The sequence below is a fragment of the Nipponia nippon genome, unplaced genomic scaffold (assembly GCF_047370975.1).
Source record: "Nipponia nippon isolate SJK-2023a ecotype South Korea unplaced genomic scaffold, ASM4737097v1 scaffold_4, whole genome shotgun sequence".
NCBI classification, from domain to species: Eukaryota; Metazoa; Chordata; class Aves; order Pelecaniformes; family Threskiornithidae; genus Nipponia; species Nipponia nippon.
In genome coordinates, this window is record NW_028262358.1 from 109247235 (window position 1) to 109823950 (window position 576716).

At 40.4% G+C, this 576716-nt stretch overlaps 9 protein-coding genes and 2 long non-coding RNA genes across 28 annotated transcripts in view; 6 read left to right on the top strand and 5 right to left on the bottom strand.

Moving 5' to 3' along the window:
• The window catches only part of ID2 (inhibitor of DNA binding 2), a 2055-nt gene extending 1220 nt beyond the window's left edge, over nt 1–835 (top strand). The window contains exon 3 of the mRNA XM_087775422.1: nt 195–835. The gene's annotated coding sequence lies outside the window, so the exon portion shown is untranslated. The remainder of the gene's footprint in view (nt 1–194) is intronic.
• Nucleotides 836–22142: 21307 nt separating this feature from the next.
• On the bottom strand, nt 22143–103269 carry KIDINS220 (kinase D interacting substrate 220). 4 transcript variants are annotated; one of them, XM_087775021.1, is made up of 30 exons: nt 103111–103269; nt 95582–95729; nt 89535–89633; nt 88004–88102; nt 86893–86991; nt 85786–85887; nt 85222–85320; nt 84122–84319; nt 81957–82055; nt 79358–79456; nt 78540–78638; nt 77409–77586; nt 76727–76891; nt 75127–75306; nt 74593–74758; nt 73493–73644; nt 70805–71094; nt 69257–69397; nt 68413–68656; nt 68156–68244; nt 66452–66596; nt 62276–62438; nt 45109–45287; nt 43098–43324; nt 38428–38538; nt 37494–37550; nt 30670–30816; nt 28759–28857; nt 27359–27607; nt 22143–24554 (listed from the first exon to the last, which is right to left on the bottom strand). In XM_087775021.1, the coding sequence occupies exons 2-30, from the start codon at nt 95687–95689 to the stop codon at nt 23283–23285; spliced, it is 5355 nt and encodes a 1784-aa protein (XP_087631147.1). In that variant the 5' UTR covers nt 95690–95729; nt 103111–103269; the 3' UTR covers nt 22143–23282. The 4 variants fall into 4 exon arrangements, with proteins under 4 accessions (XP_087631147.1, XP_087631149.1, XP_087631150.1 ...); XM_087775023.1 differs by lacking the exon at nt 37494–37550; XM_087775024.1 differs by lacking the exons at nt 37494–37550; nt 38428–38538.
• Nucleotides 103270–110244: 6975 nt separating this feature from the next.
• On the bottom strand, nt 110245–288930 carry MBOAT2 (membrane bound glycerophospholipid O-acyltransferase 2). Of its 6 annotated transcripts, none has more exons than XM_087774219.1 (14): nt 288909–288930; nt 242689–242766; nt 195748–195893; nt 191339–191416; nt 150697–150792; nt 146895–146950; nt 137798–137852; nt 136774–136957; nt 130296–130488; nt 126589–126692; nt 126178–126242; nt 119076–119208; nt 115955–116106; nt 110245–115366 (listed from the first exon to the last, which is right to left on the bottom strand). In XM_087774219.1, exons 4-14 carry the CDS (start codon nt 191368–191370, stop codon nt 115144–115146), a joined length of 1293 nt encoding a protein of 430 aa, XP_087630345.1. In that variant the 5' UTR covers nt 191371–191416; nt 195748–195893; nt 242689–242766; nt 288909–288930; the 3' UTR covers nt 110245–115143. The 6 variants fall into 6 exon arrangements, with proteins under 6 accessions (XP_087630345.1, XP_087630344.1, XP_087630346.1 ...); XM_087774218.1 differs by lacking the exons at nt 242689–242766; nt 288909–288930 and adding exons at nt 196390–196457; nt 213399–213448; XM_087774220.1 differs by lacking the exons at nt 242689–242766; nt 288909–288930 and adding an exon at nt 285046–285177.
• On the top strand, nt 213804–231566 carry LOC148053464 (uncharacterized). Its single transcript, XR_015708124.1, has 4 exons — nt 213804–213894; nt 227565–227728; nt 230645–230806; nt 231406–231566. It is a non-coding gene; the product is annotated as an uncharacterized LOC148053464 (long non-coding RNA).
• LOC148053465 (uncharacterized) lies at nt 231703–236723 on the top strand. Its single transcript, XR_015708125.1, has 3 exons — nt 231703–232488; nt 233704–234189; nt 234563–236723. It is a non-coding gene; the product is annotated as an uncharacterized LOC148053465 (long non-coding RNA).
• ASAP2 (ArfGAP with SH3 domain, ankyrin repeat and PH domain 2) lies at nt 284222–378181 on the top strand. Of its 3 annotated transcripts, none has more exons than XM_087774213.1 (28): nt 284222–284619; nt 308104–308176; nt 312727–312872; nt 322865–322939; nt 324525–324574; nt 335378–335507; nt 337942–338027; nt 339398–339473; nt 339974–340060; nt 345848–345951; nt 346067–346136; nt 351389–351476; nt 353367–353415; nt 353525–353691; nt 355068–355201; nt 355927–356021; nt 357703–357892; nt 358337–358422; nt 358632–358747; nt 359227–359294; nt 360184–360297; nt 363726–363981; nt 366454–366615; nt 367529–367697; nt 369403–369470; nt 371127–371233; nt 374446–374568; nt 375545–378181. In XM_087774213.1, exons 1-28 carry the CDS (start codon nt 284494–284496, stop codon nt 375617–375619), a joined length of 3090 nt encoding a protein of 1029 aa, XP_087630339.1. In that variant the 5' UTR covers nt 284222–284493; the 3' UTR covers nt 375620–378181. The 3 variants fall into 3 exon arrangements, with proteins under 3 accessions (XP_087630339.1, XP_087630340.1, XP_087630341.1); XM_087774214.1 differs by having other exon boundaries at nt 371130–371233; XM_087774215.1 differs by lacking the exon at nt 366454–366615.
• Nucleotides 378182–378467: 286 nt separating this feature from the next.
• Nucleotides 378468–387497, bottom strand: ITGB1BP1 (integrin subunit beta 1 binding protein 1). Its single transcript, XM_087777447.1, is given in 8 exon segments — nt 378468–378853; nt 379593–379742; nt 382480–382572; nt 383800–383936; nt 384664–384735; nt 384901–384974; nt 385610–385710; nt 387318–387497. Coding segments are annotated over 8 exon segments (879 nt in total). The 3' UTR covers nt 378468–378781.
• Nucleotides 387442–410340, top strand: CPSF3 (cleavage and polyadenylation specific factor 3). Of its 5 annotated transcripts, none has more exons than XM_087777443.1 (19): nt 387541–387566; nt 388422–388485; nt 388831–388886; nt 389162–389259; nt 390192–390320; nt 391290–391467; nt 393123–393212; nt 394842–394992; nt 397792–397967; nt 398350–398508; nt 399278–399424; nt 400449–400601; nt 401014–401122; nt 401877–401975; nt 403104–403198; nt 403767–403854; nt 407136–407205; nt 407812–407908; nt 410143–410340. In XM_087777443.1, the coding sequence occupies exons 4-19, from the start codon at nt 389195–389197 to the stop codon at nt 410242–410244; spliced, it is 1908 nt and encodes a 635-aa protein (XP_087633569.1). In that variant the 5' UTR covers nt 387541–387566; nt 388422–388485; nt 388831–388886; nt 389162–389194; the 3' UTR covers nt 410245–410340. The 5 variants fall into 5 exon arrangements, with proteins under 5 accessions (XP_087633566.1, XP_087633570.1, XP_087633569.1 ...); XM_087777442.1 differs by lacking the exon at nt 387541–387566 and adding an exon at nt 387598–387880; XM_087777440.1 differs by lacking the exon at nt 388831–388886 and having other exon boundaries at nt 387442–387566.
• A 1040-nt stretch (nt 410341–411380) lies between these two features.
• Nucleotides 411381–419375, top strand: IAH1 (isoamyl acetate hydrolyzing esterase 1 (putative)). Its single transcript, XM_087777446.1, has 6 exons — nt 411381–411704; nt 413520–413572; nt 414039–414187; nt 414987–415148; nt 418190–418308; nt 419033–419375. Exons 1-6 carry the CDS (start codon nt 411624–411626, stop codon nt 419198–419200), a joined length of 732 nt encoding a protein of 243 aa, XP_087633572.1. The 5' UTR covers nt 411381–411623; the 3' UTR covers nt 419201–419375.
• A 3219-nt stretch (nt 419376–422594) lies between these two features.
• ADAM17 (ADAM metallopeptidase domain 17) lies at nt 422595–457709 on the bottom strand. 4 transcript variants are annotated; one of them, XM_087777436.1, is made up of 19 exons: nt 457460–457709; nt 444970–445102; nt 443404–443537; nt 442381–442469; nt 440121–440289; nt 439212–439342; nt 437359–437448; nt 436142–436255; nt 435499–435643; nt 434881–434969; nt 432647–432799; nt 431602–431801; nt 430475–430578; nt 429650–429784; nt 428546–428676; nt 427482–427560; nt 426221–426309; nt 425485–425541; nt 422595–423580 (listed from the first exon to the last, which is right to left on the bottom strand). In XM_087777436.1, the coding sequence occupies exons 1-19, from the start codon at nt 457704–457706 to the stop codon at nt 423230–423232; spliced, it is 2640 nt and encodes an 879-aa protein (XP_087633562.1). In that variant the 5' UTR covers nt 457707–457709; the 3' UTR covers nt 422595–423229. The 4 variants fall into 4 exon arrangements, with proteins under 4 accessions (XP_087633562.1, XP_087633564.1, XP_087633565.1 ...); XM_087777437.1 differs by lacking the exons at nt 422595–423580; nt 425485–425541; nt 426221–426309 and adding an exon at nt 427044–427246; XM_087777438.1 differs by lacking the exons at nt 442381–442469; nt 444970–445102; nt 457460–457709 and having other exon boundaries at nt 443404–443529.
• A 24689-nt stretch (nt 457710–482398) lies between these two features.
• Nucleotides 482399–505794, bottom strand: YWHAQ (tyrosine 3-monooxygenase/tryptophan 5-monooxygenase activation protein theta). Its single transcript, XM_087775867.1, has 6 exons — nt 505638–505794; nt 504069–504453; nt 487580–487703; nt 485055–485218; nt 484565–484660; nt 482399–483473 (listed from the first exon to the last, which is right to left on the bottom strand). Exons 2-6 carry the CDS (start codon nt 504360–504362, stop codon nt 483414–483416), a joined length of 738 nt encoding a protein of 245 aa, XP_087631993.1. The 5' UTR covers nt 504363–504453; nt 505638–505794; the 3' UTR covers nt 482399–483413.
• Between the last annotated feature and the right edge of the window lie 70922 nt (nt 505795–576716).

A 576716-nucleotide genomic window follows, 5' to 3' on the forward strand; every position in this document is an offset into this window, starting at 1 on the left:
ATTCTAATGTTCAATTTGCGCTCTTGAGAGCGAGTGTGTGAGCGTGTATGTGTTGCATCTGGACGCCAGGGTTTGCCCAATCTCTGAGTGTTTGGTTAAATGTTCAAACTGTGGCTTCCTCTCTGGCGCCAGTCTGTCCGGATCTCTGCCCTGTTAGCATTCTCCTAAATATGCCTCTTTTCAATCTCTTGCAGGTGTTCCACTGATGAGATTTTTTTTTTTTTGCACAAGAAAATGTCTACAGGATTTTTTTTTGAGGTGCTGAATTTATTTTTCAGCTGTATCTGGAGGGGAAAATCCACATCTAACTAAAAGGACCTTTTAAAATTAATAAAGAAGAAGAAAAAATCAAGATTGATCTTTATCCCCACCCCATTCTTCAACTTGGACTGAACCTAGTTATTTATGAAGAGACTCTTAAATACCCTTTCCCTAGTTGGAAGGCTTCCTTTATATACTATTCCCAACGTGGGGAGCGAAACAAAAAATCTCACAAGGAGTTGCCCATTTTAAAGCAGACTTTGCCTTTTTTTTCCAAAGGTGGAGCGTGAGTACCAGAAGGATCCAGTGTTCAGTTTTTTAGGAGAGTCTGTGGTCAGAAATTACCTTTTTGACACAAACCTAGGACTGAATGCTGTGTATATATTTATATATAAATATATATATATGAGTGAAACCTTGTGAACTCTTTAATTAGAGTTTTCTTGTATAGTGGCAGAAATTTACATTTCTGCAAAAAGTGTAATGATGTACTTAATCATGCTAAACTTTTTATAAAAGTTTAGTTGTAAACTTAACCCTTTTTATACAAAATAAATCAAGTGTGTTTATTGAACTGATTGCTTGCTTTATTCTTTGGGGACCAACTGTTTGCTGGCTTTGATTTGTGTTGTGTTTTCCATTTTGTTTTTTTTTTTTTTTCTAAGTACTTAATACATTCTGTTATGAATTTACCAAGTAAAAATTCAAGTATGTAGAGAATATAAAGAATAAAATTACCTGGAGTGAATAATTCTTGTAACTTGGAAAATCTTATTTGAGTGTATATTCCAAACTTCTAAGTGATCTGCCTGTAACCAGTGTGAAGGGAACTAGCAAAGGAGTTTATTATAGAGGGGATGCTATTGACAAAGTGTTTGGAAATGTACAAAAGCAGTTAATCCTGAGATGTTCCCATGGAGTATTGCCTCTTTCCCCCCCCCCCCCCACCCCTCTGGATGATTCAGTTCTCACTAGTAATGGCCCTGATCTGTTAATTTGTGTTCAGACTAATCGCTCAGAATTAAGGGTTGTGGGTGGTTATTAGTCCCCCACCTATTAAATTTCTCTAAAAAGGCTTTGAATGTGCGAGCTGGTGATGCGTTAACATGCGATCTAGAATGATGAAGTGACTGTTGCCTTTCCACACTGGAATTTTCATGCTTCCATGCAATATTTCAATGAAATGGGGTTTCTAATCAGTTGCAGCAGCTTCTCCGTATGACTAAGATACTGAGAATTGAGCTAAATCGCTGTTGTGTTACTGATTAAACTTTGGCTGCTCCTGAAGGGACTCTTTCTCCATAAGAATTAAATTAAGTTTGAAATAGGAGTCTAAATTCCTGAAAGCCAGTAACAGTTTATTTCTTCTTTCTCTTCTGCCCTCAGAAGCTATGCGCCATCCCTCGTTCAAGGGATGCTTACTGTGCCCCCTGAGTCCGCTGTTTGTCAGATGTGTTTAGTTGTCATAAGACAGTGGATGCAGGAACTGCGCCTTATCAGATGACATGCTAATTTAAGCTCACTTATGAACTTGCCTGAAATGGGAAGTTTAAGTTTTGAGTCTTACGTAGGAAGAGAATCACTGGCGATAGGAACGAAGGGAGCTTCGCGGATGCTCGGGGTGAGTACGGCGCTCTGGCAGGTGCCCCGCTTGGGGCCCGAGGGAGCGCGTTCGGGGTCCCTGGGCTCTGGGGGCTCCCCGAGTGAAGGGCAGGAGCCTCACCTGGGGCCAGTAAGACCTTCACCAGCAAACAGGCGGGCGGGGGTGCTGCGGGGCAGCAGCGGCTGCCTTTCCTTGCCCTTGACGCCAAATCCACTCACGTAGGCTGGGAGAAAGCCAGCTCTGATCTCTTAATACAGCGGCCTGCCCTGCCCGAGCAGAAGCGCACCCTCAGAGGACCCACGCAACCAGAAGACGAGCGGGGGGAGCGGGGGGGGGGCACCCAGGGGACGGAGCCGTGCCCCCCAGCCCAGCCGAGCTGGAGGGAACCTCGCCACGCAGCACACGCCGGCTGTGCCTCCTGTGGCCAAACCCCGCTACTGTCTCAGCACCCAGAGCCCAGGGGTTGTTCCAACTTTCTGCAGTGAACGTTTAACCCCGGCAGCCCAGCAGTAAAATATTTCAGCGCTGCAGATCAGCACGCCTCCGTCCCTAAAATACTCCTTTTCGTGTATATTTTGCCTCACTCTGAACAGTAGCAGATTCGGGGTTCTAATCACGCTATTGCGATCTTAGTCCTCCCAAACAAGCCAAGGTAATCGCCACCCAATGTCTCCCTCAAAACTAATTTTTCACCCTATTGTCCATTTTAGGGTGAGACCACAGTGAGCATCACTATAAACCCACAGTCCAGTTTAAGAAATTAAAGAGCCGCAACAGTCAGATCATTGTAATTATTTTAAGATCAACCCCTTTAGAAACTAAGGCGTTTGCACTTTGATATTTTTAAGCTACAGGATGATTAACACGCTTGCAGAATGAAAACGATTTCCTTATCATGCGTAGCCAAAAGAGAAATTCACAATTTACAAGGCGTGGGGAGCTGAGCAGGAAAACAAACAAACATGTTTTTAAAAATGTAAATTAAGAAAGAAAAAAAATTTTTCCTCTTTCAGGATTAACTAATTCATCGTCTCGACAATGCGTTCCTACGATCAGAACTAGAGGCTTAAGCTAGGTGCTCTGCTTAGAGATCCACTCTCTGGTTTTGTTCTTTAAGGTTTTGTCGTTCAAAGATAAACAGCAAGGTCAAAGCTGAGTGCCCAAAGCCTTAACGTTAATTCTTGAAGTTTCCTTTAAGATGGGGGATTTCTTCACTCTATAGCATTGTCTCTCCAGAATACATCAGAAAAATTTGTGAAACGTTCACTGCTTTCCCTGGCTCGTTTTCTCAGTTGTTGCCAACAGTCCCCTTAACGGACTAGCTGAACGCAGCAGGTCCAGAGGACCCGTACTCAACTACGTGACAGCAAAATAGTTTTGGCAATAATCATACTGAAACACTGTAAAATCTTTTCAAGAAGGCCATGCATGAAAGCTGCAAATGCACCTATAGACACTTCCCCACGGGGAAAAAAAAGGGGGGGGAGCCAACAAGAGACTGAAGCGGAGTTTCCCCTCTAGAAGAGAGGTTTCCACACCTGGCTTTGCTCGTGTATTGCCCTTACCAACACATGGACCAGCCCAAGCCACCACCCTGCACCGAAACGTCTCATTTGGCTTTCCAGGGAACATCTTTGTATTATAAAGCACGTAACGCACTGCTGGTGGTATGTATTCGAGCAGCTCAGAAACCGGCCGTCTCACACAGGCGGGTGGTGGGAGTCCCTCCAGTCTCTCCCCAGGTAAGGGAAAGGCAGAGAGCGGCCGCCTGGGTTTTGTTTACTCTCCCCTGGGAAAACAGCATTGTCTCTATTGCACCAAAACCAGTCACAAGCCACCTCAAGCACCAGTGCCAACATTTTGACAAAAGCCATTACCGAGAAGGCCGACTGGAAGCTAAGCCAGCACGTACCTGTGCGCTGCCCGCGCTCCGGGCCGCTCGCCCCCAGGGGCCGGGGGTGGCGCGCGGAGGGCCGGGGGCGGCGCGCGGAGGGCCGGGGCGGCGCGCGGAGGGCCAGCGCGGTGCGTGGAGGGCCAGTGCCACCCTCTGGGCTGGGCACAGAAGGCAGGCGCCGCTCAGCCCGCCGCGCTCGGGGGCTGCAGGCAAGCAGAGGCGTGGGTTCGCACGGGTAAAACCGCCCGGTCCTTCACCTCTTAGGAACACAGAGCCCAGGTCTTCCATGGACTATTTAAAATCACATTCTGTGGCTGCTTCTGGGAAATGATGTTTTAGCCAATTCAGCTCTGCTAGCTGGGAATTTCACTCCTAAGAAGTAAAGTGGTTGGTAAAGATCTGAAGGAAAAGTTGCATTAAAATAATAAATGCTTCGCTTGCACTGGTACGGGAGAAGCATCATTTGATTAGCACTAGTTTGTATTCGACTCTGGAAAGTAAAACGCGTTCTCTAAACCTTGTTGTATGTGGTAAGGATTCTCCTGCACAACAGTTTGAGTCTGGATCAATTCACGTAATGCGGAAAAGATATAAAATAATTTACTAGTGAGAATTATCATATTTGTAAGTAAGCATCTCTTCCTGTTTACCACTGTCCTTGCTTACTTACACGCACTAAGCAATGATTTACACAGCTGTTACCAGAAGCCGTAAGGAAGAGGGATAACAACGCAACTGTTGCGTGACGAAAGATTGAGTAAACTACATAAACGCTGGCATTGAATTTTGTTCTGAAAAAGGTTTTCACAAATGTACTCTCTCAAACTACTGTTTTGCAAAAGGATCAGTATTTTGTGATTCTACAGATACATGAAAATGTTTGGTCTTTGAAATCCAGTTTCTTTTATCCATATTACCATCTTCCTCTCTAGAACAGCCATCTAAGTTATCCTAATCCTAAAGTGTAAGAGCCAAATGCAAACACTATTTCAATAAAACAAAGCTCATATGCAACAGTCACTGATGGTGTGAGCCACTTGCTAAAGTAAATCGAAGGAGGAAACAAAAGAGGAAACAAACAAATGCGATTACTTTTGGAGTCAATCACAGTAACTGAGAAGAATTCATATTTCAGTTAGTTGCTTGCCTTGACAAAACATAAAAAATGAGGGGACACGGGGCAAAGACTGCAAATAGGGCCAAACTGAGAAAAATGAAGCCCTTCATTTGCTGTCTATCCTCACAAGAATGTGATGAATGAATAGGTAATACAACATTATAGGAAGTTACAGGACCTATCTAGATTTGAAACAATTAAACTAACTGCAGCACTTGCCAAAAGAGTACATCATTATAATTTCCAGTAAGTATCCCCACAAATTACACCATGTCTGTGGCGAACAATTTTATGAATAGATCAGGTATTTCTACTTAAAACTAAGAGCTTGAGCCAGCTCTTAAGTTTTACTGCTGATGGCAGAACTTCAAAAGCTCACACAAAGCTCTTTTTTTTTTTTTTTTTTTTTTAAACAGAACTGGACTGTAAATCTGCTGAATTTCTCTTTCATTTGGAAGACAACAAATTATTTTGGTACCTACCGTCTTGCACTTGACCCGGCACAGGACCAGCAGCACTGCCTCCCTGAAGCCCACCTCGGGCAGCCCTCTCGCTGGCAGCTGCCGCAGCCGATGCCTAGGGAAGAGCATAAGGCCAGCATTGGGTGACAGCTCCTCCACGTACTCTCAGCATCTCGTGTTCTCTGAGAACAGCCTGCCTGATATTTTTGGCACGTAGATTCGCTTTGTTGTACTGTTCGTCAATACAGAATTTGAATATTCCACCTGAGTTATACCTGTCATCTTATTTTTTCTCATCCTGAGAAGAGGTGTAGTGCTCTGAAGGGGGAGAGAGAGGGCAGGAAGAAAAGGGGAGGACAGAGAGAATGTAAGACAAAGTCTCTCCCGCGTATTAGACTGGGCAAGACCAAAGCAGCATATCTTGCCTTAAAAAAGCAATGAGGTTGAAGTTTGACTTGTGTTTTCAGTCTCGTGCAAGTTCCACCCGGACTAGAGAGCCGAGCCTCCTGCCCAGACCAACCATCTCACTCAAGCAGAAAGTTTCTTACCCCCCACAGAACTGAGTTGGTTTAGCTACGTCCGATACCAGCACCCCAGGGAAATGCAATGTACTGGACAACCTCTGGAAGTGTCCTTCAGCCATATTTTCTGTAAACCCCATGCTCACCCACAAGCGCTACGTGATCTTTTAGAAATTTGTCCAGTACTTGGAGAAAGAATATGATTACAGTCTACTGGAAACCGATGTAGAGAGCAGAGAATACAGGAGAGCTTGTGCTCACAACAGACACTGGTGCTGAGGTTTCTGCCATGTTCAGACCAGTAGCTTCATATTCAGCTGTAACATATTAATGCACTCCAGAAAAGACATAAACTCGTACAGCATCAGAAAGGCGCAAAGACTTACCTCATTGGAAACAGGAGAAAACGCTACTCATGGACATCGTTATGCAGGAGGTTAAGATGACGGAAGATACCTGTCTTCCATTTGTGAAGGGTAGGAGAGATCTGCTCCCAGAGCGAAAGCATGCAAAAAAAGACCAAGAATATGGACATGTAAATAGTTTTTTAAGTTCAGATTCAGTGTCAACATGAGTTTATTAACATGAGTTAATAAAGCGATGGGAAGGCTATTTTAGAAAAACTGTTTAAGCTACATTTCACAACTTCTTGGAAAAGTATCTCACTTTTGCTTTTGTATTTCTGCTCATAAGTGTATGAAAAAACTGCCACTGCTAAGGGTTTGCTTTTTTAATTAAAAAGTTTGTGTAAAACACATTAAGTAAAACCTCCCATTAGTACTTTTCAAAAGATGTAACAGTTAGAAGGCTGAATAAATCACATGCCAAATCCATAAACTCAGTCTAGCTCTTGTTAAAAAGCTGCTTAACTGCACATAGATGTTTCCACCCAACAGATATGAAGTAAGGTGCTACAGACATGGACACATGCTGTTTACTAATCCTTACTGATTCCCATTTTTCTCAGATTCCCATTGTGGGAACTCTTACCGAAAAAGCTGCAAGTGTTGGTTGGACCTCATCCTGTAAGTATTAAAACTTCACAGTACCCATAAAATTAAATTTCTAAATTCTGCTGTAAATCTGCTTCTTCAGTCATTTAAAAATGTTAAGAGTTCCTTGGAGACTGAACTTTTTGACTGAATTTGTTTGATTCATGCACCCACCTAAGGATCTTTCTATCCTTCCAATCTAAGTCTAATTTAGGGAAAAAAGCCATGCTTAGAGGAAGAAAAGCTTAATTGTTTAGAAGTTTGGACCTTTGTAATAAATATATACATAAAAACCGTGTATGCTATGTACACACCACATCCAACATGCAATTATTAGTTTATTGACAGTGTGACGAAAATTCTCATAAACTGAAAATCTGGAACAGATTGTCACTAATATTGAATAGCATGTTATTTTTTGGCAGCTTTGAGCACTTACTGTTATTTTTATTACTATTTTAGGGGGCTCTGAGGTTGGCAATATTGTCCAAAAAGATAAAAAATACATGGATGAACAGGACTTGCCAGGGGAAAGGAAGCACTTATGGAGAGATACCCAAAGGCAGAAACATACACCTGGACTATGACAGACCTGGAGGAAAGCAGATTTGTGAGTTATGAGCCTGATAGAACTGAAATTTTTCAAATGGAAAAAAACAACAACAACAACTCAGAAGCCAGGCATGAGAACGAGAAAATGAAGCAGATACTTTAAGATTTATTTAAGTTCCACTGGAATATGTGAAGTGGCAACAACCTGTCACAAAACAATGGAAATGAGACTAAAAGTGGAAGAAGGAGACAAGAGGGATACACGGGACAAAAAGGAAGAGTGATATCATATTTCTCCCCTGCCCCCCGAAGAAAATCACCATGATTCTGCCAGGGGAAGAGAAGAAAAGCAGGTTTTATGCAAAGACTCACAGGTAATGAAAAAGTGGAAAATACAATGAATGAGACGGAGAACAACTGTCCAGGTAAGAATGAGGCAGAACAGAAGAAAGTATTTTTACAATGTAGAAAGTGAGGGCAGTCACAAATTCTACAAGAAAAAAATCAGAGATATTAGAACAAAGGTATGGAAAAGTTACTTGTCCTATGAACTAAGTAAGGGGACAGACAGATTTATCCTCCAGCCTCACTGAAGAGTTTTAACAAAGAGCTAAAAAACCCTATTGTTTAATTCCACAGTATTTACAAATATAAAATGCTAGTTCCAGCTGGCCTTGAACCTCAGTCAGAATGTAAATGATTTCTTTTTTTTTTTCATTTTGTAGATTATTCACACTGCATAACCTATGGAAGATAAACTGGGATTTTAGCCCTTGATTCTTATGCCTGCCATAATTGACCAAATTTAACACTTTTTTAAAGAAAAATAAGATAATTGTCTGTAAAAGTGTTTCTTAAAAACTTCCTTTTGCAGGTTCATTTGCTAGGAAAACTATGAATGAATAATCTTCAGTAACTCACTTCCTGCCAAGCACAGTGTAACAACAAAATATTATCATAGGAAGCGTGTAATTCACTTAAGACAGGGAGAGGAAAAACTAGGTCAACTTTGACAACTTATTTTTTTTAGATTCCATATTCAGGTTCATTGAATAGTGTTATTTCTGATGAAATCCTATGTATTTGTAACACCCGTGACCTCACCTATGATTTCAGGCGTTTACCAATAAATGTGTAAATAAATAAGTAATCAGGAGTTGTTTTTTTTTTAATATTGTTTACATAAGGAATAAAAAGTGTTGGGTTTTTTTTTTTCCTTCAGGTCTATATGGAGCAAAGGATAAAAAGGAATATTATATAAAAAATAATAGACATAATAAGCAGAGTTCAGTAAATGACAGAAAGGAGGACTGACACTAAAACCAAGAGTTCTGTGATCTAAATTTCTCTGTCAATCAGATTTGTCAATGAAAGTAATTCACTAAGAAACAGTAACAACAGGTTCTTTTGATACACAATTTTCAGGTTTACAAAGGAAAACCAACTCTATAAATGCTATTTTGGGGGGCATTAATTCATGCAGCAACCCAAAGGTTACAGAGGGAGTGGACGTGAAGATGCAGCATTTTTCCAAACCTGAAAAAGGACGCATCTGTAGTACAACTGGGAAGCATGACTGCAGTATGTGAAGATGAGCCTAAACAAGTTTTCATCCTGCTAGGTTGGGTACCAACACCAGAGAAGATTGTCCAGTACAGACTTCAATGTAGGAGACAGCCATGGAAAACATGCAAGGCTGTACTGACATGTAAATCTTCGCAACCTGACTGCTGGTTCGGTCACGCTCACCTGCCTGAGCTGACCTAACACCGTCAGACTGCAGTATAGACATAGCCAAAAGCAAACGCCGGAGGGCTTCAGTGGAGCTATACTCAGAACTATTATTTCACGTAATCAGTTACTGGGTATCTGTCCTTGTCTTTGAGACACTGTCACACTGAAATGTAGGACCTAAAGGTAAACGTAAGGTAACTGCGTGGCAATTTGATGTAAGTCATAACAAAAGGGTCTCAAAAAAAGAACACTTGCAAAGAGACCTTCAGATAGAGACGCCTCTTTAAGTAACTGAGTATTTCACCAAGCAGGCATTTATAGACATTCTTCAGTTTCCTAGAGAGAGAAAAAAATAAAAAGCTTTATAAATGTAATCAATTTCAAGTTTAAAAAGTACTAGTTTACTATCTCTTAGTCTCTGAACTATTGCTGAAATGCATTTTTAAGTTTTTTGATCAATTGATGGCTTCCACGTATTTCTTAAGCACTTAATTACAAGTCAGGAAAGAAAGTCCATTTCATTTGATGCCTATAAAGTTGGTGAATGATTTAAGGTGTCCATGAAAACACTTAAAAGCTACAAATACTTTTTACCTTTTCCTTCAAAGTTCTAGTGTTTAAGCAGCTCAAACAAGTGATTTATCAGCTGTTGAAGGTGAAGAAACAGGGCTTCACTGATGTGGGGGAAAATAACGATCTCATGGTTAAGACTTTGAAGTGGGAGTTATGAGGCATAGCTCTTAGCCCCAATTTCCCACAGACTTTGTATGTGGCCTCTGCAAGTCATTTCACTCCGTCATCTGTAAAAATGGGAAATTTAGTTCTCTCTCTCGGGAATTCTTATGAACCAGCATGTCCGAAATGGTACGATACTGGGCTACCTTTGTCATACTAAACAATGCAGCAACATTCTTGGGCATTAACATCCATCATTTTTCATGTGAAACTGTGCCTGCCACGCACTCCAATTGCACTCATGACTTGGGAGTTACATGGCCTAGAAGCCCTCCCAGAGTAGCCACTGCTTTTAGTATTATGTTTTAGAGTATCAGTAGCAATGGGAGAGATTCCATCGCGATAGGCCAAAGAATGGTCCTTATCCTGCTGGAAGTCTTAATGTAGATTCAAGTCCTAGTTTTGCTTATGTTACTAAGTAAAAAAGAGCCAGGGAGAAAGCATAAGCACTGGGCACCCACGCATCTCTGTGTAAGGAAAAAGCCGTTTCTTTGGGCCTGAATGTAGATCAGGTAACGTGATTTTATGTAGATTGCATTTTGCTTAAACAAGCACGTTAGATACACAGTCTCTCTCCTTTCTTACCATCCTGTAATAGTATACAGATGATTTAAATTTAGCAGACCCTTGAGGAATTGAACAACATAATGTAAACAGTGAAGAGACAATTAAAACAAGAGCCTGACTGATACTGCGACAAAGGAGAGACAGGGCACTGAAGTACAAAATTCCTCAAGAAGTTAAAAAGCAAACAGCAAACCATTTTACTTGGATTTTTCCAAGATGCATACTTTTAAATATCGATGTTAATAACATAACATGGAAGCAAAAACCCAACATGAAGATAGGCTGGGTGTAAGGTCACTGTGCAAAATACAGGAATGATACTTGTGAGTGGGCCTGAACAAAAAGCTATTAATCCAATATGCAAAATATACTGGTTTGCTCCTCTGTTTATGCTGGCAACCACTGTATCCCATACAACTGGAATGGTCTGGGGTTTCCCCTGTTATTGTTGCCACTGCCTCTTTGCGTCCAACCAGCTCTGTGGCCCCTGGCACTTATCTATTTCACAGTATAGATTTAAAGTGTGACCTTTTGCATTTGAACTTCTATTTCTGCCCTTCTGAGAGGGAATTTTGCAACTCTTGCTCCTTCACGGGTATTTACACGCAGGCTTACTCCATCAGTGAATCTCCGAGGAAGGCAAATGGTTTGGCACATGCTCTTTTTTCCCTTGGGAGTCCCATCAGTGGTGAAAGCAGTGACAGCTGCTGCTTGAAACAAATTTCTGTGCATTTTGCTATGTAAAACCAAAAAGTGCAAACCAGAGTGGCAGGAGGTCATCTTACGATTCTTCTCGTTCACTTTTATTACTCTCAAGCGCTCCCAGTGAATGAAATTCCAGAACTTCCCTAAGTAACACTGATGTTACTTTATTAAAAAGCTTTTATTTTCAGAATATTGTTTTTTCCCCACCACAAATTAGAAGCTGATTACTTTGTGCTCCACTGATGGAGCTTCTTACAATCCTTCTGTAACAATATTTTACCTATCAAGAAATTACGCCCATTCAGCCTTCCTTCTTCTAAACTCAACAAATCCAACTCTTTCAATATTACAAACCTGTAAGTCATGTTTTCTAAATGTTTTTGCCGTTCTCTTCCAGCTGCTTATTAAAGGTGTTCAGGTCTGGACACAGGACACCTTCAGCAGCAGGGCATACCTCTCCTGGACTGTATGATACTCCTATTAATACGCCCCTCAGAGATTTCATTTTCTTCTCTCTACCTTCAACAGTATCACTTATCTTATTAGCTTAGTAATGCTTTACTAGCCACACTACAACCCCATTGTCTTCTGCAGTATTTCAGTGGGTTATACTCCATTTTATATTTGTGTATTTGATTTCACTTTCTTAAGTGCAATACTTTATACTTGCCTTTACTGAATGACATCATGTTAATTTACAGTCCTTTATGTATCAAGTAATTCTGTCCTGTGGGATAAGGCAGGTTCAGACAATAGGCAAACTTTGAAATTCCACCAATAAGGTTGCTAATAAAAATACTGAATAAAACTGGACCAAACAGACCCCCATGTGACCCTACTTTGACATGAGAGAATTGATAATCACCCCAAGTCTACCTTTTCAAGCAGTCTGCTTTCACTTCACTGCATGATTTGCTTAAGCTTCCATGATAAAAGTCTTACTGAAATCAAACATATCACATCTGCTGTATCCATCTTCCACAGGCCAGTTACTCAGCCAAAGGAGGAAATTAGAGCAATTTGATAAGGGTCGTTCCTGAAAGCTCCATATTGACTTTCATACTTGAAGTTTAAACACCTGATGCATAATAAAAGCTCGATGAATAAAGTTCTTGCAGACACCAAAGTAAAGAAGACTTGTAATTCCCCAGGCCCTCCCTTTTTCCCTTAAATATGGTTCCAGGTAGTCCTCTCCTATCTTATAATAGCTGTATCTCCATGATACAGCTGTCCCTCCTTTTCTCCAAGAAAAATGATCGTGGTTTATACATTGTTTTGACTGGATCCTTAGCTTCAACAGGAAGCAGAGCTAGGCCATACTGACCCGAGCCAGTCATTGAAAGAAAAACAAATACACTTATATGACTATCTGGACAAAAAACTGTTGGTATGCTGGACAGGTCTAAGTGTTCGGAACCTCCTGTTTCTGATCTTGGAAGTCGTCTTTTTTTAGTAATTATTCATTTCTTAGTATTACACAGTTCCCCTGCCTAATTTAGCTTTGTAAGATAACTGGGGAGAAAAAAATATATATTTAAAGGTAACCCCCGGCACTGTCCTTAGACAAGCCAAACATTTATGTGGAGTTAACTTATCCTGAATTATTTTTGTTTCTGCCTGGTTTTCTTCAGAGAGCATTAAACAGAAAACCATACAATAGATAAATATGAATGCATTTTGATGATGTTTTCTTAAGAGTATTTTCAGAACCAAATAATTCTAAGATAACCGAATCAAATAAATTTCAGTGCTACATAGCATCAGTTTGGAAGATTTTAATGACTACCTTCAGTAACTTTTTTTCTGAAATCTTTTCTTCAGCAGTGATTTACTTTCTTAGAAGTGTTGTTCATTTACATATTTATATTGTAATTCCACACCTCCCCAGGGAGTTAAGAACTTTCAACCTTCGCACTATCCATGGCATGTGTTCACACCACATCCGCAGCTCATACTTGAGATACAGGTGCTGTGCCATCTCAGTCCTGGCTCCACTACAGAATTCCGGAGTTCCCAGAAAGACTTACCCTTCAGGGTAACCTGTGAATATTTTTTTTTCTCCATTTTTAAATGTGTATTTAAACATCTCCACACATTACTCTCAGTGACCTGGAAAAGGGTGTCCAAGTCCTCATACTAAGACTGGTAGATCAGTCTGACAAGCTTAGTGTTAGCTCCTAGATAGCTGTGTGATGGCATAACTCTTGCTGAATGTTGGCTCAAAGTCTGTTGGCTCTGCTCTAAGCAGAGAAGAGCTTGACAACTATCTACAGTGGAGACTGTCCTCAAGGGTTGCCAGGGTTCTGATGAAGCGTGCCGCTATGACTGAGCAGGTTCCACCATAGACGTGTCGTATATCATTATCCTGTTTAGCAGCCTTTTCAGATAGCTTTGCTCAGCTATTAACATGATCCTGACTTGATCCTGTGAAGACAAAAATACCACCTCTTAACATCCTGGTCATGAAAGAATGGCCTAGGTATGGGAGGCTACAGGAAAATTACATTCCTTAGTTAAAACAGAGTCGCTTGGGAAGAGAGGAAGCTACAGGACTTCACGGACACTTTATCTAAAAAAGTGGAAGTGGCAGAGAAAGCCCTAAGTGTGGATTTCACCTGCTCTCCTGAACAATGTTACAAACTGAAAAGAAACATAATCCTGAAAGACAGTGTTGTAAACTCCACTGAGTTTCTGTCCTGCAGTCCTAGTCCTGATCATTACCCAGTTTGCTTCCCTTGGACTTCCACACTGCAAACAATTTCATTAAACGTAGAGAACCTCTGAGAATATTAAATGAACACTGTGGTTGGTGCACCAAGATAACTTTGCCAAGTGAATGTGGAGCAAACTATGGGATGGCTGAGCTTCTTCAGCTCCAACAGAAAGTCCAAAGACTGGACCTTCAGCCAAGAGAGAGAAGAGACAGAAGGCCTCATAGATAACTCTCTCATAGAGCCCTTTCTGCTCTTAATAAGGATCTCTCCCATCGCACAGAAACATCAGTACTCTAACACTGACAGACATCCAGTGTTCGCATTGCAATAGGAGGGCTGAATGGACTAGGATAGGTAAAGAATTTTTCATCAGATCAGAGATCAGAAAGAGATGCTATGCTGAGATTTGTTACTGACAGCGCAAAAAACTCTGACAATGTGATGTGAGAAATCCCAGAAATGTGTGTACTGAATTTCTGATCATAGACCTGGGAACATACTGAACAGGGATGAAGGTTAAGGACACCTTAGGAAGAGAAAACTCTGCTTCTTGCATTAAAGACAAAAAATATGTATCAAAATAAATCAGGATATATATATATATATATATGCACACAAAATCAGGACAGAGAAATTAGGATCCTGTTTCCAATCATGACTCAAGCCACCCACCACATATTTATAACACTCAGGAGAGGAATGGGCAGATGAATATGGTACTTAACATATCAAAACCAAGGACTTCTGGACTGTGAGGAGTAGACCTTATACCATACTATACGTTGATACGCTCTGGTGTTGTCAGTTGGCACTTGAACATGCCATCTCTGAATGTGAAAGAAATGCCCAGCACGTGTTTCAGAGACAAGTTTTGAGACAGTGATGAGCAGAATTTCCTTCTCTTCAGTCTGAGCATATCTCCGAGAAGTGAACGTTATGGTCTTGTAATGAAAATACGTAGAAAGAGACATCTTCTTGCACAAAGTGGCTGAGTTTCACTATCATAGTCAGGGATTTCTCCACTTTTACAAGTATGCCATGGGATTACACAGTACACAGCTAGACCTCAAAATAGGTGCTGATAGATATTAAAAAAACAAAAACAAAACCAAAACGAAACAATCAAAAAACCCCAAGAAAGCCCTAAGGTTGTTTTTCCAGGTATTACAGAAAGACTAGAAAGGAGTTCATCATAGTAGGAGGATGAGTGTCCAACTACTTTATCCAACTTTTCACAGCCTGAAATGAATAGTGAGGAGAAAAAGCTCTGATAGGTTTCTTCCCTCCCCACCCTCCCTTGAACTCCAGGGGCCATTTAAATACAGGTGATTTTTTTTGTCTATTGGCCCTTAAAATAAAAAAAAAAATTGAAGAACCATAGAGTAGTTTATAGGACCTGAGCAAACTGGTGTTATAGTATGTTTTCAGAAGCCAGTCATTCAGGCAAAGGAGTCCTGGTCCATCTCAGATGAGCAATCATCACTGTCGGGTCTTTGCTAAAAGAGAACTAGTCCAAACAAAAGTAATCTGCATTTTTTTCTGCACGTCCAAATATTTTCAAGGACAAGAATAAAATAACAGTCCCTTTCATATACTGGAAAATAACAGAAGTGGGACTACTTTCCTGAATTTGAATTTTAAGCATAAATGCCTTCTCTTGCAAATCTAGGATGATTCACCATTGTACTTTCTGCTTGGTAGTAAAGTGTGCACTGTAAATAAAGAAAAATGAGTTCTATGGGTCCCAGTATTGCAAAGACCCTACCAGGTGCTTAAAGAAATTACTGTATAGAGAGCCCTGAAAGTTGAAGTGAAGACTATGGGACAAAAAAAAGATAATTATTGAACACTGTAGCCATGGACTACAAAATTAAAGACTCTGGTTCATATTAGCATATAAAAAGATCTGATGAAGCTGAGCTAGTCTGTCATCAGATGGAAGAGAGGCAGAAGGTAGCACAGATGGTGAAGACAGAGGAAATTATTCATGGTTCCTCACCACACCTTGAAAGGAGCTACTGAAAAGATGATGTTGAAAATTAAGACCAGAAGGCGTCCAGGAACAACAAAATCTCTAAACCCTCCTTTATATTCCAAAGGTGTAAATATGTCCTAAAGTTAAATAGGCTTATGGTTTGAGGATGTCTTTTAATCAAGATTTCTTTTTATCTTTCAGAGTAAAAATACCTGAACACCAAAGGTTGGCTCTTGAGTCTTTAAACAAATGTAGAACCTCATAAATCCTGGCATACTAGATCAACACTCATGAACGTAAGTCTTTAAAGTTTGTCTTTCTTCAGGTTACTTCAAACCAAGACCTAAAATGTCCTGTACATTATGTTATTTGCAGCACCATTCAGACCTGCAGCATCAAGCATAACTTAGAGGTCCATGAGGAAAATTAACCCTTCCTGAGTGCAGCATTAAAGTTCTTCTAGAATCTTAACAGACTACTTACAAAGCAGATGAGCTGACAACTGTGCTTATCTTATGAGCAAGTGTTGCCTGATTATTTATCAGGAATAGCTGTAAGGAAACCAAGAAGCAGATTTTTCCCCCACTTCATGAAGTTTAAAGGTTCTTTCCATTGGCAGATATAAACTAGTGCGCTTTTTTTCGATGTGTCCATTGCTGTCCATGACAAAAATATTAGATAAAATATATTTTAAAACAAGTTTTGTGGACTGTGGATATGTATATCCTGTGAATCTCCCAGGACATGAGGAAGAGGATGGAGAGAAGTGAGGAAAAACTTGATTGTAGAACCTAGACCCTACATATGCTGTAAAACCTTCCTAGGGTAAAAAAAACATCCAAGCAAAAAACACCACCACCACAGTAGAACGGGATTTTCTGCCATGGCTGAAGTGGGAAAAATCACAGTGTACAGCAGTTCTGAGGTTATGATGAAGAAGTTGAAGAGAAGGTAAGTTACACTGTCAGCAACCAAAGCCCCAACTACCAGTCAGGTGGTGAGGCAGAACTGAAACAGTTCCAGGTGTTCTACATGATGTACTCATACACTGAACGTGGTGAGTGGTGGCAAGACAGGACATAAGCAAGTTCAGTAAGGACAAGGGAAAGCAAATTTACTTAGTCCCAAATGACTGGCATGCCAAGGACATTCGAAGTTAGAATCTTAACTTTTTGCCAAAAAGGGAGAGGACCACAAACAGGCTGCAAGGTATACAGTCAAAGAGGAGACATCAAGAGGATGGAAAAAAAAATGCTGAGTGGTGACAGAAAGCTCACTTCATAGTAACCTTCAGTTTAGATTTCAGGACTTCTTATGGTTCAAATGAACATAAAATATAGGGGGCCTCTGATATCAATAAAAGCCCAATTGGACTGGCAGATGAAAGCTCGGGACTCATTTCTTGACTCTCCTAGAAAATATATAAAACTCTGTATTCTACCATTGATGAGGTGGTATTTTTCTGGTGTCCAAAATGAGGCTAGTAACATTTTTCTGCCTCTCAAAAGTACTATGACAAATTCAGAAAGATTTGAAGGTGCTGGGATATGTAAACACATTCAAGAATATGTATTGCCTTTAGCCAAGCACAAACCATCACATTATTTCAGATGAGAGAAATATTAAAAAATAAAAAAGTTAAATCTCTGCTGATTGCTTCCCTGTAGTTTAATTAGTGAGGAAAGGCAGTAAGGCATCACAGAATTTCCATTTTAGTTTTACTGTTCCCCACAGTCAATATTTTATGCCTGTGTTTTTATTTCTAGGTTCCAGGGACACATGCAAACCATTCAAACTTTATTCTTTTGTTTTCTATCACGAGAAATCCTGGACACAAGTAAAATCTTATAATTGACCACTATTATTCCTCTCCTCCCCTTCTCTTTCATAAACAATAAACACGTTGTACTCAAGTAACGATGTGCAGGCATTGTTTGGTTTACTTAAAAAGATAATTCTCCAATCCAAGTTACTTCTGTAAGAAGAAATGAAGATATGTGGTATCAGTACTCAGAAAGGAGACTTGAAACATGAAACACACTGTACTATGTAATGGCAACACAAAGAATTCACATAACAAAAAGTATGCTCTGTTGCTAGAATCCCATCTTTAAAAGAAATATACACTAACTCTTCAAATACAACCTTTTGTTACATAAAACCTCACACAACCTCTCACTTATTTTTTTTTTCCTCCAAAAGACCATGTTCTTCTAAAATATTCCAAGGGTCTTCTTTTCTTCCACTTCAGAAGAAGGTGACCCTAAGATATGATAAACTAAGAGAAGGAAATCAGCCAACAGCACTTGTTTTAGAAGTTTATCCAGTGTCACTACCATAACAAAACACACTTTGGGGAAAAAAAAAACGAACATCTTTGAATGCTTTTCAAGGCCCAAACATTTGGTATTGCAAGTATCAGTCTTATTAAGGATCTACAATCACTTATGACTGAGAAAACATTGCTAAAAACGCTGTAGCTCTGAGTCTATCTAGAAGACAGGGCATAAAGTTCTAAAGCAAAACTTAACTAAAATAGGAAGTATATCACAGGAGTCAGACCCACAAATGAAAATACAGATGTTAGACTAGAAGCTCAATAAAAGAAAACCTCCTCTATCATTAGTCTTATGTTTTACCACAGAAGAACTGAATCATTACAGTGCCAGAAGCTGTGCTAAGTTGCAATGAACACACGCCTCTACTAGAGAATTCCATGTGAAGACTTTAACAAAGCAATCATGAGCTACCTAAGCACAAGATCAATGAAATAAAACAAGAAACACACTACAGCCAGAAAAAAAATCAGCTTTTCATCAGCTTTAAATTGCATTTTGATTTCTATAACCTGCTTCCATTTGTTAACCAAAGGGCAGAACATACTTCATACTCGGCTTGCATGACAATGAAAAAAGTTGTCTGGATGTTAAATAGCTAAAATAATCTCTTTAACACTGTTTGATAGGACTCCATGTGCCAATTAGTCTTTAGAAAATTCTAGTTCAGTTGGAAACATGGTTTGATATTATTTATACTTCATATTATTAAAATTTTTGAGCACCCACTTCCCTATTTTTCCTCCTTTTTGTTGAAATTCAGAAACCTGTGAGAACATGTCGAACTCATGAAACTGTTCTGTATTCCCACGGAGAATGATTCTAAGTAAAAGTATCCCCACTCCGCCCTTACACTGATGAAACAGGCCTTAATAAAGAAAACTGAAATCTAGAAAATAAAATGCACAAGGCTAACGGAAAACAGTGGTTAGCACAGTCTTTCCCGTCTTTTCTGCTTAACTGGAATTTGAATTTTGCTCCAAGTTCTCCCCACTACAGCTATTATTTGGCACAGAAAAGACCAAAAACCTAACAGCAGGCTAATTAGCACATTGTATTTCTCTCACGTGTCTGAAAATTCACTACTAGATATTAACACTTTTATTTTACCACAACTGTGGCTTTCAGTTAAGAGACCTCAAATACCCAGGTATTATTTTCTTTGGCCATTTCTTAGTAATGTATTTAGAAATTTAAATAAACCTGTCACAGATGATAAAGCTATCTAGCATCAAGGCCACAGAGTGCAACATGCTGCACTATGGATAACAGATGCTATTGGGATCCTCTGCCTGTGTGTCTCGTGGCTGTACAAAGAACTTCCCATATTCTTACTGTGACGTTCAGAAAGCTTCCCACGAGAGTTGCAAACATAAAAAACAGGCTTCAAGGATTCCGTGGACAGAAGTGAACAGCTGAACCCCAGACCACAAGAGAAACCACCTATTTCCAGCATACTGTATAAACCCATGCTAAGTGTGTCCCAGGAAAGTTTCCCAAAGATTACATAAAGAAAAAATAAGAGAAGAAACAAAAAAATTAACAGTATTTGAAAAGAAAACTTAAGAAAGCTAAAGATTGAAAACTTACTAACACCACGTATATATTCTGCTGCATGGGCAAAGTCATACGGGGTGATCAGATATCCCAGACTGACCAGGACAGGCACAAAATGGAAACCTTTTTCCAGAATCTCCAAGAATTTTACTAGATCATTATTTTGCTGCAAGTTTTACAAGCGGGATGTAAGAATTTCCCTCTCCCCCTTCCTCATAAACTGCAACCCTGGAAAAAGCTGGCAAATAGCCATAAGAATTTCACATAAATCCTGGAATGTTACTTGCATCCAATTTTTCCTTCCAAAAATGATTTCTTTTCACCCTACCATGCAAACATATCCAGGCGTCAGAGCAAGAGGACAAGCCAAACTATGCTCTTCAGATTCAGTTAGGCAAAGAAGTCATGGTTTCAAGTTCCTGTAGTGTTCAGTCATCCAAAATTAGAGTGGACACATAAACTGTCATTACAAGAGTTCTGGAAAGCGGTACCAGAAATAAGTTTGCAGTTGTCTTATTGTTTTATACTCTTCATTCATTTCCATCCTCCATGGAACTCTTGGGTTCCATGATTCCCACAAGTCACAGAGCTAACATTTAATATTTCAACACTGGAAATTGTTTATGGTTTCTTAACTCCAAGAATTGTGCAACAAACTAAGCAAGCCAGTAACCATAGCAACCGTGGTAGAGAAAAAACCCCAAATTTCAGCTATGAAACTGCAGTGTATTTTTAATTCTTGCAAATGCTATTCTTTCATATTCTTCATGTGAAAAATTCATTAAAGATGTACAGTAACTAACGTATATATCTATTATGTACTAAAAGACACTTCTTACTACTGTGCTGTATTAAGTACTCCATTTCTCTCTTCTCTCTTTTCCTCTCTCCCTTTATCAGAGTACTATATTCTTCTGTTTGCTTATGAACACCTGTATAAAAAAAAATTAAAAAGATGCTTCAATGGAGAAGAAAAATGCACTCTGTCTAGTTATTTCTACGCAAGTAGATTCTAAGTGTCAGTTATATTTACTGTCCTATTAACACACAGCTTTTGTAACACACTGTCCTTGAATTGGCTATGAAGCACTCATATTTTGCTGATTCTAGGAACTTCACTAAGAAAGTATTAAATAGCAAACCCATAAACACATCTGGTTATATAAACTACAGCATGCATTACTATATAATGCAGTTAAAGGAAGCAGGACTGAACCACTGTTTGGAAATTGAAATTATTTTAGGTACCCACATCCCATGCTGGGCATGGATCTACATACCCAAAGAGAGCATTACATTAAGCCCTGTACAATCTTACACAAACACGTTGTTTGTAACTATTGTTTCTCAGTGATGGCAAGAAATTACACTGGTACTAATGAATACAAGATAGAAACACTGAAAAGTTTTGCGCTCAACTACCTATTTCATCCTAATTTTGTTATTTTATGAAGACTTGAGGGATAAAACTTTCAGGAAGAAAAAGATCTCAAAACTACATGAAAATTTAAAGTTAGTCCATTTGGATTATTTGAGGACTTTAACAGACAAAATGATTTGAAATAATTGGTATCTTTCATCAGTACTGTGAATATGTCTGAATGAAGAAGGCTATACTTCTTGTCCTCTTACAAAGCAATGCTTATAAGTTTCTTTCTGTAAAAAGCTTTTACATCCCAAAAATTTCAGAAAGCAGAGCGATGTACTTTTTTTTTTTTTTTTTTTTTAATAGGAAGAAGCTAAACCAGAAAACTGTTCCCAACAATTCGGCAAAATATCATGAAGCTACACAGGTTTTGGGGGCTTCTTATTTTGTTTTGGGAGGCTTTTTGGTTAAACTAATAATCTTTCTAATAAAGATATGTGCACACAAGTTTCCCATACTTCTGTAACATTCCGACGAGTAAATTTTAATTCAATCAAATAACACACCAATTTAACAGAATCCAAAAATGTACAGGTCATGTCTCCAGTCCTGTAAGTACTGATAATACTAAAGAGCCTAGATAAAGACAGTTTTTCTCTGTTGACTCTGACATAGAAAAGCATCCTCTTGATTTGGATAACAAAGGCCACGACCGCATGGTTCGGCTGGAGGCAGCTGGCTGGAGATGCACTAGGACAGGAACAGAGCTGCGCAGAACTACCAGCACGTTAACCGCCACAAACAGCAGGACTGCTGCGCTGGACTGGCGGGAGGTGGCCACACCTCCGCAGCTCACAGCACTGCCCTTAGAAATGTCTGCTTTGGCAATTCTGTTTATCAAATGTATTTTTATACTTGATCCTTATTTAGTATTGTATTAACAACAATATTGTTTTAATGCATTCTTTTTAATTAAATCCGGGAAGTACTTTAAGCAAAACAATATGGATGTAACATTTTTATCAAGTGAAGAAACAAAATACCGCAATAAATAAAGATTTGGACAGAAACCCAACATGCCAATTTATTTTTTATTCTCTTTGTACTACCAGAGTCTAGTTTGAACAATTTTTCTTCAAAAGCATGCGCATTTCACTGGACAGTACAAGTATTTGCTACAACAACATTCAGGTACTTTACTGAGATGACATACAAATCTTCAAACACTGCACTTCAAAAATAAAGAAGCTGGCATACAGCTCTGACAAGATTCCAAAAAGTATGCATTATTTTTAAAATGGCAAACACTGCTTATTTTTCTTTTCACAACCAAATGATAAACACTGTACCAAGGAAAGATCACGCACAGCAACAGATGCTCCTTAAGTTCAGACATCACATTCATACTTTATCCTTACAATATTTTAATGTAGCTCAGGTGCATCTATTTAGACCAGTGACTGTAAAATTATGTACCTATAATAAATAATGGATCCACTAAATCAACGATAAGGTATTACCTTATAAATAACTGCCAATTCCAATGACATATCAAGACAACGTTCCTTACAAACCTTATCACCACTCTACCCAAAGTTCACAAAGTCAACAGCAATTACTGAACAGACAGAGAGTAAAAGTGTACATATAGCCAAACAGGTATCTTAACACTCAAATTTCAACATATGTAATATATGTTGCACACATTAATCCACCAATTAACTCAAAGTTTGATAAGGGTGTCACAGGTTGTGATACTTAATCTTCTGGCATCTCTTACATCAAGTGGCAAAGATGCAGAGTCTTTACTTGCAAGTATGCAGACTTAACTGGAATGTTTAGAAGGGATAAGTAATACATATCCCAACAGAAAAGTAATATCACATCATAATTTTAATAATTAAACCATACTTACTTCTGTAACATCTGCCCCTGACCAAACCTTCGCACAGTGTCTTAACAAAGAACTGGTTTTCCATGTTTACAGTACTGCTTTTATATGTGGGGAAGGTCTGAAGTAATTTGGTTCTTTTAAAAATTACTTCTCGCCAAGAAAATGACTGAAAATAATCTAGACCTTCTATTAAAATACTGAAAGCGTAAACTACAGAGCTTAATGTAACCACACACTGACAAAGAATTCCAAGCAAGCAACAATTCACGGGCACACTCTGTTTTAACCTGGCTGCTTTTTACAGGATACTCTCTCTTTCTTCTCCAAAACCAGCCCCTTCTGAGGCTGTAACAGTGTGGAGCTCTGATGAATCTTTTGAAAGCCTGGTATAACTTGAACGCTGGCTCCGCTTGTGAGGAACGCTCTTCAGGTTCTCATTCTGAACCACAGTTGAATTGGAACCTGAGCCAGGGTGCAGGATAATTTGAGGTGAATCTCTGATACCTTGTATTTCTTCAAAATTTTGATTAGCTCGGTTGTTCGGAGCACTGTTGTTATTTAGGGTTACTGTACTAGGGGTTCTATTTAAGTTATAGACTTTCTGGCAAGCTGGCCAGTTCTCTTCTGGGCTACTTGCTATCAAGCTGCTTTCAGAAGGGCTTTTCTTGTCTTCTGAGCAAATAGACATGCGAACCACAGCTGGATCTTGAAGGCCACTAAGGCTGTGTGGAATTCCTCTCTTTCCACTGTGACTGTCATCTTCAAGCTCAATAAGATTTGCCTTTTCAAGCTGTGAATCATCTCCTCCTTCATTATGGAGGGAATGATTTGGAGAACTTTCGTTGGATCTTACACCAGAGTCAGATGAATCTTTTTTATCCAAAAGGGCATCTGTCAAATACTCCTTTGCTTTGATGAAGGTTCTAATAGGTTCAGATCCATGTTCTGGAGATTTGGGCTGCTTCTCTATTTTGCCATCTGTTTTCTTATCTTTACCTTCCTTAAGAAGTGGAGTATTATCTGATTCCTCAGTTCCTGACTCATCTTCATCACTTGGAAGTTTCTGATACCGGAGAGTAACTCCCTTAAGCTTTAAATCTGCAGCCTGGAAAATACTTGTTCTTTCTGAAGACTTCTTCCCTGGGAGAAGCTTGGAACCAGACTGATCAGATTTTTCATCTTCTTCAGTAATAGGATCCAAAGGAGATGCATCATTAGTAGAAACACCTGAAGTACTGTAATCAACAACATCATTCCTCTTCAGCAAGAAGGACTTTCTTCCATCATCTTGTTTCTGTTCACCATCTTTTCCTTTCTCCTGTTCTGCACTGGAATGCAAGGAACCCCCTGATGTACTCTGCCCCATATAGAAAGCACTTGAGCTATGAGGGGAGGACCTACCACTTACTGTAGTAGAACTCGCGCCTCCTTCTAGCTGTGACATTTGAGCAATATACTCTCTGTATGCATCTCTGTATTCTGCCTGTACCTTGTCAGTAAGCTTTGATATTTCAATACTAGAATCTTGAGAGTTAAGGCTTGAAAGACTTGGAGTTCTACGAGTTTGTGACTGGAAAAAAAAAAAGAAAGAAAAGAAAGAGATAACAGTTAAATGAGCTATTTATTTTTACTTTTACTGATATTTTTAAATTAAATAAAGCATCAAGTATGTGCTTAAATGATGTCTTTTTTGTTGCTGTGAATAGATTATGCAAGTGAAATTGTCAATGCTATAATTAAAATACGCTTACTATAATCATATATATGCAATCACACACACATTCACTAAACTTACAAAGTATTCTTATTGTTGGTCCCCATAACGGAAGATTTCCACAAAACAAGCATTTTATCCAGTGCATTTGAGGCTAACTCTGCTGAGTATATAATTATAACAATTGAATTTGTATGTCAAGATAGGCTTTTCTAACACATTTTTGTACATTTACAAAATTAGCATTTTACATCAGAAAGGCAGCAAGAGTTCATCTAAATGCTGAACATCTCTCAAAAACATTTTTAAAAGACCCTCATCCTACATACGTCCATATATCCCAGCAAAATTCCATTGCATATAGCTGATTTCAGAAAAATCAGTTCTCGGACAAACATATTCCTCTTTGCCCCCACCTCTGCTCTCTTTTAGTGTGCACACAGAGAACTCCATAGGCATAGGATGCTAGGCCATCTATTAAATGCTAGAACCAAGGTCTAGCACAGAGCTAAACAAAAGTAAAGGAGTGGATTGTGGCTGAACATACGGCTTCGTCATGCATAGAATAGGCTGCTCACTACCACCAAGTAAAAGATGTACGATGCCCAGTGCATTGGAGCTGAGGCATTGACTTAAGCAGTAAGTACTTAGAAAACCTACTCAACTTTGCAGCACACAAGAGATGAGATTTTGAAAGACTGTTGAGGTATTACGTCTTATTTGGGGCAACACTGAAAACGAACGACGTTTCAAAACCCTACCTTCTACTAGAAAACACTATTAAAAAAAACAAAAAGGGCTTGGGTAATTTTAAGAAGCTAAATGTAAGCAGGAAAAATTAACGTGTGGATTCAAACACTGTGAATGAATTTCAGATTTAGAACAGAGTTGCTTAGTCATATAAATATCCCCCCTTGGTCCACCTTTCATTTCTCACCCTCTGTTTTTCTTTTCTTTTCTCCTCCCCTTCCCTCCCCTCCCCTTTTTCCTGCTCTTATATGCATCCTTCTTATCTTTCTTGTTTCTGTTAATCATTTTTTCCTTTTTCTTGTTCTGCACTGGAACGCAATGCAAACCAACATGTTTGTTTCCTCCTCAGAAGATGCTCCTAATTCCCCCAGCAAGCAACATATACAAGATCTGCAGGTTACCATTCCGTTATTCCCTCTAGATTACTAAACAAGCATTACTGACAGCTTTTCGTAAGATCAATAATGTTGTATACACACTAGAATACTGGGGAACAGCTAAACATGATAAACTAAAGGAAAACGGTTTTTAAATTACTTCTATCTGCCATGACTCCTAAGCAATTTAATGCCCAAAGCAAAATGCAAGAATCTCAGAAATGTTCACACGTGATAATTTATGCATATTCACTCCTATTTATCCGTACTCACAGCAGCTATGGTTCCCCACCAAAAAGAGAAATATTTGATTTTGTTGTGCATTTCCAGTAGTACTCCTTTTTACAGAGAACCAGCAATATTCTTTTTGAATTAGTATTGACCTTAAAAATTCCAACAGACAAATTCTAATGTTTTCTTAAGGACAAACTACCTTTCTTATTCTTCTGATTCAACTTCAGATAACTATATGGGCATCAGAAGCACTATTTGTTTAAACTTGCATTTTAAAAAATGTTTTAAAAAATATTTTCTTGTACTTCTTTCTGTGCTTTTGACACAAAAACAACACAACAAATCTGAGTCATGCCACTTTGGCTTGGAAAAACATACATTGATACCCTGTTGCTGGAAACAGGCAGTAAGGGTAATGAGGATCCTATAAACACACACAAGTGCACACGCACACACACAGAGCTATCTGGGATAGAAATCTCTCTCTGGAATATATATCCCAAATCTCTTTTCAGTGACAATTCTGAATACTAAAAATATTGCCTATAGCTAGTAATTTGGGGTGTCTTCCTATTGCGATGCACCTTCAAGATTTTCTGATTTAGACTTCCAGAGATGGAAAAAAAAAGCTGCTAAATGTTTGTTTTGGGGTTTTGTTTTGTTTTTTAAATCTAATCACTATTTAGATACCAACTGATTTGTCTTATTTCTTAAAAAGGACAAGGGAAAAACACACACTTCCGGTGATTTCATAAGATACGGAAGAAAATTGACCGTAACCTATGGCAGAAACTGCAGTTAGAGAAGGATGTCAGCTCTGGAGTCTATGAAAAGATTACGCACTGTCAGAACAAGGCTCTGATGTCATGGAGCGCTGTCGTTGTCTGTTTAAAAAAAAAAACCTAATAAATGTAGCTGTAATCCTTTGAATAGCATAACATCTGGCTAGCACATAGCTAAAATATTTCATACACAAAGCCTGAATACCACGATAAACAGAAATCTTGCAGAATGCTGCTCTAAGCTAGATGAGAAAAGCATGATAATTTGATTTTTTTTCTCTTGAAGGGTGATTACTGGAACAGATGAATAGTTTTCAGATGGCAAAGACTAAAGACTTTGACTCCGAGAGTGTGGTTAGAGTTTACATCTCTGCAAAACTGGTCTTTGCCAAGACTGAGAACTGAAAGTATCTCAACAGTCCCAGTAGATTTATTTCTTGACCTGTCTGTATCCAAGAATGGAAAAAACCCTTTACCATACAGGTAAGCAAGCAGAATACATTTCTCTATTAAATACCTGCCAACTTAAGTTACTATGGCGTGGAGGAGCTTCATCAAGACCAATTGTGTTGAGTTCTTCAAAGCTGAAGTTAAGCGTGTAGGGAGCTTGACCAGAAAGACCTGTAAGCTCAGTGTGAGGCAACTCAGTGTTATGCCCAGGACGACGAATAAGTTCACTATGAGGAATCGCAGTGGCAACATGCTCAGTTGTTCCACGAGGATCTTCCTGAACAGCCTGATTTTCTGAATTTCTCATTTCAAGTATCTTAACACACAAAAAGAGACAGTATAGATGTAATTAAATAAATAGAAGTAGTTCTCAAAATTGTTAAAGAGAATTCTATTAAAAATAGGAACAAGGAATACACAACTGTAAGAGTGTACCAGCATATATATGTGGTTGTGATCATGGAAAAGTATGAAGAAAAATCTGTTCACAGATCTAGTGCATTCATTATCTTTACTGCAAATCACATTTTAAAAGTTAAGATTTTTTTTGTATTTACACATTATTCTTATTACTGCTCAGACCCTTAAAAGAACTCGTATGCCACAAAACACTTAAATTCTTGTAAAACCAGATAAGTGATAAATTAGAAATTTAGAAGAAAAACCAAACACTTCCATTTTATAGCTTAATCAACCTGAATCTAACAATAAATTTCATCTTGTAATTCTCAGTGTTTTCAAGACTGATTTAGCGGTTGAGAGACATACTGTTATTTTCAGAAAGAAAACTGGCAATATACTAAAAATACTTAAGAGAAAACACAGTTCTCTGTGATGCATAACCCCCACTGTAAAACTGTCATTTACTCTCAAACCAGGAGGAGGGAAATGGGCCAAATTAAATATCTATATACGTGCTTCAATAATAGCATGCAATGCAGCATTCTTGCATTATGTAAGTATGTGTCAATTGAATATTGTACATTTATCTCATTGGCTTGATTTTTAGCTTAAGTTTCTTTAAAAATCATGCTTGTGCAATTGCTTGCCATGCATCTCTAAAAGCCTGGCTGTCCACTTCCTCACACCAATATACTTTGAACTCCCTGACTAACTTTTAACAGAAGGACAGAGGTGAATTAAGTTCTAGCAATTTCATTAAAATAGGCAAATTTAAAAAGGGAAAAGGGAACCTATACAGGAAAAACAGATCTTACAAAAAGAGGAGGCAAAACTTCAGAGTTCACAATCCATTAAGATGCAAATCCATAGGCAACCAGTTCTTCATTAAAGTGCTCAAGACAAAAAGATGAAGTAACAAAATAATAAATGCGTGCATGTTTTAAGACGATACTTATCATCTTAAAGATGTTGATAACAAGAAAGCAACAGGGAAGAAAAAAAGATAAGGTTCATAATGAAAAAGACTAATTTATGATGACCTGAATACTGAAGAGGAAGTCTTACCATGCTCCTGAACAGGTGCCAGTCACCAAAATTCATATTCATTTCTTTTTTCAGTTCATCAATGTTGCACTGAGCCAAGACACGGCCATTTATATTTGCCTAAAACAATAAAACTAAATCATGTAATTACCGATACAAGACTTATGGCATGGCAGTAATGGACTAAAAAGGTAATTAAAATCAGATGTATTGATGGGGACTACTAGTGAAATTCCCCAACATCACTCTTAAGTCCAATCCTATATAATAAACGTGTTTTTATAAAAGAATATTTATTGATGATTGCTGATGGACAAGAAGAACCTATGTGTTATGAAAAAAAAAAATATTAAACTCATCAAAAATGTGTGTACGAAAGGCAATATGATTGTGTTCTAGAACAGACATAAGGAAACAACACATCAGTGGTAGAAAATTTAACAGGCAATAAACCACATTCATCTGCCTAGATTTCTCAGACTCGGAACACAAATGGACTGCAGACACCCAAGTATCTGAATATAATCAGCCAATGAAGTCTCAGGCATCACCTGACCCCTGGCTTGAGGCATCTAAGATCAAGTACCACCTCCATTAAGTTCCCTCCCTGCATAAATACAGGCTTACATTCCTCCCATCATCAAAATACCCAGGGATAGAAGACTAGACTTCTTCATAATTTTCATCATCATTGAGAGATCAACACAGAAGACGTGCCTAAACACCATCTACATTCCAGGAAGGTGATTCCTTATGTTAGGCACGTTTATATGGTGCTTAACTTCCAATGGCACCAAATTCAATTCAGAACCATTTTCATTATGTAAGAATGAGAGGTATTTCTCTTTATAGCATGTATCAGCGGATGGACAGAACGTAAAAGAGGAACCATGTCTTAGGAGAGTAGCTACAAACTGGAAGACCCAAGTTGAGAGCTCTCCTCAGTCTGAGGGATCTCAGTGGTTTTGTTCCCAAATCCCAGCAGATGGTCTTAATCAAACCAGGAAAAAGACCAGCCTGAGCCATTTTCATTCGTCCTTTTTACATTATATCACTTGTAGTAAGAAATGCAAGAATATAAATAAGAGGAATCTCATTAGAGATAACTGATGAGCACATTCTTTTAGCACTCGAGAGCCACTGAAGCAACTTGAATTTTTTTGCAGCTACGCTCAATGAGCTGCAATCTGACATCCTACTTCTTGCTTTAAGCAACATCGCTGAAGCTTCCTATGATAAACCTGTCTCTTAATCATGGAATCAACATCCTCCCTGTATTTTTTAAGATATGATAGGTACCGGGACAAAGCGAGCTCAGCAAAAACATTCACTAATGACAACCTTTATATTTTTCCCTTCTTTGTTTGTAAAAGGAGTACACAAAATAGTGAAAAAAAGTAATAAAGACAAAAATGATTCTGTGCTAATGTCTCGGAGAAAAGAGCAGTAACAGAAAAATGTACAGTGGCCTTTTTCTGAAGCAAATAGATATGGAATGTGATAAGAGAAATGGAACCATCTTCACCACTCATTTACAACAGAAGAGATGTGCCAATTTCTCAGGGGAAGGAAAAAAAAAAAAAAAAAAGAAAGGATGTTGCTACCTGGATATGGAACACATTTGCAACCCTATTTATCTACACATGGCAATTTTGAAAACATTTTTCTTGATTCTTTTCTCAAAATAACCACTCATCAGCATTTCTATTTCTGAGTCTGTTTTTCCTTTTTGAAGGAGAGCGTCTTCTCTGAAAAATACATGCTTGTACTAAAATGTCATCCAAACTAAGCACGCATAGAAGTTAGGATGTTGTTCTGACATTTGGTGTGTTTCAATAAACATTTTCAAGAAAACAGGCAACTAAGTGTTTCCTTTTCCTTGCCTATCTCCATGTTTAGGTACTAAATACATTAATGAAATTCAGCTGATACCTTTCTTATAGTTGCAGAGTACTGAGGTAGCATGCTCTGGTCCAGACCATCTATCTGCTTTAGCTTCTCACACACAGCTTCCACACTCATTGTGCTCAGAGACACATGTGCTACTCCTGTGGTCGATCCTGTGCCTGCTCCTGCTCCCTGTAAGAAGTGAGAAAATGTGCACATAAGATTTGTTCAAATACTCAGTACACCCAGAATTTCACAATATACACTAACACAAATCAAGCTGTGTTCAGCTACATTTTAAAATTAAGAGATGAGAATAAGAATGCCCAGGCATTTTTAATTACTATCAGAATATCTATATATTGGGAAACATTTATTATAGGTATTTATAAGAGGAAAAAAACACAGTATCTTGAGCCCTGCCTATGTGAGAAAATAACTCTCTTAAATAATGCTATTTAAGAAGAGCAACATAAAAATCAGAAATATTAAGTAAGAATTAATCAATTTCATGCACCTTTACTCAGAGTTTCCCCCTGATTTTAGCAGTTAGTTTGGTTTGGGTTTTGTTTTGGTTTGGGAGGGGGGTTGTTTGTTTATTTGTTTGCGTGTGTGTGGTTTTTTTTTTTCCCCAATAATGCAGACACAACTTAGATTGTCCTGTCTTAAAAACTCCTGGTTTAGTATCAGACAAAGATGACCTAAAACATAACTCCTCAAATACTTGGGTTCATTGGGTAATTTTAGCAATATCTGTCCATTTTCCAGAGGTTCCTTCAGCTCCATTTATGCAAGATCAGCCAAGGGGCTGTGTACCACAGTACAGAAACACAGAGCACCACTGCCACTGCCCTCCAAGACACTATGAGGATGCTTCGTATATCTTGAACTTTGGCAAGCTTTAGGTAGAAGTTATTCACAACTCAGATCTGTAACACAGAAGTTGTCCTGTTAATGTTGCCAGCTTCTGAGCATTTCAGACAGCGTGGAAAAATAAAACAAATGCATCTGCAGGTAGTCAGTACATTAAGACAATATGTTCTCAGAAAAACCCACATTCTCCCTGGATGGGGACCTGTGCATTAAGGAGGAGCAAAGTGCAAAGCTCTAAACAAGTTACACTAGTGATTCCAAATTCCTAAAAGCAAAATCAGAACCAGTTCTATCAGTTACGAAATACTTGTATGCCCTCCTCCTGGGAGGGAGGTTGCACCCTCCCCTTTTTCTGAACATGAAGTTTGGGTTTCAGCCCTGCAGACCATGCACCAAATGAAGCTCATTGTGGGAGGATGCAAAAGAGCTTCTAAAGCTTCAGAGATCACCATCACATGTGTAAACCCTGGGATGTAAAAGTGCATTTTGACTATCCAGAGTTCAGTTAATCAAGTTTGACTATATTCCTCAAATCACCAATGAAGACTGTTTTTATAGTTCTACTTTTTTTCCCATCTTTAATTACTTAAAAGTTATTTAATCTTTCAGAATTAATATAGAATAATAGATGCAAATATTGCTTATGAAACCCAAGAATTACCACAGAGAATGACATTAACCATATCTGAATTATCTAAAACAGGGTATTTAAGAAGAATTTACTGAACTATTAATTCCAAGGCAGCAATCCAAAAACCCTTTATCTACTACCATTTAACCTCAGCGTTACTCTAACGTAGTTATCGGGGATATCCTGATCTGGGGAGGTAGGCATGCTCCCCACCTATGCTACTCTGAGCTTCAAAGTTTAGATGCTATTACATCCAAGTCCCCCAAAGTTCTCTGCTGGATGTGCCTGAAATGGACTTAAACCTGCAAACTATCAACTTCGCTCAAGAACACTACAGGAGGTTGTGGGGAATCTAAGCCTAGCGCTTCGCACACTTGCCTGAAAACACAGCTGGGGCACTACTCTTTGTTCCTTTGACCATTTATATATTTTTTTTAAACGTGATGTCAACTGGACACTAAACAAACAAAAGATACATCCCATTTTCTGAGTAGGTAGTCTACCTAAATTATTGTATAAAAATTAAGCATTATTGCATTATAATTATTATTGTATAAAAATTAAGCATTAAGTAGTAAGACTACTACAGTCTCGGCACCTGACTTAGGGGCTTGGTATTCCTTCTGAGGACAAGACAGTTACTTTCCAGATTCGGCGATGTCTCCCTAATTAGGTGCCTACAATACCTAATTAGTTACCATATTAGGCATCTAAAGGGGAAATTTAGGTCTTAATCTAGTTTGATTTTTAGCACAGCTAAAATCTTGATCATGTTAAGGATATAAGTCAATCATCAAACTGATGAAGAGGACAGGATGAAGCTACATCCATAAACTATTTATCGTATACTTCTTTTATGTACATCTCTATTTTTCCTCTTTAAAAAAAAATCACTAAGTTTTTCTTCAGAATACCAGTTTTGTCTATTATTTCCCCATAAACACACTATTTACTATTGGTATGAGTTAGATAATACATCCATAAAGAAAAGGTATTAAGTTAATTCAAATCTTAATTACTTTTTGAAAGAAAGCTTATCAATTAAAATAAAATAAACTATTATAGCCAAAATTACGTTGTGGCATGAAAATGATCCCTAAGCAATGTGTGTAAGCACTTGCCTTTGTTCTCTGAATCTATTAAATACATTATCTATGATAGATCTACAAATAAATGAAGGAAAGTTTTAAACACTTCTAATTCAACAGTTCTCCTTCAGATCAAAATATTTTTTTAACAATCAAGAACAAGTCATTCTTTCTGCATGCATTAAGAGTCAGTTTAGAAACTCTTCTTTCTCTGTATAAAAAAAATACGGAAAAGCGCTAAAATATTTAGACTATTTTCGTTAAAGTGTGAACTGTTTGAAATAGATGCACATTAATCCAAATCATTCTTTATAAAAAGCACTCTCCGAAGAATAAGTAACGTAATAGCTTTAGGGATACTGTCATCATGTAAGTGAATTAAAACTGTACTTAAACTGACACATTTTTCAGCCTTAGTGGTTTTGTTAGAGATGCTTAGAGAACATTAGTCTGAAAAGTATTTGCCATGCAAAAGCTAAAAGCAGCTTGTCAAAACAAACCTCAAGGCTAGTAATGAGCATTAGTTTACAGACAGCCCAGCATGAAGCGCCAGTATGATAGCTTCTGAAATGACTCTGAAATAAGTGAATGATAATTCACAGAAAGTGGCTGTACCTGTCTGTTTTTGTTTAACCCAGACTTACACGGCTTTGAGAAAAGGACAAAACAGAATGAAAAGAAACAACAGCTTAAAGCAACATCAGAAAGGTTGAACATACAGATGACATGCTTTGAAGTAAACAGAGGAAATCAGTGTTAAGACAGAAACGGGATATTTTCATAATGTGATGAAACTTTTAAGATAGACCTTCAGAGTATACATTTAGTATATGCTATACAAATACTGTTTTCCTATGAGCAGACTACTCTGTTTTGTACTTGTAAAAAAGCAATGCTTGCTCCATTTTGTTAGCATAAAAGTTTTACCTTATGTTTCTAATGAAAAATCCTGATTTTAACCATTCTCCTGCCATTTCAAGATCACATTATACCACCAATGTATCTGAAATACCTTTAAAACCTTGTATCTAAGCTCACACACACACACACACACACCCCCCCAAAAAGCAAACCACCGCCACCCACAGAACTGAAAAGGTTTAAGAACAAATATTCAAAGCACAAAAATGCTACATAAAAGCACCTGGAAAATCCATACAAGAAAATTCCCATGCAACACACTGTCATTCATGCTCGAACTTTTTGAAAAGCACTTCCAGTTTCTTAATGAAATTACTGTATGTTTATCTACACTACATGCTCTGGGACATGTTAGTTCTCATTCAAAGCACACATACTACCTTTTAAGGTATTATATATTCAATGCAGTATGAAAGATGTATTTAAACAAAGTAATTATATTGCAACAAGCTGCATCCTAACAAGTCACAATTAACAACGTAAACTAAAGCACACGATTAAGTTTATGACAGATAACCACTGCTAATGCTAGTTTGATTTCTGACACAATAGGGGATACTATGAACAGATATTGGTAACACTACAATCCAACGATAAACCCTTCAGAAGAGCACTCTAGATGTTTTTGAATGAAGTCAGCAGAAATGCATGTTTGCCTCCATCACAGATGTGCAAAGGTTGACATCTTAAGTCAAGCCTATTTTCATTAGTGATTTAAGCTGATACCCTAAAATTTGCAATGCACCTTCACGTTGATACAACTACATAGACGGTATTGGTAAACTTACCAGTTTGACACCTATGTTTTGGTCCATTCAGTAAAGCACAGTAAACTACAGTCTGAGATAGACAAGTTTTATCATCAGCCACAGAATCCAAATATAGAAGGTCGCAGCAGTCAAATTATTGATACGGGATGACTGCTCTCAAAGTATTTCTGATTTCCACTAAGCTAACCTAGGCTTACACTGATTTTACAAGACTAATGATTAGGATCTGAAATTTCCAAACTCGGTCAACTCCAGCATCAGACTGACAACGACAGGGCGTTAACTACATCACGTAATATGCAATGAGTAGCAATGATGATCTGCGTAAAAAACCCTGATACTCCCGAAGAAACTGGTTTTTGCCCTGTAAGACTTGGAGCATTCAAAAGAATGATTATTCTCTATTTTACACAGATGTAAAATTACAACATTTCTGGCTCCTTGCCAGATTTGCATGAAAGAATTTTGATTCGACATGCTCCTCTTGTTTTCAATCATCAAACCAGTTACACACCTTGGTGTTCATTAACTACTTTGTACAGTATTTTAGTTTATTTCATTACTTTGCATGCACCAATCCATTTAATAAGTAAAAGCTGTATCATTTATATAGTGGCAACGACCCATCAATTAAGAGCTACCTAAATAGCTGGATGAAGTTATTGTACCCATCACCTCTGGATAACTGCAGTACCTAAAACAAGTATAATACTATTTCCTTTCAAAGAAATTTCAATAAAGTCTACAAAAGAAGTGTTTTTAGAATAGATGAAACCCTGATGAGGTATCCTGTCAGGCACACACTCTTCTTTACCGAGAGAGTGGTCAAACACTGGAACGGGCTTCCCAGAGAGGCAGTCGATGCCCCAAGCCTGGCAGTGTTTAAGAGGCATTTGGACAAGGCCCTTAACAACAGGCTTTAACTTTTGGTCAGCCCCGGACTGGTCAGGCAGTTGGACCAGATGATCGTTGTAGGTCCCTTCTAACTCAAACACTCCTATTCTATTCTATTCTATTCTATTCTATTCTATTCTATTCTATTCTATTCTATTCTATTCTATTCTATTCTATTCTATTCTATTCTATTCTATTCCCATACCCTGACTAACAACATTCTCGCAAACTACCCAAGAGATTTTAAAAAATTCTAAATTTTAGATTTACACTGTAGGTTAAATATTGCTAAGTCTTAGAAAAGTCTATGATCCAATGTGCTGTACTACACAGATTCACAGCAGTACAAATTAAACTCAAAAACAGATCTAATAAAATCCTCCATTATCATTATTTCAAACAACGTTTCCTTTTAATGTTCTAACTCCTGTATTTTCTTACCTACAGCCAACAGACTCCATAACTTACATGAGTCTCTTAAATTGTTGCTTGAAACTGCAGCATATGTGTGCACTCAGGGCAGCAAGCAGAAGAGCAACCAGGTCCAGGTCTGCTGCTGGAGCTCTTTCACTACTTTGCCCTGAGACTAAATACCACTTTTCCAGTCCTGCGTCCCTTCTCACACTCATGGATACACACATACTTCAGCCATCACTCTACTGCTTTCTCAGAAGTCCTTACTTTTTCTCCTTGCACTGACAAGCTGCAAAGGACTGGGAAGAGAATGGGATACTGAGATAAGGAATCAAACACAGGGAAGGCATCAGCATCTTAAAAAATGCACTACCAGAAAAACTTACTCCAAAGTCATCCCTTCACACAACGCAGTTAACGACCTGAAAGAGAGAACTTCAGGGTACATTTTCCATTGCGTCGCCCATACATGGGTGCTCAGTGAAGGTTATGTGCAGTTAAATACAGTTCTGGAATTTGTGTGTGGGTTTTTTCATTGCACAACAATGGAAAGACATTTTTGCAATGATTCACTAGAAGGAAAAATAACCGAGATCAAACTAGAACTGTTGCCAACAACTATTGGCAGCAAGTATTAAGAGAATTATGACAATCATATTAACCTCTTTGCTTTGGTAATAATTCATTATTTTCCATTGATTCCCCCACTTAGAGTTAAAACAGATACCCATAAAGACGACATCTTTGTGTGAATACTTAGAATAAAACAACAAGTCATGGAAAAGGTAGATGTTAGCGTTCTGTCACAAGAATAAGGTTATGACCAGCATTTTTTTTTTTTTCATTTCTATTAAAAGTTGCTTTATACTGTGTTAACTGCAATAGCTTTTTGTCACCAACTAAAGAAGTATGGATCAGGTGAGAGAGCTAACTGAAGCAGAAAAAACACAGTTACTTCATTCTAAAATCTAAGCACTGAATGACCAGCTGTCATTCTTCACTCTGTTTAGCTACCACAGCACTCTTTTACTGGAAGCTCACCATAGCTACTGAGAAAGGCAAGGGGAAAACTACAGGGGAAAAATATAATACATCTTATAAGTGAAATATTAGCTCTTAAATTCATTCACAAACTACATTAGTTTTCAACTACTCTATTTGCCCACCAAAGCCACTGATGCAGTGTTAGTGAACTGCAGTTATGATTAATGCAGACTCATTACTGCTGAGAAAGCAATGAGATGCTAAAATTTCCACACCACATGACTACTCATTTACCATAGAGGGGTCTGTGGGTGAAGGAAGCCCCTCATCAGCATCCTCCTTGATAACATCCTAACAACAACAAAATATTATGGTTTGGGTAAAATGATCAAGGGCTCAACAGAAAATATGAAGTAAACAGTGAATGAGAATGATCTCATAATAATACATAATTCAACAGAAACACATTTGTTTTTGCTTAAGTGATTAAAGATTTCACCACCTTTTAATAGCTTTGCTCATTGTATCAATACCCTAGAAATAAGCTGATTGACAAGTGAGGCTTTTACTTTTTTAGCCTTCCTTAGTTCTTAATTCTGTTTGAACTGCCATCTGTCATTAAAATAAATACTGTTAAATAGGAATTTTATTATTCTATAGGAAGCTAGAAAAGTCTGCTTGTTTTTCCTTTTCAATGGGTAAATAAAGTTGAGTTATATGTACTTACAAAACCAAGCTACAACTAATGCATACTTGAGATAAAATGTATTTTGTTTTACTTAAATATTTAAAACATTCCTTTTAACTTTTTACTTTGGCCTTCCAATTTCTAGTATTCTCTACAACATTAAAGGATGTCATTTTATCTTACAAAATTTTAATACAAATTTACAAGTATCACTCTTTTTCTTACAATGTTCCACTATAACGATTTCTTTACTGTAGTACAGCTGGCATTTTCATTAAAGTATTTTCCTGCCAATATTACAGGTCATATTCCTCTAATTTTGATACCTGGATGTTAAAATTGGTTTTCCTCTCCAAGTAATTTCTAAAGTTAAAACAAAATACATTTTATATTACGTGTTAATAAAACCTTTGCTTAAACTATTTGTAATATAGAGCTTGTAATTGTCTAATAGTGAATCATCATAAATAACCTTCATTTTCATTACTCACTATATTTATTGTCTAGGTTAGTATTTGAATTATCCTTCAAAATACTTACTAGGCCATTGTTCTGATCTCTGGACAAACTCGTTTTTAGTGGTGGACGTGAGATGAGATGAGAACTGCCAGGGTAATACCTTGGCATGTAAAGATATGGGGCAAAGAATGGCTATGGAAAAAAAAAAAAAACGTAACAAAAAAGGGACAAACAATTACACAAATAAAAATGTAATAATAAAATAAAACTTATTTCAACAAAACACATCCTCTAATTGAGTTTAATAAAGTGAAAAACAGCAATTACTAATAGCTTTCTTTACTTTTTGCATTGAACAGAATTCAATCAAAACCTCTGGAGTGAGTTCTTCAGAATCCCTCAGTGCCAATGGGTGCTCCGGCACGGTATTCTGGAGGAACAGAGTTGGAGTGGTTTTGGTAGCTACACTCTAACATCTGTTCCAAGTATGGGAAAAGGATCACTTAAGGATAATTCTGATAATTTCACTCTCTCAGACCTGTTAAACCAAAAATTAGATGCTCAGTAAAACTTACAATGTTTCATAATCTGAAGGCAACTGTACCAGAAGACAAAAAAATGTGATGCACAATAGCACCACTAGAACTTCTCATATTTGTGTTAACCAATCTGAAGACTTCCACAAATACTAGATTTTATAAATCTATAAATAGATTTTTATAGCAGACAATATTTGAGCTTTGTTTTGTTGGAAATGCATCAATGCATGTTGTTCAATACAAATACCATTTTAAAGGACAATGTTAATTGCCATAAAAAAAATATCAGAAACATTTTTTTACAATAGAAATACTTTTTTTCCCCCTCCACAAATATTAGTTAACTCTAATCACAATTTTTATAACCAGGTTCCTTTTTATCCCTTTTTACTAACAAATTTCAAGAAAATAAGCACTACCCAAGTTTCCAACAGTCTTATCAGTATATCAGTGTAAAGGGTCCAAATGAGAACTCAGGCTTTTAATAAAGTCACTTCTTTAAGATATAGAGATCTCAAAATTAAAAATATACTTCCAACAGAGGACTCCATATGCTCCAATCTTTTAAGTTTTAAAATCAACTGTAAAAACATGTTCCCTGAAATTCACATGCTACCCACTGGCACGCAACAAAACCTCTCCGTGTGTGTGTATGCACAAGCGTGCATTTAAGAGTTATGAACCTTACAACTGGCAATGCGGCTAGGAAATACAAAGTGCTTTTCCAATATTGTGAAACTTTGTTTTGACCTATCTGTGAATTTGGCTTAGGTTTTAAAATAAAGAGTTTCTTCTCCTTATCAATTCTCTTTTAAGGCAATGTAATGGAAACCAATAGAGCCTTTAGACTTTAGGAAAACAGAATTAGTGCTCATTGCTTTCAATTCATTACCCAGTTCTTAAAAAAAATATAAGAAATCTCAAAAAAAAGGCTGTACTGCAAATTTCTGATGTTTCTGTATATAGCATTTAAAAATTGTATTACCCAGCTATTTAGCAAAACAGAACATACTATTTGGTTTGTGTTTCTGCACATGACAAGATTCTGAGTAGTCTACTGCACCAAGTTCAGCATAGAGTAAATAATTATATGACTCATTGGCCAATATATGAGGGAGAAGTAAAATTTGAAGTATTCCACTTTGGATTTGTCTATAAGGACTAAAAACACTCTGCATTCAGAAGCAGCTGTAAATGAACTTAATTCCTCATACATCAATGACTTAGACGGCATATGCTACAGCTTTGAGTGATTTCTGGAAAATACAAATGGTTTCATATTCTTAGCTGCTAGAGGTAGCCTTTGCACACTCTTTCACACAATTACCACAAAAAAGTTCATATGCTCTTCCAACAGATGAAGTGACATGATACCCATTGTAACCATTAGTCTAAATGTGGAAGTTTCTTTTGTTTCAAATAGGCAGGAGAACCAATACCTAGCCTTTGCCTTACATTTATTGGTTAGTATAGGATGACTCAGAAAATTCACTGATTTAAAACTATTTCACTGTCATAAGGCACAGATTCTATGGTAGTTCCTGGAAATGAAACTCTCTTCAAAAAAAGTTCATATTATTTCTAGAATAATTAAATGCCTCAGTTTTCCACTAACAGCTTCAACCACGTGGAAAAGCCCCAAGCATGAAATGCTTAATGATCATACCACATTCAAATGCCTAGCTCTCACTGCAAAGACTATCCTCTGAAACACAGAGTGAGCACCTGTTTGTTGGTTGCGAGTCATCAAACTAGAAAGCAATGAAAAAAATTTGTCCAATAAGGCAATTATCCCACAATTCTTTCATAATTTCTAATTGTGCCTTGAGCCCACTTCAGCTACTCCACTGCTTCCCAACCGTGGGATTAATTCTCCACTATAGGCTTGAACGCTACAGACTCAATCTTCATTTGAAGTATGGTAATACAGGTATCGTGAAAACATGAGATCAATATAAATACATGTTGGGCATAAACTGCTGTAGAGCTGTTTGCAGATAGCCTATAAAGCATAAATGTGCTGTTTATTCTTTTTCCAAGATATCAAAGAATTTGCCCCTCTTTTGCAAAAAAAGTCTTCATATGCCATAATTTCTAGTTCCCACCCAGGAAATCCCCATTAGACTTGCCTACCGCTCTGACCTTCCCCATAAGAAACATGATCTCCACAATGAGCCATGATAGCAGCAATTTTGAGAAGCTGAACTTGAATCCAACTCATAGCCAGGCGATTAGACAGTGATAAAATGTACTCATCCAGCATAGTACTATACTGAAAGCCAATGTGCCAAGTTGAAGAGCTGCTAAATAGGACTACAATCTTTCCTTTACAGCTATACAGAGGGAAAATGGGGTTTTAAACCAAAAATGAATAGATTATGTCACTGAACGTTCAAGGTCCGTAACATAGGAGAATCTGAAGAACAAAGCAGAAACAGACATAATAAAAAAACATATTTCCTAAAAATAAACAAATCGAGTTTTTTCCCCAACAGCTCAAAGGCTTTTTTCTTAAGCACAAATGAATGCTTAAAGACAACATTTACTGGTCAGAATAAGGGATCTATCCCCAGAGCTTAGGGCATTTTTGCATAAAATTCAGGCATTTCCACAGAAGCATTTGAACCCACTGTGCTGTGTCATACAGGTATCCAAGACCTCGCTCAGAAACTGCCACTGGGGAGAGCCCATTCTTCAGTTGCTGTTCTTTTTTTAAGCACTATTCTTACAAAAACCCGAGAAGTGAAATATGATTGAAAATGCTGAAGGAAACAGCCTTTCAGTCTAAATTTTCTATTATAAGGTTCTTATCACTTATCTCAGTATGCGGTGTTCATGACAGTACCTTTATGACTCCAAAGTAACGAATACAGCTGTTTGTCAGTATCTGAAAGTATGAAACGCTAAAAACAATTATACCTTAGAAGGGCAGTATAAAATTTCAGAGACAAAGACCAAAACAGAAGTATTTTGTTCAGCAGGCAAAAAACTAAGCATGCCTGTAAGCCTGTGTATGCATTTAATACAAATGAACAAATAAATTGATTGTAAGAACAGCTTATGACTCACCAATAATTGCCTTTGTAATGCTTATTAGAGCAAAAAAAAAAGTTTCAACTGTATATCACCCCATATTTTAAACCTTGTCATGTACAGTAACACAGACACAAAAACAGGGCTTCCAATTAAACACCTACTTTAACAAAGCTGAGCTAGTATCAGCATGAAGATTCACGTGACAAGCATTTACCAGTGTTGGACTACTTCAAAGTGTATGTCATTTTAAGGTATTTTCAACAAAATAGTATATTGTCACTGTATTGAGGGTATATAAGAATAACTTAAGAAATTCTGTGCTACATGTATTCTTTTCTGCCTTGGTTAACAAACACTGATTTAGGAATAACTAAATTTTCTTTCCAGCTTATTAGCTTTAACATTTACCTATGGTCGAAGCTACTAAAAGTTGAGTCCATTTCCTGTATACAGAAGTAAGCTATGACTTTTATCAGCTTTCTACTTTTTTTTTTCCTGATAGTACTGCAGAAAAAAAAAAGTAAAAAATAAAGTTTAAAAATACTGAATACATCCCACAAAAATAGAAAGTTTAGACTCGCTCCAAATATACAGTAAAGTACTTCATTCAATTTTCAAGTGAGCCATGCCCAGGATTATGTTTTCTGAGGCCCACAAATAGCTCAAAAATGTATGTTTTACACCATTTATCTTAATTCCTTTAAACTAGTGCAACACCAGTTTAGGGAAAAGAACCCAGAATAACTTTAAAAAGAGACAAAAGGGAAGACAGACATACATTCTTGTGATGTAGCTCCCCACTTGAGTTTCTGTGTGTTTTAACCAAAGTCACCAAGAAAAAGCCGGGATCCCTTCCAATGTCTGTGAGCAAGTACGCGAACGACTGAGTACAGTTTACCCAACAAAAATAAAAAAGGCCTGCAATATCCTACAGTTGAGCAGTGTCTTAAAATGATTTGACCTTTTTTCCCCTTGTGTAATTTGTTTTTCTGATGCAATTTACCACGTTTCTCCCCCAGACTACAGTGACTGAACATTACTGTGAAATTTACCAACTTTTGGAGTTTTTGCCATTACTAAATAAAACTTGCATGGGTCTTTTAATATTTCATAGATGACATCTGCAATGTTACCAGATTAAATCAGAAGAATGTTAATTGGTTCTCGATTATTTACCCGATTGTAAAATGGATGCTGAGGTCCTGTCATACCACTATAATAACTGCTATGAGGTTGCGGTGATAAAACTCCGCTATTGAAAGGTCCGTTGAAAGAGGTTGTAGAAGAGCAAGCTGATGAAGGCTGACTGAACAGAGATGTTGCTCTAGCAGGTGCCTCATGCAAAGGCAATGTGGGATAAGGAAGTCCTCCAATATTCATTTGATCTCTTGCAGCACGAACATCTGAAAAATAAAAAGGTAAAAAAGAATGAGATTTTTCTTGAAATATTTGAAAAAGTTTTTATTTGCCAATTCATTACAGTACATTTTTGTGTATTTAACTCCAATCAGAACTCATCAAGCAGAACATCAAATGTCACTTTCAGCTGCAGTCGGTTAATTTCTCTTGAGGATCACATATACACAGGAGTCTTTAAAAGAGTTAGGACAATTTATTGCATAAATTTACGTAGCATATTAAATGCCTCTAAACATTCTCAGAAAGAACAAGTTACAAATCCCAACCCAAATGGGAAGCAATGCAGAAACACATCATGCCAAGTATGTCTCTGATGGTAAGTATGTCTGATGTGATAGTCAGACCTGTTCTGTTTCTGAAGAGATTAATGAGACAGAGCTTGTGAACAAAGCTAGGCCATCCCACTGCAGCTATCAAGTGCAGAGAAGGAAGTTGGAAAAAAGGTAAGAACAAAAAGGATTCCAGTTGAGGACTGAAGTGTCACAACAGAAAAGACAGGCAAAGAGAACTATAAATACCTGAATTCAGTTCCCACCTAGAATACTCACTATCATACCAAAGCCTCATAAGGATTTGTCCTGGTTTCAGCTGGGATAGAGTTAATTTTCTTCTTAGTAGCTGGTAGAGTACTGTGTTTTGGATTTAGGATGAGAATAATGTTGATAACACACTGATGTTTTGGTTCTTGCTGAGCAGAGTTTACACTAGTCAAGGACTTTTCAGCTTCTTGTGCTCTGCCAGGTGCCTAAGAAGCTGGGAGGGAGCATAGCTAGGACAGCTGACCCAGACTGGCCAAAGGGCTATCCCATACCATATGACATCACGCTCACTATATAAGCTGGGGGAAGAAGAAGGAAGGGGGGGACATTGGGCGTGATGGCGTTTGTCTTCCCAAGTAACCGTTACGAGTGATGGAGCCCTGCTTTCCTGAGGATGGCTGAACACCTGCCTCCTGATGGGAAGTAGTGAATGAATTCCTTGCTTTGCTTTGCTTGTGCACACGGCTTTTGCTTTACCTATTAAACTGTCTTTATCTCAACCCACGAGTTTTCTCACTTTTACTCTTCTGATTCTCTCCCCCATCCCACCGGGGGGGAGTGAGCGAGCGGCTGTGTGGTGCTCTGTTGCTGGCTGGGGTTAAACCACGACAGGATTCTATTTTAAATTTAAAGTTCTGATTTTCTTCAAAGCTTTAGCATCTCTTCGCAGGTGGAAATATTAGGATGTCCTAGCCCTACTCCAGAGCCACTAGCAATCCCTAAGACAGGGCAAGAAGTGCCATACCATGCGTCACATCAACCCACAGCAGCAGTGAGCAGTCACTCCGATGCTGAGCAGAGTGTTTTTGCAGTTATCTAGTAGAGTATCTATCAAATGGAGACGTTCCACTTTGTTTCACTGGCTTCCTTTCTACAGGATCTTACTTACACTATTCAAAATTGTTAATGAAGATCTAGAAGTCAACTTGCATCTCTACTACTAAAATATCATTGTGTGTATTGGCTTCCTCCATCTGCTAAAGCCATCTTCAAATCAAGAACAGTGGATTCCCCCCTTGAAAAGAGATGCTTTAGTCTAGTATGATCTGGCCTTTACAGCAAAGCTATTAATTGAAACTGAATGGCCTGTTACTGAAGTCAAATCGGACAATCTGAAGGTCTGATTTGACGAACAAATTAGGATTCTGTGTAACATGCAAAGTAGCTCTACCTAAAATGACAAGAAATAACATAATTGTCATTTTCCATTTATTTGAAAGCATACTCACCTGCAATGATTTCTCGTAGCTTGGGATCCAAGTTTACAGTACATGGCAAAAAGGTTCTTACATCACGTGCAACAAGAACAGGTGTTCGTGAAGATAAAAATACTTCAAAGTTCCGTATATCTCCATCAATTTCAAGTAGAGGTTCAACATCTTTAGTTGTAGGAATATTCTTTGAAATTCTGGGGGTGAGGGGATTAGATAAATCATAAATCATGTTTATTGCAGTATGACTTCCATTTGCACAGTGATATTCTGGGACGAAATACTAGTATGCTTGCGTCCATTCTCCCTATTGTCCAGAAAATGAAGATAAACCATAAAGAGCTGCACTGTCTGCAGAAAGAACAATTTAACATTTTCTAATATGCAAAAAATCTCAAACCGCTAAGTAATCTGATCTAATTGTATGCTTCAGACCAATCTCAAAGAAGCCATACAGAAGACTAAAATCAGATCAGGAATTTATAGATCAGTAACATCAAATTCAAAGTAAGGGGAAGTTAACATTTGTCAACATTAACCTCAAACATCCATTTGAATTCTGATATTCCAATCAGAAATTCCATGGTTAAAAATCTCATTTTTAAACTAACGTTTCTCGTAACAGGAACATTCAGGCACCTTAGACATTGACCAAAACCCAACTGTTTGTGATTTCATGGTAAAAATTGGAAAAACAACTGCCTGCTTTCAAGTAATTCACCTTCTCAGACAAGAAGCCACTAACAGAAGAGAACAACAAAACAATGAGACATGATCAGTATAAGGCACTGCTGATGCATTGTGACTATCACCAAGCAATGGTGCGTTTTTTTTGTAAGCACTAGTAAAAAGTTTTAGGAAGGAACAAGGAGAGGATTAAATGTCAGCCTTGTGGAAGTTTATGAAAAGCTCCCACCAAATGCAAGGAAGTTGGTGAAGAGTCTAGAGCACAAGTCTTATGAGGAACGGCTGAGGGAGCTGGGGTTGTTTAGCCTGGAGAAGAGGAGGCTGAGGGGAGACCTTATTGCTCTCTACAACTACCTGAAAGGAGGTTGTAGCAAGGTGGGGGTCGGTCTCTTCTCCCAAGTAACAAGCGATAGGACGAGAGGAAACGGCCTCAAGCTGCACCAGGGGAGGTTTAGGTTGGATATTAGGAAAAACTTCTTCACCAAAAGGGCAGTCAGGCACTGGCACAGGCTGCCCAGGGAAGTGGTCGAGTCCTCATCCCTGGAGGTATTTAAAAGACGGGTAGACGTGGTGCTTGAGGACATGGTTTAGCGGTGGACTTGGCAGTGATAGGTTAACAGCTGGACTCGATGATCTTAAGGGTCTTTTCCAACCTTAACGATTCTATGATTCTAAGGAAGTGATGGAGGCTGACACGATGGGTCAGATGGACCTATCTTATTTGACATCTCATCTCATAGTATCATGACTGGTATCTCATTTGATACCAAATGAGAAACGATAATCTAAATTAAAGATTATTAAAATGAAAAAACATTTCTCACACCCAGTATAATAAAAATGGAAACAGTGAAAGAATGCACTGAGAACAGTTCACATGGTTATAGTAATGACTACAAAGTGACTGTGACAGCACTCTATATAGATATCAGTGAAGTAACCACGCTGTATTTAAAATAAAAATAGAAAAGAAGTTAGGAGAAAAAATATATATAGAAAAATAAAAAACTTTATATAAAATGAATGATGCACCTCACTAGTTAATGGCTTTTCCCAAAGACATATGATCGCAGTTCCACGAAAAGGGATGACTTAGCATAGACATGTTGACTGCTCTGTGAGCTGCTGTAACTTGCTAAAAAGAAGTTAGCATAGCACAAAGAAAGCATAAGAGTTTTCTCTGATTACTGAACAATTAAAGCAGCTAAGGCCACTGCCAGTGCTGTTGTGGGGGAAAGGAGTGCACTGATGCATGGATGGAAAGGGAGGAAGCCCTCATGCACACTCAGTAGCCTATCAAAATGCAACCAAGAATCTTTTACATTAAATAAATTCACGCTCATGTCTCTATGAAGAGAAAAGAATGTAACACTTTTTAAAAAAATCTGGTTGTAATTGAATTGTATTTTTAATACAACTAATGAACTAAATCTATCATTAGCTGAACGATGTTACCTTATTTCACAATTTGTTAGCTCTTTAAAAGCAACGATTTTCTTTTACCTTTATTTTTAGATCCTCCATAAAAAGCAGAATTTTATGTGCCACGGGATTATTCCAGAGACAACAGTGGCATATTTACACAGAATATTTAGCACTTAATGTTAAGAGAAATAAAAGAATTGAGGATCAATGCTAGATGCTTGAAGGAAGTGCAACTCTTTTCATTAAAAATGTATTTTAACTGCATGTTAATCTTTCAGTCTGATCTTTTAGGACAGCCTTGCCCTATACTAAAAGTAGAATTAACAAGTTCCTATAAATTTTACCAGAAAACATCTGAATGGACCATGTACCTAACAGATGGAGGATCCTGCCGTACCATGCTGTCATAAGCAGTATCTACGAATAACTATTCACAGTGAGATGTTACTTCTACAGCATAGGAAAATGTAACAAATATAAAGCATAAAAGCAAGTGTAGCCTATTCTAACAAAGGTTCTGATCCTGTAAATCATTATTAGCAGTCGTCTGGATGGCAGTGGGATTATCGAATTTAGGGAAGTTCAATGCATGTAAGGCTTCACAGGCTCCAGCCTTAAGAGAATAAAAGGTGGTGCTTCTGTGAGAAGAGAAACCTGACAGCCAGAAGTAGGTTACAGTTTCAAAGAATGGAAATAGTTCATTCTCCAACAGTGTTTAAAGAAATCCAGTAGGAGCTAAAAGTGGTCCTCACCTCAAGGAGTGAATGGTCAAAAGAAAAATATAAAAACATTGGCAGTATCAAAGTAAGACTTGTATACTCAACAGAATCTGAGAAGCGTATATTTTACAGCAATATTTAGCTACTACTTAGGTTCTTCTATTTTGCCTTATATAAAACTATGACTAAACTGACTGTAAATGTATGTGCTTTTATTCAAACATCAGAAATGTGAAAAAAAACCCCACAAAACCACTAATGCACACTTTAGTTATATATATTTACTATGAGTATCCTAGACAAGAGTGCAACACTGGCAAAATGAAAATTAAGTCACTCTTAAAGTCAGGGACTGAAGAGTTAAAGAGTGGCCTACTTCAACACTTAAATCTACAAAATAAAAAGCCAAAAGAGAATGTGACATAGATTTAAATAAAACACACAGCTGATGAATCACATGAAACAAATTAGCTGAATTTTAATGCCAGCTCTACTTAAGTCTGAATGCGAACAGTGTTCTGAATACGATGAACAAAGCTACTGTTCAGAAGCCAATAGCCCACTGCTGGTGTGCAGATTGAAGTCTCTATTCTAACCTCCTGAGCTCAATGTCTTAAACTACGCCTTTGAAAGAAATATTTATGTAAATGATAATCTTTTGGCAAAGAGCCACAAAAATCGCATGTGCCTGTACTTCTCAGATAAAAAAATAAAAGGTTAGCATGTAAAGCACTTTAGGAGGTTTTTTTTCTAAAATATAGACACACAGATCTAAAAATAAAGCACTGTGAACACCCTATTCTCATTTCAGGGCTAAATTTTCCTGAGGCAGAATTATTCTTTAAATCAGAAACATCAAAAACTGTCAGTGTTACAGGGTGTCTGTTTCCACGAGAAACTACTTGAATTTAAAAGGAATGAGCCCAAAACAGAACATTACACTGACAGAAGAGAACCTTAAAAATTCATTCTACTATTCCGCACGTGTCCTTTCCATGCACAGCTAAAATTAAAAACTGCTTTCAGTGTGGACTAAGTTATACTCCAACAATGATGGATTATTTCTGGCTTTCTCATCAAACAAAAATAATTTATTACAATTACATATAGGTGCGCCATCTTATCTTCCATTAAAAAGACTATGAATTTGCTCCAAATTTTTTCTAGTTTATGTTCACCTTGCACTTCCACGACTGACTTGGAAAATAACCACCACGGTCAAACAGTGGGTCCAGCACTGAATGCTGCCAGCATAGCTCAGATGCTAGGCTGCTGGGCTATACATGACGCAACCTACCTATTCACCACCTACCGCAGGAGGTGGTCGTCACCACAGAACGTGGTCCTTCACCACCCAACCAGGTGGTGGTAAAACGGCAGCAGCATCAACTACCTTCATCCACACTGAGGGCCATGCTGCGCTCACATTCCCTGTGTGGTTGGTTATGTCAGGCCCTGGAGTACGCCAACAGGCTCTACCACCTCTTCCCCCCAGCCCCGGCCAGGGGTTTCGCTGCCTGTGCTCAAGGCCAGCTCTGATACACTGCAGCTGCGTAACCTGGGATTGGACTGTTGTGATAAGAGCTGCCAGAAGCCTCACTGGAGGCCTCTCTTGCACAATTCAAGAACTGCCTTCAAGCTCAGGCCTTTGCCCTTGGTCCTTGCCTGAGCTACATCCATGTACCTTACTGGTCTTGACCTTGACTCACTGACTTGACTTCCTGGCTTGACCAAAGAAGTGCCTCATGGCTACAGACCACTGGGCTGTTTGCCACCCCTGGCTACTGCCACTGAACCTGCTCTGATCCTCCTGTTTGGCTACTGTGGGACTGAAGCCCTTGCTCATGAGGACAAGGCCCTGCCTGTGTTGCTGTCCTCCTCAGCTCCCAGCTTGCCCTGCTCCTCCCGGACAGGTGGAAGGTTGACTTCTCCGCAAGCCCTCCCACCCTGAAGGGCCGTTCTCCCTGCTCTTTCCAAACCTCTCTCCCTGAGGACGAAAACAAAGAAATTATACAAGTTACTCTTTGCACACCTAAATCTTTTTTCTCATGTGGTTTAAAGGAGCAAGTAACTACGTGGACAAGAGTCATTTAACTTTTGCACTCCATAAAAAGCAACAGATCTAATTAATTGTTATTAAATAATAAAAAGAGCAACAGAAGGCATGAGCATGAAGGCGTGTCATGTTCTACCTATCATGTGCCTTTTAAATTTTTCTCTCAATACAGTTTAAGACAAAAATGTTGCTTAAAATAATGAAATAACTTCTCATTAAAAATGACATGAAATATTTTTTCTAAAGGTTTGATACTGAAAAACAGAAAACTAGAAAATCTGGGCCACTTTTGAATGCAATATGAAATTTTGATGCTTAACAGTTTGCTAATTAGACATCTGATCTCTAATACCTAATAATCAAATACTAATAATACAATGCTTTGCTCTGAAGTTACTTATCCTATTCTTCTCATGTCTGGTCAGTACAGTGACAGTGTATCTTTATGCCCAAGGGTGCATTTTTTTCTGGATTAAAAGCTCTCACACACAACACTCCAGAAAATTTGCAGTACTATCAACATATCAAGAATAGTGCTGCAAATATTGTTTCAAACTGAAATTTGCACCAGGTTATTTGCCCACTGAAAAACAGCATTTGCTCATATATACACTTGTGTAAAGGCAGGAATAAAAAGTCATCACACATTCAATACTAAAACATAAGGGAATCGATGTTTTATCTTAATGAAGACCAAAAAAAAAAAAGAAAGCTATAGTTTGATATATCTATCTAGACAAAAATTATAAACCCCTCAGTGCATATTAAGCAGTACAGAGACTTCACTGAACAGATGCAATAGCTATTTAAAAACTCCTATTACCATAGGTATTCAGGAAAGCTTGCTTTGCAAAACCGACTCTAACTATCCAATTCAAGTAACAGTAGATAAAGCACCTCTTCTGAGTGTTCCTGCTTTTGATCATTTCAGAAAGAAAAAACATTTTGACCATTAAAAGACTGATATTAAACTAATCTCCCACACCCAGTATCATGCACTGTCACTCAGCCATATTAAAAAGGTCTATTTTTAATACAACTTTCCAGAATACACCCTACACCATCATTCTTTAGAATTAAAAAAAAAGTGTTAATACAGTTACAAATGCCTGGATTCATTCACAGCTTTGAAGTGCTATTTGAATTACAGAAAGCAAAAGAATTTAAAAAAAAAAAATCAATATATTTATTACACAGATGGAAAAAGCAGCAAAACAGAGTAGCACAGAAGAACCCAAGACTGCTCAAAGCTGCTCTGTAAACAAGAAAGTAATTACATCTCACTAACTGACAAGTCCAACAAGATCACTCACACAAGTGAAATACAAGAATACTGTATTAATCTGGTTTGGGTATTTTCAATACTGAACGTCCGTTACAAAGCTGCTTTATGCAGGGATTCTTTTATTCAATATCTCCACCTGTAGGACTTCAGAAATTCAGCAAATATTTGCAGGTCCTCTAGCATTAGAAATGGCCATGGTTCAGCCCAGTGTTTAGCACAAGACTCTTTTCTGGGGCTACGTTATGGCATACAGTTAAATCTCAGGACCGGGCAAAAGGACACTCCTCCTCCAAAAGTCCATGGCAAACACTTCACTCACAGAAACATGAGTTCCACTTCTCAGAGTAAGTCAAAGACTAATCCATCGATCTGTTGCAAACGCTACCCAGAAATGCAAGGCAAAAGGTACAATCTACATTAACAGGTTAATAACCAAAATTCAAGTCAACCAGGACCAAAGTCCTATTACTTCCTTCATACAGCATTTGGATTACCTGATTTGTTCCTTATCTTGCCCTTCTGAAGCAGCTTCTTATGGCAGAGTTGATCTAACGAGGCAAATTTATTGTATGGGCATATGAGCAAGTTGTTGCAAGGAATACTAGAGCATCAGCTTCCAAAGAACCTGATATTCCATGCCACTGCTCAGTGGTAGGCTTTTACAGCACTATGAGACATGAGCCTTTTCTGAATATGAAGTAAGAATTTTATCTCCTCTTTTTTCCTGAGAGAGAGAGTACATCACATTTATTGTGGGGTAAGAGCCAGGATATGGGCCACTAGCAGTATGCAGCTAAGAGACGCATTTCCAGTTTATCATCTCACCTCACAATGTTTTCCCACGTTCTCAGGTTTTGAATAAATATTCTACTTTTGACAAAAATGTTCAGCAGGCACAAAAGCCACCAATCTCCAATTTTATTTCCCAACTTTATCAATTCCCCAAAAAGCACAGAAGTCTCATGAATTGACTTACATGGGTTAAAAATAAAAGTTTTCTTTCCTGAAATTGTTTACAGTGTTACTAAAACGAAGGTTTCTGTGTTCTACCCTAAACTAATATCAATCAGTATGTAGTATCAACAGGGGATCAGTGATACCCTAAACTAGTACCAATCAGTGGTGCTTGGAGGGATTTGAAATATGCACAGGAGCCTTTCTGAGAGATGTCGTTAATACACATTAACTATACTGTAAGCATTTAAAATTATCTGTAAAGTATTTTAGAAATATGATTTATTACTATATATTACAAAGGTAACTAAAAAAAGCTAAAAACACTCTTCTGTCTTGTTTTGATTAGCTTTTGCTCCAATCCTTTTTCTCTCCCTATTACCTTTTCATCTGAACTGAACAGCTGAACCATCTTTCTTACTTGTCATGTCCTCTGGTAGGTACTCTCTACTTCTATTTTATACCTTGCCTCATGTAGGTCTATTTAGTAGGCAGTTTGGGCAACAGCCACCTACTACTCAACTGGTCTGCTGCCTTTTAACATTGAGACCACATTATTAGCACAGCAAGAAGCATAATAACTTTATGTGCCCTGTGTTTTAAGTAGGAGGCAATAAAAGGAAACTGAGAAACAAAAAGCAGGTTAAATATTTAGAGGTAATGCCTCACTGTGAGGTCTACAAGAATATTAAATTGTCTACTTAAAGGAAGTGATTTATTTAAACCTGGCCTGGGCCAAAGATGATTGCAGAGAGCATTATAACCGGAGTGATGAACGTGGCACCTTCCATAGCTTTTTCATTTTTAATTTCTATAATCACTAAAAAGCTACACTTCTTAAATTAATACATCAATAGATTATATACAACTCACAAATCCCTCACAAGTTAATTTCACCCTTTTTATTAAAAAGTATTTAAACAGTGTCAAAACTGGAATTAACATAATAACCTTCCAGAAAAGTTACATTTCAAGTGATCTTGCTCAATTTTAACATTGCTAGAGATTTGCTGAAAACATGTAACATACTTTTTTAAAAGAATAATTTAACAGATACTTGTCTAAGGCACTGTAATGAAAAACTAGACAGATAATGCTTATCTTCAGTTTTTATTTTACTTCTTTTCTTCTTACTTATGTATATTAACAAAAAACCCTCAAATGATTTAGACAAAGGCTTTTAGCTCAACACATAATTGCAACAAAATTACAATAATTGTACCAATTAAAATAATCCTGAATGAACAGTTTGTCATCTTAATGTTCCAATGGTTTATAGAAGGATCTACTTAATTAGCTGAAATTGCTTTCCAATGTTAGTATCAAATGTCATTTGTTAAAAGTTGAACGATTTCGAAAATAATTTAACAAAGCAATTTTACAAAACACCAAGAACCAACATTTTCTTTTCAGCTGAATAAAGCAAGCAGATGTGTCATCAAATTGCTATAAAAATAAATGAGCCTTTATATAAGGAAAAATAAATTTTACTACTAGTGCTACAGAATACTATTTTCTGATTTTTTATGAAATCAATGCCTTCAATAAAATAATTTCATATCATTTATATCTTGGTGGTATTTTTAGTATGCTGTAAATACACTTTCTTAAATTGAAGTAGTAAACAATGAAGTAAAAACATTCAACTGTATGTGAAAGAGAAAAATATTTTAACCTGCCTAAGTGATTTCCTAATTTGATTCACATGGGCATATCACACAAAAGATCTGAACTTATCAGTAAAACACACACCAATGAGACCACGCTACAGAACTCCAAACCTACAGCAATCAACTGCTGTTCCACTTATAACTAGATTAGTTTTTACCAGTTCAATCTGAAGAAAAAAGGAAAAAAGAGAAACAGAGGATGAGTTGTCTAGTAACTGGAAATTAAGTATTTTTCTGGTTACCGTGACTAGAGGTAACTACCTCTCTGTTTGCTTCCAAAAAGGGGTACCATCAGTAAAGAGACTGGGAAAAAAGCAAGAAAAATCATACACCAGTGCTGAAACTGGGAAGACAACATCCAGAACTGAAGAAATAAAGGAACGCCAACACTTTCCATTATTGATAAATCAGACAGAGCAGATGTCTTCCACAGTTATTCCTTAGAATGGTCTAAGGGTTGCAAAAGCATTAAAAAAAAGTAATAAATAAGCTATGGCTGGCTTAGATCCTTTAGTCCCCCCCCCAAAAAAAGAATCCTGAATAAAAGAAGGCTATTATGTTATTCTTCTACATTTGGTGTGTTCTGCTTTGGCACATTGTTTTGCCATCCAATTTGACATCCACCACAGGTAGGCACGCATACATATGTGCACAGATACTTAATTGCAGAGGTTAAAATAAGCCCAAGTGATGGATGAATTATATGTTGCTAAGTTTTAAACAATGTTTACTTACAACTCTGAGGAAAGCACAACCATTTTCTCATGCTAGAAGATGTATATATTTTTTCAAAATCAAAGATTTAAGATTCTTGATTTCCATAGTTTCCTTCAGCTTCCCAAAAAGCATGTTTTCAAGGAGATTAAGTAAGGGTGGAGATCCTAATCTGAACAGATGGCTCACGAGAGTTTCTTCTCTCCTGAGCCAGGCTCTCATGTTCTAGTATTTTGAATGAATATATAAGAATAGTCACATCACAGAAATTCAGGGACCAGCAACTATTTGCTGATATCCTCACAAAGAATTGATAAGCCCTGTCTTAATACTCCAGTTTGAGTAAAGCCTGGGCAAAGAATGACAGGTAGGACTGTCCCTCACGACATCAAGCACGACAAGCAGAATAACATCAAAACCAGCCAGTAGGAAGCGCTCAAATAGAAGGTTGTGAGAATGCCCGAATTCAGTATCATTAAACAAATCGTAATTTCAGTTCTGGAGACAAGCACTCTCCTCTCCCCAGTGAATATCTTCAAGCACTGAGACAGTGCTACCAGGCCTCCCCGCCTGGCAGGGACCACACTGCAATTGTTCTGGTAGCCTGCAGTGCGTTCCCGGCCATTTTCGTTTCACAGGCCAACTGGAACTTTACTACAGTGCCCATGCCTGCCTGGAGAACTCATCATGCTCACCAGGACCAGAAGGTTCCTGCAACTTGTCATACAGCCTGCCCCAGCACTTGGTGTAACTAATTTAAACACATCTATCTTCAAATTAAAGTAGCCTTTGCTGCTGTGTTTTGTGCTAAACCTTATCTTTTCCTCCTGCTGCAAACATGCTCAAACCACATTTATTTGTCCAGGCTTTTTTAAGAGCTACTGACTCTCGAGGATCCTGAATGGGCTCTAGATGCAAGGTTAGCACCACAAGACTCAACTTAAGCCTCGCATTAGCAATTCTGGGCATTCACCCTAGCAGAACTGTAAATGTTGCAGTAACTTCAGTGGCAAAAATTCAGACATCCATAGCTCTTCAAGTGTTACAAGTTTAGTCAGTCATTTTCTGAATTGCATTCTTGAACTCAAGGGGCAACTACACGCCTGAAGTTTTACTTTCAACTGTGTAAACCTTAACACATGGAACAGACTTTACCAGCGAGGACGGTCCAGCTACTAACAGCTTCAAGAAGTGACAGGCTGGTAAACCGGCCATATCTACAAGAGACCTGGTTAGCTCATAGATGCAGAAACTCTCCCTAACACCTTCAGATTTCAGAAGGACAAAGGCCTACAGGCAAGAAGGTTACAAAATTACTTTAGTGACTTCTAGGAACATCTTCCAATAGACAAAGTACTGCAGACTGGTTTCTCCTGTGGTAAGAATGACATAAACAGGTAAAATGTGTTCAGCATTCTCTCATTTAGTGAGCAAACTTAATGAGGAAAGGGACTGAGAAGACATTCCCTCCCATACAACCAACTTTAATAGCATTATTTTTAATCAACAAGGTGGCAATATCAAATCACTGCCATCTACAGCCTTAAGCAATAGAAAATATCAAGAAACTAAGTAAGATGACTAAAACTCAGAGCCTCAAACTGAAATGAAAAACTAAGGCCTTGGGGGAAAAGAAATAAATGACTCAAATGTCTTAGACTGAGGAAGACTTGAGAATCCAAAAAAGAGAGGAGAAAGAATTCAAGCAAAATTCGGACTCCTCACTGCATGAGAAATCAGACAGTGATGATACTCACAGCAAAATCTGAGGTGAGACAAGGACTCTCCTCATCCTTTTTAATGTCTTTTCTACTTTGGTACAACCTTTTTGAAATATGATGACTAGACTCTCATGGTGTTTAGAATTTAGATACATCACAGATTTGTATAATACAAGACCTTCCTTCTTTCCATTGCTTTGATAATAACTCCTAAAGACACTGTTTCATTTTCTGACTGTTGCTGAGCATGAATATAGTTTTTCAGAGAAATCAGCAATGATTTGTGAATTTCTTTCCTCAATGCAGATTTATAGGCCATTACTATGTTAGCAGGATTATAGATGAGATTATTTTCCCCAGTATGTTATGATACCTATATCCACAATGACTTTGATCTGCAATTTACTCATAGCTACTTCCACAACCCTCTGTCGAACAGCTGTCCTCGTTATATTTTGCATCTTCTCCCTCTTCCAGACCATTTACAGGTATGTCAATGTGCAAGAGTGCAAGTATTACCTTTGGAAACTACCTGCAAGTTTCTCACAAAACTCTTATTTCTATCTTTCACTTCCTCCTTTTGTTTTCCTGGAGCAACCTTGCCTGTTATTACCTTAAATTACACTTAAATGTTCTTAGATCAAAATCTTGCTTAAAATTTCTTAAATTTTAAAATATTACATTGCCTTCTTCACATGTTCATTGACTCTGTTGAGAATTCAGTTCCTTGAAACATATCTTTTCTCTACAAAAGCCAGTGACTTTTCCCAGTGTATCATTTATTTAGATCTGGCATTGACATTCATTCTGGTGTCATGGATGTTTCCTTTAGTCTTCACAAGAGAGCACATTCCCATAGCTGGCTAATTTACAAGTCTGAGAATTATCAGTTGCAAACATTCACCAGAAACTTGCTTTAATCTGACAACTTAATTCTCTTACAACTTCATTTACAGAAAGCCCACATTTTATTCTACTTTAGGGCTTTAAAAATTTGCTTTCTGCAACTTCTGCAAGCCATTTTGGCATTACACAAAACTGACATTAGGAAGACTCTTTACAGCAACATGGAGAAGAATGCAGCACAACGTAAATGTAGAGGAATATTAACTGTAAGTCACAATTGTAAATAAAATGGTAAAAATAATTAAAGTAGACCAGGACAGAGAGGTGGGTAATGACAATATTGGGCTTGACCACAGAACAACCTAAACATGAAAGCGGAAGGAGAACACAATAGACAAGAAATCAGATTAGGAGCTTAACTTGCCAAGGAGAGAGACTACATGAAAATCCTGACGATGAGAGATGACTTGAAAAGGCAACACACAAACCCAAAGGAGTAAATACTGGTACTAATAAGTATACCAACTGGAAAGCTAAACCAAGCAAAGATGCAGACCAGCAAAGAGAGAGGCTGGAAGTGAGAGGATAAAAGTGAGATGATACAGCAAGTCAGTTTAAGGAAGTAAAAAGAGTAAAGACATTTTTCTCCAGAATCTGGACTGGAAGCCAACAATGCAGACTCAGCATTTTTTTACTTTCAAAATTTGTCACAATTACAAAGTATGGGCTTGTTCCCCTCTACAAAAGAATTACAACATAGCGTCTCTACCTGGTTCTAAGAGAAAAGCCTAAGTGACTCCAATCCATAAAGACTGTTCATAGAGATGTGCCTGTGCCACAAATTGAAGCCTAATTTTGGCTTGGTTTTTTAAGACCCCGGGAAAATGTTGCCAATAGGTTTTCCCATCTCTGCATAGTATGATAAAGACACACTACTCCCAACAGGACTGGTTTCATACTCATCAATATAGTCTTCCATATTCATCATAGTATCTATAGAAAAGCACTGGCAAATTTACTTTCCCCAACAATCCTTCACAATAAGAACATATTAGTTAGGGTTTTTTTTGTTTTTAATAACAAATTGAAGCACAGAGATACAGGTATTTAGTAACCAAACTGAGATGTCCAGTTTTTTTCAGAGTACTCCCCCTACTGGAAGCAGAGTTCCCACTAGCTTCAGATATAGCTCTCAACACTCAGCACCTACTAATACCAGCTTACAGAACCATAAGCTGTATACCACCTCCCAACAGAGGCACAAATGCTGTCCAAGTGAAAGGTATGATAGAGGTGACTAGTCCAGCATCACACAAACTCTGACAAATAGTTCTAGAGCAGCTTTCAGTTGTCTTAGTTTAGTTTTCCTATTGCATTCTTTTCAACTACAACAGGCAGCACTGAAATGGCCCTCCCCTTTACCACATAACCTGTCTATACAGTTTGCAAAATTAAGTTCTGGACATTACAGGACAGGAATCTTATGGGGGCAAAATAGCATATGATCATACCAATTATATATCATAATGCATACACAGAGGGGAATTAACTGCAGACTATTTTTATTCTTTCATTTCTTAATGCTTGACTTGATTCTTTTCATTTTACTACATGTTGTGAAAGTATTGCTCATTCTTTGAAATACTGAAAACCAAAACATCTAGTGAAAAAGACCACTACCGTTAAACATGAACACAGAATATGCGAAGACAAACAAGCGAGCAGAAGCTGCCAGGGCCACGCTGGGCAGAGTCATTCTGCTAGTGCCACCTGCCGGCACAGCGCACGTACACACGGGTACCACGTTTAACTTGCACCGAATCACGCTTCTACAGCATCACCTGTATGGATAGTAAAGGGCTGGTTATAATCTGCCTCCAAAGATACAGCAGTAAAACAACACAGGTTTTATTACCACTTGTCATACCCTCAGTGCACACACAAATTATCTACTGTAGCTCTTCAGTTGAAGGTACCTGTAACAGATCAATCCGTTGTGTTAACCCTCTGCCCCGCACAGTCAGCAGCTAAGAGGAAGGCAATGGAAAGTTCTCACTGCAACGGAATCCTGGGGATTCACAAGCTTTTTAACACATGATATTTTAGAAGCTGGAAAAGTAACTATAATATCAAAGCATTCTCCTTATATGGAGAACATGATCGAGTGTGGAACTCCTACACTTAACACAGAACCTACAAGACTCCTTTCATCCAAGGGAGATATCCAAGCAGACCCCTCTCCCCACACACTTAAAGAGTTCAGAAATGCAGCAAAACCAAAGAATAACTTGCACTGTCACAATAAAAAGTAGTTTGACACAAACTATTCAATACTAGGAAAATTATATTCTTGCTCCTGTTCTAAAGTACCAAAATATTTTTTAAAAAATCCTTACAGAATAAAAGGCAGGCAAGAAGTAACACAAACTCAGTACAGGAAAAGAAGCTATAAAAGTATCAAAATCTGGTACCTATTCATGAGACTCCAAACAGGAAAGCTGCTTTATAAACTAGAAAACCTTAGAAAACAGAAACTGAAGTTTTAAAAGAGGAACTAAAGTAAATACCCTACTTTGAACTGATACAGAAACAGATATTCAAGCCAAGTGACTTCAAACAGTTGTAGATAAAAAGAATAACAATGACACAGAAAGGATTATTTGGGATAAAACAGAATTTTTAGAGAATTAGATAATCCCAGAGAAGAGTTCACCGACCTTTTCATATTCAGCATACAGTAAAGATGATCACCCAAATCACCAGACAGATGAGATCTCAGCTTTGTCAGTACATCAGTAGAGTTATATATTTAGTTCCTTACACAGATTCAACAGAAGTGGCTGAGAGAGACATCAACTCTCTTCCTGAGCATGCGGCAATGTTGTTGTTATTATGAACCTTTTTTTAATGGCTAAGTAGTCAAAGAAACTCAGTCTTGTAGCTTTATCATCTGCATATCAAACAATCCTGTTGGTATTTTTTGCTAAAGAGAGAATCCTGAATGTTAGTCCTCTTTTCCTTTTCCTTGTTGTCCTGGTATTACAAGTAGAATACAAACAGCTTTACTTAAAAGATCATCACCCTCCCTTTTCCAATAGATGGTACAGGGTTCTTCACTGTTTCTTCACATTACAGATCTTAGTTTTATACACTATAAATTTATTTATACGCTTATAACTGTCCATTATGAATTGGCACTCTATTCAAGTGGCTATATTACTTCCAAACACAACCTGCATAGCAAGAGGCAAAACAGCATAGCAGGAGTCATGAATCTCTTGCACACCTGAACTAATAAACCCTGACACGCTCCAGCTGGCACTGAATAGCAACAAGTTTAAGTGTCTGTACTAACAACAAATAATCCAGAACCCAAATAAGTCATTCACATTCAATTGCGACTGTCCTTTCCTTCTCTTCACATTGGTTTACTGCAGATTCAATATTAGTTTATACTGGAATTACTAGTACCCATTTATGAGAACAATTCAGGTCTCTAATACATCCTTTGGTTTATCAGAAAACAAACGCTGTTATGTCTTGGAAGATAGCTTTGGACTTTGATCACTCCAAAGCAATTTATTACTGTCGACGCTAATAATCAAAAGACTGTAATGCGTTCGCTGGATAAATACTGAAAATATAAAATTATGAAACATGCCATACGGCAAATCTAAATAAAGATAAGTTAGAAATATCTACAGCAAGAACACTGGAAAGCATGACAGGAGAGGGAATCCCTTTTGATTCTGAGTTACTGTACTTACCTGATCACATAAACATTTGTGACACTAGCCGCCTGAACCCACAATGGAGAGGTGGGTTCCCATTACTTTATCTATGATTTCACAGGTATCTTACACTCAGAAACCCAGAAACTGGATCCATTCTCTAGAGAAAAGTGTTTTCTAATCACGCATTTGTTTACATCTGAAGTTTGATATTTCAGCAACAACCCCCCAACTTGAAACCGCTCCAGTCTGCTACCTGCCCTCTTTGTCTACCTTCAATCCTCAGCCTCATCATGCCCAGTCCACCCTTGTCCCTCTACCTTCTGGGTTATCTGTGTTCAGATCTTAACCCTGCTTCGACTTCCCTTTGCTAATACAACCCACTCCAGTCATCCTTCCCAATCAATCCTAATTCCATTCTCAACACTTTGACCATTTCCAGCCCATCCCAGACTCTCATCCAGTTCATCTTCTCCCATTCCTTAACTCTTAATGCAGGGCACCTTCCCAAAATTTTCTGTCCAAGTTCATTCTCCTCTCCATTCTTTCCCTGGATGCTGCAAAGTCTCTAGATTTTTCTGGCAACTTGTTCAATCAATCCCAGTCTTCCCTCTTCACCTCAGCTGTTCTTTTCATCTGCTCTCAGTTACTTCTCACACAAGTCAAACCCTTCTTTCCTCTCACTGACTTTCATTCTCAGATTCTGCTTTTTTCCTTTAGGCCCAACTCCCAGTCACATTCTTTCTCTTCCATTCCTCCCACCGTCATCAGGTCACTTGTCACAAATCCACAAGTCCTTTCTTACAAGCAGCCAGGTTCTGGACAGGCATGTTCACTGGCAACACAGGAACCATTTGCTCTCAGTTGCAATACCGAGACAGCTCTGTTGGACACCAACTTGTATCAGCAATGGAGAAGGTCATGCTTCACTTTTGTATTCCTTAACTGCAGCACAAGGCACTGCCACAGCCTCAAGCACACTTGCTAAGCACCAAACCTTCAGAGATCTTCACCAGTAAAGGCAATTTTTGCAGAGCTTAGTTGAGATTTCTGACTATGGAAAAAAACCAACTTCTAGCTTGGCCAAGCTAGAGATGAAAATTACATCAAGAGACAGAAGCACAGCTAGCTATCTGTGAAAGAATTCCAGTATAATTCTCTTTGTTGTTAATACAAAGCACAAATTCGTACATGGTGCATTAAACAGCAACAAAAGTAATTTCAAAGTTTCCAAAAGTTAACAGAAGAGAGTAAGATTGTGTGAATTTTAGATTACAGCTTGGTAGCTGTTTGAAAGCCATGTTATTCTAATAATCATTAATAACGATCACTATTTTAACGACTGAAAGTGCATACCATTACCAGAGTAACACCTACCTCTCATAGATGGTTTTTAAAGTCAGCTGATCTGGAACACCTTCAGTCTCTTCAAGATGCAATATGAGCCACGATGTTCTATATGGCCACTGCTCTGTGAGATTAATCCAACTGGCCAGTCTATCCCAACTGAATGTGATCTGGTTAGCTCTCAATAAACGACCTAATATAGCAGAGAAGGAGGGAAGAAACACAGGGGATTTTTTTCCCTTTTGAAAGATAGCTGTTACTTTGAGGAAAAAAAAAAGGGTATATAAGTCCTTTAACCTAATCTGTGAACTTTCTGTGGTATTATATTTTTAGTTCAGTAAGTTGAAAATCGCATCTAAAAATATCATCTGACAACCTAATAAAAATTCTTGCAAATACTGGTCAGAACATGAGACTCTCCAAAACTGTCAACTTCAGCTCCAGGTTAAACACTAATTACTATCATCCTGTTACAGGTGAATCTTAAGTTATTTTAACAAAAACTCAATAGAGAATTTCACACAGCATTAATTTCTCAGTCTAAACACAAAATTCATGCTAATACTGTGAAAGATCTTCTGTGCATTGGTATATGAAATACGGTCAAAACAGGTTAAGCATACAATTGCCATCTTCAACAGCCAATAAAGTAAAATTCAAAGCTATAAACAAAAGACTGTTTTACATTAATAAGGCAAGGTATGAATTACAAATAAAGTTAATTTTAAAAAACAGTAAAAGTTAATGCTACAGTTTATGCATATCAAGTTTTAGCAAAGTTTTCTAGAATTGCATTATTAATATTGGTGACGACATATAACTTACAGCCTGAAGGCTCTGCTCATGAAGCTGTTCATGAAATCATCATATATAACCACAGATTATAGTACACTAAAAGTGTTCTTGCAGGGGTTGGTTTGTTTGTTTTTACAGCTAACAGTTTGTGACTGTTATACTTTCACATCTGCATTACAATTTGCCAAAACCAGACATTTCATGCTACAAATTGTAATGACCGTGCTAAGAGACTGCACATTTATTTAAAAGATTAGCTCAGAATTTTAGGTCTGTTGTCACATATGAATGATCACTGAAAACGGGAAAAAGCAGAGGAAAATGGGGAAAATGACATATCAACATTCTTCTATTAATTATACTAGCATTAAGTTAATGGAACGGAAAATAAGCCATGGGTTCTTTTACTTAATTTAGAACAGCATTTACATTTAATTCTTCATAACCTGAGTGAAGATAAATTAGGACAATCCAAACTATGGAAGCACTGGGAATGGCACTGCAGAGATGGCTAACCACTGCTGTGTTACCCAGGACGGTTTGAAAGAGCTGAACCTCTGCTCAGAGACGTACAACTGTGTCCCTGTATCATACTTCCTTCTGAGATGATCATCTCAGCACTGTACCAGACCTGAACCAGTTCCACCTACTTGTGACATGCTGGAAATAAATTCTCCCAAATGCAATGTTAAGTTGGGCCGTGGATGTAGCATTGATACTGCTGTAGCAGGTTTCTGCAACCAAATGGATCAGCATGAATCAGTTCCGTTTTGGCCTGTATTATTACTCTACACATCTATTGGTAGAGCAAACACCCTAAGTGAGACCTGAGATGGCTGCAGCAGGTTTCTTAGCTGCAGCTATGTGCTGTGCAATAGAGACAAGCTGATTTCTGAACTGCACCCACTGTAGGCAATATGGCTACACAATCACCTGATGTAGAACTTAATGCTGAATCTGTTGAACCCATCCTTCATATGCCTGCAGGCAACTGCAATATTTCTGTATCTGCTAAAGTTTTATTCCTAAAATTCTCTCTCTCAAATGATTCAGCTCTCATTAGAAAATTAAGAGAATTTTCTACTTAAGCATTAAATGTTATCACGGAAAGACACGGGTCATATTTCTAGAACTGACAAAGGTCATTTAACGTAATCTTTTATTGCTAGTATTATTGGTAGAATCGTACTGTAGTCTTCCTAGCAATCAAATTTTATTAGGCTTACTGAAATCAGAAGTTTTAGGGATTCTATTTTCATTAACATAACCCAGAGCTTGTGATAATTTGATTAATGTTGAAATAGCTAAAAAACCAAGACCAGAACTCTCTTCCTTCAAAATGCAGTAATATTCACTTTGTTCTCCATTTGTACTGTGTAGTACTACTCATCATTTAGTGAGATCCTTTATCATAAAACCAGGAACTCAGATTAAAAGAGTTGAAGTGGCATAAAAACAAGTAATCCGTTTTATTCAGGGAAGAGTTCTACAGCGCAGGAGCTACAGAGAAGAGGATTAATGCCATCTTCCAAGATCCTCCTTAAAGTGTAACGTAGGAAGCTGTAACTAGGATCAATTTGCTCAAAGGTGCACTGCTTCTTCTTAAAGAAGAACTGATATCTAATGTGTCAACAGGAAAGCTACAATTGCATGCAAGATTAGATATGAAGAAAAGAAACAAAACAAAAGCAGAAGTATTTGTATAGCAAATGCAACGTTTTTTCCAACTAGCTATTTCAAATTTTAAAAGGACTAGTTGTCCTTTCCTAAACTCAGACATAGGTAAAAGAACAACTGTTTATTGTCTGTTCAATCATTATGCTACTCATTATTTTATGAGCCAATAACCTTGCTTACCAGTAGCAAGAAGTTCTCCTGAACTAACCTTCCTGTTTGCACCCTATCTTACCTAATGAACCTAACTTAATATACTAAATATGCATGCTAAATAGTACTAAAATATTTTTAAATATTAAAGACAATACATTTGACATATCTGTGAATCCCTTACATTTTCCAGTTAGTCCCAGAAACTGTTAATGTTATTTGTTTCACAGAATCACAGAATGGTTGAGGTTGAAGGGACCTCTGGAGATCATCTGGTCCTGCTCAAGCAGGGCCACGTAGAGCCAGCTGCCCAGGACTGTGTCCAGAGGGCTTCTGAATATCTCCCAAGGATGGAGACTCCACAACCTCCCTGGGCAACCTCTTGCAGTGCTTAATCACCTCAGTAAAAAAGTATTTCACTAGCACCTGGTAAATAATGGCAGTTTTCTATAAGGGTCCACACCCTAACCATAAACATTCAGAATACAAAGCCTGGAACAGAGAAAACTTTAAATTTGATCCTTTTGAAAAAGCTGGTATTGGCTTTCACACGAATGCAAAAATGAGTTAAGGATGCTGAAATTAAGCTCAAGCTTTTGCCAGGATATTTTTTTCTGGTTAAAGGTCAGGCCAATTCTGAGTAAAGGTCCAAGCTGCCCAGAAGCCTCACACTATACAATAACAAATGCTTATGTGAAAGCTTCAGAACCTGCGGAAAAACAATATTCTCTTTTGTTATTCCAGCCCCTGGTGATTTGTGGATCACTGCTTGCTTTCTATTAGCACCTGAGGAATTTTACTTTTCAGGTATTTAATTGTTTCTGAATCCATGTAAGCTTCCTGCATCCACATGATACTGTTGCAGAGTTACGCACTTAACTATAGACAGTGTAAAAAGTAACTCAATTTGTTTGTTCTGAACCAGTTAGCTGTAAGGCTATTCAATGCCTTTTAGTGTCTGTAATAGAAAAGACAATAAATAATCATTCCCTGTTCACTTACTACATGAAACATGACTTTATTAGACTTCAGTAAGTCCTTTTCCAGTTGTTTCCAGTTTTTAAACCTTAAAGATACTGATGTCTTAATTGTGTTTTGTTGAAAGAAAACAGGTCATAAAATGCTTTTATCAGGCCCAGACAACCATTTAGGGAAAAAGGACCCCAAATATCCATAGCAAAAATGTAAAGGATACACACCTGTGTTTGCCTCACAGTTTACCTTCTAAGATACTAGCGCTACAAGCTTTGTTCACATTAGAGTATTACAAAATTGGAAAATGTATTTTATTATCCCACTTTAAAATTAAAAAATACAAAACTCCCTGAAAACGTAGACTAGAATCATTTGCCTCCCAACAGAAGTCAATGAAAAAACAAACAAATATGATTTAATGTTTCTAATTCTACATAGAATAGTCTGTAAACTTTGTTTGCACCCTAGAAGAGTTTGCTTCAGAAGGATTTTCAAAATCAACACATGGACTGACTTGTTAAATTTAGTTTACACACTAAAAAGTCTGAGTGTAACTACCAGCAACCAAAACACAATACTGTTTACTGTACACGAACATGCCACACCTACCTGTCACTGAAACAATATTTAGCAATCTTCTCATGGTCTGAGGACTGATATCACTGAACCAATCCTCTGTAACCAACAGCTTGGTCAAATCAAAAGACATTTGGCGGGTAATGGTACGTTGCATCTGGCGTCTTCGGTAAGTATCCTGATAATGATACAAAAAAGCAAGGAATATTGATTAGTATAAAAAACTTGATTAGTACAAAAAACTATTGATTAGTATAAAAAACTGAAGTATTTGAAATACTTCAGTTCTATTTGATTATAAAGTTAGAACCTTTCTGAATATGTGTCTGTGAGGTTGACATGAAATACCATACAAATATTTACCAGAATTTAATTCTGATTTAGTTACGTAACAGTTGAACGTGGTTTCCATATAAGCCAATAAGAGTTACACATTTTACTTCCATGCCAATTCTGAGAGAGCAAAATAGTGACACGGAGATATTTTGTAAAAAGGTTACTAATTGCAGCATTGCCATCATCGTTTCCTACTGTCTGTACAAAAAGTTAATGACATCCATTTACTAATTACATTTTAAAATTAAAGCAAACATCAGGTTCCTCTGCTACAAAACTCCCGAAGTCTCTACCTACGCTAGCTCAAAAACCTCACAATCCTCAGACTCTGCATTGCTTTTCACTACTTCCTAGTTAGCTTTTATTCAACCACTTTCTGATTTTACGTAAAGATGGGAAAACAGAACAGAAAGCAGGAAAGAAAATGTGGTGAACATGTTGCAGTAAAAGTCCAGTACTATAATATTCTAAATTCCTTGATTTGCTCAATTACTGACCCTTGTTGCAACATCCTGTGATCAAGTGATACTGGGCTTCTACACAAAAATCCAAAATATACGTACACAGATAGATCATAGCTACTACCAGTATGCTGTATCAGCTCAGCATTCACAGAGAGCTGAATTTAAATATTTGTGGAAAAGAACGCTTTGGTGAGCAATGTTCTGGTTTTGGCTGGGAGAGAGTTAATTTTCTTCTTAGTAGCTGATATAGTGCTGTGTTTTGGATTTAGGATGAGAATAATGTTGATAACACACTGATGTTTTAGTATAAGCACCGCTCAGCAACAGCTAAGTCAAGGATTTTTCAGCGTCTTGCGCTCTACCGACTGAGAAGGTTGGAGGTGCACATGAAGCTGGAGGGGACACAGCCAGGACAGCTGACCCAAACTGGCCAAAGGGATATTCCATACCACATGATGTCATGCTTAGTATATAAACTGGGGGAAAGCTGGCCGGGGGGCGGCTTCTCAGGAACTGGCTGGGCATCGGTCAGCAAGTGGTGAGCAATTGCATTGCGCATCACCTGGTTTGTATATTCTTTTATCATTATTATTTTCCCTTCCTTTTCTGTCCAATTAAACTGTCTTTATCTCAACCCATGAATCTTACTTCTCCCCCCCCATCCCACTGGGGGAGGAGGGAACGAGCAAACAGCTGTGTGGTGTTTAGCTGCCTGCCAGGTTAAACCACAAGAGCAACTTTTTCCTCTTTGACAGAGCATCAGCCTACTGATTTAAGAATGTACTTTTCCTACATGGATCATTTATATTAATTTAATCAGAATGGTTTGATAAGTCTTCCAAGTCGACATCATTAAAAATGTGAAAGAAAAATTAAAATAATAGAAAAGAAAAAAGGTATTACCACTATCTCCATTTAGTCTAAAAAATTTTCTCACCCGCCTATTGAGAGCAGTTTTGCTACCAAGCTTGGTCATGTCTCCAAGACTGTTCTGAGAAACTCTCCTGTCAACCTCTTCATGCAATCCTATGGAAAGGAAAACAAAAGGCAGGCATTTTGTCCATTTGTATACATTTGACTGATGCATAAAGTAACACTAATGATCTGCCAATTATTTAAATAGTTTGTTCCAAAAAACAGATTTTTGGAACATTGGTTTTGTAACTTTCATATCACCTTCCTGCATAACCTTACCTGCATTATCTGTATAAGGAATATCCCCGTTGGTTGTCGAAGCTACCATCAGTTTTTTTGCATTACTAAGCCCGCGGCTATTCAGAAAAACGGGCAAATGGACTATGTTTCGCATGTAATCATGTCCATTTATGTTTGAATCACGTAGAACACTGTTGAGATTCTGGTTAATAGCCTTTATAATAATGTGTGGGTCACTTGCAAAAATAGCAATAAATGGGCCTTTTGAAAACAAGACTCGCACCTGTAAAAAAGCAGACGGTACACTTTGTTAATAATAATAATTAACAGTAACTGTGGATCATCTGAACATCTGACTCAACGTTTTATATTCATTCTGTTCAAGTTATAAACTTGAGAGGACAAGAGATGTACAGAGATGTCAGTTACTTCAGTATGAGATACCTAACGTTAGGAACTTATCCACAATTAGAAATAAGCATGCTTGACAAATCAGCAGTAGTAGTTAGAATGGAAGTCATCACCAAGAAGGTACCATGCAGTAATGCCCTAGCCCTGCCAAATACTTAGCATTTAAGTATTTTTCATCTAAGGTACTTAATTTACATCTGATTATTTCAAAACTTTTTGCAAGTATGAATATGTACAGTCCTACATCCTGGGATTAAATCCTGGGATTTAATTTTCAACTTTTAAAACCCATTGCTCTTAGTATTACAATTACACCAATGTACACAAACGTTAAAAGACTACAACACACAGACTCCGTATACATGCCTTCTTTCTACAGAAAATACACAATAACTGTATGCATCTGAGATCATCTATGGAAGAGATCATCCAGATGATCGAGAGATCATCTTTATAAACTGATCCAACTCACAGTATCAAGCATCTGTAAAACTTTGTCCTGCTCACAAGCATCCAATCCATCAATAATTACAACAAGCCTTGTCTGGTTCTGAGTGAAGCTGTCAATGGTTTTTGCCATTTTGGCCATCAGTTCCACTTCACATTTCAAAACCTACAAAAATGAAAAGCAAAGAAGGAAAAGACATTTCTATAATACTTAAAAACTCACAAAAATGCATATAATTCCTTTTGCAGATTGCTACTTGTCCTAAAAACACTTCAATAAGATTACAAAAATAAACAGTTCTAAATACCCAAAGTGCAAGTCCTAAAATGTCACTTCCAAAAGTTTAATTTCCTGTTTGCACAAAAATGTACAGCAGAACTGCATATTCCACTTTAACAAACTATCCTTATTTAAATGCCATTAGAATGTTATTTTAAAAGAAAGTAATATTTATGCACTGTAAATCAGTATTTCAAGAGTAAACAAAAGCATATTTGTAGCTTCAGATAATCCTCAAAAATTGCTTGGCATAAACTGTGAGCTAAAATTTTCTATCTGCCTTCCAGCCAAGCCAATTATGCTATTATTCTAATGCTCAGTCATTCCTCTTCAGGATATGCAATCTGAAGATTTTTTTTAAGTTTTTCAACATTAAGTTACACATTTAACAATTACCCTTAATACAGAAACAAAGGTGGAATTCACCTGCCCTGATTTCAGCAACTAACAGGTAGACATTAAAATCTGATCTATTCACCACTAGATTCATCTTGAATGTGCACATCAAGATGACGTAAGTCATACGAGTAACTCTCTGGAAATACCCACTTCTCTCCTTTGATTGTAAAAGGGTGAACCAAGCTCCTAAATGACTGAAGTTATGCCAGATAAATACCACTCAAAAAACAATTGTCAGGAAACACAGTAGCAAGACACAGGTATGGTCTTCTGTGCTACAAAAATATTTGCGCAGCCTATTGTTATACAACGTATTAGCTGTAATTTTCAGAGGTAACCATCATGATGCTAAAGTTTATTTTCAAATAGGAGCGCATAGGATATTCGATGACAGCCTGATGGGTACATTTTTTTATCAGTTTAGATACAACCCAGCAAAACAATAGTATTTTCTATCATTTTTCATTAAATATGTCAACTGTTTTGGAATGTCCTTTCAGTGCTATCATTCCTTTCTTAGCAAAGAGGTCTTGCAGACAGCCAAAGTTAGGCTTGTTTTTTCACGCTTACAATATTTTAAAAGTTATTCTTTCTAATCTTGTGGTCTAAAGTAAGCTTTTACTAAACACTGATCATTTAGAACAATTTTCTCCTAGTACCTTCCTCCCAGCAAAAATAAAACTAGAAACTGAAAACTTAATCCAAATTTAACATTCCTGGTTGAGCAGAGAGATTTCGTACACTAAGCATAATTACCACCGGAATGGAAGTGTTCCCCTCAGTAAAATTAAATTAAATTAATTAATTTAAATAAATGGCGCCCCATCTTAAGGCGGCTACAGGTTTGGGGTTTTGTTTCAATTCTTTTAATGGCCAATTCATATAAACGCTTACCTTCATGAACCCCTCGCTTTTCAACTTGTGAAGCTTGGAGGCAGCATTGTGAAGACGTTTTCTTTGAGAATTCAAAACTGAATCCATCACTTGCCACCAGGTGCGACAATTCAAGATAAAGGCCAAACCAACAACACACGTAACTGATATAAGAATAACATTCACTGTCATGTTGGCTCGTTCCACATTAAAAATCGCCAGCAGGGCAATTGCAGAAACAACGCAAGACAATATGAACAAGAAAATCACAAAGGATGGGAGACAGCAGGTTTTCTTCCATTTCTTTTTACCTAGGAAATAAGTATTTGCTGTTACAATGAATGTAAAATGTAATTACAGGCGAGTACAAAATCTATTAACTTGCATAGTTCTCATAAAACACTGACTTGCATAAAAAGTTACTGCAGTGTTACCATCCAGTCACAAACATGGAAAAAAATTGTATAAATTTGCCAAAATTCTTGGAAATTATGAAGCGGAGATATTCCTTTAATCTTCAGTTTATTTCCCTTGTTTCAAGAAATCCACACTGGATGGAAATGATTTTTATTAAATAGATTTCATATCAGTGGTATCATCCCTTTTGTGATACCTCTTAGTAAAGTGTATTTATGCAAGTAAATCCTAGGAAAACAGTACGGTAACTACTCAGTTTTAAACAGAAACATGATATTTACATAACCTAATAGTAATGGTGCCACTGGAGTACTAAACCAAAATTGCAAACTACAACCTGAGACTATCCTTTCTTGCACGCTAAAACATACACAAACAAGGGAGGACTGCAGTACATAAGGTTTGGACAGATCACAAGGGCCTCAGAAGAGAATATAGACCTCCTGACTTCAATTGGATCGATAAGGAAGAGACAAAGAAATATTGCAGTTGGAGGTTAGCACAGCTAAAGCAATGATCAAAGAAATAGCTTTTTCCCAAAGAAGCAGCCTCTGCTTTTAGGATCTGTACACATCTAGTGGCGTACACATCTAGAAGATTCACATCTTCTGTACACATTTGTTGATAACAAAGAACAGAACATAGCAATAATCTGATGCAAAAGGATGACAGCTAAGAATCAATATTTGAACTGGAACAAAAAAATCAAATTTTAAATATGCTACGTGGAAAGAATATCCAACACATGGCCCATGTATATTCTAGACTGGGGTATGAGTTGGAAAGGTCTTTCACGTTACTGACATATGAAACAGATAGGATTGTGATGCAGAACGAAGCAACAGAAATGCATAATGACAGGAGTGAGGGGCAAGAAGAGAAGAATAACAGCTCAGTTATAATCACATTCAGTTCTAGACATTTTGAAGTAGGGATGAAAGCTTCCTCTAGCTAGAAAGAGAGAACTGGATTCTGAGAGAGAGACTTCGGAATCATCAACAATGAAGCGGCAATTGAATAGGCTTGTCTGCAAGTTTACAGACGTTACAAAAATGAAAGAATTAAAGGAGATTAAAAAGAAACCCATATGGAATTTCTCTGAACATCTAGAGACAAGAAAACTATAACCCTAGATCTACAAAAATCTGGAGACAAGAAGATGTGCAAGATCATCAAATAGATTTAAAAAAAAAAAAAAATCAATTAGATAATTAGGAAGAGCACAGGAAGGCAACAGAGCCAAGGAATACAAAAGAAGTGTAAGACTACAAATGAAAGGGAAAAGATGATTACTGCAAATAATCACAAGAAGCCAGCACTACACTGCCATTCTCAAGTCAATTGCAGAAGAAATTGCAGCATCATGAAAGCTGTTTCATTGAGGTTAAGGAGAAGAACTGTGGAATGGCTAACATGGAAATAATTGTGAAAAACTCCACATATCACTTTCATAAAGAACATTCAGTGAATTTGAGAAAGAACAACGAAGAGTTAGTTGTGTTCAGCACATAACATGTTTTTTTCCACCCTCTGCAAGACAGGAGAGTCTAAACATTTCACTTTGCGAGGAGACAGCATCAGATTCGTCTATTTGTGGTCAAGGTCAAAATGAAATGAGAAGTAACTGACTGAAACTGAATTCAAAGTAGAAATAAGTCCTCTATGAATTGAAAGTTACCCTCAAGAACTCCCTTTCTTCACAATATCATACTCTGTTCTGCATATTTTTTTCAGAAATCTAGAGATGGGACAGAAGAAAAAAGTTTGTTCCATTTGGATCAAGTAGGAATATTTCATCCCATCTCACCAACACTGATCACAGCAATTTATGGCTTTGGACCAACATGTTCTATACATTTGCTGTTTCCAAGAATAAGTAGTGGTCACTCATAAAAGCTCTGAATTAAAATCTAATAAACTAAACAGAAACTTCTCTTAGCAATACACAAAAGTATACTTTTCCATTTATCCGACTCAGACATGAGAACTTAATTGCTACGGAAAAATACCATGCTGCATCTAAAAGGATGTAATATAAACATACATTTCCATTGACACTTCTGAAGACTATACTTCACAGAAGGTGTTCCTTTATGATACTAATAAAATCAAGATGAGCAAAGAAAACCGGGTATTTTTGTCTCCAAAACAGTACAAAGAGTTTCCCCTTCTGTATGAATTTCTGCATGGCTACAACAGTTTCTAAAAAGAGCTTATAATGTGAAAAACAGAACCCCTGATAACAGTGCGTTGAAATGGAATAATCGGAAATGTCATTCAGGTAATAAAAACCTTGTGTATCTTCTGTCTTGAAAACTCGAAATAGCCTTGTTGCTAAGAAACCAAATTCCCTTTCACATGCATCAGAGAGGGTAGCAATCATCTCAGCCAATGAAGTTTCTCCGCCTACACTGGACAGTCTATTGTAGTCTGTAAACAAAAATCTGAAAGAGAAAAAACATGTATTTTGTATACTTTAGAAAGCTTTAACTATTTTCTGGCAACCAAACCAAAAATCTTCCTGCATCTCTGCAGCTAAAAGTTTTTTCAAGCGGCACGAAAAGTAAAATACTTAAATACTTATTTTTTTAAAAAAATCTACATGGAATTTAAGTATTTATTTCTTTATTCCTTCCCCTGTTTTCAACCTCTTCTTTGCTCCACTTCCTATTCTAAAACTTGATATTTTAAAGAGATAAAAACAATCACATCACTAATGGCACCTCAGACGGCAGTAAAAATACAAAGGTATCTTTATGATGCCAAAACATAATATCGACAAGTATTTCTAAAATTGCATTCTGAGCTATTTTCAAATATTTATGGAGGATTAAAAAAAAAATACAGAAGAATAAGATCACATAAAAGCACCATAAGGCTAAAATACAAGTCTCTAAACAATAGGAATAAACAAAACTGTAAAATAGATGGCATAAATTTCCTTGCTTTCAGGTAAACTGGAAGCTTTGAGCAGTCTGATGTTCTACTTACAGGAAAGAAAAGGGAAAAAAGGGCAAAGGGAAAAAAGGGCAAGACCTTAACAGAAGTAATCAGTGAAACAAGCATTAAATGTAATACACAGTAAGCTACACCAGAAAACTAAATTCTTATTTTGTCTGTTACAAATTTTTAGTAGTATCATAGTCAAAAGCCCTAACACTAAAAAAGAGTAACTTTCACTGACTTTGGTACAGAATTTTTCTTGAAAACACTACTATCTTCTTTACACTGAAAAATTTAACTACATGATATTCTAGGGCTACTGTTTTTCAAACAGGAATCTCAACAGCTTTTCACAGGAAGATAAACAGGCACATTAATACGCATAGTTCGAAAAGTATCAGAGTGAACCTCAATTATTCATTCAAAAGCAAATAAATGAAATAACCAACCTGACAGGTAAGGCTTTAGTGGTTTGCTCTGGCAATTCTGGCGGGTTCACAAACATGAGTTTGAGAAGCAACTCTAAATATCCAATATGTCTTGCCAACCTTGCACTTAATACCCAGGCCCAGTTCCAGCTCTCACCTTCTCTTCGGCCACCAAAGTAAATTACAGCTAAAATATTAAAAATTTAAAATGATGTTATGGTTATGTTTTAGTCAACATTCACAACTGAAAGAACCATGAAGTTTGAACAGATAAGGCATGGAGTTGCCTAAAAGGAGTCAAATGAATTTTTAACAGTTATGGCTAAAAATGAGAATGGGAAGAGTGACATAATGAAGTTAATACACAAAATGCTTGTTTTCAAGAATGCACTCTCACAAATTACAGGCAAAACACAAGGAAAGGGCCCAAAGGGGTCCTATTTTCTACAAAAACTTTTCGTATTTTTTCTGAATCGCAAAGCATGTCCACAAAACAATACTGAATTCCAAAAATAGATGAAAACCTTCACAAAATTCATATAAAATAAGACTTACTAAAGAAAATGTAGAGAACTGATAATAAGCTGAGTGACACCGCTATTCCAAGCTTTGTATCCACTGTGAAAGCTAGCAATAAACCCAAACCTCCGCACAGCAGAAGTGTGAGGAATACAATAAGCCAGGAGAATTGAAACAGAGGTTCAATCTGCTGTCCTGCAAAAGTCTTCATTTCATCTAAAACAAAAAGACAAAGACCAGTTAACATGTTAAATCATTCTAGAACAGAAAGCAAAAACGGTATTATAATGATCATCTTTGAAAAGAAACACTTTTTCACTAGACTGTAGTAACTTTTCCCTATTACTGACCCAACAAAGACAATGATGCTTGAATTCTTCTTCAAACATTAGTGCAAAACCCTAAGTTTTCATGCATGCAACGAATGAAACCATTTAAATACATACTACTTGCACTGTTTGCTGCAGATTTTCTACTTTTAAAGGCACATTAAAAGCCATGCCATTTCCCATCCTCCTTCAAAAGTTTAAAACATATTTTATGACACCAATAAAAATAAATCCACCATATCTGTCAAAAAAACCCCAGCCTCCAAAACCTTCATCATTGAAAACTGGACCACGTTCCTCAAATAGTCAGACATAACAGTACAATGTAAAGGCTTCAGTATTTATTTCTGTTTGTTGATTCATATTTACTAAAACAGGAATTCCTGCATAAACTTATTTAGGGTCTATGGAATAAGAAATATTAAACACACAATCCAGAATAAAAAGATGAATGAGCAACAGGAAGAAAATACTGAAAAAGTCTTAAAAATGTAAGAGCTCATCAACAATAAACATCACGGTCAAAAATGCACACTGCTTTATGTTTATGACATGGAGCATGAGGTGAACAAAATGAAAGCAGAGACCCCATTTTGACTTATATAGACCTATAATATAGAAGCTTTTAAAAACATAGAAATCACAGAAAGGAAGGAACATCAAGACTGGTAAAAGTAGTCTGAATTATACTGAAACATCTCAGAAAAACATCCTTTGTTAGAAAAAGCTAAAACTGTAAATTAGATGCCCATTTCCACTGTGAAAAATATTGACTCTCTTCATATACTGCATTTGCCTTCCCCTGTCATTTCAGAAAGTTCAAAAATTTCAAAGCAAATAAGAGGAAAGGGGAAGAAAACTAGACGCAGAGAAAATACACTACAGCAAAAAAATATTACTAGCCTGGAATTTGCTTTTAAACATAAAAAAAAAAAAGATGACACATAGGAGGCACAATAAATAAATACTGTAGCGAAAGAGGTCTGAACCTGATTTGACACACAAACACCCCCAACAAGGCATATTCCAGTCATACTTTCAGCAGTACCTAAAGGGTAGATTCAGGAGCTGCAGGAAACCCACAGGACAATAGACACTGACACTTAAAGACTGTCTTGACATTGTATAAATAAACAAAGCAACCTATGGATGAACTGACCACACTAAAATTTAAATCCTTTCATTACAGAAACAAAGGCTGGATACAACATCACATGGACCAACGGCTGTTACAAAACTAGTAACTCCCATATGATGCTTTTCACAGATAGATTTGAACCTACAGAAAAGGCTGCATCAACTTTTACCTTCCAGTTTCTTGAGCAGGAAAGATTTTCCACTTCCCCATTGTGCATATAAGCCTACACAGATAGGTGGCTGCATGGTTGGTTCACTCAGAATATCAGCCAAAGCACTGCTGTACAGATCGTAACCCAGCATGTCACCATCAGATTCCGTGGGAGACAAGTGTCCTGTAATATGAATACTATGATACAGAGCTTTGCTTTAAGAAACCTCTTCAATATGACAATTTTCATACATAAAATCATGACATGGTCACCTATATTTGTATATATACTCCTCCCATATAAAAGCTGTTATTATTGGTACATTCTTGTTCAAAGGAATTTTAAATCATCCACATAAATGTTATATAATTATCAAAACCATTAGAGCTTACCACAAAAGACTCAAACAAAATCTCAAATCACAGCAATAATTCCTACACAAGCAAGATCTAAGTAAAAACAAAATGATCAACAGTCGCACAGTATCCAATGTCAAAAGTCAAAAATAAAAGCTACATTTGACCTTTGTCAGGCTTTTAGAATGATGAATTTTTTTTGCCAACTGATTTTTTTAAAGCTCTCCCATTAGTTGCAACATTAAAAAAAACTAAACAGTTACCACTTCTCAATACAGAATTGAATAAACTGGATTCTCAATATATAAGTGATTAAAAAAAAAAAAACCAAAACTTATACTTACTGGCTCCAAATATCTGTGTTAAAATACTCTTCTGGTGGCTACAGTCAATATTGTAAGGTGTTTCTCCTGTTTTGTTGGGTCTATAAAGCAATCTACCATCTTTTGGATTTCTTAAGAGTAATTCAGCGAGTTTACGGCTTCTTCCACGAATGGCAATATGAAGTGGAGTATCTCCTTTCTGCAATTAAGTGAAAAACTAGTAATATTTAACATGAATTCCCAAGATTATGAACAGACCACATGTTCCACATCGTTTCAGATGCGTTATTTACTTGAAATACATCTTAAGGTATTCTCAACAGCATTAACGCCTTATAGCAAGCATTTTTCCCCCTCAAAAAAGCATTACAGAAGTTTCAGAAAAGACATGTGAAAAGGCAGTTCTTATAATGCTAAATCTAAAGCAGCATCTTCTTTCTTAAACATTTATAGTAATATCTTAAGGTTCATGAAGATAGTCTCTATTCAGAAACAAGTGTCTACTAGCAAATTCAGAGACTTGTTTGGAACAAGAGGTACTGTTTGTTAGAATTATTTCAATGTCTGCTCAGACTTCTCCAAAAAGCCTTCCGGTAAGAGTTTCCTTATTACATCAAATCAACATTATTATTTATTTGCCCTAAATATAACACTAAGAGGTTAAAAAGCATCAAATAAATGTTCCTGTATTTAAAAGGTTTACAGTCAAAGTAGGTAATGCATAAGAGGACAGTAACAAACCGTTGTATTTGTCCTTAGCATTGCCTAGTTTAACATCTATTAATCAAAACCAAACATCAGTGACAAATAACAACCATTCTCTATGCTCTTTTTCAAGTGTATTAAGAATAAGATTCTTATATGTGAAATTTTTATTCCTGATGTGGAATTTTTTCTTTTCATATTACTAAAAGTACCCTAACACAAACAAAAAATCAATATATTAACGGTAGGAATTAATCTATATTTAAGTATTCTAATCTATTTAATTTTTAAATATGGGAGACTAAGCATTGAAGTATTATGGTCTATTTAACTAGTAAGCATATGGGAAGCTCTCTTTCTGTATTAGTCTTGACAGCTCACTACAAAATTCTGCTGCAAAACTAAAATGATTAAATATACTAAAGTAAACAAACAAATATTCTGTACCTTGTCTACAGCAGAGACCTTAGCTCCTTTATCCAGAAGAAGCTCTACTATTTCAATATTTCTCATCTTGGTTGCCTTTATAAGCGGTGTTTCTCCGTCCTAAAAGGGAAAAGTAGGCCTAATAAAAAGATCATCTCTGTATACTCAAAACCAAGCAAAAACTAGTGACAGTGTAACAAATTAACCCCCAAACTTTTAAGACAATTTTTTAATTAAGTATGTTACTGTGCAAGTAACAACACTTCAGCGCATGTTATTGAAAAAGTATCACAAGCCTTGTATTCCAGATTGATTAGAATCACAGAACAAAATACATTTCTGTTAATAACAGTGTCAAACAGAGAAAGACAAGATTCAGATACAATACAAGATATCTGAAAAAGAGACTGATGGAAGAAGTAATTCACTGCTGTACATACTACTTGTCTATTTTTTTCATTCCTGCACATGCAACAAACTGCGGTCTGAACTTCCACACTTTGTAATATCAGAAACCTCCTTCCTCAGTTTCCAGTAGCACCTGCTCTCTACTCCTTATTGCTGGTCATGTCAATGATGCTGAGGTAAAGTATCCACTCTTTTCCTGCTATCAAGTTTTAGTAGTAGGTGATGTTTATCAACAAAGGGGGCATCACCATTGCTGAAAATAAATTCGGTATTTCAGAAGAAATTTTTTTTTTTTTTTTTTTTTTAACAGCATGCAAGATACCAACACTTCACAAAAACTGAATTTGGTATTACGACCTTAACGTCACATAGGAGTTGACAAAAGAACATATGTTAAACAAAGCAATTAAATTAAAAACTCTAATTGTTACCTTTGTACACGTTTCAGTATCAGGGTTGCATTGCAAGATATCCCTCACCATTGTAGCATTTCCTTTCTCAACTGCCCAATATAAAGCAGTTTTATTATCCTGAAAAAAACGAGTATTAAATGTTAACAGTACTTTCATTCAGTTGGATTAATTTCAAAAACTGTATATAAAGTACAACCACTATATTGAAAACAGCACATAATACAGCAAATTTTAGCACAGCTCAGTGCAAAGGGAAACACCACCAAATCTAATTGGCACACAGTAGAACTTTGGAAGGGAATGAATATCTGGCTAGAGAACACAAATCTGTTCTAAAAAACCTGTGCAAAATATATTAAGAACATTAACAATCCAAGGAGGTTCAATCTGTCTGAATGTTCAGCTGTAACTCAAATATACAGGTTTCCTAATGAAATAAAACAACTTTTTCCACGGTGCTGTCTTTTTTACCCCTATTAGGTAAGTTATGTTTCTCTGCAGCTTTTCCTTCCTTTTCTAAAAAAACAAAACAAAAAAAAAGATTTCTCTCCTATTAGAACATGGAAGTGCTAACCACTTCCAGGCCTTTAAAAAAAAATATTTCCATTTTGTTCTCAATTTTACAGTATAGCCTAATAAAATTCTTGAATTGGTTGGCTGGCCTAAAAACAGGCCATGCAAGCTGGAAAGATGTAAAAGTAGATGGACATGAAAGCCAACACAAAGTACCAGAATGCAGATGAGCCATACATTGTATGACTGAACCAGGGGCAATGCTTGATAGTTAGAAATCTGCTTGCGTCATCTTTTTTTTTTTCCCCAGCGATGTGTGCTATCCCAGGAAGTCTCCATGCCTGCAATCTTTTTGTAGCAACGGTGCAGGTGTAGACTGCACCATGGCTCTTTCTGTTTGATGCACACTTGTGTAGCAACATTTAAGATAAGCCTCTGAACACACACCTGCTTCTAGGCAGGAATGTCAAAGTCCTCCTTGCAGCCTTCTCCCTTGCTTGCTTCTTTCATTTGCAGCTCTTCCTCTCCCACTCGTGGGCTTCACAGCAAACTGAGTTTAAAGCCTTTCTTGACAGTTTAACAAGCCTGGACACTAAGATTTCTTTCCTCTCTGGTCACCTGGGTTTCACGTCCTCCATCCTTCAGTCAGGTGGCTTCCCACAAGATACCAGCCAGAGGAAGCTGACTCCTCACTAGCAACGTCAGCTGCACAGCCAGGCACTGGTCTGCCAGACGCTCCCAGCTGGGCCCTTCCCCCTCACCAGAAGGGCTGAGGAGAACATCACCTGAGCCCCCCCACTGCCCCAACACTCGTTGCCAGAGCCCTAGAGTCACATTTTAATCTGCTCAAGGTCTCCCCTGACTAGTGTCCGTATGAATGAACGAGCAGCAAGCTGGAAGGCTGGACAAGACTCAGCAATCTTTCTGGAACACCACAGATTTGGGCAGGCAGCAAATCTCCCCAGAAGAAGATGGCTGGCAGACAAGCGCTGCAGTGCTGAACAGCAGGGGAGCTGCTGAACACTAGTGCTCATCACTAATTTTGATACTGCTGGTCCTAATCTGAAGATCTGAAGCACACAGCCAGAGTCTTCCACTGATGGTACTTGTGTCAACAAGGCCACAAATGGATTCTCTAGATTAAGCACTGCAAATGGCTATACAGACTCCCTCATACTGCCAGAAGCCACAAGCTTCCCTGCCCTGAGGAGGCTGGGTCCTCTTGCTGTTTCTGTATTGCCTTGGTCCAGATGTTGAAAAGCTCCAGATTTTCAGACCCATGTCACCAAGAAGCTGAGACATACAATTCCAAGTTTCCAATGGCAGGTTAGAGGAAGAGATCCAAATACTACTTTGTCTCCAAACTAAAAGCTTCTTGGCTTCTCAAAGAGACTCTGCATCAATAGCAGGCACTGAATCTTTGCAGCTCCCAGTGACTACTTAGTTTTGTGTTCAAACTTGGCAGACCGTATGTGCCTGCGAGTGGAGTGATTTGAACAGCTTCAAGCAAAAGAAAGCAAGTTGAATGTAATAATAAAAACAAGTACCATGCTGAGTTAAGGGAGCTTTCAGTAGAAGAATAAAAACAATACCTTAATCGAAGGACAAAAAAAGAAAGAAGGGTAGGTAGGAAACATGGAAATCACCCACAACACTGCTTAACGTGAGAAAGGAAGCAAGCACAGTGACAGAACTGCCCTGACAACAGCTGTAACCTAAGGTGCATTGCATTTTAATACAATGATATTAAATTTAAAATATTAAGTATTAAAATAATAATATTAAGGGATTTTAGAAGTACTTCATTATTTGAAATCGGTTCAGTAGTGCAGATGAAATAAGTTCAATTTACATCTTTTGCTGTTCAACCATTATGCAAATCAACTGAAAAAATGCTACATAACAAGTCATTACAATTACATATGTCTTATAAACTGCACAGCAACGTGATATATTTTTAAACTTTTATGGAAATCTGCATTTCCTACAGAGTAGACTGAGCAAGTTTTTAAAGCCATGTTTTTAGAAACACTGTATAATTATTTGGTTTTCAAATTGACATCCTATTTAAGAACTACTCTAACATTTACATTGTCGTACTTACCTGACCTCTGATATCTATATCGGCATATTTATGGAGCAGGGCCCTCACAATTTCAACATGACCTCCTCTAACAGCCCCAATCAGCACTGTATCTCCACTCTAGAAAGATTATGAAAGAATACTGAAGATTAATTAATACTATTTAGAAAAAAGAAATGCAGCACAGAATAAATTACAGCCTCAAAATATACATTATGCCTATTTACACTAAGAAATCTACACTCATTTTAAAGAATGATATAAAAAATAGTTCTACCTCTGCAAAAAATGGGTATACAGAAGAAAAAATTCTGGACTCCATTTTTTATATTTTTTTGCAGAGATGAAATATTATATATTTATGGAAAAACAGACACCCCCAAAATAGGTCCAGCTTAAACCACTATCCTAAAAAATAACAGCACTAATTAATAATGAATATGAAAAAAATCCAGCTGTTCTCTATGGTTCATAGGAAGACCAACCGCTCACAGTAATAACCTCTTTACAATCAGACAAGTAATTACTCACATAATAACCTCTTTACAATCAGACAAGAATGTTGGCTGTCTCCTTTAGATGTTTCACAGCTGACAAAAGATCTTCAAGAATTTTAAAGAATTTTATCCCTTTTTTTGTGCAGATTTGACTGCTATCCTGCTAACATACACTATGCTGTTATAAAGAAAAGAAGCAAAAGGCTGATTTTATCTCAAATTGATCAAAAGAAAAAATATTTTGCTGTGGTAAATGGAGTTCTATATGCATAAAACAAAGTCACAATTCTGCTTAAGGCTTCCGATTTTAACACACTTAAGGATATGTCAGAATTCCAGAAAATGAAATCCTGAAATTACTTGATATTTCTTTTATGATGAAACAGGAAAAATAAAAGCACAGCTAAATCACAGGTGTGGAATTCAGTTAGAAAGCTCAGCACTAGCAGATCCCCTCTCAATCACAGTCATTACATACCCGCCTGCAAACCATTTTCCTTATCAAAACCTACTCTAGCATCCGAAACTAAGACTACTCATTGTTTGATGTATTTTTGGAATACAGTCAGCTGTACTGAAAGACATAATTTATCCTTCCTAAAAGCACAAGAATGCAGACAGTTGTAGAATTTTGTGATAGAAGAGGTGGGAAGGAAGACTGCAACATACTTTCTTAAATATTTAAAGTTTTGCTTTGATATGTGCCTGAGATGAAATTTGTTGTCACGTGCAACACTGCAGCTCAGTACGTAACCATCTAAGAAATCAACTAAGCTGACACCTGAAATATAAGAAAATGCATCCAAAAATCCTTTTAAAATTATGAGGCAAATATTAGGAGGTTTTCCTCTCTTCTTTGCAACCCCAAATAATTCAATTTAGAGATTGGGAATTCAGCCTCAAAACTGTATTACTGCTTTGAACTAAAACACTGATCTCGACAGAGGCACCGAAGTTTAGGTATCTAACCACCTATAGCCCCAAGGGTGCAATGCTTGCCTTGCCTCTGACACTTCAGAAAAACCTAACTATCAAGAGAGGACTGCAGACAGTCCAAGGCACCCATATAAGCAACCAAATAAATCCCTGAGTGGCTAGCAAGCAGATTTACACTCTGGTCACTGCCCATACTGCATGCCTCTACTGAACAATGCAATCGCAGCTCAGGTACACACCGCACCTTTCAACAGTTACATTTACACATCCTAACCCAGAGCTGGAGTCTTCCTCTAATATATGCAAGTTCCCTAGTAAAAAGTTTTGTTGTAAAAGATAAAGGTAGATGCTGAACAAAATATATTCTTTGTTAGGATACCCGTTGTTTTACAGTTTTAACAGCACTACCACATGTATTAATACACAAAAAACCCACCCCAAACCTGCAAGTTAGTTTGGTATTAGTTTTATGTTACAGACACAACAAATATACAACCATAAATCATTTCCATGCCCTATGAAAACTCACAATTCAAGAATCTCAAAGGAAAAGAGTCTTTTCTGTAGTTTATCCTTTACCTTCACACAGCGACATTTGCCACTTAATACACAGCAATACATAAAAATACCCCTAGGTGGCAGAAAAATTAGAAAGCCAGAAAAATCACGTACCCACAAATTCACGTACACTGGTATTTAAATATATATTATTATTACATATATATGAAATCACAATTATGAAAATTTACTCACTCTATCAGGAATGTTCACATAAGTTCCAGCATCAAGAAGATCCTGCACAATTTCAGTATGTCCTTCCTTTGATGCGATCATCAAAGCTGTATTTCCATCTTTATCTGTTAAGTTTACATTTGGGTTCCTTTTCAGTATTTCTTTTACTGAGTCAGTATAGCCACCCTTCACTGCTACAATAAGTGCAGTCATAGAATTCTTTAAACAAAAACCACAAATTTTATTGTACAGTGGATACAGAAATCATCATTATATCAGCAGTTTAAATAACAAAAGAACACTCACTGACATTGCTTTCTTAACCATCCAAATGTTACTCAGTTTTATGTTTTAAAGTGCACTTGCTATGCTTTTTTTGAAAAAGAAATAAACTAAGTACTATAGTAGAGAACACCTCAAATGCAAACAGTAAAGCTCAGATCAGTTTATTCTAACTTCTGAATGTTACATGCACAGTAAAGTAATTTTCTTGTCATATGGGAACATAGTATCATGAGAGCACCCAGGTCTGCCGATACCACTCACAAAGAGGTTTTCTGAAGAACTTCAGAAATAATAATATGAATACCAAAAGTTGTCCTAATTTTCCATTTAACTTTTACTGGTTTTATTTTTTATTTTGACAAGCATTTTAAGTGTCTTATACAACAAAAAATTAATATCTGTTTTATTTAAAAACAATATGCAGCTGAAAACTTCTAAAAAATTTCCAACTGAATAGGCACAACAGCCATTATTATTTTCAAAGGATGCTTTGTGTGTGATTTACTTTTGAAATAGCACTAAGGAATAAGTTTGACAGTGTTATCCTTCAGAGAACAATAACCTGAATTAATTTATGTTCATTAAAATTTACACTTCACATAGCAGTGTGTCAACTGTCAATACGACTCCCTAGTTACATAATATTTTCGTTAAAAGGCACAAAGAAGTTTAAATAATCCTCACATGTAGTTTGCAAATAGCTGGAAAGTAATATACTCCAACATCAACATTTCCTCTTGTTACATGTACTTCTCAGTATTTGTATTATAAAATAAAACAGGACACACAGATGCATGTACCCACACCTTATCACTGGAAAACGAACAGTTACTTACAGCTCCTTCTTGATCAACATCCGCTCCCATCTGCAGCAAGTATTTAACACACTCCAAATGACCTTTCCTCGCTGCCCAAACCAGTGGGGTGGTTCCATACTGCAAAAACATTTACAACATTTTATCATATTGCTCTCTATTTAGTATCCCCTACAATCTAGTATTCATCCTATACTTTAACGTTTTAGTTTTTACAAAGATATAATTTGGTCTTGTGTATTAACACAAGCATTTAAAAAGCCATTTTAACTTTTTCTTTGTAGATGACAGCTGTACGAATTATTTTTCTATGCAACCTAGGATAGCAAGGTTTCCAATAGCTGAGAAAACAGAAATACGCTCCACCAAAATAAATGTTCACAACCACCTTCAGCATACTACGGAAAAACCTCTTGCAAGTATAACGACTTACTCTAGCACACTAATTCTAATCTCATGAGCAAAACATAACAGCATGTTTTTTCAATAAAAAATTCAAGAGATTTTTATTTTTTAATAAAACTTACTTTTACAAAAAATATATCAAGCATTAAAGAAATTAAGTATTATATAAATATAACTTACTTTGTCAGAGCAGTTCACCTTAGCTCCATATTGCAGTAAGAGATGTACTATATCTGAGTGGCCCCGTCCCGCTGCCCAAATAATTGGATAAACACTGTATTGCTTAGAATTTTAAAAAAAAAAAACACAGTTCCAATTATTTTTCTTGAACGATATTGATCACAATGCTCCAAGAGACGATAAACCCACAGAAGAAGGAATATACAGAAATAAATCTAACTATGTATCAACTGTTGCCTAGTACATTGCCTACATGGTATCTAGGAAGATGTCTGCTGTTTTGCATCAGTTTTGTTTTATAACTCCTTAAACAAGGTTTAAAAATTCACATCCTTATATTAATATAAACATTTGTAATGTAAGAGAGAACCAACAGACAGCTATGCAATATCCCTATGTAATCAGGACTGCAGATCAGTCATGTCATGCATGCAGAAGCTGCATTTGCAAACCAGATGAAATCGACAATCAGAAAGGGAAGTCACTGGTACTCTTCCTTGATTGTTCACCCTTGCCTCAAACCCCAGAAAGCTAACAGCATAAATTGTTCATTCAAGTTTCAACATGCCTATACTTTTATAGAAAACGCTTATAAAATGAAATAAATACCAAAATCTTAGTTTTTTTAATTCTCTCTCACATGTATGGTACATATTTATATAATCTAGCCCATTATTATGAAACAATTAAACTATTCTATTTTCTATTCCATTAACTATGAAACAATGTAACTATTATGAAACAATTAAAACAAGTTACTGTTTCTGAATTGCACATATTAGTTACTCCATTAACTTCTACGGACACAGAAAAATGATAAGTGTTATACAAGTAGCATTAGATACACTACTTATCTTTTCTATTATTTCCTCTCCTGCTAATTTGAATCTTATTAAGAGCTATACACCCATTTGCTTTAATTAAAAAAATTTAAAATTAATAAGAAAAGTGGCTGTCACACAGATTATTAAAGCAATCCCTTTATAAATATAGTGATTAAAGTTACATTGCAAAAAATGTAAAATGTTTAATCACGGTAATAAGATGAGTGTACAATTCAGGACTTTAAACATTTGGGAGGAGGGGGCATTTAAGACCAAACCTTACCATTCCTGTGATGTTTGGATTTGCTCCTTTCTCAAGCAGCAGTTTCGCTACTTCGGTACGGCCTTTATATGATGCCCACATCAGGGCAGTCCATCCTCCCTGGCAAGCACAATTCAAAGAAATGTGAAAATTGAAAAATGATCTCTAGAAGTCTACTTAGTTATTTTATTTCATTTTGTATTTGTCCTAAGACTGTTTTGCAAGTCCAAAACATAGTAAGGATTGACTACACAACCTTGTGCTCCTACTTACGTAAGATAAACAATAAGCACACATATGAAAGTACTGATTTCCTGCTGTATGCAAAACTTGAGAGAATATCGTGTTCTAAATGTTCCTGCATTTGCTGTAAACACTCAATTCAGAGTTCAAGAGCGTACAAATCTGAACACTGGAAAAATAAACCAAAAAGAAAGCTCTATCTTAAAACAAAAGTCTAGAATCCAAATCAATTAACACAGAGGGTTTACTTTTGATTTGTGTAACAGGCAGCTGGCCTTCATAAAGTAACTATGTAATGTTTTGCTTCTTCAGGAAAAAGAAGCAAATCATGTCCTCTTAAGGGAGTAATAAGAGCAATTAATTTCAAACTGCATTGGTGTGTTCATTTAAGTTGGTAAACTAGGAGACAAGGAGGTTTCCCTACCTAAGGCATTTGACAGGTCAGGTAACCAAAATTAATTTTAAAATAACAGCACAGCTCCGATAACTGTAAGCACAATTTTTATTTATTTCTTTATAATACACTTTTGGGGAGGTAAAAGATCCCTCTCAGACTGACGCAGGTCTAGAAATCAACCACCGGCCATGCGGATGTGCTTAACATTACACTTACGAAAAAGCTAGATTGGTAGGACATGGCAAGATGCCTCAGCAAATTAAGAGGAAAAAAACAGCCCTAGAAAACAAGTTGCCTTTGCTAACAGTAAAGCAACTATTTTACAGCTGTAAAAACAATATTTAAATATATATTTTCCTTTTTAACAGCACTGAGTACATAATTTAAGAAAAAAAATTCTTTGATTTGTTTTACAGAACTGAAAATCTCCAACTCCCCAAATTGTTATTCTTACTGAAAACTATTTTATTTTTGCACTAGGACAACACATACCAAATCCCGATGCTCCAAACTGACATTATAATTGAGTAGCTCTGCTACAATAGCTGCATGTCCTTCTTTAGCTGCTGAAATAAGAGCTGTCCAGTTATCCTAGAAAAAGGAAAAAACATTTTTAAGTTATATTCAATATTTCAATACAATTACCTTGTTTTTCAAGTGTTTAACCCACAATAGGAAATTCACAACCCCTTAAAAAAGCTGTCCTTTAAAAAAAAAAAAAGTAATAAACCATGTCATAGAGTACCTGCCAGTTACACACATGAAAATACAGACCACCAACTACTCCAAATCTCCCCTCTAATTTCCTCTCCTACCCAATATCCATCACGTTCCAATCCTCAGTTCAGTGCAGGTTAGCTTCTAATTAATTTGATGGAGGAAGCAACACCTACAAAGGATCACAGAATGAGGGCAAGACATTGAGAACTGTTAGGTGGGCAAGAGATGGCAACCAAGACCACGGAAAATGGTGGTGGTCTGTCTCCACATACAGTGGGTGACAGCACCCAGGGGGCTAATATGCAAGGGGATTTGGACCACAGCTTCTTAGATTTATGATCACTTCAGGAGATACGTTTCTTCTTGCATTACACTTATCTTCCATCCACTGTTCAAACCATGTCCAGGTGTGGACTACTGTTTTATGTGCTATAGATATATAAATATAGCAACAGTTTATATGGTAATTGTTCTTCCTATAAGTATAGGAACTATAACATTACAGCAAATGTAATAAAATGTCTCCAAAAATAGAGACTTTTTTTTTTTAAAAATGACAGGTTTCATACCAGACCTTTCCTGGATGTCTACACTGCTACAACTAAACTAAGTGCAGAACAAAAAAAACACAAGCAACATCATTTTCCTGTTTATCACTCTTCACTGGAATATACAGACCTTTCAAAACTTTTTAACACCACCTCTGTCCTATTCACCCTTTCCGGGCATCTTTCACCTAGAGTCAACCTCTTCCACAAAGGCAGAAAGACAATTCATAAATTTGAACCCCTTCTCTGCCGCTGTTTTGGCTTTCACCTGAAATAATCCTTTAACCTATATTCTCCCTCAGAATTTACTGAAAAACACCAAAACCAAGGGGGCAGGAGGTGGGGGAGAAACAACATACCACAACATCACTAAGATGCGCAAAATAACTTGGACCTCATCTTTGATGCTGTATTTCTCTATTCCTCCTATCTTTTTATGTCAACTACTGCCAATCCTATTATTATAGCTTCCTAGTACTAATTTCCCAGAAGAAACAGCAGCAGCATTCAGCAGAGACCCTCAGACATTTAAAACATCTTAAATATCCCTATACTTTATGAGGAATCAAATCAGAGGAATAAAGAGCCACGCAATTTTGGATAAAATTTCTCTTATATGTCATCATTTTCCACCTTCCCTTTTTTTTTTTTTCTCCTTTCCTCAACACTAACCTAAATTCCTTTTCTTTGCCTGCTGCTTGAAATTTCTTCTTGCTCTACTGTTAGGTACCATCACATAAAGCACTAATACTTACTGCATCTTCCAAGTTGCAATTAGCTCCCTTTTTGAGAAGCTCCTGGACAATCTCTAAATTGCCTTGCTCGGCAGCCAACATGAGTGGAGTCTGGCCATTCTGAAATCAAAATGATAGGAAAAATGATGCATTGGGAAATGGTGCAAATGATGCACATACATCAACAATAAAAGGCCAAAAACTACAGAGGAATGATAAGTTGTTTCCAGTTTTCAAATTGCCAGTGAGAAGCAGTGAGAAGGACTCGTTTTCAAACCACGCAGTAAACTTGCAATAAAAATGGAGAACATGATATTAAACCCTGTCCCATAAGAGATAAAAAAAAAACCAACCAAAGAAAAAAAAATTTCAGATATTAAAAATGGCTACCAAAAAAAGTTACACTGTTAAATATATTTTTTTCTGAATGATTTGCCCACTGAAGACATCTCTAATACAGCCTGTAACATCTTTACATCTTGAGGTAACTCAGTCACATTGTTTAGAAATGAACAAACAAACAAATCTAGCTTAGGAACCACAACGGCCATTAAAACATGCACACCGATTCAGAGTAACAGTAAGATTTCTTGCTGAAGTGTTGGAAAAAATAGTCAAGTTATATACCACACTTTCATCTGACAGTATACCAAATACAGATATCATTCCTGTCCTGTGCAACACAGGTTCTTAACAGATAGCCTCATCTCAGGGAAGATGAAAGATAGAAAAGCTGGTTTATTTGCCTTCAAGGATGTTTTAAAAGTCAGTTACAACCTGTCACCCTTCCACCAGCCTACTTCTGTGTCAGCAAACTTCTGAGATAAAACTGCTCCACATGATGAAAAGTAAAACTTACTAAATTTGACAGTAAATTTGTTAATTTCAACAAGCTTAATAAACAAAGACAATTTTTCCTGACCTGTCTTCTGTCTTTTCTCTGTACCATACAGAAAACTCAAATTATCTAGTCTCTAAATAACGCAAAAGCTACATGTTAGGAGTTACACACCAGCAATATCCCTGAAAAGAATAAAAATCAGCGCAGAATCAGAATACAGTAAGATCACTAATCTTCATTAGTGAAACAGTTAACAGTAAGATTAATAAAGACATTTGATAAGTTCTTTCTGCTCTTTACGTACAAAAAAAAAAAAAAATCACAGAAATGCACTGATTCTTTCAAAAAAGCTTCCTGGTCCATCAGCTATTCCCTAACTAGCCTTCACAGAATCTTCCCCATGACATTATGGAGAACCAACAGTATTCCCCGTGACAGGATATAATGTAATATCTAACAGTGCAATTTTTTACAGGGAGAAATTATGCTCTTGTATAAGTTTATGTTGTTACAACTATACATTGTATACACTCAAAATGATACCTTTGCTTTTAGATCCTAAAGTATATTTTGTATCAACCAGCAGTAGTATTTAGGTCTGGTCATAAAAAAAATCGTGTGCAAAAAAATCAAGAGGAAGGAAAATACTACTTTCTAGAAGAGAACAGCTCTCTTCGGAGGAGAGAACAGTTGTAACTTTTGCTCTTTGAGTTCTTTATGTGCAAGTTAATATTTTGGGAATACACAGGCCAAGTGATTTGGGAAATCACGCCTGACCAATCTGACTGCCTTCTGTGTGACATCATTGGCTCGGTGGACGAAGAGCTGAGACACCACTGTTTATCCCACCTCTAGCAAGGATTTAGACATTGTCTCCCACAACATCCACACCAACAAAGTAATGAAGTATGGACTAGATAAATGGACAGTGAGGGGGACTGAGACTGGCTGAACTGCCGGGCTCAGAGAGCTATGATCAGCAGCGCAACATCCAGCTGGAGGCCAGTCACTAGCGCAGTACCACAGGGGGCAATACTGGGGTCCTGTTTAACCCCTTCATTAAGGACCTGGGCAATGGGACAGGGTGCACCCTCAGCACCTTCCCAGCCGATACAAAGTTGGGAGGAGTGGCTGATGGACCAGATGCTTGTGCTGCCATCCAGAGGGACCTGGACAGGCTGGAGAAATGGGCAGACAAGAACCCCATTGTACCGAGCGCAGGCGTCCAGGTTTTGGTATTGGGGGAGCTGCACAGGGTCTCTGTGAAGAGAGGCTGGGACGGCCCTGTGCCGGACACATTCCAGCTGGCTGCAGTCAACCCACCTCAGGACACAGGACTAGATAATCTCCAGAAGTCCCTTCCAAGCAGTGCTTCAGCAAAACACACAAAAATCCCTATTTTAGCACAAACATTCTTCTTACCTCCTTCTCAGCAGTTACTATTGTTATCACTGTGATCATCTTCCACAGGCGGGTAACACAAACTGAACAAAAGTATCTCTGGGCAAGAGGAGGGTGTGGATGGGACAATGATCCCCTCCTGTAACAAGTGGCATACAGTTGTAGACTGGCTCTGGTATTCTTAGACAGATGTAAAACTTTTCTATAGGGGTACTGAAAACATCCTTCTTTTTACCAAGAGATTCTCAAACACAGGTTCAATGTTTTAGCAAATAATGAAGATTTCACCAACACAGAAACAAAAGATAATTACTACACCTGTGACATCCAGATTAATTCTCCAAAGTTGCTCAAGAGTCTAGACACTCCACAACTACTAAATGCTCATATTTCTCACAAGCACAGAGTACTGTGTATCTGTACATCACAGCTAAGTCTAAGTACTGGAATAACCAAATTATAAAGGGGCACACCTGTATCTTTTTAGGAAAATCATTTAGTGGTGTTACCTTACAGATTAACTCTCTCACACAGTCCACGAGAGAAGACAAGATTCAGAATTGAAGATGCAGAAGGTCCTTCAGTATTCAAGAGCAGAAGAGCAGAAAGAAAGGCACATCAAAGGAAACTGGAGGCTGTTAGGATCAAAGTGTATCACACAAGGCAAGCATCTATCATTAGCTGTTAAGTAATCAACATATCTGGTATGAGAGAGGAGAATGAGCACAGGGGAAAGGATGCGCAGGGAAAAGGCAGAGAGACTGAGACTTAACTGAAACTGCTGGTGTTAATCCAACAAAACCATCCATACACAAACTGACTGGAACATCCCAGTTTTTCTGGCAATGGATCACAGTCAAGATATAAAGGGTTGGTAACAATGTGGGTGATCCTACCATTGGACAAGTCACTGCAGCCTGGGAGGTCCTGGCACTAGCAAACCTTGGCTTGTCAGCAATCTTTTTAGACCTACTCCGCTGGCACTCCTGTTTTGGTATTTTAGTTTTACCCAAGAAGAAAAGACATCTTGGCAGGTCCAAAACTGGAAAGAGAATTGCACTCAATGCCACTGAATTCCAATGAAGAGCTAGCACTTAAACATAACTCCTATCATTGATATGTACAGACAGCCCCCTCGCCATGGGTTTAAAACTGATACAAACCACACGTCTCCAGAAATTACCTTCTCTAATGCAATATATCAGAAGACTGAAAAAATTAGCTATCAGGGAAATGATTTCTGCAAAAAAGGCAGTTACTGAAACCCAGGAGTGCCCTTAGTCCCATCAAGAAGAGAAGAAAAATTTAGAAAAGAAGGTGAAGGCAGTGACACTGTTGATAAAGTCAACACAGACTATTTGTCTGATTTTGGCCATGTTGTTGAAAGGAATTACCAGCAGAAGGAACAAACTATTGCTCTTCTCAGATACACAGCATGCCAGCTGGTAGGGTTCATGTGCATGCTCTGAAACTTAAATATTCTCCCATCTCAAATACCTCAGCATATGCACATACATAGCATGAAATGAACGTGCCAACAATGAAAGAAAACTGTCTTAATTGAAATCAGATCTAATAACTACAGTAAGGCTAAATTCTGTACATTGCTTTCACATTTGCATGATGCTTTTTGGTTCTGAGTAATTTATGCCATTCGACTTCTTTCCAAAAATATTCTTTCCATCTTATGCAGGTTTAAAAAAAAATAATGCAACAGAACATGCATTTTCCAGGACTTAATTAAAAAAAAAAAAAAGAAAAAAAATACATGAATTGGAAAGCCAGTGTTCCATACACTACATGGTGAGTAAATAAACTGCCTGGACTGTCAGATTCAAGACATAATGGTCAACTCTTCACAGTAACTGGTGCCGAGTTGGCAGGGTTTGATTTGGGGCTAACATTGTAGCATCTTCATCAACACCCAGAACCATGAAACAGAAAGCACTCTCAGCAAGTTTACGGACTGCCCCAAGCTACGGAGAGCAGTTGATATGCCAGAGGGCAGGGATGTCATTCAGATGAAATTCAACAGGCTGAAGAAATGGGCTGAGAACCCCCCTGCAGTTCAACAAAGGACAACGCAGAGACTGGAACAGACCAAGCTCATGCAACAGTACTGGCTAGGGACTGCCTGCCTGGGGAGCCACGCTGCAGAAATGGGCATCGGGTCCCAATGGATAACAAGGCCATGAGCCAGCAGTGAGCCCCTACAGCAACGAAGGCAAATTAAATACTGGGCTGAATTAACAAGGGCACAGCTAGCCCTCTACTCAACACTGGTGAGGCTGAACCCAGAACACAATGCCCCATTTGGGGCTCTCAATAGAGAAACTCCCAGTCGCAGAGAGATCGACAAACTGCAGAGCCCAGCAACGGCATCACTCCAATGGTTATGAGACTGGAGCATAAGACGTGCAAGCAGGAACTGAGAGCTGGATTTGTTCAGTCTGGAAAACAGAAGAGTAAGGGGGCATCAACACCAGTCTTGCACTACCTAGATGGAAGGGAAATCTTAGAAGACAAAGGCAGATTCTTCTGAGGCACACAAGACGATGACAAGAAGCAACAGTCACAAGATGCAGCAAAGGATATTCCAATAAAACATACGGAAAATGTTTTTAAACAAAGAGTGATTAAGCACTGGAGCATTGCTCAGGGAGGCTGCAGATTCTCCATCCTTTTGAGGACTTTCAAACTTTGCTTGTTAACCCCCTGAGCAACATAATGTAACAATGAAGTTAGTCCTGCAAGTGGGAGGAGACTGAATCCAATTACCTCCAGAGGTGACTTCCATCCTGAATTTTTCTATTAGTCTGATTTTCTGAATATGCTACATAAGTTGACATGGTTCCAGTTCTACAACACTTTTCAGGAAATCAGAACTAAAATAAAAATCAATGATACAAACTGTACATCCAGATGAAAGAAAAGTTCAGATGCTTACAAACCAGAAAATCTACTACAGAAGATGAAATAAATTAGTCAAATAATCTAAACTTATTTGTAAAATACACAGAAGACTTAATAGTGTGTCAAGATAACCTGAATTTTAAACATTGTGCAAAACAATGTAAACAGTCACTAGCAACAGACATTTGCATGAATCAAACCTCCCAAGAAACTCCTGGGAATCTTCAGTGCGGTATAATGAAACCACAGCACGTTCGCTTCAATTGATGGTGGTGATATGCTCGAATCAGACTAAATCAGGTAACAAAGCAGAAGCTAACAATGATCGCGCTATCCCAGGATTCCGAATAATCCGCGTTTAAACTCCCCGCTGTGTATCAAGACTTCCCGTGTAATCCTGGTAAAGTCGCTTAATCCTCATGGTTACATCTAGACTTACTTTCTGGATACATATCTTTTCATCCAGATGAGCACCTACTCAGAGTAAATTGCAATATGTGCTCCTATTTGGATTGTATAACAAAGTTGCTCTTGCCTGGAAACCAGGATGTGGGGGGAAGAGTTGTTATCATCCCAGGTTTCACCCCAAATGGGCAAGGCAAGAACACACATGCAGCCGGATCTATGAACTAAGAAACAATTCCTAGCCGCAGAAATACAGGTATAATCTCCATTCACAAAGTCGGGACGAAGCCGCATTTTCCAGCTCAGAACACTCAGAAAACAAATACAACGAAAAATGCTGAGGTGCTGACAGCAACTGAATACTGTGTGTTCAGTCTGCAAAGGCAAGCAATCACTTGAAAATAAAACAAAAATTTGTATATTAAACAACCAGTGCGATCTCACTAATTATTCATTCTGTAACTAATAAGCTGCAATATGAAACTGACCTTTCAAAAAATCATCTTACCTCATTTCTCTCATCTACATCCCTGCATTTCTCAAGAAGCGCTTTCAGAGCAGGAACATTTCCTTCTTCTACGTAGGTCAACAGACTCTGGCTCATCAGACTTGCCATCTTCGCACAGTATTTAAAATGCTTCTACAACAAAGCTTATCTGTATTTCAAGAAAACAAAAAAAAAAGGCAAAGCATAAGTAAAGGCTCTGAGAGTTAACTTTGACATTAGAAAGCATGAATTGTACGTGCCAATAAGTTACTGGTTGGGTACAAACACCTGCCATTCTCCTCAACAAAATGCTGTGGAGACATGTGCATTGAAATGCACTACATTTCAATGAAGAGTCAATTGCTTAATCTTTCTAGTTCTTAGAAAATTACAGAAATTATTCTAATTTTTAGATATTGTCTAAATATGTATTTTGAATAGAATGCATAGCAGTCTTTCATTTGCATAAGGTTTTCTGCATATATAACATTCTAGAAATACCTGTATATGTTACATACTTCATATATGCTAGTTATTTACAATATAACCCTCATCATTTATGTACATAAGCAGAACACTGAGACTATTCAGCATTATAAAATACAGTGATAATATCTAAATTACAGCCATACGGAACTCTAAGAAACACCATTTATTAAATCAGTTATCACCAACTTCAGCCAGACATGCCTGCATGTGATGGCACATTGTTAACTTGCTAGTCAAACGTAACATAGCAGCTGTTCACTAATTGTATGTTTTTGACCTCTAATATGTAAGACAGGAAAGGTTTTTCTTGGTTAAGGCAGACCATTAAGAACCATTTAAGACTTCCTAAAAAACTGTGGGCTAGTAAGTTCAGAGAACCAGTAGCCAAATTTATACACGTACAGCTCCAGAAGCTGAATTATTCATTGCACATAAATTAAGTGTCACTGGATGCAGAACAAGTCATGGAGCTAAACAGAAGACTTCATTCACCCCCCACCACCTTCCTCCTCACCAGCAGATGACACAATTGCTCTCTCGCTGGCTTTTTCTTGTGTGATAGCAGCATAACAGCAAAGGAAAAACTCCAGTTTAGTGTTAGCTAAAGCCTACTGGTTAGGCTGTTCTCTACCAGGCAGAAGCCAAAGACCCATGGCTTTCCCAGGCAAATGTTCTAACTTCTGTTCTCACATAAAAGCAGCCAGTGCACTTCACTGCACTCCCAACTGAAGTGGAAAGTTAACCAAAAAGAGACAAGAAGCAGCCAGCAGGAACTTCACCACACTTAGTGCGGAGAAGTTAGTTTAGATTTGGAGATTTAAATCAAACAATCTAGCTCAGCCTTAAATTGCTTACATAGACCGTAACAGTATCACATCATCCTTTCTTCTTTAGGAAGTATATGTAGACAAACACAATGTTGTCAGGATATGTTGGACACAACCTGAGCTTACCTATAGCACCACAGCCACCAGATGACCCACGTATAGAAATGCCTTGTTCATAAAAATGCCAGCAAAGAAGCCAACACGCCCAGTTCAGCGAAGATGACTGCAGCTCTGGGTACATGTAGAGCTTTAGGCACACACGAACGTTTAGTGACCAAGAAACGATAAGCTATGTACATTTTAGGTATGCAAGCAGAAGAAAATGAGAGGGAGAAGAGAGAGAAAGGAGGGACTGTGACTCCCACTGTTAAATTTGTGCTTAAAATCCAAGCTGCAGTTTAAAGGATAAATTCCAAAGAGGATTTAGGCATCTGAACTCTCCATACTCCAAACGTCCACATACCATGTAAAAATACACAAACCAAATCGTATCATTCAGACACTATTTAAAACCCAAATCTAAAATCAGTTCCAAAAAAAACTAGATTTGACATACAAAGCCCAGCAACAGTTTTACTAGGCACTGCACAAATAGCCAGTCTCTCCCACAAGAAAGTTATAAATAAACTAAGAACACAAAAGGTCTGTCACCTTTACCGTAAAGTACCATCATGCAAAGGGGGGTGAGCAGAACAACAGTGGTGTCATATAATTGTCTTTATTTTTTTCAGTAGGAGGAAGAGCTAATTGAGAGGTTGCAAACTTAAAAAAAAAAAAAAAATGACACTACACCAAAAATTAAAGGTTAAAAAGAAACAGTGATTGTAGTGACTCATTGCCCACACAACAGGCTCCTACTGCCATTTCAGATACAAAAATACCAGAAAAGTCAGCATCTTGCCTGGCATCCAGCTGCCAGTCCAGAACAGTCCGCCTCCCTTACGGCCTGCACCGCTATCTCACAGACCTACGCATATGTCGCAGATATTCTCGGGCACCCAAAATGACATTCAATATTCACATGCAGGCACCTGAATTCCTCCCATCATTTTTTACATATTTAGACAGAAATTCATGAAATGTGACTTGCCACTGGCTCCGCTGCTACCACAGACATTTTCTGATTTCCCTGTGCCCTGTCCCAGCTTCTCTCCTGTAGCTGTGCCTTAAATCCCCATGCTGCTTTCCATACCAAATAGTAAATTGAAAACTATATTAAAAATCATCAGCAAAACATGACTACAATGTCTCACCAAGTAAATTATACTTTGCCGTTGCTGTCAAAATCTCGCCAGTTAATTCTTAGCTAGTGTGAAAAGGGAAAAAGTATTCAGCATTGCTTCCTCCTCAAAGTAAGATTCTTCCCTTGATGTTCCCTACTGTCATATTTCAAAAAAGCAATGGCAGCCCTGCTGCACTGTAGATAAGTACCCTGCTTCAGAAATCATTACTTCAACTCCCAGTTATCAGGACAGCGCAGCTTCTGCCTGAATGTAGATCTGAATCCTTACAGGCAACTTAAACCTTTGACTAACAGCAAAATACCTCATGCTAAAGAACACATCTAGAGCTGCATTTACAAACTCCGTGCGAATATTACTTTTTTTAAAACGATAAAAGCTTTGTAGGGGTGAACCATCTCCAAGTATATTAATATTCTTTGTCACCTATGCTTCACTGTCACATAATATCCCCTTCTTAGAATTAATAACAGTCTATTTTATAAAAACAAGAACAAAAAAATCAAATATTATAATTATGAATTTTATATCTTTATGCTTTCATTTACCACTTTTCAGGCAAGCTTCTTAGAGCCTCCAAAAGATTAACATCACTGGAGGGTTTTGGGAAAGCACTGTTTAGGGAGTCAGTAACAGCAATTTCCATTTAAAATGCAACCTGAATTCACCAGGTTAATCTATGCATTAGCATTCTTCTCATCCTTAAATAAACCCAGCAAAATAAAGGGGGGGGAAGAAAAAAACTCAAACAGACAAAAAATGAAAACAAAACAGAAACACCACGATGCCAACAAATGTATGTAAAAAAAGGTTGCTGTTAATATTTTTGGAAGCTTTACTTTTGGTTTTTTTTCCCCCCCTAAGAACAATAACCATGCCTGAAATTAGGCTAAAGTTCATTCATGATATTTTCACTCATGAAAGCAAGTCAATATAAATTGAGCAGACCCACAGTCCACCTTTTTATTGAATAAGATTTATAGTATTATGTTATGAAAATTAAGTACCATACTCAAAGTCCATATGAGTGCTGGACACTAAGGTGTGATTTCTTCCAATGCTTGAGATTTCTTTTAAATTATCATAAATGCTTCGAACCAAGACTCTGAGGTACAGTCTCTAGCTAGGTAAGGAACTTTATTCTGGCCCCTCCAATGGAAAAAGCTCCTGAAATACATATTCATACACTTTTCAAAACAAACAACCCTAGAACAACAACAAAAAAATCTCAATAGTTTATCCTTCACCAAAATAAAGGATAAGAATCCCTGCCAAATTTCATAAACCTAGTGCAAAACCAGTACCATTCAAGAGCATCCAATACATACACAGTCCTTAATTGCTCAATTAACAGTATTTACTTTGTTCTTTGACACAGCAGAAGTATTTTCACACGCTATAACAAAACTTTCTATTAAAACCAGGAGCCCATTTGGAGATTGATCCCCTTTCCAATAAGGATTAATGCTGTTACGTTTTTCTCCCACCAAAGCGAGCTGATTCCCAGCCCATGAACCAGCTCTTCATTCACAATCCAAACTTCCAAGCTTGGAAATCTCACAATGCCCTCGGGCTGCAAATCCTGGTATTTTATAAGACTAACAACGCACGATGAACTACGAAAAGATATATTAAGAACACAAAAGCTCAGGTGAAGGTAATGTTTGCACAAGGATTAACCTGTTTTTGTAAGGCTCTCCCATCCTGAGCTGAAGCAGATGTTATCACTGTTTTGGAAAGACTGCAAAAATTTGCTGATTTACAAAAATTTAGTTTCTCTCAACTGCACCGATACTGACTGCAGAGGTCCTGATAACTCAAATCTGCAGATATTGAATGTACTCTCAGAATCCTGTATCAGTTTCTAACTACATAAAAAAATATATTATTACACACTAAAATTTCCAAATATCACTATCTTTTTCATAGCTCTCTCCCATATTTTTTTTTTATTGTGTGAGCTGTGATCATTGATTAATAAATATCAAAATTGGTCAACAAACACTAACATTATTGAGAAGACTTTCTCGTTTTGTTTCCAACAGGTAAAGATCATAGCGACTTACATAAAATTCATACTTTTCATCATACAATGAAAAAATTGTCCCCTTCTTTTTAACATGCTTCCTTCTATTTCCAGATACAAAAGCTACCTTCCCAGCATGCAAGACTGTGGCAGATCTTTCAGTTAACTGTAAGAGGAAATAATTACAGTGCTTCTGAAATCTGGACACGTACAAGCCAGATATAGAAACATGCAGTATTTCGCCCTCAAGAACTGGAAATGCCATGTTTCCAAATTAGAATGTGAAGAAGTGTGGAATACAGAAGAATTGTACATATAAAATTTATTATAAAAGACTAATGCAAGTTGGTTTCACATTCTCACGCATTTTTATACTTTATGATAGTATAAAGAATGAAAAACGTGTTGGGACATCACCTTTACTCATGCTGCAGAGAATCTTGCTAATACAAGCATTACCCATCCTTTATGACACCCTATTGTAATCACTTGCTAAACGGACATACTTCGTAAACATTAAGAGATCACAAGTCAGGCATCACATGAAGCAGTAAATATTTTTAACAATTCTTTCTATAGGAACTGAGTCAACCAGGATTCTGTTCAAAGAACAAATTTTCAAAACAGTTGAAATGAGTCTCTAAAATATTAATTTCTGGTATTCAGAGGTGGAAAGAAACAACAAATCTAAGTTTCTGTAAGTAGTCTACACCCACACCTCTTCTCCCGTGCCTCAAGTTCCAGCATGACTAATGAGCTTATGCTGATTTTCAGCTTTTCCTTATTTATCTGGGAACATTTATTCTACTTCTCTTAGCCACACTCCTGTTATCCAGATGAGAAACGTTTTAATAGATTAGCTTATTTTTTGTTACTTTATATCAAAGAACAAATGGTGTAATTAGAAAACATTAAAAGACACAAAAAGGATAACTAAAGATAGACGCATTCTTATTTTGAAACCCATAACCAACAGAACTAAAAAAAGTTTGCACAAAACGAGGTCCCTATGGTTGTAACCATTATTACAGTGCACAGTAAGAAACACAGGAAACTGGAGATACTCAAGTCATTCTTTTCCACCTTAGGCACTCAAGGCAACGGTCGCTTCCAAATATTGTAGTGATAGATTTATTTTTTTTTAAATAAAACAATTGAGACTGGGGATTACATCCAAAAGACTAGGAAGATGCAAATACATATTCAAACAAGAAGTCACCATTGTCATCTGATAGCAACTATCAGATATGTCTATGTTCTACCCTGGTTAAAAAAAACATTTAAAAGAAAGGGTTTGTGAAGTATCTGATAATGGGATTTAAGCCGTAGCAGAGAAACCAGTCCACCTTTAAGACAGAATTCAAATATGGTCAATGAACAATAAGGTATTACTAAGAACACCTGCATTTAAAGAGAAAATTCAATTCCTGTACAAAATACACAATGCTTAGTCCTACAAAACACTATTTCGGGTTTTCAATAGTTCAAGTAAAAGAAAGTAAACAGAAACAGGTACCAATATTAAGTTTTTCAAAAAAATTATACCAACCAATATAAATCAATTCTGCCAAAACCCATCTAAAACACACACAAGTGCAGCAAGAAAGTCTACATCATCACCTTACACAGTCTCGTAAAGCCAACGCATTCTCTGTATCATAAAATCAAGGGTTTGTTAGTCACAGACACAAGCTCTATGACAAAAATCTAACTTTTAGAGTATTTTCACCTCAGGAAAAAGTCAGTTACGTTCTGTTAAAAAGATTTTTAAACCAATACGGCCACATTTCATAAGCTGTGGTCGCAGAGGACTTCAATTAGATCTGAATTTCTTAATAACCAAGTTACTTTAAATAACCACCGTTGCAGAACAAAGAATAAGTAAATATCTAGCCAATAGACAAATACGTAGGGTTTCTTATGTGTTCTGATCTGATAAAAAAACCTCCTTTTTATCTTTCCATTTCTTTACTATTTGACAGGGAGGTATCAGGTAGTTAATCCCACGATTCAAACACTTTTCCAGCAAAAGACATATTACTGTATTATTCCCCTCATCAATCCTTTATCAAAAATTATAGATGGGAAATCACTTTTTCTAACCAATTTTTAAGCATATATGAGAAGCAGCAAAGCCCTACCCTTAGGAGATTTTGCTACTCTACTTCTTCAGCGGTGCCCAGAAGGTACCGCCTGAACATCAGGGAACAACGCGCCAGGGTGAGGGTGGCCGAGCTGTGGCACAGGTTGCCCGGGGAAGCTGTGGAATCTCCCTCCTTGGAGGCACGCAAAAGCCCCCGGGGCACGGCCCCGGCGACCGGCTCCGGGCGGCCCCGCCTGAGCGGGGGGGCTTGGGCCAGATGACCCGCGGAGGTCCCTCCCAGCCTCCACCACCCTGGGACTGAGGAAATCGGATGGATTGGTGAAATCGCCTTGGAAAAGATGAAACCACCTTGGAAATCAGACGCCAGACTTTGCTGACAGGCCGAGCTCGTCTCTATCTTTCCGAGTTAACAAAAGGAGAGAAAAACGGTACGAGAGGCTCCCCCACCCCGGCGGGCGGAGCTGACAGCGATACCGGGCCGTGCCTGCGGCGCCCACCGGCCCCGTTACCTCCGGTGAGGTGTCCCCGCCACCCACCAAGGAGGGCTCTGCCCGCCCGCCGCACACCCGGAGCCCCAGGGGCTGCCAGGGCGGAGCGGCCCAGGCGCCGCCGCTGCTCCCGGCCCCGCCGCCCTCCAGCCCGGCCCGGGAGGGGGCCAGGCCCACAGGCCCACCGCGACCCTCAATCCCCGTCCCCAGCGCGTCCCCTGCGGCCCCGCCGCTGCGAGGGGGCGCCGGGCGCGGCGGCGAGGAGGGGCCCCGCGGCCCCCTTTGTTTGGCAGCCGGCAGCGCCCGTGCCCTTTCCCTGTCCTTCCGCGCCCGGCCCGCGCTGTCCCCGCTCCCCACCCTCCTCTCGCCACTCACCCCACGGCCGGAGGGACTCGGCCCCTGCGGGCGGCTCCCCGCGCCCAGCCGGACACTGACAGGGAGGCAGCGGCCGGGAATGCTCCTCACTTCCCCGCGGCAGCGGCGGCCATCTTACCTCCTCTGCCCGCCTCCCCCCGCCACCGCGCGGGTCACGTGGGCTGGGGGGCGGCACCGCCCGCCGCCGGAGGGGGAGCGGCGCCCGCCGCCGCGCCCGAGGGACCGCCCGCGGGAGGGCGGCGCGCAGCCGCCCGGAGCCGCTGCTTCGGCAGCCCGCGGGGCTGGCGCGCTAATAAGCCGGTGCGAGCAGCTAATAACGGGACCCAAGAAACCCTGCCCGGGAGGCCTGACAGCAGTGAGTCACTGCGCTCCGCAGCATGTCCCCCCCCGGCGGTGGCGGCGGGAGGAGGCGCTGACTGACGGGGCTCAGGCGCGGGCGGGGCCGAGCCGAGGCGCAGCTCTGCGCCCCTCAGGGTGGGCGTCCGCAGGGAAGGCACCGCCGCGGGGAGCGCATGGAGCACGGCGCCCGCCGTAGCGTTCACCCCCGGGCTGCTGACAGAAAATGAGAGAAAAAATAAACAAACAAACAAACAAACAAACCAACCAACCAACCCCAAACCCCTCACCACACCACACACCTTGATGTTCACCAGCTTCTCCCAGACCTCCCCCGCGGCACAGGCCCGAGCAGCTTCGCGGGTGATTTGAAAATTCACCTGAGGGCCCCAGCCAGGCTGTCAGGCTGGGCGTGCGTGGCTGTGGGCTTCCTCGGCCATTTCCAAAGTGTTTACGACCAACACTGATGACAATTCTTCAGTCTGTACTTTCTGTGACGATAAAATGCATCCAGTGACTGTAAAAGGTCACTTCCATCTTCAGCACGATCCAAATCCATGATAACGGATGCTTCTTTATTTAATTCATTTTGACAACTGGATGAGAGATCATCCCTAATGACTACAGTAATAACGTCTTCCCGAGAGATCATGGAACCTTGCTTAAACCCGGGATGGCATCAAAGGATGGCAACCAGCAACAAAACAGCAAGAGAAAGGAGTATAGCCCTCACACTCCTGCTTATTTCTAAGCTTACTGATTCCCAAGGGTCCAAGCATTGATTTAAAACCTTCACAACACTGAGATCTTCCATCTCTGTAAAGAGCCATCACTGTTAGCTTCTTAAAGAAACATCTGACAGTGCTTCCTGTACATCCCAAGTAGTTAGAACCAGAACATGTGCCGCCAAGTGCTTTTGCTCACTTTTGAAAGCATTATTGCTCCTACTACCTTAAGATAATTCTTCACACACAGATAAAATAAACAACTTCCTTACATGCACAAAAATTGTTAATACAAGGCGAAAGGGCAAGCTGTGAAAATCAAAAGCTAAATCCAGTTAGATCTTGCACCAAAACACTGATTCAGCAGAAAGACTGGGAGAAATTAGGGGCATAAAGCACGTTCTTATTTACGCAATAGAAATGCAACGTGAATAGATGGAGGACGAATGAATCCCGGGCAGTTACTGATGAGCTGAAAAGTGCTCACTGTGCTACCTGAACGTATGCGTATGGGCCACTACTCAAGGATGAGTGGTCCCGATGTTTCCAGCATCCACATAATCTTATGTACATAAAAGAAACTGTAGTCTGATGAGACACTGCTTATGTTAGCCTCCTGAGACTTACAGATTTTAAAATGTTCTCAGAATATGACTTTTTCAGAGTTTATACCAAAACATATATTTAATCTCTCACTTCATGATCTCCTCATCACCCAAATCCTTTTCCCAGTATCACAGCTTTACACCCATCAGGCGTTGGCTGTGTTCTCACCCCATGGCTGCGAATTTGTCAGGCAGAGACAGTAGCTCCTTCCTTCCTGCATACAAGGGAGCTGTACACACACTGGGAACACGGAGGCAGGGAAGGCACACTTTTCTGTATGGGTCTTCACTTTCTTCCCCTTTTGCTACAGACTGATCCAACTCCTGACATCCTTGTGCCATCTGATCTGTTAGGGAAAGGCAAGACACTGTCTTGTGCTCTTCTGCTCATACCCTACTCTTACATCAGGAACAACATTTTCCCACCAGTGATGAATTCACATAGAGAACGAAACATGGTCCCACTGAAGGGTCAAAACTGGAATCTAGTAGAGTTGGGATTTCACACAGAGCATTCCACTTCTCATCAAATACTTTTTTTGTTGTTGTTGGTAAAGCATATAAATAATCTCAAGTTGTCCCCAAAAACATTTGTCATATCATTAATAGTTTAAGTGACACTTACCTCAGAGTAGAAATTTTCCAGTGTGTGTGAAGTATAGAAGTACTTGATTTTTGATGTACTTGATGATGCTTTTAAAAAAGGTAATAAATGCTAATGTTTGTAAGCAACTACAGTAGACCATATAATCCTACAAAATAAAAATTTCTCCCAAGCAACGTTCTTTTCTCTTTCCAGCATTTCCATTCTTTCCAGGATTTCGCAGAATGGTAGAGGTTGGAAGGGACCTCTGCAGGTCCCTTCTTTGCAGCAAGGGCACGTTGCTGGCTCACATTCAACTTGGTGATCACCAGGACCCCCACATCCTTCTCCGCCAAGCTGCTTTCCAGCTGGGTGGCCACCAGCACATACTGGTGTGTGGGGTTACCCCTCCCCAGCTGCAGGACTTTGCACTTCTCCTCGCTGAACTTCATGAGGTTCCTGCCAGCCCATTTCTCCAGCCCCTTGAGGTCCCTCTGAGTAGGCTCATGGCCCTCTGGCATATCAGCCACTCCACCCAGCTTAGTCTCATCAGCAGACTTGCTGAGGGTATGTTCTTCCCCATCATCCAGATCATTAACAAAGACATTAAAGAGGATCGGACCCAGTATCAACCCGAGGTACGCTGCTAGTTACTGGCCTCCAACTCGACTTTGTGCCACTGATCACCACCCTCTGGGCCCGGCCATTCAGCCCGTTTTCAGTCCACCCCGCTGTCTGCTCATCCAGCCCATACATCAACAGGTTCTGTATGAGGATCTTGGAGGTGGCAGTGTCAAAAGCCTTACTGAAGTCCAGGCAGGCAATACTCACTGCTCTCCCCTCGTCTACCAAGACAGTTGTTTCATCATAGAAGTTTATCAAGTTGGTCAAGTATGACTTCCCCTTGGAGAATCCACGCTGACTCTTCCCAACCACCTTCTTGTCCTTCAAGTGCCTGGAAATGTTTTCCAGGATTGGTTCATATTCAATACTCCAAAATCATGGATAAAATTTAGCAAGACTCACAAAAAAAAAAATTAAGTGCATTTTTCAAGTACTTCTTAACCTTTGTGTTTAGCCTCCCTCATAATAGAGGTATGATTTTTAATTTTTCAATTTTTGAACAACTGAAAAGTTTGTCACAGTAACCAAGCTTGTCTCAGGCACAAAATTGCCCCACTATTTCAGATTTCAACCTCTACCCAATATAAATATAAACTAACAATTATTGCTGTGCTTTAATTATTAATAAGCTGCTTATTCTGATTATAATTACTATAATACTTAAAACTGTTTTCTTTCCTTCCTCCAATTTCCTCAACTTAAATTGATCAAAATCATGACCATGTAAACATGCATATTTTTGCCATCCAAAAACATTACTGTGGGAAGAGGCTGTTATGGGGTAAAGAGTATATGGGCAGCCACGTTACTCATTGTGTAACAACCCAAATGGTAAAGTAGGCGATAGAGGGCAAACCAGGAGGATTTGACACAAAGACCAACACATTTCAAACAAAAGGAAAGCTGCCATGGAATTCTCCCCCATGACATAAGTTATTCTTTATCAATCAAGTAATTTAGGTATCCCATCAGGAAATCACTGGGAAAACATTGCTTTAAGCATGTGTAATACAGCGGTGTTTTGGTTTTTATCTTGTGCTTGATTTGTATTTAAATGTTTTTCTTATTACAGCAGAATAACTAGAATAAAAGTGGGGAGAATCCTTTTACTGTCATAGTGTATTTCGTTTGGAACGATGATGAGTAACCCACACAGAGAAGTAGCTCTTTTGCTACTACAGATGACCATCCTAGGAAGATCTGCAAGATGTACTGGCAGACCTTGCTGAGGGTACAGGTCTCCGACTCTAATCTAGTAAGTGGGTTGAAGGCATCTTCCCCCAAAACTACTTCTGTATTCTATACTGAAACATCCTGCACGTTATCAGGAAGTTACTCAGATGGAATTAAGTTAATTATAGGCACAGGAAAATATCTGCTGGCTCCAGGATGTTCTTAATCAGAACTCTTTCGGTTCAGTACCTTAAAAGAGCAGAGTTAAAAATTTCCATCATAAGAATAATAGGATTCACCAACAAGTCTTAGCATCCTGAAGCAGTAGCAGGAAGCTGTGTTTTATCTTAATCTGTTCAAATGAGTTTTTCCACTCAATGCAGTAACATATGTTTAGTTTGTGAAGATACTTTCCATACTCCTGACCGACTCCATTGTGAATGCATATTTGAGAAGGCAATTTCCATTGCAGTCTCTAACTTCTGGTTGACATGACAAAAATCACCAGAGCTTCTAAAATCACATCTATAATCCTCTGTGTTGAAATGGCAAGTATTTTTATCTCCCAAGACACAGCTTGCTAAAAGAGAATTCTAAACACACAAGGCTTAAAAATCTCATTACTACAGTAGGGCCTTTCTAGAGACCAACACACATTCAAGTATTCCTTCAGGGTGGGACCACTTGCAGAAACAGATCTTTGTAAAGATGTCTTCAAAGTCACATTTGCTTTACAAGGTTTGTACCGAAGCAGAATTAATACCAGATCAAGAGAAGAGAGAAAATGATTCCGTATGACACAGGAAGTGATGGCAACAGCCCTTGTTTAGTAGGGACGTATAATATCCCTTCTTTTTTAACAATCTAAACGCACATGGTAAAGAACCTGTGGGTCAAGGAGCCTCAGCCTGCTTTAACACGCTGTCACCAGCCAACAGAAACTATCGCTGTGGAGTCCTAGTAGCCAAGTTTCAAAAAGCATGAAAATGCACATGTATGGTACACATTTAGTCCTGCTCCTTTGGAATCAGCAATTAAAGCAGCAGCTCGTTCAAAACATTGATTTTGATTTGTTACGTCATGAAGTTTCCATTTCTCAAGCTAAAAATACCTGAGTTGTCACATTCAGAAGTAGCGCACATGAGGTAGCAATATGCTTTGAGATGGATGTTTAAAGTCGCATAAATACCTTTCCCAAGTAGCAGGAGGCTAGACTTGAAATTCTATTTACCGGCTCTACTGGAAAATAATTATATATGTATATTCGTATATAAGCTCTAGAAAACAAATGAAATAAAAGCAATTTTGAAGCAGAACACTCCAAATAACAGTATAAATGCATGCATTGTAGTGTTTAGTAATCTAAAACGAGAAACTGCATTAAAATAATTTTGTTCTTTAGCACTCATTAAAGACAGACACCAAAGAATTTAGAAAAACAAGTTCACCTTTTTTTTAAACTACAGTTTAATCAGATTTAAAGACACAAATTAGAAAAAAACATTTATAGGCAAGTTAAAAACACCTTTAAAACATAACAGCATGCTGCTTCTGCAGCGCTGCTGAGACAAATTAGAAATAAGTAATTATTAAAGTATCACAATCACAGTGTAACTAACAGTGGTATTTTAATTTTACCATACACCAACACTTAGCTTATGGATCTGTTGAAAAATAACACTTTTTAAAAAATATATATTTTGGAATAATAAAAATGAAATTCACCGACAATGCATTATAATCTGAACCAGGAAAGGCAAATTTAGGAATACTGTAGCTATCCACTTTGAGGGGTGTTTTTTCACCTTAACATATGGGTAGTTGGAGGCATAACTACTTCTGCATTGAGGTAAAACTAGTCCCTTGAACGTGTAACCAAGGCAGGAAAGAACAAAATTCTGTACTTTAAAGTCTTAAAATTGAGTGACTTATTACAACATTTTTGAATAATGCTATATTTACCCATCTTACACTATTTTTCATTCAATATATTTTGAATGTTCTCTTCTAACTGATCTAGGACACATCTCAGGTCTGGGATTTAAGAATAACTACCTAATTACTATTGTATCATTTTGACACCTTTGCCACAGTAAGACACATCAGAAGATTCTTCATAGAAATAGTCACCACCACGGGACAAAAGAAGGTACAAAGAAAAGATGTAGAGAGAACTGATAAACACATAGAAAGGCAAACTATGCGTAGGCAAGTACTCCTTAACTTATTGTGACAAAAAGATTGTTGCACCTTTAATATGTAGTGTTGCACTATTCTGATTACCAGTCTCTAGGCACCCTGATTCTCTATTTTTTGTTTCAGACTACGTCATCACAGTTTGGAAGCCTAATCTGACTAGAGCATGGACCACAGCTATCTGTCCATATGACACATTGTAGTGAAGCCGAAATGAAAATCCAGCTTGGGGTATTCCTCCCTCAGAGAACGAAAGGAAGGAAGAAGATTGTGCCGAGGTCTCTTTTGCCAAGAGGTTTGTTTGGAATAAGGTGCTGGACTGAGTCACTATGAATATAAAAATTTCCTCTGAAAGTGGCCCTAACTCAGATTTCACTTACATATCTGAAGTCGAATTTTGTATTCATAGCCTGCAGCAGAATATCCTGTGAGGGTTGGTTTTGCAACAGAGTGAAAGAAGCCCTTTACTTTCCACTTAAAGTGTAACCAACAGACTCTATTTTCACTTTAGGAAGCAGAAAGCTTAGTACTCTGAGAACGGAGCCCAACAGCCTTCAGCAGACATAGTGTACAACAGCAGGGCTCAACACTGCTCTCATGTAAATACCGATATGGCCTATTTTAAGTATATTTATGCACACTATATGTAACTACATTTTGTCAATTCATAAAGTTTACACAATGTTTATATGGATATGCACATGGATTCAGACAATCTAAAAACCTCTAAAGCCAAAACTAGGCCTAAGTCACTGGACACACAGCTAATGCGCAGAAGATGAAGTGGCAAAACTTGCTTTTGCACATTTGTATACCTGAAGTGAGCAAAATTATGTTTTAAATATTTAATGGGATGAAAATTGTCACAGTTGATGGTTAGATTTTTATTAAAAATAAAAAGCTCATCTCAAACCGAGTTTTTGAAGAAATTATTTTTTTCATTTAGTTTTGACCATAATAAGCAACTGTTGCAATATTTGCAGTTGTAACCTTGCAGGGTGACTTTGTGGATGCCTGGATTTCACGTTGTTTGCAAGATGTCTAGGTTAAGACAGCAAACACATCAAAAATCCAGGCAGATCTAGCATAGAGCAGCTGCAGCCTGGGTGGCAAGCAAGTAAACTCTCTGTCAAGCTCTGCACATAGGGTTAGCTCCCCCCAGGAGCTCTGTGGCAAACCTTCCCGGCCGCTGACGGGGCATGTTCTTACCAGAGACTTCTTCACAGCCAGCTTTTCCACCATGACTGTGAAGAGGATCAAGACCGACAGTGCCAGCTAGCTTAGATCCAGACAGATCTGGCAATATAATGAGAACAGGCTCAATTCACTGCAGTACCTACTTAGGTACTTGCTCAGCATAGCATTTAAATACTCATTGAACTTTAAATACTTACAGCCAACTGATTTTTTAACAGGAAATTTAAAAATACTCCCAAGTGCTCTTCAGAGCATTACTGGACCTAAATAAATACATAAAGGCTAATCATGTAATGAAGGACTGTGATGTATCAGCACAGAACCAATGTATATTTTGCATACATAGAGTCTGCATCATATTAAAATCTTTAAATTTATTTCCATCTGTTTTTCTAACACTGTTCACTTTTCAACATAAATGGCAATATTTCCAAATTTTCATTGAAAACAAAAAGTTCTCAAACCTGATTTCAGAATTCAATGAGAATCACAAAGTGAAAGATTTAAGGATAAGGGAAATGAAAGCCTAAATTACTGTAACTTGTGCTTTTAAATTTCTTCATCATTCAAGGCCAACTTATAAAGTTGAGCATGTGAAAGTTTACATGTAAGCAACAGTGACACATTTGCAGGCAAACACAAGGACACATTTGACCATGTATCTAAACAAATTGTCAACAATTTGTTTGCAAAGCTTCCGAGAGAAAAAATCCAGACTGTTGAAATTACTTTTGATACGAATTTGACAGGAGGTGAGGATCTCATAAAGGTCTCCTCTGCATCAGAGGAGATTTTACCACTAATCAAATCAATGCCATCAATAGAGGCACAACCGCCTAGTGTGCATCCTGTCATACAAGCATAGCATTTATATTCATATTACTTATTCCCACAGGGGAAACAGAACAAGTTATTGAAGTGTACAAGTCTTCTAATAAATAATAGCGATCTTTAAGGTCCCCTCCAACCCAAACCGTTCTATGATTCTACGAATATACTATACTGGTAAAACTCATACCACAAGTCAGCGTAGAGCAGGGAATATACAAAGTCTCTTTGTAAAGTCTTCTCACTAACGTATGATTTGTTATCAAGAGCATATTGAAATACATACCGATATTTTTACATGGTAATATATATTAAAGTGTCACCTATTACTGAAATCTTGTCTACATGTCAACTTAAGGAATGGCCATGGAAGAATAAGTTTCCTGAATAAGAAGGGCATATCTGTAACTGTAAAGCTAACAAAGCCTTCCCGATTACAACAGTAGTAGGAACCACTGAAAGTATTATTTAAATAGATATTTCTCTTTCATTAACACAGAATCATAAAGGTTAAAAAAAGGTTAAGCAAGCAAATAGCTACTATCAGGGTGACTACATTTACTAACTAACATTAACTCATTAAGTGCCTGAATGAATTGTTCACAATAGGCAAATATCTGCAAAGCACCATAGAATTATGAATGATATGTTGTAATTTACTTTTCATAGTGTGCTGATCTGCAATACAGAAAACACTTTTACCTTTTGGATATACATTAGTTAATAAGTGAAAGAATACTTAAAAACATGTTTCCTTCATGCCCAAAGCATTCTACGAAATTTACTTTCTACTATTTTTCTCAGCAAGAGCAATAGTAAATCACCGCCATCCTTTCAAATTCAGTATTATAAAATGGTGTGTGTAAAAGCTAGAAATTATCTAAAGCATTGGGGCTGGCTGCTCTTGACTTGGACTGAATGGATAAAAAGGATCCAGTGCAACAGCAAGGCAGAAAAACTAGTAAAGCAGAGGGAAAGCAACAATGAAACCCCAGTTTGACTAAAATCAGAGTGCTGCCATTAAAACAAAATACCTCTTTCCATAGTCCCCAGGATAATTCATTTGCATGAAGAGCAGATTTTGGTTCACAGTACTTTTATATTCAGCAATGACATTTAAAGGGCAAATTCTAGGACACTACACTTAAATTCCGTGCAGAACTAATTAATTGTCATAATCTTCTTGTGTTGCAGTTATTTCAGGGATTCAGATCATGAAGGAAAAAGTAATTGTATTGCACGCAGACACTAGACACGTCCAATTCTGAAACCCATATCTTGCCACCTGTGCCTGACTAAAGCATGTACGTATTTTCTTAGCTGTTTGAACTTCCCCATATACAAAAGTTCTGAACAAAACTGTACCACTGAATTCACTCACACTGAAGTACCAGCCTTTGCTATCCTAAACCCGCTTATTTTCTGGGAGTGCTTACAACTGTTTTCATATTTCATAATGAAGAATTAGTAAGCCTCCATTGCAAACGTGGGCACGCATGCCAAAGCAAAAAAACGAGTACCAGAACATTAATGGGAAGAATGGCACATCAGAAGTTGTACTGGCATCCAAAAGTGCTTAGTTTGGGTAGATATGTAGACTGCACCAAGAAGATAAATTTAAGTTCAACAGCAACAAATGCTGAAAGAATCAAGCTTAACTCTACTCACCCACCCAGAAATGTGCAATTCTATTTGTTATTTTATGTAAATGTCCCTTCAAGAACAGAAAGTGGAAAAATGTCTTTCCTGATTCTGTATCTAATAAGGATAATCAAACATAAAGAAACTAGCGCGCCCTTATTTATAAACAACAGAAAAAGTCATAATGCCATTTCAAAGAGGCCTATAACAACCACAGCCCCATGTAAGGGCAGGTCTACTTGGGTAACCTAAGTAAGGATTTAGAAATCAGATTATTTTCTTTTAAAGATAATACAGCTGTCACTGAAACGAGCATCCCTACTCATCGAAACAGACTCATCCAGTCTCATTTTGTATTTAGTTCCCCCTTTCTCACTGTGCAGGTTAATCAGCGCTAACCTACATACATGGAAAAGGTATGTTTATCCTCCTGGAGTTTCGGGCAAGGAGGCAAAGGCCAGACACAGAACTATCACAGCAAGGAAAAAACTGGTTCTTTAAGAGAGTAAGCCAGAAGCATTGTGACTATTTTTGCATGGGAGTATCCCCAAAGCTAAGGACTATCTGGTACTTCTGATACTAAAAATATTCACCCCACTAGTGCCAGGTATTTGATCAAAAATGTAAGGTTCAAAATATTATGACAAAATTTTTCTCATTCATTTGTAGGTTATTAATCAACAAGCTGCATTATTTTTCTCCAGTAGTGTTTTGTGTCAGTTTCAAAGCTAAAAAAACCCATGTGGATAAACAGTTTGTGTTTACTTAAAAAAATTGTAAGAAAATACAGAATGTAAGCAATTAAAATGTAGCCCTTTAACAGTAGTACTCTGGCAGGGACCACCATCACAACAAATGGTCTGGAATAGATATAATCACTGCATTATTCCCTTCACACACTTACATAATTCAGTCAGACGGATTTCTTTCTTTCACTACGTTACCCACAAATATGACGTGAATTTCACATCTAAAATTCTAATTTAAAGAAAAAGCTTTTCCTCAAATTCATATACTTCTTTGGATAAAGAAGATCAAGCATACAGAAATTGATTATGATAGTAATTTCATGTCTGACTACCTGTGCACTACAGCCCAAGGTAATTTTGCTGTTTTATACTGAAAGCATCATCAACTAACTACTGTATGCCTGAAAATTCAAAACAACTTTCAGTATCAAAAACTCATTTTTTGTAAAACAGTTCTGTTCTAGAACAAGTATTTCTGGTATTTAAGGGTAAAAACACACTTTCATTGAAATCCTGGTGCTTGCACATCATCTTCTGTGTCCTATGGCTGCCTTTCCTTCTCCAGCTGCAAAGCCCACTTGGCTGTGGGTTTTTTATTGATTTTAGGTACTTTAAAGTAAAAGAAACCTAGATTAGAGCTATCAAGCCCTGGAAAAGTGAATCTTCTGGTGTCTCATTTTTTTTAATCCATTCAGAAGGGCTATGTGTAATTATACTCTTTATCAAAGAAACCTAACTATAATTTGGCATCAGTAATGTTTACAGTTCTGTAATGTACTGTAATAGTTTGAGATACTTTAAGAAAACCCTCCAAATACTGAGATGCTTATTGCAATTCCCTTTTAAAGATTCAAAAGCCTTCTAATGACTTTGCATTTCCTATTTGTATCTTCTTTATAGCATATGGTATTATATATTTGAAATATGCTTTCCACATAAAATCAAACTTGAAAACACCCACTTAGAAACAATATTTCAGTAAATAGAGGGTTTAAGGCAAGTCATTCATTTGGAAAAATTAATTTCCATGTGTTAATCCTAGATTGACACAATTTCATTCCACCCCATCAGTGCCTTGGGATACACAACGTACATTCAGCAAAGGGCACACATATGACCCTATGGACATACGTTGCAAGTCCTGAGTGCCCATTGAAATAATGGTAATATCTTCATATAAGGCGTGACCCACAGGGACATGGTATGGGAGGGGTTAATTTGTTTTGTTTCCAGTCTTGCTATTGTATGTGATTTTCCTAGGTAATGCATTCTTTTCTTACTAAACATCTTTGCAAACAAATACAAACCCCTTTAAAAGGTGCTAAAAATGGGTTTCTGAAAACATACAAAATATATTCATCATAGTATTTCCTTAATCACTGTTTTAATGCTTGATATCTGCAGGTTATTTCTTGTTTCTGACTGAAACTATTATTTGTTGTGGAATAACTGTTCTTTTGCAAAAGATTTTCTTCTTCTAGTTTTTTGGACCACACGGGCTGGATGCTTTCATGCTTTTTACTTCCTTTTTGAGTTCTTTTCAATGGAAATACCAACAACACCAGGATGCTGGCAATATGAAGACAGAAATAGCAGGAGCTAAAAAACAAACAAAAATAATAGTTCAATAAAACTCTGACCACTCTTACAGGATGCTTAAGGAATAAACTGTCAAAACCTACTTGCATACAGTACTTTGCACATAAGACATTAAGTCAGGAAGACATTCATATTTCCTTTTTAGGAAAAGTAATAAGGGGGAAATCAGAAATGAAGTCTTCCCCCCAGTACTTAGTGCCGTAAGAGATGTGAAGGGAAGAGAAGTCTGCTTTCAACTATTTTTCACAAAAGTTACTTTGGGGAAGTCATTATCTAGTCTTGCTGTTTTATAACTGTTTTATAACCAGTCCAAATGCATGTAGTAATCTCAAAGGTACCCTCTGGTTTTGGTTGGTTTTTTTTTTCCTGCCCGAGGAAAAATAAGTCTATTGTGATAGGAAAAGGAGATCACTTTATGGTTTCTCATATACAACACAAACCATGTTTGAGCACTAGAACAGAAATACAGTTTGCTCAGCTAACAAATAAGTCTTATAATTATCACTAAAATAGCTTCAGAAGTCTTACGCCACAGAAAATACTTCTATTCCGAGTTAAAGAAAAAGAGAACAGGTAGAATGTGCTTACCTGTAAAAGGTGAAAGAGGGTTTTACAGAGAGCAGTACAAATGGCACGACTGTGTAACTTATTGCTACTTGAGTTGCCATCCATGTTATAATATCATAACATAGTTTAACAGCAGGAGATTCAACAAAATAGTGTCTGATATTGTTTCTTATCTGAAAAAGCAGATAATAGTAAGTTAGCTTAGGAATAACCTTTGAGAGCTATCTTGCTGCACAGAGTTTGTTGCACTTGCACAAAATTCATAGGATGAATTTAAATGCTACAGTTTGGTCAAGTATCTTTGAACTATTCAAAATACCCATCAACTTCAAATAGGAGTCAGTTCAAATTCCCTGCCTTTTAGGATAGTGCGCTTCATCCAGCACGGGAATTTAAGTATTTATGAATTTAAGCAGAATTTAAGGAAATGAACCCCCCCATAAATCCAATGCGACTTTTGACTACTTGTCTGAATGAGGCAGCCATTCTATTCCATCAAGCCATTCTGTAGATATAGAGCATTGGCGTAAACAAAAGCCAGAATGCTTCTGTTGAAAGCTTCTATATGGTAAGCCATTTTCACATACTTGCTAGTAAGATCTATTTTAGGACAAGTAGGGTATAAATCAGAATATACAAAATATCAGTTCCAATGACATATTTCAGGAGTCTTAACAACAACTAATATCAAGCGGGACTATTATCAAAGGACTCAATTTTCTATGCTGAGCCTTTTGTTCGTAAAATTCTGTTCAAACAATGGAATACCAAAGGTATTTAAAAAAAAATCCAAAACCCACACAGGTTTGGGTTCAGTTTTAAAGTCTTTAATTATAAAGACACCAGTAAATCTTCACCCCTCCTTCCTTTGACTGAACTCTCATCCTTGCTCACACTCTCATTTGCTGACAAGCCACAACGGGCTCAATTCAGCCTTTCACAGAATCATAAAATGCTTTGGGATGGAGGAGACCTTTAAAGGTCATCTAGTCCATCCCCCCTGCAATGGGCAGGGACATCTACAACCAGATCAGGTTGCTCAGAGCCCCGTCCAGCCTGGCCTTGAGTGTTTCCAAGGATGGGGCATCTACCACCTCTCTGGGCAACCTGTGCCCATGTTTCACCTCCCTCATTGTAAAAAACTTCTTCCTCATGTCTAGTCCGAATCTACCCTCTTTTAGTTTAAAACCATTACCCCTTGTCCTGTTGCTACTGGCCCTGCTAAATGTCTGTCCCCATCTTTCTTATAAGCCCCCTTTAGGTACGGAAAGGCCACAATAAGGTCTCCCCGCAGCCTTCTTTTCTCCAGGCTGAGCAACCCCAGCTCTTTCAGCCTGTCCTCACAGCAGAGGTGTTCCAGCCCTCTGATCATTCTTGCGGCCCTCCTCTGGACCCGCTCCACCAGGACAGCTGTGTAGCCTCGTACCACAGCTGCCACCTGAGGTAGTCCTCTCTGACAAGCTGCACGCCAAAGGACAGTTTAAATCCTGGTTCTAATGAACATACGGAAGGCTAGCTTGTGCTGATGTCATTCTTTACATTAAAAACCTTCTTTACCCTTCTTGTCTTTCTTACCTATATCGCCCTGTAGGTATCACATCCCCACTCCACCTTTGCTTAGTTAAGCTAAGTAAAACGAGTCATTCTAGCCACATACCCCTTGTCCCACCGTCTGCCATCTCCCTCCAGTTTTCTCCTGTGGTCACGTGCAATGACTTGTTCCCGAGTTCTGTAAAACTTGAAGTTTCACAGAATTTCTGGTAGAGAAATCTAGTATTTTAGGACTTGAAGGACAACTTTTAAGGTAAGTCTATAATTGCCCCTAGTAAACACCTGATTATGAAGCGTGTGATGATTAAAGGGAGGAAAACTAGTTGAATACATGCTTAGGCATGACAGGAGAAGAAAGCGTGGGTCAGCGCTGCCAAACTGCAGTCTTAATAAAGGCTAATAGAGTTAAATAATAAACATGCTAAAGTACCTCTAACATATCTTATCAGTTAACGTTAAGTAACTTCATACAGAAACCAATAATATTTTTATTTAATAGCCTATTAATTGATACAAATGCAATGTGAATACAACGCAGCTCACCAGCGAAGCCCAGGATGAAGTGCAGCGAGCACTCAGATTTACCGGACTCGCCTTACTGAGAGAACACAACAACTTTTACCTGTGAACTGTCCCTGAACCTTGGCTTTTGCACCAGCCCCTGGCTGATAAATGTCAAAAGTTCACTGTGATAGAGTCTGGAAAGGAGAAGGGAGCTATACCTATTGTAAAGAAAGGAGTCAATTCTGTCAAACAAGGACTACACCCACATCTTTGTGAAGAAAGAGGAGGAGCATCTGGTTTATTACTGTTAGTAATAACCTAAGTCTGAAGTACCACCTTCCCCTAGCTGTTACAGCAGAGAGCAGTCTGCTTCATTTCTCATTCTCCTGGTTCCTTCGACAGAAAAGCTGTCTGTTATTCTGCTCCAAGCTGACAGCTCATTTTTTTTGTTCCTCTTTCCCCTTGAGTAACTGAAAAACCTGCCTCGTTCTTACTCAGCTTTCTCAAGCAGGACTGGGAGATTTCTTGGCAGATTTGCTGGTTCCATACGGTTCTGAACAGCAGCTGTAAAAGCTTGTTAATGTGACTGCACCACAGGCTGGCCGATTCTGAGTAGTAATAGAGATGTTTATCTGCTGGTTGAGGTGGAGCATTCTTTAGTTACCATCTTTACAATAGTACTGGACAGAAATTAGGGAGGGGGACAAACTGGATAAATATATAGCACTGACCCCCCCAAATTTAAGCTACTGATAATCAGTGATAAAGATTTTTCAAAATGATCTTAGATAACATCATCTTGTTTAGCATGGCGTAACACATGATCAGTTAATACAGAGGAAGGGCTTCCGCAAAAGATACGCTACGAAGATGTTCCAGGCTGTGTACAGTCTTGCTTGTTTCTACTGACCAACCCCCCCTTATCAATAACCATTCCCACTGCTCTCATAACTAAAAAAAGTAAACAAAACTATCAGCCAGAGTGTTTGCGTGTCAACTGGAAATCACATCTTTGGACTACAGAACACAATCAATTTTCTTTTACAGAACTACTTATTATTTAAGAAGATACTTGGTCGGTACTTACAGCTCGTGCTGCTAGTGTCATTAGTATTCCTGTTAAAAACGTTAAATAATATCCTGGGTAAACCCCATGCCAAATGGCAGAGAGGATGAAGGTTTGGATCGTTGGGCTGAAGGTGGCTCGCTCATAGCACACTCTAGCAAGTCAAAGACAATTCAAGATAAATAACGAGACACAGATCACCAACAATCTTCCCAGTTATCATTTATACATTTATACTTTTAGCAGTTTCATCTCCGACACATAATTTGCAATGCAACTGCAGTTTACTATTATTTAACAATGTCACCACTATATTATGACTTACGGAAAATACTTACAGCTATTCACCGCTCTTGATTTAACCCCTCAGTGCTAACCTACGCTCAGTGCCATCACATATGGTACTTATTGATAGTGAAGTGATACAGAAGCGTCCAAAGATGGGTGTTGGTGTTAACAAGGGATCTTGTGCCATCCAAGAAAGTGTCTGAAAAGCTACACTGGAAGGCACAGGCTATCCCGCAAACTCTTGTGATGAGTCAGATATACATTTTTCATTAAATGAAAGGAGCTTATAGGAGAAGGGAAAAAGTAACAACTACCTTCAATTTTGAGTAACAGACTACAGTTGAAAATGTGTCTGTGTATGGCAATTAGGTGAGCATGATGATGAAATTATAATTAATGACTCTAGGGATGTGAGAATATCAAATAAGGAGAATGCTGAACTCTGCTATTTAAAAATTGAGACTCCGAATTATTAGGCAAGGTCCTACAGTAAGGAATTCTAGAAGGAAGAAGGGAAGTAGGAATCCAAGAAAAGCAGTTTCTAGGAGACAACATTAAATGACACAATGACAAACCATCATGATGTGGAAGAATGATAGGAAACATGGTAAGGTCCTGATATGGCTTCATCAAGAGTTCTTTAATGATCTGAAAACCAAAAAGCAATAGGAAATATGGAGACAGATGCACACTAACATGAAGCAAAAATAAACAACACAAGATGCACGAGCACAAATCTAAGGCTAACATACAAAAATGAGTTTTAACTAAAAAAGGCCATAGACACCAATATGTAAAAAGGTTTTATAAACACATAGCAAGTAACAGAGAGAGAGAAGAGAATGCACGTCTATTATTCAAAGAGGAAGACAAGCTAATGATACAGAGGGCAGAAACGTTCGCTACTAATGTAACTACTTTACTACAACTCCCCTATATAGAAAAGATTGCTGAGACCACATGATACAGTCAATGTTAACGAGCAGAAGGTAAAAAGGCAGGATCTGAATAGGGAAAGATCAAAAATGTATTTTGCTAATTCAGTTTATTCCAGTCAAACAGAGGTGGTAAGTTTTGTCTTAAGAGGTCTTCAGCGTGCGGTACCAGCAGAGCCCCCTCCCCTTGCCAAGGGGCTTCGCTAACAACGCCAGTTAAGATGAGAACATGGGCCGGAGTAGGGCGCGGGTGCACGCACGCACCGTACACAAAGCTGTCTGAGGACATGTGCCCACAACAGATCACCTTAAAAAGGAAAGCAACATTGGCCAGACTAAAGTGTAACCAAGGAATTTCAAAGAGACTTTTGAAACAAAGAAGGTGTCAGCCGAGAAAGTAGAAAAGCACTAGGAGAATTTTGTTACAAGTCAGGTAGACACCTTGGAGCCAAATACTAGTCATCAAACCTGGTTTGACACTGCCAGAAGTCACCCCGCCAGCATCACGCCCTCTGTCTCGGCCAAGACCGAGCACCCTCCCTGGTAGCCTGCATCCTGCAATGCAGAGGGAGCGATATCTCATCCCGATCGGCTGCATGCACGTGAACTCGTGGCATGCTTTTCTAATTGGCCTGTGAACCCGCAGGTTCACACAGAGCCGGAGCACCCACATCTCCCACCGGCAGTGCCTACAAGCAGGGGGCCCACGCTTCCAGGAGGAGGTGTGGGTTTGTAACCCCCGCGTCCTTGGGAGCAGAGGCGCGGTTTGCGTGTAACCGTGTGTGTGCACGTATGCTTGTTTAAACTCCTTGGGATTAGTTACAGAAAAGTGTTTAGAAATTTGTTTATTAAGCCACAACACTACGCACTTATAAAATGGTATCTATTCTAGTACTGATATTAATTCTGAATGTGTCTTTCACTGACTGGTGGTTAATTATGTCTTGTTAATAAATTGATAAACGGCTTCAATCTTTATTTGGTTTAAACTAACTAAGCAGATTTTCCCCTGCAAAGCATTCAGGAGCTAACGAAACTCCCTAAATTAGCTAATCAATTTTCACCTATATCAATGCAAGTCAGATAATCAGATAATCACAGAATACCAGGTTGGAAGGGACCTCGAGGATCATCTGGTCCAACCTTCCTAGCACAATCTAGACGAGATGGCCCAGCACCATGTCCAGCTGAGTCTTAAACGTGTTCAGCGTAGCGGAGTCGATCATTTCCCCGGGGAGATTATTCCAACGATTGACTGTTCTCATTGTGAAAAATTTACCTCTCGTGTCCAATCGGAATCTCCCTGGGAGTAACTTGTACCCGTTACCCCTTGTCGTCATTGTGTGACTCCTTGTAAAAAGGGAGTCTCCATCTTCTTTGTAGCTCCTCTTTAAATACTGGTACATGGTGATGAGATCACCTCTAAGCCTCCTTTTCTCAAGGCTGAACAAACCCAGCTCTCTCGGCCTATCCTCATACAGCAGGCTTCCCAGAGCCTTGATCATCTTGGTGGCTCTTCTCTGGACCCCCTCCAGCCTGTCCACATTTTTGTATAACGGAGACCAGAACTGTACACAGTATTCCACGTGTGGCCTGACAAGCACTGAGTAGAATGGTTTAATGACTTCTTTATCTCTGCTGGTGATGCCATTTTTGATGCAACCCAGCCTCCCGTTGGCCTTCTTGGCCGCAGCAGCACACTGTTCACTCATGTTGAGCTTCCTGTCCACCAGGACCCCCAGGTCCCATTCCATGGAGCTGCTCTCCAGCCAGGTGGATCCCAGTCTGAGCTGCACTCCTGGATTATGTTTTCCCAGGTGCAAGACCTTACACTTGTCCTTGTTAAACTTCATAAGGTTCTCGTTAGCCCACTCTTCCAGCCTATCCAGATCTTCTGCAGGGTGGCTCTCCCTTCCAGAGCGTCTACTTCCCCACTCAGTTTGGTGTCATCTGCGAACTTCATCAGGCTACACTTGATCCCGTTATCCAGATCACTTGCGAAGATACTGAATAGCGTTGGGCCCAATATTGATCCCTGGGGGACCCCACATGTGACGGGTTGCCAGTTTGAAAAAGAGCCATTTACTACCACCCTTTGGGTGCGGCCTGTCAGCCAATTCCTCACCCACCGCACAGACCACTTGTCCAGGCTATAACGCATCAGTTTCTCCAGAAGGAGGCCGTGGGGAACCGTATCGAAGGCCTTGGAGAAGTCCAAGTAGACAACGTCGACTGCTCGCCCCATGTCAACCGAGCGGGTCACTTTATCATAGAAGGCCACCAGATTTGTCAGGCACGATCTGCCTTTTGTGAAGCCGTGTTGGCTTTTCCCAGTCACGTGCTTCATTTGACTCGTGATGGCCCCCAGGAGGATCCGTTCCATGGCTTTCCCAGGGATTGAAGTAAGACTGATGGGCCTATAATTACCTGGATCCTCCCTTGAGCCCTTCTCGTAGACAGGGATAACATTTGCCTTCTTCCAGTCCTCTGGGACATCCCCCAATTACCACGACTTCTCAAAGATTAGAGAGAGTGGCCCCGCAATGACATCAGCCAACTCTCTCAACACCCTCGGGTGGATGGCATCAGGGCCCATTGATTTGTAGGGGTCAAGCTCCTGTAATAATTCACATACTAACTCCTTCTTCACTGATGGTGGGTCTATGTTTGGATCCTCCTGGATTTTCATTCCCAACGCCTGGGATCCAACAGTGTTGGTAAACACAGAGGTGAAGAAGGTGTTGAGAACCTCTGCCTTTTCAGCATTGTTGGTGACTGATTCACCTCTACTGTTCAACAGTGGGCCTATGTTTTCCTTCTGTTTCCGCTTGCAACTTACACACCTGAAGAACCCTTTCTTGTTATTTTTGACATCTGTGGCCAGTTCCAATTCAAGTTGAGCTTTTGCCTTTCTAACTGCATCTCTGCACACTCTGGCAATGCCCTTGTAGTTCTCAGTGGACAATCTCCCACTTCTCCATCTCTAGTACGCATCCCTTGGTTTTAAGCAGACCCAGGAGCTTGTGGTTGAACCAAGGGGGCCTCTTGCTCCGCTTACTTCCTTTTCTTTTATAGGGGATAAACTGGTTTTGTGCTTCCAAGAGAGCATTCTTGGTAAGATATATACTAGAAAAAAAAAAGTCATCAGGCTTCAATTTCAGAGGTAAAAGTAAGCTTAAAAAAAACTCTCCATAGATTTGTCAATAATAAATCATGTTGAAATGCTTCACTTGACTCTCCTAAGAGCAAACCAAGGAAATACGGTCATCACAACAGGCTGAGAAAAATCTATTCAAATACGGGTGGCTCGAGTTATCTACGATTTTCTCTAGAGGTGGGAAGATGCGTGAACTGTTCAGCAAGATACTCCCCTTCGTCTGGTTCTGTGCTTCCATCACCGGCTGGGGTGACAGACTGAGAAGTATATTTTTCTACGTTGCCTTCCCTTCCTTTTTTTTTTTTTTTTTGGGGGGGGAGACGGGGAATGAGAGAGATTGGCGTTGTTTTCTTAACAGATAAAGTAATAAAATCCAAAATGATCTTGACAGACTTGAATGATGCTCTGAAATCAACAAGATGAAGCGCAAAGTCTAGAACATCTAAGAAAAGTGGAAGATACAAAACAATACCCGTCCATTTAACGTTACTGAAGAAGTGTAGTTGAGCACGAATATGAATCAACAGTATGAAACACTGAGGATCAGCTGAGCATGAATCAACGCTAGACTGCTGCTGCAAAAAAAGACAGATGTAATACTGTGATGTATTAGCAAGAGTTATATAAAGAAAAGAAAAGTAATTAATCCACTCAAAGCATTCAACTCTGCCTGTAACAAGCCAGGGAAAGACCTCAGAGGTCTTAGCAGAACTACTGCATCCACAGTAAGACAACGGGAAGTTTGGAAAGAAGCCAGAAGAGAGCAACAAGAACCACAGAGGTTTTGCAAACATGACCAAAGACAAAAGGAATTAGATGGTTTTTTTGAAAAAAAAAAGTGAATAGGCTGAGGGGGAATATAACAGCTTCCCCAGTCAGGAAACATTATCATGATATATATTTTGTTATCATGATATATATTTTGTTGATATATGCTACTATGTAAACATCTATTTTAACTTGCATGCTTGTAACAATAATACCTTTGAACTGCTGTATTTTGTGATCTACATTAAATGTTTATTAAACTTCTTTATGATGATCTGTAGACAGTTAACTCTTTGTAAAGGGTTTGTTTTTACACACAATCAGGGTTTAAGTTCTGTTCCTCTTTCAAGAGTATCAGAAAAGAACAGAACGAATGCTGACCTCTGATATTTCTGTATTCCATGTGAGACAAATGCCTAAGAGTTTAGATACTTCCTTAAAGGGTAAACAGGTGAGGTATGAAAAGTGGATGTTTAAAGTAATACATGAGCTTGCCCTCTATTCAAACATCGCAACTTAACAAATTATTGGTAATATAATATATACTCTGGGCCAATATTTATGCCTCATATATAATCGTTAAAACAATCTCTTACTTGCAACAATTCTGTAAGAACACATTCACCCTTCTCCTTTTCACTGTGGCAGAATCCATGTATTTAGACTACCCTCAGATTCTTCTACAATTGCTCTTAAACACTTAAGAGCAATTAATTGTTCTTAAGTTTAATTTAATTGTTCTTAAAAATATTTATTAAAGGAGATGCTTTAATTTTTCTTCACATCTTCTTTTAATGTCACCCTGAACAACTGATTTGCATTTCTTTTTTCTTTCAATTCCTAACAGAAATGCTACTCATCTCCACTAAAAGTAGTTTTAGTTTAACATCGTTCAATTTAGGAGCTTTGAAAGTTTGTCGGAACACAACCTTCTCCTATTGAGTTTTAATACTGATAAACTTCTGTTCTCTAACTAAATTAAAACGCATTTTAAAATAGCTTATTTGCTTTATTAAATGATACATTTCAATACCTGCAAGCACGCAATTCTTCCTTACTGACTATCCTAGCAATAGATTCTATTGCCTATTGAACCAACTAGAATAATCACACAAATTTCAATTTCTGTTTTCAATTGGGTTAGAAAAATATTTAGGGAAGAAATTGAACACACTATGAAGAAACTTGATGGAAGCATCATCCTGTTGCCAGCCATCCTAGAATAAGGGATAAGAGAAGCCTAGAATAAGAGAGTAAGTCCTCTGAGTGATCCCAAGATGGGGGTCTCAGTTAAACTCACACCTATTCATAAAAGATCATCTGTACAGAGACTGGGAGAAGGGAAACGACATCCCTTTATTACTCAAGAACACTCTTTTGCTTTCTAGTTACGACAAAGTAGTTAGTAAAATGAGAGTGATTTAGTTCACTGGGCACTATAGCCGTTTCCCAGACAAGAAAAAAAGCGCATCAAGGGATACTCGTGTGGAATTTTTTTTTCCTAGCACATTGTAGGGTCTGATATTTGCAAGTACTCATTACAGAAGGAGCGCAGAAAGTTCTCTCACAGAACGTATGGAAGTTCCTGTATCACTGTGTGGCTAAAAAAAAAAAAAAAGGCAGCGTTTCCACAGGCTAGCAGCCACAGACGCGCATTCTGCCTACTGCTCTCAGCAACATGCAGTGCTTTGAATGCCAAGAGGGGAAAAAAGAGACACCTCCACAGATGAATACTTTTAGGTTCCCTATAACCAGTGAAGAAAAACAGTTTCTACCATTACCCGATAATTTACACTAAGAGAGACGTGCTAAATTCAGAGGCTTTAATTCAAGTATTACGAGAAGAATGTCCCGTGCAGTTGCTAAACAACCGTAGTGTTTTGTGGGGTATAGCTTTAAATGTTAAATTGTCATCAAGGACATATTTATCTAAGAAATTTCAGTGGAGAAAAGCTTTCCTTTAAGAAATAAATACCTTTTAAGCCAAAGAGCTGTTTGGATATTCCAGTTATCAAGAAACATCTTGAAACTTGTGGAAAACTGTAAAGTAAAAACAAACTAATTATTTCCATAATTGTAAAATGTTACAAAATATTTCAGAATTCTGACATATAAATTATGAAGAAAACCCCCTACTTTGTGATGAGTTGAATAAGGTATTTACTCAACTACTTATAACCACAAAGTATTTTGGAAGTCAACTGACAAGTAGAATATATTCAAAACACACTCTATTTTCCATCCTTTCCTAAGGGTGTGAACACATCATTTCTGACTTAGAACATATTCACTGTCTTGAGGAACAAAATGCGTAGGAAAAGTTATTGAAATTACAAGCAAATACCTACACGAGCATATATTTTATTTGAAAGAGCCATGAACAAACCTCTATTTGCTGGATTCTCAGATTTGATATTAGATCCCAACGTGTAACTCCATTTTTATCATAGCCTCTAAAACCAAACCCTGCTGCATTATTAATTGCATCTGCTGCAATGAAACAAAAAGAAACAAGTGAATTATAAACTGCCTGTATTAAAATTGTGCATCACGCAACGTGAGTTTTTTCAAAGTATTTATCACATTTTAAAGGCTACATATTTATTTTTTTTAAATACTGAGGATCACTGCAATAGACACTTGAACAAACAGAACATAAACCAAGCGACACACTGGCTTTCATTTAAAAAACTGGTACAAAAGCAAAAAAATGAAAGGTAGCACTATCGACTTCACAGTACAGATGTCCCCCCCTCTCTCATACCACCTACTTAGACTCGCTTGAGCAATCTGACAGAAAAACAAACTCAGTGAGATGCCTCAAGACTAGGAAACAGTGGCTGGTTGTAATGATTTGAGATAGCAGCTCAACACTCAGATGCATGTCTTTGGCCTTCATTATGCAGCGACAGTGATGTTTAAAGCATAAAGATATAATTGTACGATTCACTTCAAGCAGGTGCACATTTATAGCACACCACAGAGCAGTGCAAACCTAACGGAAGAAAACAGGAATTTACTAAGCAATGCAGAGTTGGTCAGATTTCCCCTAATGGCACAAGGCCACTGTTAACACCACTTCTGAGTGCAAAGTGTTTACAATGCATGGCGAAGGTCAAATAGTTCAAAGCAAACAATATTTTTCCCTAGGAGAAAAAGCTGCTACCGTCATCTGGCCTATGTAGGAAAATACAAGGGATCTCAGTCTGAATACCGCCCGTCACTTTCGGGCCTCACCTTTGCCTCAGCTTTGTTAGCTCAGACACTGACATTTCCTCAGCTGTACTTCTCAAATCAGGATGGCCACTTACAACAAAACGAGTTTTTTTCCAAATATTGCCTCTGTTGAGCCAGGTGCTTGGTTGCATGCACCCAGTCATGGTCCCACATCCATAAGGCACCCAACCACGTATCCACTTACATGGATAAATAAGTGACCGTGGGGAGAAGAACGCCAGCTCCTCTCCCAGTGCAGGGGAGGCCTGAGGAACTGGAAGCAAGGCAGGCAGAGGGCTCTGCAGAAGCAATACAGATCTAGTCCTCCCGTTACAGGACATGAGTCCTCTCTGTTAGCTCAGAATTCATCTAAAGCACTGTAATTAGATTGTCACCTTTTAAATTCATAGAATCATAAAGGTTGGAAAAGACCTTTAAGATCATCGAGTCCAACCGTCAACCTATCACTGCCAAGTCCACCACTAAACCATGTCCCTAAGCACCACATCTACCCTTCTTTTAAATACCTCCAGGGATGGAGGCTCAACCACTTCCCTGGGAAGCCTGTTCCAATGCCTGACTGCCCTTTCGGTGAAGAAGTTTTTCCTAATATCCAACCTAAACCTCCCCTGGCGCAGCTTGAGGCCGTTTCCTCTTGTCCTATCACTTGTTACTAGGGAGAAGAGACCGACCCCCACCTCGCTACAACCTCCTTTCAGGTAATTGTAGAGAGCAATAAGGTCTCCCCTCAGCCTCCTCTTCTCCAGACTAAACAACCCCAGTTCCCTCAGCCACTCCTCATAAGACTTGTTCTCTAGACCCTTCACCAACTTTGTTGCCCTCCTCTGGACACGCTCCAGCACCTCGATGTCCTTCTTGTAGTGAGGGGCCCAAAACTGAACACAGTACTCGAGGTGCGGCCTCACCAGTGCCGAGTACAGGGGCACTATCACCTCCCTGGTCCTGCTGGTCACACTATTCCTGATACAGGCCAGGATGCCATTGGCCCTCTTGGCCACCTGATTACAGCTAGCAAGGCAAGAGAAATTGCTCAGTTTGTATTACCATGTTAAAAAGTACCATGTTGTACTTTATACAATAGTGACATGTAAGAAATTTATATCTTTTGCATTTTCCTTTCTTGTTAACAACTTTTTCAAGGTATTAATCCAGTATTATTTGGAAAATAAAAGAAAGAATTGACTCAAACAGTTCTTTTCCTGAAGGTCAGTTTCTCCAGTTATCTACCAGTCTGGAAGAGGGCTTTGTGAAATTTAATATAGGGTAATTTATAATATTTTTATTTCCTCATCAATAACCATTTAAAAAAAAACATCTTTGAAAGCAACAAAATTGGCTGTTATACATCTGATATCACTGATGTCAACTTCAAACATTAGGCAATGATTTTATGCTCAATTAGAAACAGCTGAAGACATGGACTCCATAATCTCTTACTAGCTAAGGTAAGTACTCATTTTATTAACTAGCATTTTACTAAGTATTCATTTTAAGTAATTCATTTTATTAACAATTTTTTTTCCTTAAGTGCCATGTACAATGTAGCAATGTACAACTCAAAAGCATAACATCCAGTAAAACTGTTAAAAGCTCCCTCACATTCTACTCATACCATCAGAAGTTTAGATGAGGCAAAGTGGAAGGAAGAAGGTGAAAAAAAAGTTATTTAGCAAACTAAAAGTACAGAGTTGATACAGTTTACTTTCTTCAGTATTTTACCAAAGGAATGCTAGCTCTATACCGCTAGCAAGCGCATAAGGAGAAATCCATCCGAAGTATTACAGGGGGGAAAAAAAAACCAAACAAGTGAAGATTACTCATTTTTTCAGATGATTCCTACTCTTTACAGACGATGATACTGGTGCATAACAGCACAATATTCAAAATTATTTCATTCCACAACAAGCCCCAGAATTACTATATCCAGACAAGCTGAAAGCACTTCATTCATTGACCAGGAATGAAACCAGCAGCTGTAAATGAGTCATGCTGCTCTGCTACACTGAGGCTTTCTTTATTGCATTGTTTCCCACAGATTGTCTCTCAAAAGAATTACGAAAAAAAATATGTAAAACGGGAGAGGAGGAGGAAGCTGATGAAATCTGTTTTGTGAGCCACTTCCAAGATGTCAGCTTACATAAATAACACATTTTGCTGTTGTAGGTGTTGTTTTTTTTTCAAATAATGCAAAGGGAAAAGCAAAACGTTCTTTAAACTATATCATCTATTCAGTGCCTTAAATCAGCGACTATGGGTGCTATCCCATCAGTCAGTTAGAACTTTGAGTAAACAAAGACTAAAACTGAAGTGTCACCCACCAAATTCTGAAGATACTACTGAAAATCTGTTATTAACAACACTATGATATATCTGAATTTCAATATATTCATTTTTCCTTCATGCTTGAATAACATCAAGCAAATAACTGATAACTAACCACAGAAAGATGCTTAGAGTAACTTTTCAGGTATGCCAAAACCAAGGTATCAAAAAAAAAAAAAAAAATCAGGGATTGTACATCAGACTAGATTTACTACAATTTTTAAAACACCAAAAAGTAATTGCTCATTAAAACACTATCGCTCTCCAAAAAACCTTATGTTTCACTCAGATTTGTTCAGGAGACCACGATCTCATTTGCAACACTGTCACAAGACTGTGCGTTGGTAAGTTTTGTTTCTCAAAATGAGAGACACCATTCAATATACTCTGACAATACCTCATAATACTTAAATGTAATAATGTTTTCCTAAGGCCTCAAGAGGGCACTGTCAGTTTTTAATACATGCTTAGTGTGCAACATCTCACATGAAACTCAATACATACACTTTCTTTTATTTTAATATATGTACTTACCTAAAGTCCATGCAAAATAATACTTGGGTCTGGCAGCCATAAGGGACACGTATAGATAGAAAAACCTTACAGGCCATGATGCTGTAGCTCTGAAGTTATCATCAATGTTGTATTCCACAGGCAAAGTTTTTGTAATAGTCATGTGGAAGAGTAAGGACAGTCCACAGATTAAGAGTTTCTGTGCCACGGCTATCTGAAAAGTTTAAGATGGGAGACTTTGTAAGCATCATGTTTTGATAATCTTTAGAAACAAAGGCAAGTTGTAATCTTCCTTCCCTAAACAGATGTATATTTATGTCAATTTTTCAGTAATATCTATACTACCGACTTTAAAATAGTTGGTAACATTTTATAGAGGCTCAAGGAATATCGTTATCTTGATTAAGTTGTGAGCACCACTTCTGGCAAACACAGCAAATCCAATCTGACTACTGGCAGCCTCTAAAAACCCTTTCAATAACAGGAACATCTTTTGCATCTCCAGTTTTTTCTTACTTTATTGTCAAATTCCTGAAGCAAGTAAGTTGCTACGGCATCACAACACAAAGCATATAATCTAGGACAAGATGAGTACAATTATTGCAGAGATTCCAAAAAACAATGGCAAAGCTTCAGTTCATTTCAGTGATCTTTGGCATAATGCAGGTGTTCAATCGCTGCCCAACTCAATGTATCAATCATCTCTGTTAGATTATTACAACGTCTAAATTCTAAACCAACTAAAATACTGAAATAATTTATTAATTTACAGCCAAAATAGCTCAGTTCTATGTAGACGTGTTTCCCAACTAGAGTGGTCAAGCGATAAGGGCTCAAATAATATGCTCACAGACATGTAAAAATATGTTGTTCAGGAAGGACCCGGACTCAGATTTTCTCAAAATTCAGTTTTTCTATAGCCACCACAGTAAAGAGTATGCATTTTTAGGAGAATATTTCTAAGGTTCTATTATAAAACACAGAGCAATAATGCACGGCATTGACTGCTTTAAGTAGCTAGTCTGATCCACACACATCCCAAGGGCAGATACCACGTTCTGTGCAAGTTCCTGAAGTAACACACTAACCAAGCACCTACAAAAGACAAGTTTGAGAGCTAGTTCATTTAAATGTAATTTTCAAGTTTTGATTGTAAGTAATCTCGATATTTATATTTAAACATTACAATTCTACAAACACTAAACTTGGCAAGAAATCAATCAATCTAACTAGTTTTCTTTGAAGCATCAGAACAAAAAGATAACCAAAATCCTTTTTCTGTCCATCCTGCTTCCAGTATTCCTGCCGAAACTTTTAAAGACAACGTCCTGCTTCAATTAGAGTGCAGCTTCACATATCTACTTCCAAAACACAGAGTAATTCTGTTCCATGATACAGAACGGAGCATTAAGTGCCCAACTGAAAACACAGATTTCTGCAAGACACACAGTATCAAAGATTCACCCAGTCACACAGATGTAAGAGGTGGTACAACCTGATAAAAAGTTAGTCTTGGAAAAGCTGTAAAATGGCGAGAGTAACTTCAGATATTGCATATATTTCATGTGGCTTATCTCAGAAAATATTTCAGAGAGGGTCAGAAAACCCAGCTAATTAAACAAATCAGCTGGATAATTCAGGAGGCAACTACTTATTAACAGCTAAAGCTGGTGTTTAATTATTTGTTTCTACTTGCTTTCTAATAAACTTCATTTTAACATTTTACTCTATTACAAGCATTCAACGTAAAGGGCATTAACTTTCTAAAAGTGTTCCTTTGTTTTTCTAGCAACTATTAATCCATCTCTCTCTTTGCCAGAGCAGAGGGAAAGTTCAGTTGGTTTAACTCCTTCAGGAATTTAAATAGAAATGAATGTTCAGAAAATCAGTTATTTTTAACACTAATGAATCTTTAATTTTGGTACACAATATCTGACACATGCAAAAGTTAGGTATTTGTAAGTAAGACATCTCCCCAAAGTTCTGAAGAAAGTTGCAAGGACTTAACTTCAAAGTCTAAGCCATAATTTAAAGTCATGTTCAATTTAAGCATGAGAAAGCATTTATAGGCTTGTAACATTAGCAAGCAACTTAAAATATAAGAATAAACATATAAAATAGGTGTTTTCAATCTGAAGATCTCTACAAAGTCTCAAAATATGTTTTGGCAACTTATAAGTAATGTTATCTCTGTCTGAAGGCCTGCTTTTTGCCATTGCCACTATTTACCAGTTTTTCTGTTGGTGAATAGAAATCATTACTCTGCCTATTCAATCCAAAATACGCTTCGTACCTCTGTGACGGTTTTTAACCAAATCATGGAGGTGAAAGCCCTTCTTTTAAGGAAAAGCATCAGAGTTTCAACAAAATCTATCTTAAGAAAAAAAATGAATTCATTATTACTCATTATTTAGGGCTCTGCCATAAATTGTACTTTTAAAAAATAAACTCCGCAGTTTTCAATTTGTAGTTGTAGAAAAAAATATTGTAGGAGGAAGGTGGTTTAGGTTTTTTTGTTAAGTATCTAAATGATGTTTTTCTACAATTTTTTTAGCAGCAACATTTAGGTGTGGGGACAAGCATAACTACATCCAGAAACAGCATGACTTTTTTTTTTTTTCTTTTTAAATTATACTACTTCACTCAATAACTATAAATCCCAGAACCCCAATCAAACATGCTGATACCAGCTCCAGGGATCAGTATCAGGTACATTAGTGTCCTTAGCAAACAAGGATGGAGATAATCTCCCGCCTCTACAGAGACTGGGAGCTGCAGTTTCAAGATTGGTTTAAGCAGATTTTCTGAAGGACAAGCCAAACACAGGCTGCAACGCAAAGAAGCAGTCCTGCCCTGTCTCCTCACCTTGGCTGCAAGTTTTTGCTCTTTTCCTGCTAGTGAGTCAGATTAGAAAAGCAAATCAAGTGTAAATTTAGCCTTTGAGGGTTTTGCCTTCTTTTTTTTTTTAAATGATAAATTCATTTTAGACTGGATCAAATTATCTGATTCAGACCACGACGCAGTGCAATGCATGTTAGCACTGCTACAATAAGCAAAGGACCCAGAATGCACAGCCAGGAGCTACCGTATTCAGGAAGAGTTTATACTTGGGTTGACCTAAATAGATTATTAAACTACAGCCTGAGGCTTGTTTATAGCACTCCAGATTCAAATACATTTACACAGAAACAGAAGTCCTTACCTGACACCAAAATAATCTATAGTTCAATTACCTATAGAAATGCATTTGGTAAAATGTTAATTCACTTCCTATTGCTTAATTAACTAGGTTATTGATACAAGCTTCTCTGCCAAGGCATAAGTGGGTAATCACTAGATTATCACTAGGTAATCACTAGATTATCACTAGTAATTCACAGGAGGGTTGGTCAGTTTTTACAAGGATGAAGTACCTAATTTAAAGAAGTTTGAAGTGTAATTTCATTCACTCTTTGAAGTTTTCAACATATCAAGTTGAAAAATAACACCTGGTTATTGTGGAATAACTCAGAAACTGCACTTCCCCAAAATAACTGTTCTGTTAAGGAATTAAAAGAACTTAAGCTGCAAGATAACTGATCTCACATGAAGTAGGACATAAAATTTATTTTACAACAAAAAGGTAGAAAGGCTTAGCTCATTTAGCTTTGATGAACAAAACCTGAGAATACCTCTATAAAAATATCAAATATGGCCAACACTGGGAAGGTAAAAAGGTGCTTAAGCTAAAAGACAGTGCCAGGACAAAACCAAATGTGCATTCATTAGACGGGAATATAATTAGGTTGAAAGCTAGATTCCTAGTCAGAGAAAGGAGTTCAGGAACAGCTTTATAATTGAAGCAATAAAGGTACAACACTCACTGAGCTCAGGAATTTTAGAAATATATTGTCGTATAAATATGTATAATATATATAAATATATACCAAAAAGTAGAAAAGGATCTTTTAACCTTTTATTTGAATGAATCTGTTATTCCTCTCAGTTGATAAATGATCAATAAGGAGCTCAGTATAATATTGAACTGTGTTAAAGTGTATTATTTTGAGGAGGTTAGCACCTCAGGTAAAAATTACAGGTAATTAAGTAAGAACTTTATAACCTGTAGGAAGAGTCTGCATAATAAGCAAGAAAGCAGATATCTGCTGACAGGAATCTTGTATTTTAAGGGTAGCCATAATAAAAAGAAACTTACAAAGACAGATATTAATTTCTGAGAGTTGACACCACTTTGAGCACCAACAATTGATAGCTTGCAAAAAGGCACAATAGGAGGGATATAAGAAATAAGTTTTAATATGTTGACTTGATTAACTTAACATGCAATGAACACAGCAAAAATACTAAGCCAAGTTAACATCATGCAGTCAACACACAGTATAGAGGAGGAGGCTGGCATGAACTACTTTGGGTATGTAATTATATTTAACAAGAAATGAAACTTATTGTAACTCAGCTGAAGGATTTTTTTTTTCCATTTATACATTAACATTTGCTGATCCCCATTACACTTCATTTTTTGAGTTACCTAACAATTTATTCTTCTTGAAATAATAACATAAGAATCAAGGAACAGTATTAATATGAAGTTAATGGTATTTAAACATTCTTCTACAACAAGACAATGGATATTTTAATTGATGCAGCAAATGCAGTAAAATTATATCATCCATATTTCTCCAAAAGCACACAATACTCGCTGGTGTTATAAAACGCAGCCAGATTTCTCTAACACCAGTTGGGAGATGAAGTATCAACAACATAGACAGCTTCTCTTTATTTTTATGTCAAAGCTAATGCAGCATAAACCACCAAAAGTTTCAAGCATCTTACGAGCAATTCATTTTAAGGAAAACTGCTTACCTGAAAGAAGAATCCATCATAGGTTTACATTTATTCCTATTGACTTTGTTCAGACTGCTAGCAAGATGATGTGGTAAAAAGCTAGGAAGTCCTGCCAGGCCATCAGTAGATGCATGTCCAGAAGTACTGATACTGGCAGATTTGGTTAGTTCCATCTATTTGCAATAATTTTACTACACTACTTTTCTGCAGAAATAGGATTTTTAGGACATCAGATGTGATGCCTGTGCTGAGCCAAGATGATGTTTAAAAACAAAAGCAGTGTCTGCCACTTTGTCAATACAAGACATCAGTGCAGACTACAGACTATGAGGTGTTAATCCGTGCAAGGAAGGCTCTTGTGGCTTCTTCCCTTCCTGAGTACTTGCTCCACAGCATACTTCTACGAGCTTAGGTACTTTGTCAACATGTGGAGACTTTTAAAATGTTATCATCCTCCAGCCAGTAGTTTACATTCCTGTGGTGCAAGTTACTACAACCACACAAGACAGGTAGAATGGAATGTGCAGAGTCCTCATCCGCATTCAGAGGATGGAAGTAGCTGGAGATGGCACAGCCGATTGGGAAGCACTCCCTATTAGCCCAGCTGTGGGGATGGTAACCTCCAGATGGCAGGACATGACAAGCAGCTACGTGTGGGAATGCCTTCATCTGCTCCAGCAATAGTTGGTGGTCCACAAGATAAGCAGAAAACAAGTAATTGGCAATGGAATTAGCGAAAGCCATTTATCTGAAGTGTCCCAGTCGACTCCATGATAATTTTGCTTTTTATGTGTGGTAATAATTATCTTAGGCACACACAAATTTATAAGTCTGATACACTCCTATTTAAGAGAATATGAAAGAATTGAAAAGATAATATTCAGCACCCTGAGCGTTAAGCTAATTGGATTAAATTTAAAAAGTAACAAAGCTTTGGGAGCTTTTGATTTTAATTCAGGCCATACAATATCTCTTGTAAGGTATGATCAACAGGACTTTCTTCTCTATGTATTTGGTCTCTTTTCCAATAACGGAACAAAGAGGGAAAAAAAGAAATAATGTTATATGGATTACTAGCCATAGTGTTATGGCTAGTACATCTCTTACTACACCGTCAGATCAAAATCCACCTTTAATACCTCTCTACATGAATGAAAGCAAGAAAAATGAAAACTATTTCTATGAGCATTTTTCAACTTGTTACATATGAACGTTTCCTACTTGCTGCAAGAAGACATTAAAAAACAGTAGAATTGGAGAACTTTCATGAAACCTTGCTGGAACTTTTAAGTCTCATTAGCTTTCAAATGACAAACCGTGCACTTCGTCCTTACCAGGACTTTTTTTATGCACAGCATATACTTTGAAGGAATTATGCATGAACTGTTTTAATTTAAAGATGTCTTTTTACCATATAAGCTTGTAAGGAAGCTCCAATTTAATCTGCTTTTATTCACAAGATCCAGACTGGAAACCATGGAGAAAACCTGCCTTAAAAAAAATAAGTATTTAACTTTTTGAACAGGGAACTATACTGTTGATGAATGAACTCCAGATGCAGCTCAGAAGTTATGCCTGTAAATGAACAGTGCAAACCAAGCTTTTCATGCAATGATTACGTAAGCATCGGCACTGCAAGAGTCATACATCTTACATTTGGAGAAGGATCCGTTTGTTCATATTTTGTATCTTCCTTCCCATTTGCTTCAGACTGTTGCAGTTGGTATGATCTGCCTTCAATGAAAGTAATATAGTCTTTGTAAGAGCATAACGGGCCTGCCAGGATACCCATGAAATTACAGTTGTAACTTAAATACTCCAGTAGACTTGGCATGCGTCTGTAATTCAAAGACAAGCAACTCGTGAGATGGAATGTGTAGTTCTACAGAATTCCACAGTAGGAAAAGTTGTACTCCATGTTATTGCTTACTCTAACTGCAGTAAAAACCACATGTAGAAAAGCAGTTTGCGTGTCTTTTGTAATCACAGCTTAAAACATTCTACACATAGTATTTCTTTCCAATCCGTACTGAGCATTTTCAGACAGATCCCCTGAACTCTGGTGACTCCCTCCTTGCCCAGGAGAGGTGTTTGACTGAAGCTAAGCCTGGGGAAGGAGAAGGAAGGGTGTTTCCCTAAGTGTTTTTTCAACTGTTTGTCTTCTTTTTTTTCCCCTCAATAACTGAATCAGTAAACAAAGGTTTGTGTTAACTGGCAATAATTTCAATAATAATTTCAATTAAGGAAAATGCCTCAAGTGCCTGTTTTGCCCAGGACAGCATACTATTTCAAGTCTCCTGAATAAAGAAAGGAGAAAAGGTAAGTTAAGTACTTAAAACCAGAATTAAACAAGCATGTTCCTTCACCAGCTACTTTATACGTGTACTAAATGTTAACTAGTCTCCTGTCTGATACAGCATTAATTTGCATAGACTGCATAGAACTTAGAATGTTTTTCTTAAATAAGTTAAAACCTACTTCTAGTGATATTTTCCAGGAGAATAGATGTATGAATTAAGCTACAAATATAAAAAACACGGATCTGTTTTACAAGAGTTTGTAAACTCTCTATCTTGAGTGTGAACTGTAGCAATTCCACAGAGCATTAATAAAGCACACAAAACACCAGCTTCTGCCCACCCCCAAAACTAGACTCTCAGAGATGTATGAAAGCCTACCTTACAGCCAGACACCTCTGCGATGGAGTCAAATCTTCATTTTTCCGAAACATTCCTAGGGAAGAGGACAGAAAAAAGAAAATAAGGAAAAGCTAAACCCCCACAGATTAATTAGCAGTTTCTTTACTCAGTAGAGCAAGCCTCATGCTGCAATGTAATTTCTTAAGTTCTCAAGTAATTTCAGAGGTATTATGTCACATAACATTTTTGCTGGAGTTGGATTAAACAATTCTTACTGTTGGCAAAATTACAAACTCTTGTATCTTCAGTTATATCCAACAGTGCCTAAACCTGAAATCACATGGATTTCAGGAAAGCATTAAGAAGGCTAGTAATAAGTGTTGACAAATATAATTCCCCTACATTGGTTAACGTTTCAAAGTCTGCAGGTTTTAAAACCCTTTATTCCTAGTCCTGGGAACCGGACAAGCCCCAAACCCCTTTCAGCATTGCAGTAACCCTAGGACATTACACTAGTCATTGCACTTTTGAGGTATAGTATGAACACAGACCAAGAGAGATTTAAGCAATTCAAAACTTAAGGCAGACCTGAAGAGCACCTTCAGGCTGCAAGTGAAGATTGGAAACAAGGTCCAGTGAAGCAGGCACAATAGTAAAGGGTGCTAAAGTCTTCTTATAAGTCTTCACTAATGAGAAGCCCCAACTCCTGCTAGTAGAAGGGGGCAGGCCAAGTCTAAGTTCAGCAGCAAGACTGAACATGCCTTCTTGCCATACATGGCACTTTCTGAAATGCTGGTGGCCTACCACTGAAAAATAGGCTTCCAAATTTGTACTCCCATAAAAGAGAAAAGTAAAAAATATGACCTTCAACACTTTATTATAAAATACACTAATTCAGGGGCACAGAAGAAGCAGAACTCCTTCCTTCAGACAGCCCTGGTTTACCGCAGCCAGTACTGCTTGCCAAAATGACTGCTTCAGCTCCTTCTGCAGCCTCTCTACTGGTTCGGACATTAGCGCACGCATCCATTCCCTGCTATTCACATTTGCAAGTGTTCTTTGCCATCATAAGCACGAAAAAAAAAATATTTTTGTGAGCATAGCTTCCTAAAGGAAATTAAGTTTATGGAATCCCACTTGAATTACCTTCCTCCCTAACAGTGCCTGAATTCAACAGCCAATTTCTAACCAAGTTTCATGAAAGAGTAGAGGTAATACAGATATGAAATCCCAATGTGCTTTATGAAAACAGGTGAGTCTACAGAAGATCCTCCACTCACAGAAAGGTTGCCTTCAACTCCACCCCTTGATGCCAGTAAATCCACAGAGGGGAGGGGAGCCCTTATATTTGATCCAAGCATAAGGAAAGTTTTAACTGGAGCCAATTTTTTTCTAGATATCAAAATCAGCCAGGCTTAAGACAAAAAAAGATTGGGGGGCAAGGGGGAAGTCAAACCTTGCTTAATTCTATGACTCGTGGAAATACTTGTTATCTAAAGAGAAGATAACTCTGTTGTCTTCGTGACTCCAGGAACCATGACCTATACACACTTAGGACTTTAAAACTGCACTTTTAGTCTGCAACAAAGCTGAGAATACAGAGGGGTTAGCAACTTGCCATCTCCCCTCTTCCAATATGACTTGGAAAAATATACCTTCCTCGGTACTGATCCTTCAAGTGGAAAGTCACCCCCATTCATACCCACTCAAGACAACAAACTGAAGGACAAAGCATCACCCCTAACTTCATACAGGCGCTTTCTCTTCCCCATCGTTACGTTTTCACATCTTCTCCTTGGTGCTACAGCAAAGATTTCTACACTGATAACTGTATGGAATAAAAAAAATGTGGGAGAAGCATTTTGAAAGGTCCTTTAACCTTTAAGGCCACAAGATTACAGTTCTCAGGTAATGAATCTTTGAATTTAACACAAACTTAAACAGAAATTTAACACAAAGGCTCCTTTAGACAGATGTAGCTCACACGACATGACTAGTGTAGGGAAGTAGCCCGTACACAGCTTTCAGCCTCTCACAGCATATACAAAGCAAACTGACCGGAGCAGGAGTCTCCTTCCCTGTTATATTCCATAGGGGTATTTTACCCTTAAGTCAAAAAGAGGAAGCAATCACCAAGTGTGTCCAAATGAACCTGCATAAAGCCAGACTAACCACTAAATAAAGGTAATTAGTCAAATGAAAGATTTCATATCATTTATGTAGTATGAAACAGGAGGAAAGAAAAAAAAAACCTCAAACCTGAAATAGAAGAATCTAACCACTGAAATATGACCTACACTTTTGGAGGGGGGAGGAACAAAGAATTGACATATTTAAAATGGGTTCAAGTTATATATAAACATACAAGAGAAGCCACTTAAGGCCTAAATAAACTGGTGAGCAATACACTTGCTGTCTCAAACATACAAGTGAACCTCCATTAATTTTTAATTTCCCTATCTCACTAAGATTTCCCTCCAGCCAGCAGCTTCTTTGAGGTCAGTTCAGTGGCTTTCCCTGTATTTTTTTTTTTTTTTTAAGTGTCTTCTCAAGTGCCTTGAAGGCCCATTTATCATCTTTGCATAGCATGCAAGAACAAGGAAACCATTGATCTCTGCCGCTGTCATATACTCTTGAAGGCTTTCAGGAAGCTACTGTTAACATTTAATTCATAGAAAAAACATATGGAAAAGGTGCTCTTATATTGATGCTTATCTAATATGAGAGGAATTAATATATATACATTCAATATTTCCCTGTCAGCGTATTTGCCCATGGGAACAGAGGCCTCATAAATCATAGCTGTTCCCTACTTACTACACATTGGAGATGAAGGAACCCCACCTTCAGCAGCACACCGCTGCTAGGGAACTCATGAAGTTTAGTAACCTTTCTCTGGGGATTATGAGAATTGTTTTCTCCTGTCTAAAACAGGAGTCTACTGCAATAGCTGCAGCTTTTAGTTGCTACCAAATCACACAGTGGGGATTAGAGAAAACGGGTTTTATCGAACATCTGTTAGAGAGGTGAAATCATTTGGTCATTCAGCAACTATAACTCAGTTTTCTCATCTGTAAAGTAGGAAATATTCCTACGTTCCTTCCTTGGTAAAAGAATTCTGTAAATAATCAGCAAAAAAAATTATCCCTAGTGGTCTAGATCATGAGGAAGTTGCATCTTTTTATTCCTCCTCAGGAGACCACATCCTAATGGTAATAAAATCAACATCTTTAGGTACACACCAATATCCTGCCATATAGGATGTATTAAGGCATATTATGACTACTACCATGCTCTCACTGCGATAACGCAATGTTTACAATCATATCATAGCACCACCCCAGCTTTATGGTTAATCTGCTTGAATATATCCACCTTTGTATTTGCATGAAACCTGGCTAATCAGTAATCCATTAATAATAGTTAGATGTAAGATTATATTACATTACTAATACTTAAACATGGAGATCATATCGCAGGCTCTGCTGTAATTACAGTAAATTTTAATCTGAGGTTCTGAAAGGGATCCACCAGCTGAGCCCAAATGCATGCTGTTATTAAAGTATTTTAAGATCTGAATAAGACAGACAGACAAGAAGAGTTTTAGTTGTTACTAGCACATTGGCAGCAACAAAAGCAAACAGACACAGATACCAGCTGAGTAAAATTGCAAAGAAACCACAAAAAGCAAGAAAAATCATAAGTCTTGATATCCAGAGAGCCATGCAAGCAAACATAGGCCCAGAACAATATCTGAAGACTTAGAAGGGGAGAAATACAATATAATTCCTTTAAACGCTAATGACATGTACTGTAATCAAAGTGATTTGGTAATTGATACTGAAACAATAATGACCATGCTGTCACTAACACAAGACGGAGCACTTAAAAAAAAAATATAGATCGAGAGACAACTGGAGAGAGAGGATTAAAAGAAACTCCTGGACATAAGAAGAAAGCACCAAGTTACCAAAAAAACCAAACAAACCCAAAAAAAACCACCCACACACACCACCACACCATGGAAGTTTCACTGACACAATTAACAGACAAATTAGAAAACAACATTCTTGGTTAAACAGCTGCAACTTTTTTGCTCTAATACCAGCATTTATAAATTGGATCTGGGTCATGATGACCTATCAAAAATCCTTAAGAGCATTTAGTTCTGCATACCTAAGCGCACATTTCTCTGTCTCAGTTTTCTCTTGCTTATACTTTCACAAGAGCAACCATCCAAATACACTTTTAAAAAGAAATAATAATAATAATGGACCTATTTGAAATCAGAAAAGCACATTGATAGTTTGAGACCTTTATTTTCATAAAAACATTCTAAACTTACTGCTTCTCACTACAACAAAAAACCCCATTTTATCACAAAAGTAAGTTGGCCAAAACACAGCATGTTCCCTTTTACCTTTAGAAAGTTGTAGTGTCTTTCTGCTGAATATGGGAATTATTTGCCTTTGAGAAAAGTAAAAGGCAAAGAATCTAGTTAACTGAAAATAAAGAAGAAATGTTTGTATCAACTAAATCAAGAAACATTCTTCAATACTTCTGACACTATTGCATTGTTCAAGAACAGCTAACAAAACCATTGCTACTAACGTAATAGCAGGTATTGCAGTCTGGATGGGACTGCTCGTTAGCTGCAAACCAACAAGAAATTTACTTTCTAATTTAAAAAAAAAAAAAAAAATCAAGCCTTGTCTGAAGAACCTCTCAGGTGTATGGTGTAGTACCACACCTGATGAGGCAGGTAGCAACAGATAACTAAGACCACAGCAACTAATACAGCGTTTGCACATAAGTTTCTCCAACACCACCTTTGTTTCTTTTTCCTCATCTCCTTCCCATTTTCCATATGTTTCATCTATCCACTGAAATCTATCTCTTCTCAGGGGCCATACTGGACAGAGACTATACTTCCATTCTTTTGCAGGGGGCAATAGGCTCTAATAGCCTATTTGGAAATCCGACAACTTTGTAATAGTACAATAGCAATATGAGGAAAAACAGCATAAAATAATCCAGCCATTGTCCTAATAGCCTGCTGTTGGAGCAAAGTAAATGAGACCTAAAATACTGGTGTAACACTAGCCTTTAATTATATTTCGCCAATACATAATTCAAACTAAAAGCCAGAGGTAAAAAAAAAAATAAAATAATCCTTTGAGTTGCATATTCACTGCACTCTGTCTCGTTTTAGTTCTCACAGCAAATGCAGTGCCTTACCAGATTAGCATCAATGGCTACTCTATTGCTGTTAAAAATGGAGAGCGCCAGATACATAGGAGAAAATAATAATTAGGAAAAAAGCAAGCAGCATTCCAGGAAAAGCACATTTAAAAATCAGCAACTACAGAGCTGAAACCAAAGGCATAAGGGATGGGAGAAGGGTACACACAGGAACAAAGAGTTTATTTTTTTGTCATCAGAAAGCATGTGAGATAAGCCCCAGGAACCAAGAAGCAGCTGGCAGACGAGTGTTATGGTTCTGGTTTCTTACCTGTACCTAGCCACACATTTTTATGGACAAGTGCAACATAGTAATATGAAGAAATAATTTGGAAGAATTAGATTTCATGTTTAGTAGATGGGTATTACATTTAAAAAATGACTTTTTTTTTTTTCTTTACAGTTTTACGTATTATTTAGTTTAAATTAGAGAAAAAGAAACAAGAACAAGGTTGGAAGAAGCTGTGAGAATTTTTTTTTTCCTTTTAAATATCAAATATCAAGTCTAACGTTCCCTAGTTTTGCTGGCTGAATCTCTTGAAGACTTAAAAATAAATACACTGAGCTCCAGAACTTCAATGGGTTATGAATATAAACATTTGAAGAGACTCTTTGTTTAAGATTCATTAAGCACTAGAATTAAAAACAAGCTGCCAAAGGGCACAGATTAGTGAGGTTAGATTTGGGTATGCATCTTTCCTGTAAAGATCCCTGATCTCATACAGAATTGCAGTAACATGAGTGAGGCTCTGTGGGGATGAGTGGGTTATATGCAAAAAAGGAAGAATGCCGTACAAACTCCTTGCAAGATACAGAGTTAAGCAGTGACAGCATCTCTCTTCCTCTCCCCTGCTTAACTTTTAGTACGTTATAACTGTAATTGCAAAAGCTTCTCTACTTGCCACCATCTCTTAGCTAGAAATTTCTCGTGCAAGTACAATCCTCCATTTCGTAGCCCTTCTAAACCACACCTGTAGGCAAGCCCCCTGCTTCTAAAATAACTGCAATGCACTTTTCCTTCTCCCAAATACTCTTTTTAAAAATACAGTTTTAAATTTGCTGAAAAAAAGGTACTCCAGAATATAGGATCTGAAGTACAAAAAATTCCTTTTCTCCCTTAACTGTCATTAGCCTGAAGCATTGCATAAATAAATCTAAATCTTGCCGTAAAGAATGAATATGGACACAAGCAGTCTCCAAATCATGTGAAAACATTTCTGCCTTTAGAATATACGTGTGATGCCAAAGATAATCAGAAAGAAATACAAAGCAAATCTTAACATACTGACCACTTTGGCAGTGCTCATTTGAGTAACAAGAAACTGTAAGAAGGCAGGAACTATCAAGGGCTTAAGTTCAAGATGTTAATCAGAGTGCACAAAAGGCATACTGCACATTTACTCAGGTGTAAATTTGTGATCCATCCAACCTTCTGAAAAGTCAGTATCATACAGCAAGCTTAAATCAATCTTATGCAACTTGCATAGAATTTTCCTGCTTAAAAATGCCCCTACTAAGTGCACAGGGTTGTAACAGTTATAGGGGTAATTATTTATGGGATTCTATACTAGTGTTCAACTTGGAATCAAGCATATCCACTCAGCTAGACAGACTCTTTAAGATGCAGCGTGAGTGAGTGGCCTTCATGATTATATCCAGTTCTCTCCAGGACCTTCAAATGTAACACTGAAACCAGCTGAACACAACAAACAGGCTGCCAGGAAAAGATCAAGTCCAGAAGATTTGCCTTTACCACAAAACCAGCCTAACTACAACTAGGCTCTTGAAGCTTACCGAGATCTTCCAACACACCAACACCTTTCTTTCAGCTGTTTATTTTCATTACCTCTCCTTGGACATACTGGTAAAAAATGAGGGAGGAATATAAAGTAATTGTTGATTAACACAGCCAAGCTGATGTTACTAGAGGCTCAGAGTGCCATTAATCACTTCGTATAATGATTTTCAACATTATCTCTTCCCCTGTCAGTATATATCTTAAAGTATTTTCCAGTGGAAGCATGGACCTTTGTACAGTGAACAAAAGCCCATTGACAGTAGGCTTGTTGTCATTAATTTCTCATGATGGAGCCCTTTTAAGTTGTCTAAGGTTAAAAAAAAAATCATTGCTTTAATACAATCTGTTTCCCCCGTACATCTTTTCTTAGCATCTCCTGACACCAGACTAGCAGTTGCTCCTGAATTCACATTGGTCACATCAACTTTTGAAAGTCACGTTCACACTGTGCTTCCAGGAACGGTGATCACCCAACTCAAGCTAAGGACTCTGCTAAACTGCAAATGCAACCAGAGAGAAAGTTTTGCAATGTATTATCAGCTACTCCCCACCGGCTGACAAAGCATCTAGAGGATCTCTGATATGACAAGGAACAAAATTTCAAGATTTATACTCAGAATTCAATGATATCTACAAGAAATTCAGACAGAAAATAAGCTGGGCTTATGAGGAAAATACAAGTTATCTGAATTCATTTAAGTAGGGAAAAAAAAAAAATCTAGTTTAGTTTGTAATGAAAGCTAAGAATATAGGTGACTAAATGAAACATTTGTTTCAAGATTACGAGGAACACTCACATGCTTGTCCCATACCACAACTCCACTATTTGCGCATGATGTCAGTAAATCAAGAATAGTTCTTTCCCCTAGCAAAATAATAGTAAGAGGAAGCATTTATCTTTGATATTGGAATTATTACTTCCTTATAATAAGCTGTTTCCCCTAACTTGTGTAGTCCATACTCTGATTATAGCTTGCAAGACTAATACTTCCGAATATATTTTCTCTGGAAGTTAGACATCAACTTCTTTGACTGACTAGATATGCCCAGCATTATTTATTTATTTTCATTCATACAAGAATTCTTACAAAAAGGTGTTCTCCCGACTTTTCATATTCATGAATATTGTTGCCTACAGACTTCTCTAGGTAGTATACCTTAACAAGAATGGAGAAAAAAAAAAAAAAAAAAAGAAAAAAAAGAAAAAAAGAAACACCAACAGCACTAAAGCTAGGATGCATATGAGACAAAAACATATTAAACTCCATACATAATGTTACTAAAGAAATTTCAGAAAACCAGGTGGCTTGATCCAGGTGTCTGGGGCTACACTCCCAAATCTGCAACTGACAGCTGTAGCTCCAAGCAATTCAAGTTAATTGCCTAGGTTTATTGGATGATATTTTCAAACTTTAAAATTAAAATTACTCCTTTGAATTTAAAGGTAACTAAAAATCTAGATACCCTACCCACGAAAGCCAATGTTAGGATTCATTTTTGTCACAACTAGGGCCCACTTATCTGATGGATATATCTGACAGGAGAAAAGACAGAAACATAATTAGATAATCTCACTGTTCACGCTGATACGTTAGCATCAAGTGTAATTATGATAATAAACAAAATGAAACATATACAAAGGTTTTATAAAAATCAGTATACATGGCGCAAATTAGGGGGAGATTAGCAGTTAGCATTGTAAAACAAGAGGTGCTCAATAACTGAAGTTACATGTCCTTTTTCTACCAATCTGTCAGAAACAGCTATCTCTGAATTTGGAAATTATTTAGCTAACTCTCAGAATCAATATCCCAGCCCAAAAAATGTCAGTGGCCTTTGGTCACTGGCCCCAGAAGTGTCATTGGTCTTCTGATAAATAGTATCTTCTGCACAATGTAAGCATTCTCAGAGCTTTTGTAGTGTCTGAGCAACATATCTTCGTACTTCCATTATTAAGCATCAAAAGAATCAATTGAGTCACAAAAATATATTTTGGCCTAAAACACAAACTGGACTAAAGTAACTCATGACTCATGACTAACTTCCCTTAAATTTATTTTGTATGGAAAATTAAAACACAGTTGAAAGAAATCTTACCATCATGAATCTCAAATGCCAAACTAGTGATCTTCTGTGTAATTATCATCATTGGACTGTTACAAAAAAGGAAGAAAGAATAATTTAGAAAAAAGTTCAGGATTTTCTTTCACATGTAAATATCAGGGGAAGTTTATGCTAATAGCCCAGGTTAATTACTCTCAACTGGAAGAATTTCAATGCAAGGACTAAGTGATTAGTTTTTGGAGCTCAAACCATTACAGAGTTTTCAGTGCAATGAAAAGAATTTAATCCTCAGATATGGTATTTGATAACCCATGCCTTCTATTGCTGCATTAGGTTCCACAAACAGCCAAAGTGTTTCACATTTATTTTCTGCTGACATAGTTTAATTTTTTACAGTGGGAAGAGTAAAGAAAAAAGGGCAATAAGAGCAATTATATGCATTGTAAGTTACAGCAGCAGTAAGCAAAGGACAATAAAAATATACCGAAGTTGGCCAGTGCTATAAATTATTTAGATATGCAGACCACTTCCACTGTTTCCACTAACGCCTGGTGCTATGCTTCATTTTTCCATCTAGAATTATTATTTGCTTCAAGTAAACATATCTGGCAAAACAAAAACCCAGCATAATTATGCTGGCTCCAACAGAGTTTAGTTTGTTTTGAATTTGGTACACTTGAGCAGATCTTAAACTGTCCAAGAGATATTCTTCCCTGGCTAAGCGAGTCAGCTTTATACTGAGAAATTATACCATCTTTATAGCATCTAAAGAGTTTTTGACTGAGTTAAATCCCAGCTTTGCTAACCCCCTAACTGGGGGGAGGGAGGGGACGGGGAAGAGTGTGAAGTAGGCTACCAGAATTCAGAAATTTAACTTTGAAATCAGATCTCAAAAATATATCAGGGACTATATTTACCCAGTAGTATCTGAGCTGGAGACAAAAAAACAAACAAACAAAAACCCACCACAACAAAATAATCATACTGTAGGATGGGCACATAGTTTTGTTCAAGTCTTTTGATTGCATTTGGCCTTTTTATAACATATTTAAGTTGGCACAGAAAAACAAATCCAAGAGCCATCAAATCCTCCTTCATTGACAGGGCTGTGCCAGTATTTTGCCAGATGGCTCAGTCTGTCAAATTAATTTTTTTTAGGTTATGGTTCTTTCAAAGCACACAATATTTCCAGCCCTCAAAATATAATCAGGGAAAAAGTTTTCTCTACCGTATTATCAGTGCCCCAAAATCCTGACATCAAGACTAGAGTGACATGCAAGGGTCAGCAAGGAAGAAAGCTAAACAAGAACAGACAGTCTGGGGAGTCCCTCATCTCTCTCTCTAGAGTTTAAACTGTAGACCTGCCTGGTGCTGCCAGAAATCCCCACCTGATTCTGAACATAATGGGTTTTTCTTCTGTAAGTGGACATGTGACAGCATGGATTCTGCCTGGTGGAAGGATGGAGCCCAAGAGGAGCTCGGTCAGACCCTACATTAATTCTAGCTGATACATCTGCCATTGTTATCATAGCAGGCCCCGGTACTTTTTTCCTTCTCAAGTGGCTACCCCAATATCTTCAGAGATTTGGCTGAGGAGCAACAATCTAGAGACTAAATGAGGAAGAGTCCTTCCTGGAACAGCGAGGCTGTGAACCAAGATTTTAACGATCCCTTTTAGGTGCTGGCAGAAAGGCAAAGGAGGAGGTGGAAGGCTCACTGGCAGCTGGGATCTGTTAGCACTGAAGCCAGGACCGCACAGCTCTGCACAAGCAGTTGCACCTCCAGCATGAGGTCTCCTCAGCTTTATCCACTGTCAGTGCATTGATACCTCCTTCAAACTTTTTGCAGGTTCTCTGGGCTTGGACACCTCAGATGGGCATGGCATGCTAGGAGAAATATCTAGGTAAACAGACATTTTGGGGCTAACCACTATATGAATCCATGCCAACATCTTTGGAAGAACTTGCTGCTGCTGAGGTTCAACAGCTGGTTAGGTAACTTTTGTTATTTTCTTGAGCTTACTCTCTTCCCCTAGAACTAGAGAAAATTGGCACAAAATAGCTACCTTCGGTTCATTTTCTTGCTCCTCCTGTTTTGGAAGTAACCTCTGCCTCAGGCCTCAAGGGAGCAGATGCAGTATATGCCAAAGATTTAATGTGATATCCATGCATCAAGCTCCCAAACTGGCGCATGAAAGGATGGCTTAAATCAGGCAGCTCAAACATACAATCAGAGAGCTGAATCTAGGCTTCAGAACAGTTCTATCGAGAGCACAGGTCTCGTAAACCTTTAGAGATGTTTAGACCTAGCAGAAATCTCTGAGCTAACACCAAACGAACAGAGCCACAAAGACAGCTGCTATCTGAAAACAGTACAGTCACATCTGAGCAATGGTGTGTTCAAGCTCTATTAATAGTTTGAGAGCAGCAAACAAGTGCAATTATACTGTTTCCAGAGTCAGAGCTTTGATCGCTGCCAAGGTTGTACACTTTGGCCCTACAGTGAACTGGAAGGGACAGCATTTGGATTCTAGTTCCACTTGTAATGGTGAAATTTAATTCAACATCAGTAATCAGTAGTTTTAAAGTGCCTTTATGCATATGTCTATGTTGCAAGCTCTCATAGCCAGCAGAGTTCTACTCAACAGAGTCAGGGGCAACGGGCAAGTGACGCAGCTCACGCTAAGGCAGATACTTAGCAGTGGGTCAGCTGCAATGCCCTCCAAGCTCTACTGCCTACATCAATCAGATCTCCACTGACTACAACTGGAACTTGGGTATCTGGCTTGAAGGCAGACATTTTGATGTAGGTATAAATGTAGAAAGATGTTTCAGAAGGTAAGACCTGGCTAAAAATGACAGAAAAGATGAATTTAACCAGAAAAGCTTTTTGCTCCAGCCTACAAGTTAAGTTTCTGGGCTACACACCTGTTACCAACGAAGACTGAGAAGCAACAAGGCTAACAAGCACAACTCTACTACACAACACAGGTAATACTAAACTACAGAGACCACTGCCATTCATAGTATTCCTGAAAAGTATTTAATTCATTTTTAAGCAGACTAGCAAACACTCCCCATCTCTTTTTTTTCCAAAATATATACTCCCCTTTAAATCAGCAAAAGCACCATCACAGTAGCAAACGTAAGTTATAGGAAATGTTGTGCTTCACTGCTATGTGTCTGCAAGTACGAAGAAGAATCACCAATACGGTTTATTTTTACTTTGCCTATTTAATTCTGTTTTGCTCCTATATTTGACTTGAGCTGTATAGGTCTAAGTTCATCATATAAAATGAGAATACGTATAGACAAAACTTTCTGTTTCCAAGGGCTGTGTGACTACTTCACTATACAGGTGCCTCTCTCCTTGGCTTTCTCCTTCTGGAACATATAATATAAAACCAAAAAATAAAGAAGCTAAAAGCGAACTTCCATAAAACATTTGGATTTTCTTCACAAAGTGGTGTCAGACTCTGCTAGGCATGCAAGTACGTCAGCTGCGATTCAAGTTTCATCATGGGTGGTAGCAGAGATTTTAGGGGAAAGAGCAAAAGCAAAAAAATCCCACAGGCACCAAATCCTTTATGCCCTTCAGACAGGAACAGGAGGCAGCAGATAATGCATTCGTGGTTCTAACAAACACAACTGTTCCCAAAATTCTCAGTTTGCACGAGCATAGGTACATGCATATTTGTATGTGTGCCAATACACACACATATGCCCAGCTTTCTCCCAAAGTTTAAAAGGTCGACACACTTAACTTGGAAAAAACCCTAATAACAGATACGGTATCACTTAGGAGGAAAAGATGGAAAGATTATTTTTCTCCTTACCCAGAAAAATCAGCAGAATACTGTCCATAGTCAAAGATATAGACTCTAGTAATTTGGCACACAGTGAGGTATCCCAAAGCAAAAACAAAGCAATACCTGGAAGGAAAATAGAAAAAAAAAGCTTTTCAATTAAAAACCATAAACATTTCTCCATTGAATAAACTACCTTTTAAGTAGAGTTTAGTCTCCAGTTGTTTCTAGTGAATATTACATAACTGGAGTGTATAATTACACCTTCATTCTGACTGGGTTTTTTGGTAATATTTATTCTATGCAAGCACATAGACTTTTTTTTTTTAAAAGCGTGCAGCACTAACTTACAAATGCTATTGTCATTAGCCAAAATATTTATTCACATAAACAAAGCATAGGATTTTTTTATTTCAAGTGCCACTGTAAAAAAACTGGAAGTCCTAAAGAGAAAATGAATCTGTTCAGCTTTTTTTTTTCGTTCAAAGTTAATTTTTGTCTATATGAGCATAGAAATTTGGCAAATTACACATCAAACATCATTTCCATTGAATGTATTTCTATATATTCAAAATGCACCACCACAAATGCCACTGCTGTTGTTTTCAAAGGAACTGGAAAAGGCAATTAATTTTCAAATAGACACATTAAAACATATCTGAGTGAAAAAGGAACAGAACGTCTTCATGCCTCCTGTGAAAGCTGATCCTCAGCAAATATAAGAAAAACACAGATAAGAACCACCTTCTATAAGTATCATACATTTAATTTCACGTATCATTTTTTCAGGTCAGGGTTGGGATTTTTCTTTACGCCCCTCTTTAAGATGTACAACAGTATACTAATGAGAACTGATTTACCAATACACCTCACAAAATCTGCCAGATATTCTTTGCAGTCAAAAAGGATGGCGAATGCCTGCAGGAACTTCACTAATCCTTTAAGACTTTACATATGAACTTTACAGTCTTGAACTTTTCCACATAACTTGGGAAACATTCATGGTAATGAAATCAAGCACTTGCTTAATGTTCACAAGACTAATGTGCAACCCCTACAGCAGACCATATTATACATTCAAAATCCAGTTAGAATGAAAATATTCATACACCAAATGGAAAATCATGACTAAGACTGGATTTAGGTGAAATAGTGAGGGACACTACAGGAAAAGCTTGGAACATGCTTCTCCTTTCTCTTCCAAACAAATATTTCTTCAAAAAAGCATTAACACAATAAATTCTAAAGTCTTAGAAATTATTCTTCAATCTGAAAGTGATACCTATTTTTGCCACACAGAACACTTCCAGTTTAACCTTTAATAAGAATTGTGCTAGATATAAATACTTCAATATTTTAAAACATCCAACTTTCAAATTACAGATCACCTTATATATTAGTAGTTACATTAAACCACACTTGTTACTTTAAAAAAAAAAACAAAACACGTTTAGGGTGCCTGTTTTAGCAATAGTTTATTTTCTGTTTTCATGAATATTAGTAATCCAGAAACAATATTATTTTGGGTGGCGAAATGGTACAAAAGTTATTATAATAAAAAACCAACAAAATTACACAATAATTGGCTCATAATTATACCGAATTTTTTCAGCAAGAAAAACAATTTAACACAATTAAGTAGTATGTAGTGGACCGCAGCTATCAGGAGTATGATATAATGTAGAACCCTTTTTAAAAAGTTTGGAATTAAAAAATTTTCCTGAGAAATTTTAAGAAAAACACCCCCCCCCCCCCCAATCAGCCAGGTTTCACATGAATGAGGAGTAGAGGTGGGTTTAGTTTGGCCATACTGAGATGAGTCCCATTCCTCCAGTCACTAAAAATTCAGCATGATTTTCAGCTTTACCAGCATCTTGATTTACACACTAAACAATCCTAGATTAAAAGTAACTTGTTATTTGTAGAGATACCTACATACCCACCCACAGATACTATATAAAAGCCAAGAAAAATCAAAATATTGTAGTTTTATTTAAGAGAATTTCATTTTATCCCCAGTGGCAAGATCACGTAGTTACTAACAGTCTATTCACAGTATATTGCAATAGGTCTAGAATAAAAAGAATTACAGAAGTGAAGCTAACTACAGCTTTCGTAACTTAAAGTGCTATCCATAGCAGCAATACATACTTTGTTAGGACAAAAAGCACACTTAATATGTTAGTGGCTTAGGTACACACTCTCAGATGGAAGAAAACAGACACCAGTTTCTACTTCATACAATTTATGTTGTAAAACATTTACAGTATTTTTAAAGACATTATGAAGACTTCCTTTTGCAAGCAGAAAAGCTAGGCTGGCAAGTCCAACTGAAGAAAAACTAATAAATATCCTAAAAGAAGAAAAGCACTGAGAAGTCAGGAAACCTTAGGTTCTGTTCTATATAGTCATTATGATACAGTCCTGCAACCTTATGTGAACATACAACTGCAAATTCCTGTCTCATTGAAGAAACAGGTCATTGTTCTTGATATTTTTAAAGGCTTTGCATTCAAGTTCAAGACACATCCAGTGATTTTACTTATTGCATACCTTCCACACGCTGCACTCAACAAGTCTGGGATTTCCCCATGAGCACCTCCTCAGTTATTCTCCATGCATTCAAGTGTTTCATAAAAATTGCATTCCTCTTTAAGATGAATTTTAGTGATACCCAATGTTACCCCAGTTCTACATATATGAGGAAGCTGAGAAATAAAAAGATTACGTGGGTCTGAATACCAAACTGGGGAGATGCAAGGTCAATTCTTGGGCAAACTTACCTTTTTTAGAGTTGACAGAAAAGACGTCACCAGTACATTTCAGTCACACACACACGTGCTCTGTACTTCTACAAATCTAACCACGGGTGTTCCATGAAAGGTGAAAGATTATATTTGTAGCTAATACAAGTAGTTTAAACCACAGCGTAGTGTCCTGCACTTAGGAACACAGACTGAGGCAGCAATGCTACTCAATTATGGAACAGTGAAATGTGTAGGGCAGTTTGAAGGTTACTTCTTCACTTGCAGGTTCCTGTGGCTTGAATGCCTTCCAACTTCTACAAGTTAACTTTCTACAATGAAGTGACTGGCCTGGTAGATGAGGGGAGAGCAGTGGATATTGGCTACCTGGACTTCAGAAAAGCTTCTGACGCTTGACATCCTCATAGACAAGCTGATGAGCAGACAGTCAAGTGGACTGAAAACAGGCTGAACAGCCAGGCCCAGAAGGTGGTGATCAGTGGCACAAAGTTGAGTTGGAGGCCAGTAAACAGCTCTGTACCCCAGGGGTCAATACTGGGTCTGATCCTTTTTAACATCTTCATTAATGATCTGGATGATGGGGCAGAGTATAGCCTCATCAAGTTTGCTGATGACACCAAACTGGGCGGAGTGGCCGATACACAGAAGGTCTTTTTACCATCCAGAGGGACCTTGACAGGTTGGGGAAATGGATTGAGAGGAACCTCATGACAGTCAACAAGGAGAAGTGCAAAGTCCTGCACCTAGGAAAGAACAACCCCAGGCACCAGTACATGCTGGTAGCCACCCAGCTGGAAAGCTCCTTGGCAGAAAAGGACCTGGTGGTCCTGGTGGACACCATGTGGAACTTAAGCCAGCAACGCTCTTGTAGTAAAGAAGGCAAGGGGGAGGGACAGAGTATTCCTAGCATCTTTAGAAGAGAAAACCGCATTTGCTATGACAGGAACCAGCTGGCACCTTGCCTTGAGGAAAGCCAGAAACACCTATCAGAGCTAGCATCTGCTGAAAAGTCCAGTTAGAAAGAACAGCAACAAAATGAGCACATCCTTTCTTGCCTTCATGTTTATACAGCATTTTTCTGGTTTTGGTATCTGCTGTCCAAAATGTCAGCCACCTGGGTACTTCCAGATATCCTTCAAAATAGATGTTAGCCATCATGACCGACATGGTGGGATTTCTCACAACGTTTAGTTAGCATCCACACTGAAGTCATAGTGCAGAAATGGAAGAAAGAAAAAAAAAAAAAAACACCACACCAACCTAAACTTCTTATTGAGATTCCAGATTCCATTTTACAATCAAAAACAAGAGCCGTCTTTCCCACAGAGCAGTGAAACTTGCTGCTATGTTGCATTCTCCAAACACAACTGTGAATTTTAACTATCTTCCAACTATGTCAGCCACCAGCTCCAAGTTACACACAGCTTGGAAGACTTCAGATTTTTAACTGATGAGTAAAACACAGGAACTTGCAACCCACACAATGCTTTTCACCTTCCAAGCACATCTCTGCACATTAGCCATGCCACATCACATCCCTTGTTGATGAGAAATGTCATTTAACCAGGGAAAGTACAGGAACATGTTCTCCCTAAAGGAGATTTAAAAGGTTTATGACAGCTTGTATCATTCCTGTTGTTTCTCCTGCAGGTTTGTGGTGCAACTTGCTGATCACCTTAACTCTCATACAAATCCAGCTTTACTTGAGAAAAAAAAAAACCAAACAACACAGATCTGAAAATGCTTTGAAAACTTTCTAAAGTACTCTTACTGCATGTTTCCTACCCTCTTCAAAGACTTGTTCACCAAAAACACCCCTTAGATCAGAAAACTGAGTAAGATTCTGCAAAGCTCAACCACATGAAGTTTTACCCAACTACAACATTAATTACAGGCTGTACATGAATACAACGGTTTTACCCAAGGCTAAATTTTCTCCTCCAGCAGAAAAGCAATTGGTCTTAGAAGTCAATGTTACTCTATACCTGCTACTTGGTAAACAATGGTCTTGCGAGCAGAATGACAGAAGTCATTCACACGGGACATGAACAACTAGAAGCAAGTCACAATATTGTTATTATTAGAAATAACTTCAAGACAAACTGACCTGCAATGAAAATTGTACTATATATAATAAAAAGACAAAGACATTCATTTAGAATATGTTTGAGACTAATTCACACATATTTGTCAAAATGACCTTACTTGATCTATCAACAGATGCAACAAAGTCAGACATGTCTAGGAGACACTGCAGTAATGAAGTAGCAGAAAGCAGAACAGATTGTCTGTCTAACTTCTGGTTTAAAGTTAAAAAAAAAAAAAAAATTAAGCAAACAATATTGGATAACGTATTATACAGGAGGGCTTTTCGTGCCCATACTATGTTTTAGTAATTCCTTGCCATTTTGAACTTCCCAGAGCACTAAAAATAGTATTTAATATGTTCTATCCATAAAATTCTATCATTCCTTTAAAAATAAATATATCAAGTAATCAACAATTTTTTAGAAGTATATTCTATTATACATAAAATATAACTTATAGCATACTATACACATATATTACATTATATAGAAAATACTAAGTAAGCAGCCTCTCCAAGTAGTACTCTACAGAAGGTGCTCATCAAGAGAACTTCTGTTTAAGTCTACTTAAAAAAAAAAAAATGCAGAAGAATCTCTTATTAGCAAAGAAAATACATTGCCCTATATCATTATTTCTTGTCCAGTCATTTTTTGTCAAGTAACATTAATCAACATAAATGTTAGGGTTTTTTACTTGCACATATAGAAAGCCAAAAAGCTTCCTTATATCTGTATGTATACATATATATATACAAACACATACAGACATACAGGCTTCAGTTCTTTCACATTACATGAACCTTTTCGTTTCTGAACATCTTGATGGAATTCAATATACATTTTCTATTACACTTTCTACTGCTAAAATTGAGTAGCTACATTAAACAGACTTCTGAAGCACCATTTCTGCTAATGCAGAAAACCTCACTCTCATCCCTGTGCTACCCCTCTCTTATCATCCTCACAAGTTCAGCAGAGCACATTCACACCAGCACTGCTCATCTACTTCAGTGCAAAGTGGTCTGATTTTGTTGGAACAGCTGATTTCCCCCACCCCCGGCAAAGCCTTTTTATCCAGTGTTGCCTTATGAATTCCTTCCACGTGATACACCTACTATCCTGCCCACCACATCATCGATAACAGAGAAGGACAAAGGCCCCACACAACTGGCAGTACTAGGTCAGGCAAAGTCTCCTTCTAGCCCAGGACCCAGGACTGTGTTCCTCCCCAAAGCAGCAGCTAAAACACAGATGCCCAGGCAAGCAGACGAGTGGAACAAGCACAGAAACCACTTCCCAGCGCTCCCCCAGACTCAAACCATCAGCACCTTAAAGACCTGGATTCAAACAAGGCATCCATGCCTTTAATAACCCTCAGCATACTACTCTATCAGCTTTTTGCGCCAAAGCACACCCTCATCTTTACCACGCTTTGTTGCTCCAAACACACTTGAGAAAAATCTGTTAATTTCTACAGTTTCAGCATAACCATGTACAAATTTGATAGCACAGAATGAGCCGGCAGAACCTGCTTATATAAAGCTTCCATAGCTTTATATTCTGTGGTTTAACAGCAGAACCCCCAGCTTTTATCTGTGTCCCTCAGAAATTTTGGGTTGCTGGCTAAGAAAGAACATCCGTAGGGTTAATTCTAGAGCTTTGTATCTGCTGCTGGGCAAGCTGGGCTGCACCCAGGCTAACCATAACATACATTAGCTGATTGTATTTGCATAACCAGGGGTGGGAGTTGCATTTTTGTTTGATTTTACACTTTTGGGGGACTCAGCATCTTAGTTATAAAATATTTGGTCAAGTACCTACCATACCTATCTCTGTTTGCACAAAATGCAGCAAAAATAGAACTGCGACCTTGACAAAGGCATGCTTTGGGAGATGTCATAACAGCTTCTGTTATTTTAGGCTCTTCCCATGCAGTGGAAGGACAACAGCACAGTATGCTATTTTGCTGGAAGAAAGTTAAATAAAAAAAATGACGCAGGGCAATTTTTCACCAGCTAGTCAGCACATACTATGGATTTAGCCTTGAAATAAAGGCTTCATGTCCAGTCAAGATCCACTCCTTCCATTATGTTAGGAAATAAGACAATTTTTTTTTTTTTTTTAAAACATGTAATTATTTGGTTTCAAAAGGCAAACTTCACCACCGTGTAACATTATACTGCTTTGATTTTTAGAAAAGGTGACAGAATAGCCTGAGTTTTGCCATGCCCTGTGCTGAAAGCTGCTGCCAGGGTTTGTGTGTTTGTTTTTCCTGTATGTATGTGCCAACATAAAAAAAGCGTTCTTGTCTCTAGGGTCAGAACTGAATTCTTATAAAAATGCAGCTACATTAATTGTTTTAATTCTAATGAGCATAATTAGCTTTTATTGTTCACACAGAGAAATTCAACTCCATGCAGTCAGAACATACAATATTTGTTTGCAAGACTTCACAGGGAACAATATACGTCAAGCAAAAAGGTCCAAAGTGCCAAAGCTAAACATCTATCTAATTCTGTAATCATCAAGTACAAGCCAATAAAAATACTGATTAGAATTAGCTTAGTTTTGACTGTCTAACAGTTAGTCACAAAGTAAGCTAGCCTGCTGCTACCTGCTGTTGTTACACCAAGAAGAGATTCCTATTTATACAATTCCTGTTCAAACTATGGATGCACTATTGACACACATCATCAGTACTACTTAGAACATGGATCAGTTTTATGATGTAATCAGTAACAGACTCAGAGCTTGTGGCCTTAACCAAGTCCCAATCCTCTCTGTATTTCAAGAAACAACTCTCTAAAATGTGAGCAACATCAATCCTTTTGAGCCAGTTGGAAGCCTTCTGATCCATGCACTAGTCTGTCCCTTCGGATTACTTCAAGCAGAGATCCAAAATGCCCCCCCCAAAAAACCAAAAACCAAAAAACAAAACCAAAAAAACACCAACAAAACCACAACAACAACAACAAGACAAAACCAGACCACCTATGAGCCCATTTCCAGAGAAGGAAGCGTTCATACCATCAAGCTTTGGTAATAAGCAATCCGGCTATCCCATCCCATCCCTCTTCAACTCTCAGCTGAAGATTTTTGGGGTCTATTTACTTTAAAATGGCTATTTTAACAAGTGGACAGAGTTCTCCAACATTTAGATGCAACAACAGTCCTGCACAAGACACAGCACAATCCGATGCCACTTGCTTGGCCTGCCTGCCGCTACGGCACAGCGGCTTGCTGAGCTGGGCAGCACGTGCTGGCCACGCATCAGGCCCACACCTCCGGACCAGCTAGTGCCTATGTTGGGTTTTGCTCAGCCAGTAGAGAAAAAGCTATCCAGCCCCATCGGTCTCCTGCATACAACCAGACACACAAAACCACAGGACACAAGGCTTCGTTAGCTCAACAGTTCCCAGAACCATTTGCGATGGTTTTGCTAGTTTTGTTTACTACAGATTCGCTGTAGACATTACCACTTGCCTAATGAATTTTGATGCTTTGCTACATAATGGCAACATAATGGCTTGCTAAAGTAAATCCTGAGCTCAATTAAATGATCATTCCATTTATAGCTACAGGCCATATTCCAAACGCGACGTTAATACGTGACAAACACAACACAGATATTCTTGTCGAAATGCATAATAAAAACTCAGTATTTTCCACATGCTCCCTAAGTTTACATTCGTGCACTTTCTGACCTCTTGCCTCGCTCCCTCCCAATCTGGAACGTCTCAAGGACGAGGAGATCAGCTTCAGGCTCTCGTACAAGGGAGAAGCTAAAGGGGAGGCAGGTGGGAGGGCGCTTACATTTCTTCCCTGCGGTGGAAGAAACGTGTTGTGTGCTTCATTCTTCCTGTAAGTCTCCAAAGGAACACGGAACCAGGAAGGGTGGGAATAGAAAACTTGATTTTGTCCCTCATCAGACTCAAAGCTGAGAACTGAAGGTGACCCTGTCTGAAATCTTAATGTTAAACTGAGATGAGACATGAGGTCACCTAAGTTCTCTCACCTGAAAAACCATAGTGTGTCATATCAAGCCCTATTTCTGCAAGCACTTGAAAGTGTAACAGTAAACAATGTAGATAAGAGCGCTAGATTTGACCTTTACATTTCAAAAAGTTGACACTACTACATAGCACTTAAAAACACACACAAAGAAGCAAGCCTAGCAGCTTCACAACACAAAATGTGTAAAGGCAGAACTCCCTGATGCTGGAATCCACCTTACAAAGCCCAGGAAGGAAGGAGATTCTTGACACATCTTCTGACAAAGATAAGTACTCATAACTCAGAAATAAAATAGCTGCTAAGTTCCACAAACACTTCTATGCTGGCGCTGTGAATTTTCATTTGTTCACCTGTTTTTCTATGCATTTTTCTATGTAATATTCACCTAGCTATATGATGTTTCAGCATCACAGCATGCAAGTGATTTTATCCTTCCTCTTTTATACATAAGTAACCCTCTTTCGCACATCAGAACCATGCCCAGCATCTTTACTTTTGCAAACCAGCAGAAACCTATAGAGCACAGAGCCAGAAAACAGTCTCCTTTTAGGAGCTAGGCAGCAACACAGCTTCTGTAGAATATTTTTAAGGAAATAAAGATGTTATTACAGAACATTGACAATAACAGGACTATTGAAAGTACTATTTTGAAGTAGAGCCCAACTAGCTGTAATGGTTTAGCAACTGTAAATTAGAACTGCTAAATACAAAATATTTTGCAAGACTAAATAATTTTGTTTCAGTGAACCATACAGCTTCATACAAGAACTCACAGCCAGTAAAACAGAACAAGTTCTCTGCTGGCAAAACCGCTGTGAGGCCAATCATTAAACCTGTTACTGCCATAAACTCGGTACTTGGCAAGTATCATCTTGGATAAAGAGGGAGTGTTACTTTCATTCCCCCACTCACCACCCTGCTGTAGCTACACGCCCCCCTCGTACCCCATGCACATCCCCACGTGCCGCTGCTGTTGCTCCTTCCCGGCTGCAGAGCAGAACGGATCCCCAGCTGTCGCAGCCCCCCAAGCTCTGCTGCAACCCCACATCCTTGCCTGGAGGCACAACACCTGAGACAGAGAAACAGCGCGACTGTAACGCCGCCAGGAGAGAGGGGGGTTTTGCTCAGTCGTCAGGTGATGCCGGCTGGAATCTGCGTTCAGCTGGCCAGGAGACATTTTCTGCATGTGTTAAGGATGGCAGCAGCTGGGAAACATGCGGGATGTTATTTGCGGAGGTGGTGGTTGTACAGCCGGAATCAGTACACGGGGCAGCTAGCAGATTAATAAACAACCCGGATCCCTGCAAGGTGGAGTATGCAAAGTGAAAGGCCACAAGAATCAAATTTAGTTACAGGAACTGAATCTTTTAATGATTCCAATATCAAAGGAAACCCAGGAGTTTGTGTTAATCCCCTAACGCATCTGGAAGACAGCTGCATTTCCTTTTAAACCATTTCTCAAAACAAAATGCCCTCTTTTACAGAGGTACTTACCAGAGAGATGATGGTACTCTATTTCCCACCCTATTTCTTGCTTTGCCTTCAGGAAAGAATCAGAGAGTTCTTTGATTTCAACTGGCCACCGAGTCTACTGCAAGCCCTACAGCTGGTCTGACCTGCACCAAAGCTGCAGCCCTATTCCTTCCCGAGCTATTTACACCATCTTGCAATCAGACACCCATCTCAAGCAGCACAATATTTGGAATAAAAGTTTTTCTGAAAAACCTGATTTACTTAAAATATAGCTTAAATGAAATGCCTGCTTTACTCTGATCCTTTAACCTGGAAAGACCTATCCCTTCAGATGACTTGTTTCATTTCTGTCCAATTTTCTCTCCCACACCCCCCCACCCAAGCTAAGTTAAAGCACTGCAATCACACAACAATTTAATATCTTCTAGATCCTTTAATCAATGCATGGCAGTGTATATAACATTTACATGATGCATCAACTTCATCACTGTCACAGTATTTGTCATATGCTCCTGCAGAATCACATGTGGAGATTTAAGTCAGCTGTCTCCTGCTCTCAGCCTGGAGAAAACCTGTCGGTAGCTCTGTTTTCTTTGCTCCATGGTGAAGCCTGACACAGGTTACTCCTGAGTACTGGATGGCAACTTCTATTTTCATGCAGATTTCTTTTCTCCCACATGACAGAAACTATTGACTATTTCCAGGGGTGAATTTGAGATACTCCACAAAGAGTGATATGCAATAGAAACAGCGTGGCAAGAAACCAATCCTCAACAAAAGTGAGCTCTACGCATAATGGTTATTTGTGGCATACAGTAGTCCTACTGTACACTCACAAGGAAAATACTTCAGCTTGATGGCTGGGAAGAATCGGTACCTGTAGATTGTTGCATGCAAGTACACAAGGAACCCGGTATGAAAAAAGCCTTGCATTTATTTTTGGAACATTTTTCCTTCTTCCAGTTAACAATGGGAAATCAAAAAAAAGAAAATTAAGTACTCAATGACAGTCCAAGTCATGACACAATCACTCATGAAAGTGTCACATGTTAACCCCAGGGAAACAATAACTATTCAAAGCTACATTCATGATCTCTAAGCTAGGAAGTAACTGTATTTTCAGACTATATATTTATATATTACACAGTTACAATTATATGAACTATACCTTTTTTTAGTTTTGATTTACTTGAATACTGCCTTGATCCTATCTCCATACACATTTGAACTTTCAGCCTACACTAGCCGCTGAACTGTGTGCGCTCTGCTTTCCGATCTCCCTGCTCTTCAGTAAAGATGTACAAACCCCCTTGTGTTCATGATCTTCTAATGCCCTTCAAAATTTTCCCTCTAAATGCCTAGAGCAATCAAATTATCTCACAATTAATTAAAAATAATTATTAAAAAAAACCAGAATTGCTCAGTTTATTCCAACCAAAAGAATCGTATGACCTGTCCCTAACGATTGTATAAAGTCATCTAGCAGAAACTTTTGGGTAGATTTCATCACAAAATATGCCAGTGGAAGAGGCTATATTACTGTATAAATGCGGTTTTTGTGTCAATGCTAAGAAAAATAAGGAATGTGAGGTTGTTCATCAATTATCCTTTGAGATATTAATCAAAATCATTAATTATTCACCCATATGTACACCCATATTAGTGCCATTTGCCTATCACTCCTCAAAATGTTCCATTACCTTCCTGAATTATTCTCTCTTATATTTCCTAAAACTCACTGCAGACCTCAGCTTTCAACTCACTGAATTTATATAATTGAGAAAAGTCACTTAAAATTCTCTCAAAGAAATAAACAATAATCAATATTACTTCATCAATTTCATTCTCCCAGCATTTAAACACTTCTCATACTCACTGAGTATCTGGAAATTTCCTCATACTACTGGTTTATTCTGTTTTGTACAAGCGTGGATATGACTGAACACAATGAGCGATTCTTTACGCGAGCTAAGACCAGTTATTTTTCTCGTCACAAACAGGTTGTCCAAGCAAATGAACTTCTTGCTCCCAAATCTTTTGTAATACTGACTTATCAAGGAACAAAATCTTTTGCTGCTAGCAGGACTGCCTGGAGCCTGCAAGTTATGTACAAGGAAGGTACCTGCAATCATTTTGCCAGCTCAAAGCTTCCTTTGTGAAAATTTTCATTACTTAAATTCCTTTATCTACAGGTAACACAAAAGTCACAAGAGAATTCTAAAGAGACATTTATAGATTTTAAACCTGAACTACAAAAGAGACCGAGAAGAGAGCTTGTCTTGATTTGTATTTTTCATGATTGGTACTAGTCTGAATCAGGAAATACGCTCAAATTTCTTTTTAATCATAACTCTAGACATTATGCCGTGAAAAAGCTTTGTACACTATTAAAAGCCAAATATTATCACTTAGAAGTAAGTTTGTTAAACTTGGAGCAAAGGTCAAAAAGTAATTTACATGAAAGAGTTTATACCTATTTGCTCATAGCAAGAAATACACATTACCTACGTATGGAAGCAGATGACTATTATTACGGTGGCAAAGGTCCAACTGCGCGTTAGATAGTTCACCAGAACACCGCTCAGCAGCCAGCACAGACAGGCAGAACGGTCAAGGCAGAGACCTGAACTCCAGCAGCCTGGGAGACCCATCACAGACTCATTGTACGATTATAAATGGGTGACTTAAACCAAGATCCGCAAATGCAAGTGTTCCTAGTTATGCAGTTGCTCTTTAGGCATTCAAATTCCCATTGTATAAATCCACAGAACCTTGATATTTAGGAGCTAAATTTACAGAGCTATTTCAATCCCTCTGACTGCCCCATCTATAACACACGAATAGAAACACTTACCTAGTTCACAGGAGCATTCTATGAGCAAGTGCGTTAAAGATTACAATTCACTGAACTGCTTTATGGTCACTATTATAGAAACACCTAAACACTAACCTTAGCTACTCTCCAAAACAAGTTTTGTTAGAAAGCATTCAACATATGTATTAATTGTGTTCAAGTTAGTTAAAATCACTAATTTTCAGATAGAAGAGAATTTTTAATTTCATTCGAAGCATGTTAAGCTCCACACTGTAACCCTTCAAGCCTAAAAATAGCATGATTGCCAGTCAGCCAGAAATTTAGCATGCATCCAGAAGCTCCTACGCTGCACTTGCCAGGAATGTCAAGACTTTGAAAAATCACATATATTACAACAGTCAAGACAAACTAATCTGTAACACAAGCACACAGCGCGCACTCTCCGATTATTCATTACTGTGACACCTGGCAGTGTCACTGCAGTTAAGCTTCCTTCTGTGTTTTCATTATAAACCACATTTGAAGAAAAGTTTCAGCTAAATGTACATGACCTGTTCTACATGCCTTAAAAAACCAGTTTAACACGTTTGGAGTTTATGACACTTATTAGTGACTCAAGAATGTGAGGGGAAGTGGACTGTATCTTTTAAGCAAACAGAATTTCATACTGTTTTGGCCACCGAAATCCATAGGTATCTATATTCAGTGACAAGTGGCGGTCCTCAGGGGTCCGTGTTGGGACTGGCACTGTTTAACATCTTTGTTAGCAACATGGACAGTGCAATTGAGTGCACCCTCAGCAAGTTTGCTGACGACACCAAGCTGTGTGGTGCAGTCAACACACTGGAGGGTAGGGATACCACCCGGAGGGAGACTGACAGGCTGGAGAGGTGGGCCCATGCAAACTTCATGAAGTTCAACAAGGCCAAATGCAAGATCCTGCACCATCCTGCACATGGGTTGGGGCAATCCCAAAAGCACAAATACAGGCTGGGAAGAGAATGGATTGAGAGCAGCCCTGAGGAGAAGGATGTGGGGGTGTTGGTTGATGAGAAACTCAACATGACCCAGCAATGTGCACTTGCAGTCCAGAAAACCAAGCATATCCCGGGCTGCATGAAAAGAAGCATGGCCAGCAGGTCGAGGGAGGTGATTCTGCCCCTCTGCTCTGCTCTGGTGAGACCCCACCTGGAGTCCTGCATCCAGCTCTGGGGCCCCCGACATAAGAAGGACATGGACCTCTTGGAGCGAGTTCAGAGGAGGGCCACAAAGATGATCAGGGGGCTGGAGCGCCTCCCATATGATGCCAGGCTGAGAGAGCTGGGGTTGTTCAGTCTGGAGAAGAGAAGGCTCCAGGGAGACCTCACAGCAGCCTTCCAGTACCTGAAGGGGGGCCTACAAGAAAGCTGGAGAGGGACTTTTTACAAGGGCATGTAGTGATAGGACAAGGGATAATGGCTTTAAACTGAAAGAGGGTAGATTTAGGCTAGATATAAGGAAGAAATTCTTTACTATGAGGGTGGTGAGGCACTGGAACAGATTGCCCAGAGAAGCTGTGGATGCCCCATCCCTGGAAGTGTTCAAGGCCAGGCTGGATGGGGCTTTGAACAACCTGGTCTAGTGGGAGCTGTCCCTGCCCATGGCAGAGAGGTTGGAACTGGATGATCTTTAATGTTCCTTCCAACCCAACCCATTCTATGATTCTATATAGTCACAGACCAGAGTAATGAGAACTCGCCCATGAGGGGTTTGAATCAGCTATATTCTGTTCATCTGAAACAAAACACATTGTGTTTATATTCCTATTTTTTTGCCCTAGTTATTTGATTATCAGTTATGTTTTCAAAATGTGAATAAATCTCATTGGTTGATCTTAAGACCACCAGCTTTCCCTCCAGCCAGGGCTAAATTTAAATTATTATTCAATACCAAGTCCTAGCTTTGCAACCGTTTATAATGCTCTTGCTCTACTAGTAATCACTCTCCTCCCACCTTTACTTGTTGGAATAGTTGAGAAAGCATTCTGTAAAGACAGTACTAGTCTGAAAACACATTCTGTTTAGGCCTCTTCTAAAGAGAGAATTTAAATGGCATTAGTTTGAAAAAATGTCAAGATTTAATGCTTTTCAAACTTCTGCTAGGTGTTAGGGACAAATTCTGTTTGCTGTAACACCATTTCACATAAAAGCCTTACGCCAGCACACACATTCAAACTAGAAAGAGGCAAAAAATAGAAAAAAGTTGGTGGCAGTCTTGCGAGAAGAGCACAGAATTAAAAACAAGCAAACAGATTGTAAGATTCATGTTTTGCTTTGGTGAGTTCAGCTGAATGCCAGAACCTTGTCACACTTCGTCTCTGGAGATGCAAAGATAACAAGAAAAGTGAAAAAGAACGGGGGGGGGGGGGGGGGAATCAACAAAAGTCACCAGGAGAAAAAAGCATTCTAAAGCATTCTACTTCAAGCAGCATCAACTGTAAACAACACTTATAAGAGGGAGCTTCAGAAGTGTCACAATTCATAGTGAATTAATTAATTAATAGCTAAAGACAATAGTCTTAAACTTTTCAGTTGTTGGTTTCTTGAAGTATTTTCAGTCTATACGAAGGCTCTACCATGCAGATCAGATATTTCTACTATAACTGAAAGCAGCACATAGGTTGGCCTTCAGCTAGTAGTAAATTAAAATCAGTGACTTAGCCAAAAAATCAACAGTGTTCCCTTAAGGTATTTGTACCTTTGCCAGAGAAGGCACTTTGAGGAGATCATGAATATATTAGCATACCTCTAGCCTAAAGTCATTATTGCCACTAGATACAGATGTGCTACACCTCTGCAATGACCCAATTTATTTCTCAAATTATTTCAGCAGTGAAGCAATAACGCCTGTGAACATAATGACGTAGAAAAAAGTACGAACATATGTCTCTTAGGAAATCTATGACTGCAAGAATAAAGGGACAAAGATTTTTTTTAATCCAGAGGAGCAGTTGTTCATCACTGCCCAAATCGTACTGGACCGCTGCAAAAACCATGAGGCCAGATTTGCAAGGAAAAGAGGGAAACCTGAGACTATCAGAACTGCTGTTAAGAAGCCCACAGCTTTGCACTTTTGTTAGCCTGAGGGACGTTTTATGAAGTGGCAATAAAATACATTAACTGCAGTCAATTTTAATTCAATGTGGACAATGAAGCGTAGGGCAGGTTTTTGTTATCAAGGTCCATTTTGATCTTTTATAGATCTACTCCTAGCTGATTATCAGCTTGAAGGAGAACAGCATAGGATGGTGATGGTTATCCAGACCCAACAGGATAAGTCCTGAGTAACCTTGTTTGACCCCATCACTGACCCTGCCTTGAGCAGGAGAGGCTGGATCAGAGACCTCCTGAGGTCCCTTCCACCTGAAACCTCTCATTCTATTAATTTATTCCATTTATTTAACTGTTAATTTAACAGTTTATTTAACTGTTAATTTTCTAAGATCAAAATGTGGTAAAGAAAATGAGCAACTTTTTTCTACTCAAGTTTGCCATCAGATAATAATATAGCTGCATTCCAAGCAGAAAATAGTAGCGTCTAACAGCTTTTTGTTCCAAAACAAGTTAGTTTTCCTCAAATAATTGAAATCCTTCCTAGCACTTGTGAAGGAGGAGAGGTGCACAAGACGACTACCACAGGATGCAGGGTGAAGCAGACCTGTAACCTGAAGAAGTTACGCTGCAGCGATCAGTACTGGGGCACAACTGAGTTGTTGCCACATGGGATAAATGCAACAACAATTACACTTTTGCACATAGTTTCATCTGCATAGTATCTTCACGTCACCATATCGTAAGTTATAAAATATTGCTATGTTTATGGAATTGTACTAAAAGCACCAAGCTTTAAAATCCAAGTATTTTAATTTCTTTAATAGTAGAAGCACATACCTCCTATACAAACCTGTAAACTCCTAAAACATGAATTTAAATAGAAAATTCTGTTGCACTGTAAGCATCACAGTTAAATCTCAGATTTCTCCTACTGCTCTAGCTACAAAACTATTTACTCCCAAATACCCATTCTTAAGTTGCAGAAGCCTGTAACTATGAGAGCAAATGTATCATCTCAACTTTTAGAACAAGTGGCAGAGTTGTAGCAAAATCCACATTTTTATTAAAGATGCCAAACATTTGTAAAGATACTTTGAAAGAAGTAACCGGGGAAATGACAGGGGAGCATCTGAGAGGAAAGGAGTCAAAAAGATGGTTTAGTTTAACAACCATATGCTCCACCAGTCACTACGATTTGCTGTGGGAAACCATCATTAAAAAAATATCCTCATGTGCATGTCCCAAACCACTTAGTCAGGGAAGGACAGGAGTTATGCAAAGCACCTAGAGTTAGCCACAGTTTTAAAATTACATGTCTGGATCCCCCCTCATAGAAAGCTTTCCAGAAATATTATAAAGGCTTTTTTTTGGGGCAGGGGGAACACGACACACCGCAAAACCAAACCAATACACACACACAAGCATTACTAGAACAAGAACTAGAAGCTTAAATTTTAAGCAGAAAGATCTGAGAGCAAGTAGGGCAGGCAGAACAAAAAGCACATCCCTCCCTCTGTTCATTGTGTCCTTGGCAGCCAGGCCCGTACTTCCAGCCAATTCTACTATTTTCTGAATGGTGGCGGATTCTGCTCAATTACCCCCCTCGGAAGCTCTCCCTGGCCCCTTACCGAAGCCTCTAGATGAGCCATGGGCATCAGCACCTTCCTCTGTGACCCTCCTTTTGCCACACTGCAGCAATTTCTTGGTCCCTTAATCCCTAAGCAAGCTCTCAAAGGAAGAAGCAATTTCCCCCTCCATACAAGAGATCCACCTATCCTTGTCTTAAAAGGAAGAAATGAGTCGCGATGCATTTTGTTCACTGCAATTTATTTTGGTACTTCTTAGGCAATTTTTGTTTTACGTAACAGATCAAACCAATGGCTCACGTAACTCAATATCCTTGTCAGGAGCAGATCAATCAGAAGCAGTTGCAAGAACCAGATGGCACAGTAGCTCAGACCAGAAAATACCTGGTTAGAAGACAAATGTTACTTTCGTAGTGAAAGAATGGGAGGCCCATTAGGAGGCCTATTAAAAAGGCAAAAAATAGGCTGGCATAACAAGAAATAATGCCAGGAGTATAGCTCAAAAACATTCAGACTGGAATCAATAAAAATTATTATGGGAATCAACTTTTAACGGAAAATATTTTCTGACTCTCAGAATCTTCCACAAAAGCATCCAAACTTGATTGTGAAATACATTTAATTGAACAAGTTATTGGTTGTAATAACTGTGGTAAATACTATGTCTGTGCTGTATTAGAAGCCAAGTAAGATGAACTTAAAAATCTCCCTTTAGAAGTTTACCCTATCCTCATGAAGGCTTTATCTTAACTTCTTACAGCTGGAAACCGTTTTAGATTTTGATGCCTAGTATTTATAAGCCTCCCAGAATCCTTTCTCTCTAGTAAGGATAGTGAAGCCCTTCTTGGCATTTTCCTACGGTCTTGGCCCCAGGACCGTCCTAGAAAATTAAAATCTAGATTTCCACTATGAACTGAGATAGACAGTTCATTTGGACAGGACAGTCATAACTCCTGCTTCTTTTATTTTCTCAGCAGCAATAGGAACATCAAATCCAGCTTTCCATCCCAGATCCCTTCTCCATCTCCTCCCCACTGTCCTCATCAGAAATGCAATTTCTCCTATGCAGACAAACAGCTTTAGGCAGGTTCTGATCTTACATCCCTTCTAATTAACTTCCTTTTCAAGATAACCAACTCAAATGTCCTCAATTTCTCATCCTAGTTTTCCACACCTCGGGTTTTTTGTTGTTGTTGTTGTTTTTTGGTTTTTTGTTTTGTTTTGTGGGTTTCTTTGTTTGTTTGGGTTTTTTTAATAACTTTCTCCAAATCCTCAGTAATTGTGCAGTAGTCCATGTGAAATAAAGTCCTCGACACTGGGCTCTGTATGGCACACCACATCCCCTATCTGTGTAAGAACAGTATGTTTTCCCTATTGTTCTCCACTTCATGTAACTTGTTTTATGGAGCTTCTCTTGGAGGTCCTCCATGATATACAGATCCTACTCTTAATTTCAAGCCAACTATGTTGCATGCACAGTTGAACAGCCTCAACTCAAGTAAGTATTGTTTCCTTTTTCAGTGTTGAACCAAGTCTGTGATATTTTTTTTTGTCCATTTATTGTCTTCTATTAGTTCTGAAGTTCCTCAAAGTCTTCCTTTGTCTGAAGAAAACACTATTACCTGCAATCGTTTGTTGAATTAGGCAAAGTGTTCCCAGCAGGTTGAGGGATGAGATCCTTCTCCTCTACTCAGCACTGGTGAGGCCACACCTGGAGTACTGCATCTAGTTCTGGGCTCCTCAGCACAAGGGAGAGATGGACATACTGGAGTGAGTCCACCAAAGGGCCACAAGGATGATGAAGGGACTGGAGCATCTCTCCTATGAGAACAGGCTGAGAGAGCTGGGACTGTTCAGCCTGGAGAAGAGCAGGCCTGGGGGGATCTCATCAATGTATATAAATACCTGAAGGGAAGGTGCAAATAAGATGGAGCCAGGCCCTTTTGAGTAGTGCCCAGTGATAGGACCAGAGGCAATGGGCACAAACTGCAATACAGGAGGTTCTCTCTGAACATCATGAAACACTTTCTTACTTTGAGAGTGACCAAGCTCTGGGACAGGTTGCCCAGAGAGGTTGTAGGGTCTCCATCCTTGGAGATACTCAAAAGCCATCTGGACATGGACCTGGGCAACATGCTCCGGCTGGCCCTGCTTGAGCAGAGGCGTTGGACCAGATGACCTACAGAGGTCCCTTCCAACCTCAACCATTCTGTGATTTTTAGTGTCTTTTTCAGATCGTTAATACATCTAATTCCGAGTTGTGGGGTTGCTGAACTTCTACCTAGAAAAAGGCTATTTCTACTAGCTTCCTATTAGTAGATGACACTTAATAGACAACAGCCCTTTGCCTCTAACAAACACTTAATGCTTAAGAGCAACTCACAAGAAGCCGCTTTTGATCCATCTTTCCTTCTAACAGTTACAACACGTTCAATAACATGCAAGTCAAATAGCCTGTAAATCATAAAGGCATTATTGCCAGTTTCAGGAAACAAATTCAAAAGATAAGGTTCAGAGACAATGTGGTAAGATAAGAGTTGACAAATCAAAATGCAAGTAAAATCTAAAAGATATTAAGTTAAACACAGCTTAGTCAGTCATATTTAATAATTATCCACTGAGAAAGATTTAGCATGGGTAAGATTTCCTCAAAACTGGAAAAAAAAAAAAAAAAAAGGGCTGAGGTTCTTTAGAACCTTATCTTTAAAAGTAGAAAGGGGAACTCAGAAATTCATAAACCTCTAAACTTGGTATCAAATACTATAGAGGGGTTTGTTGGGCTTTGTTTGTTTGTTTTTATACCCAGTATGTATTTATAAACACCTAGAAGGCAAACAGTGCAACACAACTGAGTCAAAGGCTTGTCCAGAACAAGTACTATCAAAATAGCCTATTTCTAATGACTCAGATGACTGCAACTAACAGACACGGTCGGCCATATGAGCCATACCAGGCACACCCAAAGCTTAATGACTGCCACGATCAAACCTACCCTATTAGCACAGCCAGGGTGAGGTACAGGTATGCACACAGCCACTTACTCTGTCTTAATCCTAGTGTTTGAGTTGCTGCAGACTACCTGCCAATATCTAAATCGTACAAAAAAAAAGATAAAAAGGTATTGATGAAATACCACCAAATCATACAGATGTATCAGATACAGTTCTACTAATTCAAACATATGGGAGACATTTATTAAGCATTTTGGTAACAGTAAGTACACCAATTAAATCTGCAGGTGGACATTAAATTATAAAAACTGCAAACACTTAGTCGATCAGAAAACCAAGTTACTTTGGAGGGGAAAAAAAAAAAAATTAGAGTAAGGCTTAAAAGCATCAGATGGAGTTTAATTAAATTGTGTGCAAAGTACAATTTTGGCTGTAAATAATTAACCATACCAATCTGTAATGGAAACCAACTATTAGGTAGCATTAGAGCAGAAAAGGAGCTGTGGAAAGCCACGGCATTGCAAAACAGACAGAATAAGCTTTTTACTCTGCTTCGCGTTACAAATACCTCAACCTGTTTGGAAAAGCACATCTCCAAATGACACAGAACAACTGAAAAGTTCAAAAGCAGCTACACAAAAATGGAAAGAGGCTTTGAAAACACAATCTGAGGACAGATTTAAACACCCTTGGTCAGGCTTTACTAGACTGAAGGGAGACCATATAAATAGAAGACTGCTGCAAAAAGCAAGGAAATACACTTCCCTACACAGGTGAAGGGGCTCAAACTACAGAAGATTTAGGCTAAAAACTTAGGTTAATTTCTAGGAGAACCTAACTGCAAGCATAGTTAAGCACCTATACAGGTTCCCTAACAAGACTGGAAACTCTGTGGATTTTTTTTTTTTTTAATATTATTTTTAAAAGATGTCAAACTGCCTTTGATTAGAAGTGCAGATAAACTCTCAAAACCCTTCCAGCTTCCTTCAAGCTTTGTTTCCCAAATAAACATTTTTAGAAACGAGAGAAAAGGAATCTGCCTAAAAACTGATCCAGTGGGTAGATGAAAAGACATCTGTATGTAAAGTATTTATAATTTAGAGTCTGTTAAGAGCTCAGATGCAATAAAGAGGAAAACCAGCTGTGGGAGCCAGTCAGGATGCTGATGATCTGGCAAGACCAACACAAGAATAGGAACGAAAGAGACACACCCATGGGAGCCGTCTCTGTCATAACATTTTAGTACTACTCAGATTTCCAACGTTTCCAACACTGTCAAACCAAGGTTGCTGCAAAGGTTTCACATTTTGCATTATATAGTCACGCACCCTTTTTTGAACACATATTCCATACGCTAAACATTGTTTGATTAAGGAGTTCAGCTATGCTGTGAGGGCGGGCAGTCTACACCTCTCTTATCTCCTGATCAATGCAAACAAGTATTTTTCGAGTGAGAATGAGGCTTTAGCACCAGTAATTTCAGAAACATTTGTTTGGTTAGAGGGAGGTAATCCACAACCTTTTTTCTATCTTCTAATTTACAGATTGTTCAAATACTTTGTGCATCAAATTTCCTTGCAATAAGCCACAGAACACATCACTTAATGCAAAAATAAAATGCAAGCAATGTAGAAAATTGAACTGAGCTGAAGTTCTCACACATACTTTTTTACCTTCTACATGTCTCTCTCATGTACTCTATGTGCTTTTCTCCTGGAAAAGCCAGATGGAACATTTCTTATTAATACCTTTGGGAAAGCAGGGACTGCAAAAAAAAGGACAGATTCTCTGATGAAATTCAGAAATCCAAATTCTGTGCTTAAAATACTGGATTCCTTAATTTCCATAAAAAGGGGAAAAAATATTGAGCAAGATGCAAATCTATTAATAGCAGGGTGACATTCAAGTCAGCACCATCCTAAATGAGGATATTAAAGCTTGTGGCCAAAGCAACATTGACAGCAGTCCTCTGCGAGACAAGTTATTCCTAAAACTTTCATAAAAAACCCAAATATGCATATTTACAGACGTAAAGAAGTTGTGGATTAAAAACCTGAAAGTTACATTACATCAAAAGCTTTGCTCCTCCTCCCTGAGCTGTGATCTTGGACTCTGCAGCAGAGCTGCACCCACACATTGATTCTCAGAAAACATGCCCTGATCAGCACAATAAGAAAGAAGCACACAGAGAAGCAGGAAGAAAGATGAAGGCTTCTTCCTTCAAAAAGGCACTTGCAGGAGTGTTAATCTGTCCACATAAGTCTTATTGTTTTCTCCTTTTCAGCAACTGGGAGAAGACAGTGCAGGAAGAGGAGGAATATTGTTTCTGGTCTACTCTTGCCTATTCCTGTTCGTCTCTTCAGAGTCCATCTAGTCTGCCAAAGGCAATAAAAATCAAAACCAAAGTAATGCACTTAAATGCAGAGGCTTTATTTGCTTTTAAGAAAAAAAAAAAAAAAAAAAAAGACAAACCCACAAAAAAACCCCACAAACCAAAACCAAACCCAAAACAAAAAACCACAACCCTAAATTGAAAGTACTTGTCTTCAGCTCAGAAAAAGCCTTCCATTTCCAATTAACATTTTAATAGTGACAAATCATCAAGAATCAATCTCTTTCTAAAAGTCTAAGCTCATCTAAAAGGAAGGTTTATACTGGCTTCATTTAAATGGTGACCTCCACATTAGCAGTTAGTCAGTCAACTTTCTGCACCCTGTATTTTAGAGAGCTTTGTGTCCCAGTGGAATACCTGGGAATAGGACAGCCAGACATCTGAAATCATTTCTAGGTCATCAAGGAATTCCAGAAATACTTTCTTACTATCTAGAAATGTTTCCTATGGATTTGGAGCTCTACTTATGCAATCTTTGAAAATTACATTTCATTGTATTTATTAGTTCAAGTAGCAGGGAGATCTGAAGTTTCATGAATGATATAATATCTTTCATTACTACAGCCAAATAATCTCCAAAATAACCTATGACATTTAAAGGGTAAAGCTGCTAGTCTCCTTTTAGAAATTAAGTCACTCTCTCCCCAAGGTTTAGCTGGAAAGCATGATGCAAAGATTATTTAAAAAAAAAAAAAAAAAAACAAACCAAAACCAAAAACCAACAAAAACACGCAAACTGTATTTGTAGAAAAAAGTAACAGCTACAGAAGTCCATACATAAACTAACTAAGCCAGAGGACCAACTCTCAACTCTCTTGCCTTTCATGTTATACTTCCCTCTTCTTTGCTTTTGCTATACTGAAATATGTCAGACTATAAAATGACAACAAACACCCAAGGATTTGTGGGGCTTTATTTTGTTGTTGTTGTTTGGTTTGGGAGGTTTTTGGTTTGGTTTTGGGTTGCAGGTTTTTTTTGGTTGGGATTTTTTGGTTTAGTTTTGGGGGGTTGGGTTTTTTTTTTTTGTTTGCCTACGTTTTTTACAGCTAAGACACCCTAGCAAGAAATATTATCTTTAAAATGATCTTTTAAAAGAACGCTAAAGGAAATGAAATTCTGGTACATGCTCCGATAGCACCATGTATTTGGGAGATTAGTTAATCCCTTCGAAAAGGAGAACGAGAACATTAAAATAATTTGGAAGTAGTTGGCTCTCTAACTAATAACAACCTACACTTACTACCACAAAAGCCTGGAAAAGACACGCAACAACTTCTTTCCTGCCTGAAGCCAAAAGGCTCTTCCTCTGCCCAAACTTCAGTCAGAGACTGACCTGCAGAAAATGTTTATAACAGACATGGATATAGGAAAACATGAGAGCACTAAATACGTAACAGATAAATATCACCCGTTCAAATTCAAGAAAAAGAAACATGCCACTCATGAACTGGAGGGCATGGAAAGGCACAGTAGCTCAACAGGCAGAAAGGTCGAAGCACCACACAGCGTTCCACAGAAAGACAGGAGAGGCAGGCAGCAGGTGGGAGGAAAACAGCAAGGAGTTGCATAGGTTCACAGGAACGCGACCCTTAGCAGGTTCTCAGAATGGAAACGGAAGGCCAAGCTACTGAAGGGGAACACGTGTGTACGAGAGGGTGCCTACGTTCAACCTGCAGGACAAAGCAAGTGCACAAGAGATGGGTGAAGGTTTTGAAAGCATCACAGACCTAGGATGGTCAGTACTCCCTCCTCCACTCAGCATCCCATTTTCACAACATGGAAAGAAAATTATCTTGAAGAAAGTAAAATTTACGCCCAAGCTGATTGAACCAGTTGGCCAATTTCAAATGCACAAGCATAGCATTAGCTTCCTTTAACTAAGAAACAGAAAGAAAAAAAAGAAACCAACCACACGAAGCCCATCATGTACTTCCATTTTTAAGAAAGAAAGGGGACCAGAAAGGGATTGAACTGTGGAGGAACAATTAACCCCATTAATACTAAAATGAGGAGGACCTGATCTTTGGAAATCTCAAGTGTCTTATGGTATCGCTTTAGAATTAAAAAGTTAAAAAGCAAAATTGAACATGCCATAAAATAAACCAACACAGCCTCAGATACAGCAAATAGGTAAATAAATACTGCGGCTAGAAAGATTTGTACAAAAGCAAATTGGGATGGTTTTGAAGCTGGTAGACGTAAGTATCTTAACAGGTTTTCTTAAAGGAAAACACTCAGTTATGTTTTCCAAAAGAAAAATTCCTTCTACTTAGATAACAGCCCACTTCAGACAAGCCAGCAGTATGCTCTTACCACAAAGGTGGCTAATGGTATCCCAAGCTGCATTAGGCAAAGTGCTGCCAGGAGGTCAAGGCCAGTGACCCATCCCCTCTACTCAGCACTGGTGAGGCCACACCTGGAGTGCTGGGTCCAGTGCTGGGTTTTCCAGTACCAAGGAGACATGGACATACTGGAGAGTCCAACAAATGGCCACTAAAATACGGGACTGGAGCATCCTTCTTATGAGGAAAGGCTGAGAGAGTTGGGACAGTTCAGCCTGGAGAAGAGAAGGCCCAGGGGGATCACATCAATGTATGTAAATACCTGAAGGGAGGGTGCAAAGAGAACGGAGCCAGGCTCTTTGCAGTGCTGTCCAGACAGGACCAGAGGCAATGGGCACAAACTGAAACCAAGAAGGTGCTGTCCGAACATCAGGAAACGCTTTTTCCACTGTGAGGGTGACCAAGGACTGGGACAGGCTGCCCAGGGACACTGTGGAATCTCCATCCTTAGAGATACTCAAAAGCCGTCTGGACATGGTCCTGGACAACTGGCTCTAGGTGGCCCTGCTTGAGCAGGGGGGTGACCTCCGGAGGTTCCTTCTAACCTCAACTATTCTCTGATTCTGCAAAGACTTTTCAGTCTATTACAATTAATAAAACAGATTATTTCAGGTCAGCATCAGAAAACTAGGACTTGCTCCTGTATGAGTCAATCTTGGAACCCCAAGACCGTAATTTTACCGTTAGAAAATAAGATGCTGACAGAACAGAGAAAGTTACCAATTGCTGCAGGGGAGGGTTCACTGTTGAGCCTTTAACGGGAACTGCCTGGTTTATGTTGAGGCTACCATCTATTTCCTCCCTCTGCTTCCTCAGATCTCTCAGCATCTGAAGCATCCAGCAACCAGCATCCATCTGGCAGCAGTCCCATTCTGGAATTCTTCAGCCTCCCTCCAAGAGATGGGGTACTCCGAATTTCTCTGGCAAAACTAGTCAATATTTCCACTTGCAAAAGATTCCCTTTGACACAGAATCCTTAAGTGTCCACACTGATAGTCCAAGGATTGTCTGCTGAAGTTACCCAGTGACAAAGCCTGATTACTCAAAGACAAGAGACCAAGAGGTCAGGATAACAATACACACACAAAGTCCATAATTCAAGTATTAATTACTCTGTTCAGGTTGTTTGGTCTCCTCTTTCCCATCCCATCTTCACTTAACTGCTGAATGAACAACAAGTTGCAAGAGTCACCCGTTAATCACTACCTACTACAGTTCTTAAGCTTACCTGCACATCGGGACAGGAACACTGCAGGAATTCTCACTGTTAAGAGCAGCAAAGGAAAGTGACCTATACAGGTTGGCGAGGTATCTGCTCAGTGACTTGACCAAATGCCATTTCAAACATAGGTCATCACTGTTAACGTCCTGCGACATGGAAACTGAGGCAGTGTATCCAGAACAAACCAGACAGTCTGCCACAATGTTGCTGTGTCTTTGCAGATAGTGAAGGAGAAAAATAACAATTAAGACACAGAAACTATCTGCTGATTGCTCACATATTTTCACACTTACTATGAGAAAATAAGGCAAGAAAATCAAATATTTGATTATGCAACACTGGAGAAATACACTATGGATAATCAGATAATGGTTTCATTTCACAATGAACACAAGTACACAGCAGGTCATTACCGTTCTGATAAAAGATAAACAACTGGCTCCCAATGCTGACCTGAAGAGCAAGCTTCCAAGAAATATCTTGAATAACAGATGTTCCTACATCTAGTTAAGATCTATAGCAGAAGATTCAAAAGATTAAGAATTATTTTACTTCTTCACTGATTCTGCTCATAAACACAAAAAGGTGATGCTTGCGAGGAATGGATGTATTAGCCGACACTGGCATTACTTCTGCTGTTGCCCATTTTACCAATTTTAGAAAGCAACACTAGCCTCATAACCCAATGCATTATTATTAATTGCTAAAATACATAGGGTTTACTGCTTCCAGCAAAAGGATCTCTTCTACCATAAGAACTGGACAGGGACTGCATCTAGAATTCTCTTCTAGAATAGAACAGAATATTTCAGTTGGAAGGGACCTACAACGATCATCTGGTCCAACTGCCTGACCACTTCAGGACAGACCAAAAGTTAAAGCCTGTTGTTAAGGGCCTTGTCCAAATGCCTCTTAAACACTGACAGGCTTGGGGCATTGACCACCTCTCTGGGAAGCCTGTTCCAGTGTCTGACCACCCCTTCAAAGAAATGCGTCGTAACATCCGGTCTGAACCTCCCCTGGCGCAGCTTTGAACCATTCCCACGTGTCCTGTCACTGGATACCAGGGAGAAGAGATCAGCACCTCCCTCTCCTCAGAAGCTGTAGAGAGCCATGAGGTCACCCCTCAGCCTCCTTCTCTCCAAACTGGACAAACCCAGGGTCCTCAGCCGCTCCTCACAAGACATTCCTTCCAGCCCTTCAGAAGCTCCACTTTCTGTGTGTGCTTTAGATGATTCATGTTGTACTTTGTATCGCAGCCTTCATTCATGAGAGGATAGCGTTGAGGAGCAGAGATCATTTCATAGTCTTGAGGTACTAACACTTCTATGCTGCAAAGGGAAGACCTTTGTAGGGTCTTTGAAAAATGCACTGAGTAGTTATATGAATAGCAAAGCATAGCTGGCACAACAAACTAAACTCAATCTGTTTCTAGGTGCCTCAGGCCCCTTTATTTAGACCCTTCTACTCTTCATACAGATTGTGTCACATACGCTAATTACTCAAACATGAAGTGTGGAAAAATGCCAGAGAAACTAATCAGCTTCCAAAGCCATGTATCAAACCAACATCAGAATAAAGCTTCATTTCAGCTCACTTTTCAGAAGCCACCTATGAACCACTTTTGCTTTCACACCCTTTTGAAAGCCTTAGCTATTTCAGTTTGAAGATATCCTGCCTGGATACGGATGTTGTTACTGCAGACATTTACATAAAACACAGCAAAATCTGTTATTCTGCTCTCCAGCAGCGATGAACAATGAAGCCACTGGCTTCTGACTGCAGCTCTGATAGCAGCTCGGTGGCAAGGCCCTCCTGTTCTGGAAAAGCTCCCTCAGGCCCAGTAATATAACATACCACATCATGTTCACATAGACCGATTCTAATTTTGTTACCATATAAAATGTTAAGAAGTTACCGTTGGGACAATTCTTAAGAAATCGCAATCACGCTGCTTACATGATTTTCTGAAGCAAACCTTCCAGTGAAGCTACTGCAGTCAAGACAACTGAAAAGCAATGCCCTCAAGATCACAGTTTTACAGGAATGTCCTCTGCCTGCAGAAAAATGTGCCTATGGCATTTACCGGTCAGCTTTCCAGAGCACCAGGGTCATGTAGAGAAAGAAAACCAGAGGAACCTGGACTTGGAGACAAAAAATGAACACTGCTGATCAATGAGACCTATCTCCATCTTGGGGGGGGGGGGGGGGATGGCTGTACAGGATTTTCTTTTGATTTATTAAAATACATTTACCAAGTTTCATCTGGCATCTGTATACCTTACACAGGGAAATGGCAGAATCTTACTAGTTCTCACTATACATGTACCACCTCATTCATAATTCACAAGATGTCCTTAAAGCAGTCAATAGATTGTGAGGTGCTTTGAAGAAAAAAAAGCTTTCTACAGAAGCAATAATATCAATCACAAAAAAAATCAGCACTCGATATCAAAGCCAGAAGACAGTGATTAGACACATGGATGATGCCACAGCATACATTAAACACGGTATCACAAATGGATACCATGGTGGAGGGAAGGAGAAGAGGAACACCTGATGATAAGCCTGAGACTTACTAGGGAGTTTGCAGGAATGGGATTTAAAACATCACAGGCGCTCCTAGAAAGGGCAGAATACCAAAAAAAAGAAAGCCAGTTACATTACTTTTGTTTACAATTATGCATTACTTGTATGCATTGTGCACTTCCATGTGATATGATCTATTAATAAAACAGATTATTCACTCTTTAGGTAATCATACACTGAAATACCCAGAGCCTCCTTCTGCAAGCCTACTGACTTCACAGTTCCTGTTGTGCCTGTGATTAGCAATGACTGTGCAAACTGCTTAGCGCTTGGCTATACTAAGTATTTTTTATTTCATCCTCAGTTTTGAAGATTAACACCATGCTATGTTGTCCAAGGTACTTGCATCTTCTTACCAGATGCAGACACACAGCAAACCTGCTTCACTACCGTATAGCCAAAATTTCCCAGGAAACAGAACAGCAAAAGCTCCACTATCACTTAAGTCAGATTTAAGATGGGATTCAGTCATTTATAATATTTTTTTTATTTACCCATTTCTCTTTCAACATAATAAAATACAACTTTTAAACAGCAAAGTTTGACATTTACTGTCATAAAACAGTAAGCTTCCCAGCTAAAAACTATGCCAACTGATGTACAGGGACTTCTTGCACATAGCCCTCCTAAAAATTCCAGGCAATTCATCCATAGTGAAGAGAGTGTAAGTAAATCCCTGACATATCTTCTCACTGCATAGAAGAAAAGAATGGATTGCTTGTTTGAATACTGGAAACACATTTCTTTTCAAACGCAATTGAGAAGTGAATTGAAAGTAAAACCAAACTTGAAGTATCAAATACTCCCTCTGATATTTCTTTCTTACTCAGCCTGGCTTCCACCTGTTTCTACTGACTTAAAGACAGAAGAGTTATGTACTTTCTCTTGGCATAGTCTTTGTTTTGTGTGCTTTGCCCCCACCCCCCTGTTTTATTATTGATACTCTCTCTTATAAAAAAGGATAGGAACCCAGACTACTACTACTTGTTGCCTAACGTGGTCTCTTCCTACCAAAACAACTGTCTCGATTGCAGTTGTTATATTTCACTTCAATCTAAAGTGAGCCTAAGTTAACAATGCTATATCTGTGCAATTTCCTTGAAATCTGACAATCCTGTGCAATTATTGGGTGGGAGGAAATTAAAGAATAAAAAAAAGCTTTTGTAGCAAGTCCAGATCAGATCAAAAAACTAAGCTGCATGAAGTCACCTCAAATAAATTTTAAGCTATAATAGACATTGAAGCAAGACACCAAAAGGAAATGGCTAGCATGCTTATGACAACTGCAGCTATCCAGGATCATGTTCGTATTAAGGAAGACTTGGGTTTCACAAAGCAACCTGCTCTAGTTGATCCTGCTTTGAACAGGGCGGGTTGGACTCAGAAACAATTCCCTCCACGGTGATTCTGTGATCTCATCTTTGACTTCCAGTAAAGGCATTTGACCTGTAAAACCAACCAGCTTTAAAAGCTGTATGAAACTTATTAATATGTTTAATTGAGACACTGGATTTTAAAATTAAGTTTGTATTTTTTAAATATTAACACTTTCTATTTACATTCACCTTCCCTTAAAGGAAAGAAAACACAAACCGATTTTTTGTGTTTTGTTGTGCATCAGTAACAAAACAGGTCATCATCTTTTACTTCTTCAAACATCTTTTAGCTCCAACCCAGACACTTTGTACACCACCACTTGCAGTTCTGCAGGCAAAACGGACTTGCATAATTTACAGCCAACAGTTCCATTAAGGACAATGAAATTATTGTTTGCTGAGCTTGTCATAATTACTCAAGTGATATTTGTCTCAAATACAAGATATTTCACCAAAGAATAAAAAAAACTATGCAGAAGCATGCACTCAGAGATGAAAGTTGACTACAACATACAGAACCCTTGCACCTAATCTCTCTGTCACAAACACCACTGGTTCAATTCAGTCAACACCATGCAACCAGAATTTTTAATCAACTCTTATTAGCAGCAGTCTTTGCCAGAAGCTGAAGAAGAACACAGCTTTCACTGAACTCTTCTAGGTACAATTTATTCTGCTACTTCATTTTGTTGGAAGCCCGATTTATTTGACATCAATGGTTTGTTGAGGTAATAAACCATGCAGCAATGATACCATGACTCAGAGCTCATTTGCTAGCAGTCAAGTTGCTTGGCAGCATGACAGGCAGAGTAATGCGCGTTGAAGTATCTATATAGATGCTACAGCTCTCAGAGATTACCAAACAAATACAGAGCCCAGAAAACATGACTTCACTCTCACTATCAATTTTGTTTTGCTTGATTGATTGTGCTCAGCTTCACTTTGAGCACCGAGATTAAAAAAATTGAGATCTATGCAAGCCAAAAAGCAATAGCTACTCAGTCCAACAGATTTCTAAAACACCCAGCCATTTTACACTACTGCTTCTTGCCAAGAAAAGTTGTCCTCTATATGCTTATAGAAACCAAGTACACAGTGTAGAAAAAACTACCTATTAATTTAAAGTTTAGGGAAGTCAGCAAACCCTCTTTCAGGTAAACATCAATACTCAATAATGTATAGCTACTTCATAAAACAGAAGCCCAGAAATTTTTTCACCTGAGTTTTCTCAAGTGTGATAATAAAGGTTTTATATGCCAACAACATTGTTAAAATGCCTGTTCTCTGAGAACTCCATTCTTCGAATAACATCAGCAACCAAGTCAAAAAATAAAGTGATATACAGAATTAAAAAAAAAAAGGAGGGAATTTAAAAACAGACTAATTTAGATTCTTCTCCCTGGAAATACAAGGTATACAAACAGAATTTTTTCTAGTTGCATTAAGGCCCCTTTTGTACCAAAGCAACTGAAGTGGCTACCACACTTAAAAAATTACTTATTTTGCATTGTTGTTTATTATTTTTATCAGCCTCTCTACTTAAGTGTCAGCCTTCACAAAGCTGCAGACACTACACGATTCCTGTCCTTCCTTCTTTCTCCCTATGTATACATGGGGGGAGGACACACAAAGATTAAATAAATGTATTTAATCTTCATTTAAAAATAACGCAAAAGTGACAGGCACTAAAGATAAGAAAATTCCAGCTCTATTTTCACTCCATTTCTGTAATTACAAAAATACAATCAATAAAGGCCTTTCTATTTGAACGCTCCAATTTTAAGAAGGATAATAGATCAAGTTATTTTCCAACTTATACCTTTATTGTTTTAAGTGATGCATTGAGTTCTATGCAAACACCGCCAGGAGAGTTACAGGAAATTATCAAAGTGGATGAAATTGTAATAGCTATTTAAAATAAATACTTGCAAAAGAAATTCATAAGGATTACTCAGAAATTTCTTCACAGCTGTTAACTTCAACAAGTGCTCACTTTTCAAGTCATTGAAGACAGCCATCCATTTACATGGCTATTTTTGTAACGGCCAAATTTTCAGCATACAGAGGATCACTGCCTGGTGCTAGTCAGTGTTTCCATTCAGACTCTTTGGAATACAGAAGTCTCATCTCTAGGTAAGCATCAGAAAAATCAAACACATAACAAGTCATGAAGATAAGTCAGTCAATAAAGCACACTCGAGAAAAAAAAAAAAAAGCCTCTAGCACTATTAATCTCAATTTCCAAGCTCCACAAAAGTAAACAGGGATCTAACGGGGTTTGTTGTTGCTGTTTTGTTTTTCAGATTTGGTAGGTCAGTTTTAAACCCTAAGTGGTTTTGATGAGCAATTAGATGTAGAAGCGATGCAAAGAGCATGTGGGAGGCAGCTATTAAACTTCAAGAACTATAGGATATGCCCCATGCAAGTCCTATCCCCACACATTACCAAAGTAGCAGCAGCAGGATACAAGAATTTGAGTTGTGCAGGGCTCTCATCTGCACAGTTAAGACATTCTCAAGTAGATCATCTGATTTAACCATATAAAGAAGAAACTTGGCAGTTAAGGACAAAATGAACAGCCATGAGAAATTTTAATAAAAACATGAAGCCTATTTCAGATGACAAGCTTCGGTTATCTGTGATAGTTCTATTTTACCTCTGGTTTTACCTTTTGAATATATGTGTGCAAGATAAGCTACATTCTTGAAGAAAAAAATTAGCGTTCGCCTCTGCAAACAAAGAAAAGTCTTTGCCATTACACAAGCAAAACGTTAAAGATTTTATCTAACTAGGAAAGCCACCTAGCAGCCAGACCATATGCTTTGCTATTCAAAAAAAAAAAAAAAAAAAGTACTAACCAACTCAACAAGAGAGGTGAAGCATCCTTCTGCATAGAGCCATAATAGTATTTCTGATAGCAGAAAAGTTTCCATCTAAAGAAAAACAGCAATCTTGCTTTCAGTACCATTAACTCAACTTTTTATAACACTTTGTCTGCTAAAATAGAAGTTTTCTGCATTTTTATCTCCAATATAAATACTTTACTGTCTTGTAGTTACTTGATAAGAACCTGATAAGGTTCTTCACAATAGTTGGTTTCAGTTCCCCAAATCAGTGCTATGGCTTTTCACATGCGATTCAATATTCAGTATTTCCAAACCATTCCTTAGTCCTGGGTACTAGAACGGGACAAAATTCTGCAATCTCACCACTACTTTTGGAAATAAAAAAAAAAAAAGCAACTGGTGACCTTTTTTATATATTGAATATTTGCATTAGCTATTTTAGCTACAAGCAGCTGGAGAGCTGCCTGGCAGAAAAGGACCTGGGGGTGTTGGCTGACAGACGCCTGAACATGAGCCAGCAGTGTGCTCAGGTGGCCAAGAAGGCCAATGGCATCCTGGCTTCTATCAGGAATAGTGTGGCCAGCAGGACCAGGGAGGTGATAGTGCCCATGTACTCAGCACTGGTGAGGCCCCACCTCAAATCCTGTGTTCAGTGTTGGGCCCCTCACTACAAGAAGGACATCGAGGTGCTGGAGCGTGTCCAGAGAAGGGCAACGAAGCTGGTGAAGGGTCTGGAGCACAAGGCTTATGAGGAGCGGCTGAGGGAGCTGGGGTTGTTTAGTCTGGAGAAGAGGAGGCTGAGGGGAGACCTTATTGCTCTCTACAACTACCTGAAAGGAGGTTGTAGCGAGGTGGGGGTCGGTCTCTTCTCCCTAGTAACAAGTGATAGGACGAGACGAAGCGGCCTCAAGCTGTGCCAGGGGAAGTTTAGGTTGGATATTAGGAAAAACTTCACTGAAAGAGTAGTCAGGCACTGGAACAGGCTGCCCAGGGAAGCAGTTGAGTCTCCATCCCTGGAGGTATTTACAAGAAGGGTAGATGTGGTGCTTGAGGACATGGTTTAGTGGTGCACTTGGTAGTGTTAGGTTAACAGTTGGACTTGATGACCTTAAGGGTCTTTTCCAACCTTAACGATTCTATGGTTCTATGATTCATGCCGAGATAGATACATGTAATCACCATCTAACCTTTCTTAGAGGGAAATCAACAAGTGCAATCACTTTTCTTTGGGAAAGGACATACCACTTCAAAATGGAAAACTGATTCTTTTTAGTTGATAACTATTGAAATATGCTCCTAAATACAGCCATTCAGTCAATACAGTCTTGGTGCTTATTTCTCATAGGGGAGGATAATATTTCTATGCATACTGTAGAAATTATAGCGTTTAATATGTATTTGATTCTCATCTATACAAAAAACACTTTTTAATTGCTTTTTAACCAAATACAGACTTTGTAATTATAAAATTGTAGCAGGGTTTTTTTCTTTGCATTTAACATAGATCTGATAAGACAACAAAAATTGCTTGCAGTGACAGAACAGTACTTGGTTTTTCAGTCTTTGTGTTAAATCTCATCTTCCGCTGTCTTGCATTTATCCTTGGCTGAATGGTAAGAACATAAGTAATATTTTTCAGCTTTCAATTAACTTCAAATAAGTTTATCTTATTTGCACTAACTGTAGAAGCAGAAATGCAGAAAAATTGTGTTTGCATAGGCAGAATGGTTCACAGCTACTAATACTTCAAATTCTGAATCCAGGTATTCTCAGTGCTGTGCCCACTGTCCTTTGGCAGCTACCTATGTACCAGACATTTTTATTCAAGTTACAGAAACAAATTACAAATTTGTAACCAAGAAGTTATGCCAGATAGCTTACAGTTGTCTGGATGCCCTTGTGCCTTCAAAGAACTGTAATTATATTGGCAGGCTTCCAATCCTAGATTTGCTAAAACTTATTATTAGAAATTGATAGCATTTCTTAGTGAAATTCTTTACAATTGTTAGATATTGTTATTTCAGTCTGTTGATTTGATGATGACTAATTTTAGATGTTGCTTCAGATCCTCTTTCGCGGTTCAAAAAAAAAAATCTTTATCCACATCATGTATGTTCTTCATAGACTAAGACACATGTTATCAAATCAAAAGCAGACAGCAATTTAAAAATAAGAACAAAAAAAACCCAAACAAAACACCAAACCAACAAACTTACATTTATCTTGATGAAGAGCCTTTGGAAGAGACAAAAGTTCCAAAAACAAGCTAATTCCCATTTTCAAAAATCGTTTCAGCTTATGAATGCTCTCACTTCTGAAGATACAAAGATGGTTATGAAAACCTTGCCAGTAACTCACAGGATGAGAGTAGTTTGCTTGATCCATTTTGTATTTCACTGAAACCATAACTTTTAAAAAATATTTAACTTAATTTTCACAGCAATCTAAGTTATAGGCTAACTAGCAGTCAAACTTATCTATCAACAAGTCATGACATTCAGCATAATTTGTCAGTCAGGTGTTTAATAAAGTGCCTCAATTAACATGCTGAGTGAATTAGTTCACTCAGATGAACAAGACTTATTTGTCTCTCAATCTGAGATTTCTAAGATCAAACCATCAAGTCTCTTCCACCCCTCCTTTGCCCAATCTCCCACTGTTTGTCAAAGCCACACCAAGGAGTGAAGGAAGAGCAGAGCAAGGCATTGCTCTGTCCTGGCTCTGGCTAGGAGGGGGAAGGGAACTTAATGAGGACTAACATTGCCAAATCCCAAAGAAAGGGATGGCCAGGAAGCACCTCCACAGGGGCCAGACCAGTTACCACCAAAGTTTGTTCACTCAGATTCAAATATCCATGTTCAAACAGCTCACATACATGAGCACAGGTACAGTACAAAGAATTGTATGTGCAAAATAAAATAGAACCACAGAATGGCTGAGGTTGGGAGGGACCTCTGGAGGTCATCTGGTCCAACCCCTCTACTCAAGCAGGGCCACCCAGAGCCAGCTGCCCAGGTCTATGTCCAGACAGCATTTGAATATCTCCAAGGGTGGAGACCCCACAACCTCTCTGACAGTAACAAAGCGTTTCCTGACGTTCGGACAGCACCTTCTGTGTTTCAGTTTGTGCCCATTGCTTCTGGTCCTGTCACTGGGCACCAGTGACAGCCTGGCTACCTCCCTCCAGGTATTTATACACATTGATGAGATCCCCCTGAGCCTGCTCCTCTCCAGGCTGAACAGTCCCAGCTCTCTCAGCCTCTCCTCACAGGAGAGATGCTCCAGTCTCTTCATCATCTTTGTGGCCCTTCTGGCACACAGACACATCAGCTCATTACCTATTTACTGCTATTAGTTATTTCAGGTCTCGGGGTCCTTCATTAATTTACTTTTCATAACTTAAATATGCCAGAAAAGTTAAATGATTTTTTCCTTTTCTAAAGCCAGAAATACACTCCTTAAGTCTTAGTAGTTCAACTCTAGACTGCTAGAACAAGAAAGGTATCATCCTGCCACTTTAAGCATAACACAGAAGATATCAGACAAGAATAGCATGCCTGTTACTTGATTTTACATTAGCACACTTAAGACATTTAAGTGAACAGTTTAACAGGAATGCTTTTAAATAAACAGATTTTCTACATTGACACAGCTGGGACTTCTGCATTTTGTCAGTGAAGTCACTGAGAAAACTACTGACTTTAGTGAAGCAATTGAGAGCCCCATAATTAACTTTCCTTTCCCCATAGGCTGAGGGATGTTATTTACCAACCATAAAATGAACAATCAAGTCAAAAGAGAAAGAGTTACCTAGAAACCTTAAAAACCTTGGCATCAAGTCACCTGTGCAAGCACTGCTGACATAGCTCTTAGCTAATGGTAGCCAAATGCTTTAAGGAAAAACCTTGTGGCATTTGGGGTTTTGCCTTTTAAGACAAGGAGCAATTTAAGAACCATAGAAGAAAAAGAAGAATTTCTAAGAGAAAAAGAAAAATAAATATTAGCACCATATCAGTTACCAAATGCAAATTTATTGGAATTGAGAACTTGTTTAAACCCATTTTTCAGTTTCACAATTAACTAAGCCATGAAAGCACCAAATAAATATTACGATGGCTTAGTCACAAATTAAAAAAATAAGAGCTTTTGAACCATTCAGGAGTGGTGTTACCACTCCATCTTTCATTTGAAGTACCATCATTTAAATAAGATATAAGTATAAAAATAATTGATCAATTTTAGTTAAATCCAAGTCTCAGGTAACTCATTTTCTGCTAATTAACGTCAGTCTAAAAGCTGCTAAAATACTAAGTAATAGTAAGGTTTCCTTCCTTTTTAATATGGTCAGTTCTCTTTTTTTTCCTCCAGGTGTTTTACCTTTTGCTTTCTTTTTCTCCCCTCCCTTTTCTGTTGTTCAAGTAAGTCTTCCATCTTTAACATACCATGTATTGTCAAGACCAACCTAGAAGCAATAGCTGCACAAGGTTCAGTTACCTCTGGAAAATAACAAAGGTAGGAACCTTGTAGAGCAGAGACTTTTAGGATCCAATGGAAGTGCATTAAGAAAGCAACAGAGGTTTAGAAGAGTATCAGATGTGAAAGTCTGCTTTGGAAAATGTAGATGTTCATCAAAAAAGTGTCCTTGCTTCACATGGTAAGGAAAGCCGGTATACCCACTGCATAGCAGCTGAACTGATAAGCAATCTAAGAACTTCAGTTGTCTCTTATTTGTTTAATTTTTAGAGAGGCTGGAGAAACTAAGGAACTACATTAGGGGGTGGGGGAAACAGGAAGGAGGAGAGAATAATGGTTTTCCCAATACATACGTTCACGAAATCCGCAGGACAGCAGGCAGGGCAGGGAAAAGAAGAGGGAAACTTACTCCAGTGAATGAATTTAGGTAACAGACAAAAATATTTTGTACAATACACAAGTGCTCTTCCAATACAAACGTCAGTTGAATCCACCTTTACATCATGTATAGGTATTTGATGTTCTATAATGTCCAAGTTTAAGAAGCTTATGAACAATGCAGGTAACCTCTAACTAGCCAATGTACGCCACACAAAGTAAATCCCAAAACTTGGGCTATGCAGGTATGTATAACTACTCTGATCAGCTGTATATACACACCCACACCCGCACAGCCAGACATTGATGGGGCCCTTCTCCAGTCCTCAGGCCAGGTGGCACCAGCTGCACCCTTCTATTCAGCACTTAACCTTAAATCTCCCCTGGGCTCCATGAGACATATTTGTAGCCTGAAAACAAACATTTAGGTGGGGAGGGGAGTCATTCACACTGGTTTCTGTTCAGACTACCAAACAGAAGGCTGTAACTGGCATTTTCATAGCAGAAAATCAGAAAATTAAGAGTTATGCGGTGCATTCCTTCAGTAAAAGGTGAAGGCACGTAGGGACACCAAGAGGCATCGCCCTTTCTGGGATACTGTGGCAACGGAGGGAGCAAACCTTGTACAGCCTTGCCTGGATCACCTATTAGAAATGGCTCCTGGAGGTTCCATACATCACCCAAGCATTGTCGATGACTTGAAGAAACAAATTACTCCATTTGTTACATTTTTTTTTTCCCTCCACTGAAAGATCTTTCTAGTTTTATCCAGCAGTATGTTAATTCATACTATGATAGAGCAATATAAACTCGGTAGTCAAACCTAGGTTTTGCCCTCCCACTTGCACAGTAACTAGGAGTAACAGAGAGCGTACGCACACAGTTGCGTACAGCACAGCAAACATTTCAGCAGACCAGGCCGTGCAGCTGTTAAACCAGCTGGTATGCATTGGGGAGGATCGGGAACTAGCCAGTTCTCTTGCACCAATGCAGGAATGTTAAATACAGACATGCCTACCTGCCTCTCACGATTAGGGAAGCAAACCACTGCTAGATTTCCTTTTACGAGAAAGCTATGTAATTTGTTATGGTACAGACGAAAGTATTCCTGCCTGGTACCTCCCTTTGCAGCATTTAACTGCATTAATAATTAATTTTAAAATATTAAGCTACATAAGTTATAACCTACTTTGTTACATGTCTAAAGACAAATTGATATGAAAGAGTTGCTTTAAAACAACTTCTAATCAAATAAACCATTAGAATATAAACCAGCCATCAACCAAATGAAGTTCTCTCACACCTGCAGTAGTTTGGATGTATCAGGCTTTGTAGAAAATCCTGCAAACAAGAGCCTAATATGGCATATTTCAAAAGACAATAAAATTATATCCAATAGCAGACTATAAAGAAGCAGAGCGTTCTAGTAGGCAAGATCATGAACTAAGGCCACCCTGGCTTTGCACTTTCTGTGTAAAACAATTCCCCTTTTTGGTTCTTTTACCAGCATCTTTCCTGACAGCCTCACATACTTCAGGAACATATTCAAGCAAGGATTTGCTATTTTACTAAACATTTATGCAGGAATTAACACAGTGGGAACCTAATTTGGTTCTGATTTCTAGACTAGTGGAATAGTAAAACATATGCATACAGTAATAAAATAAATGTCTCTCCTGCTTTTAAGAATAATTGAAAAAGAGAAACAAGCGCCATTCTATATGGATTCAGATACTGCTAGTCTCATCATGCATTCAAGCAAACTTAAAATAATGCCCTACCTATGTAATTTCACAATAGTATTCTTTACCTAAGACAGCATTCACACTATGTTATTCTTACAAAACAAAAGAGGAAATTAAAAACAGTAACTAAAAAAATTTGTCACACAAATTCTGTTCCCTTCAGACATCTTCCTCCTACTAGCACTGGCTGTTATCAAATTACATTTGTATAGTTAACTCATTTGTGAGACACCTAGAATTATTTATGATTAAGTAATGACAAAAAAAAAATCAGAATGCTGAAAACACAAAAGAAGTCTCAGTGGAATATTACCAATTGTAACAAGCTTTAGATACTCCAAAAAGCTGGCAAAAATACCCAAATAAGCCATTTTCTCTCCTGGAAATAAAACCATGGTTAGCAGAATTCAAATACTGAAATATTATGATACAACCAGAAGTATGGCATATGTGCAGTTAAAAAAAAAAACCCTAAACAGTAGCATTCTTGTAAAAGAAAAAAAAATACTTTAGAATGGAAACTTACTTGTGCATATTTTCCACTCCTATTATGATCATGATATAGTAGGAAATTCCACTTTGTATAACAAAATGTAAGGCATACCTAGGAAGAAGAAAAAAAAAATAGTGAACTCTCATGGCATTTTCATTAACGACAATAAACTGCATGCATTTATTTATTTAACAGAAAATTAAAGAGATTTGTCAAATTTTAACTCTATCACTGCTTCCAAAAAAACCTTTTGTTCTATTTAGGTTTTCTGCCGCTGTCCCTTCTGTTGAGAGCTTCCCCCTTTAGCATAGCACAGACAGCAGTAATGAACAAAAGCTACAGACTTAGCTAGAATTCTCCAGCTCATAGACAAGAATACAGTAAATGCTGATAATCCTTAAAATACAAAGAATATGTCTCATAATATTTCCACTTGGCATTGTTTCATGTGTAAATAGCATGACTGTTCTGTGGTACAATTTCTATACTCATCTTTTTACCTGTTTGCAACAACAGGTATCTCAGAGAAGGGCAACAATATCTTAGTATCCACAATACCAGTAAATGGGAAGATTTCCCAGTCAACAGAAACAGTAACCCTGTTCAGCCAGTCTCTTTGCCCTGGGTCATCAGTAGCTGATAAAGGGATGGTGGTGATGATGGTCTCAAAAACACAAACAAAAAACCTACACACCAACAACCCCCAGATTTATTTCACAAAGGAGCTCTAATCTCTTCTCCTTATTAGTTTTCCACAGCTTACCACCATAGCTACCACACCACCATTGTTTTGGGTTTTTGGGCGTTTGTTTTGTTTTTTAAAGGAGTTATATTTCAGTAAGCTAGTAGAGCACTGGTGGCCAGCCATTGCGAGTGACTGGAGAAAAGCATCTGATCTTCAGTAAGTTGATTCTCTTTCACTCTGGTACTTTAAGTGCCTCAGTAGCATACTTACATGTGCTCAAGTAACACACTGATCTAGTTTGGGAATTTTTCCCATAAAAAGCAGCCTAAAAAGCAGCTACTGTTTTGTTATGCTGCTGATACTGTTTTCTTTCAGTTTATCATCACCAATTTCCTAATCTCACTCCTCATCTGTTCATAAGGAAATGTCTTCAAAGACTTTCAACAAGAAACCCTGTTCTATCCAGCTAAATTCTACAAAATCTACACACGAACTGAGGGAAAACAATTCACTTGGATATTAACGGACCTTGAAAATCATGACTTTTTAGAGGATCCAATCTGCACACACTCCCATGCTTCACTACTAGCTAGTCTCATCTAAGATATGACTACCTAAAATTCAAATGCACATTTAATATAAGCAATTGCCAATTAAAAAAAAAATTCACTTTCTTTTCATATCAGCCACATATTAGCAACACTGTGTAGTAAAAACAGGCATTAGTGAAATGACAAAAATTTAAGTTTAAGAGGTTTGCTTCTTAAACAGAGAAAGGGACATAATGAGATATCAAAGCCTGAAAAAAATTGGGTTGACATGGAGTATCATATCATGATTACAGTCTCTGAAAATATTTCTTTCAGAGTTGTTAACAGTAGCAACATGATTGATCTCCAATTCAAAAATTAAAAGGGAAGCATTTAAATACAACATGAAGTAGTACATTTTAGCTACATACAAAGGGTATTCTAGGTCTTTTACGCTATTTGCTATTATCCCAAGGGAATTATCCCTTCTCTTCCTGTCCCACATCACCATCACAAGCACTACAAAGGTGACTGAAAACTAACATACCTGAAATTGAAGAGGACAACATAATGACTAATAAATATCCTTAAAAGGGTGCAGATTCCAAACTATTTCCCACATTTAGGTTTGCATGAGATTTTCTGCAAATTTATATTTATTATAATCACTATATAAGAAAACAGGAACAGTTTCCCTCCTGTACACACACATTATGACACAACTGAAGAGTCGCTGAAGGTGTACCATGGGATTGTAACCTATATTTATACTTGATTCCTTGGGGAGGGGTGAGGGGAACCAAACAGAACAAAACCCTCAAAAAACATGCTTGTATAATACATAGTTAAGCAATAGGAAAAAAGAGTTGGCACAAGTGCAACAGAAGTATCGCCGGATTTTGCACCTGGGACACGGCAGCCCTGGATGTACATACAGACTGGGGAACGAGAGCCTGGAGAGCAGCCCCATGGAGAGGGATCTGGGGGTTCTGGTCGATGGCAAGTTGAACATGAGCCAACAGTGTGCTCTGGCAGCCAGGAGGGCCAACCGTGCCCTGGGGTGCATCAAGCTCTACTCTGCACTGGTGCAGCCCCAACTTGAGTACTGTGTGCAGTTTTGGGCACCGCAGTACAAAAAGGATACAAAGCTACTAGAGAGTGTCCAGAGGAGAGCCACAAAGATGGTGAAGGGTTTAGACGGGAAGCCGTATGAGGAGTGGCTGAAGTCCCTTGGTCTGTTCAGCCTGGAGAAGAAGAGACTGAGAGGAGACCTCATCGCGGTCTACAGCTTCCTCACAAGGGGAAGAGGAGGGGCAGGCGCTGATCTCTTCTCTCTGGCGACCAATGACAGAACCCGAGGGAACGGCAGGAAGATATGCCAGGGGAGGTTCAGGTTGGACATTAGGAAAAGGCTCTTCACCCAGAGGGTGGTGGAGCACTGGGACAGGCTCCCCAGGGAGGCAGTCACGGTGCCAAGCCTGACAACATTCAAGAAGCATTTGGACAACGCCCTCAGCCATATGGTGTGATTTTTGGGGTTGTCCTATGCAGGGACAGGAGTTGGACTCGATGATCCTTGTGGGTCCCTTCCAACTCAGGACATTCTATGATTTTATGATTTTTAAAGAATATGTACTTTTAACATCTTAAATTATGTTTCTTTTTGGCATTTTTAAAAAGCTTTTAGTTCCATGATTTTAAGAAAAAACCTTTTCGTAAAACAGAAATTAATTGCTAAAATAATTGCTTTAAGTATGATCCAAAGCAAACTAGAATAATCTGGAATTTCTACTATAGCGTAAGATTTCTCTCTTGAGTTCTTCTCCAGGGCATATTGCCAACGAGAGACTTCCACAAATCTTTATTTATGTCTCTTGGGGATGGAGGTTATTTCCTTCTAAAGTCTCCCATCCCCAAATTTCAGATATGAATATATTGTTAACACTTTCTAATTACAAGCTACAGTTAATGATTTCTGTTTCCAAAGCAATGGATACAAAATGTGCTTCCAAAGCTTACACAGCTCTCCCAAAAACCACACACAGGAGCACCTATCTCCCAGATCTTCCTCCTCGTTTGGTGCTAAGACTGGAAGTCTTTGGCATCAGATCATTCTCTCAAAGAGAAATGCATGGGAATTATGGAATTATACATACAAGTAAATTGCACATGTAAATCCAAAGAATAAAACTTACTGATTTTTCTTTTCATAAATTCAGAAGTAATACATATCAACTAATGTTGAGAAGCCTCTGCAACATGCCAATGTAGAAGCCAAACTCGTGGCGTGGAATTCCAAAATCTATTTATACACACTCTGTGTGCGTACAGACGCATGTGTGCACACACTGTGTGCATCTTCCCACCTGCACAGCAGCTTGATTAATTCCTCCTAGTTCAGTAATACTCTGCAAAAGTCTTCTATATACTTAAAGCTGAGCAAGCACTTTGTTTACCATGCGATGAAACAGAACTGGCACTTAATTAATCTTAAGCCAGCTTGGGAAGATGAGAGCCATTTAGTAAGCTAATTTTGAAGGAAAAAAATTTTCACCAAACTAAATGCATACCCTTTATTAGCCCTACTAACATTCTGGCTTGCTACACTGTGAAAAGATCAAGATGTGAAAACAGCAGTCAGAAAATTTGTGTTTAAAAAAAATAACCAAAAAACCCAACCAACCACAAACCACACCCTCCCTCTAAAACATAAAAGAAAAACAAGCACACACCAAAAACTCTCAAATCGAGGCCAGCTCCTTTCCAGGTGTTTTATACTATTAGGAGCATCATCAGTATTGCAGTTCAGGCCACTCACTCTTCCTACAGAAAGTCAGATTATATTCACTATTCAGAAAAAGACACAGCAAGTTCTCATGCAGTGAATATTTAAGAGAAATTATCTTAGTCATCACACCTGTGCTGTGCCTCAAGAGAATACTTCTCGAGCAAGTTTACAGGAAAACTGGTACAAGTTAAACAAACTGCACCTGCTCCATCCTCCCAAAACTTAACATACTGTCTGCCTGTGGTTTTCAGTTTGCAAATGGAAGATCTTTCAAAATTTGTGCACCGCATCAGAAAATTTAAGCCAATTTCTATACGTTTGCAGCAGCTAAAAACCATAGAATTAGGTGATAAGGTTCTTCATAACAAAACTTTGCTTCCCTGCAAAGAAGAAATGAAAATCTACAAATCCCTGAAAAGTGAATTTAAGTGCAACTTACCATCCAAAACAAAAAAGTGCAAGATAAAGGCCCAAGAGGGTTGCAACAACATGTCTTATAAATGGGCTAGTTTTGCTTGAATGAAGGTATGTTCGAAACCAAATAGCCGCAAGCAAGGCAAACAGTTGGCACACTACAAAGTTGACCTGCATGAAAAAGAAAAGAAAAAAACTTCTCACACACTTGTGTATTAAAAATTAACATGAATACCCACACATTGTTAGCAATTTGCAGAACCTTTGGCTCTGCCATGGCTCTTACCACGGCATGTCAGCCTCAAAGAGCTTCCTTCTCCTGAGAACCCCTTCCCTCCTAAAGCACAAAACAGTGCTCCCCTGAGTAGCTAAGAAGAAAATATACATAAAACCTGTAGAGGCAATCTGTGCGTGAACCAAGAAAAAAAAAATGTTTACATATATTCCTGTAAATTTTCTATACACCAAACCACTCTATGAACCGTGGAATCATTTATACTCCCCCAGTAATGTGAAGACCTGGGTTGTTTTGTAAGTGAGCATGACTTGGAAACACGTATCAGCTACACAAATCACTGGCAGATCACTTCAGTGGCCTGTGCAGAAGCAGGGCTCAACGAAGTGCACTTCAGTGGTATGCAATCAGATAAACAGCTTGGCTGCACACCGGATTTTCTTCTTGTACATTCAAATAGGATAGTTTCAGAAATTCCTCTTCCCTTCAGGCCGTTTATTCTAGAAGACAGAAAATCTCTTGTATATTAAATATTTTAAAACATTAGGGCACTGAAAGGAAAAGTAGAATTAAAAAAAAAAAAAAACCCAAGCCAGTGAGTAAAAAGAATCATTCTGACTGGCCTGAAACAAATTTAACAGTAAGGGCATGATAAAGAAATAATTTCCTCAAATACAGCAACCGCTACCAAAACTGGCTTAAGCTACAAAAAGCCGGATGAATTCCTTTATTTAGAACAGAACATTTCCCACTCCATGGTTGTTTTTTTTTCTTCCACAGAAAACTGCCTAACAATTGTCTATGTCTAACAGCAGCATCCCAAGTCATCACAAGCAACAGCTTGGGGACCACTCCTTCGGGTCACAATCACTTCAACACAAGAAGCTTGCACATACTGCGTGGCGGACTGGTCCTTCGCACAGCAGTGGTTTAGCCTGTTTGATGCCACTCAGCTGAAATATATACTTAATCTTAATACCACAGGGTACAATGACAACACTATTTTTACGTTCATGACAGAAGGCCTAATACTGATGTTTGCAGCAACACCGTGCACGCCTCTGGTACTATAATTCACCTAGCCCATTCCTTCATCATTTTTCAGCCAAGCTTCAGGCAATAACAGGTAAGGTTGTGAGAGTATGCACACATGGTTATATTTAAAGTAAAAGCTAAGTAACACCAACTCCTATGGAACTCTCATCTTTGTAACAACTGCACAGATTCCCCATTTGCAAGTCCAAGGACAACTCCCCTTTTTCTGAACCACTCTAAAACCTTCTGTAATACCAAGTTACACCAGCTTTAAGTGCTAGCAGGGAAAGAGGCTCAGAAGGCAGGGCTGCTCTTTTTCACAGGAGCAGTTCCCTACACTAAACCATCACGTAGCCTTTGCCATCCATTCTCTTACTCCCACATTTACATCATGCTTTTAACAGTATTTGGAAAATTCTAAATTAATGAGGAGATATTCTTTCAGGGCATAACTCGACCTGTTTTCTCTCCTTCATAAGCAATGATGCAAATGAAACAGAGCGAGGTTTATAACTCAGGATGAGTCTGTGGATTTAGTGGAAAAGTTTCATACAAAACAGCCAAGTTTAATGAACCACTGAAAGGGAAACAAACAGATAATGTTTTAAAACAGAGGGCAAGAAAGAAAAATTAAAGCTAAAATAATTAACTATGAATTCAGTATTGACATTTGTTTTGGATATTTATTACAGAAATTATGCTATGTATACCACAGAGCATGTTTCTGATCCAAGGCACTCGCACCCTAGACAGACCAGAAGGGGGAGGGAGACAGAGGAGAAAATTGGGACAAATATGCAGTGAAGCTGAGGTGAAGAGACAGGGGGAAGAAATGGGCATGAATACCTGTCCGTAAGTGATAGCACAGTGACAAGTTATCATTGCTGGTTGTACTGAATGTCCAGACACCACTGCTTTGGCTGCATTACAGATGATTTGCCAATTAGTGTCTCATGATGCCCTTCTTTTTCAGATTACCCCCCAGAGCAAGCTAGCAAGACCCAGGGAAGAAGAAAAGTCATCACCTGGCTCCTACTATTGCCATGGCAAAGGGCAGAAGTGCTTGGCATCTCTGACCTGTATCATCATTTCTGCAGAAGCAGAAAAAACAACAAATCTTGAATTTCACAAATCAGGGTGAGCCTGCAGGTTTAGGAAAGTAGAAAATCCTCATACAAAACATGCAAAGAGAATCTGAGAAAGGTGCCCTCTCTTCGCTGCCTACCTGCCGACTCCTTTCCTGGGCACTTGCTCTTGCTTTAGCTATTTACTCAAATGACCAAATACATATCTGAAAAACAGTATCCCATTAAACAAACAAACAAAACCCCAGAAATAAAAAAAAAAACCCACACCAAAACACCTCCCTCAATAAGAATATTTTGAGAACAGCAATAAAATGCAGGCTATCATACCTTTAGACCAACCCCACAAGCAAACCTTCCAGGGATGTCAGTTCATGACGTTGGTGTTTTGAACACACAACTGACTCAAGCAACACCATCTTGTTCCAAAAGCCTTCCTCCCAAGTGACTCCAAAACTACCAGGGGGTATTTTTAAACTGCTCTTCCCAAAAAGTGCACAAACATATGCATACTTGCATACATAAAAGACATCACCACAATGTTCACACACGACCCTGCATTCCTTCTTTACTCTTCCCAATCCAATCCTTACGCTTGCCTTGCAGCGCACCAAAACGCAGATTACAAAGCACCAATGGTTTTGCGGACTTGTATTACATCAAATCCTCCCAAAGCTTTAAATACATATTTGTAAAACCAAGCTATGCAGCAGTTAAGATTTGAAAGCCATGCAACTTCAGTTGAGCCCTTCTACATACCACTTCTGATAATATTCTTTCTGCTGCTTTATTCCATTTTTCGCAGCAGGATTTCTGCTTCATTCAGCAAATGGACAATTGCCCAGTTTTTGCCTTCATCTTATGACCCATTAAATGCTTACCATCTGCATCCTACACTGAATACAAAACCCTTACATTTCCCCAAAGACATGTTTCTGCAGTTCTGTCCATAACATGGGAAGACTACATAAAATAAATGTAAACTTTGCAATAACTTTGTGAGAGCGTTACTCTTATTCCTGTTCTAAAGGTGAGTGACTGGTACGCAATGATGAAAGCCCAAAGCGTAAAATAAATGCCCGCTAACTTCGGTTGCCCAATTTCAGACTCAATACCTAGTTTTTCAGTCAGTACTTTTAACAGAACAACCTCCCCGTCGTCCGCACTTCAGATGCTTTGGCATGCGTTCTACAATGGTGTCCGAAAACACAAATGTCTGATGTCTTTTAAGCTAAACCGAACTAGAAGATCTGCTCCAAAGGTAAGCAGATATTTAGCCCATGGACTGACCTAGGCAAAAGCAGTATTTCCCAAAATTATTATAGCATCAATGTTGGATCCGCAATGCCAACCACTTCATTCCACAGAAACACTCCTCCTGTACTGCACTACTTACTGCAGTAAACAAAGACAAAATTTAACATTCACCCCTTTCCTAATTACATCTCCCATCTTTACCCACATTGACCAGCGTGGAGCTGACATACAGCTCCACTGTATCCACACACTGAGATACATGAAGAACTGAAGATACACAAGTTGCCTTGAAATAGAGCACAAAAATTATCCAGCTTCCTAGAAGACAAACTGAACAGCCATTCAGATAGCAAGCAAGCAGGAACAAGGACAGAGCTGGACATCACCATCACGAAAGCTTCCACAGAAACCAGGCGCTTAACCAAGCAATTATTTTGTTGGCAAATGTTATATACAACAACTTCAATATCTGAGAGTGGTATACTTGCATACCTTTTGAAAACTTATGTCAAGCTCTTATAACATTGTGAGTGTCCTGATTTCAGCTGGGATAGAGTTAATTTTCTTCCTAGTAGCTGGTACAGTGCTGTGTTTTGGATTTAGGATGAGAATAATGTTGATAACACACTGATGTTTTAGTTGTTGCCGAGTTTATGCTAGTCAAGGACTTTTCAGCTTCCCATGCTCTGCCCGGTGCACAAGAAGCTGGGAGGGGGCACAGCCAGCACAGCTGACCCCGACTGGCCAAAGGGCTACTACGTACCATATGACGTCATGCTCAGTGTATGAACTGGGGGGAGCTGGCTGGGAGGCAGGACCACTGCTCAGGGACAGACTGGGCATCGGTCAGCAGGTGGTGAGCAATTGCATCATACATCACTTGCTTTGCATATTATTACTACTACTATTACTACTGCTACTATTTTACTTTATTTCAATTATTAAACTGTTCTTTTCTCAACCCACGAGTTGCTTTTACTCTTCTGATTCTCTCCCCCATCCCACTGGAGTGGGGAAGAGTGAGCGAGCAGCTGTGTGGTGCTCAGTTGCTGCCCCAGGTTAAACCACAACAGTGAGTGTGGGCAAAATACAACTTTTAAACACCTCATGACTTGGTCAGATGTGAGCAGAACACCCACAAAGAAAAAGACTACGCATTCCCAAAAACAGCATGATTCATTCTTCAAACCAAATTCTAACTTGTCTCCCAAAAGTCATAAAACCTGCTCCAATAAGCAGCTCCAGTTTTATGGAGGGAAAAACACCCTGATCCACTTACAGCTGAGACTTCCTAGGGGAAAAACGTTCTGATGTAGATGCACGGAATGACAAGTTTCACCCTGAATAGTTACAATCTAGCACATGTATATGAAAACAAACTCAATTTTTTACCTCCTCAGGTACAGGTCATACCAACAGCTCAGCTTATAATGACAGTAAGACCTCAAAGTCCCATACAGAGAGCAATGTGTAATGGAAAGTTATGTGCACATAAGAATAAAAAAAAAAAAAAAAAAAAAACTTACAATGATAATGCAAATTATCAGCACTGGTTATTCAGCAATGATTAACGTAGGTGTCTGTTAAATACCACTTAGACATACTAAGCTATTAAAAAACCTGCTGTATGTACTGTAGCAATTAAAACTTAAATCCACTATTTTGGTGCAAGACCAGTCGTACAGCCAGTGCAGTTTACAGGCACACTTCGTGCCAAATTAACAGTAAAACATGAGCATGAATTCACAGTTTCAATGTTTGGAGTACCTACATAAAATGCAAATCCATTATACCGTTAACTGCATTAAACTATCTACATAAAAATTTTCCCATTTGCATGACCTATGTAAAAGTCAATAGAAAGTTTATAATAAAACTTTTAAAAATACATTTATTTTAGTCTTTTAAAAGTTTAAATGTAATTTATACCACACATTTGTAAAACCAAAATAGTTTCTTGGGAAAAAAGTGTTTGAGAGATCAAGTCCTTACATAAAGCAAAAGAAAAGCAGAAAAAGGTCACTGACTGCTACAAGGATTTTTCATCATCAAGAAGAATTTCTGGCAAAACATTTGATTTGAACAGCTAGAAATCGCCAACCTTCCGACATAGGCAGCATCTTTAATAAACCATTAAAGAAACTTTTTAAGTCCATGTTAAAAAGAAATATAGAAGAAAAGACTATTTCTCCTATGAAACTAATTTTTAATATACTGCTGTGCAATTTTCATCCACTAATTCAAATTTTGGGCTAAGCTTCCCCTTCATATCAGCTATATTTTAATATCAAAAGCCAACTGTTGCAGCCAAGCCCTGCAGAATCCTGCTACTTCACAGCACAGAAGGCATTTGCCTCATTCAGAAAAGCAGCCAAAGCAGCAAGGAAATTTTACTGATATAGATAATTCCTAACTGGATGGCAAAAATTAATCACAGTGGCTCACACAGACTACAATCCACTTAGAAGTAGCAATACTACTGTATAAAGTTTTGCTTACTAGCTCTAGCAAGGCACTGAGAGGCACTCAGAAGCACACCAGGGACAATAAATCACCCTACAAGAGAAACAGTGGTCTGGCAGGTGGAGCAGCAAATTAAGATTCAGGAAAACACCATTTTACTCTCCCTTCTGCCAAAGACCCCCACAAACTCTTTGGAAGTTACCCTCTTTGTGCATCTTTATTTTCTTATTTTTAACATATCTTCTCTGATCAGAAGACAAAAAGTAGTATTAAAACCTGTTAATTGCAATGAATGCCTGTGACCTCAATAACATGCTTTTGATGAATGAAAGCCAATGTGGGTTTGTTTTGGTTTGTCTGGTTGGTTTTGTGTGGGGTTTTTTTTTGAGTTTGTTTGGTGTTTAGTTTTTTGTTTGTTTTTGGTTTTTTAAAGTTGTTCATTAAAAAATAAAAAGGCAGCACTTTAGTTTTTATTGCTGATGAAATAGGCTTTGGAAAAAGGTCACCAAAATATATGCAGAAGCACTGAAGCCTACCTGATGCGCAGAGCTGAAAACAACAGTTTTAAGATGCAAGATGCTTCATAGGTAACAGTCAAGAACCTGTGGAGACAATGATTCTGCAGGCAGAGATTTAGGGGGTTTTCCCCATTTTGCCACACCATGGTATGTTTCCTCCATGGAATTCAGTTTTTCTGAGCTGCAAGATGCCAGCATTACTTGTCCCCCTGTCTATAGCCATTTTTGGTCCACCACTCTACCACAGAAACAAAATTATCGCACATGCTTCCTTCTCTGTCTGACAAGGCCAGTGAACAAGGTGCGTTGAGCAGCATTCCTATTCTCCCATCTTATGGCCCTATTTTCAACAACTATAATTATTAGAAAAGACATTTTAAAAAATATTTTAGAATATGAACTGCAAAAACACTTTGAAAAGAGCTCTGCAAGAGCTAGGAGATCAAGACAGAATAATGTGTATTTTCTTTAAAAAGAAGGACTGATCTTAAAGCTGAGGCTTTGCTTTTTTTCTAAATCTATAGGGCTATTTTATTAGCAGTAACACTGTAAAAACACAAACCCCTCCAAGCATCATATTTGTTGGCACATATTTGTCAAAAATTGCCAAACCTTATCACAGTTAATGAAGCCTCAGTTGTGCCTTGTTTCTCAAACATCGGTATTTTCTTGTTCTTGCTGCCAGTTAGGTCAAAACCATTTCCCTTTTCCACCAAAACAGTCAGCTGAGGAATTAAAAACATCTACAGATGTTCACAAAAGGCTACATGTAACACAGGAGAGCTGAGGCTTCTCCACAGCAACCAGATAGCAGTACAGATGGATCTTCTTCTGTCCAATTTCTAACCTTCATCCAATATAAAAGAAAAGGAACAAACAGCTTGTACAATTATCCAATAATTGCCTACTGCCAAATGATTAAGAACTGAAGAGTGAGAATAACTATTATTTGAAACTAACAATCAATTTTCCAACTATTTCCTGAAAATAGCTGCACTGATATTAAAAAAAAAAAAAAAAAAAAAAAAAACACCAGAGAACAATTTCCACAGTAAAGCTGAAAAAAGCAATTCCATGACAAGAATCAAAATCAAAGTGTTTGGTAATTTTCTTCAATTTATTGGGATATGCCAGAAAGAAGAGTCCAGAGACACTGGCACAGGTATCTGATAAAGCTGATGAACACTTGAGAGAGTAATTCAGAGAACATTTCTTCTCTAACTGATAGGAAAAACCTGGTCTTCCTCTTTCAACTCAAAGATCATAAATCTTGTGGCAATGCTTTCAAATGCATTTTTGGTTCAAATAATAAGAAGCGTCTTCCATGATGAAAATGTAACTCATTAACACTCCTGTCCCGAAGTCTCAACCTCACTTCATGGGTGAAATACGAAGAAACGGAGGATAAGCAGCAGTGGTTATTTTGGGGTAAAATCAGTATGGGAAATGTTTATGTTAAGGCAGTGTATTCTTTGTAGCAAAGACTGTGTTACTGCATGTTTATACAGTACCCAATGTGGAGGGACACTCGTTTTCAGATGAGACTTCCAAGCAGAACCCCTCTAATAGCAGCCACTTCCTTGAAGTCCGTACTCTAACCATTTGTGTTAGTTAACTTTAACACCACTGGCAAAAGCTTTTTAATGTTGCATGAATATACTTCATCTTCACATGAATTTATTGGCAGCTGTAAGGACTTACTCATCAGATTCTGAATGCTTTCTTTCCAAGCTGATTTCGGTCCAAAACATCAAAGACAGTCATGGCATACGTTAGTAATAGTATTTCTATTTCCAGTATTAACTTCCAATTTCTAGCTTGTAATTCTTAAATATGCTGGAAAGAGTGAAGAACATCATGAAGAACATGACGTAGGCACTAGTAATCTGGTTTGTGCAATAAATGAGCATCAAATCCGATAAGCTTTTTCACACAGGGCTTACTAAGTCATTACTCAGAATTACTCTAAGAAAAACTGTATGACTAAAGATGTAAAATGAAACATCAATGTACACATTTTATAGTGAAAACAACCAAAACTAATTCATTAAGGATAGGAAGATGTCAGCTGAAGGGTGTTCTCTCTGATCAGCTCTTCAGGGTTAGGCATTACAGACACTGAGCTGTCGCATGTAACAGCCACATATCCACAGGAATAGCCAAAAATCTAGGAAGCAAGTTTGGTTCAAAGGTGAAACTGGACTAAGAATGCTGGCTTGGGGCTTTTGCTTGTGTGTTTTGTTTGGTTTTCTTCTCTTCTCAAAAACAATAAGGACCTAAACCACTTGCTTCTGTAGAGCAAAAACTGGTTTGGCCAGTTAAGGGTTGCAGAACTCAGACTACCAGGGAAAAAGGGTTTAGAACCTCAAAACACAACAGCCTGGCATTATGTTGGCAAAACAGAGTTCCAAACAAAGACCAACCCAGCTACCGAGTTTTCAGAAGTGTGGCTTTTTATCACAGGCACGCAATGCACACGCACATAGTGATTAACCTCAAAATCTCTACTCTTCTTCACATGACTATCAGCAGCATACAAGGTATTCAAATGTCTATTTGAACAAGGTTTTATTTTAATGCTCAGAGAACCACTACAGCGCCTGAAATTTTGTAAAAGCTTTACAAGTTACGCACTTTCCTAGCCATTTAAAAATAAAGCAAAATAACTAACATCTATTACAATCATAGAATCGTTTGGGTTGGAAAAGACCCTTAAGATCATCAAGTCCAATCGTTGACCTATCACTGCCAAGTCCACCACTAAACCATGTCCCTAAGCACCACATCTACCCTTCTTTTAAATACCTCCAGGGATGGAGGCTCAACCACCTCCCTGGGCAGCCTGTGCCGGTGCCTGACTGCCCTTTTGGTGAAGAAGTTTTTCCTAATATCCAACCTAAACCTCCCCTGGCGCAGCTTGAGGCCGTTTCCTCTTGTCCTATCACTTGTTACTTGGGAGAAGAGACCGACCCCCACCTCGCTACAACCTCCTTTCAGGTAGTTGTAGAGAGCGATGAGGTCTCCCCTCAGCCTCCTCTTCTCCAGACTAAACAACCCCAGCTCCCTCAGCCACTCCTCTAAGACTTGTGCTCTAGACCCTTCACCAACTTTGTTGCCCTTCTTTGGACATGCTCCAGCACTCCAATATCCATACCTTCTATGGGGGTATCCTTCTCAAATGCAACTAGAAACAGACACTTTCTCCATTAAGATCTACCTCAGTACTATTATATTCTGCTGATATGTGAGAAACTGAAATCCATCTCAAAATAAGCAACAAAGCATAGAAAGTAACACTCTTGTCCATATAGCCTGCAGAAATCCAGTAACAGCAGTAGTCAATTTAATCAGCAAGTAAAACGAAAGTTCCCCATCTTTAAAACAGCTTCTCAGTGTTCTCCACAGATAGGGGGGAAAAAAAAAAAAAAAAAAAAGAGAGAGAAAAAGAAAAGGAGTTCACCGTGCTCTCCCTTGAATGAGCTACTGTTAAACTCAGACAGTCTCTACTCCTCCATGTCTATTATCCTCCTGCACTTCCCAAATCAGGAATCATCTGCATGAAATCAGCCACCTACAAAGTCTCCACACACCACAACAGCCCTCTAAACGTTTGTGAGATACAGCAACCTGCAGAAGTAATGGACACTAGTTTGAGCTGTTACAGCTTTTCAAATTAATTCAGTTTTCTTTTATAATATTTTAGGAACACTTAGAATTATGCTTCCGTATTAAAATATTTTACCTAACTTCTATGCAATCCAATTACAGATAATAATTTGTTAACATATTCTAAGGCTAGACCTTCTACAGATCCGGTAGCCATCACTGGGCTTCTAAAATTCCTGCAGATTCACGGCGGCCTCAACTTCTTTCTAGCTTTTCCACTGTGGAGAATAAAAACCCATTCATTATACTCTGGGCTGTAAGTTCACTTTTTGAGCAACATGCTTAGTCTTCGCTGAATTATTTTATACACACACACACACACACATATATATATATATATATGAGTGAATGATTGACAGGAAGCAGTAGAATCAAGAGCATTGCTCAGCCAGAAGGCAGGCCAGAAAGATTAAGAATGATCTATACAGGTAGCATTACCAGTATAGAATATACCACTGTAGTCATACAACCAGCATGCTCACAAGCCGTGTTTTAGAATAACAGTACCTTCTTCAACTTAGGCCACTTTACCTAGCAGTGAAAGGAAACACCAAAATCCCAACTACAGCAAATTACACCATTACAGCCAAACCCAAATAGCTTCTACCCAGTTTTCACCTGGGGATGTGTAGTTTTTCTCACCTTCTGGGAGAAAACAAAACCCCAGAGTCTAGATCCCTCGTTCAAAGCCATGGAAAACAAGGAAAAAAAACCAACAACAACAAACTGGGCAACTGTAATCAGGAAAGGTGCACCTTAGTGAAAGTAACAAATGTGAAGAAGACGTGCCGTAATCAAGGCTGCAAATGATGTATCACAGTGCTTCATTACATCAAAAAAAGGAACAGGTAAGCAGGAGTTAAAGTCAACAAGTATCAAGACTAATGAATTATAACGATGACTCATTTATTTCAGTTTTATCAGTTTTCAGAACTCTTAAGTCAGCACTGTACCCAAGAAAGCCCACAGAGGGAAAAGAGCTACATAGCTGTGGTACAAGAGATTTATAACAGTCACGCTTCAAAGACAAACAGAAAGCAACACAGTGGTAACCATGTACTCAGTAAATAAGTGACTCTTGTCATCTTCCTTATGCCTTAATGTTTTTTTTTCTTTATTAGCCTGTTCTTTGGGCACTTCAGTATTTCTTTTCAACATCCCAGGACTGCAGCATTTTTGTAGCAATTTCTGAACTGCATTTTGAATTCAGAAACAGCTTGTATTGTGGTAAACGTAGGTCAGTAAGTGTTCACACTTACAGCACCCAAATGAATTGCCTAAGGAGGGGAAAAACAATTTGACAAAACAAAACAGGTGACTATAGGCTGTTTGGGTAAAGACTGTTTATTTTAGATGTTTACTGTAGAAACATTGGGCTGTAATTATATTTGAGTTTTTCCACCACTTCACAAAAACCTGGAGGAACACACCCAGTATGAAAGTGAGTGAGAGTATATCAGAATGAAAATTCACTGCTGCCTCCCTAAAAATTAAAGAATTAAAGTAGCTCTATATTTTATGTCCTCACAACAATATTCATGAACCTGAATGAAACAGAGGTATTTTTCTTGCACTAAATCTATCACTTAATAGATGGCTCATCTTTTCCAACACTAACCAGCGTCTGCTTTCTTTTCCAATTCTGTTCGTTACTGCTTCCACTCCACATGGATAGTCGCGTTCTCTTGCCAATTTTTTCTCTTATCCCAACAGTTTCATCCTTCTTTGCACATTTTTCATTTCAGAGTAATTTCAACCAACAATACCTGAAGAGTTAAGTCAACACCTGAACAGTAATACTAAAATCTGGGAAAGGTGTCAGTGCAAAGAGGCCAAGACCCTTCTGATGACACATTCCCTCCCTTCCACTAGTTCACAGGGAAGTTAAGAAACCAGTAAAAACGCCGTCCCTGGACTTTGCTAACAAATCCAAACAATTCAGAACATCTGATCACTGAGAACAGAACATACAGAATGGAGAACAGGACTTTTTTTCCAACTTCTTTTCACCCACTACAGTCTCCATCTCTTGTCATGGGAGATCATGCTTTGCTATCCACCCTTCGTTCTTCTGACCGCTGCTAGCAGCAGATAAGGAAAGTACAGGGCAAAGCAGGGGCACAATTTTCTTATCCTATCACTCCCTTATCTTCAATGTTTGGATTTCATACGCCCATGAATGCTACTTTTACTCGCTTTATTACTCATAAGTTTCCTGGGTCACATCAGAAAAATCAATAACGCGCTGCTCTGTATTTCACAGCTGCACACAAGGGTCTAAGAATAAATGGTGAAAGAGAATAAAACTTGGGACACTCTTCACTTTATTCTTTTTTATAGTTTCATAATGCCTAAGACAAATGTTAGGCCATCTAAATTACAGACAGCTATACAGGACAAACTTTTTGATTTCCACTGCATGTGTAGACAGAAAGGTTTTCAGCAGACTAGAACATTTCAGTCCTCAGGAGGCTACATGAGGTTGCCTTGGCAGAAAGCAAGCGAGGTTAAGGCATCACTAATGCCCAAAATTTTGTGAAATAACAGAGAGCTAACTAGGAGACACATCCGATGTTCCCTGCAGGCAAATCAGGTCCATACTGCTTCTCAGCAAAATAATTCCCTACACCACGTCCAAGCTTGGTCTTTTACCTAAATTCCAGCTATGGCTCATCTCCAAAGCATCAAAATAAAGTAAAAAAAAATTGCAGATACATTTTGCCAATCACGTGTGTAAGAAATAAACATTTCATACATATATATACACGAGAAAAAAAAAAAATCCTGCCCGCTCTCCTTGAAGGTGACAAGGTGAAACATAAAGGCTCAACATACGTCAGTGATAATTGCTTTTATGTGGAACTGAGTGCATTAAGGGCACGTTGAAAGGAACTCGGGTAGCCCTCTGCACAAGGAAGGGTATGCTGACAATTATGCAAAGATGTAGATGGAGCAGACTGGCCTGTGATCACTAAATTAAGGAAGTTCATATGGTTTATACAGTTCACGTTTAGGAGGACTTGGATTTTTATGCCTATTCTTATTAAAAAAGGTAGGTTTAGACTCTTTGAAGGTTGATGGCACTCGTGTAGGAAATGTATTCTACACAAATGAGCAAATTTATTCAAATAAAAGCTAAAATTAGACTGCGAAAAAAACCACAACAAGAACAGCGTGGAAATAGCAAGGATTTTTTTTTTTTTACTTTTGTTGAAAAAAATACTGCTTATCTTTACATCCTGAATTTTAAGTAAAGTACATAATCATAAGCATGACATTATACTCAATCCACACATCTTCACACAGCTATACTGCTGGGAGTTGGAGACATACTGTTTCTTTTCTTATCTAGAAGATAATCACTGAGGTTAGCTTAGTTAATTCAGTTGGTCAGACCACATTTCAGGATCTCAAGATCAACCTTTTCAACAACCCATGCAAAAAGCTGACGCTCACATATTGTCGTAGTCGATCTCCTATCTCCCCTGCTCAGCTATTCTGCTGCTATGGTTAACTGTGTCTATGGCAAATGAAGGGCAGTAATAACCCATATAATTTTTGCCCATTTTCAGATAAAAATTTTGCTCCCTCTGGTGGAAGCAGTGAAAGCAAAGATTATTCTATGAACTCACCCCGCAGAGACCTAAAGCCAAGAAGAAAGCTTTGCTCTCCTTAGAACCACTCTCATCTCACAGCAATGTTAAATATTTCCGATTTAATGACAGGTAAGCTGACGTATCATCAAGAGAAGTGATTTGTCAATAGACAATCAGCAAGATAGTGCCAGAACTAGAAACAGACCAACGTCCAACACGCTATTTGTCAGGCTTCACCTCCGAGAAAGAAGAAAGCGGCAGAGACACAAATATGACGTGAATACAGACAGGAAAAACAGAAAGCTAGGTGAGAGATGCAACTATAATAAAATCATTCAAGTTACAACCTCGATGCATTATGCAACTCATGATTTTCTAGCAGTCAAGTTGTTATGATAATCCTTCCCATACTTCTCTTTAGCTGTCAGGGTTGGGAAGGACATAACTACTTTTATTCCCTCTCTCCCCTAACAAGACAGAAGGAATACTGTGGTACATTAACAGTCATTCACTCATTCATTAACTTTAAGGACCCAAGGTGACACAGTTGTCAACAGGATGCTTCCTTTGCTGAGTAGCAAACTTAGGTTCTCCAAGAAGTGAAAAGATATAGTTCTTATAAGGCTTTTTACCTCCAAGGAGCGATTTTTTTTTTTCCCCTATAACAAAATACAAAAGAAGGGTGTGCAAGTTTGCTTTCCCAAATCTACAGAGATAATCGTAGGTTCCTGTTCACACCAAGCATCTTCCCTTGCACCAAATAACTGAAAATAACAATAGAAAAAATTGGAACAAGAAGCCTATCAAATATGCATTAGCTTTTCCAAGTAGCCATTTCAGTTAACTTGGTGCAAGACAAAATTAGAGTCAAAGGAAGGGTTAACATAGCAACAAGTTATCACATAATACCTTGTTGGGGGATATACACAGAAGCGGAAAACAAGTCCTTCTCCATTCCTATAGCTAACTAGTACTCTAGTACCAAGAAGAAAGGTCTAGGAACAGCAAGCTGTCAAAGCAACAAAGCTTTTCTCTTGTGACACAGTTGGGCACATAGAGGAGACTGTTCTTCTTACACGTGTGGCAAATGGCTCTGGTGGAGCTGTCATCCTCCATCTTTTACACTGCTCTCCAACTAGCACATAACCAACACCATTCTCAAACAAACCTGTGCCTCTAGTTCTACCAAGAATTAAAGTAAAAAAATAATCAGTTTCTCACCCCGAATTCACCCACAGATGTGGATCTGATTAATTAGTTCAATCTTAGAGATAGCAGCTTCACCTTTAACTGAAATTTCTCCTTCCACTCACTGCCAAATAGGCAAGGTTCTTCCGTCCCTTTGTTTGAACACCCAGACAGTAGAGTAACATTGACACACGCTACCTGGATTTGTCCTCCCACAGTTACATGCCTTTGCCTTCACTAAAACTTTGTAGCAGCATAATTAGACAGTAATGGCTTAAACATAAAATCACAATTGCAGCATTTTTGGATATAAATATTAGTACCTGCTTGGGGTCAAAACTGAAACACAGAAGTGGAGAAACAAAACCCATTCATCTCCATCCATTCTGAGTGCTGGTATTATTCTGGAGTGCCCACTTCAAGTTCCTGCTGTAGTGGTATGACTGTAGTCACAGTGCAGATTTGGATCAAATAGTAGAAACAACCTACTAATCAGAAAACCTTTTTTTTTTCCCCCCCCCAAAGAACTGCTACATTTTCATACAGAGTACGCATATAGTATCACCAAATGTCATGCACAATCTTCAGCACTTCCTTTTCTTCTCTGCCCTCATTCTCTCCTTTACTGCCTTTGATTTGATTACAGTGAACACATTTCACATTCTTTCTGTATTACAAACTTACTATCAAAATAGACTCTTAAGCTGAGAGGTTACAAAAATCCAACTTTGCCTTTTTTTTTTTTTAATCAGTTATAGATGCATTCTCCTCAGTGCATCATAATGTTGTAGCTCTTCGATTCATACTCCAGTCATAATCAGTGCTCCTCATACACAACTGGACCTATATTATGTACGGCCCACTGATATCTACAACCAAAGTATGTATGATTTCTAACTGCTTATAACAAATCTTTTAAGCGACATGTTTAGCCACCCTCCATTGTGATTACCCCCAAAAGCTTCAACAGAGCTCAAATAGTATTTTATAAAAACATCTTGGCTTTACAGTAGCATCTGTTGTAAAACATTCAACACAGGTAAGTCTGCCAGGCTTCGATAAAAAGTAACTTTATTGTCATCAAAATGCCATATCCACAACATTTAAAATAAATTTGGTAGAAGCTGCACTACATAATGAAGCAATTATATTTATGACTACTATTATGAATCGATAATTATACAACGCCAGCATCATGCCATAAGAAGATGGTCATCTCTTACTTGTTTTACAGTACCCTGTAGAAGCTACATGCTTTATGGAAATAAATACACGGCACCTGCCAAGAAGCGCTTACACTCTGCACGTAGGAGGCACCGAGCCATGCGGTGCCATTGCTCCTGGACACAGGTATCATTGCAAGTGGTGCGCAGTATCTATGCCATCACAGCAAGCTCAGTTGAAACTTGCCCGCTTTTGTCAGTTTTCTAGAAGATCCTTTTTCATGTGTATCCTTAACCTAAGGTTCCATTCAAACAAATGGCTGGGGGAGGGGGGGGGAGAAAAGAAAAAGCCTGTAGTTCAGTCACTTCCAAAACCCTTTCACCAGACATGCTCCTTCCTCTGTATTTTGTTTCCAGGTACTTTTCTCGCTTATTAGGTGTATTTTGTAAAACCAAACCATCAAAATCTCCCTTTACATAAGCACAGACTGTTTTCCTTGCTGTGTTTCATTCATTCATACATTAATGGAGATTATTTTTTTTAATAAGAATTCCTCACATGAAATTTCCTGGTGTGACAAAATTTATAGGAGGAGTTACTTAAGGTTACTTTACTTATGTATTCGTAAACACAAAAATATTCTGTAGATTTAGGAGGTCCCGACCACCTCCCCCATAAACAAACACTCCGCACAACTTCAGTCGTTAAACTCTGCAAACCTCAGTTTCCCAATCTTATTTTGTAACCTTCGGATGTTTTGTGCAGACGACAGGATTAACAACCTCCAGGAATTTTTACATCACTCGGACAAAAGATACCACAGAAGCGCTCTGCCTACGAAGTGCATACGAATTCCCAACAGCATTGTGTGCCGCACGCGTTATCATTTAACGCTGCATTTAAAAATCGCTGGCGGACGCATCTAGGCAGAGCGCGCTGCTTTGCATTTGCAACTGCGACCCAGCCTTCGCACCGCTGAGCCGACACCGGCGCCGTTCCCAGCTGCGCGGCCGCATCTGGCCGACGGGGGATGCCAACAAGTTGGCCAGCCCGGCGCCGCGCAGCCCGGCCGCGGTGGCAGCCCCCCGCGGCCTGAGCCCGGCCCGCCCCACGCCGCGCACCGGCGGGGCCGGGCGGGCCGTGCCCGGGATGCGGCCGCGCTGCTGGACCGGCGGGCGCACCTGTACGCGGAGCGCGGCCGCAGCTCCCCGCCCCGGCGCCCCCCCGCGGGCCGCGCCCCCCTCTCCCCTCAGCCGCCGGTGCCTGAGGGGGAACGGCCGCCGCCCCGCCGGGCGCTGCCCACCCGGCCCCCGGCCCCCCGCCCGGCGGAGGCGGGAGGATGGAGGGGCGGCGGGGGGATGGGGCGGGAGAGCGCGGAGCGGAGCGGGGGCGCCCGGCCGGCGCGGCGCCGCCCCTCCCCGGCGAGCCCCCGGCAGGCGGCGGCGGGGCAGGCGCCTCCCCGTCCTCACCTGGTCGACGGGCAGCCGCACGGCGTTGCTGAGGGGCTGCAGCAGCGTGGAGCCCGTGGTGCTGGTGGCCATGGCGAGGGCGCCTCCTCCCGCGCCGGGAGAGCGGGCGACGAGGCCGGCGGAACCGCTCCGCTCTCGGGCTCCCGCGGCGGCGGCGGCAACAACGGCGGCGGCGGCGGCGCGAAGAGCCCCAGCCCCGCACGGCGCCGTGACAACAAGGGGCCGGCACGGCCCCGCCGTTGACTGACGGCGCCAGCGGCCAACCCGCGCGCGGCGCCGCCGCGGAGTGACAGGCGGGCTCGCCCAATCCCCGCCCCCGACGGGGGGGCGGGACGAGGCGGCTCCCCTCCGGGGGGCGGGAGGGGGAAGATGGTTGCCGGGCGGGCGGGGGTCGGTGAGGTAAATCGCGGACCGGCCCAGGAGCGGGGCTGAAGGCGGCGGCCCCGCCGCGGCCGCTCCGCGCTGAGGGCGGGCAGGAGCTGCGCGCAGCGCCCAGGTACCGCGCAGGGCCCGGCGCGGCCTCGCCTTGCGCCAGGCGGCGCTGCGGGGCAGGGGCCCGGGGCCCGGCCGCGCCTCTCCGCGGTGTGCGGAGCTCTGACCTGGGCCGAGGTGTGCGCGGCCTCGCCGAGGGCGATGGCGGCACCTGAGGGGAAATGGCACCGCCCTGCGCGGGGTGGGGAAGCAGGGACAGCCCGCCCGGGGAGCTCCCCGAGGAAGCGGGGTGGGTGCCGGGCGGCGGTTGGCCCGGGTGGGAGCTGTGGAGGCGTCTGTCCCTGAGGGTAGCGCAAAACCCTGCGGGCGCAGGCGTATGTTGAGGGGATGAAGAAATCAGCCCCCGCTCTGCTCCTGACCGTCTCCCCTCGGCAGAAGGGACGCAGAGGCAGCTCAGCAGCTGCCTGCGCCATGGAGGATGAGCGATGGGTGCACGCAGGGCGTGAGGCTGGCCTGGCACCCTGAAGAAGTTGCAAAAGATGGGTCAAAAGCCTACAACCACCCATTGAGGAAGTCTATCATGGCTATCAGCCACATTTTTTAGTTATTAATGGCCCGTTTCTTACATACAGAAACCTGAAGTGGTACAAACGTGAGTACTTTTTCAGTAGGTCCAGCCTAGCAGTGCAGTTTCCTTGAAGAAAGCAAGAAGCGATGTGGTGACGCCAATGGTAGTAAATTGGTATGCAGCACACCTCTTCCACCTACCTGCCCAGTCAACGCTGTCCAATGTGAAACGGTGAAGTCTTGAGTGAAGGCTTCACGTTAGCGCGTGCAGCAGACTCCACCAGATGAGCTTGTGCAGTAGGCTACTTATTAAATCATTCTGGTTTAGTGCCCCACCTGCCTCTTTTACATTAGAGCTTTCTGTAGTTTTTCCTTATGAAATAACTGCAATCTTAATTGTTCTAAATGATGTGGTGAAGGAGGCTCCAAAGGAATATACTGATCTTATCTATAAAACTGCTCGAGAATCCTGGGTCTCTTGAGAGAAAACTGCAGGTTTATTAAATGTTTTTTATAATTATTGTATTTATACCTCTAAACCATGCTGCAATCGGTAATTTACCCTCAACACAAAAATTTCACCATTTTAAGTATGTATGTGAAAGATGACATGCCTTGTCCAATATCATGCTAACAGTCTGAACCATGTCTGGAGTAGTGGCTAGATATGGTGATTTACATAGCCATTTAAGTTCACGGTTAATACTAATTGGTAGTAGCAGGAAAATGGAGGTAAGTGTAATTATCTGAAAACATCCGTTGTTTCTCTTACTGAATTGCAGACCACACTCTGTACTTATGATTTAGCTTGTGGTAAGGTCTTTTGTCTGCATTTAAAGAGACTGGTTAATAGGTACACATAAGTGGGTTTAATTAGATTTCTTCACTGTGTGACAGGCAATTACAATTGTGGTAGCGTCTGCAGCTTCAGAAGCAATAGCATGATGTTTTTGTAGTAAAACAAAGAGAGCTGCTTTCAGAAAGGGGAAAAAATAAAACCTTTTCCCAATTAATTCTGAATCAGTACCTGAAATCTAAACCTGCAAATTATATATACATGTGAGTAACTTCATAGGAGTGCAGTGCCACTAGGCTCAGTACAGTCTGCATTACACTATACATATGTATATATGTATATAAAGACTAAGCTCATTTTATCTGATTTTCTTTTAGTAAGGAGACATATACCTACGCACAAATCTTTGGAAATCTTAACCTAAATATTCTCGAATGAAGCCACAAAAGAGCTGCTTTAGAAAAGGCTGATGATAGCTAATTCTGAATCATAGTCTAGTCACAAGAAATGATTCTGGTGCATCTATATAAATCCATGGAGGTGGTGTTACTGAGACTTCCATGAAGTATTTGCAGCAAATAATTGACCTACTGAATGAACTTCTTACTTTCAATTAACAAAATGCCTGAGAACAAGCTCATGATATCACAGCATAAATGTCAGTTGGTTTTAAAACACAGCCCTTAATTTTCTGGTAATTTTTACTCTTTTTTTTCAATGTATGTGTTCTTGCAATGCTTAGAAAATACAAAAATACACTTCCCTGCATGACTCCTAGGATCTTAGGAGTTCATACTTAAAAGATACATTTATCTATACTGTAAATCACAGTATCATTATAAATAGTTTGCATCTATGGCATTAAGTTACATAATTACATTTTTCACAAGTTTCTACTGGAGAAACGTGGTGTTTCAGGAAGATGTTCTTGTGCTCTTATTTAGGAAGGTGTGCGTTGGGGAAGACAACGTCAAAGAAATACATTGGGCACTGCAGTAAAACTAGGTCTTCTGCTTTTCCTTTTTTTTTTTTTTTGAAAGAAGATTTCATTACATATGTTGTCAGAGAGCTTCATGCCTGTGCGAGAATACTATGTTGTGTGTAGGAAGATGAAGCATTGGCTGGCGACAGGTACCATTCCGCGTCGCATCGGCACAGTAACAGTGCTATTAGTCCTGAAAGTTAAATGATGCTGTGAAAAAGATGACTGGCAAGTGATACAAAGAAGCTAATGTACCCAGAGTAGTGAACCTATAAAATTTCAGGTAAGTTGGACAGTTTTCGGTAGACATTACTTTCCTACTGTTTTAAATATTTGCATGTAAGTGAACAAGAAGCGGTACTTCCACATGGAAATTCTTTCCACCGAAGGCTGTCAGTCAAAATGCAGGAGGATGTGTTCGTTTAATCCCTGTAGAGTGGCTTGGCATAGCATGAACTTCTGATGTTCTGTGATTAAGTTTTTATGGTCCCATAAGTGCTCATAGTTCTTAGGTATAAAAATAGCCACAAAGGCATCTCTCAGCCCTACAGAGATTACTTAATCTGTCAGAATGATGTGACATTGATGTAACGAGCACTAGAGGTTTCCTGTAAACTTTGTTTAGCTGAATGGCAGTTTTAAGATATTCAGGTGTTTACAACACCAGTCTTCCCATATGAGAGTATACAATAAAGAACAAAAAGAGAAGAGCTATGGCAGAGGACAGGAAGGGACAACGGGACAGTTACTAGGTGCACCATTGTGTACAGGTTTTGTTCCTCTGTTTGCTTGATAAGGTTGTTCTGGGAACACATTCACAATCAGAAAATAGGAACAATTATTGAAACTCCTTTTAGCAAAACAGATGAAAAGGAAAACGGGTTTCAGTATTAACTATAGAGAGGCGATCACTTTTCCACAGTAAAGTCTTATTTTAGCCTTACCTCTCTGGCTTTGCTTAGCCTAAAATATTTGAGACTTCATTCCGAAGAGAAGAATATTTCTGCAAAAGCTGATGCCAGTGAAACTGAATTACTGTTCATAAAAAATCTACTATTGAAATTTTGGCATTGGCTTGTATCTTTGTCTCACCCTTCTTCCAAAGCAGTCTTTTGCCATCCCTTCAAATATTCAGCACAATAAGCCTCACATGCATCAGCTGTTTTCTGAAATAATACAATCTTTAATTAGCCAGTTTTGCTGTATTAATGATTTAGTGCCCAGTGTGATTCCTGTTAATATTAGTAGGAATTCATGATCATACTGTTGATTGCCAGCTCAAGTAACATTTGTTTGGCGCTCTACTTATTAGGAAAAATATAAATACCTTTCTACAGTCTAGCTACAGGATAGCTAAAATCTCCCTTTGGCTCTTTTAGCAGAACACTTGGGCTTTAGATTTTAGACTTGTTCTTTTGTTTCGGTCTGAGAGCGAGCAAGCTTCTCTGTTTTTAAGGCAGCAATCAGTTTCTACCCTAAAACTGATTTGGACCAACTTTATTTCCTCTAAGTGCTTAAGTCTTGTAAATTCTGTGATGGCGAAATGCATCGGTGTCTGTCGAAAACATAAACTCGTGTTCAGCTCACACCATTTTGTTTTTCAGTTATAACACTAAGTGTGTTAACAAGATCAGGGAGAGCTTGTAAAGAAGGATGAGTGAAAGCTCACTTTACTGTTCAGCTGTAAATATCAACTCTCGGGTACAGATCTGAGAAATTATAATGTCCTCACTAAAGGAACTTCCTGTTTTCATGACAAGGACAAACCAACTGACTTCAACGAGAAAAAGTTACTCTTATAAATGAGTGAGTTGCCCTTTCAAAGCAAATTCTACTCTAAAATTCCATATGGGGAAGCAGTACAAACTGACAGTGTACAGCATTTCAAAGTGTAATAACCGGTGCCACATGCAATTGGGGTATTGTTGTCATTCTGATGACTGAAAAGTTTGGGGAATAGAAGCCCTTTTTTCAGAACTGAAATAAAAGCAATGAACTTCAAATCTAAGTTATGAGTTTAAGAGCAGTGTTTTTGAGCTTAATTAGGTATTTATCAGACTATGAGAAATACACTGGATGGGAGAGGCTGGTGATAACCTTGCAAGGAACCTGCCACTCTAAAACAGTAGTAAAGAACTGACAAGTCTACCTATTTCATTGATTTAACTGTAAAAAAAGAAGCACATTCATATTAAAAAGCATATGAATAAATGTACAGTGAATACATCATTTAGTTTAATTTCCTGTCATACTGTAACAGCAGGGCATGGAAATAACTGCTTTTAACAAGTTTCTCAGGTTTCTGGGCTGTCTTTGCAGTGCGTCTCCTTGGCTGAAAGGGGAGACCTGACTTTTCTCGATATCTGATGTTACAGGTTCTCGAACTGATCTTTGCCGCTTAGAGAGCTCAGTTCCCAAGGTTCCTCCCACTTGCCCTAGGTGAGTGCAACAAGATAGGACTAAGACCCTTCTTTATTTGGATTAATTGTTTCTGAAATAATAATATGCCTTATTCATCCCAGAGTTGCTTAAGAGTTACTTTTAATGCCAAGATAAGCTTCCAGAGTAAAATGAGTTTATTCTAAGAGCAAAGGTTGAAGTGTAGGAGGGGGTGCAAAGTAAATAACAAAAATGCAATTTAAAATTAAGGTTACCAAGTAAGTTTTCATTTCAGTTGCTTCAGGTTCACAGTTAACTTAAGGGAGAGAAAGGGAGGACTTTGGAATTTTCTTTTTCTGTCCCCCAGGACTGGCTCACCCTAAATAGCTTTCTTAGTCCATATGGTCAATGCTGCTTAGTTCGGGATGGTTCTCCCTGTTCTTATGAATTATCATGTTCAATCCTGATCGTATTTCTATTCAGTAAGGAGTAGGAATTATTCCTTGAGGGGTTTCTGGGGTTAGTCCTTGTGCATTCATTTGAGCTTAGATTACCCTCCTATTTTTGGAACATCTTGTAAGTTTTTGTTACAAGACATCTTCAGTGTCCATGCATCTTACTAGCTTTTTTTTTTGTCTGCCATTCTTTTTAAATGCTTTATAAAAATTGCACATATCAACACTAGAAAGGATAGGGTTGGCCGTACGACACTTCATTCCCACCCCTCTCATGATTCCCACTGTCTCCTTGTCCACACACAGTTTTGAGGCTCCTGCTCTTAAAATTCCCCCCTCGCTACTTTGATTCCAACAGCGTCAGTCAGCACAGCTTGAGGTACCTCCTCTTTGCCAGCCAGTAAGCCATGCTGGACTCTTCAACAGCAAAACTGGTGGTGTGTGTCAGAGTGGGATAAGTGTCAGGTAATGAATGGGAAGTAGGTACTCGGGATGTTTGACCTGGCAGCTGCAGCCTGGAGCAGCCCAGTGCAATTGAAGTTGTCACTGAGTCAGAGCCTGAATGTTTCTGCAGTTGTTCCAGGACACACCTGCTTCCCCAATGCCTTTCTCTTGCTGTGTACAACAAGCAAGAAACTGTTGCCACCTGTGCTGGTGGGTAAGCTTCGCTTTTCAGAGCAGCAGGACAGGGGAAGCTTTGCTCTACTCAGAGATCTAGAGACCTGAGAGGACATGGACCTAGAGCCTCACACCGGTCAGCCACTGAGCATAAAAATACTTAATTGAGATTTAATTTTGTTAGTTGCATCTTAGCTAAGTGTCCCTCTGCAAGCATGTGAGCCTTGTCCAAACACAAATTTGTGAGATACAGTCATCATAATGTAGTCCTCCCCACAAGACACCCAAAGCTTTAATGAGTAATGTTCTGGGAACAGTAGCCAAAGATGCATGTTAATATTCAAGTTTCTGAGAGTTACTTCAAGTCACATACAAGCTCAGATATATGTTCCATTTATATAAGCGGTGTTATTTGCATAAGTAAAGCCATGCGTTTGTTCAACCATTCAGTCAAACATCAGCCTCTCTAAAATTGCAGTGTGCGAACCTGAAACGCTCTAGGACATAAATGTCTTTTTCAGAAAACCAATCTAGGAAACTGAAGAAGCATTTGAGTAAATTGAGTATACTAATATATATATATATATATAAATTCAAAGTTTTTCCTTGTCAGTTCAGTTAAATTATTCTCACATTAGATATATTTATCCTGCTGTATTTTATACAGTGCTTCATTCTTTTGACCCCCTAAACTGTGTGTAAGAGCAGAGTTTAGCTATTACATCCTCCATGATTTTTGAAATTGGTATTTATGATGATAGTAAATTCAACATGTGTCTAAACTGCACTTTAACTGGGGGGGACTAAACAGCCTGAATAATAGGCAGTATTCCGTCTCTTGCTTTGAGTTGGTAGCATCTTCATCACTTCCATGAAGATTAAGATACATGTCTGCATATAATAAAAACTGTTCATAACATCAACTTGCTGTACTCTGTTACGGAGATCAGAATAGTCCCTTTCATAACATTTTGTCTACATAGCTTCCTTGGAGAGAGCAAATCTGTCTGACACGTTGCTGCTTGTTTCATTTCATCCTGCTCTTAGTTTTGACATTTTTATTGACAAATTATGATTACATTTACTTTTAGTAAGGAATTGTGAGTACTAAAGATTTCATAGGAGCACTGGCTATATTTCCTTGTCTTGTTTAAATGTGAAGTAGAATTATTGCGAAATTGAGAGAACAATGAAGAGCTTAACTGTTTTGTTTTTCTTCTAAAAGTACCATATTAAAGTGAGATTCTGTGGAAGAATGTAGAACAGACAACAAATTCAAGAATATGTAGTTACTCTGTGGAAATCACTACCAGAAAATAAAAGCCATTTTAAAGGTATTTTTAAAAATACCAGCAATGGTAGACATAGTTTAAAATGACAAGGGATATAAATCTGTAAGCCTTGGACTTTTAGTTATTAAGCTAAGCAATTGTTATCTGTTCTGTGGAAGAAACTTATGTGTAGGTTATTATGTAACTGACTTCTCAGATTTTTTGCACCTTTTTTGAAAGGTGCTAGAGAGAGACGGAGGATGCGAGACCACTGATCTGATTCCCTGGCGCTGTAAAGTTGTTCCACCTCTTCCTAACTATGCCCATTTCTGTTAGAGAGTTATTGTGTCACAGGGAAGAAATACTAACTTCAGGATCCTGCAGTATATAACATTGCAGGGGACCCTTGAAGCTGAAGGGAGCCCTGTTCCTGTAACGCTCCAGTAGAGTTAATATCATGAAGCGTATGATTGATGTTCTCGGGGCTGCACTCCCTGCTGTTTTAAACAGGAAGCTCTTCCAGTATCGCTTCAGTTCAGCGAACAAGGCCACTTCCTTAACAATACAATAACAGGAATTTGATCAGAAACTTGAAAATTCAGTTCTCGAAGGCATGAAGATGATTCTTTTCATTCTTGCATTATCATCTCCAGTATTTAGGTATAAACGTTATGCTTTCTGTTTGGGAAAAAACTGCTTTCCTCATATGTGGTTCACCACTAAGAACAGTAGTTTTAGACAGATGCTGTGCAGGTTGCTCAAGAGAAAACCCTCAGTCATTGCCTGTATTCATTCGCTACTTCTAGTACAGATACAAGGAATATTACAGGTAAATAAAACTGAATGATTTATACTGCAGAACTAAATTATTTGCCTTAGTTTTTACTGGTAAGATTTCCTTTCAGGGACCCCAGACCGTGGAGATCAGTGGAAGTCTGGGGCTCTGAAGACTTAACCTCAGTTGAGGAGGATTGAGTTAGGAAACATTTAAACAAACAAAGCATACGCAAGTCTGTAGGATTTGGTGGGATTCATCTATGCATGCAGGGCTGCTCTCAATTTTACCTGGAAGGTCATGGCAATCAGAGGAGATTCCTGGGGACTGTAAGAAAGCAAATATAACACCTGTCTTCCAGAAGGGCAAGAAGGAGAATCCAGGGAACTACAAGCCTGTCAGCCTCACCTCAATCCCTGGGAGCATAATAGAGCACATCCTCATGGAAGCTATTTTCAAATATATCATGGACAAGATGATTAGGAGTTGTCAGTATGGATATATGTGGGGATCAGCATGGATATATGTGGGGGAAATCATGCCTGACCAATCTGATAGCCTTCTGTGATGAAACAACTAGCTTTGCTGATGAGAGGAGAGCAGTGCACGTTGTTTATCTTAACTTTAGCAAGGCTTTTGACATTGTTTCCCCCAACATCCACACAGACAAACTAATGAACTACAGACTAGGTAAATGAACAGTGAGGTGGACTGAAAACTGGCTGAACTGTTGGGCTCAAAGGCTTGGGCTGGGCACAAAGTCCAGCTGGAGCCCAGTCACTACTGCAGTGCCAGAGGCGTTGATAGTGGGCCCAGTACTGTTCAACCGCTTCATTTAGGACCTGGATGATGGGAACAGAGTGCACCCTCAGCAAGTTTGCAGACAATACAAAGTTGAGAGGAGTGGTTGATAGGCCAGACAGATGTGCTGCCATTCAGAGGGACCTCAGCAGGCTGGAGAAATGGGCCAACTCCTGTTCGTGAACCTCAAAGTTCAACAAAGGGAAATGCCAAGTCCTGCAGCGGGTGAGGATTAACCCCATGCACTAGTACACACTGAAGGCTGGAAAGCAGCTTTGCAGAAAAGGATGCAGGGCTCCTGGTAGACAAAAAGCTGACCATGAGCCAGCAATGCGAACTTAGAGCAAAGAAGGCCGACAACATCCCGGGCGTTGCCAGCAGGTCAAGCAAAGTGATTCTTCCTCTCTAGTGAGGCACTGGTGAGACCGCACCTTGAGCGTTCTGTCCAGTTCTGGGCTCTCCAGCACAAGAGAGACATGCACATAGTGGAGCAAGTTCAGCGAAGGGTCACAAAGATAATTAAGAGAATGGAGCATGTGTCATACAAAGAGAGGCTGAGAGAGCTGGAACTGTTTAGCCTGGAGGAGAGAAGGCTCAGGAGACCTTATCAATGTGTGTAAATACCTAAAGGGAGGTAGTAAAAGACAACAGAACCAGCATCTTGTCATTGCTGCCCAGAAAGGACAAGTGGCAATGGGCACAAATTGAAAGACAGAAAATTCCTCTTAAATATAAGAAATAATTTCTTTACAGTGGGGTTGGTCAAACACTGAAACAGGTTTCCCAGAGGGGTTGTGGAGTCTTCAGCCTTGGAGGTCCTCGAAACCCAACTGGATAAGGTCCTGAGCAACCCGCTGTAGCTGACCTATCTTTGAGCAGAGTGATGCCTGCACTAGACGATCTGATGAGGTCCCTTCATGCCTCAACTGTTATTATTCTGTGAGTGTATCAAGTTAGGGTAGCCAGAAGGGTTTGAGATAAATTCCATCATTTGCAAATGGAGCATAAGAACATAAGGAGCCAGCTACAGCCTCAAGTTACATTATTGGCCAGGAGTTTCTATTCAAGAATACAGGATTTGTGCATATCAGTAGTGAAGTACATATAAACGGACAATGCTTGCGGGACAGACTTCAACAGTTCCTTTTGGCACTCTATGCTAAGTTGCTAATAGACATCCTCCAGATTGGAATTTCCAGTTGTAGAGAGCTTTGACTGAAAAAGTAATTTAAAATCCTTTTCAATTTCTGTTGAAATCTGTTCATTCAAGGAACCTGCTGGGAAACCCTATGATTCAGCCGTGCACAGGCTTGTATTTTTAATGGGTGTTTGAAGAACTCAATTAAACTTCCAACTCCAAGAAATTGCAAGTTGTGGCTTTTATGTATGTGTGCAACAATGTCACTAAATAAAGGGGAAAGAGCATAAAGATGCTTCTCTCCACCCTTTTACTGAATCTTTGTTCAGTAGCTCACATACAGTTTCTGGCTTTTGGAATTGTCTGGGCTGATGCCGTGTTTTGGATAATGCTCAGGTAAATCGCTTCTTTTCCTGCAGTTTATTCCTAGCCATGGTTATACCATTGTTATACCATGGTTATACCAATTCTCTTCCCTTTTTTTCTTTTTTTTGTCTCCGTCCTTTCCCCTCCCATCTCCTTGTGGGGCATGGCGTGGCACGTACCTGGAGACACACCACACTGAAGCTTCAGATTCTCCCTCTGAGGAGAGATTCTACCGTTGTTCTGCAACAATTCAGACATTTCTCTTGGATCCGTGTCATCAGCTGTGCGAGCCTTAGCAGGGATTCAACAACTTCCCTTTTCTTTCCTGATACGCTCCAATAGTCTCTTTTTGGCCAATGTGCAATTAGTCTGTCCAGAACCACTGCAAAGGCTTTCCCTTTTCTCTTCACTAACAGTTGGGTGTTTGCATGTTTGGGGAAGAAGGTAAAGGCTGGACCTGTGTTTCTCAGCCATCTGCTTCTCCGATGACATCTTTCTTTAAACTGTGTTATGGAAGACGACTAGCAGGGTCTCCAGCGTGATGGTTCTACATAAACAAATAAAAAGGCATGGTTCTTGCTCTAAAATTTTACAGTAAAAAGAGAGAAATGCCATGAAAACCAATTAAGTCATTGAGGCTTGACACAGGTACATAAATTTGACAGGATAAAGCTGCATCACGTAAGATAGGAAATACTCATCAATTCAATCTTTGCAATACATAATTTTTTATCCCATTTATACAATTCCACCCATAGATCCTAAAAAAACTGCCAAAATCTCGTATATTAAATTTTGCAGCACTATAGAATAGAAGCATATGTATGTTTTATACCTGACGTGAAAAAGCGTGTTGACTGATGTGCTTGTGTTGCAGGGATTACAAGACAAGGCCAATGCTGCTTAATTGCATCATTCTCCCACTTGCTCATGTGTATACTTGGGTTTGTCCTGCAAGTTGGGAAGAGCAAAACTCTTTTTTTTTTTTTTTTATCCCACACTGCTTTCTGAAACTTATACGAGGTCGTAATACCCATGTGCATGCTGTGCTGCTTGCAACTTTTGACTGTATTATCCTGGGAGGAGCATTGCAGGTTTCCTACAGGACCCAGTAAAACAGCCTTTTCCCTTTGGGAAAGCAATTTGTGTTTCTTTATTAGCCCAAAGCTAGAGGCTATTTGAATCCTCCAAAGTCTGCACTTTACTGATCTAGGCTCAGACTTCCCTGCTTACTGCTGTGGAGGGAAAAAAAAAAAAAAAAAAAAAGCATGGACCTTCTTTACGTCTGCAAGTCTTGTATTCTTTTGGGGGAACAACACCCAGACATACTGTACAGGGACATTAAGTGCTAAGGAGGAGATAAAGCAGGAAGGAAGGAAGGGAGCAGTACAGATGTGGAAGACCTAATACATGGCTACACAGTGGGCTTTTCGGAGCAGGGTAAATATCATTGCCTACATGGTTCGTACCTCTCCCCGCAAGCAGAACAATACCCATGATCCCAGAACTTCTGCCTGAGGAACCTGCCTCAAATCTCCAGTGTCTCAATCAAGAAATGGTAGAGACTGGCTACCCTGGGCTGGTGTTGGCAAGTCAACTATTAGACTCAATAGATAAACCATGCTATCAGGAACACAGCTGAAATATTAGCTAGTTTTTAGAATGTTGTAGTTATAGGGTACAGATGTCCACTTGATTGCAGCATTTGAAAGAGCCAAGTTAACCTCAAAAAGTAGTATTCCTTTGTCCTGCAGGATTAGGCGACTGTTGGGGAACGTTCATAAACACCCATTTGGATGAAGGCTCCGCTTCAACGTGTTTTGAAACGGGTGAGCACTCACCTCCTTGGACAGCCGAAACCTACTGCCACACGTATAGCTCTGTCACTGTTTAGGGGGAACTGAGCCTGGCATCTTCCGACGCGACCTCAAAGCAACCTCGCACAATATGGGAGGTGCAGAACATTTTGTTGTTAGTTGGTCAGAGGTAGCAGAGTTCCACAGTCATAAAGCAGTCACATAAACAACGTTGACCTAGGCCAAGAGAGGCTAGTGAAATTAATGTTGAACATGTTTACTTCCCTGCTCCGTACAGGTACTTTAATAAGTTATTGCCTGCAACCATGTACAGTGTTAAGTTGCAAAATACCTTGCAACATATTGTCCTCATTTCTTGCAGGCCGTGTGGTCTGTATTTGCTTAAGCTTCTAGTGCCTGGGGCTGTTCTGCCCAGGGCGTTTTGTCACAGATTAATTTTTGGACTTTATTAGGCAAGCATTTAATTACTGTGGGGAACAATATGACACGTTTGAACAGAAAACGATACTAAATTCACAAAGCGTACCAGAAAATATTTAAGGAGTCCTGTCAGATTGCTAAGGAAAAGTAAATGTACTTTCTAACTGTGGGAATGCATGCAAACAAGCCAAAATTCAAACTTTTGAAATGCTAGGACTGGGGCATGAGTTGTGAGTTCCCTTTCATTTGAGGGTCGTCTTTTCCATGATGCCTCTTTTTTATTTGGCAGGGACCGAAGAGGTTGCCTGGCCACTATGTGAGGTCACACAAGCATCTCATAAAATGCTCGTCTTTGCCTTTTTCATTCTTTGGGAAGCAATAGACCAAAGATTCAGGGGAGTTTGGGATGCCTGCCTCCGAACTTGGAGGGCAACTTGTGAGACAAGGCCTACGTGTCCTTGTGTCTGTCGGAGCTGTTTCTCAGAGCCCTGGCAGAAGTGCCAGTGCTGGGAGTTGCACATGCTCTGCATGAGTTCCTGCGTGAGCGTGGATGGACCTTCATCGCTGAATTAACGGTCAAAGTATTTCTGGTCTGCCTCCACCAAAGGATTTCTCTTTCAAGAGCCCTGCCAGGGTTTGTGATTCCCACATGCCTGCAATAACCTCTGCAATTTTTTGCCTCTTAATTTGAGTAGAGAGGTGCATTTTCTCCTGGCCTGACACCGTGGTGACCATGTGCTCCTGCTCCTCTGTTTTTACAGTGTCTACAATGGGAAAAAACAATCCCTTCGGTATTCTTTTTCAGATAGCAAGACATGGATTTTCAGTGTAAGAATTAATTACTTTTACATGGCCGGATCACAGTTTGCAGATTTAATTTTACTTTGTGCCGTTTCACCTTTGAGCTCAGCAGTCCTCAGAGGTTTCTGGTAAAACGTATCAAGGCGACAACAGACCATATTGCGAGACGGTGGGTTTTATTTGTTGCTTTGTTTAAATCGCTGTTATAAGCTTACTGACTTCCAGTGGAAAGTGATTTGCCTCTCAGCATTAATGTGGCTAAACAGATAATTAGAGCCTTAGCCTTGGGCCTGTTTGACTTCCTCACAGCCTGGGCAACCCGCTGGGGATATAATGGGGATTAATATCTTAGAGATTCCTGAATGGGGAAGAGGGGAAATCTCTGAGGCCAACATGGCCTGGGCATTGTCTTCAGGCCGTGCAAAATTTTTTCAAAGCGTTATGAACACACATTGTGTAAGTAAAATGAGAAATATTCTCAACTTGAAAACACATTGCACTATTAGTTGACCAAACCTATTGCCTAAAATGCTTTCTCCCTTAAATAGTGCCAACATCTGGATCTGGAATAGCGCTGATCTGAAGTAACTACTTTTTGAACGATACCTGCCAGCCAGCCTTCCCACAAGGACAGCTTATCTGCCACGGCAGAGCCAGAAGCAAGTGGTTTGCAGTTTATCACCAGGATCTCCCGTGATACAGCTCCGCAACTGTGAGTGCTCAAAGGAGCCCTTGCTCAAAAGCATTGGCTGCTGCACTGCCTGGGACTGCTTCCACCTAAACCAGACCAGCAGTATCCACCTCTGGTGACTTTTAACATTAATAAATGTCACCCACTAAAGCAGACCCGCAACCAAAAAGCTAAATTGCAACTTAACTTTGCTAAAACTTTTCCTTAGACTAATCCACAAGCACTGTGCTTATGTAGATGATGATGATGATGATGATGATCAGTGAGGCACAGGTTGCAGCATTTCCCACACACCACAAACCATCTTCACTTAGGGGACAACCCTCTATGAAAACAGATATCATTAGCGCAAATGAACCCAAGAGAAAGAAGTTTAAGCAAATGGTTGACTTAACAGTTCTGCAGCATTGGTGCTGTTACCTGACTTTGGGTTGGGTCATTGAGATGGTGTTGGAGAAGCTGCACTGCTGTTCTCATGGACTCTGGAACAGCAGATCCATTAAAGATGCCTCACTGTGAAGAACCTGGCCAAGTATCCAAGGCAATTTCTTTTAGGGGAAAAATACCAGGCTAGATGGTTTGCTTTGCAGATTATCGTGCCCCACCTGGCTGGAGGCAGCAGTCAAACCGAGTAATGCAGCACAAGCCATCAGCTGCTTCTGAAAGTTATTTTCCATGTGAGTTGTCCATACTTGTCTGCAAGTGCTGTGGCCAAGACAAAACCACCCTTGTTTTGCTATTTGAATATTTATGCACATAATTGCATATTTTAAAATATTTTAGCCTTTGTGTGGGAATTGCTGAGATGTGTTTTATTACATAATTAAAAAAAAAAACAACACTAGAGCAATTCAAAGTGATACAACTGCTCAGTTTATGTATATAGAAACACCTCTGGCTGGCACTCATCCATGCAAGCAGCAGGCATAAACCCATTGCTTGGTTTCTTCCACAGATCAGACCCAGTCAATCTGTGAGGAGGACAGGATCCTTTCTAACAGCAAGGCTCCCTGTAGCTGTCTGTCTGGAAATCTCTTCCCAATTGTACAGAAATTTTCCTCAAGCAATAGCAAAGGTGTAAATCAGTGCTTGCTGTTTTGGGGGCCTCATTCAGAGCGCAGAAGGATCTCTCCTGGTGCACCAGGTCCCACGATAATTCTTCTAGTGCCTGGGGGAACCGTTTGTTCGGGAGGTTGCTCCAGATCATGTGTTGGGACACCAGGCCATGTCTGTGTCGTGGTAACACTTCAAGGCATGCTCTTTGACTCTCCTCCCTTTTTTCTCCTCTGAAAAAGGGACTTGTGAAAAAAAAAAACCAGGAGTGTGGGAAGTTCAGTGCTGAAGGCAATATAAGGACTTTACTGGGCTCTACGTAGCAAAGGCTTGAAGCCAGGGCGTGCCCGGGCACAGTTCAGACCCGTTGCCTTTCAGGAAGTTAGCGTCATATGTCTGATGCTGTCCTCAGATTGCTACGTGCAACCTCCCTCAAAATGGCATTGCTGTAATCTGCTTAATATATCAGCTGAAGTCACGGGGCCTGCTGTGCCCCTGCCAGGGGCTGATCAGAATTTGACTGCGCTCTTCCTACCAACCAGCTGCATGCCAGGAGCGCCTATGGCTTGGGCTGGCAGCTTGGAGCAGCACATGGCAATGAGAGGCTGAAGGCCAAACACGGAGTTGTACAATACTGCCTCAGCAAAGCACCGGGATGGGGAAGTTTGTCCAAAAGGCAGAAGAGCAGGAGATTTGGGGATGGCAAGTGAAGGATGGACTGGCTTAAATCCATCCTCCAGCCTGCGGTTCTGCTGGAGCCACAGTGCAAATGAGCAGGATAAAGCGGGGGCAGCAGCTGAAGCAGGTGTAGGAGTGAAATCTGAGCTCCCCAAGTCAGGCTGCCCTTACGCCACAGGGCAAATATAGGAGCGCGGCGGGCTGCTTCTCGGGTGGTCTGGCAGAAGCATGAGCAGGAGCTCACACCCGAGCCCAGCCGGGCACGCAGTCATCGGCCTGCGCTCCTGGAGGCGCAGCCGCGGGAGCGTCTGTGGAGCTGCTGGAGCGCTGTCAGGCAGATTTGTGACCGTGCAGCCCTGCAACACAGCATCGCCATGGCCAGTAACAGGCCGTAAACTTTGTCCTTAGTTTGCAAGGCCTCAGGCTCTGCCTGAACTTTCTTGACGTGCCTGCAGCTTTGTTTTACTTGGTTTAGCCATGGCCGCCATTTTTCTCATTGACCAGGTGTCTGTATATAATGTGGTTTACTTTAGTTTATCGTTGTGTGGTAGTTTTGTATAGAGAGCAGTAACAAGCAGTTGTTCTGGGTAGGAAGAGACGTTTGCAACTCTAACACGATGATGTGTAGAGCAACACAGGGCTGGTACGGTGGTGGAGGCGTTGAGAAGTGGAGACGTGGGATGTGGCGCAGAGGCGTGCAGGGTGGGGTGGGTGGTAAGAGACGGGGCACAGGCTGGCATGGGGGAGCCCCAGCCATAAACAGCTCCGTAGTGGTCAGTTAAAAGAACCTGCAGACCTGGAGCTTGACAAAGCTGGTTTCAGGATTAACAAAGAAAACAAAGAAATAGTATCTAACATAGGTAAATGGGACCATATATAGTAAATTCAGATGTTACCTGCACCTGCAGACCAATTAAGAAAGACAAAGGTGTAAATGTGTGTTAGCAAACATACATATATGACCCTAAGTAGAAGGAAGATTGCTATTACTGTAACTTTGTCCATATATACATATCCTGCATTATTATTCTTTGGTTTTCTGTAATAATTAGATCTAGACTAATGATGATTCCTGAATTAAACTGGGAAGATTTGCAGTACACTAACAATAAATTCTTGCCTTTACTTATATATATAAGGAATGCTTCTTTTTTGCCCTTTTTTGAACCTAACAAAACTGAACACCCGTTTTCTTTATTTGTGTAGCTCTTGCAGTGTCCTGGGAAGAGAGGCACTGTCCTCGGCGGGCTGTTTGCGGAGCGGCCCGGGTACCTCCCCAAGGCATGGCTGAGAGGGCAACTCAGCAAATGCATGGCAGAGTGGAATCAAGTACTGACGTCATCTTGATTCATCCGGCGCATGTTCTCAGTGTGTGACTACACCCTTCTTTCCCACAGATTTTCAGCTTGAGATTTCTTAATTTAGCATAGGATCTAATTATGTACTTTTGACACTACCATAAAACCATTGTCCTTAGTATTATTTTGTCTCTTCTTTTCAGTGTTCTGAAGTAAATCTCTCGATTGAACACAAGATTACTCAGGAGTTCAGATTTAAATGTTAATTTCTGTTTAAAGATAAACAATAGTAATTACTACTAATTGCATGCAGACAGTTGTTCTTACCCAGCAAGTGCATAGCACTTTACAAATATTGATGGAGTCAGTCCTGTAGTGCCAAAAAACTTAAGTAAGCATAAATTTGGGCACTCAGCGTGAAACAAATCTGGTAATACGTGTGTGTAATGAAAGCGTGTAGTGGTTTATGCTGATTTACTCAGCCCGTTGAATGACTGTGTAGCCAAAACCCAGTTAAAGGAACTGGGGAGTGGCTGTGTAGGACAAGGGGCAAGGACTGCAGAGCCTGGAAGGGTTTGCTAGGGCGGGACGCTGTAAACACAAGGCAGAAAGCTTGAATTGATATTTATTTCCTTACTTTGTTTCTTTTTTATGGCTGTCAAATTCCAGAAAGGGAAGAGTTGCATTGAATGTGTCATCGAGCAGGTTGGGCTCAACATCTGTTTGCATTAGAACTGCATCTGCTTTGAGATGGGAAATTAGAAGAATAGAGCGTAAGAGGAACACTGGAGCAGCAAGTATCGCCTCAGCAAAGCCAGTCTCAGGCTTGATCTGACAACCACCTTACATATTTCTTTTTATAAATTAATCAAATCTATTTATAAGCACTGTTACGTTGTTTTTCCTTATTACTCCCACTGGAAAGTTTTTTCAGAAACTCACTAGTTTGTTCTAATGTCAGTAAGAATCAGCTTGGGTACCTTGATACCCACTGTGTGCTTTAATTTGAAGACCACACTTCCTTTCACGTGCTCTTTTAACTCAAAATTGACTTTAAGGTCCCATTCCCACTGCTGGTCCTGCACTGGGAGCTGCCCTTACGGAGCACCTGGCATTCTTGCTGTTACCAGTATTTTAAGTCATCCGTGTGTTCTTTTCTTCACTCATTGCCAGTGCCTTAAAGTAATCAGTATAAGTAATTTGCTCTAAGTGCAACAATTGCATTTGCTATCACTTTGCTATGTGTGTTTAAGATGTTTTCCTTAATTTTCTCATTCCTACATTTCTGCATTATTTTGAATTAGCCACGCAGCATGCTGGATTGGATTGACAGCCCAGAATTCAGCGTTCACTTGTCCTGCCCTTCATTACGGGATTTTGTTCTTTTCCATGGGCAATGTTCATGGATTCTTAGCAGAAGGAATGGAGATCAAATTAACAAAGAAGCTGTACGCTTCCTTTGCTGGCATTAAATAAATGCTGTACATTTCGAGTCATTTCAGCCATTCAATCCATTTTAGGCAATTTTCAAACCACTGTCAGACAGCCAGGGGAATCTACTGCTGAGCTCTCCTATTCTTAAGAAGAAAATGTTGCACTTGCATTTGGAGTAGCTTATTAATTTTGCTTTCTAAGTACAGCTAAAAATCAAATATAAAATGTGACTGAAAAACAAGCCAAGAGTTTCCAGTGCTACTTGACATAAATCACAACCTGTCACCAGCCAGTGACCGACTCCATCCCACTAGGCCGGTAAGTCCCATGCTTAACAGGCTCCAATGCATGCCTCATGCAATACAGATGTTTTTTAACATCTTCCACTATAACTTCAATACTAGAATGATTTTATTCTAGCATTTGTTAAGCAAGAGTGCATGTTGTGTGGTAGACAGTTTTTGCCGTGCAGCTAAGTGGCCCCTTCTTAGGCTGTTGATATAGTGATGAGAAATTGTTCTGAATAAAATGCCCTGCAAGGCACTAATTAATCTAGTAACAAATTGCTTTTAGCTACAGTCACTAAACTTTGCTGTGGAAAAATAAGAAAAGTTGCTAGAAAGAATTGGCCAAAATACTCAAGAAGTTGTACTTGAAAAATACTGAAAATAAAGAACTGTAAGTCAATTGTGATTTTGTCAAGATTTTCTTCCTGAGTGCAATTGAAGATGAACCAATCCAAGCAAAAGAGGTTTGTTATAGCAAATAATACACTTTGTTTATAGGCTTGTTACAGCAGTGGAAAACACTCTGTCATCTGCAACATTTCTCCCCAAAATGGCAAGACACTAGCCACCAGTTTGGCCGCTTTTTATTTTCAGCCCGCCACTGCAGGGCACTTTAATAATCTGTTGTGTGAAGTATAGGTCAAAACCTCCAGAGCTCTTTGCTATAGAGTAAAAGCTAACGCCTCCAAGTTCTTGTGCTTTTATTCTTACACTGACTGCTGTTTTCCAGCATATTCTCTCCTAACTGACCAGCTGCCAAATCTCATCTTTCAACATATTGAGGATGAAGCTGTACAACTTTTTTTCTTGAGCTTATCAGAAAACAAGGTTATGTTTGTGGAGTAGGTCCAACGTAATAGCTTTAATGAGCACATGAAGTGGGCAGCTTGTGGCATTCATGTTGAGTCAAAAGTCGTTCTGTAGATGAATTTGTTTTAAACTTACTTACATACTGCTGGGATATCATCATCTCTTGCGCCCAAATGTCTATTGAGAAGCCCTATTGAGATAGACATTGAATGACACTGTTGTAGCTTCAGTTGACAAATACTCACTGACAACTTGGAGTGGTTTTAGCACAGGCAGCAGGCTTTCCAGAAACGGCCAGCGTGCTCCTTTCGTCTCTGGTTTGGGGCCTTTGCATTTTCAATGACATTTGCATTGTGCAGAACGAGTACCGTGAGCCATCCCACCTCCAAGTGTCGGTTCAATGTCTTACAAAACATTGCTCATCCTTGCTTTGCAGTGCTGTCTTGGACCGTGACGTGTCAGCAGCCTTGTCACCATCGCCTTTCATCGGGGAGAGGTGAACTCTGGTTCGGGGAGCACCGCCGGGCAGGTGAAAGCCTCAGCTGCAAAAAGCTCATATTGGCAATGCGTTTTCTCCCATGCTCGGTAGAGCCTCACACCACTGTGACAATTGAAGCTCTGAGGTCCCATTTTGAGGTTCTGAAGAAATTCTGACTTTCTGAAGAAATGTGTATTTTTGGCCAGTTTTGCCACTGTTCTGACTTTCGCTGGAAGTGCTCCAAGGTGAGCAGTTGTGCTGATGTTTGACCCAGAAAGCTGAGTTCTTTGTGGCCAGTAAAATGACACTGCACCGCCTTTCCCCACTTTAATAAAGTACCCACCGGCACCTGGCAGGTATTTTTCCTGATCAGCATAATAAGTTACCCTTCATGTCAGGTAGAAAGACAAATAAACCATGGATTGAACGAGGAAGCCTCCAGAGGTGAGTTAAGACTATGGCTACTGAGTGATCCTATGTTTGAATGTTACTTCTTTGTATTGCTCGTGAGCTTGGTTGTCATGAAAATTGGATTCTTCAGCAGAACTAGTGTAAACCTCCATTATGATTTCAAAACCTATTACTGTTTTCTAAATTCAGAAAATAACAAATTTCAGTGAAAAATAATACAGAAATGCTGTATAATTTTATGTCCTAGCATGGCACATAGGTGCTGGGAAATGACTGCTCTTTTTGTATAAAGAAAAGTACATATTCTTTTTGAAACTTGTTTGACTTAGTAGCTTTTAAAGTCATTAACCTTTGCTAATGTGATCAGTTATGGATTAAGAGCCCTCATTTTGTCCCCCACGCACAGATTTGCCCCTGCAGCGTCTACAAGGAACCAAAAAAGGTACCGAAGGAGTCGCTTCTGGCAAGAGCATACCTGGATCATCTTTATCTTGTTGATTATCAGTCTGTAATGCTAGCCAGCCTGCAGTGCTCAGTGGGCGAAGGCCATGAAAGAGACACCCAGGAAGCTTACATGATAACAGCCATTTTCCCCGAAATGAGTAGAGAAATGCAGTGACAGACCAACCTGTGGAAAGGCATACTGACAGCGCGACCCGAGCGCTCACACCCATCGCTGTTGACTGCTTCTGTTAGCACTTAAGTGCGGTCGTGGTAAATCAACTGCCAGGGTGCTACAGTAGAGGTTTGCAGCACAGTTTTCCCATCACCGAACTGGGAAGTCCAGGGCAGGGAGCTCATGATCGGCTGTGATGGAAGACAGACCCAATACTCGGGTGAGAATGATGTATGAAGATCCCTGGTAACAAGTTGCATGGAAACATGGGCCCATTTGCCCAAATGAGCAAGGAAGGAAGTGTCTGCTCCTTAGGCTATTGGGGATGTTAGTGGAATATTCTCTTATTTTGGGAGATGTTGCTTCCATAGTTCATGACAGTTGTTAGCCCATGAGAAAAGAGTTTAGCCATACCCTAAGGGAGTGCTGAATGTCTGTGGGATGTTCTTTTGAAAAGCTGAAAGAGAAATTATGTCTCTTACGGCAAAGCTAGAGATCGCCCTTTGCCTTTGCATCAGCGTGTGCTCCGGAGAGAAACGCCTGCTATTGTACAACACTGGGGAGAGCAAAGGATTACTTCTGGGAGAGGGATGGAAGCCAGGTACAGTCTGAACAACTCCAAAGGATGCAGGTAAAGTGTATGAAGCAGTCAAGGAAACAGATCCTCCCGCTTGCTGCCCAAGGAAAACCACAGTGGAGGGCTACGCTGTAAGCAAGGGAACATGTTTGTGGCTGATTTTATTAGGGATAATCGTATGGAGTCCATAGTCTGATATGCACAGGTTAAACTGCATTTGAATAACATTTTCCAGAAAAATAGTAGCAACAAATTTATATAAGACAATGAATCTTTCATAGAAATAAAGTTATCAAAGATTGTGATAAAAGACCAATAATCATGAGGAATGGTCAAAATAAGGTTCTGATCCATTGGTCCTGTAATTAGGCAGAGAGAAATTGTAGTCCCATTAACGATGGGGTTTTTATGCGTTGTGAGGGCAGAAGACGGAAGGACAACGCTTCAGTCATCCGAACGACGAGTTCCATTCGGCCGTCTGCTTCCTCCCCAGCTACGGCGGCGTCACGTACCACGGCTGAGATGAATTCTGCCCTCACAAAACCTCTGTAGCTTCTAGAAATTTGTCAGGTTCTCTGAGAGAAGTAAAGTTCTTTCCCTTATGATGGTAAGTGCTATGGAAAATAAGAAACTGAGGTTTCAGAAGATAAATAGCCAGGAATACATGAATTCCTCAAGATCTCAGTGGTCCAGTTAAACCCTTTTCTTTATGAAGACTCAGCTCATGAAAAACTGAGTATACTAATAAAACAGTGAGTCACCATGCCTTTCTTATTGATTCTTGTTATCTTTCTGTATCCGAGGCAACAATAAACATGATTTATATGCACAGCATTTCATTTCCCGTCGTGTTCTAATCTCGCGTTGGTGTGGAAAAGTCAACGAAGATGGATGGTGAGCAGCGTGCAAACTGGGAGGCGGGCAGCAAACGTGGCCAGAAATTGGAGGGAGTTCATATTGCAGAGATAAGTAACGCTTTTACATCTCTAAAGCTGATGCCATTTAGAGTATATCCAAAGTATATCCAAAGAAAAGGAATTATGTGACTGGTAAGGCAGATGGTAGTGTCTGTACTCACAAAAAATGCCCATTTAAATCCCCACGTGCAGATGAATCATAATAAGGTGCTTAATACTTATGAGCATTACTTTCCTCCACAGCACTGCCGAGCAGGAACAAGTTTCTGTGAGGACGCCCTCTGTAAAGTCCAGATAATCTAATCTCTGTTGGCCTGGCCCACTACAGCAGTCCCCCTCGCTCGGCCACACGGCCCACCGGACACGGACGGTACCACAGGAACTGCCAGGGCCTTCATCTGCGTTTCCTATGTCCCACGGGTGTTTGATGGATAGCTGCCTGGAAACAGGCCGTAGGCTTCCTGCTGGCATCGTTGACAAAAAATTAATTCAGTCTTCTACAGTATAGGCAGACTAGAGGAAAACTGCTACAGGCTATTTTCTGGTTCCTTATTTTTTGATACATTGTTGGGGCTTTTTTATTCTGAAACAACATTGAAATTGGCTCTGAAGGGCCGCCCCTTTCATTTATTGGCTCTGATAACATCCTCTATATGATTGTGTTCCTGTCGAAACGGTGCTATATAACTAAATGCTATTTATCTTTGCACAAGGACAATTAAGCCTACAGCTCCTGACGGAGCCGTGACCCTCGTGGCCCTCTGTGTGGAGATACGTGATACAGAAGAGGCACCGCTGTCCGCCTGTGAGAATTTGAATGAAGATGAGATGCCAGAGCAGTTGATTGAAATGGGAATCAGTGCTGAGCGCGGCTACCAGGAAAATACCTAAGAGTGAAAGTGCAAATACATATCGACTTCTGTTCCTCATAAGATTACTTACCATGGTTCAAGAAGCCAAGAGCATTGATTTACAAACGTGTCGGCCATGGACACAGAAAACTTAGAGGTGAAGTAACTAGACTTCTGGAAACGTCGTATACCTCTTTAGAGAAAGCCTCAGAGAGAAAGAAAAATGCCTTTCCAAGGAGCAGCTATTTGTAGTGCCATTGCAGGCACTGCAGAGGAACATCCCAGGAAGCCCAGCTTTGTCTCCGGTTGTTGTTTTTGGACTAAGAAAAAGGTCACATTCTGAGGCAACAATAGTTTAAGTCTTTGTGAACAGCTCCTTTTTTATGGTTCATTTTGTGGTCTCACTAGTAAATTATATTACTTTTTCTTCCAGGGAAAGGCAGCCCTACAGTTAGAGAAAAGCCTTTTGGGTTCTGTTCCTCAGCTCCGCTATCCCTCCCTTCTCCAGCGAACACAGAGATCCTTAACCTACTTTCACGTTATTATGAGGCTCAGAGCCTGTGCCTGCTCCCTTTGAGGACACCGGGAATGCTGCCACTGACTTCAAAAAGAGCATGGGCAGGCTTCTCAGTAGTTAACATTCGTAAAGTGCTCGGAGGTACTTAGGCAACAGATGTTACATAAAAGCGATTAATATTGTAACGGCGCTATCAGTACTGCAGTGCCGTACGGCAACGTGGTCAGCAGGCCTCTTAACTCACACTTAAGCGCCCTGCGTTTGCAGGATTAGGGTTTAGTGAAATGCAGATAAATAATCTTTCCAAATTAAATGAAAGTATTCATCTACACAAAGCTTCTATCTTAGTCTCCTAAATAAGGAAAACTCGTGTTTGTGTGTTTCTGTTTCTGTGAAAACTCTTCTAGAAGTATATATTAACACAAGCTCTTTATTTCCAGTACAGTTATAAAGCATAGCTGTTTAGATGGTGTACGCTTGAATCGTCACAGGTGTCCAGGGGATAGCAATATAATAATAGATACAGAAGGCAAATGCTATTTAGTACTGATCATTCAACCGTTCGAGTTAGCTTTTTCCAGTTAATTGTCGAAATTTAGTTTTATCTTCCGGCGATACAGAAAAGTCCACTAACACCGATGAGTTCTGTAGGTTACATGAATACTTTGGTGAGGTTTTTTACTTGTGCATTCCACGAGAACGAAGTTATTTCTTTATCATTTTACAGAACCGGCAGCCAGTGCAGGTAGCGACAGGTGGGTGCAATACGCTCACCTGAGAAGGATCGCTGGCAGAGAGCTGGTAGAAGGAGGCAGATTTTGTACGAGTCACGGCTCGTTGCCCCAGCGATGGCAATGGCCTAGACTGGGAAACCCAGGGGCTGGAAGGGAGTAACAAGCGCAAATCCCTGTCCTGTGCAGACAAGTCACCTGCATGATGTATGCTTTACGTTGTATGAGCAGAGCCATCATCCATTATGAAAGCTATAATATGCATTAACTGATTGATTTAATTATGTTCCATGAACCATTGACTAGTTTCCAAAAAGTCAATCCACAAGATAAAATCCAGCATCAAAAGTCTTTTGGTAGGTTTTCTAATAAGATGTTAAATTCCCCTTTTGTATCACACCCCTGCAATTCTCCATCTACATTTTTTTATGCATTTCTGTTGCTCAGAGCCTAAAATGAATATTTTATAAAGCTTTGTGTATTGTAAGCACTTTGTTGTCATGTGCTGCAAGGGTTAATCTCTTCGGTTCCCCGTAATAGGAAATAATGCAATGTAAATGATTAACATGGCCACGTATCTACCATTTCAGATACTAGTTTACTTGGTTGAGATCATAAACAATGGAATTTGCAGATCATCCATGGATAATATACTTGAAGAGCAAAGCAATATCTTGTAAAAATGAACATGAGTTCAATGACAAAATAAAAATACAGAGAGTACAAAGGAAACCTACTGTGTATTTGAAGGGGAAAACATAATGCACCTTATCAAATCAAATATTCAGCACTTGTATTCCCACTTTTCTTTCATGTCATAGAATCATGGAATCATAGAAGTGATGTACATGGCAGGCACATGAAGAAAGCACTTCTTGATACAGGCAGGTGTTTTGGCAAACCTGAGGTACGTGGATAGGGCAAATATTTGCAAGCAGTGCAACTGATCTGAGCCTTTAATTTCTTAGACGCATAATGTGAGACACTTGGAGTGCGATGCGAAGAAGTACTTAGTTCATTATTCCAGTCATGGCCTAGCAAACCTCATGCCAGTTCATGCATCTATTGATATATTCGGTGTCTGAACATTTTCAGTCACAGCAGCTCCCCAGAAGAGGACACCCAACCGTTATTCACTGTAGCTGCTGCTTTGCAGGCACTTTCAAGGTTAGCATTTTCAAGACTGCTGTTCCCTACTGTACAAGTATGGCCTTTCATTCTCCTAAATTATTTGTCAGTATTAAAATGTGGGATGCTTCTTTGCACTCTGCCCACCAGGCGATACAGATCTTTTCCTATAAATGTTAGGTTTGCATTCCTAATTTGCATTCCGTCGGGCTTTGTGCTGCACGGGGATATTAAAGCTAGCTCTACATGAGCTCACCACGCGCTCACCTTGCTGGACAAATCCACGCGCCCAGCTGGCTTCAGGCTTGACCAGTTCCCTTCAGCCATGTCCCAGCTCTGAAGGGCATACCATTTCTCAGCCAGTTCAATGACTGGCGAGGGGCAGATCTGGACAGAGGAGTGGAATTTGTCTGCAATTTGCCGGTCATAACCAGAGAAGTGGCATGCTAATGCCGCTCTGGGTTAGCTGAGCTGGCTGAGTCCCAGAGGGGCTGGGAAGCTTCTTACAAAACTTCATTGCACTATGTGGACATAATCTTTCTCCTTTCTCTAAAGCTTACGAGCAACTATTTTATATAGTCTTCAAGGTGATTGATTAAAAATTTAGTTTAATGTATAGCTGCTTAAATAATTTGAATTCTGTAGTGGAGTTAAGTCGTCAAACTGAGTAATAAGAATGGGTATTTTTTCTACCCCACCTCTATTCAAATTCAGCCAACTCAGTGTTTTATGCCTGTAAAAGCTTTACACTGAAGTTTGGAGAAAAATGTTGTATATAGGTTCCTTGTTAAAAAATTGTTGATTAAGTGATAAGGCCAATGACAGGCAGCGCCTGATATACAAGGCATTGAACCCGAAGATCCTTCAGGCTGGGCTTCCATTTTGCAGGGAGAAGACAGGGAAAGCAGTTCCCTCAGTTCTGGATGTCTAGGGAGGGCTGGCTCCATTCTTCCTACGCACCTCTAGCGTCTGTCACTTATAGAGGTATATATTCTTTGTTCACAAGGCTGGAGAGAACCATTTTGTCCTTGTAGTATGACCTCCTGCATAAAGCGCCCCAGGGCTGCCCAGCATGAGCTGTTGTCTAACCTACAGCACAAATATCCTGTCTTGATGTTAAAATTGACAGAAATGAGGAAGGAACTGCAACCTTTAAATGCTCTCAGTGTTAAAAAAATGTGCCTTGTTTATAGTCAGAATATATCTAGCATCAGTGTCATTTGCATGTAATGCAGAGGGTATTTCTCCCCTGTGCTTAGCATAGCCATTTATTAAGGCAGACCCAGTCCTACCCAGTCCAGACCCAGAAGCTACCAGTCACAGTCATCCCTTGTGCAGCTCCACTGAAACAAATGGAGACTCCTCAGAGACTCCGCTAAATGTAATCTGCTCTTTAAAATACTTCTATAATCACATTTGGATCATCCACCTAATGCATTTTTTCTTTAGTTTTTGAAATAAGACTTATTCCCAATGACGTAGTTTCTTTTTCTCTACAGTGCTTCACAAGAGCAGACAATTGTGGCCTAGGAAGTGGCGTGTGCCGTAGAACAAGGTCACCCATTTCATACTTGAAAAACTACATGGACTTGTCATTTACAACAACTTGATTCTTTTCTTCAAATGATCATACTCATGAACTGAAGCAAGAAAAGTAGAATATAGACCAGCACAGAGACAAAGATAGCAGCTTATTACTCAATATGGAAAGCTGTAGATCTGTTTTATGCTTTCTCAGAACATTCAGGAAATATTTTGTTAGATTTGGTACTCACACCCTCTTAATTCAGAGAGACTCTCATCTAACCAAATAAATATTGTAGCAGTAAAAATCCTTATATCAAGCAGAAGAAGTTTTGTGGTAAAACAAGAAGCACAAAAAGCTGCCTAGAACATTATAACATATGTCATCTAACTAACTTGTTAGAGCTGATTTATTAATGAGAATGTCTACCTAAACAGACTGTTATTTGTCTTAATTTTAATAAGTTTCTTAAATATATGTGAAGTCCACCCAAACGCTGAATATTCTCTTTCTGATCCTAAAGCTCCTCTTGCTACCGAACAACAGCTCCAGCTTGTTAAGAGAAGCCGCTGTGCTACGACCATGGTGGGCAGAGTCTGACATGGCCACCATGGAAGACAGTAAATCTTGGGTTTTTTTCTGGGTTTGAGCACCTCTCCCACAGATGAACTGAATTATTAGCTTCAATGCTCAGTTTTTGTTTCCTTGAGCTCTTAAAAGCACTTGACCTGCATCATTCTTGTTCTAGTACTAACGATCTGATTAATGATGTGCCTACCCAGATTGTTTATGTGAACCTTTTTTTGTTCTTTCTTTGCTCATTTCAAACTTAGCTACAATCCTGAATGTAGCCATACAGCCCTAAGCAAGCCTGCAACAATGCTTAGCAAATGTTGGGATTTGTGTGGATTTTCTCCATATTCATTTCAAATCATGCCTTGTTTGGCAATCATATGGGTGCACTATTTGTAATTCACCAACAACATGCTGTTATTCACCATGTTATGCCGTTTATTGCTGAACAGTTTACTATTTCTTCGTTTATTTTTAGTCCGTTTACTGTTAAACAGCTAAGCAAGGACATACGTGGACACTGAGGGAAGACTGACTCTGGGCTGTAAAAAGGAGCCAACATTTTCAATTACGTGGTCAGTTTACTGTTTCTGCCCTCTAGCAGAAAGGTAGCATCCACGCTCCAAAATAAGATACTAACATTTTATTGCTAATGTCTGGCTGGCTACGGATAATAGATTTAAACTGTTATAGTCCTAATGAGTTCACCACAGTAACTTAATTAAGCAATTGAACACGACAGGCAGTGCATTGTAAGGGGATTATTGCATGCCTTTAATAAAACATAAAATAAGAAGCAGGAGATTTCAGCTACCAAGAAACCTTTGAAAACAGATCTCCTGTCCACCTTGTTGAAACAAAAGAAACTAATGGAATTTTAAGAAAGCAGAAAAGAAAATAGATCAGTCTTGCATTTAGCAGTCTGAGGCTATTTATCACCGCTCGGAAAAATCTGCCCAGAATACTGTATTTATTTCTCATAACAGATTGCATGGTGATTTTTACCCTGGAACCACAAAATGATGGAAGCAATGGTTTAATGTTAGGATCCTTCTCCATGTATTCTGACAAAGAGAATGAATCATTAGGGAACTGACCTCAAGGTGTCCTCCTGAGGAGGGAGCAGAGAGGGACCTCCTCCTTCCGTGGAGTTTCCTCTCCTTTTCTGGAGACAGCTGCAGAGGCAGTGCAAAGACCCAGTATTACCGTCTAGCAGCTAGTGGGGTGGAGCCCAGTTTACTTGAGCCAAGCCCTATATTACTGTCAGAACTTTGTGAGACCAAAGTGATGATACGAATTGCAGCGGATAAATTTATACTGACTGAAGACTTGGGTCTGGATCCAGTTCTGTAATACAGAAACACCCAAATCACTTCTTGCACTAAAATTATGAGAAGAGCTGAAATTCTGCCATGTTAATAAAAAGAATTTTAGCTGCATAAGCCAAGTACATATCACAGGCACTCTACTGACAGGGGCTACCAGCACAGGTGTACTGGTAACGCCTTCCACGTTAAGACCTCACCTTCAGGCTTTCTTACCTAAATGTAGTATGTCAGAAAAGGAATTGAAAAGGTTAGGCCAGTCAGAGCCAAACCAGGGGGACATGAAGCTACTCTCCTTTTCAGAGTTTTTGAGATTAGTATGCTGCAGACTGCATGGAGGAATAATAAAGACTTTGATTAAATCTGTTTCAGTCTGGAGCAATAAAACAAAGAATAACATGGAGGGTATTGTGTTTCAGCCTGCATTTGCGAAAGGGTTTGGCTTTCTTTTGATCCTTGCTTTTCTATTTGAGCTCTACTACGAGGTCTCACTAGGTTAAATTCAGTCTTCAGTACCTGAAGGGCACGGATTTCTCCCCGGGGATACCCGATCAGTGTCAAGCGTAGGCAGTAGTTAGGTACCAACATATCCACTTAACATAGACTCTTTCCTGTATTGATATTGTATTGTATTTTGAAGGCTATTCAAAAACCAAACCATGAACTTCATCTTCAGCTTTCTCCCCACATAGTGCTTGGACTTAGCACTGGTATCAAATATATCAAATATCTCCCTCCCACCTTATATTTGATATCAGTGATAAACTATGTCTTCACAGCTGCATGTGCTGTCCATTGAAGAACAGCAGAGCAAAAGATGAAGTTGTTCAACTTATCCTGGAGTTAGCAAGTGGTCAAAATGAAGAAGATGCCATTTCTATTTAGTTAACTGACACCTGGACAGCCACTGATACATGAGTCCATGCTGGTGAAGGAGAAAGAGAGCTGTGAAGGTGCCTGATGCACTCCTCATCTCAGTCCTCGCCTAAATGCCATGGAGGCATTTCTGCCGCTCCGGCACCGGAGCCATTCCTTTTGTTTCCCTTCCCTGTTATCTCTCTGCTATGCTCTCTTCCTTGAGCTGAGGATCATCACATTAGGAACATACTGTGCTTTCTATGTTTAGATCTCTAATTAGTTTACTCAATAGGGTAAGTATAATTATCCTCATGTTGAACCATCATAAGAAGATGAAACAATTTGCTCAACATCTCACCCCAAATCATTTATATATATGCTTTTACATCTATGAAAATCCCACTAATGTATTCCTTTTAGTAACATCTTGTCGCAGTTAGTTCCACATGCTAGCTGTGCCCCACATCTCACTTTCTTTCCAAGTAAACTCCATACTGGACTTCTGCCCACCTCATGCCAGACAAGCCACTGCAGAGGGTGAGAGGCACAGCCGCACAGCAAGAGCAGCCAAGTGATCTGCCCTGCAGGGCGCCTCATCCTCTGCGAGGGGAGCAGTGAAAACTTGGAAGTTTTCCCTGTTTACTCTGATAATCCAGGGGGAAAAAACCCCACAGATGTATGCTGACATTGAATTTCTCCCAGTCCGTTATTTGTAAGCACACCACTTCTCAGGGCAAATATAAAGGGATGCACGCAGAGGTTAGAAACGTCAGTCTGTGGCTGATGAAACCCACCCCAGTTTTCTGTCCAGTGACCACTCTTTGTTATAATGAAGGACTGAAAGGTTGCACTCATAAGCCACAGTCATTCAGAAAGTTCATGTTTCTTTTTTTGTCAGCTCTCTTTTATTTGATTTTTTTAAAGAAGAGAAAGTTTAAAAGAACCTTGAAAAAAGTTTTCGGCAATCACCCCCGCAGCGGCACATGTATTCTGTTCAGCGCAGTCATTGCGTTGGAGCCTACAAAACCCCAGCTTTCATTCGTCGAGACTGACTTTTAAGAAGCTTTTTCACCAGTGCATACAATTTGGTCTGTGTGTCCTCTTTTGTAGCCTTCATTAACTCGCGGTGTGGGCTATAAACCCAAGCTTCCTTACCTGGTGCCAGCTGGCATCTGACACCACTCTCTCCTTATCTGCTCCCTCTGCCAGCTCCCACTGTTAAATGAGGCCACACCACGCTATGGTCGGGATGAGACCTAATGCACTGAGTTTGGTCTGCCCTGTGTATTTTTACCAACTTATTTAGATTTCCAGTCTGGGCATCCGAGCTGCAGAAATGCTGGTGTTTCAATGAGCAGTAAATCCACACAGAAGCAAAGCCTGACTATTTTCTCTCACATTTGTCTGCATGTTCTTAGAGAGCATGGAGGAGATGCAAAATCCTACAGCCCAGGAAGCTCTGCGAGGGTTGCTTCCATACCACTGCCATGTGTGTGTCCAGGGGCTAGAAGGACCAGGGGACACAAGGAAGGACAATTGCCCGCCTGTGATGGGAGGCACCTGAAGCAGATTCAGCTCCCGCTCTGCAGCTATTGACCGGAGAATTGTACTCCTACAATTTTCTAAACTAGCTGTACCTTTATTAGATACTGGGAGATAAAATGGAGGAGCAGATAAATGGATTTATAACTTCCTCCTCTAACATATAATGATGACCAGATAAAAACATTGCATGATCCCTTTATAACCCTGGTCTGAAACTGATGGAGCAAAATCCAAACTAGGTCAGATGCTAAAGCCCAAAGAGCAGTGACACAAACACGAGATCTACAGTTTGGTTCCCAGCTACGGAAGAAAGCAAAGGAACTCACTGCAAAGAGAGAAAGCTCTTTAATGCCAATGCAGAAGTATCCTTACTCTTTCATAAGGGTTCAGGTCCAGTCCATTTTTAGACACAACCAATCCCTTACTAGATAGTTCAGATAGGAATTGCACTGATGGAAAATATTTTCCTTCACAGTCAAAACGGAGTTCTCAGTTTCCTCTCCTCATGTCTTTTCTTATTACTGCTCAAAATTTTTCAGCATCATGGGTGTTTACACGTTTTCTAATACTTAGAATAGAATAGAGTGTTTCAGTTGGAAGGGACCTACAACGACCATCTGGTCCAACTGCCTGACCACTCCAGGGCTGACCAAAAGTTAAAGCCTGTTGTTAAGGGCCTTGTCCAAATGCCTCTTAAACACTGACAGGCTTGGGGCATTGACCACCTCTCTGGGAAGCCTGTTCCAGTGTCTGACCACCCCTTCAAAGAAATGCGTCGTAACATCCGGTCTGAACCTCCCCTGGCGCAGCTTTGAACCATTCCCACGTGTCCTGTCACTGGATACCAAGGAGAAGAGATCTTATTTGCTTGTTAAATTCCTCAGTACCCTCTTTACCTTCCTTAAATTCCACACAACAACTTTTTGATTTATCACCTCACTAGTCGGAAAGTAATAAAAGCATCAGGCTTACAATTAAGAAAATTAGGCTAGTAAGGTTAAGAAAAAAATGGAAATTTAGCAAGCCTCCAAAGCAAAAAGCTGTGGAACACTTCCAGAGGATGTTATAGGTAGTAAAATTTTATACATATCCAGGAAGCAATTAGATTAATGAAAGAAAAACACTTCAAATGCTGTGAAACAGAAAGATGTCACCGCTCAGCGAGTCAGTTAGTTGCAGATCTCTGAAGGACGGGAAGTGAACTGGGGAAGAGTCGCCACATGCTTTCCTTGCTCGTCCGCTGCTTCCCAAGCATCCTATGTCAGCCACTTTCAAGGAAAGACTAATGGACTAGATGGACCTCTGGCCTGATTCAATACATCAGTTCTGACTTTTTTTATTATCCATTTGGGATGGGTGGATTGCTTATTTGATTGATTTAATTTATCTACTGTATCACACAGAAGCTGTGCCAAGAAAACAAATTGCTATATTCATCATAATGTTGCTGGGACGGAGGTCAACAGTGCAGAGCAGCACTTCTGGACTGATAACGGCATAGCTTGACAGCCTTGGAAGGGAGTTTCAGGAGGCCATGCTCGAGGTGTGTGCTTGTGCGGGTAAGAGATAAGGAGTGGGCAAGTTGCACAAAGGCAGAGGTGTCACTGGGATTTTGCTCTTCACACAACAAGCGTAAGTGAAACTCTCATGACAGATGATAGATACACCTCTCTGCAGCTTCAGCGAGAAGCTGCGTGAACTAGGAAATCAAGTAGCACTGCCTTTATGGGGGCCCACGTGAGGCCTGGTGACGATGAGGCGCTGCCCGCAGAGCTGTGAGGTCGTGCTGGCAAGGAGCTGGTAGCAGCAAGCATAATTCAGCTCCATCAGCACCCGTGCCAGCAGGATGCCCTGCTTACCAGAGACCAGGACAGTGCTCCTTACAAGCAAAACATCAGCCCCCTGCAGTGCAACACTGCTTTAAGCTGCAGAGGAGTCATGTTTGCCCTGCGTGAAGTTCATCAGGATGAGCTCCAGGTCATTGGCTGAGGTTTCACTAACTGAAACTTGTGCTTTCAGCCCATTACAGCCTCAGGATCGTATTTTCCTATGCACAGATTCCTTTCCCCCACTTTCTTCTTTCTCTGTTTCACTCAACGGCGATGCTTGGCTTGTATCATTCTTGGCACAAGGTAACTGAGGGTAAGTGCCCTGAGCTTAGTGACAGTACTTGCGTTCAGCTGATGGAGACTCATGGACACAAACCAGAATGGGTTTCAGATCCCTCCTCTCTTATCACTTCATAAAAAACTACATTTATTTAGTCCAAGGAAGTGAAATTCAATATTGAAATTAATCTTTTTTATTTTCCTCAGGAGAGTAATTAAAAAAATCAGACTACTGAACTTTCAAAAATAAGTGACATTTTACAACACCCGATTGTTCCTGTAAGCTTAAATGCAGTGATTTATTTAGCAATATTAAGCCCAAACACTTGATATACACCACTTGCTACTGGGAGAAAAATTGTCCAAACCAGTCAGCCTTCAGCTTGATTCATTACCACCTGGCAGAACGGAGCTCCCTCACAAGCAAGGCATTGCAATTTACAGTCCTTGCCAGTCAGATGTAGCCTCTGACTATGTTTCTCCATAAGCAGATCTAGAAATTTCAGCCCCAATAATTATTAAATTCTTGGAGTTTATTAGTTTTATTCTTTTAGATTGTTTCTATCTAGTGTCTACCAACATAACAAAAGTAGGATTCATAGATCAATTACACAGATCAATTGTTTTCTTCATCATTTAACGTATTCTGTGATTGCCTAACTTGGGCTAGGATGGTGACAACTGTCTGTGTTTTCCCATTCTGTTCAGGCTATTTTTTGTATTCGGGGATGGGGAAAAACTATTACCTCTGTTCCTACCAGTTTCAGTGCCCCGATGCGCTTCAGTCCTGTTTTCCTGTGCTCCACTTCCCTTTCCATCCTATACAATACCCGGGCCAGGTATTCCGCTCTAAACGGATTCATACATGCTGAGGACGGTTTTGAAGAGCTCACAAATAAAAAAACCTTGTTGATCTATTGGTTTTCACCTTAGTAAACCAGAGACAGACTGTATTAAATTATGTATTCAACTGTATTATAATCGTCTTAGTACATGTGTCTGCAGTAGTCAGCAACCTACAAACACATGCCTATATAAATAGCTTTATGCTTGAGGTATTGACAGTGGTTTTGGGGGTTATTCAAGTATCAATGTCCTCATGTGTGTCTGTACACGCAGGATCAGGGTCACAGCTTTCTGGGAAGTCATTTCTAGTCAGGAACTTGATACGCTATGTTTCACACTGTGACAGATCCTGTGGTAATACTAAAATCTTCAGGAAGGATTCCCACAAGAGTGTGACTCAAACCGGCCTCGACTGTCAGGATGAGTAAGGGATCAAATGCTCAGAAAAAGAAGTAGTATCAAAGCCAGAAGCCAAAGCAGCGTAAGTATTCTCTGGTACAGGGAAGCTGCTGCCGAGCAAAACCCGGCCGCAACCTGGATGGCATAAAGATGGTGGTTGCCAGTTAAAAGGAAAAATAAAGATAATGAAGAATGTTAGATGGAGGACAAGTTAAGGAGTTTACATAACCTGACTTTGCCTTAAACAAGATGATCAGAGATAAACTAATAAACCAGAATAACTCATGAAGAACATATCTGATGCATTCAATCTTTGCGGAGATCAGAAAAGCCTCATTTTGAGTTTGGGTGTTTCTACTACAAGAGTGTAGCTGTGATTTACGGGGTAATATCCATACAAAATATTTTTCATGGTAAAAACTATTGAAAAATAAATATTTTCACAAAGCAGGACTTAAAACATTTAAGTTTCTATTTCTCTCTGAACTCTCCTATGCTGTCTTATGTGTTGTATTAGATAAATGAAAAATATTTTTAATTGAATCAGTGTAGCCATATAAAGTCACAAGTTCCTTATGACTGAGCAATACGTATCGATGTACTTGCACAGTTATGTAGATATTAGACATATATTTTTCTACAGAAATCTCAAACAGAAGTTGGTCTTAAATTGGACAAAAGTTGGTCTGTGTGTATGCTGTAACCTCAGGGATGTGCTGGTCTTCCCATTTAAGTACGTTACGGCTGGCCATCTGATGCTAGACCTACTGCGTCGGCTCAGTGACCATGGAGGATTTATTTCACGTGCACTTCCTACCCATGTGCCTATGCTCTGTGGTTATGTCTGGGGCTTCATGTGATATTCATTTTGTCTCTTTCCCACTGAGCTTACCCTTCTGTCCATTCTTCTCAGCAGGTCACTCCTTAGCCTCCTCTCACTGGGTGAAAGAAGTGCAGCTCCCTTAGCCCTTCCTTGTAGGCCATATGCTCTAGACCCCTAACAAGCCTGGCACCCTCCCCTCCGTTTTCTCAGCTTCCATCCTAACTGGACAACCCCCTCAACATACCTCATTGGTGACAAAAGTGAACAACTACCAAATGCATTAAATTAATGCTTTGTCCACTACAGAGAAACGTAGCTACTGTTAAGTGAGATTTGATCAGCTCTTGCACCTCTCTAAGGGAGTCTGAGTTCTTGTGTTGGCTCTTTGGTTCTGGTACCGCTCTTTCTGACACAGAACCGTTGTTGGTTATGTTTATTGTCATCCGTGAAGATGTTTGGTCAGGACCATCTTTTCTGATGTTTTCTGCTCTCCATAGTCGCTGAGGTGTTACACAGAACTATGGTTCTGCCCAGTCAGGGCCTTCATCACATCTGCCATGGGCAGCCAACCCTCCTCAACATCCCCTCCTACTTGCAGTCTTCAAACTGCTACAATTTACGCCTTCGTTAAGCCAGTTCAGTACAAGTAACAATCTGGAAAAAATGTAGTTGTTTACCAGAGCTCACCCCAGGGAAACAGAATCTCAAAAACATTGTTATAACGTATCTTCATTTAAATAGGTATAATGGCACTCCGGTGAATTTAACTCCCTGAATTCAAAACACATCCATTTCTGGCTTTGCCAGGGATTTGCTTCTGGTTTGTACCATCTCTTAGTGACCACAGCTGTTCCTCCAGATCTCTGTAAGCTGCTCTGAGCTATGTAAAGAATTCCTAACACTCAGTAAAGTCTACGTATCCAGCCTGACAATTCAATATTGCTTTCTCCTGTAATGAACAATTACTGGACCTAATGAAGGGTTCTCCAGATGACTGGGCTGACGGGGCCTGTGAACTCTGGTTACAGCTTTTCCCACAAGCGGAGGGATTAGGATGCTTTTTCCCAGTTGAGATTCTCTCTTGCCGCCGATTACAGGTGAACTCATGCTGCAGCTGCTCCTTCAGCCACGGTATTTACAGCTTCCCTCTCCACGCCCTGGCCATCTAGTTTCAAGAAACTTTCAGGAATTCAGGGTGGAACTAAGGAGCTGCATTTAGGCACTCGGGTTTAGGTGGGCAGGATCTCCCTCTGGAGGCCTTCAAGAGCAACTGCTGCTCTCCCTTGCTTTCACAGGTCTCTCTACCTGTGGGAGAAGAGCTTTGGCAGAGCCAAAATGCTGCTGCAAATCAGATACCTCACCCCGGACTGGATGTCCTTGCTTTCTGATTTGCCTTACAACCCCAATCCTTCTGCCAAATGTGGCTGCAATTTGCCAGCAGCTTCAAAAGCTCATGGACAGACACCTCTCCCCTCGTCACCCCAAATGGCAAAGCAGGGAGAAGGGATGAGGCTGTTTCTGTGCGCTGGAGGTTGGGCCAGGGGCTGCCAAGCAAGCAGTGCCCAGCAGCAGTTTTGCTCGGAAGGAGACGACCCCAGCTTATCTGACAAGTAGCACCAACGTTAGAACGGGAATAAAGAAGTCCGACAGAAAATGAGTCTCACAAAGAAGATAAGGAACCAGAGGAAACTGTAAACCAACCCACAATGAAGATTCTAAGGCAAAGGTTTGAAAAGCATAAAAGAAGGCCAGAATTAACTACTTAGGTCTTTAGACGTGTTCAAGGATTAGTGCCACATGTATTACAGAATTATATACTTACTTCATTATCATAGTGCCCCATCTGGCCTGTTGAATCACACTTTTTTTTTTCAAATATACTTGGCATACAATAAAGGATTTCTAGGCATAGGACAAAAGATACATAGGCTACCAGTTTTCCCCAACAAAATATTCTGGATGTTACAAAAGGTTTACCGTTGTGAGTTTAAAAATAATAATCATGCCTTTTTTCTGTTAACTGGAGTAATTTGTGTCGACAACTTAGAATCAACCTTTATTGTACAGACCATGTTGGAATAAATGAGTTTCACTTAGTACCTTCCACTCTTCTTGTACTCCTTCTTTTTTTTTAACTTTCACATCCAAAGAACTAATTTTGTCTGAGTCTTTTCAACTCATGTTGATCAGGTATCGCACTAATAAGCTGGCCCCTGCTACACTTTTAAAGGATATCATCAGACTGAAAACCAGTGAGTTGCAAAAGTTGTTTGAAAAGTTATACCATAATATCAATACCCATGAATAAATAAAAGGCTCCCATTGAATTTCAGCCAGTTTAGCTGGTATAAAATTCCCCACTAAAGAAGAATTCAGACTGCAATCTCTTTTGAAATTCTAATGGTCAGCAAATTGAACATTTCATAATCAAAAAGCATCGTTAACACACTGAAGATGAGAAATTTTTAAAATAACATAATAGATTTTTCTCAGGCTTTAAAAGTATATCCAAGCTAAAAAAATATGATAAATGTCAACCCATGATCTGAAGGGGAGATTGCAGTGCAAGCCCATGCATAGCCATAAGTGTAACAAGAACTATGGCTTGAATAGTAAGAATAATTCTCAGATATAAGTTATTGGAAGTTAAAATATTTGTCTGCTGTGTTAGTGACTTTGGAATCAAAAGGAAAGGCAAGCAAAAATATTTCTGCTCTTGTACTAACTAAATGCAGAATTTACATCCATCGGTAAGAGGCGCTGCTGCATAAGGTCCATGGGCTACTCTTGCTCACCACACTGTGAGGTGTAGCCAAGACTAAATACCTGTAATACAGCGATGTTATATTTTTATGCGGGAAGGTGTATGTATTAGCTATATGTACATATGTCTGAATTAGTATTGTTCTTTCAACAAACAAACAAAAAATCTTTCAGCTTAAAAAATGCATTTTACTGCGTGGCTCCTGTACCTTCCTTCAGAAATGTCCTGTATTTTAATTCAGTTACGGAAGGTTTAGTGGTGGACGTGCGATCTCAGAAATCTTTCTGAAAGTTATGATGATACGGACAGCAAATTCTTTGTGTCTGAGGCTGGTAATTTACATTAAAAGAAATTTTAGACCTATACAGTCAAGTCCATTTTCATGAGAGGATCTAAGGACACGCTCACAGTGCTTTTACACTATGATACACAGAGCATGTCAAGTAATATTTTACTCCTGTGTTTGTAAAGATGGAGTTTCAGGAAGGGGCACAGCTAAGTCAGAAAAACACATAAATATTGTTAGAATTGTTCATACAGGTAAGGTAACTGCTACCAGCTGGTACAACTTGTTCTAATTTGGCAAGGAGGTTTCTCAGCAGAGTTCACAACAAGGTGGATGTGGGCTGGGATGGAGCAGGGTAGGAATCTCGGGGAGGGTTTGCAGGTGAGGGGGGTGAATGCACCTGTAAAACTCACTTTCAGTTCAAGACTAGAATGACCACAGCTTTATTGCCTTTTCATTAAATTTCAAGACCCTTCTCTTCAATCTGTTTTTAGCAGACCAGCCGTTGCTTTTGAAAAGAAATAATTAAATCAATAGCAGGTAGAAAAAGAAGAGGGACTTAATCTTTAACCATTTGTTACTTAGGAGAAAAGAAAGAATCCTATCCATCACTGACTTCACGTAACAGGTTAAAGCGTGCGTATGCTGCAGCCCTGAACAGAGGGTGCACAGCTTAAGTCAGTAGTTTCAAAACACTGTCACTGAAGAAAGCTGCTGGGCCCAGTGTATTTCACTTCTTTTTTTTTTTTTTCCAGCTGGGATTAACATCATTAGAAGATAAATAACATTCCTAAACAACTTTTTTGAAATTAAAAAAACCACCCTATTTTCCAGAGATGTCATTTGGTGATTAAGAGAACTGCTCAACAGAACTAGTTAATTGTAAATGGAAGGCAGGAATGGTGCTCATACCATAAAATCCATTAGGAGGGCATTTCTGAGGCTTTGATGCTTGTGTCAGGTAAAATTCACCTTAGCCGAGTATTTCTGAAGCCATTGATTGCTACAGGAGACCCCAACTAAAAGACAGAATTTTTTACAACGAGGGTGGTGAAACACGGGCACAGGTTGCCCAGAGAGGTGGTAGATGCCCCATCCTTGGAAACACTCAAGGTCGGGTGGGACGGGGCTCTGAGCAACCTGATCTAGTTGAAGATGTCCCTGCCAGTTGCAGGGGGGATGGACTAGATGGCCTTTAAAGGTCCCTTCCAACCCAAACCATTCTATGATTCTATGCTGCTTCTCTGTGATTTCGGCATGTATAATAGATTTATTCTTGATCAAAGCCCTGGCACTATTGCATATACACACAATTGGACAGTATATTCTCTGTCAGTCTCTACAGTATAGGTGCCAGCACAAACTTTTCACATGCTTTTCGAAAAATGTTCAAATCGGCACACAGCTCCAGGGTGCAGCCAGCTGTGCATTGTCTAGAAAGTACGGGTTGGGCTTAGCACACTTGATTTGGTTTTGCTCTTTCCAGCCTTGCTGGGGATACTCTGGAAATCCCAAAGATAAAAATATTAGATTATAAGATGATAAGTCGTCCTTATGGCTCTTCCAAGGTGATTTTTAAGAAGAGGAAGGGAAACACAGAGACAAGTAGTACTTCACTCCTTGAAGAACTGGGGAGAAAAATGTATGGCTCTAAGTACTGATCTAAGCAAGAAACTATCCATCTCTTAAAAAAAGTGTATGATGTGTAAAAATATGACAACTTGAATTAAATCCATTTACAGTCCGTCACAATTGCTCTGTATACCATTCTCCTGTTAAAAGCTAACTTAACAGCTGTGTCTTTTGAAACTGTTTTTGTTCCATTATTTAAAAAAAAACCCACAAACCGTAAGAAAGAAAAAGGAGATAAAATGCATTTGTGAAGGCTCTTGTAGCTATAGGGTCTTCACATCATTTGCTTCAGGAAGAAATAAAGCAAAATAACGCAGGAGAAAGCAGTAGTTACAACCACAACACTGTTTACTGCTTCCCACTCCTTGCACATTATTTAACAACTAAATTAGAGAAGGCATGTTCTTCTTTTATGATTGGTGAGGTTGCGAACTATAAAGCAAAACACTTTCCAAAGAGGTGAGTTTAAGGGTATGGTTTTAAACACAGCAAAGCCGTTCCAATGGCAAGCTGCTGCTAAAATGCAGTCCCCCTCTCCTTCCCCACCTTTGTGCTGATGCTTGCCCGATCTTATCGCAGGCCAGTTAAAAAAATCTAAACTAACAGAAAACATGCTACCAATTAAAAAAATAGAAGTCAATACATTTTTGCTAATTCAACTCCCTTAGCTCATGCTCTGGGTGGTCAGAGAAGCGCCAGGGCAAGGGAGGGCATGGGAACAGGCGGCTGCAGCACGAGGATGGGAGCAAGTAGGGGTGTCCATTTTGGCAGCAGTTTTTACTTCAGCTTATACAGATCATCACATTGAAACCTATCCTTTTCTGCCTTCTGTTTCCCTTTCATGACTGATTTTTGCATAGCCTTTCTCCTGTGGATGAAGTGTCTTTTAAGGTTTCTCTCTATAAGTAAGGTCCGTCTCTATGAGTAAGGTCCTCCTCAGTCAGCGCAAGCCACCTTACCCCCAGGTAAAATTAAGTACAGCTTTAAGCCTCGCAGACCATAGATTTTCTTTAATGCCTTTGGCTTCCTTCATCAACTTTGCACATTTCTTTTTTTTTTTACATTTCTCATAAACAATTCTTCTATTTTTAATTTTTGCCTTCCCTGACCCAGGACGGGAAGTTAGTCAAGGCTGTCTTTTCTCTCAAGTGAGGAATCATATCTTTCTGGCCATTTAATAAATTCACCAAAAAGATCTTCCAGCTGTCTTTAAAGTATTTCTTAGTTCTTTCTCCTTAGCAATTTTATTTATAATTTCTTCTTTGGGAAAGCTACTGTCTTTGAAACACCCCCAAAGTGAGGCAGACATTAACTATTACGACATCTGGCTATACTCAGCTGACTTCAGTTGGAAGATTATTGTTGTTTCCAATTCAATTTTTTCCTAGCTAACTGCAAGAAAAAAAATCAGCTTCGACCAAAGACCTTTGAGAATTTTTATATACATCTCCTTCCCGGTTCTTTTCCTACATCAGCATCCCACAAATGATCAAGGGCAGGTACTGGTTGGACTTCAAAGTTACTTTCTCCACCTGCTCTTCAGACTTGTACCAAGATGGGCCGCCAAGATGCCTGTCCCACCTCCTAGTGCCACTGCTGGAGACGGTGCTGCACGGAGAGGGGCCTGATCCAGCAGAACATGCCCAGGTTCTCACGAAAGGCTCACCACCCTCTGGCGAACTCTCTGCTTTCCAAAAGGAGAAGAGTTATGAAAGAGGCAAAGGGCATCGTGACCAGAGGTCAAGGAGACGTGAGCTATGACTTTAACATGATAAAGATACAGCGGTGTGTGATAACAAGGAGTTGAAAAGCACTTCAGCACGTTGCATGCTCTGTAGGCGTTCAGGATACAAAGGTAAAATGCAGGGTGGTTTATATCCTCTTAGCATTCACATCCCATGCCTGTGAAAGCTCCAGTTATCCCTGTGAGAGAGGGGTTTGTTATCCTTTTAAAATCCTGCTGTTCTTTTGGCCTCAGGTGGCTGAAAGTTCCTGACATTATTTAACGTTGTGCAAAAAAATGTCTTTTATCTGTTTAAGAGTGATAGCTCACTTGTGACAGTTTTTAAGTAGGAGACAGTGGCAGAATCAAGATGCAAAATGCAGTACCTATAGAGAAGAGTTGAACAGGAAAATGGCTCAGCTTCCTCAGGTAGAGGAGGATTTGTAATTGTCAACATATAGAGTAGGAACATAATAAAAATATTCAGTTGAACTTTACCTTTTCTTAATGTCAACAGCATCTTAGTTATAATGCTACTAAAGGTGATTGATTGTTAGACATTCTGCCTAATTTCCAATATATCCTTGTATAACTGTTTGCCACTGTAGCAAATTATCAAGACATCATCAAAGCAGACCAAATGTAAGACTTTTCTGTATCTTTGTCTTCAGCAGTTGTAATAAAGCGGCATATCCCTTCAGAAGCTTAAGGGTATGCCAGCAGGGATGGCCTCAGAATTTGCTTTCATTCATCAGCGTTAAGAGTTCGGTGGAAAACATTCTTAATAATAATTAATTGATGATACGATGATCGTATTTGTGCGAGTACTTTGCTTTCCCATGACCTCCGTCTTCAACCGCATCCCAGCATAGCATTAGCAGTGTCTGTCTTCTGCTTTATTGTTCAAGTTCAGTCATTCTTTCCATTTGTAGAGCCCCCGCAGAATTCATAATTGAACAATTCAATGTAAAGGAAAAGTGCCTTCTGCTATAATTAAACACTCTCTCTGTGCTGCAAACATCATAATAAATCAATCAACATGCCGAAATTTGTTCAGATTACTATAATTCTTGTATCTCAAACTCTGATAATGGTCCTTTAAATTCAAAGCCATAAACAATGGTTAAATAAGAAATAATCTGAAGGAATGGCAGAGGGAGGAAAAAGATAATTTCTCTGGAAACATAGTGGCCATATTCTATTCCATCCAAATGTCTAGCAACAGCATGGCACTGACTGTTAACTACTGTGCAAACCATGTAGCCTTTCGTTTTCACCTTCCCCTGGTATAAAATTTGAATAATAATCCTGCTGCATGTTGCAACTCCTACTTAACTTCCACTGGTGGTTTTAATTGTGTAAGGATCTAAAACACATAAGCTCTTCTGCTAGTCCCCAGCTTTAAAAAAAAAAAAAAAATCGAGCGATGGGCAGCACAGAAATATTGTAGAAACTCTTGGTTGATCTTCATTATGTTTATAAATTTTTCCTGTAGCCATGGTGATTAGAAACTAATCTTTAACTAAAATGATGTCCAAGATTTGTCCTCTGTCACTTCTAGAACTGGGCCTTAAGAAGATAAACAATGGTCCTAAGACTTGTGATAAAATCAGCAGAATTAGCACAGCATGGCAATCTAGCATATTGGGAATATTATACAGTAAAGATGGAAAACTACAGTGCAAGCGGTAAAAGTAATTCCACACACAGTATGGCAGTCACTTCAAGATTAAACTTCTTTTGGGTCACAAACATTCTTGTCTGTGCTGATTCATCCACACATCACATCATGTCTGATTCTTTTTTCCCAATTAAATAAAATGCAATCTTATTATCCGATTGTTTTTCTGGCAAGCACACTGTGTTTTCCTCTTGCACTTCTTAAAAAGAGATGCCGATTCTTAAACAGCTGGGCATCCAACAGAAATGATCTCATTCTTTAAATCTGTAGCATCAAAACAAGACAGAAATAACCTTTGAGTGCAATGAATATTTTTTACAAGATGAAGGTCCCACGCAGGAAATGGGACACAGAATTGTTTTTAAAATCTGTAATATGTGTCTCAGAAGAAAGCTGAATTGACTTTTGGAAAGGAAGGAAGAAGTGGACTTTGAATTTTCTCGTGGCTGTACCATAATTAAAGTTATTGTTGCCAGGGTAATTTATACTAACTAAAAGCCTCTGCTTTCCCCTTTGACTGCATGAGGATGGAGTAAGTTTTTCCAGTAGCTCGGGTAATCCCTGCTCTTCCTACCCATCGCTAAAACCATTCTTTACATTAGTGTGGTTTTCAGCTGCACTTTACATCTGAAAGCAGAGCTCTCAACAGTTACTGAAACACACATCAAAATATTGTGACTGATGCTACAGGCAGAGCTATAAATCATCATGCCAATAAAGGGTAAGGTCTAAAGAAACTACCTTTGTATTCCTAAGAAACTAGAATTTGAATATAAACCCCGAAGTATCAGGGTTTTCCAGGGCTCTTGGCAGCTCCATGAGTGCCGGCGTCCTCAGGAAGCAGCGGCAGCGGAGGCCAGGTATGTGTGCAGCTTCCTGAGAGGGCCTGGGCTCCCGCCTCCTGCGCGCCACCGCTTCACACCAAAGCATTAGGTGATTTTTGGAAGGGAGATGACTAACCTAGTTTGCTTCCCTCAAGAGTTTGGGGGTTTGGTTTGGTTTGGTTTGGTTTGTTTTTTTTTTTTTTTGCTGGCTCAGGAGTTTGAGCAAATTTTCTTGGTAAGCTGGAACAGACGAAACCTCTGAGAAGGAGAGAAACAGCTGTGAATGGAAGAAATGTTCCTGCTCAGAATGGGCTGTCTTTCTCACATTTACTTAAAAAGTAGTTATACTTCTATACATGTGCCTGTGTTCACTAGAATATAATTTCTTGTAATAACAAACAGGATACTATGGTCTCTGGGAAGAGCTGCAGGGGGCTTTAGAGCAGCAGTGTGGAAAGAGCTACATCCTTCCTGCAGCAGCCAGCGAGACAGCAGCCAGCCTCGCGTCAAGCCGAACTACAGCCAGCGGTCTCGGTTAATCTCAGCCTAAGTCCCCCTGGACTATCAAACAGGGGCTAAGTGCCTTTGCTGGTTTTTGGGGGCGAGGGAATTTGGGGAGGCAGGAATTTCAAAGCCAGTAGCTGTGTGAAGAGACCTGCTGTCACATAGGTCATGGGGAACCACATCCAGCAAATTCTGTTTTCAATATCCCCTGATCTCAAGTGTCAGAATACAGTGCTCCAGACGGACAACGAACCAGCTGTCCTGCGTAAGCATTTCAGGGCCAGGCTGTCTTGTGCACTGCTGTCACGGGCTCAAGATGACTTGGAACTGAGCTCTATAAATATCTCTCTCTTATGCCCTCCTCACTTGTTTCACAGGTTCCTCGAAGAGCTGACAAGATTGCTTGAAAATAAATTAGCTTTTCCTATATATAGATGCTGATAATGTCATAAATAATTAGAGCTGGTCAAAATCAAAACCACCGAGACTTTTTTAATATTTTGCCCTAAATCAGGACAAAAAGTAGCATCTTTTTCTAAAATGAAAAAATATAAAATATTCAAATTATAATTATAAATATAAAAGTTATAAAAAGGCATTGTAACATAGAATTGGAACATTTCCTTCCTTAACACATTAAGCTTTTAAGGAGGCAAAACAAAACAACATTCACTTGAATTTTTTTTTCTTTTATTTTCCACTGAAAAGTAATTTTCTTTTTTTTTAACCTGACGTTACTCCATTTTAGAGAGAGGGTATTGAAAGAGAGCGATCTGTTTCAAACACCATCACCATGCAGCCACCACGCTGGGCTCTCTTATCAGGCACCTTGTATCGCTGTGGTCTACACCTGCACAAACAGATATGCCCCGGCTTGAGGTGCCATGATGGGAAATCACACCCTTTTTGTCAATCAATCAAGAACGGGTCATACAGATATGCAATGGGCAGAGCTATGACCAAAAGCTGAAAGGGCTTTGACAGACCAGGTTAAGCAGCCTCACGTTCTCACTCAAAACGCTCTATGAATGGAGATACACCAAACCTTTCGTCATGAGAAAAGCTATGCATATGTTTTGCATATTCCAATTTTTTGTGGTTTTCTATGAACCGATGCCTTGGAAAATATATGTTTTTTCATGTAACCTCTTCCATCAGGAACCCTCTGAAGAATGAAATGTAAATATGAGAAAGCTTCAAATGCTGTAGGATGCTGCCTCAGTTCCAGTTGATTTTTCCACGTTTTTTACTTATTTTCCGGAATTGTTCTTTCTCCGCACAAGACCCTGAGCCACTACTTTGTACCGTAGCCCGCCTGTCCTGGAAGCTGGTGACTGGCTTCATGAGCAGCTTCTAACTGACCCAAAGCTCCCACAGGGACATCTTTGGTGGACTGCAAATCCCACACGGACACAAAACTACCATGAACTCTACAATCAAGAGAAGCTTGCAGCAACACAGAAAAGTGTTTTTGCAAGCCATCACTTAAACATATTCTTAGACAGAAAGGCCTTATCAGTTCTTCTGACTACTCATTTATCAGAAACCTTTAAATGGAAAAGCAGTTTTCATAGTTTGTGAGAGTCCCTTTTGCTCAACAGTTCAGAATTCAAGCTCCTTCTGCAGGACCTTCAGTCTGGTCCCTGCCCCAGCCTCTCTTTTGAAATTTCAAGCTGCATCCAAATACATCTGAGCTGATCCCCTTACTGCTGTCCTGGGCTCCTGAGAAGAAGGAAGGAGAAGTTTCTTGCCCAAGCAGTTATGAAAATGGATGTTTTGGCAGCTGTTCTCTATTGTGTTTCCAAAGTAAATCTTCTCAGCTCTTGATTGTCTGTTCATATGCACCCTGGCAGGTCTACCTGACTGACACCATCTGTTGTTCCTCTGCTTGGGGAAAGAAATTAGTCTCTGCAGTCGCTGTAGGGAACCACATAAAAACAAACACTGAAAAACTAGTTGCTCTCTCTAATGTACTGCAAAGGCTTAAACCAGTGATGTTTATGTCTTGAGTTGCATTAAATTTAGGCTGTGGCAAATGCCCAAATCTTTTTGCAAGTTGTTGCAAACACTTATCGACAATAAATATGTGACATGAGTATCCAGGAAGTCTATGAGGAAGAGGTGTTAAAACAACATTTCTGCAGACAACTGTTTATAATATATCCTTGGAAACTTGCAGCTGAAGTATGATTGCTACCTTGACATAATTTGTACGTTTATTATCTCAAGGCCTGAACTTTAGGGGAAAAAAGCGTTTTTAAAAAACAAGAATGCTTTAAATGTTTAAACAAACAGAATAAGAATCTGGGGGGGGAACTATGTCAAAATTAGCCTCCCCCCTTATAGAAGTCCTTCTCTACACTTTGTCTTTTCATTCAGGATGCATCACTGCTTTATTGTGATGCTTTGGGTCAATCAGATATTTATCTGAACTGATAAAGAAGGGGAAATCCTTAAGGAAAAAAAGAATATTAGTTTATTGTACCAGAATTAACCAGCTGGATATCATGAGGGAACTTGCTGAGAAGGTTGAAAGGGTTTTTAATAAAATGGGTACTGTAGTTCCTGGGAGCTAAAAAAATTAATGAGTGCTTAAAGCTTGAAATGTTAGATCTTATTCATAAAAAGTCTGGACGGTGGCAACCTACAACAGCAGTTACTAATATTCCTATTTCCTTTGCTTTAAGGAGAAATATCTCCATAGCTGTGAAATCGGCAGCTTAGAAAATTCTTAAATTACATGCTATGCAGTTTTATTGGCTGCTTTATTCAAGCAAGAGTTGGCTGACACTGCCATAGTAGTGTCAGAAGCTCTTTGCTTCATAAAACATCGCTCTGATTAGACTGTGGGCAGATATCTTGGCATTAAAGCTATTAGACTGTGGTTGATTTCATTGAGTTTAGGAATACATTTTCCTTAAGCATTTCATTTCTTCTTTCAGACAGTAAAATTAGAATTAAACACATACTCATCTTTCTTTAATCAAGGGATATAGAATCATAGAATCGTTAAAGTTGGAAAAGACCTTAAAGATCATCGAGTCCAACCGTTAACCTGTCACTGCCAAGTCCACCACTAAACCAAGTCCTCAAGCACCACGTCTACCCGTCTTCTAAATACCTCCAGGGATGGAGGTTCAACCACTTCCCTGGGCAGCCAATGCTTCCAATGCTTGACTAACCTTTCGGTGAAGAAGTTCTTCCTAATATCTAACCTAAACCTCCCCTGGCGCAGCTTGAGGCCGTTTCCTCTCGTCCTATTGCTTGTTACTTGGGAGAAGAGACCGACCCCCACCTCGCTACAACCTCCTTTCAGGTAGTTGTAGAGAGCAATAAGGCCCCCCAGAATATTGTGAAGGACCTCCCACACAGCTCTTACTGTTACTGTGATCTTTTTCCTGCTTGCAGTGGACAATAACCAGATGCTTCTCCAGTAGACACCCCCTTGAAAGAGACCTTGAACCTTTTTCTGAAAGATCTGTTCCTATTTGGTGCTGTCAGATTAAGTTTCTCTATTTCAAGATAGCAGACTTCTGTGGGTGACGGGGGCTTTCCTGCCTTTCCTGTTATTTTTTTCCTACTACTTCCAAGTAGTGGGACAGGATCAACATCTTTCTGGAAGTTCTCTGGCAGTTTCCAGAAGTGCTAAGTCACAATCAGACATGCAGTACCACGCACCACAGATTTTCGACCAGCCATAGGGGAAGTTATAGACTTAATGCGTTTCTGTCTGAAGATGTTTCCATCACTACCCTGAACCAGGTACTAATTTATATCCCAGAAAGTGAATATAAAATAGTAAACATCAGAGCGGTATCATATTTACCTTGAATTTATAGCAATATGTATTACCTAGCAAGGTGCAGGGCAAAGGGAATCATGTCCCCTATACCGTACAGACATAGTATCATTGTGCTAAGTGACTTCCAGCTGTAACATCTAAGCATAATGCAATTTTGAAGGTCATTATCATGGTCTGCCACAATGGCGGTAGATGCCACATATAGTCTTAAAAAAGCACAAGCTACCAACAGACACTACGTTATCATTAGTAAGCAGTTTGGCTAAGAGATTTCTGCAAAGACTAAAAATGGTAAGCACTCTCTAGTCATAATTAACTCCAATACTGTGGACAGTAAAGGTCAAAACTGAAATATCTGGCAGACTGAGAGACTGACTGTATGTTGCCGTGACCTAATTCTATCCAACTTACTACAGAGACTTCTTTATCACAACCAGCAAAATGATTCAGTTACAATGGAAAAAAATCTGGTGATTTCTACAATTTCTCTCTTGTATAAGAAGAGAGAAAATAACATCTCTGAGCTGACTACCATCACCAGAGTGAACTTATATCACCATACAAATGCTATCCAGTGGCAGAAAACATTTCCTCACCTTAAAGTGATTGTGATGAGCTAATTAAGTATTTTATACTCTGTTAGATGATTGTCTGCTCATGTGTAAAGGAGATTTCATGTCTTCAAGGTTGGCAGGATACATGTGCACACCTCAAATAATACCTTCTCACTAAGCAAACCCAAAGCTGCCTCTAGACACAAACTATTGCAGCCAGACTGCAAGCATTGGCCTGCGGGCAAAAATAGAGACGGCAGCTGGTTTATGTACGGAATTGAATCGTATTGGTCTTAAACCTTCAGTTAACCTTTCCTCTGAAAATCGTGGAAGGAAAGACTGAATGCCCTTTTTTCTTTCTTTAGCTATTATTAATTGACATTATTTCTATAGTTCCACTGCCATGCGCCTTTTTCCTTGGCTTTCAGTTTACCACTGAAGGTGGTAAGGAATTGCTAAACAGAGAGCGGCAGGGATCATCTGCCATCTCCTTCACTTTAGTGACAATTATGTGCAGCAAGTAGGGAACTGTAAAACAGTGAGATAAAAGAACAAACAGTATTTTAAAGACCAATACTGAAGATGCTGTATCATAGTGTGTAGATATAAAGGCTTACTTTGGGAGCAGCTGGGTTTGCAGCCTATCAGTGTGCGCAAGGAGCTATTGCTTTCAGCAGCGTGTGAGCTTTACTGCCATGGGGATGCCACATACATGTTCCACTTCCACGAAGAAAAGCACAAACGGCCTTGCTGGTTGCAAAACTATGGAGAACAGCCACCACTAATAAGGCTTTGCTTTTTTTACTTTTCTGTGAAAAAAATCAGCAGATCTTTTTCATCCACAGGCATGAAAGAAAGGGTAGGGGAAGACACTGACTTCCAGGCTCTGCAAATGCTAACAGAAAATGTAGTCCAATGACAGGTAATTTATTTATTGACATTCTGTTGTGAAGTTACCATATTAATTTCCCACCATTGTGGGAGGATTAGATACTATGTGTTCAAGTGGCCTTAAGTGTAGAAATAAGCTGCCTTCAGAGGTCAATTAAATTGTCCCTGAAAGTGCCCATCATCTTGGTATAGGAGAACCCATTAACACAGCACAGGTGGGATGCAGTTGGGAGGGATGAATTTTAGAAAACATTTAGTTGAAACTAATGGAAGGTAGGTACAAAACCTAATTAGACAACAATATGCTAAGAGTAATTATTAATGGACCACTGTCAAAATTGAGGGATCGATCAAGTGACATTTTTCTATCAAGCTTGGGTCTATAGGGTTCTGGCCCAGGTCCAGTTTCATTCAAAGTTTCATTTGCAACCTGGATGATGGACTAGAGAACATTTCTATAAAATTTGCAAAAAACATGAAACTGTGAGGGACTGATAGGATATTGGCTGACAGGATTAGAACTCAAAGTGATTTTGACATATTGGAAAAATATTCAGAAGAAGGTATGAGAGGCAATTCAGAAAAATTGGTGCAAAGCTGTACACTTAGGCCATGCTTCCACAATCGTTAAGTGTGAGATCTAGGCCATGTGTCCACAATAATAAGTGTGAGATCTATGCATTGCTCAATCACCTTACCACTACCACCTAGCTCAGTAGCAGATATAATGTTTTATGTCACCATTTGTAACCTATTACTTCATGAGCAACACACCACTTCCACCTCTACCTCGAGCGGCAGCAGAAGCAGCAGCAGCAGGCTGGGTATCTCCATGGAAGTGGTCAGAGAGCTGTGTGAAGAGGCATGGACCCATTCAAAGTGCATCACACACGTCAAGGTGAGTACACTCAGAAATGGATGGTGCAATTGTATGGCAGTCAATGGTACTAAATCTGGGCTGCTGTAGTCTTGCCAACCCTCACTTCCCAACTGCATTCCCATCCTTTTCTTTTTGCTAGCACTGCTTCTAATGCGACCACATGCTGAGACAGTTCAGGGGCTGACAGCTGGCTCCACAAAGAAAGTGATTATTTCTCAGCCAGAGCAGCTCTCGGAGCCAGCTTACCACATAATTGTACGAGCTTGTGCAATGCAAGGGATAGGAACATGCATCTGGGGTTGAGGGGGACAGCAGGACCACAGCAGCCCAGATGTGATCAGCTTCAGGTACCATAGCACTATAGAGAGAGGACTCAACTAAGACTTCTCTGTGAAGAATTCACTCTAGCCATGAAGATGAAGGGACTCCCCCTCCAAAACTGTCTTGTCCCATGAGAAAAGAGATGTCTCATAACTATGAGATGAGCTCCAAATATGGGGGGATTGGCTGTAGAAAATGTGCTTGATCACCTGAGGGCCAGAGGAATAGCCCTTAAAAGGAAGAGAGTCAGATCTCAGACTAATCTTAACAGGATTCTGCTTCTCTGCTGTCTCCTGCATGGTATTTGCAGGAGCGAAGAGGAGCAGATGGCACAAGACAGAGAGCGAGAAGCCCAAATGGAGCCACGGTCACCACCTGTGCCTGCCACAGCTTGTTCACTCACCCAGGATAAACGGGAGGGGCAAACTGTGCAGAATGCCCTGACCGACTATTTTATGCAAAATCCCTGACTGCTGCTTGCTGTGCTGTGAAATTATGCATATGCTGGAGTGAAAGCAATAAACAATTGTTTTCTGCAAATCTTGCTCCCAGTCTCTTTTTAATGGTCCCTGCCCTGCTTTGCATCCCAGACCCCCAGCCTACGCCAGACCAGGCATAGGGCTGGCACAGCCTACATCCCAGACGCTGTTATTTCATTGATTATTCCCAACACTGTCTTAATAGCCCTCAAAATTATTACTGCAACTTTCCTGCTTGGCAAAAGAAAAGTGCAAACACAACTCAAATCTGTTAAAGTGTAACAGAATTTGTTAAAATATAACAAAGGGCTGAGCTACACAAAGACAATAGCAGTTCTGAAAGACAGAGGGTGTATGGGAAACTGCAACGCTTTAAGTCCCAGACTGAGCGTGTTGCATCATGTGTCCTGCTGCATCCATCCCATCTAGCGACCCTTACAATCTGCTGTTCCTCAACAGAAGGTACTTTTCAGCACTAGAAGGAATCTTGGTCTTCTGGGGGAATATATTAACTGCCATACTTAGGGCACAAACGCTGAGGGTGGCGTGCTGGAGGAAGCTGCAGATCTGCAGGATGTGGCAGACAATGCAGCGGTCTCTTGGCCACGGGCACTAACTCTCCATCATCTGCTCCATTTCAATAAAAACATAGAAAACATGATCACCTGGGCAGAATCCATAAGGGAGCAATAAGAGCAATTGGAGCTGTAGAAACATAAGGAAAGATTAGAAGAATAAGGGCTATTTATTCTCTGGAGGAAAGACAAAGGAAAGCCTCATAATAGTCTTCAAAACTTTCTAATGGTGAGGAGTATAGCACTGGAATAAACTGTTTACTCTCACTCTAAGTCTTCAGTAGCTGTCCCGTGAGGAACGACGTTGGTACAATCTTGGGATGAATTGGTGGGCTGTGCCACCTCTGCCTAAATTTTTATGATTTTATAATTAATACTCATCATTGCATTTGCATCCTAGAGCAGACAAACCAATAAAGAGATTCATTAGATATGGAAGAGGATTACAGGGATTTAGCTAAGAATATTGCTGTAATCAGAGTCCCCTCGTATTACACGGAAAGGATTCTTGCTCAGAAATCAGAGGCCCAGAAAACTCTGCAAGCCATACTACCAACACCATTCCTCTTCAGCCTTCAAGTTACTATTCAATTGCTCTTTTAATTACCTTTATTATAATTTGTTTTAATTAATTTTACTCAAATAGAAAAGAATTACTCATATTTACCAAAACAAAAAATATTTTATAACTTGTATTTGTATAAATAGAATATGTTGCCACCTATTTTGGCACTATTCTGTGGATTTAATACTGCTAAACCACATTAAGTTCTTCATCCAGCTCTTCTTAAGTCCTTCAATATATTGCACTAACAAGTACGCTGTGGAGAAATGCTTCTGGAATCACGTCCTGTCTTTTAAGATAGCATCAGAATGGTTCCAGTAATTATTCTGTCAACCAAACCCATTTTACTGAACTACTTGCACGATCTGACTTGACTATGCAAAGTAATGATAACAATGAAATAGAAGATCAGCACAGGAACTGCTTCAACAGTCCCTGACTCCTCACTTAAATCCCTCTATGGAAATGTTCACTTTGCTAAGCTTCTCTCCTTTTTGCTGGTCGTTTAGCAGATATCTGGTCCTTTTACTGGTGCACTTGTGTACCTGAATCTCATTGCTTGTTTCATTTCAACTGTCTGGGTGTGCTCACACAGTGCTACAAGGAGGAGGAAGCTCAGAAACAGTCCAGGTTGCCTCCAAAAGGCCAGGCTGAAATGCCGTTTAGTGCTCTGCTATTGCTTATATTCCAGTGCTGAATGACAATGTAGAATATAAATTATGATCATCGGATTCCAGATTTTGTGGTGGTAAAATGAAGCCTGGGAGAACAGACATCCTGGCACGCTGCAGGTTTATTTTGGATCCTATTAATATTTCCTATCCCCTGCTTCCAAACACACACTCTTATTGCCTTTTGATCCAGAAGGTTAGACAGTTTTCTGGGTTCTAGGTCGGTCATTCCAGGGAGAAGGGGGAGCTGATGTTGGGGCAATTACTGTGTTTCTTTCCTTTATTTACAAACAGCTTCTCTTTCTCTAAATACACGAAAAATCAAAATAATAGTACATAACTCTACAGCTCCCATCCCCAAATCTCTCCCATCCAAAACCTGATTAAAAATCTCCTTTTCTTCCTCAGCTTTTTCTCAGGTCACAGTACCAGACTTCTGTGGGTGTGCCCTATTCCATATTTATTTGTCCGAGTGATATTTCTGCCTCCTTTTGTAAAGACAAGCACAAAAGAACAAAGCAATACCCAACAAATTCCTCTGCTGATATATGCTTTCTTTTGGGTGGAGCCTGCTGTTGTTTCAGCTGCTTTTTTCCATCAGTGTTTAGTAACTTTTTAGAGTTAATCTTAAATGAGGAATCCTATAATGCTATATACATAACAACATACTCACCCTTCCTGAATGTGCTGATAAATTGTGATTTTTTTTACTGTAGTGCAGGACATTGGGTCAAGTGGAGAAAAATATCTTAAAGCAATCCTTTCATTTTTCATCTGAATTTTGCAGAGGTTTCAAAAATGCTTAAATTAGCTTTGTAGACTATACTTCCCTTGGTCTTTGTTTTCTCTTCTGTTTATTTATACTATTTTAGCCCCTTCAGCAACACTCAATAAATAATCATTTCCTTTCTGTTAAAATCTACCATTGTATAATGTTTATTCCAATGCATGGTTACTACTGTTTTAGCTGAAAATCACCATCACCACCAGCCTGAGGAAGCTTAATTCACGAAGTTGTTAGTGCAGGCTAGCGATTAAGAATTTAACTCACAGAAACTAGGAAAATGAAACCAAATGCGGCTACAGTTCAGCTATGTAGTATACGCAATCCTGCATGAAGTGAAAATCAAAGAATTTCTTGTTTATATTACACATTGCATACAGAACCAAAATACTGTTAATGTAATAGCATTTTTGATAAGCATATGACAGAAGGAGCTAACAGAAGTGTATTTCCTGTTGATGCTGAGTCAGTAAGTCTGATTCAGCTTGAGGCCGATTTCCACTTTGCAGACTCAATAGACTTCCACTCCTCGTGGAAGAAAGGCTAACTGCATGTTTTTCCAACAGAAGACTCCTCAGAAAACTCAACAGACAAGATCTCACGATTTTTGAGATCTTTAAAAAATTAATGTGTCCTGCCCATACAAAAGACAGATTTCTCAGTATTCATTGCCCAGAATTGTTCTTTTGTTTTCTCAGACTGAAAATAAAAGTGTATTGAGAGATTTTATACTAGAATGACTGTGGCATGCAATGTCTTGGCTAGCAGGTGACAAAAGCAGCTTAGAAGATGAGCTTCCAGTCAGATACTCAGTCTTGCTATAGTCCGCCTTTAATATGCTACTCATGCAGGCACCCATCCGTCAATGAAGTTTTACTGCTGCCTCCCCACAGTCATACCAGTAAGTACATTTTCTTCTTTTGAAAGAACACACTTTGCTGTATGTACTTGTCTCATCCAAAAAGCTTTAAATCATCCTGGGACCTCCTTAACAAGACAGACCCTAACTCATAGTCTTTCTTTAAACCTATGTTGGCAAGTTCCTCGTGAGACATACAGTAAATTCACTCAAATGAAAAAACAGGTGATACCACTGTACCTTGCCGCTGAATCATTGCATACCTTCCATTCCTGTGCTTCAGATGCAAGTACTGTGCTTTGCCACTCCACTACATTTTAGCTATTGTCCTTCTATAAAGTGAGTCCAAAGCATGACCAAAGTTCTCCACTTGTGTTGATGGTAGGTTTTATAACTTCCTGGCATAAATTAAAGTTTTATTATAAAATGAGGTCATTAAGGGACTGCTATATTAGGTCACTGAAGAGCTCATACAGCGCCTGTTATACAATGTCAACTAGTAAAAGTAAGCTACCTGTAACAAACCATGACAACAGCAACAGTAATGATAACGATGCTTAGCTACCTCACAGTTGTTTAGAGTTTTCCACAAAAACAGCACTTTTCATGCAAATAGGCAGTCAGAACTTGCTAATAATAATTTATGAAAATGACATACTGTTTTGCAACAAACAAACATTATGTTATTGCACAAAGTCTAAACGTTCTTTTGGACTAGATAATTATCTCCACTGCACTTCTGGAAAGGCAGAACTGTACAAAGGAGAACTGCACTAGCTCGGACACATGGTCAAACAGTGGCACAACTGAGACCGCAGTGCTTGGGGGTACATTTCATTATTGCTGTAAAACAAGGACAATTTGTGGTAACATGAGACAGAACCTTTCTTCTGCAAACTCTTATAACATTGCTTCCATTCTCATTCCCAGAGTTTTCCAGACAGTGATTGTAGTCTATAGCAGAGCTGAGCTAGCATCACACAGCACCAGGGAAAAACAGAGGATTATAACAAATAATGCACATGGGTTGTCACAGGGAACGTAGAATGAGGATAGAGAGAGGTTAAGCACCAGCAAGAGGTCATTTTATGTAAACAGTGGAGAGCACTGAGTTTAGTCAGCTGATTATTTATCTCGTATTAAATTTTGCTTGAACATTTGGCTGTGGGATACAAAAATGCTAATGTGACTCTAGATATTCTTGAAAGCATAATAAATCTGAAGAGTAGATAGATAATCTCATAGAAATAAATACTTTGGACCATGCTAAAATGGCACTCATGACAATACCACTTAGACATTTAGAGATACTACAATAATTGGTTTCATGTAAAACAGAGAGCTAAAGACATTGGATTAGTTCCCAGGAGTGTGCTAGAATACATCATTGAAGATGGGTTCTTTAATTGAATGCATATAGGAATAGATATAACAGCTTGAGCCATACACAGTATGTCACAAACCTTAACAATTACGGCTACATTTCATTTTGCACACCATCCCATCCCCATAAAATAGCTTGTTTCAAATTTAAAGGTACAGAATCCAATCTATTTGCTTAAGTGGAGTTTTATATTCTTTGAGGAACGAAACACATCATCCTGCTTTTTACTGAAAAGAATGTAGTACAGTCCTGGAGCAATATCAGTAATGAATCTCTCTCTTACGCATTTATAAAGAGTCCATCAGTATGATACATATTTAACATACATGCACTTTAAATTTCATTATATATGTATGTGAACATTAACTCCACTTTCTGGGTTTCCATAAATTGTCGTGTATAACTGGTTTATAAATATGGGCTAAGTATTTTTATTTTCATTTTCCTTTTTTCTGAGTACATTTATAGAAGCTGAAAAACTGTTTGCAGCTACGTTTATCCTTTTCCTATGTGGGGAAAGTGTTATCTCTCAATTTTTTTAAAAGGAGCTGCCAATATCTAGCCTGGTATTTTGATTACGTGCAGGAAATTAAGAATTTTCATTGGTACATTGTACCTACCCTGTTCTGATTTTGCAGTTGTACATGTGGAAATGTAAATACAGAGCTACTCAAGCCAGAAGGACCACAGACCACTGTGATCAAATAATCAGACATCCTGCATTAAAGAACTTCCTGCAAATTTATATTTTTTTTCCAAAAAGATATGTATCATAAAGCAAATCATCTCTGCCTTCGGCCAAAAACAACTGTGCACTGTAATGGCTCTCTTGTGAGAATTATCATAAGATAACAGCTTTGGGAATAAAGTGCTGTATTGTCTGTCAGTGTAAAGATAATGAAAGTATGTGAATGGAAACCATGTGATTTCCTTGGAATGTTATATTAAATCTCTTGATTACCTTTCATAAATTGTTTTCAAATTACTGCACTAATTCTTTTCCCTTGGTTAGAGGGTTACTCAACAAGTTTTCCAACATGTAAAAAATGCTTCAGAAAAAGTCTCAGCTGCTTTCAAAATGGCATATGTGCTTTGAAGCATACGCTGGAATTCATTATAAGTTTTTGCAGAATCTGTTATTCTCTTACAGGACAAAATTAGATAGTAAAGCCATAAATGTCAAATTAGGTTGCTTGCAGTTTGCACCAGAGTAGCCTCACTTCAGAGGTGTTCAGAAACCACATACTCCGTTCCCAACTGTGGAAACGGCGGTGGCTCTGTTTTTCTGAAATGAATTTCAGATTGTGTTACATTATTTATATATACTGTTAACCTAAACCTAAACGAATCACACAGAAATAATGATCAAATCTTGCTTTTTTAATCCATGAAGATAATCTAATTCAGATGAGTGAAACTGGTCATGTGGATAACAAAGCAAGAAAGGTTTAGATTTGGATCTGTACGTTTAATAAAAATACTGTTCAGGTATTAACAGTCAATTAATAAGCTGAGCTCAGAGAGCCTGAATCTCCTGGGCAGCCCCCCTGTTGGTCCCAGGAGGGAGTGGATTGCATCAGCTCTCGATCTGGTGAAGATACTCTCGATGACACGCGATTCATGCACATGGCACATATGGGGCAAATTCTCATGCTCAGCTTACTCTGACCCATATGGGCAGTCTAGTTGTGTGGAGCCAGATTTTCGTCATGTACCGCTACTTGGGATGCTAATGCAGAGGAATTAAGGGGCTGCCTTAGGCTCCTTACATGCATCACAATAAGCAACTGCACTGCATATAAGCACAACTGCATTTGAATTCTTAATGGCAAGTCAGTTGTTATTATTTATTTTTTTATTTCCTTCATACAATACTGTAAATGTTAATGTTAACATAAATTAAGGATTTCTGAAATTATTATTTTTTATCAGATAAACTTACTAGTTACTACACACCAAGCAACATGCTGGCATGTGGTTTGTTTCTTGTCATTGATAATTTGCTCATAGCTTTTTGTGCCAGGGCATGGAAAGTTCATTACTTACAGCACAGGATACTACATCTCCTTGGATTCTAAGTGTCAGTATTTTCTTCATGGACTATTTAAACCATTTTTTGAGGCAGCAATCTCTTTTTCTGTTATTTTAAGGCACATCATGATTGTGTCCCTTTTTCTTCCTATCTAGATTTTAACAATGGATTGTTTTCTCTTTTTCCTCCGAGTACCGATGATGATACATTCTTTTAGCCACTAAGAACTGTGTGCTCATCACCACATTTCACCACCTTTCAGTCATTAGATAGTGATGCCAAAAGAAAGACTGGCAGGTACCTGAAGAGAGTTAGTGCAAATCTGCTCAAACACAAATAAAGCTGATGTAAAAGGACTGAACTTTGTGGCATCCACAAGTCTGTACATTTCTACTGAAGTTCGTCACTGTCTGCCACTAATCCTACAAAGCTTGGTAGGGATCAGCTGCTGATAACACCAATGAAAGAGGGTCTTTGTTATAGCGCTCTTGGTTTTTTGTACATATTGAAGACCTTGTAAGCCTTATTCAGATTGTCTGTTACTTACCAAACATTAACAGTGTATATAATTCAGTGCTTCAGACAAATCTGTATTTTTCTCTTTGTTTTTTCCTGTTATTTCCACTAATCACAAATGTTTTTATTTACAATTCATGCTTATGGTTTAATTCTCTATCCACAATAAATGTCTCATAAATAAACATTTGATTTTTTTGGCCTTCTCTTCAGTGGCAAAATAATGATTGAACTGATAAAGTTCAAAGCTAGAATGTTTTGCCTGTAGTGGATTTCTTATTACCATTATAAATGTTATCTTCAAAGAGTTAAAGTTAGTTAGTTATCCCAATCCTCCCTGTTTAAAGAAATTATTTTGTTTCCTTAAACTGTGTTTAATAAGCAATAAGGGAAACTGGAAAATTAATATACATCTTGCTGTATTGATTTAGTTTTAGTTCATTCTGTTTTCTCTCTGAAGTCTACAAGCCTTCAGGTCCTATCTAATCTATTCATTTCTGACATGCGCATCTTTCTACTGCCTAAGTGCCTCTGCTGTTCTTGAAACAGCCTCAGAGACGATTTAAATCCTTATGCTTTGCTTTTTCAGCTGTTTACCATTTCCCACATAATTTTATTATGTACTTCAAAACATTATAATTGCACTCTAAGAAACTCCATTATCATATCAAGTCTAACTGAACATTGAACAGCATTATCCAAGTACAGTCCCTGCATCCATTGTCCTGCAACTGCAGGAACACTGCCAGACCCTCCCATGAATTCTAAAAGTGCCTGGCAGCAATTCCATACTTAGGACTGCATTTTAAAATGGATAGCTACTAGTGTTGGAGGGTAATGACTTAGTAATAAGTCGTGCATAAATAGGTAAGATGCAGTCAAAGTTAAGACTGTAGTGTTATGATAAGTGCAATGAGAGCAGACTGAATAATTATTTACATGACAGCACAGGAAATACAATGGTGTGCTTAAAACCCACAAAATGCTAAATTCAAACCTACAGAGTGCAGGGCCACTGTGACTGAAACAGCTAGATTTAGCAAAGTGAGATGCCAGTCGTAGCATTAGTTGACATATTTAGGATGAGCCCGACAGTTTGGGAGAGATCCACATTCAAAAACAGGCTCCTAAACATGATGCCAAGAGGGAAAGGATGAAGAACCACTCTTTGTATACCAGTCTCGCCCCTTTGTGGGTATCAGATATAAAGCGATGGGTAAACATATCAGCAGTTAAACTGAACTACATGAGAACAGGGATTGTATTGACGAAAGTAATTTTTGTTTCATTTTTCTCAAAGGAAATTAAAAATGTCTTCTTAGATTAATTTTGTTTTTTAATTGGAATCGGAATGTTTCACTTTCAGAAGTTAAATACCAAGAAAGGGAGGTTTGACTCATAGAATTGGTGCAGAAGACACAGCTGTTTTTAATGTCCAATGATTACAACATTCTTACAGTCATTCTCAAACTCGTTGTCTGTCTTAAGGGATTTTAAAACACAGGGTACATTTAGCAGTGTATACTAGTGTATACTGTCCTATCTCCCAAAATGTGCTTACACATTTTCTGGAAGACTTCAAGATTTCAAAACCCATGGCAGGGACTGTTCTAACAACTTAGCACAATGGCTGATTGCACTCCAGGACCCACACTATATTTTTATACCTTTAACTCACCACTACAGATGTGAAAAACCATCCCTCTCAACGGAGATGCACCATGCTCTGTTTTTCAGTGGGGCTGTTCTCAGTCTTGCCTGCTGATTATGTTCAGTTGCAGCAATTACTTAAATATTTTCTGAAAAAGAAGGACAATGTCTCAAGTCTAGAAGGCAGAGAACTCACCTAAGCCATAGATTTGAATTGTTGACTTCTGTATCTCAAGACAAACTCCCTGATATAAAAAAAAAATTTCCAAACTCTCCAGATGTTGACTGGCTATTAATGGAAACTTAAGACAGATATATTCGCAATCCTAAATCCACTGCCCAACAGTCTGGAAGCACTTCCTATTTGATAACTCCAAAAAATCAGACCCACAATTGAACTGAAGTATTGTAACTAAAATCCCGATATACAAAGCACAGTCTGAAATGGAAGATGAAATGGCTACACCAATACTACCCTGTAAAATCATCCTCAGAGACAGCATCAAGGTCAAATCAACCAACTCTGATTAATCCAGTGAGAAAACACCCCTACATCAAATGCCAGACACTTAGTCCCACGCTCGTCTCAGCCCAAGGTGGCTAGCCACTCAAAACCTGCCTTCTATACTGCGCGCTTTAGAGAAGCCTGTCTGTTGTGATGGGCTGCCTCATTTCCCTTTCCCCAAGCAGGAGCAGCTGAGATAGGCAATGATCACACTCTTATCCTCACTCAATATACTGTAGAAATGAGATGAAGTTTTCCTTTGTCCTCCCAAGAGCTGCCAAACTCTATGGACGGCTCAGCTCTAAGTTTTAAGCAGATGTCACAAATACAGTTCATCAGGTGGTCCTGCATTAGCATGACTCACCTGTAGGATGGACAAGACAGGATACACTACTCCTTCACCTTCACTCTCTTCCTGTCCTCACCATTTCCTCTTCTTTTTCACCTCCTGACCTTTCTGAAAGACAACTTCCTCGCTATCACACAATTCAATGCTACTGGCTATTACCCCTGGTACAAGTTCGGTGAGGTCCTTCAGATCACACAAGTCCATTTCCAAGAAGGAGCTGGGCAGTCAGGTTGGAACTCCATGTGGGAGCCTGGGGCTTGGGCTGCTACGCGACCCTTGGAAAATTGGCCAAGGCAGAGGAGGCAGGCTTGGTATTTGCCTCAGGTCGATGTCTCGCACTCCACAATCTCATGGTATCGTGGTGTAATAAATCAGATGTCATCGCCATTCTGATACTGTGATGCCTGTAAAGCATCTCCTTGCTGGGGCGCCTTAGAAGCACAGAGAGTAGGCCGTATTGGTAACAGTACAGACAGCACTAATCCACAAAGACAATCTAATCCTAATTTTTGTCCGCTCCCAGCCTTCGCTCTCAGTTCCCCTTTCTCCAGCAGTTAACTCTTGGGCTGAAGCTTGTAGGCCATTAAGACACCTCATACTAACTTATTCCACATTTCAGTATGTCGTGTACTAGAAGATAACGTTAAGAAAAAACAAATATGGATAGAAATTTATTAAAAGTATGAGTAACCTCAAAAGATAACCAGAAAAGGTTTGTGGCAATTAAATTCAGAAGTGAGAACCAGGCCTTTGCATTGACAAAGGTCAGCAGTCAATTTGACTGTGCATAACCAGCAGATATTTGTGTTATGTTGCTTTCCTAAGATAACTTGCCTAGATAAGACAGTGTTTCCTCACTGACTATAAAAGGAAGAGCTCTGCTCTGAGACAGGGTTCTTCTTGCACTGGACTCATACCCTACAAAAGTTTTCACTCACAACTGTCCTAGTATTTTTTACAAATTTGTGAAAACTATTTAAGATGTCCTTCCTAATAGTCTGGGTGCATCTTAGCAATCCCCAAGAAAGATTCAGTTTTTGACTATAGACTTTTTTCTCTGTCATTATCCATATCCATTGGGCCTGCTGTTGACAGCAGGCTCACTATGACTCAGCAGCGTGCCCTGGCAGCCAAGAGGGCAAGCCGCATCCTAGGGTGCATCAAACACGGTACAACCAGAGGTCAAAAGAGGTGATTGTCCCGCTGTATTCAGCATTGGTGTGGCCTCACCTTGAGTACTGTAGGCAGTTCTGGGCCCCACAATTGAAGAAGAATGTGAAGGTCCTTGAATGCATCAAGAGGGAGGGCAACAAAGCTGGTGAAAAGGCTAGAATGAATGTCCTGTGAGGAGCGGCTGAGGACCCTGGGTTTATCCAGTTTGGAGAGAAGGAGGCTGAGGGGTGACCTTGTTGTTTTCTACAGCTTCCTGAGGAGGGGAAGGGGAGAAGGACGTGCTGATCTCTCCTCCCTGGTATCCAGTGACAGGACACGTGGGAATGGTTCAAAGCTGCGCCAGGGGAGGTTTAGACTGGACGTTACGAAGCATTTCTTTACTGAGAGGCCGGTCGAACACTGGAACAGGCTTCCCAGAGAGGTGGTCAATGCCCCAAGCCTGTCAGTGTTTAAGAGGCATTTGAACAAGGCCCTTAATAACATGCTTTAACTTTCGGTCAGCCCTGAAGATCATCATTTGTAGGTCCCTTCCAACCAAAATATTCTATTCTGTTCTATTCATATAGTCATAGTGCTGTGCTATACAAGCTATGTCTTCTCGGTATAACTTGAGGGAATGACCGTCTCCACAGAATCCTTCTTGCCTGAGAGCCTCCTGAGGCACGGGGTGGCCCAAGTTGTACGGATTCTGTAGGCTCTTTCCCTACTACCCAGAGCTGCTATAAGCACTTCCCCCAGGAGGATGCAGGCTCTTTGTAGATCTGAAATGCCGAACTAGCTGAGTACAAGTGTCAGGAGCACCTGCAGAGCAGGACCTTGCTCAGGCAGAATTCAAGAGCAGATTCATGACCTCTGAAAGGAGTTCCCTTCTGCACTGCCTAGGGCCTGCCATGTCCCCCATCACCAAGCAGTTGTCCTGTAGAGTAAACTAACACTTCCTACCACTTTCTGTGGATTCCAGATCATCAGCTGCAGGCAAGCAACCAATGCAGCCAAGGATGGCCCCTGAAAGGCATCCGAGGCAGCTAGTTCATCACTGCCAGATATTGCTGTTCAAGGCAGGTGATCTGGCACAAGTTTGAATAGGTGAGGGCTTTACCATACAAGGATAGAAGACTTCAGGCTAGAAGACTTATTTTTGTTTCTAAATGTATCCTCCACTTTGAAGGTCATCATATTTTATTTAACAGACATTCATGAAGTACATGATCACATATGCTTCACTCTTGATTGGAAGCCTGACTCTGGGAGACAAAATAGAATTATGCTCTTTTGCTAAATTCTACTTTTTTTTCAGCCGTTCTTCATTGCAATGGGGAAACTTCAAATTTCTATGCTTATTTTCCATGTTAAAGCTGGGTGAACTTCAGTCTTAGTTCCCTTTTTTGACACTCTTTCTTTCTCTGTCCTGCTCAGACCCTAGCCAGATGAAATTGCATTTTATTTCTTAGGGTTTCATAGTATTCTAAGTTGTCTTTTTGAAGAGAGACCACTTTCTAGTTTCCAAATTCCAGTGGGGCAATGCAGCACTGTTGTTTTCCGAACTGACTTTCAGGAGTCTCTCCTTGACAGCAAATTTATGAGAGAAATAAAGGTGCTTTGTGTTTGACAACAGTACAGGCTTTTTTTTTTCTATTTCTAAAAATTCTTGAATCTGAGAACATTCTGCTTGTCTCTTCACTTTGTGCCCATGGGAATTAATGTCTTTTCATTCCTAAACACGATTCAGTTGTCTTCCATGTAAGTCCTGTCACCTGAAACTTCGCTGATTCTGGGACCGAATTGTAATTCTGTAGTTTCTCAGAAAAGAAATCACTTCATCCCAAGTTATACATCAGGGAGCTGATGCAACAGAGCACAGTGTACTGAATATGGCTGGTGAGTGCAAAAGTGGCCCACAGATTGCTGTTCTTGACTATTTTCATTGGTGACCTGGAGCTGTAGGATCAGAGTAAGATCAAAAAGGCATGTCTATGGAGAGGCAGTCTGCCTTTATTGTGTTATCTCCTTTGGGCACAGCTCAGCCGCCAACAGGAAGGATGTGGTCCAGGGTGACATGAGGCTTGAGAAGTGACCCTCCATGATGTGCTTGTTCTTGTGAATATTCTGATCACAGTGGTGTTTATGATTGCCTAGGTACTAGGAAGACTGAGTTTCCCTCTCCTGATGTTACCTGAAAGGTTGTGGCGGTTAGGGATAATGACAAAGGGTGAAGTAGCAGGCCATTCAGGGGAAACACAATCTGTACAGCATGAATATTAGAACCACCTTTCTGGGACTGTAGCGAGATAGCTCTTCAGTAGTCGGTATCCCTGAGGGCTTCCCATCTGATGTGCATTCTAGAGAAGGCCCAGGCGCCTGCAGCTTGATCCACGCAACACAATCCAGCCTGAGGCACCATGAGAGGGGCAGCACTTGAGGGCGTCTTGAAAGAGCTGTGCAGACGTATTCAGTCTAACCCAGTGAAGCAAACACTGGATTCCAAAAACCTGAAACATCCTTATATGATATATGGGAGTAGACACATTCATCCAGGGCATACCTTACAAATACTGTGACCATAAGTTATTATTACCAAATTCAAATTTAAAAAATGGTGCAGTTCTGCCAAACCTCAGCAAGTAAAATTCCCATTACACTGAAAGGTGTACAGACTCAGTCCTGTCCAGTTTCGCCCTTGAAGTAGCATATTCCCCCACTACTGGTTAAAATAATATCTTTTGCAAGTTTTGAGGGAAACAGCACAAAATACCAACACTCTTCTCCGTGTTTTCTTTCTTGCCTTTGTCTACATGCTACCACTTCAGTTGCAGGTGGTGGTGTTACTATTAATACTAGAGAAAGTAGATCTTCGTAAATTCTCCACAAAAGTCTGTGAGAGCAATGCAAGGGAACACAATTACATGGTAAGAGTAGGAAAAGCATGTGCTTGTAACAGAGGTTCCCATGTAAGCACTTCTAAATGCAAAAGGACCTTAGAAATACAATTTTCTGAACTAACTTTTTTAATTTGCAGAATTTGCACTTATTTGTAGAAATAAATCTCTAGAAATATACATATAACAGCAAGTACATTTTTAAATAGGAATTAGTTTCAACAGAATAATGCCACGAGTTCATTCTTAAACAGCAGACACACTTGCTATTCTAAAGCTGGTACATGCTGTAATCGGTATCATTAAAACATGAGTTAGACCTCTAAAATCATAGGAAAGACTTAAAAATAACCAAATATCTTCTCCTTTGGGGGTTTGTACCTTTAGAAATCACAAGAAGCCCTTCTCCAAAACTGTGGGAACTAATTTTCAAAAGTGGAATCTGTTTTGAAAGAGTTTATCTGAACACCAGGGATTGATAATTTAAGAAAAATATCTTAAGACTTGGGATAAAACAACAGGATCCAGTAACAAGGCTTATCACACAGTGTTTTACTTATCTGCTGTGACTTATACATACTACATAAATTTCTCAGTTTAACATCCACCTGCCTGAAAATTGTCATCCAGTAATTAGCAGCTGACAGACTACATTTATTTGCATGCTTATTTTTTAAGTTCAAAGATAAGCAATGAGGGTAATGAGATTTCCTATGAACCACCTTCTTGTTGTGTTCCCTCAAATCACCTTTAATAGAATCAAGCAATACATCTCAGAATCCTTGTAAATACCGAGTACATACAAAGAAGGCCAAGAAAAAATATTTCCTCAAACTATCTGAAGCTATCAAAGAAAGAAATTCTGTGAAAAAAACATTGATATCAAAGAAAGATAGACAGAGCAAACTCTATGAAACAATGTGTTATTGAGCTAGTCAGTGAAGGGCAATAATGACAGGACTGCTGTGGAAAAAAAAAAAATTCCTTACACATTTTAAGTCCTAGGCAGCTGCTTGAGGGGTCATCGAATATGCTAACCAGCTCATCATGTTCTTTCCCTGCTATTCTCACAACTCCTTTAGCATGTCCTTTCATTAAACAGACATTAACTTTTGCCTCTGATCCATGACGTTAACCTCCAACTCTGAACTGTTAAATTTCAAGGACACAAGGTCTTGTGCACTTTCTCTCACGCTGACCCTCATTTTGTAATAATTCCCCCTTAAACATCCCAATCTCTCTCATAATCCTTCTTGAAAACCCTACTTAAAAAGTCTTAAGAAACATTTGGGCAACAGTGTGCAAAGATCGCAGATTGTCATACAGACCAATAACAGTCCAGTATTTCCCTATATTCACTCAATTGCCTTTCCATTAGCTAATGTTAGATGTTCAGATCTCCAGAGGCTCCCTTATTGTTCTGCATTTGTATAGCACCTGGTCCTTGGTTTGGGTTCTTACTGGCAGTGATGCAAATAAATATTTTGACATATAGATAAGATATCTCAAGGTTCAAAAAACAATAAGAGAAGAAAATTAGTTATTTTTAAATCTACCTTATGATTTTGAAGGTCTGATGTTTTTAACAACACTGACTGATGAAACTGTTAATGCTGGTTTAAAGTCAGTGTAGGAAGAAATGTTTGTACAAATCAAGTATTCTGATTTTCATATCTTCTGCAAGGGAGAGACCTAAATCCTGATATTTCACACTGCTTTATGGAGTTGTAGTTTACGCACATCCACAAGATTAGAAGCTCTTCAGCACAGCAATTTGCAAAGCTTGGACCTTTGGAAAGTGTTTTTGTTATTTATTTCTCTTTAGTAGAAGACCTCTAACTGCATGACTGGGTCAAAGGAGACAGTGACATTTTATCTAGTATTAATTGCAGATAAGAAAGCAAGCAAGCAAGCAGTGTCCAAAGCCAGAGAAGAGCAATGATGAGCAAGCAAGCAGGAAAAAAGTAGAGACAAAATAGTAGTACCAGATCCTGCATAAGCAAACCTCATTCACAGCTGTCTCATTATTGAGCCATTCCACTGCAACATTTACTTACTCACAGATTCAAAGAACGGGGCTGGATGCTTAAAGTGCTGCTCATAAACACCTAGAGGCCAGAGTGGACAGGTAGATGAGCCAGTATGATACTGGGACCAGAAAGTCTAATGACACTCTTGAATGTAACAGTGAAGGAGTAAAGAACCAGGATAATAATATATTGAGGTTAGAACTATAAAAATGATGGAAGGGCTGAGAAAATATCCTTTCAGTGAGAGACGCAGGACTCGCACACACTAATAAAAGTGTTACTGCAGAGCAACGAGTTGCCACATGTCAGTTGACCCACAGTCACCATCTGTGTACTCAGTCTTGGTTTGTGGCCAATGCAAAGCAATTCAAATTAGCTTTGCCCTCTTTGAAAGAAGGGAGTTGATCAGCTCGGCTTATCAAGAAACAAAACTGAGAAATGATTTCTTTACAGTGTACAAGAATGCTCATAGGGAGAAAAGTCTGAGTACTGAATAGCTCCTTAACCTACTGAAAAAAATTGTAATAATAAGCGATTGCTGGGAGACACAGTAATCATGACTAGCCATTGTCATAAAACACTAACAGAAGCAGTGGATTCTCCAAACTGAGTCTTTATATCAAGGCTAGATGTCTTCTAAAAGGTTCACCGAAGCACAAATCTTTAGCTTCAGAAAAAAGAGAGCTGAGGGAAATGCTCAGTCTGTCAAGCAAAAAGGCCTAGCAGTTTCATTGGGATGGCAAATTTTTGAATCTATTAAGTTAAAGATCAGAAGATATCACTGCAATCATCTAACCTAATGTGTAAATATGGTCTATAGAATGTAAAGATTCATTGCACGATGATACTATCTTAGCTGTATATACTTCAATATCAAACTGGAGATGAAACCACTAGGTACTACATTGATATGCTGCAGATTCAGACTACACCTGATAGAAGAGCTGTTGCAAAAAGTAAAAATCTAGTATTATTTGCCTTCCAGACCCCAAGTTTTTCATCCCCTTCAAAGGGGACAAGAAGTTTAATGCATTAGCACTGGAACAATTTATATCTGCACATGCCCCATTAACTGAAACATGCACAAGTCTTAAGGAGGAGAAGGTTTATAATACAAAATTATACGGAGACAGAAGTTAAAAGAAAAATAATGGTGGCGATTTCTATGAAAGAAAATAGAAACAATTAGAATGGAAAAGCTAGTAAGAATTAGAATAAGGAAAGAACATGCAGATAGTCACTGCTCATTCATCTGCTTTGCTACAACAAGTAAAATAAATATGGTTCACAAGCTTCATCCTTTATGTTAAAGGAGAACTTTGTATAACAGTAACAAGGATTGCGAAGGGCAGTAACATCTGGGTAGGCCTGCAGTTATTTATCTGGACATTTTACAAACTGCAGCAAAAGAGTACCTGCTTACTCATCTGAATTCCCCGGAGAGTTTTAAATCACAGTAATAAAGAATCACTTATAGAAAGCTAGTAACTGTATCACCAGAGGGGAGTGAAAGAGCCACGGGAGATTTTCTGGGCCAAAACACAGACTTCCAAAGCTTTCTGCACTAACAGGCTGGAAGTCCTATGGGCTTTGAGGCCAAGAGAAACCACCGCCGTGGCTCACACCCCTGTATTCCCAATGCAGGGAAGCACCATGCCCACTCGGTGACACCTTGCCAGTCTCCCTGCTGCTTCGCCAGTCACGAACACCACGGCTGGGGCCGAGTTTTGCACTTTCTGCCTCAATTAATCCTTGTGGCTTTATATTAAACGAACAAAGCGTCGCCTCCTCTGATGACAATGCTTCCTCTTCGAGTACAGAAAAAGCTTTCTACGAATTTAGATATAGACATTACTTAGCCTAGAAGTATTTTTGCATAGACCTCTTGGGAACGACAGCATTTCTCAGCTTTAGCTTCCTCGAAACTAGGCAGCGAACTCGTAAAAAAGATGAAACTGTTGAAAGACAGATTGTGAACCGTGAGGGAAGAGGCTGTCCCCGTCAGCTCCGGGCAGCGACGGAGGGGACAGTGCGGAGACCTGTCCCGTGGGCTGCCACCCCTCCCTCCTTGCATCAGGTAGGCATCGCACCTCACCTTCCCCTGCCCTTGGCTTCCTCTTCTTGTTACACACGATCTTAATTACACGGCTGGATCTGTCCTGCCTGTCCCTGGGACCACCCAGCCGCTGCCCGCCGTTAGACCCGCGGGACTCGGGAGGGAAGGCGGGAGGGAGGGGGCCGCCATCTTCTCAGGGCGGGCGCCGGGGGGCGAGTGCGTGGCTGCGGGTCTCCTCCGGGCGTGCGGGGACGGAAGGGGGGGACATGCGGCCGCGCCTCGGCCCGCCTCCGCCTTGTGTCTGTGTGTGAAGGAGAAAGCGAGAGGGAGGGCGGGGTGTGGAAGCAGCTCCCGCCGCCGCCTCCCCCCCGGTCGCCGCTGGGCGTGTGCCCGGCCCCCGGTGCTGCGTGACCGCGCGGGGAGGAGGAGGAGGAGGAGGAGTGTGGGTGCGGGGAATTTCCTTGTGTGGCGACGGAGGAACAACGCCGCTCCAGACGGCGGGGCTGCGAGGAGGGCGCTGCCGCCGCCGGCTGCCGAGCGATGTGAGGGGGGAGCCCCCCCGGGCCCTCCCCTCCCCCCCGGAGCCGCCTGCTTTCCCCCCCTCCCCTCGCCCCACTCATCCCCGCCCCGCCATGCCGGACCAGATCTCCGTGTCGGAATTCGTGTCCGAGACCAATGAGGATTACAAGTCACCTACCGCCTCCAACTTCACGACCCGGATGGCCCAGTGCAGGAACACGGTGGCGGCCATCGAGGAGGTGAGCCCCGGGAGGGGAGGCGCGGCGGGGCGGGGAGCGGGCTGCGCAGCCCCCTCCGGCCTGGCCGCCTGCCGCCGCGGCAGAGAACAAGGCGCTACCGGCGCCTGCCGCTCCCTCTCCCCGCCCGGCCCCGCGGAGCGCCCTCGGCTGCCGCTGGGAGGAAACGGGGCTCGCCCGGCTGGAGAGGGGAAAGAAAAGGAGAGGGGGGAAGGGCCGAGGCGCCGCTGCCCCCCGGCCGCGGGGCTGGGGCTTCGCCCGCCTCCCCGCTCTGAGCTCGCCCTCAGCGCACGGCGGGGCAGGGGCGCCGGCCGCCCCTCACCGCCGCTCTCTCAGCCTGCGGTCCGGGGAGCCCGCGCCTTCCTTTCTCTCTCCTCCTGGCGCCCGAGGAGCCCCGAGCCGGTCGGTTCCGCCCGCCCTCTCTCCTACCTGCGGGGGGGACTTGAACCCTCCGGCCTTCCCCCTCTGCCCCTTCCTTCGCGGCGACACCTGAACGGCCTCGGCCCGTCGCCCCTCCTTCCCGCCCGGCCAGCCGCCGTGTGGGGCTTGGGCCCTGGCAGCGCCGGGGTTGGCGCGTCCTTCCCCCGTGTGCGTGTGTGTCTGCCTGCCTCCTGGCACAGGTGGGATTTAATCTTCTTTCCACTCCCCGCACATAGAAATTTAAACACCCTCCCCCACCTCGGGCGTATGTTTTAAGGTAGCCTTCCCTCAGGAACCGCTTCGCCGGGGTCGCGAGGCGATGCCTGCCCTGCCCGGGAGGCGAGACCGCGGCGCCGGCTCAGCCTCCCCTCGGTGCGCCGGAGCCCCAGCCCCCTCTTTTTTGCCTCCTCTCGGACGGCCCGGGCCGCGGATACTTCGTGTGAGCCGCTTTTGTCTCGCCAAGAGAGCTGTTTGTTTTTCTTTCTTTAAAGATAATCGAAACGTGCCGTTGAACCTGATGGTAGGAGCCCTCCCCAGCACGGAGGGTGGCTGCCAGCACTGGGGAGGGAGAGAGAGAGAGAGAGACTCTTTTCCCTTCTGTTTCAAATCAGAGGGAAATCTGGGACAGGTCTGAACACAGTGAGAGCACATTCCACATCCCGGTCATATACGCACAATGAAATGAGAAGCGTCTGTGTATCTTGATTCCTCTAGCAGCTTCTCTGAAGTAACTTGGGGGGGAATCTTACTTGTGATGCAGATTAATTTGCTCCATCTACCTGTTACATCAGTTCCTACAGTGTGTGTTTAGTTGATTTGTTTTGCAGTAAGCATATATTTTAAAAAGAGCCTCTTCAGCAGAAAGAATCTTGTCAGTAGTTGATGTCCCATCTTACAAAAGAACTGCCACGAGCAATGGATTATTAACGTGTCTTAAGTGAACAAAACCCGGGTTAGGTGTTTAAACACCCTTTTCAAGATTTTCCTGTTTTGCCAGTTCCCAAAACCACTAAAGCAGGGAGTTGAATTCAAAATAATCTGCACAGAAGGAATTAATGTTTTGTTCCTGAGGTAATTTTCTTCCCTGCAAGCTTGCACTTAAATGCCTGGATTTAATTACACCTTATTAATCTGATAGTCTTAAGATCAACAATTCTGTATCAAAGGCAACTTTTTCTTAAAGAATATTTATAATAGTGAATTATTTTAGTTGTAAGGTAGAACTGTCTAATAATTGATTAACACAAAATAGAAGTTGGTGTAAGCATTTGGGTCAAAAGCAGTTTTGCTAGATTTAGAGATTTTTATTACAAGTCTCACAAAAATTGGTCTTTCTCTAAGCCTCAATTTCTAAAGCTGTATGGTTGCAAAAGTGTCACATCATTTCTCAGAAAAAACATGCAAAAATTTTTTTTCATTTTCATGTCCGATGATACAAAATTTATATATGATGGCATGAAATTTATAACATATATCTTAAGGTCTGTTAAAGATTCAACTCAAGTAAGTTGCATCTTGAAAACCTTTTTTTACGTTAGGAGAATGATACACCTTTAAAAGTTTGAATATGGTAGATTCCTTTCTTACTTAATCTCTCTGCTTGGCACTTGGTTTTGTGTCAGATCTCTGATACACTGCTGTTTGATTTTTAAAGAAACTCAATCAGTATGTTAAATCTTTGTATCTCTGCATATTTTGGATATTAGACACTGTCTGCTAGCTTAGGTACAAAAATTGTCTTTTATGATAATGATGATGAAGAATGTGCCCAGTGTCTTACAGATCTAAGTAAAGTTTGCAAGGCAGGAGATGAGAGATTGCACTGGCCATAGCTGCTGTTAATAGTATTGATCTATCTGGCACTTTTGGCAAAATACCAGCAGTTGCTGCCTGCTTGTGCTGCTGTCCTAAAGCATGTGTTGAAATGACTACTGATTTTTTTTTTCTTGTGATTTATCAAGAGCAACAAACAAATTTTCATGGTTTCAAAACTGTGAAATCTTTTTTCAGACTTAGACTTATTTGTTTTGGAAATACTCAGGTCCTTTAGCATGACGTGCCTGGTTTTTCAGGTTAAATGTGATCCTTTGATAAAAAGCTGCCTATCAGTTGTGTAATAGAGAAGTCAGCGCTCAGCACCTTTTTTCTAAAAGGCTAAGCAAGAATTAGTTCATCAGCTTGTTATGAACTAAGACTTTGTAAAATCTAAAAATGTACAGGTAATACAAAGAACCTGTTTGCGTTTTCGGCGCCACAAGTACTGTGAAGCATCAGTTTCCAGTGCACGCTGCTCTGTCGCAGTAGACAGTACGGTTCTGAAAACCGGGCGGCCTGGCTGTGTGTGATTTAGGGAATGTGTTACTCAAAACAGTTAATAGGTAACTTGAAACCATGCTCACTGCTGGCTTTGTGTATGCGTTGATTTTAACAAGTGACTATAAGAGCTAGTTTATTAACTGAAGACAGTTAAGTTTTCATTTTCCAGGATATTATATACATGTATTAAATCAAAAAATTAACTGGTTAATACTGATACTTTGAGGATGTCTCTTAACTCCTTTTTCCAGCAAATCTGGTTCTGGAATGGACTATGTAACTGCCTGCATGAAGCCAGCCGACTCTCCCAAGCCTGGCACTCCCTTGGAAGCAGAGGCGCAGGGGGAGGCAGTGCAAAAGCACAGGGGGTGGGGGCTAGCGTGACTTGTTAGCCTGAGCTCAGCTCTGTACAAACACAGGTATCTGTTTCCAGATCCCGATGGGAACTCTTTTGCACTTATCATTAACACTGCTGGCTACCAGTTTTGTAATTCTGTCTTAGTTAATTAGCAGGTGTCTAAAAGTGTCTTAAAAGTTTAGTTAATGAGGCCTTGCTTTCAGTGATGGAGTAGAAGAGGCTTGTTAAGTGAGGAAATCAATAAGATGTTGGACAATTATATGTGTATAACTTACCGATTATGTCTCTGTGGGCAATGGTATTGCCTTAAATCAGTGCTTTCTGAACTTGGATTAACTGACCTCTGTCAGTTGCAGAATATTATTGATTTTCAGTATCAGTTGAAAATACTTCGGGGTTTACTATTTTATGTGATTATATACACCGATTACAGACCCCAGTCATGGCCTTTGAGATCACCAGAAGCACCTGCATTGCAGTTAGGAGACTGGTGCCTATTCAAACACTTGGAGAAAGAGAATCTGATCCTTTGCTCTCGGTAGTGGCAAAGGGATTAGGAAAGGCATGCTTGTGGAACACAACGTGATTTCAAAGGAAAAGGAATCATAATTTCTGCATTGTTCTCAGATTAGGATGTTGCTTAGCAAAATGTTGGGAATCTTTAGCTTCTGCTAAAACAAAATTACAAGTGAGCCGTATATGTCACAGGCCCTTACAGGTTACTGTTTAATCTTTGCATGTATGATAGTGACTAAGATTAAACAAGGTTTAACTGATTGAGCGCAGAGCGTAGTCACATGACTGGGGGAGGGGTTGCTTGAAATCAGTAATCTAGTTTGACAAATGCAGTCTTTTTAGTTGACTGTTTCTATTAAAGATCCCAGGATCTTAAAATGTGTGGTGACTGTTCTTAAGCTATGAACGCTTAAAAATCTGATTTTAGTACTGCTATTGCTTAGAACATACACTTCTTTCTTTTATGTACTATAAGTTACATAAAATAGTCCCTAAACTGTAATGGAGCCTGTAAAGTGGTCCTAATAGCTGTGATCATTAAAGATTTTTAGAAATTATTTTATAGAGTGATTTAATGACTAGAATCCAAGTGTGCCACTTTTTTTTGAAGCATGGGTTAAGTTTTACAATAAAGACTGGAACTGAAGCCCATAAAAATCTTACCTATTTATTTCTTTCCTACCTGTTTATTGTGGACCAAGGAAGAAGGGCAGGGGGCTGTTGTCCAGGCTGCTGTGTAAACGGAGAGTAGCAGACAGTTCATGCGCTGAAGACATTTCCATCTAAGTCAGGATCTGAGGTGCAAAGGTTACTCCGCCTACTTAAGCTTTGCTGCGTGCACAGATTTCCCTATAAAGAGAGGAGAATGGACACATTGAGAGAAGTTTAATAGGTTACTGGAACACCCTCCCCAGCATAGTAGCACTTGCTACTAGGATGAATGTCTTGTAAGAAGTAGACAGGACAAACGTGTGGTGGAAAGGTGTAAAGCATACAACCAAAAGAAACAGTATAGTGGTACCAAAGATGGTCTTAGTTCTCCAGGTAGAAATAGATTTCAGTAGATTGTTTGGGGTCTATTTAAAAGCACTCTCCAGGAATTTCTGTAAAATCTGTGAAATTAACGTTAAAGCCATAACTTGTAATTTCGGGTCTCTACTTGCCTTTGTTCTATAGGTCCTATTCCATAATTATTGCACCTCAATGATTCTGTTATTTTTACAGTTTAAAAGATTTTTTTTTTTTTCTGGTAAATTCCACTCCTAGAAATGCAGCATGTCATTTCAGTATCAAATCCTTTTGTTCCTCACTGTCAGTTAGAACACAAGTTTTTGTACCAGAAATGGTAACAACTTCTTGCCACCTAAGGCAATCCCACAGTTTTCAGCTGGCTTGGAGAGGTGTAAGGGATCAATGCTTGTTGAATTTCATTCCCTCTTGTACATTAAAATTCTGTAATTCTCTCTTCTCTGTTTTGGTTCTGCAAAGCTAACAAGGGCGAGAGGTAATAACAGCTTGGTAGGGTGGGTGAATGTGACACTGGATACATACATACACATCTGTGTTTTTAAAATTTATACTTTTCCCATCGTGTATTTTTCGCTTGTTAGGTCTTTAGGACTGGAGTTCTTACTGTACTACATGATTGTGACTTGCTTTTGAAAGCTATGTGCAAAAGGTGATTTTGTATACTCTGAGAAGCAGTGGGAAATGTCATATATTGTAGTGTGTTTTGGGAAACTTGCTACTATTATTTGTGTATTTCCTTTTAATAAAATATATCTTTGTGCCCACTATAATGTGCTTTTTGGTAGAACATATTTACACACTTTTCTTACCTCATTACTAAATACAGTTCCATAAATACATGTTGTTTAAAACTTTTTTTGTGTTCCACTTCTGCTTCCTTTCTGGAATTGTGATTCTCTGTCATCAGCATCCAAAAATGTTTCTGGAAAAGTCATTATGACACAAATGGCATGATGGTTTCAAAAGTTGTGTGGGAATTTTTTTCTTTTTGAGAGGAATACAGAGGATGGAAGTTACAGAAATATAAGACCTGAACTGTAGGTCTTCAGCTGGAGCTTTGTGCATGTTTTAAAATACAGAATTTAAATCTTAAACCTTTAAAGGACAGACAATATGCAGTCAGTTAAAACAATTTCAAGCCATATAAGTAGATTGCTGTGCACCTTACCTTAGTGCATCCGATGATTCATCTGCTTCCTGTTACCAAATGCCCCCATTCCCCATAGGAGGGTCAATGGAAAATACGTACATTTCTGAAGCATTTTACTAACTGTGGCTTTTGTCTTTTGATTTTTCCCTAGTGCCACTGCGTTTCTCAGAACTATCTTATCTGGATTTAGTGTACTTCATGCTGATACTAAAAGAGGGTAGAGGTGGAAAGGGGCTAATTCTGCTTAGGGTTACCTCGCCTTTCACTTGCCCTTTTCATCTTCATGTTGTTCTTTGTGTACCATAATATACAGCCATGCTAGGTAAAGGTGAGGCCTTCTTTCAGAAAGGCGTTGCAAAGTCACTGGACAAAAGCCTAATCCGTGCTCCAAAGCGCTTACAGTCCACATGTCAAGTGGACATGGCTGGTGAATACAGGTGGAGGAATCCAAGAAAACTTGGTGCACCTGACTAACGTATGGTCTTTGTAGCTGAACCGCTGTGAAGTGGTTTCTTTTTATTCATATGCATTAGAGTAGTGGTTCTTAAACATTTTAGTTCAACTCTTAAATCTTTTATTTTTTTTTATAATTTGCACCTTCCATATGTGTGTGTGTAGACGTATATATAATTACATACAACCATTCCCTATCTGAACTCCTGCACCCCAGCTTCTGAGCCTTGCTCTTAACAACCTACGAGATCCGTGTGCCCCATTTCCCCAGAAACAACCTTTGCACCTGAAGCTCCAGAAAATTCGGGCCTAGCCCTATTTAGGTTAGCTCTTCCCTCTGTTGTCTTGGGTATCAAGCTTCTCTACGCTTTCTTGATCTTTACAGTCTCCTTATCTCTCTTAATTTCTTGAAACTCCTTTGCTACAGAGGTTGTTGGTGCTTTGCCCTGCCTCCGTGGAGCTCCCTAGCCTTGCCCCCTCTGCAGCAGCCTTGGCCCAGCCCTGTCCATGGTACCAGAGCCGTGGGTGCAGCTCAGATGGGCTTCACGCTAAGCTGGGGTGTCTCTCATGGGTGGGCTAGCAGCAAGTCTTCACTTGCCCTCCGTCCTCACTGGCTCTAAAAGAATGTTATATTCTTCATGAAGTTGCTAGAGAGGGAAGAGGAGACGTTCTCTGGGTGAAATCTTTCTGCAGCTTCTCCAGCTGTGGGGATATCTTCCCTCCTTGCTCCCCTTCCCATTCTATGTTTAGTGATCTGTATAGCTCAGAAGAGTTTGTGGATGCTATAAAACATAAGCGTTGGTAAGATAAGTACCAACTAAACATTGGTAGGAAAACACGAAGGCGTGATTCTAAAAAAACAAATGGGTGTTCATGGCTGGAGTTAGTCTGATCAGAGGGAGGGGGAGTGGTGAGTGAACAAGAGGTGACTGGTGTTGCCTACTAATAAGTATTAGAATCAAAGACCACCGTCTCACATTTGATGCAAAGGAGAGTGCTATTACAAGTATGGAGAGGGATTCATTGCTCAGAAGACAAACTGAAAAGTTTAGTATCGCGAGTGGATGTGACTGAGGAAGACCGTATTTGTCAAGGCCGGAATGTTGAAATAATAAAAATTAAATTATGAGATCATGGATAAAAACCTTAGCCTAGAGTGAAAGGCTGTATTTTAGAAACATGCAGAAGGGATCTGCATCATTGATGATAGACAGGTTTCAGTTTAAGAGAACCTGTTGGTTATGGTGTGGTAAAGCAGGCTGTCTGCTAACATTGCAAGCACGGAGGAAAAGTGCAAGAAGAATAAATAAGAGATCTATTTCAGCCACGTTATGGTCAGGCATCTGTGACGACAAGCCAAGATGCTGACTTTTACAGAAGGAAACAGATAGAAGCAGGAGAAGCTAACGTGAGAATTGCTGATTTAAAGGCAGGAATCAAGTGGATGTTGTGGATGAGACTGGAAACAAGTGTTGTTTGAGTGGTTGGGGCTCAATTCATTGTGTACTAAAAGCAAAACAAAGAAATTAAAAGCAAAAACAAGGCAAAACAATTATATTTAGGGAAAAAGTAATTTTTCATTTTCTGGGAGCTGGTGAGGTCAGCAGAATTGAAGAGTTTATGTACTAAAGCATGAAGAATGTTCATGAAGTCTCCCAGGAAAGGGGAAAATTATAGGAAAAACTGCAGACTTGAAACACCCCAAGAAGAATGTCATAAATGAGCAGAAATGGGAAGAAGAAGCCAGGTAGTCAGAGGAAAGGTTTTTTTCATTAAAGAGTATGTGTAAAGATAAAAGACAAATTTGGAAAAGTCAAGTTTCTTTAGGAATGACAGCAGGCAGTAAAAAAACCAAAGACACTCTTTAAGCATATAGAGTTGGTAAGAGAAAAAGAAAGGATAATACACAGTTAGAATGTAGTAGTACTAAAGATAATATAGGTATTGCCAAATATAAATGAGCGCTCTGCTGCAGTTTTTGAGCTCAAAGGGTGAGAGAAGGTAGAATGGATAGCAGGAATAGAGATGCAAGTAAGCAAAGCAATAAACAAAGCAGTGAGCTTAAAGCACTCAGATTGTTGGGGTTGGTTAGCTTATTTTCCAGGATTCTGGAAGAACTAGGATGGTAACTAGCAAATATTCCTAATAAATCCTCTGAAGACTAGGATGATAACTGATTTAAGCACAGAGGTTTAAAAAGCAGGGATGGAGAGGAGGAGCATTTACAGCTAGTAAAAATGATTGCAATGGATACAGACATGCAGACCATGACTGTTAAATTGAGGAGAAGAGATGTTCTTACTCAAAGATTGCAAGTATCCCTGGATGAGTGGCAGGCTAGAGAAGTAACCAGTTCCCCTTCCTGCTTCCAGAAATGCTTGAAAAATACTGTAAACAAGTATTTACAGCAAGTGCCACTGCTATGCAAGAAGGCAGTACTTTTACATTTGCTTTCATTTTTAAGTTGTAGCATAGTCAGATGTGCAAGAACTTCACATCAGGAGAAATTATGTGGCTCCTTGTTTACTCTTGCATTGGTGCTGGCAATTTCTTATGGAAACACAGAATTAGAGAGGCATACTCATAAAGCTGTAGAGGGTGATTACACCCAGGTTTCATGTAAAGTTAAAATCTCAGCTTTGGTCCATTTTAACTGTGACAGATTTCCGCCCCCGCCCCCTTAAACCCAGCTGGAAAATGTAGGTCAAGTTATGGGACAAACAGAAGTTTGGTGTTCGTAACTATTGATTTTATTGCAAGCTGATGGTAGGATTGTTTCTGGTTTTTTCCTAGCCTTTTCCCCACACAGTCTCAGGTTTGTTAGCACCAAGCTCAAGCTCTTCCATGTGCAAAATGCTTACTGTATGTAGTTGCTCTCGGTGGGGACAGAGACGTAAGCCGGAAGAGTCTTTGTATTACATATGAGATTTTCTGTGATTAAGATGACCACCAGCTTCTTTTATTTGCACTCAGTCCAGACGTTTACATCAATGTAGGGATTAAGTGGAGGAGTAAATTTGGCTAGGAAACAACAAAAAATGGGAACACAAGAAAAAGTAAGACTCAGAAAGTAGCAGGCAGCTGAAGTGCCTAGGAGGTAATATGAGGCTGAGTCAAAAGTGAAGAGCAAGAAAATGGAATCTGAATTAAAGACAAACAGGGAGTCAACAGAGTCATCCAGAGGCAGAAGTACTGTGATGGCATATGAGGAGTGGAGGGTCAGGAACTGGCATATAGACAGTAGCATTAAGGAGGGGATAAGGAAATGTATCAGAAGTCTAAGGAAGTTCAGAGGAATCGGAATTGACAGGAACTGCAAAGGAAGGGGGAGTGTGGCAGTGTTTATGCAGGAAGTAGGATGAAAACACCAGGCAGAGAATGTGGAGGGAGGGCTAATGTGAAAATGATCAGTATAGTAAGGAGGCAGGCAGGGATATAGGGAAGGGGTAGTGATGGAGGCAAGTGGCTAAGGGTGATATCATAGCTACATCCTACCCTATAGTTTAGGAGAGTGGAAGAAGAGTTCTGCATGTTATATATCCAGAAAATAGGACATAGTACTAGGTATTATGCAGGCTTTATTAGCTGTTGTATATATCTCAATTTTAGAATCATAGAGTTGGTTAGGTTGGAAAAGGCGTTTAAGATCATCAGGTCCAACTGTTAACCTAGCACTGCCAAGTCCACCACTAAACCATGTCCCTAAGCACCACGTCTACATGTCTTTTAAATACCTCCAGGGATGGGGACTCAACTGCTTCCCTGGGCAGCCTGTTCCAATGCCTGACTGCCCTTTTGGAGAAGAAGTTTTTCCTAATATCCAATGCAAACCTGCCTTGGTGCAACTTGAGGCCATTTCCTCTTGTCCCATCACTTGCTACTTGGGAGAACAGACCGACCCCCACCTCACTACAGCCTCTTTTCAGGTAGTTGTAGAGAGCGATAAGGTCTCCCTGAGCCTCCTTTTCTCCAGGCTAAACAACCCCAGCTCCCTCAGCCACTCCTCTAAGACTTGTGCTCTAGACCCTTCACCAGCTTTGTTGCCCTTCTTTGGACACGCTCCAGCACCTCGATGTCCTTCTTGTAGTGAGGGGCCCAAAACTGAACACAGTACTCAAGGTGCGGCCTCACCAGTGCTGAGTACAGGGGAACGATCACTTCCCAATTTTATCTGGAAAGAGAAAATAATTTACCTTATGGGGGAGAGTTTATTGATGGAGGGACTGAGATACAGCACTGTAACTGAATAGCTTTTTTCTTATGAGCAATGCTCCTTTGCAGGAAATAAGCTTGGGTAGCGTGAAGTACTCTACTTTTCATGTAGAGTAGTAGGCTTTGTTTTCAAGTGAGTAGGTGTTGGACAGAATTTGAAAAATTTGCTTTATTGTGAACTCTTTCACAAAAATATTTACTATGGAAGTGACATATTGAAGTGTATTTCTTTGGAGTATATTCCTTAAGAGGTGGCTGTTAAAGTTAACATGAAAGAATCTATTGTATAAATTCTAGCATCTGACTTGTTAAACCAAGAAGAAATAGAGAATTGAGAGGGAAGGCTGAAACTCTGCTCCTCGTTGTCTTGGAGCAGTATCGTGTATAGAACCATCTGCTGTTTGTGGACCCTTCAGCTATCCCTGATTAAAGATCAGATTATCAATGTAGTTCTAGTCTGAAATCTATAATTCTGTCTAGGCATTATGCTAAGTATGTGTGTAGATACATCAAAACAGCTGAAGTGATTAGAGCTGAACAAATTACTTTTACGTTCCTGAAAGCTTTGTTCTACATTTAGAAGGCATATAGGAAGGGAAGAAAATAGTGAAGCCATGTGAACATTCATACGGATTATTTTCTCATGTTTTACGGTTTCTGTTCTTTGTTGTCTTTCTATTTCTTCCTAGGATATGCAATTTCAGGGAAACTTAGCCTGTATTCTAGGGAAGTCAACTTAGAAACAAATGCATTTACTAATCATTTTAAGCCCCTTCAATCAAACAGGATTACTGTTTGGCTATAGCAATAGGAGTGGAAATTTCCTTAGCACATGCAAACACAGAGCCCGTGCTCTGTTGTCGCATGCAAAACATGCAGTATAGAGTCTTGCAAAGCACGTGTTTTTAATCATTTGTTTGTTTTCCAGAACTGTAGGTGTGTATTACACGACAGCAGAAAAAATACCAGCAGAGTCCTCCTACACTTTGAGCTCCATGTAGACTAGATGCTAGTTGTGCTGAAGAGAGCAGCGTTGAAGAAGCAATGAAGTAGTATATCTTTTGTAAGCTGCTTTTTGTTTGGTTTCATTCATTCTTTTGCTTAGTTCATTCTCTTCTGTTGCTTAACTGCTCTGGTTGTGGATGACAAGCTTTTCATGTAAGTATTTTCTGTGCTAGGGATGGAGTGGCAGTGTTTGCCACTGCCTTCCCTGTCCCCCAAGCCATATGGATGTGGTCATGGTGCAAGGGCACATGGTGCTCGGTTACATAGAGATTCACGCATTTGTCTCTTCAGTTTCAGTCAGTTGACTGAGTGTCTGTTTCCTGTTTCTTTTAAGAACACAACAAAAGTGCTGATAGGCCTGGACCTGCTTCTCTGTTCTAAACTGCTTCAATTTTAAATGCAGAAGTTGTTGAGTATTTTGTCTTAGGTAGCAGCTGTATATGAATTTACTTTCTTAATGCTCAGTGGTATAGGGAAGTACTGTTTACTCCATTTTATAGATATCTTCTATGTACGTGAACTCCCTAATTCTTTTGGCAAATGTCACTCTGTCAGGAAAGCTTTTATTTTTACATCAAATATGATGTAGATGGGTGTTTTATATCTTCTGTTTGGTACACTAATAATTGTGTGACTTAAGATTCACTTACACTTCTAGGAAGCTGTCCTTAGTGACAGGAGTGCCTGAACTGTTAATTTTAGTTATACTTAAAGCTGTTGAAATTGCAGCAGAATTTAAGATCATTGTTTTCAAGACTATAATAGTGTCTTGAGATTTCTGTAGTTGGGCACTGAAAATGAATGACAATATATAACAGTTTGGATGCATTCTTTCATTTAAAAACAAATTCCCAAGTGGAAATTCATAGAACATTATGTTTATGCACTTATGCAACAAGAACTCAAGCTTTTTACCAATAGCTACAAAAGCTTTTGCGTGACAAAGTATCAACAAAATGAAATTAGTGTAATTTCTTTTTTCCATTTAACCAAAAGATTAAGATACTGATGTTATCATATGTTTGATTGCCATAAGTTGGGTAATCTTATATTTGCATTAGCTGCTGTTAATTACGCGATCATGCAGTTACTTTTTAATGGGGAAAAATGTATTAATACTGAGAGACCATGCAGAGATTTTCAAAGGTGGTATACTAAATTATAGAGAGGTTTGAGTGAAAATGACAGGCTGAAGTCTGGAAGGCAGTATAGAATAGAAATAATTTTGCAGTGTTTCAAGAGAAAATTAATTTTATCATTTGACACTGGGCTTTCATTTGAGAAGTGGCGAATGAAACTGAAAGGTTCACTATATAAAATGTATTAAAATTGTAAAAGGAAACAACTTTCTACTGGAGAAAACTAAGCTGTAGTAATTAATATGCCACCAGTATTATCGGTAGATGCCTTTCATAAATTTCTACCCTAATAATAGAGAGGTGGTCTGGTGTATTGCTTATCCTAGTTTTGACAGCTTGTTCAGTGTTTCGCTAGGAATACTTGGTACATTTGAGGTGATTTATCTTTGTCTCTTCCAAGTCCCCTCTAGTTATCTGCCATTCTTTGTTGTGGGAGTATGGTGTCCTAAAAGTTCCAGGTGTATCATGAACTAGAAAAAGTTTGTGAGCCTTTTATTCCCTTTCAGAATGGCCGCCTCATATATATGTCTGCCAAAAAGATGTTTATAATACAGATGTTGTTATTTATTTCTGTTAAGAAGTTCTCAGAGGCCTGTTAAGACTGAGGTTTGATTGTGCTACGTTGCTGTAGACTCTTTTCTTTTCTTGGTTAATTTCTGGTCCCTAGAATTATTGGATAAATAAAGAAGATAAAGAAAAAGTCAAAGGAGTGCTGGATGGGGAGGGATAGGTCATTTGATGGCATCCAGTTGATCTGTGCACACGCCACAAAGGTTTTCATTTTTAGGGTAGAGTAAGTGCATCATATATAGGGAAAACTTACTATTTAGTTATAGAGATTGCAACTGGGATGTCTGCCTGGTTTAAGCAGAGGGTTTGAAGACTACTAAAACCAAATCAGACCATTGATATGGGAACTTTTGAGTATCTGGAAAGTGTTTCATTTGTTGATTACTCCCATAAATAACTAAAAATTCTCTATTCAAAGAGCTTGTCATATGCAGAATAAAAGGGCATTATGTTCTGCAGAGATTAATTCTTGTTGGGTCTGATGGTGTATAAAAGGATTTAATACTAGGGAAAAGAGTACTGAATTGAGAAATCTGCAAAAGGAAAATCCCATCAGCCTAGCTCATCGTAAATGCTGTTGAGCTATACAGGGCGAGGATCAGCCTCTTCCAACAGCTGGGCTCCGAACCATGAAGGGCTTTGATGGATGCTGACAGCAGACAGAAAGGCAAAAATATGAAGCTAGAGAAAAACTCTTGCAGGCTGAGGACCAGCGAATTTTGACATGGGTAAAGGGATGGTAAAGTTTACTTGGCTGTTGAAGACAGTTGTCACTGGAACTTTATCTTCTTATCTATGTTACTTTGGTTTATATAATGATATATCTTAGGATGTTGAAGCATGTAATACTAAACACATGGATATGGATATCAGGAATTGGCTAGTGCAACTGGAAAATTAAACAACAATTAAATAATAAATAAGGGAGTTTTATTTACATGCCCTTTGTTTAAAAATGAGCCACTGTAAAGAGTAAGTGCATCAAGTCTATTATGTTGCTTATGAGATCTTTACTTAAAGTCCAGTCATCTTGTCTTTGAAAGCAGATAGCTGCAATGTTGATGGTGAAATTATGAAAAGAGAAGGAAAATATATTTCTCCGTATAAAAATTTGTTAATGCAAGAGGTGGAGGTATTCTGGAAAAACAGTTGGCATAAGCATCTTCCATTCTTTTCTCTTAGGCAAGAGGTTTTATTATATAGAAATGCTTGGTGTCTGCCCTCCGGTTAAGTGTCTGTTGCATTTCCAATTTTATGTAGTGAGGGAAGCATGTGGAAATTGAATGATTAATACACAGATACAGCACCTTTTTTGTTCAGTGTGCACCAGTATCATGTAGTGACTTGTATTAATGATGTAACATTTTGTAGGCTCTGAACCTCTGATTTGGGGTTTCTCTTTACTGATAGAAGGGGTTTGTTAGAGAATTCTGATTTTTAGGCATCACTTCTTTGTTTTAATAAAAAATAAAATCATTGTACAAAGTCGTTGTGCTCAAGTATGCTTTTGTATACAATATACTGCAGTGTCAAATTTTCCCATCTTTTACCTTTGCAACAGAATTACCTTTTACTTACAATTATTAACTTCCCAAAGCAGTGGTATTACCTCTTTCCACCATGCATACCCTTAGCTGTGTGCACAGTAGTTTAGAGCTTGAAATGTTTACTACATTTTTCTGCCAGATAGACCAGTGCTTGTTCAAACAGATTGCCTTGGCATTGGGCCCACAAGAACCACAAACCCAGATGCTGGAGGAATAATGCTTTTGTGGAAAGGGACTTTGCAGAGACAATTCTGCAATAAATCCTGTCTTTTTTATTGCATATCTGTCTCTGTACCTTCACAGTCTCTGAAGTAGACAGGTCTCATGCCTAAGGGCTTATTTATACAAATTAACTGTCATAGCTACTGTAGAATATAATGTTCTGGAACATTTCTTCACATGCACACTCCAAATAATTACCGAAAATTGAAGTTTTTAAAATTATTATTCTTCTAGAATACGTTCAGAGGCTAGAATGCCTTGCCCCAGACTATGCCTATGAGGTTGTTTTCCACCCTTTGTATCAGTCCCTCCCTGAATGTGCCAGGTGATCACTGGAGAGGATTTAGAAAAGAAACAAATACATGGAGGGAGGAAATGACATACCAGTAGGAGAATGGAGAGAGGATTTTGGAGAGGGATAACATAATTTAGGAAGTTTTTTTACCACCTTCTGCAACAGGAAAGTGGATTGAGGCCAGCAATGTAGACAGTTCATTTCTAATAGAAAAATAACAAACTGAGATAGAATGTCTGTGGATATCTCTGATCTTTTGAGTCAGAGAGGATTAATTACAGCAAGTATCAGATTGCCTGTAAAGATACACCAGAAAAGCCAAACGCTTGTGCTTGCTGGGTACAAGTATTCAAAGTGTGGTGGTGTTACTTTTTAAACACGACCAGTCCAGTAAGGCACAAGAGCTCATTCTTGCTCTGCTGTCTCTGCAGTAATTGTTTGAGCACTTCTCTTTTCCTTACTAACTGACCAAGTTTCTTCCTGTGTCCTTTTGTTTTTGGGAAGGACATTCCTTGTGTTCAGCATCTGCAGCAGCCTCTGGCATTATTACTTATTCTGAAATACTGGAATGGGTGAAGTACAGAAGGATTTATGGCTACTGAGTTGCCTGATATTTTAATGCAAATTGCTAAAATTGAGAGTGAGATTAGATTTTGTTTTAAAGATCTAATGGTTAAGAAAATTGTTTATATTGGATCTGAAGTCAGTATGTTAATATTTTATTTGTATCTTTGTCAGTTAGATGTGCAGTATGGGGAAGAACACATAGGTTCCTGTCTCCAGGATTATTTTTCAAATGACTGGAGGATTGTTTCCCAAAATTTTATTACTGCTTTAGCAGTACTTCCAAGTATTTTTTTTTGTTGTTGTTCCAATGGACTCTTTATTTCTTAAAAAAAAAAAAAATTGGTTACCTTGAGACTTTTCACAAATTCAGATCCAGTTCTGTGAATACTTTCAGCAAAAACCCCATCCAAATAGCCAAAAATGTGAAATAGTTAATTTTAGCCTTTCTAAAATGAAGCTGCTGTGGGTAAGAAGAAAGGAATGTATTAGACTTTCAACTGTTTTAAATAAAAAATAGAGCAAAGATGATGGCCTCCTCCTTCCCCTTCCTCCCTCACTACTTCCCACAGTAGGCTGTCGTGCAGTCATGAAGGCACTCACACTGAGCTGCGAGAAGTCAAGTTCAGTTTTTTTTCTTTCCTTTGTCTGGAGTTAGAAAACTTGGGCTTCTTGTTTCTCTTGAGAATAGCCCATTGGGCTACGTAGTGTTTCTGGTTGAGAGTCTCTCAGTCTTTTCTTTTTAAACTGATTGCTGGAAACTGGGAGATTATCCTGGGGAAGGATGTGTACGTGCTTTTCTTTGCTTGCCGCCCTAAACATCTGCTGTTGGCCACTACCAATAGAGGATATCAAGTTAAATGGAGTGTTGATCTGACCCAGTATGGCTATTTTTCTGTTCCTCTACAGATAAATAGTTATTTTCTGGGCCACAGAGAAATAAGGCACTGATTTAAGGACACTTGCATAAGATAAAGACCCAGACTTCTGCTGTAAGTTTGGTACAAAAGGTGTTTAATGAACGCCTAACCACTAGAGCCTGGGGACTCTCCATTTATACTGCTACTGCCCAGTTTCTTCCTATACCCTTTGGTTCTGTAAAAGATGCCAGAGTCATCTTTGGGATGTTCAATTACTCAGTTTCTGCCTTCCTGCTTTTTTTCCTCCCCCAATTAAATATTATAAAAAATAGAACCGTCTGTTTTCCCCCTACTCCACTGAAAAGAGCAAATAATACATTCATTTTTTTGTGCCAGCTGAAATGTATTAAATATATTTATTAATTTGAGCCAATACCCCTTCCAGAAGTAAGAAGCCTGTATATTGCAGAGATCTGTTTAGACAGTATAGATTTTTGGATTGATGCTAGTTTAGAGGTTCTTTTGGGGGGGGGGGGGGGGGGGAAGCAGCAATGAAATGTTTGAACACTGTATTTCCCAATGGGCTTAAATCTTTCTAGGCAGTGTGAAACAGACTTGAACAGCTTTATTATTATTATTTTAAAATGTCAGGGCAGATTGTGGCATACGAAGTAGGATGTAGAATAACATTTCAGGAAATTTCAGTAATCTCGGACTGATTTCTTCCTGGTAAGATGGGTTTGGTTCTGATTAATTGGCACATTTTATTGTTCAGAGTAGAAAGCTTTGAAGCAGTTAAAATGGAAATTGGCCTTTGGCGAGTGAAACTGGACCCTGTTCCTACATGAGGAAAAAAGCCTTGCTGCTGATCACTGGTAGTTGAGTCCACTCTCTAGTGCTCATTCTGAAAGCCATGTTTTCTTCTGTTTATTTTGGTATGCTTGTCCCCATCCCTAGTATACTTATTACAGACATGTTTGTTGTTAAATTGTCGTCAGGCATATAGAACTTTAAAATATTTTGTGTAATGATTTGAATTGCTTCTTCTGCACTCTATATGGGCCTCAGAAATGCATTTACTTCATTATTGTAATTTTGAAATTTTCAGCCTGTGGTACCCCAAATACTTAATGCTTCTATTACTGCATACCTTGTGAAAAATACATTAACAGTGTGTCCAAAGTGTGTTTGTGATGGGTGCCAAAATATTAGCCTTAACTTGCTAGGAAAAAACCAACATGAATTACGATTTTTAAAAAATTTGCATGTTGCAGGTAATTTTAGGGTTGGGTTTTTTGTGATGTATATGATCATCTATGGTAACTGCACAGAGATAAACTAATTGAAGATAGAGCAAGAAAAATGAAAAATTACAGACTTTTCAAGCGTAGCAAATAAACTTAGGCATCTTTTGTAATAGTTTTCACTGTGTAGCCTTAGGTTGTAAGGTAAAATAGTTTTCAAACTAAATCATGTTTCTATGCCTTTTTAAGAGAGATTAGCTATGCATTTTGAAGAATACTGATATGAGCACCAGGTTTGATAATAAATTTCCTAACATTCATGTATTTTAATCCAATATTGCCATTTTTTTAGAAGCCTTGAAATTAATGACAAGATCAGTACCAGGCTGATAATAGCATACTTGTTTTAGACTTGTCAAACAAGTGATCTCTATGATCTCTAGATATGCTACAGCAACACCACATAGATTCTGATGTAAAAAGTAATTTACCTTAAAAATGGTTTCACAAGATTAACATTAGAAGTCGCATAAAAGTAAATGAACAGAAGACATAAATACTGTGTTTGGAAAAATATTGCACTGACAAGGGCACGCTCAAGAAGGTCACTTTTGAGTTTATGTTTCAGTTCACACTGCATAGCACCACTTCTACAATAATGTAGCTTCTTTTCTAATGTTCTGTATAGAATATGGGGCTTTTTCCCTAAATCAAAGCTATATTTACTGCTTTTAACAAGAGGGAAGTCTGAGCGCTCATCAGTAGAAACTGACTGGGACTATGAAAATTATTTATATGGCCTCTTTGACTACATTGCGCTGAAATAAACAGATGCCAAAATAAACAGTCTTGCAATAGTTTTTCTGAGTCAAAACTAGAAGCATTACATGAGAGGACAAAATGATCCCACCATATGAATTACATGGTCACTTTTCTTCTGGTTCAGAAGTTTACTGGGCATTTTAAGTGGGTAAAAAAAAATGCTAGAATATGCAACACCAGAAGCCATTTTAAATTTCACTGCTTCTGACACTGTACTGAAGGTGCACAAAGCAGTTGAATTAGGGGAGGATAGTATTTTGGCGTGTGTGTGCATTGGTGTAGTGTGTGTATACTTGTGAAACAAATACAGGATTAGAAATTCAAAGTATAATAAAACTACAGCTGTATTTAAACTGATTTCTAAGTGCTCAGATTTGGACAAAGAAAAGGATGAGAAAATATGAAGAACAATACTAAAGACAAAGAGCTGACATTTTCAAGTTTTATGCTGAAATGACTCCTTTGAAACACTAGTTGTGAATAAGTGCCAATATCTTTCAGTTAAACAAAGGCAAAGTCCCCCTCCCCATTTTTTGGTCTATAAGCAAGACTAAAATACAGTATGAAAGATGCAGAGTTTTTCAGTATTTTGTCCATTAGTCTGTAGGCATACATAGCCACTCTTAAATGCAGCATTATCAAAAGATTTCACAAAGGAATGGAGGACTAGGAGAAACCTTCTACAGGAGCAAGTCTGGTTTCTTACCACAATAGGAAGCAACATAATAATCTTTCATAAATTTATTCAGGTCCCTCTTAAAATGGCTAGATATCTGTTACCCTTTATCTCCTGTTTGGAAAGCCTTCCAGAACTGGATTTGTTTTTCCCAATTCCTAGTTGCAGTTTGTTCAGGTACAGCTTTTACTCAGCTCTTCTTGTGGTAAGTTTATTTTTTAGCTTAACTATTTCTTGGTGTTTGTCCTTTTTTCCTCTTTGTTACCACCAGTAAGGAATTTAGGTAGGACCCTTTCCATTCAGGAGAGAGGAGGCTACCTACAGCCTGTCTGTCAGGGTAACGAAACAAGCACAAGGTATGGGCAATCAATGCCATATTATCCAAACAAAATTGTATTGATCATTAGTTGTCTAGATAATAGCCCAAGCACCCTTGGGTGACTGGGGATCGTTTCAGGAAGGCAGCCTGTTCTTCCTGCATTTTGTGCTTTTTAATTTTTTAAAATTATTTATTTATTTAAGCATTTTGTGCCTCATTTATTTATATTTGTGTACTGTTCCAATTCTCTCTAGCTATCTGCTTGAGCTAGCCAATTTTAAGTTTGCTACAGCTTATTCGCAGTAATCTAATTACAAAACCAGAGCAGTTCAAGGAAGACTTTTTATTGCATTCCATACTTCACATACTGGTGGGTGAAAGCAACACCTACATTGCCTCCCATTTTGTGTGTGTAATTTTTCCACAAGTGTTTATGAGAGTTAAAAATCCAGTGGTTCAGAGAGACATGTAATCTGTCAAGACCAACTTTTTGGACCTACATCTTTTTTTTGCATTTCAAAGAGTACGTAGTATTCAGTGACTTTTTTTTTAAATTAGTTTTTTTCCTTGTCTTTGGTGGAAGGAGATCTGTATCTTCATGGTTTTGTTTTACATGGCTATATCACTTTGGCACCCTGTCGTGATTCTGCAGTCATCTGGTAGGCCAAACCTTTTTATTCTCCTTAGTTTTTTCTGACTGATCTCCCAGTTCGTATATGTATTTTTCCCTTGGATACACAACTTTGCAGTCTTCAGTGTTGAATTTCTTCCCATTCTCATTAATCACATAAATGAATTGAATCAACAATAAAACACTCATATTTTTAAATAATGAAACATAGTTTATTTTTGTGACAGTTTGTTCATTTTGCTAATTACAATATTCTTTTAGGTTTTATATGCAAATACAATTGCATAGAGTACTGACTGTCACAAATTGCTTCAGTTCCTCACTTTTTTTTGTTTTTTCTTTTTTAACTGGGAGAGAGAAGAAATAACAAGTTGAGTCCATGTTGCCTTCATACGAAGGTAGGATACTTTGCTACTGGGATAATTTTTCTCTGTTTTTCATGGCTTCAGAGTGGATCATCTGCCTGAACAGAAGCTGAGCTGAGTCCTCAGCTAGCGAAGTCAATGTCAAGTCAGTGTTGGTCATGGTATTTAGCCCGCTTCAGTCACATTGGTTTCCTGGATGTGTCAGCATTATTCTACAGACTCAGTGTCCGCTATCGCCATAAAAATGTGGTAGCAGTTTCCAAACAAACTTGAACTTACAAAGCCTGGTCTATTGTGGTGAATGAATATGTGAAGAAATGTTGAGACTAATGTAATGCTAAGGATTAAAAAAAATGTAGCTGGTAGAGATAACAGCATAGTAAAAGTGCTTGCTGCACTCATGCAGCTACTGAATTCTTGTTCAGAAATGTCCCTGGAGGATTCTTCAGCAGGAGCACCTGGACATGTTGGTCCTCCTACTCATTCCTGTTTTTCCCATTGTCTTTTCCATTGGGTTGTGTTGTATCAAGGGATTGCCTCATAGCAAGAGTTGGAAAGTTTACCCAACTGAAAAATAACTCTCCCCCCCCACTACTGTCTGTGTTTTGTTTTTTTTTTTTCCCTGTCATCCTTGTTTTGAATTTTTATGTGGACCTGCTGGCTGAGATAGCTAGAAGCTTGACTTGTCGTCAGTGGTGTGTTAGGGGCATTAGCTATCATTTCTGTTGGACCCTGGCTGTGCTGTGCCTTACGGATTTGCTCTTCTGCTGCCTAATCCCAGTGAAAGCAGGAGTTGGTTGAGAGAAGCTGCAAACCAAAATGATAACTTTGGTTGAAGAAGAGGACTTGAAGTTTTTCTGCTACTGAGAGTCTGTGCTTTCTGACTGAGGCAGTCACGGGCCAGAAGATTTTATGAATCCATAGGTGGTCTGGATCCCTGACCGCAGTAGTGCTAGTGGTTCATAATTCATCCAGTGCGTTTATCCTTCCAACACTTCTTTTTTTTGAGAAGTGCTATGGTCTTTTTTTTTCTTCTCCCCCTCCTCCACACTAAGGTGCAGAGATTAAATAATTTATCAACTGCACACGCAAATCTGAGACTTAGCTGGGAACTGAATCTATAACTTCTAAGTCTCTGGCTGTCAGCCTTCTCTTTGGACTGTAATTTGTAATGCTTGTAGTTGGAGACATTCCTTTCACTTTGTCTCCAAGAGGCTAATTGCCCTTTGATGCAGTCGTCGATGAAATTATCATTCCTCTGTAGTCAGCTGATCGGATGGTGCTTTTCTGAGGTTATTTTTAGAAATCACCGAATACACAATGAGGGAGCTTACTCCGCGTACTCCCATCCAGGCAGGTGACTAATCTAACCTCTGAGATCGCACTGTATACAGGTTTGTTATAGTGGATGCAATTCAGATTGCTGAAGAGGATGAATAGAGCTGTGTGTGACTTTTTATGGGCTTTCTTAGTTTATTTTTTTTTTCCCCTTCCTCTGTACTTAAGAATTCCAGGTGAAAAGGCCTCTGCACTTCTCCTGCTAATATGTTTCAGATGTGAGCTATAAAGATGCTGGAGGTAAAGCTTCGAATGGATATAGCAGTACCATGACACTATAAACATTAACGTTAAGGCAACATCTAAATCTGTTGGTTTCCATGGAATGCTGCAAAGATTTTGCCCGGCTATTTGTGGTCTGAATGGATTCAGTTTAGGAATACTCCCATAAATATGAGGGATAATATTTCTTTTTGCATTCAGTATGTTAAAATAATTGGATAGGGTCCTAGGGACTGACTTTTCTGCATCATTTCTCTTAGACAAATTATTAACAATGAAACAATGGTAGGTCAGATGTGTAGCTGCTGCGTTTCACTGAAATCTTTTGAATGAAAACTGGAATGAATTTGGTGCTTTTTGTTTGCTTTTTTAGCATGTAAACAGCTCTTGGCATAATATAATTTGTAGTGTTTGGTATTGTTCTTCAGTGAGGTTTAAAGACATCACCATCTCTGGAACTCATACTTAAATTTTCGTGCCATTTCACAAAGGGTTTTGTTTTGGTGGTTTTGGTTGTTTTGTTTTTGTTTTTTTTTTTTTTAAATAATTTGTGTAACCATAATTCTGCTTCTCTGTTCTGGAACAATTGTACATTTTTGCATCTGCCCATATTTCACTTCAGGAAGCAAAATGGTTGCCTGCTTCCACTTCTTTCTTTGAAACAAATTGGTTATAAGTGCTTGAGTATTCTGGACAGGATTTAAACTTGAATTTTATGTTGTGTTGGTGAAAGCTTTGCCTAGTGATAAAATGTGTGAAAGATATTTGAGAGATATGCAATTTATTTTGTTCAGCATAGCAGTGAGAAAGTTCATCTGGTTGGGAGTGCAATTAATTAACTAAATTATCCAGGAAAACTGACATTAAATTCCATTTTTAATATTCTGCCTGGGGAAGTGATATTGCTTGTTTCTTCAGCAGTGTCAGAACATACGATGGGTTGAAACTGTTTTAAGCTGCTTTAATAATTTAACATAGGAAGAAGAAACAGTTTCATTTTAGATCGTTCTGGGTATACATGATGCTGGTCACCAGCAAAAGAGGGAAGATGTATTTTTGTGGACGATGGGGGTGGGAGCAACTGGCAAGTAATTTATTAATTACAGAAATAAAGTTAACTAACGTAATAGTGTTATAATTACAGAAGGTTTTCAGGGCACAGGTTTACCAGAGGACAATCCAGTATTTCACATATAATTTTTCTCTTGTTTTAGGCTCTGGATGTTGACCGAACTGTTCTCTATAAAATGAAGAAATCTGTCAAAGCCATAAACATATCTGGTCTGGGTAAGTACATAATAATTCCTGGTAGTTTATATTGGCGAAATTGGAGGATTTCAACAGTCAGTTGTCTTACTGAATCAGAAAGAGTTACATGGGTAACTCTGAGAAGAGAAAAATGTACATTTTAAATAGCAGTCTTGAACTAGCTGCTTGATCAGGAGCTCAGTAAGGATGCAATTTTGTGAGGTAGCAGAACCTGTCTAGCTGGCATACTGCTACCAAGTGGAGAAGCCGTGCTCTCCTCTTTCCACCAGGTCTGGGCTACCTGCTCCTTCTGCCACCCCTGGCGCTTGACAGATCTCTAGAGGAGATTTTTAGCTCATATAAAGCTGCGTATGCAGTGAAATCAACTTAACTGGGATCAGATGAGCACCTGAAATGGTATGGCCTATGTATCATTGAGAGCTGAGGGCATGGGAGGGGTGAGATTACTGTCTTTGGCAGCAATAAGAAGCTACATTGTCTCTACTGCTTTGTGAAACCTCACCCTTCCTGGTGGCTTCCAGTTATGTATGTTGAGAACTTCATGACAAGAGAGAGCTGATGAGCTGCAATTTTTTATGGTAATGATGCATAAAGTCAGATATTTTTCTTACAACACTGATAAAAATACAAAGAAATATTGCTGTGTGCATTTTTATATGTGTGCCAATCTCATGGAGTTTTGTGTGTTTATCTTCTTTGAAAAAATAACTGAAGCTTTTGTGGATCAGCAGCATTTTGTGAATAAGACACAGCATTTGTTTTTGTGGATAAGAAACAGCATTTTGTTGGCTTTTGTTCTCGCTTTGCAGTTCATAGCAATTAGAGCTAACAAAACCTGTATTATATGCAAAATAGATAGGCCTGGCGACCTTGGAGAACCACCAATATCTGACAGAACTTGTGGGCATGTTGGTGTTCTGATATAAGGTTGTAACAAAAACTGCTGTTGTGGTATAATTCTTATCAGCTAATTGAAAGGAAGTTTCTTCTTGCCTAACGTAATGAAGCTGTTATCTTTGGATTGTGGAGGGTCCAGTTTAAGATTCATCTGGAGTTGTGCCATCTGTTACATATTTATTTGGCACCCTTTCTTCTGTTTTTTCTTTTTGTTTTGGTGGGGGTTTTTAACTTTTGAGTGCTTGACGATGCCTCATAATCAGTGTACTTGTTAGAGCATTGTAGCAAATCACTACAGTTTTTGCATAAAATCAGCACCTTGCCTAGTTTTTAAATTCATGCTGCCCAATCTTGACAATCGTCCTGGTTTTGTCTGGGATAGAGTAAATTTTCTTCCTAGTAGCTGGTATAGTGCTGTGTTTTGGATTTAGTATGAGAATAATGTTGATAACACACTGACGTTTTCGTTGTTGCTGAGCAGTGCTTACACTAAGTCAAGGACTTTTCAGCTTCTCATACTGCCCTGCTAGCGAGTAGGCTGGAGGTGCACGAGAAGCTGGGAGGGGGCACAGCCAGGACAGCTGACCCAAACTGGCCAAAGGGATATTCCATACCATATGACAACATGCTGAACAAAAAACTGGGGGGAGCTGGCCGGCGGGGTGCAGCCGCTGCTCGGGAACTGGCTGGGCATTGGTCAGTGGGTGGTGAGCAATTGCATTGTGCATCACTTGTTTTGTATATTCTTTTATCATTATTATTATTTTCCCTTCCTTTTCTGTCCTATTAAAACTGTCTTTATCTCAACCCACGAGTTTTACCTTTTTTCCGATTCTCTCCCCCATCCCACTGGCGGGAGTGAGTGAACGGCTGTGTGGTGTTTAGCTGCCTGCTGGGTTAAACCACGACAACAACAAAGATTTGGAGGTATTTCTCTTCCACCAGCAGAAATATCACTAACCTAGCCACTTGCCAGCCCTTGGGGTTTTTTTTGACAAAACAAAAACTTGTGGCTCTGCATTCATAAGAACACAGTTACTGGATTTTTAATATAGGTTCCCTGGGTATTAAGTATACATGTTTTGGCTTTCTTTTTTAATGGGTGAACTTAGAAACTGTTATGGAGAATTGGATAGTGACTCCAATTTGTACATAATTTAGTTTGTTACTTAAAAAAAGCCTCTAAACCTTCAAACAAACCTGGCTCAGATTTCTTTTTTTGATAGATTCCAAACCTTTTGTTTGTAGAGAAGCTTTTAAAATCTGTCAGGAAGAAACTATAAGGCAGGGAGAGTATTTCGGAGGGTTCCATGAAAAAATATAATTTTGTGTTCTTCAGAAGCACTTGTGGAGTACCAGCTCAGCTAATAGTATTGCTGCAATAACTACCATCAGGTTTCTGGGGAATGTCTCAAAACTGCTGTTGTGCTGCTGGTTTGTTGGCTTTGTTTAATCTGATACATAGATCCAGAAGAACGGTCCCTGGGATGCTGGGGAATAGAAAACGCTTGGGGATGCTGTATGGAATAGAAAGCTCTTGTTTCCTAAGGTGAAAAAGGCAGCATGGTTCAGCTGCTGATTGCACATCTAGCTACAACAATTAATGGTGGCAGCCTTTTCACCTTGTTTTCATGCAGTGGCAGCCTTCTCTTTTTGCTGTATGAATTGTGCCCTGACCTCCACCCTCACCTGGGTTCAAATAAGCTAAGCTGGATGCAGGAAGCAGTAAGAATGCAGAAAGCAATATGGAAATAATTCACCTTACTGGGTAGCTGTGTGAACTAGAGGAGTTGTGACCTGCCACGTCCTGTTTTTTTTGCTGTCTGTGCCGGTTCGTTTAAAGCTTGTTCAGGTGTGTGTACGTCACACAATAGTATTAGTTGTATATCCTTACTTCATCCTGCAGCTCAAGTAGCAAAACATTTGGTAAGTGCTCAGCCCCTGCTGTTGATGGTGAGGAAAAATAAGTACAGTTCAGTGCTAGGATGTAGTTTTTAAATTGAATGGCTATACGCAAACTATCTTTTACAGGCTGCAAATCCAAGCGCTCATGGTAGAAACTTGTAGAATTAATGCTGTTTGTGTAACTTCAGTTCTGCATGTACATTATGACAGTAATTACACGATATTATAGCACTACTCCACAGGATTTTAGTTTCATATATTGGAAAATAAAGAAAATTTGTAGCTACTTGAGAAATAAAGTTCTTGAATGGCTGTCCAAATAGGAATGTGAGCAGACAGGCTTGTTTTTAAGTTGGAGCGTGCTACATTTATTGAACAGGTTGTATAACTAATTCATAGAAATTTGGAGAAAGGACATTGCATCAAGAATCCTGTGGATATTAAATGTGTTGATGTATACAAATGGGCTTGAAATGAAACTGGATCATTGGTTGTTTGAACAGATTAATCTTCTCTAAATAATCTTCAGGGTTTATGCTGGTCTCATGCAATGACCAAAAAAGGGTCTTTGTTCTTATAAATGCATAATTTGTTTTCTAGGGTGTGGGGCTTTTTTCCCAACTTCCTTTGAAGTGTTAGAAATTGGCCACAGCTGGAATAAGAAATAGGCAACATGAACTTTCTCAGGTGCCAACTTGGTGTGCTTTGTCCATGTGCTCAAGCTTGACGTGGTTGCTAAGCTTGGGTTCAGAAAGACTTTTTGTTTTATTGCACAGATCAAATTGACAGGGACTTTTTATGCTTGTCTACACAAGCAAGTAATCTGGTGTCCTAGGAGTGAATCAGTAGGTCGAAGTAGTTGAGGCTGAGGCCCTTCAGATTTCCTTTATATTTGAATCAGGGAAACTTGCTTTAGGCCTAGCTTTCATCTCATTCCCTGAGCTGAATAACCCCCCAACACGCGCAGCTCAAAGCTTTCTGAGGGGCAGATGTGTTAGGTGTGTGCTGGATGACTTGCACTGGTGCAGCCCATGCAGTGACTCAGAACCTGCTGTTTCCGTTAAGCACTGGACCACTTCTGGGGCAGAGCTGCTGGTTCTGTTGTCTCAGAAAGGAATCTAGTTGTCCTGAACCAAAAGTGCTTTGAGAACTGAACTGGCCTGTGGTAAATGCAGGCTGCTAGGATTTGCTTCAGATCCCCACTGCTGCTCTGTATCGGAGAGCTAACATAGATAAGGGTTTTGTTCTCATCTGTAGTGTAGTTTGTAGTCCCATTTCCTAAGGTGACCCGAGAGTCTTATTTGATCTATTGCCTTCTATTGTAGAGATCCAGGACTCTGCCAACACACTTGATCTCTGTGTCTTTGTTCAGCACACAGTTAAACATAGCAGAACAGTTAAAATTAGTGTTAATAAAAGACTCTAGAAGCTCATTATATGAGTTGGGAGTTGTTATGTGGTCTCGGATATGGTGCAGAAATATCGTGGGTCTTTCTAGAGTTGGATGCCTGTCAGATGATTGTCTTGTCTTGATGACACATTGTCCTTTGTACAGGATATGGATAGATACATGTAAACCAGAATTAGTGAGATACGTCATACTTCTGGCGTATCAGTGTTAAAATAGAAATAATAAATGTTTATTGTATCGAGTAAACATTTTTAGCAAGAAATCTTCTGAAAGTTTTTTTTTTTTTAAACCTCAACTGTAATTTCAATAACCTTTTATCTACTGATGATATTTTCATGTTTTGCTCTTTTTGAAGCTCACGTGGAAAATGAAGAACAGTATACACAAGCACTGGAGAAATTCGGAGGCAACTGTGTTTGCAGGGATGACCCAGATTTGGGAACAGCGTTTTTAAAATTTTCTGTGTTTACAAAGGAATTAACTGCACTCTTCAAAAATTTGGTAAGAATTACTTAAGAAAAACATGTTGAAATTTTAAGGCCATTACAAAAGCTGTATTTCTGAATTATAACAGCTCTTCATGTTGAAAACAATTTGTGTTTTAGCAACCACTGTTCTTAAAAAATTCTCAGCTTAGGAAAATGTCTCATGCCCTAGCCTTTCCCCTTGCAAAACTCAAAAAAAAGCCCAAAACCAAACCAAAACAAAAAAGCCAAACCACCACAAAACCCAAACAAATCCAACAAAAACCCCTTTTCCAACAATTCTGACGTCTAAAAGCTTCCCACAATAAAGTAGTTATAGCATGTATTATAAAATGCACTTATCAATTTGCTTTAAAATTGTGGAACCAGCAAAACCTAACTTGGTTTATTCTGTGTTCATGTTGCGTTTGCTTTTACTTCTTCGCACTTTCCATTTGTATTTATAGAGGGAGATTTTAGTGTCCCTGGAAGAGAGAGAGTCTTGCTTCTCAGGGAAGAGAGGAAAACAAAATCAAATATAATGCTATAATGAGAATAGTGTCCACTGGGGACCAATCCTGCAACTGAAGCCAGTAGGGTTTAAAAGCACTCTTCAGTGAGCCAAATAGGATGGAGCCAAATGGAAGAACGGGAGTTTTAATTATGAATGGAGAATTTTCAGCCTCAATTTCACATTAATCAGTGGGCACAAAAAAAAGCAGATTCTGACTACATCCTATTAGCTAGAGCTTTGCCATGTCTGAGTAAGTCCCAAATTTACTTGAAACCACAGAACTCAAACCAGGGGCTAGGAAGGGGAGATGACCCAGATTCCCACAAGCATTTAAAAGTCTGTGCCTGCTGAAATCAATGGGATGGAGACACATCAAATGCTTTTGTGAGTCTAGACCAAATGTCTGTAGTTTGCAGCCAGCTGGTCATAATCAGTTCTTTGGGGAATGTTTCCAGCTGATGGGATTTAGGGCAGTCCCATTCACTCATTCAGAGGACTGATGCTATCCTCTCTTTTTACCCAATCGTGATATTGATGAGAGAGAATCTATCCCCAAATGTATTTCTCAACAGTGAAATGTATTTCATATTGGTCATATTGATTTGAATATCTCTGGATGTGCAAATATTATCTGAGATTACGTATCAGAAGAGGCATCCTTATTGAGTGTGAGTCAGTCAGTTATCCTGAGTCTCCCATACAGATGTAGACTGCTCATAGGGAAGGGGAAATAGAATGGGTCTTCTAATTGATACCTTCTGTTGACTAAAATACCCTCTCTATCATATATTAATTGCAACATGGTGACTTCATTAGGCAAATGGATCTTGGAAATGTGGTGTTCGGGTGGTTTTAAAAAGCAATCTACTAAAAGCTGCACCCCCTCCCCGGAAAAACCTTTTAATGTATTATGTTTTGAGAAGACTTTTAAAAGCTAAAAAACGTTGCCATTTTACCAAAAATCTTAGCTATTCGTTCTCTTAAAAACAGTTATTACTATCTTTGCAAAATGTTTCTGACAAGAATAACTTTTCTTCCACAAACTGAAAAGGAAAATAAAAACAAAAGGAATATCTATAGGAAGTGGGGTGCATGTTTTTATTACCTTTTCTTATCCATGTAAGCATTTTGTGTGTCTTCTCCAAGGAATATTTCTAAATCTTTTTGCTGTGTACTGCTTTTTCACTAGCAACTATGTGTTTTTGCTTCAGTTTGTATGTATAAGAAGAGGATATGTCATGAGATAGTAGCTAAGTCTTTATTTTTTCTGTTTGTGATTCTGATTTTCTCTATTTTTGAAGTGAATAATAGTTTTGCTAGGCCATGAATGTATTTTTTTTTTTATATATTGCAATAGGACAGGCACCTTTCTCTCTTCTTTAATACTGTCTGGTGAAGGACAGGTCTCTGTAACGTTCTGCTCTTTCTTAATATGCTTCATATTGTTGAGGTTTGAAGTTTTTTGTTTTCTCCTGACTAGCAAAGGAAAACTGAAGAAATAGAGGAACCCAATGGTCCTTGAATTTGGTGTCTCTCTAGGAAAATAGTTTCCTCCAGAAAGAAATACATATGAAAAAAAGATGTAAACTTCATTATTGCTTGAAAATACCATATTTATAAGGAAGAATTCTAAAATTATAAAAGAATTATAAAACAAAATTATAGTTTTATGTAACTTTGCCTATTAGAAGTTAATACCACTAGAATAAATTGTTGGTAACTGGTCACTTTGAAAATCTGTTCATAAGTTCTGTGATGGCGGTCTAGTTTTCTAAGAGGTTACAAGGGTATTGACTAGTGTAAAAAGTTGTATACAGTAGTTGGCATTAATTTGGGGTGCTATGTTTTTGTAGTTGTAGCCATATGTGAAACAAGCCCCATGCATTCTTACAGGGTGGTGAAGTATCCAACTCTGAATGCTTTAAGCATGTTGGCAGTAAAAGCGTCCTTCTTCTCTGGTGTTCCTTGTAGCACCCAACATATTTTGGTTGTAAATAGTTTCATCAAAAATGTAGCCAGGGCCACACAACCTGCTGCTGTTAAAAAAACGTTCATGAAAGGTACTCTTTTTAAATAGACCTATCCCTGGAATTTCGTAGGGCACTGAATTTCCACAGAAGATTTTAGCTGAAATGAGAGGGGAATGTGCAAGGAAGTGAGAGGACGTGTTCAGACTGGAACAGATGCCAAAGCTATTAACACTGGCAAAGCTTTAGGGCTACTGTCAAGTTTTGCTTTGTCATATATTTTCCTTTTGTTTCTAGAAGCTGATATGTTCTGTCAGCTCTTGGCCTGGGTGGCATTTAGAGCTGTAGCTCTAAAGTGCTTCTGCAAAAAGATCTTCCTTAAACTTGTCTTTAGTAGGTAAAGGAAAGCCATTATAAAGTTGTTCTACTTTAACAGGGGGTTTAGGTTCTTGTTTTCTCTAACATTTTTAAAGGTTTCCCAAAAGACTTTGATGTTTTCGTGGACTTATCAAGGCATCAATGTTTTAAAATGTTTCATTAGCAGCTGAAGTTTTTTTTCTTGGAATCCAATTATTCAACTGTAAACTATTCAAGTTAAAGTTCAGGTTCTGTTTTTTTTATATGTGTTTTGCTACGCCTCTTTTATGTGTGCACTTTTAAATAGTGTGTAAAACTCAAAAAAAAACTTTGAAGAACTTTGGTTCTTCACATTTGAAGTGATTTATAAACACATCTTTAAGAGAGGAAATAAATTGACATTTACTGTATATCAGGTCCTTGTAACTACTCACTTTAGCCTTTCTAACACATTGTTTGCATTGTTTGGATCAGTTTATGATATACTGTGCATTTTTTTTTTCTCTTGCCTTAGCTCCAATATCAAGCTACAAATTTTTCTTCAACAACTTCTGGATTAGAAATGTTTTTAAGAAGATTGAGCAATCAGTATGTCTTTTTTGGTAGAGAACTATCAGAAAATACTAGAGGCATTTTCAGAGGTAACATGGTACCTTTTGTGCACAGTGTTGCTTCCTGATGGTAACTTCGGTGCTAATTCCTGACGGAATGGTAGCACCCAGAGTTCCCAGGTAGGTTAGGTCTGCATGGCACTTGCTTATAGTGTTAATTACTCTGTTTTCCTAATAAATTTAGTGCCAAGTGATAAAGATGTGAGTCTTAATATGAAAAATGTTAGGACAAGGAAAGGCTCATTGCAACATGTTTGCACTTTAAATATTTTTTCCTTTAAATCCCATTCTTAGATTGATACACCAAGAAGAAATAAAATCTGTAGTTGCCTGTCATCTTTGTCAGCACTCCTTGAAAAGGGACTTGATCTGTGAAGATGAAGTAGTTATTTAACAAATTCCATTTTCTGTATTTGTTGTTCTTCTACATACTCTTGTCCTTTCTTTTTCATTTATTTTAATTTAAAGCTAATGAAACATGCTGGATTGAGAGGACTGGAATCTGCTATTTCCACTCTGTGGAAAGTAGCTGGGAGGAAGAGATTCCATGTGAGAAGTTTTTCTATTAATAATCCTTGAATTTTTAGCCAGGAGAAATGGAAGAACAGCGATAATATTTTTCTGACCATATGCTCCTGTTTTATTTAACTTTTTAAATGTAAGAAGAAAGGAAATTTGCTTCTATGTAAAAGGTAACAAATAACAAAACTGAAGGAAGTATCTTTTTTGTATTATATAATGAACTTAAGAACTTTTATGTCCAGAATTTTCTTTCCAGGGTAATAGTTCAGACTGAGGTCTTAAAAAAATGTTTGGTGCCTGAACCTTCACAAGCATATCTTGTTTAAAAGGACTCATCTTAGTTAAGTGCATTAAAAAAGCTACAGATATACATATTTGAGGTTGGAGTATTACATATAAAACTTAACAATTTAAGTTGTGTTGTTTCTGTTTTTCACTGGTACACTTAAGGAAGGATTGGCTTAATGGTGAGAGGAAAAAAATAAGTACTGTTTGATTTACGCTTGTAAAGATATAAACCAAGATGTAATAATTCCTCCTTAGTGGCATGGGTTGAGCTCCACCTGGAATCTTATCTTTATTTCTTTGCCAAAAAGATATTGATCCAACTGGAAGAGATTCAGAGGACAGTAACAAAAAATGATCAGGGCTTGAATAGGTTGATTAATGAAGAAAGCTTAGAAGAATTGGAAACATATGGTTTGCCTCACAGATAACTGTGATTGTGGAAGAGGAAAATAATAAATTGCATACAAATGGGATCTCACTGTGAAACTGTTAGATGAAGTGTCCCAGAGAAAGCAATAGAAACTCACCACTTAGGTGTTTTAACCTAGGTTAGAAAACGTGCAATTAGGAATTCTCCTCCACTGGCAAGGAAGATGGGCTGGAATAACCTCAAGTTTCTTTCTTCCTTTGCTTTTAAAATTCTTCACTTTATGCTTTTAAGAATACCTTTAAAAATGTGTTTCCTATCATTTTGTGCTTGCGCTTCCTAATAGAGGTTCCCAGCCTGTAGTTTGTGTATCGGTGGTGGTACAGGGGCTGTTTCCAAGTAGTACATGGTGGCAACACTCGATATCTTGTGGAACGGCATTTTTCTAGGCAGCTGAGCCAGCAGCTCCATGTGGGCACTTAGTGGTGTTCAGCTCCTGCTTCACTGGGGTCACTTTTCCTATGGCATACATGGGCGGTAGGTGATGTCCCACCTCAGCCACCGGCTCGGTGGGATGCAGTTTGTGCTATGGGACACACCACTGTGCTGCAGGTGGGGCAGGGGGTGAGGATAGCAGAAAGGAAGTGATGTGTCCATGTGTGCAAGGGGGAGGCATGGTGCAAAGATGAAAGCTTGTGCTACAAGTCTTGACGTTACATGATTTTCTGAAGCCTTGGGATTAGATGCTAAAAGCTTAAACCATCTCATCTATAGTAGATGTTCTGATTTCCGCTTGCTCCCTGCTGTGTTGATTGGACTTGTCCTACTAAAGCTCATATCACTGAGAAAACTCTTGGAAAGTATTAAATCCAGTAGTACTTGCCATAAAAAAAAATGAAAATAACTTAAACAATGATTTGTCAGCAGGCAGTACTACTGTCACTTGTGCACACCTGAGTTCATTGGTGGTTGAGAATCATAGAATGCTTTGGGATGGAGAGGACATTTAAAGGTCATCTAGTCCATCCCCCCTGCAATTGGCAGGGACATCTACAACTAGATCAGGTTGCTCAGAGCCCCATCCAGCCTGTCCTTGAGTGTTTCCAAGGATGGGGCATCTACCACCTCTCTGGGCAACCCGTTCCAGTGTTTCACTACCCTCATTGTAAAAAATTTCTTCCTTATATCTGATCTAAATTCACCCTCTTTTAGTTTAAAACCATTACCCCTTGTCCTGCCGCTACAGGCCCTACTAAAAAGTCTGTTCCCATCTTTCTTATAAGCCCCCTTTAAGTATTGAAAGGCTGCAATAAGTTCTCCCCTCAGCCTTCTCTTCTCCAGGCTGAACAACCCCAGCTCTCTCAGCCTTTCCTCATAGCAGAGGTGTTCCATCCCTCTGATCATTTTTATGGCCCTCCTCTGGACCCGCTCCAACAGGTCCATGTCCTTCTTGTACTAAGGACTCCAGAGCTGGATGCAGGACTCCAGGTGGGGTCTCACCAGAGCAGAGTAGAGGGGCAGAATCACCTCCCTTGACCTGCTGGCCACGCTTCTTTTGATGCAGCCCGGGATATGGCTGGCCTTCTGGGCTGCAAGAGCACATTGCCAGCTCGTGTCCAGCTTTTCATCCACCAGTATCCCCAAGTCCTCCTCAGGGCTGCTCTCAATCCCTTCATCCCCCAGCCTGTATTGATACCGGGGATTGCCCCGACGCAAGTGCAGGACCCTGCACTTGTCCTTGTTGAACCTCATGAGGTTCACACAGGCCCACCTCTCCAGCCTGTCCAGGTCCCTCGGGATGGCATCCCGTCCCTCAGGCGTGTCAACTGCACCACTCAGCTTGGTGTCGTCTGCAAACTTGCTGAGGGTGCACTCGATCCCACTGTCTGTGTCAGTGATGAAGATATTGAACAGCACAGGCCCCAGTACGGACCCCTGAGGGACACCACTTGTCACTGATCTCCATCTGGGCATCGAGCCCTCTGGATGCGACCATCCAGCCAACTGGAAGCCCACAGCCGAGTACGTGGACTGCATCTAGAATTTAGTAATGGCGGTAGGAGTCATATCATACACTGTTTGGCTGCCTGAGTTTTAGTTTAAATTGAAGATGTTTTAAGGTCTTCTCTGTTCATCTGCATGTTAAGAAAAGTATTTAACTTCTGAAGTAGTGAAAAGACTTTTCTTTTTTTTGGCTTGGATTTAGAAAACAGAACCTATTGAAGTACTGCAGGCACCAGTATCCAGAGCTGTTCTGGAAAAGACTCATTAAAGTAACCAGGAGGGCTGGCAAATGAAGAACTTCAGTGTTTAGCCATAGGCTCTTAAGCTACTTGGAAATCTTCTTTCCCCTTCGCAAATGTTGGCTTGCCTGTTGCCTCTACCGTCATTTCTGGCAGCTACATGTTTGTTTATTTTTACGTTCTTCCTCTTGCCATTTCTTCTTCTCCTCCTCTGAGCCTTCTCCAGCTTAGGAAGTTTTAATTTATTACCCTGTCTCTGTCATCTTATCTTGTTGGAAGCTGTCAGAGCAAAACTGCGAGTCTGCCAAAGCAGCAGTGTTGGAAGTGGAAACCAGGTCAACTATTTTTTTTTCTTTCTTTTTTTTAAAACACATGGAACTTGCTAGTGTTCCTCTGACACATTATGACTTTAATTTCTGTGAAGCTTTCCTGCACCTTTGTGCATGTTTCTTCTTAAAGAATATTTTAAAACATAAAATAGTCAAAATGTAGAGGCAGTTGTATACATTTTAGCTCCCTGTATACACACAGAGCTGGAGCTGCAGCATATTAATGCTTCTCTGAGTGCCAAAAATGGGTCTATATTTTTAGATAGTTCAGCTTAAGCTTCTCAAGAAAGAGGGGAAAACCATGTAAGATTTTTTTCTGTATATTGCTTGCTGATTTATAAATATGATCAAGTATGAGTCATCTAACTAGGTTAATAATGACAAGTTAATGCATTATGTATGTTTATATTTATTGCAAATAAAATAGGAGTATAGGGAATACCATAGACTGATAGTAATACACAAGTGATAGCACACAGAAGAAGTTAATTTGAATAGGCAAATATTCTCCAAAGTTTTAAAAACAATGTTGAGTTTTTTCTCCTATTCTTTTTTTAAAGTTGCTTTGGACTTCAGGCCCCATGACTTGAAATTCTAGGAAACGTCCAGAAGTGTTTTGGAGGCTGATTGATGTTTACATGAATATGTCTGGGATAATACTTCAGGGTCTGACATTTATTTCTTTTCTGACTTAAGGAAAAAACAGTTGTCTTGAGTCTGCTGTTGAGAAATGCTTTATTCTTGCTTTGTGCCTATTTATCTGGATTTGAAGAACAATTAAATGGAGGCTGTGAAAGTATTGGTCTTCAGGTTAGACATTTGACTGCATCATGCTAATAAAATAGAACAGCAAGGTAGAAAACTGCATAGGATGATGCCTTAGATGAGACCTCTCCTGCTTCTCCACCTGGATAGCCATTCTGGGTGTGCGTGTCCATAGGTGTACATGTTCCATCTGTCGTCTTCTAGAAGTTTTTATTTTTTTACCGAAGTTTTGTGTGATTTAAACCTTTTCACTTATCTCCTATATCTACAACATATAATTTTATTAACTTTGAGCATGGTTATGTTGATACACAGATGTTGTAGTACTGCTGAGAACTTATGAGGTGGATGGTTTCCAGCACTGTCAGCTAAGCATGTGTAGATGTTGATCATTCAGTTTTTATAGGAATTATTGTAAAAAAAACCACAGAGAGTTGAAATTTAACTTCTTGATTCTAAAGGGTCGTGGTTGAGTCCTGCAGCTTTTTGGGGAGGAGGAAAAGTAGGGTGGGTGGAGGAGGGGAAATGTGATTTGTGGTAAGAGCTTAAAAGACCAGATTTTCTATATTTCTTCAACCTTCCCATGCAGAGGCAATCTGTTTAACCTTTAAAATTGATGTATGTTCACCTTCTTTTTGATCGCTGGCTGAAATTTCAAGCAAATACAGTAAGGTAGTATCTTTGAAGAGGAAGGGTGGGGATTTGGGGGCTTCGTTTGCTTTAATAGCAGCTGTTTAGTACCACTGGGGATGGGACCCATGAGTCTGTTTCTAGTGAGGCCACCAAGTAACTATAGGGTGATAATGTTTTGTATTTTTCCATTCTGGGGAGGCTGAAGCATCACAATTGGAAATATTGAAGTTCCTGTTAGTGTCCTTTCTTCTCTGGATGGGTTATGCTAAAAGGGACTTTGATGTTCCTGACATCGTTCCTGAAGAAACAGAAGCATTTGTTGCTACATGAGGCAAAGTTCTTTCTGTACTTTGAACATTTGGAATCCATCTTCATATATGCATTTCAGTGCTTCTTGAAAAAATCATATTTTAAAAGAACAGCTAACAATAACATCAAAAAAAGAAACCCATTGAAAGGCAACCTTCACCAAACTGCTACAAAAGTTATTCTGTTTTTTTCCCATTGTGAGGTTCTAAAGTACTCTCGTTTTTATTCTTCAGTGCAATCCATTTGAATTATTACAGTTTAAACTCTGTGCCTAGACATCATGGCCCATACCTTGAACATCTTCCCTGAATCATAAAGGACTGGACATGAAGTCTGTCTTTTCCTGGTGTATACTACCTACTGTCTTATTCCTACTGTCTTTCTTCATTCTTTTTCCTTATCAAAATGTTATCATACAGATACGTATCTAAAACCATGATTATTTTACTGTTGTCTTCATTTGAAATTATTTTTTTTCTTCTTGAATTACTTGTTTACTCTTGAATTACTTGCATAATACCTCAAGACCTCATAAAATCCTTATTTCAAAGTTTGTATGAGATAAATAAGGCAGAAGTATTACTTTTTAAAAATACATGGAGAAGATTTGAATAGTGGCTTCTTTACAGGCCAACATTCTTTGTCTTTATAACTTACATCAGAATAAGATGCCATGTGTTGTGAGACTAGCAGATACGTTTTATGGAATAGGTCTGAAGAGACTGGAAAATAAATAAGATTAATTTAAAATCTACTGAGGAACTTAAAATTTTTCAGCACTTACATATTATGATTGTTTTCTTACAAGTTAAACAGTGAAATCAGGCAATGTAAAAATTAGTGATCTTACTTTGCAGTCACTGTTGGATGAGATATTTATCATCAGCAGTAATTCTGCAGGTTTCCTGCTGGCTTGGGTTATAGTGTTTCCAGAGTAAGTTTGTTTAACTCATGTTGCCTCCATTTTTTATTACTGGCTGTACTGATAAACATCATCATAAAGCAGGGTTAGGAAAATAATATGTAAGATTTCCTTGTGAAACTTTCTGAAATGTGTGAATTGAGACAGTGTATGTTCTGTATTAAAATACATTAAATGTTTTGATGTAATTTTCTCATTACAGATTCAGAATATGAACAATATAATCACTTTTCCATTGGACAGTTTGCTGAAGGGAGATCTGAAAGGAGTAAAAGGGGTATGTTTATCTTCTTATTTATATATAAAATTATTGTTGGTACAATAAATACATTTAGCTAGTGTATTAACCTTATGTGATAGAAGGCACAGGATATTAAAGTAACGTATTACCTTAATAAACAAAAGGGTTTGGTTTTTTTGTTGTGTTTTATTTTTTTTTGTGAATTCAGTCATCCCTTCTGTTTGTGGTTTCACATATGGCATGCTGGTGACTATGTATACAAAACAACATTTGAGAAGCTTTAAAAGCAACCCTGAGATATAGAAGATAAGCAGAGAAAGAGGTATAAGAATTTAGATATTTACTTAGTTGAGGAGGGGGTAGTAATTTATTTAAAAGGATTATTATTAATATATTTATTTAGCATTCTAAACATACCTAGAATTATACAGATTGTTAAGAAAGACACATTAAACTGCGTGAGCATAGGATTTTTCTTAACAAAGCTGAAATCTATTTGTGCCCTGAGGATATTTCCTATTTGAAATAATAATAACTTAGGACTCAAATGATGATATGTATGTAATAAATTTCAAAGCCTATAGCCAGCAAACTTATTTGGCTTACACTTCGTTTACTACTGAGCAAACAGGAAGTGACTGGCAGCTATTGTTCTAGGACATCGAAGGAAGAAGAAAAATGTACATAGACTAAAAATGGTCTCTGTAAATTACTGGAGGATAAAGAGATTTCTTAGTAAGATAGGCTTTTTATCTTTGTGTTGCTTGTTTACCACATTTCATTTGTAGAAGTGAACTCTTGTTCTTCTCTTTTTCTATGTCAGAATAAATACATTTACAATACAGTGTTGCCCCACCTTCCTGGCTTGAGAAAATAATCAAATGCTGCTTTAATTAATTTCATAATTGTTGAAATAACTAGCTGACATGTAAGAATTAGTTCCTGATCTGTAGTTGCAAAGTTTTTCCAGCATCTGACAGTTAACAATATTTTTTTTTCAGAGTTGGCTGATCTCAAACTACAGCAGAATTTCAACTGCTGCATTTTTAGACATCAGTGAAATAATTTTACAACTTGTTAAGATCATTTTATCCAAATTGGCTTCTTCAGAGGGAAAAAATAAAGGAATTTGGAACATAAGTAATTCAAAATTCTCACAGAATTAGTTATGTCAAGCCGTATGGCTTATACTGTATCCATTAAGTCAGTGGGAAATTGATTTCTTTAACTTTAGTGGGATGAATCAAGTCCTTAACCAAGGCTATGTCACAGCCTCAGGACAGGCACTTCTTTCCAGTGGAGCCAGAGATGGAATGATGAGAAAATAGCTGATTTGATTAATTGCATAGTGTGCTCTTGGGATGACATGTGGTTATACCTTTTAAGGAGTAAAATGGAGCTGTAAAAAGCATCCTAGAGATGCTTTTGAAAATACGAGTCTATTAATTCTGTGTATGAGATTGTTTTTCCTATGTGCAAGATTGCTTTTACACAATCCTTAGGTGAGCTATTCAAGAAAGAGTGGAGTCCCTTATTCTAGTAGGCGCTGCAAATGGCCAAGGTGTGTCTTCATTGTTAGATCCACACTAACTAACTGTATTTTTTTCTTTTTTCTTGACAGGACCTGAAAAAACCCTTTGATAAAGCTTGGAAGGACTATGAAACAAAAGTGTATGTATCTTTTAAACTTTTATTTAAAAGGAAAGTACAACTGAAATCTATAAAGGTCATTATTTCATGTTAAGGTCCCTGCCAGAAGTCCTGGCTGAGAAGTTGAGCTTTTTTTTTCTTCAAACTTGGAGCTGTGTGAAAATACAAGTGCATAGACACAATCATTTCAAATTCTGTAATATACAACTTATTTCATGAGTAAATTGTCTTTTGTGTGTGTGTGTGTTTGTGTGCCATGACAGCACCTGTGGTAGACCTCTTTGCTTAATGAAGTTCCAAGTAACGAGCATAATCTCCCAGTGTGTGTTCTTCCACTGCATATTCTTCCATTTCAATTGAGGAAGTTTTGCTTTAATTGGAAAAGAAATTTTAAAAATTTTTGTGAATATCCGTATTGCTTCCCTGTAATCTACTACATGTGAAAGTTCACTTCCTTTTCTGCCTTCCTCTACTTTTGGAGGACACTACTATATAAAATGAAAAGTTAGCCATCCTATGTTTTCATCCTTAACTACCAAAAGTGCAGCAACATAATTGTACGTGATGTCCTTTTAAGCATTTGTTGTTGTTGATTTTTTTTTCTTCTCCTCATCAGTGACTAATTCACTATAATTAGCAAGTTTCTTTAGTTGAAGAGCACAGAAGAAATTATATACTTTATGTCTGAGTGTTTTGAAATGTCTTAACAAAAAATATCAAGAGTATGCAAGTCAAGATTTAATTCTGGATTTGTTAGCCTAAAACCCTTGTAATGACTCTGTAACGTCTCTGGCTCTAGCACATCTTAGGAGACTGTGCCCAGTGCTGAGGTCTCTAGGAAGACCTTATGTGATGCTGAGCCTTTGGCACATACCGACGAGGTGGTAAGGCTGGTGGGGGTGTTTGCTGCTACCATTCCAAAACTGCACACGATTCCAGATTGATCCAGTAGCAGGGACCCTTGGTAAACCACATTTAGTTAGTGCAGTTTGTTTAAAGAGATGAATGTTTCCTGAATTTAATGCCAAGGTTGGGTGCTGTCAGCAGGGGTATCATGTACTAGAAGTGGATGAACACCTATCTGAGGCCTGTAAACTGTGTCTCATGTTGTGTCTAGCCCAGCTTGCCATAAGCCACTTCTTTGAAGGTACCTGATGCACAGTATAAACAGCCATAAAATCAGTTTTAATGACAGAATTGTATGTCCAGCTAAATGAATCAAATGAGTCAACAAAGCTCGGCACCTAAGATCAAACATAATTAATTTTGGTACCTTATAAATCTTCAGGTAGTTGAATGCCCTACATCAGGAACAGTTGTTTCCTGGGTTGGCCAAGTCAATTCTATCAGCACAGCTGATAGTCTCTGAAGTAGAATTTCGTAGTGGGTTTTATTCCTTGTTCCAGTATTACCTGGGTTGTGACTGTCAGTTGAGTTTCATGTCACACATCCCGCATTTTTGATCTTCTGAGATAGTACTGCATGTATCAGACCATTTCTGATGATACATGTCCAGAAGAATCACATATGATGACACTATTTAACATAAATAGCTTGCAGATTCCCAGCCACCTAGATTGGCTGAGAATCTAGCACCATTTTGTTATTTTTTTTAATTGCACAAAGTTATAATGATTTTCTGGTGCCCACTGAGTTGGCCCATCTGAAGTCATGTGGAAACAGTCTTCAGAAATTATCCTGTAGGTGCTTTACTCGCAAAAGCAACAAGTGTAGCAAGTTAGCTAAATTTCATTATTCCTTTTGTGAATAGCAATGAGAACAGTTTAGTTACTGCTTTCTAGACTGACTTTGTGAGGAGGACCTGAGTGCCTTTTGGTTTTTGAAACTGCCTAGCTATAGCTGGATTTTCATAACAAGATGTTCTGAAATACTGAGGTAAACCTCCAGTCTGACGGTCCGAATCCTTGGAAGATTGTGATGACTCCACTGTTTCATGTTCTTAATACCAGTGAACAGTCTCATTTACTGCTGTGCTAGTTATCGGCTATTGAAGTAATTAAGATTTCTAATCATTGCCCATGGCAGTAGTTGATCTCTGAGGACAGGCCATAAAGAACAGTCCTGTAATTTAGTCTGCTATTGTCTACCAGTGCTTGATTGCTGCATCTGAAAGCTTGTTTACTTATGTATAACTTATTCATAGTGACATCCCACAAAGTTTATGTGCAGAATTTAAAATACATTTGCACGCTGCTGGGATGTATACCAAGAACGATGTTACTACTGGACCAAGATTTCTGATGCTTTTAGAATTTCTGATAGAATATTCACCAGGATGAGTATGTTGCAGTGATGTAAAGATTTGTACTTTGATCCTCAGTTTGGTCAGAGCAAGTGGTCTGTTTCAGTTTTTTACCTTAGTTAAGTACTTGAGAAGTAAAAATGCCCATAGAAAATGTATTTGAATCTGTTTATTTGGGGATTCTCCTTTGAGTTTAAGGACAGTGGGTACCTGGAAACGTCGTTGTGTATGTTATTTCATTCAGGACCTGGAAATGTGATGTTGACATTGTGTTTATTTTCTGTCTGTGGGATTGAATCCAATACTGCTTGTATGATATGAGATTTTTTTTTTCCTTGTAGCTAACAGTCCTTTAGAAAGCCTGCTTTATGACTTTGCTTTCAAATTTAAGACACTTGGTTTTTGATCCGAAACAGGTTCATTTTTCCACTGTAAGGAGATACCTCTTTCCAAGTTACCTCTGTAGTTTCTGCAAGATTTTTTAACAAATGAAGCACACCCCCTTGACAATGCTTATTTCTAAGCCATTTATGTCTCAGGTTATTCAACATGCAAAAACGGAAGGTAGCACATGTTCATCAGGAAATTCTTTCAGATCCATTAACATTTTCTGTGATATTTCCAGGTGGTGGGCTGGTACAATTGCTGTGTGCTCTAGTTTTTTTAAGTGGTTAGATGAAAGCTCCACATCAGTATTCTAGAGTTTAAAGCTCTTAGTCTAGCCTGTTGGACTCCTTCACTTTGATCAAGACCAAAGGATCATCTGCTTGAGGCTTGGGATAGGGAGCCTGGGAATTCTATGTACAGGAAAATTCTTTAAAACAAAGGCGCTTTTTGTGTGTGTGTGGTTGTTTTACAACAGCAGAAATGATTTATTATGGCTTAAGTTTGGCAGTCAGGGATTATTGTTTTTCAGTGCAAGCTGCCTCACTTCTACCAAGGAGAAGAACAATTTTCCGTAGTCCTGTTAAGTTAAATTCAGACTGGAACTTCCCAAAGACCCCCACCTCTGCAGTGAAACCGCAGGATTTCTCAGACCCTTTTGCGCCTGAGATCAGTTCCCAGATAAGTTGAGATGTTGCCAGCTGTCATTATTGAGCGTTGGTCTTTACAAATTAGAGATGGGAAGTTTAATGATGTGATTTTGAAGCTAGGGTGAGAATATTAGTTTGAGCCTGAATCTGTTCAGGTCAGCTTTATCATCTACTGAATTTTGGACAGAGGAAAACAGTGAGGTTTTTCTGGGTTGCTATTATATATGCCACTGAGGTTTCTTGAGATAATAGCTGTTTTGATTCTGTGGCTGTCCTAAATGGATCTGTACTTACTTATAGCTGTGCATTTTGGTCATCTGTAGCAGTGGGTGGATGCAGAGTCATCTCAAGAATTCTTAATTGCGAATTGAATTTCTTTGTTGCAATATCTTCACAGTCTCTGCCTTAACAGAAAGGCCAAAGGGACTGGGAGAGCTAACCTCAGTCTCGCCTACCATTTGTGTTGCCAGAGTGGGATGGTGCATGTAGGTGTTGATAGCCAGAGGTTTGCTCAGCCTTCTACAGTCTGTTACCTTAGATGACTCCTTGTTTGGACTGTGCCTAAAACGAGTCCAAGGTTTATGCTTAGTGAGCTATCTTTTCCAGTGATACTTCTTCAAATATGTGAATATGTCTTTTTATTCTTTTTTTTCCCCTTTCTTTTCCCTTTGGGTTAACACGCCGTTCAAGGCTGCTAGGCTGCTCTTTGTCTGCATATCCCTCTGTATCATATGCTTAAGATCATACTGTTCATCTGCATTTCCTAGTCACAAGTACAGACCTGTGAAGCTAAGTGCCAGATATCAAAGTGGTATTTTTGTAGTCTGGGGAGAAGTGACAGTGTCTTCATCCTGATTTCTGTCTCAACAGGCTGTCTTTATAAGGAAGAACTGGAGCTTATTTGCCTTGATATCTCATTTCTCTTACTTGCGTTTTTGCGATGACATACCAGGTGCTAATATACCCAAGTGTGACCTATTTGAAAAGAAATTCAGTTAATTAGAAAATGGCATTTGTTTTGCTTTTTCCCCATAACAATTTCTGAGCTGGTACTTCAAGCTCTGTGTGTAATTAAGTGTGTTTAAAAATTAGTATGTATCTAGTCTTGTTTGGGAGAGTGATGTTAAGATCCATTCTTATGCTCTTGGATCACTATCCATCAATGTTGATTATTATACAACAACGTCGCCCTGTAGCTACCTAACTTCTCGGAGTATTTTCCTGAAGATTGCCTTAGGTGAAGTAACTGAGAGAGGCTGGATCCATTTTTCTTTATACCTTGGGACTGTTCTTGAATAAAGGAGTAAGAGGAGCAAGTAACCCATAGCTTTATGTCAGCCTACCTCAATGAAAAATTGGGAACATCCTGAGGTGACATTCCTGAATAATTCATCTTTTCTCACCATCAGTCATTAACGTGCTTCAGTTAAAGCCATAAAGATTTTTAAAAGTTTTTGAAGATTTAAAGTAGTTAAAAGCAGTGCCTTTCCCTTAGGACCTCAGTTAGTCTTTGTTTCCCATATAAGAGCTGCGTGATGCTGCCTGCTACTACAGCACCGCAGCGGGACTAGTCTGTCTGTGTCCTTTGGGTGGAACTGGTGCAGACTGGGCTCTTTTTGTTATGAGGCAGTTGCTTTCCCCCATGTACTTAAACACTAATGGCAGACGCGCCGGGGGAGCATATGGGGAAGGAGTACACATGTCATAAAAACTGCTCATTCTCCCAGCAGGCAGACCTTATTCAACAAGGCAGCGAGCCAGATTTCACCCACATTCTTCAATTTAATCGGTCCTGTTGTGGTCGATTTTGAGGTAAAGACATTGTATCAATTTTGCACAGGAAACAGAAGCATAAACTTACTGAAGCATATTATTTACTCGTTTTTTAGCTGAATAGTTCTGTCTGTATTCCAGACATAACCCTGTCTTTCCTGAAAAGAAAGAAATGTTAATTTTTTTAAATAAGATGTCTTGGTTTTAGGCCTGTAAATACATATTATCTTCAGAAGTCCTCTGCTAATAAGTGTTGTGCACTACAAGCTTTTTCTGGGAAGGCTGGCTCCCTCTCCTCCTTTGCCACTCTCTTTTTAGAAGCTGGGCATGAGGTCTGTTATGCACAACCAAGTGAAGAGAACAAGTTGTTTCAATGTGCTTATGGGATTATAAGATCAAGGCAGCTGAGGTGCATTACGTTACTGTGCAGAAACGCAAGCACTCATATCTAGATATAACCCTATCATTAATGATTTGTTTCTGAACCATTTGAAGTCAATGGAAGAATGAACAAATTCTTATTGCAGTCTTCTGTAAAGATGTCTGCATAGCTATTTGGTTAAGTGATGATGTTTCCAGTTTGGTAAACTATTTTTTTAAACAATATCTAAAAAATTTATCTGAAAATTCTGCAAGCTTTTCTCAGATTACTTCCTCAGAGACCTAACTTGATTCAGTAGATCATTGATATTCATAGATTGTAGATATTTCTGCCATGTTTCCTTTTAAAGCATATACATAAGACAAAGTGGAGGTCACATCTTCAAAATAGTGGCATAGAATGAAAGTGTTAAACAAGGTAGCTTTAATGTAGAATCATAGAATAGAATCATAGACTCATTTAGGTTGGAAAAGACCTTAAAGATCATCAAGTCCAACCATTAACCTAGCACTGCCAAGTCCACCACTAAACCATGTCCCTAAGCACCACATCTACCCGTCTTTTAAATACTTCCAGGGATGGGGACTCAACCACTTCCCTGGGCAGCCTGTGCCGGTGCCTGACTACCCTTTCGGTGAAGAAATTTTTCCCAATACCCAACCTAAACCTGCCCTGGTGCAACTTGAGGCCATTTCCTTTTGTCCTATCACTTGTTACTTGGGAGAAGAGACTGACCCCCACCTCGCTACAACCTCCTTTCAGGTAATTGTAGAGAGCAATTAGGTCTCCCCTCAGCCTCCTCTTCTCCAGACTAAACAACCCCAGCTCCCTCAGCCTCTCCTCATAAGCCTTGTGCTCCAGACCCTTCACCGGCTTCGTTGCCTTCTCTGGACACGCTCTAGCTCCTCAATGTCCTTCTTGTAGTGTGGGGCCCAACACTGAACACAATATTCGAGGTGCAGCCTCACCAGTGCCAAGTACAGGGGCACTATCACCTCCCTGGTCCTGCTGGCCACACTGTTTCTGATAGAAGCCAGGATGCCATTGGCCTTCTTGGCCACATGGGCACACTGCTGGCTCATGTTCAGGCGGCTGTCAACCAACTCCCCCAGGTCCTTTTCTGCCAGGCAGCTCTCCAGCCACTCTTCCCCCAGCCTGTAGCGTTGCATGGGGTTGTTGTGACCCGAGTGCAGGACCCAGCCCTTGGCCTTGTTGAACCTCATACAGTTGGCCTCAGCCCATCGATCCAGCCTGTCCAGATCCCTCTGCAGGGCCTTCCTACCCTCCAGCAGATCAACACTCCCGCCCAACTTGATGTCGTCTGCAAACTGACTGAGGGTGTACTCAATCCCCTCATCCAGATCATTGATAAAGATGTTAAACAGAACTGGCCCCAGTACTGAGCCCTGGGGAACACAACTTGTGACTGGCCATGAACTGGATTTAATTCCATTCACCACAACTCTTTGGGCGGAGCCATCCAGCCAGGTTTTCACCCAGTGAAGAGTGCACCTATCCAAGCCCTGAGCAGCCAGTTTCTCCAGGAGAATGCTGTGGGAAACGGTGTCAAAGGCTTTACTAAAGTCCAGGTAAACCGCATCTACAATATACTGCTTTGAGCCTGAGATTTCATATTAAGTGTTTTTTATTTTGAAGAAGATTACCTGCAAATTAAATGGAAAAAGCTTTGAATTAATCAGCATATATTAGGGATGAAGTACTGGAAAGATCTGGACATGTTTTGCTCATTCTGCCCTCTTCTCTCCCATCCTCCAGTGCAGGATGAGTGAAAGGGAAAAGCTTTCCAGCATTTCCAAAGGGAAAACATGACTTCTTCATTCAGGACTTGGGTGATAAGAGAGAGTGATGCTTTACTGTCAGCCTTGACAGACTATAGGGTAATATAAAATGGAGGCTCTTTCACTGAAAGGCTAGGATGCCAGAGCTGAAGTTGGAGAGTCAGGCTGAAAAGGAAGACTAGACAAAGAAAGGATATTTGAATTGAAAATGTATAATATTATTTTGTCAAACAAAATAGCTCTTGGAAGCACTCAATTTTCCAGAGTGATCCCCATTCAAGTCTGTGCCTTCCAGGTGCTCTTCCCAGTCTCTGCACCTTCTCATGTACGTACGCAGACTCAGCCTGGCTTACTGCTATATAGGGAAGGAGAGGAAGAAAGACAGAGTCGTTGCCCAGCCAGCCAGTTCACCGCTGCTGCATGTCCACAGGGTGTTGTACTTGTTTACCCTTGTTCACTGGCTGAAAATAAATACCAGTATGTGTGTTAAACAGTAAAATAGGTCCTGTCCTTTTTAGAGTTTAAAAAAAATAAAAATGCTTACTTTGATGTTTATTTATACCATGATCTGTACAACAAAATTGATTTCTTTGAAATATGAATTAAAACTGATATTGAAAAAGAGTTGTTTTAAAATTGGAGCTGTAAAAATAGTCATATAGTAGAAACTGAAGGGACGAGACTGTTTATTTTGTATCTGATCGACTTTTCTGTTGAAATTCTTCATCCTGTATTTCAGCTTTACTTGTCTGTTACACAAATCTGAGCTCACTGTATATTAGTCATGTGCAGCTGCGTTGTAAATGGACTGAAGTGTGCTCAGATTTTAATCTTAGTCAGCAAAGTCTATATATGTGATATGTACTGCAATGGGCTTTGAGAACAGCAGCTTTACAAAACATTTGCTTCCTTCTTACTGCTTCTAGAGGATTTTTCTAGAGTTTTCCCAGTTTTCTCATTAATTTTGCTTAACTGATCTGCCTGGAAAACCTGAATACCCTGCAATATTTGGAAATCCCACAGTGGTACATTGTAGAAGTGTCTTTGCCAGCAGGATTTGGTTAATGTCCCAGTAGAGTGACACTTGAAGCTGAGTTGACTCTTGTATTTGGATAGGAAACACAGCCAACCTTTAGCACTCAGAAGATTTCATGCAACACTGCTGTACCTGTTTTCTTTGTTTTCCCTAGAAACAAAGTGCCCTGTAGTATCACTCAGATAGGAGGTAGCATGTTACTGTAGCAAAACAACAGGTTGAATTCTGGATTGCAAAGCTGAAAATGTAGTTAGGGCCTAAAAGCATAAATAATAAGGAAATGCGAATGTGAAATGCACCATCATGTATCTCTGGTACTTTTCACCGAGAGATGGTTTGTTTTTTGTGTGAAGCATCTCTGAAGTTTTTGAAGCCACAGAGCCTGAAGCTGCAGCAGATGGCTTCAAGAGAATGTCTTATTTCTCTGAATTACTTGGTAGATGTCGGTATGCTTTAGTCTTGGCTTAACTACCTTTTGCCTGTGGAGTGTGATTTGTCCTTTAAAGAGTAGAAAGAACTCTTTCACTGAAATCTAGCTCTTTCTTTTAAAGGAATTCAATTTCTTAGAACAATTAAAATTCCGTTTCTTAAAACAATGCTGTAATATTGTGCATAATGTTTGACTGGCAGTATTAGGTGTCTTTTGGTTTAACTAGCATTTAGAGACACCTTATGACATGTTAATAAGCTCTTAAAATTTTAGAGGTGGTTATGTCATTCTATGTTCGAGTACTGTTCTCTGTAAATGATGAAAATACAATACAACAGCAATTGATGGTTATTAGACTTACTTTTCAGTGAATTCTTTGGCCTCGTGAATTGCTAGACTAATGTGGAAATTGAGAGAACTAGAAGAGGTTTGACTTTTTCAGAACTGTGTAGTATGATACAATGTAAACTCTCCTAGAGTGTATGCTAGGAAGGAGCTGCGCATTTGTCATTTTCTGTGAATCTTTTTGTAACAATTTATCTTCCTTGTTCATGGTTGATGTCCAGTTCATTCTTGTGCTTGGACTCTGTATTCTGTGGCTACAAAATGGCATTACTGGCAGTAAGTAGGTAAGAGTAGAGACTTAATTTTGATAAAAACAGAATGTTCTGGAATCGAGTTTCTGTTCAGGCGAGTGAAGGTTTTCAGAATATTTATTTCAAAGGAGAGGAGCTTCCCTCCGAATGTCTGCTTCTGGCGGGATGCGATGGGCTGAGAAGGAGCGCGGTGCTGGCTGGATGTGCTGGCTGCTGGAATACTGCACGGGGCTGGCTCTGCCCTGCCTGCCAGTACCGAGAGCGCAGTGGGGCGTTTTGAATTGCCGTTCAAAATGTTTCCCTGTGGGAATGTTATGGGATGGGATTAATGGGATTAATTCTAGTTTTCCGTTGCTGCTTGAGGTGTAAGAGGAGGCAGTTCCTCATTCTTGAGAAATATAAGTACAGAATGTATTGTTGACTGGAAGTCCTTAGACCATCTAGGGCATTTTCCCAGTAGCTTTTAGGGTAATGTTAACATCAGGTTAAGAGAGCACTTGAGACACAACATCTTCTCAGAGGGAGAGCTGAGAGACACTTGACTGCCCAAGAGGAGGTATGACAGTGCGTGTGTTATTTGTTCCTCTCGTCTGCTTCCTGTATTCCTGTGTAATGCTTCCTCTTGTTCAAAAGCAGTACAACATTTCCTCAGGAAGCTCTTTCCAGAATTTTCAGCTTCCAAACTGTGCAAGTGGCAAACTAAAAGTCTTTCTCCAAGGAGTAAACACCCTCATGTATTTTCTTTTATTAATATCTTTTTTTCATATCAGGCTTGTCTAACTGGGTAGTATAATTATGCCACTGCCTTTAGGAATAATATGGAGAATAGCTGTAACAAATGCACAAGTGTGTTTAGGGGAGTTATACTGTATGGCAGGCATTGGTTATTCATTTATATTCTGCGGGAGAACCTGTTTTATTCAAAGCTCTTGGAAAATGTTCATGGAAACTTTTAGGGAATTAGGACAGCTGGTCTAGCAGACTTTGAAGTCTGCAACACAGCCGGCTGGCCGGCATTCCCAGTGCCAACTGGCTCAGTAGCAAGTAGAGATGGCAACTGTGATTTTGGCTTAGGAAACCCTGTATATATAGAAGATGACTTGATGACAGGCAAGACTCAATAAATTTGGTGATATAATTGAACTCTGTTAACCAGTGTTTGGTCAGTTGGGATTAAACATCCCCTTACATTTTCAGTTAAAATTCATTATTTTGTTTCTGGATTTTTTTCTTCAGTGCAAGAATTTAGTATCTTCCTCTCACTTAGTATCTTCTTTTGGAATATCTGTCAGGACATTATTTTAACAGATGATTGAATTAGATTTCAGCTACTGTATGTCATTGCTGATCTTTAGTCATTGTCAAATTTCAAATGAAATGTCATCTGGAAGTAAGTCATATGCAAAGCTACAAGAGTTTGGCTCTGCATCTGTCAGTAGACTTTGTGAATAATCAGATTTCCTGAGAGGCTGTGGATTTCTCACTTCATTGACTGATTCTTTGCCTTATAGTACAAAAATAGAGAAGGAGAAAAAAGAGCATGCTAAGCTGCATGGGATGATCCGTACAGAAATAAGTGGAGCTGAAATTGCAGAAGAGATGGAGAAAGAAAGAAGGTTCTTCCAGTTACAGATGTGTGAGGTAAGATGCAACATGAAATTCATATTGTTCTGCTAATATTCTTACGAAAATTTTGAAAAACACAGTTGTTTAATATGTTAAAGGGAAATGCCAAGTTATTAGTGGACTGCATTTGCTAAAACACTTTTTTTTTTTTTTTTTATCCTGATGCACTAACTTTGCAGGGAATTTAGATCTTTTCTAATTTCACTTAACAAGTAAATCGTAGAATAAATAAATAATGCAAAGCTCAATTAAACACTAAGAGATGATAATAAATAAGCCTTTACACCACCACTTCACTATAAGTTATTTTAAGCCCTAGATCATTCTCTGAATTGTTCCCTACGCTGGCAGCTGTTGCGTTATTATGAGGAGAGACTCCAGTCTAGCACACTGTTGGGCTAGTGCTGAAAAAAAATGCTAAGGATGGAATCCAATTGTCTTTCAAGATGTTTCAGGCTGTTTCTACTTTGAAATCTTAGTGATTTTGCAGTATGTTAAAACTGATGTAGATGTTTTTTGGTTTGATTCATTTAAGGGCATGTCAGGTTCCATGGTTGGGAATTCAAGTTGCTGTGTTTGTTCTTTCTATGCATTAACTCAAAAATATACTGTGGGTGTTTCTTCTGCTTTTACTATGATGATTAGAGCTAATTTGACTCATACGCCAACATAGCTTAACAGCAGTTTTCCTGAAGATCACTTTTAGTAACTGCATGCACTGATAGCGAGTAGAAAAGCTTCACATTCCTATAGGGAGTCAGACTAAAGTATTCAAAACTGATGAAGGGATTTGAGTACCCAATAAACACATGGATGTTGCCAGCTAATTGCCCATCTGTATCGGTCTGAAGAAACAACCAGGAACAGATGCTTCTCTCTTCCTGTGTCACAGTAAAGGAGGAGTTCGCTTTAGTCAGTTGTAGTGATAATGAAATGCAGGGTGAAGTCTGTGAAATTGAATCAAGTTACCTTAAATGTGTAATAGAATCATAGAATCATAGAATCATTAAGGTTGGAAAAGACCCTTAAGATCATCGAGTCCAGCTGTTAACCTATCACTGCCAAGTCCACCGCTAAACCATGTCCTCAAGCACCACGTCTACCCGTCTTTTAAATACCTCCAGGGATGAGGACTCGACCACTTCCCTGGGCAGCCTGTTCCAATGCTTGACCACCCTTTCGGTGAAGAAGTTTTTCCTAATATCCAGCCTAAACCTGCCCTGGTGCAACTTGAGGCCATTTCCTCTCATCCTATCGCTTGTTACTTGGGAGAAGAGACCGACCCCCACCTCGCTACAACCTCCTTTCAGGTAGTTGTAGAGAGCAATAAGGTCTGCCCTGAGCCTCCTCTTCTCCAGACTAAACAACCCCAGCTCCCTCAGCCTCTCCTCATAAGCCTTGTGCTCCAGACCCTTCACCAACTTCGTTGCCCTTCTCTGGACGTGCTCCAGTGCCTCAGTGTCACCTCATTTTAAATTAACAGGAGCTAGAGAGGTGATTCTTCTAACTAAATACTATCCAGTGCATATGTCTACATTTAGGCTAACGATCTATTCACCTGAACCAGCACAAAAAGCTGCAACATTGAAAGCTGGCACTTGGATACTGCTTTATTTTAGTGGGTTTAAAACATTTAGGTGTACTGTGGGTAGGGGAAAACCAGATGCATTAGAGCATTGCTAAGACGACATTCACTCCTTTGCTTGGAGGTCACTGTCTAAGCAGGGGTTAAAAATTGTCATTTAATGGACAGTTAAGGACTCCTGTAAATATTTGGTCAATCTTACTTCTGCTTGCATGGCTGACATCTTTTGTGCTATGGCATTCAGGGGAGGAGCTGTCACTTAACATGGACCTTGATTGTGCCTAATGCAAAAGGACGCTAATTACACTTTTTTTTTTTTAGCTTGACAGTAGATTTTTAAAATCTCTTGCTAAACTGTAATTTGCTATAATTACTATGAATAAGGAATTGATAGAGAAAACAATAAAATCAGAAGGCAGATTTTAAAAACAGTTAAAATAATCCCTCGCTTTTTTTTTTTTTTTTTTTTGAGTAAACTGCTTTCTTGCTTAATGACATCTATTTAGCAATGAATTTAACAACTAGTGAGACAGATACCTAGATGGGCTGCTAGGTTTAAGAATGGGTTCCTAAATTTACTGCACAAATCCTTTTATGTTTCCTTTAACACAGGCTTCCACTAGGAGCCATGGAAGATGTTTTAACAATTTGAACTAATCATAGGGAAGCATCCCCACAGCGTATCAAAAATCAGCGGTGACAACAATTGCTTTCGTGTGATTAAACCTTGAAGCCACTGTTTGATGCACTCTCTTTTAGGTGTTCTAAATCTGCAAGCTTGTGGAAATATAACTGAAAATAAAATGTTAAAAAAATACTGTGGCAGTAATAATTAATTTCTTTTGTGAATTACTGTTTTAACAGTACCTGCTGAAAGTCAATGAAATCAAGATTAAAAAAGGAGTGGACTTGCTTCAGAACTTGATCAAGTATTTTCATGCTCAGTGCAAGTATGTTTTAGTTTTCTTTATATCTACACAATAACTGGAGCAATGTTTTGTTTAAAACTTTTGACATCATCATAACACTTTTCTAGATTTTTCAAAATAAATCTAAGATTCAACTGTTCTCGCTGATGTCTTTTGACAAATTGCTTTTGTCATAGATTAGTCATTGCTTTTGTTGCTGTATTCTGAAACATGTAATGAGGTTGAGCTAGTCCCATAGAATATAATTGTCTGTTCCAAAGGAGTGCCACACAATAATTTGGCATATTTCATAAACTACTCTTGAAACAGAGCTGTTAGTTTGGTCTATTAATTAGTGGTGCATTGGTTTTGACAGGCTTTTTTGAGTGTATCTAGCAATGATGTAAATTAATTCTGTGCTCAAGAAAAATAAATTGCATAAGCAGTGGGACAAAGCTATATTGAAAAATCACTCTTTTTCTAATTAATTGGAGGACTCAGTAATAAAACACAAAGCTCTCATTAGAATGATGTACTTTTTTGTGGTAGTCTTACAGATCAATAATATAGCAATAAAGTCATAGCTATAAACTTGAAAGAGCCGCTGTTAACCTGGTCAAATCAGTAAGTTTTCATCTTAGAAGACCAGTCTGCATCTGTGTGTACTCCCTATATAGCTATGTTGCTTTTAAAATGAGTTTCACTTGTAGTATGTCATTCATCTGCTCTGTCCATTTAATAAAGTTTCAACAACCTAAATGCTGTGCTGTGTTGTCACTTTCATGTCTGCTCCCCAGAGTGAAAATATTTTCTATTGCAAATGGTATGCAGCAATTTTTAATCGAATGTGCGTGTAGTTGTGGTTTCTTTAAATTCATTTTTTAAATCTCACTTTTTTTTTTTTAAGAGCTGGAATACTTGGCATAGATAACATTACTGTGACAATACAAAAATACACATGATACAGTAAGATGTAGCATATTCAGTTTGCATATAGTCCATAATTAACGCTTGGGAAACAAAGGGGTTTTCCTTTAGTAAGAAGATTGCATCAGATGTGAAATTATTTGGCTCCAGGAAGTCACAATTATTTTATACCTACTAAAGCTTTTGCTGTTCTACAAATGAATCTTGCTTGTTCTGGGCCTTCAAAAAGTGGGATGAGAACCTGTATTTGAGGTGAGAAAGAGGAAAACTTATGTGGCAGTTCTGAATCTAATTGGGGATTTTGCATGTTAGAATAAGCTATGATGGAAATACAGAGGTGGATCGGTCAAAGATGCATAAAAAATAAATGTTTAATGTTTTGAAGTTTATGGCATGGCATAATAATATGCATGTCTTCCTTTGGCAACTTTTAAAACAGAGAATACAAAGTGAAGTTTAATAACAGTTTGCTTTTGGTTTTTAAGTTTCTTTCAGGATGGGTTAAAAGCAGTTGAAAGTCTCAAGCCCTCAATCGAGACACTCTCGACAGATCTTTATACAGTGAGTAGCAACCTTTCACATTTGTGTTGTAAACTTAGTTTTTTATAGTAGAACTGTGATCACTTTGGTTCAGGTTGACTGACTGTTTTAATAGTCAGCATTTTAAGGTTTTGAGTAGATTTTTGAGTAAAATTTTTTTTTAATATCATATCCAGAAGCCTTAGTTTCAGTTCAGGACCCCACTGTGTAAAATGTTAGGAAAACAGCTTTGCTCTAAAATTTTAGTAAGTGGAAAATAACATATGGTTTCAAATTGAACACAAGGAAGCAAGGAGAGTGTGAGGCAATACCAAAGTCTTAACCCAGTAACATCCTCACCGTTATCAAGTTTTCTGAAGATATAAAGGAAAATAAACTCATCATGTTATCTTTTCTCTTTATGTTTTCATTCTTGCTCAACATTTCTCAGAAAAATGAACCAATTAAGTAGCAAGTTTGGAAGAACTGCATTGAAAAGAAACAATAATGTTATTTTTAACCTGTGTTTTTCTTCATTCAAGATTAAACAAGCACAAGATGAGGAAAGAAGACAATTAACACAGCTTAGAGATATTTTAAAATCAGCACTCCAGGTTGATCAAAAAGAGGTGAGCATATAAGGTGGTTTAACTTTGGGATACCCATTTTAATTACTTCTAATGTAATGTTAGCATTTGAAATAGGGTTATTTTAACTTTTCTCAGCCATCTAATTTCTTTTGTTTATTCATCTTTGTTTTGATGCTGATATTGAATATTTCTGACAAAGGCAACTTTTTTAAAATGAATTCCCACTAAAAATATATGAGACTTATTGCAAAATAATTTCTTTTTGTTACAATATTGCGAAATACTTAAGATGGTGCACTGTCCGTGAACTAGCAGGCAATGGTGTCTATGTTGCTCAAACTGAGAATGGAAGAACTTTGGCAGTATCAAGGAGACCCCATTAGTACAATCTTATCTTACAACAATATTCCAAACTGTATAAAGATTATGTAAAACTGAACTTCAAATCCCAAGACACCTCTTGTCATCATCTGCAAAAGTGAGAATTAGGTTTGCTACTCTGCTGCAAGATGCCAGTTTTCAAACATGCAAGAGCTGGGTCAATTCAGCAAATAAGTATTTTTTGAGTTTCGATTATGATTGCTGTTAGATTTAAAGAATTCTGGAGTAGTTTTATTTGGCAAACTCTGATCTGGAAGGAAGCATCTTTTGTATAATCTAATCCTAAATATTGCATCTACTTTTGTTTCAGATTGCTAGTGCTTCCTCTTCATATAAATAAATGCCAGCCAGCTTCCTTTGTGTGGCTGCTGGGCCATGAGTAAGTGATGAATGAGCCCTCTCCCCCCTTTTCAGATTCTCTTTCTGAGAAGGATCACAATGAAATAGTTTAGTCTGTAGAGCTCAGACTTCCTTGATCTTTTCCAGTCTTGCTTTCATCTTCCCATAAAGGTTATGGTCACTCCTAGCTCTTACCGGTGGCCAGATGATGGTTGTTGAGCAACCTAATCTAGTGACAGATGTCCCTCCCCATGGCCCAGGGGTTGGACTAGATAGATGATGTCTAAAGGTCCCTTCCAGCCCAGACCATTCTGTTATTCTATGTGTTGCTGACAGGCATTTGAACAGTCTTAAACACTCTCCACTTTGAGGTGCTGTTTGTTACCATGTGAAGTTTGCGATATGACCATTGTGTGCAAAGTTCCATACAGTTTGCAGGCACTTTCTTAGGTTCTGCCTGGCATTTAGGCCTCACTGAGGGGTGCGTTTGCTAAAAACTTCCAAATTTGAGCTCTGTGGAATGAAAGACTAGTGATCCTAGTGGAAATGGCAACTACTTTGGAAGCACCATTGATTGCCTACTTTCAATAAGAAGGCTTTGCTGTTGAGGGTGTGTTAGCAGGCTTCCCATTTTATTTGAGTCTTTGTTCAAGAGAGATAATAGAAGCAGTTGGGTTTCATGGTTGCTGGGAATGTCGCTTCTCTGTGTTTACCTGTTTATCAGTGATACTGGTATTAAATGTATATGGAAGATGTGGTGAGCACACGTCTTTTCACAGACTGAAAAACATAATAACACACATAAATTTATTACTTGTACTGGTTTTGTTGAGTTTAAAAATACAAGTGTAAAAAGTGCTTTATGCTATATTCATTATTTATTAATTCTGAAAATATAGATATAGATGCTTACCTGCAGAGCATGAGAAGTACTATAATTATTTGTAAAGTTTTTTGAAAACATCAATTAATCAGTGGGATGCCAAACAATCTTGGTATAATTTACCCAGTAATATTATTCTTGTTGCACTGTAATTTCCTTTTCTATAACTGATTTCTTTTTCCTTCCTGAAACGCATTTACATTTTGTGACCGAAGTCTAGGAGAGTAAGTGTTACTATGTTTTAATGAAAATAGTTGGCATGATTTCCATTCAGATTTCAAGAAACTGGATTTTTCCTCTGAGCTTTTTTCTGTTGGTATGAAAAGACTGGTTCTTTTTTTCTCCTCGTCTGTTTGTTGTATTACCAAAAAAAAAAAAAATTTATCATATTGTTCTTGGGAAAGAAAATTGCTGTAAGACAAATTGGTGATTTCCTTTTCACTCTTTTTGGGGAATTAAATCCAGTTGCTTGATTTTATGTTCTTGCAAGATTTTGAAGATATATGTATTTTTAATTAAAATGAACTTCAAGTATGAACTAACAGAACATTGAAAATATTGTTTCTGTTGTGTTTAAAAAAAAAGACACAAACACCCATAGTGAACCTTTTTTGTTGTGCCTGTATACATAGTTTCCTCCTGCACAGAACTCCCTCAAACCTGGTTTGTATTGAAACTTTTTTGAAACATCATTGTGTGTACACCCCCTTAATTTTTAATTTTTAAACTTTTATTTCTCGAACTGTAGAGCTCCTACAAGTTTCAGGGTCAACCTTAGAGTCGTATTGCCTTCATTTCTCTCTTTCCTATGTCCTCGCTGAAGGAAGTCTTACTGTAGTGTTTAGGTTTGCTTCTGCTTCTACGTGTTTGGTAGAACATATAATCTATTTAGGCCACTGCAAAATAGGATATATTTTGTGTTTCTTGACAAAAATCATGGTAGCTGTGCTACAGGAGAGGCTGCCTGCAGGGGGTTCTGGCAGATACATCTGTTGGAGGCTCTGTGGGACTGTAATAGATAAGGGATGGATCTCTGAAACATCTTCTTGGCAATGATCCTGCAAGAGAAGCTCAGGCTCTTGGAGAGGTAAGGGCTTTTTGGCAGCTTTACGCACAGGAGTGATCCAGACAGTTTAAATCCAGTCCATGGGAGCTGTGGAATGGCTAGCCAAAATTCGCCATGTATGAGTTAAAACACCTTGTGTGGAAAGTTCTGTTGTGTTCAAATAGTGGGGCTGATAAATAGGTTTTTAGAATCTCTCTTATCAGTAGTCGCAGACCATCTTTGCAGAATACTGTTTTCACATTTCTTTCATTTTTAGCTATGCTATTCAACTTGATTTAGAAGTCGGTCGGTCTTTGGAAGAAATCATTTCAAACCTCTTTATGGTCAGTGAAGTGATTCACTATGAACATGCTGCAATGAAATGACTCACCTTTTTTTTGTATGCCTGTCTGCATTTCAAAGCTGATAAAGTGGACAAAGTTCAGTTTCTTAGGCTTGTGTACTTCAGTCTGTTCTGATCTTGTTATGTTCAAGAGGCATTTAAAATGACAGTACTCTGCACTAGGTATGTCCTATATCTTGTGGTGATCCATTTCCTCCCATAGGTGATGTACACTGTTCCTGCTCCTCCGATGAGGCCATTGGGTCTGACCTTGTTATCTGTGATTTGTACTCCTGTTATGTGCAATATACAAATCAGAAATAAGGGAAGGTCCTTTGGAGAGCCTGCATATGGAAAAGGCATGCAGAAATTGCCTTTGATTGAAGGATGTTAATTGTGATGGTGATACGTGGTATGGCATCCCGTCTGTTAGGAGCTAGATCAAAATCATGAACTTGCTTGTCAGAGAGCTGTGGAAAACCATCATCTGGCAATCTCGTTGGACACTATTGAGTTGGACACGGTCTGAAATGGGGATTTAAAATTAAAAATCTTCTTGTCTTGTCCTTAACCCCCTTTCATGAAATAGTATTACATTTTTTAAAGATACTGTTCATAATAATGAATGTGTGGAAATACACGTCAGCTACAGCAGCTTCCTCTCTGGTTGAAATAAGGCAGGAAGCTTGTGTTATTGGCTTGCCAGTTTGGGCAAACACAGCAGCTGAGCGTAAACAACAGCTGAAGGGAGGTAGCCAAAATGCAACAGAAAATATTCCACAAAAAGTAACAGCACAGTCTTAAGTAATGGCAATAATGCTGTGGGCAGGTGTTGGAGGTCATCTGAAATCTTTACATGATTGAGGATGTAGAGAACTGAAATTAATTTCCTGTAAGGCCTCTAATCTTCTTGGGAATGGAGTTCCCTTACTGACTAATGGGAGGCAGAGATCAAGGCATTGGTAGGACACAATGGGCAGCGTGCGATCAGATTTTCTTCAGAAGTCAGTAAGTGTATGCGTGCAGCGGTTCTTAATCAGTGACAAGAATTCATTTTAAATGTTGTTCTGTTATTATGTTGGGCAGCCAGAGTGCAAACCCAAATAATTCTGTGTAAACAGGCTGGAGAGGAACGATAAACAGACTGGTTTAAATCTGAAGGAATGCTTTGTCAGGCATGGACATTTAAGTGGTGGTTTTGTAGCACCTTTAAAAGCCTCGGATGAATGTTGTAGCTACCTGACATGGCTTCCTACATCACTAGCTGAGAGACAGGGAAGTGGGCACAGGTTGCTTCTGCTGAAAAGGAGCACCAAGGAGTGCTGCAGCCTGCCTTGAGCTCGGTTCATGGTTCTCAGGACCACTGAGCTCCAGCACTGTATTCAGGATGAGCCTGAAATCCTGTAGCCTGGAGATGTGGAGTCCTAAGTGCACTGAGCAGGGGTGTAGGCGGTAGCTCTGTCCCTACCATCATATTTCAGAGCTGTCATGTATTGCCACTACTGTTGAGGAGGATCCTGATCAGCTTTATCTGCATTAGTAGCTTTGGTAGCAGAATGTGCTGCTGGAGCTTGTAAAGGAGCAGCATTCCATCTGCGCTGGCATTCTCTGGGGAGAAGCACAGTCCGAGTGTGTTCTTGGTTTTAGTTGGTCTTTTTCCCCTGCTTATATCCAGAGATGTCTTATACTTAGGCTAGTAAAGTGTGTGAAGCTAACTGTAATTAGAGAGAAATTATCATCTTCTTAATTCATATTTTTTAGATCACTGTATGTTTTATTTTATCATGTGTACACTCTGAAAATCCAAAATGATGTATCTTGCTGTTTTACTCCTAGTATATCTGAGACACACTATCTCATCTTTTCAGCAAGAGATTTTTAATCAAATTAGTAAGTTTATTTCTTAATAGCTCTTAAGTTTTTGCTTAGAATAGCTCAGATAGATAGTCATTTAAGTGAGCTGCTTTCTTTGTGGTTTTTTTTCCTCGCTATACTTGTATTATCTGCCATATGTAACAGAGGTGTATTAAGTCCATAGAGCAAAGATAGTAGAAAAGAAAACAATAAATACTATAAGTACAAGTCATTGTTACTGTATGCATTGAAAAGTCCATCCCATCATGTTACTGCTGCTAATACAGAATGCACTAATGCATCAGATTCTTCATTATCAGGATCTTATTTTTTAAGAAGCTGGACTCTTGCAGCAGTGGGTCCTGCCTCTGAGTAGTTCTGAGAGCAGTGAGAAGGGTTTAGTTAATCCTTGTCACTTCCTGTCCCAGAATTCTACTTTGTCCAAGATATTTTGGTTTAAGTTATTTTTGTGGAAATAACTTTTCAATTTTCCTGTATGTCCCCTGAACTATGTTTCCAGGAGGTCTCTTCTGCTTTTCAGAGAATAACTTGACTCAGTTTCCACAAGGAAAACCACTTCTTCAAATTTATGTATGTAATTTTTCTACAATGGAAGGGTGCACTAGGAATTGCGGGTAATAATAATCTTTAGTGTTTGTACACTGCAGTGCTTGCATGAGTTGGAAATCCTGCTGCTCAATTAATTTTTGGGTTAAAAAACCCCATATATTAAGGCTAATAGTAAAGCTAAATAAAGGCAAGTAAGAAGATTTTGTCAGGTGCTGATCATGGCTACTTCTCAAGTGTTTTTTATGCCTTCTGAAAAAAGAAATGGATCTTGTTCTGTCTCATTGAGGAGGAAAAATGTGCTTCATTTGGCCTGTAGGATTAGAGCAGGAAGGAAAGGAATCTCATTAATAGGGGGGATATTTCAGTTGAAAGTGTGAAATGCATTACAAATTGCTCTTCTATATATTTCAGGATTCTCAGATTCGTCAGAGTACAGCTTACAGTTTACATCAGCCTCAGGGAAACAAGGAACATGGCACTGAACGAAATGGTAGTCTGTACAAGAAAAGTGATGGGTAAGTACTGACGGATTCTACTGAAGAAAAATTGGGTCCTAAGAGCTGAGGCGATGTAATATTAAATATTTAAAAAACTGAGTCACTTTTTTTTTTTCCTTCCTCTTTAAACCAGAATCAGAAAAGTGTGGCAGAAAAGGAAGTGCTCAGTTAAAAATGGTTTTCTTACAATTTCCCATGGTACAGTAAGTATTTGTTTACAGTATTTTATGTACATGGTTGCTAATACAAAAAGGCAAGCTATGCTGGTCTATATTTATAATTTGGAATTAGCTAGATTCCTGATGCAGTGTTTTGAATATGATGGATACATTTTTTTTAAGGCAGTCTTTCAGAAATATATCAAGATATACACAGTATCTAAAAATACAACTGTTTTAATGCTCGTGACTGTTAATGGAAAAAAATGACTTTTTTAATGGCTCGTTTAGTTCATGTAAACTATTCATATTTTACCAGACTAAAAATACAAATTACAACTTCATTTTTTTTGAAATATATGGTTGAGCGTTAAGCCATCATTTAGATATGGGGTTTTATATTTACGAGACAAACTGAGAGAATGCTGAATCTATTCTCTCCCCCAGATTTGCTGCTGTGTGGTAATCTGTTATGAAGGTAGCTTTCCTGGGGAGTAGCTGTTGGGGAAAATCAACTCTGAAGGCAACTTCTACAAGAATGACAAGAGATAGAGAGTTAGAAGTCCATCTTTCTTTGCTACCAATATTTGAAACACATTAACAAACTTTAAATATTAATATTTAAAGTTTCAAAACTTTATACTTTCATGTTTTGGACCTTTTACACTTGGCTTTGAATTCAGCTGGTTTTGCTTTCCCATAACTTTTCTCTTTTTATATTGCTTTCTCAAAACTTTTAAGAAACTTTCTTAAGGCAAAAATCAACTCAGTAACAGTATTTCCCATTCTTGGTCTAATAAACAGTCCTGTTTCTTGATCCCATTATGAACCATTCTGTTCTTCATCCTGTTATGCCTGTTGCTATGACTACAAGTTGACCCTGGCAGCAAAATGAATCAATCTCTCATTTGTGCATCTAACAACAAGCTGTTGCCTTCTGAATTGACAACCAGGAGTTAAGGAGGAGCGCAAAACCAGGCCTGCAAAGTAGAGTCATTACTATGGCTTTGGAATTGTCCGCCAGTTTATCCCTGTTCTCATTTGAGTGCGTATGAGTGCATCTTTGTTGGATGGACATGCTGTAGTGGTACCAGTAGGAGTGTAGCTAGGGCAGCTCAGAGCTGGCAGAGGCTACAAAATCCACTTGTGGAGCAGAATTTTAAAACTTTCACATGCAAGTACAGTTACTGAGTCTATCAAGATACTGTTGTTGTTGTCTTTTTATAAGCTGTCTACCAGATGGTCTAACATTTTTAGAAGCAGTAAGTTCCCACTGAAATCAGTGGAGCTGGTTTCACAGGTTTGGCTTTGATCTTTTTACATCACAAAATTAAAAGAGTACCTTCTTGTTTTAAAATACCCTCCTAAAACATATTTTTACTTATGTGCTCGCTTTCGCCTTATGTATTGATGGCAGTTTTGTGTAAGAAATTAATGCTTGTTTCATAGACATTGAAATGGGTAGAAGCGATTTCTGTTTGTTAAGAATTTTCTGGGCTGCTCTGAATGTCTTCTGAGACTTCTGAAGCAACAGCATTGATTTCCAGGCTTTCTCAGGGTTGATATCTCCTGGTCTCCAAAATATGATGTGTCATTCTCTCTTCCCAGCTGTTCATCAAAATGAACCATCTCTCAGAAATTCAGTTGTCGGTTTTGTTTGCTTTATCAAATACAAATTTGTAAGTGCTTTTCCTTTAAAGGCTAAGTATTCTTCATGGATTTCTGTTCTTCAGGCATGTAGCCTCTCTTTATGAGGGACTATCTTTTTAGTTAGTTTCTAGAACAGCTACCTTCAGGCAGTTGCAGTTGCTGTATTCTGACTTAAACTCGCCTGCCAAGTGCTCTCCTGATATGGATGGGGAGAATATGGTTGGTTCTCTGTCAGTCACCCAGCTGTAATGCTGAATACATGTGTCTGCATTGGCATATGTGCAGAAGTTACACTTTTAGACAACGAAGAGCTTCAAAGAAATTAGCATTCATAGAGCAACGTGCAAGGTAACGGTTGATGGAAAAACAGACACCGCTCCTTTGTGTAATTATTAGCAGTTGGAAATTTTCTGACATCTACCTGACTGCAATTTAATGTACGTGGATGAAAAAAACAATAGAAGCAGATTGAACCATGTAAATAAGAATTCCTAAGTGGTTTCCAGATCAAGAAGTCCCAAGGGAAAAACTCACATTTGAGGAACCTGAGATTCCTCAAAGTTGATTTGTGTTTAAAGAGCTTCAACGGAATTTGCTGGTTGTCTGCAAAAAAGGAATATGAGAGAGACTCATTATCAGGGAATCTTCTTTTGTTGTTCTTTTTACTGCTGGAAACTTAAATCTACTGTTATGATTGACAAGGCAATCTGAAGGCAAAAGACTCAGATTTAATCTTTTGATTCTTAAGTAAATCACTGTGATATAAAAAAAAAAAATGCACGATGAAATCAACCAACCAGTCTGTTAAGTAAGTGGACACATTTGCTCATGCCTTTTGTAAAAATCAGCTCTGTATCATGGCACTCCTCGGTGTTGTCTTGGAGGCCTAACCTTTTGATGCCTACACTTACTGTTTGTTGCCAGAACGTACAAGAAGTCAGTTTTGGTGGATGGAGGGTTAAAGTTTCTCCAGGAAGGAACATAAGTTGATGATGAAGTCTGCATGTACGGCATGAGAGGTGGCAGCACATCTTTTCAGGGTGTTGGATGGATGTCCAAAAGTTCCCTAGTAGTCTGAAATTTAATTGTCTAATCAGAGACTCAAGCAGGAAAATGAAACCCAGGGGTTTCAAACAAATAGTGTAATAGCAGTTACGTGTTTGTTACCATTTTCTACTTCTAGTGTCTCCTAATCTTGCCAAAGGTCTGGTTCAACCTATAGCCTAGTGTGGCTAAGGAATTTATATAGCCTTGCCTCCCTTTGTCTTGAGGCTCTAAGTTGTCCCCAGGCAGCATCTGCTGTGTGAAGGAAGTGTGTTGTCCGCCAGGTAACGGGCACCTGTCGGGGAGGCAGGTGGGGAGAGGCTGATATTCGGCCACAGGATAAAAGCATGAATGTGGTGGTATCAGCCGCATGCGAAGATGTCAGGGTTTTTTAATACCCTTGTCAATCCTGACTTCTGGTTAGGAGATCCTCAGTTAAAACCTTTGGAATACGTTTGGATTCCAAGATCAGCACATGGGCCCAGGATGTGTTTTAGGTTGTTGCAGCCCTTTCTTTGGGTTCTCAGATCCTGATACGGAGTTCTTACGCTGCATTCTCCTATCCAGAGAGATGAGTTCTGTGTATATTGGTCCTTCAGACCTCTCTGAAGCATTTTAGTGATTTTTAGATCCATTTACAACTTCATATTTCATAAGTTATAGAAAACTAGTTAGGTCCTGAATGCACTTCACATCCAAAGTCCCGAGGCAAGTGGATTCTTTCTTAACCTGAATTTACTTGCAATTTTACATTCTCGTAGACCCTGTGAGAAAGGTAGCTATGAGTTGCCCAGTGGCTTGTTTACCAAATACTTATATTTTGATTTTTTTTTTTGCTTTATTTTGTATTTTCATTATAGGCAGCTTCTGCACGCTTCTTGGACAAACAGTTACATTAAAAATGTAAACACTGGAAACTTTAGTGCTACGGATATTAAATATATTTAAATATAACCAAGAAAATGGGCCCAAGCTGGCATTTTCAACATGTTTTCTCATATGCTTCTAGTTACAAAGAAATCTTGTTGTTGATAGGCTAAAATAATGAAAACTCTATGCGCTTTTGCTACTAAAAGGAATGTCTGGAATTTGAAAAGCTATTTACTAGGCAGAGAATACAATGTGGTTGTCAATTAATTGTCATCTTACTGCCTCTAAAACCTCTCTTGGGTACAATTTGTTTTACATTGCCCAACAAGTGACCTGCAGGTTTGTTGTTTCAAAGCATGCATGGCTTTGTTATGGCTGTTACTTATGTTGGGCAAAGCATGAGCATGCTGTTTTTCAAGGACACTGTGATTCTTTTTTCTTTTTTTTCTTTTTTCTTTTTTTTAAAACAGGAAAAAAACACATAATTGTTTCCCTTCTTATGTTTCTCCATGGTTTTAATTTTTTACTGGTCTTCAGACATAATGATGATGTTGTTCTTTTTTTGGCCAGCTACATCGTTTTATCAGATTATTTCAAGGAAATCTGTACTCTTCAGACTTGTTCTCCCTTCTTTTTTGAATGAAATGTTTTCATCAATAAATTTAGAAGAGATTGAGAAGATGTATGTTTCTTATGATTCATTACAAGTTAATTACATTATGTGGTAGTTCAGCTTCATTTGATAATAGTTCTTGCTTAGATGATTAAATCTTGTTTTAGCAACTTGATAGATTAAAATTGTTAGAACGCAGCAATAAGCATGGTAATGTGTTTATATATATTGCTATCTTTATAATAGTACTTTCCTAATGATTTAAATTATTATTTTTCGGATTATATTGTCTAGAGCAGAGCCTCTCTAGTTAAATCTGCATTCTGAATTAATTATTCTAGAAGAAGAGTGAAACTAGTTATCCATTGTAGCAAGTGCAAGCCATTCCTTAAGTCAAGGTTGCGAACATAACATCTTACTACCTCCTACCCCAGGTCTGTAGGACAGGTGGGTTAAGGGAAAGAAGAGATTAGCGCAGAGGTGCTATTTGAAAAGTCTTTGTAGCCTTTATGAGACTTTTTCAAAATGAAGTTTGCGTGTGCATTTTGCTTTTAGTAAAACATTGCCATTTATATTAGAGAATATTCATTATAGAATATATTTTGTTTCACTACATTTTTTGGTAATGAACTATCTCAGTTTAGTTTTGCATATGTTTGTTGCAATACTTCTCTGTGCAAATTTCTTTATTATTATTATTCTTCAAATTATTTGATTATTGAAAACCTGGATAACTAATTTTTTTAAACTAAATTTCTAAATGTTAGATGATTAAACTTAGGTAAAATTAATCTGTCTCTGTCATACCTGATTCCTTCAGATAAGTGTTAATGGTAAGGTGATCAGAGTAGTGATAATTAAAGTGATTTTACCCCTCTCCCCTTTCAAAAGTCTAGGGTCTATACAGTTATCAGTGAACAAAATAGCCAAATATAAGGAAATGTACAAATTTACAAACCATTATGGAGAAGAAAACATAAATCAAAACCTGGGTCCATTAAAAATTAAGTAACAGCTGTTTGTCAGGTCTTTTGCCAGTGGGATGTTATCCTATGTTTTTGGACTGCAGGGCTCAGTCAGTATCAATATACTAAAATGTGTATGCTTTATCTTCAAATAGGCTAACCGACCTCCAGCAAAGCTCAATCTGTTAACCTGCCAAGTGAAAACAAACCCAGAGGAGAAAAAATGTTTTGACCTCATATCACGTAGGTTTGTTGTTTAGGTCTTTTTACTTGCAGCTAATATCAAAGGGTTTTGCATTATTTCTGTAGATGTGTCAATAATCCACTTAAACATTTTTTGCAATTGTAAAATGCGTCCCTTTATAAAATGCCCTTCCCATGACAATTTACCATTTTACTTATTTTAGCATAATGCAACTAACTGTACGTGTTTCTTTGGAAAACCACTTGTTTTTAAAGCTATCTTTACTCCTTCATTCTATATAATTTTGTGCTGCCTTACAATAGAATAACAATATTTCTGCTGTGACATCACTCTTTATATTGAAAATGTCATAGGTGCTCATCTTGGAAAGTTACAACTTTTGTACAAGATCAGAAGCAGCTTTTGAAACATGACAAAACTTCTTAAAATTTAAGTGGTTGCTATGTAACTGTGAAGAAAATACTCAAAACTTTTTTTAGTTTTGTTATCTCAGGTAGATATAAAGGTGAGATAAAGCGTCTACATATTAAAAACACCAAAACTGAATAATTTTGGGAACTGAATGGAATGATACAAAATTGTATAGTAGAATGTTTCCTTTGTTTTCTCACTGGGACATTTTAGTATTCTATTTATGGGCTCAGTAAAAATACATTACTAAAATACTAAAATATATATCTCAAATTATTTGGGGAGAAGAATGTAAATCTATTCCTCATTTGTTCCTTTGTCAGAGTATAAAGTTCTTTTCTATTTGTAAATGTAAGATATGCTACTTACATTAATAGACTAGTACGTATGCAATATACAGCTTTTCCATTTCTGCAGAAGCAAGTGGTCTTCCCTGTTTACTTTTGCACTTTCTTTCTTTGTTGATTACCATGTCACATTTTGCCCAATATCCACTTATCACAGCATTATCATTTGTCCCATCATACATATGACAAGGCATAACTGGCTGCTTAGCCTTCTCCAGATCACTTTTTCATTTTGTTTTACTATAGAGTTTAAAAACATTCCTTGTTATTTAAAAACTCCAAATTGCTGTATCATGGCAAGATAAAATCAGTTATTCTTTATCTAGCACTTTCCTTTCTGTCCTTTCATGTATCCTCACTTTCTTAACATTGTCCATGTTTGAAACTATCTTTTACTACCTTTTGCCTCAATATTTTTCAAACTTTAGGAATTTTCAACCTAGAATATCTTTTTGCCAGTAGCTTTACCTCTGTTCTGTTTACCATCAACTATACTAATTTTAACTCCAACTCAATCACCAAACTCTATCATATCTCATTTGTTTCATAGACTTAAAATGTATTATGCTTTTTTCTTTGATAGTACACTATGATAACAATGCTTAGAATTACAAAAGTAGTAATAAACAGAAAATTTTTAGCTTGATTTAATTGAAACAGCTTGGGGCTTATCCTGATGGTAGTTTGGCCTTTGTCTCTGTCAAATTTGTTTTGTCAGTTTTGATTACTGTGGTTTTAAGGGCTCATTTGGAAACTTTAAATCTTTCTTATATACACAGATAAACTCAAATATGGGTCCATATTTTAGTCACACACACCACCACCCTCAGCAGAACTTTAGACTTGTGATTACTGAGGTTATGTCTAGAACATGGAAAAATTACTGTGCTCTCCTGCTGCTTCTGTGATAGAAGCACAGCACTGAAGAAAACAGTTTCTGTTTGAAGAGCAACAAACCACCTTGTGTAAACATAGGTATAAACATAGATGAACTGTAGTTTGCATGAGTGAAACTTGCTAAATAGACTTTTTGCCCTCAACACTCCAGTGATGACACTAGAGACCTCAGGAGTCATACATCAATTAATTTTAGATTTTTATGAGAGATTTCTGCAAAATCAGTTTTTCAATCATTTTTTTTAATCAGTATGTGAATTATTTATTATGCAGATGACAGGACGTACCACTTTCAAGCAGAGGATGAACAGGAATGTCAAATGTGAGTTACTTTGCTAATTTTATTTCTGATAGTGGTGTTATACTAAGAAATTACCTTGAACTTTGGAAGTGCCGCAACATTTAATAGCAAAATATTACTGCCATTTTAGATGGACATCTGTTCTACAAAACAGCAAAGAGGAAGCTTTAAATAATGCATTCAAAGGAGATGATAACACAGGAGAAAATAATATTGTCCAGGAACTGACAAAAGAAATTATATCTGAAGTCCAGAGGATGACTGGAAATGATGTGTGTTGTGACTGTGGAGCACAAGGTGACTCAATTAAGCATATTTCTAATTGGTAAAAATTCTGTGTCTCATGAGAGTATTTAAGCTGATGTTTTATGCTTTCACTTTTACTCCTTATCTCACAAAGGTTATACACATAGTAGAATATGCTAACAATTTAATTGCACTACTTTAGTAAGATTGATTTGCTATATGCATATCGTCGGTGGGGAGAAAAGTTCCAAAGAAGCTTATTTTTCTCCCATGTATTTTGCTAATTCTAACTTTTGCTTACATAAATCACTTGAACTTATTTTATTAGCCCATATTTTACATAAGGTTTAGGTAAAACTGAACTGGACAGCAGTAAGATACTTCAAGCACTTTTCTAATACAGCGCTTTTTTTTTTTTTTTTTTAAACTTTTTATGTTTTACTTTGAGGGTGAGCCAGGGAATATGTCTAAGACTGTGCTCATTTGGAAAAGAATGCACCTGCTGACTATGGTTTGCAGCATTGGTTTTGTTGATCAATGATTTTCTACTTTAATCCTCTTCAAATTATTTTTTAAATCCTGCTGTTTCTTGTGTTCTTTCATGTTACAGAGGCACTGCAGGACTTAGCTTTTTCTAATCTGAAACTGTAGCTGAAAACATCAGATCTGAAGCTGTATGCACTTTATAAATCAATAGTAACTTCCAGCAATAGATACTGTATAAAATTATGGGAAGAGTCAATCTTGCTGTCTTTAAGGGAGAAGATTCTAAATAGCTACTACCAAACCTTTATCAAATAAAATAATTTCTAAGCTGTCTAAATATTCAGAAATTTAATTATTTGTCTGGAAGATGAGGGAATATTATAGCAAGAATGCAAAATACCAGGAGAAAAGACAAGCAAGGGTAACGAAGGAGAGGGATGAGCCTTAGTATCTTTGAAAAAGTTGAGTGAGAATCCGTTGTAGTGTGGTGCTGTATGTATACTTCAGAATCACTGCTGCTTCACTTAGTCTGAAGTCTATACTTGAAATAAAGAAAAAACAAATGTGTAGGCATTGTTATTTCAATTTGAACTGCACCTATACCCCCTAGTCAAGAAAGTGACACCATTATATTGGTGGTGGAAAAATGCAGTTCCTGAAAGCCATGTGGAGCATGACAAACTGGACTGTTTGAGCAGCTCCCTTGGAGGGCGATGTCCTTTATTAAAAAAAAAATAAAATTGCATCTTCACTTCTTTCGCCATTAAAAAAATCCTGGTTTGTGTTTCCCAGTAGAGTAAATGTAAAGACATAAATTAAAAAACCTGATAATTCACATACAGGAGCCTTATTTTACAGAGTGTCATTTCTGTATACTGTGTTTTCTAGAATGAAATAATTACCTGAATAAATTTTAATTCTGTGGGTGCTTTCTGTTTCAGATCCTACCTGGCTTTCAACAAATTTGGGAATTCTAACTTGCATTGAATGCTCAGGAATCCATAGAGAACTTGGTGTTCACTATTCCAGAATGCAATCACTTACATTAGATGTGCTGGGAACATCTGAACTTTTGGTAATCAAATTGCTTTTATTAACTTAAAAATAGTACTATAAAATACTTCCAACAGAATTGTATGTTTTTCCATTCAACAATGTGTATTGCCAATCTTGAAAGTTGCCTCTGGATAAACATAATTTAAGAAAGCTTAATTCTTCAAGTTTAAGGGAACCTCCTGGAACATAGTGTCTTACCGTAAACTTTGCCTGATCTTAGAATTCAAATTAGTAGAGGCTTCGTATTTTTGGTGTTTCCAAGTCTTTTTACCCTTGGTTGCTTTTCAGAAGAACACAGCTGTTTGACATATAAATGTGCCTCAGATTAAAAATTGAAGGACTTCACAAATACTTATCCCATTAATTATTTAGCATTATTTTAGAAGGGAACTTTAATCCTCAAAGGAAGAAAATTTATTCAGCTTTGCTACACAAAGACATTACCACATATCAGCTCCTCTGTGACAGTTCATATGTTCACAGCTCACAGCACAAAGTATTTTGCATTTATTGTATGAACTGGTTTCTTGATGGATTATTCTGCAGTTACTTGTTTGTGTATTAAATTGCAGCTGAAAACTGACATCCAAAAAGGTGCCTAATCTGTTCATGATCACTGACATAGTAGCAGAACTAAGAATCAGAAGCAAGAAGTCCCAACTCCCTTTTTCCCTTGTCCTCCCACTAGTATGTGCGTGGCCTGAACATGTTTATTAAGTGAGCTGTGGATTTTTTTTTTAACAGCTTGCAAAGAATATTGGGAATGCTGGGTTTAATGAGATTATGGAATTCTGTCTGCCAGTTGATGAGATGGTCAAACCTAATCCAAGCAGCGATATGTAAGTAAAGAGCCACTACTTCTGAAAAAGGCAAGCATTTAATATTGCTAATGGCTTGCACCAGCAGGCCATGGAAGATGCGTAGTGTCATATATATAGTCTTATAGCCATGGAGTAAACCTTTTTTCTGATGCTTTGCCTCTCTATTTTATTGAACTTTATCTGATTGTACCTTCCCTAATAATAAGGATTATTTTACCAACTCTCTGAATCATGATTTGTGGGACAGAAACAAATTAAACATGACTTGCTGGGAATTTTAAAGACACGCAAGGGTAGAGGTTAAAAACAAAGCTGTTAATTTTGTGCTATTTAAACACAAAATAGAAATTGGAATAAGGTACGCATTTTACCTGAAAGATACTGAACACCTAGTGTTTAGAAACTATACCTAGGACTTAAGTCCATAACTGTGGAGTAAAGACAGAACATTCAATTGAATTCCTCGAAAGCACTGAACTGCGATGGCAGAGACACAACAAGGACAGCTGCCTACTTGGCTGGATACTACTTCATCGTAAAAGAGCTAGTAAATGATACAGAAACAAACCCAGAAGAACTGGCTTTGAATGAAGCTGATTTTATATTATCTGGACTTTCACCATTCTGACAGAATCAATGTTAAACCATGCAGTTTAAATGATTTTTGACCTCCACTTTCAGTAATAATACAGAATATTAATATTACTAATTTAAATTACTAATAATTTTACTGAATGCTAAATCAATAGCATAAGAAGACTTCTAAAAATGATATTTTAAAACAATCATTTCATTTGATACATCTACATATCAAATTTGGGTTTTTTTAATGAAATGAGAACCTGAAGACAAACACTTTTTTTAAAAACTATGAAGGAATACTGTCATATGCTTTAGGAACAAGAGCTACCCATTGATTCAATTTATTATTATTTGGATTTTTTTCTTTTTGCCCATTATATAGTATCTAGGTGATAAAGTATGGCTTTGCTAAACGCCTTCAGTGCAATGTTGTGTACATCCCAAGAGCTGGTAAGGAGTTATGCCTTTGGGAGACATGCAAGCACCTGTCTTGCTGTGATGGGAAGAGGAGTAGTGATTTGTGAGTTGGGTATCAACAGCAAAAGTGATAACTCATGTGCTGATTCAAGTGTACTAAGTTTTCACCTCAGTTTAGAGGCAAAACTAAAAACTCACTGTTACGGTTGTGGTGAAGAGTTGCTTTACAGAACATACTCACTGCTGTGAATGCAGATCCAAGGCCTGGATAGTCTGCGCAGAGGTATAAGACAGATTTTTCTGTCCCATGCCTTCCATCCCTTTCCAGCATGTGTAGGAGTACAAGTCAGGTAAACGTAAACCTGCCAGGCTGCTGCTGGCAAACCAGCATTATGAAGCTTTGATGTATCTTCGGTACATAGAGCTGGGTAATCTTGATCTCAACTTCACACCAGAGTTCAGAGAGGAAAATTCATGGTTTGTCTTCATATTGGATATTTGATTCATCTTCTGCAGCTACATTTCATACTGGAAATACAAGACTGCATGTCTTGCATGCATATTTAAAAAGAAAAATTATCATAATGAATGAGAAATAGTCTTTCCCAGATTTTATTTCAAATGACTTGCATGTATTTATGGAAATTCTAATGTGTATCTTCTGCTAAAAGCTATAGAAGTAAATTATATTCAATTTCAGGAATGCAAGAAAAGATTATATTACTGCCAAGTATATTGAGAGAAAATATGCAAGGAAAAAGCATGCTGACAATGCAGCTAAATTACATGCTCTTTGTGAAGCAGTGAAATCAAGAGACATTCTTGGACTAGTCCAAGTATATGCTGACGGTGTGGATCTCACAGAAAAAATTCCACTGGCCAATGGTCATGTAAGTGTTGTAAATTTTATTAGGCAAATTGTTGAATGCAATATGCTTTCATTAATTAAAAAGGACTATTTTTTTCTTATTTGAAAATAAGATTTGAAACACTGTTCTGAACACTTGTCCTTTTGATGATGTAATTTAACAATAACAAGAGAGGTTATTAAATAGCTTAATCTAAAATTGTTTCCAAATACTATCACATTTTAAATGTATTAACACATTAAACATTAAATCATTCAATAATCTATTTGTTTTCAACCGATTTATTTGTTTACTTTAAAGGAACAAAAGGGAAGCAATAAAAGTCTTCACAAGAGAAGTTTTGATGGTAGCATGTCTGAGTATTTTGAAATTAAATGTTTTAATTGATCTAATTCATGTCTTGATAAAATTTCTGCTTCTCTGTAGATCAGAAGAAACAAATCTGTTCTTTTATTTTATTCTTAGGAGCAAGATGAAACAGCGCTTCACCTTGCTGTTAGGTCAGTTGATCGAACATCCCTTCATATAGTTGACTTTTTAGTGCAGAACAGGTAAGTGTATGGAAAGCTATTAAAGTGTTATTGGTACTGCTTTTATGTCAAGTAATACAAATACGTAATGAATACAAACACTAAAACTAATTCTAGTATTTGGAAATTTAATTTTATTCTTTGAAAATCTTGTCATGAGAGAGGTTTGTTAATATAGGGTAGGAAACTAAGTTTAATCAGCTTTCTTCTTCTTTCTTGTGCTCCAATAGTGGCAATCTAGATAAGCAAACATGTAAAGGTAGCACAGCCCTGCATTACTGCTGTCTGACGGACAACGTTGAGTGCCTCAAACTGCTGCTGAGAGGGAAGGCTTCTATTGAAATAGGTAAAAGGGTAATGTGTACTTCAATTTCATATTTGTCACTGCTTCAGATAAGAAACAGTGAAGGTGGAATAAGTGCATTTCCCCCCCAATTGTTTATCATAATTCTGTGACTATAATCTTCATTATTAAAAAATCAAAATTCACTGTTTATTTCAAGTTTAAAATTGACTTATACATTACACTTGCTTTTTAAACAAATTTAGATAAGTACCAAGATTTTCAACTGATACCTTGTTGCTGAGTTTTATACTGCCATTTCATGGCTTTCATTCCATATATATGGTATGTTGAGTTGCTACTGCTTGTCATGTTCAGAGGGTTGGTGTGAGATGGAGCTGCATATGAAGGAAAGAGATTAATTTTAGAGTGTGTTGGTCTAGTACTTCACTGTGTACCTGCAGGTTTGTCTTTATCTTTAGTAATGGACATGTTAATAGTGACGCCTATCATCGTAACTTTCTTTTCTTGCTGTAATATAGCTAATGAATCGGGAGAGACGCCACTTGATATAGCTAAACGCCTAAAACATACTCACTGTGAAGAGCTGGTAAGTGCTGCGTCTTTCTATGTGTTTGTGCATTTGTAAGCAGAATCATGTCTGAATATTTAACAGTTTACAGTTGAATATTCAACAAATAAATTCCAGACGGAATAGTTGTATGCTTAGAAATAATTATATGCGTATATCAAATTATATGCTTTTAGGAAGAAAATTATATTTCTTTTTAGATTATTTGGAAATGCTAAACTTCTTGGGGACAGGGGATGATTCTGTTTGATCTATTAGTCCCAGATCCACAAGTGTCTGACATCCCGTCGAAATCTAATCACTGAAGTACTTTTTATGGGTGAAGGCCATGGATAAAGGCCATTCTCTTGTTGCCCAGGGAAGCTGTGGCTGCCCCATCATTGGAAGTGTTCAGTGTCAGGTTGGACAGGACTTTGAGCAACCTGATCTAGTGAAAGATGTCCCTGCCCATGGCGGGGGGGTGGACTAGATGGTCTTTAAAGGTCCATTCCAATCCAAACCATTCTGTGATTCTATGAAGAGAAGTTGGCTACCATCACTACTTTTAGTAAGCAAGAAAAATAGATTAGTGGGGTCGAGGCTTCTTTGACTTGCCGTTTCTAAATCAAAGTAAATAGGATGTGGTGCTTATTGTCAGAAAATGGAGAACGGACCTACAATGGTTAATGGAAAGCCTAGTTGCTTTTGATTTATTTGTGTTGTGTTTGGTCACAGAGCTTAATTCTTTAAATTTACCCCAGTGCAGTAACTTTCCAGATTACTGAAATCTGTTTTTAAAATAAAAGTAATATTTGTACTTAGAAGCCACGGTTTCTTCTATATGTGGTTTTTGTTTGGTTTTGAATATGTTGTTTTAAAGTAAGTACTGCACATAACATAGGTGTCAACAGTCATCTTTTTTCCTTAGCTTACTCAAGCACTGTCCGGAAGATTTAATTCTCACGTTCATGTAGAATATGAATGGCGGTTACTCCATGAAGATCTGGATGAAAGTGATGATGACGTGGATGAAAAGCTGCAGGTTTGTATCGATACATTATTATTTTTCTGTACACGTATCTGTTTAAGCATGGTGTTCATAATGATTTCAATAACACTACTTTCTACTGTAAGTATGAAGACATTGTGAAATAAAGTGCTATATTAAAATGTAGTACCTTAAATTTTAGTTCCTTAAATTATAGTTGGTTTTCTTTTTCTCTTTAATATAAGGTATAAAACATATGACTGTGTGGTGGTGATCAAATTACAATTAGCCAGATGTAGTATCTTTTTCTTAATGGAGTCAATAGTTTGTTTCAATACATCAAGAATATTTAAATCTGCTGATTGTGAAGCAGAACTAACATGAGCTAGGAAAATTGCCTTTACAAAGAGAGGCACCTTATAGTATCTCCTCACGTTTGTGAAACAGCTCCAGCTGATGGCTTTAATTTTGGAACAGTTTGTGCATTGGCTTGTCTTCAGTGGAACTAAACTTGTCCATTAAATAAGCCATCTCCGTTAATAGCAGAGTAGGGCCTTAATTCTGAATCTTCATGTAAAAATATTTTTGGTTTTCTCCCTTTTCATACCTGAAATTTCTAGTGGTGGTGTGGTGCTATTGGGTCCAGAATCACAGAATAGTTGGGGTTGGAAGGGACCTCCACAGGTCATCTGGTCTAATCCCCTGCTAAAGCAGGGTCACCTAGAGCCAGTTGCCCAGGACCATGTCCAGATGGCTTTTGAATATCTCCAAGGATGGTCATATTACAAGTATTACAAAGTATTCCAGTAGCATAGGAACTTCATTGCATTTTCAAAATTTAATTTCCCCATTTGGAGACGAACTTCAAAAAGTATTTAAGCACCTGAACATACAGACAGGGAGCAAATTACCATGTTTTGATACCTGAACAGCACTTAAAAATGGCTTGGATTTCTAGGGGCCAAGTAATTTGAAATGATGTATAGGCTCTTAAATACTAATGACATTGAAACTTTCATAATTTGAAGTATTCCATATAAGTATTGAACACGTTTTTGTTCTTTTTGTGTGTGTGGTGTTATAACTGCTTATGCCTTTTCTGCTTCCTTTATAAAGTAAAAGAAATACACAATAGGCTTTATATTAGTTAATCTTCAGATGTTAGCACAACCTTTTTTTCTCTTGAAAGTAGCTAACAAAAAACCCTTTCTCCTCTGGATAATGAAATTTGACTTTTTTCTTTCTACAAGTTCTAGCATTTTAATATTTCTCTTGCAAAGTCCCCCATCTCAGCTAGGGTGTGAATTGCTAATACTTCATTAGTAATGTAAAACAAAATCTTGTGTGTTGGGTTTTTCTTTGTTTTCAGAAATATTAAAACCTGACGGTCATAGGTTCATTTTCTTTGCCTTCACAGAATATCTTTAAAAATGCTAGGCCATCAGACCATTGAATTGGCTTAACATTTTGGAGACTAATTTATGTATTCCTATATATTTTATCACCACCCAGATAGTAACAGCAGTAATTATGACCTTTGTGATAAAGCAACTTGAAACTTTCTGTTATGTTTTTTAATTTTTTTCAAGCTGTAAAACCTCTTGGGTACTTTACAGCTAGATATCTAGCAAATCCCTTTCTGGGACACTCTAAATTTATATTTTTGATCTGTTTTTTCCCTCACTTCCTTCGTCGTTGCCAGTTGCCTTCTGCAGTTGAGCGTTCTCTTTTTGGCTAGTCCCTGAGCTCCGTCTCATATAGGAAGTTACCTGCTACTCAGCAATGAGGCTAAAGTAATGAAACTGCTACTTCACTGCCCACTATTAATAGGCTTATACTACAGGGACTTTTGAAGGGAGATTAAGGACTATTAATCACAGGCTAGTGTCTGTGACTACATTGAATGCACTGGTGAATACTGCTGTTGCTTAGGATCACATCAGAGTTCTGTTTATAGATGTCAGGCTATTGGGCTTGTCTCTCTCTCTCATAAAGCGATTGAATAGATTTTATAATCTTTGTCAGAAAAGGTCATGTCTGATATTGAAGTTCTTTTAGTCCAGAATTTTTCATATAAAAGAGAGTCTAACCTGAAAGAAGGCTAAGACAATCCAACTAGTTTCTGCTGCTGTTCCACACCCCAGCTGCCTGGTCCTACCTCGTCTTTCGCCTCCATACTGGCACACATTTGTCCCTGTATTGAGCTGTTTCAGTTTGGTGAACCAGTGAAAAGCTAAATCAACAAAACAAAAAAGAATTTTCTGCTGGTTTAGAAAGCAGAAGCAAGTGTGGGCTGAAACAAATACCAGAACCAGGACAGTGGAGAAGTCAGGGAATGGAGAGTGTCAGCCAGTGAGGAGTGAGGCTGCTAAGCCAAAGTAAAAGTAGGGATTAATGCGTATGGCTGTCACGTACATCATTCTGATAGATCTTTGAACTATAATGCTGTGCTATAACATGTCTAAAGGCCCTACATGATCAATCCAGAGTAAGCACTGAATGTATTCAGAGGAAAATCGATTGCTTGTTTGTGATACTGTTGGTGTAAATCTTTATTCTGCCTAAATGCTATTATTATAAATGGTTATTTTAATTTCATACAGACAGTACATCAGCAACATGTTCATCTAACACTATTTCTAAATGCATATTTATGCTCTCTGAGCTCTGGATTGTTATAACCCATTCCTGTACTAGCCACATGAATTTATAACTCCAGCTATTTTAATTATCATTGGTAACAATAATTACTATGCTTGCTGTTGAAACAGGAAAAGTAATGCTCAGTGTGCATAGCAAGCAGATGACTTGCTGTAAATCTCAAAGGCAATTAATTAGATCTCATTTGATAATGTGCATGGGATGAACAATGTTCCATCCCAACGGCCAATTGAAATAATCTCCTGAACTTGTCCAGCAATATTGATGAGCTAAAAAGAGTTCCTGAGAAGTTTTGGCTCCTAATTTGTTGTAGGTTGAGCTACAGGTAGAATGCTTAGATGCAGTTGTGCCTAGTTTTTGAGATCATGATCATCTATTCGGGATCTAATGCTGCTGAACTTCAGATGAGGCTTAGGATCTTCAGTTGTTTATTTACTTTTGAAAATATTGCCTGGTATTTTGATGCAGGGAAACTTTACTTGATCCAGTCTGAATATCTATATCGACTATCTATAGGAGTATAGTCCTGTGTATATAAGGATACAGGTATTATCCTACAGGAGTATACTACAGGAGAAAATGAGAAAATTATAATTGTTTTGAAATGCAGTTCACATTTAATCTTTTTTTTTGTTAATGTGCACAGTTGCCTTGTCTTGAAGAGGGCGGAACGTAGGTTTTACATTATGTATTAAAAGCAACAAAAATGCATTTTAGAAGCCATATTTTCTTTCTAGAAACTAATAACTTTCTATCAACTAATAAATAAAATGAGTACAACTAATGTGGTATCAGTGAGTACTTTTGTTACTGTCTTTAAGCAACCCAGTCCCAATCGGAGAGAGGACAGGCCTGTCAGCTTCTATCAACTTGGATCAAACCAGCTTCAGCCTAATGTAGCATCTTTGGCAAGAGATGCAGCGAACATTGCTAAGGATAAGCAAAGAGGATTTATGCCAAGTATATTACAGAATGAAACATATGGAGCAATACTCAGTGGCAGTCCACCTCCCATTCAGCCTGCAGTACCTGTTACAAGTAGTGCACCTCCTCTACCTCCAAGGAATATTGGCAAAGGTACTAAAACTGGAAAATATCATTGTATGTTAGAAGAATTGGACCATAACATTTTTTTATTATTACATTTTTAGGTTTTCTTTTACAGTTATTTTACAGGGGTAAGTATTGGAACAGTTTATTGATGACTTCTTTTTATATACTTGAAGTGAATCTGCACAACCTCTTCTGAGTTTGATTTTCAGTATACCTGCAGAAAGTACACGATAGTGTTTGGGAAAACAATGCCCAGGTAACCTCAGTAGGGTTAAACAATTTTTTAAAAGGAGGGCTGCAGTCAATTTAGTTCAGCATTTTTTTTTGTTATATTCCATCTTTTCATACTTCTGTTTCTTGAAGACCTCATCATCAGAGTTCGATTTAAACGTACAATTTCAATAGCATTTGGCTGCTGTAGAAAATTGTTTAAGACCTGGGAGAATGGAGAGTCTATGCAAAACATGAGAGATTTTAACCTTGCACAGTCTTCTCTTAATAAATATATGCTTCAAGGTTGTTGAAATAAAAGTGTAAGTGTCATGATGTGGAGAACTGGATGATTTTAGAGAACTGCTAGCTGACTGAAAATGTAACTGTCAGTTACTGGTTATGCCCTGATCAGCAGATCAATGTAAAATGCACATCTCTCATCCTGATTCAGAAGGGGTTGTGTGCTTGCAAAATCTACCATTAAAGCTGATGCTGTGAACTTCGTTGTTCTCTTCATACGTAATCTGTTTGGATCATATTAAAGAACTGTAGAGAAATCTGTGTAGGTCCTCTTTGTACAGTACATATTCAGTGCATTTCATTATTTTAATACCTTTATTAATCCAGCAGCTTTCATGGATGCTAAATTTATGAAAAGTTCAATTGAAGAAAAATGACTGTGTAAACACATGATTTTCTATGGTGCTGTAATTCAGACTCCGTAAGAGGAGATACAAGCGGGCAATGTTCTAGGCATACATCAGTGGCTTCTGCCTTTGGGAGCGCTGTGCAGAGGTCAGAATGCAGGGCTCCATACACCAGTGATTGTGTCTGAGATGGCAAATTGAACATCTGTGTAATATGAAAAGTCAGTTATTGGTCTCCCAGTAATGGCTGCAGCATAAAAGTCAGATTAAAATGTGTTATTTTGGCAGCAGAAAACCTGAGAACAATAGAACAAAAGGGTAGCATGAGACTGGGGGAAGTTTAGCAGCATATAAAACTTAACCAAGGTGGGATTCCTTTCATCTAACATTTTTGCATGAAGTCTAAGCTTAATATCTAGACACTTTTTTTACTTGATGGAAAGGAACGTTTCCCCCACCAAACAGGAAAGTTCACCCAAGGAGCTTGCGTAGTCTGTTTAACTGTTAGATTCTATCTCTAAATTAGTAATACAATTGGATAGTTAAAAAGACTGTTTTACCCTTTGATATTATTTCAATCATGGCCAACCATACTATTTTACCCACTGTTTGCCCTTGATGAAATGACAGTTTTCAAGGAGTGTCATTTTAATTTCATTCCCAACCCCAGACTTCTTGGCACCAGCATAGCGCAACTCGCGCCAAGAAAGCATGCTGCCTGACTTAGATTATTAGCTCATTTTCTTTACTCTAGCAGTGTATTAGCCTATTATTTTATATTCTTAGTTAAAAGCTATAATGGTATCATCGATCTTAGCTTCTCGTTGATTGCTGGTGTTGTTGATGTTATGCTTATGGTGTATTATTACTCCTTTATCCTCTTAGCTTTAGGCTGTTCTCCAAGTCTTCTGAGCCTTTTATGCTTTTCCCTGCAACCTAATTTTTATTCATACCTTACTCTGTTTCATCTTTTCTTAGTATGATGCTTATGTGCTGAGTAGGGAGAAGTGGCATGATGTGTGTAAAATATTGGCTTTATGAAGAAAACCTGTAGTGTGTTTTTATGAAATGGGGAGGCAGCTCTTCAGCCTAAGAATGGAGGCATTTAGGAGGCCCGGAAGAAGTGGTACTTTGTAACAGTTTCATGACTAGTTATTATAGCTTCTCGTTTGGGTGAAATTCAGAATTACAGTTTTAAGTCAATTCCAAGTCAAAACTGATGCTTCACTTTTGAGTCAGCAATGTCCGCTAATGCTCATGTGAGAGTGAGGTCCTTTTCGTGCAGTACCTGAGAAGATTACAGCTATCAGTCAGGGATTAAAGAAGGTAGCAAGACTTGCCTTCTGTTGTCTTGTTGAGAAATTTCTGCTTTTTCAAGTGTTGACAAATTTTAAAGTACTGACTGGAAACAAATTTTACTTAGGTAAAGTGTTAGTAAGACTTCACCCAGAAACTTCTCTGTAATTTTTACACCAGACTCTCATTTCTGCTCGGGCATTCCAGCAGGATGGCAGTGGTTCCTATTGCTGAATATAGCGGTATAGCGGCACCATTTTTAAAAGCACGGGTGTGAATATTAACACTTTGTGCTTAGGGTAAGCAATAATAATAATACAGTATTTTCCTCTCTTTTTAGTTCAGCCTTCAGTTCTTGGCAGTGGTATTCAGACAATTTCTTCATCTAATGCAATGTGGAAGACAAATTCTTTAGGAGTGGAAAGTATAAGCAGGCAGAGGTCTTCATCAGATCCACCAGCTATTCATCCCCCTGTGCCGCCATTGCGTGTAACATCTACAAGTATGTTTCCACTTTCCCCTGTTTTCCCTTCTGCTGTATCTAATCACAGTTGGCTTATTTTTCCATTTCCACAACTCATACTTCCTCTTTGGGTGACTGTAGCTTTGGCCTATCGTTCCCATCCAGTAACTTTGTATGAACTGTCTTCTCTGATGTTGCAGTGAGGACTGTATGGTGTAGCGCAGGGTCAACAGGAAATACTATCTATTGCTAGAGCTAAAGAGCTCTTCACTTTTATATAGAGTTTCAATGCTGCATTTCTCACTAGTTGTAACATGTGTGTAACGTGAGTGTAACATATGGGCCTGGGGCTACGTCTCCACATTGTGCTTGATTCTTGCAGACCGTAGGAATGCAAAAAGATGTCTTAATGCATTGCCAGCTGCTGTTGTGGTGGTTTCAAGAATTCAATAGAAATTTGAATTAATTGCTAAACCTAATGTGAAGTTAGCTAGATGTTAATCGTAACAGAATTTTAAGAAAAGTCATTCCTCTAAATAAAATTTCTCAGATATTATTCACTCTGTTGCTTTTCCATATAACACAAACGGAAGGCCTTTATTGAGCAAACAATATTAGCACTTTATTAAATATATTCTGCTCTACTATTTTCAAGAATATGAGTGACTTTGGTAAGAATTTTCTTTGCTTGTACTTTAATGCTTGAATGAATTGAAGTACTTGTGAGCTCTCTGACTTTGACTAGGTGAAACAAAAGGTAAACCTCTTTCCAAAGAGGTCCTCCTTCCAATGGAAGGATTGCTTTCTGTTTAAGTTATTGATTACATGTAGTAAAGCATTTTTCTTGGATGGGGGTAAATCCTGTAACAGGAAAACCTGTGGATGAGAACCCAAGAAACAAAATGGTAAATAGACATTTAATTCCATTTCACTATCTAACTTTCTTTTATAGATGTGCTTTCTCCAGCACCACCGCCTCCAGTGGCAAAGACAGCCAGCATTATAGAAGCTTTGAACCAGCAATCTAAACAGCAACCAGCTCCTCCACAAACCAAGCCAACCCCACCACCACTGCCCCCACAACCTCCTAGTAGAATCTCTCAAAGAAAGCCTATTCCTGGGTAACTGATGTCATTTTAGTATTTAATATACTTCATAATTATTAGTAACTTTTCAATTTTATGGTATTTAACATGCAAGTCACCTATAAAGCATGCATACTTTTTCCACTGATGTGTTCTAGAGTATGGGAATGAACAGAAGGCAGACACTAAGGGAGCAGATTACAAGGGTTCCCACAGTAAAAACAAGACAGCCTAGTGATTTAAGATTGTATGACTTGCAGAATATCTACAGCATGCTTAGCTGTGATGGAAATAAGAAGCCACAAAGAAGAATCCATTTCTAATTCTCATCTAATAACAAAGAAGAGAGAACGGAATCTTATGTCTGATTGTGCCATTTATTGTTCACGTGCTGTGCGTAGGTTGAGTTCCATTCAATATTTTCATTCATGGCAGGAGCAGAGAGACCCGGAACAGAAAATATTGGTTTTAAATTAGCAGGAAACAAAGTTAGGAGGGACAAGTGTACTGGAAAACAGGGTTATATCCAAAGCAGCCTTGAGAAACTGAAGTAGTAGTCAAGGGAGAAGAGGGGTGTTATTCAGTAAGCAACACTTAGTACTTAAAAACAATCAGCTACAAAAACGAAGTATGGAGAACAGCAGAGTATGGTTAAGCAAAAGTCCTAAGAGAAGAATCTGCAAGGACATAGTGAATCAGAAATAAAAGTAAGTCAGCCAACTCATTCTGTTGTGGAAGAGTCAAAGAGAAATGGTATTGTTTGATTATAGTCTGCAAACTATATGAATAAATCCTTCCAATTGACTCAACATCAGTAATGCCTCAGCTGGACTTCTGTGTTGAGTTTTGGGTATGGCAGTAAAATAAAGATACAAAATAGTGAGGCAGAAACCAGGGGAGATCAATAAGGTAATGAGAAGTCTAGAAAATACGACCTGTGAGAAAAGTTTGGAAGAAATAAGATTCTCTTATATTTTTTAAAAAAGAAATTGTGGCATAGATACACATCTTCAAATATGTACGAAGTGTTGGATTATGCCATTCCTTTTTACATCTCATGATGGCTCTAAAAAAGAAGACTTTTGTTTAAGTTGTGGCAAGAATAATTTAGTTAGACACTAGGGAAAGCTTTCCAAAAGTAAGCATAGGGAAATATCATAGTAACTTGTCTGGGAAGTTTCTGGATTCTCCGACACTGAAAATTTGGCAGAGTACAGCCTATGCAAACTTAGTTATAAGATACAGGGACATGTATGTGTATATGGGAGATAAATAATATACATAGTTGGTCCTTTGTGAATGAAAGAGGTAAACAACCTTTGACCTTTGAGCTCCCTTTCTAGTCCTCTAATTGCATATACCATACTAAGTAAAAGGGAGAAGCAACTTGCTGAAGCTTGCTATAATGTACAGATTAATATGGATACATAATTTTAACAAAGAATTTTAAAACAGCAGTGAAAGGAACTTCAGAACTTCGGAAAAGAAAATCTGCTCTACACAAATTGCAGTAATTGAACCTATATTATTCTTCTGCCTTACATTTTTAAATTAAGTGCAACCTATGATTGGTGTAATCAAAAATATGGAAGCAAAGTAGTATTTTTAAAAACAAAATAGCTGTCACCAGAATATACTGAAGACATGACAAGAATTTTATGATTTGGAAAATACTCTGTATTGTTGCAGTTCAAGTTCTTGTTTGTTTCTTAAATGGATGAATTTCTAACTTTCTGCACAGGACTGAGAAGTCATCTGGCTTAACTAACAAAGCGCAGTCCAGAGGACTTGGGTCTCTACAACAAACTGGTAATTGTGGTTTAGAGATTTATTTTATTGTAATTAAGCTATCAGTATAACAGCCTAAGGGAGACTGTTTTTTTTTTTTTTTATTTACCTTACACATTTAAATACAGTCAGTACCAGCATTCTTCTTGTTTCTCTTCTTGATTGTGTAGGCCCTGATGCCTCAAGCTCTTCTGCATGAACAGAGTTATGGGCCAGTTAATGTAAATAATGGGGCCAAGTAATAAGAAACAGAATCACAGAATGATTGAGGTTGGAAGGGACCTCTGGAGGTCATCTGGCCCAACCCCTCTGCTCAAGCAGGGCCACCCAGAGCCAGTGGCCCAAGGCCATGTCCAGGTGGCTTTTGAATATCTCCCAAGGATGGAGACTCCACAGCTTCCCTGGGCAACCTGTCCTAGAGCTTGGTCATCCTCACAGTAACAAAGTGTTTCCTGCTGTTCAGAAGGCACCTCCTGTGTTTCAGTTTGTGCCCATTGCCTCCAGTCCTGCTTTCCAGCTGGGTGGCCATTGGTGCATGGGCTTCTTGATCCCCAGGTGCAGGACTTTGCACTTCCTTGCTCCAGATTTTCCCCTGGTCTCTGGGACCTGGGATTCCTGAAGACCGGTCTTGCTAGTAAAGACTGAGGCAAAGAAGGCATTCAGTACCTCAGCCTTTTCCATGTCCTGTGTAACCTGGTCCCCCATCTCATTGAGCAATGGGCCCACGCTTCCCAAATTTTCCTTTTGTTACCTATGTATTTACAGAAGCCCTTCTTCTTGTCTTCGACATCCCTTGCCAGATTCAATTGCAGTTGGGCTTTAGCTTAACTAACCTCACCTAAACCCCACTCAAACAAAGGATGCATTATGTAAACTTTAGTTAGTTTACTCTCTTGTTTGCATGTGTCATAAACAAGGTAGCAGATACACATTTTAGAACAGAAAAATGTGTTTCTAGTTTGAAAGCTAAAGCTCATATAGTGATAGTTTTAATTAAATTTCAACTTGATATTGCTCTTTTCATGATAATGAACAGAGTTCATTATTCACTCTGCTCTTTTCATTGTTCAAAGTAACTACTTGGGACATTACAATAATGTCATCTCAATAAAATGTCCAAAGTTTGTGTGGATTTTGTGGTGGTTGTAGTGGAATTTCTCCTACCCAGTTTCCCCTTCCACTTTATATATTATGTTCATTGGTCCTTACTGTGATTTTTTTTTTTTTTTATTTCCCCTTGACATACCCAAGGGGAATTTGCTAATGACTATCTGCCATCTGTGTCAGGAGTCTCCAGTGAAGGATAGAGCATCTTGATAATGATGGCCTTTACTGAGAAAGAAGGGTTCTAAAAGCACACAGTCTGCAGTGAATGAATGGGGAAATAGGATATTTGGTTCTGCTCTCATCTATTTTATAGGCTTTTTTCTCTTTCAGCATATCTGCAGTATTAAAGGTCTTAGGTAGTTGTCTTTGGGAAAAGAGGCCTTTTTGGTAAGGAAAAGGATAGAAAAAATCTGTTCAGTTACTTAGAAAGAACCGTTGAAAAATGAAGTACTCATGGGATATAAAATTATTTGTACCCTTTAAAGAGTAATTAATTTAGTTTCAATTTGTATCATCACTCTTGCTTTTTTTTAAAGCATGCCTAAAATTTACTTGTTTTACTTACCTTAGCAGCAGGAGAGTCTGTATGTGAAATTCCAGTAACACAGACTGGTTCTACAACAAATACTTTGGCACAAATCCAGCCACCAGCACCAATGCCAAGGAAATCACAAATAGTAAGTAGATGATCTGGGTTTTGATTTTATTAAATCTTCCTCACTCTTATCAAACATGCTGTTGACATAATAGTGTATCCTGTTACGGGGAAAGTGCAAGAATCATGGAAAAGACAAAGCCTGTATCCTGTTTTAAATATGTGCGTGACTTGTACTAAATATTTATGAAAACTTGACTTTTCTTGCATTTCCTATATGATAGTATGTGATTTTAAATTACAAAAAAAAACTAACACACCCTCCCCCAAACAAAAACCGAAGAGAAAGCAAAGAAAAGAAGCATGGATTCTTTGCTTGTGTCCAAATGGGACCAACACAATCCACAGAATGTATGGTTTAGCTTATTGAAGGTAGGTAAGCTTGATAAGTGAGTCACTTGTAGATGAGCTTGGTAAGTGAATCACTTGTAGATCATATGTAACTTCATTCTTAAACTTCAGTGAAGTAAGTGATAAGGGTGCTTTTGTGCTTACTTTTATAATGGAAGTAGATATACTCATAATTGTGCACATAGGTAGATCAAATGGCTTCAGACAAGACTAGTAAGAGTCAGGTTCAAAACAAAAGAAATTGGTTCTTTGTGCAGTTGGTTCTCTTTGCGTCTCTTTGTCATGCATTCACTGGATGACAGGAGAGAAATCTCTTGGTAAATACACAGAAACTGCATCTGACTTGAGACATCCCCAACCAGAAGGTGGTTGAAGGGTGAAGGGGAAGGCTGGAAGTATTGTGTAGTATTCTTCTGCGCCCTCCCCCAGCCTTACAGTGACTGTTAGAAAAGAGATACTGGATTTACATGGACTCTTGATCCGATTGTGTGGCCTTTTTATACTCTTACGTATTCTTATTGGTAACACACACATTAGTGTCAATACCTGTGTTCTTATACTGGTGCAGGTAAAGGGATGTACTTCCAGATGTCAGCTGAGCTGTTATGTTATGTGTAGTTCAGCTGGGTCTTTGGTCCTTGCTCAGATTTTATATTGCTCTCTCATGTGATAGACATAAAACATCCATATGCTTGATCATGACAGTGTTTCTCTGCAGTAAGCAACTCACAATATAGAGAGTCCCTACTTTTTGAGATGCTGTGTGTGACTAGGTCTGGGCTGTTTCATGCTTTACATTCTGGGTAGGAGTGTGGTTCAGTAGGTAAATAATAAACTGAGAGGTGGGAGACATGCTGTTCCTGCATCTGCGAGTGTCTTATTAATGGGCTGTAGCGAAAAGACCTGCCTTCTTCACTACTCTGTCTCTCTACCTTCAGCCGTTTTTCCTTAACCATGTCTACTGAAATAGTAGCTCTCCAGGACAGACTTCAGCGTGTTTGTGCGCATAGCCTTGCACTTTTGTCTTGAGCTCTTAGAACTCCTTTTAGCTGTTTCTCATCTGATAGTGCTGAAAAGCCACAGAGACATCTGGAGTTCATCTTGCATTAGTTGGGAGTATAAAATCTTCTGTTTCCTTGCCTTCCCCACTCTTGTTCAACCAAGTTACTGTCTGTCTTGCATCAAAATAATGTTTTAGGCCACAATAAGATTAAATGATCTGATTAGCGTAAAATGGAATATCTATCCCCTTTGCTTACATGCACCAAGGGAATTGCTATATTTACTCTGTGAAGCTGTTGGACCCTGATCACAGTTTCTGTTGTGTGTTCTGGGATTCAGAACTGTTCTGATGTTCTGGCTACATCCTTTCAACACATCTGTCAGTTCTGAAACAGCTCTGTAGCTGGCTTTCTGTATAAAGTAAGGTTGTAGTAGTTCTCTATGTTGTTCTTGCCTTCTTTGTTTTATGGGACAAATTGCTTTACTTATGAGTGAGTGGGGTATCCTGGCTGGTTTTTAGGAACAGTCACAGTGTCTCCACAATTTAATGTTAATGGCACATAATATGAAAGACAAATCTGACTCTCCAGATGTCTCTAGGGCTTCAGTAGGGTGAATTTTGTGAGACTGAGAAAATCAGCTGGATGATTTTCTTCTGTCCTAGGACAGAGAAGTAAGGGAAACCTGGCTCAGGAAGTGTGTGCTAGTTAAGGTGCTTTAGCTAAATCGATCTAGCTAAAGCATCTTAGCTGAGATTTAGTCAAGGGCCCCTCAGCTAAAGAGCTTTAGCTAGATCAGTCTAGCTAAAGTACTTTGGCTCAATCGCTCCATTTAGGCTTATAGTCCAGCCTTTTTTGCTGAGTCTTTACCCTGCCAGAGAATCCACAGGCCAGCCCAGATTTAGGAGATGATTGCAAAGTGCTCCTTGAGTAAAAAAAAAAAGAGGTCTAGTTCTACATGCACATGTAGCCAGTGGCTTATCTCCTATGTGGTGCATTTGCCAAATAGCATGTTTTTCAGATGGAAATTCCTGATGCATCTTTTTTATTTTTTTTTTCCCCAATGTGTGTTTTAGATTTTTGAAACCATATTGTAGATACATGGGAAACTTTCCTGCAAGATTTTAGTCTTCTGGGAATGGGATCTATTTTAATTTCTTTGCCTTCTAAAGGACAAGAAATACCTGTAATTACTGCACTTTGAAGCTAGTAATTATATCACTGTTGTACTGATGGAAGCTTTTCCCTCTTGACCTAAAAGGCGGTTGTGGTTCAAACTAACTTGACTGTGATGGAGCACCTGGCAAAGTTGCTATGATGCAGTGCAAGGCTGCCAGCTCACAGGGGTGTGCCCCACAGGTAGAGCCTAAGGGTATGCCTGGTCTGGGCAGGTCAGGGTTTTTTATACTAAAATGCAGATGAATGCTTAGAGGAGCATAACAATCATGCTACCTCCCTCCTTCCCAGTCCACGTCCCCCTTTTTCTGCATGGCGCTCAGCTCTAACAAAATGGCACATTAAGAGATTTTTGGGCAGTACTGTCCACAGCAGAGTGTTTTGCTGGTGGAGAGAAGTAGACTTGTGGATGGAGTCTCTTCTTCCCGTACAAGCTTCCTGCTCCATAGCTGACCTAACTAGAGACTGGGACCAGTCCCTGGGGGGGACTCCAGGATGGTGATGAGACCTTCTTTTCCTTATCCCATCTGGAGCCTCTGTCCCAAACACCCACAAGCATGAGCAGCCAGCATAAAAGATGTAGCTGAACTCTAACCTATGAAGAATAGTGGTTGGAAGCAGTTCTGCAGCTTTCTTTAGATCAACTCCAAGTCTATTCTGTCTCTTCCATGCTGTATTATTAACATTTACTTATCTTATATTTCAGTCAAAAACTAAACCCAAGAGAGTAAAAGCAATTTACAACTGTGTAGCAGATAACCCAGATGAGCTGACTTTTTCAGAGGGAGATATTATTGTAGTTGATGGTGAAGAAGATCAGGAGTGGTGGGTGAGTATTTTGCATTTTCCATCAACATATTTTAAAAGAAATAAATGAAATCTAGAGGTTGACACTGACTTCAGAAGATCCCCTGTTGGGTTTCCAAATAACAAGAAAAGTTTAATCTCATGGAAACCTGATTCCAGAAATTTCTTTTGTTCAAAAATCAAACTTCAGATAAGTTTTTGGCTTTTCTCATTTAAAAAAAAAAAAAAAAAAAGCCTCATTAATAGGGTTCACAATATACAGGGGACATGGTCTGTTTGATTCAGGAAATTCTTGGGGGATGTCACCAGTTTAAGAATCTGCTACTATTTCATCTTCCCTGAAGATGCATGTGGTGGGCCTCGGAAGACAGCTTTGTGTTGTCCTAATTCTTCAGCTGACTGAGATTGACAAATGGTCTATTTCAGCTGGGAAACCATCTCAACTATTTACATTCCAGAGCTCATCAGCTGAAGTGAAGTCTTGGAAAATTGTTATGCATGAATACGCTTGCCTTACTCTGTTAGCTAGCGAAGAACAGAACTTCAGATCGCATCTAAATTGACAATCATGCTGTATAAACACAAACAGATGCATGTAAAACCCAAAACTGTTGAAGCTTGAGCCATCCTTTTACCTTTCAGTGATTGCTAAGAGGGGGAAGCAGAAGCAAGTTAACAGAGGCAGAATATGGGCTGCCAGGCATTGCAGAATGCGCCGAAATGATGTAGCAGTGGTGCTGCATTAAGAGGCGTTACTTTCAAAGAACTGGATAAAACAGAATTTGAAAAAAAAAAGTCTATAGCTAAATAACAAATGCACCTTGTCAAACTGAATTTTCTGATAAAGTTTCCTGTTGGCAAAAGAAAAAGAACACCACTGCAGAAAAGATGTGGGGAGAGGCCTGTCGTGCTACAGGCAGGAAGGGCACTGCTACTCATGTTGGTGCTACTGAAATGCCTTTTTGAGATTAACTTGAAAAATATCTGGACTCTTTCAGATTGGTCATATTGATGGAGATCCCAGTCGGAAAGGAGCTTTCCCTGTATCATTTGTGCACTTTATTGTTGACTAAATTGCTACTGATAAGTGGAGACATTTCTCATTTCCAGCAGTCACAGAAATAAGTTTTGCTCTATTTCATTTCATCTACCTATCTGCAGACACCTTGCCAGAGCACTGCCCAAGTCCTAGGTACTGTAGTTTACTTTTTTATTGCCACTGTTCTGATTTTGGGACTTTTAAAACTTTTTTCTATGTGAAAACTTCTCATGAGCAGTTTACACTTTAAGAAAAACCCTCTTCCTGTATTTTTCAAGGTGAACTGAAAAGCTTTAACAATCAAAATCCATGTAAGTGTGTGAACATCACAACATCATGAATGTTCTTTTCAATCAATTCACTGTAATTTTATTCTCCCTTTTGTAACATGACAATACCACAGTTCAGTGTTGCTTCCCCAGTCAAAGAAATTGTGTGCATCTACCAGGGCAGTGAATTTATCCCGTTCTTGATACCATTTGAAGTGTTGGAACCAAAACATGCAAGCTGCTGCGTAGTTCTAAATTGGACTCATTCAGCATCTTGCCGTACTGGCTGTCATCCAGGATGTCAACTATTACGGAATAAATGATTTTAATCAGGTGTCTTTGGCCAGGTAAAAGTGAAAAAGTATTTCAGTTTACCACAGGAGAAACTTTCTTTCAGAATGGATGTAGATATTTGCTTAAAGTTATCTGAAATCTGTGTTAGTCGTTGAACTTCCTAGTTCTAATTTTGTGAGCTTGAGACTGTTCATTTTTCTATGCTGCACGTGTGTAGAACCTGTTTTTTGAATGTCCTTTCTGTACGTTACATCCCTTTTGGTCATTTAACGTGACTACTGCTGGTTAACTAAACTATGGCAATATTAACGAGTTACTACGTGAACTCAAGGATATGAAAACTGCACTTCCTGAAATGTACTTAACTCTGATGATGGATTGCAGAGCATTTCTTACGCTTGTCTCATTATAGTGTTTAGACTTTGTTTTTAAATTCTCGGGTTTTCTTAAATCATCCAGCAATGTGTTCACGCAGAGAACATATTTGGTGGAACATTTAGGTAATTATCCTTGGTCAATAAGGTATCACCTCACAAGTACACTATGTTATGTTCCGTTTTATAAAATTTGTGTGCCACTACCTTGCAAACAATGATAGTTTGCTAACTCACTTTGTATTTATAGAATATACCCACATGTATGGTAGCTACACTGTTGTTAAATTTGTTTTACTAATTTGTGAACAAAGGCTAGGCCATGGATGGTTCCCAGTTGGTTGATGGAATACGAAACACCAATCTGACGTCATTTTGATGTTTGTATATTGTGAAGTTGTACCAGTTTTTGCTTATGCTACAGGAAACAACTGATGGCATAGGATAAGAAAAATCAATGTCTAGGTCACATTGGCTTTGATCACGTTTCGTGAATATTGTATCTCTAGATTTATCGAGAGAACTTTGAATTTCTGACAAATGGTGTTTAAATTGGCCATTTTATATTGAACGGAATGGAAAATAGGCCACCACCATATACGCCGATTTGGAGAAAAATCACATTGCGTTAGTGCTGGAAGAGCAACGCTCATCTTACCTTGTATCGCCTTTCCTAAATGGTACAGTTGGTTGATAGCCTCTCAGATGCATGGGTACAGCCAAGTATAACTTTCATTTCCTAGATGCTGTTGCTGCAGTATAAACGGGGAACAAACTGGAACGTTTCGAGATATTTTTGTTGCAAGTTGAAGCAAATTAGTCCGTATTTTCCAAGTTCCCGGTAAAACGACAGAGTAATAGTTTAGCGCTACAATTTTCTTCACTTACTGATATGTTCAGTTTGCAACACTATTTTGTATGTTTCTATCCCTGATAGAGTGTAGAGAGTAAATGGGCATATTATTTTGCACAGATCTCCTAATGTACAGTATTTTTAACACAGAATCTTATAGTGTATGTAACAACTCGTAAAGTTAAACAAAGATGCAAATTTTCCTTGGTTCTGCTAGAAGAGGAATACACTTCAGAATGTCACAACCTTGTTCGCTGGTCGCGTAGAAACTAGGAAACTTGTAGGAAACTCAATAGCACGAACAGGGCGGACAGACAAAATCCTGAGGACCAATAAAGAGCAGCTAGGCAAAATTTATTGCTAGGTTTTCAATGTTTCTCAAAGTTTGCTCCTCTGGCAGAGGAAAAAGAAATTCTAGAGCCTGTAGATATCTATTTATAATATAAAATTAAGAATTTTAAGTCCAAAATTTTGGCATATTTCATACAACTTTTCAAATCTGATTAAAATAGTGATTCAAAAAAAACCTGTTAATAGAGACAGACTATTAGGTTGCTGTGTTAACTGTTTAAAAAGGAGCAAGTGACACTTAAAATGCAGCTTAGAATGCTATGAGATGTATAATATTCAATTCAGTTGTTTTTATTTTGTTTAGTTGCAGAGCAACTGTATATATTGTATAACCTAAAATCAACTCTTATTTTCAATGTCCTGGATGCAGTGATTTATAATTAGAGCATGATTAATAAATTTTACTCTTGTTAACCAGTCAAATGTCTGGAAAAATAAAACTACTTTTAAAATCACTTTGGCTGCTTCTCTTCTGTTACTCTGCATTGCTTAGGCAATATTCTTCTTGTCAATGTGTAAAATGAGAAATACAAACAACTAGCAATTGGGCAAAAAAAATGTACATCTTTTGGATTTCTAGTGGAACGTAGAAACCGTGTAGACGGCACACCTGAGATTAAATCAGAGGCGTAAAGCACCAAACGACTACCTATTATCACTTTGCTCTTCTTGTTTTGTTCCGATATCTATGTTAAGCAGGACTGAAGTCTATATTAACAAATTGTTTTTCAGACAAAGAGATAGAAGCAAGTGTCAGTTTTATTTTACATTTCTACAATATTGACATTAATATACAAAACACGATTTAGGAAAAAAATTAATGTTAAATATAAAATCCTGTACTGTCCTGGAAACCGAAGATGGAATAATGTCTTCAAGTCATGTGTGGGGAATGACAAAGTACCATGTGCAAGGCTGCACGGCTCTTCTTTGCACAGCAAGTCTTTTCTAAGTTTGTGTGTAGCTGCAGCCAGTCCGTGGCCTCACAAAGGAGCCCCGTTACCTCCTCACACAAAGGCCTCTTGTACTACGCAGTCCCATGCTGCTGAAGAAAATCAGGACTTCTCCGACATTAAAACTGAATCAAAGGCTGTAGATAACACTTTGCAAATAGCTTGTGCTTGTTCCTAAAAAAAATCCAAACATGCACATTAACACTTTCTGAAAAACTTCTAAACATCTCAAAACTCATTTAAAGCAGAATGTGACCTTTATCATTCTTTTGGCAGAGACAGGCAAAATGGAGTAGCACAAGTGAGATTTAATTTGATTTCTGTGGTCTGCAATGACACGTGGGAAGCTGTTTCAAATGAGCTCTTTTGAAACCAGTCAGTCGTTAGCTTTCATCATAGCATGACACGAGCAATCAGAAAGTCAGTTCGTGTGTTCCCCCAGTGCCGCTGAGGGTGTGTGTCAAATCATAGCGTCTTGACAAGGAGTTCCCCTGCTCCTAAGAGGAGATCACTTCCCTTGCTTACAAATATGAATGTACGCTCTATTACCAGAATTGTTACTCGATCCCTCCCTGCTCTCTCCGATCTGAAGAGGTTTGGTTTTGTCTGTGAAAACACAGACGGAGGATTGTCCTTAGCAGCTACTATTGGAGCACTCTTTAGATTGCAAAGAGCTTTCTCAGGTCAATCTTCATTGGCAATTTTAGGGAATGTAGGTGTTTTTCCTGAAAGCTGATCAAATGCAGTCAGCAGGGCTTTTCTCCCCTCCTCAGCCAGGGCACACTTATACTCTTTTTAATCGAGCAATCCCCCTTCTGCCAAAAAGCCTTCACAAGGGCCTTGGGTTTTAGAATCTCCCTTTACAATCAAAATACCAATACCTAAATTAAATACTGTAAACATAAACTCTTACCAAACTATTGCACTGATATACCCAGAGGCTGCATTCTTCTGAGGCTGCATCTGTTGTCTTCAAAGCCAGTAAACTTTTTCCTGCTCCCAGACCATCATCATAGCAGACCATCCGTACAATTAAATAGAGAGCATGCCTATGTAACACATCCTGAAACCAGGTGGCAAATAAAAGTTACTCTGGGAACAGTGCAACAGCTATTTCAGTTTTCCACCTGTTCTGATTCTCTCTCTCTCACAAAAGAATACTTCAGATTTATTTACAGGAGAAAAGTATTCCTTGGTAAAATTATAATTTTTTAATGGAGAGTTTAGTCAAGATTTAAAAAAATAAGTGGTGGTTTAACACAATTTTAGCATTAATTTTTGCTTCTATTTTAGAATTGCATTCATATGTGGACTGTATTCCTGGCCATACTAGGAAAGCACACCTTTGTTTCCCACCTGTCCTCGCTCACCCGCTGCGAGCAGGATAGGTGGTACGCTCTGTACCTACCTCTGGCACACAGGTAACTTAAACCAACTTTTTACTTTTCCGGTATTTTTCCAGACAATCCCGTCTCATTTCTGGGAAGGGTACACATGAGAAAGTGTACCCAGAAGAGGGTACGGACAAGGTTCATTGCTTTGGGGTGGACGGGGGGTAGCCACGTGGGTACAGCCAGGCCGCTTGTGGCTTGAGCCACAGCATGGGTCTTGACCCATAGTCTTCACCACAGTCCCAACAGCTCTGACCTCGGCCATTCCAAAAAGGGACTGGGTGATGTTGTCCAGTACAAGGTCTCTGCAGACCTGCCCTACGCAAAGCCTTTCTTCTCAAGCCATCCTACCCAACCGATAATACTCATCTGCTTTATTCCAGTCATACCACCTCTAGGGTCTTACAGCTTCAAGACAGCTCTTTTTCTATGTTCATGGCATCAAACACCTTGTCCCTATCAGTAGCTGAAGGCTCTAAAAAAAGTCCACTTCGATACAGAAGCTGTAAAAAGAGACAGTGAGCTGGATGCCTGCTAGGAAACCCTCAAAGGAGAACCCTCTACCAGAGCTCCTAAGAGCCCCTTGCTGAAAAGCATCTCCATCCCTGACATCCACTCGGCAATCGCTCACAATTATTCATACCATCACCAACTATCATACCATGCTGAAGGCAGCTGGAGCCGATGGAAAACTTACTGGATCAACCCTCCAGTCTCTGTATGAAAGATGCCAAGATTTGCCTCCAAATTACTTGTAACTTTTTAGAGTTACTTGCTTGGAACTTGCTACGGTGCTAACGCGCATGTGGATTATCACTAAGAGAGGGAAGATAGAATGTGAAGAAGGCCAAAGCCTCAGTGTGACTTCTATAAATACTTCGGTTTCTAGTGGTTGCATCCACAAACAATGGAAATGTATCAATGAATTACACATCTGTACGTATTTCAGTCACTAATAATTTCTCAAACATCGGCTGAAATCCATGAGGAGAAATTTTGTATCCTTCAGTCAATTCCCTTTTTGGCTTCTGAAATAAACAGCTGCCTATTCACCTGCAAGGGTATCTACAAATCACAGAACTCTCACCTTTCCCCCAAAGTCATAAAAGACTGAATTCTCTGTATGAATGCAGAGAAAACCTTTCCGTCTTGGAACTCTATGAAGGAGTTAGGTGAACTAACACACTAAAGGACAAATTAAATGTCAACAGTGACACCACTGCAAAAAGCCAGAATTTGGGAAACAGAATGCAATGCAATAAAATGCCAGTGCAAGCTAGCTTAATCACAGACGGCTTTATCAGCTTGTGCATGCTTTCAGCTTGAAGCCAGAAGAATGATGGATAAAAGTCTTAAAATTACCTATTTGATCTCTATCATAAAGTACACAGGAATTTAAATAACAGTGTAACCTATGTGCTGAATGAGAATTAAGAACTTAGGAGGACAGCAAAAACAGAACCCAAAAGAATTCAAAGTTTGAGCAACAACTACTACACTTCTTCCCAGGCATTAGAAACAAGTGGTTTATTTTCTGAAGGGACCAAAGGAAACTTTTTGGTTCTCGTCAGAGTATTGGGCTATTGAGCAATGCTATTCACCGTCCTCATACTTGAGGCTTTTATGAACAGGCATTGCTGGGTTGTTGATGGGTCACGACTTCATAAGGCCAAGTATTTATGGTATCTGGGGCTCTGAGGGCAACCAGAAGGAAACCACGTGACTGCAATACAAAGCTACACAAAGGCAATGGGAGGGCCCTGGGGAAGAGACCGGATTTTTATTTTTAGCAAAAAAGCTACTTGAAGTGCGCTAAAGGAAAATAAACTACATGTAGGAAATGATGCAAACGAAAAATAGGCTTGATCAATAAAGTGGAATCATGAGGCTTTAATGCTGGAGTGAACTCCCACTCTTGGATTAGGAGTGCAAGGCTGGAACTTTAAAGAGGAAGACAGCTCAGGTAATCTTGAAAAAACCATCCTTTGCTTTTTCCTCTCCACAATAACATCAACAGGAATCGCATCCCTAACTCAGGCTGAGGAACCTACGGTCTTGGCCACCACAGTCATGCTGCTTTGGCACGTGAGAGGGTGGCAGGAGAGCCACAGAGAAAGGAAGATGTGCCCAAAGAGCATAAAGGCTTGCTTGCCTTTTGGCTGGTGCTCTATCTCAAAAGGAATGGATTCTTGTCATAAATCCAACCAATCCAACCAGGAAAATATCGAGAGCCCTGAGGAGATACGACGTGCAGCAGTGCTGCTCAGAGAGCTTTTTTGTTCGTTCGTTTGTTTTACTTTTGCTTAAAGCCAGAAGTGACATTTTGGTCACACAGATCATCTATCAGAGAAATAAATGAAAGCACTTTCCAACGCTCACCAAAAAGACAGTTTGTTGTGAATCACTTACATACTGATCAGATGTTGAAACTTTAATGCCGTATTTGGAAACTCCCATAATAAACTCCTCTTCACCTGGAACAAAAGGTAACTTTCCATCTTGCTTTGGAGGGAAACAAACAAAAGCCTTTAGTGCAGACAGAAGAACACAAACAACGAAGATACATAATAGAAAATCTGTTTATGTGTACTGCAGTCCACTGGATCAGCAACATCACTAGCCCTGCTCATATCTTGCTGTGTGGAGTTTGCCTGCCGCTCCTGCACTCATCCAATCCCTTAACTTTATGTGAAATACACTCAGGGGAGGTTTAGACTGGACGTTACAAAGCATTTCTTTACCGAGAGGGCGGTCATACACCATAACAGGCTTCCCAGAGAGGCAGTCAATGCCCCAAGCCTGGCAGTGTTTAAGAGGCATTTGAACAAGGCCCTTAACAACAGGCTTTAACTTTTGGTCAGCCCCGGACTGGCCAGGCAGTTGGACCAGATGATCGTCATAGGTCCCTTCTAACTGAAATATTCTATTCTGTTCTGTTCTGTTCTATTCTAAATCTTACATGATTCCAGAAAGGAATTTATCATCTCAGAGGCAGTTTGGCCCTGTGGTCAGATCAGACGGGCTGAAAAATAATGCGTGCCCTGTCATGCTGCACTGACCCTGGGTGATCCATGTTCCACACTGGCAGCAATTTTGTTGTTTGGCTGTAAAAATAGTTTTAGCATATATTCAGATACTTGAAATGCCAAGCTGCTGTAAGAGAAACAGACATTCTGTGCTTTTAATGATGCAAACAATCGGCTACCTAATGAGAACAACCAGTTACAGCTTTTAGTACAAAAATAAGTACAAGCAACCACAGTTTGGCAAGGATGACCCAAATATTAGTTGGGTTCCTTGGTCACAGGTTCATAAGTATTTGTAAGCAGAAACCTGACATCTTCCTCTATGGGAGAACTTCTACATTACTGAGGAAATCTGGAGGAGATATTATTTCCCAGATACTAATCCTAACAGTGCTGAAGACAATGGCACAACTTTCCAGTTGGGATACTTGTTCAGTAATGACTCATGAAAAGGGCCTTCGCTCCCAGTCTGCTTCTTCAGAACGGCTTTTTGGGTGCATCTGCTCCAGTTACTCAATAGGATGGAACTGAGTGTGACAGCTTTTGAGATTCATAGCTTAATGTTTTTTAAAGTAAGCTACTTTATTTTAGTAGGTCTAAAATTTACACAGAAAGATGTCGCATCACACGATAATATGAAAGAAATACACCTAAGCTTAAGATGTTCTGATGTTGCTGGTATTGTCTTCTGTAACCCACTTACCTGTGCAACATCTATGTAATTTATCAAGTCCAACGGCCCTTCAAGATTTTTGCTCTCATTATACTTCAATTTTTCAATGGCACCAACATATTTAACTCTGAATTCTGCACATGTATCAGAATTACTATTGCTTTGTCCTGCAACAGAATAAAACAAAGCAATTCTGAAGAACTCCAGAACAATAATGCTATTCTAATTGGTGTTAATGGGGCTAACTTACTAAATTCTGTAATTTTTGCAGACTTTCATCAAACACTTAACCTTACCACAGTATATTAACTCCTCTCTTTAATGAACTGTCCTGGGTTGATTCAGAACAGCCCTTGGTAAAGGCAACAGTTTCATATGAATCCATGATCCAGCATTGTTAATACTAATTCAAATTTGGAGTTAACAACCTTAACTCAGAAAACATAGAAAAGCTGGTTCTACCTTTCTATATATAATTTTTCTAAATGAACTGTTTGGTCCAACAGTGATGTGCTGTGATCTGGTGAGCCAGAAGAAGTAAAATCAAATCATATTTCCGTTATTTCACTGCAAATGTAAACTTATAAAAACAGGAAACAGCTCCAAAAAGTTATACCAGATTTATGCTGTGTAACAGACTGTGTAACACTACTAAGTTTTTCTTACTCAGACACTTTACTTTGAAAACAGTGACTTAATCCTAGATGATGAATCATTAATAATACTTTAGAAGCCTAGAGCTATGCATGCATTAGTCAACAAGCTATCTAACAGATCCATGCACAATTATTAAAAATACATATTTTAACCTTTTCCATTTTCTGCTCTTTTATACAAACACACATAAAGTTAATCCTGATCCATACGTATCTGCTCAAACTCTGATTTACATACCTGAACTTTTTGTGGAGTCTGTATCTAGACTAGCCACAGTACTAGACCTGGAAAGTCCCCCAAGACTGGAATCTACAGACTAAGAAAAAAATTAGTATCATCAGAAAGTTACTGAGAACATATTAACAATTCACTTTTAGATGCCCTGCCTCAACTCTTCTTTTTTTTTTTTTAAATAAACTAGTGTTTATGTTCTAATTACTTAAGCAGCACTGCAAAATGGGGAGAAAAAAACACCACCACCTATTTCTTTCCTGAAGTTATCTTTCTGCCTCAATGTAGATTAGACTGATATAAATTCAGCAGGAACCCTTGAGAAGTCCACAAATATTTTGAAAGAAGGAGGCAATAAAAGAAAAAGAGAAAATGAACCTTAAGGTTATGTCCAGACTTTTCTGGTACTGCATCTTAACTTGAAGGAATTGACAACTACATGCTTGTCACCAATGCTTGAAATAACATAGCAGTGCAAGGGAAGTGAAACGGCAGCTTGGAAAATCCAGAATATTCAACTGATCATTCCAAAACCTATCAGACAAAATGGACACATTATTCAAAACGAAGAATACTTTTTAGAGATACTGAGTAACCAACTAGTACTGAAGAATAAACTCATTCTTGGTACTTAGCACCAGGCACCTTCTTAAAGACAATATTTATCACTACAGAACAAACATACTACTTTTTCCTCCAAACCCTACTCTGCGCTGCCAGAAACTATGGAAGCAATCGAGCATTCATCTCAGAATACAAGGGCTTTATAACGGATAGGTTTTTTTAACTCTCATAACACAATCTGAGGAATAGTAGAAGTAGAAAGTTCTCACGGAGCATGGCATTTTATGGAAATCACATCCTACCACCAGTGCAAGTGAACCACTGAACTGTCAACTTGTAACAAACGAAAGTGCTTCCATAAACAGAGTATATACCAAATTCAGCTTACCTTGCTTTTAGTGCTGATTTCACTGCTTTGTGAGCTGCTGCTGCTGTGTCGTTTTTTTCCTTTTCTAAACATTTTTTCATAATTGGATCAAGGAAGATCTTCTAGGTAGGAAAAATAAAAATTAAAGCTGTCATATCATCAAGGGAAGGAGTTCCTGGCAAACACCAGAGTGACTGCATCCAAAGTGGACAAAAACGGGAAGCTTGTAAAGGACTCTGAGAACAGAAGTAGGAACGTTCCCCTGGTGCTCTTCACGTGTGACTGGCGAAAGTCCCTCGAGCTCTCTGCTAAAACTTCCCTATCCTTCTGATTCATCAAAAAAACGCTGCTACCTAGTTTACAGACTGTTGCAAAGGTCCGTTTCTAATGGATATAAAGATATAGATTTAGAAACAAGACGAAATCTAAAATTTCTATTCCCACTTAAAAGCACTAGATGATTTTTATTTGTAACTACAATCTCAGTGCCCTACAAAGTGCATCCAATGCAATCCCTGCTCCAAAGATTATGCTCCCATTAAAAAAAAAAAAATAAAACCACAAACAACCCAGCCTACTTCTGAAGAACTACTGATTGTAATACTTCTAGGAGCAGCCATTACTACTTAACATGTTCCTGAAAATTAAAGCAAGAAGCATGTTACATTTACTGCCTTAAAACTGAGTTACTGGGAGTTCTGAGAGTATTCCAGAAGCGTTCTTCCTTTATCTGCCCTACTACTTCAGTTGCTTCACTTAACGTTTGGCTGGCCAGTGTCAAGGAGCAGGATGCTGGCTCCCAGTCAGGGAGCGCTGAAACCCTATTTCCCAGCTTCAGAGAAGAATATTTTAATTACAAAGCTTCAGAAATTTTGAGCAGGTGAAAGAAAGAAAGCGAAGGAGGAAGACAGCCTACTGAAGACAGCTCACACTGCAGAAAATAATGGAAGATGCACAAGGAGGAGCTTAGATCTGTGATGCAGTGCTGGGTTACAGTCCCCAGGCTGCTGCTGTGTTTGTCATTAAGCAATCACTCGGTCCCCGGCAGACCAAAAGCCAGCCTCAGCGGCAAGTGGAGGAGCAAGGAACGGCGGTACCAGCGCACCCACGTCCCTCCGGGCTCCCTCCAGCCACCAGCACGCATCTCGCAGCCCCTCGGAGCAGCAGCTGCTAGAGCACACGCCAACCTGCTGCTTCTGCCGGCAGCCTCTGAGCAAGGCACAACTTAATACACACTACTTCGCAAGCTTTTTTAATACACGAGATGACGAAGGAGCTGTTAGCAGCCCCTTACCTAGCACAGGCATTTTCTGCGGTGCACCTTTCCCCCACGGCTGCAGGAAGCGCGGGGCCTCGCCTCACTGCGGGCTGCGCGGGGGGCGAGGCACGGAGAAGCCAGGACGGTAGCACCGCACCCCGCTTTTCTCCTTCCCGCGTGTTACCTCTAGCCCCAGATGATCCCCCGATAAACGATAAAAGGGTAAACCCGCTTCCTCCAGAAAGCCGAGAGGCGGAGTCCCCGGTGGCCGCCGCCGGGGGGAGGCAGGAGCGCGGCCCCTGTCGCAGCCGGCGGCAGCAAGCGACGGTTTGGCTCCCCCAGCCGAGGGCCCAGCGCCTCTCCGCAGCTCCCCCCCCCCCCCCGCTTCCCGGGGACGCTTCGCCTCAGCCCCTTCCTCCCAGCGCCGCTGCCGGGACCTCGCCGACCTCAACACCCGAGCGAGGGCCTCACCCAGCAGCGCCCGGACCCCGCTGCCCGCCGCCGGCCGGCCCCTCGCCTCAGCCCGCCGCCCGCACGCGTCCTTCCCGTTCCGGGTCGCTCCGCCCCGCAGGCGCAGGCGCAGGCTCGGCGGGAGGAAGCGGAAGGCGGGCGGGGGTCGGTGCCGGGCGCCGCCGGGGCTGGCGGCAGCATGTCGGCGAAGCGGAAAGCCGAGGCCCTGATCCCGGCGGAGGAGAGCGATCAGCTGCTCATCCGGCCCCTGTGAGCGCCCGGGGCGGGCGGGAGCCGCTCGTCGGGCCTGAGGGGGGATCTCCGGCAGGCGGGGCGGGGGCCGGCGGGCTGAGGCGCGGGTGGAAGCCCCGTCCTGCGGGGTTGCGGCCCGGCGCCTCCCCCCGGCCCCGGTTGCGCTATCGCGACATGGGAGGTGGGACCGTGCCCCGGGCGGCCTGAGGGAAGCGTTGTGCCAGGCGTTGAAATCCCGGGGCTGCTTTTTTTCCCCCTCCCTCCTGCGTTTTCGTTGCTTGTTTTTCCAGTGAGCAGGCGGCCTGCAGTCTCCGGGATAGCTGTCATACTCGGTTAGCAGGATTGCGTCCTTTCCTTATGCAATACTGAAGTGTTGTCTGAGCAAAAAAATTCTTTTTTGCCTTTTGTACTTCACTCACATTGTGGGCTTTGTAGTATTTTAAGTTAATCTTTTTTTCCTGGTAAAGATGCTGATGCAATTTGAAGGTGTTTCTGGTAGCATCACGAGAGTTGCCTTCTGGACAACTTGAAGATGCTACTTCAAGCTTGTTCTGCCCAAAGGAGTTTGTTATTTAAACTTTTCATTCATTGTATCATTTTGGGAGCTGAGTGTGCAGGCATGCAGTAAGACCAAGAAGAAACCAAAATCCTTTCCCAAAACATATTCTTTTTATCCCTGCAGCATTATATAGGGTCTAATTTCCATTGAGTTAAATATAACTGTTCAGTTACTTTAAATATCTGAGCTTAAAAGGACTGCCCAGTCATTATTTCTACACAGAAAAAATAATCCCACTAAAGGCATCCAATATGCAGTTACATCTATACGTTCTGGGTTGTTTTAATTTTGATGACTTTGATATCCTTTTGCAGAGGTGCTGGCCAAGAAGTAGGAAGATCATGCATTATTCTGGAGTTTAAAGGAAGAAAAATAATGGTAATTATTGCATGAATGTATTTGTACGCCCTCTTGTTGTGGTACTTGAGATCACAAAAAGATGTTAGGAGTAGAATTCAGCCTCCTCACTGAAGCTGGCCACTGTGCTAGAAGAGAGGCACATTTTGTAGCTTTCTGGAGCAATATAGCATATATGATAGGAGGCATTACAGAGGCTGTCCTGTAAAATAAATCCATATCCCCGAACAGAATGTATGTGTCTTAAGTGTAAATTCTAAATTTTACACATACTAGGTTTCGGTGGAACCTAAGGCTAATGTTTACCTACAGTTATGTGTAAGCAGTCACATATAAACACGTACATGTTCTCTTTCCCTTTTCCAGCTGTCTTCTCAGATGGTGGCTGAAATAACTTGCATACACTGGTTCTGTATATTCAGGTATTGTTGAAGTGTGAATGAAGGCTTGCATAGGTACAAAATTATAAACAAAGACTGGGATCTTTTCAAAGGTGTTCGGTTTCCCAGTGGAGATAAGTCATCTAGACAGAAGCCCAAGATGTGAAATCCAATGCTAAAAGCAGTGCTTATGGAAAAAGTACTTTTTTTGCATGATGTCAAAAGTTACTAGTCTCTAGTAACTATATTTTAGACCAAAATGAAAGAGGGGTTTTTATACGTTTTGTTAGAAGCTTTAACTTTCTTTCATTTTTCAGCTTGACTGTGGAATCCATCCGGGACTGGAAGGAATGGATGCTCTTCCTTACATTGATTTGATAGATCCTGCTGAGATTGATCTCCTCCTGATTAGTCAGTAAGTTGCACCTAAAAGAACAAATATACTGAGGTCATGGTCTGAGCTGTGTTGACTTGCAGGTTATTAAGAGAGGCTGAAAATAGGTGTTACATAGATGGTAATGGCATGGCAAAATTTTAGTTTCCAACTTTTTTTAAATTAAGGATGTTCAGTCGCTTTTGACATCACAACTCTCCTTGGAGCTCGCTGTGATGTCTGACTTTTTTATAACCTGGCGTGCTTCAATTCCATTGTGACAGCTTCTAGAATGAGTTTTCTACATAAAGACTGCTGAAAAGTACTGGTTGTGGTTTTTGCTCTATTGACTTTGAATGGAAAAGGTTCTCAGAGACCTATGCAAGCTTTGAATGTGGTTTAAATATTGCTTAGTGGCTGAGAGACAAGGAGAGCCATTTGTAAATGTCTTAACCCGTCATAACCAGGTCTCTATAAAATACTGACTGTTCGTGATATATGCTTGTTCTACCTGTATTTCAAAAGTACTTCCTTAAGATAGGTCAAATTAGAAGTGGGGCCAAATAAAATTGTTTTAGTACACGTTTTAATCGTAGTGTCCTACATGCAAACTTAGGATCACATTTGTTAGCTTTCTTGTATCTTAGACATTTATTGCATTTCTGGTTCCTGTTATTTTTCTTCCTCTAAATTTATATGTAAATTACAAAAAAGTTAATTCTGAGAGTATATGGGTAAAACTTTTGCAATTAATGGAGATTTTCCTGTATTACCCTTACGTTTTCTTGATTGTGTTTCTAGTCTCTAGTGTACAGAATATAGACCAGCGTAGTTAACAACAAGGTTGAAAATTCTGTTTCTGGATTTTCGTGACGCTATGTTAATTCAGCGAAGTAGCGAATTATATGACATATATTATATGTTAGTGTTGTGTAATGTTAATGTATTAATTTGATTTGTGTGTCTATTTTAAGTTTCCATTTAGATCACTGTGGGGCTTTACCATGGTTTTTGCAGAAAACAAGTTTTAAAGGAAGGACGTTTATGACTCATGCCACAAAAGCTATTTACAGATGGCTTCTTTCAGACTATGTCAAAGTCAGGTAAGTTGACCCATGGGTTATCTCTTCAACTCCTTAATTATTTCAACTATATATCCGATAGGAAACTTAAGGTGAAGCCACCAAAGGTGGCTGGATGAACCTGGATGTTGCCACAAGTAACAACATTATAACCATATTAGAAGTAATGAATCATCTTAGTGCCTCATGGGTGATGTGTCTCTCAAATAATTTCCTATCAATAAAAAAAAAAAATCTTTCCTTCTTTCCTCTCATTCATATTTGGACCTTTAATAGTATCCTCTTTTTCCCCCCATCCGTCTCTCTTAAGACACTCTTTCATTCTTATGGTTTTTAATGTCTATATTTTTTCTTAAGCTTCACGGAAGTAGTGAATTTTAAGCCCCTAAAGATACAACTCACTCTTCAGGACAAGGTCAAATTAAATATTAAATGTAAGCAAATGTACAAAGAATGCCCTGTTACTTACATGTTGGGGTTTTTTTCCCCTCTTTTTTTTTTTCTTTCTCTTTTTTCCTTCTGTTATATGCCTTGACACATCTTCTGTGTGTGAGTGCAATGGTCCTGAGCCTATCTCAATGCAGCAGATTCTAGTTTGGGTCAGAAACCTGATAAACACTCCTCTTTTAACTTGTTTGTTCTGGGAGAATGGGAAAAGCGTGGTTTGGTTTGTTTTTTGTGGACTGTTTCAAGCTGAGTGTCAGACCTCTGTCCAGGGCTGGGAATGTGTTGGTACTTTTAGACAAATACAGATCATGAACAAATGCAGATCATGAACTGAAAAGACTATCCCAGTGTGGCCTTTCAAAAGGAAGACACTTCAACTCTCCTTAGGTGTACCTGGACTTGATTTCTAATGTAGGAGACATAGCGTTGCTGAATGGGATTCTTACTGTCAGTGGGGAAAAATCCAGGAACGTTTTTTTCCAACTGTTATATAATCTAAGCTGGTAAGATGAGCTGATATTTAGCCATTTCACTTATATCCAGTAATATATCAGCGGATGACATGCTATATACAGAAACAGACCTTGAAGAAAGCATGGACAAGATTGAGACCATCAACTTCCATGAAGTGAAAGAGGTGGCAGGAATCAAATTCTGGTGTTACCACGCAGGCCATGTTCTGGGAGCAGCCATGTTTATGATTGAAATAGCTGGTGTGAAGGTATTTTCTTTTTATTATAAAGTTGAAATCAAGCCTGAATTCTAACTTAGTCATTAATTGTTTATTATTGTCTGTTAAGCCCCACTGCTGTGGCTGGAGCTGTCAAATAGACTTGGACTCAAGTCAAGGTGAGAGGCCTTGACTTAGATCATGTATTTTCTCATTGATTAGAACTAGCAAGTGATGCATGTATTGAACCAGGTGGAATGTTTGGATTTTATGGAGTGAGTTATGACTCAGACTTGGAACCAGTAAACATGCAGTTTTCCTTGCTGGTCCGCTCAGAGGTAGCTGATAGCTGAGGCAGTCTTATGGAAGCTGCGTTTTAGTAAAATCTATACACAGATGTTTGTTTTTGTAATTCTGACTTACGTTGTCTGCCTGTCTGAGTACTTAAATGGCATTTGTCAAAGTATGTGAGTTATATTTTTTCTCATAACACTCTTATGCTAGAGTACCTAAAGAAATAGGATTATTATTAATTGTAGGCACAGAGAGATTAAATAAGTCACCATATAATCACAGGCAGTGCTGTGTCAAAACCAGATACTTGAAACTAATCTCATAAATTGGAGTTCAGTAGGATAATCACCGCCCAAGAAAAGTTTCATACAGCCTTGAAGAGGAAAGAGAGATGGTGGTCTTGAGGCTTGCTGTCTAGTCGGACTTTGTTCATGGTTTATCATGATAGAGAATTTTAAAAGTTTAAAGTTTAAAAAAAGTATAGAAACAAAACTGAATTTACAACGATTACAATAAAATTTAGATACCTTACTGACCTTTTTTTTTTTTTTTTGCTGATTAAGGCACGATGGAGAAAGATTTCCCTCTTACTATGCATGACTCAAATGGATTGGGGTTTAACATCCATTATTTTATTTAATTCCCTGTGAAGCAAATGAGGAATGTGTCTACAGGAATACCTGTAGACCAGTTATCTGCTGGTGATGATTATATGGTTTGTTATTATTCATATTTTCATCAGTGGAATGATTGTTAAGTAAAAAGTGTTCAGTTTTGAAACCATTATTTTGGGCACAGCTGCATTCCACCCTGCAGTTAAGAATCCATTAAAAATTACTAACAGTTACAAATTACTTCTTGGTGTAATAGGGAACATGATCATTCCATTTGGAAAATCTGCTAGATTACAGGCTTTTTTTTAAGTATCAGAAAATCTTAGAAGGATTTTTTTAAACTAATTTTATTGGATTATTCATTATATTTACATTCTGATATGTAAATGCTGATTTATCTACTTTGTACTTCCACTTAGGACCTGCTGTATTTTCTATTATGTCAATTTTTACTTCTTAATGGTCAGTGCTGTATGCAAAATGCTGAAAATGTCACCTTCATATCCCAAACGAAAAAAAAAAAAATATTTACCTAATTCTGTTGCAATTAAGGTACTGCTTGAAATACCTTTACTTATTGCGGTTAAAATATTTGTGTTGTAGTATTATTGACCTAATATTCTAAGCATTGTCCACATCAGAAGAGTCTTTAGTTAAAGTACAAGTGACCTTTTTATCATAATTTCCTTAAAACTATCTTTGTTGTATAGGAATTATATCTTTTTAAGCAGCTTTTTAAAGACTGCTGACCTGGTAGAACCTCTAATCAGAATAACTTCTTCTCTTTGTGTCTCATAGCTTTTATATACAGGTGATTTCTCAAGACAGGAAGACAGACATCTGATGGCAGCTGAGATTCCCAATATTAAACCTGATATTCTTATAATTGTAAGTTTTACAAAATGATTTATTTAAATTAGTAATTAAATAATGTCGTGGTTTAACCCCAGCCAGCAACTAAGCACCACACAGCCACTCGCTCACTCCTCCCTGGTGGGAAGAGGGAGAGAATCGGAAGGGTAAAAGTGAGAAAACTCATGGGTTGAGATAAAGACAATTTAACAGGTAAAGCAAAAGCCACGCATGCAAGCAAAGCAAAAGAAGGCATTCATTCACTACTTCCCATCAGCAGGCAGATGTTCAGCCGTCTCCAGGAAAGCAGGGCACCCTCACATGTAACGATTACTTCGGAAGACAAACTCCATCACTCCGAACGTCCCCTCTTTCTTCTTCTTCCCCCAGCTTTATAGGCTGAGCATGATGTCATACAGTGCGGGATATCCCTTTGGCCAGTTGGGGTCAGCTGTCCCAGCTGTGTCCCCTCCCAGCTTCTTGTGCACCCCCAGCCTACTCGCTGGTGGGGTGGGGTGAGAAGCAGAAAAGGCCTTGACTCTGTGTAAGCACTGCTCAGCAATAGCGAAAACATCCCTGTATTATCAACACTGTTTCCAGTACAAATCCAAAACATAGCCCCATACCAGCTACTATGAAGAAAATTAAATTATCCCAGCCAAAACCAGCACAATAAGTATAGGGGTATTACTTAATTAGAGCTAAAATGGAATGAGAAAGACCGGAGAGTTTAATGGTAGTATGTAATTTGTGGTAAATTTCCAAATGTTTAGGTGTTCAGAACACTCCAACATTTCGGTGTATTAAAAAGTCTAATTTTTGCTTTACAGTCCTTCTGATGAAGTTCCTTAAGCCTCTAGTCAAACCTTTACAAGATGGGAGATTTACTAGGTTTCAGCTTGTGTTTGCTAGATGTATTGTACAAACATCAATTTAGCCAGATACCTTTCTTTAGTAGATCCTAACCTACTTCCAGCTATGTTTGTTGAGAATTTGTCCTGGGTGGAGGTGCCCTGAGTGCTATTCCAGATTTTTTTGGTTTTGTTTTCCGAGCAAAATGGTTTTATTCTGAATCCATGTTTGGAAAATCAGAAGCTCAAGGGAAACATTAAAAGCAACTGTTTCATTTGGAAATGAACAGTGAGATCTTTCAGAGTAATGCTTAAAATTATTTCATTCTTTGTGTCCCTTCTAACTGCTTTCTGTAACTGATAATTATTTCATCTTAAATTACATCAAAAACTTGTATTTTGTGTAATTCCTATATTTTAGACTAGGTCTTTCTAAACTGTGGCACGTGTACCACTAGTGAGCCACTAGTGAGCTAACCCATTCATCAAAGCAGTGGCAGCATTTCCAGTTAGGAAAATAAGTATGTTAAATTTGAAACCTCTGAAAATTAATAGTTCTACTTTTTTTTTTCCCCCTGACCCAATCTGTCTTCCCAGATTGCTGGGAGGGACTTGGGGGAGGGGAAATCTTGATCATCTTGGTGGGGGTCATTATGGGAATTTAGAGTGGTTTTGATTTTCCCCTTTACCCCTCCGCCCCCTGCATGGTAACAAGATGTTACGATTTTGTGCGTTTTCTTGTTGGACTCAGTGGAGAAGATCAGGAATTAGTCTCTGTGTCAGTACTTTTAATACTAGGTTTCTTTGTACGTAGGAATCCACGTATGGTACTCATATTCATGAAAAAAGGGAAGAGCGAGAGGCAAGATTCTGTAATACCGTTCACGACATTGTAAATAGAGGAGGTAGAGGTCTAATTCCCGTGTTTGCCCTGGGTCGAGCTCAAGAACTACTTTTAATTCTAGGTACGTACCTTCCCAGCTCCCCTTAATAAAAGGTGTATAAAGTTAAATGAGAATGTTTTCATGTGCAGGTATAATGATTTTTTTAAACAACTCTTCAGCCATTTTTCAGTGTGTTAATTACCTTAGAATATGTAATACTGTTTGTTCAAAAGCAAAAGCTCAATCAACCAAAGCAGTTCTGCTTTGTGAGGCAGAAAGGACACCTGGAGAGGAAAAGGTAATGGGATGGTAATATCTGCTTGACTTTTGAATCTTGTTGAACTGGGATTTCAGCAAATAGGAACTATTACTACAGATTAAAAAGGAAGCAATCAAAACATGACTGTGCTATTTAAACAATAGTGCTAAAAAAAGATATATTTTGTTCCAAAGTTTCACTATTTTTGCCCTTTAATTCACAAACATATATGAAGAAGACTTTATAGGAAAAGCTGAGAAGACCCTAACAGACACTTCTAGAATTTCTAAAGCCCTAATGATAATGGGAAAGCAAATTAGGCTTTGGTAATGTGGTTTAACCCCAGTCAGCAGCTAAGCACCAGACAGCCACTCGCTCACCCTCCCCGCCCAGTGGAATGGGAGAGAGAATTGGAGAAAAAAAAGTAAAACCTGTGGGTTGAGATAAAGACAGTTTTAATAGGACAGCAGAGGAAGAGGAAATAATAATAATGATAAAATATACAAAACAAGTGATGCACCATGCATTTGCTCACCACCCACTGACTGATGCCCAGCCTGTCCCCAAGCAGTGATCGCTGCCCCCCAGCCAACTCCCCCCAGTTCATATACTGAGCATGATGTCATATGGTATGGAATAGCCCTTTGGCCAGTCGGGGTCAGCTGTCCTGGCTGTGCCCCCTCCCAACTTCTTGTGCACCTGGCAGAGCACGGGAAGCTGAAAAGTCCTTGACTGGTGTAAGCACTACTTAGCAACAACTAAAACATCAGTGTGTTATCAACATTATTCTCATCCTAAATCCAAAACACAGCGCTACACAAGCTACTAGGAACAAAATTAACTCTATCCCAGCCGAAACCAGGGCAGTTAAGAAGAGCAACAATGGGGGGAATTATACATGATCATAAGAAGCCACTTCACATAAAATATATAAGTAGTTGTTGCAAGGTACTTCAGAGAAAACAGTTTTTAAATAAATAATTTCTAGGCTTCTTTGATTCCTTTTAGCACATTTAATTTGTACTATGTTACATGATTTTTCACTAGTCTTTATGCTCATGCAAATGCTGGCAAGATCAAAAGATAACTATCTCAAAATTAAAATACTTACTTTTAGGGGTGTTGAATCTAAAATGTTACCTAAAATACTTGAAATTCTTTTCACTTTCCCTTTCAGTTTAGCTCAACATTAGAAACTAGTATGTTTTCAAAATGTGTTACTGGTCTATTCAAATGTTAATAAGAAATTTGGGTCTAGACATGGGGTAGTATTTGATGTTGTCAGCTTAATAACTACTTATCAGTGATTGAGGTTTTTTTATTTTATAGAGGAGATAAAACCTGAACGTTTTAAATCTCATGTAGCCATTAGTTTGTAATTTGTTGGCCTCTCCTTGCTGTGTGTAGATATTAAAGTGAGTTCCTAAAGACAAGCTTAAAAATACATCTAGTAAAGCTAAACATGCAATTGGATGCTTAATTAGGTAGAAAATGCAATTGCATCTCACATGCCTACACAACTGAGCCTGCAGGCTTCTGTGTTTGTTTTTCTTCTTTCCATAAGTGTCTGACAAAAAATAAAATAGTGCGTTGTGGTATAGAAAATTGTGATGATGGGTGCAGTCTTTTAATGCCACTCTAAGTCCTGCTATTGGTTATCTTTCATTGGCTGTTTCCGCCTTACACTTGAGCTTATTAAGATAGTCGTGGCAGTGAGCCTCTCTGATATGTTCTGAAAAGCTTTGTCTGCAAATTAAAAATGTTAGCTTAAAGCCATATCATTTTAAATGTACCAAGACAGCCAAAAGAGTGTACTTCTATTTTTGGATGATTGTTCCTCACTTATGCAATATAAATATGGTTTAGACTAGCAGAACTGTATCTTAAGTGGGAAAACAAATGAGTTATGTTTGTATAGCTGCATTCAGATCTCTTCTTTGTGTTCAGTAAAGGTCATGGCTACTGTCATCAGTGATAAAATAAGTTGTGGTTAGTGGAGGCTTTTTTCCTGGTTTTGTTTCAGTTAAGCTTGTAAAGTGTAACTGTTGGTGATATACAGGAATCCAGGCTTGATAACTGGGTGATACCTTCACGCCTTGGAACTCCATGGAGTTGTTTTACAGAACTTTGATATAGTGAATTCTCACCGACATATCTCTGTGCAGATGTCACTAGCTGTTAGATGTATAATTAATATCTGACAGAGACATTTCAGCTTTATTGCAGTGGTGTGGTAAAACTTGCATTGTTGTAAATGTAGATTTATTGCTGTGTAATATCATGTATACTCTATACCTTGCAGCTGAAGTTGGTGATTCATGGGAATTTGACCTGCCAAAAATATCTGAAGTTCATCTTTGTCTTGTTTATTTGTACTAGTTGTATACATTTTTAGTTGGTGGTTGCTTTTTCTTCTTTAGTAGAGCAGGTAAAAAAAAAGTCTGTGATCGTGATTTTCTGTAATAAAAATGAAAGAAAAGCCACTGCTAAATCTGTTTTACAAGAAGTATTAATGTTTCTGAGAAGCATGTATTTTGGAGACGATGCTGTGGGTGGGGTTGTGTGGTTTTTTGATTGGTGTTTTTTTTTTTTTTCTTTTTCATTGTTTGTGGTTTTTTTAGATGAATACTGGCAGAATCATCCTGAACTCCATGATATCCCTATATACTATGCCTCCTCTTTGGCAAAGAAATGTATGGCAGTTTATCAGACGTATGTCAATGCCATGAATGACAAAATCCGCAAGCAAATTAACATCAACAATCCATTTGTTTTCAAGCATATTAGTAATCTGAAGGTAAGCTTAAGAAAAGGTTGTCTTATAAAAGAGGAAGGGTGACAGAAGAATTAGTATTTGCTGAGTAGTTTGCATGTTTACTATCCTAGTAGATTGATTAGGTACAGTTTTATATCTGAGTTATTTACTACCCCAGTGTTGAGAGGGCTGGTTGAGGGGAGCTTATGCCCCAACTTTTCTTCCACTATAGATCCCTGTGCTTATAGTTTGCTCCTTATGGGCATCAGTAGGAGGAACTTTCCTGCAAAGGGCACTTTTTATGAGGATGGGTTATAATCAGTGAACATAGGGCTCTACTTGTACATTGTTCAAGGGTGCAGCTAGGCTGTCCTTCATTTAAGTGAGTTAGGGTAACTGATATTCTTGCTGTTTGTCCATTTAGAGTATGGATCATTTTGATGATATTGGCCCAAGCGTTGTGATGGCTTCCCCAGGTATGATGCAGAGTGGCTTATCCAGAGAGTTGTTTGAGAGCTGGTGCACAGATAAGAGAAATGGAGTAATTATAGCAGGGTACTGTGTTGAAGGAACGCTTGCTAAGGTGAGTTGTTAATACACCACAAGTTCTTAATACAAAGTATGTTGTTATGTTGGAAAAGAATTGGCTAGTAGCAAGTGTCTTTATTTGGATTTACTGAGAAGATTGTTCTCAGGTACACGTAATTATGTAGTCAAACTAATTGCTTTTGGGTAGTACTAATGAAAAGTACAGAAAATTTGCGTATGGCCATTTCCAGTGATGTTACACAAAACAATCTTTTCTAGGAGCAGTTACCTTGTCATGAGAAAGAATGATTGATGCTTTTCTCCATGGTTAGACCCCTCCACCATTTAACTTTTTGAGAGGGGATCCCTAACCCTAATTCTAGAGGAGTCGATACTAAATCTAACACTGCTTACGTGTCAGAGATCATACTGCCTTGCGCCTGTTGTGCCACTGTCCGGTTGTAGAGAATTAAATCCTTCCTTACAAATTCCAGCAGCTAAGGGCAGCCAGAGCATCTAGTTTTGCCTTTAGAGATAGAAGTCACACACTTGTTATACTTTCAATGCAAATTTGAGAGAGATGTATCTGGAAGAAGAATGAACTCCCAGATCTGCTGGGGATGCAAAAGATTAAATGGTGTGTGTTGTGCATGCTTTTTTCATTTGTGAGTGTGTTTTTTGTGAAATTTCAGAGATTTTTTCAGTTCTTCACAGTTAACATGGCTGCCAATATTATTTCATTGATTTTTGAAATGTAAAGCATTAGTTATATGGCATCTGTAGGAGGCGTTCAATTTTTTATTTAAAGTGCTCTTTTTTTCTAGCACATCATGTCTGAACCTGAAGAGATCACAACTATGTCAGGGCAAAAACTCCCACTGAAGATGTCTGTGGATTACATTTCTTTCTCTGCTCACACAGATTATCAACAAACTAGCGAATTTATTCGGGCCCTGAAACCTCCACATGTGGTTAGTATACATGCTGCCCATTTCTCCAGAGTGGGATTCATCAAACCAGTTCATAGCCTTGAGTCATCAAGGCAGGTACTGGTGTCTAGCAGTAGCCAGCATCCCTATGCTTTGAATAATAAAAAGTGGAGATTTTAACCATTTTTCATCATGTTACCTTAGCAAAGTAAAGATGAACTTGCTCTTGGTTGTCTGCAGGTGGGATATCTGGGGATGACTTTCTTGAAAGTGGTATGGTCCATAACCTGTTTCAGCAGGGTTTTGCACAAGTAAGATACAGGGTAGGACAACATTTAAGTTGGGGACACAGCTATTGGAATAATTCACTGGAATTTGCCCCAAAATAAACAAGAAAACATTGCTTGAAAAAGAGTAGGCCAATCTGAAAGAAGGTATGTAGCAGGCAGCGAAAGACAAAGGCAGTGCCTGGGGGGGAAAAGCATGAGCAAATCACAGGAGGTTTGAAGGACCAGAATATGAAAATGGGGACTAGGATCTGAAATTTGCTGAGACTGCAGGAGAATCAGTGTGCAAGCACAGATAAGAAATAAAACAAATCATAGCAGAAGAAAAGAGGATTTAACTTGGCAAAGCAAATTGTGAATGTAATAAGCATACTCTCTGAATTGCGTGTTTATTATATATATGTTTATCTACATGCAGACACAAAAATGTAAAGCTAACTTCTAACTTTTATCATTGAACTTAATACTTCCCTTTCATAATATAACAATGTGTTCGTTTATGAAAAGTTAAATGGAATCTGTAATGCATTCAGCTTATTTGCATGTATTTGTCTACTAATACTCATGGTTGTGAAATCTTGAATAATGCATAGAATTCAAAGACACACATAGAACTGTATGTAGTATAATTGAGCTAATGTTTCATATATTGTGACCTCATGAAATTACATTTTTATAAAGATGAGGTACAAGATGGCAGTTTTCTTGGATAATTTGCTTACTAAACATGTCTGGTTGAACAAGTAACTTCTGCTAAAAGGAAAACTGTCTTTCCATAGATTTTAGTTCACGGTGAGCAGAATGAAATGGCCAGATTGAAAGCAGCATTGATACGGGAATATGAGGATAATGACGAAGTTCATATAGAAGTTCATAATCCTAGGAATACTGAAGCTGTGACATTAAACTTCAGAGGAGAAAAACTTGCCAAGGTATAAAACTAATGTTTTCTTATCTGTACAACAGTATTTTCCTCTGAGATAAAAACTACACATTTTCCTCCAAGCCTCTATTTTTAATTGGTTTCGGATTGTGTGTGGTTTCCCGGGACTCAAAGTATGTGAATGTTTTGGGTTTAGTGTTATATTTGGGGTGTGGTTTTGGGTTTGGGGTTTTTTTTTTGGTGGCTTTTTTTTTTTTTTTTTGGCTCTTCATTCTTCCAGCCTTTTCTTGTGTTACATCTCAGAATGTTTGTTGGTTACTCTGACTTTCCTTTATTTTCAGAGTTAATTTTATATAATGCTTGATTTTTCTAAGGAAACTATATTTTACCTCCATAGTTAACCTGTAAGCTATGCATACTTCAGACTGCCTTGTTGAACTATGTGTGTTTTTTCTTTCCAGGTGATGGGATCTTTAGCAGATAAGAAACCAGAACAAGGACAGAGAATTTCTGGAATCCTAGTTAAAAGAAATTTTAACTATCACATCCTTTCTCCATGTGACCTCTCCAGTAAGTAGAGACAGTAATATGCTCAGTAGGTAACTGAAGCTTACTGTATCCTTCTTCTGTCATTAAAACACATACAATACTGGTTTTTTTTCCTATTATTTTGTGTTTGATGAGCAATTAGTGGAGTTTTTTGGTTTAGTTTGGCTTGGTTTTGCCAAAAGTTCTGAACTGTTGGAGTGAGGAGCAAGGCATTCTATTCTTTGTCCACTGAAGTTTAAAGAAATTTCTATTCTTTCTGTAAAAGAAAAGAAGCAAAATTCCATTCCCCTTATGGTTACTTAAAACTTCTTCCTTTGTATGAATATGCATAAAACATGCCAGTGATAGCAGAAGAGCACCTTGATCAATTGTCCTGCCAGTTTCTAAAATGTCAGTTTTTAGTGTAAAAAGCTACAGTACAGTGATTGCTCCTGTGGTATTTATTACTAAAGAAATTGATCTATTCTCAAAACAGAAGAATAACTAAATGGAGTAGTAATGTCACAAGAGCGTGGAGGAAAGCAATTCTACTGTCCTAGTTCATTGTTTGCCTTTAATGGGTACGATAAAGTAACAAGCTCTTGCTGGTTTCTTAACCACAAATAAGTTATGTATCTTACAACAGACCCTCCACCCTCCTCTTTACAAACTGTCCTTTTCAGCCCTCTGTCTTGAATGTATTGATGCCATTATTTATCTATAGTGACAATTTTATTTTTTAGGAAGCAAATTCAAAGGCATAATTTTTAATATATACTTTTTAAAATTCTTTCAGATTATACAGACTTGGCGATGAGCACTGTAACACAGACACAAGCCATTCCATATACCGGCCCTTTTAATCTGCTTTATTATCAGCTACAAAAACTTACTGGTGCGTATTTGGAAAGACATGTTCGTGATTTGTAATGGTCAACTTTTAAAACAACTTATAGTCTTCAGAGGTCTTCTGAGTGGAATCTTCTTTGCCAGTAACTGAAGTGCCGCAGTTTGTTTCGTATTTTACAACTTTCATTAGATTATGCAACTTCTGCCAGATCCAGTTCATGAGTATGACACATCCTTTTTGGGGGATTCTACTGTAGTTGTACTACAAAGTCATGAGTATATAGTAATATAGAGCCTAGGCTGGTTTTTTTTCTCCTGTCAGCCCCCAAAGTGAGTGCCATAGCCACTCTGATGCAAAATTTATTAATTGATCTTTTATCTCCAGCCCCAAAATAGAATGGGTAATGCCATCCAGTTAATAAAAACAAAAGCTTTGTCCACCTTTGTAACAGACAGCCTCTTTTGTCCCTCCCTGAGAGGCAAGAATCTAACCTTGTTGGCTTTTTCTGAGTCAGAAGCCATTTAAATCTGCCACTAGTGTGATCCCCAGTGCCTCTGTCTAGCTTTCTTAAAGGACAGGGGCAACTCCTGTCCTAGTTCATTAAAGGCACACACACTTTGCAGGATCCCTTCCCGATTTAAAGCTGAGGATTTTTTTTTTTCTTCTCTAGTGTCAGAATCTAATTCATATCACTAGAGAAGAGAGAACCTGTATTCAGTTGGTGTTCAGGTCTCATAGCCTGAGCGCTACCTGGCACACAAATGCTTTTGTTTTATCCTCTCAATGCTTATGTAAACAATGCGTTGTCCTTTAAGGGTGTAAGAGGAGCTGGTTAATTCTGCAAATGGAGCACTGAATTTCTCATTTGTTTTCTTTGTCATTGGTGTACCTGTGTCAGTGTACTAAGCCAGTCAACTATGAGAATTCAAAACAAGTAAAATGGCCAATATTACATACTAAAAAACCCCAAACAATCCAGACCAAAGGAAATAGTTTTGTCAGGCAAGGGAAGAGAGCGTGCACTTCAGGCTTAGAAATTAATTGTGAGCTGCTGTAAGCAGTTGTGATGATAATCACAGCATTCTTAAAATGACCTGTTTTCTTACGTAGATAAAGTTAGTCTCGTTTTCAGTATAATTTTATCCTTGCTAACCATTTGTTGTCACTTCTTAGGTGATGTAGAAGAAATAGAAATCCAACAAAAACCAGCCTTGAAGGTTTTCAAAAATATTACTGTGATCCAGGAACCAGGCATGGTGGTCCTTGAGGTGGGCATTGGTGAGGGAGAAAAAAGTATTTTGTTCTCCAGTTTCTGCAAAATAGTATCATATAGGTGCCATGCAGAATTACATGTTTTAAGTAGTTTTCTGTTGGATGACAAGTAGAATGAAAGCTAGAACAAAGTTTCCCTTGAGCTATGGTCCTGTGTTGATGCATGTTGTTTCATTTAGCCACTGCTAGTTTCTTTTTTGCCATGACTCAGGAGTATTATGGCAGATTCGGCACCCTTTTTTTATTTGGCAAATAGTAATTGGAAATAATGTCAAATGGTGTTCCCTTCCCCCCCTCCCCAAATAGTTGTGGTAATTAATAACTATTTAATAAATGTGTTCAGAAACATTCAACAGCTTGAATTTTTCATGGGAAGTTACTGGAATATACCAAGATAAAAATAGTTAATAGTTTGGTGTAAAATGTGTGACAGTCATTTGAAGTTAGAATTCAGACAAAAGCAAATAGGAGAATGCAATGAATGTTGCATTGTTTTTATGTTGCATTATTCATTCAGCCCAAATAATGGGCTCAAATTATGAATTTTTTTTTTTTATCTTCTAGTGGGTGGCAAATCCTGCTAATGATATGTATGCAGACACCGTGACAACAGTGATACTGGAAGTTCAGTCAAATCCCAAAATACAGAAAGGTAGTAAGTTTAGTGTATGCTTATTTAACTGAAGCATTTCTTCTTAATGTTTTTATATCAAGCTTAGAGGGATATAACGCCTTGCAATAGATTGCAATCCCGCTATTGTACTTCCTCTCCTTATGCAACTTCTTAAGGAGTAAGATTTGCTACTTTAAAACAAAATTACAACTTGGTCTTCATTATTTGTAACTCGTTCATTTGTTGAAACTTTCTCTATATGGCAGCTGCTGGCTGGCTGTGGAAAATGTGACCTTATTTAAAATAAGTTAAATATTACTCACTTTAGATTTTTGTCTGTAAACAATTTATGATATCTCATTTAAATATTCCAGTTTCTCATTTGAAAGTTATGATTACCATTCATGAGTGGTATTCCTATGAATGTACATCAGAAAGAGTTAGGTAGGCAATGCTGAAAAAACATCAGACTAATTTCACAATTACACTTAATGCAGACTCTGTAACCAAGTAATATTATGGGTAGTGATAGCATCATCAGATACGGGGTTTGATGTTGCTGTTCAAGAATCACAGCAATTATGTTGGGATTAGTAATGATGATAGTTTATATTTGTTGTTCCACCGTTTTGCTTTTGAACATGTATGTCACTGTGCTAACAATCTGGAGCACATATTGAATATTGGGTTGGCCACTGAGGATAAATGTTGGCAGCTTGGCAACACAGTAACACAGGTAATTTAATGATAATCCACGTATCAAAATAAAATAAGGCAGTTTTTTTCTATTTTCTAGGGTTTGAAATAACTTTTTTGGCCACTACCTGCATCATTACTTGGAATATACGTTATTATTTTACTTACAAAGATCTTCTTAAATTCTGCCTTTGTGTAGCCTTGCTCACCTAGTGACATCAGTGACAGTTGTGTATCCATCTTAGAGCACCATTCATCTCCAGTTTGGATGTGGTCAGGCAAGCAGAACCCAAAATTCTATTCCCTGGGTGTTATATAAAAGTCATACCATTTGGGTTTTGGTTTTCTTATTCAGCAAAAGGACAAAATGAGTAACGATCATATTAAATTAATCCCAAGGTCACACCTTAAAAACTCATAAGCTGTGTCTGTAATGCCCAGCAGGTAAGTTCTGTGCCCTTAAATAGGGGACCAGTGGCACATGTGACCTTAGTGCCTGTTTTTTCTTTGTGTGGAAAATAGAGTACTGGGGAGGAGGTGAGGAGGTCCTTCTGACGTGAACCCAGGACACATCCGAAGTGTATGCTTGAACCCAGAAGCCTTCAAAGCAGTCTGGGATCCTGTGCTATGCATATCGCCCCTTCGGCCTCTGTGAACTCGCTCGGTGATCATCCTTTTAACCAGATCCAGTGTTAAAAATACCGTACTGTTCCACATCTTCTGATCTTACCTAAGGGTTTTTCATGTCATTCTGTATCGGATCCTCTACTGAAGTCTGATGGTCTAGGTCTATCCTTAAAATAACTGATGTTTTTAAATTATCAGAGACTGATAGTGAGGCTTGATCTGTCAGTGATCAGTGAGTCTGGCTTGATCTGTCTCTTATGAACCCCACATGACATTTTATTCGTAACACTTCCAGTAGATTTTTCTTTCCAAACCAGCATGGAAAGCGCTAGAGCTATATGGACAAATAGGTGTTTATTTTCCCTGGATTACTCCTCTTGTATTTTTATTATTTATTCTGTAATTATATATAAAATAGCAATCACTGTTCCTTAGGTGTTTAGTCCCATACCTGAGTCAAGAAATCTGTTAAAAATTCTTTCTTCTGAGTTTATAAATTCACATAGCAGTTCTTCCTTTGCTTTGGGATAAAGCTTTTCCAGTCTCCCTGATCTAAGCAAGTTCAGAGTCTAATTTTCTTATCTTGGTTGTGATCATTTTCAGTATATATCAGCCCTTCTAGCCACACCCTCATGTTCTGTTCTACTGAAACTAACCAAAAATAGAAATTTTGGGTTTGGATTGTACTTTGACCTCCCCCCCATCTTTCTTTATATGGCTGGAAAAAACTCTTCTACTGTTTCACTAATTTCTTTAATTCTTATTGTAATATCTGACGTGGCTTGACTTTTGGTAGTCCCCACTCTATCTGTACAGTCTGCTAGTGACAATATCTAGCTTTTTTCCGCCATAATTAATCCCTTTTCCTATTTTTATAAGCTTTTTTGCATTATTTCTCATGTTGTTTCATGGTGGTGATTCTATTAGCTAATCTCAGGTGTGGCTGCTTGCAGGATTTTTTCCTTTATTTGGAGTTTTTAACACATTCCAAATACTTCTTGCACTTGTGTATTTTAGAGTGTGTTCACAGGATCACAAGTGATTGAATCTAAATATCTTAAGTTATTGTTGCTCAGTTGAGCATGTGCCTACTCTTACCTCATTTCTAATATAAAATTGTTTTGCTTAGTACATTCAGTTACTGCATCTTATCTAAGGGATGGTAAATTTTTAACATGCACTTGCTTGGTATCTTGCAATTATGAAGCTCTTCAAAGAATTTCTAAGTTATTCTAACTACCATTGTGTTTGGTTCTCTGAACTCTTCAGATGATTTAGAAATCTTAAAAACTAGTTTTTGAAAAGCTGTCTTTCAAATAAACTCTAGTTGTAGGTCTGTTTTATTTATTCATCAGTGAAACAGGTAGTGATTTTCACAACTAGCTCTTCTTATAGACTTCTGACTCCTTTAATGATCAAATACTTACATTTTCAAAAGCAAATTACTTGTTTTAAACTATCTCTTGATTTTGAAACCAAGTATAAAACCAGTATCATCATTTTTATTCAAACTCTGTATCCTGGAACACATTCCAGGAATGTCTCTGCCTATTACTACTACTCACACTTGCTGTCCAGTTTTACTTTATGTATACTCAGCATGCTCCTAGCCTCCATGATGCAGTATTTTCCTGTAACAATAGAAAATTGAGGGATTGTAAAAAAATTATGAAAGTGGATTATTTTCACTTTTAAGTAAAGGAAATGTGAGAAGTAATGAGCATTAATAATAAAAAGGAGAATTGAGAAGTGAGAATTAGACTTGCAAAGTTGTGTATTTTAAAATGTGATAAGTACAGGGAATATAAAGTTTAAATGTATGTACTTCCTTGACTCTTCCGTCTTTTTTTGATACATTTTCTTTATAATAATTTTAAACACATATATAGCTTTTAGATTGTTTATCATGAAAGTGAATTAGGAACCAGATTGTATCAACTAGCCAATTTTCCCTCCCAGCAAATGTCTGTGAAAGTAAAATGACTTTTTCTTTTCAGCTGCAGTACATAAGATTTCCAAAAAAGTAGATATGGATGTGTATAGGAAGCGAATGGAGATCATGCTTCAGTAAGTTGGCATATATTTTTCTAAAAGAAAATAATCACTGTTAATCATGTAAATACAATAATTTTAGTCTAATACAGTTTAAAGATACAGTTACTTAAAAATACTTCGTGCAAATTTACTTCAGTCTAGTTTCTGTGAAGGCCAGGAATTAAGTACAGAAAGAGGTGCAGTAAAAAAAGTGCTCAGCATCATTAAAATTTTGAATATAAGGCCCAGTTGTTTCTTCCAGAAGCGAATTTTTAAGTTGTCTCCCAAAATTATGCTATGAATGCTTATGAAAATACCATTTTGGATCACTTCTCTTTTAAAACTTGCTCCGATGTATGTTCTGTTATTTAGGTAGAACTCACCTCTTTTGAAATCAAAGGAATCCTTCCCTTCATTTATGATGAGATTTTTTTTTTGTAAAATATTTCCTGCTATGTGACACCTACTCTCATAATAATTTAGATTGATATTTGTTAATTATATCTGAGTGGGCTAAATAATAATTGCTGAAAAGAGATGCTCTGCTGACAAAATGCCTTTGGAAGCCTAAAATTAATAGAAAATAAAACCTAAGTTTGCTGTTTGGCCATGCCTTACATGCATAGATCTTTGTTTTAGGGATATGTTTGGAGAAGACTGTGTGAGTTCAAAAGATGGCTCTGTCCTGTGCGTCACGGTTGATGGAAAGACTGCAAACATTTCACTGGACACTCGGGTATGTACAGCAGAGCACTTGCTTTTGTGCACTGTGTTTAGCAGGGGTGAGCCTCCAGTCTAGTATGCAGTGCTGCCTAGAATATCGTGTACCCATTGCTAAGGAAATGTTTTTGTATTTGGTACCAAAACAGCTTAAGCCTGTTCACTTTCCATTAATTTTATTGACATTCTCATCAGCTGATCAGTACCCAGGCTTTCTGAGAGAATTACTGATGCAGCCTGCAAGCTGAGTTTACCGAGTTTGTTACAGAAGCATTTGCTAGAGAGCTTTCTTCATTACAAAAATGCTAGCAATGTTTATGTAACAAATGCAGTACATTTGGAAGAAAACCCAGTATTTTTCAGCAGCTCTCTACTTGTATGAAAATTAATAAAGAAAGATTGTAGAGGAGAAACTGATTTAACCCACAATTTTTTTTTTATTGCTCTTAAAACGTAGGCTCTGGTCTGAATAATTGAACAATCAGAGAGTAGGAATGATGCTAATAAATTTTTTCTTGGTCATCTTGATCCTTTTGTAGCTAAACTGAAAGCATGAAATACTGACAAAAAGAAATACTTTATTAATTCACTAGCTAGATTCAGAATTGGATGTCATGGATATCAGAAGGCTGCTTTAAGAAGCTATCACCCCTAGTTATTCGAACAATGTGGAACTGTAAGGAATAGTTAAAACCATGTCCTTCGTGTCCTTGAGCATTTTAATGTGTTGACTTTCTATCATTATTAATAACATATTAAAACTATATAATGTATTACCACTATCCGCAGTAGTAATATATTCCACTGGAGTAGCTCTCAGATGCTGTCCTTAGGGACCACAACAAATGTTTTAAGTGTTCTACAAACCCAGAAGAAAAGGTTGGTCCCTGCCCAAAATTTGTTATCTATTGGAACAAAACAAGTGAATGTTAATTATCACAAGAGGATAGTGAGTGCCAGTTTTGTGGTTAACACACCATGCTTGCTGTGTCATCTTTTTTCATTTTTTTTAATAAACATGCTACATTTCAGTGTATACACAGTGCAGAAAAATACAGGACTGATGAAAAGAGCTCTTGCAATAGAGAAGAGAGTAACAAGACTGGAAAAAAAATGCATACTGCTTAATCAAGAAGTCAGGTTTCATTTTCATATAATATTACACTGATATACCTCATTACTGTTAGAAGACTTGTGTACTGACAGAAACCCTAATGGCAACTCAACTGCAACAGTGTGTATCTTTGCAATATTTATTTTACATGCTGTGTTGGCAACGGCAAGCTTGTGCCATTGTGAACCAACTTTTACAAGAAAGATCTGTCCCTCTTTATTTGCATGTGTATCTTATAAAACTGCAATAGCTTTAAAATAAAAAAATGTTTAGTATAGATCTGACTACATGGTGGAACATGTGGATTTATTTCTTCCACGTTAACACAGTGCTCTTAGAGTTAACATGCTTTCAACAGCATTGCTAGATAACATTAAATGCATGTTTGCTGTTTCAGTTTTTTTTCCCCCCAAACCTTTATGGCTAAAAGGAGTTACTTGTTCAGAAGAGTAACAGGTTAATACTGAATTAGAGAAGGCACAGTCTTAGAACCTAGGAAGTCCATAGGATCAAGAATAGTAAATGCTGCCCTTTTGTGTTTGAGATAGAGCAGTCAGGGGGACTGGGTTGAACGCTGATGAACTTGCATGTTTGGGGCGCGCATCTTTCTCTAGGAAGACTTGTTTTAGTGATAAATTAATCTCTTCAAGGTTTTATTTGGATGTAAATGTTATCTTATGGGTGTGGGAACATCGATGTGGAGACTTCCTGAGTACAGGTGCCTCTACCCCTGTGATGAATGCACGTGTTTTACAGTATTAACCTAATACAATGTGGGTGAATTCACAGATAAAATGAAATCTCCAAGGACTGAACCTTGTGTGGTGTTATTTGATTTTGAATTAAATGTAATCTACAGAACTTAATGCATTTTGCATAGTAGTTCTGAAACAAGTTATTAATCAAACATAAAACTCGAGATTAAGCTTCTTGTTCCTCAGCAGCACTTGCATAAGCCTTCTCTGAACTCTTTTTACATGTCAGCAGACCATTTAAAATCATACCCTGCTGCCCTTGATAACTTTCTTTTCAGTTTGCATGACTACTTTTGCCTTTTCCCTTATGAGCATTTTTCACCTGCTGAAAAGGAATATGAAGTGCTAGTTGTTCTAACATACCTCTTTTTTTGTTCCCAGACAGTTGACTGTGAGCCAGGAAGCGAAGATGACGAATCCCTTCGTGAAATGGTGGAGCTGGCTGCACAGAGGCTTTATGATGCCCTCAGCCCAGTATACTGATCTCTGTAGATACCTACGACACATCAAAAAAATCTTTTAAATGTTCGATTTATTTGGATGATTTTTTAAGAGTAAATAAATTTTTTTCTTCCGTAAGTCAAACGTATCAATTCTGTGACTGTGAAACTACCAAGTCATTTCAAATAACGGATGAGCAACCTCATATAGCAATTATATTTGTGCATATAGATCATAATAAAAAGGCAAAGTGTGCATACGTTCTTTTTTCTTATGTGCACATACAAGAAGTAAGAAAAAATTCTTAACCTATCTAAATGTAGAATTACAAAAATTGAGAGAGCTTTATATTTTTGAAGATTAACGACCAGTTGCAGGATAAGTTGGACATTTTGGGTTTGCATACGGTCAGAATCAAGCTTGCATATAATTTTGTTCCTATCAAGGAAGCAATTACCTGCCTGCTTGTATCTGCTTTAAGTCAAAGGGGAGCTTGAACACATTTAAAATGGAGTCCATGTTTGCATAGCGGGGCTAATTGGAGCTTTAAAACTATGTATGCAGGCATTGCCGTTAACCGGACTCGATGAACAAAATCGGCTTCAAGCGAAGTCGGCGCTCGTGACCTGTAGGAGCCTGGAGCGCAGGTGGCTCCTGCGGCTGCTCCTGCGGCCATTCCTGCGGCTGTTCCTGCGGCCATTCCTGCGGCTGTTCCTGCGGCCGCGGCACGCATCTGCTCCTGCCGACGGCCCCGTCCCTGCCTGGCCTGGGCCAAGCGAAACGAAGCAACGCGGTACTCCCGGTGAGCTGGGGTTGTTGCCAAACAGTAAGTCATGCTGAAAAACGTCCACAGAAAGTCAGTTTTCTACAAGAGAACGTTATCTTTCCCTTGTATGCACAAGGGTTTTTTTCCCCCCTTTTCTCAGCTGATTAAATTGGCACCTGATAATTTTTATAGCAGTATTACTCTGTTATTAGTATTAGCAGGATTAGGGACGGCTTTCCTCCCCAACTTGTATGTTGTTAGCCAACTAAATAAGAGTATGAAGTCGGCTAAAGGAGATAATTGCCTTTTCTTAAAAAGGAAGTCTCTCTTTGGAACAGATAAAAATCTTATTTTTAAAATGACGCATGCTTTGTAAGCGTGCTCCCAGCCAGCGCGAGGGACGGGGGTTACACGGCCGTGGGTCAGCTCCGCACCGCCCGGCCGCCCCCGGCCCCGCAGGAGGGGGTGCTTCCCTTCCAGCAACGCGCCTTTTACACGGCGGGGGAGCAACGAAACATGGGCGGTGCGGGAGCCTGAGGCCGGTTTTTAACGCGGATCGAAACCGGCGCCTGCCCCGAGCCGCTGCCGCGCCGTTTCCAGCCGCAGAGGAAGCGGCCTCCGCCCCCCCGCTCCTGACGGACGTCCGGTGGCGGCCATGGCGCTGGCGGAGGCGGGCGCCCGCGGGCGGCTCCTGGTCTGGCCCCGCGTCATCCTCTTCGGAGACTCCATCACTGAGGTAGCGGGCCTGCGGGCCCGGGGGGGTCTCCACGCCGCCGTGGGCCCCCTCAGTTCCCGCCCGGAGCTCCGGAGCCCCATAAACATCCCCGTTCCTCCTGCCGGGAGCCTGGCGGGTGGCGGGGACCGGCCTGGCACCGTGAGGCGGGAGGGAGACCGGTGAAACGGGGGTGCGGGCCGGCACGGTTGTGTCCCTGCTGGATCTCCCACGAGAGTGTTCCAGGAGCTTCCACACCCGAGGGTCTCTTATGAGATTTAGAGCCTTTTTGCAGAAATTCGTGAAGTTCCTATGGTAGAAATGGGATCTGGTAAAAGTGTAGCTTCTGGTATTTCGGCGGCAGTGGCATTTTCCAGACAGGGAGGACAGCCCGTTGTCTGTCCTGACCCCCGCGCTCCTGCCTGTCCTGGCTCCCAGTGTCGAGTGCCCACCCGCCAGCGTGACCGGACTGTGGCTCGGTGAACGTCCCCTCTGAGGCGGTACCAGCGTTTTAGGGGTCGTTCTGGGCCCCAGCCCCTGGGTGGGTTGCACGGTGGAGTGGGTCACAGAGCTGCTCCGATGAAAAAAGATTTGGCCGAAGACAAAGGTGGGAGATGGGGTGTCTAAACCAACTCGCTGCAGAGCTGCCTGGTGGAAAAGGACCTGGGGGTGTTGGTTGACAGCTGCCTGAACATGAGCCAGCAGTGTGCTCAGGTGGCCAAGAAGGCCAATGGCATCCTGGCTTGTATCAGGAATAGTGTGGCCAGCAGGACCAGGGAGGTGATAGTGCCCCTGTACTCGGCACTGGTGAGGCCACGCGAGTTTTGGGCCCCTCACTACAAGAAGGACATTGAGGTGCTGGAGCGTGTCCAAAGAAGGGCAACGAAGCTGGTGAAGGGCCTAGAGCACAAGGCTTATGAGGAGCGGCTGAGGGAACTGGGGTTGTTTAGTCTGGAGAAGAGGAGGCTGAGGGGAGACCTTACTGCTCTCTACAACTACCTGAAAGGAGGTTGTAGCGAGGTGGGGGTCGGTCTCTTCTCCCAAGTAACAAGTGATAGGACGAGAGGAAACGGCCTCAAGCTGCGCCAGGGGAGGTTTAGGTTGGATATTAGGAAAAACTTCTTCACCGAAAGGGTAGTCAGGCACTGGAACAGGCTGCCCAGGGAAGTGGTTGAGTCTCCCCATCCCTGGAGGTATTTAAAAGACGGGTAGACGTGGTGCTTGAGGACATGGTTTAGTGGTGGACTTGGTAGTGATAGGTTAACGGTTGGACTTGATGATCTTAAGGGTCTTTTCCAACCTTAATGATTCTGTGATTCTATGATTCTGTAAACAGGCAGAGCATTGTAACAGGGAGGATTGCGCAGCGGTGGGAGTAAGGAGAAGGGATTAATTTTTCCACTAGTTTCTAGTAGAGGTAGGTATCGAACTGCACTCTGGAGCAGTGTGTGGAGAGAGGATTTTTGAGAGGTGTTCTCCAGAATGAAGGCACAGTGAAAGGATCTTAGAAATAAAGTAGAAAATGAAAGAAAAAAAAAAAAAAAAAAAAGGACTCACCAGCCAAAATGAAACTAGAGCTTGACAGCAGTCAGTCTCGATTACGAAGGGACCACAGTGTCCGTCCCTTTAGGTCTGACCCCACGTTGCCTCTGATGCCAGTTGTCTGTCAAGGTTGGCCTCTGCAGGAACAGGGCAGGCTGGGTGGGAGGAATCGCTGCCACATTGGTGCCAGAGGCCGCGCACAAAGAGCTTCTGAGGAGGGAAGGTGCTGGTGGTGGGAGCGACCTGCCGGGGAGCGAGTGCTTCCTGTGAGGGTCTAACCATGTTCCTTACTTTCAGTTCTCCTTCCAGGAAAATGGCTGGGGGGCATCCCTTGCTGAGAGACTGGTCAGGTAAGAGCTTAAATTTCAAAAGTAATTTCTGGCATGCAAGAAGTTGTGCAGCTTTTCTAAAAGAAAGCCAACACAAGTTAATATTTAATGTATATTTATTTATTAACATTTATATCTTTATTGAAGTGGAACTGCCTTAGTGGTGACCTGGCCAGTACTGGTGGAAACACGTATTGAGTGTTTCTTTCCACTCAGAGCTTGAGTGGAAAGAAAAAATCCTTAGTGATTGTCAAGATTGTTGTTCTGGTTTCATAGTTTAAGTGACAGGTAAATACTACACATGCAATCTGTGGGTGCACCTTCAAAACATAAAGTTATAATCCCACTGAAAACTCCTGTGACTTCTCGTTGTTTCTGAGAGGGACGGGGAGAGGTGTCCTGGCAGAATGGTTCAGAACTTCCCAGGTTTTATTCTGGTGGGCAGAGGCATGATGTTCTTTTTGATATGTGTCTTTCTTTGTTTCAGAAAATGTGATGTTGTGAACCGTGGGCTCTCAGGGTACAACACCAGGTGGGCTAAATTGATTCTTCCAAGACTGATCAGTAAAAGTACTGGTGCTGAGAGTACTGTTGCGGTTACTATTTTCTTTGGAGCCAATGACAGTGCTTTGAAAGGTACGGTAGCTTTCTTTGTTTTTCCATGACCTGTTCTCTTAAGACAGTTTTACAGTTTAGCAGAAAAGGCAGAACATTACATAGACTTTTCCTGCCACTTCTCTATGAAGCAGTTGCCCTTTTTTCATTTTTACAGTGGATTGTTTTCAATCATTTTATTTGTATACAGTGCCTTCTATTTCTCTCTCTCTCACCAAGTTTTAATATTAAATTTCAAGGTGCTCAAGAATTAGTCATATATCCATCACCTAAAACTGGAGTTGGGCATTTAGCTGATTTTTCTGCCTTTAAAGCAGTCTGATGGGGTTGAGGAAATGAGGGAAGGTAGCATTTGGATTCTTGTTAAGATAAGCATAGCAGCATGCAGAGCTAGTCTAATCAAAATGATAACTTCAAAGGACTGTCTGTATGTCCATGCGAATTTTGAAATTTTTCTCTGCATTCAAGAGAGTGAAAAATCTTAGCTTTTGTTTCAAGTGAAGTTTGAGGTGATTATGTGATCTAATACTAAGATACAGAGTTGCAAGACAAAGCATCTTTGAAAAAAAAAAGGTGATTTCTTTTCCACTGTCCCTCATGTGTATTAGTTGGAAGCGCTGTGTTTAAACTCTCAATGTGTCTGCTTTGGATATTGAGGAACAGCATTTTCCAACAATGCCTTCTGAATCAATGGTTGAGGTGAACTGCATACTGAAAATGAGTGCCCACATTCATACACTGTGGAAAAAGCACGTTACGTTGTGTAATGAATCTGTAAGCAGTTTAACATTGCTGATGCATGTGCTTCATCCCCTAACAGATCTGAACCCTAAGCAACACGTTCCTTTGGAAGAATATGCTGCGAACTTAAAGAGCATGATACAGTATCTGAAGTCAGTAGACGTCACTGAAGACAGGATCCTTTTGATAACGCCGCCACCTCTTCAGGAATCAGCTTGGGAAAAGGAGTGTCTTGCCAAAGGTAAAAGAACGATACGGATGGGCAGAATTTCTGCATTTTACCGGCAGAGTGTAAGTTGCTGATCCCAGGTTGAGAGAGGATTAGCTTCGTGCTTATGCCAGATTGCAGTTGTCTTCCTTGAGTTGATGGAAAAGGACTATTAGCTGTTTTGCTCAACGGCTTTTGGATAAGCTTGTGGAGTAACTACCAACTAATTCGTAACATCCTTTTGAAAGTGCTGATTGATCTGTTCGCGCATAAAACTGACAGGAGTGGCTGCCCTTTGAGAACATGGGTTTTGCCGAGATGTCCTAGGCAGACTACCTCATGTCGTAGCAGCTTCCAAAATAACATGAATAATGGAAGATATTTTGGCATTGTGTGCTTTAGAAAATTTTATAATAGTCACAGCATATTTCACATCTGTTTAGATAAGCAGTAATATCCTAGCCAGGTTTATTTTAAATTTAAATTTAAATTTAAAAATCCCCAGAGAATATCATATTCTAAGGATGCTAATAAAACTGCCCAAAAAAGAAGCAAAAGGTGATTAAATGATTTCTCATTACGTTGTTCAGGCTAACTCTAAAAATAGAGACATAACAGCAGCGCTTACTTCGTGTTACTCAGCTGGTGGAAATTGCCATAATCCCACTGACAGCAGCAGGGACAGTTTGTACCTCCTGAGAGCATGTCCTCTTTTCCATTTGGACAGCTTGTCCAGTTCTTGCGCATTTATAAAAGACTTTTTAGTTAGATTCAGGTAAACACCGAGCTGTCACCTTAGTATTTGCAAGGTTTTCTCAAATGTAGGTGGTATTGCATATCCTGAGTTGTGTACTCGATCAGAGCAGTAACATTTTGCAGATGACCTCATGTTTAAACTGCGTTAAATTAGACTATGTTATTGGATGACTTTCCATTCGGGATCTTTGGTGTGTGGCAGTGGTCACTGTTCAAACCAGATTTTGGACTATATGGGCTTTCAGTCTCATCCAGCAGGGTAGTTTTTACATTTCAGTTGGAAAAAGAGAGAAAGTCCTAGAGAAATACTCACAAATTGTGTAAGACAGTAGCAGGTCAGACCAAACACCAGACACGGCCAGTACTGTGTATGTGACAGTGCCTGTGATCCTTGGGGAGGGTGTAAGGGATAGGTCAGGCGCAGAGCAGCCTTTCCTGCTGTGTGTGCCCAGCTCTCACTGAAGCTGCTACAGCCACCGTTTGCAAAACATACGCTCGTGTTGTCCTTTTGAAGATCTGTTAGGCGAGCACACCAGGAATGCTGCTTATCTGGCTCCTAGCTATCAAGTAACACTTTTAAAATGTTGTTTGTTAGTTCATTTTCATCTTAAAGCTTTCCTTTTTATGGGAGAGGGAGGGAGGAAGCTTGCATTTACAGCATTGAATATCCCAGCATCTGTCTAAGAGATTGCTGTCTAGGGACGGAACAAGAGACAGGGTGATCTCAGGCAGTGGACCACAGATAAAGTATTGTGGGCCCAGTAAGCAGCAACATCAGATCATCTGCCCTCAGCCAGTGTCCAGGAGAAATGTTCTGCTTATTTCTAGTTTTGTCAGATAGATATCAGAGCAAAAGAGAGATGTGAAACATGAGGATGATGATGTTCACAGGAACATTCATCCAGGCGTGAAAAGAGGCGTAAAAAAAATTCAGCTTCCAAATGAGAGTGCTGTGGGAGATAGAGTCAAAGCCCTTACCAAAGACAGAGCTTCTCTTTGTTATCTGTATAGCCATCATTTCATTGCAGAGGGCAATTGGGTTGGTCGAGCACTATCTGGCTTTGCTAAATTTGTGTTGATAGTTCGTTCCTTCTTGTCCTTCCTGTGTTTGGAAATGAATCCCAAGAGGAGGTAGCTCCACGGTCTTTCCCAGCACTGTGGTGAGGCCGAGTGATTGACAGTTCCCCAGGTCCTTTTTCTTGCCTTTCTTAAAAATGGGTGTAATGTTAACCTTCTCCGAGTCGCCGTGGGTCTCCCGTTAGCCATGAATTTCTGTAGGTAGTAGGTGTTGGCCTCACCAACGCAACAGGCAGCTCCTTCAGCCGAGTCCCACCCACCCAGATACATCTGCCATCTCTGAGTATCCCCGAACCCTTTGCTCCCCACTGTTGGCTGTCCTCCTTCCCAGGCTGAGTGGGTACATGCAGAGGTCGGGGTAAATCACTAGGTTGCCTCCTCAGTCCTTCAGAGGACCCCCATATTCCCCGAGCTTCCTTTGGCTGCTGCTCTTCACTTACAGACCCAGCACGTTGAGAGCAGGCATGTGTTTGCGTGGCAGCGTGAGGAAGTGGGAATCATCATCAGATGCAAGGAGGGAGTAGAGGAGGAGATGATGAATTGCGTTATAGGTTCCATTAAAAAAAAAAAACAAACAACCAACATCATAACTTAATAATATCCTGCCCCAAAGTTTCACTGTGGTCTGTACAAAACTGCTGGCTTACAGTAGCCGGCACTGAGCACATACTGAACGTCCAGCTCCCAGTGTAACTGCGCGCACAAGTGTAGCAGTCGCGAGCTCTAATAAAGCTTTGCGCCTCAATGTACCCCAGTTTCAGCAGCACGTTACAATGAGGAGACTACTGTAAGGAGATGCTAAATGTCTGATGTCATCCAGGAAGCGGAAGGCAAGCTTGTAAGCAGATTTACATTTACTTCACTCTATTCTACATGCTAGTAGCAGGCATATGAAGAGTTTTAAGTCTATGCACTGATTTCACCTGAAGCTTGACAGAAGGTGAAAGCTGTGAGCAGCACAGAAATAAGCATTGTGCTGTGTGCTTTTTGCCATTGCCTCTCTCGCCTGTTACACATCTGTTAACAAGATACATATTTTCAAATGCCTCAAAAGGTGCCCTGAAAGAGACTAAACGAGCTATAGCTGCCATCCACCTAAATTGAGGTGCTTTGGATTTGGTTTGTAACCTGCTCTGTCTGCTGGTGTAACAAACTGATACGCATCATGTGTGCTGCAGAAGACAGAAATCACACTGTGGCAGTCGTGATTGCTAAATGTTTTCTTTGTGTCTGATTGATAGGTGACAAATTAAATCGCCGCAATGCCACCACTGGGGAATACGCCCAGGCCTGTGTTCAGGTCGCTAGGGACTGTGGAACGGATGTACTTGACCTCTGGACACTGATGCAAAAAAATCAGGTATGATGTCATGAGAAAGGCTTTGAAACTGTCATGAATTGTGAAATGCATAGTTTAGCATAGAGGAACCTGTAGTGGTGCATTATCACTGAAATGATACAAAATGTATCCAAATCATGTTTTGGGGAAGGGAAAAAGTAACCCAGAATGCTTCATGCTGGGCTGGGAGAAGTAAAGCTTAATACAACCTGACTGTTACATTTGGTTAGCAGACGTCCCCTGGGCGCATTGCATGTAAATCACCTTTTCCTTGGACTTTGAATCGTGGAATGGTTTAGGTTGGATGGGGCCCCTGGAGGCATCTAGTCCAGCCTCCTGCACAGCGTTGGGCTCACTTCAAACTTCGATCAGGTTGCCTGGGCACCTTGGTGATGCTTCTGACCAAATACCCAAACTTGTCCACGGGACAGAGATTACCGACCTCCTGTAAGCAGGTAGCTCCAGTTCGGACCCTGAATCTTCTCTCTTTCCAGCACTCCCTGGTGCAGTAGACTGTTCAGTAGTGCAGTAGACTCAATATTTTGATTGCATCACTTAATCTTTTCCTGATGAATAGCAGTGACTTTGGCCATCAGAACATTCTCTTAATATTTTAATACAAACAGTGAAAAATAAAACCAGTATAGATACCAGCTGGCTTTGAAGAACTTACATGAAAATTACTCCAGACCTTCTATTTGCAACCAGCAAATACATTAATACAAGGTTTTAACCTCCCCTGTAGGATTTCTCCTCCTATTTGTCTGATGGGCTCCATTTATCAACAAAAGGCAACAGCTTTCTAGCAGCACAACTTTGGTCACACCTGGAAAACAAACTGTCTGCTCTTCCTTCGCTGCTTCCTTATTGGCGTGACGTGGACCATACGAACCCTGAGGCCAGTCTTCTGTGAGATCCTCTGCAGTCACGAGCCGAAGCGGCCGAGCCTGACCACGCCAGGCTGGTGACAAACAGCAGCACGCTGCAAACGCTGCGTGCTTGGGGAACGGGGGAGCGAGGGGTCCCCTGCCGATACTCTTCCGTGTCCCCTTCCCTTGGTCACTGGGAGAATAAAGATGAGACTGCTCCGGGTGTGTCGTGGGGTGGTTTGTCTGCATGCTGCTTGTGCCGGTGGTTTGAACGTCTGTGGGGACGAGCTCCTCTTCCCTTGAAGACTTGGAGGAAGATGGGAGTCTCAGCTGCCCTGTGCCCAAGGGACAGAGGCTGCCCTGAGGAGTTCCTGGCCTAGCTGAGCTTTGGGGACTAGGCCTTGGTTAATACCATCTACTGGCTTGAAACACCTAGGAGGCAGCAGTGTGGAGTTTGTCCAGAGCCATTAATGTCAGTCCAGATTAATTTATTTGGCTGTAATAGAGCAGTAAATGCAGTTACCTGAGCTTTAGCAAGGATTTTGATAGTGATGTGTTGTAGTTCAGAGCAGGGGTTTTAGAGTTTAACTTACTTTGGCACCAGCAGCAGCTTCTTGCATGTAGACAGAGATTTCAAAGCAGTGCGTGATTCTGGGCAGCATAAAACTGGCAGTGCACGTGCTCGTGGTGAGAAGCTTGGATCTTGAAGAAACTACTAGACAGGTGTGCATCTCTGCTGACAAAGCTGCGTCGTGTAATTTGCCATCAAGTTCAGGAGACGTTTCAAGCGAGCTTTGGCCTTCACCCATAATTTAACAACTGATGTAACAGATGAGTACTGCATGCTATGTATAGTTTTTGGCCAAGAGAACACAAAGTACAAAACTACCTTTACAAATTGAAAAAAAAAAAATGCCTGAAACCTAGATGAAATTCAACAAGCACGGAAAAAAAGTGGTTTGGGAAATAATTGGCTAGCCAGCTAACAGAAGAAATGAGAATACTACTGGACCATGGATTAAAGAGAAATAAATAGTGCATCACCGCAACTAAAAACCCCCACATAATTCTGGGCTGTATGAACAGTTATGTTGGCACACAGCAGGCGAGGCCAACAGGTGATGTATTGATTACGCATTGGGTGAAACAGAGGCTGATGAGAGAGCACCACCGTGTCCTGCTTTGTTAGCGCCATGAGGCTGCCTTTGCTTCACTAAATAACTAACACAAGTAGGCCAAGACCTGTTGTCTGCGATGCAATAGTAGTATAAACTGGGGCGTAAGTAGTTATTTTTTCATGTGACTGGAGCTAGTCCACAAGCTGGTTCGATTTATAAATATTTATGAATATTAAACTGGACTGTCCTTTCTGTACTAAAAGCTTACAGTAAAGACCGGCTGAACAGCGGAAGGGGCTCCCTGCCGAAGCTGTGGATCTTCCTGCGTTAGATGTTATGAACAAACTGCAAGTACAGATTTCACAGTTTCTGGAATACGGCTCAGATTGGGGGATGGATTCTGTGATTTCCAAGGCCTGCTCCAAGCCTCCGTTTTCATGCTCCCAAGCACCTGCCACTGCCTGGTTTTCATCTGGGACATAATGCCCTTAGTGCTGAGAACACGCACATTTGCTACCTAAAAAGGCATTTGAGCATGCAGCCATGCCCTAGATAAGAATTTCACTGTCAGAACTGACCATACAAAGCTGGTGAAGGGTCTGGAGCACAAGGCTTATGAGGAGCAGCTGAGGGAGCTGGGGTTGTTTAGCCTGGAGAAGAGGAGGCTGAGGGGAAACCTTATTGCTCTCTACAACTACCTGAAAGGAGGTTGTAGTGAGGTGGGGGTCAGTCTCTTCTCCCAAGTAACAAGCGATAGAACGAGAGGAAACGGCCTCAAGCTGCGCCAGGGGAAGTTTAGGTTGGATGTTAGGAAAAACTTCTTCACCAAAAGGGTAGTCAGGCACTGGAACAGGCTGCCCAGGGAAGTGGTTGAGTCTCCATCCCTGGAGGTATTTAAAAGAATGTGTAGACCTGGCCCTTAGGGACATGGTTTAGTGGTGGACTTGGCAGTGCTCAGTTAACAGTTGGACCTGATGATCTTAAGGGTCTTTTCCAACCCAAACGCTTGGATGCTAATCCCCAGGACACATGGCAAGACCAGCTCCCTCCCCCGTAGGGAGCGGGGTGCCCCCACGGGTGCAGAGCCGCACTGCGGCTGCTCAGGGGCTGGCCTCCACCGCAGCGAGCTTCAGAGGGGAGCAGTGAGAAATAACTAGCTCAGGTCTGGCCGCACGCCACACTTTTAACTCAGGGTTTGACAACTCATGAAGGACTGCACAGAAACAGCTCTTATTTAACTGTTTTGTGGGTGTTTTTTTTAATATAAAAAGCTTTTATTGTATTGGGAATTAAATTAACGCCTCACACATGTACTTTGCACTGAATCAAAAAAAGAAAACCCAAACAAAGGGAAAAAAAAAAAAACAACCGAAGTTCAAAACCAGTACATAAAACACAATAGCTAGTCAGATAGGAATACCATAAGGCACACGTTCAAGTATTAGTGTAACAAGTATCCTTGGGGGGGGAGGAGAGGTGGGTACTCCCACAATCCTTTCGGCACAGGTGGGGTTCCTTTCCCTCACATTTAAAATCACAAAGGCTTTCCGCAGCTGCGGTTCCCCTGTGGCCGAGCACAGCCCTGTAACAGTTCCAATGGCTCTACCATTGGTCACGTTTTATGTCAGTTTTATCAACGGACTGGTACGGGAGAAAACAGATGCAGAATTAAGGTGCTGCTTTGCTGTCACGACAGTTGCTCTGCGACGCCACTGTGTCAGTCCCAGTGCTCACGTACAGTCCCAGTCCCAGCTCACTTCACAGATCTCCAGGTGTATCAAATTAGAGGACACCATTAAATGACCAACTTTTAACATCCCATTGTACTACCGGTGTAGGAATTTGAATTTGTGAAGTCTCCTCCTTATACTTGCCCTGTAAGTTTAACAAAAGGTTTCTTTCTTTTTTGATTAAATTCACACTTGTTTTTAAACAAATGCCCCCCCTGCAATGGAGTGAATTTTGTCCCCCCATTTATTTACGCAGTAGGAGCTTTGAAAGGCCACACAGACCACAGAAAACTGAGGCTCAGCTCTTGGAACATCTCAACAATAGTGTTACCCATTTCAAAGTAACATTCGGAGAAACATCTCCGCCCCGAAACAACCGCTGCGAACAGCTACTTAAAACGGTCCTCATCGCATAAATGGTTTCTCCACTTACTTACGCTCCTTTCTCCTACCAGACACCTGCGACACACACGCCTCACTGCAGAGTGGGAAACTCCCACCGAAAGCCTTTCTCTGCAGCGGAGACACGAAGGCAAGACAACCGCACCGCTAGAGGCAAAACAGTTCCATGCTAGAGGAGCATTTCCATGCATCGTATAAGGCTTAACAGCCGCTGCGTGACCCCTTTATTTCTGTTTATTTTGAAGCTGTACATCTTAAGCTTCTTGATTCCAATTATGCATCTTCATTTTTCAGACTATTTTTATCTGTTTCATGACTCTCCTTCTGTTCTCGAGGCATCTGTTTAGGCTTTTGCTTACAGGTACCTTAAATTGCTAAATTATTTACCCTATATGGAACATACTGCAGTGTTGTCATTTTGTTTTTAAAAGCCCCTTAATTTTGTCTGTCAGTGCTGTCAGACTACAAAATATTGAGTTATAAAAAAGGCAGATATACACCATCCAATATCCAGGAGGATATTCAGTTTTGCACCACAGGTTGAAGGAATTGTTAAAGGTCAAGGAAATAGAAAAACAAATCCAAAAAGCTTCCAAAACAAGCCAGTTTTAGTTTGGATTTTCCTTTTTAAAAGATATAATGCTCTGATAAATGTAATTTAAGGAAGGTCATACACATGACCAGCATCTGCAGTAGGTCACTTCCTTATTTCTCCCACTCCCTCACAAAAATATATATACATATATTTATATTTATATAAATGAAATGGTTTTAGATCCTCGTTTTGCGGACACAAGTCATACATTTAGAAGGCAGCAAGACACTAGCATTCTGTTTCTTTGCTGTCCACCCGGTTCTGGCGCTGTAGTTTAAAGGACGAAGCTTTCTCGCTCCGAATGACAGGATGGTCTGTCAAGTCCTCAAAAGATTTGGCGGCTGAGCTGCTATTTGGGAAAGGGTCCTTCTCAAACCCGTCCTCGTCAATGTGAGAGTCAGTGCTCGGGTCCTCTTGAATGGTGTCCATTCTCTGGTGGTCCTGTTTCGGTGCCGCGGCGACGGCGGGCACGGCCGTGATGGGCTGCAGTGGCTGGTGCCGGCTTGTCGACTGCGCCGCGGGGAAGGGCTTGATGATTCGAACGGAGGCAGAGTCCAGGCTGCTGAGCATCTCCACGTTCTGCAAGACACCAGCAGCCACATCAGTGGGAGAAGCAACCAGGATCTAGTGCAGGGTTCAGTTTTTGCGCTGTTTTCAAGAGAAACAGGCAACAGGCACCTTCCGAGGAGCACCCGCGCTTGTTAGAGCCGTTTCAAGGCTACTGCGTCCTCCCCTCCGCTCCCAGCAGAGCTGTGCTGCCTGCCCTCACGCCGCCACAGGCCACCCTGCACCAGCCAGGCTGAACCCACTGCACCGTGCTGGAAAAGGAGTTAGATTTTGGCTTTTACAGTAGATTTACTTATGAGCAAGGGAGCATCCAACAGAAATGATTGTCTTGTCTTGTTCTCAAGAAACCCAGCTACGCTAAGCCCTAAAGGCCTTTTTCTCTCTGCTCTTTCCTTCCCCACATAAGGCACCATGGGTGACAGCCCCACTGGGACAGAGCTGACGACTCAGCCCCACCTCCCCTGGGGCCCAACGCTGCTTTGGCAAAACCTGGGGCTGGAGATGCAGGGTCCAGCCAGACGCCACAGAGAGCTCAGTGGCAGGGAAACAGTCAGAGGTACAACTCATCCCACCCTTCCAACCTGGAGAGTTCCTGGTTCCACGTGCGAGAAGTTGCACTGAACGCAGGGTCAAAGACCAGAGGGGGACCACTGATCACACCCAAATTCTGCAACCCACATTAAGTTAAAGCCCGTTGATTTCTGCTTCTATTCAAGCATAGTTTGGAAAATATCTAGAGATTTCTGGGGGTACAAAAAGCCCCACAAACCTTAGTAGATGCTAATGCTGGGCAGGATGAAATGTTTACCTGCTACCAGTACCGCATTTCCCAACCGCTCAATCCTCAGCGGATCCAAATGACACCAGATTTGTTTGTTAAACTGTTGCTGGTGCAAGGAGCCCGTCAACTATACCCGTGCTCTGTTGCTACACCTGCTTCTGGGATTTTCTTGATTGAATTCAGGTATAAAGCTCTAAGGTGACTCTTCTTACAGCGTTCAAGACCAGCTGTGGGGGACTTGAACTAAGATCACCTCCAGTTACATCAGAGTAGACAACAGAGGCAATCTGCCTCAGCGGTTCTTGACTTCAGTATGCTTCCCCCAGTGCTCGTACAGGAGCTCTGCAAGGTTTCTTTCCCCGCTCTCGTTACAAAATGAGATTTCCTTAATTGAATGTTTCAGTTATTAATAAGAATTGGGCTGTCAAAGCACTGGGCAGAAAATCTACGTCAGAAGGTGCCCTGTGCTGGACTGTAATTAAAATTTATCTAGGCACTTTTTAGCTCTTCATCTCTCTCAACTCAGAATCTACAGGGCGAGAAATGTCACTGACAGGTCCCTCACCCTGAGGCCAGCTCTCCCACAAGCAACTGGAAGGCTTTAGCCCATCTGGCCACTAGAAGCTGACTCCTGCAAACAACCATTCTGCAAAGACACCACATTTTGCAGAGGTTTTTCTGCAGCGTCGCCCTGCCGAGCCTTGTGCTTGGTTGACACCACTTGGCTGGGAACGAGCGATCTGCAGTTGAAGCTGCCGAATGACCCGTGCCAAGGGGACCCCGTACACAGGCGCCCGCTGCGCGAAGCGGTGCCCCGCAGAGCGGAGCGGCTTCCTGCCCCGGGAGCTGCGGCTGCTGCAAGAGAACTGCTTTGTCAGCAAGGTCAAGGCACAGCTCTTACAGGAAGGAAGAATCAGACCCCGCCAAGCTGCAGCGCTTGATATATCGAACAGAGGCGTGTTCGAGAAAACGCAGTTTCCCTCAAATTGATTCATCCATCTGCAGCGAGAGGCACAGGGCTCCAGGTCTGTCTGTTATCACTGCTTTGATAAATACTCTGCACACCCCAGAGGTTCAGATTTTCTAATACACGTTGGATGGCTTTCTGCCAATTCATATTCAGACAGCAACTTACACTGGGGCAAAACAGGGACTTTGTGTTCTCCTCGTACTGCTTGTCCAATTTCTTGTCCTATTGGAAAAACAAACAAACAAAAGCAAACCAAAACATGCACACACAAAATAAGAAAGTTAGTTTCCCAGTTGCAAGGTCCCTGTCCCCATTTCCCTGCAGGAACACGGCAGGGCGTGGGGCTCTTGCCCCTTCCCCTACCTCCCGTGCCTTCCCACCCATCCCAGGAGCGCTCGTGGCTGTGGCAGCCCTCTGCTCGAACGCCACGCTGCTGCCAGCATCACACCACATGCCTGCGCTCTCCGCTGCCGTGAGCTCTCGCTCTTTACCCATCCAACCATGCTCGACCAAGACCACTTCCCGCTCTGCGTCTCCCCACAAAAAGTGGGTGTCTTATTCCTTAGCGGGGCTTTAGAAAACTTTGACTCTAATTAAAGTTACCAAAATTATACTTGGATAGAATTGGGGAGGCAGAGGTAGAAAATCTGCCTAGGGAAGAATAGGAACGGCTCCAGGGAATAGTCACGGGAGCACCGGGCCTGCCAGAGCCCAGCAGAGTTTAGCAGGAGTTTTGCCTATCGAAGGCGCAGTAAGTCTTACACGTGCTGGATTCCCCCCCTGGGGTTTGCTAAGAGCTTCCCATCACCTTCTCCCACAGACACCTGCCATTTCATGTATGAAAGGGGTCCTCTTACAGCTCAATCCAACAGAGCAGTCATCTCAAAGAGAGCTTACTCACCACGCAGTGCACAAGGATGCTGAGAGGAATCCAAAAAAGTAAGGAGAAGACAAGCACAGAGCCCACTATATTGTCCGCTAGGAACTTCCCTGTGAAAGCAGTTCAGATCTGTTAGCTACCTGCCAAACACTGTCACGAACACACCCATCTGCCCCGTGCTGCAGCCACTGCTCATGCGAGCCAAGCCACAGCATTGCTCGGAGAAGCACAGGCTGCAGGACGAGGCCAAGATAAAAGAAATTATACAATTTTAGAGAAGTGTATCCAACATGTTAACAGTTTTTTCCCCTCTGTTCTTCTCTGATGAGAAATGCTGACAGGCCGTAACATTTAATACGAGTTGACTGGGAACAGGCTGTACTGCGTTAGCCAAGCTGCCCCCCTCAATTATACAAGACACACTGCGAGTCTGGTACAAAATTCTGATTTTACAGTCAAGTGATAACTGCCTGCCTCCACAAACAAAATATTTGAACATCAAAGATACACAAACTTCCTCTACCTAGGCAGGCTAAAGAGCTTTAACAATTACTTAAGAAACAATTTTTTGACCCTAGAACTCAAGATTGCAAGCCCCAAACCCAGATAATTACGCTGTGTAGGCACAGTGTTACCGTGAGCATACGGAGTTACCCAGCCATTACACAGCACCAGCTTATTAACAGGTTTTGTACGGTTCCAGTAACACAGAGCAAGGCGCTGGGGGGCTACGCTGGGGGGCACCCTGCTTGGACCGCGCAGCGGGGATCGAGACCGAGGAGGCCCACTCACAGCTGCCGGGCAGGGACTCGGAGCAGGCACACAGCTTCAGGTGCGTGACCTCAGTGGGTTTCTTAAATAAGAGAGAAACGAAGTTCTCCTCTCCCAGTCTGTTGACATGTAAATCCCACCGAGAGGCCCACTTCATACTACGCCGAATCTATCTGGGCTCTAAAAAGACTGCCCGTTATTTACTTTTCTCTAATTGATCTACTTCTTGGTATTCAGACAAGAAGCTATCGTCTCCTTTAGAAGCTTGGAAGATGCCTAGAAAATAATGGAGTGGAAAAATGCAAAATGATCCCCCATCCTTTCAGCTTTAAAAGGCAAGAGCAGTATTGTCAAGCTTTAGGCAAAAATACATTTATCTATATCAGAAACACAGCTACTAGCTGCCCTTGCATACAGGTGAATAAAACCCAGCCAGCTAACTCCCTCCGAGGCTTTAGAGGGTCATGTCATGAACTAAAAAAACCCCAAAGGATATGGTTACGTATCTTACCAAAAGTATTGATGCTGAGTTGGTCTATGAAATCCCAAAATCGTTCAATCACATCCTGTACTTGCTTCTCACATTTACCCTGCAAAAGTAAACACTTACTTACACAACAATCCTATGCTATTTAACCGTAAGATGGAGAGGGAAGAAGATACAAAGATTATAACGAAATAAAAACTACAGCCACAGCAGCACTTGACTCGCATTCTGAATACGGGTTTATACTCATGCCCAGTAGCAGCGGTCCGTTTTTACTGCCTTTATTTTTGGCAAAACAGTTTCAATTCTATTGCTGTCTGAAACAGATGAAATTTTAATGTCTGAAATCTGCAAAACCCGCCCCACCGTCACCCCATGTCAGGGGACACAAAACTGAAGCTTCTGGAGAGGTTTAAGCACCAGAAGGCCCAGTTCCCATTACCCACCGACAAGGCTGCAGCTCTCGGGAACCCAAGGTTACAGACAGACAGACTCCCAGATCTGGCTGCGCTGGTTTAACACAGCAGACCACCGCTCTTTGAGTTCTGCCGGCGGAAGGGCTGGGGCACGCCCTCCCGAACTCACTGCTGCCAACACCCAGTTTAGCTTCCACTGCTGGGGTCTGCGGTGACGCGACTGTCCGTGCAGCTGTACCACGGAAACGGTCGCTGCATGCCAGCAGCCCACCAGCCGCCCTGCCGCAGCCTCGCTGCCCCCTTCAGACACTGCCAGCTGGATTTGCACGCGATTGTTCCCTAACCTGTGTTATTTTAGTCAAAATTAATTGGGCTAACGTGAACAGCTGAAATAGCAAGCACTGCAAACCTAGCTGAGCTTACGGCAGCGCTCATTCTCCTCCTTCGCACAAACTGCCGGCTGGCTGAGCTGTGGGGAGCAGCAACTAACTTCCATCTACAGCCTCAGACACCCTTTAATATTTACCCCGTGGAGAGGTACTTCCACAGTACCGCCCTGCCCAGCAGCACATCAAGCTTTGGCTTCTCTTTACCAGCACAGTCCTTGTCACAGAGGACACACACACCCAGCCACAGAAGCAGAGCATGCAGTCCACATCTGGGAAAACTTACATTTGTATCGCAGAAGCCCACAGTGCAAGGCTTCCCCTTGCGCAGGAACAGGAACTGGTCGTTAGCGTCGACGTACGGTACGCACCTATCCTGCTCGTCCCGGCAGCACACCTTGCAGGAATTATCCGTTTCTGTAATAAAGCAACAAGCTCATTCCTGGGCAGCACCAAGAGTCACCTCCAACTCGTAACCACACAGATGCATAACCCCACGTGTCCCCTGCTGACCGTGTTCCTGCCCGGCTTCCCCGTGGGGAAGGCAGGACTGTGCGAGTCGCCCGATTTTGGTTACTCTGATGACCAAGCCTGAAACTCACCCAGATGCCCTGGGAAACATATTAGGGAGGGGACACAGTGGGACCAAGCTTTCCAAGTTGATACTCCAACACTGCAGGAACCTACAGGCAGGTGAAGAAGTTCCAGACATGTCCAAGACACAGATTTAAATATTTCTTGGACTTTGGGTCCTCTAGGCACTCTTCTCCTTGGCTCTGCCCTCCATCTCAAACAGTGGGGCTCAGGGCACTTCCCTGCACTGCCCCTGTGAAGCCTTCCTCCTGCTCCCAGCTGCTTTACCCGATTTAAGAGCTGAGACGGAGAGCATGCAAGCAGCGAAGCTTACTGACAGAATTCTATGACAGGCAGGTTTGCAGTAGCACGGGACGGGACTCGGGGATCCTATGTTCTCACGGGACTTTATCCTCTCTGAAATCTCTCTTTAACCACTTGTTGGAGGCTACCACTCTGCTGCCAGGTGCCTGGTCCAGAGGCTGGTTGGGATCTCTCTACAATCGGGGAACAGTCAGACTTTCCCTCCCATCTGCCTGTGGTGGAGGATGTGGGGGGTGGGAGAGCGCCCTCTCCTTTAACCGGGGTGCCAGACCATAAGTCTCATCTTAATGCCTTCAAACCCAGACCGCTAGAGGACAAGAGAACATTTACATTTGTTTTCCAAACAGAAAACACTAGCCCTGAAAAACCAAGGGTTTGAACTTTTTCAGAAACCATAAACTCAGCCCTGCAACAGGCAAGCCCACAGCGAAGCCAGCGTTCTCCGAGGAGCAGAGCTGAAGCACACATTTCAGTCCAGTCCCACGTCACCCACCGTTGCACGCACACGACCGTAGGTTCTTCTCCCTCTCGCAGAAAGGGACGCACTCTCCATCCTTGCACTTCCCCATGTCCACGCAGACAGTGTCATCTGGAGCATTCCCTGGAGGGGGGCACTCGCTGCTGTTCCCTACAGACGGAGGTCAACAGGATGGGAGGACTGTGTTAGAGCAAAGGGCAGAGCGCCTGCATGTGCAGAAGAAAAAGGACAATACAGGAAATTCAGACGCCTCCCGGGGGAACCCCAAGAGCTTGTTCCTGACTTTGATCTGCAGGCTGCCTGCCCGCTCCTCCGAGAGGCAGCAACAGCTTTGGAGGCTTTCAACAACTCTGGCATTGTGGCACTCCAGCAACCAGGGAGTGGGCAGCAGAGCCTGGAGGTGCCATCAGCAAAGCAGGAGCTCTGACTTGACTCCTGGCCTCCAGGAAAGATTACGAGGAGGAAGTAAACAAGCGGGGAAGTGAAGCAAAGTTGCAGTAATTCCACCCTCTCTATGGCAAGACTCAGCTCATTCTTGTCTCTCCTCCCAGTGACACACCCTGTTTTGCTTTTTCTTTTTTTAAGGGAAAGAAAGAAGGCAAAAGAGAAAAAAAAAAAAAGAAAAATCAACATTTTTCATGTTCTTCTGGGCAGTAAATCACCAAGTGACTCCTGAACTACAATGAAACTCATTATAGGGCAATTTCGTGATGCTTAACTGTTCTCTAAAATTACATGTACCGGATGAATAAAGGGCACTAGTTTGAAAGCGGATCAAACAGGACACTGAGCCTGGAGCGCTTGGCTAGCTGACGCAAAGGGGACAGAAACACGTCCTACCCGTGCAAAAAGACTCTCCTTTACAAGTGGCATTTATGGCTTCTTGGCATTTCTTCTGTGCACTTTCAAACTGGCAGCCTTTACAGCAGGGGCTGTTCCGATCACTGTGGAAAGATCAAAATGAAAGGAAGCAATTTTTTTTTTTTTTTTTTTAAAAAAAGAAGTACAAGCATGACAAAGCCAGGGAAAAAATGACGTTTAGGAAAAAAAATAAAAGCTACTTCTTGGAGATTGACTCACTGATTGAAAACCTTTGCCCTCTCTACCCCTCCCATGACCACCTTTCTACACAGCCACTCACTCTTCATTTACCAAAGGTAAAAGCAGGTAGAAAGCACAACATATCGAGAGACAACACAGGGATCCTTGTATTTATTCAAGGCACCTGGATCCCCTTGCTACTTGCTGTGCAACTTTGGACAAGACCTTCCACTGTTTCCTTCCCCGCGCATTTTTCCCCATTTGTCCTGAAGGTTTACTACTCTTTATTCTGCACTCTCTTTACTCTCTTTGTTCTGCATCTAATGCAAGAAGGCCCTTAGTACAAACACCGTCATTAATGCTGAGGGAATTTCTTGCTGAACAACAGGAGTTGCATGAGCTCTCTACTGTTACACGCTGCAGAGCTGAACTCTGAAAAAACAGACGGGACACCGCATTGCAACAGGGCCACAAACACCCCAAAGAGCAAGAACACTCATTGAGTGCAGTCACTGTGTTGTCTGCTCAAACACGTTTTGCAGCAGTCTTGAAAATACCAGTATGTGATCCCAGTTTAAAGCCACCTTGCAATACAAGCAAAAATTGTATTTGCACAGGAAGTTTGCACAGGAAATTTTTAATATTAATTTTTAATGCCTGAGTTTGCATAATCATCATCATCATCACCTTCACGTCTGTAGCTCGTGGCAATCTTCAGAAAAAGTAACAGAATGCTATAAAAACTAAGGTACGCAACAGTGCATGCACACAGCAGCCTTTCCTGGAATCCTTTATTGTCTTCGGCTCACATGTTTAGGCTTAAAGCCAGGAAACAGGTCTGTGACACTGCAGGTGGTTTTAGGAGCTTTCAGCCCAGCCCATCGTTCTCTCCTGTGTAAGAGAAGTTGCAGCTCATTTCCCCTTACCTGCATTTAGCACCATCTTTCAGTTTACAGTCTGCAGAGCAGCAGGGATCAGCCTGTTGGTACAAGAGGCCAGGATCGCATTCCTCCCCTTCATCCACCCTGGAGTTCCCACACACTTTGTTGTTGCGCTCTTTGAAGCACTCCTGGGCCTTGATCTCTATGGTCCTATGGATGGATTTTTTGCTGCAGCTTGAGAACATCTAGAGAGTCACGAGGGGAAAGAGCAGCACTGAGGAGTGTACCTTTCTGTCAACAAGTGGCACCTAAGACAGCCTCAGCCTCCTTATTCCTCCAAATTCTGGTGTCTCAGAAAGCAGTTATTCCCTCTATACTGCCAGTTTGATACCTTGGAAAAATTTTAAGATGGGAAAATAACGGTTGGGTCCATAAAGGACATTGCTACGTTACAATGCAGGGACGCCCGCGCGCAGTCTGGCTCAGGGTCACAGAGCCAACTCCAGCTCTCCCACAGCTTCAGGGCCACTAGCAACCACCCCCAGGAAGGGCTGTGAAGTTGTATCAACGGGGAGAGACTGCGCTGCCTCTCTGCAGCAGGGCTAGACATGAACCACAAGTCAGACTAGACTGCAGACTAATCATTTCCTTGATAATGTTGGTTTCTCATCTGCAGAACAGGCGCAACGCCAAGTCCATGCTGCCAGTGCAAGCTTCCGAGACTGGCGAGCGCCATGGCTGTGGTGTCTGGCAGTCCAGCAATAATACCTATGGACCACCCAAACGCTACTTGGTACTGGAGGTCCTGTATTTGACTCTTGCTTTTAGGAGCATGCAGCCACAGCTAACTAGAAACAACTAATTACAAAAGCACCTGGACATGCTACAAACTCCAGTGAAACTCAGAATCCAAAGTCAAGCTTATCTTGCAGACCACCCAATGGCACGCAAGTATGTTTTCTTATGGCTAATCCATTACATTCCTGACAGTTCCAAGCTACAGGAATCATTAACTAAATTGACTTCCCATGCAGAGGGTCACTGACCATAGCAGAAACGTGTACGTGGAAGCAAAACTATGCAACTATACCTTATTGTTTTCGTGATCTCCACTGACAGCAATGGGATACATAACATATTTCCCTCCCTGGTCTTCAGTGGGGGCACATTCTGGCAGACTATCGGGATCGTGCTCTGCTCCAAAGTTATGTCCGAGTTCATGCGTCGTAACCAGGTCAGCCTCCTTTTTTGAACATAAAAAAACAATGCTGAAAAAAATTAGTCTGAGCAGGACAGAGCAGAAGATCCCACCTGCTTCCAGGCCACCAGCAATTCTAAAATACACTGAGATGGAAAGTGATTTCCCTCTGAACATTTTTTTATTAGAAGTGGGCAACTAAAGTCAAGTAAAATAATGCTGCATTTCCAAAGGCAAGTTCCAGGACTAGGTTTGAATACTGAACCACTGTTAAAGGCAAAGTGCTGTCCTATAATACTGATTCAATCTTGTTTTCAATGCAATGCAGATACTTAAAATATCGAAATTGGCTTTTAAATAGCTGGAAGGCATAAAAAGTTGAAACAAAAACCAATCCAAACAAACACCAGCTACTACGATTAGTCAATCTCCTTTAACGTATCTTGCCATTAAAATTATTTCTTCTAAATGGATGATGACATTAGGAGTGCTGAATAAGCCCTTCTATTGCACGATTACTAGGAAAGACACCTACAAACGTGGCCCAACAGGGATGGTTTTCCAACATCATTTCTGCAAGACGGGACTCCCTCTGCTGAGGATCCCCAACTGGCTCTGCCTCGCCGGGCACCTCCCTGCAGTGCCCTGACCAGCAGATGGTGTCAAGCTCACAAGGTGGCAACCACAAATAAAACTAGCACAGAAATAAAAGTTAACCACAAGGAGACCGAGCAGTTCACGAGAGAGAGGAGCAAGTCTGACGAGCTAACCGTCATTTCAGCTGCTGTGCAGGCACAGGAAGGAGCAAGCACTGCAATGAGCGGCGCCGGTACCCAGTGTAGGCATAGCTAATGCGAGAGCCAGAGACAGGAGAGCTGCCCAGAGATCGCTCCTGTGCTTCATCGTGTTTACTTTGGGGAAGGGGTTTAAGCAGCTATTTTTTTGTCTTTCAAAACTCAAGTGGACACCATGCAACGCTCTCCCTGTGAAACCAATCCATAATGCTCCCGCTGCCTCATCCCAAGCTTTGTGACTGCCACCGGGAAGACAGCAAACTCAATTTCCTTTGTAATCCGAGGCAGAACTCCAGCTTGGAGATTGAACAACAAATGCAAATAGCATGGCAACGGCTAGAGCTCTTTGTCAACATCCCTCTCACACAAAGCTTCACTGTCTTTTTTTTCTAGCTTCTTGACAGCTTCTGTGCCAAGTTTTAGCCCACACATCAATTATGAATTCCATTTATAAGCAGGCTACAGAAAAGCACAGCTGAGAAGTCAGCAGAAGTCAGCAAAAGAGAAATATGCCCAACTGCAAAGATTTGGTAGATGCAAACACAGGCACTGCTCTGGTATCTTTACAAGTGAGACAACGCTCATATTCAGGCCTTTATGTATTTACTGTCTCATGAAATATGGAAAAAAATCCACACACCATCAATTTACATTAGGCTTAGTATTAGCACTAATAAGCCCTGCCTATTATACTGTTCTCTGCCCTACTTATTCGGGATACACACACACACACACAAATCAGGTAAAGAAATTTCATTAGAAGGTTTAAATTAAACCACCTACTTTGCCTGAACCACTTTCACTGCTTGACCTTGCAAATGGAACAGACCAAGTGTACACAATCATCCATCTGCATGTTGTAGATGTACGTAATAGCAAACACATCAGTTTTCTCTTACTTGAGTCAGCAGACTGATTTTATTCTTATTTTAAGTCTACTTGTTATATAATATTTGCTTGTTCTGTTGAGGGTTTGGTTGGTTTTTTTTCTAAAGCAAAATACATTGAAATTCATCTTTGGATATCAAGATCCTGCTTGTATCTGAAAAACTAGAGCTCCTATCAGACACTGGCTACGTTTCCTCATTACTGTTCCCCAGGGAATTCAATCTTCAATTCCATTCAGTCCTGACTCCCCTTGTCAGCAAGGACAAAAACTACGATTTTGGTTTTGTAGACCTACATCCTTGTCTCCAGGGATCTGACTCAGTCAGAAAGCTAGCAGCTCGTTTCTGACAGAGCACGGAAGCTTGTCACAATCCCATGGCACACATCAACACACACGTACATACACCGAACGTTCACGCTCTGCAGAGGAGAATACTCTCCTACCTTTGTGAGGATGGTCTTCCCGTAGTTCTTGGTGCTGGTTAAGCCACTGTTCAGATAGATGTCCTTCTTTGCAATTTGACTATAATAAGCTATAGAAGTGAGAAAGAAACAAATCAAAATTGTGAAACATTTTCCTTGGGTTTCAGGGTTCATTAGGGGAGAGAGGGATACTTGTTTGGGGATATGAACAGCTTTATTGTTCTCACAGGCTCACCAGTGAGACCCTGCCTCTTGCCAGTTTTTGGAGTGGGGAATCTTTCAAGCACAGCACAAACAGCTCACATATTGCAGTAAAGGGGAAAATATAAGAAATTTCCAAGACAACAGCACTGCCATTCCAGAACCGCTGCAAGATGCACCCACACAAAGCAGCCCTTGGCCTAGGGCTTAGTCTAGCCAGCTTGTTCACACCAGATAGCTTAATGACTCCTATCCTTCCCTCCCTTCTTTTTCCAGCTCCAGCCAAGAAAACAGCCATCTATTCTATCCAAAAAACAACCACTAGAGTCTATGCAAATAACACATCATGCTTCGTGAAAGTTGGAGAAGAGGATTAAACACAACTAACAAAAACTAGCTTTCAACCCACAGTTGAGAGGGAAGAAAAGGAAGCCTTGCCTTTAGGACAAATGCCACCATGGCTGTTAGGTCTGGGAGAGCCAACATAAGCCAATCCAAGCGTTCCCATGTCAAAATCTTGATAGGTGAAGAGATGAGCAAGGCACACGTGAGCTGCTTTCTCAGCAATATCAAAGCTAAATTGCTTTAAAGAAAAAAAAAAGTCAAATCTTTATAAGACACTTTATGGTGCATATTAAAAGTCCACAGATAAGAACATTTATCTAATGAGCTAGACAGGCACCTTCTAGATCTGGTTAAGTCAGAAAAAAGCAGCTGTTATCTGTCCTACAGAGCTGCAGAAAATTAAATGAATACCCAAGTACCTGGTACACATTCATTTACACAGCTTGACTATTCATTTCCCCTTTTCACAGAGGGGAAAACCAAGTACAATACTTTGATGAAGGTCACAACTGCCTTTCTGACTCAGGCCACTTAATAATTTGAATCGGTGTGTGCTCTGTAACTATGCAATGGAGCCCTTTACCACAGGCTACAGGCCACAACAGCTAGTTTGACTTTGCGTACCATCTACACATCATGCGAAGGAAGTAGAGGAGTTTCATCTGTTACTACGGAGCAGCTGTATGAACGAGTAATTCCCTGTAAGGGGCACAATTTTTCAAGGGTTACAACCTACCTCTAGCAGCATTTTCACATCCCAGGCATCTTTCTTATCATCTGGGTAACTTTTTGCCATATTGTAATGTTTTTCTCCAGGCTTTACAGGATTTGGTTCATTGTGGATGATAATCTACATTTCAAAAAGGGTAACAACAATGTAGAGGAATTTTGATCAGTGTTACAGCTACAGAAAAGCTTTCAATGTAATCTTAAATGTCTCAATAGTTCTGCAAGAAGAAAAATTCAGACTCAGCATGCTTCTAATGTTAACTTTTCAGCCTCTGCTAGTTAAGATACACTGACTACATCCTAAGCAACTACACCAGCCATTTTATAGAGCAACATCAACAGTTGTCACTGTAACACTGTAACATTCTGCTTTGAGATGCATGTTACTCTATCAAAAAAGACCACCCAAATACAACCAGGATTTACATCTGGTATAAACAACCCCAAACCATTTCAGAGTTCTAGCTAACTAAAACATATTTTAAAGGATTGCTACCTTCCCAGTAACCTAGAATTAGTGCATCATGTTCTTTCCCCTCCCTTCCCAATTAACTCTCCTTCCTCGTTCCTGCAGACCTTTGCCCAGCAAAGGGGCAGCGAGCTTGTACCATGAGTCCCCGTGTTTCACATCACAGCTCTTGCAGTACTCCGAGCCGAGGGATTCCTTTTCTTTTTAATGCCCTTTTCCCAATTTCTCTGCACTAACTTTCAGGAGCCATCCTATAAATTGTAGTCACTACATCCCGTGTGTCCACCCTGTATCAGTCTCTACACTACCATGATATGATGTCTCAGGGGAGTCATTAAAGCTCTCCAGGCAGGATTCACGTCTCTCTCATCTGTGTCTGGGACCCACTCGGGCTTTGTAAGCTAAGCACTAGCTACAGACACAAACATTAAATACATGCATAAGAGTATGTCTGACAGAAACAAGAATTGCTCATATTCTGGAAAAAAGCACCTTTGAATTGAGGTTAAATATAGAAAGATTCTCCCTGAAAACTCCAGTCTCAAAAGCTGCAAGGAACTGAAAATGGGCATGCTGCGTCAAATCATTAACACCACCTCTAGCAAGATGCTATTTCAGCGTGCCCCTGGCTGGAGTTCATAATGTAGGATTTGATTATTTTAGCTCTAATCCAGATAAAATAATCAGAAACCTTGATATCCAAAACATGTTCTTATCTTTTAAATTAGAAACCCTTTGCATAGTTCAGTGAATACCTGTTCTATCTGTATGCCGTACCCGTTGAAGGCTCCATTGTCCCAGGAAGTATTTCGGTAGATGTCATCTACTCTGTCTATCAATTCAATCTATGTAGAAAAGAAAAACAATTTACTTAGTTCCAAGCTTTCATGTAATAAAGCTCAAGACACTCAGAGAAGCTGCAACATACTTATCTAGAAACACTCACTTCAAATTAAAACTGAACCTCATAACATAACAGACAGACTCACAGATCCAAAAACAACAGCACTTCGGTCTGGAGAGTATTACCAGATATCCCTGAAAATTTTCCATCATAAAAAAGCAGTACAAACTTTCCCATTTATCACTTTAATTTGTGTAGTGGAAGAGCGATAATATTAAGAACAACACATCTTGGGAAACGCTTTGTTCATGTACTAGTTTGCCAGGTTTCCTTGAGGGGAGGGGCAGAGGAGGGAGTTGTTTTTACTGCTTTGTTTTAGCACGATGCTTAACTAGTTTAACTGACTTGAGGCCTGCTTCCCTCTCCCAGCCAAAAACCTATTATTTTCCTCATTATGGTTGAAGCATAAGGTTCCAGAAAGTCTCTCGTCAGTGCTCGCTATCAATACCTCCCTTTTCAAGCTGTTCTCATCTCCTTAAAAACCATTTTCTACTAAATATAAACCATCAAAGTTGCTCAGAATGAAAAGTGACATCCAGAGACACCCCAGAATAGCTTATGCTTTAGTTTTCCAATCACTGTGTTGTTTGCAGTACACATCTACTCGGGAAACAGGACAGCAGGTTAGCCTGGAAGAGTCATGCGTCAGATGTGAGATAACAGCACCTCTGCAAATACACAAATTGAGGCTCCGTTACCTGGGGAATGTAAACATTTCTGGGGACAGAAAGGTGAAAAAGCCAGCAAAGATGGAACCGAGTGATTAGCATTTCAAAGATTCAGGCTCAGAAAGAGACTCTTGACAAACAACAGGCCTCAAAAGCGGTTTTATTTGTTTTTATCTTGAGTGCCCAAACCCACACCCTCCACTTCTGCTAAAAGGCTGTGGGCAGGCGTTCTATTTCATAAAAACTTGTCAGGCAGACAACGCCACTGGACTAGTTTTGGCTGGGTTACTTGGTAACCAGTACGCATGATAGAGCCTTGCTTTCCTGAGGATGGCTAAACGCCTGTCTGATGGGAAGCAGTGAATTAATTCCTTTTTTTTTTTTGCTTTGCTTGCATGCACAGCTTTTGCTTTACCTATTAAACTGTTTTTATCTTAACCCATGAGTTGTCTCATCTTTACCCTTCTGATTCTCTCCCCTGTCCCACTGGGGAGGAGTCAGCGAGCAGCTGGGTGGGGCTGAGCTGCCTGCTGGGGTTAACCAACAACACCCACGTGCAATCAAATTGTTTACCGCACCTGCCTCAATTTTATTGTCCTGGACAGAGAATCCTGGAAGAATTTGAAAAAAACCAAACTATACAAGTTGCTTTTGCCTCTCATATGAGCTTTAAACATGCTTAAACTTTAAAGATGCTTGGATCATTTGCAGTGGAATTCAAAATCCAGGAGATTCTAAAGCCCTGACTGGAAAAAGAACATTTCTTGGGCAGAAAATAGCATAGCCACAAGAAGGACGTGAAGGGAAGGGATTTGTTTATAAATGAAACCTGAAGACTATTTAACTACAGTATCCCCATTAGAAAATATTTTGAAAGCATGATTTAGCACTTTTCCAGGTAAAAAGCACACCCAGTCATGATGTACATACATATGTTGCAGAAAAGTAGTATAAGCTGTATGTTGTTTTAACTACTGAATCAGTATTTTATTCCTCCATTTACTCCAGCAAATTTTAACATAGTATATTTACTTACCAAATAGTTTATAGTAGTACTCTCTTCCCCACGGCCCATATACTTGAAAAAACGATGATCTGCCACTACCAACATCTTACATGTGTTTTTGGAGTTCTCTGGAACAGCTCTTTTCTTCCGATGGATGCTTGCTAATGTGAACATTTTAAATACAATTAAATAAACACTCAGTAAAACTGCCACTGCTGTGTCTATTACCCTTACTGAAGACATGAATGTGAGTTTGGGTGGGTTTTTGGGAGGAGTGGGGGAATGTTCGGGTTTGGTTTTTGTTTGTTTTTTCTTTTTTTAATAATTATTCTTAAATTTTGTCTTCATTACAGTCCTTAAACTTGTTGTAAGGAAAGGAACACATAGTAGTGAAATTGAGCTATTCAACAGATTTACCTACAGAGCTTTTATGGTCATCATCTCAGCCTTTACACCTCCTCTCCTCCTGTTCCTAGTCATCATCCCCATCTCTGCTGCCACAGCTGAGGACAGAGGGACCCAAAGCTCTCAAAAACCCATCATCGCTCAGGATGGATTCTTACAAGGACCACCGAGGCCAAACAGGTCCTGCTGCACAGTACAAAGAAGTATAAAGTTGTTTTAATGTTCGCCTACATTGCTGCCAGGTATCACAACAAACGCTACTTCGGCCTGAGGAAATAGCTTCCTCTCCTTAGCCTACGCTTTGGTAGGGCCAAACACCCTTTCAACAAGCCCGGAAGAAACATGCCCCTAGTGACAGTTTCTTCCCTTCACTGGTTGTTGGGGCTCTTTTAGATGGGGAGCAGGCACAAAGAGGAATGCTGCTTTAATAGTTAAACTAGAAGTGGCAAGACAGATTACTGCCCAGGTTCTGCTCTTACTTGCCTACACACAGCCAGAATGTACACGCTGCTCTCCCAAGGTACGGATACTCACCTTCGTTTTGCTTCCTGTCTTCCAGTCCTTTTGGCAACAGTTCTTCTTCGTTCAGCTTTAAATAACCACACACTTTGGGGGACTGCAATCGTGAGAAATCTTTAATATCTTCAGATCTGTAGACCAGCAGTCTTTCATCCTGCACATTATCTACAAATCTCCACAGTGGCTGACAGCGCAAGAAAAACAGAAATGCAATTAGTTAGGAACACAGTGAACGCAAAGATTAAGTCTACATAAGTAAAAAATTATATTTATGTACCATCAAATCTCCACAGCTTTATATGTACAGGCGCACAAATACATTGGACTACAAAAATTTCACCCAGAGCAATAAGTCTACCAATAAAGTGACGTCTCCAAGAAAGCCAACAGAATTTAACTCCTTTATGCTACACAGGCATCCAAAAATCCAAGACCATCTCAACAGAGCAGCGGCAGCCACCTGATAAGGCTGTAGAAGAGACAGAATTTTTCTTCCACTCCAGAATATGAGCAAGCTGAGGAGGCATCTCAGGCTCCTCCGCTCCCTCCGTAACAGTACGGAGACTGGCACCGCCAGGGAGCAGATGCTTAGACAATGCTAACAAATGCACTGACCAGAAGCACAGGAGCTGGCAGATAACAGAGAATAAGTGCACAGCAGAACACAGTCTTCACAGCAGAAGGCAGGCTCTTCAATGTTCAATAGCTACCCAAAGTCACGTATAAGCATGAAAATTTCTCCAAAAGCAAGGAAAACCATGAAGTCCCATGGTTTTCCTAATTCCCACAGCAGATGCATACTGACCATCTTTTTTTTTTTTTTTTTAATCAACACATCCCTATTATTATCTGTACGAAACAGCTACAGCAACATCACCAAATACAACACGGCCAGGGTCTGTTTTACGGGCAAAGCCAAGTAGTACAGACTGCCCATGTCTACACTGCAAAGCACTTGGGTCTGGGTCTCCTCTGGCCCTCAGGCAGTGGTTTTTCAACTTCAGACAACTATTATTCAGCATACCGTGCTTTCAGTTCACAGCAAAAAGGTCCTGAAATGCAAAGGCTGTGCTGGCCCTGCAGCCATGTGTCTACAGCGTGAAACTGAGGGCACACACATTTTGCATCCTAGAGCAAGGCACGAGGGCACCAGGGGTTTTTACGAAGGTCTGCAACCTTTCCGAACGGCACAGGAGGACCATGAAAGCAAAGGAAGGCAACGACGGAGTGGCTTTGTCCATGGTGCCTTTTGGGAATGGTCTCTGGCACACACCATCTCTGACTGCACGCGGGCATCATCTCATCCAGGGCTGCTTAGGGGCCGAAGCTGACCCTGGGATGCTAACAGCTAGGCAGTGTGGGCAAGCCGGAGCCTCCAAGCCATTGCCTGCCTTTATTTAGCTGTACAGACACAGCCAGTGAGGAGCAAGGGGGTTGGCTGTGTGGGGTGTGCTTATGTTACCCTAGACCACAAACACAAAAATGCTTTAAACCAATCAAATGGCTACTATGTGCTCTTAATGCAAAACACAAGCACAGCGGTTTGGGTATTCCCATCACATTTTCATACTTTAACATGACTGGATTTCCCAGGTTTACCCATAATTCTGCATATCCTTGGGTTTGAAGACAATTACAATATCCACGTAACAGTCAGCCATAATTACTGTTATTCAGCCATTCTAATACAGCTTGTGTCTGGGAATATACTGCACTCAACAACTCATTAGGATAGTCTCTAATTATATATTTGTTGATTATTCTTTTTTTAAACCAATAGTTTAAAGTAACACAAGCAATGAAAATGGTGAAAAACAGAAACAAGGGAGCAGGGAAAAATAGCAGATTTTCAAATAAAGCTCTAAGAATGGGAAAAATTCCAAGACGTAACAAAGCCAAAATTTTAGAAAGCTCAACAGATCTCAACACTGCTCAGAAGGCTGCACAGTTTGTTATTCTAGAAGACATGATCACCACTAATTACTACCATTATACCATTTCTGTTTCTGAAAGCCTTTGCTGTTTAAAACATCCCTTCTCCCTGATGTATCTAAAACACGCAAATGTCAGAGAATGTCACTCACTAATAAAACTCAGCACTTGCGAAAGTCCAATTGGCTTCACATTTCTCTCCCTCCTCCCTACTCACTGAAACAACCACCACCACCAAGTCTATTTTGAGCTACAGAGGTGTCTATGTGACTAACTAGAAAGAGAAACACCCACAGGGAAAAGAGCTGATTGTTTGAACATCGCTTTTAACAGTAAAGCGTACCTCTATATTGTATTCTTCACCGTCAGTATTGATTCTTACTGTAAAGTCTTCATCCCCAATATGTGCCACAACCTTGGAATTATGCTCTCCTTTAACATAAGCAAGGAAAAATGAAATTAATTCATCTCTATTTGCATGCACTCCTGCACATACACTGTTGGAGTTTTTTAAACTGTTTTTAAACTTCAAGCCAAATTACCTTCCTCAGTCCCTGAAGAACACTATACTGTCCAGTTTAAAGAAAAAATGAACCAGCACTCCCCCCAACCTTAAATTCTCCATGGTCATAGTCATCAAGACTCAGATTTAACTGACAATTTTGCAGAAGGTGTTGAGATGGCTGTGGGGATTAGTAATGGGGCACAGAACATTTCTGCCAACAAAAGCGGCTTGCATCTCACTACTATCAGACAGCAGTTTCATGGCATCAGCCTGCATTCCAGTGGAAAAGACTTTCGCCACATCACAAAGGCAACAAAAATCAAAACAACTTAGTGGAAGCATTAGTGTTGGACTAAAGTGGAGCTTTCTCTACAGAAAAGTAGTCTGCAAAGAACCATCTTGAAGTCTTTTAATATAACCACCTGGGCAACACTGCATCACCACCTGGTCCACTACCACCACTACCTGGGCTTTGTGTTCTGGGACAAGGAACGTTCAAGTCCTACAGCGCAGCTGGAATTAAAGCCACCATCATCATTTTCAAAAAAAAAAAAAAAAAAGACAAGCTGCTGCTTGAGTAAATTATACCTTTGTGTTCTGCCAAACTAAACAGAAGAGTCCTATCTTAGAACCGTGGTGCAATAGCTCAAAAAAACCCCACCACCCACCAAACCTAAAAAAAACCCCAAACCCACCACAAAAAACAAAACCAGAAGATCCGAGGGGTATGAGAATTAAGTTTACTTGTTCATCCTAACCATATCTGATGAAAATAGGGGCAATACATCATCTACTTTGGCCCAGAGACTCGTGCAAAGCTGTGTTTTCCCAGCACTGACACACAGTCTAGTCCATACTAACCAACGACATGTCCGGTGAAAAAGTCTTGCCATTGAACACGATACTCCTTTTCCTTGCCTTCACCATCCACAATAAATGCTTGGAATTTTTCTGAAAAGTGTTCAGCAGTTGCAGTTAAGTATAATTTAAAGTGCCTGTAAAAGAATTTACTTCCATTTATTTTTAAGCAAAGTATACACATAACAGATACATTCAGTCTCCATTCACTGAGGGTCTGAAGGAAGTTAGAAAGCATTAATTCTGATAAGCAGGCTACAAAAACATATACCGTGTAATTCACAACTGTAAATATTTTTAAAGAGTCAAAGAAGTTTAATTAAAAAAAAAAATATAAGCCCAAAATCCAAAACAGTCGCAGTTTGCTCATGATGCGCCTTCTCCATTTGCAGTCAAGCAAAACCAGTTACTGGTAACTATTTAAAGGAAACCAGACCAAGGTATTTGTTCATCTATTTAAAATTAGATTATCTTAAAGTTCTTATTTTCTGAAATAATACAGTCAGAAGACCATAAACAGAAATCTGAACTCTGTACATTTTTATGATATATTGTCACAAAAACTAAAGGCTATCCCAAGAAGGAAGTAGAGAACCTTCTCCGGAAGGAGCCTTATGGGCTCCTGGTTTATGTGGGCTTTGGGTCAAAGATTTTTGGTATGCCCCTCTGCAATTATTCTGTAATTATCGTTGGCAGTATTGCAACCTCACCATAACGTCAGGCTGCACAAGGCAGTGCAAAAGAGGGACAGCCAGACATTGATCCCATTAACCTTTTATACTTACTACGTAAAAGCTAATCCCTCCGAACATCTAGAGATTTAAAAAATATGCACAACAACTTGCATGACAGTTGCAGCTGTAGATGACAGATGGGGAAGGCATATGAGAACACAGTAGACAAAGATGTCAGATGAACAAAATCAACCTACACTTGTTAATACCAAGCATTATTCTCACCCTGCTCCCCCATTTCAGATTCACAATTTCAGCACTCAAATACCAGTAAGGCACTTTTCTGACACTCAGAATAAAAGCCCTACAACATTCATGCCTGCTGTCTTCTACGTCTCCTTCCCTTTTCACCTGTGCTTCTATTTCCCATCTTATAAAAAAAAATCATTAAAAAAAGTGTTTTATTGAATGGGAAATTTACACTCAGCAGGAAGCGGATTAAACCTCCATAAAAAAAAAAAATACAATGGGCAACACATCACATGCACTCCCCAAACTGAAGGACAGTCAAGAAGTACGACAGTGTTGCCAGATCAGGTGTAAATAGGACCCAACCCAATCAGTGCAAGTAATCTACATGAAACTAAAGCTAAGAACAAAGCAAAAGAAATCTTAAATCACTGCCGCTTCAGCAAACAGGGTAATACAATGCCACTTATTCTTCTGTTTCCTCTGAGCCTCTCTGAAGTCATACAACCATGCAGATCACTAACTTAGAAGAACTGGCCAGTCATGACAGAAAACAAGATAACTATTTCTATGTTTGGAACTGTGCATTATTCATCTCAAACTGAAAGAAAATATTATGCTATTTCATTACTGATGATTTAATTACCTCTGCAGGGCTGAAAAACTTAATAGCCTCTCTACATGTGTCTCAGGCTGGAGGTCCCTCTTCTTCAGTGAGTGCTGCTGGATGCTAGACTGAGAAAGGATGTCGTAGTCTGAAAGCATGGACTCAACTGTGCCTGGAAGAACAACAAGGAAAGTTTTAGTTTCAAGAGACTCTCTCTTCCACAAACACACACAAAACAAAAAAACAGAGCCCCATTTCAACAGCAAGACCGCAGTTTGCTCTAATTTTAGGATAACTATTGTACATTTCTGTAAAGGTGCATTTTGTGTAGGCAAGTAGAAATAGTGTGAGACAAGACATGATCTGAGAGAGGCAAACAGAGAATTTAGTTCACTTCTTATAGGAATTTTTGAGCAACCAACTCATTTTTACTACCACGGCTGTGCAGAGCTAAGGCCCTCCCTGGCTGCCCCCTGGAAACTAAATGAGGGAGAACATCCCCACTTCTCTGGAGTGAAGCACTCTCCTCCTCACCTGCTGGTCCCCATCCAAGTCTGAGGAAGAAAATAATTTAACCCAGGAAACTTCTACCAAGTTCACTGCAGATCAGGACTGCATTTATTACCTTTCTGTCCAACAGTAGCCAGAAAACAGATGTCTGCGTAGCATAATCAATCAGCAGTAACTAACGAGGCACCTCATATGAGGCATCTCCAGGTACCCTGGTTTCCCAATACCTTACCACCATGCAAAACTCTTCTGATTTCCCTATTCAGAACACGAAAACTTGTTCAGAGGAGGGAGACCAAGGGCCCGAACCCCCACAGGGAGCCGCACACAAATTACAAATTGAGGTCAATATTCTGCAGATGCTTCCACCATTAACAAGTGCACAATGCCGGCTGCCGACAGTGTTTGACGCTGGCTGATAAAGCCTCCTGCTGCTTTGTAAGGCATCCCTTCGCCAGGAGCACCCACCCACACCCCTCCTCTCCAGAGCACCCACCACTCAGTGAGACACCCGACAACAACCTTCGCTTCCGCCAGCGCTGATCACTTCATTTGCTATTTACAGCCTTAAATAGAAGCCCTTATTCCCACATGACCATCTTTCTCCTCTGCCAGAGGCATTCACTCTTTTCACTGCACCAAGTGAGGAGTCAGCTGTGTTTTACAAGAGGCAGAAGTGCTCATCCAGCCATTCTTTATTAAAAAAATTCCCCATTTTTACCCCTCCATTTCCAGTTGTGCTTCTAAAACAGACACGATAGCTACCAAAGTGGGCTTTCATTAACAAAGACAGCTTCCACCTCTTCAGAGCCCCTGATCACTAGCTTACACTACCCAGCCAAGTAACCTCATGCGTTTTATTGGGCTTTTAAGTAAGCAGCACCACCAGTAAGCTGAGTTTTACAGGCTCTTATGCAACAAGCCAAGATTGCAAACTTGAAATAGCTCCCGAGATAATTGTTGTTGTTTTTTTTTTTTCAACCCGGCACTCAGTACCATCATTTATCCCCAAATACATGCCTCTAAAGCCCAAGAAAGCCTTTAAGAACAGACGCACTGTTTGGGCCAAGGCAAGCACCTCACTGCTTCTTTTGCGAGGGGGTGGGAGGGGAGCATTAACCACCAGTGTACGCGCACACATGTGCTTGTGTACACTGGAAGTGAGGGAGCTGCAGAAACAAAGATGACCCTCACAACCCTCTTGCCCCTGCACCAGACCTACTAGCGAAGTGACGGATAGGCGACGCGGCTGCCTTCTCGTGCAGCAGAAGCCACCGAGCAGGGGCTCCCAGGCTTCTCCCTCCCTTGTCATTGAGCAACACAGGAAGGGCAGTACAGTTGCAATTTCCTGATTTCTGTTTACAACCCACAGGTCGAGAGCACCTGCAATCGATTACCAGGCATTTAGGGTTATACGCAAAAACAAGTTTCCACCACCTCCCTTTGTGTTGTGGTTTTTTCTCCCCAACTTACGTGCCCAGTTGCTGCATGTCAGGCAGCACCGTCGTTAGCTTGCCGCATGCTGCAGGGCTGGTTCGCTAAAGCCAGTGAGCAAATACCTAAAAAAACCTCAAAACATCCATTTTCTTTAAAAAGTCCATTATAATTCATTGCTTATGGTCTGGCACCTGCCCTCATCCAGAACCCCCTGGGAGGGAACAGGCAGGGAAAATCAATTCTGAAGAAAAAAACCTCATTAAACTGTCTAGTCCTAAATTCTTTTAATTAAACCTGAGATTCTTTCAACACGCTCAGCTAGAGCAGACCCCTCTGTGAATTAAAGTGAATGCTGACATATGGGATACCAAACGTTGGTTCGTGATACAGAGCAAACGTGTGGTATGTGGGCCATGAAGCAAGAGAGGTGTGGTACCACTGTGGCGCTGCTCAGGGACTTACTGACACGGGGACTTGCCAAGCACAAGGTCTGCCTGAGAGGCACAACCCCAGCTGCAAAACACTACTGCTTCTGCCCCCTTCCACCTCTGCCTGCAAAGTACAGCCCAGAACCAGGGGAAGGTCATGCCAAAGAGCAGGATGCAGCTGCCACTACGGCCAGACAAAGTGTCTCAGTTTCATGGCAAGAGAATCGAGAAGTCTGCTAAAGAAATTAGTTTGTTTTATTTGGTAGGCATGGAGAACTTCAGAAGTCCTGCTCCACCTCAACACACACAAACACCCTTCTGGAAATGCCTCACAGAGACACGGGAAGGGTAGTACGAACAAGACCTGCAGAGCTGATGAAGATGAGTAAGATGATCCTGTTAAAGTAACAAATGAAACACAGGACACTCCTAGTTCCCGTAACCCCAAAACAAGAATGCACTTGTTCCTATTTCCTCTTACCCTTCCTAAATTTGTTTGCTTTTAATTTTACTTGTGACATAAGTGAAGACTTAAGACATGCTGCTGCTAGACATAAATCTGCAAACTAATTCAGGTATCGGACAAATGTGGAAAAAATACATTGGTAACACGCTCAAACCAAAATTTTTCTGTAAAATTTTCGTACTGTGAAAAATGAACCCATGGTCATGGCTTATTGAAAATGAAAGATGAAGTGTCATTATTTTAAACAAAATAGAGAACTGTACAGAGTCCAACTGTACAGCAGTCTGTGGATGGGAGCCACAGCAAGCATATACTTGACTAGTTTTTACTCAAGTTTAATAAACTTTCTGGCATTCCTTCCTCATTATCTTCACCATGGTCCAAGGGCCATTTCCCATGGGCTTCAACAGCACCAAGCTGACTCAGGTTTTCCCAAACCACTTTCCTGCAGGTCCTTCCCTTCCGGCCCCTCCTAGATTTCTGCATTTCTCTGTTTTTGGAGGAGGACACCTTAATTTCATCCCAATATCCCAAATATTTGTTTATTTCTGATCTCAGCCTTCAACTCATTGCACCTTCTCACCTGAGGGGGGGACCTCACCAGAGCATACACATCTCAGATTTGTAAGACAAACAGGGAAGGAACATTTAACAGTTGGACCTGATGATCTTAAAGGTCTTTTCCAACCCGAACAATTCTGTGATTCTATGACTGGTGACAAAGATGATACCCCAAAGTCCTCAAGAAGAAATCCACAGCAGTGACTTTACCTCTGCTGCCAGCTTTGAACTCACCAACTGTTTCCTCCTTTTCTTCCACCTTGTTTTAAAAGCCTACTGCCACCAGACTTTGTAACTTATAAGACACAGAAAAGTATTTTTTAAGTAAATGATGTGCCAGTACTCATTGCAGCAGGCTACTCCAGCAGCAAAGAGCTCAAGAATGTGCTGGGCAACAGCTTAGCTCATCGAGTTGGAGGCCACCGCATATTTTTTAAAAGAGGAGGTTTCTCTTCAAGTGCTCAGCTACCAATTCAAATACCAATGGCATCCTTCTCCAACCAGCTCAGCTTTCACAAGCAGAACAGTAAATTCCCATGATCTCATGCCCAGTCTATTGCCCGGAAAGCAACAAGTAGATGTGGCAAGTCAGCCATTTCATAAGCATTCCTTTCAACTGCATTATTTATAGAAAGGTTAAGCTTACCTAGAAGCATGAAGTTTTAACCCAGAAGATATAAACATAAGATTCAACAACATTTAAAAATATTACTTTCAGGATTTAAAAATGACCACAAGAGCACCAGAGGGGCTCGCAGGAATGATTGCAGTTATTTCTCCAACCATCCCAAAGCAAATAAAAGCAGAAATAAAAGTGTCAAAAGGCACTGGGATGGGATAACAAGCCTACAGAGAGCAGTCCTAGAACAAGCACAGCAAACACGCCTGGGGAAGCGTTTGCTGCGTGACTGTTAAACCACCGGCATCTCCAAGTCCGAAAAAAAAGCTCCAGCCTGTATTTTGTGTGGCACTCATTGGTTACCGCTCAAGATCAGTACCTGGGTTGATTTCCAATGGATATCAAATGCTTAACAAAAGCTTGTGAGGAGTAACTAATAACAATTTTTCTGATTCAGCTGGGGAGTGACTGAAGCGTTGAAGGGCTCCATATTCTTTATTGTAATTATTTTTTTTTTATTCTTCAAATGATGCTCCTTTTCACACATAAAAATATTTTAAAGTAACCAAATATAGTCACTTCAAATATCATTCACAGCCCGAGTGAGAATTTGGACCAGGAAACACAGACTGGAGTCTTTCCAACCTTAACCATATGAGCAAGTCTCCATCACCCTACATAAAACAGCTGTCCTCGTGTTTGTGGTAGCAGCCAGTTACCGGCTGCAATATAGTGGGATCATTTGACTGGAGCACCATTCCAGGGAGTGCTAATGGATAAGGCCAATATACTCATACCTCAACTGGGCACACAAATGGTCTTCACCATGCAGGAGGTGATACAGTAACGCCTAAATGTTTATGGATACCTTCTCTTAACAGTTTACACTGCTTTTAGGAGACTGTTGATGAAGAGGACGCATTGAGAAGATCCATCTGTGAGAAAGCTGTTCCATGACAGCTCATTACACTGCTGTTACATCTTACTCCAGGACATCTGGTACAGAGCCATTGCCAAAGACAGAAAACACAGTGAACTGAAACACTTATCCCAGGTGAAACAGCCCATGCTTTTAACAGTTTAGATAAATCATGCTTACTTGTCTCCACCAAAGAGTGGCTGCTGTTTTGCTCATCAAGTATACGTGAACAGAAGAACTTGTGCGAGAAACGGGTTCAAAGCAAGAACCAAATGTGTGTCAGCCTGCTTATAAACTGTAACAGGATAAAGGTTCACACTCTGTTTAAACACATTTCTAGACAAACCTGTTAGTAAGAATGGCCAGCCACATCAGCATTGCTAAATGTTTTAAAGGGCATGTTTTTGACTCGATCCCAACTGCACCAAGCTTGCTAAACCACGTGAGAAAACAAGGTGCCCAAATTCAGTTAGTCACCAGCACAGCACAAAGCCTCGGGGTACGGTTACATAGAGCTCGCGCTGGGAGGTAAGGTAGGCTGCCGATTTACTGTCTACCAGCTACTCCATGGTATACTTTTTCTGCAGCTACACAGGGTAAACTACTCTGTACTTACCACACGTTGAGAAGTGTGCCCAGTGATAGATACTGTGAAAAGTTTACAACCTACAAAACACCCTTTAGCTCATCTCAGGAAAAACTTGTTCATATAGCTGCACCCTTATACTACTTCAAAGTTTTTTTCCCTACAGTAAAAAAGACATCTGTTCCTGGACAGTGCAAATATTTCCTTAAGGGTGCAAATTCCGTTTAGTAGAAGCCATAGAGATAATTAAACTGCTATTTCTGGTGGTTTTTAATATAGCTGAATACCCCTGATGGCTCCTACATGTTACCTCACACGCTTTCAACCTCGCAGATTTTCTCCTTCACTAAACACAACTTAAATAGGGACCAGTGAGGAAAAACATTTACTCTGTTGGACCTACGTTATTTAATAACTCAGTCTGTTCTATCAGCAAAAGCAGAAAGCACTTTTTGAAAAAAAGAATGCAATATCCTGCTCGAATATTGACATTATAAAAAATAAGGAAGCTCCCTAAACTAACATCCTTGTATTCAAAGTGAAACAAGGGCAATACAGTTGCCTCATCTTAAACCAGGAGAGCATCATATGACTCGATGCTCAAAAAAAAAACCCACCCAAAATCACATGCTGTCGTATATCCTGCAGCCAAGAACAGCCAAGTCACAGGATGTAGTCTTCTCTGGAAACAGATCATTTGTCTGGCTCTCTAAAAACTGTCAGCCTCACTATTGTGCCTAGATAACACACCACAAAATCCTGCTGTGTCACAAAATAAGTTTGAGTGGAGCTGATTCTAGGTAGAGACTAATTACTGTCTGGGAGACACTTCTGAGACCAACCCCTTCTCCCCATCTGACTGCATCTCTGCTCCCTGTGGATACGACTTTGGACTCACGCAGACATGACCTTCCAAAATTCAAGGCACATCACAGGTACTGAGGGGCAGAACTTTCCAATTTCAGTAACAATCTGAAAAGGTGAGAAAGGAAACCAGGGAATGCAAGGGGTACCCTGTTCTCATTCAACACCTCAGTAATTACAGATCAGCACCAAGTGGGTGGCAGCTATAGGTGCCTCCCTGCGTAACAGAGCCCCCTTCCCTCCCCACCCCCTAGTCCATGTACCTACATAGGTTAAAAATGCAAGTATCAAGGAGAAAAAAAAAGAATTACAGATAATGCATATTAAGAACAGCACAGGAAGACAAGGATGGATATTGTGAAGAAATGCAGGGCACAAGTGACAAATATGGGCTAAAAAGCATCCAAGCTGCAGGCTGGCTGGCAAGCAGTACAGTTGTGTACATCTGCAAGAACAAAAGACATCAGGAAGACCATCAGAACCATGGGGTTGCAGGGTATCCCCAAAACAAGCAAGTTGGAGTGTAGCATATGAAATCTGTAGAACAGGACAGCAAGATGTACCGCACTTTGTTAAAGAAACCTGGCTCTTGGTTAACCTTTTATTACACACAGCAAAGGAATTCCCTTGATCAGTCTGGGAAACAGGCAAACTCGGACACCTGCAGTTTATAAAAAAAGCTAGGGGAAAAAAAAAACAACCCCACAATCTGTTTATAACAGAAGTTTATATTTAACTTCTATATCAAAGATAAATCTCTACTGACTACTACACGCATAATTAAATCCTGGTGTAATGTTAGAGTGCAATCAGGAGAACCCTGCGCTGAAGAGCTGGCTGGCCACGCTTCCTCGCTTGGCCCTTCCAGCCGCAGAGCAAAAAGCCACACCGGGGCTTTTGCACACACACAGAAAAATTCCAGAGTAGCAGAAATGTGACGCTGAGATGAGTCGCTGCTGCTATCGGCAACGAACAGCAGCGGTAAAGTGGTCAGGTTTTTTGGCTGGGAGTAAGGAAAATAAAACCACACCAAATCCTGAATGCAAATAAGAATTTTACTTTTTGGCTGCTTAGAGGTCAGACCCAATTGGCACCACTGAAAACCAAACTGACACTGAGCACTTGATTATGTTCTCATTACAAAAAATCTTGCAATAGTTAAGGGTAATTCTTAATAATTAGAATTTAATCTAGTGTTGACTTCTTCATTTTGTTGACTTTGAGTACTTCTCTCACAAATTACATTATCACATTTTCTTTTTTTTTTTTTTTAGTTGGAAACAGAAATGTTGATCGATTCACATGAACAAAAGAAAACAAGCTTGACAAAAGTACTTAAAAATCTTGATATTAAGTACCTCCATAGAACAGACTGCCAATCCACAACACACACAAAAAAAAAAATCACACTAATAATTTGCACTCAATAAGGCCACGTCTACATGAAGAATTTGCTGCTTATATGGAGACAAAGCATACAGAAGACTGTACGTTTATTACTTAGCCTGTAATACCACCTATGGAAACACTGCATCTACAAATTCCTGCTATAATTTTGAAATAATCCTGCAGCATCCCGGGCAGGTATCACATACTGCTATTAGGCTGTGTATTCTTGGCTTCTCCTCCATGCGGTGCATGGTGAGATACACACTCAACCTTCAGCTTGTCGAGTCAAACTGCAAAAACAAGCCCAATCCAAGATAGTCATCTTGCTTCAAAGGATATTAAAATTGGATAAGAAACAGTAAGAAAAATGGCAGACTACAGTAGGAAAACTAGTCATTTGGCCCCTACCTAGGTCTTGCCTTAGTCTCCAACAGATGCTTCAGTCCAGAAGGATGAAGTTTAATCTTGCATAAGGATTTTGTCACTAATTATCCACTGCACGCTCTTGACACTGAGCTAAACTTCCAACCCCTTAACTCTTTGGCAGCCAGTTACACTCCTGGCCTTACGGACTTCCTGCGCTTTGTCACACCAAGTGTGAAGTAGAATCCAAAACCGACTGCGAATGATTTTATGCTGCCCTCTGTATCACTCAGCTCCCCCGGTTTATTCATCAACACCACTATCATTTGTTTTTTTCACTCAACAACTTGTAAATTCTAGTCCTTTGATCTGCATTACATAGGTTTGTACCAAACCATTTATAATGGGTCATTTCTTCAGCTCATGCAGTTTGTTTTGAGTTCTGCGTGGTATTTGAGCAGTGTGAAGAAAAAACAATTCAAGCCCAGGTTACCTGCCTCAGATTTTATTAGTGCAATGTAGCAGGTAGAAAAAGACCACCAGTGAGTGACTCAAAGAATATCATCTGCCCAGGGTAGGAACAGCTACTTTATTTCTTTTAGTTCCCTGCCTGGCTTGTGATAAAAAGATCTCATTCAAAACAGGTAACAGTAGAGTAAGACACATTTTACATATAGACTCTATTCTAGGCAACCCTGGATACATGCTGCTTAGTGGCAGCACACTACTACTACCACTGTGTTGTAAAACAGATTGAAGCAGTTCTTTAAGATATATTCAGTGATATATTCAACAACACTGAAGCTGGGTATTTGCACCGCTGTTCTTTTCAAGGACATTAAGCCCCGTTACCATTCAGATATGTCTGAGCTCGAAGACAAAAAGCATGAGTATTTAACAGGTATAAAAGGTTATCTTCAGAGATAAACAACAGAGAAAAAAAAATTTAAAGTTGATATTAATTTTTCAGAGGAAAAACTATACTAACAGTCATTGTATTGACTAGTAGAGTCACACTTCTCCCAGAAATTAATCCCTGCTGTCAACATTATTAAAAAGGGGACCAGTTCCAGATCATTTAAAGGCAACAAACTGAAGTTGATTTCACCCCTCACCTTGAGCACAACCACTACCACCCGTCAACAGGCAGGGCAGGTACCTGGACAGTCACACTGTGACCTAGTCCGGGGAGCGGAATCCACAAAGAGAAAACACCCTGAACACAGACACCCTACCCCTACAAAAAAATAAAAAAACCCAAACACAATTAGCTTCCAGGCAGCTTAGCTCCATGAATGTGCTCACAGGAATGGGGAAGCGATCAGAAAGCTGAGGCCAGGACTGTGGCAGTCCCAATTTAGATCAGTTTAGACTGCTGGAGCACCACACCCTAAGATTACTTCAGCTGAGAAATGCTGGGAAATGACCCACATCTTTTTATCTATTTATTCCGTTCTTCGTCAAATTCTATTTTTTCCTGTACAATCATTTTTTTCCTTCCTGAAAAGCTGAACTTTTAGGGAAACAAGCAAGAAAGTTCTTAATAGAAATCACAAAACAGTAATCCTTGAACTTCCCTAAAGATGCTGCTCGAGAGAAATCTGATTTCAGTTCACAAAACTCAAACTCTGTGGTTAAACAGAGCTCTCAAAATAGCTTGAAGTTATTAGAAGGAAAAGATGGTATTTCAGAAAACGAAGCTGTGTATAAAGGTGAGGACAACAGAACTCCAGCAAAAGACGAACATAAAACCACAGTAAAGTAGGCAAAGATATTTTGAAGAGCAGCTTGTAAAAGGCATAAAACTAATACTTGAAATAGCTTTTATTGTATCAAAAGAAACCACCCAGCTAAATAACCAAAGGGGCTTGTAAAACCAGTAAGCTGCAAAGACGACCCCAAGAATGGATGCTAAAGACCAGTACCAAACAGTAAGAGAATAACTGACCTTAGCATTTACTGCAGAGGAGACTAAAGTTCCCCAAAAGCTTGTCTTGATAGGATGAATCTAAAGACCTGCCTCCAAGACTCAAGAAAAGGGGCTTTAGAACAAGCCAAGAAAATGAGCAATAAGTCAACAGGACATGAATGTATTAACCCAAGAGATACAGAGCACTGAAAAAATTAAACTGGTCAACTACTAATTGTGGTATGCAAGTACGGTGCCACTGGTCTTGCTGCAGGTGGCCTGAAAGGTGGTAAGTGCAGGACCAATTTGCACTCCAGGTATCATCTAGGGGCCTCATCAACAAATACGCTCAATGTCCCTCCCTGACAAACAGGTAATAATAACAACAAAGTGTGAATTACTAGACCTGTGGGTAAATAAGATACTAGGGAAGTAGTGCCTCATATATAGTAACATTCTGAAAGAATGAAGTGTGTGCATAAATGTAACACAGTTAATGGAGCACACCTGGATTTTTCAAGCTCCCTCACAAAATGCTTTTATATATTTAGTTTACTGAATGACAGAACAAAATGTACAAAATGTTTGATGAAATTCAGTGTGTGAATGTGTGAACTAACACGAGGAAAATAAATCCTCACATATCTGTACAGCAAAGTATTTCAGCATAGTTATCACCACTCAAAAACCAAAAAAACTAAAAAAGAAAAAGAAGAGAGATCTTGGAGTGACTATTAAACAACAAAAAAGAGCAAAAAACTACTCAGAAAGAAAACAAAACCAAAAGCATTCATCACTATAAATCCATGGTACCTTTGTATCACAAATACTGCCTTGCAGTCCTGGTCATACATCTCAAACAAATTAAAAAAATCCAATACAAACAGAAAGTATATAGACAAAAGTAACAAAGACCAATAGAGTCATGATTTTTTCCCATACTAAGAATTATTATGTAGACTAAGATTTTCCCACTCAAAAAAAAAAAAAGAGAGATTACAAAGGAGACATATTACATAGGTCTGTAAGTCACTAAAGATGTGAAGAAAAGAATAATTCTTGCATATTCACCATTTCTGACAACAGAAATGGTCAAAGTTTAGAAACAGAAGAAAGGAGTTCTTCCTCTATGCAGTATTTTATAAAATTGAAGCGCTCATAGTCCAGGCATGGTGGTACGGAGGCCAAGAATACAAAAAGCTATCAGATAAAGATTACACAAATTCATAGCAGATAGGTCCTTTAGAAGGCACAAAAATCCGACAGCCCAAGACGCAACCTCTGTTCGAGGAGCTCCCTGACGCTGAGAGGAGACGCTGTGTTTGCTCTGTTGCTGTTACACTTCCTGCAGCATCCACCACCGAACCCTAACCTTCCCAGCTTCCTGCGGTCACCAGCTGCTGAGGGCTGCCCAGAACCACAAGCCCACCTCAGGTGTGGGAGAGGAGGACCGAGGCGCAGCCTGGACGCCTGCCAGGAAATCTGCTGAGATCTACGCAAAGAAAGGGGACTTGAAGCAGTCACCACTGGCCACACCAACTGGAGACAGGACATCTGACTGGGTAAGACATGACCACCACCTCTCGCAAGAGCTCATCTGCCATTTCAGGGATAAGCTTTTGCCTACCAAATAGAAGTTCGCAACTTCTTCACTCCAAAGTAAAAGTTCAGATGCAAAACTAAGTTTACAGAAGTTAAATAAAGCAACGGTTCTCCTCTGTGTTAAGCTTTCTAGAAGTCACATTCAGCTCCAATAGCTTCAGGCTCTCTCTGCAACGGTGACTCTCCAACCAGAACTATGAAGGGAAGCCATTTATATGATTATCCTGCCTCAATATAACGCAAACTCTTGTGAGGAAAACTCTTCAGCAGACCTCGAGCGTGAAGGGAAAGTGGTCCCATCACCCCCCTGCAGACAGCAACGACCCCCGAACAGTGCCCGTCAGTGCTGCCTTCAGCGAAAGGGGGACCACCGCCACGCCGGGAGGGGACGGGGCCTACGCGGTCTCCAGGGACCCGGGGCTCCCCGGCGCACCCCCGCCCCGCCGGAGCAGGCAGGGGAGCAGGCAGGGGAGCAGGCAGGGGAGCAGGCAGGGGAGCAGGCAGGGGAGCAGGCAGGGGAGCAGGCAGGGGAGCAGGCAGGGGAGCAGGCAGGGGAGCAGGCAGGGGAGCAGGCAGGGGAGCAGGCAGGGGAGCAGGCAGGGGAGCAGGCAGGGGAGCAGGCAGGGGAGCAGGCAGGGGAGCAGGCCGCGGCCTTGCCCACCGCCACGGCCGCGCTTCGGGCGGGTGCCCAGCCCGGCCACAGGGCCGCCGGCTCCCTCCCGTGCCCCGCAGCACCGGCCGGCCCCGCACCGCTCTCCCCGCGCCCCCCACCGCTGCCCCCCGGCAGAGGCCAGCGCGCCGCTCTCCCCTCGCCCCGCAGCGGTGGTCTCTCCCTCGCCCCCCTCCCGGCGGCCGTGGTCCCGCCCTGCCCCTCACCGTAGCGCTGCCGGCGCGGCGGGCGCCCCAGCGCCTCCAGCCCGCCCGGCCCCCACAGCAACACCAGGGCGGGGACCAGCCACAGTCGGAGCCTCATGGTCCGGGCGCGGCTCCCTCCTGCACCGTCCGCCCGCTCGTTCGCATCCGGTCGGGGACACTTCGCCCGCCCCGCGGCCCCTCTCGCCGTGCCGGGCCCGCCGCCCTCCTGGGCCCGCACCCGGAAGCGCGGCGGCTGCCCGCGGAGCATTATGGGAACGGGCGGGGCCGCCATCTTAGGCGGCGGGGGCGGGCGCTGAGGGGAGGCGAGGCCCGGCCGGGGGCCCGGGGCGGCCGTGGGGGCAGCCCGCCCTCGGTGCGAGGTGGGCGGTGTCGCCGCGGCTCCTTTCTCCAGCGAGGGCTGCGGTGTGAGGGCGTGAGGCGCTGGGTGCAGCGTTCCGCCCCCCACGGGCGCCCGCTCTCTCGGGACATCCTCACCACGGCGCCCGTACCGGTCTCCTGGAGGGGGAACGGGCCTCCCGCCTGCCCCTGGCAAAGGGAGGGGGCTCCGTCGTTCTGCAGCCCCTCTTGGGGTGAGCTCGGGATACAGGCCCGCCCTGGGGGGGCTCCAGCGCTCTCGCATCTTCTCACGCACAGCGATGTCTTACACAGTGGGGGTTGCAACTCGCAGAAGGTAGTTTACTCTCAGTACACGCAAGTGGCTTTAGTATATAACTTTCATAGAATCATTAAGGTTGGAAAAGACCCTTAAGATCGTCGAGTCCAACCGTTAGCCTAGCATTGCCAAGTCCATCACTATACCATGTCCTCGAGCACCGTATCTATCCGTTCTTTAAATACCTCCAGGGATGGAGATTCAACCACTTCCCTGGGCAGCCTGTTCCAATGCTTGACCACCCTCTCGGTGAAGAAGTTTTTCCTAATATCCAACCTAAACTTCCCCTGAAGCAGCTTGAGGCCGTTTCCTCTCGTCCTATCACTTGTTACTTGGGAGAAGAGACCGACCCCCACCTCGCTACAACCTCCTTTCAGGTAGTTGTAGAGAGCAATAAGATCTCCTCTCAGCCTCCTCCAAACTAAACAACCCCAGCTCCCTCAGCCGCTCCTAATAAGCCTTGTGCTCTAGACCCTTCACCAACTTCGTTGACCTTCTCTGGACACGCTCCAGCAACTTTACTAGGTTTTGTGTGGTTTTCTTAGCACAACTGAGGATTGTTCGTGGCACCCGGTACAAATAATGAGTGATGAGTCCATGAGTCAGCTGTTTCCAAACAGCAAACCTTATTGCGATAAAAACATATGAAGGTGTTACTTGGGTTACAGCTGTGCTGTGTGCTGGTTAATGTTTTCTGAAATCAGCTCGATCTCGTATCTATTTGCAGATGCCTCTAACAAAGATGGTTGCAAATGATGTACTCAGCGAAAATGGAGGAGAACCCTCACCATCACCCATCCTGCTTTTTGCCACACTGTTCATTAGTTAACCTGAAACACTTAAATAGCTGTAGCATGAGTAATTATTCCTCATTAAATTTTTCATAAGATACATTGCTTAAACCAAGAGTCTATGTCTCCCAGTTTCTTCTTGCCAAAGATGGGAAGATCATAAGAGGCCAAACCGCTGGTGAAGCTTCCAGTGGGTCTCTTTTGAATTTCCAACAATTTGTGTCTACTGACTCCCTAAATCAGAGGTAGTGTCTTCTTCCTTAGCAGCTCTCAGTGTATCTGTCTCCTCCAGATGTTTGTCAGTTGACCCTCTACTGCTTGTAAACTTGTAGCATCCATAACATCTTGCAGCAGGGAGTTCCACAGGGTAATCACATATATGAAGAATCACTTTCTCTGCTTTCAACATGACGTTTCCTGACACCGTTTGATGACCCCTCCTTCTTCCTTTGGAAAAGACAGTGAACAATTTTGCGTTCTCTATGCTGGTCATCCTTTATAGCCTCCACAAGATCTCCTTTCAGTGTGACAAGGCTTCTCTTACAGACTGACAAGTCCGAGTGAAATTGTTCTTTCGATGGAAGGTGTTTGTTGCTACTCTGTGAACTTTTCCAGTTCTACTGTTCCTGTTTGTGGTGGTGGGACTGGGACCGCATACAGTGTTCAAGATAGGGGGGGATACAGTGGATTTATAAAGTGGCACAACAATATTCCCTATCTTGTTCTCAATATTGTTCCTAAATATTTCTAACATTCGATGTGCTGTTGATCTCCACTGAGCTGCCATTGTCCTACAAATAACATTAAATGTCCAAGATCTCACTCCTGAAGTGTAATGGTCGGTTCAGACACCGTTATTCTACACATAATGTAGAACTGTGTTTTCCCCATGTGCATCACTTTGCATCTGTCTGTATTCACCATCATCTATCATTTTACTGCCAGTGACTGAAGGCTCGATTCAGTTGCCCATATGTAGGTGTCTAGTGCTGTTTCAGATGACATAGGGTGCCTTACCAAGGCTTCAGAAGAGCATGGGTCTTCGTTAGGTCCTGTGCCAGAACCATTAAGATGTCTCCCATATCGTAGAGCATGAGTGTGGATAATTGAGCCCTGGGTATTGAAAGGTCTTTCTGCAATTCTTCTCAGCCACACCTTTTCTCTCCTTCCATGAATAATGTGATATCATCAGCAAGTGATCATCAGTCATCACTCCTCACCTCCTTATTCAAATTATTTATGAATAAACACAGAGATGTGAAGGTGCATTAGTGACTTCCTTTCACTGTGAAAACTGACCATTCACTCTTAGTCTTTTAACCACATTTTAATCCATGCGGGGATCTTTGCTCTTATCCCACAGTTGCTTAGTCTCCTTAAGAGCCTTTGGCAAAAAAGTGTTGAAAGTCTTTCAGAAGTTTCAGCAAACTGCATCTCTCCAATCCCTCTTATCCAAGTGCTTGCTGACACCTTCAGAAAATTTTATACCAAGTTTATAAGGCAAGGTTTCTCTTTGCAAAAACAATGTTGACAAAATCCATGTTGACCTTTCCTGAGTAAATCATATCTGTCCATGTATGCACTACTTCTAGTTGCTGCCAATCTGTGCAGAATAGGTGTCACTTTTAATGGTCAGTAGTTCTCCAACTTTCCCCTAGAAACATTTTTTAAAGATAATTTAACATTTGATACAATCGACTCCTTAGATGCCAAGAAAGTTTTAAGAAAGAAGTTATACCACAGTCAGAATTTCAATTTTTGTATCCTTGATTTTCTTGGATGAACACCAGCTAGTCTTGAGAATCTGTTACTGTTCATTTTGTCTACTCTTAATTCATAACCTTTTTTTAAGTCAACGTTTCCGTTTGAAACAGATCAAAGAGAAGGCTGCTGAAGCGTCCCAGCAGAGGAATGCAGACACAGGAAGTTCTCTTAGGGTTTCCACTGTGGTCTTATCATCTCCGAGTGCTGCTTTTATACCCAGTTCAGTTGGTGGGTTTCAGAACCTAGCCAGCTTCTGGTACTTGGTACAGTAAGATTATTGAAATCCTCTCAAATCCTCTTGAAAAGGATTTATTGTTGAGTTTTATACCTTTTATAACTCTTTCCTTTGATGTCATTCATGAGTTCTGTTGTAAGCCTCTGAGGATTTTTTTTCCCCAAATGAAAAGTCTTATTTTGTTTAGTCTTCTCTTGTGTGTAATTATTTCATATTTGTGCTTGTTCTAGTTACCTCTTTCTGTATTTTTTTTAGTGTACCCATTCTGAAGTATATAATATATCCTTTTCCTCTGCTCATGTCTTAGTTCTAGTAACTTTCTTATTTTTTTACCTCCACTGAGTACAGAGTTGAGATTTCAGGTAGTTGATGCTCCACCAGCTTTCCAAGATCTCTTTCCAAAGTCGTAACAACTAAACAAGTGCTCATCATTGTGGGTATGTGGTGAAGGTTATACTTGGCATTTATAAACATCAATTTTCATTTGCCATTTTATCAGATGTCATTTAATCTGGCAGGATCTTTCTGCAACTCTTAGAATCAACTTTAGATGGAACTTTTTTGAATAGTCTTGTTTTATCTGCAAGCTATTTATCACTATTTTCAGATCGTATATCAAACAGCAGAGTTCCCAGTACAGATCCACTTTTTATCGATGGGTTGACTTTCTTCTTTCTTGCTGTTTTGTAACTTGTCAAAACAAGATACAGAAAGCCAGGTAAAAGGTTTCTTTTTGTGTTATCACTTGAATTTTCCCACTGAATATGTTTGTTTCTTCTATTTACTTCTTATCTCACAAGGACACCTTAACAATAAAAGTTGATTGCTTGTAAATATTTTTAGGGTTATCGACTGTTGGTGATTTATGTTTTGACAGAGCCCATCACAATGGAGTTGTTAGATTAAGGTGTTTAGACAATATAATAGCAAAACAGTAAAATAGTAATTAGGAAAAGTGTAATTGATTTAGCAGTATTGTTTATTCCACATAAATAACAATAATTTATTTTGTATCAGTAGGTTAGTTTGATGGCGTGTCTGGGTGTGATTTTTTTTAAAATTTATTTATACAAACTTTTTGTCTTGTGTCCAGTACAAGAGCACTTCGGGAGTGTGTTGATACCCAGTATTGATAGGAATGCATTCTTCTCTTCCCCCATTAGAGAATGTGAGCCATTTTATTAATGTGATTAGGGCCTAAACAAGGATATGATAAATACATAGGATATCATTAGAAATTAATGGGAAACAGCATGTAGTGTGTTTTGGCGAGGAATACTAAAGTACAGCACATTAAATAAAAAAGAAACAAAAGAATTGAATATATATAGCCAGTAAATTGTGTTTTCCTGTGTTAATAATAAAAGCTAGAGAAGTGCAGAGACAGCTAACCCTGTTCAGAAAAAGAGTTCCTTTAAGAACAAGTATTTGATAAAAGAGGTTATCCCACTAACCAGAGTGATTCCTAAAATATACAGTGTAATAATTCGCTTAGAAAGGAAGCTAGATTTTGTGGCAAGCCCTGGAGGAGGATTGAGGATTACCTTTGTTTTGTGAATGTTTGAATAGTAAATGATGCCCTGAGGAAAAAGGCCTGATCTTGGTTCTGAGCTAGAGATAAGCAGAGCCCCACCCATGTGGGAGACAGTAGGCTGCATAAAGCTGACTGTTTTCCCATGGGAATTATTGGAACCCCTCTTAATTGTGGCTTTTGAATCTAGGTTGGGCGAAGCCCTGGGAAGTGCGGTGCCATACAAGGAGTGTTCTTCCTTTGGGAGGAGGATGGAATGAATGAGTTCATAAGTCTCTTCCACTTTCATGATCATCTGCAAAAAAATTTCCGTAAAAGCACTTGGGAGTTTCTCAGAGTAAAATAACCTCCAAAACACGGGAAAAAAACCCACAGCAAACCATCGTTCATGTTTGTGTAACAGAAGGAGGGCTTTGTGTTTGTTTAATACCAGGGAACATAGGACCTAATAGCAAGAACATATCTGCAAGAGTTAACACCAAGAAGACTGGTGTGCTCAGATCTTGATTGCTGAGGTTACATTGTCTTCCTCTTGCTGATCAAGGCTGTTCTGATAAATGAGATCTGGAATCCTATGGCATACCAGTTCTGTACTGTTCAAGAAAAAACTGTAGAAGTTTCTAGAATTCCTCTCTTCCTCACCTTTTTCTTTTTGTTTTCTCCTCTGTTCTCTTCTATGGCTGTCTTTCACCAAGTCGTCTGACTTAGTCTCCTCTCTTATCTTCATAGATGTTCTTTTTCCCATACAGCTTTGCATTACTCCGAAGACCTCACCCTCACTTAGTGCTGTTTGGCCCGTTGTCACTTTCTAGGTCTGTATAATAGCATTTTACATTAGTGATCCAACAGTTTACAATATTAATAGTCTTTTCCCGCTATTTCCCCTACCTACTCAGCAAGACAGAAAGTTGGCTACAACTCTTGAAATCTACATATTCCATTATTTTCTGACTACAGGGAACTTCTATGGTCTTCTGTGGTCTTCCAAGACTACACTAATACACTGCAACTGGACTAACTCACCTGCTGTGCTAATTTCAAAATCTGCTATTACTACAATATAAAGGAAAACAGAGAGGCCAACATGAGAGAGCTTTTTAAAGGCAGAAGCAACTTGAATTTGTTCTTCATAATTGTGAGTATGTGTTCTCCATAATTATAATAACACATAATGCTTTTCTTCCCTGAAGCATATAAAATTTAATCTTCCGAGGGAGGGAATATGCTCTTGTGAAGTTACTTCCTGTTACAGTCTTTTTGAAATCCACAAAGAAATTACTTGTCCCTACTTTCTGACCCAAAGTGGTCCCTATTTCTTGTATCTGCCAGGAGATGGTGCTGCCAGTCTTCCGTCTATTCCTTTCCAGTTCTTAGGAAAGGTGGCACATGTTTATGTAGAACTACATACATAAATAGCAAAAATACTTCTGCCATCTGACTGGTGCACTTTTGTCCTAATAGGGATCTTAAGGGAAAAAGAAAACACCTTTCCATATTTAAAGCTTGCTACTGTCTTAGAACTGGACATACATATTTAAGATCCATCATATATCAATGACAAAGCCATTCAGGAGTTTTCCAGAGTTTTCTAGTGCTCTGTGACAGGATGGTGAATATAAAACACTCATCTTTATGATTTGCTGGGTAGTTTCACACCTGCCTTTCTCACCTTTACAGACATCTCTGGATGCACCCTGGCAGGGTGGTTCGTGCTTTCACAGGCATCCCAGACCTGTTCAGAGAATGAGAACTTTGACACTGCTTTAAATGGAAGCAGGATGGGGTTTTAAATCTCATCCTAAATCACTTTAGGCAATTTAGTCAATTCTGTTAGCATCAATGCTGATATGAACAGGTCCTGTGGTCCCTGGTTCCACTGTGCACACCTCACAAAGGCTGGCCTGAAAAGACTCAGCAATGTGTAATGGAGGGACACATTCCATTCGGTTTCGTCACTGTGATAGCTTATTTGTAATTTTCAATCTAATGTCAACACTGGGGTTACATTTATAAATAATGTGTAAATGTTGCAGAGCAACATACTTACTTTTAAGTTCAAAGGATCCATTTTTTAGCTTTGTTAACCAGATTTTCATCTCACCAGTGCAATTGTTTGGCAACACTCATGGCTACAGTAAAAAAAAAAAAAAAAAAAAAAGAACTGGACCTAATTTCAAATTGCTAGGTTTTGTTATGTTCTGGTTCTAAAATACATCCTGGTAGTTTGAAATATATCCTAGTGATTTCTCTTAACTGCAGAACAGATGTCACAGATACTGGTAAAAGTTAACATTTGTGGCACAAATCTGCTTTTCAGAGGATGTCAGATATTTTTATTGGTTCTCTCTTCTCTCCTAAGAAAAAGCTGCTGTGATTTGAAATATAACAGGAGAAAAGAGAATCTAAGTATTAGATAAGATAAAATGTACTTCTGGGCAATATTTTTGATCAAGCTAATATATCTCCAGGGAGTATTGTTAATGTAAAGGCAGCTAATGTGGAGCTTTTGGAAAGTAATGAAATGTGGGCTGGTCTCCAGCTGTACTGTTTTGATGTATGAGACACAGAGGGAACTGATTGCCAGTATACTCCAGCAACCCAAGCAAAACCTGGCAGCTGGACAACTGAACATCTACTGAACTGCAAAAAAAAAAAAAAAAAAAAGTAGAAATTTTAACTGATTAAATTTGCACACATTTGGATTTGGAAAGATCTGCTAGGAATCTACCTTATGCTGACTGCTTTGGCCATATATTTGTGTGTATATGTCTATGTCTCTATATATATATGAACAGTCCCTGTATAGGCTTAGAACTGTACAGGAAGCTTTATAAGAGACAAATGAAATTCTTATGGGCAAACTCTGAAATCAGTATTCAGTGGCTTCACAAGTGAGGTTTATTCTCGTGAGTGAGAGTTGCAAGGTGGAACTCCTGTTTTGTGTTTTTTTTTCTTACAAGCTATGTTGGCAATATGGGTTTTAAGTGTAAATGGAGACTTAAACATGCTATGAAAAATTAATGTATTGAATGCTGTGCAATCTGCATTACAAAGAAACAGAAAAAGAGTGGGCTAGAAAGAGGCTGTGCTGGAATGGATTAATGCCATCTAGTTTTTTTGGCAAGATCTCAAATAGAGAGCAATTCATGGAATACATGGAACGCAACATTAGACTTTGCTTGGTATTTCTCATTAGAGCTGTAGTAGACCACACTTGTGAATGTGGCATCACTGAGAGTTGATTGAAAAGAGACAAATGCCTCAGCCAAGCAAATAAGACCATGCATCTTCCTTGGGTTCCATGGTGAAAACAGGAGCCCAGAGCCTCTCACAAAATCAGGTGCTCTTGACAAAAATCTGCTGTGTTTGGGTGTTGCAGTGATTCTCCTCCTTTACAATGAGAAGTTGTGTGTCTGTCTTAATGCTCCTCTGGGTACCATCCTAAAGCCTCGATGGAAGAACAAGACCAGGACAAGAGAAAGAAGAAATTCTGATCTCCTGTAATGACCTGGTGAGTTTGCAGCAAAAGGACAGGGCGCGCCACTGGCTGAATGAACCCATTTGCCCCAGAACTGGAGGAATGCAGGCAGCTTTTTACCGAGCTGGTGCAGCCGTCAGTGTCAGCAAGCTATCAACCTGTTCAGAGGTTTCATTCTCCTTATTTATTTTTGACCCTGTCAACTCATTGGTATCTGAGCAACCTAAGTGCGAAGGATTACTGCTCCAGGCTAGCAAGTACTTCACACTCTGAATAGGTAGGTGTAAGTGACTGCACTGAGCAGGAAATCTGCATCCAACTCCTCACAGTTCTTTCTCAGACAAACAGTCCTGCTGACTATGTGAGCAAGACAAAGAGGATTTATTTTTGATGCACTTCTTTGCAAAGAAAAGAAGTTCACCAAGTGCCTTGTGTCTATGAACACTATACCAAAATATTCACGTGACCAGGATCCGCACATGCCTTCTGTTGCCAAAGAGAAAAGGAAACCTCTGTGAGCAGGCTGCATCAGGGACACCAGTTCACCACTGCAAAACGGGTCTGCATGTGTCTTTGACTTGCAGACAACCTACCGATGTCAGGCTGGGGAGCACCAGCTGGCTCACTTCATCTGACAGCTGGGGTTCAGATTACCCAGACTGGCCATCCTCATGACGGAGCTTTAGTGCAGGAGCCGCACTTGAACTGCATGAGACCTACATGTGATTCAAGAGTCACCTGCCCATCAGCTGAGATTTCAATCATTATTTTTATATGCCTTTGTATTTATATGCCTTTGATCTCTCATTTTCATGGTGCCTCATTTCTACCCCCACAGCAGGCCTTTCAGTTCCGTATGCTGAAAATGTGACTCATACAGTTGTCACTCCCCAGGCCTACCTCATTACACTTCTCTGTGATTTGCTCACCAGCTAGATCTGATATGGGACACACAACAGGAAGGCAAAGAGAAGTGTACTTCCAAGGGACACTTCTGCCTCAGGAGAGTGCTGCTAGAAGGCATGTTCCCTTGCTACACCTGTGCAGGCTCTTATCCTTCTGGCCTACCTGAAGAGGTTTGGTTGAAGTATACTTTACATAATGGTAGTAAAAATCCTTGCAAGATCTGCCCTTTGGGTCAGCAAATATGCCACTGAGCTAGCTTATTCAGTGAGCTGTGACTCAGATTGCACTGATAACACAGCTGTGCCATCATAAGGCACCTGGGAGCACTTTGGTGATTCTGTAATCACGAATGTCAAACTAGGTCAGTAGTCTCCAAATGGTTTGGACCACTGGAGTGTAGTTAACTCACAAAACTTATTGGACCCTGTTATTAAAATTCTACTTCAAAACACGTTTTCATATGGTTCTGCAGAGCCCATACCAGTAGCTCATGGGGCACAATAAGGAAACCACTGGCCAAAATACTGCTTCAGCTGTAGGTAACTCAAGGTACCTCTACGGAAGTGGGGAGACCTTTAGCTAAGTCTCTTCACCTTTCTGTGTGTGAATTAGTTTTCCAATAGCAGAGCGTGGATATTGATATACATTAAGTATGCAATGTAAGTGCCAAGTACTCATAGTTATTATGCACCTGCTGACCTAAAGCACCAATTTAAAAGAACTGGGAAATAACCTGAAAATAAGCACAGTGCTAGACCCATTTTTAAGTGAATATCTTAGAGACAAGAGACAATTTTCGTTATGAAAGGTGCGATTGATACTTAGAGCTCCTGTTTCTCACGTGTGACTGCACACTTAATGGTGAAGAACTGGTAGGCAGGAAGTTTCTACGGTCCCTAAAGCAGAAAGCACGGGCACAGTTTACTGCAAATCTAGGACAGAAACTCGTACTCGGTTATCACTCTTTTAATGTTTTTGATCTCAAAAGAATACTGCTTTATATTTAACCAGGGATGTTAATATGGCTGTTTGCAAATGAAAGTATTTTTGCACTTGAGGGAAAAGATAATAAAGGAAGCATTTGAGTGAATGTCTGTTCTGAGCAAATGCCTGTTAGGTAAGATAGTAGGTAAACAGCACTGTAATCAAAGGACTCAAACTCTTTTGAAGTTGCTGAGGAAATGTGTGACAAATATCATCAAGAATGCAGTTCGAAGGGTACAGTTCCTATCTCCAAGACACACAGAGAAGGTCTGATTCTGATCTTATCAGAATCTTATCTGATCTTGTATACCTGGCTTCAGCTGAATCAAACTTACTCTGCTGTCAGAAACCAGCAGTGGGTAACTGTTCCTGCTTTCTCTGGGACGTTGAGAAAAGCTGACCCCATGGGACCAGGACAAAGAAGGACTCTGAAACAGGCCATAAAGAGGGCCATGAAAGATGAGGAGTCAACAAGGTGACCAAGAAAAAGTTTAAGAAATGAAAAATCAAACTCTGTAGTGCCATCAGAGCTTTTGCTCTTGCACTTGTCCCCTTGATACCTCATTCTCCTCTGCCTTTCCTTTTCCCTTTGAGCTTCACAAAAACTGTTCCAGTTTCACCAGTTAAACGGTGCTGAATATGGTTTGTCATTGTATGTATTTGTAATTAAACTGCACTGAACTCTTAGGTACATCCATAGTTTATTTCCTTGGCTCGTGATTTTTTTCACTTATTTGTGTTCTTCACAAATATGGGTAACAAAAAGGAGTGAAAGGTGTAGGTAGTTATGCAGAATCAAGGTTCCTGCGTTGTCTGGAAGACTCCCCAAAGACAGCTGATTGAGAAAAATCAGACACAGGTGGTAACACTTGTGTTGGAATACCATGGGCCTCCACTTACTTTTTACATAGGAGTTGGTGTTCTCTATACAACTTCTTGGGTGGTGGTGCCTGCGTCACGAGGCCCCTGGGCTCTTATAATGCTGGTCATCCTGGTTGGGTATCTTCAGCAGGATTACAGACTGATCGAATGTACGTACCAGCATCTTCCAGCTGTACTTAGAGAGGCCTTGCTGTAGGATTCATTTCCCAGTAGGAATTAGTAAGATCAGCAGACTGTCCCCTGCAAATTAAACTATCCTTTTGGTCCATCTTTTGATGAGAAATATTGCTGGAGCCACTGTTAGCAAGGATGCGTTGCTACTTTTTTTGATGCAATTATACTGAGATTAAAGAAAACATCACTTTTCAGGACCTTTTACAAACACTAAAGTGATTAGAACGAAATTAAACCAGTTGAATTTTAGTGTGTTGCTGTGGAACATGTTTTCTCATTTATCACAGCTGATACAAATCCAGGTCTTTTTCCCTTAAGAATACAGATTACTGCGTTTTATTAGTATCTGAGTAATAGCAGTCTGGAGTGTAATTCACCAAGCCCCACTCTTCAGAATGCAGTGATAGTTCAGCAAGAATAAGACCACCACCACTGACTATAGAAACATATTTGTACTTATTGGCTTTTTGCAATAAGTGGTCTAAAATAAAATAAAAATAAGATAGTCTAAAAATAAAAGCAGTTAAGATCTTGAGAGAAAAACAGAAAAAGTGCTGTTTAGGTAAGATGAAATAAGTATAGTGGCTGAGTTTTAACACAGGAAAAGTCTAATGTGTCTGTTTGTTAGTGGATTAGTGAGAACAACCAACTATGTTAATGTTTTTAATGCTATGTAGAGTATTAGGACTATTTAGCATTAAGTGTGTTTCAAAGACAAGGCCCTCAGCAACCTGTAACTTTGAAGTTGGACCTGCTCTAAGAGGAGAGTTGAACCAGGTGATTTCCAGAGGTCCCTTCCAGCCTTAACGATCTTATGACTCTAAAGCATTAGTGAAGCTAGGCTGCTTTTGTTAAAATATTTGCCGCGTTAGTGGCTGACAATGTTGTCTATCTAATGATAAGAACAATGCAAGTGTGATGTTAATCTATAAAAAGTTATAATCAGTAATGCATAAAAACTTAAACCAACGGCTGTAGTTTAGAAATGCGTGTGCAATTTGTGCAATGTAGAGACACAGTTTAAATATGAGACGGTTTTGTAAGATCTCTAATTGTGTGGTTCTTGTCTTGCTCCTATTAATGCAAAGATATTGCAGGTATGATAGTAAGTAAACCTTAGCAGGTTTTTATATTGTATGGCTTTATTAGACTTTTACATAGTTGTTTTTACTGTGCAAGCCTTTAGTATTTCCTGTAACAAGTTAAACAGTTAAATTTAATTAAAAAAGGTATTTGACTTGCTATTCTTATGTAAGTCTACAAGAACATACAGAAAATAGTTTATCTCTGTCTTTAAGGATTTTGACTTTTATTTCTGTTTTTCCAGACAACATGACCAGTAATAACTGTATCAAATGTGTTTTAAATAGTCTTGACCTAAGACGCCATAATCGAAGCAATGTATTTGGTGCAAAATTTTAACTTTAACGACACTTTTTTCTCCCCATTTGAGACCAGAAGTCTGAGTTATGCAAAGGCATGAGTTGCTCAGAGGACTGCAAACTTACAGCTGATGATGTGTAGTTACTGGCGTGGGTTCAGCCTAAGTCCTTAGTAACCAAAAGTTGTTACCATCTGATTATAAGTAATTTCCAAAATGAAATGAGTCAGTCTTCTGCAAGCAGACATGGTGACATGTCATAAATAAATAAATACACATAGACAAATACATATGAAAATATATATAATATAATATAATATAATATAATATAATATAATATAATATAATATAATATTTATAAATAAAATATATATTTCGGTATACGCACACTAGCGCAACTGAAACTAGTTGGCACACTATTTATTATTTTCCCACCCTTTTACTTCCCACAAATGTGGTACATCTATTAGGTTATAAATTTAAGGTGGGGATTCCAAATACTCTTGGCTTCCCAACTGAAATTCATAGGAGTCTTGCCCTAGATTATTTCATTTTAGTCAGTTAAAGTTTTTTAGTGAGCTGATTTTCAGGGGATAATTATCAGATCAGCTTGTTTGTTGTATTAATCCCATAGCCTCCCATTTCCTCCATTACAGGCACCGGTACCAGGACATTTCATTCTGGAACACTACAGAAGCAGCCTCCCACACAGTAAACCATGAGAAGACTGGAAACAAGATTTGTCTTTTGATGCTTAAAATTGTTTTTACCCCTAAACCCACTTGCAAAGGTAGGAAGACATTTGGATCATACAGAATACATGAAAATTGTAGTAAGACACATTTGCTTACCGTGCTGGTGTTCTTCTAGGGTGCCATTTGGACTGACGGTTCTGCTAAGGATACCAAGGTTCTTTCCTTGGTGAAGATCATAATTTTTGTCTTTTAGATACATCTCTTCTTTTTGTGCAATTTACTTTTGACTCTTGGGAGCTTTCGCTACTGGAAAGTATTACTCCTAAAGAGACTTTTATCATGCAGCCTTTATGAGTGTGAATCTAGTATCACTGACTTTAAGCCAACATAAATATTACAAGACCAGACCCAGAATCCGGTGGAAACCCGACAAATAAACCTGCCTTGAGTCTGACAAATACGGGTGTCCAAAAAGTACTCAGGTTTTTGTTATGTAGCCACATTAGTCCAACATAATCTGCGTTGCCACGGGGAGGGGTAGTCCTCCTGGTCTCTCTTCCCACCCATTTCTGTTGTTGCAGAACCAGGCTGTGCGTGGGTCAGCACGTGGTTGGGGAAGTGATGTGTCCATCTTCGCATTTGGTTTTGCATTCAGGCTGCCTGATGCCAGCCTAAGGGAGGCACTAGGGACAAGCGCAGATGAGACAGCAGGTTTTGGAGGCAGTATGGATTTGTTGGACTAAATTGACCACATAACTACGGCCTCAGAGGGATCCTCCAGAGCGTGTATCCAGTGCAGGAACTGGTTGTCAGCATAGGAGGCGTAGCCCAGGAGCACAGGCTGCTGCTGGAGCTTTGTACCGCAGCAATTCCCATTTAATGAAACAGTTCTCAGACACCACTGGCAGCAAGTCTAAATCAGCATAGCCTTTGTGTTTTGGCCTAATTTATAAGGCTCAGACTGATACATTTCATCCCGCAACATTGTTTAAAAGCAACATGTAGTGGTTTTAAGCCAAGGATCTTTGAAATAAGAAAAGCAGTAAACAAATTACTAATAGCAAATAAGAGTTTTGGGAGTGGGTGGATGAAAGTGAATATGAAGACTGAATGACAAGAAAGAAAAACAAAGAAAAACACATCAAACTACGTCTAGTAGTTACTTTCGTCTCAATGAGGTAGGTCTCTGAGGCAGTTTCCCTGAACAGCAACAATCTCGCTATTCCATTTGGAAAAGGAAAACATGGAAAAACTTCACAAGTCAAGGGAAAAAACAAGTAGCAACAGACAGGAAATACTCTATTAAATGTAGGATTTTAAATTTTTGGTCATTTCTTCCACAAAGGGCCCTCGGTAGTCAGACATTCCTCATTTCTAAATGTTAAACTTTGTTCATTATCAGAGTACTTTTCTTATTAACCAGTAAGATTTTTATAATCCACATGTATTTATTTATATCTCTTAAGAGCTTGAAGATTTTTTTTCTCATTGTCTGTTTTAGAAATTGGGATTGTTCTGCACAGGAAAATACTTCAGGAAGAGGAATGCAGGGCATGGAAAACAATTGGCATCCCTGTATCTTGTCCTTGTCTCTGGCTCCACAGGTGGCAGCGTGGAGAGAGCTCTTCCTTTGGCCCACACGAGGAGAAAAGAGGTGATTACCAGTGCCAAAGGAACACAGGACTGGTCCAACCTTTTACATCCAAGTAAGCGTGTACTAGACTTCTACTTCAGAAGGCTCCACAAAACATTTAGTCCCTAAATCTGGGCTACAAAACAGGTTTTCCACACCCTGTAACACAAAATATCTACAGAAAAAGACTGAAAGCCACAAATATTGAAAAAAAAAGCCACAAGAAGAGGTCAGGAGAGATAAAAAGCACTGTACTCCACTCTCTCTTACAGAGAAGAAAATAAAACTTACAACAGTTCTTCCAAAATGGATCTGAGAGGCAAATTCCTCCTGGGTCTCGGTTGGCCCAATCAGCATCCATCTCATATTTGCAGATTGTGAGGAATCTCAAGGGTAAACATCCACTTTCAGATGATAGGGTGGTTCAGTATAGTTTTCCATCAAAACAACAACGGTGTTTCATTGGTCAGCGTATTCTGCTTTTTAAAGTTCTTTATCTTCTACACCCTCACCTCTCTTCACCTAGATGCAAGTCTTTCTAAGTGCATTCTTGTAATCCATTCTCATCTTATGCTACATTCAGGATTCTTTGGCCTTTGATAGGTGATTCTGTTTGTAGGTACGACATGAATAACATTAATGGAGAATGATACAGATGGGATACATGAGGTGGGAATAAAATTTCATGTACAAACTCTTCAGCATGAGGATATGTTAACATATATTTCAAAGACATGTCCAATGATAATGTCGGGCATTATCTAAACGCTGATTCCAAAATTCTTAATATCCCAGATGAGATCTGACAATGCAAGACCACTGCATGACCAGCAAGAAGCTGACTGAAGAAGTGATGGGAAAGGAAAATTTGGCAAATGGTCAGGGAAGATTTTATTTGCAAAAAAAAAAAAAAAATCCTTTGGATCACAACAGCCAGCTCATGGCCAATTTATGAACAGCAGCAAAAAGCCATCTTAACACCAGTTTAACCAACTACGCAGGCAGGGATTTCGCACCTTGTTGTGAGTTGGCACAGCAAGCCCATGTCATTTGTGTACAAGGCATGATAATGTAGAAGCAGTCAGCGGAGTGCTGCACTTCCAAAATCTTGTTGTGGATGAGTTGTGTGGGATACTATTAAAACAGGGCATAGAGTATATTACCCCTGCAACTTTTTTGAGCTGTTCTTCTCAAATCTTGCTTGTATTCACCCATCAGCTGCATCAAGCAGATGTCTCATACAGCTAAGAAAGCAGTTCTGAATTCCAGGCAGAGCAGATGGCAAGTCAGTTCTGAAGGTTTCATCTAAAAGACCAGCATAAAGATAGAAGACTATATGGCGTTCAATTAATCAGCGCTTGCAAGGTGATGGAATCAAGAATAGCAGGATTTATTTGTTACGCTGGGAGATATGTTTTCCATATTTCTTTATCCTTATTGTCAGTCATGTGCTTGCATGACTAGCTGGGGAATCAGAGACAGCTCTAATGGAAAAGAGAAATTAGGTCATCTGGTCCATCCTCGCTGCCAGGGCATGACTGTTCCCTGCAGTGTATCACTTCCCACACAGTTATCTTTCCAACTGTCTTTTGTAAGATGGAAATGCAATTCAGAGGCCCATTTGGCTATGGCTACCAGAGCTTTTGATGACTTTTTATTTGGACAAAAATGCTTAATAAGAGACTCAGAGCTAACAATTTTAAACACATTTCAAAGAAAAAAAAGCAAATCTCAGAATTTGAGTCTCAGTAGAAACTTTTTAATAGAAAAATTGTGCAATATTTGGGGTAATCGGGGACACTGTTTTCATTCAGACAGGAAATAGTTTCTATGACTCAATTCTACAAATTAAACAATAGGTTTCCTGCTAAAAAAATCAAACAACTAGTTCAGTAAGTAGTTTAGGAAGCAGCCAGTACTCGTGATGCTCTGAGCAGACTCTCATCAGGAGACTTGGCACTAGTGCTAGCTGACGGTAGGTATTCCAGGTTGCCTTGATAAATTACTCCAAGTGCTTGGATCCCCATCCTTCAGCAGAACATCGCAATGTGCAAGCACTCAGACTGTACAGGGCAGGACTGGTTTACTAAGGGAAAAAATGAATGAACACAAATGGAAAAACAGTGATAGAATTTAGAGGTAAGAAAATGGCAAACTACTTCCCTTTCAGCAGCTTTAGCATTACTAACTTCCATGCTGCCTGCAAATGAGAATAACCCCCATCTTTTAGTCTCTTAACCACCTCACCACACTCGTTGATTAAGTCCGATGGTTTGAATTAGTAAGTGGCAGTCCAAATATTTCCCTATGGGTTGATCTCCGTTCCCAAAGGACCTGTTTGCTTGGTTTTAACCAGGAGGTGCCACCACGTAGTTTGGTTCAAGGATTCACTTTCTCAAGTAAGTTAGGCAGGGATTCTCCAAACTCCGCTCAGCTTTGCTATAGCATTCCCTTTTGCCACCAAATTCTCAGCCTTCTCTGCCTTCACATGCTTATCCACGTCAGTTCTTGTAGTCTTCAGACCATCATCCTTCACTGGAGAATTTTGTTTGCACTGCACCTTGCAGCAACATTTTCACTGGAAAGGACCCAAGAGCATTTAAGGAACTTCAGCAGAAACCCAGCAGTTCAGAAACAAGCTCATCATGACAAAATGAGTAATTTCTTCTCTAGAACTGCTCTGTAAAGATCACAACCACTGCAACCTCAAGTACAAGTGCATGTGGCTGCTTTTCATGTCCCACCAGAGGAACCATAAATTTTTCTTGGTGAAAGATGCCTTTTTCCCTTCTCCAACAGAGGAAGAAGAGTGCTCTCAGGTGCTTCTGAGTTCAGGAATTAAACAGGTTACTCTCTACAGTTGCCTTATTAAATCTGCAAATTAATCCACATAGCTTTTCCTTTTGTCTCCAGCAAATTAGACTCAAGACTACAAACATATGACACCCAGAAGTCATTGTCAAGTTCTTATCATGCTCCTTATCTTTTAAAGTCCATGAGAGCACTCTGTGTTTCATTCTTTTACATAAATAATGCTTGACCTTGTGTTAATTTAAATGGGCTTCAGGGCTTTACCCCATGGTTTTAGGTAGTCATTGAAGCACTCAGCTAGTTGCCAAAGGTTGTCACAAAGTCATCAGTCATGAAAGCAGGGCTAGCATGTTAGGTGTGGGTTCCTAGGGACATGACTTTTCTGGATGCTTGTGTATGTAATGCTCTCCGCAGCATGGTTGTGAAGCTTTATTGTAATAAGAATAATGATTAGATCCACTCTGACCTGACAATTTTCATTGGTTTTCTTGAAGTAACAGGTTTCTAGATTCCACTTGATGAGGAAAGATGCAACTACTAACAGAAGAACACACTAAACTATAGTGCTTTTGTGGGTGTAGCAATTTCATACTGTTAGAGAAAACCAAAAAACATTCCAGTATTACAAATCCAGTGAACAGTCAACTTGTTTTCATTCCCGTTATTTTTCCTACTGCACTGTTTAATTCTAGTGATTTATTAATTAGTAATGAGGCCTGCCTAGTTGTCTCAACAAGTGAAATTTAGAAAGTCAAGGAATAAAGTATGAAGTTCCAGAATGCTGATATCAATCTCATATTTGTATCTGCCTGGGAAAAAAAATGCTATGTTACATTTGGAGGGCTTGAGCATCTTTTAAAAATTGAAGTGCCTTTGACAAGAACGATCCACCCTTTCTCCTCTGGGTCTGATTGGACAAAAATAGTATTTGCAGTCGAACCATCAGTCAAGACAGACAGATAAGTAACATTTCCTGCCAATGACTAACAACTTTTATCTTTTAAGACAGTGAAGTAACAAGTAAGCTGCCTTTATAAAGAGCAGCGATTTGGAAAGATAAAATAAAGTGTTTATTTCTTTCAAATGTCAATGCCCATGCTGTTAAAGATCATTCTATTAGGCAACCAAAATGAGAATTTAGAGATTCCTCCTTCCTCAGCTGTTTTTTCCCTTCGCGATATAGATTCTGTTTACACACACACCAAAACAAAATGCTTTCCTTTCTACCAAATAATCATTGACAAAATATAAATCCAACTATTGCAGACGATCTACAAACAGAATCCCCACTAAAATCAGCCAAACCTTGATCAAAAGGATGTGCAGCATTAGGACTTGCCTCTGAAAACCAATTACTGTTAGAGATATATCGAAGCCCTGCAATTCCTATCATCATCCCTGTGCACCGCAAAAGGTTCCTGGAGCACTCCGATCTATTAACCCAAGGCTTCGCTCTGTGCAGCCCTCCTGACAGCAGAACGCTTGCTGGGTTTTAGCCAACAAGCAGCACTGACACAAAAACAAGTGGGTATAAACTGGCTAAGGGTAAGCTTTTTATTTGGATTTCTAGCTATCAGCAGGGTGAGGACCTGGAACAGGCTTCCAGTAGCAAAGGAGGAAAAGAATCTAAATATAAGGCTTGATAAACATGGTGTGTAGTGCCTGTGATGGGACCGAGTGGGATGTGATGATCTAGGGGGTCTCCTCCAGTCTTATTTTAAGTACATAAACCACAGCATACGCTGTCCCACTTTGAAGCAAAAGCCTCTAATTGGTTAGGTTGGCACACTTAAGGCTTTCTTCTCCATGGGAACCGTTTATATTATTATTTCTAGAAATTAATACTTTTTGTTAATTATCAAAGCTGCTGGTTTTGAACCACATTCCGCAGCTCCACCAGAGTGGCTGTGCACTCTTGATACAGAACAGCACATAAATGTATTGTCTCGCTGCTCGTAGAAGAATGGAGCACCACATAGATAGAGCTATAAACATCCTTTCAGCCTTGACCACGGAAGAGACCTTCATGCCTCTGCATGTCCATGCATCACTGTTTTAAGTGACACAACAGTTTAAGTCCTTTCCACTTTTGAGGTAATAATAAGAGACAGTAGTGTTTGCATTCAGTACTGCTCTCTTCCTTTTGCTTCTCTTGCCTTCCAGCGTACTTTCAGTAGCAATCATCTAGCTGGGTCTTCTCTCCTCCAGAGTCCTACACGCCTTGCACCTGGGTGCAGAGACCATCCCCTCCTGTAAGTATTGTCAAGGTGGAAGAGATTAGAACCACTCATGGCTTCAAGAACAGCACCTCTTCACCGACCGTACAGCGTGCCCAGCCCTCGCTCCAGGCCCTTGGAAGGACAGGGTAGAAGGGAAGGGCAAGGCCAAGGCCAAGGCCAGCTGGAGTGGAGCAGAGCAGGAGAGTAACCAGAACATGACAAACACATTTGTGGGAACAGAGGTTTTACAGCAGAGTAGTTTTGAACTCAGTTGGTAAGTAATTAAAGAGTGGGCCTAGCAAAAGCCGTCATTTTGTCTCCCACTGAGTATTATTGAAACTGTCACAGATGGGATAAAAATTGAGGGAAGGGACAAGACGGAAGAGCAAAAACATGGAGTCAATTAAACTGCCTCTAGCTGTAGTACTACTGCACACAAACGTCCCTAGCGATGCTTAGGTACTGCTTGAGAAGTTCCTCCTGTTCTGCCCACTGATAAAAATGTCAACCACCTCTCAAGCACAAAGTTTAGCAGCAACAAACTGGCATGACAGTAACAGAGGTTCCACTTGACGCAATATTTACTGGGCACTAACATTTATTTAATGCATTTTGGCATGGCTACATATTAACAAATATATATACGTTGAAGCCTCAGAATAAAAATATATTTGGCATGGGTATCTCTAAAACTAATGCTAATACTGTTTTCATAAAATCCTGCTGAAGATGTGATCTATAGAACTTGACTTATATTCTCAAGGTCCTGTATTTAAAGTGATTAATTCTAACATTAAAGGTGAATTAAGCGATGAATAAATTTCACCAGCTACTGAAACCTTTTAAATCAGATAGCAAGATCTTGTTCAGGCCATTTATTCCAAATATGACTTATCAAATTAGCCGTATAAATGGAATTTAAATGACCTATACATTGAAAACAATGGAAATTATGGTAACAGAGCAAAAGTGGCTTTTTATGGCAGTCCGGATTTTTCAAAGGGATGAGAGAGCAGCAAAACCTTGATTCTGCCAGTTTATAAAATAACCCCGAAGCATTCAGTTGCCTCCCAGTTCACATTGGCATAATTTGTTCTGTGAGTAGAAACTCAAGTATTTTCTAATCTAAACTTAACTGGGTGGATTCATGCATCCTGCACTACAGAGGCTATAGTATCTCTAATACACACACAAAATCTCTCTGGAAGACTGAGTTATGTGAAGAATGTTATAATGTACAGCTTTGTTATTGCTGTCACTGCTGAGACCAAACTTTATCACTCCCTGGCTGTAACACATCAGGTTTCCTTGGAGAGTGCAATTTAAGTAATTCAGAGCATAGACACAAACGTCTCTTCTCCCTCTCCTTTTCCTCCCTCTGACAGGGCCATAACGAGCCCCTTTTATTGTTTCCAACAGATTTACAACAAATCTGAAATACCCAGCATCTGCTCAGCAATAACAGGATCAGCAGCCACACCTTGATTTGAAGCCAAGGCCTAAAAAAAACCCCCACCCTTCCCCCCGCCAACAGGTTCTACAAACCGTCCTTTTGTTTCCAGAAGTAGAGGGATTTTACAGTGATGATGACCACAACAGCAGGAATGGGGATCTTTAACTAAGCGAAGAGATTGGACAACTGAGAGTATCATTTGCAATAAAAGAGCTTATGAGCCACTTCTAATGGCATTTACAGAATCTCACCTCAGGGATTCTTACACTGATGTCAACTCACAGAGCCTACACTACAGGCAAATTTGCCTTAAGCAAGTTTGCACATAGAGAAATTTAAGTTTTAAAATACTTGATCGCATAGCTTGAGGCTACACTTTATTATCGGAGATGTACTCGTGTCTGTTTATCAATGTAAGGATCCTGGCGGAAGACGACAAAGGCATTCCTCTAGCAAGTTAAGAGTCTTCACGGCGTAGTGGAAAATATCATGGCAGTAATCCAAAACTGGTACTAACGTTTCACCCTTCCCACACTGGCATTTTACTCATCTGAAAGCTGGCCAAGCTGTAATTGCTGGAGCTTTCAGCAGTCGTGTCATCTAGCTACACTCACACGAAAGAGGGCAGTTAGTTCTTGTTAAGGAGCTCTGGGATTTCAGCTGTAGCATTGGGATTTCAAGTTTGTAGTCTTCCAGCAATGTTGGGAATAAATTTCAAGGTTTGTCCTTTTCCTCTCTATGATGGTTTATTGCCCAATTTACCCCCTTGGTTTGATATGGGAGATGATTTTAGGTGGCATCAGACCATTTCTCAGACATATTTAGGACATTACTATTACTTTGAAAAGCACACTGACATTTAAAACATTAGTATATTTTGTACGCTCATGTAAATTCTGGTTACCCAAATCAGTATTTCTGCCAGCTTTTTTTTTTTTTTTTTGTGTGTGTGTTTGTGTCTAAGTCAAAAGCATTCAAAAAGACCCCAAAACCCAAAATCAACCCCCCCCCAAAACCAAACTCACTCTGGTCTCCCTACACTGCTTTGTACTGCACAAAAAGTCAGGTGGAAAGTAGCGAGCGCTCTATTTGTTTTAGAGAACCATAAAATGATTTGTCTCCTGGTATGACACGTAGCCTATCACACCAAGAATACTGCAACTAGACTTAGTGAAGAGGAAAAGAAAACAGGGTGTTTGTTGACATTACTCATTTCAACAAAGATCCTGAGAAATTAAGTACAAAACTCCTTGTTTTGCTGCTGAATTGAGGCATTTGTGCTAGAACTCAGAAGAAAGTGGCTTAGCGTGAAGTACCAGCTCTACTATCATCACCCATCTGGCACAGAAAAGTGAGAACTCTTTTTTAATTAACATTATGAGCATACTAAGAAGGAAGTTGAAATGATTAATGCATTACTGTGAAATTCGTTGTAGAGGTTAAGACAATAACTCTGCCCCACAGGATTTACTGTATACAACTGCATTCAGCATACGAAAATCCCATTATCTATTAACAAGACACTATTGTTTTACTAAGGCGTCTCGGATTGTAGCCTCAGTTGTATGCCTGGCTTGCAGAGTAAGCGTGGCTTGGGATTTGAGATGTTAAGTCTGTCCAGCATTTCCTAAGCTGTGGGGCATGTCCTCTTACGTGAATAAGTGCAAATTATCTCCTGGAGCTGGAAACCGTAACGCCACATGAATGCACCCAGTTACTCTGGGTGTTGCAGGTGTTGCACTACTAATGGAATTTACCTGGGGCGGGGGGGGGGGGGGGGCTAGGCAAAGTCATTTTGGGGATTACGGTCTATTCCTTTTGTGTACCATCATCCTATTCCCATACACCTTTCGTTCCCTCCCCCCTCCAAAACAATACAGATAAGTGACCAAATTCTAGAAGTAGCAGTATGAGAAAAGATGCTGCTGCGTTCAGTGTTATTGAAATTCAAGAGCCGACGTTGCAGTTTCAAGACTCATTTTTTGCACAAAATGTAGATGCAATGAACAACAGACAGCTAGAATTGGCCCAGCTTGGTAGACATTAGAAAGAGCCTTTAATAAATTAAGCGATCACCTAGATACAAGGCCCAGATACCGTAAGGAAAACCGACGACTCCCTCGAGAAGTCGCAGAAGGAAGGAAACGAGAGAACAGCGTTAGCTGACAAAGCAGTGCAAGCCAAGACAGCGCTGCAGAAGACGGCAAAGCAAGCAGACTCCTAAATGAGCGGATAGAGCTGACGGCTAACGCGGCAGCACTGAAGCGTTTTTCCTGGAGAATGAGAGCACTTAGGAGTTAAAAACCTTTATGAAACAAAGGACCAGTAGGAAATGCATGGGGGAGGGGAAGAAATTATGAAACCAAAACACCGATTAAGAAGCATATGAGTTTATGTAGAATCCTGCCACACAATACCTTGACAGCAATTCAAAGTGACTGCATGAAGAAAAAGGAATTGATACAATTATTTTTTTTTTTTTAAAAAAGCAATGCATGTCAGTTGAAGCACATAATCTGAACAGTTTTATTGTAGGAACACTCATCGTGCACACTCAAAGAATGAACAAAAACATGGAAGGTGGAAGATGTACCATCAGAAGCCTGCAAGGACTCGTCATATGTCCTTTTTCATGATGTCATATCCTGTCTAGCCAGGACACTAACAGGAGTTAAATATTTTCAAAAACCCACCAACATGGGAAACTAAGAGGTAGAGGTTTAGGAAAAAACTCTTACGTGATCAGGGTGGGGTGGGGAAGCAAAAAAAAAAGAAAAAGCAGAGCAATGTATTACTACAAAAGGCTCCAAAAATCGGGGGACACAGTAACACTAAAAGCAGTCTATGAACAACAGAAAGCAGATTATCATGTGGCAGCATACAAACTAATGTTCTAGAGCAGGACAAATTCCTCTAAATCTCTAAAAGTGTAGCTGGAATACTGTAATAATAATGATGACCATCAGTGAAAAAACACAATGGGAGGACAGACTGGAGAATTTCAAGAGATTACAAAAAAAAAAATAAAATGTATAATTTAGATGAGGAGATTTGCAAGCCATGGAAGAATATTACGAAATTGGCTATTTTTTCTTAGGTCGTTATTAAAGTGAAGCCATTACCTCAAGTAGATTTAGTTATTAAGAAGTCCACATGTCAGGTTAACTACGAAAAGTTATCCAGGATCTTTTCTTAAAATGCACATCATTCAAATATGAAGTGAGTTCATTGAAGAGCAGACTTTTAAAAAGTATGCACTAGATTTGAGAAAGACACTTCTAGCACAAGACACTTAGATTTAAGTTTAGCCCTTAAGCAATTACATGGAATTGTTACAAGTCAACAGTAAGTGGTTTATAAAATGTAATTTTATTTAATGTTACTTTGCTGTTACAGAGGGCATAACATTTTCACAAGGCTTTTTTGGGACTACAATCAATGATTAGCAACACACAATAGTGGTCCAAACTCTCTAAATAACAATCACTGGACAAACTTGACACCTTCTCACATGTGCACAAACCTGCATGGAAAAGTACTAAATTTTATACTTGGACATGTGAACTTCAATTGGTTTTCCCATTCCAGTGTATTAAGAAATGACATGCACTTTAGTCTGCCAAAAAGCACTGCCTGCACTCCGGCAGTAACATGCTGCTTCTAATACATAGTAAAGTGAATACCAGAACTACAGAGGCAGGAGTGTAAGTGAACTTTTATTGGGAAGGGATGTCAACTTAAACAGCAGCAACTGAAGATTGAGAGAAGCCCCTCTTTTTGAACACACAAGCTTCTGTATTACATGATACAGGAAGCAACTCAATTTGTCATTTTCCAAACTAGAAATGCTCAAAACTTGATCTGGCCCAATACTTCCATATTCCTACTGAAAAGAATACACAGTAGCATGTGAAAGTCAATTATGGAAAGGAAACCCTGCAGAATAAGAAGGGAATGTGGAGAATTAAAAGCTTTGTGGAACACTCTTTAGTTGCAATTAACTACATTTTCATATCTTACTGCATACAAAACACAGTCAACTGGCAGGAACTGGTTCAGATTTGTTTTTAAATACCAGGTACACTTTAGTCCGCTACATAAGTGTTTGGAAGTTACTTATGTTTATATGAAATGAAGCTATTAATACTTTTCTACAGCAGTAACCGCACACCAGGAAGGCCAGGACAAACACAAATCAAGGAATGGAGTTTTCCCAAAGCTGCAGTGTGAAAAGACTATAAATTGATTTCCATACACATGGATGGGTTTTCTTTGCTATAGGAAATCCAAGTGGAGCTATAAGGAATGGAGACGTGTAAAAAGGTTTCTTGAGAAGGAAAGGGAGAATGATGCCCCACGTGCAGTTTAGTTTTCTGCACCTTCTGCAGCATCACATTCTTCTCCTGCACTGTCTGATGTCCATAACTAGAAAGAAAAGAAAAACAGCGTCAGCTTTCAGAAGCGCAGCTTTACTTCCAAAAAGGGACAACTATTGACTGCATAGAAATGATGATGAATTAGACTTAAGGATGCCTACAAAGCACCAGTGCACTGGAGCTGTACAACCCTGGCTTCCAGTACTTGCTCGGAGAGAGGTAATTGGAAATAGTTCCCCTGTGCACAGGGCACAACTAGCTGTGCACCTCAGGTATCAGAGGCAGAGCAGACAGTGTTCTAAACAGGCCCAGACTTCTGTGCTTAATAGCGAGCTATGTCATCGATCCTAGATCATTCAACAAGTCTGAATGGTAGCTTCATGAGTAACATCAATTTCAAAAGCAGCGGTCTGAATCCTGAAAGTGAAGATTACTGTTTTGGTTATTGAAACTAAGCATCTTATAGCGCTAATAAAAGACATTTCTACTGAAGGACTATTGCAAAATAATAAATGTTGCTGTAATTTTAAGTGCAGTGAATATCCAGAGAGGATATTCCCTAAAAAATTGCCCTAGTTACGTATTTTAATAGCACCTAGTGGTTCCATTAGGCACTTTTCTTAAATGGTTAATCATTCTAATGCATACTCAAACACCAACTGATTTTATTCTTAATACATTGAATTTCCGGATCTTTTCTTTTAAATGACAATCAGGAAAACGAATAAAGCAAGCTGCACTGGATGTACACCAGGAGAGACGTTTTGTTCCTGAGGTAGTCCTCAAAAAGTTCCAGTAAGAATCCCTGGCAGATGACGGAGTACTATTTTTTGACTCCTTGTCCTATCTTGTACGCTGTTAGCTGAACGCACCTTCTCCCCCCTCCACTGAAAAGGCCAGCAAACAACGAAGAACGTGAGCTACCCAAGCTGTTATTCTAGATTACACAGCATGAAGTTGCTGACATCAACTTACACTACATTCAAACTAAGCTATGAAAAGGTATAGTAAGGTAAATAGCCCGAATCAGTGCTATGTTTTGTGCTAGAGCGAAATAAGGGGTTTGTTTCATCAGAAATTCAGTCTAACGAAGCAAATACATGGTTACAGAACCAGATAGCACAGAAAAAGGCAACTTACTGTTAGGTTGTCTCTAAGCAACTGCATGATGAGAGTACTGTCTTTGTATGAGTCTTCGTTCAGTGTATCAAGTTCTGCAATAGCTTCATCAAACGCCTAAAATAATTAAACCATCTTTAGTCTTTCTATTAACTGATCATTAAGCAACCAGAAGCTAAACCTATCAGTAAAGGTAGCTTTTAAAAAAAAAAAAAAAAAAAAAAGAAGCAACATTAGGTTAATGACCTGAATTGCTCTATTTGAAACAGAAGCATAATAAGCATAATAAAGGCATAATAAAAGCTTGCCGTGTTGCTGAAAATTTAAGTCACATTGTAAATACACCCTGCTTGTATTCCTTTAATCCCACTAACAATATGAGTTTGGAAACCAGATATATTAAATAGGATCATTTCCTGCATAAACTCTAGGAAACAATCATTCATACTATTTTAAGCATAAACTCTCTTCTACTGTCTCTGCAGGCATACAGAAGAAAAAAGTAACTTACTGTCTTTGCCAGTGTGCAGGCAAGCTCAGGATTGTTGAGAATCTCATAATAAAATACAGAGAAGTTAAGAGCTAGACCCAAGCGAATTGGATGTGTTGGCTGCATCTCCTTCTTGCTGATATCAAATGCCTCCTGATAAGCTCCCTGTGAGTTTTCTATTGTTTCTGTTAAAAGAATGAGAAACATTAAGGGTTTGTTTTGTTTTGTTTTTTCTTTGTTTTGTTAAGATATGACTATTTCATGTACTCCATTAGTAGGAGACTGAACAGTCCTCTATTTAAGCCCCCTCTTAGCAAAACACTGCACTTAAAGAGCAAAGGTATTCAAGAGACAGATAAACACACAGAAGTTAGTAAATACAAACATCCAAGATTACTATATTACCTCCACGGCCTTTGATACTTTAGGTACAAAAAAAAATTTGTGCATTACTTTTTCTACAGAACTCCTGCTTCATTCCTTGCACAGGAAGGACATGCTCGTGTGAGCTGGGTGTGCAGAGTAAAGGTGGTTACTGTCTGTACGGCCCTACTTCTTCTTGAGGAAACTTGGAAGACATGGACTGCATGTTCCCGAAAAACTGAAAGTCTGCCTCCAAAAACTGGGTGTAGACAGGTCAAGATAAAAAAACCAAGGTCGTGCCCAAAATAACTGGGAGAAATACCACAGAGAAAAGGGGTTACCAGGCCACCCTAAACATGCCTGCAGAAGGGAAGGAGACCGCAGGAAAAGAAAGGCTGTTGTCAGAGCTCAGAATACAGCTCTCTGAGGGAGCCAATACCATAATTGCTCTAGAAAGTGCTGGGAAAAAAGTTTGGTAAGTAGAATCTGTTAAGTATTCAAAAGAGTCAACAACACAGACTTGAGTTTTTCAGTATTCACACTGTAATGAGTGCTAACAGACTATTAATTTGTTGAGAACAGGTGAAAAAAGGCAAAAAACCTAGCAAATGCAGGAAATAAGTTAGCTTATAAGTATATAAAATATATTTGAAGCTGAGAAAATAAACAGCTGCTTAGAGGTGGAACATCAGAAAAGCTCCAAGTAAAACCCCTAGAAGTTTGTGAGAAGTCAAGCACAAAACGTATGCACGGTGATACACATGAGCTGTAACTTCCCAGCAAAACACCAAGACCTGCTAGTAAGGCTGGCAATCAGTCCCTCTTCTACAGTAAGCACCCATATCAGCATGCGTATCACTTTAAATGCAGCCTTTTTAGCCAAGATAAGCTGGTATTTCTCTGCTCAGACAAAGCTACAGGTTTGTAACTGTTCCTCGACAAAAAATATAGATCAGTTTATCTTTGTGAAAGCCAAAGGCAAGTTGTCTCTGCTACACTTGGGCCTGTTGTCATTCGAATCAGGCGAAGGGTTAAGAATTTCTGAACGGAAATCATCAACGCAAAGACTTTTACTCCATTTTGTATATTTTCATCTTTCAACTTAAATGCTCTTACAATACAAGGAGACTAACAAAGCCTTTATTTAAGTGACAATCGGCTCTGTCCTCCCACTTTGCAATTCAATCGGTTCAAACTGGCCAACACTGTCGGATGCCTACCATGCCCAACCCAACGGGACAGCCAGTTCAGCGGTCTGCCCGCTCCAACAGTCCATCTCCCTTCTGTGTCACGGCATCACTCCAGGACTAATTTTAGTTTGTTATGCAGAAATGTATCACTAGCTTATGCCATACTAAGAGTTTTTAGCATCACAACAGTATCTGGGCACCTTGCAAGACAGTTGTAATACTTAATTCAATACGTCCTCTGACTAGAGTTAAAATCCTCCCCAGAAGAGCTTCCTGAGGTACTTACAACCACCTATGCACATGTTCTAACTTCTAGGAATGTTCTACATTCTCAGGATGCCCAGTACCAAGTGAGAGTACCAGCTGTGAAGTTTTCCAGGCCTTTTCTGCTGGATCCAAAAGGGCAAACTAAAATTACAGGGACAGTATTATCCCTGGAACATCTGCCATTTCAGAGTGCAGCTCACACTTTGGATAGCATACTGACCTAGTACTTTTGTTGCTTCTTTATAAACTTAGGTGACTACAACGAAGTCTGCTTCACACTGAAATGGTTAAAACTTATAGATCAACAGGACTCCATCATGGAGTAAAACGTGTTGCAGAGATCTGTTTACTCTTCCTGACCAACTTTATTTTAGTAAAGAAATACAACCAAGCAACATCAAATATGTTAGCAGACCTTCACCTAAATTGTTTTCCAGCAGCTCTGAATAAGCATTGTGGAACAACTATCCAGAAGTTTAGGGTAAATGACAGGAACACCAGTGAAAATTCCCTGGCCTATTATGCTTAAGGTCTATTCAGAATTTTACTCTCCATCTGTATGGCCACTGGAGACTTCCAACTGAAACGCAGTTGTTCCCACTCAGCTAACTCACGTGAATTCAGAGTAAGATACTGGCACGTGCACTTCATTTTACTGTTCCCTTGCCGTGGCCCAAAACTGAAGTTCATTAGCTATTAAAGACCCGAAGACCACAAGGTACTTACGTTTTCTGTCATCACCACAGGCAACTTCAGCAAGGTATCGGAAGTAGTCTCCCTTCATCTTCAGGTAGAATACCTTGCTCTCTGGATTAGTTGCATTAGCTATTAAATATTTGTCCAACAGCTCCTGAAACAACAACAACAAAAGACATTGACATATTGCATACACCATTGCAACTAAGTTCAATCTATTTTTCTTCTCTCCAGAGTTTGGACAGACTCAAATGTTTGCTACAAGGAAAAAAGGAGTTTTAAGGGCATTTTAGATAGATGCACACTTATTTAAACAAACTGTGTAAAGGCACAAAGCTAGAGACTACGTTAAGATGATCAGTCAGCCATCTGATCAGACTGCAGAAAAAGTAACAAGAAAAGGTTTACTGGCCTATAGTTTCAGGATATGAACTTCTCATTTCAAAAACGTTGCAAATGAGTAAGCTTTTACTGGAAAAATGAAACACTATGCAGAAAGTTTCAAAGCTATTTATAAATATTAACTTATTCCCACTTCACAGGAAAAAAGTAAGAAAAACAACTCTGCTATTTTTTGTATAAATTGTGTTTGTTAGACTTGTGATAAGGAATCTCCAGCCCATCTACCAGAGAGAGCCAAGGACTCAAACCCATGTAGTCAGCAGCCAGCCTCACCGAACCCTACCAGCTCTTCGCAAGGCTGTAAGGTAACAGCCGCTCCAGCCTAGCAGGGAGGCATCCCTCATGTCCGCCCCGGGGGACGGGGAGAGCTATGCGGTGCTCTCCAGCACAGCCTGAGCTGCTGCTAATGTCGCTCCCCTTGCTCACAGCTCTCCTACCTGATAACCAGAGGGACAGGGAAAGGTTTACAAGCCTCCAGCAAGAGGAGATAAGTCTCTCTCCAAGGCTGCAAGGCCTCCTAGCCCTTCCAGGATAGGGGTGAAGGCGAAGGAGAGAGGAGGTACGGGATTTTCCCCCAGTGAAGGGGGTACATCAGAGAACTGACAAGGAGGAGAGCAGTTTCTGGCTGCCCTCCTTGCCTCTGAGCCCTGGCAATTTTACCTAACTCGTTACCACAACCGACCCACATTCTCTGGAGTTGACAAAAGATGTGAGTAAGTTCCAATAGACCCAAGGAAGCCCCACAATACTCAGAGCAACTTTACACTAAGAATTCAAGCGATAGAGATCTGCATTCAGTTACCTGGAAAATAAACAGGTCATAAAAGCAGCAGAAAGTTTCCACAAAGCTTGCAAACTGTGGCTAGTTAAGTCAGATTTTTGTTACAGGAACACGTATCCAAATTCATGAAGCAGCTACAAAGAAAACGTTTAAGGAACTGTAAGCTTTCAGGGCAAAAACCCTTACCATTTTAATTAGCAACTGTTACACTATAATCAAAATAAGCTAATTTTAGACACAAACCTACTCCCTCTGCATACCACCATACCATTATTACTTCCTTTAATAACCAACAGTAGCAGAGCAATCCAGCTGAAAGCGTTTACTCATTCCAAGTCCATTTGAGGTGTTGGCAATTATTTTAAACCGACACTTGTAGTAGGGTACTTCCAAGTGGGTGAAAAAAGCATTTTTGCGTCTACACAGCATGCTTACCATGGATGTAATACTGCATATAGCTCCACAGGGAAGCTCCCTTCAGAGGTCCCCCTAGCAGGGCATTAAGAAACAGTAAGGAGTTACAAGCACTCTTATTACCACCCTAGAGAAAACGTCAGGAGGGTAAGATGATACCGAGCCCGACATACCCTTCCACTTACCACATCAGAAACAGACATTTTTAGGACTTTTTGTAAGGCTAGAAAACCACTGCCAAAGACTAGACACTGGCTAGCATGGCACAGGGATAAGTGGGGAATTTGTATAACAGTTCAACACAGTGATGTATGCGAGGGCTTGAGCACGCACATTGAATAGGACACCTCACTTGTGTTATGGAAAAAGCAGCAAAACCTTAGGTATGTTTCAAAACAAAGAGTTAAGACACAGTAGGCAGATGGGTAATACAACCCCACATTAATACCATTATCTTGCATGAGTCATTCCCATATTAGAATGAGTTATTCCCACGCTACAGGTTCCTGCAATGAGAAAAACTTCACATTCTGGCTCGATGTTTTCCTGATGCTGTTCTCCTATGATGGATGTCAACGCCAGCCATAAAAGCACAACACTACACAAACCAGTTTCAAAGTCTCAGACACGACAACGCAGTAACCTCAAGTTTAACACAGAAGTTTGATTTCACAAGGAACTGCCCAGAATGATGAAAGCTGACATGTAATACACCTACGTTTAGAAAGGTTCCTTAAATCAGCCACGATCAAAGAGTAACTACCAGCCTCTAAAGGCCATCCCAAGGTTGGGAATGCATTAAGCAGCAGAGATTGGATTTATCCATTTGCTCAGATTAGATGTGAAAAAACTATGCCGCAGTCTAAGGAGCACCGACCAGACAACCAAGAAATATATGTTGTATCGGATTTTAAACCAGATATTTGACAAAACTGTATCTTTGATTTTTCTTTTAAATGCTGAAATAAAACTTTTCAAGACGTTACAACAACATCAACAAGGGAAGAAACAGGCATTTTTCTCGTATGCCTTCCAAAACCTAAGGATTTATTGTAAACTTAGGACATAAAAAATATTGATCTTACTACACAATTCTGCCTTTGGAGGCAGCTCTAGCAGTAGAGTACCGTGCGTAACTGACGTGCCTTGGTTATGACTTAAAAATACTAACACCCTGGAATCCAGTGTATGCTAAATAATGTTTATAGGAGAGCTTTGGCATGTCTAATTTAAGCTGAGCCTCAAACCTACATTTCCTAAAGCATTAATGCCCACTTTTTTTTTTTTTTTCTCCTTTCAGATGGGGTAGGCCACACACTTCTTCCAGGAGCACAAAAGGATTTTGCCCCAGCCCCAGCCTGGCTCCAAGCGCGTAGCGCTGCAGCCTGTGCGTCAGTGCATCCTGAAAGTGCTGCCTCCATTATGCAGGTTTGAAAACCAGTGGTTCTCTGCAGATTTCTGAGAAACTTGGAGAAAAAAAAGTGGATGCTGAGAAGGAACCGTAGTTTTTCCAGACAGCAAAGAGTGAGTTACGTACACTGCTGTATTTCCTAGGCACCCCTCAGCTGGAGGAGCTGAGCTCCCCAGTCAGCTGCTCCCACTCCCAGTTCATCTCGAGGGCCTCCTAATCCTCACCACTGCACATGGTAAGGAAGAGATCTGTGCCTCTATCAGCCAGGGTGGAACATCCTCGTTCTGGACCTTACGTATCCGGTTTTGTTTTTTTAATAGCCTTAAATGGAACAAGATCTCATTTATGAATCATGTACGATAGAACACAATACAAACAGACTTTGAGTAAAGCTCATTATTTATCTATCCAGACATTATCTTTCGAATCAATAATGTATTTGGTACACTTAGAGAGCTATTCCTCTCAGGACACCATCACTTCTTGGAAGGCATCTTACCTTCCCTCTAACAGACAAAATGTTGGTGGGGCAGTGAGAGCAGACAGCACAATAAGCTAAATGATTTACTTTACGCTGTTGTGAGTCAGTAATAGCCAGGAAAACTCAAGAATTCCTACATCTGTTCTCTATCTTTCCCCACTTGGGCTTTTCTACCTTTCCATCAGACAGCAATCAGCCACGATTCCTCATTTTAAACATCAGTTGATAGTAAGTAAAATGAATACAGGCAGCCTGAGCAATGAAGCAGACCTCAGCCAACCTCAACATTTATTACAATCAATTTTACCTAAAGAGAGACAGGCACTGCCAAAGGTACGATTCTGTGAAGTCAGCCAATACACTAGACTGCCATCCATGTTCACATACAGCAAACACGCCCATTCACTTTTTTTTTTTAGTCAGAGAAAGTTACGCATCAAAATACAGTTGCCACCATCATTAAGAACTGTGACTGTTCTTACCACCTTCTAAACCAAGACCTGAACAACCAGCAATTACGTGCTCGACAAGGTCAAACATGCCTCAGACGCTGCCACGAAAAGCCAGACGATGTTCAAGCTGCTGGCCTGCCCTGCTGGTGGGTGACTCTCAGAACCACGAGCAGTAGGAAGACGCAGGAATCAAAACCCTGTCCTCAAGCCAGACCCTTCGTGTCCTGGTGCGGTTGCACTAGAATAGGTTTGCACTGTGACAGTTTGTGGTTGGTGTCTGCTCCTTCCCCCACACAGATACATTATTCTCAAGTGGCGTGCTGCTCCTCCGGTAGCGTGACAGGATTTCCCACCCCACTTCTCATTAGTGTTGTTCATCCATCTCAATTTATTTCTACCTTCACAGTGTGCTAATACTCTTGCCGTCCTAATAGCATCATATTCTCACATATGATATTCTTTTCCCCTCCTACAGAAGGCAGGCTTATTTATTGATTTATTAAAGAGATGCCAGCAACAAAGAGCTACCAGTCCCTGGAACAGATCCGCAGCTGCCTGAAGGAGCCATGGGGAGCAGGCTAGGAGCCTGGCAGCAATCCACTTCTCCCCCCTTTAAAGCTGAATTATTTTTTTTTTTTTTTAATTTTTCTCTCCATTGGCAGACATTCCTTGACATGCCAAGAGAAAGTTACATTTCAATTGCCTTTTTGGATCCTTCTCCAGTTCTACTTTTGTTCTTTCCCAGCTGAGTAACTGTCCTTTCTTAGTCTCTTTTCCCCTCTGCTTAAGCAGGAACAAGGGTTGAACACGCGATTGTAGTATCAGACCATTGCAATTAACCTGAGCCAGAAATACTAAGTTTAATTCACCTGCTCTCATCACTTCCCCATTATTTCAGCTTTATGAAAAGCAAGCCCTGAAGGAATACGCCAGCCCTATCTTTACTTGAAGCGCCTGATACAGACAAAGGAGCTCCCTGAAGACACAGCTCCTTCATAATTATTTGTTGTGTGTGCATCCAGCCAGCCTCTCCTTACATACACCACGCACACATCCCCTGCAATTCACGTACCAGTCCCGCTCCACGTGTGCTTTCTGTTACCTGTTTTCAGGACAACCCCTTCTTTTAAAAGCTGACATCAAAACGGAAAGTCTCACCAACCTCGCCCCATCTAAGCCTACTTTAAAAGCAAAGCCTGATTGAGACACCACGTTCAACCACAGTGTGCACTAAATACTTTCTGTACAACTTAACTATGTGGTAGGTTCAAGTGGCAGAAAAATACCACCACTATCTGATCTGTGCTGTTCTCTCTTCCCACACATTCAGCTATAAAGAATCTTGACAGCAAAGATGAATTAAAATAAAAATCTTGAATACCAAATTGACCTTTGAGCTGCCTTCAGCACTTGCACCATTTAGAAATGGACTTGCAATAGGAAAAACAAATACATGAGTGTAAGTCTCTGCTTATATTCCAATACCATTAGCTAACAGATATATTCTTCACACTTACCCATTCAATACCAGAGGATGAACATGAACCAGGACAGCTCCAGAGATTATCTACTGATCACAAGTAGTTTAACGTCAATTTTCAAAGCAAGCTAAAGCTATCATGTGCCTAGGTACCAACAGAAGTTCTCAATGTGGTAAACTGAAGTAACTCAAAATATTTACAATGCCACCATCACTCAGATGTCAACACCTACGACATGTTTGGGTCACATCACCAGCCCCAAGTTATTTAATGTTATGCTATTAAAAGACTGATCTACATTGCCATTTTCATTTCTCACCAACTTAGTACAGTATATCGTTACTTTTGCTCCATCAGAAGGAAAAAAGTCAATGTAAAAGCAACCATCAAAAGCAGCAATGCTCTCCAAAAGTTTGCCCCCATAAATATAAACTGATTAAGTTGCTGCATGATCTTTAGCAAGGAGGAGTGTGACAATGTTCAAAATTGCTGGCATAGAGTTTTGTGAATACAGTCTATATAAAGTTTGATTTTCAAGTTAGACTGTTTCAGCAATATTCTTGTGCTTAACGACCATATATCTTACTTCAAGTTGTTTAAAACACCTTATTCCAACACCATCTTCATCTTCTGGGCATATGATTTTAAATGCTATTCTTTAAAAGCAAACATCATAACAGTTTGTGGGAAGTAATCTGTATTTGCAGGTTTTAGTAATTTAAGACAAAGTCCTCTGCTGGGCTTTAACTCATATGACACAAAAAGCATCTAGAGAAAAGAAAATCCAATAGTATTACTCTTTTTTGATACAAGAACAGACTAATCAATACCAATGCATATAATATCAAAAAGAAAAAAGTTATATTCCTCCTCACCCCATTGATGGAAAAGTTCAAGGGAGGGGGAACAACACCAGCTTGAACTTCAGAAGCACTCTGCTGTCCAAGTGCTCATCAGACCTGCCAGCAGAGGAGGTGCTACCATTCCACAGGGTACTGATTTTCACAGGTCTTAGAGACTAAACTGAGTTTTATTGCTGTTTCCTAGGTGTTCCTTCCCTTCCTGAGCCAACACTGAATAATGTTCCCTGTTTTGAGCTTTTAAGTGCTTTTAGGTTTGGTGGGTTTTGTTTGGGTTTTTTTTGGTTGGTTGTTTTTTGTTGTTGTTGTTGGGGGTTTTTCTGTTTTGTTTTTTTTTAAGGAGTATTGAAGCTAGCCACCAGAACAGATGTTACATGGGTGACAGCAAGTAACTCTCATTACCTAACACTGTACTTTCCCGTAACAGCATACACTTATTGGCCAAACTCCACAGAACCAAATGGTCACATGCAAGTGAAGAAACTGTTTCAAAGTAAACCTATTTTGAGACAAGGTTCCTTAAAAATAATGCACATGCACAGAGTGCATGTCAACACCACTTTTTTTAGCAAGCTAACTCACCACCCTGAACATGGATTCAACGTCACAGTCCCATCTAGAAGATGAGCAGCTTGCATCCAACAAGCACACTATGCGAAGTGTGTGACACTGAATAAATTCAGCCAGGGCTACAGCATGCAAAATACTTGGAAGAATTCTTCAGTCTCAAGTATTTCTGAAGGTCCATCCAGCTCCCATATGAGAAAAGCCACCTACAAGCAGCATACAGGGAAATGGTTTCCACCCTAACTGCAGTCAAAAAGTACAGCTACGAAGTTGGTGAGGCAGCTCAGACCAATATATTCCCTTAATATAACTGTTAAATGCGAATTTAAACACATTAAATGTTCCAAAGTGTTTGACAGCACAGATGATCGGTGTAGGCTCAGACCTTTCAATAAGGCTTCTACTCACAAATGACTGCCTGTTTTAATCGCCTAGTAAACTGGTATTAAGGCTTCTCGACTCTTTCAAGTATAATCAGTCATTCCAAAGTCCACAGTATGACTCATTGCAACCTAAGTGTGTTTTAACATTCAGCAGTTGTTTTCTTGACAGGAAAGGGGGAGTCCCCTGCTGCAACAGTAAGATCACTTTACTTTCAAAAGTGTAATTCAGCAGAAGTAAGTTCTTCAACCTTCTGGATTCAAGCTCTATGCATCAGCTCCTTTTGGGAGAACATTAGTTTCCATACAGACCTCTTAAGACCATTAGTATTTCAGTTTATATATTGAGGAAAACACATGCATGCCTTTCCAGTAATGACATGGCCTTAAGATGACCTGACAAAGCACTGTCAAAAGCAGAGACAAAGGCACCTGGCATGGAAACGGAGAGGGTGACCTAATTCATCTTTTCCATTTGGTTCTGAGTCTTTGCCTACATAGTTTTAAAAACTGGCAGCCAATATTTAGGACTGGCCCTGAATGAAGTATCTGGAATCCCACTTAACAGATGCATTGGAAGCCTGAGCTGCAGCACGTCTGCCCACACTATTCCCACCTGGGGCTGAGATTAATTTCATCTAGAATTTACATTCACTGCTTACATTTCTCCTAAAACAAGAAGTTAGAAACTCCTGTGGTCCCCAAAGAACCACGTAAGCCAGGAACTAGAAGTGTGTGGAAATGCAAGTTCTCCTTTGTATAGATTTTCATTAGACAAAACCAACAATCCAGTGAAAGTCAAAGATTATTCAAGGTTTTTATGGAAGAGCCTAAAGTCTTCCAGTTTCCCCCTGCCAAATGTAGAAATGAGTCTTAAAAAAAAACGTCATTCCCCTTTTCAATAATTTTAAATTTTTGCTGAAGTAATGGCCATACAACACAGCCAAAAGCTTTCAGGAAAAATTTCTTAGTATCGGACAGATTTATCTCAACTTGATTCTAACATTCTTCCATGATTGCATTTTCCATATTTCTAATTCCTCAAAATACTTCAAGTGTTATTTTCCTCTTAGTAAACATGCATTACTGACATCAAATTCTTCCCTTCAGAATCCTGACTACCTAAAAGTTTCTTCCGGCATCCTCCATTTGTGATCTTCCATAATATGACAGAATGAAACAAAAAAGTCTCAATTTGCATTTTAAAATATTTCTATGCTCTGCAGCTACAGAAGCCCTGAAGGTATGATTAAATGATTGACTGAGATATATCTAGACGAGCAATACTCAAAATGAACAACAGCATGCAGGAGTTACATGGGTTTAAGGTACATTGCCCTTGTGCAAATAACTGATTTTTAAAGCCAGCCTTTCATGATAATAAATGAACCCTGGAGGGCCTAGATGTTTTACTTGCTTCAGTTCTGCTCTCTGCATGGGAGCCCCAGATCAGAGGCTTGTGATCACTGAAATCAAGAAAGATAACAAAAAGATGCACTTTCTTCCCATCGCTTAGTGCAGCTAGAAGAGCCTTTTGCATTGTTCAACTTCACCTTGAAAGAAACCCAGCAACGTATTATTTCATTTGGTGTATTACTAGGAGCGTACCAGTAATTTGTTATTCCCCAAATGAGACAACCTACAGCAATGAAGTCTAACCCTTAAGTCACAAAAACTAGAAGCCAACGTTTCAGATAACCTTGCTATAACGATTTCTCATCGCAAGTGAACCTTGACTTTCTTGCTAAGGCCCTGCTACCTACTTCCATTTAAAACAATTTCTGCTTACAAGAATTTTGCAAAACGTATTCAACTTCAGAACAGAACTTCCTGAAGAAGAGGAAATATGAGGCTGTCAGTCTGATAAGAGTGTATGTAGTGTATTTAGAAAATTTATTATCAGAGCAAATGGAAAGTTTTCCGTTTCCAGAGCCTAACATGACTCCTATATCCAACTACTTCAGTGGACGGATCGTATAAATTAAAGGACAGAATAAAGTTTGATAAAGGTTTATTCCTTGCTCTAGCAATGTTAGAAACCGGTAAATCAAACCCTTGATTCCTTTAACAAATTAAGAGAACGGCACAAGCAAAATCACAGCTAATTCAGGACTTTCTAGTTCATAGGTCTTTACATCTGATGTTTTGGTGGGTGCACAGAACCACAGGATGTGAAACTCGGCACTTAAATAACTGCCTCCTATGTTTAAGTGCCCAGTTCACATGAACTGTTATTCAGATGTACAGAGTGAATTAGCAAATTACAAGCTTACGAGTCAGATCTATTCTCAGCTAGAGTATCCTAATGTTGGTTCCAGCATCCTGGGAAGCAGAAGGATGAGGAGGAACCTGTAAACATCAGGCCAATGAACTCTATAGAGCTATATGGAGTAAGTGCCACAAACGCAGTGTTCAGAACAGTCTTACTTACCTTACCCTAGTTAGTCTGTGATAAAATTAGCTTCAAGTTTATGGTCAAGTACAAAGGCACTTAAATACAAACAGCAAGTAACATCTAGGGGCATTAGGCCCATCATTCTCAAAGACCAAGAGCATAATATCAAAAAAGGGGCAAGATCTACACAAAGAAAATATTGATTAATCAAGCACACACCTTCACCTACCAAACTTACAAAGAAAGTATATCCATGCGCTCTCACCAGCACCTCCCCTGCCATTTTCCTCACTACTTTCCTTTGAAAATCAGGTATCCTCCATTACTGAAAACAGACTACCAAGCTTCTGTGCCCATACAAAAACTGGTACAATCTACTGCTTTTAATAATGTGCTAAACAACCCCAATTTGTGCCATCATAAAGAAATCAACCACTAATAATCTTCAAGCTTGAGTGTGTTCTTTCCTCATGAAGTTCTGCCTCTCTGATATATAGCCTTCTACATTTTACTTCAAAAAGGCACCCATCATATTAGTATCTAAGGTAGTAGAAATGCCTGCGAGACAACTGTCTAGCAGGTAAACGTGATAGTGATTTACAAAATCTGTTAAAAGCTTCACTGCATTATCAGAAAAATAGAATTTGTGTCTTTGTTGTCCAGTTCTACCTAGTGGGCGCATCCTACTTTCTCAAGGCCACCAAACCTGTAAATGTCCTCCAGGAAATTTTAATTATTCTAGATGTACAAGTGGACTGAGGTATAGTATAGGCAAAGCTTTAATAGCCTTGACTACAACCAGGCTAGTTAATCTATAGCTTAACCTCATTAAAAAAATGGACTTGACACTGGAGACAGATGAGGCTTTTGCTGCCCCATTCTCAACAGCTGGTCACCTGCACGGTATTACGATTTCCTATTTTCAATTACTCCCCATCCTGCTTCTCACAGGATGTTAACATTCAGGAGAGGCCTTTCAGAGCTGTAAGGAGCTATAACTTTGCAGAAGTGCAATTCTCTGGTGGTCATTTCTTAAACTTAAGAACACACAAGCCCTTGATCTTCAGGTTTTTCTACTTTCAACAGATATAAAGTTAACCTTCTTCTCAGCTTTCCCTCACAATGAAGATATCCATGCAAATCAAATCAGTGATCTAAACTCACCCCAGTAGCTTCCGAAAAAGGAAATGACACTGCACACACAAATAACATAACGGCGCAAGTTTTCAGAACCTCAGACAGAATATCTTGCTGATGTTTATCTTGCATCCTTCACTAGCTTGCTTGTCTGTTTTAGAAATTCAGTGTCCAGTTGCAGGGGGAGGGGGCAGCAAGCAATGACTGCATGGGATGGAGGCCTCAGCTACCATCAGAATTCCTTGAACTATTTTTAGTTGGGCTTTAACAGCTTTCAGCCACTTCAAGAACCTTAAACAGCATTCTAGGCTTTGTTTCTGCAAGTGTCAGTCCTTTCTTAGAAACAGATTCAGTTTTCCTTGCACAAAAGTGTAGTATTCCAGCAGCAGATTCTAAAGGGCAAAAATAGACGTAAGAGAAGGTACAACTATGAATAAGTCAAGTTCAGATCATGAATTTAAATTTAAAGTTTCAAGCATATTAAACTAGAAAAGATTAATGCATTAAGTTCCACAATACTTATCACAAATGTGTTGATGTTTGCTAGAAGTTGTGCTAAGAACACAAAGGAGAATCAACTCGCTCCCCAAATATTACCTTTCATCAAAAAGATGATTGTTACTCCAAATTAAAACATTCCTTTAACAAATGTTAAAAAAAAGTTAAAAAAAAAATGTTAGAAAACTCCACAATTCTGGATTTGGCAAGAAGTAATGTTCCCAACTTAAGGTCTGGCTTTGAGTCATGAAGTAGCTCATCCTCTTAGTCAGTTACTTAAAAAGGATGAGTCAATAGTATTTGCTTTAATTTACAAAAGGTAAAAAAAGTAATACTTGAAACACCGTCCCAACCACTATCAGGACAACTAATTCAAGTCCAAAAGTAGTATTAACTTAAGTGATTAGTACACCCGACCTTCAGAATAAAACTGCATCGTACATAGTTCCCAGTGTCAAAACACTGTAATATCCTTTTACCCGGATGCTAGTTTCACCTCTACAACACTATGTATTTCTGTATAAGCTCTGGCCTTTCACTGAAAATAGGAAAGCAGAGAAAAAGGATTCACAAGACATGAAACTCTAGTAAATTGTTCATATAGCAGCATCAAGCTGATACTTACTGAGTCTGCAAAATTTCTGCATGTATAATAAAAATCAAGATTTCACTTTTCTGTAGGCCAAATGTTACAGTAGGGAAAAAACAGGGCTACAGTCAAAGCTTATTCATCATCTGACATCAGATATTTTAGCTGACACGAGGAATCTATTTGCTGCTGCAAGAAAATACCACCTTCGTTTTCAATGAAGCTATGAACTTGTGCTGTTGAAAAAAGCTGCTTTGAACATTACCTTCTAGTATGGGGATTCTCGTTTTGTTTATTTTTAAGTGATTAACTTTAGAACTAGGTCTACAAAATGCACAGAAATCAGAAGTGGACATCGATTTTTTACCCTTGTTTTTATTAGCATTTATTGTTTCTTAATGACACAAAGCAGAAGTAGCTACAACATTGCAACCTTGGGGGGGGGGGAAGGAAGGAAGGAAAGGGGAGCTGGCAAGAGCAACACACTAATACATGCTTTCAACAATTAACACTGCAATCTCACAGAAGATCAAACATTTACAAGCATCCTCTCAACCTTACCACAGTAAAAATTGAAATAAGATACACCTTACAGCTCAAGACTGTTTCATTGCAGGCACCGCCACAGGGTACAAAAAAGAATCAACAGCAGAAGTAATGTTACTGTTGGTCCATTTTTAAAAGTTCATGATGCCCTTGGTCATTTCTAGAAAAACTGGCTGACATGGGCCTGACACAGTGCAATGTAAAACTGTTTACAGAGGACAACATAAAAATAGATGATTGGAAACAACTGAAAAGCCTCATATATGTGACTTTCTATGCAAAAACTTAAAAGCATATTAAAATAAACTTTTGAGTTTCAGCTAGAGACATGAGGAGTAAGTCACCATCAAGATACAGTTGTTTCCAAGCCCTAATGATTTTAGCCATTGCATCTTCATCAAGTTTTAAACTGTAGGCAAGTAGTTACCAAATCTCATCTCTATTGCTCTATAAAGAGTTCCAACAACATCAGGACCTAGAAACTGAACATATGCAGAGCACTAACACACACACACACACACACACACATGGAAAAACCCTCAAGTTGCAAGCGGAGAGTGAACTGCTTCCAGGCAAGGGCTGGCGTCCTTCCTTCCTTTACACTAGTTCTCTCTGAAGAACGAAGGAGCTTGAATGCAACACAAGTTATCGCTACCCAAAGGAACTGAGGCTCTCAGAAAACCCAGCAGTTTGATCTGCTCCCCCAGAGAAGTTCCAATTCAAAAGTTACCATTTTTGAAAATCTGATGTCACTAAACAGCAGGGTGTATACACAACAAAGCATTAGTCTTACATTGCACATCCCATCTCCAAAGTTTCACACATTATTTCACTAATTACGTGAAAATTGCTGCTGCACCCATCCCTTCTACATTGTCTGGTATCCCTGTCTTGAAATCACTCAGAATATAAAGAAACGTGAACTTTGTGCTCAGAGAGTATATGAAACAACATACTTCAACTTTACCTTGAAAAAAAAGTTAAGTTGCCAACCTGTTTCTTTATTCAAAGACAAGAAAGTTTCAAGAACAGTTTCGCCTATGATTCATAAAGGATGATTCAACATTGATTCTCCACATTACCAAAGAATTTGTCAATCAATACAGGGACTTCAATAAAACCTCCTAGCGTACCTTTCAAATAAAACATTCGTGCAAGTTGTTTGACAAAGTCATACCATTTCTTCACTAAAGAGCCACTCTCACCTGAAAGACCAGTCATAAAATTAACAGTTAAAAAGAGTTCAGATCACATCTGCTCCTACTTGAAAGACAGGCAGTTAAAGAAATGTCTTCACTGCTTGGCATGAGATGGAATATCTTACTGTGACCACTGATGGTGGTTGTACATTAATTAAATAATTATTAAAAGTTTTATTTTTATTTATGTACCCCTCTCTCTCTATACTGATATCATAACATAATTTTGGATGTTTGTATTCTAGTGGTGATTAAATTTAAGTTCCTTATCAAATCATGCCCTAAAACAATGCCTTACCTAAATGGCTCAAGGCATTCTTTAATGGAAAAAAAAGTAATTGCAGATTCAGTGTTGCTGCCTTTATAATCAAAAATTAGCAGTATTTTGTAATGCTAGCACAAGTATTTCTAAAGGAAGGTTTCTATAACAGCAGATATACTTCATTTTGAAAAGCTGTGCCATACCAGTAATAAAAAAAAAAAAAAAGCCTTTTGAAAAAAACTGTTAGTAGTATGACTAACAGCAGTCACACTCCACCCAACACATCCACCCTTGCTAAATCCAAATACTCCAGATGACAAGCAACCTTTCCATACTACTTGCCAGCAGTTGTTTCAGTTTAGCTGCCGTCTTAGAATTAAAAAAAGCATCTCTGAGATTCAGCTTAAGAGATCTAAAAAAGCTACAAGCAGTTACTATAGTATCAGTAAAGAAGAAATTATCCTTCAAAGGAGGAGGAGTCAAAACCACTTTGTGGCTCAGCTTTAGGAAACTCGTCCTTTGTAGCGCCTGCACATTGTGAGTTCCAACCTCTCGGATGCTGACTCATGGATCATAGGAGAGGTGGATGGAGGAGGAAAGGGAGAGAAGCAGAACAGAACGTAACCGCACACGGCCCTCAAAGGAAGAGTAAAGATCGGAAGGCTTGCAGTAGATAGCTGACACCTCCTCCTACCAAAGGAAAGCAGGTCTTTGCCGGCAGGGCAGAACAGGAAAAGCACGCACAGCTGTAGGTTTCGGTCTTCACTACTTCCTCCTGCCTTCCAGGCGAGAAGGGGAGAGTTGCCAACCAGGCCATTGCTGTGGACAGAGAAAGACTAGAATGCAGGGAAAAATTCGGCTAGCACAGGAAGAGCTTGCTTTCCCTACATCAGAGGTTTGTGTTAGCATGGCTACCAGACTACCTGCTGTCCACCATTTGATGCGACTGGAATAATTTCAGTACAGACACTGCGTGAAATGGCTCGCTACCTTTATCATTCAGAGACGTTCAGTCTCCCTGCGGAATCACGAGCTCCTTGTCAACACGGTACAGCAACCAGTATGAGATTTTATGCATAACCTTCTCTTAGGAACTAGATTTGGTAGAAAGACAGAGGGATATTAAGAAGTCTGAAGAGTGAGCTTTATGTTGAGGTCCCACAAAGTTAGTTCTGAAGCGGGGCACTGAGTAGAGGAGATCGAGAGGAGTGACAACAGCACGAATGCTGGCATCCCGTCACACAGGTTCTAGTGAAACTCTTGTCACAGTGAACAAGTCACATCATTTTCACAAAGGTGAAAGTTTTACAACTTAATTATGCTTGTAACTGTAGAAACAGCTTCTCTGGAAGACATGGACTCTTAAATGTGTTAAGGAATTAACTCAACTGATTCATTAAGCTAATGAATTTCCAAATTATCTTCAAGCAAAGGTAACTCATTTTGACTGATTCAGAAAAAAAAAACCCCAAACACCTAGGTGGCAACATGCAAGGAAGCATATAGGTATTTTCAGCACAATCCAAACAACGTACCCTTGTATGTGAGCCAGAACACTTAAGAAGCAAGTTCAGCTACTTCCAAAACAGCCAGCTTTAAATTCAGGTCTCCTAAACCAATCTAGGATACATTTACCTCAAAATTGTTTATTTCCATATAGACTTGCTTCTTCCTGTTCTCACATTAGCAATACTAGATACCAAAAAACCAAAAAATGTAACTAAGAGGAGCAAATAAACCACAGAAGATTATCTGCCACACAATTACTGTTGCATTACACACATGCAGCTTCCTGCAGCCACAACTCCCTGGTCACGTAGAACAGGGTCCAGCAGCCTCCACGCTGCTGACATGCGTCTCTTCAGCTCCCACTACAGTGCAGTACAGTTTTGCTATTGATAGCATCTGGAATTCTGCTGCTTGTACAGAAATGTATTCCTGGGCTTTGAGGCATGCTTGGGGTATCATGCCAGTCTTCACACCTTAGTTTTACATTATTCCATAATTACTGCAAATTCATATTAAAGATTCCCCCGAGAAGTCAGCTTGAATCTGACAAAACCAATTTCTACGTGTCTTTATTTCCTATCTTCAATACAGATGTCTTACTTTATAAAATCATATTTTATATTAAAAATATCCTCAAAATGTCTCTTAAAGACCCCTTGAGAGTATTTTTCCTCACAAGAAGTAAATGAAATGCACACCCAGTTACTTTAAGTACTTGTAACAAGTAGCTCTGATCTGAAAAAATAAAGGTGTTTTCTCATTTTCTTTTCAGCTTATGAATAGATAAGCTTACTAACCACAGCACAAACATGCACGAGGCTAAATTCTCTACATCTCTGCAATTACCTAGCACAACACCGCATATGGATCACTCCATCCAAAAATGTACTCCAAATACCCTCAATTTTGAGTGTGTATCTCAAACACTTCTATACATATGGGGCCCATAGCACAGTGCAGATGATCTTCCTCCTCACAGTAACCCACGTAACGGTTGCAGAAGTTACTGCACTGACTTCCGCTACCCCAGAATAATGCTTCGCATGATATTCCCCAGGCAAGTTCCCAGTCTTATTCCCCAGTACAGCAGTACACATGAATACTGTACTTCCCTCCCTTGAAAAAAACAGAAGAAAAAAGAAAGTCCCCACTCACCAGCACGGTGGTGCAGATGGACCTGAGCTCAGACTCCACCTTCTCCCGATAGTCCTTGATAAGCTGCATCTTCTTGTCACTGGTGTCCGTCTTCTGCTCAATGCTAGAGATGACCCTCCAGGCAGAGCGCCGCCCCCCCACTACGTTCTTGTAGGCCACTGAGAGCAGGTTGCGCTCCTCGTTGGACAGCTCGGCACCTTGCTCAGTTACTGCCTTCATGCAGGTGGCCATATCATCGTAGCGCTCAGCTTGCTCAGCCAGCTTGGCTTTCTGGATCAACTCGGTCTTATCCATGGTGGCTGGCAGTGGGGCAAGAGCAGTATAGTAGCAAAAGCAGGAGAAGCCGGGGACGTCACACTACCAACACGAGAATGAACCTCAAAACCTGCCAGAAAGAAGACAGCAACCATGATGCTAGGACAAAACACCACAGAACACAGTCTTATGCCACTCCTCGCAACCCACCAAAAAACGAGGATCACAGTGAGCCTCACCTCCCCTTCCCCATCTCCAGGTGCTTCTCGTGGAGACGGACTGCAGCATCCTGCCCTTCCACACAGGGCTAAGGGGAGAGGCACTTGTCTCAAGGGTCCACCCCTAGGGAAACCACGACCTAGAAACCCAACTGGGGAAGGTAGGCTCAGCGCTAGCCAAGGGACAGCAGCCTGAGGACCAAGCGCTGGAAATAGCTATTTTTCCATCAGAGTGGACTTTTTGTCCTCACCCTGCTTTTCTTCCTTGCCTTAGGTGAACATATTAATGTGCCGTCTAACAGGGACCCGGAGAAGGATACCTAGCTACCACCAAGCCTGGGGGGCCTTGCCCAAAGCCCTTCCCCCGTGTGCCACCAGCCCCGTAGGTGAGAGCCGAAGAACGGCGGAAAAAAATAAATGATAAAAGGGAGCGAGGCGAGCTGGTCCCTGGGGAGGCAAGGAAGGGGTTAAAACCCAACGGGCTGGCAGAGCGGGCCGGGATCCGCCTCCCTCGGGCACCCGCGCTCCGCGGGGCGAGCCCGGCCAGGGGAGCTCGGAGCGGCCGGGCCGGGGCAGGGCGGGGCGGCCCGGGGGCCAGGCCGGCGGCCCAGGCCGCTTCGCCTCCTGGCGGCGGGGCGCGGCGGGGCCCGGGCCTCCCCGCCTCCCCCCGACGGCCGCGGCGGGAGTGGCCGCAGCTCCGGCCCCGGGACCGCGGTCCTCGGCACGGCGGGGGGCGCGGCGGCGGGCCGGCACCGCCGGCGGAGGAGCGCGGTGGCACGGCGGTGGGTGGGGTCTCGGCCCCGGCGAGGGCGGGGGCCAGGGGCGGTCGCGTCCCCAGGGACGGCGGGGGGCGCGGGGACGGCGGGGAGGGAGGGCGGCCGGCGCTGCCCCCGCGGCGGCAGGGCGGAAAGAGGAAGCCGGCGGCCCCGCCGGGTGCGAAATGGCGGCGCTGGCTGGCTGCGCCTCCCGCTCCCCGGGGCCGCCGAGCGCTCCACGCCGCGATCACAAAATGGAGGACGCGGCGGCGGCAGGCAGGCAGGCAGGCAGCGGCGGAGCAGGGCCCGCGCCCGCCGCCAGGACGCGGCACCGCGCTCACCTGAGTCCGCTGCGCTAGGCCGGGCCGCGGGCGCCACCCGATCGGCTGCCTCGCTCGGGGCTGTGGCGGAGAGAAAGAGCCGCTCCCGTCTCCGGCGAGAGCCAGCGCTAAAGGGCGTTGGCACAGGCAAGCCTACCCGCTGCTCGGCCCGCGCCCACGCGGCCAATCGCAGCCTGGCCTGCGAGCCCGGCTCCGCCCCTCCGCGCCCCGGCAGCCAATCCGGGCGGAGCGCGCCGCCGCGGGGGCGAGCGCAGGCAGGGCACAAGCTCGGTTGGCCCGTGGGCTGCGGCTGGGGCCACGGGGTTTCCTCCAATTAGATCCAGGGTGAGATGACGTCACTGTCGCCATGGTGATGCTGCTACACCCCCCCTCCCCCTTCCCCGCCCCCGCAGCCCCCCGCTCCCCTGGCCCCGGCCCCGGCCCCGGCCCGCCTCTCCCCTCGGCCGCCGGCGGGAGGGAGATCCTGCGGGAGCGGGGCGGCGAGCCCGGCCCGGCCCGGCCCGGCCCGGCTGCCCCTGAGGTGGGAGGGGCGGGTATGGCTCGCAACGGCCGTCGGGCTCTTCCGGAGCGGCAGTGCTGGGCCGAAGTCCGCCTTCCCGCGGCCGGGGAGGAGGGGGGTCGGCGCGGCCTGCCGCCCCGCCCTGCCCCTGCCCGTGCCCCGGCCCCGGCCCCGGCCCGGACGGAGGCGCGGGGATTTCACACGGTCTGCTCCTGACACGTGTTTTTTTTCCCCGATGGCAGGTCCCCAAAAGCCGTTTTCCAGTGAGGGAGGCTGCGCTGTGCCGCTGGGGCGGGGGTGACAGGAAAGCCTGCCTGAGGGGTCACGCCCGCGCGGGGGGAGGCAAGCATGTCACATAAGCAACAATCAATATATTTACTTTTTTTCCCCCTCTTGATTTCACCTTGATTTTTCAAGAGGTCAGAGTTGTGATGGACACAGACTGGAATTTTAGATCCATGCTATGACTTACGAATAATAAAATGTTACCCACTCATGAGTGGGTACCTGTGAGGCCCCTATGGCCGTATGTCTGTCCAGAAAGCTGGCTGAGCGGACGCAGGGTTTGTCTGCAGTCACACTGCCTGGGTCTCGGAGGATGCGGTAAGGACACAGTGGCTTTGTGCTGTTTGTCCCAGCATTCACCATACAAAATTCAGGTGGGGATCAAATGCATCTGGCCTGTCAGGGCTCCGGCCAGGTCGGGTTCACCTGATGTCTTTGTGCAGTACCCAGTCTCTGCGTGAAGTGATGAGATTTCTCACCTTTGGTTTCAGCATCACCAAATATAGTCATGCTGAGGAACTTCAGCATCCAGATGGGATGATGAATTCTCTGAATCAACCCCAGGATGTTATTGTCTCAACTCGTAAAGCTCTTGATCTGTGTTTGAACTGGGACTGGGATTATGTATGTGGAAATTAGATCTATGCTGCAAACAAGTCACTCTCTTTGTGATCTGAGTTTGGGAAACATCTATTCCGTTACAAAAAAGGACCTATGGACAATACCCTTTTCTAAGTTAATGAAACTCTTTCAGAAAGCATTATGGAAATGTATTACTCTACCCCAGAAACTACTGTCTTGGCAACTTGCTACAGTTTTAGGTTGCCTTTTTAATCTTCCTTGTCAGTAGGTTACTCTCATTTTCATCAAAGTCCCTAATGATTATCTTCATTTACACATGAGGTAAAGACCAAAATTGACCAATTGTGCAATAAAACCTTTTTTTGATTAACATCATGTCTCCACCAGAGATAAAACTAACCATTCCACTTATACAGCGCGGATGAGTGGGTTTTATTTGAGGAAGGACAGCTGACCTCATCAAGGCCACCTCCTTCACTGATTCCCCTCAAAAATGGGGAGGGTATTAGAATTAGCCTCATACAATTTAGATCACATCTCTCTCCCACCTACTGAGAGGTTGCATTAAGAAATGCAGAACCATCTGAAAAGTTGGGAAGTGCTGGGCATAGCCAGTCTGCGTGCGTAGAGCCATGAGATGGATCCAGACTTCACTGCACGCGTGATGTAGAGTCTGATACACACGTGCAAGGCAGCTGCGTGGCCTGCGTGTCTGGCTTCAGACCTACAGTGTGCTGCAGCTGCTTGCTTTTCAGGTTTGGGTCCTGTGGGCTTATGCGACTTAAGACTGCACTGTGATATGGTTTTTAATCACACAACCATAAGCTCGTTTCCCCAGAGGAACCTTGTCTCTAAGTAGGAATGATGTTCTTGGGGGAGCTTTTATGAGAGGAGGCTCAAAGAATTTGTTGTGTTTAGTTTAGCAAAATAAAGGTTCAGAGGAGATTTGATGTTGTCTTGAAAAGAGAATAAACAACATGGATGTAGACTTGTCATTTAAATGGAAGACAAATGTGTGTAAAATGGACATCAATTAATTTAGACTGTGAATTAGAAGATTTGAAATTTTCAGAGCAATGAGGCTGTGGAACAACTTCACTGTGGCGAGGGCAGGAAACCCATCCGCTTTGAAAGTGGAGCCTGATCAATTTATAAAAGTGCTTATGTGAAGTAGTTGCCTGAGATAGCAGGAGACTAAACTCCAGAAGCTTTCCAATTCTGTGTTTCTATTTAATGTTTCTTTTATTGCTTATTCCATGTATAATTTAATGTACAGATTACTGCATAGCATTATCCTTCATTGAATAAAAAAATTAATTTCCTTTAGAGCATTTCAGGAGTGCTATCATCCTACTAACCCTTAATGACTTTACCCTTGTCACACCATTATGAAATGGTTGGCATTATCTTGTCTTATGTCCGGGAAGTGAAAAATGTCAACACTTCTGGATACCTATGTGCAGAAATATAAGACCTTCATTTCCAGAGTGGTAAATGCTAAATCAAAGAAAGACCTTCATTTCCAGGGAGGTAAATGCTTTATGCTACTCGGCATGTGCTGAAAGTCCACCTCCCACTGACTTCAGATGCACCTACTCACATTCAACATCTTAGCAGCTCACACCACAAATTACTCAATTGGGGTGTGGGAGAAAAAATGAGGAATAATGCAAATTCCTTAAACTTACATGTGAACTTTAGGACAGAGTTAGAATCCAGTTTTCTAGAGGCTCAGTTATTTGCCGTAACTGTAAGACTCTCCTTTCTTTTTCCCGGCAGAACCTGCCCCCTCCGTCACATCCTTTTCATCCCTGTGGCAAATGAGGTAGAGATGGTACAGCCAGCAGCTTCCTTCCCTACAGTCTGTACAAGGGGTACGTGGCAGGTGAAGGTAGCATCTCACAAAGCAGACACATAGCACAGTGAGTTAAGGTAAACACACAAGCCAAAAACCCCCAAAAGCAGGGATTTACACAGACTGCCACTGAACATCAGCATGGCTGAGCTCATTGGATATGCAGCATACTCCTGTACTATCTGAAATAGCCCTGTCGTGGGTAGCAGTAGAAAAACTTACTCATTTTGTGTCCTGCCTTGAGTGGGATGGAGATTCTTTACAACTAGTCTCATGCCTGTTTGCTTAATGGTGAGGGAATGTATTTCATGTTTCTAAAGACCCTGTGTTCTGGCAGTTACAGGACTTTTTTGCTCCCAAGCTACTTCCCGCCCTCCTCTTTGCCTGATTACCTGCCCCCCTAATTTACATTGCTGTCCCATCTCATCCCTTTCTGCATCCTGCCCTCTGCTCAGCTCCCGCCCGTATGCTCCCCGTCTTGTTCTCCATGCTTTCATTCTTTCTGTAGTCGTACCCTCTGCCTTTCTTTTGTTTCCCCAACTTCTAGTAAAACTTCTGGGCAGAGAAGAGAACTTGTTTAGGAGCACTGGACATTTAGCAGTCTTATGTGAGAGCTGGAGTCTTAAGGAAATCCTGCTAGCAAATTTTAAGATGTCAACCAAGCATATTAAAATTGAGTTTTCTCATTAGCTTTTCCATATTTGGGTAGTTTTCCATGAAACCAGCAAAAGACCTAGCTTCCAACTGGCCAACTTCTTGATGAGTTTAAAGGTGCCACTCCGGTGGTTGTAGGTGTTGAAATTCTTCAATAAAATGGTGAAAAAGTTTGTTAGCCTGGGCAAAACTGGAATTGCCTCTGATTTTCTCTGTGAGAAACAGCTAAACCATTGTAGCTGAAACATGAAAAATATGTGTTCATACAGACTGGTCTGTATTTAAGCCTTTGCAGAGGAACTAAAATGATGGTCACAACTTTTCTAGATGAAGTAAGATATTACTTAGATTTGTTTATGTCATGCTTGGTTTGGGGACTTGGGAATGAAGGGATAAGGAGACGATCTTTTGTTACACTATTGTATTCTACGTTCATATTGTAAAGGTGCTAGAGGTTGGCCTGAGTGCTCTTCTACTTATATTAAAAATAAAAAGTCACCCATGTAAGAGGCTAAAGCATCATCAGAGTCCAGTAAGTAACAAATAAATGCGAACTAGTGGGATCAAGCTCTTTAAACTTTATTTAGCCTGGTTCTGTATTATATCTGTGTTGTGCTGTGAAGAAGGCCACAGGACTTCCTAAATTTTTTAAAATACTTGCATGGCTCATTCCTTACTGGGATAAACTAATAGCTTCAGGAAGGACAAGCCTCTGAAGGAAGTTGTGGAGTGTGTAGCTAATGGTGGGTGCTGTTTCACGCAAACTGTTTTCTTCTGGTGGGAGAAGAGGCATCGAGGAATACTTGGGTTAGGAAGGCGACTGTCAGCGTGGGAGGGTGGTACCAAACCCCGGTTTTGCTGCTGAGTGCCATTTGTCTGGTTTAACTTGCTGCAGGATAAGTGTATCTCTGTGCTGGGAGTAGTTTGGTCTTTGCTGGTGAAGGATGATATTGATGAATATTGATATCTGCTGCGGGGTAAATGCTCCTGTAGTCTGATACACTGAAGCAGCTATTGATCATGGTTGGTAGTAAAATCTCAGCCTTTGCCTGACACTTTTTCTTCCCTCCTACTGCTACAGTAGTTGATGTTAAATTCCACTCCTCTTTCTGGGGGGTGCAATATGCATCATCAGATTGCAGGGAACAGTGTTTCTCTGCATCCTTTCCTTCTGTGGCATGTGGTACTGAAGAGTGGAAAAGGCTCTGGGGAGCAGAGCCAAACCTGTGTTACCTGGATTGAGCTATCTCCCCACCTCAGACGGCTTTCCTTTCCTCCTGTTGGCCTGTGAGGGAGGGAGGATGCTGGCTAAACAGAACCCTTCCCTTCTTTGTGCTGGTAGCATAAAAAATACAAGTTTGTCAGTACTGGTCCTAGGCAGGTCCAGTGAACCTCTTGTGAAGTGGCTCCAAAGCCCTGGGGCCTCACTGTGCTGCAGCTGCCAAGGGAGGCTCGTGGGGGAGTCCCATGGGAGATTCCTCTCCAGGAGTACCATGCACTGGTCTAGTTGGACCCAAAGGTTTTGCAGATCTCCCTTGGGCCTCTCTCTTGTTTTTCCTGGCTCTGTCCCAGCAATTTTGTCTTGCAAGTGGGAGGACAGAGGAGCCAGCTGGAGCTAAATGGTATCCCTGAACGTTGAGGTGTGTCTTTTTTATGGAAATGAAACAAATAGCCTTTTAATGGCTTTTGTTCAGTTAAATGCAACTTGCTCTGCCAAAACATGATAAAGGGCCCCCTTTTGCATGAACAAAGAGGAGTGGCAAAAGTCACCAGATTGCCAAGTAAATTTTATCCTCCTGAAGTTTCTCCTATCAGGAGGCAACAGTGGGGCCCCTAGAATGAAGATAAATGCAGCTAATTTCCCTTTAATGGTGATTTGATTATTCTTTCATTACAAGTAACTAGTTCCCTTTTCTAATTATATGACTTGCTTTTATCTAAGAAAAATTACCCAATTTATGGGAGTGGACCATTAAAGTCGCTCATCCATGAACAGTTTATTGTGGTGCTATGAGATTGCTGGTTTCAGAAAATGTCTGTATTGCAATAGATATGTATAGATTTTTGGCTCTTCTGCTGTTTTGCCAATGGTCATGACAAATGAGAATGCAGGTAGCGAGAATGGATGTGCAAGGCAAAAATGAAATGCAGAGGGCAGAGAGCATAAACCCTGCACACATTTAGCATGTCTTTAAGGGCGTGACAAGTATTGGAGGGGAAGGGGACACTGGGGAACAAGACAGAAATACGTAAAGGTGCACTGGCACTTGGGAAGGCTTCATCAGTTGGTTGTTTAGTAAATTCAGGGAGAGCTCTGTCTATTATGCCTTTGATCTCTGCACCTTTTGCTTTTTGTCTGTCTTCTCCTTCCCCTGCAGCTGCCGTATGAGCATGTTATCCAAACAGGAGAAGGGAGATCAGTCAACCAGATCACACAACGGGGGCTGGAGAGGGGACGTTGGAGTTGTAGTTAGGAGCATGGTGAGGTTGTGAGAAAGCCTCAGGTCCTGCAGGCAGGTTGCTGCAGGTCACTCTGATTAGTTTGGTTATCTAAACTCGTGTAGCTGTGATGGGCTAGGGATGTGAGCAGGCAAAGTTGGTGCAGAGAGGCTATGTCTCTTACTAGATGAATTAACAGTTGGAAAAATAGACAGGGATTTGATCTGAAAGCACGCAATGTAGTTTCTCTATGTAAGCTAAACGTACTTTTTTGTTCTATGCCATATAATATTAAGGGTGATGGATATTTGAAGGTCAAGTGTTTGTCTGTACGGGGAAAATGACTGGTAAAGGAATCCTGAATAATTATACCTGTACACTGTAGGTAAGATGGGGTAATTCCCCATGTGGAAACTGTTCTAGAAAGAAAGGCACTTTTATTCTGAAATACAGCACCTGCTAAGGGAGCAATAACAACAAACTATAATTATCAGATTATTCCCAGTGTAGGCAAACCGTAAGAATAAAGGAAGTAAGGGGAGAGGACAGAAAAGACAGAGATGGAAAGAAGGTAGTCAAGAGGTTAACCACAAAAACCTGTGGGAAGATGTGATATAACTATCCTTTCTTATGTGAACTTTATAGGCTAAAATAAACCTTGTAGTAAGCCTCAGAAGTTTGTGTAAAGGTAAGATATTTTTTCAAACTCAGTTTTGAAGAGTTTTTGCTCAACGTGGCAGTAGGATGTACATGTATTGAATTTTTCCTTACAATTTGTAATGACAAGGTTCTTGGTTATGAGTTTAATTAGGACTCCATACTGTCTTCCTTGTACAAAGATCAGAAATCTGAGGACTATCAAAAGTGCATGTTAGATCTCTAGCTAGTTATGATTATGTACCTGGTACATCATTAATAATGATTTATATATAGAATGAAATAATCCTACTAGTGGAAGAAAGGGATGGCATATGCACATATATACATATATACATATACACATACATACATACATATTGTAGCCTGAAATGCTCTTTCACAAGCCAAGAACAGGACACTATACATGCATCTTTAGCAACTGAATTCATTTTGGCGGTTAGCATACTGCATCTTTGCTTTACTGAAATATTTTATCACTGTTGTACTTATCTGCCATCATTATAAGCGAGCTGCTTAATGACGGCCTGTGCTAATGCAAATTGTGTCACTTAATTACTTGCATTAATGTCTCCCCTTTCCCTCTTTACATGTTCTGCTGCTAATGAGAGAGTAGAGCTTTCTGTTGAGGTAAAGAGCTACGCTTACAACATATAGCCCAAAAAAGAGCAAGATAACACACTGCCGTTTGCTGTGCTGGTAGGTAATGCCATTTCTGCAGTGGGAGATACTTCTGAATAGAGAGATTCAAATGTGGACCTGATCCATGGATGGGTACATGAGGAGTTTAGTCTGAGGGTGCTAGATGTTCACAATGTTAAATAGTAATGCTGGGAGGAGTTTTCAGATCTAATTTCCATGTATTTGAACACTGGAGGCTTTCAAATAGAACACACAGAAAAGCCGTAATTAAATCCCAGTATTTACTGCATTCTGCTTCTTTATGGGATTCCTCCCAGGGCAGCTAAATGGTTCCTGTTCTTCTCAAATTATTCTTGTTTGTGTAACCTTCAGTGAAGTGTTTTTGGAAGGTTATTGTTATGTAGTTAGCATTGCTCCCCTTCTTAACAACAAGCAATTCTATGAATTGATCTAATTTATGTAAGCTTAAATACAATGTTTCTATAAATTTTTGCCTGTGCTTAAAAGCTATGCATGGATCATTAAAATCATAAGATAATTAAGGGGAGAGCTTTAGTATAAAATGTTATGTTGAATGTATCAAATATTTAATAAATCTCTGTTTTTCTGGTGTCACAGATTACCACCTTTCTTAGCTATTTTATTCAAATGTTTTCCTGGAGAGATGGTGCCTTTACTTTCCTGGGTGCAATATTGGAGGAGTAGTGGTTGGCCAGTTGGCTTTATTGTTCCCATACCACTGTCATCAGAGCTGGGTAGGAAATGAATGTCCTGCTCTGTCAAACTCCTCAGGAGTTCAGACTTCTTACCCTGCAGAAGAAGACTGCAGAACTTTTCTCCTGAAAAGCGAAACCATATTTCTACAATATGAATGAAAGCACTCACCTGGTATGTGAGATCTCTTTTCAAGTTCCTTTTTTGCGATTTTTTAATTCATTGGGTTATTTTAAATGTAGAGTTCTCTCTCCTGTCTTTTCCTTATCTCCAACACAAGAAACTTTTCAAAGTGGAAGTTTTGTTGATCATTAATTTTCCAGCAGCCCCTCCTCATGTTTCAGCAGATAACTCTGGATCAGGACCAGCTGTTGTTTCCTGGCTTCAGTCCAAAATTTTCCCTGAAAATAAGTAGATAAAATCTCCATCCTTCCCTTACTATGGAATCAATGTGCATAATGAAGAAACTTCTGGATATACAACCTAATGCAGAAAGCTAAACTTTTGATATTAATTGTAAGTGGGTTTTCCTTCTTAGCACGTGTAGTTTAAAAAATACATTGTGGCTGTTATTGTGGCTGTTGTACTATCCCATACTAGAATTTGTATCAGAATCGTAAAAAATGCTACATGAGAAGAGAACCTGGAAAGACATTTTCCTAGAACATACTATGTTTCCTAGAAACAAACTTTCTTTGAACAAACTAATAAAATTTGTCCTTCTCAAGGCAACAGGCAATGCCTCCTTCTTAAGAACCATCAAAATCTGTGGCTTGCATGCATTTTTTCCCCAAATACAATATATTTTGTCCAGTGTGCCAAACGCATCAGATCTTTCTTCATGGAAGTCAATTTCTGCCACCCTTCTCCATATATTCTCTCTCTCTTTTTTTTTAAATTCTTTTATATAGAAAGTGGCCATCAGCTATACCTCTCAAGCCTGAAATTTCTGCTTGAAATGGTGTTAGTGGGACATCACACAAAGTGCTGTGCTTCAGAGTTGGTACCATAATGTGCCAACTTTCTCTTTAGACCAACAGCCTGTTGTGTTGAGGTTTTCGAACTACCATTTCTACCACTTCAAATAGCTTGTCTTGATTCCAAATATGTTTGTAAGAGAATGGTCCTTTGGTAAAGGTGATTGGATTTGAGATTCTTTAGAATTGGTAGGTAGTCATCACTGAGGGCAGAAGAATCTTAAATGAGCAAGGTTGTGTCCATAGGAGAGTATTGTAACTGATGCGTTCTTGGCTAGGTAGCTGCCCAGATAAGATTTAGACATGGTGGGGACAAACATAGTCTATATAGTAGTGATGTGACATAACAAAGACTTTATACAACGAGCAGTCGTTTGAGAAATAATTAGTTCTCCAGCTTTATGATAAGTTTACAGGGGAATCAAGAAACCCTTTTAGAGTCTTATGGAACAATTTAATTGCATAATTAAAACTACTTCATTGGGTATTTAGTGAATATGTATTTATTCTTATAGAATCATACAGTCATAGAATGGCTTGGGTTGGAAGGGACCTTTAAAGGTCATCCAGTCCAACCCCCCCTGCCATGGGCAGGGACACGTTCCACTAGATCAGGTTGCTCAGAGCTTCATCCAGCCTGTCCTTGAGCACTTCCAATGATGGGGCATCCACAGCTTCTCTGGGCAACCTGGTCCAGTGTCTCACCACCCTCATCGTAAAAAATTTCTTCCATATGTCCAATGCAAATCTACCCTCTTTCAGTTTAAAACCATTGCCCCTTGTCCTGTCACTACAGGCCCTGGTAAAAAAGTCCTTCTCTATCCTTCTTATAAGCCCCCTTTATATATTGAAAGGCTGCAACAAGGTCTCCCTTATAGATTAATAGAAAGGGTGTATCCTTCTATAGAAGGGTCAAGCCTGTTTCCCAAGACCTTGTTAGGACACTCCACAGAAAGACAGACATGGATTTCTCTCTTGTAGGCATAATTCCAAGTTGCGGAATTTTTGAGCATGGTAGCCCTAACATCTTTGTAGCCTGTGGAAAACATTTACAGGGGACAATTCTGCCCATCCCACTGAGCCTCTGGAGGTGTCTCTTTCCCGATCCTTAAGCAACTAAATAAAATGAAATACGTTGAAAGTCTACAAATATGAGAGCAATTTGATGAATATTCATAATGGCTGAAGTTTACTCCTAATGGAGCAATACAAAGACTATATACTAATTGTGTGCAGGTTATGTTCACTCAGGAGGCACGTAAGCAGTCATCAGGTCTGTACGCAGGGCTAAATTTCATACAGTTTAAAGTGTTATTTGTTAGGGGAATGAATTACCTAGATTTTGCCCTTTTATATCACACTTATATACTTTCATTCAAAGTCATATATTTTTTCAGGTGGAGAGGAATATTCTGTATTGCTGATGCAATCCGTTTTATTGTTATTCTTGGCACACAGCTGTTTAATTGGTTTGAACGAACAGTAGTTGCAGGGCCTGATAAGTAGGATGACTGTCATCAAGAGTCATTTAGGGCTTTGCTTTCACAGAGCACAAACTCCCTTTGATTCACATTAAAAGGATAAGGCCAGATTTTCGTCTGGTGTAAATCAGAGAAAAATGCTGCCTGTTGTGAAAGTGTGTCTTTTGTATCTAATTAATTGCTTGAAGATTTTTCTTGTAAGCCCATTGTGGGATTTGTACAATCTCATTTAGTCCATCCTTGCTTCTGAAATTCTTCTATTATACCTCTGTGGACACTTTCTGTTTCTCATATGTCTTTGTGATGGGAGACTTGGAACTGAACACTGCTTGCAAGGTGAGACTATATTGATTTAGACAGTGGTTTAATGCTTTCAGGACTTTCCTCAGTCCAGTGCTTCCCCATATTCTGTCAGCTTTTTAGAGTGATGCTGAACATTGTGCAAATGTTCTTATTTTGCTGACCACATCAATACTTAAATGATTTCTTCCAAGACTGTACTCGATAACATGGAGTTTCCTCTGTTTTGTGTTGTCCATTCAGCCAGCATTTGTTAGGTCTGTATGCAGTTTTTTCACAACCTTATCTCAGGCTTCTGTTTTGACTGTCAAATAACATTGTGTCACTTGTAAACTTGCCCTGCTCACTCTCTTTTCCAGATCATTAGTCAAGACATTGAGCAGTAGCCTGCATCTTTAGGCATTGCAGTTAATCTTTGGCCTGAGTGAAAAGTAAAACCTGTGTTCCCACTTTTTCGCCTCTATCAGTGACAATGACAGAACTTGATGCAGCTGAGAAGGCAGCTAAAAAATTCTTGTCCCTGTGGACTTTAGCATTGGTTGAAGTTTGAACCAGTTTGGATAAAAAATTATGCCGTGAGCAGCTGTGGTGGCATCAGAATCTCAGGGTGGTTCCAAGAACCTGTAGGAGTTGCAGGAGTGGAGCCCATGGATGAGCATTCATGGATGAGCGTTCCCTATGGCATACAGAACCGGCCCAGACTGCCACCGGTTGGCAGCTGACCGCTTCGATGGGAGGTGAAGTGTGGGCTAAGGTAATGGGTGCATTTGCTGCTCTCTACAATATGCATAAGCCTGGCTGGTGCCCTGGGGATTGTACACAGCAGACTCGATTGCACTGGGATCAGTGTAAGGCTCTCTGCATTTTTTTTCTCTTTCTTCCATCAGTCTTTCTAGTCGTTACCAGAAAGGGGTGTTTCTGCACATAGCTTGTCATCACTGTGGCTCATTCAACAAGCATGGGGAAGTATGGAAGTCCACAATCCCTGGAAACTCTGTTCTCTTTGCTATGTTACATTCCCAGAGCTTCAACACGGGATGACTAAGTCCTGGCATCTTTTACATTCCCAAATGATTCCCTGGCTCTTAGTCAGCTATGGGCTTTCCACTCTTCTCATGCTGCTGAAATATTGATGCTGCTTCATTGCAAAAGAGCTACTTAATGCCCATGTTTAAGAACAAGAGCCTGATGTGAGACATTCCCCTCTGTAGTTCATCTCAGCCCTCAGATGCACGTAGGCAGCTTGCGGAGGGACTGGCTTGGGGCGTGGGGGGAGAGAATGTGTGAGCAGATGGGGAAAAATGGGATCAGATATCAAAACACCAGGATAGGAGTCCCAGCTGAGAAATCTGAACAGAAAGAAGTGTTTCATTAGTTGGAAGGAGATGGTTGTGTCTAGTCCAATTTGGCAAGGAAGATTCACTTACTTTTCAACAATTCCGCTAAGGCAGCTTCTGCGGGAGTCATTCCTGCAGGCCTGTCTCCCCTCTCAGGTTTGTCTTTAATTATGAACAGTAGAAGTATGCTGGGGGTGCCTTTGGGAAGGCGGTACAAGGGATGCTGGAAGGCTCTGTGCTTGTTCACTGAAGCACGCGAGCAAATTCTGTGCACGTTTCAAGGCAGGAGCATGCCTGGTTGGCTGCGTCTGCCTCAAATGCTGCAATCCTACCTTATGATTCACTCATACTGCCTGCACAAGTGTGGCCTAAACCTTCTGTATGCTAGCCTCTTTGCAGCTCCCTCCTTCCCTCCATCCACCAAAGCAGCCTCAGCATCTCTTGAGCCTGAATTTGTTGTTGTTCGAACCAAAAAGCCCAGTGTCTTAGAGCATCCAAGCGAGATCCCAGTAGGACTTTCAGTGCTAGCACACTCACTTTATTACTGGTGCAAATGACTCTTCTTATACTGCTCGGCATCACACTTTGTTTTCTTGGCTCTGCATCACATCAGCAAGGGGTTGTCAGATTGTGCTTAGCTAGAAATATTGGGTGCGCCTATTTGGCTGCTAAATTATAGGCTTCTAAGTTTATAGCAGAAATTCTGGTGTTAATCCCTAAATACATGACTTCATACTCCATGATCTTCAGTTTTATCCTGCCTGTTTTACTCTTAGCCCACCTGTATAATACTCTGATCTTCCTCTGCACTGACACAGCCGCTGAGTCTTGTGATATGCTTTAGTTTCATTAGCATGTTTTCATTTTCTTGTGCCAAGGTCGTTAATGAAAGTACTAAATAAGATCAGTTCCAAGGCCCCAAGCTTGAAGAAGCCTTAATAGGTTCTGCAGGGTACATGTTGTAGATAAACAAAGGACACAGCACAGGTCCTCATGGAGCAAATCAGCCTAATCCTGGTGACTTCTGTAGAGTTATTCTGGTTATTCAGAGGATGCTGCTTCATTTCAGTCTTTTGTCCTGCACAGCAACAGCAAAACAATCCCTTGTCCTATGGCCTGAGTAGCTTTATAAGGACAAGGAAATATGATTTGGAATAAGCATGGCTGGGTGGATAACACTGATGTTGAGGTGGAGGCAGGACAGAAATACTAGTGTCTTACTGCTGAGTGTATTTTGCAGCAACTCAGTAAGGAAAAAAAAAGCAGGAGGGTCTCGTGCAGATGTGGGAAGAGGCAATGGATACACGAGCCGAATGCCCTGAACAGCCAGATAAGGAGCCTCACAGAAATGCTGTACGTTCTCGGGGGCATAGAGTCAGAAATGCATTGTGCTCCTGGCGTGACTCAAACAGCCACTTGTGAAAAACAGATATGTCTTTGTATAAAGCATTAGTCAAGCTTATTGCATGTCTTCTTGTGTATGGAATACTATTACCATGATTCATGTGTACCTTTTACCTTATTTTATGCACAGAATTAATTGCACTTCCTGTGGAATGGGAAGATATTTTCAATGACTTTTTTTAATAAATATCAAGGAGTACATAGAGCTAAACATTGAGCAAAAAAACATTATTAAACATCTGAAAAGCAGTTAGGAGTATTAAAACCCATGGGCTCCGGGAGGGTTATCTGCCCCTCTGTGATCCCCAAGAGCTGTTATGCTGTAGCTTATCAGCCCTTTTCCTGCCCTCTTCTGTCTCTTTATTATACTGAAGCTCTGGGGAAACACAAAGAAGAAGAACAAGAAGTCACTTTCCAGCTTACAGGCATTAACCCAGTGCAGATGTCCTTTTGCCTTTTCCTCAGGTTTGGGTCTTCATACTCACAGACTCTTTCCAGACCTAAACAAATCTGAAGTTACAAGGATTTCATCTTCCCAAATTTTTGCTGGTCCCCTGGGCCTGTTGTATAAAGACAGTGCTTTTCTGGTAACTCAAGGAGAAATTTATTAAACACGGCATGGATTTTTAGATACTCAGGTAAGGAGCAGGAAGGTGGAAGGCTATTAACTGGAGAGAGGCTTCAGGGCATCTGTGTGTCTCTGTTGGGAGGGTCAATGGCTGCTTTCAGTATGGGGTAACAAAGTGCACGAGAGGCAAATTAGTAAATGGGCACCTTTAGGGCTGTCCTCACTTTGAAGGATGTCACTGTCAAGCTTGTTGCCAGCAGGAAAAATCAGATTTTTTTTTTTAATGAGGGTAAGGACAGAGGAGGAAAAATACATCCTATTCCTCCAGAATACTGGCCCCAGATTAGACACAAGCACACTCCCTCCCAGTATGAGCACCACCAGAGAGCTGTGTCAATGTTCAGTCTCCATGCTAAGGGAGGCCACTACTTTTGGCATAAGTTCATTTAATTCCAGCAGATCAGTATGAAGTACACTGCAAAATGACAGGAAAGCTGCAGAGAATTCCCTGTAGCAACTGTCAGAATTGCTTTCCTTTGGCAAGTGTCTGCATAGCCTGAGCTCAGCAATTTCCCTCATAATAATAATTTATGCTGGCTCAAAGCTGAGGGCATCAATTAAACTGTAAGCCAGCAACATGTCTCTAGAAGTTTTTTTCCCCCTTGTTCAGTAAGCACTGTTAGAATAAAAGAACTTTTCCTTCCAACTGCTGTGGTTTTCCTTTAGCTGTGGATTTCTTTGACTGATGTAATGCCCTATCATCTGGGCAATCAGCTCAGTGGAGGAGGAAGCAACAAGCTTTATCAACGATCTGGATGAGGGGATCGAGTGCACCCTCAGTAAGTTTGCAGATGACACCAAGTTGGGTGGGAGTGTCGATCTGCTGGAGGATAGGAAGGCCCTGCAGAGGGACCTGGACAGGCTGGATCATTGGGCTGGAGCCAACTGTATGAGATTCAACAAGGCTCAGTGCTGGGTCCTGCACCTGGGTCACAACAACCCCATGCAATGCTGCAGGCTTGGGGAGGAGTGGCTGCAGAGCTGCCTGGCGGAAAAGGACCTGGGGGTGTTGGTCAACAGCCGCCTGAACATGAGCCAGCAGTGTGCTAAGGTGGCCAAGAGGGCCAATGGCATCCTGGCTTGTATCAGGAATAGTGTGGCCAGCAGGACCAGGGAGGTGATAGTGCCCCTGTACTCGGCACTGGTGAGGCCACACCTCGAACACTGTGTTTAGTTTTGGGCCCCTCACTACAAGAAGGACATCAAGGTTCTGGAGCGTGTCCAGAGAAGGGCAACGAAGCCGGTGAAGGGTCTGGAGCACAAGGCTTATGAGGAGCGGCTGAGGGAGCTGGGGTTGTTTAGTCTGGAGAAGAGGAGGCTCAGGGCAGACCTTATTGCTCTCTACAGCTACTTAAAAGGAGGTTGTAGTGAGGTGGGGGTCGGTCTCTTCTCCCTAGTAATGAGTGATGGGACGAGAGGAAACGACCCCAAATTGAACCGGGGGATGTTTAGATTGGATATTAGGAAAAATTTCTTCACCAAAAGGGTTGTCAAGCATTGGAACAGACTGCCCAAGGAAGTGGTTGAGTCCCCATCCTTGGAGGTATTTACAAGACGTGTAGAAGTGGTGCTTGATTTAGTGGTGGACTTGGCAGTGCTAGGTTAATGGTTGGACTTGATGGTTTTAAAGGTCCTTTCCGACCTAAATGATTCTATGATTTGATGATTCTGTGATGGATGTGGAAGGGCATTCTGGGGGGATGCAGCAGATTTCTTATTGTCTGCAATCTTACTTGTTTTGAAGAGAGGTATTTTTATCGTCTCTGAATACGTGCAGTGTAAGGTATCATCTGATATCCTTTGGAATGGTCCCTTCCCCAGTCTATGAGGTAGAGCGATGCTCCAACTGGGATTCAGAGAGAACGCGAGCAGTCATATGTGCAGTAGTAGGCCGTGTTACCTTTTCTTGATGCCCTGGTACCATTCTTGCAGCCTAGCTCTATTATTTCCTTTATTTTTATCACAGTGGGGTTCCTAACTTGTATTGTATCCCTCATCTGCTTTTTTCCTGCACTAAGCACTTGCTAGTGATGTGCCAAGAGTCAGTCTTCTCAAAAGGTCATCAGGTCCAGACTTCAGTACAGGATTGTGGTGGTAAATCAGCTTGCCACAAGCTAGAATACTGAAGACCAGCACTGAGCTTTTTGCCAGAGTGCAAGAAGGCAAAATAAGTTGGGATGTCAGCAGAAGAATGTGGGATATTTTCAGAAGACGGATGTACCTACTGTTATTCTGAAAGTGTTATACTCCTCCAACAGCTTAATGAATCTGCCTCCAAACTGGGTTTAAATCTTTGCCAGTTTGCAATAAGTAACGTTAGTTCTAGGAGCAAGCCTAGTTAACACTAGTTTACAAGCTCTCCTACAAGGATCCTAGGTGAAGGTAAGGATGACATCCTCCTTCAATGGCATTGAGCTCTCTCTTGGTTCAGAAGGCCAAAAGGAAGGAGGTGGAAAAACTTGTGCCTCCTTGGCTTGAGCCATATCTGAATGTGCAGTATTGCCCTTTTTCATTCCTGTATTAGTGTTTAAACTGTAGATCCACTGTTGTACTAGTCCTCGGGCTTAAGCAGCTCTCTGAGTGCACTGGAGAAGGAAGTGCCATTCCCAGCTGGACACGGTTATTATTGTTTATTGTGTATTCAGTGTTCATCTCAATGCTATTAAACTCAGAGCAAGTTTGTGAAAAGCACTATACATAACTCTTATCCCTCTGACATCCATCCAGCTGGGGTTAGGCAGGGAAAGGGGAAGACAAAAAGCCCTCTCCTGGCTCATCTCTTACTGTAGAAGATCACTTTTGTTCCATTTCCCCACATTCTTTGCATTCTTTTGCAGTCGGGGCCGGGTCTGGAGCAAGAACCAGCCAGACCGTGAGCCTCTTGCAAAGCCATGGGCCTGAGGCACAGGGATGAACCTTAGCAAATGTTCACCTGCATCATCTCGCTCTTTCCACTGAGGGATTAGGGATCTGTGTCTGCAAAGGAGAGGGAGCACTGGGAACAAATATCTTCTGTTCAAATCTATTCCTTTTCAATGGTGGGGAGAGGAAAGGTTCCTTCTCCCCGGTAAAAAAGGCAGGACCAGCAGTAGATTTGGTCCCTGAACTCAGTACATCATATTATCTACCTTCCCGTGTGAATTTTACCATTGATGTTCCCCCAAATCTGGGCAGAAACATCCTAGCACACTTCCAGGAGGATGTGACACATTTTAAGGTACACTACAGGCAGCATGCCTTGTATGTACAGTAATGGGCTCACTCCCATTTTGGTTGCAAGCTTGCACTGCCAAATACTTGGGAGTAGCTTAGTTCCTATGGAAATGCAGGTATACATCTGCCAGGATGGATCTGCTCTGAATGATGCTTGCTTTCTCCAAGCATTTGTGCTTTGAAACATTTGTCCAAAGGAGACACTTCCTTTGTAATGGCCGGCAAAGGACAGCTTAAGAAACCACAGCAACCTGCTCCAAGCCAGCTTCTGAGCTGAAAAGAGGAATATGGCCAAAACACTGCATCCCACTGTTAGGGGAAATAAAGCTGGGAATGTTGCTTTTCTTCCTCCTCAAACAAAGCGAAGTGAAACAGAAACCTCGCAGCCTTTTGTATCAACCTAATTGAATAGAAATTGAAGGACATCAAGTAATCTGGACTTTATAGCTGAAATCTAATCTCTGTCAAAGCATTTCAAGGATGTGCATCATGCCTGTTAAAGGCATTATAATCCCGGTAACAGAACTTGCACGCTAATTTGCGCTGCCCTTGCCACAAAGTACCCGGGCGATTTCCCTTCTGCCCTCGTTCTGCATTGTGAGGGAGGCTGAGCCCACGTTAAGACGCTCAGTTGGGTGGTGAAAGCGTGCCTGCCTCGCCCAGAGGTGTCAGTTAGCTGTTAGGAGACTATAGGCAATTTAAAGGCAATAATGGAGGTGGAGTCATGTGTGTTTTCAAGCATTGCTGTGCAACAGGCAGTGGTGCCCTGCCCATAGTATCTTTGGGAAGCTCCTATCACTTTGTCACCTTGACTGTACTTGGCACATCAGAGGGAGTACCCCTGTAGTATGCGATTACTGCTGTATTTGTTTATTTAGTCCCTTCCATGCCTCCATCTCAGCCCTTTCCAGAGTTACAGAAGATGGGGAGGACATTAGGAGCTTCCTTTCTAATGAAGAAGTGTTTGGAGCATAACACAGCGCTTCATTTGTGCACACAGGAAAGCTTTGCTCACCCTGAGTAGCTGCAGACACAGGAGGCTGTTGGACACAGCCCCTGCTCTCATCATCTCCCACTGCCCAGATGTCACTTATGTGCTGCTAATAACCTCCAGCCCAAAGAAGTATCACGTTTCTCTCACGGAGTTTTTCAAGCTTTGTCTGATTCATGAATTAGGTTTAACCCCTGCTTCAAGCACTGCTTGAGAGCTTGTTAAAACTGAACGTTAAACATCTAAGTTATATTCCAGCGCTTCATTTAATTTCTTTCCTTTTGCACTTAATGCAGCATCTTGCTTTTGTTTGAAGTCCGCTTCCTCGCCTGTTTTTTTGGTGTATGCCCACACAATATTTAAACGATTGAGATTGCTGTGTGACAGATATTTAAAATATTTAAATGGCAAGCCAAGGACTGGTTTATAACTCATCATTTTAGCTGAAATCATTAGGAACCCTGAAGCACTGGTTGAGTCTTAGGCCTGAAACACGACTCAGCTCCTTTTCAAGTTTCAGAAGTTCAGCTTTCACCCACAGATCTAAAGTTCTTAAATGTTACAACTGCCTGGATTTATGAAAAAAATTGAGATTGTGTTAACAGATGTCATGCAGTTTAGACTCTTAATTCCTTGTTAAATACCTCAAAAGCATCATTAAAGGCTGTGGGAGCTGGGCACTTACTCGGGTGCACTGTCTGATGGGCTCTTGATGCCAGGAGGGAAAGCCAAGCTAAGCCACGCCACGAGCAAAGCACATTTCACCCTCCAGATCCTTTTAGCAGGTCCTTTCCTAGGGCACAACTTGTTGTTTACAACAAAGGAAATATTACAGCTAAAACACAGTCCCCAGGGGGCACTTCCCTGTCTCTGCTAACCGGAGGAAATAGGACACACCTTCCACAGCCACACAGACCTGAGGTCGGCAGAGGTGCCAAAACCATCCCTAGGCTGCTGCTCTATCTTGTAAAAACCTGCAGCATTTCTAAACGCATGTGAGCTCCCGGACACGGAGATGTAAAAAAGCAATGCAATGCTTTTGAAGATCCCACCAGGCCCCTTGTCCGATCCAAAGGTCACATATTGCTATGACGTGTCTTGAAATAAGAAAAGCAATCCTTCTTCCTGATGAGTTGAAAGTGGCACTGCACGCTGATACGGATATGCTGCCCTATTTATAATGTGGATCGTTTCCCACCAGTTGCAAACTGGAGTTCTGCTTCGTGGAGATGCTGGCTTTGGTGGCAGCTGGGGCTGATATCATCTTGTGAGGCATCCTCAGAAGTTTGCAGGAGCAGTTTTCAATGGGACAGCAGGACTCTCTGCTCCTCTGGGTTATAAATTGTGTCCTTAGGTTGGTCTCCATATTCAGAGTTGTGTTACTGAAAAGGTCAATATTTTATCAATGTAGTCGGCTGCATCTCAATTTTGAAGACAACTAATACTTCAGAAGTACAGAGCATGCATGATTCCTGGGCCTCTGGCAGCTCAGTTCTGCATTTTAATTTATGTATTTAACTATGATATTCATCCTGCATTTTTCATGCAAGCCATGAAAAACTTTTTAAGAAAGCTCTTTTGTTAACAGTAGGTCAAGTTAAGTTGCAGGGCTTTTTACACCAAATATTTTATTCAGAACTTGCTTTTGATAAATGCTAGACAATTTGAAGGAAGGAGACGTTCTCCATCCCTTCCAAGATCATCGCCATGCTGTCAGGCTTATGAGCAGACTACAGGGGAATCCTACACCTTGACTTCTGGAGGCTGCTGGATCCCACCGCCTGCAGCGAGGCTCTGAGCGAGATGCTCAGGCCAGGCCACAGCAGCAGAACCCTCACCTAAAGAAAACATAAAAAACATACCAGTTAAAATACTCTTGCAGAATGGTGCCCAGTTCTAATCAGCAGAGGCGAGCAAACAACAGGAAAAACTGGGAAAAGCCCGAGAAGGATTCTCCAAAGGTGGTGATTTGAAATCTGCCCTTATATAACTTGCTGAAGCCACCAAATATGAACTAGGTCCAGCAAACTCATTCAATTTTTTATTCTATAAATAGTTCCCTCTCTCCAGAGGCATGAGTTTAAGGCTTAATAGTGGTTTGGCAGTTTCCAGGGAAAAACCTGAATGGTCTGCCAGTTGCTGTGAAGGAGGAGCAGAGGGATGGGGAGACACCCCACTGGAGCCTACTGACTTAAGGTTTGAACTTAACCCCTTTGTGGGATTCAACATGTCTGATTATTCAGAAAACATAGGAAAGCCTAAACCTCAGGGGAGGCTGCCTTCCCCAGCGCCCTGCCGGCCTGCCTGACTCAGTGCTGGAGCCTCCGCCGCTCTGCCCGCGGGGCTCCAGCTCCCTGGCAGGAGATCCCTGCGGTTTTATGCACACCAATTTCTGCATAGTTTTTCAAACAGGGGAAAAGCACCCAAAATATTTTGGGGTATTTTTTTATGATCATCCTTACAACTAAGCAGCTCAGTTCTGGGTTGCTAACTGGAAATGCAGCGTTAAAGGAGGCATTACTGGAGTTACTAAAGAAGCCAGGCAGGAAAGAGAAAACAATGGCTTGGATAAAAACCATTCCCCCGGACAGAAACGGATAACCAGGCAGAGAGGGACGAAGGGAGGCTGCTTTGGGAAGGCTGGGGAGAGAGGCGCAAGCTGAACTGCCGGTGTAGGAGCCCCGCAGCACGGGAGGGAGCTGGGGGCTGCCGGGGTGTGTCGGCGGGGAGCTGGAGATGGAGGGAGCTGGCTGCGAGTGATGCCGGCTGCTCCTGTGACTCCTGAGGATGAGCAAATGGGACCTGCCTGGGCTGGGAACAGAGAGGATACACGTAGGTAAGGGAATATTCTGGGAGAAGTATGTGCATGCCTGGGAGGCTATACCTTGGCCATGTTACCCTTTGATTTTTGGTGGGGATGAATTAAAAAGATTTCTTGGAGAGAAGTGGCAGATTCATAGCAATCGACTGGCAGAAAGCAAACCTTTTTCTGGGAGCTGTAGTTGGTCACAGCTTAGTGTGAGTCTTGGCAACTCCCCCCCAGGGAAGGAGGGACACGAGCCCCTCTGCTCACTGAGCATCCCTGCTGAGGCTCCAGGAGGGAGGAGAGTGTATGTGGCCCAGCAGTCACGACAGGACCAAATTCTCATTTATTGCATACTGCTGTTAGTCTTCAGTTCAAAAATCATACAAACACATCAGAGTCATCCCTGCCTCTGCTGTGGATCCTCCGTTCGGAGGAGGCCCTGGAGGGAGGTCCTTGGAGGGCAGTGGACTGGCTCAAGTTGCAGACCTGCTTCATGTCACTGACACAACTGTGCATGCAAAGCAAGTACAGCGAAGGTCTGTGCCCTGGCCCGACCCCAAAGCATCTCTGTGCACAGTGTGTGCTCGCCTATGCAACAGGGAGAGCCTGCAGGGCTGATGCTCCTTCCCACTGCCATCGCAGGTGCAGCTAGCCCTTTCCTTTCAGAAATATACCCTGCTCAAACAAGAAAGGGAGGAATATACTCTCCAGGAGACACCTGAGAGGATCGAACAAGGAGAAAGAAACTTCCCACGATTCTCCTTATGGGAGTTTTTCATGGGTGCTCCCTGCCGTGGCAGGAGTGGAATTTGCCCCCCCCCCAAGTCACAACGCCAACATTCATCTCCCATGGTTCTGTCTGGGTTTGCCAGTGTCCTCATGTACTAACACGGCCCGGGTGATCCATACAACATGCCAGTTGTCCTGGCTCTTCTTCTTCTGTGTGTTTTGCCGTTTAGTTTCAGTCCTCCTTTGCTTTTGCCCTAGGACCTCCCTTCCCCTTAATAGTGTTTTCTACTCCAGGGCAAGGCATCATCATGGGCATCTAGTGTTCAGGTCTCGGTCCATGTTGTGGGGCACCTGTACATTGCCTGTGGAAACGGGATTCATTGGCTTCTCAGCTGGCCCAGGTTTTGCCCGTTGCCCCTTGCCCACCATAGACGCTCTGTGTGACCCATGTGCTGTGTAAGGCTGGGCAGGGAGAAAAGGTCTTCTTCAGAGACAACGTCCTGCATTGCCATGGTGCAGTCCTTGGCCAGGCATTTCCACCTCACACAGAAAGTGGAAGCTGTATTCTTAAATATCTTAAGAGGGAGGTGTTTTCCATTCATAAAACTTTCTGCAATTCTTCACCATTTGCCTTTTCTCATTTTCATTCATTGTGCAGAGAAGAACATTTTTTTAGTTTTAAGAAGATAAGGAGCATGTATGTTGTTAATTAACAGATGCATTAAATATTTCATCAAGGAAAGTGTTTTAACAGGCACTTCTGGTTTCATGCGCTATTTATTTATGATAGCTTAGGTGGAAAGTGTTGCTTGAGAGTAAATGTGATATTCTTAAGCCAAGACAAAATGTCTGTCAGCCCAAGTCATTTCATTTACTTGGCCGTGACCCTGATCAGAAGAGCAGTGAAACTAAATGATTAAAAGTTGCCATATGGGCTGTCCCCTGCAAGTGGAATGAAACCTGGTCCTACCGAAGGCCGTGCTGAACTTGACAAACATTTGGGGTTAGATCCTCATTTGGGGTAAATTGCGTTTGGTACATTGACTTCATTGTGCCTGTATTTGATACGTCTATATGGAAGTTAATGGTGGTTCGGGCTGTTTAGACACTTTACATATGACTTAACATTATGCTATTTACATACAGAGCACAGTATATAGCAATACAGTACGCTCCTTGTAGTGTGATAAATTGCCAGTGAGCTTGTAGGTCTGATGCAATGTACCTGTGATCGGGGACAGCTGAATCAGGGACTGAAAATGAGCTGTCAGAGAAGATGTCATGAAACCAGGCTCAGCCTACAGTGCCAGCTCATCTAACCTTTGGCTGCAGGGGGAAAAGGCGGGGACACGTTCTCTCTTCTCTCGGGGTTTAGTATCTAAAATGACTGCATTAGTGCCTGAAAAAATGAGAAGTAAAAAGCAATCTGTTTCTATATTCCTTTTCCTCCATAAATCAAATGGTATTTGGGGAGAATTACAGTCCTACAGAGTAAGTGGCTTGACATCAAATAATTTTGTTGGAAGTTGTGAAATGAAAAGGGGAGAAAGGAAATTTCTGTTCTTTCTTCTGTACCAAAAATTGTTGTCCTCCTTCTTCGCCGTGCAGAGAGGATAATTCAGACACAGTGGGGTTGTTCCCCTCGCACATGCAGCAACGCAAATCAATAACTCTGGTAGAGTTAGGACTCATCTGCATGGGAAGTCAGACCATTGTAATTATAGATATATTGCTGCAGTTATGCCGTATAATCTCCCATGTGGATCCTCTTATTACAGGATAAAGAGTGACTTTTTTTCAGCTTAGTTTAAACTACCTCTTAAGAAACCTCAGCTGTGTTGAAAATGGGCACAGTTCATATTGGAAGAGAAATGCTCACATGGGGAATTAGGTTGCCAGCATGATTAATTAAATTCACACCTTCATTTATACTGGTGTAATTCCCCTTATCCGTGGTTAGTGTCAGGTTCAAGGCAGTGTTAATCCTTCTCGCAGCCTTTTTAAACTTCTGTTGAGAGTCTGCTGCAGACGAGCTGTCCAAACAGAGAACCTTATTTGGCTAGTCCTGCGAGGAGCAGGGAGCCAGACTCGAGGATCCTTATGGGTCCCTTCCAGCCTGAGATATTCTATGATTCTATAACTCTGTGATTATTTCTGACATTTTAACAGGAAGGTTCTTTCTGCTGCTGCACCGGGGCTGGGCAAAGCCAGAAGTCGATGGTGTAATCACGTCCCTGAGACCTCAGAGCAGTGGACAGCGTCCAGTAAACATTACTGTTCCCAGTTTTACATCCTTGTTTATTTGTATTTAGTATAAAAAATGAAATCTTGGCCCCACTGATGCCAATGGCAGAAATTGGAGAGGGTCAGAGCGGGACAGGTTTTTCCCCAGAGATCGCAGAGCAGTTCTGCAGTGGTTACCTTTGTCTTGGTTCCCAGCCCTGGGCTCACTCCATCAAGCAATGGTTTTCTTCTAAAAGAATTAGTGAATTTAGTAAATCTTCCCCCATAAGACAGGTCTGTTTTATCAGCTCCAATAGGATGTAACCATATGCACAGAAACTTGCTCAAGTCTCTGCACGAAGGCTGAGCTCGGGCTGGTAATAAGGACTGATTTTTAGCCCCAGGGCCATTTCTCCTGGTTGGTTGTCATGACCTGCTACACCTTAGAAACCAGAATGATCCTCCTTCCATTTCTCAATCTGACTGGCAAAAAAAGATGCCATATTGTCAAATATTATGGTCAGCAGTCTGGGTGCCAGAAGGGCTGTTCTTCAGCAAATCCCCCTTGGCTGGCAGGAGGCCGCGCACCATGCCATCGGCAGTGACCTGCCCTGGAGACAGAACAGTGAGGAGAGCCCACCGTTGGCTGTTGGTAGTGCTTGCATTTTGGGTGAGTTGATGCCGTTTTATTCTGTTTAAAGGAAAACTGAAATAAAATGGGTACTCTTCATGTGATTATTAAATATACATGTTCCTGGTTTTATTCCATCAAGAAAATTAAATCCTGTGGTTTTGCTTTAGTGTGTGCAAATCTTTGAAAACCTAGGTTAGAAAGAAGTGCAAAACGTCTTTTAAAGACGCTGAAAACACTGTGAGTAAAGATGAACCAAGAAATAGCTTCTGCCTCCTAACTTGGTTATATGAAGGTTCAACAGCTGAAATCTGAGGTCAGAAATCTGCATCCTAGAGTTCTGGTAGGTTTAAATTGGAGATAAGCTGATGCCCATCATTGAACCAGAGAGCTGTATTTTTATTTTTTTTTTAAGGAAAAGTGTGTTAAATTTTACTGTCACTGAGCCAGTTTTGACCAGTGCCTTACCATACATAAAAAATGTTAAAACCTGAATCCCGCTTTCTCCATAAGAAAGTGCACCAAAATTCCCTTCTGCTTTTATTTGGTGGAGGACAACACATGGTACCTGTGCAGGGATGATCCCAGCTTAGAAACAGTGCCATACAGGCGGATCATAGCTCAGTGGGGTGCTGACATATAAAGTCAGGGTGGGATCAGGCTTGGGTTTTGTCTCTTTCCTGACACAGCTTTTTCTCACCTGAAGCCATAGAAGGTGAGGCAAGCTGAAGCATATTCCTTGCATCACTCCCAAAGCACAGCTCCACATTTTAATGCGATAGCTGCAGAGCAGTTTCCCGTACAAGAAGATACCATTCCAGCTTGCATATAGACCAGACGGTTTCTGTGATCAGACTTGCTCTTCTTTCTCAGCCTCCAGCAAGCTTAAAGCCCCACAACTCTGCAAATAGACCCCAAAGGTCTTGCTGCGTGAGACCTGATCTGTAAACGCAATGATGAACATTTATGGTGCAATACGGGCTCTTTCTTTAGCTGTGATTTTTCAGGGACTAGCTCAACATTGTGCAACCAGCTCTACAAGTCCTTAGAAGTATGTCCCTTTCTGCTCCGAACTCAGCTGAACTTCTTTGACCCTGTCTTCACTGATAACAGTGTACAGCAGGGATGGGGAAGATACACACCTGAAGCATGAATATGCCTCACTCTTCCTTAAGAGAAGGAAGAGCATCACAGCTGATGGGTGTTGACCACCTCTACGTGTTACTATGGGGATGGATGATGTACAGGAATGTACAATAATGTGCCTTTCCCCACAGTTTGTGTCCGTTCCTTTTCTCTTGAAGGGATTCTTACATACTAGACCTGCTTCCCTAATACTTTGCAATAATTTTATTGACCTGATACATTTGGCATGCAGAGGTGATACTGCTGATCTGAGTCACTCCTGTGGGATGAGGTAATGCTGCTAATGGCTTCCCTACACGCTGGGGCGGCGGCGGCTGCTCTCCCTGCAGGAGTGCAGATCCAGAGGCAGTGCAGCTGGTCACAGGGGACTGTTCCAGACCTCATTCCTGCAGGAGGCTACTACGCTTTCCTATTCCTCATTAAATTGATTAACCCCATTTCTTCAGGCTTTCTTTATGCTTTCTTCCCTGTACATCCTGTGGGCAAATGCCACAGCCTGGCTCTGCTAGTTAACGGGGGCACAGATTAGTAAATCAAGGTTTCCTCCTTACACTGCGTGGTGAGCATCAACCCTGTGCAATAGGTCCTCCCTGCCCTCTCTGCAGGGTGTCAGCTCCCACCATGCACTAGGAGCAAGATTTGGGCAGTGACAGCTCCACATGCCACATTGCTCCGTGCCAGGAGGGTGTCCCTTTCCCTTGGGGGTGCCCATGCTGCCCCTGCTTGCTGTAAGCACCTGCCTCCTCCTGCCTATGTCTGCATCTCTCTGCATTCCTCTCTGTCCCCCTGCACATCTGGGTGGCCAGAGCCAGGTGTTGGGCCAGCGAGCAGCCTCCCACTCCTCCTGCTTCCCCCGTTGGGAAGCAGCCAAATCTGATGAAGCAAGGCTGGCTGGAGGCTGTGCCCACTCTGTTTGCTCAGAGGCCATCTGCACTGTGTGCCCTGTATATTTTTTTTAGTTATGTTGCCCCTGGCTCAAGTGCCGTTCACCTGGAACAGGCAGGTTTTCCTCCAGTGTAGCAGTGTGCTTATAGCCCTGCTAGAGCTGGCACAGAGAGCATGCATCTGGGGGGCATGCCCAGGTGCTCAGGCAGACCACCAAAGCATTGTTTTATTTATTTTTTAAATGTACTTTTTATATTATATTATGTATTTTATAACATATATTTATGTTTTACATTGCTCCCAGCCCTCCTCCGCCCTGGCTGGGATCAATCCTCTCTGGCAGGGTGCAGCCCCAGCAGCAGGATCTGCGGAGAGATGCTGCTGTCCCAGGGACCGGAGAGCATGCCCGGGACCTCGTGGCCGATCAGTTCCTATCTGCTTTCCCAAAGCTGACAAAAGCAGGCATAAAGCTATAAAGCGAGCATAAACTCAGCATTATCTGATCCTACTAATTCTATATAAATGTAATTATGAGTTGATGTCTGATCTAGCTTGTATACATACCAGCAGTTTATCTCTTATTGCACAAATCTGACGCTGACGATTGCAGAACCGCAGCCACAGGTTCTCATGAAGAAATGGTCTTCACCAGGATTGATGGCTATAGGAGATGGTGCCGGTGCTGTTCTGTGATGTGAAAGGTCAATCAAAAGAAGGATGTCACTTTTGGCACCTCAGGGGACTGAATGAGTTTTTCAGAAGTTTCCCATCACTGCGAACAGTAATTTATCTCTGTGAGCACCGCCACCATTGCATCCCTCATGTTCAGCTGCTGTTTGCCACTGCTACTTTCAAAAGAGCTTGATTTGATACAAATTTGTGAGGCTGCACGTTCCCATAGACAGAAGTCTTCCAGCGCATAAACAAGGCAGGAGTTTTTTGAAGACAGCGCCTCTTTGAGTGAAGTAGGTAGTGCCGTGGGCTCGAGAAGATGCAGTGATGGGGTGCCAGTGGTCTACAAAATACCTGCACCCTCACCAACCTATTCAGAAATCACCTGCTAGATTTTATCAGAACACTAAAGAAACTGAAGCAACACTTTGCTAGCCTTTAAACCTCTGATTTAAGTGGAGAAACGTACTGGAAAGGCTGTGAAATTCCACATCTAGCTTTATAATGGAAACACCCACTTTCACTCGAGAGCAGTGGTACTTGCTTCTCTGAAGTCTTCAGATTTCTTATGCATGCTGTGACATTTCCCTTCCATTTAATGGTATTAATCCTACGCTGGGATTGCCTTGGCTTGTTGCTGGGACGCTCTTCTGCCCAGCCTTTTGCTACAGTTGAACAAATGAACACTTTGTGGTATGCAAAACTTGCCATTTGGGTATTATTTTTGCTATGTGGTTTTTTCTTAAATTCCAGCACCACTTTTCTCTCTCTCCCTCTCTTTTGTGTGTTACTTTCTGCATAGCGCTGTGGGCTCCATCTGCATTTAGTCGGATGAGTGGGAACTGTGGGCACGCAACAGTACATGATCCCTTCTATTACATAATTAAATTGCCATAACGTATATGACTTAGGAATATGTCTGAACAAGTTGCTATGAATCATACATTTTTCAGCCTGAAACTGCCCTATTTAGCTTTTGTTAATCATTTCACTGTTCCTGCATTTTGAAGGAAAGCTTCCCTTTGCTTCAACTCCAAAGGCAAAAAGATGGGAAGGGTGAAGCACATTTCCATCTCAGTTATTCTAGTGAAATATGAACATAAGGTAAATTACACCACGTGCAGTTGAGATCAGAATCTGGCACAGTGTCTTTGTGCCCCGTGATAAGAAGTTTCTGCAGTCCCAACCTACTCAATTATCAGTATCAGCAAGCAAGTAGATGGGTAATTGTTGTAGTTCAATATCTCAAATATTTTTTGGCCACACATCTGCAAAGCAAGTAGAAGCTTTTTAAAAAATTGGTCCTTTAATCTGTTGATTTCTTCTCCTGCCAGTTGCCACTTGATCACCACCCCCCCCCCCCCATCCTGTTCTGAACAAATCCCTCCTTGTCTTTAGCAGGATCCTGCTGAGAGCAAAATCCATCTTGTCTTTATCAAGAGCTCGCTCTGATCAGAGAGTGAGGATCCTGCCAAAAATATGGGAGAGATTTGGCTAGAGCGAAATGCAAGAAGTCAGTGGTAAAAGGCAAAAAGGCCAACGTCTGCTTATTTACTCTGTGTAAAACTTTGTCTTTGCTGGAGTTAATTTAGCTTTCACCATGCAGCTCAGAGCAGAGCTTGTCACTCAAGTGCCTGAGGTTTTCCAGTCCGGTTCGAGTTTACAATAAGTAGATGGGGTAGCTGAATTGGTGCGTCTGGGGAGCAGAAGCACACGTGAGTCAGAAGTGACACATACCACTTGATTAAAGAAAGCCACCTGGTTAAGAAAGCCCCTGCCACAGCACCGGCACCGTTTGGGGAGGCAGCGGGTCCGATGGGCTCGTGTGCTTACCCAGCGGGCAGCCGGGAGCTGCCCTGCCCTGGCCCCGGCCCCGGCCCCGGGCCGGGTCTCACGCCTGGAGGCTGGCACCAGGCAGCAGATCGCTCGGTGGGATCGCCTGCCTTGCGGGTCTCAGTGGGGTCTCACTAGTTCTCCCCCAAAAAGTCCGTCTCAACAGGCAACCTGTGTTTCAGACTGGAGACTCACTTTACTGTGGATTTTGGTGATTCACACTCCTTCGTTTGTTTCTGCGCTATTTCTGCTGTGTCAATGGCAGCACAGCAGTTACATCTAAGGGACATCTTATTACTATGCAGAATTTTATGCTGAATGAGTAATCGAACCTCTGCAATGTATTTTAGAGTCGGGCTTGCAAAATCTCTGGTGTAGTGGAGGGACTGGCTGCTGTACAAAGGAAACACAGAGTGCAGTCCTGCCCTGCATAGGGGCAAAGTAGTGAATGCACATATTTTGATGAGAATTTAATGTTCTGTGTCTTGCAAAACAACGTACTCATGGCTCTGCCTGCACGGGTTCAGCCTCTTTTTCCACATTGCAGCACGGAGACTGCATGGAATGAATGGCGGATGCCATCTTATTTCTCCTGGTTTCACAAAGCAGAAAGAAGTAGCAGTTTGGAAGGGGAGGGGAGTCTTTGTCATGCAGATTGAAGCGCTTGCATTCATACAGGCAGAGACTTTCTTGGCACGGTCTGCAATCTTTCTGCAGCTTTTCTTCTTTGATTAGAAGATTCAACAATGTTGTTTCTATTCCCTTCTTAGTATAGGTGCCTAGCATGAGCTTACATTTCTTTCAGAGACTACGTTAACTGCACAATGGTTCTATTGATAAACAATTTATTAGACAGCACAATTAGAAAAATATAGGCAGTGTGAAAAAGAGCGATCACCCTTAGATCTCTGTGGTTATGACAATATTTTCCTCTTGCATGGCATACGGTTGTAATCCCAGGGTTGTAGGGCACCTTGTAAACGTTAAGTAGAAATGTAATGCCCTGACTTTTAGACTGTCTTTACTGGATAATAAAAATAGAAAATGTTCTTACCTTGCATAGCGAACTCAAGCTGTCCACCCGCATGTAAAATGCTAATGGCGATAAGGCAGGGTTGTACCCACCCTGAGATGGTTAACGGAAGGAAATCCCTGCTGGAAGCTGGTGATGGGAATGGCCTTCTCCAACTACACAGAAGTAAATGTGACCTGTATCTTGCCTCGCAGGGATTTTTCCATTCTAACATAGCTCTTTGGACATATGTGCTGCAGGATACCCTGACACTCATTGACTTTAGCGAAACCTGAGAGTGCCCATTACTTCTGAACTCATCAGGCTCTGAGGAGCTAAATTTCAGACATGGTCAAGCATCTTAAATGTTAAAAGTACCTCGAGGATGCCAAGTACAACAGAATATCTGGCAGAATATGACCCTGCAGGTCAGTGGCACAAGCAGGAGGACAGCCCTGGAGGTGAGTCCCACGCTCAGCCCATGCACCAACTCCGTCGCTTGGTCTCCCACTGCAATAATGATTGCTTAGACATTTACTCCGTATGACAATGTCCTTTGAGAATTGTAACACATGAAAAATACAGGGGGGTTGTCCAAGTTATTTCTTCTGTACAGCTTTTTCAAGCTATTTAAAAAACAAGTCCATGATGTAATTCCAAATGTATATAAAATCACACAAACTACTGTAATACAAGAGTGACCCTGTATGAACGACGTCCATATACATCAGCAAAGCCCACTGCTCCCTATTATTTGAACGTAAGGATCTGTTACAGGTTTGTCTTTGTGGGTGCAAAAATAAAAAAACCCCAACTTACTAGCGCCTTTTCTTGGCAAATATTATTGAATTATTTTTATTAATATTTTCTGATAACTTCTCCAGTGGAAATGATGCAAATGCCTGTCAAGGAGTGCTCCAGGTCTGCTGAGCTCATGAACTTTTTTAAAAAACAGAAGCATCCAGCATCTTTGCTTTGATTCCCACTACAAGCTTTTCACCCTGATAGGCCAGATACTAGCTTTCTGGATGTTGCCTAAACCACTTTTTCTTGTGAAATTAATTATTTTCCGTCTCCCAAGTTAGTCCTCAGTTTAGAGCAAGAAGTACTAAGCAAAGAAGCCATGCTTTACTTTTCGCAGAGATGAAGCACCACTCCATAATGTGACATTTTCTTTACTATAGTGCAAAACACTACATAACTCCAAAAATTAGAGGAAGCTGTTTCTGCATGTATCTGGATCTTTACAGCTTCTGAGCAGTTCAGGGAGGGAATAAATGAGAAGGAACTGCAGAAACTAAGAGCCATCATTTTCCCTGCTGTGTATTTTTCAATTTTTAGAGCATTGAATTGCCTGCTGAAAAAGGAGTTGAACAAGATGTGCAAGTAGGTACAGTTGACAAATTATGGCACCAATTTAAGTGCCCAAATCCTGAAGTCAGGTGGTTACTCTCAAATGTAGCACCTGGCTTCTGTAGTTTGTAACAGGAGAGCAACCAACCAACCAGCCTAGGACCCCACCATTAAAAAGCTGGTCCGGATCATTGTCAGCTCCAAATCTCTTCTCAGAAAACTGAAGTCAAAATTATTCTCATTCACAACGCATTTGCAGTCAACATTTTATTCCAGTCAAATGTTTCTTTAATTATTTCAAAGTGTGTCTTTCTATTTTTATCACTACTGATCAACCAAAACAAATCAATTTGTGTGTTAAATTGAAGAACTTCCCATTGAATTGAATTAGTTTTTAGCAAGACTCTAATTTTTAACTCCCAGTACAGCTAAAACACCTGCCTTGTAGCAGATAATAGTTCCTTTTCCTTAATACGCACAGACGTCCTGGAATGCAAGAGGATAAGGATTTGGGGGGACTTATCTTGTAGGTTCAAATAACAGTTCCTTTACTGGGTGTTTGTGTTGTTTTTTTTTTTTTTAATTAATGGAAAGAAAAGTAAGTCAAGAGAACATTATTTTGTATTAAAGGTGGAGGATCTAATCCAAACCCCGTGAAATGCAGAGCTTTTTCCTCTACGTTAGGTGAGCTTTGGACCAAGTGACAGGCTATTCGCTACAAAATGCAGCATTTTGTGAAGGCAGTCCCGACCCCACAGCTTGGTTCGATGCTGGAACTGCCTGCTGGATCGATACCCCAAACTGTTCTACTGACAATCTCTCTCCGTGGATGGGGGTCATGATCCTGTCGCCATTTGCATTTCCAGGCTGTAGTTGGGAACTGCTGGGTTGAGTTGGGAGATCTGTGATAACATTGGGCTTCTTTCTCTGGAGGGACCGGTACCCGCAGTGCAGTGGTGCGGAGGGCTGGGGCAGGCAGCGGAGCCCCGCTGGCACTCCAGCGATGCCACCCTACGGACATCGGCATCCTCGGCAGGCATCACACAGCAGGTCTGAGAACTAAACAAATGGACAGTTGTGCAGTTTCATGTGGTTTCAAGGCATGTTCTTTTATGCAAATTTTTTAATAACCTAATTTGCTTACTTGCAACGGACTTGCTAACAACCATAAACAGTCTTTAAAAAAAGATATGAATTTTGTGCTGCTGAAAGGGAGCCCTGGTGACTGAAGTTATTGCTCCTGCTTCAGGGAATGATCAGCAAAAACCTTCCCCGCGCATTGCTGGCAGCCTGCCTCATCTCTGGCCAGCAGGAGAACGGACTTTGAAGTATGAGACTGAGTTACTTGGAAAGAGTGTGGGACTCCTCAGAGTCTCATCTCACTCCAGGTTTATTGCACAGGCAGTGGACTGGAAAGATTGTTAATGCCGACTGAATGTGCTGGGATCGGTGCGGCTGATCTGCAGGCTCTGAGGCTTGTTTGCACCACGCTGGGATGTTCAGGTCCTTGGTATGCGCTGTGTTACCCTTTCTAAAGCGAAGCTTGTTACCTAGGAAAAGAAATTTATTTAATCTAAAGCTGATCATGGTTTAGGCTGAAGAAAGGCTTTCGCTGCCCAGATTGTGACGATCGCTCATATGGCACATTCAGTCCATAATGGGTTGTCTCCTGCAGACTGCTCACTTACAAGCAAGCCTTAGATCCACAGCTTTCACCCTACTCCGAAGAGCAGACCCTAAAAAAGGCTTACGGGTAGTTGTGAACCAGCACAGGAATGCCAGGTGTGGGCATGGCTGGGTCCTGCCTCTACTCAGACACTGGGACTTCTGGTGAAATGTGTCTGAGGGCAAAGATGGTCTTGTTTGGGTCATCTGTAGGCTGCAAATCTGGGAGTTTCTTTGGAGTAAAAGATGGAGTAAAGCCACAGAGAGACTCTTACATGTGATCTGACCTCTGGACAGGACTCATAAAGCATTAACAAATCCTCTGTGCAGCTCTTCTGAAGAGCCATGGTTTCCTCTACTGTGGTGCAAAGCCCTTCCCTCTGCAGCTTCCCCCGTCGGTTCCTGTGCTCCAGCTGCGGCTGCAGGCTGTTCCTCTCGTGACTCGCTTTTCTAGCATTTCAGTTATTTTACCTGCTCGATGAGCAAGTGATGTCTGCCTCTTTCTCCTTATCAGAGATCGGGAAATGTGCATGAGTATGGAGAGCTGGACTCAGAGCACCAGACAGCCTGTCTGTAAGCAGGGAGCCCTCCAATACCCACCCTGGAGGAGACGGGCTGTCCTCCCAGCATGGCTGAGGAAGGCAGGACACGTGCGAGTCTGCACGGTGATGCTCAAGCAGCTGAATTCCCTCCACGTTTGTGTTTCGAGGTGGCTGGCAGTGGTATCTAAGGAGACACAAACTGTGATTAAATCTTGTGTCCGACACTGCAAAATAATGTCCATGTACAAAACTGAAAGCAAAATCAACCTTTCTTGAGACTCTCCAGTTGCAATTATCTTTGGAACAGCAGAAAGGGAAAAAAATCATGTTGTTGTGGGCTTTTTTCTTTAACAGATGTCCTCCATTGAAGGACGTTATCACAAGAGTGATTTGGCAGTGGAGGTGAGTTGAAGCTGAAAGACCAGATGCTCAGGTGGTGTAAAATGGCTTTAGCTTCATGGAAATCAGTGGAGTTTCATTGCTTTACCCTTTACGATCTGATTCATAAGCCCCGACACCTTGTCTCCTGTTTCTAACTGCTAAAACAACTTTTTCTCTTAAACAACACTTCTGAGGTGTTATAAAGGAACTTTCACTAGATTAAACAAACAGAAGATGAAAACATTGTGAACTAAAAGATTTAACTCTCTGACTTACCCTAATTCAGTCTTCGGGCAGTTTACTTTGAGAAAATTATATGACATGAAACTGGGGGAGAGGATTGTAAATAAAAACCAGCTGGATCACATAACCAGACCTTTCTTACTTAAAAAAAACCCCACAAAAACCCCCAACACTTTTGTTTTTGAAAGTAATTATGTGATACAAACGCTTCTCGTTTGCTGATATGGCAGCCCTGAGATAAAAGCTTACCTAATGCATTGGGTTTTTTCCCAGACCACATCTGTCACATCCCATCAGTGCCGTGAGGTGCTTCCCATCCCCTTCCCTGCCTGGTTTGGTTGTAGTTGTCGGCTGATGGGGGCAGAGGTGGAAGCTCTCCAAGCCTGGCAGCGTTGTGCCTTGCTTGCTGCTGGCCCCTTGCCCAACGGCCACGACGTCTTCTCCCTTTGTCTTGTCATCATGGAATTTGGCATTCCTGTAGGTTACTCCCCTCTGTGTCATGTTTGCTTGATATTCCGTGTTTTTTCCTCAGTATCTCAGGTGAGGTTAGACTGGCTGTGACAGTCCTCCTCGTACATAGGAGACCCCATCACGTGGAGCAGGCCAGTCTCTCTCATACTCTGTGTTATTGCTCCAAGCACAGTTCTGCTGGCAGCATGCTTGCCTCATCACCTTACCCCAGATGCCCCTCACCTTCAGCAAAACTTGGCTGGGGTATGATGCTGTGCCAGACCATCCCTTCAAAATGCATATGGCAGCACTTTGAAAAATTTTGACAGAAAGAGGTGAATAGATTTCATACACAATTTTTTAAATCCTAAGTATCTAGTAAGCAAACCTAGACTTGAAGGGCTCAGCATACCTTGCACAGTTTGGAGTGGATGTAATAACACAAATAATATTTGTGCAAGTGCAGACAACCACTTTTGGACCAGACGGCCCCCAGAGGCCCCTTCCAACCTCAACCGTTCTGAGAGTCTGGTGCCATGCAGCTGCAGAAATGCAATCACAACCTCGACGTAGCTTGTGCTCGAAGGGGGCTTCATCCTCCATCAGGGTAAAGTGGCTGTGCCGAGGAGGGGGCACAGTCTCTGCAGCAGGTAGGCTCCCAATCTGTGACAGTGCTGTACGGGAAGCTGGCACCTACCCTGCCTTGCACAGAGGCTGCAGTTTTCTCTTCCCTTTGAGATATTCAGGACTGTTTTTTCCCTCCCTGCGTACGGATGATGTCACTGTAATCACCATGACATCATCTTCCAGGAGAGTCGCTGACGCAGAGGGGAAAGAGGAGCGAGGCTTGCTTGTGCCGTGCCCACCCAAGTGGGTTTGCTGCCGGCAAGTCTTGGGAGCACTGACGCAGGGTGAAAATGTCAGCAGCCTTCATAAAAATTTGATATAGCATTTTTTAAACTTCACCATCCTGAAAGCAAAGATCAAAAAGGACTTGAACCTACCAGCAGATGAAACGATAAGGCTGGAACAAACTGAATTTGAACATTGTCAGATTTATTTCTATGGTATTTTTAATCGAAGACTAAGTAAATAAATAAATAAATAAGATTTCATGTAATTGCTGGGCAATATTCAAAAAAATCTTGGCTCTTGGCCCTAGGAAACCATCTGTCTTATACCTAGCAGGAGTTTGCACCTAAGTAATCTTTTCCTTTTTTTTTTTTTTTTGTGTCTGCTTGTAGTATGAGCTATTCCTTACCCTGGATTTCCTCCATCTCTGCCTCATGTGAGGCTGAGCCAGTCGCATATGTCAGGTTTCAGCAGGCAGCGGGCTGCCTGCCCAGGTAGCAGAGTTAATGAAAATTCTCTCTTTTCCCATCCAAGCAAACCAGTTATCATCCCATGTGTGTGCAGGCATGGCGCGATAGTGTCCCAGGCCAAGAGCTGTCTCATCAGTGACAGACCCCTGGCGAAGGGCTGCCAGGGACAGAGGTGCGTTCGCGAGTGTCCTGTCCTGCCTGGATCCTGAGGATTTACTGTGCTTGCTCTCGTCTTTATGAACGCCCCCTTCATTTCTATTTTCTACCTCAATATACTATCCTTGTTTTGACACAAAATGAGGCAAGCTATTAGTACCACAACTGAATTGTAAACTGCTCCTATGTATATATATGTTTACAACTAGAAACACCACAACCCTCAAATTTCTTTTTTTTTTTTATTTTCTGATTTTTTTCTTCTCCAGAACTGCCCCAGTCCGGTAGAGAAAGGGTTTCTTCCTCAGAAATTTAAGAGGTGAGGCTCAAAATTCATTCTATTGAGTTGATTGATTGATTTTAGCATGCCGGGTTTGCACATTATTAATCTTCCTTCAGTTTTTAAGATAGAAGACCAGGAGTTGCTCTAATAAAGGAGATGTCCTTGGCACTGGGATAGCCCTTACCACAACAAGGTGGTCCCTGCTGGAAAGGGAGGAATTACCTTCCTCATTGTACGTGCTCTGTGGCAGGGAGAGAGCTGGAACAACTCTGTTGACAAGACAATAATGGTTAAAAAAGGAGGGTGTGAGGGTTTTGTTTATTTTTAATGTCATTATTTGTGAAGATGAATAGTTAGCAATACTCAAGGCCCATACATGCTCTGTTTGCAGGAATATGGTAGTAGGAGACTGGTCAGGAAGGTGGCCCTGCTGGGAGATGGGACAGTGACCCAAGTCATTACTACCCAGGCTCACCAATGCCATGGGTGTTTACAGCCCTGCAGACTGCCCCTGCTCTGTCTGTGGCAGTAGCCCTCAAGCATCGTGGGGCACATGGAAGGGACAGCAAAGTCAGGAGCATACCAACTTGACTGTCTAGATGAACCCTGGTCTTACCTCTCCCATCCCACAAGATATTGCATCAATCATCTAAAGTATTCTACTCAGAATCTTTCCTGTTATTGCAGTTATAATGGCTACCCTAAAGTAAGACTAAATAAAGCCATGTCACTGTAGTCTAGTTTAAAGTTGAAATATTAGTTCTTGACGAAGTGTTCGACACAAGGGCAGTGGCATTCCCTGCAGCAGCCTGACACAGAGTGACTCCAACGTCAGCGTTGTCCAGCTCAGTCCCACTATAACGTTTCCAATTCTTTTAACCCAATTAAAAACATTAGGCACTGAAGACACAGTCGAGCCATAATCCAGTTCAGCTATAGCAAAGCTCAGCCAGCTGGCTCATAAAACTGCAGTTCAGAGGTCAGAAAGACTCATCAGAAATAAATTAAGTGTATGAGAAGAAAGAGGTAAAAGAAGAGAAGGAAACTAAGTCATGAAATGCAAACTGCAAGAATGATTTCTACTGTCTACCAGGCCTTCAAGTGGGGCAAGGATGCTGTGGTACCAGTGAGAGGGATCTCTGCAGAGCAACAAGTTCAAGCCCTGCTTGGGCAGGGTCACCCAGGACTGTGTCCAGCTGGGTTCCGAGTACCTCCAAGAAGGGAGACTCCACAAGCCCTCTGGGCAACCTGTTCCAGTGTTTAACCATCTTTACAGTAAAAAAAGTCTTTTTCTTATGTTTAAACAGAATTTCCTGTGTTTCAGTTTGTGCCCATTGCCTCTGTCACTGGGCACTACAGAGAAGTGTCTGGCTCCATCTTCTTTACTCCCTCCCCATCAGGTATGAAAAGATATTTGATAAGATCCCACTGAGCCTTCTCTTCTCCAGGCTGAACAGTCCGACCTCTCTCAGCCTCTCCTTGTATGGCAGGTGCTCCAGTCTCTTCATCACCTTTGTGGCCCTCACTGGACTTGCTCCAGTAGGTCCACGTCTCCCTTGTACTGGAGAGACTCTCAGCTTCCAGGTTCTGTAACAGCAGCCTGGTTTCTGCCTCACAAATCTTCTACATGCTATCAAATTATAGAACAGCCATTGCTCAAGGCAGTAGTTTTTGAAAGAAATTCTTTCACAGGCAAGGCCATTTTAAGCTTAAATTTAACTTCTGCATGGGAGTGAAAAGGTGTCTGGGTAATGGCAGCACTGGGATATGCAGGTTCACTCAGAGACTTCATGTTTTTTTTGACTGCACATCTGTACACAAATAACCAAAGCACTAATAAAGTGGGCAAGGGAATGGAGGCCATTTGGAAACCTGTATAATTTTGATGGAGCATACAGCAGAGGATATTTTTTCTCTGGCCATGTGCTTCATCACGCTAGCCCACTTTAATTATCCTTGAATAGATTTTGATCTTTTACAAATGTACTTGATATTCAAATTATTTGGCCAGTGGTTGAGTAAATACAATTCCTCCTTGAGTTTCCTCGTGTTTCCCAAGATAATTCACTGTTCACGCTGCAGGAAAAGTCACCCAGCCCATATAATGTGATTTTTACTTTCTGAGCATCCGACCGCCAATTCATTCATGCACTTCAGTTTGGCAAAGCAGCAATTTCCTGCAAGCCATATGATCAATGTCTATCTCCAGAAGTATTTATGATGCTTTTCCTACGGATGTGTTAGCAAGAAGTTTGTAGAAACATTAATCGAAAGGGAACAAAGTGTTTTGTGTGTCATCTAAGCATCAAAAGGTGGAAATGGGATATGATCTAAGCATTATATACCTGTCAAAGCTGTACGAGCTCTCTTTTATTGCAAAACAAAGCATCAGTGACTGTGTGGTTACTCCAAGCTCAGCCCTACCAGGGCTCTCGCACAGTGGAGCCACAGCACAGCTGTTTTGTCTGTTGAACAACACCACAGCTCTTTCATCAGGCTCGCTGACCTGATCAAAGTCAGTCTTTTTGGTGGCCCCTTTTAAGAACACAGATAAAATTACTTTAATATTTATTCCAACATTTTTTTCCAGTACAGAAGGTAAATAATACCTGTACCTACTAAGACTATTTGGATTTAAAGACCAGCCTCAAGGCATTTGTGAACTTATGTGTACAAAGGAGAACATTTATTACTGAAAAATATCACTGTTACAGTACAGAATAGTGGCACTAAAATGTAGTCACCTCCAAAGGAAAAAGGATAGTGCTTCTCCGTGGTCGGGGTAAGGAAGGAGGAAAGGACTCAGTCCCATTTCATTTTATGACCTGGAGTAAGCAATCCAATATTTTTGTGGGCAAAGGTGTCCTGTCAAGTCTCCCCTGTGGAAATCTGTAAATCGCTCCATTTCCACCTTTGTGATAAAGGAAGAATTCAACTGACTTCAGTTTTTCTCTTCTTTAAAGCAAAGATATGGTTGCACTATGTCAAAGACTTGATCTTTTGCAAATGTATTGGGATATTAAAAGCCTCTACAAAAATACTGGCTTAGGATTTGTATATTAATCCAGCACCTAGTACAGAGTGATGAGGGACTGTCGCTGGGAGCCCGAGGTGCCACACTATACAAATAAAGATCACTCATAAGAGTACTGCTTCTGTTGCTTTGCACGGTTTAAATACACTATATTGAGATAACAGCTCCTTGGTACAGTCACTTATTTTAGGGGTTGTTTTTTATCTGTTGTAATTGTATCACTGTAGTTGAAATGACTAAACACTTTGAAATTTAGGCCAAGCTTCAGAGGTGTTGCAAATTTAAGTGAAGTTTGATGGATACTTTCATGAAGTCAAATGATAAATGGTTACTATTATGAATAAAACAAGAATATTTGTTCATATTTGGCTTAGTACAGGATCTAAACAAAGGCTCCAGAGTATGTGTTGGGGACCAAATTCTTGGTTCCTTCCTCGTTTTTCACTCTGTCATGCTTCCACTGAACTGAATGAGGATCCTACCAATGCCCTTGTGTTGTTTTGAACTTTCCGGCTCCCACTGGTACCACTTTACACAGCACAAAGCAATTTGTTTCCATTAAAAAGGACATTAAGGTGATGTAGCTGAAATTGTTCTGTGCCCTAAATCTATATAATTTGTTGCTCTTGAGTAATTCGGCTCAGCTTCTATTACCACAGACTGACATCAACAAACCATTTCATCTTCTAGGCCTGTCACATCAAGTATTTTTTACAGCAGTGTTATAACTTCAATTCAGAAAGTGACTGTGACAAAGAAGGGGCTGTATTATATTCAGTGTCAATAGCACTCTGATTTGCTTCTCAGAAATTTCATTAGCCAAAAATAAATTAGAAAGTGACATGTGTACAGCATAAGTAGTTCAAAACCATTGAGAAAGGAAGCCCTTGACAAAGCAGTGAAATTTCTTATGCATGCCCCAGCAGAAGAACCCTTGACCACTGACGCTTCCTTAGTGGTGGCATGACCATTGCTGGTCCCATCCTCTCTCTGTTCTTATCAGCTGCCAGGAAAATCTTTGTTTTCATACCCACGTTCTCTAGAGTTGCTTGTATCCCTGTCAAGGTGGCTGCTTCTCAAGTGATTGGGCAAACTCTGGTTTTAAATAACGGGAGATTAAAACCCAAGGAAAGCAGCAGCACCGAGTAAGAGGGATGCAGGCTTTGGTGGGGGGAGCGTGGGGAAGAGCCTCAGTTCCCAGCACAGTGCAAGGGCTGCTGCTGGTTTCTATGGGTCTGGAGGCATTGGAAGGGGCTGAGACAAACATATTCAGCTTCTCTATACTTTTCTTAACATAGTGTGTTACCTCTTCTGCCTCTCTGCCCACTAGACAACTCTTTTGCCTTTTTTAACCACATATTGAGCGCTCATGGTGCATTGCACTGTTGCTCCAGAGTCACTTCTAAGATGTGGTTCTTCTTGCTTGGATCACACCAACTTTGAATTTGACTGCCTTTAAATGCCTTGGTTTTGAAAAGTCTCAGTTTGCTACGTGATCCAGATCTTTCTGTCCTCCCCAACAGTTGCTGCATTTGAAATTTTACCAACAGTGATTTTGTGTCTTACGGATAATGGATAAAAATTTTGGAGAGGTACCAAGCTCCTGCTGATCTTCCTAAGATCCCACAGATAACAAATCTGTTTGATGAAGAAAATACTTTTTGAGCTGTTTATTAGTCACTTCTTAATCCACTTAGTGCTTTATTAATATTGTATATTGATAATTTCTAATATGACTGCCAATATGGTGCTCAGAAAAAAACCTTGCAAAAATCTATTATGTCTTTGCAGTTATGAATCAAACACATAATCTCCTCAAAGAATTAAATCTTCTCTTTGGCAGGTCTTATCTTCCATAATTATATTTCTACTCTTGTCCTTCATCAGTTTTTTTACTTTTTTGTCTAATATGACAACTCATTGTCCTTCAGTTGTTGAGGGATGATAACCTGCTATTTTTGAATTTGCTACTACAACAGCCCTCTTCTAGACTTCACAACCTGCTCAGGAAGCCGAGGCTTATCCACCAGTTAGCACCAGCAAAGTGGACATCCCATCTTTTTATTGTCAACTCTCCTGCCAGCTATGACCTTTTCTTCTGGGTACTTAGTTTTCTTTATAAATTTCCTACATTTTATATTATTGGATTTTGATGCCACAGAAGGCATAAAATAAGGCAGGGTAAACATCTAATTGATGTCTTCCTTACATTGTTTACTGACATTTAAAGGGCATTTCAGCTGTGCTCATGTAGTGACACAGCGTTGGCACTACCACCCATGGGACAGGGGAATGTCCTTGGGGACACTGCACAGTCCCACACCAGCACAGCAGACCAGACCCTGCTCACACTGGTTTTACCATCAGTGGGGTCCATCCAAGCCAATATTTCTCAAACTTGTTGAAAGTACAGCCTTATTTTGGCTCATTCATCTAGGTATGACTCCCCTGAGCACAGTCCCCATAGATCAACAGCCAAACGCAACATGTTTCTGTTCAGAGCCATACTTAGCTGATCACTTCCATTTAAAGTTAGTAATCTTAATGCATAGCTTGCATTCACACACTGCAGATGCTCCAAAATCACGCCTAAAACATGCTCACCCATTCTCAGATGAGGCGGCAGCAGCAGTTCAGAATAAGAAATGTCTCTCATTTCTATATGAAGTGTCTATACTGCCAACTACCTTCAACTGCTAGCAGGTGCTCAGCACAGCCGTGGTGAGGATGAAGTGTTTGTGCCTGCAGAAAGTAAAAGCTACCTGTCTTTTTTCCCAGACCCTGAGAGCGACTGCCCTTCCTCTGTAGAGATGCGTGTTGTGCACCTTGCAGACGAACTCTGGCAAGTGGAAGGGGTGGCCGAGACCCATCCCAGGAACTTGGATCGTAGCTCACTTTTGCACCAATCTGGGCATCACAACATAAAGGAAGCCTATGAAAAGGTCTTGCATAGCAGCCTCAGCAGGGATTTTGCTGTTTATCCCCAAGTGCATAGAGGCTGGCATATGGCAATTTGGCTGAGAGCGGGAAGGAAGGTACAAGAGAAAGCTGCAAAGTTCTTTACAAGTTCATGTACAAGTTCAAGTATCAAAAAAAAGGCCACTTTATTTGTTTTCCAAGGTATAACAAACAAATCTTGTCCTACTATCTTCACAATTAATAATCTATACTGTTCTTTTTTATGTGACTTTGTTCACTTAATCCTCCACTGCATTAAGCACACTACAGACACTACACACTACCAACTTTTTTATTAAGATCCCTGCGAGCCAGAAAGCATTAGGACCAACTCTGCACCGCTGAGACTGGATGGCTGGCTGGTCAGCAGGTTGTCTCTACCCATGTCCAGAAGCAGAGATAAACATTGTGCAGGCCATAGGCTGCTGCGCATCAAAAGATGTCAAGACAAGCAAGAAGATCATAATTTTTCACTGTTGCCATAGAAATCCTCTGTTTTAAGAAGCACCTGTTCCTTCTGTGACCTGGGTTAGCACACCCTGGTGTCATTTAGTCCCCTGTGAGCTTGACCTACATTTCTGCTAGGTTTCATTGCCACATCCTCACACCTCTGACAGGACTTCAGAATGATATTTAGAAATATGAAGCAGTTAAAGCACAGAAAAAATAAGGTGACTGATAGTGAATGCTTAGAGAAGGGCACAGAAGTATGAAAGGTGTAGGAGAACTTCCCCAGGAGGCTTTGCCAAGGAACTCCTGAGCCACGTATGATATCTTTGTGATTAATAATCCTTGACACAGTCTCTCTTCCATCAATTTTTCTATTCGTTATCTGAACCCATAGAGTTGTGACATCCACCAGTACCATGCGTCAGTGAGCTCCCCAGTTTAACAACGCGCTGTGTGCAGCTCTTGTTTTCAAACCCGCCACTAGAAAGTTTTAGGTGAGGTCCCTTACCTTTTTTTATTATGAGAAATTGAATAATTATTCCCTGTTAACCTTCCCTATGTGTCTCATGATTTCATAAACCCTAATATATATTCCTCATGGTCATCTCTTCCTTAGGCTGAAGTTTCCTTATGTCTCAGGTTGTTCCCTAAGTGGGAAGATCACCCTTGCCTCCTGTCTTTGTGCTTTTTCTACTACTACTATATAATTTTGGAAAGAAATGCCAATGCTCTGCGCTGTAGACACTTATGGTAAGGCACACCACCATTATGATTTCTTTTCTAACATTTGCTAATATTAAAATTACCCTTTTAAAGCTGCTCCAGAACTCGGAGTAGACAGTTTAACAGACCTAGCTAAGATCTCTTTCCTGAGTGGTAACAACCAGGACAGAGCCCATCACTGCGTACATGGAGTTACGATTGTCTTTCCAGTATGCATTATTCCACATTTATCAATATCACATTTCACCTGGCTGTTTATCATCCAGCCGCTTACTATTGCAACATTGTCCTGTAACTCTGTGCAGTCAGCTTTTGATATTATCACTCTGAATCAGTTCATATCGCCAGCAATCTCTGTTCCTCACTTTTCCAGACCATTTATGAAGATGTTGTCATACAATCCATATGATTCATATGATCTAAGCTCTGGAATAGATCCCTGTGGGACTTCACTGGTAATCATCTATGTCTGAGAATACTGCCTGCCTATTCCTACCTTGTTTTTTCTGTCTTTTAATGGTGATTTGCTCATGCAAGGCCCTTCCTTCTCAGGAAGTTTATGCGGAGACTAGTTTGCAGACTTACCCAGGGAGAGTGAGGATTGTTAGTGAGTATGAGACAAAATGCACCTTGTCTGCTCTCCGCAGAAGAGCACAAATAGGTCAGCTACATGGGATATTACTCATGCATTACACAGGCCATGCTTCCTGTAACAGAACATCACCATGGGATGAAATGGCAAAGTGTAGGAAGCCAGAGACCTCAAGAGATTTGGCATTTAACTGTTTGAACAGAAAGGGATAACCATGGGATGTTTGTGGCTGCTTGTTGGAGCTCTTCTGGCCCTGTTCTTCAAGACCTACCCTAATCTAAGGGCACCTGGAAGAAGATGATGTGAGTGTACATTAAACTCTTGCAGGCTGATTCCTGAGCATGCATTTGACCAATGGTGGGCCAGATGCCTGGGAAATCCCTGGCCACTGATATTCCCAGTGCTGGCAGTGCTGCACACCACACTGCTTTTGCAATGAGAAGGGGAAAATTTCATCAGGAGAGGTTGAAGATGGTGCTGGGTTATGGGTCTGCTGTGGGGAGCTTGAAGGTGCTTCCAGAAGAGCAAAGGAAACAGGCCGTGCCACCTGTGCCCATGCCCTTGCTGGCATGTGCCAGCCATGATGTGAGGCAACATGAATGCACAGTTGCAGAAGCACTTATCACCAAGGCTCCTGTTTTTCTTTTTTTTCCGTGGCTGCTTGGGGCTGAGTGAAGAGCGTGCATCTGCCCAGGCCCACTCCCATCCCAGGAGCCTGTGTGTTCGTGCAAGTTCCCCTCTGGACTTTCTAGTTGCAGTACAGAGAAGAGCAAGTTTTCACTGTGTTGCTCTTCAGAGCCAAAATTGGAGAGGTTAGAAGTCCTTCAGTTTTCTCTTGATGTGTCTAATTTTCTTTATACAGGCTGACGCACACTTTATGTGCCTTTATGCCCTCTTGAGAATGTGGAGAAGCTGTCTCATACAAATACCTCTTGTTAATAAACATAATAGTTCACGTTCAGTGAATAGTGAACAGTTCAGAGGTCTTTGAATAGGTAATTCCATTATCTGGTGGTGGTAATGAATCATACTTGCTTATGAAATCCTATTTGCCTATACAACACTTTATGTTCCAGCCAGCATCACATTCTGATATAAGAAATTTGCTAATGAGCACTAATACAGGAAAAAAGCAATCATTGCTAAGAGAAAGTGATCATGATATTTTTCCTGTAATAATAATATTTTAAAGAATATAATAATGCAATGAATATCAACTGTTTCATTTGGTGATAATCTGTAGGACTTCTCTTCCTGTGGTGAGTATTGGGTTATTGCTTAGCTGCACTGATACTGTAATCTAACAGGTAAGCCTCTGCTCCGGCAGCCTGATCTGGCAGACACGTATGGCTGTGCCGAGTCTCGATGGAGTCAGGAGCTTTCTGCTCCAGAGCTGATCTGCCAATGCAGAACTGGAGCCCAAGCACAGCCAAAGCTACGGGAGGTGCTACAGAAATCAGTACCACCATCACGTTTCTGCCATAGGCCTGTTCAAATGTGTTTGAGAATATAAACTTCTGAGCAGTGTGGCCCACAAGAGGTGCATGCACATAAGAAAGAGAAGGGTTTCACTTTTAATTATACTCCGTGGTGAAATCAGAACTTGAGGCTACATGGTTGGATGGGCCTTGTGATACCCAATCCCAATTTGGAAAATTCTGCCTGCAACCATGAGGAATAGAAAACTCACTCATTAAAAAAGAAAAAGATGGAAAGCATAAATGCTGCCCAACCTGAACAGGATACAAGTACGCTGTGCAGGCTGCACTGATCCACACCCTGCTGTTTAGTGGGTCTGGTGTTTACAAATGCAAACAACGAAGGTGCTCCCTGAGGCAAAGCTGGTTTCCAGAAGCCTGGAGAGGCAGCCCAGAGCAACCCAGCTCATGTGGGCATGTTGGCTTTTAGAGACCACCAAACATCAGTACTGGGCCACAGCTCCCTGCACCCATGATATTTACCCCTCAATTTCTCTTCCCCCTTCTCCACGAGATCCCAGATCCCTCCTCATTCCTTACCTCTGCCATCTGTAATGCCTTAAGACTTCTACAATGCAACACCTCCCACATCTCCTACTTGACCCCGAATTTGCATCCTTGGAGCCCTCAATGGGGGGCTCCCATGACTGCAATAGCCACCCTCCATCACTCTCCAGCTAAGAAAACATCCAGCTTCCCACTTGCTTGTCCCTTGGGCTGGGCAAAATGAAACAGAGACAGCTTGGCTGCTGGCCAGCAGTACATATGCACCACTTGGCCAGCCAAATGGTACGCATGTTGTCACTGGCCAAGAGCCTGACTTTGGGTCCCCGCAGCCTGATGGGCCACTTGGCTGCTCCTCATGGCCTCTGGAGGGGCCGTGCGGTTCCCACTCCCCCTCAGCAGCTGCGGGGTCGAGCAAGTTGCCTCATGGACCATATGTTGCACAGGTTTTGTCCTAGTTTCTCTCTCTGATGCTGCCTGGTTGCTATCTGGGAGAGGGCTGGGCCTGGTCAGGAGTTTGTTTCGGTCACTAGTAGTCCTTCTGCCAGGGGTAGGTAAAAAATGTAATTTTTAAGAGTCCCAGTGGATGTATAACCTTGAAGAGGGATGCTAAGAAATGAAATGATTTTTTTTAATCTACTACTGACAAGTCTAAAAGCTTTCCAGCAGAAAATAGCCCTGCTGAGACAGTATAAACTTATGCTTCTCTCCACTGTTGGCTTGTTGTACCGAAGACTTCCAAAAAATGAGGTATTTTTTCTGATCCCCTTAATGTAGCCTTACTAATTCTGCATCTGATACTGAGACAACCTGGATTTTAGTAGGGGAATGCATCAAGGAACAGGTGATCTTTCATGAACAAAGCATCTTATTTTCAGGTAAATATCTGCAATAAAACAAGAGGAGAGAACTGACCCATGAGCCGACCTGTCTCCGCTTGGTAAAGCTTTTCATGAGACAGTAGTAGCTCCTTGGCACGGAGGGTTTGGAAACTGCTTTAGAAATGGTGCTTGGCTGATACCAAGTCAGTATTTACATCTCTGAAACCAGGGGCTTCAGTGCAAGCTCTGACAGAGAGCCAGCACACATGGGCTCTGACTTGGGCTTCGGGAGATGTGCTCTGCTGTGAGGCAAGTGCAGTGATCTTTGACCAAGCTAAAAGGCAGGAACGCAGAAAAACAAAAAGCTTTCATTTGTGTGTTGAAGCACAGTCAGCGAGAAAGCCAAACCTGCAGTTCAATCCCTCCAAAGGATAACATAAATATTTTTTTATTGAACATGTCTACAGCAAAAAGAACTTGGATTTGGTAGCTAAGTTTGTTTAAAGCAAACTAAATTTCCTCATGTAGGATGGCTTGTATTCCTTGGTATTCAGTACGTTATTCAAGGGAGGTAGCTTCATCTGATGACACTGTTACGATATCGAGGTAGCAAGATGCGAAGCATACATAATGTTTTCAAGCTGCAGAAGGAAGACTGTGCAAAAATGTGCTCTGCAGACTGAGAGGTGTTTTGTTTCCAAATGGTGGCAAACATGTAGGATTTATTGCACTGACCTTCACTTCTTGGTGCACCTGGTAACCATGAAGGTTTGTATCAGTGAGTGGGTGAGCTGTTTTTCCCTACAGAGAGAACAACGCAGATATCGTGCCAAGGAGCAGCCTCGGGGAAAGCGCCAGGGCTAAGCCCTCCCCAGCATGGGGCCGTTTTCTCATGAGCTGGTCCAAGCAGATGAAAAGAATTCCCACCTCAAAACTTTCTTTGCCTTTTCTGAGGGCAAGGTGGCTATTCCCTCTCTAACTTTCACTAACACAAGCATTCAGTTAATGCAGGTTCTTTAGTGAAGCCTTAGCTTTTCATATCCTGTCTTGGAAACTGCCTTGGGAATATCTAAAAGGTCCCAGATTTTCATTTCTTTATGACAAGCTGTTTTTTATTTTAAACAGCAAGAAGATCTTTGTGCATGAAAAATTTGCTCAGCAACTACCCATACCAGGCAGTTCTGAGGAAGCTATGTTCAGTGTAAAGCTATAGGGCAAGTGGGTGTGAATTATCCTACAGCTGCCTTTTTTTTCTGAAAGTAAATTATATTAACTCATGGTCAACACTGTGTGATATGCTGGGAATGAATTTATGCCAAGTGCTACTCCACATCTCCCTTGGACTTTGGCATAACTAACTGCTGTCAGACACCATCTTCTAGACTGTGTGGCTCATTGGTTTGTCGTAGGAAAGCAGTTTTGGTGTTCTTCCACAGCTTTTGGGGAATACCTCACACAGCTGGATCTCTGGCAATTCCCTGCTTTGAAGAAGTATAAGAGCAGTTTGTTCTGCTTCATAAGCTCTAATAGTTCGAAGCAGGGATCAAAAATGATGCTACGGATTTGATTTTATTCAGAACAAGGACCACAAGAAAACAGAGCTTGAAGGGATCTTGGGATGCTTTCTGGTCCACCCTCCTGCTCCAAGACAGGATCAGTTTTGCCTGGCAAAATGCTGGCAAATATTTCAAGAGAAAAGATCATTTGGGGCCAACTATGCCCAATAAGGTAATCAGACCTGTTTTGGATATGCCATCACCCGTGTATATTTTGTGAGTACAGCTTAGGCATTCATACTTCAGTATAGTCTAGCACAGACACAGTCATGAAGTGGCCTTTTAAATCATTCCTCTAGAAGTGCCGTGCTAGTCTGAGCTGTCCTGCCTGTGGGCGAGAAGGGCAGAGCCATTCTGCAAGTGCTCCTTGATGCCCAGCGCAGCCAGCTGCTGCTCCGGTGACCAGTGAGATACTGCTCTGCCACCCCGTCCCTCTTCCTAAGGCACAATGGTCACTTTGCTGTTGGATTTAGAGAAGGGTGTCCTATGGTGGTGAAGATTTTCCAGCCAGCATTTTAAAACTATTTATGCAAACATTATTTCCTGGGCCAGGGATGTTGACATGCGAATATAAATGTCCCATGGGTGACTCTGAACGTTGTCACTGAAACGCTGATGCTCAGACGTGATGTGACCCTCGCATCTAGGAGGTGCCAGCAGCATCTGCTGTAATGGCAGCAAAACGACCATGAGTTTATACTATTAGGTAAGGTCTGTGTCAAACAGAGCCTGGAAACAAGATCTATTTCCAGCTCTGCTGTGTCTATCTCACCTTGGCCCCCATTTACATTCTGTCCCTGTCCCTCCCTTTGTAAGATGAGAATAATAATGCATGTCAGCCATTAAAGGCTGGTGCCAGCTGTAAGCAAATGAAATACATAAAGCATCAAATATAAAGTCACAAGTGAAAAACTCTCTACAAATGCTGTCAACTTATCATTGCATTGCTCAGATAACAGCAGTACAAGTATCGCTGTGCTGATGTATCTGGTGTTTGGTTCTCAGAGATACTCTCATGTAAGTGAAAGTAAATCTCCCAAATTGCACATGGATTTATTTTTGATTTAGCTACTTCTCTGTGTAGTGGCCCATCAACATTCAGCTGAGTAGCACAAGAGCACCCTGCAGATAACCTTCCTACACCAGAGATCAGCTTGTTTTCAAAGTGATTGCAGGCTTTAATCTGAGACAAAACATATGATTGATACTCCATGGTTTAGAGAGTCAAACTAATGCCTTATGATTCATCTTTGATTTATAAGTAAGTACTTGCACTGATATAATGATGGGATCACTTGATGACTCATGCGTGATTTAACATGTGTGCAAAGTTGCCGTATGTGTCACTCGGCGAAACTTCAGGCCGAACAGATGAGTTTGCTGCCTTGGCTGTGCCCCCAGGCAGCTTCCCCAAAACGCCTGCTGAAGAGCAGCAGGGAGGCCAAGGGTGCTCTCTTCTCCCATGCAACCTGTCCTCTCTGAAGTCCAGACGGGCACGACGCAAAAGGTAGAGGTGCAGTGACACATTCTCCAGGGTTTTGTTGTTGCAATTTCTCTTCCCCAACAAACAATTGCTATGGCAACCTCGCTGCTGCTCAAGTCCTCTCACCTCCTATTTATTCTAAAACACAGATGCAAACTGTGACTGCTCCAAACACTTACATATTTAAGCCATTAAAAGCTTCAGATGAGAAAGAGTGGGCAGAGAAACATGATCGACCCAGAGTGTGAGATGACCCTGCAAGGCCTAGTTTACATGCAAATTTCATATTCGAAATTTAGCAAGGAAATTGTAGTTTTCATTGATGCTATGGTTTTCTGATCAAATAGAGAAGGCTTTTCTGGTCATGGTAGGCCGATACACAGTGGTGCTGCTCAGAAAGGAAGGATGCTGAGCACTTGGCCTTCCTCTTGGATGCTGTAGTGTGCCCAGGGCTGGGGGAGACGGATCTGCTAAAATGAAACATTTATCAAAAGGCAGTTCGTTGTAAACCTTTGCAAGGTACAAGAAGTTTGTGCGTCACCTGAGAGGACATTAGCTCAACAGGAAGGCAAAGAGGCAAAAATCAAACAAAAAAATCCAGGAGAAGGCATGACCGCACTCCTGTTCCCAGCAGAGTTTGCCACCAGACACACACCCCTGGGCGTCCATAGGTCCACCAGACTGCCAAGCTGTAACAAAACATCTTCACCTTCCCCTTATTCTTGAAAGACTTAAAATGAATACTAAAATGCATGGGTTTTTTCAGTTGTCTGTTACTTTTAAGACAAATTTATGTGGGAATTTGAAGGAAAGATTCACTGCAAGGATCTTCTGCAAAAAGTCCCTGGAGCTTCTGAATGGCCCCTGCTTTAAGGCTGCCCGGTCCCACTGGGCTATGCAACATGGTGCCTGCTTGCTTCCTGAATCACCAGGTTTCATTTTCTACAAGAAATAACAGTTTTTCGTTGGAGAAAGAGTAACTATGGTGTTTCTGAGAGAAAGGTTTGTGTCTCCTCTGTGCTCAGAGGGTTCCTGCCCTGCTTTATCGCCTAGTACAATCTAAGTAACGGCCCTGAGAAGGGACATCTCAGACCAGCTTCCGACCTGATATTGATTGAAAACTCATCTTTTCCAGCTTGGGCTGCCTATGAATCTCTAGATCTAAAATCTATTCCTGGCCCTGCCACACAGCATGAATTTGGGGAAAATAATTTGAATTGTCTATGTCTGACCTTCCATGTACGCAAAGTGAGGATAAGAGGAATTAATTTCTTGGGGTTTATGAGATTCATTATAATCATGCTTTGAGATCTGATTAATGGGACAGAGTTCAAGCATTTATTGTTTTCTTTGGCTCAGGTTTCTCCCTGTAAAAACAGTCGCAATGGTCATGCTCTAAAACTGTTTGTGTGAGAGGTTTGATGCAAACCCCTAGAAGGAAATCAGGAGCCGTGGAAGGAGAACGTAGGCAACGGCACGGGAGGGAAGAGGCCTTCCTGCAGAGGTGAGTCAGTTCCAGGGGAGAAGGGCGGCTGCGTCCAAAAACAACAGCGCCAGAAAACAGGCACACACCGCTGTGCCGACAGCATCATCCACCTGAGGAAGATGTTGGGTTTCTTCTCCTTATTATTCAGCAAGCAGGTTTCTCATCCTCACGGAATACCACCAGACCTGTCTTCGTATTTTTGGAGTCCATGTTAATGTGGCCTTTGAAAAACACCCCGGTCACATTCATCTCTGGGTCCACAGGCAATTCAAAGTGACCCCGAGGAAGGAATTTATTCCCAATGGTTAATTTCTGTTTCCTTACATTTTTTAAAGACAAGTTGATTAACATGCATTTGTTCTCAGATTCTTCCAGTTCTCACTAATCAGTCTCTTGTGTTTAGGCTGATTATACCAAACTCAGGATATTGTGGTCTGTGTTACCCTTTGGATAATGCCTGCACCAAACATCTGTTCTTTAGTTTTCCTGCAGTGGCATTGCTGCTGAAGGGCTTCTTCATCCTCTGTGACTCTCTAAGTGGTGCTGGGTGTAACAGAAATATTATCCCGAATGATTAACCCCTAGCACGTTTAAAGCAAAATCTTAACTATTGGGTGTGGTTGTTAAGTAGACAAATGGATCCCTTTCAAATCCAGAGTTTTTCTGTAGAACAGGATAACAAGATCTTCACACTAAAAAGCTGGCAGTAAAATTACCCTATACGAAATGAAGTCGAGTAATACCCAGGAACTGTCACTTACACGGGAGTCTGGAAGCAGAAGTGAGTCAGAAATGAACCCCCATGCAGACAACTGGCCCTGGCATTTTACCTACTTTTGTCTGTCTCAGGAAGGGAGAGAGGAAGGAAAGAGAAGATCTTCAGACAAGAGAAAGCAGCGCCTGTCTCTGCCTGTGAAAATCCCTGCCTAAAACCCTCATGCAGCTGCTGGCCTGCAGGGAGCCAGCTGGCTTGCTGACCATGCCAGCCTCCCTCCAGCACCCTCCCAGGGACCAGGGCATGTGCCAGCCTCCTTCCAGCATCTTCCCAGGGGCCAGGAGGAGCTCCCAGGGAATCACAGCTTCGTGTGCCACAACAGCGTGGTCCAACTTATACAAATGGCAGGATACATGAGCCAGGGCCATGACATGTTTGGCCAGGCTGGAGCCTGGCATTTCCCATGTACTGTAGGGAGGGAAAGTGTGAGAGGCCAGGAGGAGCTTCTGTCTCAGCTGACTCAAAATAATTGGGCTCAGAAAGAAACAGAGCCTTCTCCAGGTTGCCTCAACTCTCCTCCTCATCCTGGCTAATGTCACTGTGACACACCAGGAGCATCGCCGTACTGTTCAGCATCTCTGTGTTCACTTGTTTTCAGTTACAAACCAGATTTCCTACATCAGGACCAAGTTTTAAGCAATTCCACTTGCTTTTGTACTTAAAGCACAGGTTGAAATAAGCATTTTTTTTCTCCTTGATATGCCCAGATAATGCTTGGTAATACTGCTAGTAAGAACATGGCACAGGTACCTTATCCATCAGACCACAGTAGTCTGTTCAGCCCAACCCGCTGGATTTACACTGTGTAGTTGCTTACAGGCAGCTATTCCTCATCTAATGTCTCACCATAGTGATTGCCCAGTCTATTACAAATGTCTGTTTAGAGAAGGACTGTATCAGATGATACTGGTGTCATATTAAGCGTAAACATGCTTCATGACACATCCACATTTTATAAGTAGTTAAGTAGAGAAAAACATATACTAAATATTCCCAGACATTTGTTGAGTGAAAATCTGTGTGCTTTGAGCTGTGCTGCAGATTATTTTAATAGCATCCCATTTTAATAAGTTATTTATCAATTGGGAATAGCTAGTAATGACTTCCGTGGAAAGGAGGGTTGATTTTGATACAGCTAAGAGTCTAATGTTGAAACACAAGCTCTATCTGACCTACGAGATAAGTGCTGCTCTCTCCCCAGGACCTCTTTGTAGATTCCATTATCTGCAGGCTTGTTTTCTTGACACTGATTTAACTTTTATTTAGCTTATCTTTGCTACGCTTTAGGAGGGCCTGGCAAGAGGCTTTTCTCATTTAAAGAAAGAAAAGAATAAAAATAATCTGTTGTTGCTGGCTCAGATGTACAGCTGTTTAATACATAGCTTCAGACTTTTTATTAGTTAATATTAATAAATTAAAAGGCAGTATACCTAGGAGAAAAAAAAGAGGTTGTTCATGCAAAAGCTGTACCAACCTAGGTCCACACTGACGAACAAGGAGGTGGATTTGTGGGAGCTGGATGATACAGGGCACTGGCACTGCGACACGGCCACTTGCTCCAGTGCTACTGGTCTGAACCCAGTTTTTGTTGCACACCTTGAGATGTGGTTCCTCAGTGCAGCCCAGTGGCCAGTGGGCGAGTGTTTAAATGCCAAGCCAACAGCAGAATGGACCGCATTTTTGTTAGCAGAGTTGACTGCTGTGTGGAAAGGGCTGTGAGTGCAGAGGATGGGGGACCTCACCGCCACTCGCCATCTCCCTCCCACCCTGTCACAGCCAAATCCAATCCCGTCTTCAAACTCACTGGTGTTTTTCCTCGCTCTGCTCCCCCAGGGAGCCTTTTGAGACCCTGCCTGTTCTAACGGGCCAGAACTGCCTTTTCATTTTCAGTCTGAAGCTGTTCCTGAGTCGAGCAGCCCATTTGCTCTTGCAACGCAACTGCTGACACCAGCCCTGCCGTTCCCTAGCTTAATTATCCTCCTCCTCCCTAATGTTTGCTGCACTAATGGAGATCCCTACCACCCCACTCTTCCCCTGATTTGCTAGGCTAAATCCAGCTTAGTTTCCTTGCATTGGCCAGGCTTTTCTCCCCAGTCATCCCAAGAGCCCTTCCTTGAGCCTGGTCCACTTTGGACTCCCATAGGACAGCTTGTGCCTCCACTGGACTGGCACTGCCTCATCTCATTAGGTCATTCTGCATTTCATGCCAAGGTAATTCCTTAATATATTAATTAAATAAGTTTGGCTCCAAGACAGTAAAACTGAAGAAGCCCCATTGCTTGAACTGGGAAGTTTTTGTAGAGCAAGCAAGGATGGAGCCAGCCCTCATGCTATGAATCCAGAAAACCTCATTTATTTCAATAGGTTTATATTGGTTTAAACTCGTGACGTTTCAGCAAATTTACACATTGCATTTTTAAGAACAAACATGAATTGGGATCTTCATGCAGAAATTATCTGGATGTCTGTGGATATTAAGGTAACCTCCACCTCCAAGTTCTCAGGGCCTTGAAGCTGTAGGTCAGAGCACACTGGTAGGGAAAAATCACTTCTCAGGTGGTAAACAGGGACTGCAACAGTCAAAGACAGATCTTTCTGTGGTGAAAATCAAGGTAATCTGCTGAAGCCGAGGGCAGCATACACAGCTCTTGGCTTTTACTGTGAGGCTGGTAACCTCACAGTAACCGTTCACACACAATTAGAGTGCAACAGGGAAAAATTAGAAAGAACATGTCTATGAAGTGACAGTAAAAGTTAGCCTAGGATATTCCCCAGGAAGCCAGTCTGAAAGTCTGTATTGGAAAGTTTGTCTGGGCTATTATTCTACTGACAGCCCTATCGCAAGGTCTCCATAACTGCTCTGGAAAGATCTTGGATTCAAGCCCTTCGGGAGGCCACAGTCCATTCAGTAAGGAAAGAGGTTTGCAATTTAAAACCCCTGTAAAATGAAAAAATGAACTGTTCCATAATCAGAAATTCTTGAGGTGCCGGGTGGAAAGGTCAAGCAAAGACCCTGCTGTGCTGCTTCTCCAAAAAAAAGTTGTTAAGCATACTGTAAAATCACTTCTAGCCTGGGCTCAGTTTTCCATACTTCAGTGACACATTTCCTAGTGTGGACAAATATGGGATCTTCCAGGGATAGCGCAGCAGCACAACCCTTTTTCTTGGGAATTCCTGGCAAATCAGCCCAAAAGGGGTGAGGCCACATTCCCAGATAAAAATTCTGGAGGAATTTTTGCAAAGGAGATACCACTGATCTAGATCAGTCTGCCTTAAAACCTCACTCGTGCACTGACAGCTGGTATCTGTTGGGATCTTCCTGGTGACTACCTGTTCTACATACTTTTGCTAGCTTTGATACCTCAAAAAATAAAGGCAGCCAAAAGGAAGTGAACACCCACCATGAGGAAGAGACCACGATGCAAATTTCTCCTATATGAGACATCAGAGAGTCCACAGCAGGGTTGGTTTTTGGTGGGGAACACAGGACAACCCTTTGGGACCTAACGTTCTCCAGGAGGTCACTGCAGTGCTTGCTCTGCCCTCACATCTCATGATGCCCTTGCCTTGAGCACAGGAGTGTGCGTGCACACACGTGTGCATGTGGTGGAGGTGACGGGGGTCAGAGCGGGCTGAGCGCCGCTCTGGTGCTGCCCGTTGCATGTCTCAGCCATGATAAACACCTTCCTTTGACTTTCATAGCACAGCTACATCATGGACCCAAGCGTTGCTAGCAGAAGACAGAAGAGGCCTTTCAAATTGATAAAGGCAGAAGGATGCTGTGAAGCTGTGGCTCAAAGGTCATTAGCCAAACTTCTCTAAGTTTGTAATTTTGGCTTGTTGTGGGTGGTTTATTGCTGCATTTAACCCAGACTGCTTTCTCAGTGGTTTCTGGAGAGCATCAGAGAGAGGCACTCTCTGCTTCATGCCATAAAGCCAAGTGATCTACAAAAAAGCCTTTTGGAGGGGCTAAAATCCTTAATTACACTGATTCAGCATAGCAGTGCTAACAAAGACACAAATGGGAGTTAAATACGTGCTTGTCTTACACTGCTTACCGAATCACAGACCAAAGTTATTCTGGCCTTACCCTGGGAAACCTCTCTCTGAAGTTCCTTAAAGAGGATTTAACTTCCTTTCCCTACCAAGGTCTTCATTTTCTTTGAGTAGGTTGTCTCCCTGTTTGTCAGGAGAGTGCAGGCCACCAACTCAGACACACAAAATAATGGTTAGAACCATCGCTTCAAACTGCGCGTTTGAAAAAGGCTTCTCGGAAACATATAATCCTGATATTGTGAAACCGTAAGACACATGGGGCTCTGCATACGTGGGGATGTTCACACTGGAAGTTTAGCAGATGTGCTATTATGAGCGGTACCTGGTGTATTATCTGGAGAGGGTGGAAGAACTAAAACCTCTGCCTGATACCTCAAAAGCAGAGCGAGCATAAAAGCACACCATTGTGATGTGAACAATTCTGAAATTAGACTTGGTTGAACGACTTATTATAAAATGTATTCAGTGCATATTTACTTCTCTTCTGGCCAGTATATAGCCCGTGAATTAGTGCTGATTTTCCCTAATTGTACTGACCCTTGTTAAGCAGGCTGAATGAATGACAAATTTTTAGCCTCCTGGCTTTCCAAAGTGTTTGCCTCAATTACTTGTGGTACAAGGCCATTCCCTAGCACAGCAGCATATTTACCTGCAATTTGGTGTCTGTCCCTGGCATTTTTACAGCTACAGCAAGAAGATAAACCCTTAATAAGCAGAATATGTTGTTCTGCTAAAATCAGGGAAACACCAGGACTTGCAAATGTGACATTAATACCTAGTGATTGTTTGAAACTGCTCTGAGCAGTTTTACTCAAAATCCCTTAAACCCTCTCCACATTAAAACTGCTCTACGTGAGTAGTGTACATGAAATGCATAGATTATTCATGCTGATTATTTACTTGCAAAGCCTTGACAGCAGCCAGGGAGGGAACCAGAAACGCTCTGCGTCTCTCCAAGCCAAGAATGTGGATTTTCTTGCTGTTCATCCCCAATTCTCCCACTTTATCTTGTGACTCAGCTGCCTGATGCAAGGGTTTGCAACTACAGCTTTACTGATTAGCTACCCAGGTTGCGTGCCATGGTTTCTAGACCACGCGTGCAATTTTGACAAACATATGGATTTTACAAATTCACTTTTGAAAAACACTTTAGTGTCCTATTTTGTGGGTTTTCTTCTGATAAACCCCAAGCACCTGAACATGCAAGCCACCTGGAAGCCAAGACACAAGAGCCAGTAACAGGCCAAACCAAGACCTAGTTCTCCTCTTAAAAAAACATTCAGTCGTTTGCTTAGCACAGGTGATAACCTCAGTGCAGAAAGGATGCTCCAAGCAAGCTACCTCTGAGTGCCAATGAACCAGAGACACCATTGATCCAGCCCCTTGGTTTCCACCAGCTTGGCTGGGAAACAGCCTGCGAGCAGGCGCTGCCTCCTGTCAGGGGGTTAATACTCCAGGGATGAAGCCGTAACCAAACAGCAGAGGAAAATTCCTACTGTTTGTGCCTGCAACCGAAATAATCTCTCCCGGACCATGCCAGCTCAGCTGGAGGAAAGGCCCCGGGGGCTGAAATGGTCTCTGCTTCCTGTTTTTCTCTTCGCAGAGTAAATGGGTTTCTAAGGTCTCCAGAGATGTTCCTGAACCAAAACCTCTGATCCGAGCATCCTTGAACTTTTGGCAAGTTTGGATTCAGTTCTGGATGCAGAGATTGCAGGTCAGATGCATTTTTAATAATATTTGTCCTCAGAAGGCTCTGCCCATCCTCCCTGCACCGCACAGCACAGCAGCCACAGGAGTGCTGCTGTACCTGTGAGCTAACATGAAATGTTAAAAGGGGAGGATAAATCTCAGCCTTACTAAGCAGCTGTGCATTTTTTTCTTTGCCACTGTATGCTATATGAATTACAAAACTGTGTCTGTGTAAGTGGGGTCTGGTTTTGGCAAACCCCAGTTATGCCATGGGGGTAAGCTGGCGAAGGAGCAGCTCCGTCCTGCCTCTCCTTCATAACGTCTTCCAGCAGTGGGTGAAACATCGATAACACATTTTAGCATGCAAAAAATTAACTTCCCCTAAAAGTCTTGGGTTTACGAAATTTCCATTAGTCTTCTCTTTTTTTATTTTTAGACATTTGATTTAGGGTATACAATCTTTATAAATGTAGATATCAAAATCAGCGGTCTGGTCTGAGCCATAAAATTGAACTAAACCACCAAGTTTTTGTCTTAGTATTTAATGCTCTTCCAAGAAATAGTGCAAGTCAGCAGAACCAGATTGTTCAGACATGTATCATAACTTTTCAACCACAATTCATATGATTTTCAGTTAGCTTTTTGGTCCCAGTGATCATTAAATACCAATTATTAAAACATGAATTAAGAATGAAGATCATTATAATTATCCTTGGAACCTCATGGAAAAGGACCACCTTGATAAATCCACGCTCATTTTTTAAGCCCTTTGGCCTGAAAAGGGGCATTTTTCCTCTTAGAAATTAGGGCCCAGGTAGCCATTTTAAATTTATTTTATTTTATTAGTGGTTTTTGTTGGCTGAGATGGCGAGGTTGGTGTTGGGTGTGTGTCCTCACACTTGTCCCATTGGGTGCCACTAACGTAGGCAGAAACACGCACCCCACAGAGAGCAGTGTAGGCGACTGGGCTACTCAGGGGGTTTGTCCACTCCATATAACGTGCTGTGGAAAACTCCTTCCATTTACAATTTTGGCCATGTGTCCTGTAGAAATGTCCAGCGCTGCTTGTGAGGATGCCAAACAGTGCTTGCAAGTGCTTTGGTAAGGCTACGTGTCAAATCCAGCTTTCTAGCTGGGACTGCTGCTGTCAGATCATACTAGCTTGCAGTTTCCTCATGCTTTTCCAACTACCTCCCTAAAGTGTGCGGGTGAGCTTTTGGCATCCCCTTGCTCCCACATGCATGGTGCCACTCTGTCTTTCAATGAACTACGGCTACGGGGTAGCCAAGAGGATGTGCAAGTTCCTGGGTGCGATCTCAGCAGTGTTGGTGTTTTCATGCCGTCGTGTTGTCTTCCCATTGAGCTCAGGGAGAAACGACTTCTGAGCCAAGGGAAAGCAAGGAGCTGGAGCCTCCATCTGCAGCCTCCCTGGGTAAGTGGGGCTTTCTACCTATTAAAACACCAATATTATTCCATTAAAGTAGAAGAGAGTTCCTCCACCAGCTAATGTCCTATTACTTATTAATGTAAAACCACCACCGTGCTGGTTAGTGAATAATCTATCATCTTCCTGCAACCAGTTTTTATTCGTCTCACAGGGGTTACCTGCACTTTAGGATTTGTTGCCTGGGACCAAAAGCAGGTACTTCTGGGCATGGCCATGTGCAGCGCAACCTGCGGTGGAGCACCATGCCCTGGGGTAGGGATGGTGCAGGACCCAGCCTGGACATCTCACCACTGCAAACACTTCCCCATGGGTGAACTGCAGAACCTGCAGAAGACACGTGAATACAGCCACAGAAAATCACTTGTGGAAACCCCAGAGCAAAACATTTAGGGCTTTTGAAGGAGAGCTGCTTTTCCTGCGACTACATACACTGTGTTGGGGTTGGGTGTCCTAAGACAATTTCACTGCTGGCGAACTCATTGGGGAGACTGAAGGCTGAAGAGATGGATGCTGCTCTCTCCCCAGAGAGCCTAACAGCTGCTACAATGCAGGCTGCTCCTTTTAGTCACTTACTCATCTTTATTAATTTTAACTCAAATATCACCTCTCCCCCCCCAAACCTGCAAGTTCTAAGGTGTTCCTGTATGTTGCATCTTATCTCTTGCCAACAAAAGGCTAGCAAAGGTAGTTTCTGCGTTAATGCAAAGGTAGCATTAAAGACAAAAACAGAATCAGAAAAAAATTAGTTTACTCATGAAGAAAAGACTTCTAGTTATAACTACTGAATCTTCCCTCTGATCCAAGGTGGTATTTCCTCCTGGGCAAGGAGAAAGCAGGGATGTGTGTGTGGGAGGGGTTATTTTTTCTCATGCTTTGTGTGCTTTCACATGCTTATTTGGGTATTCTGATTAATTACCCCACGTGAAAAGGGGGTCTTATCCTCCCCGTGTTACCTGGAAGCTAATAGCATCGGAAGAAGGGAAACTGCCTCCTAAGTAAAGGCATTAGGCGTATAGATAATGGCTTTTAGTTTTCTGTTTCCCAAATACTCTCTGTCCCTATGGGGGTTTCATAAATCAGCCTCTCCAGAGCAGCTCTCAGGCTGGTCCTTGCAATCAGATATGCACAGTGCTTTTGAAAGCTAACACGTGCAGAACTGTCTGTCTCATTCGTAGGAAAGACGACGTTGTGGGCTCTTGCTGGGAGTCCATACACGTCTGGACATTGGTGGACATGAAGCCTGCTGTTGCCAGAAAAGGCCATCTTGCCAAGGAAGAACGGTGGCATCGCAGGGAGCATGTGGCTGCTTTGGTGCTTCCAGAAAGCTCCAATGAAGCCATAGTGTTAATTCACTTTTTGGAATTAATTAACTAAATCTCTTCCGTTTGGTGCCTACCTTAACCTCTCCTCAGCAGAAGGAGAGGGAGACCTAAGTCTGCTCCTGTCTCCTATCACATTAAAGGGCTTGTGCTGGAAGTGCTCCTGTCCATGCCCCAGAGCAACAACCACGTCCTCCAGTCTTCAGGTCATCTCTTCCCACGCATTGCTTAACCTCTTCCTGACCCGCACCGCCCTGGATATGTTCTTGTCTCACCCAGGTGCCACTGCTGCTCCTGCACAGCCGTGCTGTCCCAGTAAGGAGGTTTGGATCATGCCCAGTTCTGCACTCTGTGGGTTGTGTGGTTGTATTGAATTGCTTCTCATTATTTTTTTAAAATACTGGCATACTAATCCAGCAAAACACCCTGCTGTCCCCCGTAGGAAAGTCTTTAAAAAGTTAGAAACAACTAAAAATCCCTACTGAAGAATCCTGTGGGGCAGCTCAAAAATCCTCCATCATTATGTTGGTACTTTCTCATGCAGCGGTGTGCTTCTTCATGTATCTGATGCTAGGATTGCCCTTCTGCAGACTTTTGGGATAAGCTTATTTGAGTAACCCTGCTCTGTTCTGAGGAAGACAGGAAAAAGTTGGTGAAGTTTCGATGTTGGTACTGATCTTTGTAGAAAATGGTGTCAGGAGGTGCCCAGGAACTCCCCCCTGGTGCCAGAGGCTGGGGACATCCTCTGGCCTGGTGCTGGAGGTACAAAGGGAGGGCGAGGAGGAGAGCAGCAGGGAGAACAGAAAGCGATGGCTGATGATGTGCTACGTCCACTTTCTGCCATCTCCTTCAGTGAGCAGAAGTCTTTGCAACACGCCATGTATGTGCCAGGAGCTAGCAGGATGGAGAAAATGGATTCAGATGTCTGGTGGCACCGGTACAGGGAATAGGAGATGGTAGACAGAGGCTGTCCTCTGCCCATAACAACCTTATCGCATTTCTTAGGTGAAATTGCTTGGGTGATCATAATGGCTCCAGATCAGAAGGTGGCATTTCAGCAGCCGTGCCGTATGTTAGAGCAGACACTGTCGCTGAAAGCTCCCAAGACCACGCTTGCTCTTGCTCTTGCCTGTGGCATTGAAAATAGCACTTTAAGGAAAAATACTTTTGAAATAATGTATTCCAGCCACCATAACATGGAAGGGAAATGACACAGCAGGCTGCAGGATAAATAGGAAAGCAGATAAATCCAAGGTCAGATTTATCAAGCGACTGTTTTCATCAGTCTAAAAGAAGTGAAAAGCATACGTTAATCAGAGCAACAATATTTCATTTTATATTGTGCAGACTGCTCTACGGGACAGGCAAAAGTGGGGCTCAGCATGGCCGAATGTTTTGGGGTACTGCTGCGCTGTGGGGTGACGTGGTCCTCCATGCCTTTTGCAATAGCCCTAACTGCTTCTGGGGCCACCGGTCCGCCGGGCTGCCAGGGTCCTGGTGTAGATGCAGCCTTGGGAATGCACACAAGTGCATTAAATGGAACTAGCCTGCTGAGAAACAAGCGTTTGCACTTGGGCGGATACATGTATAGCGGAGCTGGGCACCCACACGGGAATTTTCCAGGAAGGGCATGGTGCTGCGGGTGGCATGGGGAGCCCCAACAGTCTTATTTCAATAACTGTGATTCCTAATTATATATTTTTTTGCCTTTAAGTGCTTCCTGTTACTCCGCAGTGATCATAATTATTTACCTCACAAAGGCAATGTGAAGGTTAATTAGCCTGAACGTGCAATTTATTTTGGAAATGGGGAATGTTTCTTCATATAGGAGCTAAATATCATTAGCTCTAGTAATTGGAAGAAGGTACGAATTTCTTTCAACTAACCAAAATAAACAGGAGATGATTTCTTTGACTATTGATTTAGCTCATGATTTTGCAAGGATTAAATTATAGGTGGCTCAGACTGCCACCTATAAAATCCAGGTAAAATCCAGATAAAATCCAGTCTGGTATCACCTTACTGCCACCGGAGCTGTACGGCCGCATGGGTGCAACCCTGCCGCTACCCTACCCCAGACCAGGTGTCCATGGAGCTATGGAGGGCTGGAAATGGAGATGAAAATCGGGATCTCTCTGTGCCCACTCTTCCTAAAGCCATCAACAGGATGGACTCACATCCCTTATCTAGTCACTAATAAAATGGTCCTGCTGAAATAATTAATTAAAAATGTGGTTTCCTCTCTCCGCCTCTCCACTACCACTATAAGTGTGACGGCACCCCTTTCCTATGTTTTTTTTCCCATTTGCTGGCACCCATTTCAGGGGACACCTGGGGCACAGTGCAGCCTACATGCTCATCCCCCAGCAGTGGCCGCAGGGAGTTGGAGGAATCAAATTCCAAATCCTCTTGAGTGGAGACAGAAATACCGATTTCACACTCTTATTTAAACATTAAATCACCAAATGAATCCTCTCCCAGTTCCTTCCTCTCTTTGGGTGATTTTCAGACAGAGGAGACGCTAAGCTGTAAACAACTTTTTTTTTCAGCATCGCCTCACTCCATAAATGGTTATTCTGGCTGTGCTGTGGCAGGTTTTATTGTGTGATTAGGCTGACAACATGCTAATGCTCTGCCCTAGACCTTCCACATCGCTTAGGCAGAATTTGCACATCCAGAAACAAAAAAACCCCACAAACTGAGGAAGCACTTTCTGTAGTGTAAATTTTGACCCATTGTCATGCCTTAGTTTGCAAGGTCACTCTCTGAACCTTGCAGACTTGGTCAGCTCCTGCTCCAGCAGCTCCTAAGCCATTTACTTGACCCTGAAGACCTATGTCATCTGCTCCCTCCATACCTGTGGTCCCAGGCGATGAAAGCAGAGGAGGGCTGCCACCGGAGCAAGATGAATGTGAAATGCAGCCTCCCCCTGCCAGGCCGGGGTGCAGTTGGAGCGCAGGCACAGTGGCTTTGTATTCCCCGCCACTGGCAATGGCTCAAAAGCAGAGACGAGCTACGGGGTGCTGTTGCGTGGGGATCTCACAGTGAGCTGGTCCAGGTCTCTGGTCCACTTTGTATCCGCAAGTTTTTCCAGCTGTTGCAGCTGCTGAGGGCTTCTCTACTCACTCAAGGCATAAAACACAGACATAATTTATTTTAGCAGAGCTATTCCCTGTTCTGCATCTTCTCCTGGTATTCGAGCACCTTTGCACTTGGCGAAGCATGTCCATGCTTGGAGGATTAATGCTTTTCACTGCACTGATGTGGTTACGGCACCGTGGTTCCTCGTGTAGACAAGCTCAGATCTGCCCTTCTCAGGCTGGGCAAGGTTAGACCATCCCTCGGTGTCACTGGAAAGTCTCAGCTGTGAAAGAACTATTTATATCTATCTTGTCTCAGCAAAAGATGGAGTCTGGATGGGAGGAGGGCCATCACAAAATAACTAGAAGTAGAACTTCTTGAAACGATGAGAAAGAGAATTTTTCTCCCACCTTTTGCCAATGCAGGAAAGAACGCACTGAGGCTGGTGTGAGGGTCTAGAGAACAGGTCATATGAGGAGCGGCTGAGGGAGCTGGGGTTGTTTAGCCTGGAGAAAAGAAGGCTGAGGGGAGACCTTATGGCTCTTTACAGCTACCTGAAAGGAGGCTGTAGCAAGGTTGGGGTCGGTCTCTTCTCCCGAGTAACAAGCGATAGGACAAGAGGGAACAGCCTCAAGCTGCGCCAGGGGAGGTTTAGGTTGGATATTAGGAAAAACTTCTTCACCGAAAGGGTAGTCAGGCACTGGAACAGGCTGCCCAGGGAGGTGGTTGAGTCCCCATCCCTGGGGGTATTTAAAAGACAGCTAGACGTGGTGCTTGAGGACATGGTTTAGTGGTGGACTTGGCAGTGCTATGTTAACGGTTGGACTCGATGATCTTAAGGGTCTTTTCCAACCTAAACGATTCGATGATTCCATGGTTAGAAACACCCTCCCTATGCTCACCCTTGGTTTCCCTTTTGGGCAAACCTTCTGAAAGAGTGATCTCTCCCTGCTTTTTCTTGTGCAGTTATCATCTGCTGGATGGTTTTTGCAGCTGCCTGGCTTTGGGGACAAGAGCCTGTGGGGGATCCTGTGGCCATGGGTTTCAACAGGTCTCAGGGCAGGGGAGACCCTGCACCTTGGCCCACACTGGCCGAGGACTGGCATCATTTGCCATTGAGAAGACTGATAGAAAGATTGCTCTCCCTAGGAGCCTGCAGCTACTGGTGTAGGAAGCATCTCATTCTCCAGCTGACGATCCTTGTTAGGGTATTTTTTTTAGTGATGCTGATTGCAAGTTTCTTGCTTTTGCTTCCTCTTCCACAAATTCCAAGAGGAAGGGAAAAGCAGCGGAAGCACCAGGGAGATCCTTAAAAATGTTCAGATCTGGAAATCACAGACGTGTGCCCACAGGGCTGTGACTGGTGCTGGATAGGGAGCAAGCGGGTGTGTGAGTGTGTTTTGGGGCAGGCAGAAAAGAGCTGAGGGGACTTATGGGGGTTTAGGGAAGAGGAAAATGGGGGATACCTTTGTCATCATTAAAATAATAAGGCTGCACCTCCTTTCTTGAAGAGCATCTCACAGTCTGGGGTGGTTGCTCAAACCCAAGTTGCTGCCATGAAGTTTCTGGCTTGTTGAGTTGAAGTCTCTCATGGTGTTACCAACCAGCCTCCGCTACAGGACTTGCCCCCAGTTCTCTCCAGCCTGGACATGGACCTGTCCGAGCCTGAGGCGGGGTGCCGCGCACCCTCCTCCAACATCATGGACCCAGCCAAGGGGATCAGTGCCTGTGCAGGCAAAAAAAGAATCCACAGATGAAGCCTGACATTACGTCTCATGAGGAGGTGGTTTTGACTTACCCATGATTTAATCATAACTCTAGATGGGAGCAGATCTAATAAGAGACAGCTTATTGCCTCTTATTGCTGCTTCCTTACACACCTTGGGCAACTATCTTTCCTGACAGTTTATTTTTGTATTTACCCACATGTATGCACTCAGGAGGCTCGGCTCACTGTAGCATCCCAGCCAGTTTTTGGTATGGCAGGTACCACCCCAAAAGCCTGGGACATGGGTAGGCTGTCCTATGTGGATTTGCAGGATGCTGCTCCGGACCCCAGACCTTCCAGCTCTCCGACGGGGTGATGCCCCCATGTACCTGCCCTCCGCACCAGCCAGTGTGCCAAGGAGGACACGACCTGTGGCGTGTAAGGTCCTGTGGCACCAAGAGCAGCTGAGCACCTTGAAACATTTTTCTAGTCCTATAACATGAAATAAGTCTCTGAGGTGGAAGGAAGGTTTCCTTTCCAAGGAAAAGTCAGCACAAAACAACAGCTCAGAGCTGGATAAAAACCCCAAGCCTTCCTCAGCTAAAACCAGAGTTGAGCTTCCTTAGGTATGAAGTATAAAAAAGGCAAATACACTGTTGCAAAGAAGCTAGGAAAAGAGAAAGGCATAACATTTTAGCTGGACAACTATTTCGACTTCATTAAAATATTTCTACTTCTATGAAAATATGTAGAAAACTTTGCTAAACTCAAATATAAGAAACAATTCCTCAAAATGTTATTGGACAGTAAACCCATTTAATATGTGAAAATAAACACTTTTTCTCTGGAGGCATGGCAATTTTACACATGCATTCCATATTTTCAGTGGCTTTTTTTTTCCCAAAAAGATGTGTGAGTGCCTGTGTGCACAATTACTACTCTGCAGGTGTTAATGGCCATCACTGGGAGGGGAAGGGTCCATAAAATTACAGGTCTCGTTAAGGTAGCAATGGGTCCAAGCCAGCAGAAAGAGCAGCCAAATGCCTTTAGGTATTAAAACCAGCTGCAGACAAGGACCTAATGAAGGCATTAGGCTACCTGGCCAGAGCAGAGGTAAATCAGGCGGATTATCACAAGCTTTTCTGATTACAAAAGCAGAGCAGGGGCTGGAGGGGACCTGCCTGCGGGCATGGGGCTGAGCGGCCCTGGAGGGGAGCAGAGATGGGGCTCCTTGCAGTGCTCCCTTGTGCTTAGAGGGGGGGAAAAAGGAAAATGCCTGTTTTCTGGTTTGAAGAATATATCCCCTTTACACGGGTTGCTCACCTATCTGGAAAGTCTCCTTCCAGCCCTGGGTTTTGGCTGAGGACAAACCACGGTGCCTGCGCGGGGCGGTGCGGGCTGCACGCATGGTGATTAGGATCAACTGTGAAGGCAGAGGAGGAATAAATAACCCTGACCACAGCGCTGGCCTGCAGCCAGCAACATACCAGAGCCTGCCAAGCCCCAAACCAGTTCAAAGAGCCGCCGATTGCATAGACAACCCCATCCACCTGCCAGCTGCTTCTTCCTCCTCCTCTTCCTCCTCCTCTTCTCTGCCATTCAGGAGCTGCCGTCCTCTGTCTCCACTGCTCCCGATCAGCAAAATTTGGCCAACATCAGCTAAATGTAAAAAAAAAAAAAAAGAATTCCAGTGTTCAACTGGAAAAGGAGCACTTATCCCCTGGGAACGGGACAATCTGCAGCTTCCCAGCACATGACAGAGCCCTTAGGGGCTTTGCGTGTGCCCAGGACGGAGGACTCGGAAACCGCACAGTTGTGGATACAGTTTGTTTCGCAGCGCTCCACCCATGTGCGTTTTACTGTTTCTCTCTGCAAAACTGCCCTCCAGGTAACTAGGTAACTAATGCACCCGGAGTTTATAAACTGCGGTGTTTAAAATATTCCAAAATTAGCTTTTCTGCAGTCCAGATGGTGCATCGTGAATGCTTAATGGCACGGTATAAAGATTTTATTGGCACTCGTGAAGGATGATCCGAACAGCTTACTTGCGCCTCTTCCTTCCGTGAGTAATGCATCTGTCGAAGCCCATGCCAGGAAAACTTTTCATCCCAACGCTTTGTATTTCGTGCATGCGTGTGTGTACATACAATTACTAAATGACAGTAGATAATATTGAAAGAAAATCTCAGCAAGCCGCACTTTATACTGATGCTATCTATCTTGAATGTTCAGTTAACTCTGTTTCCCTTCCTCGTGCTGATTTCTGCTCACTAAGTGTTTTAATCTCCTGCAAGTCCAGGTCCTCCGTTGGGGTAAAGCAGTGGTGTGGTGGTTTGTGTTGTGGGTCTGGTCCTTGTTGGGCTTCCCATTTCCCAAGGGACCCCCAGACTGAAGCACTGAGACCGCAGAGCCCTCGGGCGAGCTGCCAGGCTTGCAGCAGAAACCTTGGCTTCAACCAGGGATCAAGTTCCACCAGGTCCTACTACCTCTTCACAAAGCTTCTTCCCATCCAGCGGAATAATCAAAGCTCCTTCCAACAAAAGAGCTGCTTCCAAGGACTACTGAAGTACTCTCGTAGCATCAGTATTCACATGTCTCTTTTTTAACATTAATATGGCCCTTCTTTTCTCATTTTATTTTGCAAATAAAATCACAGATGACCAAGACAGGGCACAGCAGTGCTGGGAAAACAGTGGCGTTGGCCAACATGTGCTCAGAGCAGGGCAACAGCAGGTTTAGCTCTGCAGCCGGCAGCTGGCAGCCGGCACGACGGAAACCTGGACTTCTCCAGTTCTCCGAACACCTCTGCGAGAGACGCGTTGATGAATAGTGAGGCAGGCCTGTTTGGGAAATGTTTTGTAACACCACTGCAAGAAATATCTCTGGGATGGAGTCTGAACAAGGACCCTGAAGCATAAAATAGGCAACGATCTCTTTGCTGTACCCATCAGCATCAAGGTTGGAGCAATGCAGGTGGAGCATCATCTTGATGCTCTGCATCTTCTTGAAGGAGAAAGAAGAGAGAGGCAAGCAGCCTGGAAAAGAACAACAGGACAGAGCATGGCTTCTTAAAAGTGTGGGTCATGCTTGGGAACTGCAAGTGAGCAAGTGCAAGGGTGCGTAAAGCAGGGAATGTTGGACGCTGGCCTTTTCCAGTGGGCAAGGAGCCTGATTTTTGCATCTGCAGTGGAAGGTGAAGCTCAGAGCTGAGCTGCACGGCACTCACAAGTGCTTTGGGGCCAGTCTGATTTCCCTCCTGCCCGCTGCAGCAGCAGCACCGGGGATGAGAATCAAAGGCATGTGGTTGCGCCGACAGCAATGTAAGGGGAGATGCAATTCACCGCGGCTGGTGCCACCATGATGGATCGCACAGAGCCTAACGGCCAGAGATTTATGTTGCTGGCAACAGAGGGAGCATCACTAGTTATGTGATGCCCACAAATTCTTATCTATTGTTTTGTTTATTGTGGGTTTTTTTCAATATGCTACATAATACTGACATTTATGGATAGATGAAATAAAAGTCTATTTGATCAAACAGCTTGTCAAGGTCATATATAAAACACGTACTCGGCCAGATTTAATTGGGAGGGGAGAAAGCAGAGCCCTGCGCTGCTCAGCCTCCCTGGCCCTCGGGGTTTCCATACGACGAGGAGAAGGTGCCTTGACAAAGTTTCCAGTCCTGCTCCGCCACAAATGTGGATTTTTTCCTGGTGATCCTCTGAGGCTAGATGTGGGCAGCGAGGCCGTGGCGTGGGACCCATCAGGCTGCAGGGGCTGCCCTTCCCTGTGCACGGGGGCACAGGGGAGGCTCAGGGAGCCATATCAGAAAGTACAGCTTCAGCTTCGTTTTCAGTTCCCGTTACATGGTATCCATGGAAACGAGGATGACTTTCCCATCCTTTTCTGGGGAAGGCATGGCATTCACTGCAATATGGTCTCTTCTACCAAAATTTTGCAAAATAGCTCCACAGGGTGACTGTTTTTTATCCAAAAAGCCTGCGGTACAATCAGTCGGAGGGAGTGAGCCCCTTTTAACCCTCCCATGCAACATGGCATTTCTCAGTGGGGCTGAGGATCCTGCTTTCCAGCTGGGTTTCACGGGAGAGGAGGGCAGCCAGCATCCTGCGCTGACACCAAACCACTTCCCAAAGGGCCCAGGGATGGAGGGAGGTGGTCTTGGTGAAGCGGGCAGGGGTGTGTTGAGGCTGTGGGGTAAGGAGACAGGAACCGGATGAAATACTCACCTGGCTTCATGAGCAGGGTTGGTTTGGGGCCATTGGTGCTAAAGACATCACATCTGGCAGGTGTCACAAATACGTGATGCAGAGGGTCTGACAGGGAAATCTTGTTCTGCCTAGCAATGGAAAATTTCTGGAAGCTTTGAATGCTTAAATGGAAAAAATGTTTTTCTAAAAAAACCACCAAATTTGGGAAAATGCAAATAATTTCAGTAGTTATACAGCTTATCAGAATTATTCTTTTTTAATTCTTTAAGGTTGAAAAATGTTTTATGCAGTTAGCACAGCGAAGGAGCTCATGGGTACATTTACAAAGCGGAGTACGAATTTTTACTTTCAAATGATGAGAGTTCATCACTACATACTTAAGGTCTTATGCTTGTGTTGCCCACTAATATATTTCTAACTAACTTGAGAAAAAATAAAATGCTGAAATTAAAAGCAGCCATCTAGCTGTCTTTTAAATAAGAAAGAAGGCTGTATCCTACGGCTCAGCAATGGGACAGCAACAGTGACTTAACAGAATAGAGCAAAGGCTTGAAAAATGAATATTTGTTCTCCCTCGCCATAGTCTCTGCAAGGTAACTAACACAACACTGCAGTCAAGACCAGCGTTAAATTAGGCACACGCTATTGAAACGTAGAGTCTGTAAGCATTTTAATTGCTTAATACCATTCATTTTTGAAA

What these genes read in the sequence shown, in the direction of transcription:
- IAH1 (XM_087777446.1), top strand. Translation starts at nt 411,624, where the DNA reads ATGGCGCTGGCGGAGGCGGGCGCCCGCGGGCGGCTCCTGGTCTGGCCC. An exon ending in CTTGCTGAGAGACTGGTCAG is followed by an intron (nt 413,573 to 414,038) that starts GTAAGAGCTTAA and finishes TCTTTGTTTCAG; the next exon opens with AAAATGTGATGTTGTGAACC. An exon ending in CACTGATGCAAAAAAATCAG is followed by an intron (nt 418,309 to 419,032) that starts GTATGATGTCAT and finishes CCTCCCCTGTAG; the next exon opens with GATTTCTCCTCCTATTTGTC.
- ADAM17 (XM_087777436.1), bottom strand. Translation starts at nt 457,706, where the DNA reads ATGCTCCGCGGGCAGCCGCCGCGCTTCCGGGTGCGGGCCCAGGAGGGC. An exon ending in GAGATCACGAAAACAATAAG is followed by an intron (nt 431,802 to 432,646) that starts GTATAGTTGCAT and finishes GTGACTCTCTAG; the next exon opens with ATGTTCTCAAGCTGCAGCAA. An exon ending in ACTCAGCATCAATACTTTTG is followed by an intron (nt 426,310 to 427,481) that starts GTAAGATACGTA and finishes CTGCTTTCACAG; the next exon opens with GGAAGTTCCTAGCGGACAAT.
- KIDINS220 (XM_087775021.1), bottom strand. Translation starts at nt 95,689, where the DNA reads ATGGCAAGTCTGATGAGCCAGAGTCTGTTGACCTACGTAGAAGAAGGA. An exon ending in AACACAGATATTTGGAGCCA is followed by an intron (nt 76,892 to 77,408) that starts GTAAGTATAAGT and finishes TTCATATTACAG; the next exon opens with GACACTTGTCTCCCACGGAA. An exon ending in TTTTACAGATGCTTGATACT is followed by an intron (nt 68,657 to 69,256) that starts GTGAGTTGGATC and finishes GCTTTTTTACAG; the next exon opens with GTGCGAGTCTTGTTTTCAAA.
- MBOAT2 (XM_087774216.1), bottom strand. Translation starts at nt 213,470, where the DNA reads ATGGCCACCAGCACCACGGGCTCCACGCTGCTGCAGCCCCTCAGCAAC. An exon ending in AAACGGATCCTTCTCCAAAT is followed by an intron (nt 130,489 to 136,773) that starts GTAAGATGTATG and finishes TAAACTTTTCAG; the next exon opens with ATAGCCGTGGCACAGAAACT. An exon ending in TGACACTAGCAGCACGAGCT is followed by an intron (nt 116,107 to 119,075) that starts GTAAGTACCGAC and finishes CTGCTTTTTCAG; the next exon opens with ATAAGAAACAATATCAGACA.
- ASAP2 (XM_087774213.1), top strand. Translation starts at nt 284,494, where the DNA reads ATGCCGGACCAGATCTCCGTGTCGGAATTCGTGTCCGAGACCAATGAG. An exon ending in ATACTCACTGTGAAGAGCTG is followed by an intron (nt 359,295 to 360,183) that starts GTAAGTGCTGCG and finishes TTTTTTCCTTAG; the next exon opens with CTTACTCAAGCACTGTCCGG. An exon ending in ACGTGGATGAAAAGCTGCAG is followed by an intron (nt 360,298 to 363,725) that starts GTTTGTATCGAT and finishes ACTGTCTTTAAG; the next exon opens with CAACCCAGTCCCAATCGGAG.
- CPSF3 (XM_087777440.1), top strand. Translation starts at nt 387,496, where the DNA reads ATGTCGGCGAAGCGGAAAGCCGAGGCCCTGATCCCGGCGGAGGAGAGC. An exon ending in TTAAAGGAAGAAAAATAATG is followed by an intron (nt 388,486 to 389,161) that starts GTAATTATTGCA and finishes TTCATTTTTCAG; the next exon opens with CTTGACTGTGGAATCCATCC. An exon ending in TTCTCCATGTGACCTCTCCA is followed by an intron (nt 401,123 to 401,876) that starts GTAAGTAGAGAC and finishes AAATTCTTTCAG; the next exon opens with ATTATACAGACTTGGCGATG.
- YWHAQ (XM_087775867.1), bottom strand. Translation starts at nt 504,362, where the DNA reads ATGGATAAGACCGAGTTGATCCAGAAAGCCAAGCTGGCTGAGCAAGCT. An exon ending in CCATCTGCACCACCGTGCTG is followed by an intron (nt 487,704 to 504,068) that starts GTGAGTGGGGAC and finishes TTGTTGTTTCAG; the next exon opens with GAGCTGTTGGACAAATATTT. An exon ending in CCTGCACACTGGCAAAGACA is followed by an intron (nt 484,661 to 485,054) that starts GTAAGTTACTTT and finishes TAATTATTTTAG; the next exon opens with GCGTTTGATGAAGCTATTGC.